General features: G+C 39.2%; 12 protein-coding genes and 2 long non-coding RNA genes across 26 annotated transcripts in view; 8 read left to right on the top strand and 6 right to left on the bottom strand.

Moving 5' to 3' along the window:
* The window catches only part of jus (EB domain-containing julius seizure protein), a 283708-nt gene extending 268388 nt beyond the window's left edge, over positions 1–15320 (bottom strand). Inside the window, exon 1 of one of the 2 annotated variants that reach the window (XR_002009308.2) lies at positions 15109–15320. The gene's annotated coding sequence lies outside the window, so the exon portion shown is untranslated. The remainder of the gene's footprint in view (positions 1–15108) is intronic. The other variant, XM_019050027.2, reaches the window with a different exon arrangement.
* An 8199-nt stretch (positions 15321–23519) lies between these two features.
* Positions 23520–25951, top strand: LOC109036090 (60S ribosome subunit biogenesis protein NIP7 homolog). Its single transcript, XM_019050034.2, has 2 exons — positions 23520–23784; positions 25338–25951. Exon 2 carries the CDS (start codon positions 25357–25359, stop codon positions 25897–25899), a length of 543 nt encoding a protein of 180 aa, XP_018905579.1. The 5' UTR covers positions 23520–23784; positions 25338–25356; the 3' UTR covers positions 25900–25951.
* Positions 25952–26831: 880 nt separating this feature from the next.
* On the bottom strand, positions 26832–49056 carry trbd (ubiquitin thioesterase trabid). 2 transcript variants are annotated; one of them, XM_019050028.2, is made up of 10 exons: positions 48912–49056; positions 45652–46426; positions 44178–44568; positions 42973–43257; positions 39493–39695; positions 36327–36597; positions 34484–34728; positions 33583–33812; positions 32621–32769; positions 26832–31241 (listed from the first exon to the last, which is right to left on the bottom strand). In XM_019050028.2, exons 2-10 carry the CDS (start codon positions 45818–45820, stop codon positions 31163–31165), a joined length of 2022 nt encoding a protein of 673 aa, XP_018905573.1. In that variant the 5' UTR covers positions 45821–46426; positions 48912–49056; the 3' UTR covers positions 26832–31162. The 2 variants fall into 2 exon arrangements, with proteins under 2 accessions (XP_018905573.1, XP_018905575.1); XM_019050030.2 differs by lacking the exon at positions 48912–49056 and adding an exon at positions 48607–48630.
* A 121-nt stretch (positions 49057–49177) lies between these two features.
* Positions 49178–69749, top strand: Nmnat (nicotinamide mononucleotide adenylyltransferase). 4 transcript variants are annotated; one of them, XR_002009309.2, is made up of 8 exons: positions 49178–49414; positions 50286–50509; positions 51306–51506; positions 52668–52769; positions 53702–53853; positions 56477–56636; positions 64810–64945; positions 69334–69749. XR_002009309.2 is itself a non-coding variant. In XM_019050031.2 (8 exons), exons 1-7 carry the CDS (start codon positions 49339–49341, stop codon positions 64840–64842), a joined length of 948 nt encoding a protein of 315 aa, XP_018905576.2. In that variant the 5' UTR covers positions 49178–49338; the 3' UTR covers positions 64843–64889; positions 69334–69749. The 4 variants fall into 4 exon arrangements, 3 of the variants coding, with proteins under 3 accessions (XP_018905576.2, XP_018905578.2, XP_018905577.2); XM_019050031.2 differs by having other exon boundaries at positions 64810–64889; XM_019050033.2 differs by lacking the exon at positions 56477–56636 and having other exon boundaries at positions 64810–64889.
* Positions 69750–80735: 10986 nt separating this feature from the next.
* Positions 80736–199617, top strand: osy (ABC transporter oskyddad). Of its 3 annotated transcripts, none has more exons than XM_019050063.2 (17): positions 80736–81032; positions 141471–141515; positions 165378–165573; positions 171338–171497; positions 173402–173556; positions 175458–175565; positions 176129–176222; positions 177880–178062; positions 179131–179274; positions 181476–181618; positions 183145–183346; positions 184893–185070; positions 186922–187108; positions 190917–191005; positions 192473–192649; positions 194824–194910; positions 198703–199617. In XM_019050063.2, the coding sequence occupies exons 3-17, from the start codon at positions 165383–165385 to the stop codon at positions 198915–198917; spliced, it is 2313 nt and encodes a 770-aa protein (XP_018905608.2). In that variant the 5' UTR covers positions 80736–81032; positions 141471–141515; positions 165378–165382; the 3' UTR covers positions 198918–199617. The 3 variants fall into 3 exon arrangements, with proteins under 3 accessions (XP_018905608.2, XP_018905609.2, XP_072160877.1); XM_072304776.1 differs by lacking the exon at positions 80736–81032 and adding an exon at positions 99025–99133; XM_019050064.2 differs by lacking the exon at positions 141471–141515 and having other exon boundaries at positions 80737–81032.
* A 7756-nt stretch (positions 199618–207373) lies between these two features.
* On the bottom strand, positions 207374–215110 carry LOC109036116 (uncharacterized). The gene is made up of 2 exons (XR_011900579.1): positions 214802–215110; positions 207374–209957 (listed from the first exon to the last, which is right to left on the bottom strand). It is a non-coding gene; the product is annotated as an uncharacterized lncRNA (long non-coding RNA).
* Positions 215111–223259: 8149 nt separating this feature from the next.
* Positions 223260–246461, top strand: LOC109036110 (facilitated trehalose transporter Tret1). Its single transcript, XM_072304679.1, is given in 5 exon segments — positions 223260–223414; positions 223417–223629; positions 224988–225325; positions 237816–238172; positions 240166–246461. Coding segments are annotated over 5 exon segments (1260 nt in total). The 5' UTR covers positions 223260–223347; the 3' UTR covers positions 240451–246461.
* Positions 246462–263599: 17138 nt separating this feature from the next.
* On the top strand, positions 263600–270790 carry Rpe (ribulose-phosphate 3-epimerase). The gene is made up of 4 exons (XM_019050057.2): positions 263600–263979; positions 266433–266540; positions 267948–268169; positions 268676–270790. Exons 1-4 carry the CDS (start codon positions 263740–263742, stop codon positions 268790–268792), a joined length of 687 nt encoding a protein of 228 aa, XP_018905602.2. The 5' UTR covers positions 263600–263739; the 3' UTR covers positions 268793–270790.
* On the bottom strand, positions 269251–275717 carry Vha14-1 (V-type proton ATPase subunit Vha14-1). Its single transcript, XM_019050058.2, has 5 exons — positions 275546–275717; positions 274381–274462; positions 273051–273133; positions 271854–271976; positions 269251–271404 (listed from the first exon to the last, which is right to left on the bottom strand). The coding sequence occupies exons 1-5, from the start codon at positions 275597–275599 to the stop codon at positions 271375–271377; spliced, it is 372 nt and encodes a 123-aa protein (XP_018905603.1). The 5' UTR covers positions 275600–275717; the 3' UTR covers positions 269251–271374.
* A 5417-nt stretch (positions 275718–281134) lies between these two features.
* Positions 281135–381021, top strand: Ent2 (Equilibrative nucleoside transporter 2). 2 transcript variants are annotated; one of them, XM_019050039.2, is made up of 13 exons: positions 281135–281353; positions 282458–282595; positions 356362–356515; positions 365990–366071; positions 367888–368027; positions 368492–368637; positions 370093–370178; positions 371061–371207; positions 372045–372216; positions 373126–373241; positions 374589–374791; positions 375911–376100; positions 377251–381021. In XM_019050039.2, the coding sequence occupies exons 2-12, from the start codon at positions 282460–282462 to the stop codon at positions 376044–376046; spliced, it is 1518 nt and encodes a 505-aa protein (XP_018905584.1). In that variant the 5' UTR covers positions 281135–281353; positions 282458–282459; the 3' UTR covers positions 376047–376100; positions 377251–381021. The 2 variants fall into 2 exon arrangements, with proteins under 2 accessions (XP_018905584.1, XP_018905585.1); XM_019050040.2 differs by lacking the exons at positions 281135–281353; positions 282458–282595 and adding an exon at positions 338956–339230.
* LOC109036094 (fatty acyl-CoA reductase wat) lies at positions 377768–459385 on the bottom strand. Its single transcript, XM_019050038.2, has 11 exons — positions 459140–459385; positions 432689–432835; positions 425256–425349; positions 402583–402831; positions 394979–395124; positions 393165–393274; positions 389486–389678; positions 384539–384803; positions 383659–383783; positions 382700–382957; positions 377768–381624 (listed from the first exon to the last, which is right to left on the bottom strand). Exons 1-11 carry the CDS (start codon positions 459142–459144, stop codon positions 381504–381506), a joined length of 1713 nt encoding a protein of 570 aa, XP_018905583.2. The 5' UTR covers positions 459145–459385; the 3' UTR covers positions 377768–381503.
* Positions 459386–479872: 20487 nt separating this feature from the next.
* Positions 479873–486969, top strand: LOC140225429 (uncharacterized). Its single transcript, XR_011900533.1, has 3 exons — positions 479873–481844; positions 482580–482692; positions 485444–486969. It is a non-coding gene; the product is annotated as an uncharacterized lncRNA (long non-coding RNA).
* Positions 486970–534639: 47670 nt separating this feature from the next.
* LOC109036066 (uncharacterized) lies at positions 534640–547163 on the top strand. Of its 5 annotated transcripts, XM_072304147.1 has the most exons (5): positions 539871–540997; positions 541289–541323; positions 541767–541919; positions 542710–542859; positions 543581–547163. In XM_072304147.1, the coding sequence occupies exons 2-5, from the start codon at positions 541292–541294 to the stop codon at positions 543615–543617; spliced, it is 372 nt and encodes a 123-aa protein (XP_072160248.1). In that variant the 5' UTR covers positions 539871–540997; positions 541289–541291; the 3' UTR covers positions 543618–547163. The 5 variants fall into 5 exon arrangements, 1 of the variants encoding a protein (XP_072160248.1); XR_011900509.1 differs by lacking the exon at positions 543581–547163 and adding an exon at positions 534640–536419 and having other exon boundaries at positions 538577–541919; positions 542710–543553; XR_011900508.1 differs by lacking the exon at positions 543581–547163 and adding an exon at positions 534640–536633 and having other exon boundaries at positions 538577–541919; positions 542710–543553.
* Positions 547164–564159: 16996 nt separating this feature from the next.
* Positions 564160–573006, bottom strand: LOC109036075 (uncharacterized). Its single transcript, XM_072304233.1, has 4 exons — positions 572864–573006; positions 571319–571502; positions 570697–570863; positions 564160–565865 (listed from the first exon to the last, which is right to left on the bottom strand). Exons 1-4 carry the CDS (start codon positions 572918–572920, stop codon positions 565668–565670), a joined length of 606 nt encoding a protein of 201 aa, XP_072160334.1. The 5' UTR covers positions 572921–573006; the 3' UTR covers positions 564160–565667.
* Positions 573007–576716: the final 3710 nt, after the last annotated feature.

The raw sequence follows: 576716 nt of genomic DNA, 5'->3' as shown, positions 1-576716 counted from the left end.
ATTAAAGGATTCTGATACATGGTTCTTAACCAGAATTTCACATAGAACACGATTCTCATAACGAGAATGACTGAAACCAATTCCTAACGGAGATATTAACATTTATATTTCACATTGGTTACGAGGAATTTGAACTGCCCGCTCACAAGAAACTCAAAGCTCTAAGTGAGTCAAATCGCGCACTACAACGGTTTCAGCAAGCTTCTCAATCGAGCAATGTTCATTTCCCACCATGTGTTTTTCAAACTATAATTAATTTTCTACAGCTGAGCAAAAGCGTCAAGATTGAGGTTGCCAGATTTTTTAATCGCAGAGGCGTTCATGATAACGTTTAGCGCGCGATGTGAATCACGTGGAGCATTGAGTTTTCATGAGCGGCTGGTTTCAATTCACGCACCAAGAATCATTAAATATCTTCGGAGGGAGTTGATTTCGGTAATTTTCGTTTAGCGCATCGTGTTTTACGTGAAATTTTGGCGAAGAAACATGAATTAGAATGCTGAAATTCGTACCTTGTCTAGTGGTCCATTACACTGAAAATATCGAAATGAGAAAATTGAGAGAGAATGAGGTATTGTTATGGTAACTCTAAATGGAATGTTACTTTCTTCTTTTGATTCACCTTTTCAAATTGTCATTGGTGAGTATTTGGTTTTATTCCTAACCTTAACATTTTCGATATAAAATGTACCACGTATTTTCATTATTTTTTAAATGAAAATATTACTTTATATTAAAAACGTTTACACTTTAAAAACGTGGCAAATATTTGTGAAACCCTTCCCAAGCGATGACATCGATATTAATCTCAATGAGCCGTAGTTGTGTTGAGAGAAACTATACAAAAATGAAAAACAGAGAGAGAACGAAACCAATAAGCATGCAATCTTCAGTTTTAACCTATTTGTAAGTCGATCTTTCAGAGTCAAATACGTCCAATGTGAGCGTTTGGTTGCGCGTACACCGCGTTGCAGCACAGTAAAAGCACATGCTTTAAAAGTCATAAAATTTGACACAGAACCACCTTAATATTTACAAAATACACATTATATTTTCCTTTAATAAATATTTTCATTACTTAAAATGAGAATAGTCCATGCAGAGTGTGTAAACATTTCAAAATCATGAGTTGAAAAACGATGATCCCATGATTTTAAATATTAGAGCCTAACACAGCGGAAAGGCCGGCGCGGCCTACTGTTATGCCAGCGCGGAGCGCGCACTGCCGCTTACAAACCTAAGGGCTACTTCCACGCATTGCGCAATGCTTGAAGTATCCACTTAGGTTTGTAGGCGCTGACTGGACGCAATACGCAATGCTTGAAGTATCCACTTAGGTTTGTAGGCGCTGACCGGCTGCCCGCCGCGCCGGCGCCCTAGCGTGCCACGGCGCGCGGCGCGGTGCCTCAAGCAACTATTTCATAACAGATGTGTTTCACAATATCATACGAAATTGAAGGCGCTCCAATTAAGAATCAAAGGCATCTTTTAAGAGTACGGAGCTTTCCTCACAAAATAAATCAAGATACCACGGCACAAGAAGAGAGCGTTAGTCCAAAAATATTGACTCGCGTCGGATTTCTGTGTATGTTGCCTAAATTCTAATGAGCAACTGTAAGAATAAAGAGGAACGCCTTCAACACACGGTGTAAATTCAAAGCGAAGTTGCAATATCACCATACGTGCGTCTTGACAGTCATTTTGCATAGTCGGCTGATTGAACCTTTGGTTTCCAATGGACCACTAGACAAGGTACGAATTTAAGCATTTTGATGCAAGTTTCTTAACCAGAATTTCATTAAGAACACAATTTTCGCATTAAAAATGACCGGAATCAACTCCTAACTAAGATATTAGCGTTTTAATTTTACGGCCGTAACCCTTTCCGGCGCGGCCTGTGCCAGAAAGTCCCGAAAAACGGGCATTTTAGGCTCGGGCGAAATTTCATGATGAAAATTATAAAGGTAAGTTTCGGCTCAGGAATGTAGGACGGTTCGGCCTGTAGCCTGAAAATACAAGCAGCTACCCAAAAGAAACTAGCGCTGAGACAAAATGAAAATGTGGAAAAAGAGGCCTACGTTTTGCAGCGGTATGAGCTAGCGGTATTCTTCTGGCACCATTTCTCAACTGCAATTCTTGCGGAGCGTGGGACATCGCTTTGTGCCACTAAAAAAAGGTATGTTCATATTTTGTTGTAGCTTTCAACTATCAAGCTCATTTGTGCGACATTGGGCGTGAGCCGAAAAGGGTTAGGAGGGTCGCTGTAGACGCAAGCCGAAAAGGGCTACTTCGGCGCGCCAAAAAGGGTAATTTGCGCCAAAAAGGGAAGCTGCCACTCTTACATTGGTCACGGGAAATTTGAATTGCCCGTTCACAAAATACACAATTCTTTACGAGAGTCAAATTGCGCACTACAACGGTTTTGGCAGCCTTCTCAATCAAACCTTGTTCATTTCCTACGCTTTATTTTTCAAAGTGTAAACAATTTACTATAGCTCAGCCGAAGCGTCAAGAGTAAGATTGCCATATTTTCATATCGTCGTTTGCAATCTGAAGCACGTGGACTATTGTGTTTTTATGAGCGGGAGGATTGAATTCAAGGGTCAAGAAACATTAAATATCTTGGTAAGGGGTTCGTTTCAGTACTTTTCGTTGAACGAATCGTATTTTCAGTTAGATTTTAGTTCAGAAACATGTATCAGGATGCTTAACTTCGTACTTTCTGTAGGAGTCCATCGTAAGGGGTCCTTTCATTGAAATATATTGCGATTTTATAATTTTTCTTAGCATTGCTAATCGTGCATCTTTTAGATAAACTAAACCTCAAATTATCTGAACTACTGTGCCGGTTGGTCGGTTCGGATAAGAGAAAGTTCGGCTAGTGCGAATGTCACTTCGACAAGCTTAATTTGACAGTTTACACTCATAAAACGTGTTGAAGTTAACACGAAGTAAAATGCTGTTTTAAACATTTGCACATACCAATAAAATACGGGGAAACAATGTATGACGGTGGTTTTTTTTGTACTTTTCAGTGGTGTACTTTGGGAGAGCAAACAAGAGGGTAATAAAAGTAACCATAGCTATATGACTTTGCTATTGATAAAAAAAGGAGGTCTCCCAAAAATTAGTTCCGGTAATTTGAGTTTGTATGATCCGACCGAGGTTTAACGCACATAGATCTCATTTTATTGAACGATTAAACTCTCGTATGAGTAATAAAGAGTGGGATTCAACCGTAGTGCAGCGTTTCAAAGTTTCACCCTACAATCTATTGTTCGGTTCCTTGACGAATGAATCCTTTACATCAGAAATATAGGGAATTTTCGTTGAATCACAGAGTGACTGCACAAAAACTTAAACAAAGAATTTTCAACTGTTCTCGAGTAAAGGAGGATAAGAGGAGATGTGGGGACATTCGAAGTAGTTAGCCTAATTCTGATAAAACCCCTCTAATCGGCCTCTTGCAAACACACGACAACTCTTGCAAACAAATAAGAATTGTCTCTTATAGAAAATGTCTCAGAAATCACAATGAGTGCATCGGCAACTGGAGATGTTGCATATGTGAGGAATTTGCGATTTGACTGTTGATTCTTATGTAAAAGTTTGCGAGAAACACGATGGTGCCACTGGTTTTCTCTGAAATCAACTCCAAAGCTCAAAAAAAGCTCTCAAGCTGAGGCCAAAATGGAGGGGATATCAATCGCAATAAATCGCGATTTTTCTGTTGAAAAATGCTACTTGGGTCGTGATTTTTGAGACATTTTCTACAAGAAACAACTCTTCTTTTTGCTCCAGCAAAAGTTTGCAACAGCCCCATTCAGCACTTTAAGGGTGCATCTCAAGTTCCATATGAGCCGTAGAAAGTATTGAGTAATATTGACAACAGGCCTCACGTGGGAACTGAGATACGCTTTTACGTTAGAGGAGAGACGAAATGTACAATGGGGAATGCGCGATTCGAATAATTCATACTAACTTCAAATGATCTATTGTGCCGAGCGCGTTGCGAGTAATAAACCGTCCCACTACTGTACATCAAAATATGGGGTAAGATATAAATTAATCCCAAAGGTTCTTTGATTTATGCCTACTTGGGCTGAAGACATATTTCAACCTCAAAAACTAAACGAGTTATTATTTACAAGGAAGTCGTGATGTACAACTGCGCCGGCTAGGGTGTCTACGGAGATCAGAGGATGGAAATATGGCAATCTTGATTGCTGTGGTATAAAAGGTATAATGACTTTATTGCCTCTTTTTCCTCCTTATTAATTATTGAAATTTCCAGGGGTGCGGGAAATGCCTGACCTCACAATTCTGGGGTCGCGGCAATCGTGAGGCAGATCTTAGGTTGTGAGACGATTTTCAACGGGATGACCTTTATTCCTTCCTGTATTTTTTGCTTAATACTTTAAAAAAACGGTGAAACCCACACGTTTTATTGGGTATTTCGGCCTTAGGATCAGCCGTGAAGCAAATCGGAAAAATTCTGTAAAGCAAAAACGCCAGATTTAACTGGGCAATTTAATTTTTTACAAGAAAACATTTGTTCGGATTCATCTGAAAATTTTAAGGCATTTGCTTCGTACTATGGAGACAATTCACTTAAAATTTCCAAGAAAATCCGCACAGCCGTTTTCATGTCAAAAATGTAATTGCCAAATTAAATTTGGCAATGGCTAATGTGGATCGGTTCCTTTCTGTTTAACGCGGTCCAATTATTAGTCTTGAAGAAAATATTTTCAGCCTTGTTCTACAAGGAAAATATTTTTTCCTCCGCTGTGATTTCTGCCAAGAGATGAGACAAAAAAAAGAAAAAACATTATACATTGCTTATCACATTAAAATATACCAAGTCCGGAGATGTATTTACTTCTAAAACCATCAATCCTCTTTTCGAAGAACTATGAAATTTCTTAAACGAACAGGCAACAATAGGTGAGTATTTTAAGGTTCTGCTTAATAATAAACGCTTTGTAACAAAGGAGCCTGCGTTTCAAAATTCGCCGGTCATTAGCAAAGCATGAATCGCGGTAATTTGCGAAAATTAATGAGTGCATTTGCGAGCGAAATACTTAATTAAAAGAGTTATCAATTATGATTGTTTCCTAAATGAAGTCTGCATGTACGAAGACTAATAATTCATCCGTGGTTATTGCTAGGATCGTGGGGGTATGTTAATCAACATTTAAGGGAGGATTCCAATATTGACCTAAAAAGAGTTCTTTAAAATGATCTCCAAATACACACCGAAAAAAAGTTGCTGTACTAACATCCGAGGTGATTTGGTGGAAGAAATTTGAATAATGGCAGGAAAAAAATAAGATCGGTTTAAAAGTTAAGAAATAACATTTAAAAGCAAATGCAAAAAAATAGTGGGTTTCTGCAGCTGGTAATTTTGGATGTAGGTTACATCATACCGAACTCCTGGCATAAATAATGGCATAATTTTTACATAGTGAGTAGATCATAGGGTGATTTATTGCGTATTTTTGGAGTCAAAAGCTTGGAAAAACCAGCTTTTAAAAAGTCCAAAGACTTGAAGGGATTTTAAAGTCGCCCGAACGGCGGGAAAATGATTACTGTGAAGTACTGCGACAGTCAAATCGCTATTTCCTCTCGTTTTTCACTGATGTTTTTTAAAATAAAACGTATTTAAAAGTGGAATTGTTGCTTATTCACCTCAGGTATACGCACGCCGCAAGGGTCGTAAGACAGTATGTTGAAATTTTTTAGTCAACGTATGATAAAAATCAGCATAAAGCTGAAAATCTCATATTACAGAAGGAAAAAGCTCACATGAGTCGAAATTTCCCTCTGTAATATGAGCTTTTCAGCTTTATGCTGATTTTTATCGAACGTTGACTAGAAAATTACTGTCTTACGACCCGTATGTCTACCTGAAGTGAATAAGCAACAATTCAACTTTTAAATACGTTTTATTTGAACAAACATCAGTGAAAAACGAGAGGAAATAGCGATTTGACTGTCGCAGTACTTCATAGTAATCATTTTCCCGCCATTCGGGCGACTTTAAAATTCCTTCAAGTCTTTGGACTTTTAAAAAGCTGGTTTTTCCAAGCTTTCGGCTCCAAAAATACGCAATAAATCACCCTATGATCTACTCACTATGTAAAAATTATGGAACATTTATGTCAGGAGTTCGGTATGATGTAACCTACATCCAAAAGCACCAGCTGCAGAAACCCATTATTTTTTGCATTTGTTTTTACATTTTTTCTTAACTTTTAAACCGATCTTACTTTTTTTCTGTCATTATTCAAATTTCTACCAAACAGCGTATCTCTCTGAGAAAAAATTGTGCTCATATTAGATTTTTCCCCCTGTATTGAGATTTTCAGCTTTATGCTGATTTTTAACGCATGTTGGCTAGAAAATTCCAACTTACTGTCAAATCTTTTGACGTTTTCCCCCGCTCCAATTCACCCTCCCCCGAGGAACCTGCACGATTCAACGGACAAAGTGACGCTAGGCATTCCTCTCTGGCCGAATAGGGGGTGACAACGCAACCTCACGGTACGATTCGTACGATTTTTCGAAATTAGGCTATCAAAATGCAAATCTACGCCCGATGATTCCACGGAGTTGACAGGCTCCCATTCCTCGCGAATTGAATTCGAACCTCCCGGCGGCTATTCCGCGGATCAGAGTTACGGACTATCGCTCCGTCACATATTTTGGGACGGATGCCAGCGTTTCAGTCGTGCCCTATTGAGCCATAAATTTGTCGCGTGGGGCCGCATGCCTCCCCCCCCCGCCCCGCCCGCCGCCGCCGCCGCCGCCCCCTCTATCTTCTAGTCTGTGCTGAAACTATTCCATAAAACTGCTCGATATTGAAGTAGGTACACTGCACCAGAGGGGACGTATTTTATACGCATGTGTGGGGTTCCCGTTTGCGACAAGATGCGGCGCGGCCGAGAAAAGCTGAACAAGCTACTTTGGAGTGAGGTGGACATAAATTATAGCGGACACTTCGAACAATTGTTTACTGGGGTGAAGAGGTCACTCGTCCTCCGGATCGACACTGGCCGTGCTAAGGAAAAACGCCGAATGAACCTTCAGGCGTTGCCAAATTTCCCTCGATGAAACACAAATTTCCTGGTGCACTTATGAATACTTTCCTTCTAATTTTACAGATAATTTTGATCTCAATCTCACCTAAAGCTCCTGAAAATTTCAAGGAAAAATATCGATGACATTCCTAAAAAATAAACATTTTATCGAAGGAAATTTGGCAACTCTCGAATGTTCATACGGCGCTCTTCCTTAGCACGGCAGTCCACAGAACTGACTCGAGAAATTCTCTTTTACCACGTACAGTGCAATGGAGCAAGGTACGAATTTCGGTATTCTGATATTTGTTTCTGCCAAGGAGAATGTAAGAGAGTATGTTAAAATTCTTTGCGTTAAAAAGCATCAAAAAGCTGAAAAGCTCAATACAGAAGGAAAAAGCTCATATGAGCAGAATTTTCCCTCAAAGAGACACTCTGTTCGGTGCAACACTAGTAACAACCATCCAGGAAGGCAACTGCAGACGCGTTTCGGCCTTAATTGTTGCTTAGTTCGGTCTGCAGATGCCATCCTGAATGGTTGTTACTAGTGTTGCACCGAACAGAGTGTCTTTTTGAGGGAAAATTCTGCTCATATGAGCTTTTTCCCTCTGTATTGAGCTTTTCAGCTTCATGCTGATTGTTAACGCACGTTGGCTAAAAAATTCCAACTTACTGTCTTACGACTCGTGCATATTCCGCAATCAGTTTGTACAAAATACTGCCGTGCTGAGGAAAAACGCGTTGCCTTCAGGCGTCGCCTAATTTTCTTTGATAAAACGCGAATTTCACGGTAAACTTATGAATATTTTCCTCCCGATTTTTCAGATAATTTTGCTCGCAAGTTTACCTAACGTTCCTGTAAATTTCAATGGAAAATATTCATAACTTTCCTCAAAAATAAACATTTTATTGAAGGAAATTTGGCAACTCTAGAATGTTCATACGGCGCTCTTCCTTAGCACGGCAGCATAGGTACCCAAGCGTTCAAAATCGCTAAAAACTTAAAATCGCAAACTTCGGTTACGCTCCCATTCTGCCGCACTAAGGAAAAACGCTATATGAACATACGAAAGTTGCCAAATTTCCCCGGATAAAACACGTCTTTTTGGCGAAATTTATGTATATTTTTCCTAAAAATTGTCAGATATTTTATATTAAATTGCGAAAAAAATAGTCTGACGAATTTTTGCCTCCATATTTACTTGTATAATCACCCAGGACCTAACTTCTTTTGGATTTCAGCCTCTAGTGATGTTATTGACTGATACATAATTGGTAATTCAGTTGGCCAAACTTTTCAGTGCACAGTTAGTATTTTTCAAATGTTTTATATCACTACTACATCCCCCAGGGTTTTGGCAGATTGAAGTAATCATAGTTTGACCGTAAAATTTTGCAAGGAAGAAAATGGTGCCTCTGGTTATCTCTGAAATTAACACTCAAGCTGTGCAAAGCTCTCTGAGTTTCATGAGCGGAATTAGGGGTGGGGGGGGGGGGCTCTTTTCCCCAGAAATTGACTCCCCGCCTCCCCCTCCCAAAGAATGTGACTTTATCAGAGGAAATTTGGCAACGTTTGAAGGCACGTACGGCGTTTTTTCTTAGCATGGCAGCATCGGTAGCCAAGCGTTCAAAATCGCTGAAAACTGAAAATCGCAAACTTTCGACTACGCTCCCTGCATAAACGCGCTCGGGTCGTCCAAAGAGGCGACCATCGACAGGAACAATGGAATCGGACAATGGAATTTGTCTTAGCGTTGTCCCTGCTGCGCCATACCGTAGGGATATCTAAACAATGCCTTCGTCCGCGCCCCGTGATCCCCGCTTGATCCTGTGCCCGATCGGTTTGTTTTGCATTCATCCCGCATCGCGAGGAAGGGACGCTTGGCGGTCCGCAGAAACTTCCCGATTTCCGGGTCGGATTGTCCGGGAATTTATGATTTGTAAAATCCACCTGGTTGCGGCTCGTGCACGCCACGATTTATCTCCGCCGCTGATATTCTAGTTTTATCACTTTCGGCATTTTACACGTTATCGGCGATAGCGTTTGAAACCTTGTGAAAACAAGAGTACCTGTATACGGGAGAGTATTGCCACACAGGAATGACAGTAATTCATACAGAGCGCGTAAAAAACTAAATGATGCTAACAAGTTGAAAAACGCTGACTCCGCGAGTTTAACTAATCGCGCCAAACACAGCACGGTCGGCGCGAGCCTCGGATGCATATTAGCGCCTACAAGACTGCAGAAATACTTCACGCATTGCGCGTTCGCTACGGTGCGCACACTGGGGAAAAAAAACACATTGGATCTAGAGTCCAGACTCTTAAAAACATCGACAAGAAAAAGTACTCTTGATTTAATCAGAATCTAGCTTAAATCAAGAACCAAGCCTCTTAATTTAAGCGGATTTCGTTTTGATTCAAGCAAAAATCCGATTGAATCAAGATTGTTTTTTCTTGGCAATGTTTTCAAGAGTCTGGACTCTAGATCCAATGTGGTTTTTTTTCCCAGTGCATCTCAATAATTTTACTACAGAAGAAGTGTGCCGCTCTCTGATTGGTCGGCTATGAAGCCCCAAAGTTGGACCAATGGAAACAAACCCCAGCCCCTCCGCTTCTATTTTGGCCCAATGTGAACAAACGAGATGGCGACAAAGTTCTAGACGTGATTTTGGATGTGATGGAATTTTTTCAACATCCAACTTCTGACTCCAACTTTGATGGGTATTTATGCCAAAAATTAACCTTTGAGTATGATTATCATTCATTTCTTAGCCGATAATACGTGTCCCTCTGGGTCGGGTTTGTTTACATTGGTCCAACTTAGGAGCTCCATGATTAGCCTGAAACTGATGAACCAATCAGAGAGCGGCGAATAAATATATGACTTTTTTCTAGTTTAGAATCTTCCTAGTGGCCGATTTTGGTCACTTTGATCGGCGACGTTCTTTTCTCCATTATTGAAAGTTGGCGACACCGCTTTTCCTCCATTTAAATCCATTGGAAATATCGATTTTAGGTGCGGCAAGCTACCTCCGTAAGAATCGATTGTTTTACATACATTTAAATGGAAGAAAAACAGTGTTGCCACATTTCAAAAATCGCCGCTGCTCCGGAGATATTCGTCCCTTCATATTCCACCCCAGGATAATCCGTGGCCGGAAACGATAGTTCCCTTACCGAAGATGCATTCTCTCCGGTGCGGTGGTAAACTTTCCGAGTGGGGGTATTAAATTACCGCTCGAAAGTTGCCTGGAAAAATTATTCATGTTCCGGAGGCTGATAGAGTTGGAAAACTTCACACGACATTTTATTGTTCTCGACGTCACAATGGATGTTCCGTCGCGAATTCCTCTGCCCCGTTCGTTTCCTGCTCGTCTCATGAACTGACAAGTTCCGCAGTTGAAGGACGTAAGATGCATTTCGATGACCGAGGTGCGAAACCACGCAAATCCATTGCGGTGTTGCAAAATGTACGCTCCTATTTCATTTTTTCGAGGAGAGACAAGTAAACTTCATAGCTTGAAATTTTTACAGAATAATCTGCTACACGGTATAAAAAAAAGTATTCAAAATCTTGAGTTAACATATAGGAAGTAAAACGCAAAGATTTTCCCTCGAGATCAGAGGAAAACTTAGTGATATTTTCAGTTCGAAATTCCCAAAATCATCCCGGAAAAAAAGTTTTTTGCTCGGGAAAATTTGGCTGCATGGAAATGCAGTTACGTTCTTTTGTGAGGAAAACGACAAAACGTTGTCCCTAAAATGAACCAGACGACACTACAGTTCCGAATTGTAAAATGTGGTCTATTTGGAGGAATAAGGGAAGGGGTATGAGAATATTGAGATAGAAAAGTCATCACTTGGAAAGAAATAAGACAGAAACAGGAATAAAACAAAACGATGCAGTAGAAGGGTGCGCGGAAATAGTCAAGAAAAATAAAAAAATACGGATGCTTCTTCTTGGCTACTCTTCTTCCACTAGCGACTAGAGCACATCCATATTTGTTGAGCCCTAAAACATCGGGCAAAACTCACCAACAAATACGAAAGACTCGTCAAGTCAATAAAAACGAGAACAGCTATAAAACATTCTATCATCTCCAGACGATTGTGCAGCTCTGTACCCATCTATTGGGCGGTCTTCCAGGTAATCTTTTCCCTGAGGGTTGTCTGCGGGTCGATTGTTGAAATTGATAGACAAAGCTATAGACAAAGACGACAAAAGGAATTTGGAGGGATCCTATTGGTGGAAGCGGGTGGTGGCAATGGACACAGGAGGTAGGTAATGGACTAACTAACGGCAACCCACGAGAAACCTGACAGTTAGTCCATCATTTTCTTTCTTATAGTCTTGAAGAACGAATCATGTCAACCAATAGGATCACTCTATACTCCCTATGTCTTATTTGTCTATCGTTTTGTCTATCAGTTTCAATAATCGGTCCGCTGGTCATACAAATTTTCGCTGGTATCTCCTCATCCACTCGGTCAACGTCATTCTTAGAGTCACTGTTTGAACGCATTTCAATCAAAAGGAACTATATCCATTGTGACTTGAGCCCTGGCATGAATATAATCTTATGGATCTTAGGGCTCATGTCAGAATAAATATAGTTCCTTCCGATTTAAATGGGTACATCCCTTAATGCGATGGGTCTCTCATTTTCAGGGCACTTAATAGCACGGGACCATTTGCGCACTAAAAATTATCTACGATGAACTTAATATACGATGAGCTACAAGATAGTAGATAGGTAAGATTCGAATTTAAGCATTCTGGTACTTAGGATTTACACATACTTGCCGCCCTTAGACGGCCTGTATTTTGCCGCCCCCTTCTCATTCATTTTGAAACATCCATAAAAACCATCAAGTGAACTTGCCGGAGGAGAAGGGTGCATAAGACGCGTTTACTCGTGTTGGACACATTTTTCGCGAAAGCCCTGTCAACGCTACAAGCAAAAGTGACCGCACTGTGTTTGACGCAATGCGTGAAGTATTCATGCAGTCTTGTAGGCGCTAATATGTGTTAGATGCCGACCGTCGCCGCGCCGAGGGCTTCTCCTTTTCATCTCAATTCCTCGTCATCATTGCTCTCTGCGCCGCACCGCTCCAGGCCAATTTACGTGTTTGGTTTCTCTCTTAACTCGACTAATTATAGGCGATGTCTCTTGTATCACCGAAAGAAGACAAAATTAGAAATTACTATACTCTCAGGAAATGAGAGATTTTATCACCTTTGCTCGTTTGTATTTTTTTTCCGAATCCAATTTTTTATATACCTACATTTGACAATTTTGCAAAATTTGCCGCCCCCTAAATTAGCCGCCATGGACTGCGGCCCATGTGGCCACCACCTAAATCCGGCCCTGGCGACGACTGAGACGTGAAATTGATACCTGCACCTTGATGCGACTGTACGTGTTCGAGGGAAGTCTAGATTGCCTATCTGATGAAATTGAAGGCGTTTTGACTCTTCCTACTTCCCAGTTCAAATCTCGACAAATCTACTCGTCTCACCTAAATTGCAGCCATCCTTTCTCCTACTTTACAGAACTCTCTGGGAAACCGAATACATATTGATAAACAATGGATGAAATAGATCATGGTGCTTTTCCGATATCGGTCGGATTTTCCCTGACGAAAGAATGTTACACTACGTTAAAAGTCTGCAAAATTGGCTTAAACAGTTCAATTTTACACTCTCACAAAACTTATCCGAGAAATCTCTGTCCAAAATTGTACTGAATTTTGCGTATTATTAGAGGGACAATCAGTGAAATTCACGGCCAAGAATCCCCTCCGGTTCCCCTGTAAAAATATAATGTGTGAGAGGGAATTATACAACAATGAAATTGACTACATTTTGCAATTTGGAACTACAATTTCGAGCACAGTTTAGACACAACGTATGAACCATAATAAGTGCTTATACCAATAAGCCAGAAAGTGGAGTTCCTAATTGCAGAAAGTCCAGATGTAGATATAATTTTTGGTTAGGAAAAGTATACGAATTGTGAGTATCGGAGAAATGGTCTTATTGGCCAGAATTTTCAAAATGCATCTCCGTATGCATTTCCTCAAGACGCGACCAACAACGCACTTGATTCCTTCACCTGGATTTCTTCGGCTATTTTTTCACTGACGTAAAGGAACCAAGTTATCAAAACTTTAAACAAAGTAATGATTTTCGCAGCGAATGAAAGTATTAGCCCGAATTTTTAAAATGCATTGCATGCTTAGATGCATCATGAAATGCATTTTCTCGAGACGCAATTTTTTTATGTGGCCCAGGAAAGCTTCTCTAGAAACCGACAAACAGACCCTCTGCTTTCCAAAACACCTGTTTTCTTTTCGTTCGATGAACTACTGTCTCCTGTTTGACGCGACACAACTAACATGAATGCAGCAAACATGAATTTATTAGTTAGAAAATTTGGATCGCATTTAGCAAAAAAGAACCAGCGCGATTGCAGTGTCTTCAACATCCTCTTTTAAAAATACTTAATGTATTTATGCACAGTATTAAAATTTACACAATTATTTTCCTTTGAAATCAACAATTTTATGTTGGGAGGCCAAAGCTATTTGCTATTCTGAACGATTTATTAGATCATTATGAAGAAGCAACATGTTTACAACAATGCAATCGCGCTTATTTCTTTTTTGCAAAATGCGATCTATTTAAAAAAGCATTGCGTGCAAATGAATCTACATGCACCGTATGCTTATATGCACCTGCGATTGCATTTCTCTCAAGACGCGATTTTCCGATATTGACCGGACAAGCTCCTCTGTAGGACAAACTTGTTCACCCCACCACTTAGACTCTTCACGTTCCAACAAACTTATAGTTCCTCCCCATTCAACGAACTTTTCCCCCATTTTCAACTCGATACAACTGATGACCCACTGAGCCCGCGTGCACATATGCACTTACAAATGCATTTTCTCAAGACGCAATTTTTTGATGTGGACCAGGAAAGCTCCTCTATAAACCGACAATTAGACCCTTTACTTTTCAAAACACCTGTTTTTTTTCGTTCAATGAACTGTTGACTCTTATTTGACTCGACACAACTAACATGAATGCACCAAATATGAATTTATTAGTTAGAATATTTCACCGCTTGCACATATGCACCTTCAAATGCATTTCTCTCAAGACGCGATTTTCTGATATTGGCCGGGCAAGCCCCTCTCAAGGACAAACCCGTTCACTCCATCACCCACTCACATGTTCTAAAGAACTTAGTTCCTCCCCGTTCAACGAACTTTCCCCCCATTAACAACCACAAAGTGTTTAATCTAAGTGTAGCTGAATTCTTTATCTTTTCATTTACTGCGGCTCTTAACTAAAGAATTTATTAATTTTTATTTTTTTAACACTATGAAAATTAGAATGGAACTGATGGACTCGATGCAACTGATAACCCATTGAGCCAATAGCCACTGAGCCACATAGCCAGAAACCAACTGAGCCACTGAGCAATTGATAAATTCTTTTTTTTACTTCTTTATTCCTTTATTTACTGCGGCTCTTAACCAAAGAATTTATCAATTTTTATTTTTACAACACTATAAAAAATAGAATGCAACTGATGCACTCGATGCAACTGATGACCCACTGAGCCAATAGCCACTGAGCCACAATAGCCAATTGCCAACTGAGCCACTGAGCAACTGATAAATTCTTTTTTTTACTTTTTTACTTTTGTATTTACTACGGCTCTAAACTAAAAAAAAATATAAATTTTTATTTTTTTTACCCTATGAAAATTAGAATGCAACTGATGCACTCGATGCAACTGATGACCCACTGAGCCAATAGCCACTGAGCAATTGATTAATTCTTTTTTTACTTATTTATTTGTTTATTTACTGCAGCTCTTAACCAAAGAATTTATCAATTTTCATTTCTACAACACTATAAAAAATAGAATGCAACTGATGCACTCGCCGCAACTGATGACCCACTGAGCCCGCGGGACATCTCTACAAGCGGAAAAAACGCATGCGTTCCTACCAGTTAGCGGAGTCCCCGACTTGGCCGAGGACGAGGGACAAGTGGTGTCGGCGATCACTAGGCGCGGAATTTTCCCCGGGTCTCTGTATAGCGATGCGGGAGAGCCGATCAAGTCGCGAGCCGTCGATCCGGATCGCGGGGCATCACTGGAGTGGAGACCGTGGACCGTGCGCTGCGCTCGGGTCCCAAGCATGCACTGCAGTCTGCCTAGCGGCCCGCGTGCAGGCGCCGCGCCGACCGCCACCCCTTGCCGCGTCGCCCCTGTATTACATCGGTGCTGGCGGCTGTGCTCGCGGCGGGCCTCGGTTTTCGGTGCGGGGCGGCAATGCTGCGCGTCCGCGCAGTGTTGTGTGCCTTGGTGCTCGTGCGGTACCAACTGTGCAAATGTCGATACCTCCGCGGTTGAGGGTTGGACGGCATTGTGCAACGTAGTTCTCGCCAAAGTGGACCGTGTTTTGCGATAAAGGGTTGGATTGCGTCAACCCTCTACGGCAGGAATTAATTTTGGATCTTAGATTCTGAGGGACACTGATCTTTTTTGTAGCTTGAATAAAAAACGTAGAGTACACTGAAAAAAAATCTCGGTGTATTTACTAAGAAAATGGTAAAATTACCGAGAATTCAGGGTTCTATTTGATCCCAGTTTTTTCTTGGTGAAATTAACATTTATGGAATTGGTAATTTTACCAAGAAATCTCGGTAAAATTATTGAACTTTCTCGGTGATTTTACTGGACCTTGGTAAAAACGCCAATATTTTTTATCGACTGTGGAAGAATTAACGAGATATAATGGCAAAGTTACCGGGAATTGATTACCAATAAAAGTGGTATTCTTACCTGAAAAAAAACAGTAAAAATACCGGTTTTTAGGTAAGCTTACCAGTCTGTTTTGGTAAAATTACCAATAATTGGTAAAAAAAGTGAGATGGTAAAGGTACCAACGGACCTTGGTAGAAACGCCGAGAATTTGTTTTCAGTGTATTGGGAAATTCCTGTTTTTTCGACAGGAACTTGGCGGCATCGGAGAGTTTTCGCGGCGCTTTCCCTCAGCACGGAAGCGCTAGCGACGGTCTTGCACACATTTCGCAGAGTTCGTACAAATTACCTTGATTGCAAGTTGGAGAAATCGGCGGAGGACAGCGGCGTGGCGTGCTTTGCGATATATCGATTGATCTGTCACTTAAACCTACGGAAAAGTATCGATAACAGGGTGTTCGCAACGAATACTTGAATAATCGATTCTTTACTATAGCTTCAAATGGGGAAACATCGATAATCGATCGTCCACGCCCATGGTGGAGGAGACGGAGGAAAAAAGATCAAAGACCAGCAATCGGGCTTAAAAGGGCTGTTTATCGGACTTTCTTTCACAAACATCAAACAAAGGCCACTCTGTCCGACCATCGACGCCCGCTACTTTGCAGTGCTGAAAAACGCCGTATGAACTTTCAGACGTTGCCAAATTTCCCCAGACAAGATAGATTTTCGGTAACATTAGGGCTTATTTTTCTCTCAATCATGAAGGGAATTTTGTTCGTGATTTGATGTGAAGTGTCTGAAAATCTTCAGGAAAAATAGTTTCGGCAGTCCTCGAAAATAAATGTTTTCTGTGAGGAAAGTTTGCAACATTCACTGGAAAAAAAGACACATTGGATCTAGAGTCCAGACTCTTAAAAACATCGACAAGAAAAAATACTCTTGATTCAATCGGATTTAAGCTTAAATCAAGATCCCAGCCTCTTAATTTGAGCGGATTTCCTTTTAATTTAAGCTTATATAAATCTGATTGAATCAAGATTATTTTTTCTTGTCAATGTTTTCAAGAGTCTGGACTCTAGATCCAATGTGTTTTTTTTCCAGTGTTCAAATCCTCATGCGGCTAACGCGACAATATAGTCCGTCGGACTTTCCTAGGTTACAATGAATCGATTGAGTGCAGCTACGTCATTCGATACTTCGTCGTTAAATTGTGCCACTCTTTAAGAGCGCAGTAAACCTATCGATATCAAAACATTTCGTTTTTCGGGGGTGGAACGATCGAATACATCGAATATCTAATGGCGTAGTCACCAGTAGTCGGCGTAAAGCCCATATACGCGCCTACAAGACTGCATGAATACTTCTCGCATTGCGCCAAATGCATCAAATGTGGAGTGATACCACTATTCGAACTCGTAGGAGCGCGTGTGGTATACCTCGTCAACTGAAGGCGAAACATTCGTGCATAAAGCCCCTAATGCTCGTTACACGTGGATTGAACTGACATGAGATAGATTAACATCTGAACTGCTTCTTTTAAGTTGGACTACGAACAGTAGCTATGCAAAATATTGATTGATCTGCCATTTAAACCAATGGAAAGGGATCGATAGACAGAGTGTTTGCGACGAACACCTTAATAATCGATGCTTTACCATAGCTTCAAATGGGGAAATATCAAAAATCGATCCTTCACGTTTCGCCTCTGGTGTTCATTTCAATTCAATTTGGTAAAATTTAACGAGAAAAACTAATCTTACAACGAAAAATTTGGAAATCAACTCCTAAACAAGATAAGAGTTTACAATTATAAACATTGGTCAAATGACAAAAATACAAATTACGTTGTAAGATTAATAAGATTGGTTTAACTTCTATTTGATCGATTTTAAAAATCAGGAGTTGAATTTTGAACTAGGTACTCGTTGCAAGAATCGTTTGCTACGTCAAAATTTGAAGATAAAACATTAGTTTTTTTTAGTTTTTTTTTTTGAACGGTGTCAGTTTTAGGAATCGGCAAGCTGAAAAAAGCTCCGAGAAAAATGTCGAGAAATTCGGATAAATAAGTCCTGTATTTTATCTACTCGTTCATTTCCTAACCGCAGCAGACGTTGCATAATGCATACCTATAATTGGACTGCATTTTGCAATTTGGAGCTATAAACTTCAACCCATCTGAAAAAACACTTATGTGCATAGGCAAACTAATGGCACATACGTTGTTTTTAAAACCGGGCCGAAATTTATAGTTCTTAATTGCAAAATGTAGTCCAATTGATCAAAATCACGAGTTCGTCACTGACAATTGAACTGCATTTTGCAATTTGGGACTATAACATTAGTTCCCTTATGTTCATAGGTATTTTTACTGATGAGAAAATAATTATAATTCCTAATTGCAAAATAAATTACAATTTGTCCCGCAGTTTCATTTCGCCTTTCTCACTTTGGCCAACGATCCTGTTGAATCGTCTCCCGCGTCTGATTGTGAAGAGAAAACATTCGAAGTTTTTCTCTGGTTCAGACCTTGTCAAATAGACCATCAGCTCCTCTCCGAGAAAATGAAAAGGCGGGGGCCGTAGGCCCCCGCTTTTCCCTACAGAAAAATGCACTCGCTACGCGGGGCATATAGGATGGGGGGCGGGGGGGGGGGGGGTGAGTGGCCGCATTTCTTCCAGATTACCCTCGCCTTGGAGCGTGCGACTGTGATTCTTGAATTCGCATCGGGACGAGGCCGTCTCAGTTACTACGACGGTATGGACTACCCCGCGCTCACCCCGTTGGCGAAGGGGGGGCGGGGGTTCGAGCCCCGTAGATGCTGGCTGAATGCCTCTAACCTATTTTCCGGCGCGACTGTCGGCGGTCTGCCCCCCGACCCGTGCCCTTTTCGCCCGGCGATACACCCCCCCCCCCCCGCTGCCAAAGCCCCCCGTGCCTATCCTCTGTCGTACGCCACCCTTAGCCCCCCCTCCCCCCCCCCCCGGGGCCCGGGTCTCTAAAATGAGTCTCCCGACTATTCGAGCGGCTCCCGGAAAAATTAATAAGCGCATCCCGTCGCGACTCGCGATGGATCGAGTCCAGTGGCGTGGCGTGTTTTGCGATGTATCGATTGTTATGCCATTTAAACGTATGGAAAAGGATCGATAATCAGGGTGTTCGCAGCGAACACTGTAATAATCGATTCTTTACCATAGGTTTTAATTGCAGAACAATCTATATATCGCAAAGCACGCCACGCCACTGATCGAGACAATCGGAGAAGTCGGACAAAATTCGGAAAGTTTAGGGTGATTCGATGGCCGCCATATTTTGTGTCGAAACGACATGCGATGTATCGCAGAGATTAGTTCCATTTTTTCAGCTACTCGTCATTTTTCTCCAATTTTGAGATCGCATGAATTCTGCTGTCAGGTGACTAAAGAAATCACTTACCAATTTTGACGAACAAATTCAAGGTATCATAGGCGTGGTTTTTTTAGAGAGAAAATCCCGAATTCTAAAGCAGTTTTGATATCAGTATCGAGTGCGATATTTTTCCTCTAAAAAAAAAACCACGCCTCTATTACGTGAATTTGTTTGTCGAAATCGGTAAAAGAATTCTTCAGTCTCCGGGCAACAGAATTGCGATCTCAAAATTCGAGAAAAATTAAAAGTTGCTGAAAAAATGGAACCAATCGATGAGATATATCGTATGTCGTTCTGACACAAAAAATGGCGTCCATCGAATCACCTCAAACGCCTATACTTAACTCCCTCTATACACAACTTGGGAGTTCTAAAAATGGTTCCATTAGTTTCCCCGTGAAATGTTCTTCAAGAAACACCCCTTGAAGTACATAATGTGACGAAATAAACATAAAAATTTGCAGTTTTGGTCCAAAATTTCGTATCCGACCTCTCTAATTGCGACTCGATCCAATGTGCGACTAGCGAAGTCGTTCGTTGGAGCACATCTCCGAACCTCCATAGGGGTCAGGGGGCGGACCCCTGGCTTATGCTCCTTAGGGGTCAGGGGGCGGACCCCCGGCTTTGGCTCCTTACTGTAATTCGTACCCCGTTGCCTGAAGTCATTGATTCGCCTTCAAATGGCCGGTTATGCAAAATGACTGCAGTGACGCACGAATCGAGGTATCAGAATTTTGCATTAAGTTTACGGGTTGATTTGAAGGCGCTCTTCTGTATCCATTGTGAATGTCCTTGTACAATGATGTTGACCAAATAGTCAAAATTTTAGGTTTTAAATTGAGCCGTTTATTCGGAAAATTCTTAGGAATATTATTTTGAAAAAATAATAAGATTGTTCTTCGTTTCTCCGACTCAAATCAAAGAAGAGAGCGGCTGGATCAGATTGTGTATTTTAAGGCCCTTGGTTCGGTCATTGTATTCTGAAGCGAAACTGAATGACTCGCCGTTTACAGACCGCAATTTACTCAAAAGCGGTTGTGAATTCAAAAAGTTTGCACGGATAAAATGAGCTTTCTTTGATTAACTGTGAATAATCAAAATTGAAGAAAAGGTACTTTGTCCACTGGTCTATTAAGAAAGCGTAAAGTATGGATGGATGGAGCATAAATGACCAACTAAATCTTTTCTGATAAGGAATTTTAAGTGTGAAACCTATTTTTTCAGTATGTAAATGATCCAAATCCACCAACAAGTTTAAATACTAATTGCAAAAATGCGTATCTCCTGATGAAGTGTCGATTCTTATTGCCAAAAACGCGAATCTCGGCATTTCTGCCGTATTTTCTAACAGTTCGAGAAATTATTGAAACTGCGGATGGAGTTTGAAAAAATATCTTATTCTTGCCATCCTCAAGAATTTTTACCCTTCTACCGACAATAAAGAGGAATGCAGACAGTTTTTTTTCCTCTCCTGGAAAATCGTGTTTTCCGAGATTCGCACTTCTTTCTCGCTCGCGAGTTCGTGAAATGTCATGAATAATCTGTGTTAGGTTCGGTTAAGCAACTAAACTAACTCCTTGGCAAAGCGGAGAGTATCGCTGGATTTGAAGGCGTAAATAAATCTTTACTATATATCGATGTTATCGTAATTACAATTTGACGAATTGACAATACCCTCCGCAGCTTGCAAATTGCCGGCGATTGCTAGAGTCCCTTTATACCCAGAGTTAAGACAACTCACTTTTGGTTGGCCTGAAAGTGGCCTAAAAAAAAATCCAATTCTGATTGGTTCTCGCTCATGGAGGCCGAAACGAGTGCACCAAGATGGCGGTACCTCGAATGTGAACAAGAATAATGAAAAAATTACCTAATTGTGGTTTATCAAGAGTAAATTGTTATTTCCATCGGTCCAAAATGAAAATAGATTAAGAAATTATTCACAAACCAATCTCATTTTCTTTTTAATTGATCAATTTGTTGATGTTGTTGTTTTTGTGTGACAGACATCGCAGGATTCCTGATCCTTATCCCTCAATATCGTTCGTTTGGGTGCACTCGTTTCGGCCTCCATGGCCAGCCAAGGCCGGCTGCGAGTCAGCTGATAATCGAGTTGTCTTAACTCTGGGTATAAAGGGACTCTAGCGATTGCTGACTCCTTGCGACTTTTACACTGATAAAGATTTCAGAGGTATTTATTTCCATCTTTAAGTTTACATGTACTTTTCTCTCTTCTAATCAGCATGTGTGTTTCTTTTTTGTTTCTGGTACATCCCTCGGAATTCTTGGATTTAAAATTTGATGATCCCTGGACAACGCAAATCGTCAATTAAAATTTTGGGATCGTTCAATTAAACGGGCACTTGATTCACTTAACTGAATCTTTAAATTAACTGGAAACTCAAATTTACCAAAAATCCTACTCAACCAAAAACCTGATCTAACCCTGCTATCCAAAACTTTACTCAACCGGTGATCTTACCCACCGGAAACTCAAATCAATCGACTAATCGTCCGGCCGAATTTTACTTGACCGGAAATCGACAACCGTAAACTCTGCTCGACCGGAAACGTGCTCCAATCGAAACATGATCGAACTGGAAATTCGATCCCCTGAAATCTGACCCATCCCAAAATTCCAATTCACTGGAACCGGAATCCATCCGTACATGACGTTACCAGAAATTAACCCAACTGGAAACTGTTTCCAACCAGTAACGTGTAATTGTCGAAAATTTGACTCGACTGAAAATTTGATTCGATCGGAAATCTGACCGACCGGAAACCACAATCAACGGGATTCGTTATACACCCGAAATTTCACTTCACCGGAAATCGGAAATCTTAATTTCTACTCGACCGGAAATCGACCCGACCGGAAATTCGTTCCAACCCAAAATTTGGTTATTTTCCGATGGAGAATAACCAATTTCAATACCAATATATCATTGATTTTCCTAAAAAATCGCAAAAATTCGATACAAGCGATTCATATATCGACTCGTTAACGTTAAAAATCGATTCTACAAGAAAAAATACGTTGGTGTCGGTGTACTACAGTCATAATAGGTGCATTTAGTCATCCATGAATCAAAAATGAACAATTTCAATCTCAAAAAAATCGTCGATTTTCCGTAAAGAATCTTAAAAAATCGATATAACCGATCGATATATCGACTCGTCAACATTAAAACTCGATTTTGCGTATAAAAATACGTAGGAACCGGTGTGTATGACATGTGTAAACAACGATAACAACCCCGTAGACACATCAATTCAAGAAGAAAATAGCGAAAAGTAAGGCCGCAGTTTGACCCCTTTGCCCCCCCGTAGCTCGAAAACGATTCCTACGCTCATCTTGAAATTTTTTCCTGAGCTTTCTGTTATTATAAGCTTCCACTTAAACCTTGGTTCGATGGTCGAATCGAATACAGAAAAAGGGGCGAAATTTTGGGAGGCTCTTTGAAAATTAAAAACATTTTGTCCTTATGATTTTTTTGATGCTGCTCATTTGAGTTAAATTCCATTCATATAAGTTGAAATTCTATTTACATGAGTTGAAATTCTATTCATATTACTTTGATTTTCTACTCATTTGTGCTCACCATTTTTAGCAGGGTAGGTAAACGGAAAATAGATTCATTTTGTAGACAGGAAATAGACCTATTTTCTTTGATAAATAGTGACACTCACTTTAAATGTTCTGTTCACTTTCCATAATGCTGGCTATTTTTTCCTTATTTTCTAAATTTTTTTCATTAATTTTTTTTTCATAAAATATTTTCATTTTGTTCCTTGGGCGCTTAAAAATACACAGCTCAACTAGAGATACTGACAACATTAGCTGTTCGACATAACAAATGCTTTTCATATTAATATATAGTGCTTCCTGAGCTATAGTAATATTTTCAAACAAAATTAACTAAGTCATGCTAGAAGTACTTACCTATACTTACGAGAAAATGTATCACACTTTCACTACGTACGTACTTAATTGTACGCTGAGTCCCACGTATATCCACATTTGCGGCATGATTATCTCTGAGCGAACGAACAAACTCGCGTAAGACACTTTTTTACACACATTTAAACATTTCATAAAACTGGAACAATAAAACACAAATATAAAAAAAAGTAAATTGTGTAAAAAAAAATAAGATAGAAAACGTCATCCGCGAAAATTTGAAACTTCGGAGCACTGCTCAGTTTTCACCACTCATCAGTAAACTGATGTTTGTTGTTCTGTTGGATCCGCGAACTGAGTTAGGTTAAGTAGTTAGTGTTTTGGTTTTCCCCACGTTGTTTTCCAATTTTCCAGCACATGTGTTTGACTTTTACAGAAGAATTTAATCAATTTTAGAAATGAGAAATCATTTAAGTCTTCTGAATACCTAATTTTTATTCAAGCGTCGGTTTCAATCCTGACCCTCAGTGCACGTGACAAGTTTTACAGGGGCGAAGACATACCTTTTGAAGGCACACACAAGTTCAACACGGGCAAACAGTTATTTTGCGTAAGTATTCACCTCTCTTCAGCCAAAATTTGGCGTTTATAGATTGACCCTCCATTTTTGTTTGAGAAGTCATCAAAATGTACGCATTCAGTCCCTTTTAATCCAACAGAGCTCCATTTCACAGAAGAGAAGATTTGAAGTTGAGGTTTAAAGCTGATGCTTTTTACGTTCATAGTAGCATCGCCATTACTGATTTATGATTATCTGTAAAAAGCTTTCGTTTCGATGGATTACCTGTCCGCATTTAGCAAAGCTCTCAAAGTGATCTCCTTCGAATTAGTTGATGGTGAGGTGGAGGTCCGTACTCTAAATCCTCTTATTTCAATAATTCTGCCCCTGCTCTGAGACCTGCAAAAGCATTAAGTCTCTCTTTGGTTCAGCTGCATAGAAGAATTTTATCAGCCGAACAGAGGGAAATCTGTTGTGCTGCGCCGGCTCACTGAGGGTGCAGAAAATTCTCCTGAGTGGAAATTAGTTTTAGGTAATCTCTGCTTCTTAATTTCTTCATTCTGCGATCTATAGCCAGACCAAGAACAGGTGTCAAGCAAAAATATTTCTATAATCAGCATGATTTTTAGGCTCATCCTATCATTTTTACAAAAGAAATAAATTGAAACGTTTATAAACAAGTAACATCAAAGAAAAGAATGAAGCTGACGCAGGAAGAAACTTTTGAAGGAACCAGCAGTTGAGTGCTCAGATTCTGCATATTCTTTTATCTCAGTGTCTCCCTCAATTTTTCTCTCTCATATACAGCCTTTTCTCAACCTTTCATCCTGAAATGATCATTGTTGATCACCACTATGTCCTATTCGCATTTATTCCTTTGTCTGAAGGGCTCTTTTTTTATCTGTGGAATGCGATGAATTGGGATCTTTGCAGTTCGGGCTGGTTCAACGGGCTTAACCGCGGCCTCAACCCACCTCAGAAGAGCGTTCCACTGGAACGCATTAATGGAACGGGATAAAAAAGTGCCGCATTCCATAGCGATCCGCTGCGGTTTGGATAAAGTAAAGCCCTTGAGAAAATAAGAGAAAAAAGAAGTTTGAGAACATACAGCACCAGGTTTTCCTGTGAATTACAAGTGGTTTGTTTTCAAGTATAGATAAATAAGAGGTCCCTCTTTCTCTCGTTTTCTTCTTGCTGGCTTCATTTTCTAAATGATCAAAGCTTAAACTGCAAATAGGGCTTATAAAATTATAAAATTCCTGTAATTGCTTGGCAGATTAGGGCTTTTTTTTTATCCGTGGAACGCGATGGTAGCGGTTCGGGCTGGTTCAACCAGCCTGAAACAACCTCAACCTACCTCAGAAGAGTGGTCCAAGTGTTCTACTGGAGCACATGGAACGCGCCAGTGGAACGGGATAAAAAAGTGATGCGGTCCACTGTGGTTCGGATAGTAAAAAGCCCTATTGAGTATTTACTTGATTCTAATCTGCTGAATCAAACTCATCACTCACAAAATTTTCTGTCTTACCCGATTATGATTTCTGCATTATCTTTCTCATTCCTTTAGTAATTTTATCTAAATTTTTACTTGTTTCTGTTTTTAGGTATCGTCAAGTTGTCACGATGAAGCGACTTTCGGAAGCACAAACAAAGACTTTGTTCACCAAGCTCGCCAACTATATCGGGGAAAATATCGAAATGCTGATAAACAGACCTGATGGCATTTATTGCTTTCGAGAGCAGAATAGCAGAATTTACTACATTGCAGAGAAAGTGCTCCAACTTGCAGGTTCTATTCCACCAGAAAACTTGATATGTTGCGGCACATGCTTCGGCAAATTCACAAAATCGGGAAAATTCCGACTCCATATCACCGCTTTAGATTACTTAGCTCCATATGCTCAGTTTAAAGTTTGGGTAAAACCAGCAGCCGAGCAGTCTTTCTTGTATGGTCGCCATGTGTTGAAATCAGGACTTGGAAGAATAACTGAAAGCACGCCTCTTCATCAAGGAGTTGTTGTTTTATCCATGAGTAATATTCCTATAGGTTTTGGTGTTACAGCTAAGAGCACTACAGAATGTAAACACGCAGATCCAGTCGCAATAGTTTGTTTTAATCAGAGTGATATTGGAGAGTATATTCGTTGCGAGGATGAACTTGTCTAAAAATTGAAACCTTTTTTGTATTATAATTGTAATATAGTTTTAATTCTTTTAACAGTTTTCTTTATTTTTTAGATTGAAAAAAATAAATACCTACATTGCGGCTTGCTTGGAATAGGGATGCAATCCTAAACTTTAATGATTTTAGTACCTCCAGGGTTTTAAGCTCCTATTTTATTTCTTTGAAGAAAGAAATCCAACATCATGGCTCAAAATTGTTTACCCAAACATAAAAGTAACGGAAGTTTTCAAGATGTGACAGTACTTAAGTACAGGAGTGCCACAGAATTAAGACAGTGAAATTCCATGACATTTAAGGTTTTAATCAGAAAAACTCCCAAACCACATATCGCATCGATGCTATTTAAAAATCTCTGCTCCTGTCTTATTTCCTTGAAGGAGAAGGAACAACATCATTCCTTGATGTTTTCTCAAAATGTCCTTCGCAGGGAGAAAAAAATCCATGGAAGTTCTAAAGGATTGACGTTGAGTAGTTCTCCATTTAAAAAGTAAAGTATGACAGGAATTTGCAATGTCGCAGACCGAGATATATAGAAATCTAGTAGTTTCACCGCTGACATGTGATGTGAAACGATTAGAAGGACATAACAATCGCCACCTCCAAACCTGACTTTGCGATATTTGTTGTTCAGAACGTTAATCACACTCTAGAAAGCATGTAAAGGTGATTTTTCCCTGCTTTTTTTGTGATTTTCTCTAAGATTTTCCAGTTTTCCCTGACTGTGGCAATTTTGTTTTCATTTTCCATATAAACAATAGAGGATGACAGGGAATGTTTCTTAGTTTGCAATGTTGCCAATGAACAAAATGATTCCTGCAGTTTCACTGTCGATAAATAGATTTTATAATGTTTGAATCTTCCAAAAGAATTTAAAGTTAAAAAGTTAGGGAGTGACAAACTAACAGAGCAGAGATAAGAAATAAAACATAGTTTTATTATAAATTATCATAATTGAAGTTTATGTACAATAAACTAATTATCAAATAACAAAATTTGCAGAATAAATTGTCTGCTGACAATTGCGTTGTATCACAAGTTGAAATTTTGTTTCCTTAATAGTTTATTTTGCTTTTGTAATTCTTATCTTTTACATAATTGAAAGCAAATCACGCACATGTCAAGCAGACAGCCTGAAAAAAGGTACAAACAATCGTGTAACCAATTAACAATGTTGAAAAGGTCGATTTAAAGAGGAGGAAATATTTTACGAACTATATACAAACAATGACTATTCTTAACATATTTTCTAGAATAGAGTTTAAAACCAAGGAAGAAAAAAGAGAAAACCAACTCAATTGAGGAAGAAAAATAAGAAAAATTCTTTCGGCAATTTTCTCAATGGAGAAAAAAAAAGCTTACTCAGGGCTAGACGCACTTTAAGTTATGACTTGGAGGATTTTGTAAATCCAGAAAATACATTTGATTCATTTTCAAGGCAAAGATACATGCTACCTTTTCCAGATTAGAAAGAGTGAACAGATGCCAGTTACCTCTGTTGTAATTCATAAGTTCAGAGAACAGGTTTAGAACGTTTTGGTTATTTTACCGAACTATGACTTGTATGAAAAGTGATAGCAGAGATGAGGTTTGAATATTTCGAATTTGAGGAGTTCTAGAAATAAAATGATTTTTTATCAAAACAATTTTACATCTTTGTTCTCAGTTCAAGGGTATTCAACAGGGTGATACATAAGTGTAAATAATCCATAAATATCTTAAAGAGCTATTAACTTCTGATTGAAAAACTATTGAAAATTTCATTACGCACCCAAAACTACCAATTAGGACTGAGACTTGTTCAATTGTCTCTGAATGAGACTTTCATGAATTTCAATGGAATTTATTAAATTTTTCTCATGAAATGCTAGGGCTGTTTTTGATAATTGGATGTGAATCATCTTTCTGAAGACCTCTTTTGCATTGATGTAACAGTTCTTTTGATATAAAATTGCTCTGGTTTCACGCTAGTAACTCGGGAAGAAAGTAGAATCATATTTAAATAAAAGATTCATTTGCCGGAAATTAAAGACTAAAGCATAAAATTCTTCTTAATAATTCTAATGAGTGAACAAGCGTTATGACAGATTAGATAAAATGTTCTGAGCAAGTTAAGAAAACGAACTCCTAACAAACGAGTACATGTTCAGAGAAGCAATTTCGAATTTTAATGTTGTGGAACACAATCTCTATGAAATTTATCAAACTCTTGAAGGGCTGGTAGATATTACGATCAAATTTGGATCTTCAATTTAAGGATGGAATATTTAAAAAGAAATTTTCGTGGCAAATATTGTTTGGGAAGATGGAACTCCAGAAAACATTAGCTGCGATGCGATAATTAAAATTACGAGAAAAAAGTCTATCCAGCAAATCAGAGGGGGAGGAGTCACAGTTGTTCGCCTCAGCCCTCTTAAATGATACCTTTGTACTGCGCTAATCGAGAGAATAATGGCCCTTCACATTTCACAGCCTCAAAATTGAATCAAACCCTACTATTTACTTGCAATTTTAGATTCATTTGAAACGGTTACTAAATTACCAAAAGTATTCGTAGAGAGCTTGCAGAGTCTAACATTAGAATTCTCGATTAGGTCTCTCGAGCAAAGCTTTGATTCATGGAAAAATTTTCCCTCAGAGAAAGATCAGCCACTTAAAGTTTTATCTAAAACAGCTTTGATCCCTGATGCAAATAATGGTGCAAACCTACACATGTGAGATTCCTTATGATAAGGAAATTTATTAGACCCTTGATTCTTTGAGACGAAGCTGCCGTCATAGCGAAGAGAGTAGTAAGTGTATGCTGGGATGAACCTCAAGATACATAAAAGCATGTGCTTACCAAGGCTCGTACAGAAATGTACTTACTGCTCTCCTCGCCATCACAACAGGATGGGTAAGTATATTCCCCTTAAAAGATTACAATACCCGGAAATTCAAAACTTCTAATGTTCCTGAAACATTATTTACAATTAACAAAACAGAATTTTACTTCATGATAAGGTAAATAATAAGATGAGGGGCGGCAAAATGGAAACAGTCTGGAACAAATGTTAACCAGAAGGATAATTTGATTGATCTGAAAGAGAGAGGAAATGGATTTCAGCTTGTCTCGATTCAGGGTTGCTGCAGAGCTTAGAAAATTAAATTCCCTGACACATTTTGGTAGAATTTTCAGACGATTGAGGATGTGCCGGATATTTAAAAGACACAATTTGAAACAGTTATCACCCAAACTTTGTTGAGCTAGAAACGTTGAACCGACTCTAGAAAGCGAATAAAGGTAATCTAAAAACTTTTCCTTGACACTTTCATCATTTTCCCTGACTTTAAAATTTCCTGACATATCCTCGTTTTCTCAGTATTTTCTAACTGTGGCAACCCTGCTTCATACATAAAATAACAAACTCACCCGCTAGGTAATTAATTTCCGTATCATTTGAAACATTTATTTCAGTATTGCTCAAACTAAATTGATTCCTTGTAATAGTTAGTCTTCAAAATGTCAACAAAAAAAAAGGAGAGAAAGAACCAAATTTTACATTCCTCACAATGGGATCATAAATATTTTGAATATATGTTAAGTTTAAACGGACAAATATTTTGAAAATTCATACCTCAATTTTGTATTTCTGAGCTACATCATAAAATTAAAAAGTCTTCAATTTGGTGAGAGCCAAAATGTACAGTGAGAAAAGAAAAATATGATGGAAGTAAGAGACTGAATTGAAAACAATCATTATGTGAAGTTCAAAAAGTTGAGAAAAAATAGAAAGAAAAAAAGACACTAAACTTTGAAACAAACTGCTTCTTACTTAACATCAAGGATTTCAAGAAAATTTTAACTGCATGCTACGAGGATTGGGGGCAAGAGCAAATACACTATTTTGCTGCAACGGAGAATTAGGTTCGGCGACTATAAATGATAATTGAACGTTACTATAAAATGTAAGGCAAGAATTTCAGCCTATGACAAGCTTAACTTACAGAATTTATTAGAGCACAGAATTTTGATTTTGCACGGCAAATCTCCCAGCATCCAAGCTAAGTCCAAGAAATTTTCCCCGAAATTGGGCAGAAATACGAAAAAAGAATGAAACCAAAAATCAGAAATACACATTAAGAATACACAAGTCGAAAACTAACTTTCTTTTAATTTGGTGGGGTAACATTTTGGAAAGAAAGAAAAAAAAATATAAACAAAAAAGACACAAAAACAACAAAAATTAGCTCGAGACAGGCAAGGAAAAGAAGTCCGGCCCGAAAAAAAGAGATTTGGAGACTGCATCAAAAATTAAAAAAATTACTGGTGATACAGCCAGTGTGGATCAATGTTCGTAAAATTCAAGGTACTTGTGACAATCTAATGACAATGAGATACTACGTAGCACTTATTCCGCAGAGGAGGGGAAGAAATATTTATTATCCAAGAATGAGTCCAAGCGCAATAAAACATTTATAAGTTCGAAGCAAAGTAAATAAAACTGGCAAAATATTTTGAACGCCATACAAAAACTCTGTAAAAACCTTGGAATTGAAATCACAATAATTACACATGAAGTGTGAGCAAACCTGCATTGTCAACGTCAATGCGCCTAAATCCTTCGTTCTTTATCTTTGGGACTAATCATGTTACGATCTTTCTGATTTTATTAATTAACATAGAGCCCTAAATTTATCATGAGCTATGTGTGACTAAACAAACTAATGGTGAGTCTTGCGGTGTTTTTTCATCCACGCTGTGGCGTTATGATGACAACTGGAGCTACGCAAAAAAAAAGGTAGTACAAAGCAGGACGGTAAATTATAGCTTGATTGCAAAAAGTCCTTAAATCTTATGTAAAAATTTGATCGGAATGAAGACTCTGTCAATATTGAATTTTTTAAACGGCTCAAGAGCTGTAAATCTCACTGGATAAATGTTTAGAATGGTTAAACAATGAAAAATCTTGGAGACCTGACTTTAATCTTTACTTCACATACATTACAATTTTGGGAATAAATACTCTGACTTCATTAAAAATGTTGCATGAAACTTGTTTCCTAATACAATGCTGTTTAGGACTGATCTACGGTACCTACTTTTTCCTCAACAAACTTGGTTCAGATTTTATTGCGCTTTGACTTGGTTCTTAGGGTGCGAGTGAGAAACAAGCGATAATAAAACAGCCAAAATTCTAATTTCGCTGCAACGAGGTGTTCCGAGAGACGAGGCTACAACTGCGAATGGGCTCAAACCCCAAGCAGTCATTCATCATCTGAGTCGCCGTCGCTAGAATAGTCTTGCACTGGAATTGGTCTCACAAATGGGGCGTTTGACATTTGCCTGGAGGAAAGCACAGAAATTACAAGTGATGATTTCAAAAAATTTAAAAAATTAATAAATACATAAAAAAAGATTTAAGTACACATATTCAGTTTGTTGGATTATCTGTGTGTTCATTGGATTATTTAATTGTAGCTGAAAGCTGATAGCTGATATACAAAGTTATTAAATGCATAAAAATTAAATATTTTCCAGTAAAGACAGGATTAAAGCACAGAAAACTTCTTACTTACTTTACTTAACTTAAAAAATGTGTGTACTTCAATAGGCATGCATCTTTTGAAACCACCTAGTGCGAGACAGACAAAAAAGAAAAAATAGCCATGCATCTTTACTGTTATCTATGATACACTGTCTCCACAATTGAATCAGTGAGAACGAAAACACACCAACCCGGTAACTCGGAGATGCACCATTTTCATTAGGCCATGTCCACACGAGCGCGGTTCACGGAACTTAGTTCGAGAAACTTGTTCCCGGAACAAATTTTAGCTGAGCTGAAAACTTATTCCCGGAACTTCCCCCGTACTCCGAGCTTCTACATATGTTTCTTTTGATGTGAATTGGTTTGTTTTTGTTTTTTACGTTTTTTACATGTCTTGACATTTATTTTTGTTACTTTGGCGGCCGTAATAATCTATTATTTTGCAATAATTGTATCGTTTTATTGAAGTTCCGGTTCCAGTTCGGGCAAACTCGTGTGGACAGCATCCCTCCTTTCAAGGAACAAGTTCCGGGAACTGAGCAGTTCGTCGAATAAATTCCTCAAACCACACTTGTGTGGACAGGGCCTTAAAGACAGTCAATTTTCATGAAGGTAATTGAAGTTAGCATATCTTTCCCGACTTGGACCTTTGAAAAGCCCTTGTGTACTTGTCTTAATTTCGGCACCAAAAATATTTTTCTCTTCACATTCTATTCTGACTTCTTCACATACTATGCAGTTTTGTATATGTCTTGGATTATTTTCATTTTTTCGAGTTGGTGCGTTTTCGTTCTCACTGATTCAATTTTTTTTTCCGGTTCTGTGACTTTTTTTTGCTTTTGCCTGACTCCAAATTTCCTGATCTTCGATACAAACCTTGACTTAGATTTTTTCTTTAAATCACAGTGGCCTGCTTAACTACGAACAAAATTTCCGGTTCTTAAAACTAAAGTTAGAGATAAAGGCACTATACAGATAGTAAGTTGTTCTCTATATCTTAAAAAGAGGCATCTTTCTCTCTCACACTACTTGTCTGACTGTTTGAGGTTGCTGTAAATCTTCGGACTTTCAAAATTTTTCTGATTGCCAGAAACGCTGCTGCTGACTTTGCTGCAGAGCTTTGAAATATGTACAGACCTCACTTCTCTGATTATTAAGTGTAAAGGGTACTTACGCTAGTCTCCTGTAATGATTTAACCATTCTTCGAGCATTTGAGCAACTAATAAAGGCCGTTTGTACAATTTTTGTTGAGCAACTAGGAGGCCACTATCCGTAACGCAAACATCTAGCCACTGGCGTAATAAGTTCTCTTCTCGGCCAGTCTGAAAAGAAACAAAAAACTGATGAAATGAACACTTCCAGAGGGCATAAATTGAATGATTAAGAGCTCATTTTTAAAGTAAATACTTCAACTGGTATTTGATACTTCATAATTGATCAAATTAAAATTTTATAGAGACTGTTAGTAGGATAAGAGACGATGGTTTCTCGACCAAAATGATTGGAAGGGTAATTATTGTCAAATTGAGTCAAAGACTTGGAGTATGAGTTTTCCATAGAAAATTCTTTCCAATTGGTTTGTAAAACGGAGTGAGCAGTTTAGTTAATTATTTTGCAATTAGAGGGCATAAATTAATGTTTAAATCTGACCATTATGAACGTTGAACCTAGTGGATAAAATTTTTAACTATTTTTTCACATGAAAAAATATAAATAAAACAAAAACATGCAATGAAATATTTGACAACGTGAATGTCACTTTTCTTGAAATACAAGCAAGTAGACCCAGGAAAAAAATAGATAAAGCACGAAAAGCACAATAATTTTCAAGGTTGTCGCAGCAAATAAAAGTTGAGATTTAAAGATGGAGGAAAGGAATTTTTCAGGAAATTACGTTGACTAGTTTCCCAAACAAAATAGAGTATGACAGGAAATCTGCAACTTTGCAAACAAAGATACGCAGATTAGCACTTTGGCCATCAATATATTGATTGAATACCAGGGAACAGGCAATCATTCACTTACATTGCAAACTTTGTTACTCTTATTCTTCAGATTTTTGTAAGCATTACTTAGTTTAGTATAGTTCCATGAATTTTCGGATTAGAGTATTAAGAAATTAAAAGAATCATTACCTCTGATGGCATGACAAAATGCACGGGTAACAGCTTGCGCTGGTGATCCATTAACGGCAGGAACGCTACTTGTAAAGAATTATCAGTACTATCAGGATTTTGATTACTAATTGAATTTGTTGAATAAGGTTCTATTGTGACTAAAGCAGAAAAGTGCCCGCGTGTGTAGCCTAGGGACAACGGTGAACGGACGCAGAAACTTGGCTCCCACAGCAGCGGCAAGTAAACACCTGAAACAGGTAAATATCAAATGTTTAAAAATAAGAGGCATTTACTTTCTACGTCATGCCTAAACTAGCCTCGAGTTTTTTACTCAGAGTTCGATGCAAAAGAGAGAGTTTAACGTGAGCTCCTTGGAAAAAAAAAACGAAATTGGTGAAATTCTTATTTATATACTTGAGTTTGAAAATAGCTCATTTTTCAAAAATTTGCGTCTTCTTTCGGAGGATACAAGCGGAATTGCTTAAGGTTCACACAAAATTTTTAAAGATGTAGTAATAAAAATGGACGGTGATCACTGTTCAGATTTTTTTTTTTGCTTAATTTGCCCTTGATGAGTTTTAGAAAAAAATGTTTATTTTAGGTACATTGAAGTATTCGATTCGGAAATTTCTTTATATAAACTGGTTCAATAAAAAAGTTTACTCAGTGATATACTGAGAAACCCTGAAAGAATAAAAGAAGAAGAGAAAAGGTAAAACATTGTGCCAAATTGTGGATTGAGGGAATACGGCAGGAAATGAGGAGATGCAATCTGCCGGAGGAGCTCTGGCAGGATCGCTATCAGTGTTGGTTGGGTGTCACAGAGCGCACAGAAGCGCCGTAAGAGTGACTTAGTAGTGGTACTGGAAAAGGTAAAACAAACAAGATGAATATACATCGATAAATTAAATTCTCTCACCTTCAAAACGAGCAAAACCGATAGGTTCTCCCCTATAACTCTTGACATATTTCACACCGTAGACTATGATTGGCCGCCTCAAGATGTGAGCCAGCGCAAAAATATGTAACTGTTCTAAACTAGCACCAGGCTGACTTGCCAACGACACGAGGCTTGCCCACTCTTCTTCCCACTGGCCTTCTTCTAACGAGAAATGAAGCAAACGAGCTTGAGATGCCTCGTACTCTTTCCAATAGGGGTAAAATCTGAAAAAAGAGCAAAGGTTTAAATTTAAGCGGAAGATTCAGACCAGACGAATTGATGAGTTCGAAAAAGTTGCAGGGAAAAACAATGCATTTGCATTTTTGACAGAAAAAATTGCATTTTTTGGCAGGGAAAATGCAAAAAAATGCTTATAGAAGATACAGTAAGACCTCGAATTATCCGCTAGCGAGTTAACAGATTCAGTGATTTATTGGAATTCCTCTGGTCATGCAGCAGGACCTACTAACGCGATTTAATGGATTCTGCTGTTTTAACGGATTCGGCCACCGGCCTTGCGAAATCCAATAAATTGAGGTCTAACAGTAGAAGGAAGGATTTTTGTTCAAGGTGATTCTTCTGCACTTTGGTGAGCAATTAGATAGTCGTTAAATTAATTAATCATTTTTAAATATTAGGAAATTTCTTTAAAATTTTGAGCATCACATCCCAGTATAGTACATCAGGTATTAGAGCACAAAATTTGACTGGGAGACACTCTGGAACAACACCTAAAGTACGGTCTGCATGAAAACTACAAATAGAAAGGCGGCACTGTTATCTCATAAAGTTTCTTGGTCAAATTTTATGTGCCAATACTTGATGCACTACAACAGATATGCTGCGAGGACATTTTTAAGAAATGTCCTTGAATCCAGAAATTATCAATTGATCGATCAACAAGACACTGCATTTTGCAACTCGGAGCTACGATTACTGGCTCAGTCAAGAAATAATGTACGTGCTTTAAATTCTCCTTGGCACAAGTGTGTTTCGGCAGATGATCCAGAAATTTTAATTCCGAATTGCATAATGTGGTCCAATTATCAAATCTTTCTTTGAAGTGTTGAGGAACTACCTTAAATCTGAGCAAGAAGTGTCAAAAAGTATTGAAAATCTTCAGAAACAAGGTGAAATCTCCAAATCTTCTTCTTCTTCCACTAACAACTAGGGCATAGCCCTATTTGGACCGCGCTAAACAGAAAGGAGCCAAGCCACATCAGCTATTGCCAAATTTTATTGGGCAATTTAATTTTTTACATGAAAACGGTTGTGCGGATTTTCGTGCAAATTTCAGTGAAAATTCTTCACGGTACGAGGCAAGTTCCTTAAAATTTTCAAAGAAATCCGAACAAATGTTCTCTCGTAATAAATTGAATAGCCCAGTTAAGCTTGGCACTAGCTGATGTGGCTTGGTTCCTTTCTGTTAAACTCGGTCCATTTGTCAGGCAATCCAGTATCAAGCACAATAAACTATATACATATTAAAAATCTCCAAATGAGGTTGAATATTTTTTTAACAAAAGAGAACAGGGGTACATAAAATGTCCAATCGTACATTCCTAGAATCGCTGCAAGCAAGAGGCAAATCTTGAATTTGGGGAAATTTTCAAAGATGATGTCTTTCTTTACTCCTTCAATAAGTACCTACTTGAAGAAATGTTGGTAAAATACATTTTACCAGAAAATCTGTCATTAGGCTGTGAGGCTAATGGAACAACGACGGATCGCAGTGAATGGTCAGTGTTTTGGAACTTTCTGCACCCTTAGATTAAACTTAGAAGCTTTTTTGCTTCAAGGATAAATGTACCACATTACTTACACATGACTGCCATTGTTTAAAAGATCTGCAAGAGCTCTGCGGAGGATATTGTCCCTATCGAACACGCCCCAAGTGGCTTGCATCAATGAGTCCAGAAGACAGTCGCCTGCTGACCGGTTCCAGAGCGCATAGAGCCGTGAGCCCAGATGTGCGGTGACCTCTAAAGACCAATTGATCACAGGCGGGTCAGCCTCCAATTGCTGCTGAGCATCTTTGTCCAGAAGTTCTTCAAAAAGTTGTTCTTGAATTATCATTGGCAGATCTTCGATTTCTAGGGGAGAAAAAATAAAGCAAATTTGAGAACTGAACAAAGTCACAGCAGTGAGTCTACTTGCTCATGATGGCCAGGGCAAAGTACAGCCGTAGTTCTTCCAGATATAAAGTTTTATTTTAATGCACATGATTGAATATTTTTTTGGAAAATTTTAATTTGGAAAATTAATGAGATGCTGATATTGGCCAGGCTGTGAAGGAATGAAATGTGTCTAAATTCAAATAATTTTTATAGAACGTTAGGAGTTAATATTTTTTTGTGGAAAAGAGGGTTATTCATATAGGCGAAAAATGTACCCAGCCCGGAATGTACGAAACTTTGTGGGCTGATAGTACTAGTTGAGAGAGGCTTATCCCTAGCTCCGTTTTTGCAGGAACCCCAGGGAAACAGCGTTGCCATTTTTTAAAGTCGTAACCTTCAAACATCCATAACTTTCGGAGAAATGCAGTTACAGAGCTCGTATTTATACCAAAAGATGCAAAAAATTACGTTCTATCGACCTATGCCAAAGAAATTTTAATTTGACTCCGTTGTTGCCACGTTTTGGCCATTTTATTAATTTTCGTAATTATTTAAAATCACGTTACCGCCTAAAAAAGTGTTTGCGGTTGGTGAGGATTGAATAAAAACATGTCAGAATTATTGTTCGTTTGATTCCGCATCCATCGATATATTATACTTTTCTGAGAGACTTAGGGAACACGAGTTATAGCGATTTGAAAATTCGGCAACACGCCCGATACCCGATATTGACGCTCGTTTAGGTACGTTTCGCAACTCCGTGTTAAAGCAAAACGCCTAGACCAAACAAAATTCGAAAAGTCAGTTCATGTTTTGCGCTTTTTTGAAACTTTCACATGATTTTTAGGAATTTAAGTAGTGGCGGTGTTGCCAGTTTTCAATGAAAACCACCGCTGCGATCACAATTTAAAGCAGTACTCATTTAATCTTATCCAGCTACATTTGTTAACCTAAACTGACCATTTGCGACATGGTGTTGACAACATTGCCTAATTTCCGTCGGAATTCGCGTAGAGGCGGGGTTGCCAGTTTTCATAGAAACCGCCACCGCAATCACAAAAAAAAAAGGTATTACTTCTTTGATCACGTTCAGCCTTATTCTGTAGTTGGAATTGTTTATTTATCGAATCGATGGTTTCCTCTATCTCTCAGCAACGGCAGTGGTGCCTGACAGTGCCGAGATATCGATATTGTATAGAGATCAAGAGCAATGGATCTAGGCCCCTCACCAAAACTACTCATCGGACCGCTTGAGTGATTCGGTAGCTTTAAATTTCGATATCTCGTTACTGTCGGCCACCACTGCCGTTGCGGAGAGATAGAGGAAACCATCGATTCGATAAATAAACAATTCCAACTACAGAATAAGGCTGAACGTGATCAAAGAAGTAATACCTTTTTTTTTTGTGATTGCGGTGGCGGTTTCTATGAAAACTGGCAACCCCGCCTCTACGCGAATTCCGACGAAATTAGGCAATGTTGTCAACACCATGTCGCAAATGGTCAGTTTAGGTTAACAAATGTAGCTGGATAAGATTAAATGAGTACTGCTTTAAATTGTGATCGCAGCGGTGGTTTTCATTGAAAACTGGCAACACCGCCACTACTTAAATTCCTAAAAATCATGTGAAAGTTTCAAAAAAGCGCAAAACATGAACTGACTTTTCGAATTTTGTTTGGTCTAGGCGTTTTGCTTTAACACGGAGTTGCGAAACGTACCTAAACGAGCGTCAATATCGGGGTATCGGGCGTGTTGCCGAATTTTCAAATCGCTATAACTCGTGTTCCCTAAGTCTCTCAGAAAAGTATAATATATCGATGGATGCGGAATCAAACGAACAATAATTCTGACATGTTTTTATTCAATCCTCACCAACCGCAAACACTTTTTTAGGCGGTAACGTGATTTTAAATAATTACGAAAATTAATAAAATGGCCAAAACGTGGCAACAACGGAGTCAAATTAAAATTTCTTTGGCATAGGTCGATAGAACGTAATTTTTTGCATCTTTTGGTATAAATACGAGCTCTGTAACTGCATTTCTCCGAAAGTTATGGATGTTTGAAGGTTACGACTTTAAAAAATGGCAACGCTGTTTCCCTGGGGTTCCTGCAAAAACGGAGCTAGGGATAAGCCTCTCTCAACTAGTACTATCAGCCCACAAAGTTTCGTACATTCCGGGCTGGGTACATTTTTCGCCTATATGAATAACCCTCTTTTAACTGCTTGAGGTCAGTTACTTAAACCATTGACAAAATTCAATGGACAGTTAATTTTTTTTGTGACAAAACGGTACATAGATTCTTTGAAAAACTTCAGGGGATTTTCTTTATAATGTGTGGCAAAATCCAAAGAGGTTTCAGAGAATCGATACAACCGTTCTCCTGTAAAATAATACATTGTTCTATGAGATTTGGCATTAGCTGATATAACTTGGTTCTTTTCAGCTCAACTTGGTCCCTATGAACTGCGTTTCGCAATAAGAAACTAAAATTTCTGGCTGAACCATAAAAAAAAAACACTTAAATGCATACAGAAACTAATAGTACGTACGTTTTTTTCTAAACTGAGTTGGATATTGTAGTTCTTAATTGCAGTGTTTAAGTGTTTATGTATGAACAAAATGCCAAAATTATGCAGACTATTAATATTTCACCACAAGGCAGGTCATGACGGTTTTCATGCACACCCCACTTTACTACTGAGAATTCAACTTTTGCTGAGGGTAGAATTTTGTGTTGATTTGAATGGAGCATAAAATAGCGTATGTCCTTCAACAAATACACTAAAAGGTAGGGGAGACATTTTTTTTTCCTGATTATGGACACATAACCTATGGATAATAATTGTTACTTGTGACGAAACTTACCGGCAGGAAGAGTAAAAGTAGTAAGCTCGGTAACGAAGGGACAAGGAAAGGAAGCTTTGCGCTGTTGTTTGATGGTGGACGCAACATGACGCCGAATATCTGATGCTAGATCTGGAGCGACATAGGAAGGAACACGTTTTACCCCTGAGCCTGAGCCCTCAATGTACGACAAGATTGTTGCCAACATATCTTCTCGGTGGAATCTGGAATCAATAAGTGGTTTTGTAAGTCAGTAAAACTGATATTTAGATAGATTAGGGACAATGATATACAGATAGACATTTTTGATGGTTTATACACACAAAATATATGAACTTTTGGTAAAGAAACAAAGCTTCAGAAAGCCACAGATAACCTACTTTGTACTTTTGGGACATGAGGAATAGATATTGTACTACGTCAGTGCCAGATGAACAGAATATGAAGATTTTCATTGAAAACCAAAAACCCTAAATGTTAAAATAATGAAATAGAAAATTTTATCAAACTAGAGTTAACAGGGATCAACTTCATAATTTACTAGGTGATCTTGCTTTTGAGGATTTTACTCTAGCAACTTCAATCAATGAAACCTTGTTTTAAAGTTTGAACAGTGAAGATGAATTTTTGGAATATTTTGGACTGTCTTCGAAGAGAAAGTTTATATAAGAATGTTAGAGAAAATTTGTGAGCAGTTCTGTGCCCATATCAAATGAATCACAGATTGTTAAAACTAATTTGAGGTCTCGTTAATGGACACAACATTTCTTCAGGCTTCCATGGTTGAACTTAATGGAATGAGATGTTTCCAAGGAAAGGGGTGAAAAGGTAGATATTTGGTCATATAATGGGAGTATGCTCTCTTTCTTTCTATTCTTGGAATTCTAGGTTTCACAACACAATTCACTGGCTTTTCCATAAAGAGGGTTATTCATATAGGCGAAAAATGTACCCAGACCGGAATGTACGAAACTTTGTGGGCTGATAGTACTAGTTGAGAAAGGCTTATCCCTAGCTCCGTTTTTGCAGGAACCCCAGGGAAACAGCGTTGCCATTTTTTAAAGTCGTAACCTTCAAACAACCATAACTTTCGCAGAAATGCAGTTACAGAGCTCGTATTTATACCAAAAGATGCAAAAAATTACGTTCTATCGACATATGCCAAAGAAATTTTAATTTGACTCCATTGTTGCCACGTTATGGCCATTTTTGTAATTTTCGTAATTATTTAAAATCACGTTACCGCCTAAAAAAGTGTTTGCGGTTGATGGGGATTGAATAAAAACCTGTCGGAATTATTGTTCGTTCGATTCCGCATCCATCGATATATTATACTTTTCTGAGAGACTTAGGGAACACGAGTTATAGCGATTTAAAAATTCGGCAACACGCCCGATACCCCGATATTGACGCTCGTTTCGGTACGTTTCGCAACTCCGTGTTAAAGCAAAACGCCTAGACCAAACAAAATTCGAAAAGTCAGTTCATGTTTTGCGCTTTTTTGAAACTTTCACGTAATTTTAGGAATTCAAGTAGCGGCGGTGTTGCCGGTTTTCAATGAAAACCACCGCTGCGATCACAATTTAAAGTAGTACTTATTTAATCTTATCCAGCTACATTTGTTAACCTAAACTGACCATTTGCGACATGGTGTTGAAAACATTGCCTAATTTCCGTCGGAATTCGCGTTGAGGCGGAGTTGCCAGTTTTCATGGAAACCGCCACCGCAATCACAAAAAAAAGTATTACTTATTTAGTCACGTTCAACCGTATTCTGTAGTTGGAATTGTTTATTTATCGAATCAATGGGTTCCTCTATCTCCCTGCAACGGCAGTGGTGACCGACAGTGACGAGATATCGATATTGTATAGAGATCAAGAGCAATGGATCTAGGCCCCTCACCAAAACTACTCATCGGACCGCTTGAGTGATTCGGTAGCTTTAAATTTCGATATCTCGTTACTGTCGGTCACCACTGCCGTTGCAGGGAGATAGAGGAAACCATCGATTCAATAAATAAACAATTCTAACTACAGAATAAGGCTGAACGTGACTAAATAAGTAATACTTTTTTTTGTGATTGCGGTGGCGGTTTCCATGAAAACTGGCAACTCCGCCTCAACGCGAATTCCGACGGAAATTAGGCAATGTTGTCAACACCATGTCGCAAATGGTCAGTTTAGGTTAACAAATGTAGCTGGATAAGATTAAATGAGTACTACTTTAAATTGTGATCGCAGCGGTGGTTTTCATTGAAAACCGGCAACACCGCCGCTACTTGAATTCCTAAAATTACGTGAAAGTTTCAAAAAGCGCAAAACATGAACTGACTTTTCGAATTTTGTTTGGTCTAGGCGTTTTGCTTTAACACGGAGTTGCGAAACGTACCGAAACGAGCGTCAATATCGGGGTATCGGGCGTGTTGCCGAATTTTTAAATCGCTATAACTCGTGTTCCCTAAGTCTCTCAGAAAAGTATAATATATCGATGGATGCGGAATCGAACGAACAATAATTCCGACAGGTTTTTATTCAATCCCCATCAACCGCAAACACTTTTTTAGGCGGTAACGTGATTTTAAATAATTACGAAAATTACAAAAATGGCCATAACGTGGCAACAATGGAGTCAAATTAAAATTTCTTTGGCATATGTCGATAGAACGTAATTTTTTGCATCTTTTGGTATAAATACGAGCTCTGTAACTGCATTTCTGCGAAAGTTATGGTTGTTTGAAGGTTACGACTTTAAAAAATGGCAACGCTGTTTCCCTGGGGTTCCTGCAAAAACGGAGCTAGGGATAAGCCTTTCTCAACTAGTACTATCAGCCCACAAAGTTTCGCACATTCCGGGCTGGGTACATTTTTCGCCTATATGAATAACCCTCTTTTCTGAGTTGGGCAAAACTCCCTGACCTTTCAAGAACTTGTCGACCTTATTAAGTTCTCTCATCCAATGAAAGGGAAAATAATCTATTAGGAGCTCTACTATCAAATTTGTCTTCAAGAGAAAATGCAACTAAAAATATATCGGCACAGAGAAAAAATCAAGGTGATTTGATGGACGCCATATTTTGTGTCAGAACAGCATGCGATATATCGCATCAATTGGTTCCATTTTTTCAGCTACTCGTCATTTGTCTCCAATTTTGAGATCGCAATTCTATTGTCAGGAGACTAAGGCACTTACTTACCAATTTTAACAGAGAAATTCAATGTAATAAAGGCGTGGTTTTTTTAGAGAGAAAATATCGCATTCGAGTGCAGTTTCGATATCAGTATCGAATGCGATGTTTTCTCTCTGAAAAAACCACGCTTTTATTAAGTTGAATTTCTTTGTTAAAATTGGTGAGTGCCTTAGTCTCCTGACAACAGAATTGCAATCTCAAAATTGGAGAAAAATGATGAGTAGCTGAAAAAATGGAACCAATTAATGCGATATATCGTATGCCGTTCTGACACAAAATATGGCGTCCATCGAATCACCTTAAAGAACCTCACCTGATGGCAAGATGCACTAATGTATACCCCACATCAAATGCGGATGGGCGATTGAGATACGCGCATTCCATCTGCGTCAGCTGACGTGTAGGATCTCCTCCAGAGGACAGATAAGTTTCAACAGCATTTGCGTCACCTTGAACAATGCCCACACACGCGTTCAGCCAGTTCCAGTCAGGATTACGCTTACGGTTGCATTGTGTTCGGCGAAGCCTGTCCAATTCTGCATTATTCGTGTTGCTAGGTGAAAGGTCACTCAAGTCATCAAGACGATGGGAACTTGGTCTGTGAATCAAACAGCAAAAATTAGGCATTTGACATAAGGCAAGCAAAATCAATGATCGAATTACTTCTGCAGATAAAACAAACAGTTTTTGGTTTTGAATCATTCTGTTACCCACCCATTCCTTTTCAAATATTTTCCACTTTAACTACTTTACATATTCTGATATTCTCTAGGTATATAAAACAAAAATATAAAATGGACATAGAACGATGTTCCAGGGTGACAGGTTTTCTTGGATCCTAAAATTTTCTTACATTTCCAGGATTTTTCGGGTTTTTGAATATCAAATTTCCTGACTTTATCCTGACTTTTCAATGTTTTCAACAGCATAGGATCTTATGGAAATGCTTTTCACATAAAATTGTAGTACACGCCTCTTGAAATTGAAAATGTATAAAATTTGAGGACTCGCAGACAGAAGCTCTAGTTTTCATTGATACAGCAAGTGAGAGCGGTAGAAAATAACGCAATTTTTCCGGGATAATGTTTCAAAGATCTGCAATAGAATTTCCCTAATTTGTAGGGTTGGGCAATTTTACAAACAAACTCTTGACAAAATATGATTAACTAATAAATGTTGAGCAAAATTTTGGTAATCAAGATGGTCACAATTCCCACTTCCTAATATTCTTGATCAAATTCACGCTGTATTTTCCTCCAAAAAACATTAAAAAAAGAGCCTGGTTCATTGGAGACCAGGCTCCAACATTTATGTGGCTGGGAGAACTTCTCTTTCAAACAGGCCTCAATTTTGGATCAACAAGTCTATGGTTAAGAACCTCAACTTTACATTTTAAAGAGCACAAAAATTCTGGAAAATTGAGTGGTATAATGCGATGTCTTGATATTTGGAGGTTGAATAATCGCAGTTAAAATGTAGCTCAAAAAAATCAAGACACCAAGAATAAAACAAATTTACTTTTTATACGGCAGAAAAGACTCCTCAATATTTGCAGCACCGTGAGCGGAGGCAAAGTCCCACTCGGGCGAGAGGATGTGAGTATCCTTGAATGATGAAGGAACAGGTGAAATTCTGGTTGCCGTATGGCCACACATAACACACTTAGTGGCTTTCGGCCAGTTCTCGTAAGTACAGGATTGACAGTTCCATTTGGATTTGGAGCCGAGCGACTTTTGATCGACAGCGGAGGCACCGGTGCTGCGTTCCAGGGATTCAATTCGCAGTGGCGAGAAGTGTTCATGGATGTTTGATGCAGTCACAGTTGGTGACCGTGTGACTTTGCAAGCGCCTATCCCACAGCTTGAATTTTTATCATTCTCCAGGCTGTCACTTTTAATTTCCGATGGCCCTGCAAGGAAAATAAGAATACAAGATTAGCTACACCAACAAAGAAAGGATCTGTGTTTAGAATATAGTAAGTTATTGGGTAGAATTTCTAACAAAAGAAATTTAAAAAATTCCTGACACAGAAGGAACATCCCTGCAATGAACATGGGCACTGCAAAGCAGGAACATTTGATTTTCTCTGCCTTTACTTTCATATTTTCATTTAATATTTTGCTTTGTTTACTTTCATTCTGTAAATTTCATTCGATGGCAGATGTTTTTTACCGTTCAAATGCGATATTTTCATGGAAAAACGAGAAGTTTGTACACACCTAGTCGTACTTTGTTTGGCGTAACAATCGTAACTGTTTCGCAACAGTGCGTGACATTCCTATTTTGTTTGTGTGTTACCGAGCATTAGTGGGCAGGGCTTGTATACCTAATTTGAACATTTTTTGCACAACATAGCAACGCTGTCTTAACCTTTGATGCCCTGCGATGCGCAACAATCGGAACATGCTCTGAGCAGGTTCCAAAAATTGTTACCAAGTATTACGGAGTCTCTAATCTCACTTTGCTCAACTATCTTCTCATTGGTTGCTCCTTGCTTGTGAAAAAGTTACACAAACAACAGTTTTTCGGAAACACATTTCAACTGTTACTTACTTCAAACAAAATACGACTCTTCACTATTTTTTGTCATGTATTCTGAGCCATTCCACCATTGAAACACAATTCTCTCACAAGCAAGATCAATTCTTTGTCCATGCATATTGCCCTGATGTCAGGGTATCAACTAAAATAGGCTAGCCAAAAATCAGAACTTTTACAGTACTTTTTCAGTGCATTCCCGAGAAATTCAGTACTTCCTCAGGGGAAAAATTAAGTACTTTTTCAGTAGCTCCAATTGACGAAATTCAGCAAATTTCAAGAGTGAGAATTTCCCGCTCAAATTGGGAGGAAAATAACAAAAAATGAAAAATTTTCCGGACCTTCTTGCAGAATTTCCCCACTTTTCCAGTACTTTCGAACCGTCCTTAAAAAATCAGTACTATTCCCGGACTTGTAGACACCCTGTTTTATAGGAGAAGATTTCGACACTAACCTGAAGCAAGGCATTGCTCAGCTGGTGATGTATCATCCTGAAGTCTAAAGATATCCTCGTTAAGAAGTGGCTTGGAGCCACGGCACATGGTACATTTTAAAGATGACGGGTAGTTTTCGTAAGTACAATATTCGCAGACCCATTTCTCCACAGAGGTATTTTCGGTCATCCCGCCACACGGTACTCGGGACAGGGAGTGGGATCAAGGCAAAAGGATCGGTTTCAGGAGGAGAAAGGAGGCTACGAGACGGCAGATCGTTAAAATTAAAAAGGACCTAAAGTAACGACTAAGTTTTGAACTTGGAGCTCAAGCCTTAAACATCTGAAAATGAAAACAGCCTAAAAACGGAAAACAAAAACTGGAATCAGGTACTTCTCTTAATTAACGAGAAAAACAGCACACTCTAAAATCTGAACTCTTCGGCAGGAGTCAAATAACAAAGCAGCTGTGATGTCAACTGAACATCAAGACTTAAGAGAGGACTTACAGTGAAAAAGAGAGCTGCGTAAATATTTGATTGTACGTCACATATATGTTACACATACATATACGGGCATATATGTACGCGTAAACATATGCTGCTTGATTGATACCTACAACATAATCTGCTCAGTTGAGTTGGAATTAGGGAAGGCAAGGCGACGGAAGGTAAAAATGGCAGGGAAGGAGAGTTGATTCATAATAGTTGACGTCGAAGACCTGCGGTTGTCAACTGATGCAATTTTACTCCGATCATGAAAAATTTAGTTTATCACAGCCACGATCACGACGAGCCTGGAATGAAAATTAAGAGGGTTAGGAGGAGTATACAGAACATCATTGACAACTTTAGAAATACAAAGAATGAGTAACTACTTCAACTGAAAAAAATCTTAGAAGTTATGAAAGCAAATTTCACTTCAGTAAGGACTGCTTTCTTCAGGTTTTTGAGCCAACTGGCCCAGTACATGTGATGCACAGACTTAAGGAAAAGAGGACTTTAAGCGAGTTGCCAGATTTTTCCTAGGAGCGACAAAAGGCTGTTTTGGGCGAAGTTATCAATTTTTAGTATCTGATGTTAATTTGTTTCTCATGGACAGGTAAGTATATCGAGACCATGTGGTTAATATTTTTCGCCATTATACCAATTTTTTGTGGCAATCTACACCTAAAAGACCAGTGCGTTGTTATGTTTACGGCCATAAAAATACTTTCTGGCGTTATTATGTACTACTATAGTTTATAGTTTATCAATGTTAAACATAATGCTCTGCTGATCGCTGAAAGCCGAAAAGCTTCAGCTTCAAAATTATAAATAGAAAGAAGTATTATTCAAAATTATCAATTAATTACTTATTTATTATTTAAAATAGAATAAAAGTGAATACCTAACACCTCGGCTATTTATTCTTTCAACTCGTCATACCTACAGCGTTCAAATTTTAGTCCATGATTTGAATTTTTAACAATGTTATGAGCATTTTTCTAGAAAAACAAATGTTCTTGTACAAGGACACTTCGACACACGAACATTCAGCCTCCATGTCTCAAAATGAATTCAATTCACCATTAGGAGCTTAAAATGAAAAGAGGAGGCACACTACTGCCAAGGTAAGGAAGAACACTGTATGAGCCATCAGGCAGTGCCAAATTTCTTTTGACAAATCACAAATTTTCAGGAAAATTTGTGAATATTTCTCTTCGATTTTCAGAGGATTTTGTTCGTACTTAATTTGATCTAGAAAGTTTGAAAATTTCAAGGCAAAGTAATCATATCTTTCTTCAAAAATACATATTTCCTAAAAGAAAATTTGGCAACATCCGAATGCTCATGCAGCATTTTTACTTGGCGCAGCAGATTGATGGTTCGATTTTTCATAAGAAAGCGTCATATGCAGGGAAAAAATTTTAAATTTGGAAAGGGCTGAAACGCTCTTGCTGTGGATGGCAAAGTGGCAGTTTGAAGAAGTTGATTCAATTAAAAACATTATGCTCTGTGGTACACAATTGCAGCAGAACCAAAATACAGGACTCCACAAGAGACTTTCAAGCTTTACCTACTGGACATTGGATTCCTTGTAAGTAGAGTGAAGTATATGGAAAAATAATAAATATATTTTTATTTGTCTGTGCTAGTGGACGGCTACCTCAAGTCTGATAGAGTTAAGTAGGATCATTAAAAATAAAAAAAATAAAAAAAGAGAAAAAAAATAACAAAGGGAGAATTCACAGATTTGACTCACTAAACTTTCTCTCTAATTAAAAATAATTGAAACTTTAAAAGTGTGAGAGATGAAAGCAGAATGGAGGAAACTTCCTTGGAGCCATGACATTTAATATAGAATGAAGTGAGTGAATACCTTAATTTGGTTTCGAAAGATTGTTGGTGAGCTTCAACTCATTAAGGGAGTGGATAATTCTGTTAGAGGTTTTACGTCCAACTGACCTACAAATTGTGAGCGTTCATGGAAGCCAACAATAACTTACAGATTTAGAAAATCTAGCGATGAATGGCTTACAAAACTTCAGGTGAATAACTTTCAAGTGAAATGGTGATAATAGCAAAGTCCAATTATCAAAAAATGCTCTCTCACACCTCAAGTGCCGCATGGCTTACTATGAATCGCAAAATGATCATAAGATGAAGGTAGGGGGTTTACAAATCTGGAGTTACTGACATTCACAGGCCAAGAATTTCAAACAGGTTGTCGTTGAAAAAAGTCAAAATCAAAGGGAACTCTAAACAATGAATGTTGATGTAAATAAAGTTGCAAAGGAGACTAACTCAAGTAGAGTACCCGCTACAGGAAGTAGAGATTATTTAGAATTGAAAAGATAGCTGGGAAAAATTTGGTTCGTGTGGATTCCAGAGCAAAGCAAAACTTCTTTCGAAAGATTAACAACATAAAGATTCGATAAAACATGGGAAATGGAAGAATTAGGACACTAATATTTAGAATGCCAAAAGACTTAACCTTGAAGCTGTCATAAACTATGGCACTTTCAATTTGACAACAGAGAGCACATACAATTCGAAATTATGAATCGTTACACGATGAAGAAAAATTTCCTTGTGGAGGCAAGGCTGGCGAGAGATAATAAGGTCTGACGAAGGCTACGAGGGTAATTTCATTGATTTCCGTGTGAGAAGCAGAAAAAATTGACTTATCAACGGTCGAAGCTCAGGGCATACTTTGACACATCAAAAATTGACGCACTTGGGACGGCAAGAGGACAAAACAGAGGCACTAACATGATAGTGAATGAATGAGGCACAAACCTGGATATCCAGTTCACAATATTACGATGTTACCATGATAAATAATACAACAATGATCACAAAATCACGGGTGAAATTCTCGCAAACAAATCCCGTATCAGCCAGATGAAAACCATCACAGACTACAAAACTGGATTGGGATTTGGAATTGGATTAGATTGGATGCACCGAAAACCGAAATGGTTCCTCTTTCGGTGATCGGTGCGGTTCGGGGGTAGGTGACCCTGTGTTTGTTTACATTTTTATCAGAACTGGCTAATCAATTTTTTGAGCAATTGCTGAAGTGTTCATCAATTTTTATGTTACGATGCTATTAATGAGTCATAATTTTATCAATTCCCCTTAAAAATTGACAATGGAACTTCCTACTTCCTGTCTAGTCTACGTTTGTGTGTTTTATAGATCCAATCGTCCAAATTAACTCAAAATGCCTCCAGCTAAAGTGGTCCTTCTAGCATGTGGCTCTTACAACCCACCCACAAATCTGCATTTTAGAATGTTTGGTTCGTTTATTTTCTCTTTTACTTCTTTAGTTGCTTATCCTTTTATCTTATGGTCACCTTTGAGAGTGCATGATACCTGCAAAGTCAAATTTCTTTGCGATCCTTCGCCCAATAGGTAGATTACAGTCTTTTCATACCTTGACGCTCATGATTCAGCATATTCTTTTCAGACTTTTTGCAAGCCAGCCTATATTCTGTGTATGTTCTCTCTATTTCTTGATCAGTTTTAAGTATCATTTGCTTTGAGCGTCCCAGAGAGGCAGTGGCTCATCGTGTGCCTTGCATGTTGCGAAAATTGCACAACTTTCTTCTTGTCGGAAAGAGTACCGAAAGTTGTTTCTGTACCTTCTCATTGATTTATAGTCATCCAGAATAAGATCCTTGGAAGCTTCTCTGTTTTAATTAGATTCTTCCTTAAAATCTTCGAATAATCTTGAATTTTTAGTATGAACTGCAGATCGACAGAATTCTGTACTTCTCACCTCATCTTGAAATTGTGAATCAATTAGTAAGTAAGTAGTTTAAGTTATCACGATGAGTAGGGATTATAATTATTTTTATCATTTTTAAAAATGGATTCAGAACAGAAATTATTACTTTACATTTTCTGTAATGCCATACATCCGAAACTGAAAAGTGATACTTAGTTTTACCTGTCACCGTTTATTCTTGTCTTCCGAAGAAATGCTATGAAAGTGCAAAGTAGTTTCTCCAGAAGTGGTTCCTTTGAATTTTTTATCTTGCTCAATGAAACGACCCTGTGTTGCAGTTTTATTGAATAACAGCAGTGTGTTGACCCATAATATCAGAGGTGAATTACATTTTCTATGTGTAATTTCAACCCCTTATACTCATAATTTCCTTTTTTCAGAGGTTGCAAGAGATCATCTACACAGACTGGGCAATCATATTGTAGTGGGAGGTGTCATATCTCCTGTTCATGACAAGTACGGAAAGAAAGAACTTGTTGCATCAACGCACAGGGTCAAAATGCTTCAGCTAGGTTTAGAAACTTCCAATTGGATACATTTATCAGATTGGGAATGCAATCAGCCAGGCTGGACTCGGACTCTTGAAGTCCTCCGATATCATCAGGTGCCCTGCAGAATTTTATATAGAGCTTGCGTATTGTATTTTGTATTGTACAAAGTATTGTTCATATCACCATGCATCAGTGGTGCTATCTGACTGCATGTAGGTATGATCCTGTTGAGTGGTGCTAATTCATTGCTAAACATAGATTCACGTTTGTTTCAACAACAATGCGCTGATCCACTTTAATTTCTAGTTTCTTCTTTACTTACTATGAAAATGCCTCATTATCATTGGTATTGTGGTTAAGGCAGTTTGCTGCCAGCTTTGAGGTCCCAAGATCAATCCATGATAGTAATGGGCTATTCAGGACACTTGCTACAGTTCTTAATAAGACCTACAGTTGTCTCATCAGACAGCTTGCTCGATTCTGCAGAGACAAATTGCCTGTGCCTTGGTGGCGCCTTGCTGGTAAGCCTTGCAACATTAGAGGCGGTATCAGTCAAGTTTGCACATGTTTACATTCCTCTCGCAAACGATCATGATGCATCCTCCAATAGCAATTGAGGATTGACTATGACTTGATCATGAGTGTGGTCAATCCTTGATTTCTACTGGACAACTATATTGCGTTCATTTGCAAACGGAATGTAAACAAGTGCCAACTTAGCTGATGACACCTATACTTATCATTAATTATTCTTTGGTTTTCTCAAGCTAGGACACAATATGAACATTTTTTAGGATTAGTTTTTCAATGAAAAGGGTCTTGCATCAGCTGTGTATCAGGTTGAAAAAAACAACATCATTACATTGAAGCTCTCAAACTTAAGTTAATTTACTTTTATCAATTTTTCAGAATCAAATCAATGATGCCATGCAGTCAAGTGGAGGCGAATCGAACAATAAACGAGCCAGACAGGAAAAGAACTTACCTTGGTTACCGAACCTGGGCACGGATGAAGTTGATTCTGTTAATACGCCAATTCAAGTTAAGCTTCTCTGTGGTGGTGACCTATTGGAATCCTTTGGCACACCTGGACTCTGGCGCGATGAGGATGTTAGTATATTTATTTCAGTAAATGAATTAGTAATATAAAAAACAGATAATCATCGATTCACTATACAGTGTGCCCTTGCTAATTCGAAACTAAAGGGACCTAAGATTTGTTTTTAATCAAAGGGTGTTTTTAATTAGAAAGATTTTAAAGTATAAAAAGCAGTTGAAAAATCTGAAATAAAGAGTTTTGTGAATGAGCTCTACAATTTCAAGTAGGATGGCCAGTTGCTCTCTAGTTTGAAGTCATATGCCAGCAAAGATATACGTACGTATCTATGTAATTTCCCTAATGAATAATTTTTTTATAAGTCCTATCTAAACATATCATTTTTCTTCTACGGCCAGAACTGCCCACTAATTGACTGATTCTGATGAAGCAATGTAAACCATAAATGAATCAGTGAGTTCGAAAACACACCAACTCAGAAAAAAAAATTGTTCAGGAAACACCTAAAACTGTGCAGCGGGCAAAGAAGTTAGTTTGAGAAAAACCTTTTTGGTGCCAAAGGACAAGTACTTAGAGACTTTGTAAAGCACCAATTGAAATCGATACACCATGTTTGATGACAGAGAATTAAGCGTTTAAAAATTTCCGAGTCGGTGTATTTTTGTGCTCACCGACTTTCAGATACTGATTTTTAAGAGTCTGCCTGAAAAAATGTATATTTTTTGACCTGAAAAATGCTTGAATATTTATATAACTTGTTGGTACAAGGTATACTGAACCAAAAAAAGAAAACTGCAAAACCGGATGGTCACCCGTTTCCCTTGAAATGGCCAAAAATTGGTATTTCCAATAAAATATTTCGATTTTTCCCTTTTCCCGTCACTGTTTCAAGCACTTCCGATTGCGATTTTGAAATTTCCCTTTGCGTGCAGATACTTCTATCCATAAGTGTTACTAAACCGTAAAAAAGTGAGAATCGAAAAAAACCCAAGTTGGTGTGTTTTCGAACTCACTTATTCAAATGCTATTTTCCATCGTTTTTCTCTCAAGTTCTTTTTGATTTTATTCAATCCATTTGGTGTATTTTGAGCCAAATTCCACCAAAAAACATATGTTGTCACTTTGTTTTTTTCACAATGTCTATTGGTTCATTTTACTAGATTTTTCATGCTAGACATTTATTATATCTCGCCTGACTTTTTTTATTGTTCTAGATCAAATGTGTCGTTGGTGACCACGGAATCGTTGTCATTACCAGGGCAGGTTCAGATGCCTGCAAATTCATTTATGAGTCCGATATGCTGACGAAGTACATGGTAAAACTTTTTTAAAATAGTATCTCATTTTCTGTAAGCCATCAATTTATGTAATACAGTCTTACATATTTGGGAATTAGATGCAGAATTTTATGCAGATGTTTGAATGATGTGAATAGTAAAGTATGGGAGACAGTGCCAAAGAATACAACCCAAACTTTGGAAAAATTATAACGGTCAAGAGAGAAATTTAAAAGCCAGAAACTTGAGAGAAAGCTCATCAAAATCCGACCAATCTCAAACTGACAGTCAAGTTGACATAGCAAAGCGATGCCCTAAACTGAGTTGGGCCAATCAGCAAACACTGTTCCTCCCACCAGCAGCCTGATTGTTGAAATTTTTTGTTTGTCAGGACAACATAGATGACATAGGTTAAAAGGCGGAGCGTGATTGGTCGGCTATGTCTTATCGCTGCTTTGTCGTGCCTATGTCGGGTTGAGCTCACGACAAACTATCGGCATCTTTGAAGTTTCCAACAGTATGTCGTCCATTTCATCTGACAAAGGCACGACAAAGCAGCGATAATACATTGCCGACCAATCACGCTCCGCCTTTTAACCTATGTCATCTATGTCGTCCCGACAAACAAAAAATTTCAACAATCAGGCTGCTGGCTGTCATCAGAGCCCCCCCCCCCCCCCCCCCCAAAAAAAAATATTGTTTCAAACGGTTCCAATTTTTAATTTTTTTTAAATGGAATTTCTTCGCCATTTAAGATTTAAAAAAATGGAACAAATTTCTAGAAGCTTAGTTCACACCGTACTTTCAAAAAATTAATTTTTAGTAAATGGCTGCCACTGACCCCTAATCAATTGAAGCATACTTAACCATCAGCTCTGAGACCTCAGTTTTTTTTTTTAAAAAAAATTAGCATTTTAATTTATTTTTTGTATTTCTCTTCATTAAAATATGTTACTTCCTTTTTAATTCAGAACAATATAACCATAGTCACAGAATGGATCACAAATGACATTAGCTCAACTAAAATTAGGCGTGCTTTTCGGAGAGGCGATAGTGTGAAATATCTGATCAATGAAGCTGTTGAGCAGTACATTAGAAGTCATGGTCTTTACTCTTCAACTGCGTAAGTACTTTAATTCTTATTTCATCTAATTCCTCTATTTTCCCTTTTTTTCTGCTCCATTAAATTTATTTTGAGAGTATGAATATTTTTCTCCAAATAATGTCACGCAGCCCAAATCGGGCAACAAAATTAACATTAGCTTAAATAAATTTATTTATTTTTCTTAACTTTAAAAACATGTCTCGGGATTGCAATTTTTTGACATTATTGCTTGTTAGTTTCCCCACTAAAGATCTCTCAACTTTTGTGATCGATTTTCTTTCACAAAGTGTTCCTCTTTAGACAGAGAAAAACTTAATAATTAACTATTGATAGTTTGTCTTCTTTCAGGCAAAGTATCACAAATGCGTGAGATCTACTTCGTCAAACTTTTAAATTTTTTTCCAATTTTTATGGAGAAACTAATCAACAGAATCCCTTAAAAATCTTACCTAATTATTTTTTTATCATCTAGATTACTCCCTGAAATTTTCATGAAAGTATGCGCTAAAGTTTTAGGTGAAAATCAAAATGATATTGAGTTGTTCGCTTACCTAGTGTGGAAACGTAAATGGCGCTTGTGATATTTTGGCTAAAAGCTAAGGAATTGGTCTTTCTCACTAACATTAAAATATGGTGATTAATTTTTGACTTTTCAATCTGAGAGGTGTGTTCTTCCACCTTTACCATAAAAATATGAGTAGAAAAAGAAAGAGAAAGCAAATGTCGTCGGGGAAATAATTTGTTGTATGTGAGGTGAATACTTTTTAATCACTGCTACAGATTCCTGACCTGTCTCTGAGAAAGTGTGTCCAAAGTTGTTGTGACGTCTATTTTAATTATTCTTATGATTAAGAGGATTACATCAAAGAAATAAGAATCCCTTGCGAAAATTAATTTTCTTTAATCCTTCAGTCTCAATTTTATGTGTACATAGAATCTAATGGGGTTGTAAATGTGTGACATAAGTAACTTTTATAAGTGACTTTTTTTAAAATGGTGTCAATAAGGGATGCATGTTTCTGTGATGCATGCAAGGTGAGAATACTGCTGGGCTGAAAAAGCACGCCGTATGAGCCTTCAGACGTTGCCATATTTCCCTCAATGAAACCTAATTTTTCTTGAAGAATTTTTCATTTTTTTTCAAATTTCTCGGACAATTTTGTTTGCAATTTGATCTAAAATATCTGGAAATGTCAAGCAAAAAAATGCATAACTTTCCCCAGAAAGAAACATGACTTATTGGGGGAAATTTGGCAACTTTCGAATGTTGATACTGTGTTTTTCCTTAGCACGGCAGAATAGGTTAGGTGGTATTTCCTGTTTTAATTTTGTGGGCAGCTCCTACCCTCACTTATAAATGCTTGCTCGTTAATCCTTATTCAATTTTTGCAAAGATAATATTTTTTAATAAAAGAAACTTATCAAGGTCAGTCAATTTTAGATTGATTATCTGTCATCAGATTTTAAACTACAATTTAAAATAGTTAAAGCAGAATCGGCCTATTTGCAATTGGAAGATACGAAAGGAGTTTGATATGATATTACAACAGAAAGCTACAAAAATTGCAATAACGGTGCAGTTTATGAATGAATTTTTAAGCACAAATTGTGTTCAACATCAAATTTTGATGATGGAACATATATCGTATTGCTTTAATTCACACCTTGTCTAGTGGTCCACTTCATGAATTAACAAAAAACTTGAATTTCCACTGATCCCCTAGCCTATGCAGTAGTTTAATTTAATTCCTTTCATCCCTTTATTTTAATGTCTTAATTGTCATTGCATTATAAGTGTCCTCTAGTGCGACTTGGATTCTGTATAGAATAGATTTATAAGAGCTTTGCTGTGCAATAATTTGTAGGTACGTGTTTAAATTGAAGTACAATAGGTACTTTTTGTGTGTTATTCCAAAATGATTTTCAAAATAATATCATCAGAATTCAACACACTCAACCTAAAATTCATTTTGTATTTTCAATAGATACATTTTTACCCTTTAAGAAGAGAGAGAAAAAACAGCGATTTGATCATTGGTTTAGTTCCTCAAGCTACCATAGAAAAATCTTGAAGTAATTAAATGAACCTCAAATTTTATCAGTTTCAGACGCAGTAAAGTTTTCGTTGTTGAGTTGCATAATTTAATCCTTAATTGCTGCAACTTTGCATTTAAATTCTAATTCAGTCTTCAAAAGGATGAGAGAATTCTGCATGAAGCAGGGTTTTCTTTCAATGATTGAGTCTCGTAGATCAGAAGAATTATCTCAAAGGAATTTCACTGAATTGCAATTTTATTTGTTTGGCATGAAACACAGTGAATTAAAACTCAGAATTAGGATGGATCTAATCATTTTTTCCCCATCCATAAGATTCAATTGTAAATGTACGATTTTGTGGCCTACACAACTGATCCATTAAGGACCTAAAATTTTAATGATTCAAATACCTGCCTAAAATTAGGTGTAAAAAATGTACTATGTACAATCTTTAATCAATGTACATTAATTTAGGTTATGAATCGTAGGTTCAGAAAATGAGATGTGATACACACTTGCACTGGGGCAAAAATCGTTTTGGAACTACATAGTTAGTAATTTCAATGTTTTTCTGTTTTGCTCACGCGCGCGTGGACTCATGCAGTAAGTACGAATCTGTGATTTCTAAATCGGATAGCTCTGAAATCATGCTCTCTGCCTTAAACTCAAGTGCTTCTATTCCGAAAATGATTATTACCGAGCCAGATCATGCTGAACCGGAGCAACGCACCAAAAAACCCAAAACAAACCGAAGGCCGAAAAAGGTAAGTCCCGTCTCCAACGAGATTGAGGAATCCGAACCAAAAGTCAAGATTGAGATTCGTGATAATGGCACCATCGAAGTCATCAGCGATAAAGAAACAACCGTCTAGTCCCTGTGCTTTTGATTTGAGCGTTTTCTACGGCTCGTGAAGAATAATTTAATACGAGAGCACTAGCAACAATGCTTACAGGAATTTTGGTTGTCTGGTGCCAAAAGATTTAAAATGTGAGCTGACTTTAAAATGCGGTGCGAAACTTTTGATTTCAAACATATTTTTCGGAAAGCCACGTTCATCTAGGAGCCTCTCATATCTTTGAATCTTTGATTGTTCAACCTTCAGAATGGTCTGAAGGTAGAGAATGCCTTCTTTGCCTTTCTCACTGCAGCTTGACATCTTCTGTCTCAAGTATAGTTATTGTGTATAATTCATTGTGATACTTTTCAAATCGATAGAAGATATGATAATGGGCTTTTTCTAAATACCTAATTTTGGTTTTTGTAGCTGCAAAAAATTCCAAGGGTGTAAGTAACTTTTTTATCGGTGTACCCTTAAGTTCTTCCAGTAACATTTGATTGGGGGATTTTGATAAATTCTCTGGTAATTCCTTTGTCGATTGTTTTTTGCTTCCTTACTATTTTTCGAGACTTCCAAAAAATTATTCTGAGCCTCAAGAGTGTGTCAAATGTTTTCTTGTCTCTTCCCTAATTATTAGAATCCTTAATGCCTAAGTTCGCTAGTTGAATTGTTTGAACTACTAATCGTACTTTTTTTCTTTAACTTGTTTGTAACTTAATGACCCAGTTTTCCATTCTCTTCCTCGCTCAAATACTTAAATAAATTCCAGTTACCACGAAAAAAATGAGAAAAGAGTGTATAAAATACTTTGACCTACCATAATCTAAAATTTGATTCTAAATGTGTATCCCTCTAAAAACTGAAAATGTATGTGTGTCATGTACTTTTATAATATTTCGATCGGTAGTTTGGTACATCGGGCAAGGTTTTGATTTTTGCCCTCGGGATGCATGAAGTCGTGGTATCTCTCAGGGCCTGTTCATTGAAATGCTTTTTATGAAATGTATGCATTCAACTATGCATCTTCTTTTTGAGGATGAAAATTGAAAATTTTAAGAAGTAACTTTTTCCTTAAACTATCCTGTTTATTTTAAATTTCAGTAAAATCTTACTAATCTTATCACATACCTAGGTAATTGCAATGCACTTTTTCAACAAAACCATGTTGTAACTGCTTTTGCAGCTTTTCATAATTTTTCAGCAACTCACTGTCACTTTCATTAAATCGCAAATCAGCCTCCTGCACTCATAACAGGCTTTAATATTGAATAAAAAAAACGATGTCTAAAACCGGAAAATGCGTTTCTCCATTGCAGTGTTTAAAACTCTCCCATCTAAGGTTTTTTTTTAGTGAAAGGGAACTAACCAAACCATCTTTTTGATATATTCTGTGAATATTTTTGAATGAAAGAAGAAAATTTCAAGGAAAATTGTAAGTTAACTTTTAAGAAAATAAAAACTTAGTGGAAACTCGCAGTGTGGTAATTGGAGAAACGTGTATTGCGAATTTAGCCATGAAAAAATTAGTCAATTAAGTAGTTCTGCATGGAATTAAACAGTTCCATAGGTTTTATTTCACAGTAATCGCAAAGCAATGACTAAGTGCACTTTATATTCTCTCATGATAGTGAAATTTTGTTTTTTTGCAGAACTATGTAACAGGAGGTAGTTACATTGTATGTGAACAAGTAGTCTAAAAACCATAATTTTATTCATTTATCCTCTGCAAATAAATAACTTTTGGATGCACAATTAATGATCACACATAGCTTTCTCTCCCTATAACACATTCCAATTTCTAAACCATGATTCAGCTTTCAGTAAAACAGAATACCCATTTGTATAATTGCACCTCATAAATTTCCCCTTAAGGCTTACCAACTTTAACTTATCGCCAGTGGCAGCGGCAGGCTAAAAGTTTGGCAGCCCCAGCCACTTGTAGATTGTGTGAGCATAGCTTTAGTATTAATAGGTCAGCCATTTAATAAGATATGTGAACAACTTTACAGATAGCTTAAGCTACCCACAACCAACAAAAGCAGCAACAAAATTTGACTCAATTTTTTAAAGATTTTATGCATAGCTCACATGTAGCATATCGATGGTGAAACAGCAAAAATGCATATCTGGTTTGCAATATAACCGACTTCTTTTTATACTTTATTTTCCTCATTGAAAACTATTAAACGTCATTTCTTGAAAACTTCAGTGATTTTTCTTCTCAATGTGAAAAATATTCTGTGGAAATATCAAGAATCTAAAAATCTCCCTCCAGATGTCTTAAAATCTCTTTTTTAGCTTTATCAATTGGAAAAGAAAATTGACTGTCACTTTGAAAATAGTATTTTTACCAACATTTTTGGTTGGAGGAAAAAAGAGTGTTCATTAATATGCTGTTTTGTCATTATAAATAAATTGTGATGAGGAATTTGGCATGCTTCAAATCAAAATAAGTTTGCTCCTTGTTCTAAATTATCTTCTAATCAGGGTTTTTAAAATCAGGTATTCCCTGTCTTTCTACAGATTCCAATATTCCAGTGTATTTACTTTCAAGATCGGAAGAGTAAGTCAAAAGCTCATAGGATTTTTTATTCTCTAACATGTTCCATGTATTTTTTTGGGCAACAATAATACCATCAGTGTATGATTTTATGCGTTTCACAAAATCGATACATTCAAGTGTAAAGGGAGTATTGTCTGCACAGTACCACACATTTACCATGCTTGATGTTGCTTATCCTGGGTAGGGTTTGTGCTCTGTTAGCAAAAACTAATGAAGAAATTTCATGAAATTGAACATAATTCGAAGGTGGCCCCAAATGTGAATCCTATCCAAGTTAATGACAAAAAAATTGTATTGCAATAGAATTTGAAAATAAGGGAAATATGCTTTATACAATCAGTAAATTTTTTGTACAAACGTTACTACAATGTTATATTTGTCAGTAAGGTTCTGCCTGTTTGCACAACCTTTTTCCGGGTGGGAAAGAACTCTTGTGATATTACAGTATATTAAAATTGGGAAACGAGTATAACGTTTAGAACAAAAAAGTTGTCCACCCCAAGTTAATCGTGGAAGTAGACTGTTCATCACATATTCATAAAGCTTTTGCTGATTCACGCACCACATCTCACTCATAATCATAGAAATGCCAATTGACTTGCCATTTATCATGTGTAATCCTAGTGACTGTCTATGATTTTTCCCCTTCTAATACTGCATCTTAGATGGGACAGCCGTCGCCAAGCGATTAACCAATGCCGCACTGCCGGCTGTAGGTGCTGCAATAAGTTATGACTTTTGATCTGCACCTATACAACAAATTGAATATCGTTTAGCAATAGGGAACCAAAAGACGTTTTCAAAAAATTGAGTCAAGGATAATTATGAGCTCTCTCCATGTAGGAAACTCTATCTTAGAGCCTAAGGGCCTTTTTTGCAAATGATGCTTCATTTATTAGCTAGTGTTGCGTTGGACCCTTTTAGTGTTGGTTGCATCAATCGTCCATGAAACAGATTTTTTTCTGTTCAAGTCACTTGATCCCTTGCACACTACAATTGTGACATCTAAGATGCTGTATCGTTGATAATCTCTTTTACCAGGTGTCTTAAAATCAGTCTAGAAAATATCGTTTATGTTTATTCTTCCTGATCAGTAGTTTGTAATTTTTGTATTCCTGTGATCTTACCTATTTCTTTGTTTGAGTCTTGAGTGAATCTATCTTCGATGAGAGATGCATGCTTTTGTGTTTGACTTACCTGTGAGAAACATGAGCTAGATTTCTTTTGCCTATTTTTGACACCATTCCAATGGCCATTTATCTGGGTAGGATTTTTATATGGGACTCAACGTCTAAAATGTAATCTCAGCTTTATATTGTTCCCTGTTATGTCGATAGCAGGAAGAAACTGCCATAGTTAAATCTATTTACATGGAAGGTCCTATTTATTGTTTCAATAAATAACCAGCCAGTACCTAGTGTTACTATATTTTAAATTTTTAATAAAACAGGCTCTCCTATTAATCTTTGAAAATGTTTAAGACATCAGTCAACGCTTATGCTTTCTGTCAACACAATAGCTTGTCTCTTATTGAGAATAAGATTCTAGTTGTGCCATTTAATCATTATACTAGATTGACACCGGGTCACCTAACTCTCTTTTTAAATGATGAAGTGACTCCCTTCCACAAATTGTAGCTGTGATAATTATGACTGTAGTATGTTAAAAAAAATTGTAAACTTTTTTTTTCCAATTACACCTTTAATTGAAACCACGGTTTTCTTTACTTTCTGATTTATCTTTTATAGCTGCTTTTGAACTCTCACATAGCCATGATTTTTTCAATCTTGAAAAGTAGTGCTGGAACAAATTGACAAGTTGTGTACCTATTGAATAAGTTGTCTCAAACAAGCTAATCCTTTCACCCATAGTCGAATTTGCCGCTCGAACTCCCAGTTTTCATGATCGGCAGAAATTTAACAGCATTTTACAATTTGGAACTGCAATATCTGGCTCAGTTTAGAGACAACGTATGTATCATTTGTTTCCCTATGCACATAAGTGTTTTTACGGGTGAGCTAGATATTGTAGTTCTTAATTGTAAAATGCAGTTCAATTAGTGTAATCAATGCAAGGTGGGTAGATTCTTCACTGGTTTTTCATAATGTAATTTGAGTAGTTATTTTGGACTTCAGTCTTTTTTTGAGATTTCCATCATGAGATATTTCAGAAACCCATATCAGACTTTCGTCAACCCAGTTCATCCTCAAAAATTTTGCTAATTTTGTGCTCCTCAAAAGATTATCTTAGCACGTTTGCCCAAAAAAAAAAAAATAAAAACAAAAAAAATAATAAAAAAAATAAAAAATAGATAAATAAATAGGTACATACTTGTCTTTCAAAAATTCTGAATACTGCCCATCAGCTTCCTGCAGTCTTTAGGATTGCAAATGAGGCAATTATCAATTTGTTTTACTTCATGAGGCAAATGAGGATTTTGAAGACTTTGCAAATTGTACCTAACAGTTTCAATTAGCTGAAGCGACACATGCAATACCTGCTATTTTACATCACTACTTTAGGTGATTGGTATTAATACAATTAGAAATGATGTAGGAAATAACTAACTTTCCTTGCTACAAGTTTCATCGGGACATGAACAGAATGTGCAATTATTAGACAAATGTTTGATTTCATTGATTTAATTTACGCTGCAATTAGCATTGTCGATTGACCAATACTTCAGAATTGAAATGAGGATTCAATTTGAAAGTGACAAGCCCACTGATTTAAGAACTTAACATCGTTAAATTTTTTTCTTTTTTTTTAAAAAAACTTGTAAATATTCATGCGCTTTAGAGTGTACTGACACAATTTCTGAAAATCTCAATTTGAAAAATTTCACTCGCACCAAATGTTACCATTTACGAACATATTTTACATTTTTATTTTTGTTATCGCCTTTGCCCATGGTAAGTAAATTCTAAGAATGTAAGCATCTATTAACTACTAGTCATATTCGTCAGAAGGATTCAACCAGAAGCAGCGTAACTACATTAGACATTGTCTTATTCATCCTCATGTTTCAGTTTTTACCAAAAAACCAAACAATATTCTGTTTGAGCACATTCCTCCTAATCTAGTATAAATTCAGAGAAAATTTCAAGGTATCTTGTTGTTCATAGTGTTTTAATAAAAAAAAAATGAAACATCAGAGGAAGTCAGACAACGCAACATGTAGTTAGGCTGTTTTTATTTTAATAAGTTTAGTTGATTGTCTATTGTTTGAATGATATTATTGTCGGCACTGTTACCTGTTAGATCTTGGTTGTAGGCGTTACTTTCTTTTTTTTCCCATCTGTAAGACTCTATCTTCTATTCATACGACATAAGTAGTTTTATCAAGATTGAGGATTAAATTTCATTGTTCACTATTTAACTTAATTTGTTTATCTGTCAGCTCTATCAGTCTCTTTTGATTTGAAATAATTTCAATCATGAAACTCTATTTTAATTTACAGTGAGTGACGAAGAAAATGGCATTCTCTGTTGCACGCTGCTACCGATCAATCGGAAAGAATCTATTTAAGAACTTTTTGATCAGTTCTCAAAATATGAGAAAAAGAAAATCCTCTTGATTGATTTCAATTTCAACTCTAAGTTAAATATTTGTCAGCTAAAAAGATAGTTGCATTATAATTTTGTTAAATTTAACAATGTTGCCTGAAAAAAAACTGTAATGCAACCTGCTTAAACTGATTCTTAGTAACAAACTATTAATATATTTCATTCTTACATTTGATAGTAACTTCTCAAAAGATTTTCTTTGAAAATTCAGTAAATATGAAAGAACGGAATCGGAACAAAATAATTCAAATTCTTCTAAATTTGCATCCCTACTTTATGTCATAATTAGGTATTCACAAAACAATATTGCTTTGAATTTTGCATTCATTTCTATGGGCCTGTGCTTTTAGATTTCATTTTATGTAGTGCTGCCTTGGTTACACTTCACATCTGTTATTTTGAATAAGAGAAAATTCACATCAGTTTTACTGCTTGTAGTCAGCACATAGACAATTTTACATTCCAAGCGCAGTGTTAAAACAATGACATTTTCTATTTAGCATGGTACTTCAGATCCGAAACTGCTGGGTCTTCTCCTCTTTTTTTCTTTCTTTTTTTAATTTTTATTTTATCTTAGGTCTTTCAAAAAATTTCTGGTGTCTCGTCAAATTGGAAGCATGTAAAAATTTCAACGCATGCCTCTTGAATAAGTACTGACTTCGATTAGATCATTTAAAATCTGATGCTTTTGCCCCTAAGTTTTCTTGAGGCAAACGCTTAGTTTATTCTCTCAAGTTCCAAAAAATGAAAAAATTTCCTTGAGTAAGGAAACAATAAAGAATTGGTTTGAAATGGCACTAACGTGCAAGACATTTCACATTATTTGTTCAGAATTTCATTGATTAAATGAGGGGCTTAAAGTACAAGGTGCATAAGTTAAATTTTTGCTATTTCGAGAAATGTGTGTTTGAAGTCTCGAAATGAAATGAAAGCTTATGGCAGAAAGAAAGTTCAAACTGATTTTTTGATGGTTCGGTACATATTAAAATTTGGGAGCGATTTTTTCACAGGATTTGCATTAAGACTAGTTTTACATGGCATTATGAACATCTCAATTTTTTCAAAAACTGCTCTTATGCGCCTTATCGTCCAAGGCCCTCAAATATGCTTGCATGTTTTTGCATGTGAATTAAAGTTTTGCTTGAACATTATGTTTTTTTCTTAGAAAAATAACCAAATACGCTGAGTTTACCACTAATTGCTCTCTGTCAGGTAGATGTAAAAAATTTTTGGGTATAAAAATTAGATCAAATGAATTTGCTGCTATTTAAAGGAATATTCATTACATTAAATATTTTTTAAAAACTGGTCATTTCAAAAACGTTTCGATCATTTGAGTATTTTTAATAATTTTTCACCAGCTAACAAAATGTCATAAAAACGCGTCTAGGCTCCTGCGGTTTTAATTCTCATGTAAAAAGATTCCTGTTTCATATTCCATCAAAATAAATCATACATCTAACTATTTATTAAAGCTCTCTTTATTCTGTGTAGCAGTTAATGTAGCTTCTAAAATGCTTTTGCAAAGAGTTCTAGTTTTTTTTCCTAAAAATTAAAATATAAAAAAACCATCAAAATATAGCCGTCGATTTAAAAGTAGATGTTTCTTTTGATTCCATTTCAGTAAATACTCAGTATTGCAGTTTCATTTTTCTCTAGTGTTAGATTATTAAATTTTCGCATCGCTTAATAAAAAATCTGACATGGAGGAGAGAGTCTAAACGCTTAAACGACCCTACAGTTCCTTAAATTGATGAAAATCACCTTCCTTTGTGGAGAATTCTAATCAACGATAAAATAGAGGATCCTTTCGCGTCGGGCCATTTTGACCCTTCCCATTGTAAACTGGCTCTTGTGAAGAGTGTGTATGTTTCCTCTTCCTATCATCAGACTTTCAATGTCTTTTTTATATCAAAATTTGTTAGTATGTATTTTTTAATCACAAGTATTCTTTCTTCTTTTAAACAGACAAAACGCCCAAGAAAAGCAGCAGCTCAGTAAAATCTCTACATTGAAGACTTCAGACAGGTCAAAGGAGCCTCAAGTTGGTATGAAATCTTTCATTCTAAAAAAATGCAAACATTTTCTGGACTCGATCAGAAAAGTACGTTTTTGTTTATAGATCCTCTAAATAACAGTAGGTTAAGTTAAATTGCAATCAATAGGTCTGTAACATTTGATACTGAATTATTTTTTGTCGGTTGAATGCTGTAAATCAGCAAAAATGTGATCTAAGAACGTGCTAAGTCTCTATGCTCTATAGTGGTATTGATATGGACTTATGACAATGGGAAATAGTGGCATTCACGGTGTTAATACAGTGATATCTCTACTTTTGAGTTTGAACAAAGGAATTTGACATTTGGACTGATCTCATTATTTTCTGCTGACCTGAATCGACTATCAAACTAGAATTCTGTACACTTTTAATTGATTTTGCAAAGATGTTTTATGAAAGAGAGTGTATATCTATAGCAAAAAAAAAAAAAAATGTGTCCCATCTCAATCGCAATGCCCTCTGATCTCTGATTATGTTTTATTCTCTTGGTAGAAAGCTTATTAAAAATGTTTTTTTTTTGCAATTTTGTGTGATTATTTTGGGAATGAGTGAGGAAAATGCATAGAAAACTCATCAGAAACTGCTGGTTAATTTTCCTCCAAAAAGTAAAACATGCGCCGAGATTTACACTATTGCAATCTGAGAAAAGCATTTTTCGACTTTAACCATCGATTTTCATTTTATTTTATTTTCTTTCAAATTTCAACAGGACAAGTCCCAATCACACAGCAAATAATAACAAAGGCAACAATACATGCAACAAAATGGCCTAAAAAGAATATGTTTAAAAACTAACATGAACCTGTGTTCTTTCACTAATGACTTAAAATTAGAAATACTTAGGCCAAAAATTGAGTCCACTCAGTACAATTATTTGCAAAATCTGAAATCCTAGGAATTACAGACCTATGCTTACAGGTAACAAGAGATGAAGGGATAACAAATAAAATTGCGTAGAGATCTAGGAGGATTTATATGTATGGAACTAAGAAGAATAGAGAATCAATAAAATTATTAAGAAGTTTAAATAAAAACATTGGATCATAATAATGCCACTTAGAAACCAGGGAACATAAGTTAAGTTGCTTCGCAATATCCTCTTAAAAATGGAATTGACGTCCTAAAGGGCTGTTAGTACGATAGTATGTTAGTGCAATTTAATCATTTTTTCTGGGGCTTTAGTAGCTCCTGTTGGGTTGAATCAGTTTTATCCAGAAATAATGTTTGCTGGCACTACTTGTTGCGCAGTATTTTAATTCATACCTTGTCTAGAGGCCCATTACGATCATTTTGGTCAGGGAAAATCAAGAAAAGTCAGGGAATTTTTTCCCGTTCAGTCTGTGGACACTCTGTTGTCCGTAGCAAAAAATCAAAGGATCATAACTTTAATTTCATCAACACGACAACATAAGAAAATAATTCTATAACTTAAATGTTTGAAGAATATTTGGTGCAATTTACCATCCACTAGCTACAAGTGTCAGCGCATACCCCATTTGAAGTAAATCATAGAACGCCCTGTCCCTTCCCGGACCACCGCGGACCAAATTACGAGGCCCAGCCTGTATTTTTGCGAGTGTGTGTGTGTCCCTTTGACGAGGCGCGGGTTGCCGCATCTGATCAATGAGTGGGAGAGAGATAGACGACAATTGGGGCGGCGTTTCAAAGCCGAGTGTGCTCCTTGACGTGCCGCATCTGAGCAATGAGTGCGAGAGAGAGAACGGACAAAACAGCGTATGGACCGATCCAAGTTGAGCCTTAGTCCCCGTTTACGGCCGTTCTTTCCAGGGCTCATGGTCGGAAAGCACTCCGGTGTTTTTTCGGGGCAACCGCAGTGGCGTGCGGTGGGTTTAGTGACAGGGCAAGCTCTAGCGTTCGCCATCCCGGGGGGGGGGGGGGGGGGGGGGGGTTAACGTAGCCTCCCTAGAAAATTCTTAAAATTTTACTCTATTTGCTCTCTTTTGCGGATGAAATCTGATGGAACGTCTTGAAAAACTCAAATTTCCTTCTCTCTTATTTATGATTTCGTTTACTCAACTTGTTTCGAATTTTATTGAGCATTGGAGGACGGCTCCATGCTCTTAACTCCTAATTTTGCCACTTATTTGAGGTATCATAGTCTTTATTCTACGGCATTTAGAATTTTTTGAGTTACTTAAATTCCCCCCCCCCCCAAAAAAAAAAAACAGCTTTCTGCGTTTAAAACATGATTGAGAATTGTCAAATTCATCACCAATATATCCGAGTGAGCGACAAATTATAGAATTTAAGGGCATTTGCTCCGGAGGAGCAATTACAACCGCGACGGAAAGAGGGAACAAGATAGCGCATCGGAGGCAGAGGCAGCGCACAGATTAGTCCAGATCGCTAACATCCAATCTAGCCAATGCTTCAGAAGCGTGAGTAATTTTGCTACAGGTTAGGCAACTTTAGAAAATTGATGGCACTACCAGTAGTGAAAGAACTTGACCGGATCGAGAGAAATTTCCTATTGAATCTGATTATAAAGCTTGAAAAAAGTATAAATAGTAATGTGTAATAATGGTTTTTGATCAAATAAGATTTTATCAAGTACTGTTATGCTAAGTATTCTGTTTCAATATTCTTACAACAGTTGGTAGCAATTAACTGCTCTCATGGGGGCCTGGCGGGAATTCAAAACTAGGAACCATAAGTCTCATTTTGGCAGGATTTTGCTTTAATTTTCGGTTTCTAAGGCTTTAAACTTCAAAAATATGATATATTATAATCTGCAAATTTTTTCAATAATGTTATCTACTCAGTATACTGATGAACTCTGATTTGTTTATTTCCACCGATAAAGCACAAAAACATAGCCCGATTATACGAATAAAGAAGGAGCATTAATTAAAATACGGGTAAACAAGGCTAAAAATTATTGAAACACTTAAAGGCAGGACGTTTCGAGCTGCTACCAGCTCATTTTCAGCTGCAAAAACACATAAAAACAAGTAAAAAATTGAGTGGCGACCTGACCCCAGCCGTTATTATGAGTGGTTACGTGATAACGGCTGAGGTCAGGTCGCCACTCAATTTTTACTTGTTTTTATGTGTTTTTGCAGCTGAAAATGAGCTGGAAGTAGCTCGAAACGTCTTACCTTTTAGTGTTTCAATAATTTTTAGCCTTGTTTACTCGTATTTTAATTAATTCTCCTTCTTTATTTATTTCCACCTTAATTATTTAATCTGGAAATATTGAACCACATAAATTCTACTGAGAAACTAAGTAATTCTTGAATTCTTCGGAACGTTTCATCCCACAAAAATCCGAAAAAGAAGTATTCTCCCGCCGAAAATCTGCTGAAAATAGCCAAAATTTCAGTTTTGGTTCCTAGTTTTAAATGCCCATGGATTTTCCCGCCAATGGCGCTCACAAAGCTACTCACGCTCTTCCGCCGATGTTAGCGATCTGGACTAATCTGTGAGGCAGCGCGCTGCGATGACGGGCCAAGAGAAGCGAGCTGCGATCGCGCAGCGAAGAGCTGGGCCTCGGAACGTACCGCACTCCCCGCCTGCCTTGATTTCGCCGCCGAGCAGTGGCGCTCCGCTCAGCTGATCGCAAGCGATTCTCCAGCGCATGATGAGTTGGCCCGCGTTCGGGCCGCGCAGCGCGCTGCGCCACCTCCATCCTCTCTGCCGCTTTCCTACTTTAATTGACTTTAGTGGCTCTATACGTATTTCTGTCTCTTTCTCTTTCTATTTTTAATGCAATTTTCTTACTGAACACCTTTCATAAATTATATTTGCTAAAATGTAAAACATGTTAAAGGTGTAATTTTCTTCTTTCTCTTGAAATCTTTGGGCAAGCAGTGCTTGCCTTGCTTATCCGGACCGCACGCCACTGGGCAACCGGATTCGGGATCGGCACTACCACCGCGGACCAAATTACGAGGCCCAGCCTGTATTTTTGCGAGTGTGTGTGTGTCCCTTTGACGAGGCGCGGGTTGCCGCATCTGATCAATGAGTGGGAGAGAGATAGACGACAATTGGGGCGGCGTTTCAAAGCCGAGTGTGCTCCTTTGACGTGCCGCATCTGAGCAATGAGTGCGAGAGAGAGAACGGACAAAACAGCGTATGGACCGATCCAAGTTGAGCCTTAGTCCCCGTTTACGACCGTTCTTTCCAGGGCTCATGGTCGGAAAGCACTCCGGTGTTTTTTCGGGGCAACCGGATTCGGGATCGGCACTATAATTGCATCTCAACTTGTAAAGGTAATATTTGTACTGTCGCTCATCGAGTAGATAATTCATTAATATCTATGTTTTCAAACATGTGAGATGAATTACATAGTTATGACTGCATTTTTCAATATGAGTGAATCCTCTTAAATGATATTTGTTTGTTCTCTTCTTTTACTTTCACTTTATCCTTTTCTTTAAACTAAAAATTGATTTTCATTTTATTTTTCACAGGTTGATTTCTTGTTTAGCAAGTAGTTCGTTGATGCTGTAAATCAAGTCAATACCCCCGCTTTATACTTCGTATTCAATCGTGGTTTCAGATACCTCATTTTACATTTGTTGTTCTGTGTCATCAAGGTTTATATTGTCTTAGTTGTATCGAGAGAAAATTTATATATTGACATATTTATCATTCGAAGCTAATCTCATAAGAAAATTCGTTGCTCCAATAGGTACTCATGGTGTTTATCATTCTCTCAGTGTCTTATTATTGCTCATCATTCATTGTTAGTTGTTATGTTGTAATTTTTATTAAATTTTAATTCTATGGTGATTTAAGCCAGTATTTTTCTCTTTATTAAGTTTTCTAGCACTGTGTTTGTTTTTCATAGAAAAGATACAAGGTATAAAATTCAATGTTTCCTGTAGTCTGTGTTCATTTTTTGACGTTCAGCAGAGGACCCCCTGCTGAGGAGATTTTATTAAAATTATTATCGGACCATAGATAGGAGATAATGGACCATTAGCCTAGAATATAATTCATGCATCAATTGAATGTTGCAATTTTGTCTTGATTGGCTTTGATTATCCATGAATCAGGTACATACAATCGCTCCCCTCGTCTTTTAAAATATCGTACACATCTACCTACACTGGAAAAAGAAACACATTGGATCTAGAGTCCAAACTCTTAAAAACATCGACAAGAAAAAATACTCTTGGTTCAATCAGATTCTAGCTTAAATCAAGAACCAAGCCTCTTAATTTGAGCGGATTTCCTCTTGATTTAAGCTTAAGGTGATTCGATAAACGCCATATTTTATGTCAGAACGGCATGCGATATATCGTATCAATTGGTTCCATTTTTTCAGCTACTCGTCATTTTTCTCCAATTTTGAGATCGCAATTCTGTTGTCAGGAGATTAAAGCACTCACTTACCAATTTTAACAAAGAAATTCAACGTAATAAAGGCGTGGTTTTTTAGAGAGAAAATATCGCATTCGAGTGCAGTTTCGATATCAGTATCGGATGCGATGTTTTCTCTCTAAAAAAACCACGCCTTTATTACGTTGAATTTCTTTGTTAAAATTGGTAAGTGAGTGCTTTAATCTCCTGACAACAGAATTGCGATACACAAATCTAAATGAATCTGACACAAAATATGGCGTCCATCGAATCACCTTAAATCTGATTGAATCAAGGGTCCTTTTTCTTGTCAATGTTTTCAAGAGTCTGGACCCTAGATCCAATGTGTTTTTTTTTTCCAGTATACCTTTTGAAAAAGTATCGAAACCCTAACAGCAGCTTTATAAAGAACTACTCAATTCAATTTTTTTTAGTCCTAAAAAGTCGGTTAAAGTGCTTGTTTCAGGAAATCGACTTTGAGTATGTTTTAAGTAAAATTTAGGAGAAGTAAAATTTAAGTGGAAAAGTGTTGAGAAACTCTTCAAATATCAGAAAGAATGTTAAAGAAACCCTTAAAGTAGTTGCATTTTGCTTAGACTTTTTCACGAAAATCTCACGAAGAGGTAAACTTCACTTATAAAAATATGAACGAAAAGAGTTTCTAAAAATGAATATTTCGACAGTTTTTTCTGAGAGAGGAGGGTGTGGATTCGATGGACATGAATCATTGAATCGATCGAAAAATGAAAACGTGAATCGATCGCCACCGATTCGATCGACAATCGTGAATCGATCAACAAACCCGTGAAGCGATCGATAAACCCGTTAATCGATCGTCAAACCCGTGAATCGCTCTCATTTTGTCGATCGGATCGGTGTCGATTGATTCACGTTTTCATTTTTCAATTTAATCCATACCTTACCTTTTATTCAGTAGGTACCTCCTACATTAACCGACGCTTGCAGTATGTTTTCGATGCCGACGCCTTGATGCAACTATTCGTGTTCCAGAGATGTACGGATTGCATATTTCGAAATTGAAGGCGTTTTGAAATTCTTTGCCCTAGCTCTGCGCGAAGCGCGGCATGAACGCAGGTTACAAGAACGTCGTCCTTAAGGACCGCGGTGATTCGACGTCGTTCTTCGTCTTTTAGACGTCCGTGTACCGGTGACCGAACCCTACGAACAATTTTTTTTTTAAATGCGACGTTGCAAATTCTCCGGTCATGTTCAATTTTTAAGAAGTAAAACAATTCGTTATTATCTATCGGAATTTTCTTTAACTTTTCCTCGCCACGTCCAAATATTCCACCAAAAATTTTAAGCCATATTTCAATAGATTTTATTTTTTCTTAAAAATTGATAATTTTAAAGCGGCCCAAAACAAAAAAAATACCACGTCTCTTCAATTTATTGGAATAGCAAGAATGAAACATCTCCAAATTACGTCACCATCGTCGATGCTTTTAAAATCTGGACTAAAATTCAACCAAGAAAAATGCTCTTCTATTTTTCGCCGGTGAAAAAAAATCGTTTCCAGTGAAATGCAGCCTCATAAAATCTTAGCAATTTTTCTCATTATTTCCGCCAAAACCACTATACCTTGAAATAGTCACTGAAAAAAATGAAGTAAATGCTGAAATTTGCACATTTTTTGACATACTAGATGCTAAGGCAACCTATTTGTTCTTAGGTGATCGATTTGAAACCGGCAGTAGGTACCAGTCCCCGCTGAAAATAGTCTATATTAGACCAGGGCCGGATTAAGGGGGTGGCCACATGGGCCGCGGCCCATGGCGGCAAATTTAGGGGGCGGCAAATTTTGCAATTTTTTTAAATGTAGATATAAAAAAATCGGATTCAGAAAAAACAATTATCAACGAGAAAAGGGGACAAAATTTCTCTTTCCTTAGCGTATAGTGATTTCTAGTTTTGTCGTTTTTCGGCGAATCAAGAGACAGCATGTTTAATTAGTCGAGTTAAGAGAGGAACTTAATACGCTATTTGGCCCGGAGCTCAGCGTATAGCGGAATGATGACGAGGACTTGAGATGAAAAGGACAAGCCCTCGGCACGGCTGTCGTCATGCAACACATATTAGCGCCTACAAGACCGCGCGAATACTTCACCCATTGCGTCAAACACAGCGCGGTCAGGAGCGGTTGGCGTGAAACGCATAGCGCTTACAAGACTGCAGGAATACTTCACGCATTGCACGATCAGCCCGGCGCGGCGGAAGTTAAAATTATTAAACCACATTTATGTTTGTTCCTTCCTAATTTTTCGGTTCATTTCATTATAAATGGAGGACCTCGTCCACACAGAGATAGGTTTACAGAACTTAACTTTCACGCAAAGTTCCGTGCAATTTTGCCAGTAGTGTTGACAGGACTTTCGCGAAAAATGTGTCCAACACGAGTAGATAAACGCGTCTTATGTACCCCTCCCCCTCCGACACGTTCACTTGATGGTTTTTATTGATGTTTCAAAACGAATGAGAAGGAGGCGGCAAAATACAGGCGGCCCATGGGCGGCTAGTAGGTAAATCCGGCCCTGTATTAGACAAGATCTTATTTGAACTAAGTACATTTTGGAATTAGGAACTACTATGCGCCAGAAATGTCTGGCTCTTTGTTAGTTAAGGAATAACGTATGCACCACTAGTTTTCCTTTGCACATAAGTGCTTTTACAGATAGGTCAGGAATTGTAGTTCAAAGTTGCAAAATATAGTCATTTTGAAGCACTTCAAAACGTTTTTTTTTTTTTCTACGACATTTGACGAAGAGAAAGAATATATGACACGACGTGACGTCTGAACATCTACTCCTAAACAGAATCAAGTGTTTAAAATTAACATAGGTTAAACGGAAAATACGCACATGGTGTCATTTGTATGATGCATTTTCCATCAGGGGCGGAAAACCATCAAATGAACGTGCCAGCGGGGAGGGGGGTGCATAAGACGCGTTTACTGGTGTTGAACACATTTTTTGGGAAAGCCCTATCAACACTACTAGCAACAGTTCACGGAACTTTGCGCGAAAGTTAAGTTTCGTAAACCTATCTCTGTGTAGACAAGGCCTTCCATTCATTAGAAATGAACGAAAAAATCATGAAAGGACAAACATAAATGTGGATTAATGATTTTAACCTCCGCCACCGCGCCTCGCAGACCGCACTATGTTTGACACGTCGTGAAGTGACGCAGTCCTTCAAGCAGTCTTGTAGGCGCTATCCGTTTCACGCTGTCCTCAATGACCGCACTGTGTTTGATGCAATGCGTGAAGTATTCGTGTAGTCTTGTAGGCGCTAATATGTGTTACATGCCGATCGCCGCGCCGAGGGCTTATCCTTTTCATCTCAAGTCCTCGTCATCTTTCTCTCTAGGTAAGTCGCGCCGTTCCAGGCCAAATTGCGTGTTTGGTTTCTCTCTTAACTCGACTAATTAAAGGTGCTGCCTCTTGTATCACTGAAAGACGACAAAAGTAGAAATTACTATACTCTCAGAAAATTAGAGCTTTTGTCGCCTTTTCTCGTTTGTAATTTTTTTTTCTAAATCCGAATTTTTTTTATATCTACATTTAAAAAATTGCAAAATTTGCCGTCCCCTATAGATTTGCTGTAATGGGCCCATGTGGCCATCCCCCGAATCCAGCCCTGTTTTCCATTTGAGGGGCTTGGAGGATAAGACGCACAAAAGCAGTTTTTGTAAGAATTGAGATATGAATGATTACAAGTAAAACTAGTCTTAGTGTATATTATTCTGTGAAAAATTCGCTCCCAAATTCCTATTTTTAAGCATCAAATGTTAGTTTGAACTTTTTTTCCACCATAGGGATCCATTTAATTTCGAACACGTGTATTTCTCGAAATAGCGAAAACTGCACTTATGTGCCTTGTCCTCCAAGCCCTTCCTTTGATCTGCCTTCATAATTATCGTTAAAATCTCGTTTGGGAATTGATTTTCGAACTCCTCCACTGAAAAAGAAAAAACTGCGGATGTGGAAGCCGTAGTTACGGGCTATATAGCACCACCGTCCGTTGCAGGCTCAGAGGCCGAAAGTTACAGGTGGAGTAGACATTGCTCCCTCCGGCCTCTGCACCCGGAGCAGTCAGCTTAGTACCCAGAACTCCTAGCCTCTGAGCTCGCAACGGACAGTAGTGCTATATAGCCCGTAACTACACGGAGAAAAAAACCTCGTGCGTGGGACCCGAAGTTTAGGTCATATGGATCTCTGACGTTTTCAGATTGAGCATCTGAATACTTTAGGTCTAGCTGTCGAGGTTCGGATCACACATCTGAAACTTCAGTTCTTACATCTGAAGTACTTCAGATGTGAGAACCGAAGTTTTTCGGATGTGGAACCGAAGTTTTTCGGATGTGAAAACCGAAGTACTTCAGATGTAAGAACTGAAGTTTGAGATGTGTGATCCAAACCTCAGCAGCTGGACCTTAAGTGTTCGAATGCTCAATCCGAAAACTTCAGAGATCCATATGACTTAAACTTTGGGTCCCACGCACGAAGTTTTTTTCTCCGTGTACGGGTTTCACGCCGGAGTTTTTTTTTCCAGTGTCGTTGTGTGAATCATGGTTAAATTCATACATTTACTTATGGTTTAGACCTTGTCAAGGTCGTGAGTAGTGACCCATCAATGCCTGTGACCGAATGACGTCATCTTATAACATTTTGGGTTGCCGTGGCAACCTTGATGGAAGTATGACGCGAGATGACCTGCGTCGGAGGAAGAGAGATTTGGGGGGTCGGGCTGCGTTCTGACCCTGAGGATACTGGATTGCGACGACATGATACCATCATGACACACCACACACAATCCACAAAACAAAATCCCTGAATGAAATCGATTAAGACGTAGGTACGCTCGTACGTGGCAGTCTCGATCGGATCGACGACCATCTCCAAAGCTGGGATCCACACCAACCGCCTTGCTTGTGTTTCATTGGACACTCGAAAAAAAACTACATTGGATCTAGAGTCCAAACTCTTAAAAACATCGACAAGGAAAAATACTCGTGATTCAATCAGATTTACACTTAAATCAAGAACCAAGCCTCTTAATATGAGCGGATTTCCTTTTGATTTAACCTTAAATCTGATTGAATCAAGCAGGGTCCTTTTTCTTGTCAATGTTTTCAAGCGTCTGGACTCTGCATCCAATGTGTTTTTTTTTTCCAGTGGAGAGTGGAAGTTCAAAACGACCCAAGTGCTATCACACTCAGCAATTTTCACTAGCATTGATCAAAAGTCAGATGGAGAGAAAATGGAGTGATCCTATTTGTTGAGACGGGAGGTTGTCATAGACTAGGGGGAAAGTGATGACTATTGAATCTCTCCTGGATTGCCGATAGTTAGTCTATTACTTACCTCCTTTGTCCATTGCAACCAGGCCCGCCACATCCCACCTCGGGCCCTGCTACCAGTTTTAAGGTCCGGGCCTCAAGCACGGAGGGGGGAAGGGGTCTAAGGGGCATCCCCCGAGAAATTTTAGAATTTATACGACTAATCGGACGCATTTTGAAGTTTCCATAAAGAATTTTTCCATCAATTTCTACGCAATAATTATGATTTTTTTTCTACTTTCAGCACGAAATACTTGCGAATTGTTGCATTCGAAACATCTGGAAAATTTTTATTTATTTATTTTTTTTTTTGGGGGGGGGGCATATGATACTATTTTCAGTTCTAAGAGGGCCATAGGCCCCCCTGGACTCCCCCTTAGTTTGTCTATGGCAAAGGAGTTGAGCCATGAGCCATTGAAGTCGAGGATGCCCAGACTGGAGACTCTTAGCATCTGACGACGGAAGAAAATGAAACGCAGTTACTAAAAATATCCCTCTGTACTGAAAATCTTGAAAATAGATAGAAATTTTCCAAGAAGTATACTTCTTTGAAAATTTAAGAAGAATTCTACAGTGCCCCAGCGTGTTTCTGAAAATCTATTCACCTTTTGCGAAATTTGTAGGGTAAATTTTTCACTTTTTCTTACGAAACAAGGGTTGCATGTGAATCCGTAGTGGTTTTTCACGGGTAACACGGGTCCCGGTACCGGCAGGGACCCGGTATCCCCGCCTTGTGGCGGGCCTGCCTTCATGCACGCTGGGCTTGTCGATTTCCTTTGACATTTTTGCAGTGGTGAATGCATAGCTGAAGTGCGCTCCAGCTAGAATTGTATTTAGCAAATGGGTGGTTTTTCTACGAGGATTAAAAATAAACGAGTGGTACGGAATAAAACAAAAGAATATGAAGTATGCAAAACGATCATCCGGGTTTCGGAACTTGGCTGTTTTGAAAACGCCTTCAAATGCGGCGTGATACCTCACGCATTCCGGAGAGTTCAAATAGTTGTATCATTGCGCCGTATGAATGTGACGGAAGATTTAAATGGAGATAGCCTCCATGCACGCTGGGCTTGTCGATTTCCTTTGATATTTTTGCAGTGGTGAATGCATAGCTGAAGTGCGCTCCAGTTAGAATTGTATTTAGCAAATGGGTGGTTTTTCTACGAGGATTAAAAATAAACGAGTGGTACGGAATATAACAAAAGAATATGAACTATGCAAAACGATCATCCGGGTATCGGAACTTGGCAGTTTTGAAAACGCCTTCAAATACGGCGTGATACCTCACGCATTCCGGAGAGTTCAAATAGTTGTATCATTGCGCCGTATGAATGTGACGGAAGATTTAAATGGAAATAGCTTTCATGCAGGCTCGCCACATCCCATCTCGAGTCCTGGTACCAGTTTTAAGTTCCGGGCCCCAAGCACGGAGGGGGGGGGGGGTCCGAGGGGCATCCCCCGAGAAATTTTAGAATTTATGCGACTAATCGGACGCATTTTGAAGCTTCCATAAAGATTTTTTCCATCAATTTCTGCGCAATTATTATGTTTTTTTTTCTACTTTCAGCACAAAATACTTGCGAATTGTTGCATTTAAAACTTCTGGAAATTTTTATTTTTTTTTGGGGGGGGAGGGGGCAGAGACCCAGTATCCCCCCCCCCCCCTTGTGGCGGGCCTGATTGCAACCACCAGATCGCTCCATTTTCTATTGGTCTTCTTTCTCTACAGTTTTGTTTGTCAACTTCAAAAATCAGCCTGATTATTGAAATTGACAAACAAAGCTATAAGCAATGAAGACATAGGGAGTACCAAGCGATCCTCTTAGTTGCAATGGGTGATTCCTGTAGACGAAGGGAGAAAATGATGGACTAACTAAGTGATCACTCGAGGGCTGCCTATTACCAGCCTAGTCAGTCTATTACCTGCCTCCTTTGTCCATTGCAACCATTCGCTGCACCAATAGGATCCTTTCATATCCCTTGTGTCTTCTTTGTCTATAGTTTTGTTTATCGATGTCAATAATCAGCCCGCTGATCTAGATAGTCACGTAAGTATGGCATATGGCTAAAAATGTTTATGAAATTGTTGAATATGACAAAGAAAAACCAGAGAACATTAAAAAAATAAAAACAGGCTGTTCTTTCTCTTGAACATTAAATATGACAAAAAATTTGCAACGTCGCTCTTTGAATTGTGTTCTCAGTATTTAGACCATCGTCATCTAGAGGACGAAAAATAACGTCAAATAATTTATGTCCCTTGCCGATGTTCTTGTAATCTACTACCATGCGATGCGACGCGCCTCACACAAAGCTCGGGCAAGAAAAATAAAAACGCCTTCAATTTTGTGAATATGCAACTCGGACATCTCTGGAACACGAATAGTTGCGTCAGGTCGCTGGCATCGATGTAATACATAATGTGCGTCGGTTGCCTTACTGAATAAAGGTACCTCGTTTTGTTCTTGCGCGTCCCATGATTTTCGTTTTGATCCTTCTCCAGTTTTCCCTTTAATTTTTTCCTGTTGTAGAAAACAGTTTAAAATTTTCTTTAATACAGAAAATTAAAGATCCTGGTTGGCTATACTCCTATCTGCTACTATTCTCCATCCAAGAAAAAATTTGGATCAGGTACATTTTGCAAATAGGAACTGATATTTCCGTTTCTATTAGCTACTCGACGTTTGTCAAATAATATCATCGATTTACTCCTCGATTTCTGGGCCTTGGACGACGATGACATATTTTTGGAGATCGTTCATTTTTTATATCCCTAGAATTCGAAGAGGTCTTTTTTTGTCACCAATTATTGAATTGCATTAATTCTTGGGGGAAAATAAAATCCATTTATGTACGGCTTGAAATTGTTACGAAACAGTCGGACAACCCAAAAGAAAATTGTAAAAAATTTCAAAAAGAAAGAAAAAAAAAAGATTACTTTCTCAAATCACACCTTGCGCATAGCCAGGGCAAGGAATCCGAAAACGCCTTCAATTTCGGAATATGCAACCCTGACATCTTTGGAACACGAATAGTTACATCAAGGCGTTAGCATCGATGATACATGGAGTACGTCGGTTGATGTACTGGATGAAGAAACTACGTTTTCTTACCGTTCTATCCATGATCGTATTGATCCTCCTTCTATCTTCATTTTTTTTTTACTTATTAGTTTCCCTATAGACATACGAGGGGCGCGGAAGACAAAGGGCATGAGTGCAGCTTTTGAAAAAAATTGAAACATTAATGATTTTAAGTAAAACAGGTAAGTCTTTGCATATTCTGCGAAAAATTCGCTCCCAAATTCCAAAATTTAAGCATCAAAAGATCAATTTGAGCTTTCCCTTCGCCTAAAGGATCCAGTTAATTTCGAAACTTCTAAAAGTTATATCTCAAAATAGCAAAAATTCCATTTATGCGCCTTGTCCACTAAGCCCCTCATTTTATCAATGAAATTCTAAACAAATATTGCGGAATATCTTGCATGTTATGCCATTTCAAACCAATTCTTTACTGTTTCCTAACTCAAGGGTTAAACTCACTGAAAAAATGGAATTTTAAAGCATCAAAATGAGAGTTCAAACTCTCTCTCCACCATGAGGATCCATGTAATTGAAGCACTGGGTGCAGGAAGGGCATTTCTTGGTTGCAGTGTCCCAGGATTTCCGTTAAGGTTTCATCCACTATAATTAAAGCAAATGCACGGAATTCGTTAAAATTTTCCTGGATTTTCTATATTATTCACTGGAAAAAACACATTGGATCTAGAGTCCAGACTCTTGAAAACATCGACAAGAAAAAATACTCTTGATTGTGACGTTGATGTGACGTTTCAAATTTTGAAACGTCACATGACGCTTGTGATACTTTGACCGGAGGTTGACTGTACACCTTTGCTCTCCACCTCCTCCAACCCCCCGGAAAAATCTTCCCCCCTTTTTTGAAGGAATTTTATTTAAATCTAACGTAACTTCTACAAGTATTTCCTTGTATCCATCTACATGGTTTAAAACTAAAACCAAACGATTTGCATTAAATTTACAGGGTAACGTTAGATAATACGATGATTATCTAAAAAAAAACAGGAATTGTAAAAATCTTTGCCTTCTCTTTTAGAGATATTAAAAAAGAAGGCAGAAAATTTTGCAATTCCTCACTGGAAGAAAAAACACATTGGATCTAGAGTCCAGACTCTTAAAAACATCGACAAGAAAAAATACTCTTGATTCAATCGGATTTTTGCTTAAATCAAGAGCCAAGCTTGTTAATTGGAGCGGATTCCCTTTTGATTTAAGCAAAAATCTGATTGACCCAAGAGTATTTTTTCTTGTCAATGTTTTCAAGAGTCTGGACTCTAGATCCAATGTGTTTTTTTCCCAGTGTTTTACAATTCTGAAGTACGCATTTCTGCATTTAAGCCCGAGAAACGTGAAAAAAGTTCTACAATTTTAGGTGACTTCCCGATTTTTTCCAAGCATAGTCTCTTGCTGGCAGATAGACGACATCTTCACACGTTTATGCAGCTAACTCAAAACTGTCAAAAATCAAGGTACGCATTTCTGCACACTGGAAAAAAATACATTTGATCTAGAGTCCAGACTCCTAAAAACATCGACAAGAAAATATATACTCTTGATTCAATCAGAGTTAAGCTTAAATCAAGAACCAAGCCTCTCAATTTGAGCGGATCTCCTTTTGATTTAAGCTTAAATCTGATTGAATCAAGAGTCTTTTTTCTTGTCAATGTTTTTAAGAGTCTGGACTCTAGATCCAATGTGGTTTTTAGTGTACACTATTGCATTCTCCCATGATGTCGGACCCTGACCCGAGACCTTGTGGAAAGCACCGATCACGGGTCGTAGATCACGAAAATATATGCCATTCAAATTCTTTTTCCAGTGCACTCTCACCACCGAAATGTATCTTTACAAATAGGTACGCCGGAAATGGTACCCCCTAATTGCAAAACCTATCGTTCTGTTGGTCCAGTCCACCCCCAGATCATCCAGGCACCTCGAATGCACTTGCATCCTGCATCCGACTACTCCACACATCAGACGAAGCGACGCTAGCCCCCCTCCCTCTCCTATGATCGCGGTCAGCACCGCGCGCGGCGCTTTGAGACGCCCAACCTTGGCGTCCGGCGGCTTCGTCAGCACACATGAACACAGTCTTCCTCGCGCTTTCCAAGCATCAGCATCAGCATCCCGTTGCCATAGTAACCGCGTCGCGCACTATCACTCGCGAACCACCCGCACGATTCACCCTATCATGAGTTTCCCGCCCCCGCTACATCGAGTCTGATTAGCCACCCCCGCGTAGTTGATTGGTGTAGGAATTTCCGGTACCGCGATCCTCATCGGATTTCAGTGTTTTTAAGTGTGGATCTCATGTGTTAGTGCTAGTTGTGTGGATTTTCAGCGCCCAAGGAATTCCTTTTTTCAGGTTTGTCACGAATAATATATCTTGAGATTTTGAGAGCACTGGAAAAAAAAAACACATTGGATCTAGAGTCCAGACTCTTGAAAACATTGACAAGAAAAATACTCTTGATTCAATCGGATTTTTGCTTGAATCAAAACAAAATCCGCTTAAATGAAGAGGCTTGGTTCTTGATTTAAGCTAGATTCTGATTGAATCAAGAGTACTTTTTCTTGTCGATGTTTTTAAGAGTCTGGACTCTAGATCCAATGTGTTTTTTCTTCCAGTGAGGAATTGCAAAATTTTCTGCCTTCTTTATTAATATCTCTAAAAAAGAAGGCAAAGATTTTTACAATTCCTGTTTTTTTTTTAGATAATCATCGTATTATCTAACGTTACCCTGTAAATTTAATGCAAATCGTTTGGTTTTAGTTTTAAACCATGCAGATGGATACAAGGAAATACTTGTAGAAGTTACGTTAGATTTAAATAAAATTCCTTCAAAAAAAGGGGGTTGGGAAGATTTTTCCGGGGGGTTGGAGGAGGTGGAGAGCAAAGGTGTACAGTCCGTCAACCTCCGGTCAAAGTATCACAAGCGTCATGTGACGTTTCAAAATTTCCACCTCTATTTTATTTTTTCACAGAGAAATTTTTCAACGAAGCTGTTCTATAATTTCACTGAATTTTCTTTCTGCTAACAATAAACTTCGGTGAAATCTTCAAGCAGATTCAACCGATAATTTCTCTGTAAAAAATGAAATGGCGGCGGAAATTTTGAAACGTCGCATGGCGTTTGTGATACTTTGGCCGGAAGGTGACGAGCCGAAGAATGGAACTTAAATCAAGGTATCCACATTCTGGGAAAACCGTGATGTGCATGGTTGGCCATGCTGCTCTTTGTCAAATTTGAATTAAGGGTTCCTTTTCTGAAAGGCGGGGCGGGGGGGGAGGAGATCTTTTTCGAACTCTACGACTTTCACAGATCACGAGGATATCAGCGATTCTTAAATTGAAAAAATTAAATGGAAAGATCCGAATTTTAAATTGAAATGAAGGATTCAAGTTCAGAATGATCAATTTTGCCAAAATACACCTGATGAAATGAAGAATGACCGTTTTTGACGTCTTAAAGCAGTAAAATGCTCATTTTAAAACCCTTTTGTTACTTATTCCTAATATCAGGAAAATTGTAAGAAAAAATACTAAGAGCTCCAAAGTAGCATGCTTGGGTTATAATGGACATGCGTGTGATTCCAAAAACCCATCAGGATTCATGTCTCTGCGAATAATTCAGAGCCCAAAAGGGCAGCCGCAACCTTTGATTTCGAATGAATAACTTTTCTCGTCCCCAGTTAGGGATTTTATTTTCCTCTTAAAATCAACATTCGTTCACGAGGGCTTAGAAAAAGCATCTGAAACATGGGTTTAACTGGACTGAGTTAAGCAGAAAGGAACCAACCCACATTTTGGAAAAAATTGAGTTATGAGTGGTTTTGAACTCAACCACTGCCCTACTATCTATCGCCAAAAATTCAAAGTTTTTGTTGGAGCAAATTTTGCAGAAATTGAACTTGGAAGTTAATTTTTTACATTGAGTCTTATGCAGGAGCCAAAGTGTAAACCTCTTTTTCTCGGTTCGATCCCGATGTGGCTTGGTTCCTTTCTGTTTAACTCCGTCCAATTCATCATTCACACGTTACTTTGGGAAGGTTGGCTGCCCTTTCGGCCCATTCAATCTCCACCAAGTGACGTCGTCCATCCTTTCTCCATGAGAGTACTCTCCTGACTTTAGCTCGTTGGGCACTTTCATAACAAGGGCTAAACTTTTCTCGGGACAATTTATTATTTTAGAGTTTAATTGACAACAGTGTCCTCATAGCTGGTCCCGTGATCAAGAAAACTGCTCTGTCCTGGTAAAAAGAAAAAAAACGCCGCACAAATACTCGAACGTTGCCAAACTTCCTTCAATAAAATGTTTATTTTTAAGGAGAGCTACGAATATTTTCTCTTGATATTTCAAGATGATTTAGATCTGATGGCGAATAAAATTCTCTGAAAAATTGAAGGGAAAATATTTACAAATTACCGTGGAAATTCTTATCTTATCAAAGGAAACTTAGCGACGCCTGAAGGCTCATATGGCGTTCTTCTTCAGCACGGCAGTGTTGTTCTTGCACGGCGCGGTGTTTCAATAACAGATGAACTTTCTGCTGCGACCTTACGCGGAGTGCCAAAAAACTGGCCCCGCGTTAACCAATAACCTTGCCTCCGGTCTGCGTCGGATCGGACCACATCAAGCGCGCGTCTCCGTTTCTGTAACATCAGATTCGCAAAATCTTTGCTACTAAATCAGTAATCCACCAACTGATTTCAATCACAAAGTCAATGGACCACTAGACACTGTTCACACGGTACGAATTTAAGCATTTCTCTTCCGATTGGAAAAAAAGTAAAGAAAAAAGAGAGAAGAGGGATGGATAAAATCACCATTGGTCACACGAGAACACATCGAAGTGCCTTTATTCGGTACATCAACCGATGCTCGTGATGTATCGTCGATTCCAACGCATTGATGCAACTATTCGTGTTCCAGAGATGTCCGAGTTGCATATTCACAAAATTGAAGGCGTTTTGCATTTTCCTGCCCGAGCTATGCGCAAAGCGCTGCGTAACGTCGATTACAAGAAAGTTGTTAGGGATCGCGAATTATTCGACGTTATTCTTCGTCCTCCAGGCGTCGACCTATCGATGACTAAACTCCGAGAACACATACTTCAACTTGCGACCTTCGAAATTTCAAGTCGTATTCAATTTTTAAGAGAAAAAACAACTCGTTTTTATGTATTGGATTTTTATCTTATTTTTCTATGCTAAGTTCAACTACTTCATCAAAATTTCAAGCCATATATAATAAATTTTATTTTCTAGCAAAAAATCTGTAGGTTTTAATACTCGGCGGCTAAAAATAGATCGCCTGGACTTCGTGAGATGGGAAAAACGAATAATCTACAAAATTTTGTCATCTCCGTCGATGGGAAGGAAAACAATCTTGAGTTACATCGAAAGGATTTTGGCATCGCCTGCAGCTTGATTGTTGAAATTTATGTCGGCACGACAAGAATCAAAAATTTATATATTACATAGCGCAGATAGGGCTATGTCTTGTCTTATCGTGCCGACATAGCCAGTTAAAGTTTCAACAATCCGGCTGCTGAAGGTTCATCATACGGCGCTCTTCCTTAGCATGGTAGTTTGGTACACACGTGTATACTTGGGACCCATTTGGCTATCGAGGCGGGTCCCTAATACATGAATGAAAAGACCGACAGAAACCCATGGGGTAGTCGAAGTGACTTAAGGAAACCCTCAGAGCTCCCATGTAGGTGGCTCCCTTAGGGTTTTCACAGGAAAGTGGGTCAATGCCCAATGGTTTCTCATGGGGACCCGTGCAATATTCCCATGGGAACTTTCTGACAGTGTTGGCTGCCTAAATCTCGATCAGTTGCTGAAAAAAACACCTGCAATTTGCTTACCTTGGATCTCCCTATCTAGTGGTCCATTGTGTGGCATTATCCAACGCCTTGCCTATTAATATCCTCTTACCGCATACAGGTATTGAATAATAAGCGTGACCAGACCGTTTAGCTGTTGTTTTTGCCTTAAGGTTTAAGGCGTGGAAAGAGGAGTGACCGGCTAGTGTAAACAGAACTTTACCGGCACAGCAGCGAGAACAGAGAGAGATTTGCAGGCGATAGCCTAATTAACAGCGTATTTCGTTGTAATGATATGCCGATAGTACCTAAACGACGTCAGTTAAGTGATGAATGGCTGGTGCAACGGCTTATACAATGCGCCGCGGTGCCGAACTTGCGCCACTAACTACTTGTTTACTTTGAAAAAATAGTATATTTTACCAGAAAATTGTCATCGTCGTAAACAATGTGGTTATGTTGTGCACAGTCAGTGCTGTCCTCACTTTAACTATCGTAGAAATATTTTTAATATTTTTGACCATTTTTTTTAAAAATTCTCTGCCTGGTTGCAGAGTTGCCTTCAAATCTTTATAGATTTGCCACCACGAACTTCAAATTGGTTTCCAATACGAATTCCAGACAAGCATTCATCAAAATAAACTTTTTGTGCTGCTGTCGATGTGACAACACTGTTGAAGGGATACTTAATCATCGCCGTAACTTAATATTCCAGTCGTGACTATCAGTGTACAGTATCGCTCCAGTGAGCGGATACAATAGTCGTGCAATATCTTGCACATCGGGATTCTCTCGAATTCAATTTTTATAACGTTTCGATTATAAACTAGTTTCACTTATTCTAACGATGAACCACTATTTCAAACTAATTGTAGAAACAAAATACGTGTCATTAGCTTCCCTATGTAGATAGGTACTTCTAGAGACAAGCTAGAAATAGGAGCTCATTATTCCAAAATGCAGTCCAGACAAAGGCGCATGCTGATATTTTTTGATAAATCCATACTTCATTCATACAGGGTGATCCAAAAGTTTCTCACCACCAATACCCCCGTAAAGACAATTTTGAAAGTCAGCAAAACTGTTTTTCCTCAATTTTCATCCATTTAAAATATCTGTTCTGGTGAGGCAAGCTAGCCGCTGCCTCACTAATAATCGATTGTTTTAACTACTTTTAAATAGAGAAAAAACAGTGTTGCCAATTTTTAAGAATCGTCACTGTCCCTTTTACTTTTGAACAAATTTATACAGAGACTTGAAATTTTGTGAGGCCTCTAGCAGTAGCGGGGTGTACTTTGCGATATATCGATTAATCTTCCATTTAAACCTAATGGAAAAGTATCGATAAACAGGGTGTTTGCAGTGGGTGGGGGGGGGGGGGGCTTTGAGCCCTCGGATAGTGAGTAGGGACAAAATCTGACACTGACTGATGTCACGCTTGATGGGAGTTTTCCCAAATTATTTTGAATGTGAAACTGAATCTAAACTCAACCTTGCCGTGCCAATACTGGAAGATGGAACAGGTTTAAAAACTATTGCAGTGTTAATCAGAACTGATGAGTTAAACCGAAACGGAACTGCGGAGTTAAACAGAATTAAAAATTGAAGGGCAATTCATCATGTCCGATGCACCTAATTTGGGCAATGTCTCATATGGGAACCAAGTGACATCAGTTGTTGCCAATTTTAACCGTGGGATTCATCTGCTTACAAGTCCCTGTGAAATCCCCATGTGGGGGCTGATTGGAGTCTCGTGGGACCGTTTTGACAGGGCGGCTGATATGGAATAATACCGTTCTTACACTCGATGGCCAAAGTGGTAAAAAAAAATTACGTTGACTAATTGTCAAGAGAGAAAATAAAGTAAGACCGGAAGTCTGCAACGTCGAAAACGGAGGTACGCGGTTCCGCACTTTCATATTCGATATATCGACGGTGTAAGTCGGCAATCACATAGCTCGTTTGCGATGTCTGAAAATCTCCGCCTCTATGTTATTTTTTTAAAGGAAAACAAATTGACATCATTTCTTGAAGTTTTTGCAAAATTTTCTTCGCATAGAGAAGAAAAATCACTGCAGTTTTAAAGAATTGCCGATGAGTAGTTTTCCGTTTAAAGAATAAAGTACTATAGGAAGTCTGCGACGTCGCAAATCGAGTTATGTGATTGCCGACTTACACCGTCGATATATAATTGAGGAGCTTTCCGGAAAAAGGGCACATAGCAAAAAATTGCGTGTGAGAGAAATGCATGTTAAGTTTCCATCATTACTTTTTGGCCACCGGTTGTAACTTTCATCGCAGCTTGGACTGCCGATCCAGAACGTAGGCCACAGTCAGTGGCCATAGAGTGTTGATGGAAACTTCAAATTCCTTTTTATTCAAACGCGATTTTTTGCTATGTGCCCTTTTTCTGGAAAGCTCCTCAATTATGTTCTTGAAAAAATTGAATTATTTCAGTAAACTTTGCAATCATTGAATGGGACACGTTCCTCTGTCTAGGAAAGAACGGCATAACCGAGATTTTTTTCCCCCTGAGAGCGTGATTTGTCAGTCCGTCGAGGCGCATGCCGCAAAGGAACAGTGACCCAGTTTGGCGGCGTCTGATCGTAAAAGTCGCTAGCGGCTGACTAGGAAAAAGCGGAGCTATTTTTGCAACGAGGCAAAAATACGGCGGTATGTGCATACATTTTCCCTATTCGAGCTCTGTACTCCGCGGCGACCTTGACGCCTGCGCACAAATTAGGCGTTTTATCGAGAGGTATGCGCATTGCAGAAGCGGCGATTTATTGGAAAAAAAGAGGAAATTGCTTCTTCCCAATTACGGACACACTCTGTAATGCTCAGGAAAAGCGCCGTAAGAGCATTAGAATGTTGCCGAATTTCCCTTGGTTGAACATTTATATCGACGGTGTAAGTCGGCAATCACATAACTCGGTTTGCGACGTCGCAGACTTCCTGTCATACTAAATTTTTTGAACGGAAAACTACTCAAAGGCAATTCTTTAAAACTGCCGTGATTATTCTTCTCTGTGCGAAGAAAATTCTGCAAAAACACCAAGGAATTATGTCAATTTGTTCTCCTTTAAAAAAATAACGTAGAGGCAGAGATTTTCAGACACCGCAAACGAGTAATGTGTTTGCCGACTTACACCGTCGATATGTGAGAAAAGCGTTGACGGATCCAGCAAAGTGGCAACGTTGTCTTTTCTCCATTTAAATCTATGTAAATGTATCGATCTTTGGAGAGGCAAGATGCTCCGACAAGAATCGATTATTTAGCATAGGTTTAAATTGAGGAAATCCGGTGTTGCCAAATTTCTGGATCCACCTTTGAAGAAAAGTCTTTGATAAGCTTCCTCAAAAATTTTAAACACTATTCTGCCGTGCTAAGGGAAAACACCGTATTGAACATTTTGCCGTGCAAGGTAAGAATGCCGTATGAGCCATCAGACGTTGTCAAATTTGATACACTTGCTTCACGTGCACATGTTCTTCGACAAAGCACGCATTTTCAGGAAAATTTGTGAATATTTCTCATCCACTTTCCCGCAAATTTTTGTTCGTAATTTGATTTAAAAATTCTGAAAATTTCAAAGGAAAATATTCATAACTTTCTTCAAAAACATTTACTTTTAAAGAAGAAATTTTGCAACATTTGAATGCCAACATGGCGATTTTTCTTAGCACGGCAGCATTCGAATGTTGCAAATTTACCCTCAGAAAATACGTCGTTTTGTGGAAAATTATGAATTTGCTTCATTGAAATTTTCAGAAACTTCAGATCAAATTACGAACAAAATTTTTTAAATATTTAGAGGAAATATACTTACTAACAAATTTCCCAGAAAATTTGTGATTTTTAGAAGAAAATTGGCAACGTCCGAAAGTTAATACGGCGTTCATCCTTAGCACGGTGGTATTCCCTCGAAAAAACGACCGTATTGGCGAGGAGCTGAAAATGAAACGTTATCAAAGATGAAAATTCAAATGGTTTTGGGTGAGATCAAATGATTTTTACGTTTAAGTCCCGAAACTTCAATTCGTCTTCAACGCAGACTCCGCAAAAAAGCTGATATCTTTAATACATCTAGGCTTGAACAATTTTACCTCATCAAATCGAAACTCATTCAGTTCCAACCAACAAAAAAACGATAATTCTCTGTCCACTATGTAGTACTTTAATTCACATTTTCGACTTGTTAAAGTTTGAGTTGTTCGGTCCTTAATGCCTTTTCTCTCGGACGGGCACAAGTATTTCGTGACAAAAAGGGATTGAATATTTATTTCAACAAGAAACCCAAACAATCTACAGAAAATTTGTAAAGCTAATAGAAATTCAACATTGACAAAAATGATGTTTAATACAGCTAATATAATATCATGCAGAATGCCGTGTTCATCAAGATTTTACCCAAAGTGAATTAACCTGGAAAGCATAATAATTAATGCAATTAACAGTGTTTGACTTTGATTTGTCTTTACGTAAAAAAGTGGATCAACCAGTAATCTGGGTAATAACCCATGCGGTAGAAGGCTAGACAAATTCCGGTAGTAAAAAAAACCTAATCGAAAGAAAAGCCTCCTTTCCCCTCGGGTGATCAATGCCAGGTGCTAATTAAGCGTTGATCAATAAAATTAACATAACAACCAGCAACTAATGGTCGTTAAAGGGATCAAGGCGCTCGACAAATCGCTGACAAAACGACGAAATCATCAAATACTCCATTCTCGCAGAATCATGTTTCCACTGGGTGCCTACGAAACACAGGCACAACCAATCAAATATAGAAATATTACTAATCCTGCCGCTGTGAGTCTGTTGCACACAAGAGATACAGCCAAATAAATATTCTCTTCACACGTCAAACTGCACGAAAATCACTTGGGCACGGTCAAAAAAGTCTGAAATCTATTCCTTATCGTGCAATATGCGTAGTTTGTAACAACGCTAATTGGGGGAAAAAAACATTGGATCTAGAGTCCTAACTCTTGAAAACATTGACAAGAATGAATACTTTTGATTCAATTAGATGTTTGCTAAAATCAAAAGGAATTCCGCTCAAATTAAGAGGCTTGGTTCTTGATTTAAGCAAAAATCCGATTGAATCAAGAGTATTTTTACTTGTCGATGTGTTTAATAGTCTGGACTCTAAATCCAATGTGTTTTTTTTTTCCAGTGTGGAATTTTGTCGCAATTTCAACAACTTTTTCGAATGAAAGTGCATTGGCCGATTTTATGTACCGAATCTCTTCACGCAGTCGGGTCCCGTTTGATTTCTTGAACTTTTTCAAAAGCCCATGCTAAAGAGCCATCATCATAATTACACTGGAAAAAAAAACACACATTGGATCTAGAGTCCAGACTCTTGAAAACATTGACAAGAAAAAATACTCTTGATTCAATCAGATTTTTTCTAAAATCAAAAGGAATTCCGCTTATATTAAGGGGCTTGGTTCTTGATTTAAGCAAAAATCTGATTGAATCAAGAGTACTTTTTCTTGTCGATGTTTTTAAGAGTCTGGACTCTAGATCCAATGTGTTTTTTTTTTCCAGTGCTCTTTTAAGTTCTCCACGTCTGCGGGCAATTCATAACAGTCAACGTTGTCCAGGTTTGCCCAGTCAGAAGAGTAAAAAACCAACCAGTGCACAATCGAATTCGAACAAACGAAGAAAAAAGAGAATGTGCGAAGTCACAGATTCTGTGCACGATGGTGATTTTGCCCCATCATTTTAGTCTGTTCCTCGGCATAGCCGATGACTAACATCAGCGTATTCTTACCAAACTGGCCTTAATCACCAGTATGTGGCACGTGGTAGAGCAAATCTAATTTTACTACCCTCCTTGCATGTATCGTATCGTATAACAGTTGCCTACTTGTTGGAAAATTCAATCTCAACATCGACGATATTATCTAGTTAAAATTGGGATGTGACTTTCAGGATTCACTGAAAAAAAATACATTGGATCTAGAGTCCAGACTCTTAAAAACATCGACAAGAAAAAAAAATCTTGATTCAATCGGATTTTTGGTTAAATCAAGACAAGAACCAAGCTTCTTAATTTGAGCGGATTTCCTTTTGATTTAAGCAAAAATCTGATTGAATCAAGAGTATTTTTTCTTGTCAATGTTTTCAAGAGTCTGGACTCTAGATCCAATGTGTTTTCTTTTCCAGTGTTCCAGTTTCTTGTTCCAGTATGAAGGTCTTGAAACTTGCAATTCCCGTACGACGGCAGTGTAAAATTTTGTCGAGACCCTGATGTTGCTTCCGGTTTTTCCTTCTCGTGAGCTCTTTGAAAGGTCTCGTGATACGTGATTTCGCACTTTGGCCATCGATAATCCCCCTGAGACGTTACATGACACTGACTTATTGGCAGAGGAACATAAAATCAGCATTCAGGGAATCTCCAGTGGATCGCCTTCAATTGCGGACGATACCACACCACAACGCACAGAAGCGCGAATAGTTGCCTGCTGTTGTTATCAATTTTGTATCGTATTACTAGTATATAAACTGAAGCACTGGTAAGATAGGGATTTAAAACCTTCTTAATAGAGATACGTAGTTTCTAAATTCGACTATCGATACTCTTATCAGACAGAGACTAAATAGACCGCGTGCACATACAAAAGCTTCATATTCTAAAGTTTCAGACGGTAAATGAAACCAGGCACCCGAGCGCGCGAGGTCAGGATCTCGGTTGCTATGCGATGGTCGTAAGGCGCTTGGATACAACTATACGTACTCAAGGGACGTCCATGCTGCATACACAATATATTGAAGGCGCTTTGGTTTTCTCTGCCCGGAAAGCACTATCGCTGGGTACGGAAGCTCACCGTGGCGTATTATGGTCATATGTAGTCTTGCCTTTAATCCTTTATGAACATCCCTTATCACTTTCATTTTCCTTCCAATGGAGAATTCGCAGGTGTCTGATTTTCGGTGAATTCATGTTTAAGATGAAACTACTAAGGGAAATGAACACGAGAATATCCTTCGTTTCTCAAATGAGCAATGGACCACTACGCAAGGTACGAATTTCAGCATTCTGATACATGTTTCTTGACCAAAATTTCACGTAGAACACGATACGCAGCTAGAGCGTTGCTCCCCTCAAAAGTATTAAAAATCGAAACTTCAGCTTTCACTCGGAGAAAAAAACTTCGTGCGTGGGACCCGAAAATGAGGTCATATGGATCTCTGAAGTCTTCGGGTCAAGTATCTAAAAACTTGAGGTCTAGCTGCCGAAGTTCGGGTCAGACATCGAGGCACCTCGGTAGTACCAAAGTACTTCAGATGTGTGACCGGAACCTTTCGGTATGTATCGAAGTACTACAGATGTCTAACCCGAACTCCGGCAGCCGGACCTCAAGTTTTTAGATACGTGCTCCGAAAACTTCAGAGATCCATATGACCTCAACTTCGGGTCCCACGCACGAAGTTTTTCTCCGTGCACGTACAAAAGCTTCATATTCTAAAGTTTCAGACGGTAAATAAAACCAGACACCCGTGCGTGCACGGTCAGGATATCGGCTGATATGCGACAGTCGTAAGGCGCCTGGATACAATTATACGTACTCAAGGGACGTCCATGCTGCATACACAATTTATCGAAGGCGCTTTGATTTTCCCTGCCTGGAAAGCACTACGCTTGGTATGGAAGCTCACCGTGGCGCATTATGGCCATATGTGGTCTCGCACTTGATCCTGTATGAACATTCCTTATCACTTTCATTTTCCTTCCGATGGAGAATTCGCAGGTGTCTAATTTTTGGTGAACTCATGTTCAAGATGAAACTACCAAGGGAAATGAACACGAGAATATCCTTCGTTTCTCAAATGAGCAATGGACCACTAGACAAGGTACGAATTTCAGCATTCTGATACATGTTTCTTGACCAAAATTTCACGTAGAACACGATACGCACAACAAAAATTACCGAAATCAACTCCTAACCAAGATATTCAATGATTCCTGATGTGTCAATTCAAACCACCCGCTCATAAAAACTCAATGTTCTGCGTGATTCACATCGCGAGCTAAAAGTTATCATGACAGTCTCTTGCGATATAAAAATCTGGCGACCTCAATCTTGACGCTTTGGCTCAGTTATAGCAAATTGCTTATAGTTTGAACAACACATGGAGGGAGAATGAACATTGCTCGATTGAGAGGCTTGCTGAAACCGTTGTAGTGCCTGATTTGACTCACGTAGTGCTTTGAGTTTCTTGTGAGCGGGCAGTTCAAAATCCGCGTAACCAATATGAAATAAAAAGGTTAATATCTTCGTAAGGAGTTGGTTTCAGTAATTTTCGTTGCGCGAATCGTGCTCTACGTGAAATTCTGGTTAAGAAACATGTATTAGAATGTTTGAATTCATGCCTTGTCTAGTGGTCCATTTGACTGCGTTAAACAGAAAGGAACCAAGCCACATCAGCTATTACCAAATTTAACCGGGAGATTTCATTTTTTGCGAGAGAACGTCTACGCAGATTCCTTTGAAAATTTTAGGGAATTTGCTTTGTATTATGGAGAAAATTCACTGAAATTTGCACAAAAATTCGCACAACCGTTCTCATGTAAAAAATTAAATTGCCCGCTTTAATTTGGCAACAGCTGATGTGTTCCGTTTTGCTTAACGCGGTCCAAACGCTTTCCCATATCGATGGCTTAATCGCGAAACCACGCATCTTCATTTGCAACGTTGTAGACTTCCAGTCACACTTTATTTTTTTCTTCGAAAACTAGTCAACGTGATTTCTTGAAAGCTTGCTTGATTTTTCCTCTCTGTTAGCTGAGTATTCTTTAAAAATTTCAAGTTGTAAAGTTGACTTGTTCCCTTTCGAAAATATAAACCGTAGAAGCGGAGATTTTGAAACACCGCGATGGAGATACGTGATTCCGCACTTTAGCTATCGATATTTTTTCTTCAGATCGCCTTTCCCAGCAGGACATCCGCAATCGCAATTTCTGAGTAAGTTGCAGCGGGCTGATTGCTGAGATCGATAGACAAAGCTATAGACTATGAAAACATAGAAAGTGTGGAGCAATCCTATTGGTCGAAATAGTTGGTCCCTAAAGACTGAGGGAGAAAACAATGTCCTTACTGTAGGATCTGTCGTGGGTTGCCGTTAGTTAGTCTATTACCTACCTTCTTTGTCAATTGCAATCATCCGCTTCCACCAATAGGATCCCTCCATATCCCTTTTGTCTTCCTTGTATATAACTGTGTCATTCAATTTCAATTAAGATGTTGCAAGTATGAGGAATTTGCAATTTGACTGTTGATTCTTTTGTAAAAGTTTGCAAGAAACACGATGGGGCCACTGGTTTTCTCTGAAATCATCTCCCAAGCTCGAAAAAAGCTCTCAAGTTGAGGCCAAATTGGAGGCGATATCCCACGCTATCCTGAGAGTCCACCTCTACATCGAGACAAACTCTTCATGCAAAGATGGGGAGCAAATACATTAGCAGTGATGCCGTGTTTTCAGTTTTAGAGTCCCCAAATAAAGTGGCAGCCTTGTCAATGTATTTGCTCCCTATATTTGCATGGAGAGTTTGTCTTGGTGTAGAGGTGGACTCTCAGAATAACGTGGGATATCCCCTCCATTTTGACCTCGACTTGAGAGCTTTTTTTGAGCTTTGGAGTTGATTTCAGGGAAAACCAGTGGCACCATCGTGTTTCTCGCGAACTTTTACGTAAGAATCAACAGTCAAATCGCAAATTCCTCACACATGCAACATCTCCATTATCAGTTCGCCGAGTGTCGCAGGAACTGAGAGTGCGCGTGAACACCCTGTAGCGGATGGTAGAGTGGGATTACGGGACGTTTGTCTCTGTTTATGCGAATGCGAGGAGTGTTGAAGGATAGGCTCCCTCGTAAGTCGTATCGGCTGGAGATTAATCAAGTAATGAGTTCGCGGATTCCCAAGTTGGCACTGAGACGCGAGCCGCAATCGACAGTAAGGTGATTACCGTATAAAAACCGTAATTACACCGCCGCCGCCGCGCTGCGCTTTCCTCCAAGTCCCGACGCGATCGGACGCGCGTCCCGATCGTCAAACAGCGCCAGAATATTCTGACGGACGGAGTGTCGGAAAATCTGTCATGTTGCCGAAGAAAGCCCTAACGCACAATGCGTGGAAAAAAATGGATCACTGGAAAAAAAAACACATTGGATCTAGAGTCCAGACTCTTAAAAACATCGACAAGAAAAAATACTCTTGATTCAATCAGAATCTAGCTTAAATCAAGAACCAAGCATCTTAATTTGAGCGGATTTCCTTTTGATTTAAGTTTAAATCTTATTGAATCAAGAGTATTTTTTCTTGTCAATGTTTTCAAGAGTCTGGACTCTAGATCCCATGTGTTTTTTTTTCCAGTGAACTCACAAATTCATGGGAAAAAATGGATTGCTGAATTAACATTTAAATTGGACCGCGCTAAGCAGAAAGGAATAACCAAGCCACATCAGCTATATTGCCGAATTTAATTGGGCAATAACTGATTTTTTGCATGAAAACAGTTGTGCGAGTTTGTGTTCAAATTTCGGCGAATTTTCTACGTAGTACGAAGCAAGTTTCTTAAAATTTTCAAAGAAAACCGCACAAACGGCAAACGCTCCCTTGTATAAAATAAAATTATCAAGTTAAATTTGGCAACAACTGATGTGGCTTGGTTCCTTTCTGCTAAACGCGGTCCAATTGTTAAAAAATATTTGGACACGTCTCAAATGTACAATAGTGAAAAGCTGACCTAACCTCGGAGGTGGTCAAACTAGCATTTTTTTATGCTAAAATCAATACTGAAACAAGTCGGACACTTTTTTTTACTGCAAAATTGTTAAGTCAGCAATTTCATTTTTCCGTGTTTTCGAAATCCCGCTGTTTACTTAAAAAATTTTCTAACCTAATTTAGATGAACCACGAAAAAAAACGAGGATAGACTTGGGATAAGTTAAGAAGGCGACACTTAATCAGACTGCATTCAGCAGAAAGAAACCAAGCCACATCAGCTATTGCCAAAGAGCTTGATGCAAAAACGGCTTTTTTCGCCCCCCCTCTGGAAGTTCTTCAGACTTTGTCTATTGCTTACTCATACTTGAGCGCTTCTATTCCCAAATTTTCAGACCCCCAAAAAATTTTGGGGGGGAGCTAGGGAGGGTGGAAGTTAAAACCTGTGAACCTCGATATCTCTCGAACGAAGAAAAATATCGAGGTCCGGTTTGGACGAAAATTCGTCTAAAATTGCATACTTTAAGATTCTAAAGGTCGAAATCCCGATATCACATTTTTAAGTCAACATATGTGCTTTTTTCCAGTTTTTAGGTCTAGAAAATTTCTTTAAAACGAAAAATTTACAAAGATCTCAATTTTTTATTTGAACCAAAACCGGTTTTTTAAATTGTTCGTCTTTTTCCGCATCCAACGAGTGGTCCATTAAGCTGGGGAACCAAACGGTTCCGGAGTTATGATCGATTGAAGTTTCCGCTCAACGCGCGCCGACCGATTTTCGCGCGCAAAAAAGTCGGATTTGACTGTTATTAGATCAGATTGAATGTTCAAACTGCACAAAATGCATTATTAGGGACTCTTGAGGGTCGCTGAGTTCAGAAATTACAGATACTCCCAAAAAATTCACGTTTTTAAAATTACAGCTCCGTAGCGCTATTTTAGAGGCCCACTGAGCGCCGACCGACCGCTCAGTGGTCCTGTACGGAGCTGTAATTTTAAAAACGTGAATTTTTTGGGAGTATCTGTAATTTCTGAACTCAGCGACCCTCAAGAGTCCCTAATAATGCATTTTGTGCAGTTTGAACATTCAATCTGATCTAATAACAGTCAAATCCGACTTTTTTGCGCGCGAAAATCGGTCGGCGCGCGTTGAGCGGAAACTTCAATCGATCATAACTCCGGAACCGTTTGGTTCCCCAGCTTAATAAACCACTCGTTGGATGCGGAAAAAGACGAACAATTTAAAAAATCGGTTTTGGTTCAAATAAAAAATTGAGATCTTTGTAAATTTTTCGTTTTAAAGAAATTTTCTAGACCTAAAAACTGGAAAAAAGCACATATGTTGACTTAAAAATGTGATATCGGGATTTCGACCTCTAGAATCTTAAAGTATGCAATTTTAGACGAATTTTCGTCCAAACTGGACCTCAATATCTTTCTTCGTTCGAGAGATATCGAGGTTCACAGGTTTTGACTTCCACCCTCCCTAGCTCCCCCCCAAAATTTTTTGGGGGTCTGAAAATTTGGGAAAAGAAGCGCTCAAGTATGAGTAATCAATAGACAAAGTCTGAGGAACTTCCAGAGGGGGGGCGAAAAAAGCCGTTTTTGCATCAAGCTCTTTAATTGACCAATTTACATTTTTACATGAAAAGGTTGTGCGAATTTGTATGCGAATTTCAGTGAATTTTTTGCATGGTGCGAAGCAAATTTCTAAAAATATTCAAAGGATCCGCTCAAACGTTCTCTTGTAAAAACTTTAACATATCAAGCCGCTACCTCAGCGCACTGGAGCGCTCTGCGACTCCAAATCGCCATCGGAATCAGTCCTCCCACAAATCAGTGTCCCCAATTGTCAAGTTAATTTTGGCAATGGCTTATGTGGTTTAGTTCCTTTCTGCTGAACGCGGTCCAATCAAGCTAACGTTAAAGTCAATTATTTACTCTAAAACATATTTTTTATGGCACACTGTGCTTTTTCCAAAGACAAGAGACAGACCCTCCACTGACTTTTTGGCGACAGGTGGAAACGTTTACTTTCGGGGGTTCAACACTTCCTTATACGGACGATTGCGTAGGAGCAACGGTCATATTTTTAGAAACTAAATCGAGAATCTATCTCTGACTGCGAGTTTTTTTGGAGGCGATCACCCCACCTCCCCCCCCCCTAAACTTAAGTCAAAATATTAAAGGTTTAAAAGGACAAAATTTTGAGGATGGGAGGTCTCCACTCCGCACTTTTGCAGCCAATGTTGCAGCGCTATTCAGGGCCTTTTTTTTAAAAACATGTTCCTTTTCATGAGTAGAAGTCCTCAATCCCCTTTTGGTAGCCCCTCTTTCGGAACTCTGCTTGATATTCCTCCATTTAAGACCCCTTTGAGATGATTAACCTCTCTACGGAGTGAGATATGAGGGACGGTTTATTTCAGGTTCAACCGATGAAATATAGATATTGAAAGATTGCGTCACACTCAATATTGTCGTGATCGATGGGTTGAACTTCAACTTCAGCACGCGACCGCTTCATAATATTTATTGCCCTTCTCTCATCGCTTATTCCATTTCAGTGAGCTGTGTAATTGCCGCGACGCGTCCGTCTTTCTTCCAATAGGAGTTTGTTCAGCGGAAATACTTACAAAAAAGAGGTATGAAAATTTCAAGGTGAATATTTCCATAGTATATGAAAAATTTTATACATATAATTATTCATAATATAAACAACATTTTATACATATAATTATTCATATTATATAAAACTTTTTCAAAATTTTAATATTGTCATTTTTCGGCCAAAAGATCAGGAGCGCCATGCGACGTTCAAAACTTTATTTACACCATTTTATTTTTTAACAGAGAGATTTTGTTCAATGAAGCTGTCCGAAAATTTCACTGATTTCCTTTATGCTGCCGATAAAATTCAGTTAAATTTCCAAACAGATTCAACTAAAAATTTCTCTGTAAGAAAATAAAATGGCAGCGAAAATTTTTAAACGTCGCATGGCGCTTGTGATACTTTGGCCGGAAGGTGACGATATGGAATTTTTGAGGTGAAAATTCAGATAGGATATGGTTCTCCAGTGCAATATGTCTATAGCAGTGTTAACCATACGTCTAATTTATAAACTCGTCGGCACGCAAAAGCATACCCCTAGGAAGCAATACCACCCAGTAACCATGCCACGCAAGTGACATCAGTCACTTAATTTGAGGGATGTATTGAAATAAATTCGGTCATAGGAAGGCAGTATTATATTTGATATCGGCCATATTCGGTTCTGGGAACCCTAAGGTTTTGTTCCCTCAACCGAATTCTTCCTACAGTTAGGTTCATGTAAACGAACTCCTTCTGCAGTTAGATTTAGTGCATGCCATCGATTAGAGAACCAAAATTACGATCATATACACCGAATAGTGAGGTCGATATGCAACACCATTCTCTAGTGTTTTCGACCAAACGTCTTTTTAAATAGTGGTTTTAAAACATAACGCTTACCCCCGAAAAACTGGCAACGCCGCGATATTGCGAACAATTACCAATCGAAATTCCTGAGGCGCCCTCAGCAGAAACGGAATGAGCACGGGTTAATGAGAGCGCCACCGACCTATCGACAATCGATCCATCGGAATGCAGCATCTCCAGTGCAAATATCTATCGAAAATCGATCGATACATCGACACGATTGAAAGACGGCGGGTTAATGAGAGCAACCACTCAACCGGAGCAGTTTTCCGCCGGGTTGGGAACTGTCTCTTCTATTATCAGTCTGTGTCGGCGGTTTACCGGTGGAAAGTACTTTTCGTTCGAGATCGGATTTCGAGTGTTGGTCCCCCGACGATTTGATGAAACTTAGACTGGGAACCCCTAAGGACTACCATGAGCTTCCGATCGATTATTGCGAAGGTAAAACTGATTTTTTCCTTAAGATATAGGATTTCTAAAAATGTATGAGATGAATGGAGAATTTGCAAGAACAAATTCTATTACTTCATGTGAGAGTGCCTACTGAGCTAAGTATTCAGTATTTCTTATAATTTCCTTCAGATATAGGAAATGGTGGAAAAATACATTTAAAAGTGACAAAATATATCGACGGTGAAACTACCAAACCACGTATCTCGTTAGCGGTGTTTAAAAATCTACGCTCGCATTTTATTTTTTTGAAGTGGACCAAATCAATATCATTCCTTGAAATTTTCACAGAATTTTCTCCGCACGAAGAGGAAAAATCACAGAAATTTTCAAGCCTGGACGTTAAGTAGTTTTTCATTTAAAAAATAAAGAATGACAGGAAGTCTGCGACGTCGCAAACCGAGATACGTGGTTTGGTAGTTTCACCGTCGATATAGTTTTGTGACGTTATGACGGCATTTTCCATTTAAACACAAGTATTTCAGAATATTTAGTTATTTCGTCATATTTCCTCCAATAATTGCTCATTTTAGAAACGAAGGCTATTCTCGTGTTCATTTCCCTTAGTAGTTTCATCTTGAACATGAGTTCACCGAAAATCAGACACTCGCGAATTCTCCATCGGAAGGAAAATGAAAGTGATAAGGAATGTTCATACAGGATTAAGTGCGAGACCACATATGTGGCCATAATACGCAGCGGTGAGCTTCCATACCCAACGTAGTGCTTTACGGGCAGGGAAAATCAAAGCGCCTTCAATATATTGTGTATGCAGCATGGACGTCCCTCGAGTAGGTATAATTGTATGCAGGCGCCTTACGACCGTCGCATAGCAGCCGATATCCTGACCGTGCTCGCTCGGGTGCCTAGTTTGATTTACCGTCTGAAACTTTAGAATATGAGGCTTTTGTACGTGAAAGCTGAAGTTTTGATATTTAATACTTTTAAAGGAAGCAACGCTCTAGGAAAGTTGAATTTCAAAGGAAGAATCCTAAATCTGTTCGTCTCTAACTCCATTTATTGAGAAGATAAGTCGTCCCACTGTGTGAATAACTGTTACGGTTTTTACGAAGTGAACTATCCACATTACTTACAGCAATATCGAATGATGTTTTTGCATACGAATTAGTAAATGTTTTAACTAGGGATGAGAAAATTAAATAAAAAAATTAGTGTGAAAGAAGACTTTTACGACCAAAACTCTCTTAAAATCCCTCAATCATCATGAAATCGGATGAACTTTGAAATTAAAAACTGTAATTTCTGGATAATCCGCAAAGTTACGTGTTTGTTTTAGACGACGAATGACGAACATGCTATTTTTTATGAAATGAGTAAAAAACAGTGGTCTCGTATTTCAAAATGTAGGCACAACAGTTACTGCCGTGCCGAGTAAAAACGCCCGTATGAACATTCGAGAGTGACAAAATTTCATCCGATAAAATGTTTAATCTTGAGGAGAGATATGAGTATTTCCTCGTGAAATTCTAATTTTGTTTTGATCACGGTTAAAATTATTTGAACAATTGGAAGAAAAATATTCGCAGATTTCGCTGAACAGTGAACATTCATATTATATTAAATGAAATTCGGCAATGGCTGAAGGCTCATACGGTGTTGTTTCTTAGGACGGCAGAACAGTATAGTAATAATGACGATTTATCAACTTTTTCGTTTGTTTCTCGTGCCTTTCTCTCAGGAGAGGCTATACCAAGCTCGGGCAAACGTGTGATTCCGTTGTGAAGGAGGATTTCCACGCGAGATGAATCACCGTTTCAAATATTTTATTCCCATAAAATTCAGATCGCCGTCACTCCAGGCCAACTCACCTCGCGGCAGATCCTGCTGACGCTCGCGCTGTGCGCGTCCCATCGGCTCGCGTAAAAACTCGTTTTTCATGAACTTGACTCATACCGTTCCCCGTCGATGATGATGAAATGATATTCTATAAATAAAGTCGGTCGGCCCGCGCATGGAGTCGGCATAATTGATGAGCAGAAAAAAGGGAAGCGGGAAAAATAAGCAGAACCTGTTCTGAAAGAGCGGAAGACTTCGTTCTCCGTCCGTGGTTTCAATGCGTGCAACGAGCTGGGTGAAAAACTGGATCAGTTCAATGGGATGTCTACGTGACGTCAGTTTCGATCAGCCTGGAGGTGCACTGCCATGCTAAGAAAGAACGCCTTATGAGCTTTAAGACGATGCCAGATTTCCTCCGATAAAAACCGAGTTTACAGGGAAATGTGAATATTTTTTCCAAAATTTTCAGACAATAGAGAATTTGCTGGTGTCCGAAATTTGATGAATTTCGTGTTTAAGTGGAAACTACCGAGTGATCTAAATACGATGATACCCTTGGTTCATGAATTGAACAATTATTGGAGAAGCAAAAATGATCAAATCTGCTAAAATACATGTGTTTAAATGGAAATGCCGCCAGATGACGTCACTAGGCGGTGCATTTTCTCACTTTCAAATATATTTTTAAACTATTTCCCATATCAGAAAAAAATTATGAAAAATACTGTGAAATCAGCTCTTTACGCACTTTAAGATGAAGGAATAAAAAATTTGCTTGCAAAGTCTCAATTTTGTACGCAATTTCATCTAATATATCTGAAAGTTTGAAAGAAAAATTTTCATGATTGTCGTTAAAAAATACATGTTTTATCAAGGGAAATTTGGCAACTCTCGAATACGGCGTTCTTCTTTAGCATGGCAGTATACACATCGAGCTCTGACGTGGAAAATGGATCTGTTGGGGTTTTCTGGTTGAACGAAAAGAATAATATTTTTGCCGAAAATGACTCAAAACTGGACCGCGTTTAACAGAAAGGAACCAGGCCACATCTAGCTAAATTGTCAAATTTAACTGGGCAATTCAGTTTTTTATAAGAAAACGTCTGTGCAGATTCCTTTGAAAAGTTTGAGGGATTTGCTGCGAATTATGCGGAAAATTTATTATTTGCACAAAAATTTGCTTAATCGTTTTCTTGTAAAAAATTAAATTTCCCTATTAAATTTTGCGCATTTGGCGCATGGCGGGAAGGCAGAACACTGGACTCACGTTCTTTCGTCCGGGAAAGGCCAAGATCAACCAGAAATTGTAATTCCTAATTGCAAAATGTAGTCCTATTGATGTTTGATGGGCTCCGATAAAAAAATTGCCATTTGAGGTAGCACATCACTTGGAGCCGCTGGTGCGACCTTGGTTTCAGATTTCAAGGTTTGCGCTCGTTCAAATTTGAAAATTCATGGGAGAGGGGGAAAGAAAATCCGGCGATTACGACGCCTGGTCGAGGGGCATCGACACCGAACCAAAACAGAGCTCGTTACTTTCTCATCGGAGGTAACTTGAGCGCCGCCACCGCGACTGCTCCGAGCTGCGCATCGGAAAAACAAATTGACGCGATCGCGAGAAAGGGAAAACAAATTGTCCTCGAAATAGCGACGTTGTCACATAATTTGACTAACATGATTCCACGTATTTAGGCTAAAAAAAACTCTGTGCGAGTGAAGTAAATCAAAATTCAATCAAAAGTAACTATGAGGCCCGAAAATCCGATGACCATACCGATCCTTTAACCAGTGGAAGTAGTGGTAGTAGTAGTAGTAGTAGTAGTAGTAGTAGTAGTAGTAGTAGTAGTAGTAGTAGTAGTAGTAGTAGAAGTAGTAGTAGTAGTAGTAGTAGTAGTAGTAGTAGTAGGAGAAGTAGTAGGAGTAGTAGTAGTAGTAGTAGTAGTAGTAGTAGTAGTAGTAGTAGTAGGAGAAGTAGTAGGAGAAGTAGTAGGAGTAGTAGTAGTAGTAGTAGTAGTAGTAGAAGTAGTAGTAGTAGAAGTAGTAGTAGTAGTAGTAGTAGTAGAAGTAGTAGTAGTAGTAGTAGTAATAGTAGGAGAAGTAGTAGGAGTAGTAGTAGGAGTAGTAGTAGTAGTAGTAGTAGTAGTAGTAGTAGGAGAAGTAGTAGTAGTAGTAGTAGTAGTAGTAGTAGTATATGAACCGCATTAAGCAGAAAGAAACCAACCCACACCAGCTATCACCAAATGTAATCGGGCAATTTAATTTTTGCATGATAACGGTTATGCGGATTTTTATGCTTTCAGTGAATTTTTTGTATTGTAAGAAGCAAATTTCTGGAAAGTTTTTAAGGAACTTTACACGAACGTTCTCTCGTAAAATATTAAATTGCCCAGTTAAATTTGGCAATAGCTGATGTGGGTTGGATCCTTTTTGCTAAACGCGGAATGCGCATAATATTTAAGTGCACTCAATACACTCTAAGTCCAGTTCTTCATCGTTGATTGAGAACGTGCGTGATTAACTCGCTAAAATGTAGGACTTCAATCCCCGCTATTTAATAACATTAAAATTTTGAAACGGAAACTCCTATTGTAGTCATGAAAAAAATTAGGAAAAACACTTTATAAAAACCGGTCCCTCTAATAACTTTTCCTGCTAAACTCGGTCAAAATCTCCGAATAATATGACTATTATGGTTAAGGTCATTAAATTTCCCAGCAATCCGGGAAGACCCGAACACGCAAGTTATTCCGCCGGAGTGCAGATAAAGTTTGCGGATCCAGTGCCGGACACCCGGGATGCTGGAAAAACGGAAAGTGGAATCACGGCAAGCCTCCTCCTGAATGTTGACATACTGAGGAAAAACGTCTAATGAACATCCGGACGCTGCCAAGCCTCCATCGATAAAACATTTTAAAGAAAAAATTGTGAATACTTCGCCTTTATATTTTCACATACTTTGGATGAAATTGCGAAGAAAATCATATTGAAAATTGAAGGGAAAATGTTCATAAGTTTTCCTGAAAATTTGTATTTTATCGAAAGGAACGTAGCTACATCCGAAGGTTCATACGGCGTTCTTCCTTAGCGCGACAGAGTAGTGGTCGACCTTGATCGGGACACCCAGCCTGTAATAACACCTGGAATCGCCGCGATTTCTCGGGGCTGGATTCCACCTCTCGAGATGGGATCCGTTTTTTGTGAAAAGTGACGCAGTTTGTTGATGCCACAGGAAAAAAAACTATAATTCGCAGTAAAATTGGACTAAATTTTGCAATAAGGAACTTCTATTTTTGGCCCATTCATGAGAATACCTCTTAGCATGAAGGAGAGTACAAAAAGCATTTACGTTATTTTGAGAATGAGCTCGAAATATCAATTCCTTACTGCGAAATGCAGTTCCTTGGAACACTAGACCTCATAATTTCTCACATTCTTTTCAATAATAATAACACCATTTTTAACACCTAGCGACATTTAAAAAAAAGGTAATAATATCACAATCCCTCTCATAAAGAATATGAACGATAAATATCTGTAAAAATAAGATTTAATACAACTAACAGTAACGAACACAAGAGACATTTTTGAAAAGACGAGAAATATAAATCTGAAGGCCGGAGCCTTTTCCGATTTTTTTAAAGAAAAGCATGGGAAGTCTCTTTTAGAAAACTGAGCTGCTCTTTCAAAAACACTCGATATAAATAGACATTGTGCAAAATTACAATGTTCGCTAAACTTGAAAAACACTCGTATCAAATTTTTAGAGAATGTTCCGTTCAGTGTTTCTTTGCCAAGAACAAGACACAATCGGTGATTTTGAAACGTTGTAGTTAGGAGGTTACACATTTTTTAGTTTTAGTCTTCGACAGTTGGATTACATTTTGCAATAGGGAGCTACAGTATCTTGCTCATCCGCACAAACACCTGTGTTCAATTGTGCATAGGGACATTAATAGCACACACGTTGTTCCAAAACTGAGCCAGTAATCGTGGTTCATAATTGCAAAACACAGTCCATTTACTCTCGATTGTCGATAAATGAAGTTCAAAATCCTCCAGGCGACTATATTTTTTGAGTGACCGCAGACAACAATCTCAAAGAGATTTCATCTTCCGGCGGTTTACGCTCAAGCTGTAATGAATGGTACGTTTGTTGGCAGACGCTCCAATTCGAGCCCTTCATTTTGGTCTCTGCGCTATTTTGAGCCAGGATTTGTACCTATACGGAAACGATTATTTTGAATTTTGCACTGCCACAAAAAATAAATCCATTTTTGTACAAACGTTGAGGACGATTTTACTTAAAATGCACCGCACGCTTCAACTGTGCCACCATCTCTCACCTAAAACTCCCCACCGACCTTGCTCTGTAATCCTAACCGGGCAAGTTAGAACCGCTGACCGCATCGCTCCAATTACGCCATTTCGTCGCTACTCTGATGTAAGGCCGTAACTGCATTTTGAAATGAGCCATATTGCACGTATGACTCCTTGCTTTGCAGAGCTCAAGCGGAGATTTCAGATACGCTCTTGATACAGAGTGGTCACTACTGGATTGGACTCCCACCGGAACAAAATGATCGTTATCAGACTGTTTTGGCCCCATTCGTAGAATCACGCGGGCATTTTTGGATGTAATTTACAGCATTGATATGAAGCATATTCGTATGCCGTTCCCACGCATGGTAATAAAATTATTAAAAATTATGTATGTAAAGTAGATCTATCTACATTCTACAGTCTACTCGGGGTCATTTTTTAAAAACGAGTGTCTGTTAAAGTCCTACGAAGTGTAGATGCAAGGCTTTTTGAAATTTTTATGGTAAATAGTGCAGCATGGAGAAAAAAAAAGGTGTTTCCATCTTGAGGATTGTTAACCCCGTATGACGTAGGTCGGCACAATAAGGCGTCAATATTCCAGCAATATCCGGATTTTGAAGTATGAAACACGCACCGAAAAAAAAGTGAAGTTGATTTAACATTCTGGATGTAGAAAAACTGTGCGAGAACTTATGAAATGCTGAATTACCCACCACAGCAGTTACTATAGCAATGCCAAGATGTAAAACTAACTGCTGTGGCCGGTAATTCAGCATTTTATAAGTTCTCGCACACTTTTTTTACATCCGGAATGTTAAATCAACTTCACTTTTTTGACGGTGTGGGCCATAACGTCCTTTTTTTGCTCAGATCAACTCAAAATACAATTTCAAACACTTTATACGGAATGAATATTTTCTGTAAACGACGCCATTTCCAAGAAAATCGATTATAAAAACCGTCCGTGCCTACCTAAGTTATCGATTAAATCCAAGATTTCCAAAAAGCGATCACTGAGCCAGGTGTTTTTTTTCGGCAGGTACGTCTTACGTCACACCGTACGAATGACGTCATTCGCATCTTCACCACCTCACTCTTCATTGGAGAAGTTTTCCCGACCTCCAACGCTAGATGTCTCCGGAAAACAAATTACGGATTAATGCCGCGTCGAAAGTAAACAATTTTCCCGACTCCTCTGTTGCCAAGTGAGATCTTTAAGAGCTTTTTCCATAAATTTCATCTCGAGCCATTTATTCATGGTCCGATCGTGAAAGATGAAAGATCAAAGGAAGTACACTGATAGCTGTATGACTTACAACTGGACTAAATTTTGCAATTCGGAATTATAATTTCTGGCTCATCTGTAAAAATACTTATGAGCATAGGGAAACTGATGGTACATACGTTGTTTCTGAACTGAGCCAGAAATTTTTCTGGCTCAGTTCAGAAGTTTGAGTATAGTTCCTAACTGCAAGATGTAATCGCAATTCGGAACGATAATTTCTAGCTCATCTGTAAAAACACTTATGTGCAAAGGGGAACGAATGGTACATACGTTGTTCCTGAACTGAGCCAGAAATTATAGTTCTGATTGCAAAATGTAGTCCAATTTGAGTTATTCCGCATGACCAAGTAACACTTATGGATAGAAGCATCTGCACGCAAAAGGAAATTTCGAAATTGCAATCGGAAGTGCTCGAAACAGCGACGGGAAAAGGGAAAAATCAAAGTATTTCATCGGAAATACCAATTTTTGGCCATTTCAAGGGAAACGGGTGGCCATCCGATTATGCGGTTTTCTTTTTTCGATTCAGTATACCTCGTACCAACAAGTTATATAAATATTCAAGCCTTATTCAGGTCGAAAACTATAAATTTTTCAGGGCAGACTATGAAAAATCAGTATCTGAAAGACGGTGAGAACGAAAACACACCAACTCGGACATTTTTAAACGTTTAATTTTCTGTCATCAAACATGGGGTATCGATTTCAACTTGGTGCTTTACAAAGTCTCTAAGTACTTGTCCTTTGTCACCAAAAAGGTTTTTCTCAAACTAACTTCTTCGCCTGCTGCACAGTTTTAGGTGTTTCCTGAACAATATTTTTTTTTCCGAGTTGGTGTGTTTCCGAACTCACTGATTCAATTAGTGTGGCAGCTGTAGTTCATACATCCCAGATAAGACATAATATTTTTACAATATTGGGCAAATATTGTCAGTACTGTCGCAATATTTACACAATACTGACAATATTTTGATAATATTATAATCAAAATTATTTTTTTAGAAAATATTTAAAGAATCATCATTTAGTATTTTTAAAAATAATATGTTTACCCAAAACATCATAAAAATATTTTCAAAATATTTGTATTTCAATACTGTAAAAATTTATATCGTGAGAGTATTTTTAAAATATCAGTACATATAATATTTATATTCAAAATATTTATTATATATTTTAAAACATTTTAAAAGACAGTATTGCATTGGTAAGTATTTTCAAAATATTTTGAAAATATTTTAAACAATAATACTGCTATTCAAAATATTTTTAAAATATTTTCAATATCCTAATCGGTATAAGTCATCATACTAAATGCCTGCCCATAACGAAAAGTATTAAACATAATAAGGCTTAGATTTAAGACGTAGCTCAAATGTGTTCTTTCTGAACAATTATCCATTGTTTTCAACCTTATTATTCATAAAGGTTATTGCAGTTGTTGTCAAATTTAATATAATATAATATAATATAATATATATTTTTTGCCTCCCAAGAAATTGTTGAATTTCCACCTCCTTGAGGTCATTTTCGATGTATTTGCGCGTGATCTCAGTTTATTTCTTTTTTTGTTTCGTTTGTAGTTCATGTACTGTTGTGAATATTATCATTGAATGAGAATGTTATCATTCATTCACATCTGGTTGTTTATTTTTTATTTTTCAAATTTCAAATGAAACATTTAAATTCAACTGAAGAAGAAATTCTTGATCTCGTGTGCTTATTGGTCTCCTGTAGAACTTGCACTTAGTAGCTGTGCAGCTGTGAGATTATGGCAATCGCACCTGCATAGTCTTTATGAGGAAGACATCAAACTGCAATAAAATGCAAAATGCATCTCAGAATGTCGATGAAAAATTTAAAGAGAAAAAAATAAATAAAATAATAGAATGGTGGAAATAATAGAATAACAGAGACAAAAGAAGAGAAATAAAATGAAGTAAATCAAATTAATGATAAAATGAAGTCAAAGACTAAACTGAAGTAAAACATTAGAGGGAGCAAGGAGATGAAGTAAAAAAACTGAGATGAAGAAAAAAATAAAGTATAAGGGAAAAAACTAAATGAGGTTAAAGAATAGAATGAATTTAAAGAATTAACTGAAGTCAAAAAAATTATGATGAAGTATTAAAATAAATTACAGTAAAACAAAACAAAGTAAAGGAATAAGAAGTAAATAATTAAAGGAAAAAAATGAAGTGCTTGAAAAAATAAAAATAGAGTGAAGAAAAAAATAGAGTCAGCAAGGAAATAAAACAAAGTAAAACGATAAAATAAATTTAAAAAATATAGTAAAGTAAAAAGTAAAATAAATACACGGACAAATCCAGGCAGATGGAAAATATCCTAGTTGCCCGTCCAACTCGACGTGTAATACCGGTTTTAAGTCACTGATATACATCGTCTAGTGAAGCTCAATCGGTAGGGTCGTCGGTTAGTGTTAGGTAGGTCCCGGGTTCAATCCCCAAGGTGGATGAAACATTTCTAATCTGCAAAATCGATTCAATAACATCCCAGTGGTTTCATTATTTTTATTTTTCATGGTTTCTAAAATTATTTCCACAATTAACCCTTTTCCACCATCCCCTAGCTGTGAACCCCTAAATTGATTCAATATTGGTGTAGTATTGTCTCAATATTGATATCCAAATACTTTCCCTTTGAAGTACTGGCACAGTATTCTCAGCCAAAGTATTGGCACAGTATTTATGCCAAAAGGAAAGATGGTGTACGATTTTAACATTGGCTCAATATTTAACCAATATTGGCCCAATGTTTGCATAAATACCAAAACAATATTGTTTAAATATTGGCTAAATATTCCTGTCTTATCTGGGATTTTTCATAAAATTCAAAGCAATCCCAGAGATTTCAGATAAAAGGATGCACTTTCAATCCACTGACGCCGCGAATCGGATTACCACGCGCAATCCATAGAGCGCACCCGACATAGCGCCTTCAACATCGTGTAGATACTTCAAACGCTACACCATTTCATCTACGATCCGATGTGCAAATTGCCTACACTGCGCTTGCTGAATTGAATCAGAAGAATTGTGAAGAATTGAATTGTGAGTTTGAAAACACACCAACTCGGGTTTTTTTCGATTTTCACTTTTTTACGGTTTAGTAACACTTATGGATCGAAACATCTGCACGCAAAAGGAAATTTCGAAATTGCAATGCAGTGTAATTTGAGACCAGAATATTGTTTTCATTATATTGAAATCCACACAAGTAATAATGAGTATGTCTAACATAGTATGTCTAATTAATACGTATGTCTGTTTGGTTTGTTACAGGTAAATTCATTGTTCGTATAGCCTCTGCGTTCTGAAGAGAAGTCGTTTTGAATGGTGAGATGTCCTGCACCGATTTTAGCAATATGTTGCACCTAATTTATGCAGATGATTTAAATTTGAATTTTACACATGCTTAATTGAAAGTTTTACTTTCCAGGGTGGAAAAGAGAGAGGAAAAAGGAAACCTCAATACATTCTAAATTTTTTGATGCAAGTCAACGTTAAGATTGAAAATACGATCGTATTACGATACAAAATTGATAAAACGGCAGCATGCAACTATTCGCGCTTATGTGTGTTGTGGTGTGGTATCGTCCAAAATTGAAGGCGATCCGCCGGTAATTCCCTGAATACTGCTTTTACGTTTCTCTGACAATGAGTCAGTGCCGTTTCAGAGGAAATATTGATGGCCAAAAGTATGAAAGCACATATCTCTGTTTGCAACGCACTGGGGAAAAAAACACATAGGATCTAGAGTCCAGACTCTTGAAAACATTGACAAGAAAACGGACTCTTGATTCAATCAGATTTAAGCTTGAATTAAAAGGAAATCCGCTCAAATTAAGAGGCTTGGCTCTTGATTTAAGCTTGAATCTGATTGAATCAAGAGTATTTTTTCTTGTCGATGTTTTTAAGAGTCTGGACTCTAGATCCAATGTGGTTTTTTTTTCCAGTGCGTTCCAGACTTAATGTCATACTTCATTATTTCTTTAAGAAACGAGGCGACGCAGTTTTTCTTAAAACTTATTGCTGGATTTTTCTTCTCTGTTATCAGAATAATATGCATACATTTCCAGCCATTAAGTTGACTTGTTTTTTCTCGAAAAAATAATATAGGGGCGGAAATTTTGAAACGCCGCAATGGAGATACGTGGTATAGAACCTCATCCATCGATATGTAACTAGCTGCCGAAAGACTCGAAAGATATGAATGTGGAACGGAATCCGCTGCGTTTTTGGATTGAACTTCACTTTTACCGGTGGCACTTTTGCAACTTAGCAACATTGTTTTTCCTCTATTTAAATCCATTAAAAATATCGACTCTCGGTGAAGAATCGATTGTTTCACATAATTTTAAATGAAGGGAAAACAGTGTTGCCGCAACTGTCAAGAATCATCACTGACTCTTATAGAGATGATCTCACTCTACATTCAGGGCCGAATTTACCTACTTGCCGCCCATGGGCCGCCTGTGTTTTGCCGCCCCCTTCTCATTCGTTTAGAAACATCAGTAAAAACGATCGAGTGAACGTGCAGCGGGGAGGGGTGCATGAGACACGTTTTCTCGTGTTGGACACATTTTTTGCGAAGCCCTGTAAACATTACCAGCAAAAGTTCACGGAACTTTGCGCGAAAGTTAAGTTCCGTGCATCTATCTCTGTGTGAGCAACGCCTTCCATTTATAAGAAATGAAAGAAAAAATTATGAAAGAACAAACTGACCGCACTGTGTTTGACGCGATGCGTGAAGCATTCCTACAGTCAAATAGACGCTGTGCGTTTCACACCAACCGCTTCTGAACGCACTGTGTTTGACGCAATGCGTGAAGTATTTCTGCAGTCTTGTAGGCGCTATGCGTTTCACGGCAACCGCTGCTGATCGCACTGTATTTGACGCAATGCGTGAAGTATTCATGGAGTCTTGTAGGCGCTATGTGTTTCATACCAACCACCGCGCCGCTCCGTTCCAGGTCACATTGCGAGTTGGGTTTCTCTCTTAACTCGACTAATTAAAGGTGTTACCTCTTGTATCACCGAAAGACGACAAAATTAGAAATTACTATACTTTTACTCTCAGGAAATGAGAGATTTTGTCGCCTTTTCTCGTTTGTAATTTATTTTCTGAATCCGGGTTTTTCCTCTCTTTTTTTAAAACCTACATTTAAAAAATTGCAAAATTTGCCGCTCCCCCCTGCAAATTTGCCGCCATGGGCCACGGCCCATGTGGCCATCCCCTAAATCCGGCCCTGTCTACATTCATATCTTGTGAATTGTTCTTTCAGCAATAAACGCTTTGAAGTAGATTACTTTTCAAATTTCACTCTGATATTTCAACGGTGAATAATGCTCAATGGCATGCACTAATTAAGAATCTCAGAGACCAGGGAACACTCGCCTATTTTGTAGCTTGCATAAAAAACACGGAGTACCAACTTATTTTTCAAAATTTTAAAGTTGAGGGAATCAATTTTTCAAAAAACGAAAAAACTAATGAAATTTTGCAAAATCCTGTCACGGCGGAAAGATTGATTCTTAAATCCCCGAAAATATGATGTTACGAATTTGTAACGCTATGCCATAGAGGGTTAAAACATCTGGATTTCTATCGAATTCTATCCTATTCAATGTACCGCTTCGCGGCAAGCCTCAATCTCACCACTGACCTTTCTGTAAAAACACCTGATCGATAATTTCTAATTTGAATCTGCTATAACCGCGCATCGAGCACTTGAAATCGCAACACGGACGGAACCATTGTTTACAATCCAGTCGGGCGCTGCAAGGTTAGTTCCTCCGCGATGTAAGCGCAAACACAAACAATAACATAAACTCGTGGCGCTCAAAGAAAAACACACTGCAGATCAAACGCCGATAATCGAGAGTGCGTCTGCAAAGTCTTGCATAATTTTTAATCGTGAAATCATAACTCCGTCCAAGACAGCGGCGTGTGTCTATCATAATGTCTATTATAGAGTTCAGTCGACTGATATTAGATCATATTAATTTTCCGCGAGTTCATTCATCAACATAGTCATTTCTTTGGACGATGTCCAACAGTTGCACACGTTCGAGACGGATTTAATCAGAGGGTATTTTGCCGCTCCTCTGTCTTCAAGACGTATCTCTATATCCACTTGAGGCCTGTGGTCCGTTTAATTTCATGCTTTTCAAGGCTCACTTGTAATGCAGATACGCTTTTACGTCGGAGGAACGACGATTTGTCTGGTATGAAGTTCCTGCGATCATCGATTTTCCACTCATTTTACATTCAAAGGAGCCTGGAATTTTCCGTCGTCCGGTTGGGGAGATAAATCGATGTCTACGTTTAGTTGCAAAACGACGCATCTGTAGTGCATAGGAGGATCCAAGTGGGGAGGGTGTGAGATTCCCACGCCTCCCCTCCTTTCGCCCGAAAAAGAGGAGAAAGAAAAAGGATAGAAAGGAAGAAGGAAGGGATGGAGGAAAGGAGGAGAAGGCACACTCAGATTTGGATTATTTATGACATGACAAAAGTAACTCAAACTGCATATTCGATCCTTTAAATTTTCGAAAATTTTCTGCGGGGGAAGCCTTCGGACCCCCTCCGCCACTCCCATTCGAAGTGTTTAGATACTCAAAAATAAAACGAAAAATCGAAAAACTTTTTCGCCTTAGAGACCGCACAAGAAAATGATCAACATTTTTTGTAAAAATGACTCACTTGCATGTCAAATTAAAATTTTAATTTGACGTGCAAGTGAGTCTTTTATAAAAAAAAGTTTGATGTTTAGATCCGTCTATGCTGCAGTGCGATGTTTGAGGTCTTCATTTGAAAAGATTTCAAATCTATGGCTAAAGTCGAAAAAAGCACACCTTTGTTCGTGACAGTCTTCGTCAGTTTGTGACTCTCCACAAAAGGTTTATTTTTTTTTAAAGAAAGCAAACCAACGGTTTTCCTCGTAAAAATCTGGAGAAACCACTTACAACATTTAAAAAAAAAATTTCGAGGGATATTTTTATCCCCTGAAAAAATTATAATAAGTACAAACTACCGGAGATTTTTAACAGCTATTCTGCCGTACTATGAAAAAACGCCATATGAGCATTCGAGAGTTGCCAGATTTCCTTCAGTTTAATGTTTGTTTTTGAAGAAAGTTATGAATAATTTTCCTTCATTTTTTCAGGAACTTTAGGAGAAATTGTGAACACAATTTTCCGAAAAATTGGAAGGAAAATATTCATAAGCTTACCAGGAAATTCGTGTTTTATCAAAACAAATTTGGCAACGCCAGAAGGTTCAAACGACGTTTTTGCTTAGCACGGCAGTGTTGTGCGATGAAACAGACCGTGTTTAAAAACTTCGCATATCAATTACCAATGCGAAAAACCACGTAAGTCCATTTGCGACGTTATTTACCTCCAGTCATACTTTATCTTTTCCTTAGAAACTTAGTAAACGTAATTTCTTGAAAATTTTCAATTTTTTATTTCTCTGTTGGTAGAATTCCGTATTAATTTCACGTTATAAAGCTAACTTGTTTCTTTCTGAAATAATAAACTAGCAGCGAGGATTTTGAACCAACACCGCAACGGAGATACGTGTCGCACTTTTGCAATCGATGTCAGCTTGACTGTCTCATTGGGTTTTTTCTCCTTATTACTAGGCCTTCCTTCCAAGAGAGAGACCATAACCAAAACAAGAAGAATATGACGTCATTGGCTGACAAGAGGTCGTAACTATACGTGTACAGATGAGCCCAGGGTAGCAGTGAATTAAGTAGACTACAGGATTCACCGCGAAGTGTAGTTAGGTGCGCTTTCATGCCAAAAGGGCGACGATAAGTACTATGTTCTCCGCCCACCGTTCGATATTATGCCCTGTCTGGAATGTTTTCCGGCTTAAAATAGAGGTTGTCGTCGTCCGGGAAAATAAGATTAGGCGAAAATAATTTTTCATGTACGTAGTTTGAGTTCGAAGACATGGTATGTTGTTAATAAAGAAACAACATGACTTATTTACGCACATTTTATTGAGTGAAATGAAAAAGGTCGCATCAAATGCGTAATTTCATCACAGTGCCCATGCCTCCAACTACGTCACAAATATTGGATTCTTGCTCGAGAATCACTGCCATTCTAAGGAAAAACGCCGTATGAGCCTTTAGACGTTGCCAGATTTACTTCAATAAAACCGGAATTTTCTAGAAAAATTAGGAATGTTTTTCGTCAAATTTTTCGGACGATTTTGTTCGCATTTTCATCTAAAATATCTGAAAATTTCAAGTAGAAATATCTATAACTTTCCTCAAAAATACCTGTTTTATCCGGAGAAATTTGGCAACTCTCGAATGTTGACACGGCGTTCTCCCTTAGCACGGCAGATCACACCACCACGCCACCACTCCTGAAAATTTTTAGTATGAAGTGATTCGATTGACTTATGGAAAAAAATCAACGTAATGAACGTATCTAACGTCCGTGGGATGAGGAACTTTAGTTAACGGTGGCAAAATTGTTAGCATGATATTGTGGTTCTTGTCCAGTTTGGTAAAAAAAAAAAAAAGAAAAACCGATTTTGAGTATCCTGAAATTCCGTGCCCTCGACATGGTAGATTGGCCATCGAGATAAATTTTTTTTGACACTAAGTTTTATGTTCTACAAACTTCAAACCATACCATAACACCAGTTCGGTTTGAGATTTTTTGGCGTTTTTCGGGGGAAAATGTACGAAATGATACAATAATGTTTTAGAAGAAGCCGCCCTTCTCTGAACTTTCGTTTTAAAAGTGGTCAATTTTGAATCTTGTGATTTGAGGCTCTTTTCTTTCTAGTGCGGTCCTTCATATCTGGAAAGACTCCATGAAATGTCATGCGTTGATAATTTTTCCCCTCATTTTTTTGCTCACCTGGTTGGAAAATCCGGTTTCGGATTTTTAGATTTAGATCTTCTAAGTAATAATTAAAAGTAGTTGTGAATACAAATCCCCATGACAAGCCGTGTCATGACATCAATAATTCGTCATGGATTTGCCAAGATAAGTTTAACTCAAACTCATAGTCAGAGTGGGAAATTCCGGCAGACCTGATCGTGTAGGTTTGAGTCACCTCGCCCTATATTCCTCAATCAATTTTCGTCGCTCTCTTAACCGCTATATATCATAGTCACCTTCTGAACGTCTTGAGATTTTTTATTACGTCTGAGGTATATCTCAATTTTCTTGAATGTTTTTGAGGTAGACTGCAAAAAGGAAGACAGCATATCCTTGCTACTTCGATTTTCCCTTTCTGCTTAACTCGACCCATTTGAAAATCAAAGGAGCCGTAATTTATCAATTTTTTTAAATGAAATAGACGTATTTACGCTAAAGGAAACTGTGTAGCAATAGATAGTTCCTTTTGATTCTGTTTATTTACACGTAATTCTGTTTAAGCTTAATTACCTCAAAATGTAATTGAGCTACGGTTCCTAGGCCAAAACTTACAGCCTATGGATCCATGTTTTCTGCCTCTGAACCTAAGGTGCAGCAAGTATAAAAAAAAATAAAATTAAGATATTTAATTAATAAAAACGGAAAGCGTTCTTCTGCATAATTTCCTTCAATTTTTTTCTCCGTGTCTTTTGTTTTCGTTTTTGTACCTCTTTCCCACCCACTGTTTCGGGTAAAAATAAATTGGGGCCCAAATTTGTTAGGGATTTTTTCCCTATTTGTTTCTTTTTTGCTCTGTTTTCCCGTACGTCTCGAGGATTTGATAAAAAGAATAGATAAATTATTCTTGCTATATGGATGGTAAAAATGAATGAATAAATACATTTTAAAAAAATCCGAATTTAACTATAGAGCGGCAACGCAGCAGTGCCGATATGTAGTCTCGCCGATCCTTATCAGCAGCGGGAGGAAATCTCTGTCGGAATGCGTGAACGCGGGCGCCATCCAAATTCAATCCCACGGTTGTCAAATCTACGCCGACAATCAAAATAATAATAGCAAAAAGTCGTGAGAATTCGACGAATTTTCGGGATTCGGCAACGTGGCCGGAGTCTGAGAGCGGGCGCAAGGTAAACGTCTCACCCGTCGCTCAGCTTCCACGCGCATGTTCACCCGAAAATGTATCATTTTTGTGTTTTTTTGTGATCGGTGGCAATCGCCGCCGGCTTCACGGTCTGCGATCGCGGTTAGCCCAGGGTTGTCGGACTTATCAGTGACGAAATCATGACGTCACGAATAGTAGATCAGGGAGGAGAAAACTAATCACGATGCATTGATAATGCGATCAGGCACTGAAAAAAAATATCGGTGTACTTACTAAGAAAAGGGTAGAATTACCAAGAATTCAGGGTTCTATTTGATCCCAGTTTTTTCTCGGTAAAATTAACATTTATGGAATTGGTAATTTTACCGAGAAATCTCGGTAAAATTATTGAACTTTCCGAGTAATTTTACTGGACCTTGGTAAAAACGCCAATATTTTTTATCGACTGTGGTAGAATTACCGAGATAAAATGGCAAAGTTACCGGGAATTGATTACCAATAAAGACGGTATTCTTACCTAAAAATAACAGTAAAAATACCGGTTTTTAGGTAAGCTTACCAGTCTGTCTTGGTAAAATTACCAATAATTGGTAAAAAAAAGTGAGATGGTAAAGGTACCAACGGACCTTGGTAAAAACGCCGAGAATTTTTTTTCAGTGTAGCGAAGAGAACAGTGTAGGTGTCAAATTTTCGAAATCGAGTTTCCTTCAAAATTCGTCTAATATCTCTCAAACGAAATAGTTGAAGTAGCTAAAAAAGCAAAATTCATCTTAATTGTATCTCTTGGTACAACTTTCAGGGTTTCAAGTGATTAGCACAGTTTTCCCCAAAATTATTCACGAACTTTCATCCCTTCGCAACATTGCAAAATTCTTACCCTGAAAAAAAAGTCACGGGCTTTGTAGACATACCGGCCGTTTCGGGCTCAGAGGCCGAAAGTCCGGTAGCTGGAGCCGTAGCTTCGACTGTTCCGGGTGCTACGCCTGGAGCTTTTGGCCTCTGAACCCTAAATGAGGCCGGTATGTCCATATAGCCCGTTAGTACGGCTTTCACGGAGTTTGTTTTTCAGTGTATATAGCCGTAACGAGTAGCACTCATTGCAAATCGTGTTTTTCGCCGATCGAAGTTTCTGGCAATAAACAAAATTGTGCCACCAATAATCTAAAAATCCCCAGCGTTGTTCAGCATGAGCAAATTTTCAAATAGAAAGGTCTCCATACGTCAAGCAACTCGCATTTGTCGGTACGCCTACTTTTCTGGCCTCGCGTTAAAGTCTCTGAAGTGGGCCTTTGTATTCCGCCGTCTTGGCGATTTCTCGTCGCTGGTTCAGCCTAATCAAATTTTCAAGTATTGATGTCTCCATGCTTAAAAAATTCCCGTAAGTCGGTCGGTCAATATTCTGCCCCATGATAAAATCTTTGGCGATTCCTGCATTTTGATCCAATTTAAAGTAAAAAAAAAAAAAAAAAAAAAAAAAAAAAAAAAAAACTTGGGTTTGAATTAATGCTGTGAGTATTCTAAATTTAGCAGTTTCAACTGATTACAATTTTTTTTTATCATTTATGATTCGGGAGAAAATTAACAGAACACCATACTAAGTGTCGTTCGTATATTTTCAAGAAATGACGTTTGTTTTAAATATTTGAATCGATAATTTACGTTGCTTGACAAACAGCTTACCATGTAATCATCCATTTATTAAGCTGGAACAACTTTGTATGCGGCAAAGTTGCTCGAAAAAAGGGTTGTAAACACGTTTTGAAGGAAAACTGCGCAAATCACGTAAAATAACGCAAAAAGTTGTGCTTTAGGCAAATTTTCAAATTTTAAACGGCACACGATTGAATTGTATTTAGCAAAAAGGAACCAGCGCGATTACGGTGCTGTAAAATGTTGCTTCTTCATAATTAGCTAAAAAATATCCCAGAGTAGCAAATAGTTTTGGCTTCCAACCAAAAAATGATTAATTTTAAAGGGAATTAATTGTGTAAATTCTGATACTGTGCATGTATTAAGGAATTTTAAGGAATGAGGAGAAGTTGCTCGATTTTGAAAACTGTGTAATTGCAATCGCGTTGGTTCTATTTCACTAAATGTGATCCAATTGTGCTTTAAGAGCTAACTACGTTGTTGTAGGATTGAAAAAGAGCAGGTTGGATTCCAGGTGGAATCTGCGCCTATAAACATTTCGGCTCGTCATTAAGACCTAAGTGTTAGTATAGTGTCGGCTTAGCTGAGTAATAAAATAAAAACCAGATTATCCTCTCGAATTGCGCCATTAAAGTCTCACGAAGTGTCGGATCTTCAACTCCAAAAGTCAGTGGAAACTTTCTGCTTCACAAGTTCATCAGAACTGCTAAAGTCATTGACATGAACCCCATGACGCACGCGCAGTTTTACCCAAAGAACCCTCCTTTATTATTATTTTATCAGTTGTTTTGCTTTTGGAAAGGAAAGCAAATGTAGGAAAAATTGTGAGAGTATTCCCTTTCGAGTTTTTGTAACCACAATTTGGAGGTAAATTTTTTCATCCAATATTTGCCTCTTTTTTCGTTTTAAATAACATCAGGTTTTTAAAGCTTCTCTCTAAAAGGCGCTTTAAACCACAAACGTCGAAAAACATCGAAATTCTTTTTCTTAATAAAAAAACGTCCTTACAAAACTCTGTTAATGCTTATATAAATAAATGAATTTTAAGTTTTAATAGGTTAAGTTTGGATTTTCTCTGACTCTTTTATAGGCGCCCACAAATATGGAAAGGGAGTATCATGATTTCCACAATTGCAACCAGACTGTTCCACAAACCGATATACGTGGTATAAGAGCGTTTCATCATCAATATAAGACTTATTACACAGAAAAAATTAAATTGCCGATTTTACAATTCAATCGCTAAAACAAGTGACTGCAACGTTTCAACGTAGATTTTACAACAGAAAATGCTACTTTAACCACTATTGTAAGCTAATTTAACCACTTAAAGTAGCATTTTGTGTTGTAAAATCTACATTGAAACATTGAAGTCGCTATTTTTTAGCAATTGAATTGTTAAATCAGCAATTTAATTTTTTCCGTGTAGGCTCCTAAGCATCTAATGAATATAAGGCACCTGAGTGAATCTGAACCTATACAATTTTTTTAAGTTTTTATTTTTTAAATTTTAAGGTGTCAATCGTTCTATGAAAAAAAACCAAAGAATCAAGTTGGATTGTAATGATCATCCAATGTATTTATCCCTATTTTTATTTTTATATACCACTTGACGCGAATGGAGTAATGAGCACTAATTCTTGGTCAGCTGTCCAACTACCGCCTGTGCTGATGAAAATTAAGAGTGGATTTTCGTTTGTTTTGATTTATTAACTGGACTTTTTTACCTTAAATTTCCTCCATTCCGTTTCATCTCATCTGCGTTCGACCTTGCCAGGAATGTGTTTGCTCTTGCGCGGTGATGCCGCATCTATCCGCTTACACCCCTTTCCCCATAGACAGTCACAAATTTGTCACTGGAAAAAAACACATTGGATCTAGAGTCCAGACTCATAAAAACATCGACAAGAAAAACATATTTCAAAATAGATTCAATCAGATTTAAGCTTAAATCAAGAACCAAGCCTCTTAATTTGAGCGGATTTCCTCTTGATTTATAAGCTTAAATCTGATTGAATCAAGAGTCCTTTTTCTTGTAAATGTTTTCATGAGTCTGGAATCTAGATCCAATGTGTTTTTTTCCCAGTGGTTGTTACATATTTTAACAACAAATTTGTCAGTTTCTGGAAAGGTCTCTAATATATCAGTGTGTGAATGTTAACGCATATAAGTTTTCACGGAAGGTATGCTTTTAGCAGTGGACACATGATAACGTGATCATGATCGCAATCTTTCATTCGGGGTTTTACGTAAAACTCCCCTTAAATCGGTAAGAAAATGCTCAGATATTTTTGCAAATCTGTAGGTAAAAATTAGCTAGTTGAGGGGTTTGTGACATGCAGAAGTGCAGTGTCTAAAAAAAAAGGCATATTAGCGATTTCACCTGAAACTAATCTTGAGATTTATATTCTGTGAATAATTCACTAGTAAAATATAATTTTTACACATCGAAATGAGAGTTGGGACTTTCTTTCCACTTCAAGGCTCCATGTAATTTTGAAACTTTAAACATGTATTTCTCAAAGTAGCAAAAATTGTACCTTTGCGCCTTGTCCTCTAAGCCTTTCAATACAAATAGACTAGCTGCATTTTGCAATTTGGAACTATAAAATGTGGCGCAGTAGAGAAACAACGCATGTACCATGAGTTTTCCTACGCTTAGAAGTGTTTTTGTATGCGCTAGAAATTGAAGTTCCTATAATTAGACAACATTTTGCAATTTGGACCTATAAATTCTGGCTCATCTGAAAAAACACCTAGGTGCATAGGGAAACTAATGGCACATGCGTTGTTTTTAAACCGGGCCGGAATTTATAGGTCCAAATTGCATAATGCAGTCCAATTGCAAAATGTAGTCCAATGGTCCTTGCGTCGGAATTTTCTGTGAATCCTCTGCAAATTGGCAACGGTGGGTCTTGGAGGAAAAGGCTGCTTTTGAGGAAGAAAGGACGGCTTTTGTGCATTGAGTTGTTGAGTAAAAGCTGTCGCGTAGACGACATATTCGGTTACTTCCCCGGAAACAGGTTTCCGACCTATCATCACAACGTAAATGTCTCGTGATCTTCTTTTGGGTTACATCAGGTGGATATTCAACGAAAACGAAACTATGACACGGCGTGAATAGTCAGGAATTTGAACTAGATGTAAAACACTTTTGATAAAACAGGAATTTCCTGGTAAATTTATGAAGACTTTTCTTCCAATTTGTTAGATAATTTTGCTCGCAATTCCACCGAAAAGTCCTAGAAATTTCAAGGAAAAATATTCGTAACTTATTTTAAAAATCAGTATTCTCTGAGTGGAAACTTGGCAACATTCGAATGTTTATATACGGCACTTTTTTATGCACAGCAGAATTGAAATACATTTGTCAGTAAGGAACTACAATTTATTCTGGCTCTGTTTAAAAAAAAATGTACTAAAAGTTTCCCTGAAGTCACACGGGTTTATAAGGATGAGCTAAAAATTGTAAGCCGTAATTGCAAAATGTAGCCTACAGAAATTCACAGAAATGTAGAAATTCACGGAAATTCTTGCTTAAACCAATCAAGTCACCATTTTTCGATGCTACACGAGAACTAAAATGCCGTCAATTCTTCGTCTGGCAACATTACTCCTTCAAAAATTAGTCCCATTCGAGGCACTTCACATTGATTTGAGTATCGGAAAAGACATTACTGGTTAGACGCGGTAATTCTACAATAATTACACCTGTCTCGTAAATTCCTCGCGAATAATTGCGAATGGCAATCGATTGTCTTGAAATCCTGATGATGCGCGAACTTTTCGAAGGCATCGGATAAGAATTCGCGAAGGCCGTAGATTCGAGATCGCGATGCTCGTAATGAAATTTTTGACCTACCTGCAAACTTCGACGTACCGTAGATATCTAATACTGCCTTGCGAAGGAAAATGCCACATAAGCGACTGAGTTTTGCCAAATTTCCCTCGATTAAATTCTCATTTTTGAGGAAAAATATGTATATTATATCATGAAATTCTTATACATCAAAGATCAAATACAATGCATTTTGCAATTTGGAACTACGATTCACGGAAAAAATGGATCGCTGTTTTAACAATTAAATTGTTAAAAAATATGTCCAACGTGTTTCAAATGTGCATTTTACAGTAGTGGTAAGCTAATTTAAACAAGGGGGTGGTTAAATTAGAATTTTTTCATTATACAATCCACACTGAAACATTTCGGACAATTTTTTTAACTACAAAATTGTTGAATCGGCAATTTCATGATTTTCCAAGTTTCTGGTTCATTCATAAAAAACACATGTCCGTAGGGAAAGTAATGATACAAACGTTGTTTTTATACTAAGCCATAAATTTTCGTTCCCAATTGAAAAATAAAGTTCATTTCATCTTAAAATTTTCAGGCACAGGTATGTGCCAAATCGTGAGCAAAATTCTACGGAAAATTGGAGGGTATTCATAAGTCTCCAAGGAAATTCGTGTTTTATCGGACAAAATTTGCCAACTCTTCAAAGATCGACGGAATTCTTCCTAAGCACAGAGGAGTGCTAATCCATCAGCGCGTAATCCATCTTTGAGGTTGCTGTGTTGGTAGTGTTTCCGAGATTTGGATTTTTAGTGAAAAATTCGATTGCATAAGTAGCACTAGTTTATGTCATCGAGCGAAAAACCTTTGAATCATTGCCTACAAGTTGGCTGTACCGCAATCAAAGGCCGGTATATTAATCCTTTGGCAATGAGCATGTTTTAAGCGTTATTGATAGGACATAGAAGCAAAATTACATGGTTGTAACGAATGGGCTTTTCGTCCTTTTAATCGCTACAAAATGTCAGCCTAACTAGATCAGATGATGCCTAATTTTCTCAGATTTTATATTTCATGAATACAACAAACTAAGCAATACTAAAACTTGTCATTTTATACCAATATTTTTGTACTTCTGGGGAAATTCACAGAAAGTTTAAGTGCGGTGCGAAGCTAAGTTCTCTGTTAAAAGAAGAAACACGAGAGGAAATCGGGCAACTTGAAACGCTGTTGGGCTGATTCTGTTTTAAAGTTGTTCATATACCTGTAGTTAGGAGCCAAAGAAACGTAGCTAACAACCCTGGAAAAATCTGGTTACTTATATTCTCAAACTCAACATACTTAGTAACAGATCAAAACGTGAAAAAAAAAAATTAAATAAATAAATAAAAAAAATAGTTAAGACATTGAACACTATTTTTTGCAAAATACGTTACAGGCAATGGAGCTTTCGCATGGTTTGCCCATGATTTCCCAATCGGTGAAAATGTAGTTATAGTTCTTTGGCCCTCACAACCACAGAATTCCTGTCATTATTATTTTTTTAAATACAGAAGTTTTCAACGGCAACTCTTAAAAACTTCCATGATTTTCCTTTCCCGTGCCAAGGAAATTCCGTGGAAACTTAAAGAAATGATGCCGATTCATTCTCCTTCAAAAAAAATAAAGTGATAGAAATTTTAAAACACCGCAGACGAGATAGATGGTATTGGTGTTCAACCGTCGAGACGTTTCTTCAAAACTGCCCGCGTAATCGAAAGGCCCAAAGGCCATCAGACCGGGCTTTAAAAATTGACCGAAGCACGATCGCAAAAATTCGCGAATCGCGGCGTCGCGATTATCTGAAACGCCAAGAAAACCCGCGAGAGGTGGCTCTAGGGGGTGGAGAGGGGAGAGAAGAGAGGGGAGAGGGGAGAAGAAGAAGAATAGTGGTACACCTTTGGGATTAACTCAGTGTCATAATGTTATGTGCAACTTGACCTACATTATTTAGCGACCTTAACCGAGATCCACTCCGCGCGACCGCCCGGCGGTTTCCTTCCAGTAGCGCGGCATGCTTTTGCGATATATCGATTGATCTGCCATTCGAACATACGGGCAAGGATCGATTAACAGGGTGTTCGCGAAGAACACCGTAATAATCGATTCTTACCACAGCTTCAAATGGGCATCGATCGAGAATCGATCATTCACGACTCGCCACTACTTCCTTCCGCGCAACAGTGGTGGCGCGGCGCACAGTGGATTGAGCCAATAGGAGAAGTCGGATAAAATTTGGGGACTTCAACCGCTCATAACTCCGTTTATATAAAACTTATAGGTTCTAAAACTGGCTTCATTGGTTTCCTAGTGAAATTATCCTCTAGAGGCACCCCTTAAGATTGAAAATATGACGAAGTAAACATCAAAATTCGCAGTTTCAGTATAACTCATGTCCGACCTTTCTGATTGACTCGATCCACTGTGCGGCGGTGGTGGCTCAGACGCGGGCTTCCCGGCATTTTTTTGCAGCTCCCGCCCCTGCGCGCCGCCGCGATACCACCCGCGTGCCGCCCGCCTTCCGGGTACCCTTTTCCTCCTACCCGCGCATTATTGCCAAGTAATCGAGTTTAATTGACCGCTCAAATAAAAATGTCCGTGTCAACGGTTACTTTGTATCCTTTTTTTCGATCAGATCAACATGATTGAATTGGTTGATGAACCGATTTTTTGGTTAAATCGACCAGTGGCGTGGCGTGCTTTGCAATCTATCGATATTTCCCCATTTGAGGCTGTGGTAAATAATCGATTATTAAGGTGTTCGCAGCTAACACCCTGTTTATCGATACTTTTCCATATGTTTAAATGGCTAATGAATCGATATATCGCAAAGCACGCCACGCCACTGAAATCGACCGAAACCGTAGATTACTCTGAGACATCTGGAAACTAAGAAAAATCTAAAATTAGTATGATCAATCTATCCACGTTCGTGGGCACCACGAACATCTATTTTATCTAGAATATCTCACGAAGTTTGGCACTGCGCATAAGTTTCTACGAGTTTTAAGTTTTTAAAAGTTCAAGTTTGAAAGTTAAAGGTCTTTCTCGAAAGTTGAAAGTCCTTACCAAAAGTCATGCGTTAGCACAGCTTTGAATAATTTGTGAAAATTCGGTTCGTGGAGTCCACGAACACCTGTTATTGATTTACGATGTTTTTGGACTCCGCGAACTATGTCTCCACAAATGTTTCAAAGCTGTGCTCTGCCATGCTAAGTTAGAACGCAGTATCTGCATTCGAACGGTGCCAAATTTACTTTCGGAAAATATTCATTTTTAAAAGAAAGCTTTGAGTATTTTTCATCGAAATTTTCAGATTTTTCAGATCAAATGACACTGGAAAAAAAAAACACATTGGATCTAGAGTCCAGACTCTTGAAGACATTGATAAGAAAAAGGACTCTTGGTTCAATCAGATTTAAGCTTAAATCAAAAGGAAATCCGCTTAAATTAAGAGGCTTGGTTCTTGATTTAAGCTTAAATCTGATTGAATCAAGAGTATTTTTCTTGTCGATGTTTTTAAGAGTCTGGACTCTGGATCCAATGTGTTTTTTTCCAGTGTATGTGCGAAATCCTGTGATAAATCGGAGGAGAAATATTCCAAAATTTTCCTGAGAATTCGTGATTTTTTAAGGAAATTTGGTATTGCCTGATGGGATCCGAAGGAGTTCCTACGGAAGTTTTGCCTAGACATTGGAGAAATTGCCTGATTTGATTATTTGTCTACATGTCAATCAGGGGCGAGGCGCGAATCATCGATTATCGACGTTTCCCCGTTTGAAGCTGTGGAAAAAAAATTATTATCAAGGTGTTTGTTGCAAACACCCTGATCTTCGATCCCTTTCCATAGGTTTAAATGACAGATCAATATATATATCGCAAAGCATACTACGCCACTGATGTGCATGTCAACATTTAAATCCTTTACATTTGTTCACATTCCGATACGATTTGAAGCCGATTATCCGCAATGTCACTATCCCGATCTCATCGACGGAACCACGTGAGTCAAATCAGCAGGTGACCACATCCGCAGCGTGACCTTCGACCGGGCGGAATCGAAGCTTAAAATTGCGTCGGAGCTTTTAAACTCCGCGGGGAGGGCGTCGCGCCGCCGAAAGGTCAAGTTTAGGTATAATTAGTGCTTAATTTTAGTCCCCAGTGAGCTCTGCCGCGTCGGGTACCCGGCACTGGGCGGATGAAATCGACGCTCCTCTCACCTGAGGATGCATCTGTAGCTCCAGCTGAGCCCTGGTCTCCGTATAACTTCATGCTTTCCAGGGCTCACGTCGGAGTAGAGATACGCCCTTGCGTCAGAGGAGCAATGAAATATGTAATCAACCGCTAATATCTGGTTAATTGATGAATAAACGAGCACACGCCGTGATGCATGTAGAGTCTCCGACGCTGCCAATTCGTCGGAATTTTACTTTTTTTAACGATCGACAAGGAAAAACCGTCGATGCGGACACTCTTAAGTGTGTTCGCGCTCTTGTAGGCCCGCTACGACATCAGAACGACCTACAAAAGTGAAATGATTTTCATACTCGAATCTCATTTGTCCAATCTCCCTCTGGGCCGGGAGCGATTGGACCAATAAGGATCGATTAAGAAAATCGGCATTTATTTCAAACGTCACTCCAAGACTGAAACGAAACACTGGAAAAAAAAACACATTGGATCTAGAGTCGAGACTCTTGAAAACATTGACAAGAAAAAATACTCTTGATTCAATCGGATTTTTGCTTGAATCAAAACGAAATCCGCTTAAATTAAGAGGCTTGGTTCTTGATTTAAGCTAGATTCTGATTGAATCAAGAGTACTTTTTCTTATCGATGTTTTTGAGAGTCTGGACTCTAGATCCAATGTGTTTTTTTTCTAGTGAACGGAACGACGGAATGGGGCGTTTCGTCGCTTTTCGATAGTCTATAACAAAGAAGCATACCTTCGATTCGGTTACTTTACCCCACTCAACAACATTTCCCGCTTTGTTCAATTTTCCGCTAAATTTGAAATTCCCGCCCTTTTTCAGTGGCGGGAATTTTCAATTTTGCCCCCTCTCTAAGCTCCCCTGATCTACTCTTATTTAAGAAAACCTTGGTACTATTTCCAAAATCTGATTACAGCGGACAATACCTTTTCGATGAACGCAAATATTATGGCATTAGGCCCAGTAGAACGCTCAAAGGAACTGTGCCAAAAAATAAAAATGTACACTGTTTAAATGGGATAATTCGCAATTTTACCACGTAACATAAGAAAACCTGGGTCATATTTTCAAAATCGGAATTAAGCGGACTCATATCTAGAGACAATTGCCTGTCAATAGCCGCAAAAATAATGAAAATCGGCTCGGTAGGACGCTGGAACTAAGCGTTGCAATGTATGCAAATTTACAAGGTCTCAGATCTTAGTATAGAGTAGAATAATATACTATTGTCACAAATCTATGGCCAAAGTGGAAAACCACGTATCTTCATTGTGCTGTGTCAACATTTCCACTCCTTTTTTAAGTTTTAGGAGAAAAATAAGCCAACTTTAAAACTTTTTTGTATCGAATATTCTACGAACAGAGAGGAAAAATCCAGGAAGTCCTCAAGAAATTATATTGACTAGATTTCGAAAGAAAAATAAAGTATGACAGGAAGACTGCAACGTCGCAAATGGAGATACGTGGTTTTGCACTTTGGCCATCGAGATATTATTGACTTTAGCACAAAGCAACCTCGCAATATTTTTTAATTATGTTCATGATTTGTTCTTGCAAAACTGCCTAAAATATTTTCGAATTGGTTTGGTAGTATTTTCCGTTCTACTGGGCGGTTCTCGTTTCCGGTCTGGAGGTCGTAATCTTAGCTCTGTTAATCGTAATTTTGGTATTTGAACTCGGTTCACGGACGGCATGTCTATCTGAAATTACAGCCCCTAGGCCAGTGAATTGTTTTTTCTGGATGGTATTGCCAAAATTGAGGAATCGTTGAAATTTTCTCCTGCTTTTACTTCCATACATTATACGATTATTTGTTTTTGTGCTTTTTTGGTCGTGCAGAAAAATAGCGATGCTTAATTTGACTGCATTTTGCAATAGGGAACTACAATTTCAGGCGTAGTTTAGATAAAACGTATTTACCATTAGTTTCCCCATGCACATAAGTGTTTTTACGGATGAGCCAGAAAGTTTGGTTCCCAATTGAAAAATATACCTAGTACAATTTAGGCGCATGCAACGCTTTTACGTTCCCCTTTCTTATAATCTGCTTATACGTTTAGAGGAGTCTATGAGAGCATACCAGTATACACATAGTATTATTAAACATATCCAAAGGAGGAAAATTTATAATTTATGAGACACTTTTATGACAATTTCTCATTGGCCATACCGCATGATTAATTCTATATGTTTTGATGAAATGAAAATAAAACCACAATTTAATAACTTCAAGTGAAATTTAATGATGTACCATAAAATCTATTTATTGCTATTTTAGCTTTTACACTCCCATGAGGTAAGCGGACGAGAAAAAATGCACACTGCAAAAACTGCACACGGAGGAAAAACTTTGTGCGCGAAACTCAAAGTTCAGGTAAAATGGATCTCTGAAGTTTTTGGACCGTGCATCCGAAACTTGAGGTCCAGCTGCCGAAGTTCGAGCTGCACACATCTAAAATACCTCGGTCAAAACGTCTGCGGAGTTAACGAAAGTATCGAAGTCTTTTAAATTTGTGACCCAAACTTCGGCAGCTGGACTTCAAATTTTCGGATGCAAGCTCCGGAAACTTCAGAAATCCATATGATCTGAAAATCAAGTCCTGTTGGAGAAGCCATTTCTCTGTGTGGCACAGACAGAGTAATCCGTGGTTTGCCTTCTTAAAGATCCATTTTCGAGGTTACATAGTTAAATTTTCAACTACCGACGGTGGAACTGCCTTTTTTCCGGTATTTATTTAAAGCTTCAAGTTAAAACTTTTCACGAGGCTTACGCCTAACAAAATAAGAAATTAGTAACGAAAATATTATAAAATGTCTCAAATCGTCGTTTCCCGCACGAAGGAACGTAACTCCATTGCAAGGTTGCCAAATTGACTCAAAAAATTGATTTATTTTACAAAAATGTACGTGAGCAATTTGTATCCGAAATATTGCTATTTTTTGCTTGGAATCTAGAGAAAAATCAGGGAAATTTTCAGTTAGAAATGCCCAAGATTCTCATGAATAATAGGCGATTTGCGAGGGGAAATTTGGCAACATTGAAATGGAGTTACGTTCTTTCGCCCAGGAGACGACGAAATGTGTCTATGAACATTCATTTACACGCGCACATGTTTCTGAAAAATTTTGTTATTTTCAGAGGTATTTAAAAAAACTTTGAGCGTTATTGTGCCATTTGGGATAGCGAGTTCTAAGGGGTATTTTAGACGCATTTCACATACTCAGCGTGATTTCCGTGCTATGTAGGTGAAGTCCAATCACTCGAATTTACCTCTCGCGTACTGCTGTGCTGAGGAAGAACGCCGTATGAATACTCGAGAGTTGCCACATTTCCTTGAATATAATGTTTATTTTTGAGAAAAATTATAAATATTATTTCTTGAAATTTTCAGGAACTTTACTTGAGATTCCGAGCAAAATTATCTGAAAAATTAGAAGAAAAATATTCATAAGTTTAGCAGGAAATTCGTGTTTTATCCAAGGAAATTTAGCATGGCATGAAGGTTCTTACGGCGTTTTTCCTTAGTACGGCAGCGTACGCAATAGACCCATTACGGAGCAGTTATCATAACCATACGGGGATACCCAGACCCAAGCGTGAATCACCCATTAAGCTCTCGCTACCTAATATTACCCGACGAAGATACCCTCACATGGCGCGTTCTCACGATAAATGATTGTATCCCATAAATAAGTTTATAGCGGGCTTATAGTAATCATTTCCTAATTTCAGCTGCATCATCTTCCCTTGCGTTGCACTCGACCGGAGGAAATAAAAGATGCAACCGAAGATTCATTTCTCCAAGAAGTATGACCGTGCAAGGTTTCTTGAGGCTTAACAAGTAGTGGGAAAAGGGAAGCTCTCTGAGTTGTATTGCATCGTAAAGACTCTCAGCTGCAGTTAAAAATGTTCGTTTTAAGTGTTACTCTCTGTTATTTTTTGTGTTGGATCAACCCAAAGGACAAGGTTGCTCCACACGGTTCTGTGTTAAAACGACCCAAACCGTAAGTTACTCTGAGACATCGGGGCATGAAGTCATTTTTCAAAAATTTTCGGCGCAGCACCGCCTCTAAAAATCTTTTAGTTATCTGATGATATCTGATGAATAATGGAAGGTCCATTTCGTCTAAGAAATTTGTAAAACTGAGTTGTGTTCGTTAAAAATCGCTCATCATGTCGGTCAACATTCCTCATTCGGCGGGAAGGACGGTGTTAAAGCTTATTGAGCTTCAACCTTAAGTCTCCGTGGTAACGGAGCTTATATAGAAAATTTTTTATTGCTTCATCTGAAAGTCTGAAGAGCTGATTTCACAATATTTTTTAGAATTTTTTTCTGATATGGAAAATAGTATAAAAATAGATTTAAAAGTGAGAGAATAGACCGCCTAATGACGTCATCTGGCGGCATTTCCTATTTAAACACACGTATTTTAGCAGATTAGATCATTTTGTTATATCTCCTCCAATAATTGTTCAATACATGAACCAAGGGCATTCTCGTGTTCAGTACACTCAGCAGTTTCCACTTCAACATGAAATTCATCAAATTTCAGACACCTGCAAATTCTCCATTGTTCTTATGAAAGTTTTATTCAATAATTCTAATTGTTGTTAAATACAAGCAACAGGCGGTATGCGCCAAGGACAACTCTGCCGTTTTGAGAAGAAAGCCGTATGAGCCCTCAGACGTTGCAGTATCTCCTCGGAAAACCCCGAATTTTCAGAGAAACCTGCAAAAAATTTTATCCCAACTTCTCAGAACAATTTAGTTGAAACTAAATTGTTAAAACTCTCAAATATCTGAAAATCTAAATAAGAAATATTGACAACTTTCTTCAAAAATGAGTATTTTTCAGCAAAAAATTTGGCATCCTTCGAATGTATATACAACGTTTTTCCCTCGGCATGACAGAGCCACTTGGACTTCATTCTGCAATCAGGACCTGCAATTTCTGCCTCACCAGTAAAAACACTTATGTGCATAAGGAAAGTAATGTCACATTCGTCGTTTTCGAACTGAGCCGGAAATGGTAGTTCCGAATTTAATCGGTTTCTTAGACGGCGTAAGTCCAAGAGCGTGTGAGCCCTAGTGTCCTGCTCGATCAACGAAAGCCAGGGCTCATGAGTTTTTAACCGTATTCTGCCGTGCTAAGGAAGAGCGCCGTATGAACATTCGAGAGTTGCCAAATTTCCTTCGATTAAATGTTTATTTTTTAGGAAAGTCATGAATATTTTTCCTTTATATTTTCAGAATCTTTAGGTAAAATTGCGAACTACATCATCTTAAAAATTGAAAGAAAAATATTCATAACTCTAGCAGGAAATTCGCGTTTTGTCAAAGGAAATTTGGCAACGCCTAAAGGTTCATACGGCGTTTTCCTTGGTATGGTAAGTATGGGCGAATCCAGGTAATTGGCAACATTGTCTTTTCTCCATTTAAACGTACGGCAATGTATCGATCCTTCGAGGAGGCAGGTGCTACGACAAGAATCGATCATTTAGCATAGATTTAAATGGAGGGAATCCAGCGTTGCCAAATTGCTGGATCCGCTTTTGTAAAACCAGAAACCGATTCATATGCAAACTATGGTCAATTTCAGATTAGAGAGCAGTCGTTTGGCGTATCCGAGACATTTTTTCCCCGGAAGAAACGGCACACTTTCGAATGCGAACCTAATCGTGAAACAATCTTCGCGACTCTGAAAAAAATTACAGTTTCTTCCCATCACGGTGTCTCTTTTCCTTCTCACCTTTTCATCCTGTTTCAGCGGCTGAGAGCGGTTTCCCACCCACGCAATCGCATGTCCAGTTGCATCCATTGTGCATTGTGACACCTGATTCGTCGCGTGTCCGGGAACCACTGCGCGTCGATGCCAAATTGCCGGAAAAATTGGGACGGTAAAACTGAAATTCGCGACGAATCCGAATAAATATGTCCAATTTGGCAACACCGCGGAGGCAAAAGAAATTGATTAGTGCACCCATCCACGCCCACGCAATGTAGTGCCGTCGTGTGAATGAGCATGCAGATATGCGTTGTCGAACTGAACGATTAAATTCAGATTATTTTCAGCTTTCCTCAACGCAACGGTCATTGATTGTGTTATTTTCAATCGAGGAATACTTTTTAGCGTCACGATCAAGTTTTGAATTCCTCTGTGGCGTGTCGTGAAACTATTTAAATTTGAACATTCTTTGAAATAGGCCTCAGATATAACAATTATTGATTTATAAAGGATAAATGCAGAATCAGAGTCTTTGAAACCGTAAGCTAAAACCGCTGAAAACTCCGAAAAAATCCACTGTTCCATCCAATGATGATTATGGGTCTTAGCATGTCTGTGGTGCTAAAGAGAAACGCCGTAAGAACATTCCAGAGTGGCCAGATTTCCCCGGATTAAACATGCGTTTTTGAGGAAAGGTATGCATATTTCGCTTGGAATTAACAGATATTTCATATGAAATTGTGAGCAAACTTTTCTAAAAAATTTGAAGAAGAATATTCACAATTTCCCCAGAAACTCCGATTTTTACTGCAGGAAATTTGGCAGCGTCTAGAGGATCATTCGGCGTTCTCCTTTAGCACGGCAGGTATAAATATCCTCTATAAACACTAAACAGGTCATTAAATCTTCATGTGTAAATTTAACTTATTTCTCCAGATTATCAAAATGTGAGATGTGGTGTATTTAAGATATTTATTTTCGAGGGATAATCTCTATTTCCTTTATTAATTTTTGTCTCCCGGTGCAGTGACGTCCGGAGCGCGCAATCTTGCATCACTTAAATACGCATAACTCATGTTTTGACGTTAATGAACACGCACTGTGCATGGTTTGAGAGGTCAGGCGCACGCGTTGCGTTTTCTGCCGTTATTAATCTTGCTATGTTGTGTCCGGTGTGCAACCACTGCAACCCGTCTTGCTAAGTAAAAACAACGTTGAAGCATTCGAATGTTACTAGATTACTTCTTTGAAAATATTTATTTTTTGCAGAAATTTAAGGATATTATCCCTTGAAATTTTCGGTTTTTTAGATCAAACTACGAGGAAAATCCTTTGAAAAATCGGAGAGGAAATACTGGCAAATTTTCCTGAAAATTCATGATTTTTTGGAGGAAATTTGGCAACGCCCGATTGCTCATACGGCGTTTTTGCTTAACACGACCGTAATGTACTTCCGATCTCTCGAATGATGCATGCTTCTTATTTCCTAATACATACTTACATGAAATGGATCAAGTTTTACAGAGAAAAAACAAGTTTTTGAAAAATAAGGAGTCTGTTTATTCTAGAGTTTATTTTTTACTTCTCACTAGCATAAGTTTTCGCTCGTTGATTTTTTTTTTTTCGTCTGGTCCGCTTTCTTGTCAAAAACGTCGAGGAAAATAATTGACATTCGAACGAATTAAAAATGAAATATGAAAAGCCAAACCCTCGAGAAGCAAGCCATTTTTGCCGACAAATCGTCTGAACTCGAGAAAAATACATGGTTCCGATTTCTCATGTTTGATGGCTAATTATTGAAGCCGATTGACAAAACTATAGACGAAGGAGAAAAACTGAAAATAAAGCGATCCTAAACAGGTTGTTTTTAAAGATCAACAGAGAAAATGCTGGACAAACTACAGGGTCTCTCGTGAGTTGCCAAAAATTTGGTCTATTTATGTATTGATGTTGTTTTTTGTACTCCTGCGTTTAAGTCTCCGGTACATTTATTTCTTGTATGAATAAGCTCATTGACTTTGCTCATATTAATTTTCTACCACTGTCATATATGATAAGATCTATAAGGAGCTACTCACTTTGAAATTTTGAATATAGATTCGTAATGATTGCTAGATGAGACCGATGTCTTCAAACTTTTGAGTTATGGCTTTTTTCAAGCTTTTTCCGGCCGCGAGAAGAATGGCGCAAAGTGCCGGTTGCAGATTGTCTCGTGTGGCGTGGCAGCTGGTGGGCTGATTATTGGGATTGATAGACAAGAGAGACAAAGGGAATACTGAGTGGCCATATATCAGTTGAAATAGATGCTGTTATTATAGAGTAAGGGGATATGATGGACTAGCTATATGGTCTTTCGTGGGTTGCCGTCACTTATTCCTTCACTTGCGTCATTTGTCCATTCCGACCACCTGATTCCACCAATAAGATCCTGAGGGACCAAGGGAAATTGAGATTTTCCCTTGATCTTCTTTGTCTATCGCTTTGTCTGTCAATGTCTTGTCCTAAACGGAAAAACTAAAGTATACATTGAAGCATGAAAAAATTTCAGCGCGCAATTTGTATAGTTACCAAGAAGCAGTTAAGAATTTCTATTGTGAAAGTTACGAATAAGGATTTCCCTCCTGACCACAGACAAAAATCAGCAAAATTTTAGGCACATTGGACAGTCATGATCTTTTGAGAGAACGGAAAATGTCGCAATTTCTGTGAACGTAATCCTCCCTTAATATTGGGTTGTTTTGATCGCTCCCTCCAAGTTTTGCTGATTTCTCGTGGTCCAATTCCGTTTCTGTGATTGTTCATTCAATTTGTCGCTCCTCTGTCGTAAGGGCGTATCCCCATTTCCACATGAGTCCTGGAAAGCTCAGATTTACATGGAAAACAGGGCTCACAACGGAAATTGAGTTTCGTCCTTGCGTTGAAGGAGCGACGATTGTGGCCATCCTATATACAGGGTGATCCAGGAGAAGAAATATTGGCAAATTTTGAGAATTCGTGATTTTTTGGAGGAAATTTGGCAACGCGTGATTGCTCATACGGCGTTTTTACTTAACGCGACAGTAATGTACTTCCGATCTCTCAAATGATGCATGCTTATTATTTCCTATACATGCTTACATGAAATGGATCAAGTTTTACAAAGAAAAAACAAGTTTTTGAAAAATAAGGAGTCTGTTTATTCTAGAGTTTTTATTTTTTACTTCTCACTAGCGTGAGTTTTCGCTCGTTGATTTTTTTTTTTTTCGTCCGGTCCGCTTTCTTGTCAAAAACGTCCAGGCTGCAGGAGCCGAGACACCCCCAAACTCTCTCTTTAAATTGAGGTTTCAATTTTTTTATAGATCATTCATAAATTCAGGGCATAAAAGCACAGAGGAATACAAATTTTTATGAGATTTGGCTCACAACCGTTGCCCAAACTCATAAAACACTATTTACTTTCCGAAATATTGGGATGGGGGAGGAACGTAGCTCCGATTGGTGGTACATGTATTGGAAAAAATCCTTTTATAACAAAAAAGTCTTATTTTGACCCATAGATCACGCCCATGCACGGCTCATGGCCGTTTAACACTGGATCACCCTGTATACGTATAATAGAATCACTCCCTTCTATCCTTGTCCTTTTTGTCTATGCAGGGCCGGATTTACCAATAGGCTACATAGGCTATAGCCTAGGGCGCAACATTTTGAGGGGCGCAAAATTTTTGAGAATTTATTCAAAACCCTGGTAAAAATTGGAGATAAGCGCTGCGTTCCAAAATACCTTAGGAATTCTTACAGCCGGCTAAAGAAGGCAACAGAAAATCATATATCTGGCTGTAGAATGCGGAGAAAATCATACGGCCGGGCTATACGAAGCGATAAAAAATTATACAGGCGGGCTGTAGTTCCTATAGTCGGGCTTTACACTTTATCGCCTGGCTGTTGCTTTTTCGCCATCGATTATAAAAGGCTACAAGAAATTGTGTAGAAATTCGTGTGCTTTGTAAATCCTTAAGTTTGTACGGAATCACCTTAATATTCACAAAACACACATTATATTTTCCTTTACTACATATTTTTTTTCATCAATTAAAATGAGAATAATCCATACAGAGTGTGCAAACATTTCAAAGTTATGAGTTGAAAAACGCTGACTCCACGAGCTTAAATATTAGAGCCTAACACAAAGCGGAGTGGCGGTGCACTGGCGCCTTCAAACCTAACATGGATTTTTCACGCATTGCACAATGCGTGAAGTTTCCCTGTTAGGTTTGAAGGCGCCAATGCGCGTTTCGCGCTGGCTGCCCGCTCGCCGCGCCGCGCCGCAGCGTACCACGGCGCTTGAAGCAACTATTTCACACCAGAGGTATTGAACAGTATCATACAAAATTGCAGGCGCTCCAACATGTTAGGAATGGCAGGCATCCATCAAAAGTACGTAGCTTTCCTCGCAAAATAAATCAAGATACTACGGCTCAAAAAGAGAGCGGTAGTCCAAAAATTCACTAAGTCCTAGCATCCGTAATTAGTAACGTTTAGCATACACTTTATCGCCAGGCTGTCGCTTAGTCGCCATCGGCTATAAAAGGCTATAAGAAATTGTGTTGCCGGATATAGAAGCAATTGGAAATCTTACAGCCGGCCGTAAGTCTATGGTATTTTGGGACACAGATTCTACAAATTGTGGTTGACAAAGGTGTTTTTTTAAAGGTGAATTTGAACATTTTCCGGACTCCTAACATCCTTCTTCTGATCTGGAGGGGAGGGGCGTCTAGGGGACCACCCCCCCTGCCCCCCACGAGAGCGCCTACTTTTAGGGGCGCCACCTTAAGTTTAGCCTAGGGCGCTAAAAATGTAAATCCGGCCCTGTGTCTATGGCTTTGTCTATCAATTTCGATCATCCGGCCCCAGAGGAGCAAACGACAGCTCATGGCCGTTTAACACTGGATCACCCTGTATACGTATAATAGAATCACTCCCTTCTATCCCTTTTTGTCTATGGCTTTGTCTATAAATTTCGATCAACCGGCCCCAGAGGAGCAAACGAGAGGTTTCTGAATCCGGTGACATTCTCGAGGAGGGTGAAGGGGGAGGGGGCGACATGCAGATTTCAACTGTTACAGTAATAAAGGTAGAACGAAAGGTAATGAACGGTAGGAGGTTATTATGTAAGTTGACCGCTGGCGCGGGCACCGCGACCGGATTACCCGATCACGGCCCGCGCATGCGCGCCACCAGCACCCAACTTGGTCCGCGCCGAGTCCGCAAAGCGTCGCGACGCTACACTCTTGCCAAGTTTCGCAGGGAAATTCAATTTAACGCAACCTATATTTGAAGTATTGCACGGGAAAAAAATTGCTGATTCAACAATTCAATTGCTAAAAACAGTGAGTGCAATGTTTCAACGCAGATTTTACAACAAAAAAATGCTACTTTAACCACCCCCGTGGTTAAATTAGTTTACAATGTGGTTAAAGTAGCATTTTTTTTGTTGTAAGATCTGCATTGAAACATTGCACTCACTGTTTTTAGCAATTGAATTGTTGAATCAGCAATTTTTTTCCCGTGTGTGCACGAGAATCATTTAAATCAAAAGCAACTGTGTCCATTTTGACATGAGCCAGGTCATGCATGTATTCTTTTTGATCTCAGGGCTAATGCCAGGATAGATAAAGTTCCTTTTGATTTAAATACGTTCATCGGGCTGATTTTTTAAATTGATAGACAAAGCTATAGACAAAGACGACAAAAGGAGCGTGGAGCGGTCCTATTGGTTGAAATTAGTAGTTCTTCTGGACCAAGGGAGAAAATCATGTACCAACTATAGAAACTCTATTAATGAAAAACAACTGTATCCATTTTTGAGCCCTGCCATGCATGTACTCTATTGGATCTCAGGGCTCATGTCAGTATGGTACAGTTCATTTTTATTTAAATGTGTCCAGCGGGCTGATTATTCAAATTGATAGACAAAGCGCTAGGCAAAGGGGACAATAGGAGTATGGAGCGATCCTATTGGTTGAAATGGATGGTTCTTGTAGACAAAAGGAGAAAGCGATGGACTAACTATAGGATCTCCCGTGAGTTGTCATAGTCAATCTATTACCTACCTCCTTCGTCAATTTTAACCACTCGCTTACACCAATAGGATCCCTCCATATCTTTTTTGTCTGTCTATCACTTTGTCTACCAGTTTCAACAATCACCTTCTGTGAGAATACTGCTGTGTCTGTGTTGCTCTCTGATCGGGTAAGGCGTGAAACAAGTGCAATATGAGTTACTCAATAAAAATTGAAAATGTTTAAAAACTTTTTTTTCAAACAATGTTTTGTAATGTTGTCTTGATATTGTCTTAATATTGGTGTAGAAAGATGCTGCCAGCAATTTCATAGAATCCACCAATAAATTACAAAATATCTTACGCTTTTTCAAAATATTTTAAGCCTTTTTAAAATATGCATTCATTATTTTTAAAATATGTTAAGGGTGTAAGTATCAACAGGAATATCCTCATGAAAGTATCGCAAAAAATTCTCAAAAATACTTCTTCCTTCAACTTTAAGAATTTTGCTTAAAGAGCCTGAAAAACCTGAAAAAATTTTAAATGTTTCCTCAACGATATTTTGAACGAAGCTTTGAACTTTTCAGCACTGGAAAAAAAAACACATTGGATCTAGAGTCCAGACTCTTGAAAACATTGACAAGAAAAAGGACTCTCGATTCAATCAAAGTTAAGCTTAAATCAAAAGGAAATCCGCTCAAATTAAGAGGCTTGGTTCTTGATTTACGCTTAAATCTGATTGAATCAAGAGTATTTTTTCTTGTCGATGTTTTTAAGAGTCTGGACTCTAGATCCAATGTGTTTTTTCTTCCAGTGAGCCTTGCGTTCCCCGCAAAATAGTGTTAACTCAATACTTGCGATATACGATTCGGGTCATATTTTTTAATGTTTTTTTTTTTTTTTGTGTGTGTTTTGTATGGGTTACTGCGTGTATGTTCCAAAATATTTTTCGACTATTGTGGCATCTACATTTTGATCCGATGGGTCTATTGTCGATCCACTGGCAACATCATCCAGCGTGGACAAAGACCACAGCAGCCACGGTTCTATTCGTGAATCTGCAGATTCGTGCAAGCTGAACTCCTAGAATCGGGCAGGAGGGGGGGGGGGGGGGGGGGCTGCACAAGAGTGTGGAAACATTCTCGGAAATTGACAAAGTGCCACCGGCGCGGCGTGGCTCCCGCTCTCCGTTTTGCCGCTGACCGCTCTTGCTCATTGCTTACTCCACTGCTTACTCATTCGTTTGATCCATTTCTTTATCTCGCCCATCGGTGCATCCCAAGTTGCCAAGCTTTCGGATGTAGCGTGACGTCAGTCTGATGCAGAGTGGCGTCATTCTGATGCAGCGTGACGTCTTTTTGATGCTGTTGTGTGAACGGCGTTTTCTTGGTTTGGTTTTGATTGTCATCAGTCTTCGGTGGTTTTGACCGTTTTGACTGTGTACACTGTACAGCCCTGGATAGACGATCAAATTCCGAACAAATTGCGATCAAAATAGACATGCTGATGACTGATGGTCACCATCTACCATCAAATTTTGACGGGCCGCACTATTTTGTTCAAAATAAGATCAGAATGGAGTGCCACAATTCATCATTTCCTGCCACACGAAACATTTCTGCCAAGTTTTCACTTTAAAACTAAGCAAATTAATGAGTTTAAGACTGACGACTCCCGTCACTTTGATGGTAATTGGTTCGGAAATTTGATCGTCTATCGAGACCTATTGGCGTTTTCTTGGTTTGATTTTGGTTGTCATCAGTCTTCGGTGGTATTAACCGTTTTGACTGTGTACGCTGTTCTGAGAGTTTCGACTGTTTTGACTGTTTTGACTGTTTTGACTGTTTTGACTGTTTTGACTGTTTTGACTGTTTTGACTGTTTTGACTGTTTTGACTGTTTTGACTGTTTTGACTGTTTTGACTGTTTTGACTGTTTTGACTGTTTTGACTGTTTTGACTGTTTTGACTGTTTTGATTGTTTTGACTGTTTTGACTGTTTTGACTGTTTTGACTGTTTTGAGTGTTTTGACTGTTTTGAGTGTTTTGACTGTTATGACTGTTTTGACTGTTATAACTGTTTTGACTGTTTTGACTGTTTTGACTGTTTTGACTGTTTTGACTGTTTTGACTGTTTTGACTGTTTTGACTGTTTTGACCGTTTTGACCGTTTTGACCGTTTTGACTGTTTTGACTGTTTTGACTGTTTTGACTGTTTTGACTGTTTTGACTGTTTTGACTGTTTTGACTGTTTTGACCGTTTTGACCGTTTTGACTGTTTTGACTGTTTTGACTGTTTTGACTGTTTTGACTGTTTTGACTGTTTTGACTGTTTTGACTGTTTTGACTGTTTTGACTGTTTTGACTGTTTTGACTGTTTTGACTGTTTTGACTGTTTTGACTGTTTTGACTGTTTTGACTGTTTTGACTGTTTTGACTGTTTTGATTGTTTTGACTGTTTTGACTGTTTTGACTGTTTTGACTGTTTTGAGTGTTTTGACTGTTTTGAGTGTTTTGACTGTTATGACTGTTTTGACTGTTTAACTGTTTTGACTGTTTTGACTGTTTTGACTGTTTTGACTGTTTTGACTGTTTTGACTGTTTTGACTGTTTTGACTGTTTTGACCGTTTTGACCGTTTTGACCGTTTTGACTGTTTTGACTGTTTTGACTGTTTTGACTGTTTTGACTGTTTTGACTGTTTTGACTGTTTTGACTGTTTTGACCGTTTTGACCGTTTTGACTGTTTTGACTGTTTTGACTGTTTTGACTGTTTTGACTGTTTTGACTGTTTTGACTGTTTTGACTGTTTTGACTGTTTTGACTGTTTTGACTGTTTTGACTGTTTTGACTGTTTTGACTGTTTTGACTGTTTTGACTGCTTTGACTGCTTTGACTGTTAAGACGTTATGACTGTTTTGTCTGCCCTGGCTGATTTTAGTCTTTTTGTAGTTACTATGTTCACTATTCTGACACTTGTCAGTTTTGAGTGTTTTATTGCCTTACTCTACTATTTTGCCTTCCTAGACTGATTTTAGTTTTATTTAATTGGATCGTTTTGACCCTGCTCGCTGTTTTGAAAGTTTGAGAACTTTAACTATTTGGCTTCAACGAAAAGAGCACTATCCAAGATGCATGAAATATCTGCATGTGTGTTAAATCACATACCTATGCATTTAATGAATCTGTAAATATTTCATGCATCTTGGCTAGTTTTCTTTTTGTTCAAGTCAATTAAAAGGTGTAATAATGCAAAATTACAGAAAATTACCACCTATTTAACCTATTTTGACTGGTTTGACTGCGTTATCTGATTTTGGTACTATCTGTTTGACCTTTTCGACTGTTTTGATTTTAACTTGGACTTGCTCCTGTATTTAATTTGTAGGTGAATAATTTTAATAATTCTTTTAAAATGTATCATGTTTCAGGTGAGATCGCCTTTTGCAATTCGAGCCTCTTCCTACCCACCCACAGTAAGTGTGTTTGAATTTCTACTCTACGATTTTTTTTCAGTTGCAGTAGTTTCATAAAACGAAAAGAACTGCGGCCTACTTGTGTAAAAAGAAAAAGGAGAAGAAAAAAACTGATTAGTTTGCCAGAGTGGGAGCTCTAACTCTGTTTTGGAGCAAGATTTTCCGTCGAATCATTTGCGGTACGTTTGACTTTTTTAATCAACATGGAGCCACAAATTCTGGCTTTTTCATGCAAGCATCTGTCTGGATAGTAAAGCTAATGGCAGAAATATAGCGATTCCTAATTGCAAAATGTGGTCCAGTCACAATGCCTCTTTGAAGAGGATGGCTTTATTACAATGGCGTAGAGTGATTTGCGATTTATCAATTGATCTACCATTTAAACCCATAGAAAGGGATATATTGACAGGGTGTTTGCAACGAACACCTTGATAATCGATTCTTAACCACAGCCCCAAATGGGGAAATATCGATAATCGAACTCTAGATCAATGAAAAAACGTCGGAGACTTTAACGCGTGGTGTGATGGTAGAGAGGAAATCCACGAGCTGCCTACTCTCTGCGAACATAATAACCAGCAGTGGCGTAGCGTGCTTTGCGATATATCGATTTGTCTGCCATTTAAACCTATAGAAAGGGATCAGTTGGCAGGGTGTTTGCAACGAACACCTTGATAATCGATTCTTTACCACAGCTCCAAATAGGAATATATCGATATTCGAACTCTAGATCAATGAAAAAAACGTCGGAGACTTTAACGCGTGGTGTGATGGTAGAGGGGAAATCCACGCGCCTCTGCGAACATAGTAACCAGCATTGGCGTAGCGTGCTTGGCGATGTATCGATTTGTCAGCCATTTAAACATATGGGAAAGGATCGATAAGCAGGGTGTTCGCAACGAGCACCTCGATAATCGATTTTTCCCACAGCTTCAAATGGAGAAATATCGATTGTCGATCATCCGCGCCTCGCCCATTATAACCGGTGAGGAAAAAAATAAAATGCGAGGAACGCGTGTAATCACTAGATATAATAACACAGCGAGTACAAAGTATTCTTTTAATAATCAAAAGTTGTTGTGAACACGCTTCAACAATTACCGCTTTCAGTCGATGAGGATGAGAACCTACTTTTTAGCATATCGACGGCGTAAGTCGGCAATCACGTATCTCCTTTGCGGTGTTTGAAAGTCTCTTCTCCTATTTTATTTTTTTAAAGAAGAACAAACCGGCACTTTTTACTTGAAGTTTTCACAGAATTTTCTTGGCAACGAGAAGAAAAATCACGGTAGTTTTTAAGAATTGCCGTTGAGTAGTTTTTCATTTAAAAAATAAAGTATGATAGGAAGTCTGCAACGTCGCAAACCGAGATACGTGGTTTCGGACTTACACCGTCGATGTATTCCTTCGGGAAATGTAGGAAAACCTGCTCAGAATATCAAGTATGATCAGATCATGAAGTATTATCACATACTTTGCACGCTTTGCAACATTGATTGCTGCATGATCAAGCCTTCACTGGAAAAAAAAAACACATTGGATCTAGAGTCCAGACTCTTGAAAACATTGACAAGAAAAAGGACTCTTTATTCAATCAGATTTAAGCTTAAATCAAAAAGAAATCCGCTCAAATCAAGAGGCTTAAATTGGTTCATGATTTAAGTTTAATCTGATTGAATCTAGAGTATTTTTTCTTGTCGATGTAGAGTCTGGACTCTAGATCCAATGCGTTTTTTTTCCAGTGTTTTCCTAGCTCCTCTGGTCTCTCTCGGATAAAATGTCCTGTATTTGGCTATTTGAAGACAGTTTAAAGTTTTATAAATTTATGGACATCAATGATAAGGTAATTGGATCATTGTTGATAGTAATAAAACTCGTATTTTTGTGGTCTTTTATTGCCTAATTATTATGCTATCTTTAGTGCTATCTCCAGTACACTAAGGGACAGAATGTGACACTATGCCAATAAAGAAATAATATAAAGAAATAACAACAATAAAAAATTGAAAATGTATTGGTATTAGGAGTGCAGCCGAGTTCTAGATATAATGTAAAATTTTCTTTAAAAAAACTTACATTTTATTAACAAACTTTGACCGATGCTTTTTGAAGCAACCGCTTCATCGTCAGGGTCACAACATAGATATCACAAAGGCCATAATTTAATTTCAAACAAGGTAACAGATTTCAGTGATAACAATTGATAACAAACTACCTACTACTACAAACCACTACCATTTTGTTATCAATCGTTACCATTGAAATCTGTTACCTTGTTTGAAATTAAGTTATGGCCTTTGTGATATCTATTTTGTGACCCTGACGATGAAGCGGTTGCTTCGAAAAGCTTCGGTTAAAGTTTGTAAATAAAATATAAGTTTTTTTAAAAGAAAATTTTACATTATTTCTAGCACTCGGCGTCACTCCAAATACTGATACATTCAGTGCTATTACCTTTTAGACATTGTTTTACAATGTTCGCTGAACTTAAAAATGTATATCGACGGTGAGACTAAAAGACCACGCCTCTCGGTTTGCGACGTCGCAAACTTCCTGTAATACTATATTTTTCAGATGGAAAATTACTGAACGTTAATCCTCGAAAATTTCCGCGATTTTTCTTTCGCTGTGTGAAGAAAAATCCGTGAAAACTTCAAGGAACAATATCGGTTTGTTCTTCCTCACAAACGTAAAATGACAGCTGAGATTTTTAAACACCACAAATAAGATACGTGGTCTGGTAGTTACACCGTCGTTATAAGTGAAAATATAAACAATGAAAAGCAAAACATAATCACTAAACAGAAATTACTTCTGTAACACTTTCTTCGGTTTAGTCTGAAATTCTGAATCAATGTTCTTCAAATTTTTAGATTTATACTGTTTGTTTTAAAAACAAATATTTGTTTAAACAAAAAAGTTTCTAACTTTAACTTGCGATTGAGTCGTAGTCATTTTTAAATAAATGTACGAATTTGGCTTGACCCCCAAAAAATTCAAGTGAAACATCATTAAATCGCCTTACTTCGTTGAGATCATCGAATGTCAATTAAGCTTGAGTCTCGCTCAATGTCTGCACTAGATGATGCTATTATAACGTTATGTGTCTTAATTACTGACCTTCAGCAGCATTACTGCCATGCGTATTTTAGCTTATGAAATTGCGAGTTTGTGGTTTTTTTTCGCGAATTATTCGTGTCTCGAATTGATGAGTAGGTAAATTGAATGACGGAATAGCTAGACAACTATTTTTTCGTAGAGGTTGGAATATATTCGTGATACTTTTGACCTCACTGCCTATGGCCAGCACTCGATGTATGAGCAGGGCTCTTTGGTCTATCTATTCTAGCTTTCCATTCAGTCTTGGCGTGCACGATTTTTTTTCGGTGGTTTTGTTTTTTGCTCCTGACCAGAAACTGAGGAAAACCTTGCGAGGAGGCGCACAGTGGATCGAATCAGAATCAGAGAGGTCGGACATGAAATTTTTTACCAAAACAGCAAATTTTGATGTTAATTTCGCTGCAGATTCAATCCCAAGGGGTGTTTCCGAAGAATAATTTCACGAGGAAACCAATGGCACCATTTTTAAACTCTCAAAGTTTTAATTTAACCGAGTAATAAGCTTTAAATTTTCCAAATTTTGTCCGACCTTCCCCATCCACTTGATCCACTGTGAGGCGCCCAATGGTTCTTGTTTTACACACTATGAATGGATTTTCCTTACAAATAGGTTCAAACCTTGCATTTGTGCCACCCAACATTGACAGATCTCGAGGAAATACTTGTAAATTTCTGCAGATGGAGAGGAGTTAGTGCTTAAAATTTCGCGAGTGAATCGATGAAGTCAAATGTTGTGTTTTCCCAACTGCGAGGTAGGAAGTCTCCCTTCAAGGGAAGAAATTGAAAATATATCTGAATATAAAAAAAAATCGAAATAATATTTATAAAATTAATCCGCATGTGTCATAAAAAATGTGCGTTATCGAAAATGTTTATTGAACCAATCAAGATTCGCAACAAGTGCGAAGAAATTATTAAATGTTTAATTATTTGGTCAATTAATTGGCCAATTCTTTTGTCCATATTTGGCAAAATTCACGCGCACGCCATCAGACTAAAAATACGGTAAAAATAATGTATCATCTTTTCTTCAGTGCGTCAACTTCCGGGCAAAGTATAACAAGCGCAATGCGACGTTGAAAAATTTCCGCCTACATTTTATTTTTTTACAGAGAAATTGTTGGTTGAATCTATTTGAAAATTTCACCGAATTTTATCGGCAGCACGAAGAAAATCCAGACCTTTTCAGACAGCTTTGTTGAACAATTTCTCTGTAAAATAATGAAAGGCGGCTGAAATTGTTTAACGTCAAACGGCGCTTGTGATACTTTGGCCGGAAAGCGTCAAGGTGTCAACTTGATCATGTCGTTGTATGCAGGATATTTATGAAGGCTTGGTTTGATTTTAAGACTTATTGAAATCGATGGCTTTATCTTTTATCCCCTTTGCAGTGTTTCAAAATCTTTGCCACTAGTTGATTTTTTCGAAAATTACTTACGTTGACTACTTCTCCAAGGAAAAAATAAAGTATGACTGGAAGTCTTTACGTCGCAAATTGGCGTACGTGGACTTATGCTTTAGCAATCGATATGACTATTGATGATAAGATGGACAGGATCTCCAAATTTGACTCAAATAATAGGAAATGTTTCGCGCATTTATTTGTATGTGCAATGCTGCCCTTTCCAAAACAACCCAGCCGGTTTTTAATCAGTAGTTATGAGACGAACATCAATGGGAAGGAAAAATATCCGAATTGGAATTACTTTTTTAGATTATTCACTACTTATCATCATACTGAATGTATCCATATGTAGCCATTTTCTCTATAGATGCAAAACATATCAATATTTAAACAAAGGAATATATTTGTACGCGGACTTCAAACTGCTACGTTTTCGTCAGCCAACCATACATTATGCATACAAACCCATCGTCTCACGGCCGAGTTAATCATTAACATCAGTCTGTCATGCTGCCAGTTTTTTTGGAATTGCCGAAATCCCAAAGAAATGCAGAATCGACGGAAGATTGTGATAAGTTTTATCATTTTGTGGCCTTAAAAGTCAGCTATATTACACTAAAATTGTGTGATAGCATGTTACACATTTTCATTCATGATGGGAATGTTTGTTGCGCGGTAATCGGATGAACTTCACTCGTGAAACGCGAAAAATTCAGAGTTTCATAACTGGCATACCGGATGCTATTGCAATATTATCGTCGTTTCTCTCACGAAGGGACGTAACTCCATTTCAATGTTGCCAAATCTTCCCTCGTAAATTGCATATTGAACAGGAACATTTTTGGGCAATTCGAACTGGAAATTTCACTGATTTTTCCATAGATTTCATGCAAAAATCATGACAAATTTTGATGAAAACTGCATGGATGCAACTTTCTAAAATAAATTAATTGTTGAATCAATTTGGCAACCTTGAGATGAAGTTACGTTGCTTCGTGCGGGTTACGGCGCACATTGGTTCCAGAGCCCGATCTAGGCGGCATTAATTAGAATATCACCCTTACCAGCGTGCAACATATGCTTATATGTGTTTTTTGGGTCGCTGATCACGAATTTGAAGTCGATTTGACCCTATCGTTAACCATAATATGGTAAATATGCGTAAAATAGCAAATTCGCAATCAACACGGGATTAATAATTTGACAACGTGGCTCTGTGCTTGAACTATGATAATCTTGACAAATTTAATGATTAATCATCAAGAGCGATCTACTATTTTACTAATATTTTGACCCTAGTAGTTATTATTGTTGAAGGGGGGGGGGGGGTGTGTTGTTACATTGAATAACTTCACGAAGCATCCAGTCAGCACGATCTGTTTTTGGAATCTACTTCTGGTTGCAGTTTCAGAAATGGCAGTATAAAAATTCAATAAAAGGGTGTCGCCCCTATCAAACCATTTCGACCAGTGAGCAGGAAAAAAATCACGAAACTGCAATGCCTGTTGATTTTTTAATTCCAGAGCAACCTTAAATTTAAAATGTTGTAATATATTTTTTTCGCTTCAAAGGGCAAAAGATATTTGTCTCTTTACCATGCCTAGGATTACTTAGTACTAACTAGAAATGGCCACTTGAGACAAGGTAAAGTACCTAGTTGTTTTGGGCCGTTTTGGTAGTAGTAGATCATTTTTAACACGAAAAATTTTGATCTCCTCAGAGTTTTGCACGCCCATGGAAATAATATCTTTGGGTAATTCTTTGGAAAACCGATTAAATAAACTTCCCTTTGGATGAATATCATGGAAGGAAGTAGTTTTTTGACATTGCCTGAGAGGTCGAACGATATCATCCACCCGTCACGCGAGCCCCATCCAATACTCATGAGGGCTGAGCAGGCGACTTTAAAAGGCTGTATTTCACAAATAGGCAAAAACTGGCAAAAGATATTTATATCTACATCATGCCTAGAATTAGTACTAACTAGAAATGGCCGCTGGAGACCCGGCAAAGGCCGGCAAAGTAGTTGTTTTTTGCCGTTTTAGTAGTATTAGATCATTTTTAACACGAAAAATTTTGATCTCCTCAGAGTGTTGCACGCCCGTGGAAGTGATATTTTTGTGTAATTCTTTGGAAAACCGATTGAATAAACTTCCTTCTGAATGAATATCATGGAAAGAAGTAGTTATTTGACATTGCCTGAGTGGTCGAACGATATCGCCCTCCCGTAACGTCCCACATACGGTACTCATGAGGGCTGAGCGGGCGACCTTTAAAAGGCTGTATTTCACAAATAGGCAAAAACTGGCAAAAGATATTTATATCTACATCATGCCTAGAATTAGTACTAACTAGAAATGGCCGCTGGAGACCCGGCAAAGGCCGGCAAAGTAGTTGTTTTTTGCCGTTTTAGTAGTATTAGATCATTTTTAACACGAAAAATTTTGATCTCCTCAGAGTGTTGCACGCCCGTGGAAGTGATATTTTTGTGTAATTCTTTGGAAAACCGATTGAATAAACTTCCTTCTGAATGAATATCATGGAAAGAAGTAGTTATTTGACATTGCCTGAGTGGTCGAACGATATCGCCCTCCCGTAACGTCCCACATACGGTACTCATGAGTGGGGGGGTGTGTTGTTACATTGAATAACTTCACGAAGCATCCAGTCAGCACGATCTGTTTTTGGAATCTACTTCTGGTTGCAGTTTCAGAAATGGCAGTATAAAAATTCAATAAAAGGGTGTCGCCCCTATCAAACCATTTCGACCAGTGAGCAGGAAAAAAATCACGAAACTGCAATGCCTGTTGATTTTTTAATTCCAGAGCAACCTTAAATTTAAAATGTTGTAATATATTTTTTTCGCTTCAAAGGGCAAAAGATATTTGTCTCTTTACCATGCCTAGGATTACTTAGTACTAACTAGAAATGGCCACTTGAGACAAGGTAAAGTACCTAGTTGTTTTGGGCCGTTTTGGTAGTAGTAGATCATTTTTAACACGAAAAATTTTGATCTCCTCAGAGTTTTGCACGCCCATGGAAATAATATCTTTGGGTAATTCTTTGGAAAACCGATTAAATAAACTTCCCTTTGGATGAATATCATGGAAGGAAGTAGTTTTTTGACATTGCCTGAGAGGTCGAACGATATCATCCACCCGTCACGCGAGCCCCATCCAATACTCATGAGGGCTGAGCAGGCGACTTTAAAAGGCTGTATTTCACAAATAGGCAAAAACTGGCAAAAGATATTTATATCTACATCATGCCTAGAATTAGTACTAACTAGAAATGGCCGCTGGAGACCCGGCAAAGGCCGGCAAAGTAGTTGTTTTTTGCCGTTTTAGTAGTATTAGATCATTTTTAACACGAAAAATTTTGATCTCCTCAGAGTGTTGCACGCCCGTGGAAGTGATATTTTTGTGTAATTCTTTGGAAAACCGATTGAATAAACTTCCTTCTGAATGAATATCATGGAAAGAAGTAGTTATTTGACATTGCCTGAGTGGTCGAACGATATCGCCCTCCCGTAACGTCCCACATACGGTACTCATGAGGGCTGAGCGGGCGACCTTTAAAAGGCTGTATTTCACAAATAGGCAAAAACTGGCAAAAGATATTTATATCTACATCATGCCTAGAATTAGTACTAACTAGAAATGGCCGCTGGAGACCCGGCAAAGGCCGGCAAAGTAGTTGTTTTTTGCCGTTTTAGTAGTATTAGATCATTTTTAACACGAAAAATTTTGATCTCCTCAGAGTGTTGCACGCCCGTGGAAGTGATATTTTTGTGTAATTCTTTGGAAAACCGATTGAATAAACTTCCTTCTGAATGAATATCATGGAAAGAAGTAGTTATTTGACATTGCCTGAGTGGTCGAACGATATCGCCCTCCCGTAACGTCCCACATACGGTACTCATGAGGGCTGAGCGGGCGACCTTTAAAAGGCTGTATTTCACAAATAGGCAAAAACTGGCAAAAGATATTTATATCTACATCATGCCTAGAATTAGTACTAACTAGAAATGGCCGCTGGAGACCCGGCAAAGGCCGGCAAAGTAGTTGTTTTTTGCCGTTTTAGTAGTATTAGATCATTTTTAACACGAAAAATTTTGATCTCCTCAGAGTGTTGCACGCCCGTGGAAGTGATATTTTTGTGTAATTCTTTGGAAACCCGATTGAATAAACTTCCTTCTGAATGAATATCATGGAAAGAAGTAGTTATTTGACATTGCCTGAGTGGTCGAACGATATCGCCCACCCGTAACGTCCCACATACGGTACTCATGAGGGCTGAGCGGGCGACCTTTAAAAGGCTGTATTTCACAAATAGGCAAAAACTGGCAAAAGATATTTATATCTACATCATGCCTAGGATTAGTACTAACTAGAAATGGCCGTTTGAGACCCGGCAAAGGCCGGCAAAGTAGTTGTTTTCAGCCATTTATATGGAAAATTACGCGAAATTAACGTAAAATAGCGCTATGTCTATTGGTTTATCTAGAGCCATAGACTTAATCTAAAGTTATGATTTAAACATCGTAAACCTTCAAATTCACTTGAATATTAGGATTCTACCTTCAAAACCTTGTTTCTTTGCCCAAAATGGCGACAAACCTCTATTAGGAACATCATTCGAATGAGATAGATGAGGAAATGGATACAGCCGCAGAGAGAACGGCCTGCGCGCTCACCTTTAGGAGCTTATCATTTCCTTATCACTCATCCAATCATCATGATATTTGGCCGAAATACCCTCCAGAGTATGTAGTGTCGACCAGTTGTACTATTTTTCAATTTTTCCAAAAGTCATTTTTTCGAATTAATGCCGCCTAGATCGGGCTCTGGAACCAATGTGCGGCGTTATACGAGGTTGAGGAGTAGCAATGTTGGCGCACAGTGGTAGGCAGTAATTTTTCGGACGAATTAACCATCTAAAATTTCAAATCGGTACCCGATTTTGCCGTCAAAACGCTCGCTTTTAGTCAAATTAGAATGAAAATAAATCTATGAATTTAAAATGAAATATTTAAAATGAGGAAGATATCAAGTTACAGCAAGAGCATACGAGGATTGTAATTCGACCTATGATTTCATTTAAAGTTATACAAGTAACACAATCATAGTTGCATCATCAAAAATTTCTCGCGGAGATGTCTCGCGGGTAAAATTGTTTTTCAAAATTGCAGATTATGATTGAATATTCGCTTATGTAAAAAAAAAAATCACTAAATTGAGCAGGTATGGGCGTAATTTAACACTTTGGAAAGGGGAAGGCAGAGAGTTATTTTATCAAACTAAGTAAGCCCATTACGGGAACCGAACTTTCGGTCACACGGACCGAAACATAGGTTTATGACCGGAATAGTTCCGTTGATACCACGAACATGAAATGTTCGATTCGTATTGTTATTGAACTTCTTTCTCGCACTATAAGAGTTGCATCCTTATAACATTCAAACTACATTTGTATCAAGGAACCAATGTTTCTGTGTTCAATGTTCATCAATAAAATTACCCATCTACGTCAAGAAACTACTGACATACACCGATGTGTAAAGTGCGGAACCACGCGTTTTCATCTGAATGTTTTAAAACCTCTACTCCCATTTTATTTTTTAGTAGAGGGAAAAGTCAAACTATATATCTTGAAACTACAGAATAAACTCTTAATAAAGAAGAAAAATCAAGGAGATTTTCAGTAAAATAAGTTGACCACTTGTTCATTGAATTAATGAAGTATGACAGGAGGTTTGCGACAGAGACAAGAGACCCTCCACTTTTATCTTGGCAATGGTGGAAGCTTTCACTTTCGGGACTTCACCATTAAACCGTTGACTTACCTAGTTACCTATACATGGTTGATGTTTAACAACGTGTTGGCAGTTCCGTTTTGCAAGCAAGCCGAAGTTTGGGAAACTTGTTTGCCTCATAACGTCGCCCGAAGCTCATCATCCACCATGTGTGTATAGGTTGACAGCTGAAAAAAGAGTCATGACTGTCGCTCCATTATAATGGAGATGTTGCATGTGTGAGGGATTTGCGATTTGAACATTGATTCTTATGTAAAAGTTCGCGAAAAACACGATAGTGCCACTGGTTTTCTCCGAAATCATCTCCCAAGCTCAAAAAAAGCTCTCAAAGTGAGGCGAAAATGGAGGGATATCTCACCCTACCTTGAGAGTCCACCTCTACATCAAGACAAACTCTTAATGCAAAGGTAGGGAGCAAATACATTGACAGGGCTGCCGTGTTTTCAGCTTTGGAGTCAAAAAGCCACTTTATTTGGGGACTCTAAAACTGAAAACACGGCATCACTGCTAATGTATTTGCTCCCTATCTTTGCATGGAAAGTTAGTCTTGGTGTAGGTGTTGGTCTGGTCACCTTTGATCTGCTGCCCATCCTCCAACTCAATGCTTTGCTGATCACCAATAGTTTTATTGCAAATTTGAGAGCAAACCTATATAACGAGGCTCTGAATCCGGAAACCTCCGTTCTTTTCCATCAGACTACAGTTCTCTGGAAAAGCCGATTTCGCCCGAAAAAATGGTCATTATCCTGGTTAGTTTCCCGGAAAATGGAGATGTTGCGTGTGTGAGGGATTTGCGATTTGACCATTGATTCTTATGTAAAAGTTCGCGAGAAACACGACAGTGCCACTGGTTTTCTCCGAAATCATCTCCCAAGCTCAAAAAAAGCTCTCAAAGTGAGGCGAAAATGGAGGGATATCTCACCCTACCTTGAGAGTCCACCTCTACATCAAGACAAACTCTTCATGCATAGATAGGGAGCAAATACAGTAGCAGGGTTGCCACTTTATTTGGGGACTCCAAAACTGAAAACACGGCAACCCTGCTAATGTATTTGCTCCTTATCTAATGCATGGAGAGTTCGTTTTGATGTAGAGGTTGACTCTCAGGGTAGGGTGGGATATCCCCGCCATTTTGGCTTCACTTTGAGAGCTTTTTTTGAGCTTGGGAGATGATTTCAGAGAAAACCAGTGGCGCCATCGTGTTTCTCGCGAACTTTTACATAAGAATCAATGGTCAAGTTGCAAATCCCTCACACATGCGACATCTCCATTGTCCATAAGGAAGTGTTGAATCCCCAAAAATAAAAGCTTCCACCTATCGTCAAAAGACCAAAGGAGGGTGTCTTGTCTCTGGTTTGCGACGTCGCAAACGGAGCTATACGTGGCTTTGCACCTTGGCCAGCGATATGTTGTTTCTGATTTGAGTCAGAAGCGGTGGCGTACCTTTTTATCGTAAAATGTTCATTTTTCATGCAATTGTATACACTGCGCGACGAAGATGTATCTCTTATGCATACACAGCCTCCGGTCCGGTCCTGTCGATCAATATTTTGATAATCCGAAATAATTAACGAATATTCGGCAATCCATTAGTGATTTGACGGGTAGTTGACATTACCTACGTACTCGCGTGAAGGTGATCCGGCATGCTAATAAAATTCCTCTCCGGTCCATGAAAGCGATGTTGCCATTCAGGCTAAACGCACCATTAACCACGTTGATCTCTCACGTAAAAGCGTATATTTTCTTCGGAAATTTGACTATTTCTCTCATTCATAAATTGAATCAGTTGTTTTCAAAAGGACTCAGGTCCATTCCTCGATGAGTCTTAGTTAGTATGTCCTTTTATGCGAGCCAAGGCTCATGCGAAAATGGACTTACTCCCTTTTGAAAACAACTAATTCAGGTTTGCTCGTATACTTCGGTTGGAGGGTGGGCTCATCACCCTTGGCCAGTCGCATCCGGATTTTGGATCCAGCTTTTGCGTTTCCACGTTCTTGACACGTTCAGTCGAATTTCGCGTGTCGGGCCGGGGTCTTCTGCTCTTCATTCGTTAGATAAAAGTTTAAAAAAGTTGACTAATTTGTTAAAAAAAGTTCATAATCAACCGAAAATTCATAAACACTCGGCCTTAAGCTCATAATCGCTCAACTTTGATTTCAAGAATAGAGTAAAAGCTTCGTGGCAGTTTCTCCCGTGGAAATCTGAATGGAAATAGTGTATACCGATCTCAAAAACCTCAAGAAATAATCGACCTCTCTACCAGTTTTCAGGCGTTTTTTCTTTTAAATTTTCCTAAAACTCCTTTAGAAGTACGCTTGAACGTAAAAACGTCTGAGTTTATTCTAGTCTTTTGGTGCGTCGTTTACCCCTTTATTTTTACCGAAATGAGTTCGTAATTACGTGTTTTTACCTTTGAAGTTATATTTCCAAAGGTCTGAAGTTTAGATTGGTGTGTTCTTGTGTCGTTAGATGGAAATAGTTGAGTGTAACACAGCACCCAGAATTGGATCGCTGTTCGAGTACATTTTGGAGTTCGTCGAAGTCGATTTGTGTTGGATTACGTTTTGGATTGGATTTTGATTCGCCATGGTCGAAGTTGGGGTCAGCAGCGATGAAAAACCGAAAGAAGGTAATTTTTTGCGTTCAATCAAACTTTGGAATGGGTCTGATGCAAACTTCTACAATAGCGAAAAATTAGTTTTTTTAAGGATGACTCAAAATTGTGATGAGTTCATTGATGTAAGGGATCGCATTTAGCAAAAAGGAACCAGCACGATTACAGTGTTTTCAAAATTGTGCAACTTCATATTTTTTTTAAACACACTTAATATATGTACAGTATTGGAATTTGCACAATTACCTTCATTTAAAATTAATAAATACATGGTGTGAAGCGGTATGTATTGGCTGTTCTTGGACGTTTTTTAGAAAAACCTGAAGAGGCAAAATTATAACAACACTGTAATCGCGTTGTTTCTTTTTTGCATATTGCGATCCATATATAGTCTAGCAGTAAAAAATGTCTGTGCAGATTCTCCATTTCTCCGAAAATTCGTGACTTTACAAGTAAAATTTGGCAACATCTGAGGGCTCATACGGCGTTCTTCCTTAGCACGAAAGTGCAGCAGCTAGGCATTTTCTTTCATTACACGATTAGAACGGCTTTCCCGTCATGTTTGTGCCTTTCCACTCATTCAAATCGGGAGTTGAACCGTCGCAAAAGCGACGGTTTATACCCCGTGATTGGTGAAAAGGACGCGGCTCGAAATTAGACTCATAATTTGCAGGTACGGATAATTTGACGGACAAAAGCGCAGAGAACGAGGTCTTTAGGCATCTTATTTATCATTAGTGAGGCCTTCGCGTCACGGCGACAGCTATGGCAGTGGCGGCGCATAATTTTTCATCAATTGGACGTATTTATGCTAAAAGGAACTATGAGCATACGGTTTACGTGAGACATAGTTCCTTTCGGCATAAATATGTTCAATTGAAAAAGATGCGTCAGGGAGTTTAAATGTCTCTCTAAATCGTCGCAAAGTGTCCGCACCGAGAGGGAACCTTGGCGAACGAGTGGCATCCTATTCCTCTTTCATTTACAACAGTGGCGTGGCGTGCTATGTGATATATCGATTGTTATGCCATTTAAACCTATGGAAAAGGATCGATAAACAGGGTGTTCGCAGCGAACACCTTATTAATCGATTCTTTACCATATGTTCAAATGGCATAACAATCGATACATCGCAATTCACGCCACGCCACTGATTTACAAGAACAGAGTCACAGCTCAGGGCCTGCACGAGAAGCATGTAAAAATATACCTCCCTTCACGACTCTGAGATTTTAGTTTTTTTTTACCCTTGGGGTCACTTGAGGTCAAGAGACTTTGCATGGAGTCAATTGGCCGCTAGACAAGGTCCCTATAGTAGCATTTTTCGATGGAAAAATCGCGGTATTTTGAAATAAATTCAACGCAAAAAAATGTACATTGTAGAAACCCGAGTTGGGTCGTTTACGAACTAAAAAATTCAATTATTTTGTGACTAAATGAAGTTTAAAAGAATCATTAGATTTAACACAGCATCATAAGAGAGACAATTCTAACGAATATTTAGTGAAATTTAACAGAGCAACTTAATTTGTAGATCATTACAAGGGATAACAGTGAGTTGCAATGCAAAAATAAAAAATGCAGAAGAAAGTGTTTTATAATTTTTTAAACTTTGTGCAGGGTACGAACATACATTAAACTTTTCAATACATTTTAGTGCCAAAGTTAACCAATAATTTTGGCAGTATTTTCTTTTGTGTTTCGTATTTTTTGTTGTGATAAATTATTGTAATCCCATTCAAAGACCTATTTTCAAATTCATGCTGAATTTACCTCAAGGTTTGCAAAACTTGCCTTTTTTATGATGCTATGTCAAGGATCCTCTTAAACCTTTAATATTCACAATGTAAAGCAAGATCTCCTAAAATCGGAGCTGTTTAAGAAATGACTATGAATACTGTTTTAAGTGACTAAGAAGTAAGATGGTCTCAGAACTCACATGCAACTATTTAAACTCCCAGGTCGCCATGGAAGTATCAAATATGATTGAAGGCGATTTTTTCGGGTCGTGGTTAAATGCCTTTCTAAGGTGACTTCTATAGCTACTCCCGTTCATTGATATGTGCATTTGATTCACGGGAAAAAAAACACATTGGGTCTAGAGTCCAGACTCTTAAAAACATAGACAAGAAAAAATGCTCTTGATTCAATCAGATTTAAGCTCAAATCAAGAACCAAGCCTCTTAATTTGAGCGTATTCCCTTTTGATTTAAGCGAAAATCTGCTTGAATCAAGAGTCCTTTTCTTGTCAATGTTTTCAAGAGTCTCGACTCTAGATCCAATGTGTATTTTTTTTCCAGTGCTCGCAGAGATGTGAACCGCATTAAGCGGAAAGGAACCGAGCCGAATCAGCAATTGCCATTTAATTGGGCAATTTATAATTTTTACATGAAAATGTTTGTGCGGATTTTTTGCGCAAATTTCAGTTAATTTTCTGCATTGTGCGAAGCAAGTTCCTTAACATTTCCAACGGAATCCGCACAAATGTTCTCTTGTAACAAATGAAATTGCCCTGTTAAATTTGGCACTGAGGCGGCTTGGTTCCTCTCTGTTTAACGCGTTCCATATACTACTTGCCCGTCTCCGCGTTGAAATAATATAGCCATTGGCGGATCCAGCAAATTGGCAACATTGTTTCTCTCCATTTAAACCTTTGGAAATGTATCGATTCTTTGAGGAGCAAGGTGGTCCGACAAGAATCGATTATTTAACATAGGTTTAAATAGAGAGAATCCGATGTTGCCAAACTGCTGGATCCGCCTCTGTTTACAGCACCATCGGAGTACTTCTAATGCATCCTTCGATCGATATTTCTACGGAGTACAGCTTGATTATTTTTGTCACGTTGCCAAAAAACGCATTTCTTTGATGAACATTGATTTAATAGACTCGTTTGGTCCATAATGGAGTGTTTTGCGTCAAGTCAGACAGTTCCAAGGCAGCTAAATCGGTCATAAAACGGATAAACCGACATTAAAAGACGCTCTTTGCTAGCGGTGGCTTCAGGCACTTTCGTAAATCAGGTCCCCCTTCAGTTCTCTAACCACTACAGACTCGCACAAAATTGGCACCTCATTTAATTGCTAAGATCATAATCTATATCATAAGGAGTACTATATATGTCACTTAGACCATGAGCCGAATGGACTTGTGACTGGGTCATGAAACCATCGTTCATTGAGCCTCTTGACCCATCGCTGTAGCTCCCATCCCCTAACTTTTAGGTATTTGGTCGCCCTCTGCAAAAAATCAGCACAAAACTGTGTTATTCTGCCGTGCTAAGGAAGAACGCCGTATGAACCTTTAGGCGCCAAATTTCCTTTGATGAATAACGAATTTTCGGGAAAATTTGTAAATATTTTTCGTCCAATTTTAACTTCAGTTCTTGAAAATTTCTCGGAAAAATATTCATAACTTTCCTTAAAACTAAATATTTAATATAAAACGCGAGGTGGTTTTAAAAAAGGTTCGACCTATCGAAAACTAACGGATCTGATTGGCGGAATCTGGTAAGGACGGTGTCCACTGGTGTTGATGATTGATGAGACAAACCGGGACAGAACTCTCCAAAGAGATGCGGAACATTAAATAAAATTCGCTTCTGGCCATTTTATCGCCAAAAATTGTAAAAAAAAAATCACGACTTAATTTCAAAATATCGTGATCTCTTCGATGAAAAATGCTACTTGAATCGCTTTTTTGTTGAATTTCGAACAAAATTAGTTTACTTTGATTACGAACACACAATAGCAGGATCGGTAACAAATATGAGAGTGCTCGGGTACCTCTATTCCATTTGGACGTATTTCTGCCAAACGGAACTAACATTCAGACATGAGCCCTGAGACCCATAAGAATATATGCATAACAGAGCTCACGTCATAATGTACATAGTTCCGTTTGACAAAAATAAGTTGAGTCGGTCCTCCTTAGTCCTCTCAGAAGTTCTATTAAAAACACTGGTGAGGCCGCACAGAATAAACATTCGTTTTACGAATACACTGCTCCTGCAGGCCTACTCATCACCAAGTTCATCTAAAACGATTTATTCACATAAATGGAAGTTTATATACTCTTAAAACATGCGCATAGATTGCTCAAGCAGAGTCATAATTTTACGACCCAATCAATCAACAACACCGAAATCCTGATAGCATGTAAAATATGATTGATCTGTATGCGTCCAGCTTAATCCTGGAGATTATTCTGATGGTTAAGATTTTTTGGCCGCTGAACATTCTGGCGTATCCTTCTCCTCTTTGAGCCGCGTACATGATTGCCAAATCGTCGAAAAGGACTGATATTATCTTCATTCAATGATTCATGGATTCTTTGACTGACTTGACAATGCTTTTTAAGATGCGCAGCCTAATTGATGCAAATCTGACAATTGAAGCTTTTGAATCTGTTATCTCCTCGGAATCACAACTAAAGTTGCCTTTTTCACTGTAAAAACATCTATATTACATCAAATAATATAGAATTAATAACTGCTGCGTGATACGCGTTTTCAAGTTCTTACTTATTACTCGATTATATAGATTAATAAAATCGTTAATGTCGACGCCGAATACGCACTTACGAATGATTACATTTTCCTGAACATTCTAGAGAAAATTTGAAAAAGTACGGTCAGGGCGGGTATTTTTCATGAAAAATAAAATCTTGAAATTTCACATGAAAAATATCATGAAAGCTCTGAAATTTACGGAAGACATTGAAATATACCTGTTCCTATTCATGTTTCGCAAAATGTAAAAAATGTGACTTTCCTCTGGTTTTTTGCGTTTGAGTGCGGGTTACATACTCTAGCCCCTGAAAAATATAAAATAATTCACAGCCTCGTGAAATTTCAAATCTTCCTAATCTTTCTTTTCCCTCAAGCCACTCTGGTACAATAGAATATAACAATAGTTATAACATAACAATAACGTTACAACATTTTGAGTATATGTATAGGAACTCCAGTGGCTTGGCGTGAAGGATCGATTATCGATATCTCGCCATTTGAAGCTATGGTAAAGAATCGATTACTAAGGTGTTCGCTGCGAACACCCTGATAATCGACTTTTTTTCATAGGTTTGAGTGGCGTATCGATCGATATATCGCAAAGCACGCCACGCCACTGAGGAACTTCTCAAAAATATTTTTGAAAAATCAATTTCGGGTTAACCGACGCATAAAATACGCTTCTCTGACTAACCACCGAACGATTTGACATCACTGATGATAATTACTTCAGCCTTCGACTTCATCTCTCTTCCGATTTATCGAAGGCGACCGAACTCGGCAACATTTGAATACGCTGGTTGATGAGGATACCGAGTGCTTGAATTAAAACTCGCGTATACCAATCATCGAGTATTTATTATGACAACTCAATGAATTGGACATCTATGGAATTTTTACATACAAATGCACATCTATGCGCACAAATCATAAGCGCAGCATACATCAAGAGATCAGCACTCAACAGCAGGACCTTGTTATTCGATCAAAATACGAGAGAAATCCCACATCGAAATGAGTTGCTTTAAGATGCGGTCGACTTGGTATCGGCAAACATTCAGGAATTACATTTTGATGGGATATTGATCCCGCACCAAGGGCTATGAATCGCGCGGTTTGATATGGTTTTGACTCATCGCGACATGTTCCGATATCAACTGCATGTGGCTGTGTATTGCACCAGGGTGAATTCACACAATCAGTTACATCGTCAATTAACTATCAATCATAAAATTTTTGTGACGGGGTTGGGAAAAATGTGCTTTAAAGTGATTGGACAGGCGCCATTTTTTGTGCCAGAGTGAAGTGCGATATATCGCATCGATTTGTTCCATAATTTCAGCTACTTGTCATTTTTCTCGAATTTTGAGATCGCAATTCTGTTGTCATGATACTGGAGAATTTATGTACTAAATTTGTCAAAGAAATTCAAACAAGAAACAATTCCAATGAAAATACGTTTTATTCTAACAAACATGAGCAAAACATGAGAGGAGATAACAATTTGACTGCATCAGCACTTCACTGCCATCATTTTTCAGCCATTCGGACGCGTTTGAAATTCCTTCGAATCTTCGGACTTTTCAAAAACGGGCGCCTTCGGGATTTTGGATCGACGAAAATGCAATTAATCACCACGTAGTCTACTCATCTGGTACCTACCGAAAATTAAATGAAAAATTCGAGGTTTAGCAACCTATTTTTCTTCGTGCACGTACTTAATTGAATCAGTGAGTTTGAAAACACACCAACTCGGAAAAAAAAAATTGTTCAGGAAACACCTAAAACCGCGCGTCTTAAAGTCTTAAAGGAGAAATTTGGCAACATTCGAATGCTTATACGGCGTTTTCACTTGGCACGGCGCGGCAGTAGTTTACACCTGGAAACACGGTGGTGTGCAATTCAGCAGGCGCAGTGTAGGCAATTTGCACATCGGATCATAGGTGAAACTGTGTAGCGTTTGAAGTATCTACACGATGTTGAAGGCGCTATGTCGGGTGCGCGCTATGGATTGCCCGTGGTAATCCGATTCGCGGCGTCGTCAGTGGATTGAAAGTGCATCACTTTAGCTGAAATCTCCGAAAGTGCTTTGAATTTTATGAAAAATGTATGAACTACAGCTGCCACACTAATTGAATCAGTGAGTTCAAAAACACGGGAAACTGGGCAAAAAAAGTTGTTCAGGAAACACCTAAAACTGCGCAGCGGGCGAAGAAGTTAGTTTAAGAGAAACCCTCTCGGTGCCAAAGGACAAGTACTTAGAGACTTTGTAAAGCACAAAGTTGAAATCGATACACCATGTTTGATGACAGAGAATTAAGCGTTTAAAAATTTCCGAGTTGGAGTGTTTTCGTTCTCACCGACTTTCAAATACTGATTTTTCATAGTCTGCCCTGAAAAAATTATATTTTTCGACCTGAATAACGCTTGAATATTTATATAACTTATTGGTACAAGGTATACTGAACTGAAAAAAGAAAACCGCAAAATTGAATGGTCACCCGTTTCCCTTAAAATGGCCAAAAATTGGTGTATTTCCAATAAAATACTTCGATTCTTTCCTTCTCCCGTCGCTGTTTCGAGCACTTCCGATTGCAATTTAGAAATTTCCTTTTGCGTGCAGATGCTTCTATCCATAGGTGTTACTAAACCGTAAAAATGTGAAGATCGAAAAAAACCCGAGTTGGTGTGTTTTCGAACTCACTGATTCAATTGATACTTAATGCTCCAACTGAGGGCGATTTTGCAGAGAATCTTATAGAAGAAAAATACTTGTATAGACACAAAAAACTCATGCAGTCTGGCGATTTAATCCTATGTCGAAACATGATTTTGTGACAATTACTGCAAATGACTCATTCGCAGTTACGAAATCCGTAACTTTTAGCGAGTACGTAACTTATAACCCCGATTCACCTATCTACATCTATTACAGCGCATCCCACACTGAGCTCCAAACAAACAAGGAACTCATTATGTGGGTCAATGAAAGGATTAATGAGTTGAATACGCATAATACAACTGCCACCCGAGGTACTCACTATACTCTAGAGAAAAACGCCAATGAACATTCAAACGTTGCCAAATTGATCCAAATAAAATATTTATTTTCAGCGATATATTTGAAGATCTTTCCTTGAAATTTTCAGATACTCTAGATTAATTTGCGATTAGATTTTTTTGGAAAATTGACAGGATAAAAAGTCGTGAATTTTTTAATTAATTCCAGTTTTATCGAAGAGAATTTGGCAACGTCTGGCGGGTTTTACGGCGTTCCTCCCTAGCACAGAAATACGGACGAGCGGTAATAAATACGTACGCACTACGCTAAAAGCTTCTCAAGTTTGTCTTCTTCCAACACGTATCCGCAATTCGCGGGTATCGCCCGGGGCTATCATAGTTCTTGATACAGCTACTTTCATAGCTAAGAATCGAGTAAGTCTCAAGGGAGGTCCGCGCACATGCGTCGTTTTGGCAGGACGGTGGAGTTGCCTTCATGACCGAGGATTTTATGAGGTTTTAAAAATGAAGGGTTAGACGCCCGTTGTTTCCACTGATTATCTCACTTACGCACTTGTAACAGATGTCACACGTGATGAGAATAATTAACGCGTTTGATGTTGACGGCCAGGAGTCAGAGAGCTGCGTCCGTGATCTAGTTCAGTTTTATTGCCAATGAACTGAAGTACGACAAGATAAATTTTCATTTTTCCGGCGCTCTTGTAGGTAAGAGTCGTGTATCACCATCCATCAACTTGATTTCATTTTGCATAACGCACTGAAAAAAAATTCTCGGCGTTTTTATCAAGGTCCATTGGTACCTTTACCATCTCACTTTTTTTTACCAATTATTGGTAATTTTACCAAGATAGACTGGTAAGCGTACCTAAAAACCGGTATTTTTTCTGTTTTTTCAGGTAAGAATACCACTGTTATTGGTGCTCAATTCCCGGTAACTTTGCCATTTTATCTCGGTGATTCTACCACAGTCGATACAAATTATTGGCATTTTTACTAAGGTCCAATAAAATTACCGAGACAGTTCAATAATTTTACCGAGATTTCTTGGTAAAAATACCATTTATGGAATTGGTAATTTTACCAAGAAAAAACTGGGATCAAATAGAACCCTGAATTCTTGGTAATTTTACCCTTTTCTTAGTAAATACATCAATTTTTTTTTTCAGTGCGGAACCAAGAGCATTCCAATGTTTGCTAAGATTGTGCAACTTACCTTATTCGCAATAAAATTACTGAAATCATGCGATAAAAAAAATTTACTAAGATAATTTGCGTCTTGAATTATAGTTTATTGGGAGTAAAGATAGAACTTGTTGGAATGATAAATTTATAATTGCAAGGTAAAAAAAAGTTGCCCAATCTTAGTGACACTGGAATGCTTTTGGTTCCTTTTGGCAAAATGCAATCCTAATGGACGGCATTTAGCAGAAAGGAACTAAGCCACATCAGCTATCGCCATTTACCTGGTCAATTTAATTTTTTAAAAGAGAAAGTTCGTGCGGGTTTCTTTAAGAATTTGAAAGAATTGCCTTCGTGATATGGAAAAAATTCACTAAAATTTGCCCAAAAATCCGCACGACCGTTTTCATGTAACAAATTAAATGCCCAATTAAATTTGTTATTGGCTGATGTGACTTGGTTCCTTTCGGCTTAAACCAAAAACCAAAACCAAAATTGTATAAAAAAAAACCGAATGAACTATTGAACCATTGAAATTAAAAGCAATGAATCTGAAATTCTCAAGGAAAAATAGTCACAAGTTTTTTCGGAAACAAATAGCAACGGTGAAACTGCGAATAAAAAACACTACACAAGGTTTTCTCTGAGCACTGTAGAACAGTGCTCGAACCAGAGGCAATTTTGCAAGTTGGCAGCGCTGTATTTCCTCCCTTCAAATCAATCAAAAATATCGATTTAAGGGGAGGCAACCTACCTCGGCAAGAATCGATTGTTTTACATACATTCAAATGGAGAGAAAACAGCTTTGCCAACTTTCAAGAATCGCCGCTAGCTTGAGCGAATCTTGAGCAATCGTTCTTTTTACGCCAACTTATACTTGAGTGAGGATGACCGGTGAGAAAATGACGTGCAAAACGCCAACGCCTTGTCACTCATCGATTATCTGACGCGTCATCGTCGCCGCGCATCAATCACCCACCGTTTGGCAACGACATTGAACGGGAACCACTCGCCGTCGGACGGCAATCGTATCGCGATATACCGATTGAGCTGTCATTTAAAGCTATGGAAAAGGATCGATAAACAGGGCATTCGCAACGAACACCTTAATAATCGATTCTTTACCGTAGCTTGAAATGGGGAAATATCGATAATCGATTATTCGAGCCTCGCCTCTTATGGCAATCCACCTCATCGGTGACCTGAAGAAAAGTTCAGCCAGCGGGCACGGGATCAGGGTGAATGATTTTAAAAGCTCAAAATATGAAAAATGATCACACTATTGTGCTCATTGAAGGATGTCTTGATTGTCTTGAGTGCTGAGCTAACGGGGTTTGCTTTTGATTTAAGGTGGCTCTTGAAGGCTTTTACTGTTAAGCAGAAATTGTACTGCTGAAATTTCCTTCAAGTTGGCAAAAACGGGTTAAACAGGCAACGCGATTTTATAGAAATAAAATTGCGACAAGATCGAGGATAATCGCTCGGACGTTGATGATCCTAGCGATTTCATCGCCGAAAAATCGTAACTTGCCCTCAAAATATCGCAATCTTCCGTTGAAAAATGCTACTTGGGTACCAAAAGTACTAGAGAATTCACTAGAAAAAAAAACACATTGGATCTAGAGTCCAGACTCTTGAAAATATTGACAAGAGAAAGGACTCTTGATTCAATCAGATTTAAGCTTAAATCAAAAGAAAATCTGCTCAAATTAAGAGGCTTGGTTCTTGATTTAAGCTTAAATCTGATTGAATCAAGAGTATTTTTTCTTGTCAATGTTTTTAAGAGTCTGGACTCTAGACTGGATCTAATGTGTTTTTTTCAGTGCAGCTTCCGCAGTCGGAGATTTTTCAGTTTAGATTAGGTAGTGTATTGTGCGTTTTTGAAGCCAAAATCCCGAACAAGCCCGCTTTTGAAAAGTTCAAAGACTCGAAGGAATTTCAAACGCGCCAGAATGGCGGTAAAATGATGGCAGTATAAAGTACTGCGGTATAGTCAAATCGCTATTTCCTCCCATTTTCCGCCGATTTTTGTCAAAATCTCTATGGTTCATAGCAACCGCACCCGCTTCCACCAGTAAGATCCCTCCGTATCCCTTTTGTCTTTTCTGTCTATCACTTTGTCTATCAATTACAACAATTAGTACTTCTTGCCGTTTAAATCGTTGACTAATTGATTTTTGTATTGATTGTTGCAGCCGGGATGGGGACAGGCGGTGCGCAGGTGATAGACCTGGCGGAGCGGCGGTCTCATTTCGTGTCGCAACAGAGCACCGTTTGGTCCCGACGACAGCAGGCAGTATGCGTGAGACGGGCCTACAAACGCTACGGAACCACCAAGAATCCAAACGTCATCCTCGACGGCCTCAACATGACCGTCCCCAAAGGCTGCATGTAAGTTACCCAATACCTATCCTCGGAGACTTAAACGCAAGGTCACAAAAAACAAAGATCCAAGTTCACGTCCAGCTCTGCCGCACTGCAGTGGATCGAGTCGATCAGAGGGGTCGAACATGAAATTTTTTACTCAAACTACACATTTTAATCACTTTTTTCCTATACGAATTACAAAAATTTCAAAAACCGATTATACTTAGATGGCTTACTTTTAATTATTCCTTACGCACAATGGCCATTTCGGGCAGGCCGCCCGTCTTCAGGTGACCCGGCCATGGCGCGTAAAGAATACTAAAAAAGTGAGTCATCTAAGTATAATCGGTTTTTGAAATGTTTTTAATTCGTATAGGAAAAAAGTGATCATAGTGCCGATAAAGTGTTAGAAAAATTATGCAGTATGCTACAACCTGAATGTACGCACTACGTCTTACAACTACGACATTTTTGGAACTCTTTGGCTTTGTTTTCCCTGCGAAATGGTTTGGACTCAGCACCATTTCTCCACCTTGTTACATACAATTCGGGTCATTTCTTAGTGTTTTTTCTCGCTTGTAATTATGTTTGTGTAGTTTACTCATCAATAGAAAGGACATGTCTTGACACAAAATTAGAAAATGTAAAAATGGAAATTCAAGATTTCCGACTCAAAGTTGGTTTTCTCGCAGTAGCAAAAACTTCGAGTTTACGCACTTGTAAAGCTCTTTTCCATAGCTCCATCACACATAATTAGATGAAGAGAAGGAGAGCCGATTGAAGTGCAAGCCTCTTCAGTAGGTATTGATTGTTTACTCACGTTGAGAGAGAGACAAAGCAACACAATTAGCAAATAAAGCGCGCGATCAATGAGCGGTATCCTCAATTATCGTCTCCATTCTGACGTATGGGCGTACCTCGATTTCAAAATGAGCCCCAAAAACCATAGGCTCATATGTAAAACAGGGCTCAAGTGAAAATTGAGATACGCGCTTATGTCAGAGGAGCAACGTTATAAGCGATCAATGGTAAGCGCAGAGGAGTCATAATGGCTGATATTTCTAGTGTTTTTTTCTCCGCTATTAAGACAATAATACATTTTTGCCTCTGGCCACTTCTCGGCCCAACCTGCTATGGGGTGCAAACGGAATGCCTAAACAGGAGGATGCGTCACGAAATACGTAAAATTGGAATCATATACCCTGCACTTAGAAGCACTATCCCGATGTTTATTCTCTTGGCGCTAAAAAGTAGATAAAAACTTGCGTTCCCACCTAAAGATTGTAAAAAAGTTTTTAATCTGAATCTTGAGTATGATGTCGGAAGTAAATTTTTGACTCGGTTTTTCCATATTTTCGGTCTATTTTTGTCAAATTAAAGCAGTTGCTTTTCTATTTGCTTCCGAATTTCGTTGATCCACTCATTTTCGACAATGATTGTTTGAAACATTTACCGAACGCAGCATCAATTAAAATGCCTAAATTCCAAAAAATAAATTAAAATGTAAGATACTTCACGAAGTTTGTGACCTCGGAATCATAAACCCTGAAAGTACATGTAGAATCACTATATTCCGATTTTGGTGATTTTCCGAGTTGTATCCTCTTGGCGCTAAAAAGTAGATAAAAACTTAGGTTCTCTCTTAATATAAAAAAATTCTTTAATCTGGATCTTTTTTGGAATGTCAGGCATAACTTCTTGGCTCCTTTTTTTCCATAATTTTGGTCTCATCAAAACGCCGTCACTTTTCTATATACCTCCGAATTTTGTTGATCCATTCATTCTCGACTATGATTGTTTCAAAAATGCCGGACCCATATCTATTTATTCAAAGAATTCCCATTCATTCTTACGGCCCTCAACTGACAAGCAAACCCCTTCTTTTCCACCTGCCATCTGCTCTCTAGTGCCGTTAGGAAGAAATACGTCCGATTTCGTATGGACTGCATTTTGCAATTAGGAACTATAAATTCCAGCCCGGTTTAAAAACAACGTATGTTTCATTACTTTCCCTATGCTCATAAGTGTTTTTTTCAGATGAGCCAGAATTTATAGATCCAAATTGCAAAATGCAGTCCATATATCACTCGGGGTTTCAGAGCAGCATCACTTAAAATGGCTACCCCCCCTCCCAAAACAAACAAAAATTATCTCGATTTCTTTTGTACAACTAGCCATCGGTGACTTATGCCGAGGAGAGAGAATTCAAGAGTGGACAAACAACGGTGATTGCTGATTAAAAGCTGGAGCATTGATTACTTAATGCGCCTCACCGTTGTTGCGTCGCGTTTTGCCATGCCGAGTGGATGGATCATAATTACCGTCCCCACCAAGGTTTCCTGCGTCCGCAACGGCGGCTTCAGTTATTTGTCAACCTTATTTACACGCAGTCACAGTCCCAACTATTATTTCTATTTCACCGGTGTCGTCACTTATATACTCAACTTCCATATTTGCTGCAAAATCGAATTCTTTTCGCGACTCGAAGTGTGGGTTTGAAAATCGGAAGGTATGGAATTGATCGACATGAATTGATCAAATTCTAAAAAAGTGAGTCGATCGGCGTGCTTCTTCGATCAACACCGATGCGATTGACAACCGTGAATCGATCGCAAAACCCGTGAATCTACCAATTTCTTATCAGAGACAATTTTCGATTTTGCTTTCGATGGAAAGATCAGTAGGAAATTCTTGCAGCATCACCCTCAAACCTGTTTTTCTCGGTTTGATTTTGATTTGACTCGGTTTGATTTTGATTTGACTCGGTTCCCTCCTATCAAACTCAGTTCTTACTTTACATGGTTGTGACGAGTTAGTTAAACGGCGAATTTTTGCAACAGAATGATTTATGAAGACGAAGAACGCAGGAAAATGGGGCCCGAACTGTATGTAACAAGGTAGTAAAATACGTTAGTAAGTTGCTATTTTTTAGCAAACGTGAGTTAAAAAATCAGCATAAAGCTGAAAATCTCAATACAGAGGGAAAAAGCTCATATGAGCACAATTTTCCCCCACAGAGGTACGCTGTTTGGTGCAGCACAAGTTACGACCATTCAGGAAGGCAACTGCAGACGCGTTTCGGCCTTGTTGGGCCGATACTCAGTGCAGCGCAGCCTCCTGAATTTTCTACTATCAAGCTCGGAGAAGTCGTAAAAACGCGTATGCGTTGCCATCCTGAATGATCGTTACTAGTGATGCACCGAACAGCGTATCTCTGTGAAGGAAAATTGTGCTCACAGGAGCTTTATCCCTCTGTATTGAGATTTTCAGCTTCATGTTGATTTTTTTAACGCACGTTTGCTAAAAAATTCCAACTCACTGACGTATTTTACTACCTTGCTACACACAGTTCGGACCAGCTTTTCCAGCGTTTTTCTTCTTCTCATTTCATTCGATTGCAAAAATTCGCCGTTAAACCGCACTTCATCACAACCATCGACGACAATATCCCAAATCGGAGACGCGCGAATCATCGATGATCGTTCGACGGGAGGCTGATTAATGGTGAGTTAATGGGAAGCCCGCTGCGCCGCGCCGCGACGCACCGCGGGAGGAGGGGGGGGGTCGGAGGGAGTGATGCAACGCGCGTCTGAGTGACCTTGACCACCGGCTGGAGGATGCTGAGGCCGGATCAGCCGCGAGGTCAGCCGCCGACCCGATCGCCGAAATGATCCGATATTTCGGCGCTCGTCGATCAGCACTCGAGCTGCTTTCACTTTCGGACCCGCCACTCCGCGAGGAGCATCAACGCCCGAATTTTGACCGATGACCCCGGTTGGAGAGGCTATTGGCCCCGGTGCAGCCGGGTGACCAAACAGAAAGGAAAATCCGGAAATCGTCGGTCCGCTCCAAGAGACAAGAGACCCTCCACTGGCCTCTTGGCGACGGGTGGAACACGGAAAAAAAGGAACTTGCTGAGTGCTGATAAACAATTTTGTTGCTAAAAAAGGGGCCGGCATGTTTCAATGTAGATTTTACGATAAAAAAAATGCTAATTTAACCCCCTTACGCGGTTCAAGTGGCTTTCCACTATTGTAAAATGTACGTTTGAAACATGTCAGACATATTTTTTAACAACTTAATTGTTAAACCAACACTATAATTTTTTCCGTGAAGCTTTTACTTAGCTTAGCGTGAAGCTTACTTACCTATGTACTTCAAATTTTCAGGTTAAGTTCTTGATAGTATTTACGAAAGGATTCTACAAAAACATTGTCCCAAGGTAGAAAAGTTTTTATGCTATGATACATTGTTTCCAAAAAATACTTTTTACAGAGTTTTTGCGTTGCATGGCAGCATACTACCCAGACTCCCCGGTGGTAGGATACGCGGGGCAGGCCCTCGTAACAAAATTACCGAAATACGCCTATACCCACAGAACAACACCGAAAAAAAAGTGATGTTGATTTAACATCCTGGATGTAAAAAAAGTGTGCAAGAACTTTCAAAATGCTGAATCAACCACTATAGCAGTTACTTCAACAATGTCGAGATGTAAAACTAACTGCTGTAGCGCGTAATTCAGCATTTTGTAAGTTCTCGCACACATTTTTTACATCCAGAATGTTAAATCAACATCACATTTTTTCCCTAACTGCTGTAGCGCGTGATTCAGCATTTTGTAAGTTCTCGCACACATTTTTTACATCCAGAATGTTAAATCAACATCACATTTTTTCCCTAACTGCTGTAGCGCGTGATTCAGCATTTTGTAAGTTCTCGCACACATTTTTTACATCCAGAATGTTAAATCAACATCACATTTTTTCCCTAACTGCTGTAGCGCGTGATTCAGCATTTTGTAAGTTCTCGCACACATTTTTTACATCCAGAATGTTAAATCAACATCACATTTTTTCCCTAACTGCTGTAGCGCGTGATTCAGCATTTTGTAAGTTCTCGCACACATTTTTTACATCCAGAATGTTAAATCAACATCACATTTTTTCCCTAACTGCTGTAGCGCGTGATTCAGCATTTTGTAAGTTCTCGCACACATTTTTTACATCCAGAATGTTAAGTCAACATCACATTTTTTCCCTAACTGCTGTAGCGCGTATTCAGCATTTTGTAAGTTCTCGCACACATTTTTTACATCCAGAATGTTAAGTCAACATCACATTTTTTCCGGTGAAGTCCCCCCTCCCCCTCATGACGAGCCTCCTCCTCCCTTTTTCTTCAGCAGAAACTCTTTAAAAAAATCTTAATTCCGTAATTTCCCTTGTCTCTCGTAAGCTTACTTTTAAGTCCATAGAACGTCCACTTTCCTTCTTTTTCCTTACGATGTGTACCATAAAACGGCTCAGATTAGCATTTTCACGTTAGCCTTGTTGCCCATATGACTGCATGCTTTCTAGGGCTCACATGGATGTAGAAATACGTCCTTACGTCAAGGGAGCAACGATATTGCGCCTATGGGCCCAACAAATTGTGGATACTTGCACTCTACGGAAATGCAACATCCGTTGATGAAGTTGAACTGCAAACCGCCAGTCGGATCAAGGTCGATCAAAATCACCAAAATCAAAGAATGGAGGACGATAATCGTTTTTCTATAATTTAAATGTTTAACAGTAGTGTACTTTTCTCAAAATTGATAGTTGAAATCTTGATGAGGCGAGTTGTTTGACTCGACGTTGCGCATCCTCTTCGGGAAACTTAAAAAGGCGCCCACATAGAGAACAGCTGAGCGCTTCTCTAATACAAACTTATCAGAGCTTTTCCGCTTGTTTTACTTATGATTTTGTTTTAATTACCTTGACTTTGTGTGTGTGTGTGTGTGTTGCAGATACGGATTGTTGGGAGCTAGTGGTTGTGGCAAAACGACTCTTTTAAGTTGTATAGTCGGCCGTCGGCGCCTAAACTCGGGTGAAATATGGGTTCTTGGTGGAAAACCGGGTTCCCGAGGGAGTGGTGTCCCTGGACCTCGAATTGGATATATGCCTCAGGTGAGTGCCTCCAGATTACGGTTTTGAAAATATTTATATAAGATATTATTTTATCGATAGTTAAGAGATTATATATTTTTATAAGAAAAACTTCGGTAACTAAGCGCACCACACGTTATTTCATTGTGGACGATGCACGGTGAATCGAGTCAATATGAGTTGTAAGTATATTTACAGTTTATTATCACCACATTGCTGTCATGCTGAGGAAAAACGCCGCACAGTGAAGAACTCTGGGGCGTACTGTCATGCAAGCGCGAAACGCGCATTAGCACCTACAACCCTACGGGGATACTTCACGCATTGCGTAATGCTTGAAGTATCCACTTAGGTTTGTAGGCGCTGGCCGGCTGCCCGCCGCACCACACAGTGGATCGAGTCAAAAAGAGAGGTCGAACAAAATTTGGAAACTTTAAACGCCTGTAACTCCGTTTATACAAAACTTTGAGGTTCTGAAAGTGGTTTCATTGGTCTCCTCGTGACATTTTTTCCGGAAGCACCCCTTGCAGTTTAAAATGTGACGAAATTAACATCATAATTTGCAATTTTAGTCAAAAATTTCATGTCCGACCTCTCTAATTGGAAGTATTTCTACCAAACAGAACTATGTGTATTAAGACATGAGCCCTGAGATTCATAAGAATATACGCATAACAGGGCTCAAGTCATAATGCACATAGTTCCGTTTGACAGAAATGCGTCCAATTGACTCGATGCACTGTGCGGCGAACTGAAGCCAAGATCTTCTAGGTACTCGTGGAAATTTGGTGTAAACTTCAATGAGTTTCGTAACAGAAAACGCTGATGGGAAATTCTAGAAAAAATTCTTTCCATTTAGAAAAAAACTAAAACATTTCGTTGAAAAGATTCAACCAAGCCCAGCCAACCCGCACTGGAGAATTTGCAGCGGTCTGAAATTTTTTAAATTTTATGTTTAAAATGAAACCACTGAGAGGACTGAATTCCTTGCATTTTAAATTTAGCAATTATCGGACTATGACAAAGCAACTTACCCAATCTGCTAAAATGTATGTGTTCAAATTGGAAATGAAACCAGATGACGTCACAAGGCGGTAAATTATTTCACTTTTAAATATATGCTTCTGCAATTCCACATTTCAGAAAAAAATATAGAATACTGCCGACTTCGAACTCAGCTCATTAAGCACACTTAGATGAAGCAATAACATTTTTTTTGTGAAAATTCTCTATTGCCCTCCATGCTTCATACTTCACAAGAAAACTGAGTTACTCCAGCAACAGCCATTCCGTGAATTTTTCTTAGAATGTAAAGAGTTAACCCACAAAAGTTCAAGTAAGAGTGTGTCGCTCTATTTAAGTTAGCAAATTATATGAGAGGAAATTCGACAACGAGTGATGTAGTTATAAGGATTAAAGTTAAGGATTTAAATTAGTGATGTAATTAGTTAGATTGATTTTGGATAATGCTGTCCCTCTAATGAGCATTCGTAATAATGAAATTCCGGTGATGAAGATTCTCTGTATTCGCCGACTTTTTAGTATTCCATAGCAGTCGTTTCCACTTGCGAAATTAACTTCGAAAATGTCAAGAGTGTCATTTTTTGTATAGTTTTCAGTGTGCGACTAATAGAATGTATGTACCTACAGCACCCCGTTGTAAATATCCCTCTCCTTCGCCTCCTGTCCTGAGGCACAACTTACATTGATAACTTTAGTTTAAAGTCTGTGTCTTAAGTCTAAAATTGTGCTATAACCGTAAATACTTTAAATTCTAAACAAGGATTTTGATTTTTTTTAAAAAAAAAAAAAAAAAAAAAAAAAAAAAAAAAAAAAAAAAAAAAAAAAAAAAAAAAAAGGTGTGCGACGATGGAGGAAAACTTGATTTGAAAATGCCCATTTTATAGAATGTTTCTTTTCTACAGGAAATTGCACTATACGGCGAATTCACAATACGGGAAACGATGCAATATTTCGGATGGGTAGCCGGCATGGAAACAAAAGCCATCAACGAAAGGGTAGAGTTCCTCGTTAAATTCCTCCAACTGCCCCCAGCTAGTCGACCAGTCAAAAACCTCAGGTGGGTCCTAATAATTGCAACGGTTTGTCGGTAGAGGGATTCACAGAGGCGGATCTATCACTTTGGCAACACCGGATTTCCTCCATTTAAACCTATGTTAAATAATCGAATTTTGTAAAAATCGATACGAGCACCTGGCTTCTCTGAGAATCGATGCATTTCCATGGGCTTAAATGGAGAAAACAATGTTGCCAAATTGCTGGATCCGCCAATGGGCATCCAAGGAGAGAATTTCACTTAACGCAAGAGAGTCATTTAAATTCGTATATTCGTCATAAAAATGTCCAAAAATCTTTAAACTATTTGAACGAATTGAATAAATGAATTGAATATCGGTGGTCAAACATGGCACTAGATCCACTTGTAAAATACGTTTTGGCAACACTAAGGGTTATCGCTGTTTTGCAAGCAATTTATTACTTGTTTATTAGTTGCAACATTTTACAGAGTATAGAAAGTTAAATTGAAAGTTATAGACTCTTGCAGGAGCTTCATTTCACGACTCACAACAGAGCCGCATCAGTAGCTAATTTCTGAAAGCACGTATCTCAAAATGTGACCTCGCAGACCTCTCGTTTCCTATGTTTTAAAGGAAAATAGCTCGTAATTATTTTTTTTTTTACTTTTAATTCTTATTTTCACTATCCTATCATGATTATTCCGCAAGTTCCGTGAGTTTTTTTTAGGTCTGTATTAAAATAGGATACGAACGGAGACTTTAAAACGCCATGATTGAAGTATGCGTTTTCAGGATTAGCCATTCTACCGTGCTAAGAAAGAACGCCGTGTTAGCCTTCGGGCGTTGCCAAGTTTCCTTCCATAAAAACCGAATTTACTGACAAAATGGACCACTAGACAAGGTACGAATTTAAGCATTCTGATACATGTTTCTTAACCAAAATTTCACGTATAACACGATTCGAGCAACGAAAATTACTGAAACCAACTCCTAACGAAGATATTAACGTTTTTATTTCACATTGGTTACGAGGAATTTGAACTACCCGCTAACAAGAAACTTAAGGCTCTACGTGAGTCAAATCGCCCACTACAACGGTTTCAGCAAGCTTCTCAATCGAGCAATGTTCATTTCCCATCATGTGTTGTTCAAACTATAAAGAATTTGCTATAGCTGAGCCAAAGCGTCAAGATTGAGGTTGCCAGATTTTTATATCGCAGAGACTGTCATGATAACGTTTAGCGTGCGATGTGAATCACGTAGAGCATTGAGTTTTCATGAGCGGGTGGTTTGAATTCACGCATTAAGAATCATTAAATATCTTCGTAAGGAGTTAATTTCGGTAATTTTCGTTATGTGCATCGTGTTTTACGTAAAATTTTGTTAAGGAACATCTATCAGAATGCTGAAATTCGTACCTTATCTAGTGGTCCATTGTGAATAATTTCCCCCAAAGTTTTAGACAATTTTCTACGCAATTTAATGGGAAATATCTAAAGATTTCAAATAAAAATGTGCGTGATTTTCGTCAAAAATACATGTTTTATCGGGGGAAATTTGGCAACTCTCGGATGTTCATACGGCGTTCTTCCTTAGCACGGCAGCATTGGCAAGCTGCAAAATTGCAATCAGGCGCTTCAAAAGTGAACATGAAACTGGTAAATCACTCATTACCGCCGCACGCAATAAGGCGTCAATCGTCTTGTTAATGAACACGTAAGTAAGTACCTGAGGTCAGTGTGAAACGCCTGTGGTTTTGTGAGAACCGAGGAAACACTGACAATAGATACGAGAGAAATGAGGAGGAACTCTATTATTCCACTCGTTCAATTGAAAGAGGGAAATGATATTCATATTTTTTTCTTAATTTTTTTCAGTGGAGGTTTTTTTTTCAAATTTTTTTCAAATGATATTCATATTTTTTTTTCTTAATTTTTTTCAGTGGAGGTCAGCAACGGAGGGTGTCGTTTGCCGCAGCACTTCTCCACGAGCCAGAATTGCTGATTCTGGACGAGCCAACTGTTGGAGTAGATCCTCTTCTTAGACAAAAGTAGGTTTTCTTCGATTCAGTCCGAACATATTTCGTTGTTTTCTTCCATGGATTGATATATCTTGGAAAATGGGGTCCGATTAGGTTCAATACCAGTGGCGTGGCGCGAACAATCGATTATTGATATTTCCCTTTATGAAGCTATAGTAATGAATCGATTATTAAGATGTTCGTTGACACCCTGTCTATCGATTCTTTTCCATAGGTTTAAATGGCAGATCGATCGATATATTGCAAAGCACGCCACGCCACTGGAATCGGATATCGGAAAATCGCTGGAAACAGTGAATTTTTGGAAGAAAATTTTATCTGAAGATTTCATACGTTTTGCCAAAAAATGGCATGCATTTCACTTAAAAAAATGAACAGCAAAAATATGACGTTCATGCAAAATACTTGATTTATATAGTGGTCAAAATGGTTGCACATTAACGGTTCTTTTTTTTTTCAAAGCCGAGAAAAATTCAAAATCTCTCGGCGCGTTCATTATTTGAGTCGTTAGATAATCCACCCTTTTTCATCTCCACCCATCATTAAAAATATTTTTCTTTTGTTTTTTTCAGCATTTGGGACCATCTAGTCCAAATCACAAAAGACAGCGGAACGACTGTGATAATTACTACACATTATATCGATGAAACAAGGCAAGCGCATACGGTGAGTTGTAGATATATTTACAGTTTATTATCACCACATTGCTGTCATGCTGAGGAAAAACGCCGCACAGTGAAGAACGCTGGGCGTACTGTCATGCAACCGCGGAACGCGCATTGGCACCTACAATCCTACAGGGATACTTCACGCATTGCGCAATGCTTGAAGTATTCACTTAGGTTTGTAGGCGCTGGCCGGCTGCCCGCCGCGCTACACAGTGGATCGAGTCAAAAAGAGAGGTCGGACAAAATTTGGACACTTTAAATGCTTATAATTCCGTTTACACAAAGCTTTGAGGTTCTAAAAGTGGTTTCATCGGTTTCTTCGTAAAATTTTCTTCGATAAAAAACCCTTGAAATTTAAAATGTGACGAAACATCAAAATTTGCAGTTTTAGTCAAGAAATTCATGTCTAACCTCTCTAGTTGACTCGATCCACTGTGTGCCGTATGAGCACTCGAATGTTGCCAAATTTCCTCTTAGAAAATATGTATTTCTGAAGAACGTTATGCATGATTTTTCTTGCATAACTGTAAACTGAATTATCTTAAAAATTGACGCAAAGGCGCGGAGCCGTTATGAAAAATATAGCCCTCTAGTTTTGTCAATGCTGACGGAACCATGGACCGCGCTAAGCAGAAAGGAACCAAGCCGCATCCGCTACTTTCAACATTTTTTTAGACGGTTCAATTTTTTACATGAAAACGGTCACGCGGATTTTGGTGCGAATTTCAGTGAATTACCTGCAAAATACGAAGCAAATTTCTCAAAATTTTCAAAGGAATCCGCACGAACGTTCTCTTGTAAAAAATTAAATTAATTACTTTAATTTGACAATAACTGATGTGGCTTGGTTCCTTTCTACTGAGCGCGATCCATTCGGCCATTGTGTAGAGTATTAACTAGCCATTGCATAGTACCAGATCAAGCGAGACTAAGAGAAATACAAGGGGGCTATGCCCCCTGGCCACCACGCGGCCCAACCCCCAGAGGGCGCTTCTGATGTGGCTTGGTTTCTCTCTGCTAAACGCGGCCTACATAGTCAATAATTCTATACTTTAAATTGAAATTTTCGAAATTTTACCTGACAAACCCTCCAAATATGTGGATAAAAGCTCATGAACTTACATACTTATTTGACCGACTCATGATAAGTACCATCATAGGTACCTTGACTAATGACTATGATACACTGAAAAAAACTTCTCGACGTTTTTACCAAGGTCCGTTGGTACCTTTACCATCTCACTTTTTTTACCAATTATTGGTAATTTTACTAAGACAGACTGGTAAGCTTACCTACAAACCGGTATTTTTACTGTTTTTTTCAAGTAAGAATACCACTTTTATAGGTAATCGATTCCTGGCAGCTTTGCCATTTTGTCTCGGTAATTCTACCAGAGTCGATAAAAAGTATTGGCGTTTTTACCAAGGTCCAGTAAAATTACCGAGAAAGTTGAATAATTTTACCCAGATTTCTCGGTAAAATTACCAATTCCATAAATGGTAATTTTACCAAGAAAAAACTGGGATCAAATAGAACCCTGAATTCTTGGTAATTTTACCCTTTTCTTAGTAAATACACCGAGATTTTTTTTCAGTGTATTAAGTTCTACACACTAATAAGTTTTATTAATAGAATTTTTGTTCATTTCATTTAGATTGGACTCCTCCGAGGAGGAAGGATGTTAGCCGAAGAATCGCCGTCCGCTTTGTTAGAGAAATATCAAGCAGAATCCTTAGAAGAAGTCTTCCTAAAACTGAGTATTTTACAAAATAAGGGAAAGAGGAGAAGAAGCAGTATTTTACATGACGTCACGCAAGCCATTGTCCTACCACCCAGCGTAAGTAAAATAGTTCACAATGGAAATCGGATATTACGGCATCGCGTATAACGACCTAAGATCTGATCAGTCCCGCGGCTAAAATCCCATTTATTCAATGTACTTGAGCATCCGCGGTTATAGCGACAATCGGATAAAACGACCAAATTTAGCCGGTCCCTAGAAGGTCGTTGTATCCGATTTCCACAATTTTTGTATTTTATGTATTAAATTGCTCATTATATTTCAGAAATCAATACAATGACACATTCCTTGCCGAGGCTCGATTGAAAACGGACTGCCTGCCGAAATTTTTGGCCATCCTTTTTAGAATAATATTATGTCACTTAAAAAGCAATGCGCTTTGTTCAATCAAGCGTATCTACAGGACTGGAGCTGAGCGGAAACCGGGGATGACAGACGTGAAAATTACTCACTGAGGTCAGAAAAAAACTGAAAAATGTTCCGAGTTTCAGTAGAAAACAAATTGAATTTTTTCCTCTTCCAGGATTTTTCCCTGTTTCGTGAGTTTCCAGCACCCTCAGAACAAGGATCTTGTAAATTAACATGGTGCAAGCTTGTAAGTTTATTTGGAAAGTAACGGGAACAGTTGGTTCCGTATTGCGTATGGGCATGTTTGTATTGTTAGTGGATCATTCACCCAAAAATTCGAAAAAATGTTCCATATCCGGAAGTGGAAAACCTGGAGTAAAAACAGACATTTTGATCGTATACAGTCTGTTAACACCAGCTTTAAATTTATTGCGTCAATTTCTCTCAGGATGATCAAGTTCAGACCGTCTGCTTGGAAGGAAGGCTTCCATTTCCGCAGGGAAATCGTCTGGATTTTAATCCTCCTTTAAATTGGGTTGAAGGTGGTTAGTTAAGTAAGTTTTGGACGGAGAGTGTTGTTCAAAACCCAGAAGATGTGAGGGGTTAAGTTATTTTTTTGAACCTCTTCTTTGCTTTAAAAGTTGTAGCCCAAAACACTTCCCTGGGTATGTATAGTTTAGTTTAGTTGTGCGTAGTCTTTGAATAATCTAGTTTAATAGCGATTGATCACTGGGACTTTTGTTTTGTTTTTACTAGATTGCCGCACAGGCAGATCCAGTCGGAGAGACGAATTTAGCGTTCGATAACTCGAATGAAATGAGCGGTGAATTTGGAGACAACGTCAACCCAACTTTACCACCCCCTAAACTTGGTCGCCGAGTCTCAATAGCCCCTAATCCGGTAAGTTTGTTCGCCCGGATTGGTCCAATTTAGTATCTCTAAGGCAATCTACATCCGTAATTAGATAAAGAAAAATCAGTAAAAATTTCAAGAAATGACACTGGTTATCCTTTTAAATAATAAAATGTGACGAAAAATCTGCGTAATTCGCAAATAAAGTTGCGTGTTTTGCAGTGGCGTGGCGTGAATGATCGATCATCGATATTTCTCCATTTGAAACTATAGTTTAGACTCGATTATTAAGGTGTTCATTGCAAACACCTTGATAATCGATCCTTTTCCATAAATTTAAATAGCAGATCAATCGATATATCGCAAAGCACGCCACGCCACTGGTGTTTTGTGAATTTTATTATCAGGACATATTCGCTCTCTTCGTGCGTGGGTGGTTCTACTCTGCCGTGCTAAAAATAAAAAAAAACAAGCTGCTGGTTCCAACACTACTGTGTTGGAGAGCTCGCCTTCGTGAAACTATTAACATGACAAATTTTTCACACCGCAATAAATAAACTGAATCATTAATAAAACAGAAGATAAGAGTGAGATAAGACAAAATACAATAGAAAAATGGTACAACGAAATTTATTGTAAAGTTGAATGAGTTCAAAAAGCAGTACCTGGTTTGTAGAGCGTCTCTTCATTTTATCGGAAATAGAAAAATTCAGGATGTCACTGTCTCATCGGAAAAGAAGGATTTTCCATTACACTCTGTAATCGAGGAAACTGGAAGATTCTCTAATAAGATAGCATAGAGATAGCAGTCAGCTGATAATTTTATCGCAACGGAACAGCAAAAAAATAGGACTTCAGTTTTTGAAAATGTGAACGGAAAATAATACATATAAATAATTTAGCATAAAGGTGAACACATACACAAACAAATTCGTGTTGGTGTGAGTCAAGTCTGCTCGGCCACCGGAAAGTGCTGCTCTCTAGTGTAGCAAACGAGGAACAATTAATCCTCAGTTGAATGAGGGAACGGAAATGTTCGACGGAGGAAAACTGTAACCCGCGAAAATTCAACTTTTAGACCTTGAAATCAATGGGATTTTGGCCGTTCCTCCGACGGCAACGAGAACCATCCATTTGTCGCCACGGACACTACCAATGCTAAAAGAAATCGATCGCAAAGAGCTCTCCCGAGTGGGCGAGCTCAAAACGTTGTATAAACATCTGGTTGTTGCCAAATTTCCCCCCGAGAAACACTCATTATTGAAGTAATTTACGAATATTTTTCCTTGAAATTTTCTGGCACTATAGTTTAAATTTCGAGTGAAATTCTCTGAAAAATTAGAAGAAAATTACTCACAAGTCACAAGTTTCTCTGTAAATTCGTATTTTACTAAAGGAGATTTGGCAACGTGTAAAGGCTCCTATGGCGTTTTCCCTTATGATTGCAGTATTATATTTCAAGGTTGCCTCCCTTCAAAAACAGAAGTTCTATACCACACATTTGAGAGCTGTTTTTAAACTTGAACGTGAAAATTAGGGAAAATCAGTGTCTTTAACGTGTTCTTGGAGAAAATTCCTGTATTCATGGGTAACTACATTCAAATCGACTATTGCCTGAGAAAATTACAATATCTCTCGGTGTGCGAGAATTTGTATTTCACCTTAGTAAATCAGAGCTCTTTCCAAATAACGTGGATTGCAAATGCAATGAATCCCGATCATAGTCATATTAGCATTGGCGTTGTGTAAGTTGCCAATCCACGAATTGAAGGAGCTCCTCTTATTGCACTTAATCGAAATACAATAATTGAAAAAATTGACATTTTTCTTTCCACTCGCCGAAAAAAAAGTGATACTGATTTAATATTCTGGATGTAAAAAAAAGTGTGCGAGAACTTAAAGATGCCGACTTACCTGCCACAGCAGTTAGTTTTACATCTTGGCATTGCTAAGAAACGACTGTGGCGGGTAATCAGCATCAGCATTTTTTAAGTTCTCGCACACTTTCTTTGCATCCAGAACGTTAAATCAACTTCACTTTTTTCTTGGTGTTTGCGATTTGCGTATTTTTCGTCTGATCGTTCAAACGCGGCTTTAATCAAACAAATTATGTAAAAACATCTCACTGTCACGGTGGCAAAAATGACAGTTTTATCGCAAAAATTTGCATGTTATACTTCCAAATTTCCGTTTAAATATGCTATTACAGCTTTTAATATTTTTTCTCTTTGCTTGTACTTCGCTCTCAGGCAGAGCAATCACCAGCGCCCGACGACCTACCCCCGGATGAGGAGCCAGAAATAACGCTTTGCGAAAGGCTCAAGTTGTGTAAAAGCAATCACATGAAAGCTCTAGTATGGAAGAATTTCCTCTGGATGTGGCGTAACGTTAGGTAAGCAAACGCCTTTTCTTTACTCCTTTCTTTGGATGAAATTTGGATTCAATAGGATTCCTCTGTTTGATTAATTTGGACACAATTTAAAAATCCCATCAGCAGGCCGCTTATTGAAATTGATAGACAAAACCATAGACAAAGAAGGCAAGAGGGACATGGAGAGATCCTTAACGGTGGCAGCGGGTAGTTGCAATGAACAAAGGAGATAGACGATAGACTGACTAACGGCAACCCACAGGAGACCCCAAAGTTAGTCCACAATTTTCGCCCTCAGTCTACAGGAACCACAAATTTTATCCGCAATAGGATCGCTCCATATGTCCTCTTTGTATATCGCTTCTCCCATCAATTTCAATAATCAGTCCGCAGATGTACCTAAATGGGCCTGTTGCAAACTTTTGCTAGAGCAAAACTAAGAGTTGTTTCTTATAGATAATGCCTCAAAAATCACGATGAGCGCATCGGCAAACTCTGAAATGCACTCATAACTTCACAAACTGCGTAAGAAATTTGCGGTTTTTTGAGCTTCCCGCTTCAAAAACGATACTACGGCACAGGTGAACATTTTGTAAGAGGAGTCGTTCCATTGTCGGCAATAATCATCATAGCCGACGCCAATCCGCCAAAACACGTTTGATGGGACGAGATAACACCTGAACTGGATTAGACCAGATAACAATCGGTGTGTTAACGTTCATATTTTCCACGCCCGAATTGATTGACCTTGAACTCTCCTTGAATTACGCGCGGAACTGCGTGCAAGCGTCGGCCATGATGAATATCGCCGACGATGGAGCGACTCCTCTTAACAAAATGTTCACCTATGCCGTAGTATCGTTTTTGAAGCGGGAAGCTTAAAAAAACGCAAATTTCTTACGCAGATTGTGAAGTTATGAGTGCATTTCAGACTTTGCCGATGCGCTCATCGTGATTTTTGAGGCATTATCTATAAGAAACAACTCTTATTTTTGCTCTAGCAAAAGTTTGTAACAGGCCCATTGTGAAAATTCAAAACCTGGTAAGCGACATCCATCAAGTGCTGCTAAGTAAGATTCGTAACTTTTCCTCTCATTTAATATGCTCGATGACCCAAGATAATCGATTCTTGTCATGAAAATTCGACTAGAATTGTTTGTAACTTTCGTCGGAAAAAGTCCATCAAGGGAAGTCGACATTTTAGTTCTTTCACAGAGAGAAACATCGTGCATACTTTTAACAACATCTTACGGGATTTACCTTCAATATGATTTCGACGACCGCAGAAAATCGATTCCTGTCATGAAAATATGACTAGAATTGTATTATTTGTAAATTTCGTCGTAAAAAGTCTGTCAAGGAAAGTCGACAATTTAGTTTTTTTACAGAGAAAAACATCGTGGACACTTTTGACAACATCTTACAGGGTTTACCAGTTGTAGGTTCTACTTTTCATACTGTATTTCCTCGTCAGAAAGCCACCGTTAAGTATTTGAAAATATCGCGAAGAAAATCTTTATCGAGAGGTATTTTTTTACGTTTTTCAGTGTAATGTTGTTCATCATCGGATTGCCCGTGGGTCAGATCATTTTGTTCTGCCTGGCGATTGGAAAGGACCCGACCGGACTCCATCTTGCCGTCTTCAATCAGGAGAAAATGGACTCGTGTGGACCTATCGCCACCGGCTGTAACTTTGAACTTCTTAGTTGTCGCTTCTTAAATCATCTACTATCCAAGCAGCAAGTTCTGGTGAGCAATTCCTCTAAGTGAAAGGAAATACAACTTTACAATTTGTATAAACGGTCTTTGTGGCTAAACGCTTTAGACTTTGCGGACCGTAAAAGAGCCCAAATGATGGCACATAAATTGGCACGCATCAATGAAATAAGCACGAAATATTGGTTGGTTCTCATCAAAAAATGATGCTAAAACTGAATTTTTACGCCAGTTTTCCGTTCGTTTTTTATCATAATCAACAATCGATTCTACGAATCCATAAATATACAGTGGGCCGCGTTCAGCAGAAAGAAACCAAGCTACTTTAGCTTTTGCCAACTTTAATCGGGCATGAAATTTTTTACATGAAAAAGAATAGTGCAGATATTGGTGCAAATTTCAGAAAATTTTTTGTGTAGTACGAAGCAAATTCCTGAACATTTTCAAAGAAATCCGCACGAACTTTTTTTGTAAAAAATTTAATTGCCCAGTTAAATTTGGCAATAGCTGATGTGGCAAGGTTCCTCTCTGCTAAACCCGGTCGAATTGGTCTTCATTTTGCAATTAGGAAGTGCAATTTCTGACTCACCCGTAAAAGCACTTATCTGCATGGGGAAACTAATTGCACATTTCTGCCGAATTGAGGAAGAACGAGAACGCCGTATGTACATTCGACAGTTGCCAAATTTTTTTCAATAAAATGTTTATTTTAGAGGAGATTTCCGATATTTTCTCTTGAAATTTCCAGATAATTCAAATCTCATTGCGAATGAAATTCTCAGGAAAGTTGGAGGAAAAATGTTAACGGAATTCCTTGAAAATTCGAATTTTACCGAAGGCAATTGGTCAAGTCTGATGGCTCACACGGCGTTCTTCCTTGGCACGACAGATTTACGTTGTTTCTAAAATGAGGTAGAAACAGTGGTTCCTCATTGCAATAATGAACCACTAGACAAGGTAGGAATTTCAGGATTCTGATACATGGCTCTTGACCAAAATTTTACGCAAAACACGATTCGCGTAACGGAAATGTCCGAAACCAACTCCTAGAGAAGATATTAACGTTTTTATTTCACATTCGTTACGAAGAATTTGGACTGCCCTCTCACAAGAAACTCAAAGCTCTGCGTGAGTCAAATCGTGCACTTCAACGGTTTCAGCAAGCTTCTCAATCGAGCAATGTTCATTTCCCACCATGTGTTGTTCCAACTATAAGCAGTTTGCTTCAGCTGAGAGAAAGCGTCAAGATTGAGGTTGCCAGATTTTCATATCGCAGAGACTGTCATGATAACGTTCAGCTAGCGATGTAAGTCACGTAGAGCATTGAGTTTTCATGAGCGGGTGGTCTGAATTCACGCATCAAGAATCATTAAATATTTACGTAAGGAGTTAATTTCGGTAATTTTCGTTGTGTGCATCAAGTTCAATGTGAAATTTTGGTTAGGAAACGTGTATCAGAATGCTGAAATTCGTGCTTTGTCTACTGGTCAATTGTTCTACGTACATTAAGATGAGCGAGACCCAGCATTTTTATTTATCAAGAATCGCAGTTGATAAGTATGATTACTTATCTTTCTAGGATTACTTCCCTTCAGAGGCGGAAGCCATAGGGGCGGTCCAAAAGGGTCATGCTTGGGCCGCCCTGGAGTTCGCGCACAACTACACGGACGTCCTCAAGGAGCGAATGGACGCTGGTCGCTACGCGGACGAGTGGACAGTCGAAGAAAGTAACATTAACATCTGGATGGATCAGTCTAGTAAGTATTACCGATTTACAACTTTGAAGTTGCAGTTAGATACATTTTTCGGCCGGAACAGCTCAAAATTGCTCTCAACCCTAGCAGCAGAACCATAGAAGGCAAAGATAAAGATTATGTACGAAAAATGATTTTTTTTATATAATGCATGCATACGAAAGTGTTAAAAGTGAACATTTTTATGTAACCATAAAATAAAAAAGTCATAATTTTCGTGAGCTTTTCGCAAACATATTAAAAAATCGTCTAATTCGCGAAAAGCTCGCGAAAATGATGACCTTTTTTCTTGTATAATGGTTACATAAAAATGTTCACTTTTAGCACTTTCGTATGCATGCGTCATATAAAAAAATAAAAAAATTGTCTATGAAAAAAATTACCTTATCTAGCTTTTATCATCTTTCATATATTATGGTCAGGCCTGAACTTTGGTTTTTTTTATATAAGCGTTACACGTTTCTTATATAAAACTACCATTCAGATAACACATATGTTTTTTTTTATACTTTTTTTAGAAAAACAAAAATTTGTTCTGCTACTAGGGAAGGAGACCCATTTTTTAAAAATTTCCTCAGGAATCACCACGGACCTCCGTTTGAAGCTAGGGTCATCTAAAGTACCTAATAGACATAGTATATGACCATTTGTGTGCCGGTCTTTCATCGGTCACAAAAAATAGACTAATACGGTGCGCTTACGGTCGTGAGTAAACAACTCGGTGACTCTCCCCAACAGAAAAATTTCCTCTAGAGAAAATTAATGAAATATCTGATAAAAAATTTAATTTTCTAATGAAAAAAACTTTCGAGCTAATTTCGTCACCTTTGTGCATATGTTTATACATATTTCGTCACCTTCCTACCAGAGTGTCACAAGCGCTATGCGACGTTTCAAATTTTCCGCTGCTGTTTCATTTTTTTGAAGAGAAATTGTGCAATGAAGCTTTCAAAAATGTCACTGAAATTTCTTTGTGCTGCCTATAAAATTCAGTGAAATTTTCGGACGAATTCAATTAACAATTTCTCTATCAAAGAATGAAAGAGCGGCGAAAATTTTGAAACGTCGCATGGCACTTGCGTGATACTTTGGCCGAGAGGTGACAATATCAGTGGCGTGGCGTGCTTTGCGATAAATCGATTGTTATGCCATTTAAACCTATGAAAAAGGATCGATAAACAGGGTGTTCGCAGCGAACACCTTAATAATCGATTCTTTTTTCAAAACAATCGATACATCGCAATTCACGCCACGCCACTGGACAATATCAAGGTACTCAAGTCTGCCGTGCTGAGGAAGAACGACGAATGAACTTTCGAGAGTTATCAAATTTTCCCGGACAAAATATGTGTAAATGAGGAAAATTATACACACTTTTCCTTGATATTTTCAGATATTTGAAATTAAATTTCGAACAAAACTGCCGGGAAAAAGTGAAGATAAATATTCACAATTTTCTCATTAATGCGGTTTTTATCGAAGGACATTTGGCGACATCTAGAAGGCTCATGTTTTCTTTCTCAGCACGGTAAAACTGTGGTGGAACACGTGAATCATCGTGTCAGCAGCGTTTCCTAACTGGACGTGTTTTTGCTGCAAAGTGAATCCCACTCTAAGACTTGTGCAGCTACGACTCACTGATCTGTTCTCATTCTCGTGCGTTTCTTCGAGAGGCTGATCCAGCAATTTGGCAACACCGGATTTCCTCCATTCAAAGCTATGCTAAAAAATCGATTCTTTTTGGAGCACCTGGTCCCTTCAAGAATCGATACATTTCCATATGTCTAAATGGAGAAAAGGCAATGTTGCAAATTCGCTGGATCCGCCAATGGTTTTTTCTCGTTTACGTTTCAGATCAACAAATCTCGTTACTGCTCAAGCGAGACCTAGTCAACGCCTTCCAAGAGTTCGCCACGGAGTTGGCCGTCTCGTGCAATATCACCACGCAAGTCGTCTCCACGCCGATCCGATTCCTGAACCCAATTTATGGCCCCGTCATCCCTAACTTCACCGACTTCGCTGCGCCGGGAGTCATTTTAACGTAAGCTATATCCACTTAACCCCATGCGGGCTGATTATTGAGATTGATAGACAAAGAAGACATAGGGAGTTTGGAGCTATCCTATTGGTTAAAATGGGTAAGTCCTAGTGACTAAGGGAGAAAATGATGGACTGACTGGACGGCATTTTGCAATTTGGAACTATAAATTCTGGCCCTGTTTAAAAACAACGTATGTGCCATTAGTTTCCCTGTGCACATAAGTGTATTTTCAGATGAGCCAGAATTTATAGTTCCAAATTGCAAAATGCAGTCCAACTATCGGGTCCCTCGTGGGTTGCCGTTACTTAGTCTATTACGTACCTCCTTTGTCCATTGCCATGACCCACTTCCACCAATAGGATCCCCCATGTCCCTTTTGTCTTCTTTGTCTATAGCTTTGTCTACCAACTTCAATAATCGGCCCGCTGTTTTGTGCATTAGCCCTCCACAATTAGATGTATTTTTGTTAAACGGAGCTAAGAGCTAAATTGAGTTCCCTTCGAGGATTTTAGAATCCCGGATAGCACGTTCCGTCAAACAGAACTAAGCGCCATGGGGAAGCATTGCGAGTATAGGACGGAACGAGCATCGCGTTCCGCAACACCCACCAATCCAAGCCCCCCTCTCCCTTCCTCCCCCGATGGCGCTTAGTTCCGTTTGATAGAAATACGTCCAATTTGTCTTCGACTGACTGAGGCATTGCAATGGATGAGAGCGTCAGCGGGCTGATTATGGAAATTCATAGACAAAGTGAAATACAAAGTGATGGACGAAGCTGTAGACAGAGTGATGGACAAAATGATATGAAAAGCAGACATAGGGAGAATGGAGTGATACTATGGCCCATCGGCTATGGGTTGAAATGGGTGGTTCACACAAACTAAGGAAAAAAATGATGGACTAACCGTAGAGTCTCTCGTGGGTTGCCGTTAGTTAGTCTCTTATCTACCTTCTTTGTCCATTGCAACCACCCACTTTCACAAATAGGATCCCTCCCTATCCTTTTTGTCTATAGCTTTGTCTATCAATTTCAACAATCAACCCGCAGGTCGAGTGCACTTTCAACATTTTCGTCAAAATGTTAAGGTTATACAGTCAGTAAACTCCGGAAATGATGTGATGACCTGAAGTGGTGGGCTGATCACTGAAATTGTTAGACAAAGAGGACAGAGAGAAAATGGAGCAATCCCATTGGTCCGCACGGTCGGTTGTTGTAGAGTAAGCGGGAAAATGATGGACTGACTACATGAAATTGATAGACAAAGCTATGAACAAAGGGTACATAGGGAGTATAAAGCTATCCTATAGGTTGAATCGGGTGGTTCCTAGAGACTAAATGAGAAAATGATGGGCTAACTATAGAGCCTCTGGAAGGTTGCCGTTAGGTAACCTATTACTCACCTTCTGTATTCATTGCGGTTATAGGACATTTTGTCAAGGTTTTTTGTCCGCGCACCTGTTTTTTCCAGTAATTTACGTCCACGCGTTTTTTCGGCACGGGAGTTTTGGTCCACGTGCCAGTTGAAACCGAAAGTTAATTGGCCCACATGTAAATACAAACGACAATTGCTCACGGCGTCTTTGGATGAAAATATATAATGTCTTGAAAGAATGAGGATTTGCTTGTTTTTTGTTTTGTCTGTTTGGTCCAATGGAGAATAATATACATATAGTTGAGAGGTTTGGTAAAAATGGGGGAGCTTCAATTCCATGAGACAAAATTCACTAAAACTCTCTACACCTCTCTGGTGTAACAGGACTTAATTATCTTTCAAGAAATTTCCATCTTGTTATACCTGAACCGGATGAACCTCTTGATTTGCCTCAGCTGAAGGCTCATAGATTTTTCCTGTGTACGATAAGTATCTTGATTTATTTTGCGAGGAAAGATCTGTACTTTTAAAGGATGCCTGTCATTCTTAATACGTTCAATTTTGTATAATACTGTGCAGTGTGCAACACCTCTGTTGTGAAATAGTTGCTTCAGGCACCGCCACACGGCGGGCGGGCGGCCAACGCGAAACGCGCATTGGCGCCTACACACCTAAGTGGATACTTCAAGCATTGTGCAATGCGTGAAGTATCCACTTAGGTTTGTAGGCGCCAGTGAGCCTCTCGCGCTGGCAGAACGCCGCCGCTCCGCTCTGTTCGGTTTTAATATTTATACTCGCATAGTCAGCGTTTTTTAACTCGTGATTTTGAAATGTTCGCACACTCTGCATTGATTATTCTCATTTAAATTGATGGGGAAAAAATATGTTTCAATTTATCAAAGGAGAATAATAATATAATGTGTGTTTTTTAAATATTGGTGGTTCCGTGTCAAATTTAATGATTTCCAAAGCACTTTAATTTTTTCTTTTACATTTTGTGCTTTTATTGTGCTGCAGCGAGGTGTACGCGCAACGAAACGCTCAAAATCTGACGTATTTGACTCTAAAAGATCGATGTACAAATGGGATAAATCTAAAGATTGCGTGCTTCTTGGTTTTTTTCCTCTTTTATTCATTTTTGCAGTTTCTGTCGGCACAACTGCGGCTCATTGAGATTAATGCCGCTTGGAAAAGGTTTTACAAATATTTGTCTCGTTTTAAAAATATAAATGTTTTCAAAATGAAGTAACGATTTCGTAAAGAAAAAATAAAAAAAGTACTTATACATATATAAGGTATGTTGTACATTCAATATTTTTAGGATAGAAATAAAACCAAATATTCACCAATGACAATTAAAAAGATGATTCAAAAGGAGAAAGTAATAACATTTCATTTAGAAAATGAGCAACCATAACAACACCTCCTTCTCTCTCAATTTCTAATATCCATATTGTCAATATAATTTTACATACCGACTAAAATATAACGCTCGGACCAAGTCACTGTTGCTTATTTTACGTGTGGGCGTAAACTACTGGACCAAAAGGGTGCGCGGACAAAAAATCGTTGACAAAATGTCCTGAAACCTTCATTGCAACCACCCGCTTCCACCAGCCTCTATTTTCTCCTTGTCTCCTTTGTCTATAATTTTGTCTATCAATTTTAATAATCAACCCACTAGCGGACCGCTAGCACGGGAGTAAACTGGCTCTGACGTCATTTTGGTTCATATTGACCTGATGACCTCGAGATATTGACTTAAATACTGATAAAGTGTTTCTTAGGCTGTTTATGTGTGCAAGAATGCGCCGGTCGTCTCAACATTTCTGAAAATAACATCTACTTTTTACCTTGAGAAATTTAGGGGAACATATATGTCGAATGAGTCAAGATTGATGTTATCATATGGCGTTTTCAAAGGTGGTTTTTCAAAAATGTTGAAACGTCTTAAAATAGTTTAAATTATTCAGACTTCAAAGTATCACATCTACGTTAATTTTCAATAATTTTTGGTTAGTCTATGCGTGCAAGAATGTGTCGATCGTTCACAAAATCTCTTAAAAAACGTATAGTTTTTTCCATGAGAGATACAGGGGAACATTTCTGTCGAATGAGTAAAAATTGATATTATGATATGGCTCTTTCAAAAATTTCAAAACATTTTAAAATAGTTTAAATAATTCCGACTTCAAAGTACCACATTTCTGTTACTTTAAAATATTTCCTGCTCAACTCACTAAGTTTGTATGGAACTATTATAGTGATACCGTATATTGGATTGACCAATGAATATTTTCCTACTTTACTCATCAGCACAAACATTTTCACAAGTCATTCTTTTACTTCATTATATTTTTGTGTTATCCCTTAAAATAGTTTATATTTCCCTATTTATTCGACCAAGTTAATTTTTTGTGCATTTTTCTTTCCAGAATCATATTCTTTTTGGCAGTGGCTTTGACCTCCGGTGCTATGTTAATCGAAAGAAACGAGGGGATTATGGAAAGAGGTCTCGTTTCTGGTACGTAAAATTTATTCAATGCATATCAATTTTAAAACACTTCAAGCGAGGTTTTTTTGAAGCGCAACAAACGTAAATCTGTTTTTGAGGATATGGAAATATATTAATATGACCAATAAATTTCAAAAAGAGTCTAACTAACAGAAATGTCAACTCATTACGATTTCGAATAAAAAAATTATATGTCAAGGCCCAAAAAACTTTAAGCCTTATCTGTGAAGTCAGACATTTTTTCAAACTTGATATTATACACTGCATGAATATAGCGTTATTTCTACTAATTAAGAGAGGTAGTATTGATTATTGAAAATAATTATTTCTATTCGGGAGAATAATCAGTGCTTAGTATCACAAAATATGTATTTTCTTCTAAACCACCATTTGAAGACTTGTCAAAAAGACTGAGGTACGCAGAAAATAATTTTCCATCGTAAAACACTAAAATTAGGCTACTGCCTGATATTGCTCACGCATAGAATTAGTTTTTTTTTTTTTTTTTTTTTTTTTTTTTTTTTTTTTTAAAGCTTGAGGATTAAATTGCGGTATACAAAAAATGCTATTTTCCTAGTTATGAATTGAGGTTGGTATTTTCCAACAGTTCGCCATATTTTATTTGAAACTTTGATGATTCAAAAAACGGCGTTACGTGTCGAAATCAGCATTTCTGGAGTTCTGGACTCTATCTTGTAACACGTCTGTAATGCGGGCTTACTCTATCCTCCATACTGAAGCGTACCCTACGTATTTTGTGATCCAATCGAACCAAGGGAAATAAGGTTTTAAAGTTTTAATCCTCTAAAAGACTCAGTGTTGGATTTAAAGTTTAACATCTATTTATGTACGAAAAAAATGTTTTCATGTTTGAATTTTCGATCGGAGAAAATGTGCGGCTATTTAAGCTCATATTGCCGTGCTAAGGAAGGTCGCCGTGTGAACATTCGGAAGTTGCTAAGTTTCCTTCGATGAAACGTTTATTTTTATGGAAAGTCATGAGTATTTTTCCTCAAAATTTTCAGGAACTTTAGGTGAAATTGCAGACAAAATTATTTGACAAATTGGAGGAAAAATATTCATATGTTTACCAAGAAATTCTTGTTTTACTAAAATAAAAACGACGTCTGAAAGTTCATACGACATTTCTTCCCAGCCCGGTTTCATACTCCTAGTTCATTTTCTTCTCCAAAAATAGGACTCGTTTCTTTCTACTCAATTCAGTCTTACGTACGTATAGTCCTTGATCTCATGTCCTGTCTTGCTGTATCTCCTTTATCCTGCAGTCCTGTTCCTGCATATCCTGAATCTATATCAATATCTCCTGTATCTATAGCAGTATCTCCTGTACCTGTGGCAGTATCTCCTGTACCTGTAGCAGTATCTCCTGTATCTATATCAGTTTCTCCTGTATCTCTGTATCTGTGTCTATCGCAAATTTCATCCCTGAAAGACTTCCGCTTTGATTTTTTGCAGGTATCACAGGAATCGAGATTTTGATGGGTCATGTGATCTGTCAGTTCGCGATCATGTTGTTCCAATCGATCATGGTCATAGTGTTCGCTCTCATCGTTTTCGAGGTGACCAACCACGGCTCCGTCGCATGGGTCGCCCTCCTCACCATCTTGACCGGCCTTTGCGGAATGTGTTTCGGTATGTTGCACTATTTTATTTGGGGGGAGGGGGGAACGAACACCCTTAGACAAACACCGAAAAAAAAATCTCGGTGTATTTACAAAGAGAAGGGTAAAATTACCAAGATTTCAGGGTTCTATTTGATCCCAGTTTTTTCTTGGTAAAATTACCATTTATGGAATTGATAATTTTACCGAGAAATCTCGATAAAATTATTGAACTTTCTCGGTAACTTTACTGGACCTTGGTAAAAACGCCAATATGTTTTATCGACTGTGGTAGAATTACCGAGATAAAATGGCAAAGTTACCGGGAATTGATTACAAATAAAAGTGATCTTCTTACCTGAAAAAACAGTAAAAATACCGGTTTTTAGGTAAGCTTACCAGTTTGTCTTGGTAAAATTACCAATAATTAGTAAAAAAAAGTGAGATGGTAAAAATACCAATGGACCTTGGTAAAGACGCCGTGAATTTTTTTTCAGTGAAGCGCGGACCTCTAAAGCGCATACAATACGGAAGTATATAGCAGTGAGCAAAATATTAAAAATTCGAAATTATTGGGAATCAATCGTCTCTCAAGGTGATTCGTAAAGCTCAATAAGTGACGCGGTCGAATTGGCATGCGACATATCGCATCAATTAGGTGAAAAATCTCGGTATATTTTGAATTCTTAGCCAAGAGAAGGACGATAGCCCCTGCTCATAAGTCTAAGGATCCATTCTAAATCCCAAAATCGGCAAAGTTCAGAGAAATGAAAGCAGAATAGTGTTAGGAAAAAAACTTCGCATTCGATACAAAAATCGATAGTTGTATGGAATGCGAAGTTTTTTTCCTAACACTATTCTGCTTTAATTACTTTTAATTTTGTCGATTTTTGGGTTTAGAATGATTCTTCAGGCTTATGCGCAGGGGCTATCATCCTTGTTTTTTTTTTTTTTTGCTGAAAATTCAAAATCTGCCAAGATTTTTCACCTAATTGATGCGATATATATCTTGCCAGTTCGACCGGATACAGCTTGACGAGTCCCCTTAAGGGGAAAAGATTTAGATTATCGACTGATGACAAATCTCGAGCGTGATCGAATACTCTTGTCTTCCCTGGACTAATTCTAGGGCCTATTTCCTAGGGTTTATCACATTAGGCACAAGTTTGGTTCACATACACCGATTTGTTCACAGTACCTAAGGCGTGGATGCAACTATTGGCACTCGATCGATGTGCGTATTGCGTGAGAGTATAATTGAAGGCGCTTTGCTTTTTGTGTGCATCAGGCACGCAATCAAAGGCCCGATACCCGCTCATGTCCTAAAAAATGTTGGAAACACAAATGAACGCCATTAAGCAGAGGAGGTGCATCTTTATTGGTCTAATGAAAAATAAAAAAAAGTATTAAAAAGGAGATAATAAAAATGGAAACCTACAGTTTGTCGAGACCGGTAGAATCGTCAGTAATAGAAATATGTCCGCTATTCAGAGAAATTGTCCAAGCAAAGACATTTGGAATTCCTTCGGACCCAAAAAAGTGTCCGTTGAAAGTGAGTGTTGACTATTTCAGAGAGTCTGCTACACAGCCGTGCTAAGGAAGAAGACCGTATGAACCTTCGTCCGTTGCCAAATTTCTTGTGGTAAAATACGAATTTTCAGGAAAACTTGTGACAATTTTTCAGAGAATTTTCTTCGCAATGTGATCTAAAATATCAAAGCATTTCACGTGGAAATATTCATTATTTGCCTCAAAAATTAATATTTTAAAAGGGTGGTTTGGTAACCCTCGAATGTTCATGCGGCGTTTGCAGTTCAAGACTGGTAACATGTTCTATTACGGGTATCTTATCATTAACGTCTTGAATTTCGGATGCATAAGATCTACATTACACTGGAAAAAAAACACATTGGATCTAGAGTCCAGACTCTTAAAAACATCGGCAAAAAAATACTCTTGATTCAATCGGATTTTTGCTTAAATCAAGAACCAAGCCTCTTAATTTGAGCGGATTTCCTTTTGATTTAAGCAAAAGTCTGATTGAATCAAGAGTATTTTTTCTTGTCAATGTTTTCAAGAGTCTGCACTCTAGATCCAATGTGTTTTTTTTTTCCAGTGTATAAACTTTTCCTCTTAAAATCCATACTCTTCGTCACAAAGCTTGTCTAACTGATCTTTTAAACAATAACACTTTTTCGTTTTCAGGATTTTTCGTTTCTTGCATAACGGACAGTGAGCGAAACGCAACGTATCTAGCCATGGGCAGTTTCCTTCCGATCGTCATGCTGTGTGGTAATTATCAATCTATTACATCAAAATTAGTATGACACAGGGTGCTCCAGATCCAGACGATCCGCACTAGGCTTTTTCCTCTGTTATTAGAAATTAGGCGAGGTCGGGAACCGCAAAGGCGGATCCAGCAATTTGGCAGCACTGAATTCCCTCCATTTAAACCTACGCCAAATAATCGATTCTTGTCGGGCACCTGGCCCCTCCAAGAATCGATACATTTCCATTGGTTTAAATGGAGAAAAACAATGTTGCCAATTCGCTGGATCTGCCAATGGGGGACCGTAAGAACGAATAGGGAATCGACCCCAAGGCATCCGAATTTTATCGTGTCAAGGGCTCCTCGGTCCTGACTGAGGGGGTTCCCGGCATAATAATGAAATTATTTGATCAAAATTGGGAAGTATGGAAAATTTTAACCTAAATCATTAATATCACAAAATTTATCTGCTTCAAATATTGCGGCTAGGTTTTTTTTTTTTTTTTTTTTTTTTTTTTTTTTAAATCAACGGCAGACGGTCCTTATTTGTTTTCGGCCAAGACTGCAAAGTTGTTGAAATTCAAATGTCGCGCCACTGTTCTACCGGTGGGAGCCGACGGCCAAATGGGTCGGGAAGAGGATACCTAGGTTTCATTTACCTTTCCTTCAGATTACTCAATTGACTTTTGAGGGTACGTTTACATGTTGAACCAATCGATATCGATACAATCTCACCTGCGAGTTGATTATTGAAATTGATAGACAAAGCTATAGACAAAGAAGACATAGGGACTATGAAGCTATCCTATTGGTTGAAAAGGACGGCTCCTATAGACTAAGGGTGAAAATGATGGACTTAACTATCGGTTCTCGCGTCGGTTGCCGTTAGTTAGTCTATTACCTACCTCCGTTGTCCACTGGTAAAAAAGTAGCTTGGATTTAGAGTCCAGACTCTTGCACACAATAACAAGAAAAAATATTCTTGATTCAATTGGATTTTTGCTTGAATCAAAAGGAAATCCGCTTAAATTAAGAGGCTTGGTTCTTGATTGAAGCAAAAATCCGATTGAATCAAGAGTATTTTTCATTGTCAATGTTATTAAGAGTCTGGACTCTAGATCCAAGCGACTTTTTTTTCCAGTGTCTATTGCGACCACCCGCTTCCACCAACAGGATCCCTCCATATCCCTTCTGTCTTCTTTGTGTATAGCTTTGTCTATCAATTTCAATAATCGGCCCGCTGTTTGATCGAACGAATACGATATCTCCATTTTCTCCTCGTCGTTTTTTCAACGTTTTGTCATGGGAACGGAGTTCCCCATGATATTAGAATCGTTCCGTTGCTTTCACTATGGGATTCCCTATACCTCTGCGACCTTGAGCGTTTCGCCCAGTCTCCGATTTTTGGTTGATTTTCCGATGTATCAAAAACCGTTGTATTTTTTAGCAAATCATGTCTCTACGTCAAGTTGTGTTGATTGCTAAAATTCGCTTTCAGCGAGTTTTTTTCCACCTTGAGATGTCGTGTCTGACTGGTAAATCTGCGCAGAACCACGAAGTTCCGTTTTTAGGCAAATTCTTTTTTTTGGGAGGTTCTGATTGGTTATTTTTCGCCATCACTTTTCTGTTCGTTGGTGCAAAAGATCGCCTACCTCGGTGTTCTTGAGAAGCCGCCATTATCCCACCTCAAATTTGAAAAATAGAAGTAAAGAAATAATAACCATCGTACAAGGTGGAAAATTGTTCTGGAGGACTCGTTACGGATAAAGAAGTCAAAATCAGAGCTCGATTGATTGATTTAATTCATGGATACGCAAATATTGCCTTAGCTCAACTGCCACGATCGGAATGCATTCTGGGATGAACCTCGAGACGCATTAAAACAGTGCGAACCATGGCTCCTACAGCAATGCGCTTCAAAAGCAGTCAAGGTCTCTTGTGATAAGTCCCGCCCATTGCCCGAGTCTTTTAAATGCTATTTTTTCTCTTACCCACATTGATCCGTTATAGCCTAGTTGACTAAACCGCCTCGTATTTTTGATTAGGTGCGGGCACCCGGCGATCGGGAGTTCGATACCCGACGATTGGAACTACTTTTTAATGGTTGTATTGAATGTTTTAGACTAATCATCAAAAAATAATTAATAGTAGATGATAAATGTGCGAACATTTTCTCGTGAGTTAATATGTTAAACAAAAATACTGGAATATTGCTCCTTCATATAATCAGCCACGTGTTCCCCCAAATTAATGACGTTATTTTCTTTTTTCAATAAAGTTAATTTGCATTCAACGTTCGTAAGTTAAGCAAAAAGTACCTATTGATACAAATAGAAAGACATGAAAATAGTATGTCTAACATTTCAGTTGTTTTTTTTTTTTATTTATTTTTTGTTTTTTTGTTTTTTCAATAAAACAAATTGACTGGGACTAGAATTATCGTATCTCTGAAAACAAAAGCTAAGTTTTTTGATACAGAAATACTAATATATTCATCCTTTATATAATCAGGGAGATGTTGACCCAAATATTGATGTATATTTTCTCTGTTCGCCCAAATTAATGATGGTATTTTCTTTTTTCAATAAAATTAATTTACATTCCACGTTCTTAAAGCAATATTTTCTCCAAAATTCAGCAAAAAATAACAATTTATACCTACGCAAAAAGTAAATAAATAAATAAAGCAATGACATGAAAGTAGTATAGGTAGTACACATCTAACATTTCGGTTACATCTATTTGAATGAAAAAAATGGCAACTTAGGAAGCACATAGGTCACTTATCGACGGTGAAACTACCAAACCACGTATCTCGGTTTGCGACGTCGCAGACTTCCTGTCATACTTTATGTTTTAAATGAAAAGCTACTTAACGTCCAGTCTTGAAAATTTCCGTGATTTTTCCTCTTCGTGCGGAGAAAATTCTGTGAAAATTTCAAGGAATGATATTGATTTGGTCTACTTCAAAAAAATAAAATGTGAGCGGAGATTTTTAAACACCGCAAACGAGATACGTGGTTTGGTAGTTTCACCGTCGTTATGATGCGTATTCGGGCATATGAGTAGAGTAAAAATATCATACTTTACGCCGAAAAAACGAAACTGAAAGTTAAATGCGTTAACTTCCAAAAACCATACATAATCCAACGAAAATAAATAATTGGTAAATAACAGCTTTCTTGTATGCAAAGAAAAAAAATTAAAAATGTTAAAAAAGAGATGTCGACACAAAATTACATAGCCCCTTCAATTCTGAAGATACTACAAACGAACTGTACCTTAAAATTTTCATATCCCAGAAGCAAAAGTTCCCATGACGAATATTGCTATCGCTAGCGATTGCAAAAAACCAACTTGTTGTCTATTCATTTCGATCACTGGAAAAAAAACACATTGGATCTAGAGTCCAGACTCTTAAAAAAATCGACAAGAAAAAATACTCTTGATTCAATCAGATTTAAGCTCAAATCAAGAACCAAGCCTCTTAATTGGACGTATTTATATCAAACGGAACTATGTGCATTATGACGTGAGCCCTGAGACCCATAGGAGTATGTGCATAGCAGGGCTCACGTCATAATGCACATAATTCCGTTTGATAGAAATACGTCAAATTTGAGCGGATTTCCTTTTGATTTAAGCTTAAATCTGATTGAATCAAGAGTCATTTTTCTTGTCAATGTTTTCAAGAGTTTGGACTCTAGATTCATTGTGTTTTTTTTTTTTCCAGTGATGATCAGCCCGCAGATCTTTTATTTTGGAAGTGTGGATCCTAACGATTCGATTAAACTATTCTCATCTTCTCTGTTCAGGTATCATCTGGCCGGTGGAGGGAATGCACACGATCGTAAAAGCGATCAGTTTCGTACTACCCCTCACTCTCTCGACGGAGTCGTTGCGGTGCATCCTCGCTCGAGGCTGGGAAATCACGAAACCGACCGTTTACTTCGGCTTCTTCTCTACGCTTGTGTGGATAGTCATCTTCCTAACCTCCAGTATCCTTCTAATCAAGTTTAAGAAGGGTTAAATCACCTTCGACCGGAGTCGCAATCAAGACGAAAAGTACCTACTCTTAAGTGAATAGTCATCTTCCCAACTTCAGTGGCCTTCTAATCAAGTTTAAGAAGGGTTAAGTCACCTTCGACCGGAGTCGCAATCAAGACAAAAAGTACCTACTCTTAAGTGAATAGTCATCTTCCCAACTTCCAGTGGCGTAACGGGTGCCCCCGCAGACCCTGCTATGCAGGGGGGCCCAGGCGCCTAGGGGGCCCTCGGCCGCCGGAATTTTTTTTTCTCTCTCTCTCCTTTTGATGCTTAGCTTTGGTTTCAAACTTTGGGCCTTTACTTACCGAGATGGGGCTTCTTCCTCTGATTTTTATTGTTAGCACGGGGTATTTTATACTTCTTTCGGACTGTTCCTAACTTTTTGTTTGCTGGAGGGCCCCTGCCTTCCAATGTCCACTCAGTGATTACTAAACATTTTTTCTTTTTTTGTCACTTTTCGTAATTCGGGCTTTGGGAGATCCAAGAACCTAAAGGGCCCCAAGGCTCTTGGGGGCCCTTTGATTCTTGGGCCTACGCCCCTCTGTAGATCCTTGGGCTTGGGCTGGGCCCCTGCCACTCTTTAGATCCTTGATCCTTTAAGGGCCCCATTTAATCGGGTAAGGGATCCGGGACGGTGAGGGGTGAGGCATTCCAAGTCCGTGATTTGAGATGTCTCGGGCAAAAAAATGGGAAGGGGCGGGAGGGGGGGAATAATTTTGGAATTTTATCGACATGGGGGGGGGGGCTAGAAAAAATTTTGCGGGGGGGCCCAGCGGAAGTCCGTTACGCCACTGCCAACTTCAGTGGCCTTCTAATCAAGTTTAAGAAGGGTTAAGTCACCTTCGACCGGAGTCGCAATCAAGACAAAAAGTACCTACTCTTAAGTGAATAGTCATCTTCCCAACTTCAGTGGCCTTCTAATCAAGTTTAAGAAGGGTTAAATCACCTTCGACCGGAGTCGCAATCAAGACGAAAAGTACCTAGTCTTAAGTGGGTGGTCATCTTCCCAACTTCAGTAGCCTTCTAATCAAGTTTAAGAAGGGTTAAGTCACCTTCGACCGGAGTCGCAATCAAGACAAAAAGTACCTACTCTTAAGTGAATAGTCATCTTCCCAACTTCAGTGGCCTTCTAATCAAGTTTAAGAAGGGTTAAATCACCTTCGACCGGAGCCGCAATCAAGACAAAAAGTACCTACTCTTAAGTGGACAGTCATCTTCCCAAATTCAGTGGCCTTTTAATCAAGTTTAAGAAGGGTTAAGTCACGTTCATCAGTCGCCATCAAGATGAAAAGTACCTTTAAGCCTGTCTACTACTGGCTTTCCAGAGTATACGGCCGTGCTACGGAAAAACGCCGTATGAGCATTCAGGCGTTGCCATATTTCCTTCAATAAAAAACGAATTTCCCAGGAAATTTTGAATAGTTTTCCTCCAATTTTTCAGACCATTTTGTTCGCTTTTCAATCTGAAATATCTGAAAATTTCTCGGAAAAGTATGCACAACTTTCTTCAAAAATACATGTTTTATTCGGGGAGATTTGGCAACTCTCGAATGTTCATACGGCGTTCTTCCTTAGCGCGGCAGTATGAAGCAGTGGCGATTTTGCAAGCTGACAACACTGTTTTCCTTCCATTTAAATCCATAAAATATCGATCCACTGTCTCACCAAGAATGGATTGTTATACATACCCTGAAAAAAACTCCGGCCACGGAAGCCGTACTTACGGTCTATACAGACGTGCCGTCCGCGTTCCGGGCTCAGAGGCGGAAAGTTCCGGGCACAGCACCCGGAGCGATCGAAGTTACGACTCCAGCACCCGGAACTTTCGGCCTTTGAGCCCAAAGCTGACAGTATTTCTGTATAGCTCGAGAAATTTTTTTTCAGTGTACTTTTAAATGAAAGAAAATTAGTGTTGCCGATTTTCACAAATCGCCACTGGTGTAAAGCAATGGCTGAAGTCGAAAAATGTGTGTCTCCAATGAGCTACCAGACGAAGTCTGAATCGGGTGAAAATTCTTACGTTTTCTTTTCAAAATCATATATAGAAAGCGATTAACAACACGTGAAATTCAGAGATCAACCTCTGAACGAGGTATTAGCAAGCAACTCCATCACAGATTTAATGGATGTTAGATCATACACATGACGTTATTTTTGACGTGTTTGAGAATAATCTTGTGAAAATAGCCGTTGATCAGTAGTACCTTTCTCTTCATACCGTAAGTTAAAATCTATTTATGTGCATTAAATTTGAACGAATTCACTCTGATTCGAATTGAATGATCTGACCAAGTAACTAATTATGATCCAAGTTTTGGATTAAATATTTTGTATTTAGGGTACGTCTGCCCTCACTTTTTCAAATTAAAATTAAGGGTTCATCCTGCTAAGTTTTGATAAAATATCTAGTTCATGTTATGATTTGTAATTTAAAGTAATCATCGGTTTGGCTGTAAAGGTAGGTTAGGTCATAAACAAAATAGCGAGATTATTTAGCAAATCTGGGAGGTTTCTACGATTACTTACTAACCGAACCTCTTGTAAGTAAACAAAAATACTACCTCCGCTTAAGCTACTTCCTTTAAAAAAGAAAGAAAAAACTCGACGAAAGTATTTGGGCAGCTTCACCAGTGGCGTGGCGTGAATTGCGATTTATCGATTGCTATGCCATTTAAACCCTTGGAAAAGGATCGATAAACAGGGTGTTCGCAGCGAACACCTTAATAATCGATTCTTTACCATAGGTTCAAATGGCATAACAATCGATACATCGCAGTTCACGCCACGCCACTGACTTCACATCACTTATCTCTGTTCCATATTTCGGCCTGTCTTCTTCTTCTGGTCTCATAAAATTCCTTCAATGAACGGAATATGCAATAAACCTCGCAGTGACTGCACTATTTCACAGATGCGCTCATGCATTTTTCATGTTATGTTCTTCTACGAACGTCCTCTTTGCAAATCACAAGGGTGAAAAAAGGGGGGTATGTTTTTTACTGAAAGGCTCTAACTTATTTCCTCACCTTGTCAAAATTGAATTAGAGATTAACCAAATCATTTGGATATAATCTAACAAGTCGAACTTCATGGAATGAGAGGATCATTCCCATCCTCATTTAATTAAGTGGCATTCAGTGCAATTTGTATTTCTCAATTTCAAGATTATTTCTAATAGTTTAAAAATAAAACAAAAACCGCAACCAACTACCATTAGATTTGTAATAATTTATATATTTTAGGTTTGTAAGTATAGGTAAATTTATTTTTATAAATCTTTCACGTCTCGGAAAGTCCGAACTATAACAGTTTGGCAGGAACTTAGGCACTTGATACAGGGCCTTCCAAGAAGTTGGCTAAAATTATTTGAATTTTCATTGTCCCTCTTGAAGTAAGAGGTTTATTAACTGACCTGCTCAATCATGATAGCTTGACATCACTTTACGTCGAAGTTCCCTCTATTTATTAAGGCAATGCAATGTTTTTTCTCTCTCTCTGTTTAGAAAGAGAAAAAATTACCCTTAAAAAAGCCACAGTATAAAGTGTAATTTTCTGAACTAAACACTTCCTCCGTACTGAATTTACACGAAGTAACTGGCTGACTTACTTTCTTCCTTCTTTAGGAAGAAAAAAAAATACATGTATAACTCGGTGTAACTTAATCTTAAAACTGTTATTTTTATGTGATTTTAAGCTCTCTTGTCACAAAACCTGGAAGAGCTTTTGCCCCGTTCACAATGTACATAATTGGCATTACTTAATATGCTATATAATTATTATGTTGATTTAAAATTTTTGTAAGTATTAATGATTGATTCTCAGTGTTTTGAATTGGGAACTTTTTGATTTTAATAAAAAAAAAACCTTACGGTTACCGACTTTTAATTTATTTGAATAGATAATTAAATTAATTCGGCAAGTATACTTCAAAACATCTGCGTATTTTTATGAGTGGAAGGACAATGCGTTTTCCTCTGGGTGTGATTTTGTTAGCATATCATTAACTTTTTTAAGAAGCCAATGTCCAAATTCTGGATCCAGCAAGCATTTAACACGAGGGATGTTTTTTAAAAATATTTATTTTCATGAAAAATGTTTTTTATATCGTACTGACATTTTATTTTTCTTGAAAGAGATAGAAAGATCCAGTCAAAAGTCAAAATTCTATACCCACAATATCAATGGAGATAGTTTCCTTTAAACAACTTGACCCTGCGTCGAATTGTATTAACTTATACCAAGATTTCTTCCTCTTTGAGTATACTACTAATGCAGATGAACCAATTAATACACATTTGGTTCATGAGTGGAAGCAGCCATTTTCGGCACCAACCCGATTTATAGTGTCATCAACTGTCTTTTTTACAAAAGATAGTACCTCCGCTCATATTGTTTGACGCAGAGACTTTTTGCCCGGAAAAATTTATGATGTCTTGCTAATCTGCCAGATTTAGTCACCAGAACACGATTTTGTCAGATGCTTGACTGGTATCCAAAACTGTTTCTCCAGAAATTTACATATTCGAGCTTAATGGTTTGCGAACATTTTGTACGATCAAAATGCAATTATTTCAATTTCGATTTACTCTCGTATTCAATTTGATGCTTTGGTATTAAATAATTTATTTTTTTCTTAACTCAGATATTTATTATTGTGGTTTAATCTCCTGTATATTTTGTGTCATTTTAAGCATTACCTCTGTTAAGGAACAAGTGTAGAGAACTTCATTTACCAATACATTGTTGATGCATTTGTTTCACTTTTCATAAAATACAACTTATGTTACATAAAGTCTCGCCTTGTTTTAGGTTTACTTTATTGTGTGTGAGTGCCTCCAGTAGTTGGCGACAGGGAGTGAAAGAGGAGATTAGCAGGTATCAACTGCCTGACAGACGGCGATGACAATTATTCGCTCTCTTCTTCTGGCGATAATTGAATATTTTATAGCTGTTCTTTATCGATTTGACGAGTCGATTATTTTTAACAATTTTTAGATTTTACAATACTCATGTAAGTTAATGAGCTGAATACTATATTGCTTGACGACAGGGGTATGCCCTAATCATTCGCAGAAGAAGAAGAAGAAGAAGAAGAAGACGAAGACGACAATTGGGAGAATTATGTCCTAGAGCTCGAAGCCATATCACGCAGTAAAAGTAATATATATAGTACTGTAATATATACACTATCTCAAAACTTGAGTCATATAAAATATTATAACCCTAAGCCTCTTTTTATTGGCTAAAAGTTTATTACATTATGTGCCCCTCTGGCGAACTTGCAATAATTAACTCATTCTTGATGCAAAAATGAGTAGATTGCCTCAACTAAAAATTGAAGGCGTTTTAAGGAGCGATGATACAGTTGTCACCGTTAAACTTTCCCTACGTTTGTGAGGTTTTGAAAATTGGAAGGAAGCAACGAATCTAAGCATCACACTCCGAGAAGGCAATATGAGGAAATTACAAATTTAATCTTATCAATTTTTTTTTTTTTTTTTTTTTTTTTCAAAAAAATTTTGAACATGAAAGTCAACTTCCTCTCAAAGATCAAAGTTTTCATGCAGGCAAAACGCCGGTGGAAAAAAAGAAGAATGCAGCATCATCGATATTTCACAACTTCCGATTTCAGGATGACGACACCGCCTTATGAGAAAAGTACGCTCCGCTGATTTTGCTGAATTTTTTATGTTTTTTTTCCTTCTTTTTATGATGCTGTTTTTTTTTGTTGCGTCACTCGTCTGGCCTCCTTGATGAAAAATCTATAAGATTCTCAAAATCAGTGGTGATTCTTGAAAAGCAACGCCGTTTTTTCTCCATTTAAAATGTAAAACTATCGATTCTTGGTGAGGCAGCTTGCCTCGCCCGAAATCGATATATTTAATGGATTTAAATTGAGGAAAAAAGCGTTGCCAACTCGCAAAATTACCACTGCACAAAACCCTGGGTCCTGAAACCACGATTAAATGAGATTATTATCCATTTCCCTCTTACACCACTGTTGATTGTCTTCATTATATGAATCAGTGAGTTTTCTTCGATTTTTGAAGCGGGAAGCATAAACAAAAACGCAAATTTCTTACGCAGATTCAGGGTCGGACTGACGCACCTCTGAGGGCGCACACCCTTAGCCGGCGAAGTGGGCGCAATGTGATATTTTGCTCAGGAGTATGCGGGAACACCCCCCCCCCCTCCCTCTCTCTCTCTCTCTCTCTCTCTCGGAAAGGCCGAAATTTCTTAAAAATCAAACTCTTCTAAGTAGAATTTTGACGATATTTTCAGGTTCAAAATCGATTAATCGTACAAAGGATATTTCTGAAAAGGAATTTCTGAAGGAATTTCTGACCTCTTTTAATCGCCTTAAACTTGATTAATTCTGTCACAAGAATTACTAATTGAACATAATAATAATAGTATCGGAAGAATTGTGAGATGAAAAATGTAAAATCGATCAATCAAAGAAAAGCTATTCGAGGCATCCATGCACCATTATCTCTAGAAGAAACAAGCCAGAGCTCAAGAGATCCAAAATCATGCTTTTGAAAACTGAAAGTTGGAAAATGAGGGTCACAAGAAAACAAGAAATACTTCAGACCCTATATATTGTATAAATATCTAATACAATACATTTTAAATTTAAATTTTTGAATGTTTAAACAAAGTGGGAACAATGAATATCAGGGCAAGATTAAGGGGGCGGCCACATGGGCCGCGACCCATGGCGGCAAATTTAGGGGGCGGCACATTTTGCAATTTTTTTAAATGTAGGTATAAAAATAGTGTATTTACTTCGAGAAAATACACTAAAAATGGGATTCAGAAAAAACATTATCAATGAGAAGAGGGGACAAAATCTCCCTTTCCTGAGAGTATAGTAATTTCTAATTTTGTTGTTTTTCGGTGATACAAGAGACAGCATCTTTAATTAGTCGAATTAAGAGAGGGACTAAACACGCAATTTGGCCTGGTGCTCAGCGCAGAGAGGAATGATGACGAGGATTTGAGATGAAAAGGAGAAGCCCTCGGCGCGGCGGTCGGCATGTAACACATATTAGCGCCTACAAGAATGGATGAATACTTCACGCATTGCGTCAGACACAGTGCGGTCAGCAGCGGTCGGCGTGAAACGCATAGCGCCTACAAGACTGTAGAAATACTTCCCGCATTGCGCCAAATACAGTTCGGTCAGCGCGGAGCGGCGGCGGAAGTTAAAATTATTAAACCACATATATGTTTGTTCTTTCATAATTTTTTCGTTCATTTCTTATGAATGGAAGACCTTGTCCACACAGAGATAGTTTTACGAAACTTAACTTTCGCGCAAAGTTCCGTGAACTTTCGCTAGTATCGTTGACAGGACTTTCGCAAAAAATGTGTCTAACACGAGTGAACGCGTTTTATGCACCCCGCTACCTCCGGCACGTTCACTTGACGGTTTTATTGATGTTTAAAAAGGAATGAGAAGGGGCGGCAAAATACAGGCGGCCCATGGGCGGCAAGTAGGTAAATCCGGCCCTGATGAATATACATACTACATAGCTAAAGAAAAGAAAATGAGACATGGGGACAGAATACAGATTACACTTTCCTCTATAACTCCTATTAAATCTTCTCCCGTTTGTATGTATGTATAAAGTCGCTTTTATAGCGCTCTTTGGCGCTCTGCGACCCTTAGCCGCCAAAGTCCCCTATCCTCCCAAAGCCCTTTAGAGAGTTGACAAACCCGTTACTTATAATATAGTTGACAACCCGTTTACTTATAATTTTTAGGCATTTTTTTCTTTACTTATTTTCTTTTCTCCTTGCTTCTTATTTATTATTCTTTTCTTTCTTCTCCTCTTCTTTTTTCATTTTTTTTCTGTTCTTTCTTTTCTTTCTTTTCTTCTTTTTTTCATTTTCTTCATTACCATTCTAGCAGCCGGAAGAGGGGCGCATCTGCCAGTGGCAGATTGGCCTTATGGTCAGTCCGACCCTGCGCAGATTGTGAACTTAGGAGTCCATTTCAAACTTTGCCGATGCGCCTATGGTGATTTTTGAGGCATTTTCTATAGGAAACAACTCTTATTTTTGCTCTAGCTAAAGTTTGCAACAGGCCCATTTTTAGCTACTTACGACAAAATAACGAATAGTTACATCAGTTTGAAAGAAACGAAATGGCAACTTTGAAAGCGCATAGCTCACCCATGAGGCGTTCTTGGGCATAGCGCATGGGAAAGAAGTCAGTTTTTGAGCTGAAAAATCGAACCTGAAAGTTACGTACGTTAACTTCCGGACAGCCTGTATACTAAATAAAAACCATAAAGGTAAATTAATGCCTTTTCAAGACTTAGGTTAGTATTTGTGCGCGCATGGCATTATCGTATGATTGTTATGATCTGAGAATTAATTCTACTCGCGTCGTCTTAACGAGACATCAAACATTACATGTGAACTAAAGAATTTTCTGCATGAACCTTTTTGTATTTTTTCAAAAAATGATAAAAAAAAGATACCAACATTAATGCTAAGTTCCAAAAAATTGCAACATTTATTTACAAACATATTTTCGACATTTATTCACAATTAAAGAAGAGCATCCATCACATGAGACGCTCACTGATCAGGCTGATCAGCTCAGGACTAGTTTCCCGTAATTTATCGTATTCTTTCTTAAATGCAAAAGATAAATGTAGATCAGGTGTAATGAATTGCTTCGTGATCAAGAATCGCACTCGTCTCTCATCCGACAGTACACTGTTAAAAAAAATTAGCTCAGAGCACGACCTATATAAGGAAGTCGCTCGGAAGTCACTCATCGCTCAGGGCCAATTTCCACGGAGTTGAAAATCTCCGACGTAAGTACGGAAATGCTGAGCTAAAGTAACTCAGGCATAAGGACGGGCTGCGTCGCTGGCGACTGCCCTCCCCTTACCCCTGGCATCCGTCTCATACCCCGATCCGTTCCCCCCTCTCCTCCCCTCCCTCTCCTCCCCTCCCTCTCCTCCCCTCCCTCTCCTCCCCTCCCTCTCCTCCCCTCCCTCTCCTCCCCTCCCTCTCCTCCCCTCCTTCTCCTCCCTCCCTCTCCTCCCTCCCTCTTCTGCCTTTCCCTTCCACCTGTAACTGCAATGTATGTTCTTTTTTTTTTTTGAAAAGATGTGAAGTTGTACTGCAAATCAAATCATGTTTGAGGAACTTTCGGGCCAATATCCCACAAATTCGGAGCCAAAGTGTTTTTTGAGTTGCAAACACGCTACGGAAAATCAATATTTGTCATAGCTGAACAGCTGTCTCCAGTAATTTCGAAAACGCTTTTAGACAAAGAAAAGTTTTGTAGATATTTAGTATTTTGTGAACATAAATTCAGTGTAAGCTTAAAAAACAAATATACACGATAACAGAATTCTAACTTTACTGGACGCCACGCCATACCCGTATAATCAGGCTTTGATGCCCAAAAGTATCATACGAGCTAAAAAGAATAAATGACAATTTCGTAGAATTATACTGCAAAATTTTATTCAATACACCTGAGGTTTTTCGGCATACAGTGCCATCTCCAGACGCATAACGAACCTTCACCAAGGAAACTACAGATACTTGACAAGGAAGTACAACTAAAAGCAAATAATACATTAATGGGAGCAACATGATGGTTTTAAATAGGGAATAATCTAAATAAACTACCATGCACATGCAAATCAACAAGCGATAAGGAATGAAGCGATAAAAGAGAAAGAGATACAATTTTGCAGTATAATGGTACGAAATATGTATTTTTCCTCTTAAACCTAGTTTCATAAAACTGCTGCCCTTACCGGCGTTTTCAAAATTCCTGGAGGTAGGCTATTCTACTAGGACGAATTTTTATTTTCCGTCGTGTTAGGAACTCAGCGAACACTTTGGTATGGGATCCATGGGGTATTATCCTGGAAAGCCTTCAAACAATATTTAATTTGCTGTACACCTTCACGAGTCGCAACTAATCACTGTTCACGCAAAAGCCACTGGCTGGAGACTGACGCCGTCGCAGTCGTGAATTCCAGAATGAGATTGTAACGGCCAATGCGCGTTGATGATGCCAGAAAATTATAGCTCTGTTTCTTCTTAAGTATCAAAAATCTGAGTGGAAAGTATCTGTCCCGAGCATATAGCTGTCTTTCCTGGAGCTATCCTGCCTGGAGCATCGAGTGACAAAATTTTGCGGTGAGTTAGATAGCTCGCTCTGGCATGGGAAGCTCCTTGTAGCATGCTACAAGGAGCTTCCCATGCCAGAGCGAGCTATCTAACTCACCGCAAAATTTTGTCACTCGATGCTCCAGGCAGGATAGCTCCACAATATTTCACTCAGGCCACTCAGGCCAGAATAATTTTTAACAGTGTAAACCGATATTAATTCGGTGTCTCACTATTTTTTGGAGGACTGGCATAGGAATAATGTCTTTTTTTATAACGGGCTCTTCCGTTTGATATTCGTACAAAACGCAAATGTGCATAGTTACTATAGCAGTCCTGACCGCCTCCATAAGAATCCGCCCTCTAGGAATGATAGCCGCGAATTCAAGACATGTCATGATTTCGTGAAACTTATTAGACTCGGCGTTGCTGTAGTCTTCCTTCCTATCTATAGCCTCCAGGTAATAATGCGGAAACAAAAAATCGATGATGTCATTCGTGATCAATGCACCAGGTTCATCTATGTCTATTTTGACACCATATTTGTCCGCCAGTTGCCGGAATCTTGAAAAATCTGGATAAGAGCGATCAAATGGATTAAATGGTCTAGCCTCTTCGCGCAGATCAATTATTTCTTTCATTTCTTTGTGGAACTGAACAGGTGTGGTGCTGTCAATCATAGCACGGCTAATCAGTAGCTTCAAGTAGTCTTCCGGTTTGAAAGAGTGGTTGAGGTAACCATACGCGCTGTCGTCATAGTCCAACAGATCAACGAATTCAAATTGTGGATCGTCCAGAGCCCGTTTGTAAGATAAATACGTCTCTTGATCAAAGGATTTTCCCTCCATCTTTAAGTTAGTTTGTGGCACCTCTGCAACACAAAAATGTTTAGAAAAATGTTTAGAGCAGTGAATAGTGAGGAATGGACCACCAGACAAGGTACGAATTTAAGCAATCTGATACATGTTTCTTAACCAGAACTTCACGTATAACACGATTCACACAACGAAAATTACTAAAGCCAACTCCTAACGAAGATATTAACGTTTTTATTTCACATTGGTTACGAGGAATTTGAACTACCCGCTAACAAGAAACTTAAAGCTCTACGTGAGTCAAATCGCGCACTACAACGGTTTCAGCAAGCTCCTCAATCGAGCAATGTTCATTTTCCACCATGTGTTGTTCAAACTATGAGCAATTTGCTATAGCTAAGCCAAAGCGTCAAGATTGAGGTTGCCAGATTTTTATATCGCAGAGACTGTCATGATAACGTTTAGCGCACGATGTGAATCACGTAGAGCATCAAGTTTTCATGAGCGGGTGGTTTGAATTCACGCATCAAGAACCATTAAATATCTTCGTAAGGAGTTAATATCGGTAATTTTCGTTGTGCGCATCGTGTTTTACATGAAATTTTAGTTACGGAACACGTATCAGAATGCTGAAATTCGTACCCTGTCTAGTGGTCCATTAAGAGACTTAAACAGTTACAGTATACTCATCTCGATGGAGTATTCTCTGAAGGGCATGCTCCATTCCACGTTGAAACTGCAAAAGCGCGTATCTCGATTTGCGACGCTGCAGAGTTCCCGTCATCATACGAGGGTTGTACAGAATTTAAGTTTACCTATTCAGTGTATCCTAGACTAAGATATATACAGAAAATTCGTAAACAGCCACTACTCTTAGTAGCTTTCTAAACGCGCTATAGATTTTTTAATTTGATTCATTATAATTCAATAAAAGTGGGTTTTTCTGAACCCACCTACTCTCCACCACACGGGTCTAAAATTTCATGGAGCGCCATGAGCAGGTGGGCTACTGTGTCTATCCCTAACTGCAAAAAAGTGGTTTATAGATGGTTGAAAATCATGTAAAACGTTAATAATGACATTTTTCACCTAGGAAATAGTCTCTCCCCTTTTCTCTATTCTCTCTTTACAGCGGACATCCCATAGCCCAGAGAGGAGGGGAAGATGGGAATCTATGCCGACGATACGCTCGTGATGGACTCGTGCAAGAGCTAGAGAGGCGCGTCAAAATGTACAAATTAATTTAAACAAAATTAATAACTGGACAGCTGAAGAAAAAATTAAATATGCAACAACATCTGTAGAAATTGTCTTTACAAATAGAAAATTTCATCACCTACCCATTTAAATACTCGTGTTAATAAAATAATCGATACCTCCCTAAAATCGATATTTACAATTAATCATCGATTATCAATTATTCATTTATCGATTTAAGTGGAAGGTCAACAGTATTGTCGACTTTCAAAATCGCCTCTGCCCACAGCAAAATCCTCTTGAAATACTTGTTGAATATCAGTTTTGAATGTCAAACGATGCACTATGGTCCCATAGCCCGATTTAAGCGGCATTAAATCAGATATGTATGTTTATACCTTGCAACATGAGTTTTCAGGGGTTTTTTGGGTCGCTGAGTGCAAATATGCTAACATTTTTCAGAAAAAATCCATTTTTAACATTTTTATACTTTTTTATAACTGCGGTATAATTTGTGCAAAAAGCTTAAATTGAGGCGGCAATCTGAATGGTTCCGCGGTGGTGTAGTGGACTCCGTGGTTGTCGCGTAGATTATTGGTCCCGGGTTCGATCCTCGGAGGAAATTTTTTTTTTTTTTTTTTTTTTTTTAAAGCTTCACAATTTAATTTTACATTAGATGGACTATAAGAAGCTAAAAGTAGAACTTCGTCGAACACTACTGTCAAGGGAACTTGAAAAAGACAGCTCAGGATAATACTTCAAAGTTTCATGGCTGCGGAGGCCTACTTTCAAGTTCCACCGATCAGCCGTTTGAACTTGTTTTCGTCTGCCAGGCTGAACTTAAGCTTAAATATATCCATTTTGATAGACTATGTGTTTGATACATGGGTAAACGTCAAAAAAAAAAAAAATTTTGCGGGACCTCAAAGTAGCTTCCTAAGACAATTTCATCGCTTGGGAGCCTTACTTTCAAGTCCCACCGATCAACCGTTTGAACGCGTTTTCACCTGCCAAGCTAAACTTGAGCCTACATGTATCCATTCTGATAGATTATATGTTTGAAACATGGTAAAACTCCAAAAAAAAACTTTTACGGGACCTTTAAAGTGGCCTCCCGAGGCGATTCTTCGCTGTTCTTGAGCATAAGTTTCAATTCCTTCCCGATCAGCCCCATCAACTCGTATTATTCTGCCTGCGTAAATTTAGGCTCTAAGGCATCTGTTTTGATAGAATATGAGAGTGGAACATGATAAAATGCATGGTCAATGGCATATGATAGCTAATAGTAGTGACTGCTAAGAAACGCGAAAACGTCATTTTTCATGAGAAATAACTTGAGGCTATGGTGGACTGTGGTTCTGCCACTCAGACTAAAAGGTAGTCTAGAGTCATGACAATAACTTCCGAGTAAAATTACGAGGTGCTCAGAGGTGCCAAGTATATTTTTTGGGTCATACTTCTGCGATTTTATTGAAAAAACTGACTTTGTCTGAGGGTTAATCTAGAGCATTAGACATGATAAAAAAGAATTGTTTCAGCATGGAACATCTAGAAATTACCTTATATTTTGTAAATCAAGTACCCAAACACTTTCAGTTACGGTGAAACAACGAAAACAAGCCCTTAAACACAGCACTGCCGCTCGGTAACTGGAAGCGTACTCAAATGTGCTCCGCGCGCCGCACTTCCCAGGCTTATCACATCTTTATTAGTGTTTCAATCTAGATGATATTTTACAGGAGTCTTCTTTACAGTATGTACTATCGATCTACGTAATGAAATCGAACTTTTTCCAAACTTCATTTTTCCGATTTATTGCCGCTTAAATCGGGCTATTGGACCATAGTGTGATGTTTCGAAGAAAATTATTACTTTGTTTCTAAAAATATGACAATGGCAAAATGAGATGCAAAAGATAGGTCGCAAATTACCCAGGATTCGACCGGGGCGCATTCCGTTATGAATGTTTCCGGCAGTGACGTCACAGGTAGCAAAGTTTTCAGGACTCATGGGGATTTCATGAGTTCCCAACAGGACTTCCGTAGAAAATGCCAATTTGTTTCTGAAAATATGGGGGGAAAGTTGCAAATTCCCAGGGATCAACTGGAGTGTTGAACCGGCTCGGAAGCCGTTACCAACGTACTGCATTTTGCAACTAGGAACTTTAGTTTCTGGCTCTGTTTAGAAACAACGTATGTGCCATTAGTTTCCCTTTGCACATAAGCGTTTCTACAGATGAACTAGAAATTGGACTACATTTTGCAATTAGGAACTACAAATTCCGGTCCGGCTCAAAGACAACGTATGTGCCATTAGTTTCTCTATGCACATAAGCGTTTTTTCATATGAGTCAGAATGTACAGGTCCAAATTGCGAAATGCTGTCCAACTGTAGTTCCGAATTGCAAATACAGTTCAGATAGTCCCGGGCAGTGACGTCATGGTTCGCAAGGTTGTTGGCTGCAGGTCACAAAGTTGGCAGCGTTCCCTTTTTTTTACTACTTGTTCTCCAGTGCCCGAGTAGCATTTTTCAATGTAAAAGTTGCAACAAGTTGAAACAATGATGGTATTAGTTGCAACAAAGTTTCAACTTTCGGTCAACTTTTGGTCGATAGGTGCCGATTTTCGGCGATCTGATCGGGAGACAAAGTTGCAACCTGCTGAGATTGCAAAATTGCTGAACCGAAGTTGTTTAAAATCTAAAGATAGGCAACCAGCAATACTTTGAAGCTGAAACATGTTTCAACTTAATTGCAACTAGTTCCAACAATGATAGCTTCTTCCGGGGGGGGGGGGGGGGGTAGGCAATGTGCACATTAATCCATTTGTTGCAAGAATCAAACGATTTTGTTGCAAGTTGATGCAATAATCGAGTGATCGACTATCGATATTTCCTCATTTGAATCTGTGGAAATCGAGTATCAAAATGTTCGTTGCGAACACCCTGTATATCGATCCTTTTCCATAGATTTAAATGATGGATCAATAGATATATCGCAAAGCACATACCATGCCACTGCTGTTCTCCCTCAACACGGTAGAATGGAAAATTGGACGTTTCTGTCAAATGGAACTATTTGCATTATGACGTGAGCCCTGTTATGTATGTATTCTTATGGGTCTCAGGGCTCATGTCTTAATGCACGTAGTTCCGTTTGGCAGAAATTCGTCCAATTTATTATTCAGTGCAATTTTTGAATATGATGGACCCATTTAAAGAGAGGTAAATTGATTTGAAAACGTTTGGGAAAGTTAATAGGAATAGACTTGTGGATCAGAAATCTAAATCCTACAACCCCTATAAAAATTAAAATAAAAATCGATCACAAAATATACACAAAACCGTCACAAAATGTCAAAAAAACCGTTAGTATTCTGAAATACTGTACAAATATTCAGTTCTTCCTTACACTCATGGTCGTTATCAATGATTGACCTGACTGGATAGAATTAGGTCCCATGGATTGCAAAATTCAACTCAAAATTTTAGGCACAAAGAACAGCAACGTTCATGATAATTTTCAAAAAATAGGAATCTCGGAAAATACTGTAACTAAAAATCAAAGCATGACTTTGGAAACTTTACATGCTTTTGGAATGACTGCAATGGGAGACTTTCTCATCTCATTCAAGTATCTGAACGTTACAGTTAAAGTCATGCACTCATACAAAAATTAATAAATGCCTCAATTTAAATCCCTTACCTTGAAAATTTTCTTACAGAAATAAACACAAGCTAAAAAGACTAATTTCGAAAATAAATTTAAGCAAACTAACAGGACGTTAAACTTAATAGTGCAAAGGAGTAACGGAAAATGACCACCAGATGATAACACTACAATCAACTACACAAGGGAGGTAGTATGTGCGGAAGAAGTTTCGGCGTTTGAGTAGCCATATTCGTGACGTTTGTATGGTACAAAAACCATACGCAACGTTACAAGTCTATGACCGAGAGTTGTATTTTATCATACCCATGACGTGCGTCTTACCAATTGTTTTACATAGCATGTACATACCTGATCATTGCATCCTTCCTACACATGAAAAGATACCTCACACCCATTGGGATCCTCATTATCTGGCATATTGTTTGCACTTGGGACGACAAACCTATCAATGCCTATTTCCGTTTTCTCCTATCTTATCTCAGCGATGCGACGCGACGCGACGCGACGCACAGTGACTCCACACTCTAATGAAGAAGGCAATGATTAAAAGCATCAAATGTGGGAAAAACGTAACTGTATTTGGCAATTGGAAACCACAACCTCTGGCTCATTTTAGAAACAGCACATCGATGGTGAAACTGTAGAAATGCCTATCTCGGTTTTCGGCGTTGCAGACTTCTTGTCATACCTACTTCATTTTCTACATGGAAAACTACTCGACGTAATTTTTTTAAAATTGCAGTGATTTTTTTTTTCTCTTCAGAAAGAATATTCTGGGGAAACTTCAAGCATGACGTTGGTTTGGTCTCTTTATAAAAGATAAAATAGGCGCGGAGGTTTTGAAACACCGCAACCGAAAATACTTATTTTTGCAGTTTCACCGTCGATATGTACTAAGTTTACTTACCTATGCAGGTCAGTGCTTGTATGCATCAGCCTGAATTGTAGTTCCTAATTGCTGAATGTGGTCCAACTTGAAAACGGTCCCACTGTAGTGCAAACTCTAAAGGTTGTCCTGTAGTTACTTGTTTCTCATTGTAAGCTTCTAAAGTTAAGCACGCGAACCATTCTCTACTGTAAGTTTATAGGATTTTTCAGAAATTTTAGACTCGCTGGCGTGATTTGAAAACGATCACTAACTTCTGTGGTAACATGTTATCTAAATCACACACGGTGTGTAAAGAGGAAGTTATATATATGCCCAAGGATTTAGACACCGAGATCATTTTTCTTTCCGTATCTACGGCCGTGATCAAGATCAAGGCCCTCTCTCCTGTTCACATGTGAATGATGTGATGTGTGTTCAGATATGAATTGCATTGAATTTTGGAATACATTTTTGTGAATAAATGGCTCGAAGTAGATTTTTTCCACGTTTCAAACTGCTTTTTATAGTCAGTGATAATTATGAGCATGACCTATGAACAAAACAATCGTATCAAACTGTCCAGTTTTCTGATATATTCCCCATTAGAGATGGCCCATTCGTTTTTCATACGAACTACACTCACAATTTCTAGCAATTCTAGCAATACATGCCGTGCTGAAGAAGAACGCCGTATGAGCCTCCAAGCGTTGCCAAGTTTCTTTTGATGAAGTACGAATTTATCGAGAAAGTTATGAATATTGTTCTTCCAACATTTCAGACAATATTGTTTGCAGTTTAATCTAAAATATCTGAAAATGTCAAGGACAAATGGATTGTATTTTGCAAAAAGGAACCACTAGCATTGCAATGTTGCTAAGATTGTGCAACTTCTTTTGTCTTGGAGGAAAAACCCGATTATCCATTAATAGTTTCTATTTTACTCGCTAAGAACTGTAAATTTAAGACAAAAATTACCACCTAAATTTCATAGTTTTTCACGATTTCCGCAATTTTATTGCAAAAGATGAAGTGGCACAATCTTAGCATCATTGCAATGCTAGTGGTTCCTTTTTGCAAAATGCAATCCAAATATCAAATTAAACATTTTATCGGTGGCAATTTGGCAACTCTTGAATGTTCATGCGGCGTTTTTCCTTAGCACGGCAGAAAATAGGATCGCTCCATTTTTGCTCGGTCTTCTTTGTCTATGGCTTTGTCTATCGCTTTGTCTATGTGTCTATTAAATTCAATAATCAGCCCCTGGATGAGCGGGAGCTTTTGACTTTGCTGATTGCTGATTTTACTGGGTGCTGATACTCAGAAGGGACGCTCATATGAAATTTCATACCTCCAATGCGTACTTTTCATCTCGATAGACGAACTCTAAAATTATGCACAAATAAAACCACACTAAAAAAAAAAATCTCGGTGTATTTACTAAGAAAAGGGTAAAATTACCAAGAATTCAGGGTTCTATTTGATCCCAGTTTTTTCTTGGTAAAATTACCATTTATGGAATTGGTAATTTAACCGAGAAATCTCGGTAAAATTATTAAACTTTCTCGGTAATTTTACTGGACCTTGGTAAAAACGCCAATATTTTTTATCGACTGTCGTAGAATTACCGAGATAAAATGGCAAAGTTACCGGGAATTGATTACCAATAAAAGTGGTATTCTTACCTGGTAAAAGCAGTAAAAATACCGGTTTTTAGGTAAGCTTACCAGTCTGTCTTGGTAAAATTACCAATAATTGGTAAAAAAAAGTGAGATGGTAAAGGTACCAACGGACCTTGGTAAAAACGCCGAGAATTTTTTTTCAGTGCAACCTCAAAGTTTGCTTTACTTTATACCAAATAATTTGCAAGTGCCCAAGTTGAGAAAAAAACAGTGAATGTCCCCTCGGCTAGGTCTAATAACAGTTAGCAAAAAGTATGCCAATTATATAACCTAACTCGTGAGTGACATCTAATCTGATAAAGCACGAAAATTTCTGTGGGCGTAATGTCATTGCCAGGTTAAGTAAGTAGTAACTCAATGTTACTACTTACTACTCTGTTGTCATATTATTTTTTCATCTTAATCGAAGGCAGACGGCGATTTTTTTCTCGCAACTTGGCAACACCGGATTGGCAATTATGACCATCTCAAATAGATTGCGATCATCGATTTTGTACAGAAATTCATTTAGAATTGGTGCATTGAAAATTCAGGGGCATAACTCTTTTGTCGTGGTTTTCGTCGACTACTTTATCAGACCTATTCTTTTAAAGTTTGACTTTCTGTAGCTTTGTAGAAGTGCTGAAGTTTCAGCTACTGCTTGAAATGCAATAGCTAGTGTATTCCGGTCATTTTTTTCTTCCGCTGTAATGTCCATAATATGTGTATTGTGCCCTTCGATGGTAGTTTTTTGGCGCGAAAATATGTTGCCATCTACGAGTGATAAGATGGATTTTTATCCTCGTAAAGAATTTCATCCGCGTTCTCGGACAAGTAAAATAAAAAGACACAGCTTTGAATCCTAAAATTGTTTATCAAATTATTTTTTGTACATTATTTTGTGCTTGATGATGTTTGTTTGTTAATTTATTCAATCCGAAAATGGCCATAGACAAAGGAAAATTAAGACAATATTTAGCCGGCTTTATCGGTAAGATCAATCTTCATACTTATTTATTGTTAACAATAGGTAAACCAGTGTAAAATCACGCACACACATTTTAACCTGGGAAGGAGAAGAATAGCATCAATGTTTTACGAATTAAGAAAACTTCAACTGTAATTGAACAGTTAAATTTTGCATGAATCCCTCTCAAGAACTCGTTTCCGAAGTTCTGCTGCTGAACTTAACTCAAAGTTTGCAAAAACCGTATTTTTTCTGGTGCTTTTTTAAAGGGCATCCTTAAATCTTTCTCAATCACAATTTTAATCAAATCAGGTTCTTAGTTTCAATCAGATTAGTTTACAGAAGAAACAAATTAACGCAAGATGCGATTAAACGGCGTGGCGCCAACAACGTGGATCGGTATTGTTCCTATAATGCCTGGATGCAACTATTACTGCTCTTAGGATATCCGCATTGCATATATGAGGAATTGAAGGCGTGTTATTTTTTGCGCCCCGCTTCGTGCCACCATAATACAGGTGACTCAGGGACGTTTCTTTGAAAGTGATTCCGTTAGTTAATTTTCCAATGAAAAAAGCCCAGCGGCCCGATTATTGAAATTGATAGACAAAGCTATAGACAAAGAAGACAAGAGGGATACGGAGGATTATCTACAAGAATCAAGCATCGAAACACGACTCTGTGACCAGCACAACTGACCCATTAATCGAAGTCGATAAAATCGCGATACATTTTCCGATCAAATCGCAACTTATCTCGATCACTGCTACTTAGCCTCTAACCCTTATACTGGAATCACGCGCTGAATTTGGCAACTGAATGTGGAAGTCAACAGTCATCGCTCAAGGGCTGAAATTTCACAAAATCGAGTCATTCTCATCCAGATGTGTATCAAATCTATTCGAATAGTTCAGACAAATCCGACATTATCCGATGGTCGCTGAGAATCGTTGCTGAATTCAGGCATCGTGCCGGTGACTTCCACATGCAAGCCACATTCAGCTCCTATAAATTTAGCGTGTGATTGCGGCATTCGGTTAGAAATTGGCAGAGGAGAGCGGCACTCTACATGAAAACACTGTTTTCATTGGCTCTCCGGAGGAATATTGTCACTTACTGCTGTCTTGCCTGAAACTACGTCAATTTTCGCGCACTTACGGCTTCCTCACATGTCTCGTTTTGATACAATTAAGATAAATGCTGTTTTAGCTATTTCAGCAATTTTATCTAAAAGAGATTAGACGAATTTTGAAGGAAACTCGATTTCGTAATTTTAACACTTACTGCTCTCTTTGCTATTGCGGCAGAGTTGATGTTGAGTAGCTCTGTGTCCACTTGTCAAAATAGCGTCAAAATGGAAGCTCAAAGTGAATCGATAATTACGATCTGTTCGCGATTGTTGGTCAAAAAAGAGTCGCGCCGCTCTATTTTGAGTTGCAACACTCATCAATCGCATCAAATCCCGACTCTGAGCCACTTATCGTTGAAATCGATTGATTCACTTTGAGCTTCCATTTTGACGCCTTTTTTACGAGTGGAGAGAGCGCTCAAGGTCGGGATACATGATCAAATTCCGAACCAATTCTGATCAAAGTAGATCAGGTGATGACTGATGGTCACCATGCAACAGTCCTCTTTGATCAAAATTGGACGGGCCGTCAAATTTTGATCAGAATACAGTGCCACCATTCATTTTTTCCTGCCGCACGAAACATTTCTGCCAAGTTTTCATTTTAAAATTAAGCAAAGTAATGATTTTAAGACTGATGACTCCCGACACTTCGATGGTAATTGGTTCGTGAATGGACCACTAGACAAGGTACGAATTTAAGCATTCTGACACATGTCTCTTAACCAAAAAGTCACGTAGAGCACGATTCGCGGAACGAAAAGTAATGAAACAAATTCCAAACGAAGATATTAACGTTTTTATTTCACATCGGTTACGAGGAAGTTGAATTGCCCGCTGACAAGAAACTCAAAGCTCTACGTGAGTCAAATCGCGCACTGCAACGGTTTCAACAAGCTTCTCAATCGAGTAATATTCATTTCCCACCATGTGTTGTTCAAACAATAAGCAGTTTGCTAGAGGTGAGCCAAAGCGTCAAGATTGAGGTTGCCAGATTTTCATATCGCAGAGACTGTCATGATAACGTTTAACGCTCGATGTGAATCACGCAGAGCATTAGATTTTCATGAGCGGGTGGTTTGAATTCAAGCATCAAGAATCATTAAATACCTTTAGAAGGATTAAAACAATGAACGAAACTAAAAAAAAAAAAATAAATAAAAAAAATAAATAAACTGAAAATATGCTCAATGATGAAGCATTCAAATTACTAAAGAAAGACCCCTTGAACAAGTACAAAAAACAAGTAAATGATTGTCTTAAAGCCTGTAATAACATAATAGCAGATAGTGAAAAGAAGCATCTAAAAATTAACAACCCAAAGATTCCAAAATTATATACTTTGCCCAAGATCCACAAACCCGGAGATAAAATGAGACCAATTGTGAGCAGCGTGAACTCACCCGCATATAAATTAGCTAAATGGATGAATAAAAGATTAAATTTGTTTGAAAGTTTCGATTCCCTAAGTATAAAAAAACTCCTTCGATTTTGTGGAAAAAGTAAAGGATATCAGATTAGACAAAAATGACATCCTTGTGTCATTCGATGTGGAGTCGCTTTACCCTAGTATACCCCTCGAAAAAACAAAAACTTTGTGCAGGAAATGGTTTGAAAAGAATAACATTAGTGAGAAAAATATTGAGGAATACATGCAAATAATAACAGTATGCACAGAACAACGCTTTTTCCAATTTAACAACAAGTTTTACATTCAAAAAGACGGCCTTACAATGGGTAACCCTTTATCTTCAATTTTATCCGAATTATTTATGAGTGACCTAGAGATGAACGTAAAGGAAAGTAGCTCGTTATTCAAACATTGGTCTCGAAAAGTTGACGACATATTCGCCGTTATAGACAGAGATAAAGTAGACGAGTGCTTACAATTACTGAATTCAATAGAAGATACCGTCAATTTCACAGTGGAAATAGAAAAAGAGGGGACTCTCCCATTTTTAGATTTGAAAGTAATCAGGGTAAATAATAGGCTTGAATTCGATATATATCGAAAACCCACACATGTTGACGTATACATCAATGAAAAAGCGTATAACCCACGTGAGCACAAATTAGCCGCATTTAGAAGTTTAATACAAAGAATGATCAAAGTCCCCTTGACACCAGAAAGACTGAATAGGGAAAGGACAAGAATTATTGAAATAGGGCAAAAAAATGGGTTTGAGGCATCAGAAATCAATAGGATAATTAACACAGCAAAATACAAACAACGAATCAGGAATATTACCACCCTTCAAAAGGATTGTGAAGAAAGAAAATGGGTTTCAGTAAACTATCATCCTGCAATCTATTCAGACCTGAAAAAAGTTTTTAAAAATTATGGTCTATGCGTAGCTCCCAAAAATAAATACAACCTTAGAAATATTGGAATGAGGAATTTAAAAGATGAGACACCCGTTTTAAAAAAATCGGGAATTTATAAAATAAATTGTTCTGGATGCGAGAAAGTGTACATCGGACAAACGAAAAGAGATATCGAAACAAGAGCTAAAGAGCACGCTAGGAACATAAAAAACGAAGAAACAACAAAATCAGCAGTGGCAAAGCATTTTTGGGAGGCAAAACACAGCATAGAATTAAAACCTGAATTACTCAAATCAGTCACCAAAGTCAGTCAACTAAACACAGCAGAGAAGTTATATATTTTTAAACACCGCGCGAACGTTTTAAATGAGGATTTGGACGGACTAGACAACATCCTGTTCCGAGCATTGGAGTCCAAAGTTCAGCCACATGCGTGCAATGCGACCACGAATTCCGAATCAGTCAACAACCACTGAAGATGGGAGATGGATGAAAGCTCCCGAAACTAGTCTGGTGGCAATTAGATACGTAAGCGAATTGAGTTTTTAAGTTGATTTTAGCCTTAGTTGACCTTTAGAAGGAGTTGATTTCGGTAATTTTCGTTGTGCGCGTCGTATTCTACGTGAAATTTTAGTCAAGAAACATGTATCAGAATGCTGAAAATCGTACCTTGTCCAGGGCCGGATTTACCTACTTGCCGCCCATGGGCCGCCTGTATTCTGCCGCCCCCTTCTCATTCGTATTGAAACAACAATAAAAACCATCAAGTGAACGTGCCAGCGGGGGAGGGGTGCATAAGACGCGTTTACTCATGTTGAACACATTTTTGGGGATGCCCTGTCATCACTACTAGCAACAGTTAAGTTTTGTAAACCTATCTCTGTGCGGACAAGGCCCTCCATTCATAAGAAATGAACGAAAAAATGGAAAAAATTATGAAAGAACAAACATGAATGTGGTTAAATGATTTCAACTTCTGCCGCCGCGCCGCGCAGACCGCACTGTGTTTGGCGCAATGCGTGAAGTATTCAAGCATTCTTGTAGGTGCTATCTGTTTCACGCTGACCACAATGACCGCACTGGGTTTGGTGCAATGCGTGAAGTATTCTCGCAGTCTTGTAGGCGCTAACATGTGTTACATGCCGATTGCCGCGCCGAGGGCTTCTCCTTTTCATCTTAAGTCCTCGTCATCATTTCTCCTTAAGTCGCGCCGTTCCGGGCCAAATCGTGCGTTTGGTTACTCTCTTAACTCGACTAATTAAAGGTGCTGTCTCTTGTATCACTGAGAGACGACAAAATTAGAAATTACTATACTCTCAGGAAATGAGAGATTTTGTAGCCTCTTCTCGTTTGTAATTTTTTTTTCCTAAATCCGATTTTTTTTTATACCTACATTTAGAAAAATTGCAAAATTTGCAGCCCCCTAGATTTTCCGCCATGGGCCGTGGCCCATGTGGCCACCCCTTAATCTGGCTCTGACCTTGTCTAGTGGTCCATTTGATCGTGTATCGAGACCTTAACGACCCTCTTCTTGTTCGTTGCAGCGTCCATCGGCTCGGCGTGCTTCGGGGTTGCGATGGGCTGGCCGGCGCCGGTGATGTGGGCGCTGCGGGACCCCCGCGGCGAGTCCGGATGACGGCGGAGGAGAGTTCCTGGATGGTCTCGATCATGGAGCTGGGCAACCTCCTCTCGCCGATCCCGGCGGGGTCCTCGCCGACCGCTACGGCCGCAAGTTCGTCCTCCACCTCGCCGCCCCGCTCTTCGCCGCCTCCTGGATCATCGTCCTCCTTTCCAAGGCCAAGCTCATGCTCTACGCCATGCGGGTGCTCCAGGGGCTCGCCACCGGACTCGTCTTCACGCTCACGCCCATGTATCTCGGCGAGATCGCCAAGACGGAGCATCGTGGAACCATAGGTAGGTGCATCTCGGAGACAAGAGACCTCCACTGGCCTCTCGGCGAAAGGCCTTGGTTTGTCGGCCTCCTGTGGTGTAGTGGTTGTAGCGCTGGCCCTATGACCAAAAGGTCCCGGGTTCGATTCCCGGCCAGGTGATCTGAGTTTGACGGTCTCAGGCAGTGGTCACCTGGGGCTGGGGTAATAAGCGTGGGATTAGCCAAAGGCTATTTGAAATTGGTAAAAAAAAGAAAGAAGAAAAAAAAAAAAAAAGGTGAAAGCTTCGGCTTTACTTTTGGGTATTCAACAGTTCCTTGCGGACAATTATCAGGGAGCAGCAGTCATCACCCTAATTTCGGCTGTTGACCAACCTACGTGGTGGATGATGAGCTTCGCGTGACGTCATGGGCCAAACAAGTTTCCCAAATTGGCCATTTTTGGCTTATTTGCAAAATGAAACTGCCAACGCGTTGTTGAACATCAAACATGTGGGTAAGGAAACAGTAGAATGCTGAAGTCCCGAAAGTAAAAGCTTCCACCATGGCCAAGATACTAGTGGAGGGTCTCCTGTCTCTGGAGCATCTCAAGGTTGTTTTTTTTGCTTATTTGTCAAACATTAGGAGTATGCTGCCATGCTAAGGAAGAGCGCCGTATTAACATTAAAGAGTTTCCAAATTTCCTTCGATATAACGTTCATTTTTGAGGAAAGTTATCAATATTTTCCTTTGAAATTTTCAGGAACTCTAAGTGAAATTGCGAGCAAAATAATCTAAAAAATTTGAAAGAAAATATTCATAAGTTTACCAGGAAATTCGTGTTTTATCAAAGGAAATTTGGCAATGCCTGGAGGTTCATACGACGGTTTTCCTTAGCACGGCAGTATATTTTTCGAATTGTTTTCTTACAATAGAAGATAAGGTGAAAATATACGGCCAAAAGAAAGTTAAAAGAGTAGAATATAGCTTGTGCCGAAAATACCTCTTTCAACTCTCCGATTTTTACGTCGCGTGCCGAAAAGGGTTGCGTCTTTCATACATACATATGAAGCCGCTACCTCAGCGCACTAGAGCGCTCTGCGACTCCAAATCGCCATCGGAATCGATCCTCCCACAAATCATCGGGCAGATTACACCGTCTGATCTCCCCCTCCACTCCCTCTCGCCAACCTTTTACTGGACGTCCACGCCGCCTTCTTCCGGGAGGAACCCAATCAAATACCTTTCTGGGCAACCTACTATCTGCCATTCTCCGCACATGTCCATACCAAACCAGCTGCCTGTCTTTCATACTCTCCCTAAATAGGTACTCTAGATTTAAATGGAGGAAATATAATGTTGCCAACTTGCTGGAATCGCCAATGTCTTTGTTTATGCTTCCTAGGGAGCATGTTCTCGGTGATGATGTACGTGGGCTCGCTGTACGCCTACGTGTTCGGACCGCCGTTCTCCTACGACGTCTTCGCCATGATCTGCCTGGCCATGCCGACCGTCATGTTCATCGGGTTCATGTTCATCCCCGAGACGCCCTACTTCTACCTCATGGTCGGCGACGTCAAGTCCGCGCGCAAGTCCCTCTCCTTCTTCCGAAGCAAGGAGGACCCGATCGAAGAGGAGCTCCTCCTAATGCAGGAGTCCGTCGAGACCGACATGGCCAACAAGTCCACGTTCATGGACCTCATGACCGAGGTCGGGAACCGCAAGGCGCTCATCATTCTCCAGGTCAGTCGTAGAGTCCCTTGTCAAGACAATTCGGCTCATGGATGTCACAAACGGGAATAAAGATTACGGAAATTGAACGTTTTTCGTAATCTTTGATCGGCCCATTCTCAAATGCCTTTCTCCGTTCCTCCTCTCATTCCGTTTGTTCCTTGCCGAACCCGTGATTCCCTGGTCCATTCCAGATTATAATCTTTGCAATTGGTGAAAATGTAATCTTTATTCCCGTTTGTGACACTGTGGAGGCCTAAAATACGGGAACCAATCAGAAATGGATTCAAATTGTCTTGACTCTCAGTATAAAGGGACTCTAGTCAGTCGGAGCGCCCTCGTTTTTTTGCACGAAGAAAAAACTTCGTTCATGGGACCCGAAGTTGAGGTCGTATGGATCTCTGAAGTTTTCTGATCACGCATACGAAAGCTTAGGGTCGAGCTACCGAAGTTGGGGTCAGACATCGAGGCACTTCGGTATGTACCGGAGTACTTCAGATGTGTGACCCGAACCCTTCGGTGTAAATCGAGGTACTTCAGATGTCTGACCCGAACTTCGGAAACTGGACCTCAAGTTTTTAGATGTGTATGTATGAGCCGCTTTTACGGCGCACTAGGGCGCTCTGCGACGCCTATTCTCCACAGGAATCTGTCATGGTAGAGATCCTCCGGAAGGTGGCATCTCTCCATCTCTTCATGGATGCCCTCTACCCACCGTTTGGCTGGACGCCCTCTCCGTCGCCTACCTGGGGGGACCCACTCCAACACCTTCTTCGGCAACCTGGTATCAGCCATTCTCTGCACATGCCCATACCATACCAATTGCTTGGTCATGATATCGTGCACAATCGTCCCCTCAACGCCCATTATCTCTCGGACACGTTCATTCCTGACACGTTCTCTCCTCGAGATTCCAGCCGATCTTCGCCAGAAATCCATCTCGGTCGCCTTGAGCATTTCTTGGGTCCGCTTCTTCAACTGCCACACTTCACTGCCATAGGTGATAATAGGCTTGACAACCGAGTTATAAATCCTCTTCTTGTTGTCTTTGGAAATCCTTTGGTCCCAAAGGATCCCATTAAGCATGGCGATGGCTTTCCTTCCTAGAAGATTACGGTCCCGAATGGCCTGATCCAGCTTCCCATCCGAAGTCAGGTTCACCCCCAGGTACTTGTATTGTTCGCAACTTTCTATATGTTGACCATCCTCCAGGACTATGCTTTGCTGAGCACCTCCGACTGACATCTTTTTTGTCTTACGGACACTAACCTCGAGGCCCCATTTGCGGTACTCCTCCACCAACTTCCGGGTCATATACTCCGCGTCATCGTGATCTTGACTTATGACTACCTGGTCGTCAGCAAAGCATAGCGTGAACAGTGTTTCTTGGTCATTTAGAGGGACGCCCATGCCGGCACACTTTCTTTTCCATTCCTTCAGAACGTGCTCTAGATATATCTTAAACAGCGTCGGTGACAGACAACATCCCTGCTTAAGCCCCTTGGTGACAAAAAAACCGTCTGAAAGCCTTCCTTGGCACTTAATTCTAGCAAAAGCCCCCCGATAAAACTGCTTGACTGCCCCAATAAGTCCTTTACTAAAACCAGTTTCTTCTAGGACTTCCCAGAGTTTCACAAGAGGAATACTATCATAAGCCTTTTCAATATCCAAAAACACTAAATGAAGCTCCTGGCCAACAATTCTCTTCTTTTCGGTTAACTGGGTAACACAGAACAGATGATCAGCGGTAGACCGACCAGCCCTAAAACCTGCTTGCTCCTCCGCCTCGAACGGGGTCCACTCCTCTTCGATCTTCGCTTTCAACACTTTTCCATAAATTTTACTTATCGTTCCTGTCACCGCTAACCCTCTGTAGTTCCCACAGTCATCCTTCCTTCCTTTTTTATGCGACGCTGTTATCCAGGCCTCTTTCCATTCTTTCGGGATGTCATCACCGTCAATGCACTTCTGCAGCAAATCCCTGAGATGGTTAACCAACTTGCCAGTCCCACATTTAATTAACTCGGCTGGAATGTTTCCTGGCCCAGGAGCTCTTCCATTCATCAATTCCCTGATTGCTTTGACCACCTCCTCAACTCGAATTTCCATTGAGTGATCCTCGACTATATTTTCAGCATTCCCCGTTTGAAACTCTGGTCGTCCTTCCGTCAATAATTTATTAAAATGTTCGTCAAGCTGTGAGATTGTTATCGGAGATATAATGTCCCGTTTCATGTCCCTTCTTAGGCCTTTGATCAGCTTCCAGCTCTCAGCACTCTTCCTTCCCCCCAGGTATGTGTCAATCCTTGAGCAGTTGGTCTCCCAAGACTCGTTTTTCTTCCTGGTGATTAAAAGACGAACCCTCGCCTGGGCTTTCCTATACGCGCCGCGGGTGTCTGCAGTCCTAGAAGCCAGATAGTCATGGTACTTCCTACGCTTTTCTTCAATTACCTCCTCTACCTCTTTGTCCCACCAGTAGGGTTTCTGTACATCCTTGCTCTCATTACACATACCCAGGGCTTCCTTCGCAGCTGAATGTATGCAACTTTTGATGAACTGGTACAACTCTTCTGCAGTATCGAAAGTTTCTACTCCCAGTTTCTCATCCAGCCGCTTCCTGTAGAGCGCTTTCACGCTTTCATGCTGTAAGCTATCGATGTTGTAGTGCACTTGTTCGATCTTCGTTCCTTGTGGCTGGCACTTCTGATGTTGCAAGGTATTCCTCTGCAGCCCATACTTAACCGGAAATGCAATCTCCGCCTTGAGAAAATGGTGATCACTACCACAGGAGAACCCCCGGCAAACTCTTACTTGTTGAACCTTCATGGTACTCGTTTGCCTGGTGACCGCGTAGTCGATGATTGACTTCAGCCCCCGAGTTTGCTGAACCCACGTGTACTTATGGATATCTCGATGTTGGTAGAATCCGTTCAGTATTTTCAACTCGTTTTGTTCACACATATCAATGATGCGTGCACCGTTGTCATTCATCGCCTCTTCACCGAAAGGTCCAACAACTTTAGAACCATTCCTTCGTCCGGTTCTACCATTCAAATCTCCCATGATAATGACCTCCCTTGTCCTTCCAACCCTCAGAACCTCGTCGTTGAGTTGCTCAAAGAACTGATCCTTTAGATTGACGGGAGCATCATCATTCACACCATATACTCCTAACAGGGCCACCTTGTGACCATGCAGTGTAAGATGCATTCTGATGATCCGCTGGTCTACTGCTTCCCAAGTAGTTATAGACGGACGCAAACTTTTCCGGATAAGTATGGCGACTCCTTGCTGTGCGCGTTGATCTTTACTGACACCACTATAGAACAGATCATAACATCCTAAGTTTTCTGATCCTGTGCCTTTCTTTTTCGTTTCTGTTAACACGGCGACATCTACATTATACTTTTTTACCTCCGATACAACCTCTGTCAATTTATTAGAAATGCCCTGTACATTCCATGTCCCAAAAACCATTGTCCTTTTCCGTAGTTTGTGTCGCAAAATCCGTTTTTTTCCATTATCACCGAGGCTATCTTTATTAGGCTTTTTAACATTAAGTTTTTTTCCGGGTATCGGGGAGTTAGCCCGATGCCCCAACCCCCAACCTCCCAAGTAGCCACGGTTGCAACTTGTTGCAACAACATCATAGAAAAGTTGCAACTTTCTGACGTAACTTTTGTTGCAACTTTGTTGGAAGAAGATGGCAGGAAAGTTGAAACAAAGTCTCAATATTTTTGCAACTTTTTCCTCGAACTTTTTGGGAGGAATTTTAAACAAGTAAAGTGAACAACAAACAATGAGTAACAAGAAAAATGTTAATAGTAATTGTACCCAATATGCCATTTGATTTATTTAAGTAAGACAAACTCCTGGAGGTACTTGTTTTTTCTGCATTCATGAAGCAATTTGTGATTTCTCTGGTTAAAGAGCGATGAGGTTGACAATGCTGCGGAAATTGTGCATCTTGGCTTTTTATATTCAGTTAATCCACTAAAAAGTTCTGCTACACAGTTTTCTGAAAAGAAATCCTACATTTTTTCTATGAACAGATTTGGCAGTAAATCAATATATATATAATAATCTCAGATTGTATGCCAAATCGCACAATTTAGCTGCCCTGCCTAGCTTCATACACTCAGACCCAGATGTGGAAAGAGCATCCCTGGTAAAAAAGACGACTATGCTGCGAATATATAGCATAGTCGTGTGCATATGTGAGAAGTCGCAGTGTAGTCACATGGTTGTCAAGGGTAGTCATCAGTATGCGCAGTGTATTCGCAAGGTAGTTGCAAGGTGGTCACCGGCTAGTGGTCGCTATGAATGTGTAGTTGCAGATCAATGGTGGGTATCCGCAAGCATAGGTGCATATGTTTATGTACCTACCTTTACCCGCTACACATGTGACTACACAACTCTGGGACACTTAGTTGTGCAACTACATATTAACATCACCTTTACATTATGCCTCAGACTATGATTTAATTATAGCATACCGACGGTGAAACTGCCACACCAGCCAGATAGCACCCAATGTTCTGAGAATATTCCGACAATGTTCCTACATTTTGAGCAGCTTTTAATAATCAGAGAATATTCTGAGAATATTCTGTATCAGCAGCTAAACTCAGAATATTCTCAGAATGTTCATCATCTTCCACTACGCATGTGTAGGAGAATCTTCCAGCTACATTTGCATCATGCAAGGTAACAACGGATGACATATGCTCAACGCACGACATGCGAACATGCTCAATAAAATAGAAAATGAACAAAAACCACTCACCAACTTGCTCGAATCAGTAATCCACTGGGTCAGGAAAATCCAATTGACAACAATTAATCCAAATTTCCAATTAGAACTGGTATAAGTACAGAGAAACACTTGAAAACACTATGGGTGCATTGTAAAAAAATCTTGAGCACTCTTTAGCGTAAGTGAAAAATTAGCACCATGATTTAATAGCTGATCAATACAGAACAGCACTCTCAGAAAAGCACTGACACAACACCATTTTTCAGTTTATTTTTACTTCTAGGAGAAAAATGCATTTTTCAAAAGATCCGACATCATCGGCCATCGCTCGACAGCAATGAATGAGATAAAAATAAAGCTTAAATAATTTCACAATTTACTCCGATCATTGATGATATTAAGGTAGCCATTGATTCTCTACCCGACGTCCTTATCACACATAACAAGGAAGGTCAAGAGCACAGAGCAAATGGCACTAAGCAGCGCAATGTACATGTGATATCGCAAGTTCCGGAAGTGTCGATCTGCAAAAATACAAAGCGAGAAACAGATCATCATATTGATCCACCTACAATTAATGACCGTCAATAGAGACAGACATTCAAATACGTTATAATAAATAAGCCACCATTTGTTAACAGAACAGAGTTTTCGTGAGAGTAAGACCCTTCTGTCTGGAGGGACGAGGAACTTCCTTGGACCTTTCCTTCCGAGAAACACTTAAAAATGGACCACTTTACTACTTACAGGTCTGAGCTGCTGAATGAATTACATTACACCAGTCAATAAAATTTTAAACTCACGCCCTCACCGTCGAATGTTGACGGATGACCTGATCTATCGCTGAATATACATAGGATGAGAAGTTGGCACATCTGAAAAGCAGAGCGGTTTATTCTTGTTTCAGCTTTGGTAGTATTTTAAAATTTAACAACTATCTGTTGCCTTAAAAGGGATGAAATAAGTGCAACACCAGCGCACCACTGCAAATGTGCGATTTGTCAAATTTCTAGGGATGAGGTGTTTCAAGTTTTTGCTAATAAATTAGCCAGCCAATTCAAGAGAATGACAGAGGATACGCAGTGAGGATGCCTTTCTATATGTCAGTATATTGAACGGACGGGTGAAAGAGCTGTTGTCTCTCAGTAGGTAACAGTCGGCAAACTATTTGGGCAAGAAGAGAGTTCTCAATTTTTAATTTGAATACATGGAATCGATAGATGCCATTAGACCGAATTAAAGTACACAAGGGTGTGATGATGAAAAATTACTTACTGATTGTGCCAATTTTTGAGTAAAATGACTTAAAGGAAAAAGGTAGAACCAGTAGAACTCTTTTGAACAGAAACAGATGTGGGAGATAAACATTAATATAAACATGACATAACCTAACACTTGTCAAGGTGTTCCTGGAATAGGAATAATCGTTCCTTGCCGATACTTCAAGGGACGTATATATTTATCAAAAGAATTATCAAAGAGAATTATCAGCAGAATAATTCCAAGCAGGGATTAAAGTACAAAAACTGGCGTTCTTAAATGCTTTTAGAGGCTGATTTTCATTTTCATACGAAACCCAGATGAAAAGTCAACAGGTGGAACGGTCCACCGCCCAACTATCCGGTATCCAACTTGGACTTGGAACACCAACACAGTGCTGCCGTTTCCCGGAATTAATTCCGAATTTCGGAACTTTTGAAGTTTCTCGGAATTTTTCTCGGAATCTTTGTAATTCTCGGAATATCCCGGAATTTTTGCGTTTTTTCGGATTTTACCCGGAATTTTTGCCTTTTTTCGGATTTTTCCCGAAATTTTTGCCTTTTTTCGGATTTTTCCCGGAATTTAGGCCATTTTTGTAGGAATTTTTAATATTTTCATCGGAGGTATTGAGATTAATCTGGACATTTTCTCGCAATGATCATTCTGGAAATGGGGATTCTGTTTTCTAGAATTTTCTCGAGTGTCGTATCCATCTTCCCGCGGTTTTCTACCAAACCTATAACCTCAAGAAAGAAAATCAAAATATGAAAATAATGAAATGAACTGAACAACTGTTCACATCATGTTTTGGTGCTTGTTACTAAGTAGTTTTTTTAAGTAAATAGTTAACTATCAGTGATTTCTTGTCTATTTTTGTCCAAGCCGTACTTATTTTTCTCCTTGTCCTTTTTCTATATTTGTTTGTTATTTTCAAGTAAGAAAATAAATTATTAGAAAATTAAAGCCAATTTATGCATTAAAACCAAAAAATTCCTTTCCTAAACGGAAGTGTCAGTCGAGCTTCTATACAACACACTACACATGCATTGCAATGACTCTGAAGAAAACAAGTTCAAAGCTAAAAATTTCAAAAGTTGATGTAGCATAAATGAAAAAAAAAAAGTGCTCTGAAAATTTATTAAGCAGCAAATATTTTTCTGCTGGGAAAACCTATATGTTCCTAAAAAAGAAAAGCTTCAAGTAAATGGGCTGATCCATTTAAATGTGTTATTTTTACATCTCTAATGTTTAGGTAATCTTCAATTTATATAAAAATAAAATAATTTGCAGAGTTTTCATTCCGGGGAGATGGTCAATTATATGTCAATTAATTAATTATTAATTACAATTAATTCCCATTCCTTAATGCGGGCTTTTCAAACGATTTAACTGTTTTATAGGACAGCCGCCCCTTAAAATCACTGTCAGGGCGTCATAATTACGTCCAAACCAGTTGAGAACTGTTCATTTAATATTCATGACGCCCTGACAGTGATTTTAAGGGGTGGCCGTCTTATAAAACGGGTAAACCATTTGAAAATCCCGCGTCAGGAATCGGAATTAATTCCTGGCCGATCTCGGAACTTTTTCCCGGAATATTTGAAAATAATCGGAATAAAATAGTTCCGAATCACGGAATCTTGGGCTGAGCGAGAACGGCAGCACTGCCAATTCATTTCAAATCACCAAGCCGTAAGCAACGGCCACGGCCGACCATGCCGTTACTTTGAAAATGAAATAATTAATCCAATATGTGATCTTCTTAGTTCTTTTCGTGATTCGTATCATCGGCATCCACCTCACTGTACCTAACTTCATCAAACACAGGTAAATACTCTCCCTTCTCCTTCCACCTTTAAACTCGGGACGACGGACACACAAATGAGCCTGTCACCGATTGTCAAGCAACTGATAACGTAAGTAACTTGAGTTTAATTGGCTTTGCCGATTTACGATTCAGTTGATTTAGGTATTCTAACTAGCAAAGTAATTGTGATTTCTATTTTCTTTGTTTGTGTATGCATTTACTACCATGTGCTATTCCTAACAGCAGTTGCGGGCTCTATCTCAAGTCGAAAAGTTTTGTTGCACCCACTTCATCTCCTGTAGGACATCTGGCAGTTATCTAATTTTAATAATATCTAGTACCACTAGAGTTGAAACAAGTATGAACCCCTCAACATTTCAGATGTGTCAACTTCTCATCCTATGTATATTCAGCGATAGATCAGGTCATCCGTCAACATTCGACGGTGAGGGCGTGAGTTTAAAATTTTATTGACTGGTGTAATGTAATTCATTCAGCAGCTCAGACCTGTAAGTAGTAAAGTGGTCCATTTTTAAGTGTTTCTCGGAAGGAAAGGTCCAAGGAAGTTCCTCGTCCCTCCAGACAGAAGGGTCTTACTCTCACGAAAACTCTGTTCTGTTAACAAATGGTGGCTTATTTATTATAACGTATTTGAATGTCTGTCTCTATTGACGGTCATTAATTGTAGGTGGATCAATATGATGATCTGTTTCTCGCTTTGTATTTTTGCAGATCGACACTTCCGGAACTTGCGATATCACATGTACATTGCGCTGCTTAGTGCCATTTGCTCTGTGCTCTTGACCTTCCTTGTTATGTGTGATAAGGACGTCGGGTAGAGAATCAATGGCTACCTTAATATCATCAATGATCGGAGTAAATTGTGAAATTATTTAAGCTTTATTTTTATCTCATTCATTGCTGTCGAGCGATGGCCGATGATGTCGGATCTTTTGAAAAATGCATTTTTCTCCTAGAAGTAAAAATAAACTGAAAAATGGTGTTGTGTCAGTGCTTTTCTGAGAGTGCTGTTCTGTATTGATCAGCTATTAAATCATGGTGCTAATTTTTCACTTACGCTAAAGAGTGCTCAAGATTTTTTTACAATGCACCCATAGTGTTTTCAAGTGTTTCTCTGTACTTATACCAGTTCTAATTGGAAATTTGGATTAATTGTTGTCAATTGGATTTTCCTGACCCAGTGGATTACTGATTCGAGCAAGTTGGTGAGTGGTTTTTGTTCATTTTCTATTTTATTGAGCATGTTTCCATGACATATGCACTCCACAAGTTGGGTAGTCGCCAAGACGACCCCTGTGATTAGGAGGGTACGTAGTTGGAACACCCACAGGTAGTTGCACGACTACATCTAGGTAGTCAAGCGACTACCCGAGATGTATTCATGCGACTACCCTAGTCGTAGTCGTGCGACTACATAGGTGTAGTCGTGCAACTACCTGAGGGCGTTCCATTTATGTACCCTCCTAGTCACAGGGGTAGTTGTCTTTTTTACCAGGACAAATATTCTCAATTCAAAATGTTCATCTTTGCCCGTAAAGTTTTGTCTTCTGTGAGTTTTTCTCTTACGTAAAAATACACAATGTTAAATAGTGATTGGAAAAAATTAAATTTTCAAAGTAGCTTTAAAGTTATCACATTGTGCAAGGATGAGTGTAAACTGCCATATATTTCCATTTCTGCGCCTCCCCCTGCTCCTCCCCCCGCTCCTCCCCCACCCCCGCTCCTCCCCCACCCCCCGCTCCCCCCCCCCCCCCCACCCCCCCCCCCGCGCCTCCCCCACCCCCTCCCCCCGCGCCTCCCCCACCCCCTCCCCCCGCCACCCCCTCCCCCCGCCCCCCGTGGGTCACCTGGGGGATGCATCGGAAGTTGCAACTTTGTTACAACTTATCTGAAGAAGTATTCACTTTGTTGTTTGAAAGTTGGAACCTCTTGCAACTTAATGATAAGAAAGTTACAACTTAGTTGCAACTAAGTTGAAACAAAGTTGAAACTTAGTTGCAACTTTTTGGTTGGATTTGGCTACTTGGGCTGGAGGACCAGGGTTTGATTTTGGAGTACCGTCTCCTAGACAGGCTGCTTTCACCACAGCTATGAGCCCTGTCTGCCCCTCTGATGAGTGGTTCATACGCCATGAAGCCGGTGACCATCTCCACCCCCCTTTAAGGCAGGGGCTACCAGCTGGGGTCCGCAGGCTTGCTAAACCTGTGACAGTACTGAGTACAGTCCCCCATACGGCCAGTTTTTACGGCCAGTTTGTTACGGCCAGTTTTTAGATACCTGATCCGAAAACATCAGAGATCCATACGACCTCAACTTCGGGTCCCACGCATGAAGTTTTTTTCTCCGTGTGTTTATGCAACACAATCAGCCTTTGAGGAGTAATGGAGCTCTTGCATGCCACGGAGATTTTCGATTTAGAGACATAGTCCGCATGTAGAATTCCGCGAAAAACACGCACGAGGTCGATGGTGCCACTGATTTCCTCAGAAAGTGAGTCCCTCTAGTGCCGTGCTAAGGAAAAACGCCGTATGAGCCCTCAGACGTTGCCATATTTCCTTCGATAGAAGCTTAATTTACTGGAAAAATTGTGGATATTTTTCTTCAATTTTATCAGACAATCTTGTCCGCAATTTTATCCAAAACGCCTGAAAGTTTCAGGGAAAAATACGCATGATTTTTCTCCATAATACATGTTTTATTCGGGGCAATTTGGCAACTCTCGAATGTTCATACGGCGTTTTTCCTTAGCAAGGCAGTGCTGCCGTGATAGCGAAGAGAGCAGTTAGTGCAAAAATGAAGTTTTGAGAGATCGAGCTCAGAAGCTTCTGACAAACCTGTGAATCGATCAACAAACACGTGAATCAATCGAATTTTGTCGATCGGTTCATGTTTTGACTTTTCGATCGATTTACGTCGATCCAATCAACACTGGTTTTGTAATAATTTATCGATCGAATTGGTGTCGATCGATTCGCGTCGATCGATTCATGTCGATCCAATCCGCAATGAGGTCAGAAAAGAGGAAATGAGGTCAGCTAGAAGCATATCAGATTTGTCCACATCAGTGGTGTCAAAAAATGACGTAGGGCTGTCTTTATACGGTCACAAGATTCTACCGCACCTGTTAAAAAGGCACCGCCTGTTAAAAACTCCTGGATGCAACTATTACTGCTCTGGGGATGTCAGTGTTGCATATCTGAAAAACTGTAGGCGTTTCATTTTTTCTTACGCTTGCCGCGCCCCTTCTGTGTGCCACTTCAATGCATGCTACTCGGAAGTTCGCGTTTTTATTTTTTGGGTTTCAAGACATTTTTTCAACGCTTTTTTGTCCGCGCACCTTTTTTGTCCAGTAGTTTACGCCCACACGTAAAATAAGCAACGGTGACTTGGTTCAAGCGTTATATTTAAGTCGGTATGTAAAATTATATTGACAATATGGAAATTTAGAGAGAAGGAGGTATTGTTATGGTTGCTCATTTTCTAAACGAAATGTTATTACTTTCTCCTTTGGAATCATCTTTTTAAATTGTCATTGGTGAATTTTATTTCTATCCTTTAAATATTCGATGTACAAAATACCTTATATGTGTATAGGTACTTTTTTTATATTTTTTATTTTTTCTTTACGAAATTATTACTTCATTTTGAAAACATTTATATTTTCAAGACGTGACAAATATTTGTAAAACCTCTTCCGAGCGACATTAATCTCAATTAGCCGCAGTTGTGCGACAGAAACTTCAAAAATGAATAAAAGAGGGGAAAAATCCAAGAAGCACGCAATCTTTAGTTTTAACCCATTTGTACATCGATCTTTTAGAGTTAAATACGTCAAATTTTGAGCGTTTGGTTGCGCGTACACCTCGCTGCAGCACAATAAAAGCACAAAATGTAAAAGAAAAAATTAAAGTGCTCCGAGGATGTAGAGGTTTATCCGGTTTACGTATTAGAGGGTGGGAAAATCTTGAAAGGTAATGAAGTCCTGTTACACCAAAGAGGTGTAGAGAGTTTGAGTGAATTTTGTCTCGTGGAATTGACGCTCCCCCATTTTTACAAAAACTCTCAACTATATATTATTCTCCGTTGGACCAAACAGACAAAACAAAAAAACAAGCAAACCCTCATTCTTCTAAGACATTTTACATTTTCATCCAAAAACGTCGTGAGCAATTGTCGTTTGTATTTACATGTGCGGGCCAATTGGATTACATTTCGCAAAAAGGAGCCAGGAGCATTGCAATGTTGCTAAGATTGTGCAACTTATTTTGTCTTGGAAGAAAAACCTGATTATCCATTAACAGACTCTAATTTACTCGCTAAAAAATGTGAATTTGAGACAAAACTTACCATGTAAACTTCATATTTCCTCGTGATATCAGTAATTTTATTGCAAAGTATGAAGTTGTACAATCTCAGCATGAGTGCAATGCTTCCGGTTCCTTTTTGCAAAATGCAATCCAATTAACTTTGGGTCTCAACTGGCACGTGGACCAAAACTCCCGTGCCGAAAAAACGCGTGGACGTAAATTACTGGAAAAAACAGGTGCGCGGACAAAAAATCGTTGACGAAATGTCCTATAACCTATATGTCCTATATTTTTTGATGGATTCACGTCGATCGACATCGAACCCTTACCCTCCGCTTTCTGTGGCTCCAGGTTCTCTCCATGTTCAAGATAATGACCGGGATCTGCGCGCTGCTGACCTACGCGACGATGACGTTCGAGGAGACGGGGACCCGGTGCGACGCCAACCTCGTCTCCATCTCCTTCGCGGTCGTCATCGTCGTCTCGACGATCGCCTCCGCGGGCTTCGTCGACCGCTGCGGCCGCCGCCCGATGCTCCTCGTCTCCTCCGCCGGCCTCACCCTCACCAACGTCCTCATCGCCCTCTACTTCTACGAGCTCCGCCTCCTCCCGCCCCTCAGCGACTACGCCTTCATCGTCTTCGCCGCCGTCGGGGCGCTTGCTTGCTTCCACACCATCGGATACGGCGCCGTTCATTCTACTATCCAGGTATCCCATTAGAGTGGCACTTTTTTTAGTGATTAGGGATTTGCATGCAGGTGTCTGAAATGGATATGTTGCATGTGTGAGGAATTTGCGATTTGACTGTTGATTTCTTACGTAAAAGTTCGCGAGAAACGCGATGGTGCCTCTGGTTTCCTCTGAAATCATCTCCCAAGCTCAAAAACAGCTCTCAAGTTGAGGCCAAAATGGAGGGGATATCCCACCCTACCCTGAGAGTCCACCTTCACATCAAGACAAAATCTCCATGCAAAGATAGGGAGCAAATACATTGACGGGGCTGCCACTTTATTTCGGGACTCTAACACTGAAAACACGGCATCACTGCTAATGTATTTGCTCCCTATCTTTGCATGGAGAGTTTGTCTTGATGTAGAGGTGGACTCTCAGGATAGCGTGGGATATCCCCTCCATTTTGGCCTCAACTTGAGAGCTTTTTATAAGCTTGGGAGTTAATTTCAGAGAAAACCTGTGGCCACATCGTGTTTCTCGTGAGCTTTTACATGAGAATCAACGGTCAAATCGCAAATACCTAACACATGCAACATCTCCATTAGATGAATTTCGTGTTTGAGTGGAAACTACTGACTGAATTGAATACGAAGATACCCTTGGTTCATGAATTGAACAATTGGACTGCATTTTGCAAAGAGGGACCAAGAGCATTGCAATGTTGCTAAGATTGTGCAACTTCTTGGACGGATCTTATTATATTTAGATAATCTAAAAGAATCAAACATCAAAGCACGATTCTAAGACTTGAACGGCTTAAAGCGAGTTCACGCGGCCCATTAAGCTGCTCGCCAGCGGGCTGATTATTGAAATTAACAGACAAAGCTATAGACAAAGAAGACAAAAAGGATATGGAGGGACTCTATTGGTAGAAGCTGGTGGTTGCAGAGGACAAAGCTGATGGGTAATGGACTATCTAACTGCAACCCACGAGAAATCCGACAGTTAGTCCATCATAATCTTCCTTAGCCTAGGAACCACACATTTCAACCAATAGGATCGGCCCATACTTTTTATGTCCTTTTTGTCTATAGCTATGTCCATCAATTTCAGTAATCAGTTCGCAGGCCGCCCGATGTGCAGCCTGACTTGCAGCTTAATGGGTCGCTGCAAACCGTTCGACGACGAGCCCTCTTGCGGACTGATTGTTGAAATTTGCAGACGAAGCGATGTACATAGAAGACAAGAAAGATATGGAGGGATCCTATTGGTAGAGGCAGGTGGTGGCAATAGACTTACCAACAGCAACCCACGAGAGACCCTATAGTTAGTCCATCAGTTTCTCCCTTTGTCTATAAGAACCACCCGTTCCAACCGATAGAATCGCTCCATACGCCTTACTCTTTATGTCTTCTTTATCTATCGCATTGTCTATCGATTTCAACAATGGCCCGCTAAGATCCATAAAGGTACATGAATGGCAGGTCCCATGTCACAGTGGATACAGTTCCTTTTGATTGATTTGCGCGCCCAATGGACCACTAGACAAGGTAGGAATGTAAGCAATCTGATATTCATGTTCCTTAACCAGAATTTCACGGAAAACACGATTCGTGCAACGAAAATTACTGAAACCAACTCCTAACGAAGATATTAACGTTTTTATTTCACGTTGGCTACGGGGAATTTGAACTGCCCGCTCACAAGAAACTCAAAGCTCTACGTGAGTCAAATCGCGCACTACAACGGTTTCAGCAAGCTTCTCAATCGAGCAATGTTCATTTCCCACCCTGTGTTGTTTAAACATTAGCAATTTGCTACAGCTGAGCCAAAGCGTCAAGATCGACGTAGCCAGATTTTTATATCGCAAAGACTGTCATGATAACGTTTAGCGCGCGATGTGAATTACGTAGAGCATTGAGTTTTCATGAGCGGATGGTTTGAATTCACGCGTCAAGAATTATTAAATATCTTTGTATAGTATATTATATAAGATTCTAGGTAGTCCCCGATTTTGTGTTTGTTGTAGTGTGAGTACTTCCCGTCCAACACGCGCGGCCTGGCCAACGGGATCACGGCCGTCACGCTGACCGTGTTCTCTTTCTTCACGCTGAAGATCTTCCAGTCAATCGACACGTATTTCGGGATGTACGTGAATTTCATCGTCTTCGCCGCGTTTTGCTTCAGCGCCAGCGTCTTCGTCAACGAGGTCGTCTTCGAGACGAAGGGGAAGTCCTTCTCGGAGATCCACGCCGAGTTCAGGAACCGAGTCTCAGAGGCCTATGTCGACGAGCACCACGTCGTCACCGTCTGAATCGGTGACCAATCTCAAATGTTAGGGACTCTGAGTTCCGTCTGTTTTATAATCCTGCTGTGCTAAGGAAGAATGCCGTATGAGCCTCTAGATGTTGCCATATTTCCTTCAATGAAAGTCAAATTTACCGAGAAAATAGTGAATGGAGATGTTGCATGTGTGAGGTATTTGCGATTTGACTGTTGTTTCTTATGTAAAACTTCGCGGTAAACACGATGGTGCCACTGGTTTTCTCTGAAATCATCTCCCAAGCTCAAAAAGAGCTGTCAAAGAGAGGCCAAAATGGAGGGGATATCCTACCCTACCCTGAGAGTCCACCTCTACATCAAAACAAACTCTCCATGCAAAGATAGGGAGCAAATACATTGGCAGCGATGCCGTGTTTTCAGTTTTAGAGTCCCCCAATAAAGTGGCAACCCTGCTGATGTATTTGCTTCCCATCTTTGCATGGAGAGTTTGTTTTGATGTAGAGGTGGACTCTCAGGGTAGGGCGGGATATCTCCTCCATTTTGGCTTCAACTTCAAAGCTTTTTTTGAGCTTGGGAGTTGATTTCAGAGAAAACCAGTGGCACCATCGTGTCTCTCGCGAACTTTTACACAAGAATCAACAGTCAAATCGCAAATCCCTCACACATGCAACATCTCCATTACCCCCCCCCCCCCCAAATTTCGCAGTCAATTATTTTCGCGATTTAATATAAAATACACTGTTAAAAATCCATGATTTTCTCTGAGTTAATGACCAGCGCGAAAAATAAGTTCAGCGCGAATATCACTCCCGCTCCGGATCTGAGTACAGCCTGGCCAGTATCACTGAGAAAAAAAGTACGGTCAGGAGAACCGCAGTGCGTTAGCACGTACCGCACAGTACGGCCGATATTGAACACCGAATGTTTCGGTTTACACTACAGTATATCCTCGGTAGCTACTACCAGACTTCTCGGTTCGGGGTACCGAGATTCCCGATTCAGGGTACCGAACTCTCGGTTCCTGCTACCGAACTGCGATTTGCACAACCGGGGTGGTGCGGTTTGCGTTACCGACGTTTTTAGGGGTGCGCCGGTAAGGGTAGGGCGATGTGACGTAGCTGCTGGGGCAGGGGGGGGGGGGGGCTCCGGATGGCCCCCCCTCCAATGACTGAATTTTTCAGTATGTACTAGTCAGGGGCTAGGGTGCCCATTAATACATAATGTCGAGATATTTAATGAAAGGGGAGAGGGAGAGATGATTCCAAATTTCCCTCAATAGAGGAAAAGATCCTATGTACCCTCTGGAAGAGATGCAAAAATCCCCGTTGGTCCTGCTAAGACCAACAGGATTTTTGCATCCCTCCCAGAGGATACATGGGATATTGTCTTCTATTGAGGGGAATTTGGAATCATCTCTCCCCCCCCCCCCTTTCATTAAATCTCTCGACTTCATGTATTAATTTGCAATAATAAAGTCACATTGTTTATTTTAATACCTGAGAGAAATTTAAATGAAAAATGAAGAGACCTCCCTCGGTCACTATTTGAGGCTAAAAAAGACATTCGGACCTTCAAAAGCGGGGCTCTTGTGTCATAATTTTGAAAATATTTAGTCAGACAGCACAGCAAATTTTAATCAAAATCGATGCCATGAAGCCTAAAATTTAATTTGGAAAATGATCTGGTGTTCGGCATGAAAAACAGTGCAGGGAGAGAAAAAGCTGGTTATTAATTTTTCCTAATTTTCCTTAAATTCATTTTTTTTTTAAATTCCCAAGTAACTTCGAACAGTTCCTCCCAATTTTGAATCGCTGATCGGTCGTTGTAGGTGCATATGTTGAAGGCAAATAGTCAAATCAGGCATTTGGTTGAATGCCTAGGCAAATGGTCAAATATTTTCACTTAGACTGAAATTCTGATTATTTTACTAACTGTAGACAAAATAATGCTCTGATCATGTGGGAAGGAATTCTCTGTAGAAATTTGCTTCATACAATGATAAATACCTGAGTTATTTCTAGTCCTAGATTGCACATTTATCTCAAAATACACAGCATTTAATAAAATAAACTTATTTCACAATTTGGACAACTGAAGAAATGTGAGGAGCATTTTTGAATAGGAAAGGCAATAACAGTCTGTACTTTAATGGACTTTCACACTTTAAATATTGGAAATTCGAGAGGTCTCTGTGAAAACATAAGAAACCTCGCAACATCTGAAAATTTGACAATCCGCCTAGGTATTTGATAAAATGCCTAATTTGACTATTTGCCTTTGACACATACACATCTCTCTAAACAAGAATTAAGCACGATTGAAAAATAAAAAAAAATACCTCATTAGGTCTAGGAGCAATGATTGGTTCATGCAAGGAACAGTATCTCTATTCAAGTCAGTGAGAAAACTTGCTTGAAGAGAACTGATTAAAGATCACTCTCATGAAATACAAATACAAATTCTGCATACACCATTTTAAAACTTAAGTATCAAGAAAGGTTTACAGAACTGCACAACTTATTATAATATCTAGTTCTTGTTAGAATATGAAGTTGGATGGGCATAAGACATTCAATGTAGGTATGCTAAAACTAATTCTCCCTGCGAAGAGCACTAGAGTCGTTAATAAAATAAAATGTGAGAATATCCTGATCGGTCACAATTGCAGAGAACATGGATGGTGTTGAAACGGAGAATAAAATAAAACACTGACTCACCAGACAATTTTTGCGATTGAATCAGAAGGTATGAATTTTCTGCAGAGTTGGATGTGAATCTCTTGAGTACACTACACTTTCTGGTTTGTTTTTTTTTCATTCGCCTTTCATTAAATAATAGATGCACCACTGATTTTCATTTCAAAAATTATAAGATGAAAGTCCATATGTAGAGGTAACATGCATTTAAGCAACAACTCACTGTGCGCGCACCTGACAATAATTGCACAATCTTTAAGGTAAGAGCGTAAGCTTAAGTAGTGAGGCTGCAACTATTGGGTGAAATAGATGAATCAACACTGCTAAATTTTCAAACAAATACTGAGACTGCAAGATGCAATCAGCTGAGTAATTTGTTTAAAAAGTCATACAGCTATCAATTACTCTTTAAGGAGGAAGATGTTTTGAGGTTATACCGATGGGCTCATGTATCTCTCTGAATCAGACTCCTATTAAATTCAGGAGAGCAGGTTCATCAAACAAGAAAACTAACTAAAAAGAACAAAGGGGATTACTGAAAACTGTAGGTGGGTACCTGAGAAACATATGTACTTCAATTGTTAGACAAAATCATTGGAACGAGACAAGCTGGATCTGTGACGTTCGGTTACGTGAGAAAAGCACACTCTGTAGAACTGATTCGGAAGAAGATAGTCTCCTTTTTGTATAGATACGTTAACATTCTCACTTCGTTACCATGGCTTTGGAAGAAATAGAAATCACAAATTACAACGAGTGCCGAACTTGATCCTGGAGGCACAAGGTTGATGAAACAAAGAGGTGCCTAAATGGACGTTCCTGAGTACTTTAAGTAACTGATAAGCCATGAGACACACAATTCAGAGTTTCAAATACAAAAACTCAGCACTGTTTTTTAATTATTCAGGGATATGAGAGTTGATTTGAGATAAAATGAAGCATTCGACACTGCACAAGCGTGGCTGATAACAAAGGAGGATGATCACAGAGAACAGAATTGATAGACGGTGCACATTTCTCACTCACCCAGCTCCAGCTGTCCAAATGTTGCCGGCTCGGACCACACGCGGCAAATTCAAATATCATTATACTTATATGCACTTGTGATTGAAATTATTCACTCCATTTCCACGATCGGATTCAAAGCACCAGCCCGTGGAAAACACTCACTTGCTCAAAGACGGTTAGAAACCGAACTTTAAATTTGTTCACCCGAACGTTTCCGATTTCACCCGAGTGAAAAGCCGAGATGTGCAGTAATGTGAACCGTACCACCGTGGAATTTTTTCCACGGAAGAACCTCGGTCAAGTAAGCCGCGGCCTCTCACGGCTCGGTTCGCACTCCCGCACCCTGCGGTTCACATGACCGAGAGTACGGTGCAGGTAACCGTATTACTGCGCACCGTACTCCTCGGTATAAATTATTGTACTTTTTTTCTCAGTGTATACCAACAAAATGAGCGCCATATGCGCGCCGGAATTTTTAACAGTGTATCTGAAGAGTCCGAGGAAAACTGTGCAAAACTTTCCTCACAAATACATGTTTTATCCGAGGAAATTTGACAACGCTCGAATTTTCATACGACGTTCTTCCTTACTGCGGCAGAATACTTCTAATATACATTTCCGGTTCGTTTCACAAATAGCGCACGCGCAGTGGGAAAAAAAAAACACATTGGATCTAGAGTCCAGACTCTTGAAAACATTGACAAGAAAAAATACTCTTAATTCAATCGATTTTTGCTTGAATCGAAACGAAATCCGTTTAAATTAAGAGGCTTGGTTCTGATTGAATCAAGAGTACTTTTTCTTGTCGATGTTTTTTAAGAGTCTGGACTCTACATCCAATGTGTTTTTTGTTTTCCAGTATACTACATAGGCTGTCCCAAAACAACTGAGAGTAAGTCTGTATTTCAGAAACAATAATAGATATTGAAACGCGGTTTGTGGGAGATTGTAGCTCATATCCTTAGCTATTCAACAAGCCCAAGATTTGCTATTTTGGTCAAAATTTCGCTGAGTTACAGCAATTTTTTGGAGCCGTGTAAAATATAACCCTACAGGATTTTTGAGTATTTTTTTCCTTGTCTGAACTGTTGTTCCGAGATCGCAACTTTGCGGATCACGTTGGCACTGGTCTAGATGCAAGTTCTAACATGTTTGCATGTGCTTTCATTGCATACCAGAGTTTTCTTCAACTTCCCAGCTCAGTGAAGCCAACATTGTCTAGCGTTAATGACACGTGTTCTCGTTTGGTGCAATGAGTTCGCCCGCGGAGCTGAAACAAGAGCAACGCTATGCCATCCGTTACTGTGTTTACCAAGGTTTAACTGTCTCTGATACCGTGAAAGAGATGTTAGTTGCTTATGGAGAAAATCGACTTGGGGAGAGCACCATTTATCGGTGGCATGCAGCTTTTTCCGAGGGTCGCGAGTCGGCGGCTTTGATTCCGCATGGCGGCCGGCCGTCAACTTCTGCGGCGGAGGAAGAAAGTGTCATTAACGCTGGACAATGTTGGCTTCCCTGAGCTGGGAAGTTGAAGAAAACTCTGGTATGCAATGAAAGCACATGCAAACATGTTAGAACTTGCATCTAGACCAGTGCCAACGTGATCCGCAAAGTTGCGATCTCGGAACAACAGTTCAGACAAGGAAAAAAATACTCAAAAATCCTGTAGGGTTATATTTTACACGGCTCCAAAAAATTGCTGTAACTCAGCGAAATTTTGACCAAAATAGCAAATCTTGGGCTCGTTGAATAGCTAAGGATATGAGCTACAACCTCCCACAAACCGCGTTTCAATATCTATTATTGTTTCTGAAATACAGACTTACTCTCAGTTGTTTTGGGACAGCCTATGTATTTGTTACCAAATGTAGATAGGTGGTTGTATGGATGAGCTGCGGCGAAAAATTTTTTTTTTTTTATTATTTTTTATTTATGAACAAAACTACAGAGTATTAATTGTTTTTACATTAACGGCGAAAATAGTAAGTAGTTCCCCATTTCAAAGTAGCACCGGTTGCAATGAATTGCAAAATTAAAATAAATTTACACGGTAAAATTATTGCTGCTGCATTTGAGTGTTAAGCATGTTGCCTATCTAATGATTGAAGGAAGAAATCTCATTGAAATGGTTACTTTTATAGTTTAAGTGTTATAGTTAGTTATTTATTCATAGTCACATTTTTAAATTTTGCACGCCCTATCGAGTGCAAATATTTTACACTTCTACAGTCTTTCAGGCAAATGGAAGAAAAAGGCTCTGAGAAATGTAACGTTTATAATACTAGAATATTCTGAATATTGGACATTCTTTTTGGAAATACAACGAATGCACTCGTAATTTCAAACTAGTTTTCTTTTAACCTCCGGAACAGCTATAATGCACTGTGTAAAAAATTTGGAGTAAAATCTGGCTCCGGAGTTTACGTAACGTTCAAAAACCCTGAGTAGTATGAATTCAGAGCGCATCTGTTTTCCTTTCGGGATGGCTTACACTAATCCGAGGCGGAGTCTACTCTTTTTGCGGAGTGTCATACGCTTTTCTGGTGTAATATCAATTCGCCTTCATATCTTTCGGGGTTATCAGGCGCTACGTAGACTCCAGTACCGAATTTCAGTCTTCGATTTTTTAAAAGTGCAGATCCTAAATGGACGGGGTGAGACCGCAAAGGAGCCAGAGGGCTGATTCACTTGTCGTTTAAAAAAATAAAACTCGAGTAATATTTTGCAAAGTATTGATTCGGAGCAAATGTCCCCTCGTAGACCGAGAGCTTGCCCGAAGAATTTCAACCGGAAAGATCTAAAAAAGCCACCATTTTTTTTTCAATATCTTTTTTACTGATGATTGAGGATCGGTCGGTCTGGCAGGTCATATCGGTGACGTTCAGTGGCAAAATGACTTCAAATTTCAAAAAAATTTACCCTTTAACTGGAGAGATGTAAGCATGAAAGGAGGGGTATCGTTAAGGGCCTTTTTTGGGCCCACCCTGAAATTCCTCAACTCCGCGATTTTTTGGTCATCGAAGGTCTATATTTTACGGAATTCATAATGGTTTGGTCATTTCCGATCTATTTCAGGGTCTACCACTGGCCTAAACATGGGTCTGAAGGCCGATTTTGGCGAAAAATGCGGATTTTTCGGCATTCAACGCGCTGTTTCATACCGATCCCTTCGGAGGACAAAAAAGTCCTTCAAGTATGTTCATTAGGGATATCTGAAAAACTAGGGAATTCTGAAATACTAGGTTTTCCGTGAATTCAAACAATAAAATATGGCAACACCGGCTTTTTGGGGGGGCTTTGAATAGAAAAAAGTTTTTTGAGGAAGGTTTTGACCACCCACGTCCATTTATTGCCAAAAAAGTTAAACTCTGGCGTAAGATGAGTCGCTTTTTTAAGCCATTTTAAATAACGATGAAAAACAGGAAAATTCTAAAAAGTTTTTTTTAAACTATGAGCGCAAAGTTTGACATCAACGAAAATTGGCGAAAGTGACTCTCTTACATCCCTAATGAACATACTTGAAGGACTTTTTTGTCCTCCGAAGGGATCGGTATGAAACAGCGCGTTGAATGCCGAAAAATCCGCATTTTTCGCCAAAATCGGCCTTCAGACCCATGTTTAGGCCAGTGGTAGACCCTGAAATAGATCGGAAATGACCAAACCATTATGAATTCCGTAAAATATAGACCTTCAATGACCAAAAAATCGCGGAGTTGAGGAATTTCAGGGTGGGCCCAAAAAAGGCCCTTAACGATACCCCTCCTTTGATAAATGTTATTGGAAATTTGTTGGGTCGACCATTTTTCAAAGGCAACGAGAGAAGTAGGACAAATCAACCTATTCTCAAAGCTTCAATACTTGTACAAAATACGTCGTTTCACGATTGAAAAATGTAACTACAATTTTTGCCGATGTATGTAGGAATATAACTGTGCAATACTACCACACCTAGAGGAAGAACACCGCACGAGTCTTCAGACGTTGCTAAATTTCCTCTGACAAATTATGAAAAGAAATCTGTGATTATCTTCAACCAATCTTTCAGAGAAGTATATTCGCAATCAGATCTAAATTATCCGAAAATTTAAAAGAAAAATATTCATAATTCTCCTTTAAAATAGACATTGAAACTTCGGCGAGAAGCTCGAATGTTTATACGGCGTTTTTCCATAGCACGGCAGAATACTGCCGTACTAAGGAAGAACGCCGTGTGAACATTCGAGAGTTGCCAAATTTCCTTCGATAAAATGTTCATTTTTGAGGTGAGTTATGGATATTTTTTCTACAAATTTTCAGAAGTTTTAGATCAAACTGCAAACAAAATTATCTGAGAAATTGGAAGAAAAATATTAACAACTAGTGTTTTTTTCAAATGAAATTTGGCAACGCCTGAAGGTTCATACGGCGTTTTTCCTAAGCACGGCAGAAGAGCTGCCCGAATCATGCTGATTTCACATGTAATCAGATGAAAACTCTGCCACATTTTCAGTTAAAAACTTGATAAATACAATCTGGGAGCAGGCGTTTCGCTATGTTGAAATGTAGTTCCGTACTTTTGTCCAGGCGACATTGGCGGATCCAGCAAATTGGCAACATCGTCTTTCCTCCATTTAAACCTGTGGAAATGTATCGATTCTTGGGGGGGGGGGGGGTATGTGCTCCGACAAGAATCGATTTTTTAGCATAGGTTTAAATGGAGGGAATCCGGGGTTGCCAAATTGCTGCTCCTGGCGACCAAGAATCCAGTTGTCTGTAGTTCCGTGCACGGGCTCAGTGCTACGTAATCTCGAGGTATTTTTCTCATGCTTACACATTTTTGATGCGCAACCAAATCCTCAACGAATATTACGAAACATTCGTGGATACGAACATTAAGTCACAATATTCGTGTGCGTTTATGCGTCTCCCGCTATCATCCCAATAAGTTTATAAAAGTCAGCAACTGCTTACTTCTTCTTCATCATATTTCGGACGATGGAACGTAACCCAATTCCAACGTTGCAAAATTATTCAAACCATTCAATTTCTCACAAGAATTTTCCAAAAATGTAGCCCGCATGCATGAAATTACATAATTTGTATATTATATTAATCTGACATACAATACATTTTGGCAAACGCCATCATCAAACGCACATACTACAATTAACAAAACACAGTAATAAAAAACCAAAATTATGTATAAAGGTTGAGAAAGAGACGAGATGTGAGAAGGAAACGACAATTAAAAAGGGTAAAAATTTAAAGCAATTAAAAGTTTGTGATTTCACGCATCTAGACTAATTTAATTTTGTCAAGTCATAATTAATAGATGAAATAATGTAGAAATTCAAGAAAAATAACTTTCCCTCCACTGTGAAAGTAAACTTCGTGCTGCAGCATTTAAACGTCACCTTGGCTTACCGTCAATGGGCATCGTACTTTTCTACTTTTCTACTCCTGCGTTAAAGTCCCCTTGTGATACACTCGGAGCGGTGCGGTGCTGTGTAACACCCTACACTGCCGTGCTATAGAGAAACGCCGTATAAACCTTCAAGCGTTGCCACATTTCCTTTGATAAAACACGAAGTTCCTAGTAGAAGTATGAATATTTTTCTTCCAATTTTTCAAATGATTTTGTTCCCAATTTAACCTAAAGCTCCAGAAAATCTCAAAGAAAAATGTTCATAACTTTCCTCAAAAATAAACCTTATATCGAAGGAAATTTGGCAACTCTCGGATGTTCATACGGCGTTCTTCTTTTGCACGGCAGTATACCACACAGACTTATGACATCACCTTGGCCTATCATACATGACGAGTAGAAATTCAAAACCTGGCGAGCGTCATCAGGTTATTGCTAAAATATGCATGTTGCTCCTCAGCGTAAAGTGTCCCGTTTTCATTGGATTTCCATCAGGAAATTTTCTCTAAATTTGGTCTATTAGAAACTGATAAAAAGATTCTCAGGTTTTGACGTCAGCCAGAAACTATACTGCCGTGCTAAGGAAGAACGCCGTATAAACCCTCAGGCGTTGCCAAATTTCCTCCGCGATATCACGAATTTTCGGGAAAATGTTTAAATATTTTTCTCCCAAATTTTCAGATAATTTTGTTCGCAATTTCACCTAAAGTTCCTGAAAATGTCAAGGAAAAAAACTTTCTTCTTTACTAAACGTTTTATCGGAGGACATTTGGCACCTCTCGAATATTCATACGGCGTTTTTCCTCAGCACGGCAGTATAAAGCACAAATCGTAAAAGGAACGGGGAAACAATTTTTGAAAAGCTCGTTTCCACACCACCTTAGGATAGTCCGATCAGGTAAATGATACGGTACTGCTCCTGGAGGTAGAGCTTTAGGCGCGCTTTTTTTAACGTGGTATCGCCATGAGCCCTAATCCACGGGGGGGGGGGGGGGGGAGGAAAAAAATAAAGTACTTACCAATGCTGACGCAGCTCCATGCTTCCTCTGCTCCATGCCATTTTTGATTCTGCTAAAAAGCAGCTCTGCTCGGAAGACGGAAGTAGTGCCCGCTAAAACTGCTTAACGATTATAACCCTTATTTACAAATGAGGAGAAATTAAACGGTATCTTACCTTCGGTTGCGGGAACGGCAGCTGCACCTGAAACAGAAAAAAAAAAAAAAAAAAAAAAAAAAAAAAAAAAAAATTCGACGATCCCGGTACGATGATCCGGTACGATGATCCTGGTACGATGATCCTGGTACGATGATCCCGGTACGACGATCCCGTTACGATGACGGCCTCCCCCAACCCCGGCTTCAGGCCCCTCCGGCCCCCAGGTTCCTTTCCCACCTCCTCCCTTTTTTTTTTTTTTTTTTTTTTTTTCCACTCGTGGCTTGCTGAGATCCTCCGGGGCGTAACGCCCCGGAGCCGCCGTCGCCGGCAGGGGCGCCCGCCGGGACCCCATAAGGGTCCGCTGGGCGCCCCCACCCCCGACCCCCCGCGAGGGGGGAAAAAGCCCCCCCTTGCGGGGGGGCAAAGACCCCCCTCGCGGGGGGTCGGGGGCAGGGACGCCCAACGGACCCACGGGGTCCCGGCGGGCGCCCCTGCCGGCGACGGCGGACCCCGGGACGTAACGCCCCGGAGGATCTCAGCAAGCCAGTCGCGGAAAAAAAAAAAAAAAAAAAAAAAATCCTACTCCTCCCCCCGTGATTCTACTCCGCGGCCCCTCCCCCCTTGGAAACCCTACTCCGCGATCCTACTTAAACCCCACGGACATCCCCCCTCTCCCCGGGAACCCCCCTTAGGAAACCCTACCCCGCGATGCCGCACCCAACCCCGCGGACCCCCCTCTCCCCGGGACTCTCCCCCCTGGGAATCCTAGTTCCGCGATACTTCCCAACCCTACGAACCCCCCTTCCCTGGGAACCTCCCCCCTCAGCGATCCCTCCCCCCAAGCCCGAATCTTCAGCCGCATCTGAAACAAACAAGGCAAATCATGAATTATTAGTATGATTAGCAACAGGTGACAAAACTGGCTTCTACATTTCTATCTAATCCCTCATCCACGTAGTTAAAAGTTCTGTTCTATGATCATTAGTGGCATGGCGTGAATTGCGATATATCGATTTTTATGCCATTTAAACCTATGGAAAATGATCGATAAACAGGGTGTTCCCAGCGGACACCTTAATAATAGATTCTTTACCATAGGTTTAAATGGCATAACAATCGATATATCGCAATTCACGCCACGCCACTGATTATTACGCTGGACTTATAAATGCTAAAGGGAACTATTTGCATGCAACATACTTCCTTTTAGCGTGCATAGGTCCATGATCCATTTGTCCATTTATCTCTTGTCAAAATTTTAGTCAAGGCACCATGCCAAAATTCAGATATCAAAGTTTAGGTATTACTTTTTCAAATTTAAAATGCAGTTCCGTGATGCTTTTGGACTATATCATGCAGCGTTAATTGCAGAAAGGTGGGAAAATAGTGCTGGGTCCACACTATTTTGTGAGGGAAACGAGGCCAAATAGAACTTTTGATTTCTATTTTTTCGAACTTTTTGGCCTTGTTTTCCCAGCAAAATTGTGTGGACGCAGCACTATTGTACCATTTGGCTTATCTACTACCTATTTTATTATTAATCACTATTGTACCACCTTGTTACATACCGTCCCCTTCTGATGTAAGGGCACATCTCAATTTCCATGTGAGCTCTATTTCGCATATAAAACCATGCTTTCTGAGGCTCATACGGAAATTGCGGTACTCCCTTACGTCAGATAAGCGACAATGCGTCCGGGCTACGTGGGTTTATGGTTTTGTTTCTCTCGTTAATTTCAAGTTTGCATTCAGCTGTAGAGTAACTGAACTGTATAACGCAAAAAGAAACTAATATTTCTGGCTCATTTAGAAAAATTCATGGCATTTATGTCTATGCTACAATAAACCGAAAATGATAATTCCTTTCTACATGATTCAGTCCAATTACTTTCAGTTGAATGCGGTATTGTTCGATAGTAGGTATCACACGAGAACTATGCATAACTTATAGGAATTGCAAATACTTTTTATCTCTTTCAGCAACTGAGGGCATTTAAGTTATGGATACGATAGAACAAATAGGTACACATTTTGGAGGGCACTACTTCCGTCTTCAATGGCTCATCATGCGGAGCATTTTCTTCGTTTTTTGCAGACCTGAAACAAACTAAGAATAAAAAAAAGAAAGATTAGTTGGAGCTTAACCTAACTTGAAAATAAAAAGTTTAGTGGAAGATTTATTTTAAATAGAAGTTGTGTTTTTATATAAAGAAATTTGATAAATATTTTTGTTTGTTTGAATACTATCCCCTTTTCTGTTGTTTTTAATATGATGATCCTTCGGGCTTTTTGTTCATGTAAAATCAATTTGATGAAGCTGATACCCATCTCTTATTCTAATACAAAATTAATTATTTATTTGGAATGTAATGTAGCTAATTTCTACTTTTGTCTTTTCTTTCGCTATTTGTTATGTCGTCGCTTGGCTGCGGGCCGATTGTTGAAATTGAAAGATAAGGCGATAGACAAAGAAGACATAGGGAGTATGGAGCTATCCTATTGGTTGAAACGGGTGGTTCCTTTAGACGAAGGGAGAAAATAATGGACTAATTATCGGGTCCCTCGTAGGTTGCTGTTACTTAGTCTATTACCTACCTCTTTTGTCCAATGCAACCGCCCGCTATCACCAATAGGATCCCTCTATATTTCTTTTGTCTTCTTTGGCTATAGCTTTGTCTATCAATTTCAATAATCGGCCCGCTGACAGAAGGGCGTAACTACAGATTGAGATGAGCCCGGAAAAGCATTGAATTGTGTGGAAGACAGGGTTCATTGCAAAGTGTAGCTACGCCCTTATGTCAGGTAGGCGACGATGTGAGCTACTAATAAAAGTCATTTTAAAGTGATTATAAATGATAAAAAAGTGATAAGTAATTAGAAACGACTCAGTGTTTCCTGCTTAATCATGCGAAAATCTATGTTAATATTTGCAACACTAAATATTATTAATGTGAAATTCAATGATCAAATGCGAGTAAAACAGCTTCCGCTGTGAGCGCTTCGTTTCTTGCCGATCTGAAAAAAAAGATAAACAAAAGAAAATTAGGTAGTTTGAGGTTTACGGAATATAAAACGGAAACTAAGCTGAACAGTTTGAAAAACTGTTTTTCCTACTGGTCTGAAACTATGCAAATAGAGGAAAAGTAGTTTAAAGTATACAAGAAAAAACACTAAATAAAACAAGGTGAAACAATTTTGGAGGGTATGGATTCGATCGACATGAATCGATCGAAAAATGAAAACGTGAATCGATCGACGTGAATCGATCGACATGAATCGATCGACACCGATTCGATCGACAAATTATTAAAAAACCGGTGTCGACTCGATCGACATGAATCGATCGAAAAATGAAAACGTGAATCGATCGACCTGAATCAATCGACACCGATTCGATCGACAGTTAATTTAAAAACACCCGTGTCGATTCGATCGACATGAATGGATCGAAAAATAAAAACGTGAATCGATCGACATTGATTCGATCGACAAAATTCGATCGACTCACGGGTTTGTCGATCGACTCACGGCTTTGTCGATCGATTCACGGGTTTGTCGATCGATTCAAGGGTTTGTCGATCGATTCACGGTTGTCGATTGAATCGGTGTCGATCGATTCACGTTTTTATTTTTCGATCCATTCATGTCGATCGAATCGATACGGGTGTTTTTAAATTAACTGTCGATCGAATCGGTGTCGATTGATTCATGTCGATCGATTCACGTTTTCATTTTTCGATTGATTCATGTCGATCGAGTCGACACTGGTTTTTTAATAATTTGTCGATCGATTCACGTTTTCATTTTTCGATCATACCCTCCAACAATTTTTACTGTGTTCGTTTCATATTCATCTGATAAAAAAATAAATGAAAGTAAAACACAGAGAGCAAAACTAGTGTCTTATTCGAGAGAGTAATAAAAACGCAGTCAATCAATTTTCCTTGTGATTAAAATGCTGAAAATTATCTAACCGCATCTCTCGTCAATTCAGAAAAGATACATACAAATGAGAAAGAAAAGCTGACGTGAAGCTTTTGAGGAGGGGAAAAAATCTGGCTTAAGAAAAAAGTTTAACAGTTAACAGTCTTTACAGTTTAGGAACTTTATTTTAGATTTTTAAAATTAAAAGTTTTTGATTTCAAAAATTTTAACTTTTACATTTTAGAATTAAAATTTTTACTTTTTAAATTTTATAATTTTTATTTTTCAATTTGATTTTTATGTTAATGTTTTACATCATTTCTTCCATTTTTTCAGACTCAATAGATCAATAGTGTATATATACTATAAATATTGTAGTAGTAGGCATATAGTGAGTAGTATGGTAGGTAAATAAGTATAGTAAGTACAGTAAGTAAGTAAGTAAGTAAGTAAGTATAGTATAAGTAGTAGTAAGTATATAGTTGCGGTAGTAATAATATATATGTATTATTGACCTATTGAGTATGAATAAATTGGAAAAATGATATGTAGCATTAAGATAAAAATAAAATTGAAAACCAAAAATTTTAAAATTTATAAAGTAAAAATTGAAATCTAAAATTTACAATATAAAAAATTTGAAATTAAAAAATTAAAAAATAAATTTTTGAATTGTAGAGCATATAAATTTTAAACTATAAATTTTCTTGCAGTAGAAGTTAAGAATAAGCTATTATACACAGTGTACTCACGGATTAGAACCTGTAGTGTAAGCGACCACTACAACACAACACAACACCACACAACACACCACTACCGACTGACCGACTGACTGACCCACTGACCTGCTCACCCATGAAATTACTTCGCTTGCTGAAACCAAACTGACTGAAATTTAGGGTTGGGTTTGCCCTTTTATAATCTCGTAAACTGCTGGCCTGAAGCCACCACAAACAATCCCCCCCCCCCCCCCTGGCTGACCCCTCTCGCAATTAGGATGTATTCCAGAAACTTCTTCCTTGTTTTCCAATGGCGGAAAATCCGAGCTTTGCGGGATTTCAGGAAGGGGTGCATTCCATCACTTTCGGATGCGGCCAGGCGGGGTCCTTTGTTTCACTGAGATGGATGATGGACCTTACGCGTCACTGTAATCAGGACATGGAAATCCCCTGTTTTGTTTCTTTGGCGGTCCGGTCAAGAAACCTCCGGGCTGCAAAACAATGGGAGAGGGGGGGGGATCGTAAACAGGAAAAAGAACACGGAAATAAATTATTTCGGAAACACATCCGTTACAGTGAAAAAGCAAAAAAATACTGAACTACAAAGAGAGAGAGAGGGGGCGGGTGGCAAAGTCCAGAGAAAGTCTCCAAGTGGGTCGAATTTTGGAAAAAGGAACCATCGCAATTACAGTGTTGTAAAAAGATTGCTTCTTCATAATTATCAAAGAAATCTCCCAGAATAACAAATGGACTACATTTTGCAATTTGGAACTATAAATTCTAGCTCAGTTTAAAAACAATGTATGTGCCATTAGTTTCCCAATGCATATGAGTGTTTTTTCATATGAGCCAAAATTTATAGTTCCAAATTGCAAAATGCAGTCCAAATAGTTCTGGCTTCTCACGAAACAATTGTTAGTTTTGAAGGAAAATACTGAAGGTAAGTTCTAACACTGTACATAGATTATAAGTAATTTTAAACGCACCGAAGAAGGTGCACGATCTTGAAAACACTGTAATCGCGCTGGTTCCTTTTTGCTAAATGCCATCCAAGTGAATTGCGTAGTTCCACAAACAAAAGCGGTGCGTATCACGATAATATTAATATTATGTCTTGGTGAGGTATGGTATGAATATTTTTCCTTGAAATATTTAGATAGTTTTGATGAAATCGCGATTAAAATTCATAAACAAATTTTTTTTGGGGGGGGGGGCACAAATTCCCCACGAAATTCCCGTTTTATCTCACAAATTTTGGCAACGTCCGAGGGCTCATAGGACGTTCTTTCGCAATACAGAGTTCGGACTGACGGGATTTGAGTGTTGACTTCAAACATTTTTTCTGCCGATTGATTTTTCTGGCTATCGATGAGAGGTATTCTACAGCTGGGCCTGCTCTCCCTAGATCAGGGTGTCTACAGGTCCGGAAAACCCGGAGATTACTCTTTTTTTAGGGTGGCTCCAGTGGCGTGGCGTGCTTTGCGATATATCGATTGTTATGCCATTTAAACCTATGGAAAATGATCGATGAACAGGGTGTTCGCTACGAACACCTTAATAATCGATTCTTTACCATACGTTTAAATTGCAAAACAATCGATACATCGCAATTCACGCCACGCCACTGCGTGGCTCGGAAGCAATCGTAATGCGTGTTTTTTAAAGACAGCCTGGAAAGTATGCAATCTCTTGCGCACTAATTCTTTGTCTTGCATCAACGCACGTTTTGCTTTCCTTCTCAATCGTTAAAGTCTCCTAGTAATTCTGTCGCGCTAAGGAAGAACGCCGTATGAGCATTCGAAACTTGCCAAATTTCCTTCAGTAAAATGTTCATTTTTGAGAAAAGTTATGAACATTTTTTCTTGAAATTTTCAGGAGCTTTAGGTGAAATTGCTAACAACATAATCTGAAAAATTGGGAGAAAAATATTCATACATTTACTAGGAAATTCGTGTTTTATCAAAGGAAATATGGGATCGCCTGAAGGTTCATACGGCGTTTTTCCATAGCACGCATCGCATCGCTAGCAGTATAGGATCTATGTTTGTAACCATTGTGTTACACTGCACCGTTCCGAGTCTATCACAAGGGGACTTTAACGCAGGAGTAGAAAAGCAGAAAAGCAGGAAACTTTAGGTGAAATTGCAAACAACATAATCTGAAAAATTGGGAGAAAAATATATAAGTTTACCAGGAAATTCGTGTTTTATAAATGAAAATTTGGCAACGCCTGAAGGTTCATACGGTGTTTCTCCTTTGCACGGCAGAATTTGCCATGGAAGATTCGGATGAACACGCGGCTAAAAATAGGCGGATTTTCATCAAGTTCGACACAATTTCATTTCTGTCGATCGTATTAAAAAATTTCCATCGGAAGTTCCAATCTTATTATACTTTTAATTTTAAATCATCATAATTTGTTCAGCTTGAACTAAAACTCAACTTAAAACAGTGCCCAAAAATAGGGCAAAAATACCAAATCTGTGGTGAGCGCCATAAGGCATTCCTAGGATCGGGCAACCGATCTTCTCGTTTATCAGGAATCTAGTGGTTGAATTGAAATTAATTTTTTTTAGCGGCTCTGGTGCTTGCACTAGAGCTGCTATTCCGGACGGTCCCAGCTGGGGAGTATCAACGGACCATGTTACATTGGAGAGACCGCGTGTTGGTTGATGGGAATCGGCGCCATTTTCTGCTGTTTAGGGGGGACTGATTTTATTTTAATTGATATCTTTTTCCTGTGAGCGAATGCTATGTTGTGTAGTGTATTTTTGGAATCATGGTGATACTGTCAATAATTCAAAACGGGTCTGTGCTTTAATCTCGCACTGGTATTAACTCTATTTGCCATAACTAAAAATTAAAATAAGACCAAAATTTAGTTCGGATCTTTCGATAAGAATTCCTTGCAGGAGTCTGAACTTTGATAAATATTTTGTATTTAAGTAGAAACTACCGAGAGAACTGAGCACGAGGATACTTTTGGTTCATAGATTGATTACCTAATTACTGAGATACGAAAAAATGATTTAATCCGCTGAATTACATGTGTTGAAATAGAAAATAAAGTTCAGCGAATATTGTATAACACAATGTCTAAAAGGTAGTAGCACTGAATATATTGGAATGTAGGGTGTAGCCAAGTGCTAGAGATAATATTACAATTTTATAAAAAAAACACTTACATAAACTTTGACCGAGGTTTTTCGAAGAGCGAGCGCTTCATCGTCAGGGTCACAAAGTATATGTCTCAGGCAAATAGTAAAATCAGGCATTTTGTCAAATGCCTAGGCAAATAATCAAATAAATTAACTTAGATTGAAAGGAGGGGTATAGTTAAGGGCCTTTTTTGGGCCCACCCTGAAATTCCTCAACTCCGCGATTTTTTGGTCATTGAAGGTCTATATTTTACGGAATGCATAATGGTTTGGTCATTTTCGATCTATCTCGGGGTCTACCACTGGCATGATCCGAAAAAAATGGCGCAAAACCACCTAAACGCGAATTTTTCTCGATTTTCACGAATAACATGTGGCAACGCTGCGCCACAGCGGGAGATAAATACATAAATAGATAAAACATGCATAAAATCCCTACTAATGTGGCCACTGCGTGTGAAAAATAAAGGTTTCTGAACTTGCGGAATGTTCTTGACGAGGAACAGCATCCGAATTCTGAAATACTAGGTTTTCCGTGAATTCAGGCAATAAAATATGGCAACACCGGCTTTTTTGGGGGGCTTTGAATCGAAAAAAGTTTTTTGAGGAAGGTTTTGACCACCCACGTCCATTCATTGCCAAAAAAGTTAAACTCTGGCGTAAGATGAGTCGCTTTTTTAAGCCATTTTAAATAACGATGAAAAACAGGAAAATTCTAAAAAGCTTTTTTTAACAATGAGCGCAAAGTTTGACATCAACGAAAATTGGCGAAAGTGACTCTCTTACATCCCTAATGAACATACTAGAAGGAATTTTTTGTCCTCCGAAGGGATCGGTATGAAACAGCGCGTTGAATGCCGAAAAATCCGCATTTTTCGCCAAAATCGGCCTTCAGACCCATGTTTAGGCCAGTGGTAGACCCTGAAATAGATCGGAAATGACCAAACCATTATGAATTCCGTAAAATATAGACCTTCAATGACCAAAAAATCGCGGAGTTGAGGAATTTCAGGGTGGGCCCAAAATAGGCCCTTAACGATACCCCTCCTTTTCCCATCATGTAGAATTTTATGCCCATAACGCAAATGAATCGGTCTGGCAGTCGAAATCAATGACAAAATGGCCGCCAGACCAATTTAAAATTTGAAAGACTTGGTCTGACTGCCAGACCAAGCAATATCGATTCGTGACAGTTTTCCCGATAAAATGAGACTAGTTTCATCTATAGATCTTTCCGGTTAAATTTCGAAAAAAATTTCAAATTTTAAATTGGTCTGGCGGCCATTTTGTCACCGATTTCGACTGCCAGACCGATTCATTTGCGTTATGGACATAAAATTCTACACGATAGGAAAATTTCATGCTTTTATCTCTCCAGTTAAATTTAGGTCAATTTTTTTGAAATTCGAAGTCATATGGCCATTGAACGTCACCGATATGACCTGCCAGAGCGACCTACCTTCAATCAACAGTAAAAATACATCGAAAAAAAATTGTGGCATTTTTAGATCTTTCCGGTTGAAATTCTTCGGGCGAGCTCTTGGTCAATCGCCCTCGACTCGGTTGCAGCGTTTCCCGCACCAGCGCACAGTGGGATCGAGTCAGTTGTAGAGGTCGGACAAACTTTGAAAACTTTAAAAGCTATAACTATATGCCAAGAAAACTTTGAAGTTTTAAAATTTGTTCCAATGGTTTGCTCGCGAAATTTCCTTCTAGTGCTACCCCTTACAATTCAAAATGTGCCGAATTGAACATCAAAATTTACAGAATTTGTTAAAAGTTTCATGTCCGACCTCTCTGATTGACTCCAGTGGCGTGGCGTAAATTGCGATGTATCGATTGTTCTGCCATTTAAACATATGGTAAAGAATCGATTATTAAGGTGTTCGCTGCGAACATCCTATTTATCGATCATTTTCCATAGGTTTAAATGACATAACAATCGATTTATCGCAAAGCACGCCACGCCACTGATTGACTCGATCAAACGTGCGGCGCGGTGTCAGACGCCGCAAATAAAATACGCCCCTAAGGTTCCATAACCTAAAAATTTGATCATGCTGAACCACACGACATTTCACCCAGACGGCAACATGCAGGAATCACTTCAGAGACTTTAACGCAAAGCCAGAAAAGTAGGCCTACCGACAACTGTGAATCGCTTAACGCGTGGAGACGTTTTTATGTAAAAATTCGCTTATGCTGAATCACTCTAGACATTATTAGACCTTTTGTTGCACGTATTCAGTCTTTGCCTGTAACTTAGATCGGCAAAAAAACGCGATTCAATGTGTGCGACACGTCACAACTATGCGAATGTACCGATGTTCCGGAGAGAAAAGAGTTTGTAAATAATTTTGGGGAAAACTGTGCTAGTCACGTGAAAACACGCAAAAAGATATCTGTGAACAAATGTCCAGATCTTTATCGGCAAGCCTTTGTGCCTCTCATGCAGTGGCGTGGCGTGATTTGCGATACATCGATTGTTATGTCATTTAAACTTATGGAAAAGGATCGATAATCAGGGTGTTCCCAGCGAACACCTTGGTAATCGATTCTTTACCCTAGGTTTAAATGGCAGAACAGCGATATATCGCAAAGCACGCCACGCCACTGGAGAATAATCACGGCAGTTTTTAAGAACTCCCGTCAAGTAGTTTTCCGTTTAAAAAATAAAGTATGACAGGATGTCTGCGACGTCGCAAACCGAGAAACGTGGCTGCGGACGTACACTGAAAAAAAAAATCTCATCAGTGTATTTACTAAGAAACTGTTAATATTACCAAGAATTCAGGGTTCTATTTGATCCCAGTTTTTTCTTGGTAAAATTACCATTTATGGAATTTATCGACTGTGGTAGAATTACCGAGATAAAATGGCAAAGTTACCGGGAATTGATTACCAATAAAAGTGGTATTCTTACCTGGGAAAAGCAGTAAAAATGCCGGTTTTTAGGTAAGCTTACCAGTCTGTCTTGGTAAAATTACCAATAATTGGTAAAAAAAGTGAGATGGTAAAGGTACCAACGGACCTTGGTAAAAACGCCGAGAATTTTTTCTCAGTGTACCCCGTCGAATTATTACTGTTGCGGATGGGGCTGTACTGCCGTGCTAAGTAAAAACGCCCTATGAACCTACAGGCATTGCCAAAATTCCATTGATATAACACGAATTTCCCAGTAAACTCATATATACCTTCCTCCCAATATTTCAGATAATTTCGTTCGCAATTTCACCTAAAGTTCCTGAAATTTCAAGGAAAAATGGACGGAGTTAAACAGAAAGGAACCAAGCCACATCGGGATCGAACCGAGGAAAAGAGGTTTAAAGTTTAGCTCCTGCATAAGACTCAATGTAAAAGATAAACTTCAAGTTCAATTTCTGCAAAATTTGCTCCAACAAAAACTTTGATTTTTTGGCGATAGATAGTAGAGCAGTGGTTGAGTTCAAAACCACTCATAACTCAATTTTTTTCCAAAATGTGGGTTGGTTCCTTTCTGCTTAACTCAGTCCAAATATTTATAGCTTGCCGCAAAAATAAGCATTCATTCAAAGGAAATCTGGCAACTCTCGGATGTTCATACGGCGTTCTTTTTTAGCACGATAGTATATACATTAGCTACATTGAAGTATAAAAAAGAGTGTTTGGGAATATTTTTGAGGAAAACTGCGTTAACCGCGTGAAATTGTACTAAAAGTTATTTATGCATTTCGGAAAATTTTCAGACTTTTAGCTGCACTCGTACATGCCTTACGGAACTTCCTTTAATTATGACCGCCCGAAACGCGATTTAGGCTCAAATCTATAATTAAAATTATTGGTCGAGCTTTTTTATGAGATCGCAACGTTGCCTCAAGAATGTGTTGGACAACCACCGTTGTTTTAGTAGCAGTTGAGAAAATCAACATTTTTCGAGAGCTCGCAAAATTCAGCAAATTGAATTCTAGAATAAGCTTATCATTTCGGAACCTCGATGAAGGATGCACTTCGATGACGGCGCAGAGATACAATTATTCGTACTCGATGGATGTCCTCGTTGCGTCTGCAAAATTGAAGGCGCGATGGCGCGAGGGAGGGAACTCGTAATGCTCCACTCTACGCTGCCGATGAGGTCAGTGGCGTGGCGTGCTTTGCGATGTATCGAATGTTATACCATTTAAACCTATGGGAAAGGATCGATAAACAGTGTGTTCGCAGCGAACACCTTAATAATCGATTCTTTACCATAGGTTTAAATGGCGTGACAATCGATGCATCGCAATTCACGCCACGCCACTGGATGAGATATCACTCAGATTCGGTAGAAAATTTGGAAAGAGTGACTAGATCACGTCTCTCCGAGCTTTGCCTGAGATGCTCATACGTATGTCGTATAGCCCTTACAGCGCCACTACAATTATGACAAACTCGTAATGCTCCGCTCTACGCTGCGAATGAGGTTTCACTCAGATTCGGAAGAAAATTTTGAAAGAGAGACTAGATTACGTCTCTCCGATCTTTGCCAGAGATGCTCACGTGTAGCCCTTAAAGCGCCACTGCCAATATGACAAACGGAAACTAACACACGCAGAAGTGGACCCTTATTCGATAAAAGATTCGCGTTGATGACGGCGCAGAGATACAACTATTCGTACTTGATGGATGTCCATGTTGCGTCCGCAAAATTGAAGGCGCGATGGCGCGAGGCATGAACTCGCAATGCTTCGCTTCATGCCACCAATGAGGTGTCGCTCAGATTCGGGGGAAAGTTAAAAAACGAGGCCCGAATACGTCTCTCGTGACTTTGACTGTGTGGACACTCGATTTTTTCTTATTTTTTTTTAATTCGTCGTTTACTTAATTCGCTTTTAAGGACAAATCAGCAGATCTACATCTACAGGTCGCCGATACCGGCCCCATACAACCCGCGAGGAATATGCTTTTAGCACACCTCGGGTCAGTTTGACCTACCCGGCCTGGGCATCTAAGGGTCAATAAGTAAAAAAGTTTTCACTCGGAAAGTTTACAACGTTAAGTGCAGGAACAGTAAAAGGGTAGGAAATGTGGCAACGCTCTTCGATCGAGCCAGCGGTGACTGATGCGTGTTCGTTGATGCACCTGACTCAACACCCTGTTATCTCACATGTTGTTGACAGATATTGATAAGAGCATGTTTTTATCATCAACCTCGTGAGTGCTTATTTTATTAAAGTGAGCGCGGTTTCTTTATTCATCTTTTGTATTTAAAGTATTCTACACCATCCTCATCCTCCGAAATGTCTCCCAAGTCGGTGAAAGCTAAAATTGGGCCGTCGGTTTTGAATGCAGACCTATCCCAGCTGTACACGGAATCCCAAAGACTCATGGACTGCGGGGCTGATTACTTACATTTGGATGTCATGGATGGCAATTTTGTGCCCAATCTTACTTTTGGACATCCTGTGGTCAAGTGTCTCCGAAATAAAATCACTGATGCCTTCTTTGAAACTCATATGATGGTTGACAAACCAGAAATGGTAACGTGGTTATGCCCTTTATTTAACCTTCGCAGTTAATATCTTCCCTCTTCCTCGCTCACTTGAACTATGCACAGTCTGTACGATCGTGCTTACTTTAGCTCACATGCGCTTGTATTTGTTAGAACATGACATTTTTCCCGAGGCTTCTGTACCCCTAACCATGGTAAATAACAGAGTTTGTTAAGATGATTCGTCAAACTCAAACGACGTGGTCAAACTGGCATGCGATATATCACATCAATTAGGTCAAAAATCGTGGCAGATTTTGAATTTGTAGCAAAGAAGAGGATGAAAGCCCTTGTGCATGAGCCAGGTGATTCGTCAAGCTCAAGTGACGTGGTTGAACTGGCATGCGATATATCAAATCTTTTAGGTAAAAAATCTCGGCAGATTTTGAATTTTCAGCAAAAAAAAGGACAATAGCCCCTGTGCATGAGTCTAAAGAATCATTCTAAACCCAAAAATCGGCAAAATTCAGAGAAATGAAAGCAGAGTAGTGTTTGGAAAAAAACCTTGCATTCGATACAGAAATCGATAGCTGAATCGAATGCGAGGTTTTTTTCCAAACACTATCCTGCTTTCATTTCTCTGAGTTTTACCGATTTTTGGGTTTAGGATGATTCTTTAGGCTCATGCCCAGGGGCTATCGTCTTTTATTTGCTAAAAACTCAAAATCTGCCGAGATTTTGGACCTAATCGATGCGATATACCGCATGCCAGTCTGATCACGTCACTTGAGCTCGATGAATCACCTTAATTTTAGCACAGCGTCAGCCCTGTAACGAGGCAAATCCCGTTTCTTCAGAGGCACATACGTCCTTCTGGTATAAGATAAGCCAACGTTACTGTAGTTGCCGGAATGAGCTCGCCGGGATCCTGGATTCGGGCGCCAATTTTAAAAATGATGAGTTTGAAAAGGGGAAGAATGATCAAACTCTTGTGTCTCAAATTTACAGAAAGAATGTCCGTTTATTAGCTAAATTTGTGAGGATCCTACTCAACCTACACTCAAATAATAATACTTAATAATAATTTAGCCGAAATGCCACTCACTAACGTGCACCTCAAGGCTTATACGTTAGGAAATATTTTACAATCGACGATAAAATCCTAAAAATGAAATCAAAATAAAACGGAAGCCGAAATGCTACTCACTAACGTGCACCTCTAGGCTTATGCGTTAGGAAATATTTTACAAATGACGATAAAATCCTGGAAATGAAATCAAAATAAAAGGAAAGCCGAAATGCTACTCACTAACGTGCACCTCTAGGCTTATACGTTAGGAAATATTTTACAAATTAAAATAAAAGGGAAGCCGAAATACTACTCACTAACGTGCACCTCTAGGCTTTAGATTCCAGGAGTACAGGATACAGGACACAGGATCGAAGTGAGAGGGGAGGAAGAGTGAAACTGGGCGAGATGCGACTCACTAACGTGCACCTCAGCTCAGGAGAAGAAAAAAGAGGAAATTGAAATGGACAGTTCGCTCGGCGAGATGCGACTCACTAACGTGCACCTCAGCCGAAAAGATGTAGAATAGAAGAGAGAGGAGAGAGGAGGATCGAGGATGTAGGATCACATTTTGACTCATAAGCCCACCAAATCGCTTCCAAGTTCTTGGAACGCGATCTTCACATTTGTACTGAAAATTTTGATACATGAAATTTAAAGTTTGACCTGATATTTACATAGTTCAGCTTGGGAAAATTTTGCCCAGGCGTTCAAATATTTAAAATTTGGAAAAATACCCTTTTTCATAGTAAAACGTACAATTTTGGAAAGTTCAAAAACAGGGAATTTGTGTATGTGTGTGTGAGCTATGACAAGAGAGGAGAGGCAATTTGTTTTTTGAATTTTATTTACCGCCATCAGCTGATCGCGCCGGGCGCCGCTCGGTCTCGGCCCGACTCCGCCGCCGCGCTCTGCATGACTCACTCCTTCCTTCGCGTGAAACAAACAGCTGTTCATTTTTTAAAAACTTAAAACGGAGAATTTGATTCTTCGTTACAAGCCCTACACTCGTGCAATGTGGAGTCCTCACCAAATAAATTTTTGCATTTCTAACTCAAGAAAGGAGAGCAATTGACATCACTTTTACACGTAAGGAAAATCTAAGAATCAGTAGGCGAACCTTCTTTTGTACTCAGTCTAAAAGTGCGTAGACTTATTTGGCTCTTATTTGATTCTTACCTTAATGCTACTTCATCAGATTGATATCCTTAGTGTAAATATGAGAAATCTTTGAAATAATGCAGAAAACTCCCAAAGATCACAAGATATTGGTAAAATTATTTTTTATTTTTTTTTTTTTTTAAAGAACATTACTTGCTTTTGGTAAATTTAAAACAGATCCTCCATGAAAGATATTTGAATTTAGTTGAAATATCAACATACCTGTCGATTGTTTTTTTTTTATTCATATGAAACTTTTCTGTTGTTTCCAGTGGATAGAAGGTATGGCAGACGCACGAGTTGATCAATATACGTTTCACACAGAACCGGTCAGTGATGTCCTGGGAGTTTGTAGGAAAGTTAAAGAAGCAGGAATGAAGGTGAATATATCCCTTTGGGTGCCTTTTTTTTTGCTACAAAACATCTCATTTCTCCTATTAAACAAACGCTTTTCCAACTTTGACGGAATTGTGATTCCATGTAAGGAAACAATTTAGTATAACATCAGAATCAGTATTTTGCATTCATAAAAATCGATTTTTTTTTCGATACCTGAGATTTTTCAGCAAATAGGTTTTTTTTCTTTTTTTAAAATGAGAGCTGAAAACTTTATTCCTGACAATGTAAACTTTGCAAGTCAACAGCATTTCACTTTTTGCTGCACGCAGTTACCTTACCTAGGGGTGCTTGATTCTTTCAAAGTATACTTAACTAATGCTTAAGTACTTACTTAAGCTGTTTCATTTATAGAGGGTTGAAAGCAAATGGGTGCTGAAGTTCCCTCCTCCTATTTTGGATGGATGGATGGATGGATGGATATCATTGATTCCTTTCAGTGTAAAAATAAACCTAGGTCATCGGCTTTCCACACCCCCAATATTCAACCTTGAAATACATTACCTAAGCCCCCGGCCTATTCACCCATTACCCAGCTATAATCCCAGTGATAACAAGCCATGTGTTCAAGTCTAGCTGGATGATTGCCACAGACATTCTCATCAAAATTTCTAGAGCTGCCGAGCCCTCCCTTAGAATTAGAGTTCCTAGTAATGAATGGTTTGATAAGATTAAACTCCCCGATTATTTTTAATTGTGCCATGAAATAAAAAAAATCTATTTGAGTTTGATTTAACCTTGTGATTAAGTAGAATATCGATTCTCTCCAAAATTATGTAAAACATCTCTATTAGATAGGTAATAGATTTGAATGTCCAGGACAACAGCTAAGAAATTTTAAACACTTGTCCCAAATTGTAAGGAGTAAATACAAAATCTTAAGTTTACCATCTGTGCATTGTTTTTCAATACGTCAAGTATTTAAAAAGAAAAAAAAAAAACTTATGCAACCGTCTAGCGAAAAAAGGGATTATAGTTTCTAATGGCAAAATTTTCAGAAATGTGGTTTTTATTGAACTAGATCAATAATACAGCGCTTAAGTTATTGACTGAAAAATGCCCAGGTATTCCAAAGAATATATCACAACTGGTGTTAAGTTCATTTCTTCGCCAATACAAGACATTGATTTACTTTGCAATTCGTCAATTTTGAATTGCAAATGTAATAATAGATGTAAAATTTATGTAGCTCTTTCTCACAACTAGATTTTTCAAACTCTGAACTTAGAACTGTCAAAGTTAAACGTGGTTTAATACAACAATTTGGGTATTATTTTACCCCATGAAAAAAATAATAAACTGAGGTTACACAATATCTGCAAAGTGTAAATCCAAGCTCAGCATTCTTTTGTCAAGTTAGTTAACTTCATAAAATCTGTAATTGTTTGCAGGTTGGTCTAGCGATCAAACCAAAAACTCCAGTGGAAACATTAGTGAAGTACATGGATCAAGCTGACCTGATCCTCATAATGACAGTGGAGCCAGGCTTTGGAGGTCAAAAATTCATGGCAGACATGATGCCCAAAGTCAAGTGGCTACGAGAGAACTATCCAGGAATGGACATCGAAGTTGATGGTGGTGTTGGACCATCAACGATTCAGGCGTGTGCAGAGGTAATTATCCCAAGATGGATACACAAAAATAGCCTGAATAGTTTAACGTATTAAAACACATGAAAATGGGAAACCAAGGCTATAAACAAAACCTTTTACCTTGTTTTTAGCCCTGGTTTTCCATTTTCTTGTGCTTTGTTTCTGTAAATATCACATTTTATCATGCATTTTTTTATGCGGCTGCTAACCAGCAATCTAAAAGTTTTTCTTTTAGTTCTTAAGTTTCTCAAATTGTTTTCTCATCGACAGCCTAGAGGTTTGTAGTTATTTCTTCTGTGCAATTCACTAATGAGATGGTCTCAAAACTAGGGAATGCTACATTAAAATTAGCCTGAGGAATTTTCAGTCGCATGTTTCAACCATGGAAAGCAAGTTGTAAATCATGTTTATTTGATCAGCTGTGGTTCCGATTAGATGTGAAGAAAATGCAATTATACACAAATAACTATGAGCGGTTAATATGTATTTTTTGTCAATATCCTTGATTTTCTTTTTTCTCCCTTCAGGCCGGAGCAAACATGATCGTCGCTGGAACAGCAGTAGTGCAAAGTGATAACCCACAAAATGTTATTGAGACCCTGAGAAGTACAGTCGCCGGTGCCATTGTAAAGTGTGCCAGTTAACATTCTATCCTATGATTAATGCAATTTTTACTTTTCCATTCCTCCGTCAGCACCCTGACAGTTTTAGCCTTTAAATTTAAGTAAGATATTCTGTGATGTAATTTTAAAGTATAAAAATCAAGTACCTTAATGGACTACTTAATTAGTGCCCAATTGTTTTTTTTTTTTTAAAAAAATGTAAGTAAGCTATCAAAAATTGATTTTAAAATGTTCCATGAATTTATCATTGTTGTTTAGCTTCTTCAAATCATCGATAAATACATTCTTATTTTTTATTTTTAAACATGGAATATTTTCATCTTCTGATCCTATTCTTTACACCAATGAGCAAGTGCATTTATTTAAAGTACGCTTCTCATTTGATTTTTTAATGTAAATTAAGTCAAATCAAATTAAAGTTGTTTTTTAAAAAAAAGTTTACCTTGTGTTCATATGAAGAGAATAAGAAAAACATGATCTTGATTTTCAATAAAATCTTTTATATTCACTGATTTTTTATAATTTTTCAAACGAAAGGTTATATTACATTGTAACAATTAAAAATTCTTAATAACGGAAAATACTCAACAAGATTAAAAAATACTAGAATCTAAACTTATGAGGGGAAAGAAAACATACATATGACGGACGACATTGTCATCAGTGTTACCTGAAGAGCAAGATCTTAGTTTTGATAGTTACCTACTAAAAAAACTATCGCCGGACACCCTTCTTCTTCTTAGGGAAAGGCAGATTAAAATTAGATTTTTAAAAAGATACTTCTAAATCCATGCAAACAGGCCGAATTGAATTTAAAATAACATGAGAATGATTTGAAAGAGAGTGTGCAATAATTACCTACTAATCCAATGCTCAAATAGTACGTTTTGACTTTAAAATTTACACAAAATTTCACCCATGTATTTAGTTATTAGATCAACTTCATGTAAGGAGGCAAGTTGAAAAATCTTTAAAGAGAGGGTGGCATAATTAGTCTTCTCAAGCCAAAGTATCACAAGTGCTTTTCATGCTTAGACACTGTGTTACTGATTTTGTTTTAATTTTTTCTTTAAAACTTTAGCACATACTTATATGAAAATTTGGGGAATTAATCTTGATGACAGAAAAAATATTCTATACAATTGTCAAGAGGTTCTGTTCATTAGTTTTTCCGTAAAAAAACTGGACAAGTTTAAGAAGGCAACATAGAGCCTACGCACAAATGGCACTTGTGATACTTTGGCCAGAGGGTGATGATTTTCTGGCTGCAACGATTTTTTTTCTCCTTGGCAGAAGGAAATCAATGTACTTGAAAGTAATAGTTCATTTCCTCTGATCTTCTTTTTCATTTACAAGTTTTCAGTTTCTTGTTTGAATTAAATATTACGGTGAAAAGCTACAGATAATATTGCCTATGACAAAAGAAAAGATTAGCAATACATTGGAACGATAACCTGAAAGAACGTAAATGCATTTTTTTTCTTTAGTTTTGCAACTTTTAGCTTAGTTTAATGTTGCTGAATCACGGACGCGCACATGTACATAGATACAATAATGTTCTTCATGTTCTTATTAGCAGTAACAATGCTAGACTTACAATCAGGAATTTTTGAAGCGCTTAGAATGAAAACATATACAGAAAGACATCCCAGTTATCTAATTTGAATTTTGCCCTGGCTTTAGGTAAAACGCAACCGAGATAAATCTCAATCAATAGCATTTTGTTGAGAAACTCACACCTGACTTTGACAACTTAAGTACTAACTTATTTCATGGAATGAATACAGTAACTTTCTTACAAATATTGATTATAACAGAAGGCAATACTTTTTTCCAACTTCAAACAAAAGAAAAAAAATTCCATATTTTTTTTGCTTCAATTCATGCAACAAACAGGTATACAAGCTTGTTCTCGTATTTACACAAGTTTATGTTTTTCCGCTGAGAGACATAACTAAAAAGAGCTGCTTCATACTTTCAAACTTTGATTCAATTGAAAATTGAAAACCGGCAGCTAACTTAACACCCAAAACAATAAAAAGATAAAAATGATCAGCTGCAGTTGTTGCAACTTAGAGGACATCAGATGTAATAAGAAAATTAGAGACAAATCGATTCTTTTGTGACATTCCAATGCATGAGGGATAATAATTTTCGTTTGATGAGAAGATGTCAGGCCAAAATACAAAAAATGGATCAAATCCTCACGCTAAAATGTGTAATATTCAACTTTGTCACTGTATTTAACCTTAATAATGATTAATGGAAAAGAACCCAAGTCTCCGCAAAAAGTTACAGGAGTTGTGATAATTCCTAAGAGGATGGAAACTTATCTGGGTAATGCCAGAGGAAAACTTCTGTTGCTCGTTGGCATTGTCTCAAGTACGTCTGATTTATCTTTTAAGACTTAAACTGCAGTATTGTTTTATTCGATGAAACTTCTTTCTCCTTTTCAAAAAAAATGAAAGATATGGATCGAGGTTAGTCCTCAGCGGAAAGATGAAAAATACTCCATTAAAAAAAAATAATATACAACGATCTAGGATCCTTAGATTGCCTAGAAAACGAGAATGAAGTTCAAACAGCATGCTGGCTTCGCTACACTAGTGAATATCTTCTGGATTGAACATTCCCTGAAAAAATAATACCAGATTGAATTACTAAGCTAGTATATGTGATCTCAGATGTGATTCAACAAGATTGATAAGAGGCTTCTGAAATGAAAATATCGTCCAAAACTTGATGAAAAGGAGCTTTAGAAAATTTGTGGTATTGATCATTGTTCCATTATTTCTTTGAGAATTAAACTTGCTTGCTAGTGAGCAATCCGTGTGATGAAATTGTTGAATGTAATGAAATTCCATTTTTATCAACCTAATTTTCTAAAAATTTCACAAAATAAACAGTGGTACCACTGGTTTTCTCTCAAATTAACTCTGAAGCTCGAAAAAAGATCTTAGAATTCAGATCTTCATGAGCGCAATAGCTTGTACAATATGCTGGAGTCTACATACTTCTACACTCACTCTAACCCTAACAATTAACTGAAAATTATACTGATGAAACTTGTAACTATACTTACTTTGGCTCTTCTGAGAATTGAATCTTTACTAGCATCATAGGGATGATCTTTTGATGGAATTTCCAGGACAGCAGGGATTGGTTGCGTGTGTGAGTCGATAACATGTCGGATCAGTTCTGCCACCTTCGGATAAAATTTCAAAATTGATTAGCTATGATATATAGGCCCAATGAACAAGTGGACCGAGTTTAACAAAAACTCATGAGATCGCATTCTCGAAAAAATGAGAGGGAAAAAATTTTCAACTCAACTCGTTGTAAATTTTCCCCTGCCAGAAATTCAAAGTTGAAAAAATGTAATTCGAATGTGAAAACAGTCCTTAAACTTTGTTCTAACATTAACCTTTTGAGAGAATATTTTTTGCTCTTCCAGAATATTGATACCTAGAGTGTATAGGCCCGCACTTCCCTAAAATGTGCAATGCTTTGTCAAACAACACTCGATTGAAAATTTCACTCATTTCAGAATGTTTTGATGAAAATTAAAAGAGCGTTTATAAGAGCTAAAATTTTGAGACTGAATCCTCGATATTTCTAATTTTTTTTGTCAGCTTTTCCTATATGTTTCAGATACATTGGCAGAGATACAGCAATAGGTCTTTTACCTGCTCCAATTACTCATCAATTTCTGCTAAAGCGGAAAAATTTTACAATCTATACGTCTGAGTAAGATACCTAACATTTTTCCAGGTATAATTTGTAAAAGAACATCCAGCAGAATTCAATTACAGGAACAGGTACTTAGATTTTACTGATCCCAACTATCAGCGCTCAAAGTTTGAAACTGAAATCTCTTTCTTAGATGGATAAATTGTATAATGTTGTGTTTCCTTTACTACACAAACTCTGATTATGTGGACTCTAATATCCAAACCAATTCCCCTCTCTGTTGAAATCCGAAATAGGCAAGCACATTGCATTCTAATCCTGCTGCAACTTCCAAATAGTCTTTTTGTCATACACTTCTGTTGGCTAGGCCCTCTTACCTTGTGACCAGAATTGACTGAAAACTGGCACAACCTGCCACATAATCTTTGCACAATCTTGGAAATCTCAGGATTACATTGGACTCTCTAGTATCCGAATTCCCATTCTTCAAATATCCCAGTTTTGCCACCAAATACCAAAGCTTAAATCGTCAGAGAAAAGTCATGAGTCAGTAGTACTTTATATAAGATTAAATACCGATTGAACTTACATTCTGATTAATCAGGATGATATCAATGTCATCACGTTTCACAAAGTTTTTGAAAGTTTCTTCGATTTCGCTGACACTCGTATCTGGAAAAATGAAACAAAGTAAAATAAAATAAAAATAAGAGAACAAGGGATTACTAACTAAAGCCTATGTCAGCATTTTGCAATTGCGTCTATTTAATGCTTTACAGTATACCTACTCATTGGCCTCTGAGAATTTTGAAGCGTTTAGTAAGGATGATAAGCTTCCTTGCAAAAGAAAGCAAGTCGAGGAAATTCAAAAATGGATGGCATCAACACAACACTTCCACTTTCCACTTCCTAACAGTCTCAAAAAATTTGGTTTGATGACACATACTGTGTAAAACTTAATGAAAAAAAAGAAAGAAAAAAAAATGCGGTGTCTAAGAAGTATTGTCAAGAGTGGTTTTGATTATGTTCCAATTGACAAATCGACGGTGTAAGTTGGCAATCACATAACTCGGTTTGCGACGTCGCAGACTTCCTGTCATACTTTATTTTTTAAACGTAAAACTACTCAACGGCAATTCTTTGAAACTGCCATGATTTTTCTCCTCTGTGCAAAGAAAATGTTGCATTAACTTCAAGGAATGATGTCAATTTGTTCTCTTTTAAAAAAATAGCACAGAGGCAGAGATTTTCAGACACCGCAAACGAGTTATGTGATTGCCGACTTACACCATCAAAATGCTGCTGAGATTTTGTTCAAACTATTTGCATATTGACGATGAAGCTGAAAAATGCAGATCTTCGTTACATTGTTTCAAAATATCTGCTCATGCTTTATTTTTTCAAAAGAGACCCAACCAACATTACAGCTTGAAATTTCCACAAAATATTCATACACAGAAAACACAAATAACCGAAATTTTAAAAAAAATGACAGTTGGAAGTTTTCCATGTAGAAAATAAAATATGACAGAAAGTCTACGGTGCCACAAACTGAAATATGCATTTCTGCAGTTTCACCATCAATATACATAAGTAAATCATGTTTGTTTACTTGCTAGGGAAAGTCCATGTCCCAGAATTTTAGGAGATTTTGATCAAAATTGAGGGTTGATTGCTTGTTGACACTCACACTTGTGAGGGTAAGTCTTCTGTCAAAATCTCAATTTCGAAAAAAATTTCAATCCAAATATCCAAGTTTATCTACGTATTCTTAGAAATAATGACATTTTTTTAATGAATTTTTAGAGCTTCCTCCTAATCCCATCCTGCTCTCTCCTATTCTGCTATCTGGCAGAATTCTATTCGAGGCAGGAGAAAAGTAGTAATACTGACTACAAAACTACTGAAAAAATACTTACTCTTGTCAACGACCATGAAATTGGAATTGCGATTCTTGTTTATTTCACCAACACCTCCGAGCAGAAATCCAACACAGGTGTCCTGTTGAAAGTAAACCAAAGGAGTTAGGAGCTACTTATCAAAGGGGATAATAAACAAAAATCTTACTGCTAAGTGCAATAAAATACAAAACTTCCTTGGATAACAGCTTCTCATACGTGTCATTTGAGTTGTTAGAATTTTATTGTTCCATCAAAGTCCAACAGCCATAAGTTTATGGTTTCTTTCTAGGACATTTACCTGACCTGACCATTATTCTGGTCCAAGATAACGCATGAACTGAGCCCCCATTTTATTGAATATAATATGAACGATCATTACGTCCTGCAAAAATCTCCTGTCTACAAGCGATGAAAAAATCTATAGTTTTCTCATTCAGCTAGATGCGATGAGGTCTATTTGAAATTACTTTAGTATTATAATCTGATTTTAGATGACTCAGATCTTACAACCATGGTTAAAATGTAACCTCCATAATTCTAATTTGCAGATATTTCCAGGACATTATGGGTTGCCTCTGAAGAAAGGTTGAGAAGTGTTTACACAGGCTAGCCATTGTTACATCTTGCAAAAGCAAAGACAATTGTTTGAGTTATTATCTGCTTGCATACTTAAAATCTATGGACCACACTTAATAATCAGTATAAGTATGAGCGTTTTCCTTCTAACAGAGTGAGGATCCATACAGAACTGTTGGCGGAAGCAGGTCATATTTCAGACTATATACAATTGTGGCACATCAATAAAGAACGGCAAGAAAACATGTCATGCCAGTCATAGAAGAATAGAAAAACCGTTTTAGCACTCTGTAGAACAAGCTGCTGACCAGGGTGCGAGGGAGAGATTCAATTTATGGAATAAACGGAAGATGTCAAGCTCCACCTAACCTAAAAACATTGCAACTCAGAAGATCCTAAAGTTTCCTCACAAGCCATGTATTGGTTAAGGAAGAATGTGTATTTAAAATTAGTCTTTTGAGACATAATTCAAGGATACCACATTGCAAAAGCAAAGAATAGAAGATATGAGGAGAGTTATCAAACCACGCTGAATAGGGTAAACAGGGTGGGGACCTCCTACAAGGTGGAAACCAGCTGAAATGAAACAGTTATTGCTCTTTCTTACCTCGTCACCGATCACAGCCAACAGTTTCCCTTTAGCAGCAGAGTGTAAGGCCATTTTTGAAACGCTGAAATTTGTTAAAATCCAGAAATTAAAAAGAAAATAATGATTATTTCCAAGTTGTATTATCTATGTGTTCACTGGTCAGCTGATAAACGATAACAAGCCATCAGGTAAGTTTGACTGGCAACACAAGAATTTTCAAACATTAATATTTTGAAACTTATGAATTATAACCGATAAAATGAATTTTGTCGCGTAAAATAATTACTCAATATTCATTCTACATAATTTTCTTCAATTGGAAAAATTTATATCAAATGGAAGGATTTTTATGCATCTAATTTTATTACTCACAATTCTGGTTGACTTGTGCTTGTGTTGGCAGTGCTGCATCGACGACATGAGGTCAGCAAGCGCGGGATTTACGAAATAGCGAAAAAAGTTCACTCGGAAGGGAAGGGAAGGAGAGGGACTCAGGGACTCAATTATTCTCGTATTTGCGTGTTTGTGATGGTTTATCCTCCAGCAATGAAGGCGCTGGGTGCAGAAAGGGACTTTCTTGGTTACGATGTCTCAAAATCTTCACTGCGAAGTGAATTGCATTTATCAAAAAGGAACCAGCACGATTACAGTGTTTTCAAAATCGTGCAACTTCTCCTTTTCTTTTAAAAATACTTAATATATGTACAGTGTTAAAACTTACTCAATTATTTTCATTTAAAAATAAGTATTTTTTGGTGCGGGAAACCAAAACTATTCGTTATTCTGGGAGATTTTTTAAATAATTATGAAGAAGCAACATCCTTACAACACTGTAGTCGCGCTGGTTCCTTTTGTTAAATGCGAGCCAATTTATAATTCAGAGAGAAAACTATCGCGAGAATTTTCTGGAATTTTTCGTTTTCAGCATTGTAAAATCATGACAAAAATTCAGTAGAAGTTTCAACGAATTCCAGTCACTTGCTTTAATCATAATGGATGAAACGTTAGCCTAGATTCTGAGTCACCGCAACCAAGAAATGTCCTTTCTGTACCTATTACTTCAATTTTTGAGTTACCTACTTTCAGTGAAGAGAGCGTTCAATAATTGATGTCTGTTACCTGCCAGGACAGAGCGAAAGTGTACAAGTGAGCAACCACTCGCATTCCCAAGCCGCTCATATTGCCATCGCGGTTTTTGAAGGCGAACTCCACGGGATGAGAGCCGGGAACAGGAATGGGTCAATTTTGGACTTTTTTTTATCTCAATCTAGAATACAATTTTCCGTACTTCCCGATTTCAATCGAATTATTTCAAATTTTTTAAGGACCCCGACTTTTAAATTCAAAGCCTCTCCTTCATCAGGCAGCTGATCAGCCGGGGGGGGGGGGGGGGCTTCGGGACGATAGAATTTGGATTCTTTAGGATCAATTTCTCAAACAATCTTGCGGTCCTACACTTCGTTGGGTCTAAATAAGACCGAAAAAAGTCTGGTGCGGGTGACCAGGAGGATTACCCTGTCCATCGATGGCGGAAGTGCGAAACCACGTAACTTCTTATTTTTTAATTTTTATTTTTCTTTAAATCTAGTGAACTAAATTTCTTGAAAACTTCCTTGCTTTTTCCTCTCTATTAGCAGAATATTCTGTCTAAATTTCAAATTATATAGTTTTGGCCTGTTTCTCCTCAAAAAATAAAGTAGGAGCAAAGATTTAGAAACACTGCAATGGCGATAAGTGGTTTCGCACTTTGGCTATCAATAGCTTCTTTATCGCTCGATATCATTACCCTCTTCCGTCTCAAGACGTGCGATTAAGAATAAGAATCCAGCCGGGCAATACTGCACTATGCGCAACACCATAGAGAAAAAAAAGGAGGTGTTTGCATTTCGGGCATCTTGGAATTTTTTGATGACTTGATGACGTAGGTGGGTACAACGTGAATGGGACGTCGCTGTACCCAGCTGTACCCACCTACGTCATCAAGTCATCAAAATATTCTAAGATGCCGGAAATGCAAACACCTCCTTTTTTTTCTCTATGGCGCAACACTGTCACACTGACACTATCGCTGTCAGTTGCACCGCCTTCTCTCTTCTTAATATAAGGAGGTAATTAACGTACAGCCACAGAATGATGCAACGTTGTCACGCTTCAACAAAAATATCATATTTCTGTATGCGGAGCTTGCCATCAGGATGGAGATATAAAGGATTACTTGGAAATTTCGCAACGCAGACGTAGCCCACAGGTCTCTTTGGACGCAGAAATTGACTCCTTCAATTTGCGAGCGAAGTCATTGGTCTTCTACTTAATTCGCGGCACGAACTGTGGCAAATAGGTACGCGCTAAAGCTAGGGAGTAAGGACCTTTGATGGGAAAGGATCCCTATCTCGATGTCTCAAGTTGAATTCTTCTGATACGCAGGTAAAATTTTGCAACAAAAGGATGGATCTAAATTCGCAGTTAAATGCGATTTTTTTAAGCGTAGGCATACTTAAAACTGGAATATTTTAAAATTCATGAAATTAATCCCATGTGTCAGAGAGAATAGCGTTCTGCGATGCAAAGAAAAAATCATAGCTTATTCCAATCTCATTGTAATAAGTTTTACAATTAGTTGGAGGTGCCCCTTCAATCAAAAGATAGGCAATATACACAACACACCGATGCAGGAGCACTAATTTTACAATGTAATCACAATTTAGTGCACTCTTCGATTGTTTGTCCCGCTCAGTAGCTATGGTGGATTTCATGGAAATACGAAAGAGGGAGAGAAAAAAAGAAAAACCTGTCAAGTATAGACAAGAGAGATAAAAGTTTGTTGGATCAAGGATATGAAAAAATATTTATTAAGAAAAAAAATCTAATGCCACCAAGGTGTTCCGAAAATTCTCTTACATTCTTAAAGGAGGCGCGGTAGCTTTCCAAGGCAACCAGTACCCCTCCCCTCCACTCTTTCAGTTCTTTCCGTGAGAAAAGATGCCCCTTTAACCGTGAGGGAAACTGCACTTTCAAGGTGCAGAGTAGAGTCTCGATTATCCGCGGTGATCGCGGATATTTCGAGATTGAGCTATTAGGGAAACTGCACTTTCAAGGTGCAGAGTAGAGTCTCGATTATCCGCGGTGATCGCGGATATTTCGAGATTGAGCTATTTGACCAACGCAAAGGATTGTTATTCTATCTATTCGACAATCAATCGAATAGTTGACAGAAATGTAATCATTGGTCAAAAATAAATGGATTCGATTTTAAGAAAGTTATTATGGCAAACTTTTTTTTGGTGGAAAATGTTTACCGAAAGTTTGCGCAGCGTGGATAGGTCTAAGTCATTGAAAAAAACCGCGGATATTCCGAATCGCGAATAATCGAAGCGGGAATACACGAGACTCCACTGTATATACACTGAAAAAAAAATCTCGGTGTATTTACTAAGAACCAAGAATTCCGGGTTCTATTTGATCCCAGTTTTTTCTTGGTAAAATTGCCATTTATGGAATTGGTAATTTTACCGAGAATTCTCGGTAAAATTATTGAACTTTCTCGGTAATTTTACTGGACCTTGGTAAAAACGCCAATATTTTTTATCAACTGTGGTAGAATTACCGAGATCAAATGGCAAAGTTACCGGGAATTGAATACCACTAAAAGTGGTATTCTTACCTGAAAAAAACAGTAAAAATACTAGTTTCTAGGTAAGCTTACCAGTCTGTCTCGGTAAAATTACCAATAATTGGTAAAAAAGGTGAGATGGTGAAGGTACCATCGGACATTGGTAAAAACGCAGAGAATTTTTTCTCAGTGTAGTAACTTTCAAGATACTTTTCTGGAAAATGCACACAAGTGGGCAATGATGACGGGAAAGACATTTATTTTTAGGCCATGAAGACGACACGGAGACCGCACGTGAAAATAGTTGCATCACGAGGTAACCTACGTTTCCCTGCAAGTCGCGAGTGCATTGTACTCAGTGCGCTTTTGGATCCGAGCCATTGGCTACCTCCATTTTCGGGAGACTCCAAAATCATGCCCACAAGCGCAGTTACTGCACTGGAGCTTAACTAGTACTCATAGCAATGTAATGGTGCTTTATGAACAGGACAGTCCGTCTGCAAATTTATTTTATTGTGTAGTGTTTCCCATATTAAATTTTTTTTTAAAAAGTCCCTCATTTTCAGGAGACTCCAAAATTATGCCCACAAGCGCAGTTAAAGTAGCTGGAGCCGTTTCTTGCACTAGAGCTTAATTGGACTACATTTTGCAATTTGGAACTATAAATTCTGACCCGGTTTAAAAATAACGTATGTGCCATTAGTTTCTCTACGCACATAAGTGTTTTTCCAGAAGAGCCAGAATTTATAGTTCGAAATTGCAAAATGCAGTCCAATTAGTACTCAGAGCAATGTAATGGTGCTTTATGAACAGGACAGCCCGTCTGCAAATTTATTTTACTAGGTAGTATTTCCCATATTAAAAAAATAATTTAAAAAAAAGTTTAAAAAAAAATGTGTCCCTATATTTTAAATTTGAAGGGTTTACAATCAGCAATGCAACGTTGCGTGGGTTCATCCGAAAAATGATCTCTTTATTCGTAAGGGCTCGTGCTGCATGCAAATCGAGAATTTCGGGGAGGAATCAAAGTTTCTCAAAGTTATTTCAAAATACATATGGGGGATTTGAAAATTGGGGAAGGCGGAAGGGAGTTTTTGGATCTTAGGGTGGCAGAGAGGGAAGGGGCTGGGTCGGTGGGAACTCTTGCGGCTTTTGTGGGGGGGAGGGGGGGTTCACCAAAACGAGGCGGAAAAATGCTAAAGCGATGTAACATTTTTTTTTTTCTCATTGATTACCCTTGCTGTTCTTTTCATTGCAGCACGCACGATTGAATTTGAAACGCAAAGACATCTGAAACAGCAAAGTGCGGCATACCTACAGCTCGCGGCGAAAAAATCGTGAACTCTGCTATGGGAGCAACCTATAGTACCTAAGTAGCAACATAGTGAAAGAACTTAAATTTTTTTAAAAAAAAATAAAAAAAAAAAAATGTTTAAAAGCATTTAAATTCTAAAAAACATTAAAGAAAACTTTTAAATTTTAAAAATCTTTTTAAAAAAAAACTTCACGGAAAACTTTAAAATTTTTAACAGAAAATTCTCAAAAAATAAAAAAAAAAACTCTAAATTAGGAAACCCTTCCCGAGTATTAAAGTGGAAAGGTCACAAATAGACCTGAGTAAAAAAAGAGGTGTTAAAAAAAACTCTTAAAAAAGTAATCGTTTTTTCAAGGGAGATTTTCACATTTTCATTTCAAAATATCTGATGGAGTTTCTTAAAAACATGAATTTTAAAAGTTTTTGTAAAGCGCTTTTTAAGTTCGTATGGGGGGGGGGAGGGGGGATTTTCAGTCAATCTTCAAGAAGCACGCGTCACACGCATACCGGAGGCTACTGAAGATGAGCTTTGACATTACGTCACGTCAACGTCACACGTGACAACGATGTAAAAGTCGAACAGAAAGTAGTACTTACTCGTCCGGCGTCGCGGCGCGCGGTGAGGGGGAACCGGGTGCGGGGGAGGGCGTCCTTGCGCGTCGCGATGCCCGTGCTTCGGCGCCCAGTGAGTCTCGCTGCCGCATCGGCTTCAGGTGGCTGTCCTTTCTCGGCAGAGCGTAAATACGATTACCGACTTGGCATGTTTATAAATAACTCGCCGCGTGTTTGATTCGAAACCATGTGCTCGCGGTAGTTCGTTAATTAAAACCCGCCCGATCCTTTCTCGCAAAAGTTCGACAGTTTCTCGTTTTAAATCACAGCGTTTTTCATCAATCGTCAGGTAAAATGCCTTTATTATTACACGGTTTGGGAGTTTGAGGTTAGGATTGGAATGAGTGTGGGTGTCATGCATACTTTAGAAAGTTTTCCTGGTCAATGACACGCTTCTAGAAATAGTTGTTAATACTAATGGACCCCTAATTTGAGGACTTACCTACCTACCCTTATCAAAAATTTTGTCTCTTGGGAGGTTTGTACTTCTTGATAACTCTAACTTGCCAACAGAGCTGTTATCAGTTCTACCTGTTGTTCATATCCTTCGACTGATAAAGGTACAAGGCGAAAGTATTAAACCAAATTAAGCTTTGGTGTTTGAGGTGTCTGTCTTCAGAAATATTGTTTAGGTATCTGTATCCTCCCTGTCGACGTTCAAATACTGGTTTGATGCTGTGCGCGAGATTTGAGCGTACTTTTTGATAAAGGAGCTACGCACTTTCTGTAAAGTCGAGGCATTATTGTGTTCCTTGTCACCCTAAGCCATTCTCAGATTTAGTTTCGACTACGTCCCTTGTATCTCATAGGTACTTTATAGCTCATTAACTGTCATCATTGTCTTACTTATAGTTTCAGCTGTATTCAGTTATCAAACTATATTCCTCTTATCAGTCAGTTTCCTGCTTTCCGATGCCGTTATGTGATTCATACCATCAATGCTGCCAAATGATTGCATACTTTACAACCACAGTTGATCATTGAAGGATTGCAGTGTACTGTCAAATCCGAACAAATTCAAATTATACTTTCTGTGCTCTGAAACATTTCTAGCTGAAACCACACAAATTACACAATTGTAACTAATGTTTTTCACACCCCAGATATTTTATTTTCTATCACCCAGCTCATTTTCAAAACCTAAACCAGGATTAGATCCACCCAAGTCCTCAAGAACTGCCTCAATTCCCATAGCTACCATTATTGATGATATTCATTTACAAGTGGTATTGAAGGATGTCATTTGCATATTACGTTGTTCAAATTTTTTTTAGTATGCATTAAAATAGCGACTAGTTTCATCTAAGCTAATTTTATGTGCAAAGAGCGTTGACATTTCAGTAGATACTAACTCTCCATTATCTCTTTTAAGTGTCAATTTTTTTTTTTACAGAAATGAGTACTTTCGGGACAAATAGCTCAGGGCGCAACCGCAACAGCGCAGGTCCCGAAGAACAGTTCCTGTTGACCGAGCGACATCGCAATGGCATTATTGCCCCTCATTCTAGAGGCAGCACTCTTGGCAGACGTGGTGAGTGCATTTTATTCAATTAATCCTTTCTCACATTCATTATTCATTTCATGGGTGTTGAACGAACGTTCCTTGCAGTTTAAATCTGTGGCAATTTCGGCCCCAAATTTTTTTATTTCAGGAAATTTCCTCATTACAGGAAGTGTTTGTAGTATGTCATGAGAAAAAATTGAAAAAAGCAGTGTGTTATTCTTAATTTCCAGAAAAAAGAAATTTCATGGATACATTACTTCACTGGTTCATGGATTTCCTTTTGCTGCGGGTGAGCAGGAGCTTGCCTGCACTCTTACCTTTTTTATCATCGTTTGGTTCAAGTAGATTATAAGTCTTTAATTATCAGTGTTTACGTTTTGAGTCGGCTGCCTTTTGATTGCTTATCAGATTTTTTTTATGCTGTATTGAAGAAAGTCCATGTTAAATTTTTGGAAGCTGTTTTGAGTTTTCAAGAATTTAGGGATTTTCCATCAGTATTACTTACCAACCTGTCTCTAAAACCGACAATATAAGGGCAATAGAAAGCCACAGAATGTATCTCAAAATAGCTGAAAAGTTTTTGAAATGTACAGCTGACATCACCAGTTAGCTGTCAGATAAATCCTTCCCTTCCTACTGAGCTTTAAATTAAGTGTTAAACATTGATGAGTTCAGATTGATTTTTCTTCTGGCATACAGAGTGACTCAAAAGTTCTGCCCCAATCCTACAACCCCTGGGGCTCTTACCCCTTTTCAGGTCGATTCCCTCAATTTTTTAAGGGGTCCCAAAAGTCATTTTCATTAACCCAGGAGCACTCACAAAATTTCAAGTCTCTGTCTCGCTTTGTTCAAAAGTTACAAGCTGCAAAACTTGTGAATCACCCTGTATATACCTTTCTAAAAAATTTCAAGACCCACTAAGACAAGTAAGACAGCATGAGAGCTTGAAGTTTCAATCAAATCTACTCATTCATTGGTTCCTCTGTGATCTTGTCATCATCTCTTATCTCTTTCATGCCACAAAAAAGTGTCAAACTTCATATCAATTTGCATACGCAAATTTAAACTTATCAACCACTTAGTTTGATGAGCAATTTCAATGGGCCACTAAACCATGAACGAATTTTGACTTGCGAATATAGTTCCATGAAGGAAAATGACGCATAGAAGACGATGCGCACATTAAAAACGCGAACAAGTAACTCAATAACCAAGAAATGCGCAGTTCAAATCGCTCAACTTATACGCAAATTTAAAACGCCCCGGTTTCGCGCCGCACCGAATGATGTCATCCGGCACCAATCAGAAGCGGGCACGGGTTTCCACGACGTCAGTCAAATGTCTATCTACTCTTCGTATATGAGAACAATACTTAAGTCGATATTATATATTTTGAATTCAAAACTCGAATCTCATTCATATGTTAGCTGTAATAAACAAGCAACAATTCCACATTGAATTACGTTTTATTTTAACAAACAGCAGAGGGAAATGAGAGGAGACTGCGATATGACTACCGCAGTACATCAACATCGTCAGTTTCCCGCCATTCGGGTGCGTTTGAAATGTCTTGCAGTTTTTAGATTTTTCAAAAGCGGTTTTCTCCGCGATTTCGGCTCCGTAAAAATGCGGAAAAATCACCACGTTATCTACTCACATAGAACTTTCAGAATATTCAATAAAATAAACAAGGTTTAGTGACCCATTGAGTGTCGGTAGACTTGTTGCAAGCACATACTTATTGAGTGTCACCTGCTCTTGAGGTGAATTCTCCTAGCCTCCCACTCAGTTGCAGTTACATAAGCCCAGACAAAAGTTCCACAACAGTTCTTTCTTGCGTAGTTTTTTCTTTAATTTCAGTCGAAAATCGGAGTTTTCTACTCATTGTCAGTTATACCTTGTCAATAGTTTGCTCTCATTTTTGAATATTTCTATAAATGTTAGAGTCTCTTTCTCTATTAGCCTTAAAGGGAAGATGCTTTAGTCGCAACGACTATTAGAAAAACTTAAAAGGACTTGTAAATTCCACAAAGGAAACGCTTAAAAAACTGTAAAAATTTATATTTTAGGTAGAAAACAGTTTGGGTGTTCTTTAAAGTAAAATTTATCAAAGTAAAAACTTAAGTAAAAAAAAGTGGACCGAAGATCTAATGCAGGTTTCAAAACTTTAAATGTTGAGTAAAATGTTAAAAAAGTCTGAAAATACAGTAGTTTAAAATGAACACTTTTTTTCACATAAACCCTACCAAACACATTACTTATTATAAGAATATTCAAAACGGATTTCTTAACACTTAGCTTAGAGCAGGTTTTCTATAAAATATTTTAAAAATCATGGGTAAATAATTTGTGATTGAATTCAGGAGCCTTGACTCTTCTTTTTTAAGAGGGCAGGAACTCGAAGCTAGGCCATATAGACAGGACCGTATTTAATGTGTCGTACTTAAGGGCCGCCTTCAATTTCTCCCTCTAGGCAACAAACATACCGGGCAGCGCGAATAGTTATCTATTCGAAAAATTGCAGGCGTGCAAATTTATTGTGCTCGGCCCTACGACCACGCGGTAGAACTGTAGAGCAGGGGTGCGGAATCTTCCAAGGTTCCTCACTTTCACGCGCCCGCCCGCGGCGAGCTTTTCACAATTTTTTCATCGGTTTTCCACAAAATTTCCCACAAATTTTATAAACGATGACTTTTTATCCTGTTTTTCGTTGACTTTTGACTGATGATCCTTCAAAATTTTCCATCCTTCCACATTTTGGGGGCTTTTACAAATTTTCACGCGCCGGGCGCGAGATCGAGCATTTTCTGCACCCCTGCTGTAGAAGTGCCCTAAAAATTGTTGAGGCTATTTTTTTCCTGTCCGAGGATTTTCAGATTTTCTTGTGTGGAACAACGCGACGTTGGCACACGTTCATAAATTTGACAATATTTTGATCAGTGCGCTTTCTTGACCTTTTTGCTTAGACCCAGGGCGTTGCAGAAAATTGCGGAGGCCTAGAACGAAAGGCCATTTACACCCCTGCCTCGCGAAAAATGTACAATAAATAACGGCCAAAATGTTAAACCACGTATCTTCGCCTTAATTTTGCCGCATAGGCAACAATCATGGCGATGCGATTAACCTTCGATGTGAAGCCAGTCTCGCCGCGCCAGAGGGACCCATTAGGAGCTCTGTCGTGCAACGCAAAAACGCCGTAAACGCCAATTAAAAGTTTTCGGAAACAATGTATCATAGCAGAAAACCTCGTGTACCTTGAGACAATGTTTTTACAGAACTCCTTTGCAAATACTATCAAGAACATAACCTGAAAATTTGAGGTGCATTGGTGAAACAGTTTTTATTTTATTAAGTGTTAAGTTTCGAAAATCGAGGGAAAATCCTGATTGATTTACGGCTTTTCTGCTGTGCGACGCAAAAACGCCGTAAACGCCATTATATGAGTTTTTTTTTGGAAACAATGTATCACAGCAGAAAGACTTGTGTATCTTGGGACAATGTTTTTACAGAATTCTTTCGCAAATACTATCAAGAACTTAACCAGAAAATTTGAGGTGCATGGGTAAAACAGTTTTTATTTTAAAAAAGTCTTAAGTTCCAAAAAACGCGGGAAAATCTTGATGGATTTACGGCGTTCTTGCTCAGCACAGCAGTTTTCTGCTTAGCACCCTTGTGGTACTTTAAATTGCTAACCAACTGACAACCTAGCCAAGTGACAGTCCCTCCGCATAGAAATGACAAATAACAAATTAAAGGGCTGCACTTCGCCTTAGTCCGCCGGTCATAAGCCGCAATTAGGGCTCAACCCCGAACGCCTTTAGTGAGCTCCTAAGTGGATTTTTGACTTAGCCAGTGGTTCGGCGCTCTCGCAAGAAACACTCCGGATAAGCTGATTAATTCGCAGATCTCCAGTGTTGCCACTCGATGCTCGAAAACGCACTTTCACCGCTGAAAAAACTTGAGAATCCGAGACGTGCGGCAACCCGGATTTCAGGGACCCGCGCTTAAACGCTCCGCGGAAAATCGTGAAACGTCATTTGACCGTAAACTTCGCGCAACGTGACGTATCTTTCCGTCTCGACGGTCTGTCGCAAATCCGACCGTTGGGAGGGGGAGGGGTTTCTGCGAAGGGATGAAGGGCGCGAAACAAAGCCGACAGACATTTGCATAAGATTCGCACTGTTCTGTTGCCAGCTGGGTCGGCAGAGATGGACTGACTGCATCAAGCTGTAAGGAACTGATTTTTTTTGTTCATTCCTGAAAGTGTTTGTCTATGTACAACCATACGTAGGAAAAGAGGCCCTAGTACACGATAACTTAAAAATTTGTTTCCGAATGTCGAGGAGTGTTCTCTAAACATTTTTGCACCCAACATCACCTTCCGCACTGAAAAAAAAGCTCGGTGTATTTACTAAGAAAAGAGTAAAATTACCAAGAATTCAGGGTTCTATTTGATCCCAGATTTTTCTTGGTAAAATTACCATTTATGGAATTGGTAATTTTACCGGAATTCTCGGTAAAATTATTGAACTTTCTCCGTAATTTTACTGGACCTTGGTAAAATCGCCAATATCTTTTATTGACTGTGGTAGAATTATCGAGATAAAATTGCGAAGCTACCGGGAATTGATTACCAATAAAAGTGGTATTCTTACCTGAAAAAAAAAACAGTAAAAGTACCGGTTTTTAGGAAAACTTACCAGCCTGTCTTGGTAAAATTACCAAAAATTGGTAAGAAAAAGTGAGATGGTGAAGGTACCAACGGACCTTGGTAAAAACGCCGAGAATTTTTTTTCAGTGTGACGCATCAAGCTGTAAGAAACTGATTTTTTTTTAATGTAGATTCTTTTTTGCTCATTCCTGAAAGTGTTTGTCTATGTACAACCCATACGTAGGAAAAGAGGCCCCAGTACACGAAAACTTAAAAATACGTTTCCGAATGTCGAGGAGTGTTCTCTAAACATTTTTGCACCCGACGTCACCTTCCGGTCAAAAAGTCACAAGCGCCATTTGACGTTTAAAAATTTCCGCTGCCATTTGATTTTTTCACCGAGAAATTGCTCAACGAAGCTGTTTGAAAATTTCGCTGAATTTTCGCTGTGCTACCCATAAAATTCAGTGAAACTTTCAAACAGATTCAACCAACAATTTCTCTGTAAAAAAATAAAATGGCGGCGGAAATTTTGGAATGTCGCATGACGATCGTGATACTTTGGCTGGAAGGTGAGGATAAAACGCGCGATAACATTAAACCGAACTGCAGCCATGATATTTTAAAGTTACATTACACACATTGTGACGAAGAAGCAATGCCGGGTCTCTAAAATATGTTGTCGCCGACAACATATTTGAAATCGATGGTAATGATGTTGAATCTTCTTGGCCCTCTGACTTTTAAAACGCTTTATACCTCAGAAATTTCAAAGTGATGACCTTATTTCTATGGCTGACTGGAAGAACACCTCTTGGATCCGAAGTTGAGACTCTTAGAAAATTTGACAAGAAAAACATACTCTTGATTCACGTGGATTTTCGCTTAAATCGTGAGGCGACAAGTCTACTTTCCCTTGGTTTGTATAAAAGGTATCCTTTTTGCTCTTAATGTAAGCGGATTTCCTTTTGATTCTAGCAGAAATCCTATCAAATCAAGAGTTTTTTTTTTTTTTTTTTCTTCTTGTCTAATTGTTTAAGAGTCTGGATTTTGGAGCCAAGGGCCTTTTTCTCCCAGTGCTCTTTTTTTAAAAATTGCCGCAATTTTGAAAAAAACATGTGATTTTACTAAAAGAAAACCACCGATTCTCACCGCGTTGTCGCTAAACAACTCGTGATTTTGTCGGGCACGGGCAGCCCATTTGAATCATTTGTTTTCAAAAGGAAACAGGCCCATTCCTCGATGAGTCTTAGTTAGCATGTCCTTTTATGCAAGCCAAGGAAAAATAGACTTGTTGATGTTCCCTTTCGAAAACAACTAATTCATTTTTAAAATCCGTTTTCGGGACCATTCCTATTTTGGCACGCGACCGATTGCGCTCCGACTAGTCGCGTGGTCAAGAAGTTTTTGCACCCCTGTCTCCGACTGGATCTTCAGAGTTTGTCTCCCTAAGCCCGAGAGAGAATTTTCGAATTAACCGTTGTGATTATAATGGGGCTCCCAAAGCTATCCAGCTCAAATCTCAGATCCCAGCAGCGCGTTTCATTTTTCTCTCGGGAGCTGCGAAGAAATCCGGCCTTCCCGTCTTGAGGCTCGCAATCCGTGCCAGCGCCCGCCTGAGGGCTCACAAAGGCGTCGTCCTTTCAAGCCGAGATGTCTGTCTCGGATCTTTTATCAGCTTCGGCGTTATCACCAGCGAAGGAGCCTGCGGCAGTCGGAGGAGCTTCGAGACCGAGCGAGCCGGCTTTGCATAGAATTAGACTTGGGCGAGCTTTCAAACGTCTGGATAAAAGGGACGAAGATGAGGAAGGGGTGCGGGAAATAAAGAAAGAACTAATTTCACGGCGGGCGGGTCGCCCAATCGCTCTGCTGACTGACCTGGGTTTTTTTTGCGAGCGGATGACTTGCCGGTTGCGGTCTCGAGATTTTGAAGGGGCGATTTCCTGTGCTGCTGGTTGCTAGAGTCCCTTTATACTAAGAGTAAAGAAAATGTGAATCCATTTCTGATTGATTCCCGTATTTTAGGCCTTCACAGTGTCACAAACGGGAATAAAGATTACATTTTCACCGATCGCAAAGTTTATAATCTGGAATGGACCAGGGAATTACGGGTTCGGCAAGAAACAAACGGAATGAGAGAAGGAACGGAGAAAGGAATTTGAGAATGGGCTGATGAAAGATTACAAAAAACTTTCAATTTCTGTAATCTTTATTCCCGTTTGTGACTCCATGAGGGGGTGTTGTCTCGACTCTCAGTATAAAGGGACTCTACTGGTTGCTGTTTCGAGATTTTGAAGGGGCGATGTGCCTGTGATGTCTGTTGCGTTTTCGAAAATTTGAAGGGGCGATTTGCAAGCATGCTCTAGAATATGAAGGAATGGTTTTCGGACTTCGAAGCTAATCGTCACCCGCCGGCCAAAGTATCACAAGCGCTACGTGACTTTTCCAAATATCCGCCCGCCATTTTATTTTTTTATAGAGAAATCGTTGGTCAAATCTGTTTGAAAATTTCACTGAATTGTATCGGCAGCTAAAAGAAAAGTTAGTGAAATTTTCGGACAGCTTCGTTGAACAATTTCTGTGTAAAAAAATAAAATGGCGGCGGAAATTTTGCGACGTCACATAGCGCTTGTAATTCGTCAGCCGGAAGGTGACGATATCAAGGCGGATTGGTTGCCTAGCGGTTTGCATTTTCGAGATCTTGAAGGGGCGATTTACGCGTGATGCGGTTTGAATTTTCGGTGATTTGAAGGGTCAATTTGCGTGTTTCATCATTCATGTTCCATATTGCTCACCGATGTGGGGTTTTCTTCGAACGGAATGATGGTTGCGTTTTCGAGATTTTGAAGGGGCGATTTGCGTGTGATACAAATTGAGTCATCGAACGTTTGGAGAGACGATTTGCTCCTGTTGCGTGCTTCAGGAACATGCCATAGAATACACACATATGACCTTTAAACAAATTTCACGGCACATCGGTCACCCAACGTCACATTTTGAGTTGTCTGGCGCATTGCGCAGTCCTTACAATTCAAATTCAATGATTTTAAGCCCCATCCAAATATCTAATGAACGTCACGAAACTATCTTCCTAAGAGGGAAATTATAATATTCCTCACCATCAAAATTATACCCATCTTCAACCACCAAATGCAAGGGATCGTGTTGGTGGAATATCAGTTTAGTCGCACGTGTTACCAAAAAACCGCATGAAACGGCCACGATCCTGTTGATTAATTCACGAATAGCCGTTAAAATTACGTAAATTTGGAGGACAAACGCCTGACACAATGGTAATCCAACAATAAGATGTTCAGTGTGAAACCTCGAAGAGAAAATCGGCTGTATACAATGGGTCGACCTTAAGTTTCGATTCAATCTAAGAGTCCATTAAAAACCCATCTAAAATTCATCTTGTGAAATGCTTGTATGCTTCCTATACATGCACAGAACCCCACAAGTTCGTTTTGTGATGAGCCGCGGCAGGTTACATCACTAATAGAATCAAAGCTCACCAGATTACGTCTGTATTCGTTTTCTAAATCGACCCATTCAAACTTTAATTGCGCTTTCATTAATTCCCAGAAACTTAATGAGTGTATCTGGCCAGTTTATGATCTGTCCACGCGAGAATTGGAACTTATTCAAAGAAAAAACTAATAGGAAAGTCGCATTTCATGGAGCTAAGCATGATGTCTTCTGCGTGTTGTACCATGGGGATTGGGGATGGATGAAAAACTGCCTCTCTATTAAGAATAGAAAGACCAAACATTTTGGTCGTATACCTTTTCGCGGACCCATTAAGAGGTGTGTATGATTGCAGTGTTCCTTTCTTTACACCGAAAAAAAAGTGAAATTGATTTATCATTCTGGATGTAAAAGCAGTATGCGAGAACTTACAAAATGCTGAATTGCCGGCTACAGCAGTTACTTTAGCAATGCCAAGATGTAAAGCTAACTGCTGTGGTGGGTGGTTCAGCATTTTGTAAGTTCTCGTACACTTTTTTTACATTCAGAATGTTAAATCAACTTCACTCTTTTTTTTTTGGGGTGTTTTATGTGTCGATAAAGTGCCAGAATCCACCTCTACATCAAAACAAACTCTCCATGCAAAGATAGGGAGCAAATCGACGGTGAAACTACCAAACCACGTATCTCAGTTTGCGACGTCGCAGACTTCCTGTCATACTTTATTTTTTAAATGAAAAACTACCTAACATCCAGTCTTGAAAATTTCTGTGATTTTTCCTCTTTGTGCGGAGAAAATTCCCTGAAAATTTCAAGGAATGATATTGATTAGGTCTACTTCAAAAAAATAAAATGTGAGCGTAGATTTTTAAACACCGCAAACGAGATACGTGGTTTGGTAGTTTCACCGTCGAAATACATTAGCTGGGTTGCCACTTTATTTGGGGACTGCAAAACTGAAAACACGGCAACCCTGCTAATGTATTTGCTCCCTAACTTTGCATGGAGAGTTTGTTTTGATGTAGAGGTGGACTCTCAGTGTAGGGTGGAATATCCCCTCCATATTGGCCTCACTTTGAGAGCTTTTTTTGAGCTTGGGAGTTAATTTCAGGGAAAACCAGTGGCACCATCGTGTTTCTCGCGAACTTTTTCATAAGTATTAATGGTAAAATCGCAAATTCCTCATACACACAACATCTCTATTCGTCGTTCCTCCGACGGAAAGACGTATCTTGATTCCTACGTCAGCCGTGTTTCTCATTTAAATCCATGCTTGATCGTCACCTTCCAGGCAAAGTATCACAAGCGCCATGCGACGTTTAAAAATTTCCGCCGCCATTTTATTTCTTTACTGAGAAATTGTTGGTTGAATCTGTTTGGAAATTTCACTAAATTTTATCGGCAGCACAAAGAAAATTCAGTGAAATTTTCGGACAGCTTCGTTGAACAATTTCTCTGTAAAAAAATAAAATGGCGGCGGAAATTTTTAAACGTCGCATGGCGCTTGTGATACTTTGCCTGGAAGGTGACGAAATATGCCCTTACATCAGAGGAACGACGAATCATGCAAATAACATGCTCTTCACTGATTCTTCTCAGAAACACCAAGAAAGTTCGACCATCCCTGTCGCGAGATCAACAAAAACTCCTGAGGCATTTCTCTCCCTCCGAAATCGCCCAATTTACATGCTAATCTAGCAACGTCGCCGATGATGCGCGAGGAGAAAAGAGGCTCGTTTGGTCCGTGCCGTCTTAATTTCATACGTGCGCCTGGGGGTTATGCCCTCGTCGTCCGCTCATTTAAGGATCCGGATCCGCGGTTGCCAATTTTCTCCATTTTTTCACTTATTAAAATTGCTAATCGTGGCTTGTTTGCCCCACCTGGCAACGGTGCTCTCTGTAAGCTCCTCGACCCGCGTGTGTAATTGTTCGCAATTAGTTTTCATCTTGCAAGGCTTTCTTTGAGCTACGGAGGGGGAGCCCTCCCGCGGTGCCTGGGGGGGGGGGGGATTCAAAGAGGGTCCTCAGTGCGAAATTATGCTCCTTGTTCGGGGACCTATACCAACCCTTCGGGTGGCGGGGGCTTGACTTCCCAAGAAGTGCGGAAAAATGGAGATGAGTGGCTCTGAGTCGTGTGGAGTGCAATGAAATCTGGTGTTGAAGGAAAGGTTTAGGAAACGGTTTTATCGCAACTTATTTATGAAAAATATAATTGCAGTTGATGTGTTTTTTTGAGTGGAATTAAGCCATTGGCGAATCCAGCAAATTGGCAACATTGTTTTTCCCCCATTTAAAGCCATGGAAATATATCGATTCCTGGACAGGCCAGGTGCCCCGACAAGAATCGATATTGAACAGGTTTAAATGGAGGAAATCCAGCGTTGTTAAATTGCTAGATTTGCCTCTGAATCGAGCGAGCGTAGGCAAAATACCAAAATGCGGCTTGGTACTTTCTTAAAAAATTTGGTCCAATCTTGTGTGCGAAAACTTGAAGTAGTACGGCATGGTTCTGCACTTTAATTGCACTTCCTTTGTAAGCTCGAGTTTCCACGACACAGAACGGACAATCAAAGAGTCACATTTCTGAGGAGAGCATTGAGAAAAAAATGTGGGAGCGTTGGATTACATCGAGAATCGTTGCTGGTGCGATAAGGTCAAATATTTACATGAATCATTTGCCTGATAATTTAACTCCTAAGAATGTTTGTTAAATGCTAAACGATGAGAATATGGCAAACTTCCCAACCACACACTCGACGGGAACCACGGCTGGACGCTAGAACTACATTTAAAAGCATTACAACGTAATTCTGAAGACAGTGGAAGCTCCAACATTTTCCACCCTGTTAAAAGCCGAACACAGAGGTGCGTTCATCAATGGATTTTGTCAGAACAAAATCCTTTGCTTTTTGATGGGTCCACTGTGCGGCGGCCGATTTTTGTTCTCGGAGAAAGATTTTGTCATCGGAGGACGATATATAGGAAAACCAAACGGTGCGTCGATTAATTATTTTTGTATGATTTAAAGTAGAATTACAGACTACAGATCGTATGTATACAGTATGGAGGGAGGAAAAACTTCCTTTAAGAAATTCGTCTTTTTGAACTGAATCTCTGTTGAGTAAGAGCTTCCTTGCACACCACTTTAAGCTGCTGCGTTTCTGTATCGGTATCAAGGAAAATCGTATCTAAAAAAAAATTAATAGGACCTAGTTGAGTCATAATTTGTGTTTAATGACTGCGTTGAGTGATATCACTGCTCCGGCGGCATGACTGCGTTAAGTGATATCACTGCTTCCGCGCGCGGCGGCGCGGCGGCCGGCGTGTGCGGGAAGGCAGGCGTGTAGGTTAATATGATACGTTATCAATTCGAGATTTCATGCCACCAGTCCGACGACGGCTGCATACGACAAACTCAGATATCGCGGACTGACTGCATATTGCTTTTAAGACAGACTTCAATACTTATTTACTCACTACTTTACATTTTGGGAAATCCTGATTTTTCCTGATTTTTGACTGCTGAATCCTGATTTCATAATATTTCCAAATCCTGAGCAAATTCCGATTTTTTGCGGAGAAAAATGTAACTCTGCAAAAATAGCTCAATTAATAAAAAATCCGATCGGACGGCCGACTTTTCTCAAATCCTGCTTCAACGACCGATTTTTTGTCAAATCACGATTAAATCGGGATTTAATCCAGATTGACCTTAAATCCTGATAGAATCGGGAAGATCCTGAAGCTGGACACCCTGTGATATCTCAATTTGTGTTATTTTTGTTGGCAGACTGCACTGCGGTAAAAAAAAAAACCCTCTTGGACCAATGCCGCGGTGCATTGACTTAAGAGTGCAGTTTCTTGTCGCCGGATTTAAGAGTCTTGAACTCTTGTTTCAAGCGGATTTTGCATTGATTCAATTCAAAATCCGCTTGAAACAAGAGTCCAGACTCTTAAATCCGGCGACAAGAAACTGCACTCTTGAACCAAGAGGTTTTTTTTACCAGTGATTCTCGAGTTGAGAATTCCCGAACGATAAGAATTTTCGTTAAGGCGAACGACGTCTCGACATTTTGGTCAGAGAGAAGTGGACGCGTTTCGTCCGGTCTCAAGGGTTTTCCCATTTTTTCAAACTCTTCAGAAAATTATTTAAATACATGCAGAATGCAGAGTTTCCCCGATTTAAAAAGTTTATCCTGCCGCGGAAACCGAGTTTAACCTGTGATCCTGTGTAAACTGCGAACTTGAGCCGAGAGGAGTGAGATGCAGTGGCGTGGCGTGAATTGCGATACATCGATTGTTATGCCATTTAAACCTATGGTAAATAATCGATTATTAAGGTGTTCGCTGCGAACACCCTATCTGTCGATCCTTTTCCATAGGTTTAAATGGCTTAACAATCGATATCTCGCAAAGCACGCCGCGCCACTGGTGAGATGAGGCTCCCGCGATACGTAATGTTCTTTGCGTAAACCCACCTCGAGTGCCCTCCCCGTCGAGTGTTCCTCGCGACCCTCTCAATTTTCAAAAGGGGGCGTCGAACACGCTTCGTTGCCTTCCTTCCCTCGCAAATTTCAAACCCTCGGTCGACACCTTAAAAAAAAGAGAAAGGAAACAACTGTGATGAAATTCGTCCAGCAATTGTCGATTAATCTGGTGATTTGCATTGAAGTAGGCTTCACTGAAAAAACGCCTGTGGTAGAATTACCGAGATAAAATGGCAAAGTTACCGGGAATTGATTACCAATAAAAGTGGTATTCTTACCTGAAAAAAAACAGTAAAAATACCGGTTTTTAGGTAAGCTTACCAGTCTGTTTTGGTAAAATTACCAATATTTGGTAAAAAAAGTGAGGTGGTAAAGGTACCAACGGACCTTGGTACAAACGCCGTGAATTGTTTTTCAGTGCGTAACATGCGACAAACGCAAATACATGCATGACTTGGAAATCGATTTTAAAAAAAAAGTTGAAAAAATCCCACGTGCTAATCGTTTTTCATGCAAATTCGCTGTACAGGAACGTTCAAGATTACGCGTATGTTCTCGTCTGAGAGAACATCGGGCAACATCGTGCGAATCCTATGCGGCCCGCCCTTTTCTTTTGACTCACCCCTTCGGCCCTTTGCCCTTCAAAGTCTCGTGGCCTTGCCGTGAATCGCAGCGCGCCCCGCGCCTGTCCCAGAGAATTACCACCCCTCAGTTCGCAGTTCGTACACCTTTTACACACAATTCGCCCCCTCAGCACACACTGATGTCGACCATTTTATATTTCTGCACTGGTAAAGAAATCGCATTGTATCTAGAGTCCAGACTCCTAAAAACATCGACAAGAAAAAATACTCTTGATTCAATAAGATTTAAGCTTAAATCAAGAACCAAGCCTCTTAATTTAAGCGGATTTCCTTTTGATTTAAGCTTCAATCTGATTGAATCAAGAGTCCTTTTTCTTGTCAATGTTTTCAAGAGTCTGGACATTTAGATCCAATGTGTGTGAGTGTGTGTTTTTTTTTTTTTTTCCAGTGCAGACTTGACTATCCGGGGTGTCTAGCGATCGGAAGGGCCGGGAAATGTCAGCAAATTTTTTTTTGGTGTCAGGAAAATCCGGGAAAACGTCAGGAAATCCGCAAAAATTCGGCAATCAGGGAATTTATTTTGCAAGCAATTTTCGTGTTAGGGCAACGTCAGGGAAATGGAAATATACGGGTTTTTCGGAAAGTTTTTCGCGACTTTTACTCTCGCAGAGATTTTTACCAAGATTTCTGCTAATGTATTTTTTTTTCTAAAAATGAGACAAAAATATCTCGCAAAAGGTTAGGCGTCATATGTATATTTCTCTCTATTTATTATATTATATTCCTAAAACACGAAAGAAAATCTTATTTACATCCAATCAGTTCAAACGCGTCGAAAAATTGGGAATTTTTTCTTTTTCGTCAGGGAATTATTTTTCCGTCTGTCAGGGAATTTTGAATTTTTCCTCGGATTTTGGCCGTGTTCGTCAGGGAAATCAGAATCTCGGAATGAATTGCACCAACTATATTCAAACAAAAGACTCCGACGCTGAAAATTCAAGCTCACTGCCCAAGGATCGAAATCATTCTAATATCTCGCAATCTCGCGACGACCGAAGTTTTTGCATCCACACTTCCTTGAAGTGTCCTTGAAATTTGTGGATACTTTAGATTAACCTGCTGATAAAATCCTTTGAAAAAATGGAAGAAAAATATCCTCAAATTTTTCTGAAATTTCGCATTTTATCGAGGAAAATTTGACAACGCCGGAAGGCTCTTACAGGGTTCTTCTTCGCGCAGAACGGCACACAGTGAATCGAGTCAGTTGGAAAGGTCGGACATAAATTTTTGGACTAAAACTGTAATTATTTAGGTGTATTCCAACAAATTTTGAATTTTACGGGGTCCTTCTCGAAGAAAATTTCACAAAAAAGCCAATGTAACCAATTTTTAAACCTTAAAGTTTTGCATAAACGGCATTGTAAGCTTTGAAAGTTTCCAAATTTTGTCCGACCTTTTCCATTGTCTTGTTCTATTCTGTCGTGCCGTATGAACCTCCAGACGTTGCCAAGTTTCTTCCCATAAAGACCGAATGTACAGAGCAAATTGTGAATGTTATTTTCCAAAATTTTCACGCAATTTTTTACGCATTATAATCTAAAATATCTTAAAATTCCCAAAATAATATACATGAATGTTGTCAAAAATATACGTTTTATATATGCATGAATGTTGTCAAAAATACACGTTTTATATATGCATGAATGTTGTCAAAAATACACGTTTTATTAAGGAAAATTTGGCAACTCTTGAATTTTCATCCGGCGTTCTTCCTTAGCACGGCAGTATTGTCAGCAGCATAAACCGCGAGAGCTCTGTGCGTGCCTACGGGTGCTCACGGCTCATCCACTACTAAGTAAGTCGAAACTAAAACTCAAGTGATAAACATTGTAGACGTTCAAGTCTGGCGTTACGGCCGCCGACGACTTTCGCGGAAAACGAAGTAAACTCACGGCACGTGATCGCCGAGTTTAAGTACGAATGAGCGGCTGCCAACTTCGCGATTTGCAGTTAAATTGCCCGCGGCAAGGAATACTACAAAGGCTAATTGGTAGCGCCGCGCCGAGTGTTGCGCGATTGCAATCGATCGGTCTCGCGAAAAAAAGCAGCACCAGTCCTGCCGTGATAGCGGAGAGAGCAGTAAGGGTCAGATTTTCAGAATCGAGTATCCTTCAAAATTTGTCAAATCTCTTCGGGATGAAATCACTGAAATAGCTAAAACAGCAAAATTCATCTTCTTTTCACGAAAACGAGACATATGAGAAAGCCTCAAGTGCTCGTGGGTTGCCGGTAGTCAGTCTTAACTACCTCCTTTGTCCACTACAGCCACCCGCTTTCACCCAATAGGATCCTTTCATCTGCCTTTTCTCTTCTTTGTCTACCGCTTTGTCTACCAATTTCAACAATCCGACTGCCGTTCGATCTATCAAATACTATCCGTTGAAATCAAAACTACGCCCCACTCATTTTTCCCCCAAATGCGACTTGTTACGTTTCTGTTAAACTCGGCCCCAGTGCTCCCATTTCCCGGAACTAGTTCCAAAATCCGGAACTTTTGAGATTTTCCGGAATTTTCTCCGAAACTTTTGAAATTCCCGGAACGTCTCTGATCTTCGAATTTTCCGGAACTCAAAATAAATCGGAACAAAAAAGTTCCGAATCCCGAAACTTTTGAGATTTTGCGGGATTTTCCGCAAAACTTTTAAAATGAATGTCTTTGATCCTTGAATTTTCCGGAACTCAAGAGAAATCGGAACAAAAAAGTTCTGAAATCCGGACTTTTTGAGCTTTTCCGGAATTTCTCCCGAAGCTTTTGAAATTCCCAGAATGTCTCTGATCGTTGAATTTTCCGGAACAGTGTTGAAATCGGAACAAAAAAGTTCCGAATCCCGGAACTTTTGAGATTTTTCGGAATTTCTCGCGAAACTTTTGAAATTCCCGGAACTTCTCTGATCTTTGAATTTTCCGGAACTCAAAAGAAATCGGAACACAAAAGTTCCGATGAGGATCACGGACTGGGAGCGCTGCTCGGTCCAATTTTGGGCTTCGCATCCTGCACTTGCGAAGCAAAGGCCCTGTTATCGCTCAAAAGCCGGCGAGCCCCGTCGCGTGCGGTGAGGGTTTCATCGGCGCATGTTGGAGATTCCTCCGCGACAAGGCGCCTTTGTCGCGGGATGGGCCTTTCCCGTTTGATGTCGCTCCCCTGGAAGCGATACTCTTCCGTGTCACAGCTCGCCTTTGAATGTCGCCCCGCGGGAAATTGCCGGGCATCAGTGGCGTGGCGTGAATTGCGATATATCGATTGTTATGCCATTTAAACCTATGGTGAAGAATCGATTATTAAGGTGTTCGCTGCGAACACCCTGTTTATCGATCCTTTTCCATAGGTTTAAATGGCATAACAATCGATATATCGCAGTTCACGCCACGCCACTGCTGGGCATCCCGTCCCCGCGTTGAGTGCTTTTTGAATGTCGAGCCATTGTTTCTGCGCACTCTCGCGTACAACGCATGAAGAAAACGGACGTATCTCTGCCAAACGGAGCTATGTACATCATCACGTGAGCCCTGTTATGCATATATCCTCATGGGTCTCAGGACTCGTGTCTTAATGCACATAGTTCCGTTTGGCAGAGATACGTCCGAATTTGCCTTTCATCGCGTGCACTCAACGAGCGAGAGATAAACTGCTCCGCTCTGAGTTAGGAAAAACACCGTATGAACTTTGAGGCGTTGCCTGTTTCCTTCGATTTAAGACAAAATTACCGGGAAAATTGTTAACGTTTTTCTTCAAAATTTTTAGACAGTTTGCGCTCGCAATTTAGTTCAAAATATTTGAAAATTGCAACGAAAAATGTGCATTTATTGCAATTTGTTGTCATATTTCCTCATAGAAAATATTTTTTTTGGAAGGAAATTATGAATAATTTTGCTTGAAATTTTCAAATTTCCTAGATAAAATCTCTTTCAATCTGCAGTTCGATCATTGACATCGATAGACAAAGCGATAGACGAAGAAGACAAGGGAAAAATGGAGCGATCCCATCGGTTAAAACGGGAGGCTCTTATAGACAGGAGGAGAGAATGATCTACTCGCCATAAAGTCTTTCGTCGGAAGCCATTAGTCAGTAATCAGTCCATTACCTACCTCCTTTGTCCATTGCAACCAATAGCTCTATCGTCAATAGGATTGCTCCATTTTCATTTTTCTACTTTTTCTATCGCTTAGTCTATCAATTTCAATAATCAGCCCCATGTTCTTATCGTTATTTTTCGATCGAATTCATACCCTCCAGCAGCGTAGCGCGCTTTGCGATATATCAATTGATCTGCAATTTAAACCCATGGAAAAGGATCGATCAACAGGGTGTTCGCAACCTACACCTCAATAATCGATTCTTATAGCTTCAAATGGGGGGGGGGGGGAAATATCGACAATCGATCATTCACGCTTCGCCACTGATACCCTCCCGTGAGAATCTCACGCAGAGGCGGATCCAGCAATTTGGCAACACCGGATTTTCTCCATTTAAACCTATGCTAAGTAATCGATTCTTTCCGGAGCACCTGGTCCCTCCGAGAATCGATACATTTCCATAGGTTTAAATGGAGAAAAGGCACTTTTGCTAATTCGTTGAGTCCGCCAATGATCTCACGCTCCCTGGAGCTTGCCCTTGATCGGCCACGTGTCGTGACCCAGTCGGTGGTCACCCAACAATTGACATCATAAAGTAAAACCGCGTATCTGTAATGGAAATCCCTTACATATCCGCGGTTTTTGCCACCGAGAGAGACAGGCACTTGACAATCCGAATTAATTTAAGCTCCATCGCAAACGACATCGGCCGGCCGATTCGCGCGGAGTCAAGGAGTCAGGGACCCGGCCAAAATTATCCCTGATTAGGCGCCCGGCGAGTCCTTTGATGTGCTGTGATCCCCAGGGCTTCGGGAGCCAAGCCCCAGCCGGTGTCCTAAGGCTCACGTGTACTCGGCTCTTACGCGAGGGCTCAGAAATAAATCGGTCCGGTTGACCTTTCGCCGATCCGCGTTTGCGAATTCTATACTCCTGAGCCTGCGTCTTTGGCAATTGAATTGACCGACTCACAGTGGATAGAATCAATTAGAGAGGTTGGACATGACATTTTTTACCAAAATTGCAAATTTCGATGTTTATTTCGTCACATGTTAAACATTATGAGAAAGAAAATTTCACGAGAAAGCCAATGAAACCGCTTTTAGAACCTCAAAATTTTGTATAGACGGTGTTATAAGCGTTTAAAGTTTTCAGATTTTGTCCAACCTCTCCTATTTACCCGATCCACTGTGTGACTATGAGCAGAAGCAGCATAACTGCGTTTCACGTTGCCGGGTCGGATCAATATATTGCTTAAAGAATAGTGTGAAAATGAGTTAAGTCAACACGGGAAAAACAAGTTTTCGTCGGAGGCACGTTGCGCTTCTTTAAAGTAAGGGTGCCAAACGATGTGAGGGTTTTTTCAAATTTTTCTTTTAATATTTTGTCCATTCAAGCGCAATCATCTCTGAAACGTTGTTGAACTCTGTAAAATTTTGAGAGAATCATGATGTGACGTCTCTGTGTGGTTCTGTTCGGAAAACACCGCTCATCTGAAGCTTTAAGTTAAATCGTTGCATGCTTAATTAACATCGGAGAGTAATATACAAGTAAGTGACCTATCTCTCTTTCTCGGAATGGAATCACATTTACAATATCAGTTCGGGAATATCTTTGGAATGACGTTGGATAGTGCGTTTCCGGGAAGTCTTTTGCAACTTTGCCAAATGTTCTCCAGAATTTTATTTTCTCACAGAAAATCCGTCAGAATAAATCGTATGAGAATACCACCGAATTTCAGGATGGCCACAGTCAGGGAGAACCTAAGAAATCGGGTGAATTTGGGATAAAAGAACTATGTTTGCCAATGATCCTTCAAATGTGTTGTATCTTTCTGGATCTTGACTCGCGTCCTCAAAGAAATAACGGGGGATTCGGGTTTATTTCATCCCTTTACTTAGCATGTGCTGTTGTGAGCTGCGTCAAACTGTTGTCACCAGTCGAAAATGCCTTCGATTCCGCGCGATACTTCACTGCTAACACCAGAGTTAAAATATTTGTATCAGAAATTTCTGTGCAAAATCCTCCATTTTTCAAGCATCCATGATGTGAAAAACCCTCGTGGAAACTGTCAGCATTATCTAGCTTTAAAGTATAAAAATTATAAAATATTATCAATTGGACTACGTTTTGCAATAAGGAACCACTATTTCTCGCTCATTTTAGTAACAACATGTACGCCATTGGTTTCCCTATGCAGAAAGATGTTTTTATAGAAGAGCCAGAGACAGTGGTTCCTCGTTGCATAATGTAATCCAATTAGACTACATTTTGCAATTTGAAACTACAATTTCTGGCTCATCCGTAAAAACATGTATAGGCAAAGGAAAATTATTGGAACATACGTCGTTTCTTAATTAAGTCAGAAATTGTAGTTTCTAATCGCAAAATGTGGTCCGATTCGTCGTCCTTCTGGCGTAAAGGTGTATCTCGATTTTCATGTGAACCCTATTTTCCGTATAAATTCATGCTGTTCAGGGCTCTGAGATACGCCCTTACGGCAGAGGGGCGACGAATCGATCAATCGATTATCGCATTGTTCTCCCAAGTGCTGAAGATCATTTTTAAAAAAAAATCCCTCCATCGGTTTTCCTTTGAATATCAAAGGTTTCCCTTGAGGCGTGTATGATCGATTATCGATGTTCCTCCATTTGAAAATATGGTGAAGAATCGATTATTAAGGTGTTCCTTGCGAACACCCTGTTTATCGATCCTTTTCCATAGGTTTATATAGCAGATCGACGGATATATCGCAAAGCACGCCACACCACTGATGTCGCTCGTTGGATGTTTTTCTCCGAAGAGGCTGATATCAGTGGCGTGGAGTGAATTGCGATATATCGATTGCCATGCCATTTAAACCTATGGTAAAGAATCGATTATTAAGGTGTTCGCTGGGAACACCCTATTTATCGATCCTTTTCCATAGGTTGAAATGGCATAACAATCGATATATCGTATATCACGCCACGCCACTGGCTGATATGGTGTCACTGGGTCTGTTCGACGGGCACTCCCCACAGGAAGCTTCGTAAAACGCTCTCCAAGTTGAGTCCCCGCATTATTTCTGAGGAGAGCATGATGAAAAATGAGTAATGGACCTATCTTATTTCCCCTGAATGTAATTACATTCGAAGTTTGATCTTCGTTATATAACGACGTCAGACGCTTTTCTCCCGCGGTGTTCCCATCCCGTCCCGTCGAGTCGCGTCGCGTTGCGTCGTCGGTGGGAACACTCCGGTGCTAGCGCCCCACGAATATCCAGACGATGCCAAAGTTCTTCCGATAAGACGCAACATTTGTGGAAAACTCGTGGATTGTCCGTTTTAAAAAATTCAAGCAATGGACCACCAGAGAGAGAGAGAGAGAGAAAGAAAATCAGAGCACTAGTCAACATAATGTTTCCTCTTAACAATAATTTTCCCTGACTTTTTCAAATTCCCTGACATTTCTCTGATTTTCCTGACACATTATGGTAAAATTCTCCAGGGTGTCTAGCATCAGGATTTTCCCGGTTCTATCAGGATCTGAGGTCAATCAGGATTTAATCCCGATTTCATCAGGATTTGAGGAAAAATCGGTCGTAAAATCAGGATTTTAGGAAAAATTGGTCGTAAAATCAGGATTTGAGAAAAGTCGGTCGTCCACTTATTTTCCGTTAATTATGCGTTATCCGTCCCGTTAATTTTTCTCCGCGAAAAATCGAGATTTGATCAGGATTCGGAAAAATTATGAAATCAGGATTTAGCAGTCAAAAGTCAGGAAAATCAGGATTTCAGGATTTCCCAAAATGAAAAAAAGTAGACACCTGTTCTCTAACAATTGAAGATATGCCAGATGGTTAAAAAGACATAATAGAAATAGTTTTCAGCCAAAATGTGTCGTTCAAAACGCCAAACCCATTCTAAACAGTAAAAAAAGGTGACTTGGCAATTTTTACCTGACATTTTCGTCATTTTCCCTGACATTCCCCAGTTTACCCTGATTTTTTAAGATTCCTTGACTGTAACAACCCTGTTTCCCGTCGACTTGAGTCCCTTTATACTGAGAGTCAAGACAACACCCCCTCATGGAGTCACAAACGGAATAAAGATTACACAAATTGAACGCTTTTTGTAATCTTTGATCGGCCCATTCTCAAATTCCTTTCTCTGTTCCCTCTCTCATTCCATTTTTTCCTTGTCGAACCCGTAATTCCTCGGCCATTCCAGATTATAATCTTTGCAATTGGTGAAAATGTAATCTTCATTCCCGTTTGTGACATTGTGGAGGCCTAAAATACGGTAACCAATCAGAAATGGATTCACATTGTCGTGACTCTCAGTATAAAGGGACTCTACCGTCGACTAGAGTCCCTTTAAAGTCAAGACAATGTGAATCCATTTCTGATTGGTTCCCGTATTTTAGGCCTTCACAATGTCGCAAACGGGAATAAAGATTACATTTTCATCGATTGCAAAGATTATCATCTGGAATGGGCCAGGGAATTACGGGTTGGGCAAGGAACAAACGGAATAAGAGAAGGAACGGAGAGAGGAATTTGAGAATGGGCCGATCAAAGATTACAAAAAACGTTCAATTTCTGTAATCTTTTTCCCGTTTGTGACTCCATGAGGGGGTGTCGTCTCGACTCTCAGTGTAAAGGGACTCTACCGTCGACGAGCAAGCTTTAACATTTTTGCGATGTAACTTTGGCAACATCGCAATGCTCTTAGGATGTTTCTCCTCAGCGCGGCAGACGGGCTCCCGCCGACAGGTTCAAAGACGTCTGACATTCAACTAATTGACGAACATCTCCCCCCCCCCCCCCCTCCCGGCGGCGTCCCTTCTTCGGCGATCCCGGGGGATTTTTCTGGCAGTCCGCGTCTACGTCGGTCCGCGCCCGGCGATTTTTTTTTCAACGCCCGTCCCTGCCCTGTCCCTGCGTGCGCCCTGCTTCCGTGCCGGTGTCCCGTACCTGCGGGAAATCGATTTCCGCCTCCGTCGCCGCCGTCCCTTCACAATCAATCAGCCTTCTTCTTTTTATCTTCATTTCGCAGGGACCCAATGTCCCGGCCGAACGGTAGGTAATCTTTTTTTTTTTTTTTTTAACTGCCGCCCCCGACGCCTAGCGCCGGACGGCGCACAATGGAACGAGCTGATAGAAGAGGTCGGACAAAAAATTCTAGCCCATTCCTGCAAATTTTGATGAGTTTTTCGTCACATTTTAAATTTCAAGGGTGTTTCTTGAAGAAAATTTTACGAGAAAACCAATGAAACCATTTTTAGAACCTCAACGTGTTGTATAAACGGAGTTATGAGCGTTTAAAGTTTCAAAATGTTTTCCGACCTCTCCTATTGACTCGATCCACTGTGCGATGCCAGCGCCGGCGGGCGGGAACGCGGCGCGGAGTCCTCGTAATGAGGTTTCCGGAAGTAGGGAGCGTTTTGCTGCGCTGAGGAAAAACGCCGTATGTGCCCCCGGATGTTGCCAAACATAATATTATTTTTCATTATATCTCGGGAAAATCACGGCCGATCTAGAAGTGTTCCGGGGTGTCTACAAGTCCGGAAAGTCCAAAAATAGTATTGATTTTGTAAGGGCGGTCCGGAAGTACTGAAAAAGTGCGGGAATTCCGCTAAAAGGTCCGGAATTTTTCGAATTTTTTTGTCATTTTTGTCTCAATTTGAGCGAAATTCACATTTTTGAAAACTGTACTAAGGAAAAACGCCGGATGTTGCCGAATATTATAATAATATTTTTCATCATACCTCGGGAAAATCACGGCCGATCTTGAAGTGTTCCCGGGTGTCTACAAGTCCGGAAAGTCCAGAAATAGTACTGATTTTTTAAGGGCGGTCCGGAAGTACTGGAAAAGTGCGGGAATTCCGCTAAAAGGTCCGAAATTTTTCGAATTTTTTTGTCATTTTTGTTTCAATTTGAGCGAAATTCAAATTTTTGAAAACTGTGCTAAGGAAAAACGTCGTATGAGCCCCCGGATGTTGCCGAATATTACAATAATATTTTTTATCATATCTCGGGAAAATCACGGCCGACTTAGGAGTGTTTCAGGGTGTCTACAAGTCCGGAAAGTCCAGAAATAGTACTGATTTTTTAAGGGCGGTCCGGAAGTACTGAAAAAGTGCGGAGATTCCCCTAAAAGGTCCGGAATTTTTCAAAATTTTGTGTCATTTTTGTCTCAATTTGCAAAATTCAAATATCTGAATTTTTTTGAATTTCGTCAATAATTGGAGGTACTGAAAAAGTACTGAATTTTTCCGTTGAAGATTTACTGAATTTCTTGGGAACGTACTGAAAAAGTACTGTAAAAGTACTGATTTTTGGTCAGCCCGTTTTAGTAGACACCCTGTAGTTCGAATTGGTTCACCCGCACAAAATATGCACTGAGAAACTTACAACGTCGCCAATCGAGTTACGAATGTTTTTATCTCACCGTCGGCGATGAGAAAATGTGTATCTGCGCACGCGTTGGTGGGATTTCAGTGGTATTCGCGATTTTCCGCTATCAAGGCGCTCTGAACAACTATTCCACCACCGAAGTATTGCACAGTATCAAGCGCAATTGAAGGCGCACTAACGTACGTAAATTCACTGGTATCGTTTCCCACTGTTTTGAGTCCCACTGATCCTTGGATATGCGGTTCGTAATCGATCGAGTTTTGTGAAACCTGGAACCAGTTTGTATTTTTTAACGGGCAACTTTAATTTATATTAAAATTTTCAAAATCCGAAAATCCAATACGGTGAATGTGGCAAAAAATGGTATCTTGACGCCGTCGGAATTAGGGGCCATTCCTAAATCACGTAATTTTCCAGGGGAAGGGGCCCCTAATTCCGACGGCGTCAAGATACCATTTTTTGCCACATTCACCGTATTGGATTTTCGGATTTTGAAAATTTTAAGATAAATTAAAGTTGCCCGTTAAAAAATACAAACTGGTTCCAGGTTTCACAGAACTCGATCGATTACGAACCGCATGTCCAAGGATCAGTGGGACTCAAAACAGTGGGAAACGATACCAGTGAATTTACGTACGTTAGTGCGCCTTCAATTGCGCTTGATACTGTGCAATACTTCGGTGGTGGAATAGTTGCTCAGAGCGCCTTGATGGCGGGAGATCGCAAATACCGCTGGAATCCCACCAACGCGTGCGCAGATACACATTTTCTCATCGCCGACGGTGAGATAAAAACATTCGTAACTCGATTGGCGACGTTGCAAGTTTCTCAGTGCATATTTTGTGCGGATGACAGGGTGAACACAACAGGGTGAATCTTGAGGAGAGCGTTACACTATTTGTTTTTACGAGTTAAAGGATTGGGACCTTCGTCGGAAAAGCGTTACAAGAAGTGGAGAGAAGGGGGTCAAAAATGCCGAAAAAGCGCGTCACGTATAATATAGGGACGGCCCCTTATACAACTTTAAAATCGAGATATCTATTCTTTCTCTTGTCAGTTTCCAAATCGATAAAATACACTAAAACTCTCAGCTAGTTTTTGCAACGTTGAAACGTTGTTACTTTTTTTCGTCTCAGAAACGCCGGTTTGATAAAATCCGCTTTTATCAAACGGATCGGATTTATCAAAAGTTTGACGAAACCATGAAATTTGCAAGTGAATTGGAGACTAATATTTCTTACTGAAAATTACTCGCATGTAAAAGTATTTTTCTGCGCACTATCTTCCTTAGCACACTAAGAAGCGCTTTAGAAAGAAATCTATGTGGAATTATAACTGCTCCGGTGAAATTTTGATGATTCGACTCCGCTGTTAAATTTTTTGAGAGTCGCAGCTCCTGAGGAAATGACTTTTAGAATTATGACTTCACGGTGTCCGTAGCACCGGTGACTTTGTGCAAGCGAGTCGTTTTAATTCCACAAAATTGCCGACCAAGAAAACGGGGCTCGTGTGGCAAGTCTTTCGAGATGTTGCCAAGTAGGAATATTTTTGTAAGAGTGCTATAAACGGCGTTCATAACAGTTTTGCCTTATCTTCTATTCTGCTCTTTAAAAAGTCTGAAAGACGGACCCTGAGGACGGACAAATCTTACTACCGATTCTAGCAAAATTTTCCTTGAAGGGGGTAGGGAGGAGGAAAAAAAATCGAAATTTTTTTACTGAAAGATTATGGCAATAATTCTTGTTTTGCATACTCTCACCAGTAAAATAAGACCAAGTTTTTGAAATTCTGACGAGTAAGTCAGGTACAAGGGGCTTTCAAAGTGGGGGAAGTCAGATACTGTACCACTTTGTTTTTAAGTTTTTTTTTTTACTTATTTTATAAAGCTCTTTTTTCATAAACCACATTTTTGAAATAAAGTTTTCCTTTCCTCGTGATCTATTTTTGTTGATACCAGGTAGATTTTTCCACACTTTATCACGGGTTTTTTTGAAATTTCGATATCCAAAATTTGTTTGGGGTTGCAAATTCAAATTCAAATCAGTCCAAGTCAAATTTGAACCGAAATTTCAGGAAGGCTGTTGGAGCGAAATGTTCACCTGTGCCGTAGGGTCTTTCTGAAGTTTTTTTTTTGAAACAAAAAAAACAACACTTATATCTTACCCAAAGTGGGAAGTTAGGAGTGTATATCAGACTTTCTCGACGCGTTCATTGTGATTCTTGAGCCATTTCATACAAAATACAACTCTTCTTCTTGCTCTAGCTGCAGTTTGCAACAGGCCCAATGTCGGAGAAATCAAGTTTTTTTTTTTTTTTTTTTTTTTTTTTTTTTTTTTTTTTTTTTTTTTTTTTTTTGATCTTTTCGAAACTCGATCATTAGCTGTTACGCCTTTCATCAAATAACCCGTTCAGTGATATCAATTTCTCTCAAGTTGATTCCTTCAATTTCTCCCGTTTTTCTCGCTTGCACGCGTGAAGTTCGGCAACATTGCCCTGACTCACGGCGACCGGTGGCAAATAAACGCATCAGCAGAAGCGAGGTATGGGTGAATGAGCAAATATGACGCCGGGATGGGTATGCCACCCGGTGCGGCCTGTTGACGCTTATTGCCTAGTCGAATCGTTTAAGGCGAAATTAATTCTCTCATCGATCGAGCGCCAATGCGAAGTCTAGTTGCCGCCTCTTCTATTTGTCCCGTTATCTCGAGCCGGATCCATTTCTATGACAGTGTCTACAAGCCGTATTTCAGAAGTGTCGCACAGTTTTGCCGTAAATTTTGAGCCTTACAACTGTAGCGGAGAAAAGGCGTACAAAAGTGTCATGTAGTTTCATAACGGCACAGTTTTGCGCGCTACGAGGCGATGAGATATGACAATGTGTCTTTACCAAATGTTACCGTTTCAATTTAAATTTCCTAGATTCTTTTCTTTCACTTGAACTCAGTATTTATGCCCGGAAACAGGAGAGAGCATAAACAGTGAGCTTGATTATCTTTCGAGCACAGTTTTAAGAAGAAAAGAGAGGAAAATGTTCTGGTTTTTTGTCGTTTTCCTTTTTTTTATATAAAAGTGGCCGGAGAAAAGGACAGTGTCCAGCACTGGAAAAAAAAAACACATTGAATCTGGAGTCCAGACTCTTAAAAACATCGACAAGAAAAAGTACTCTTGATTCAATCAGAATCTAGCTTAAATCAAGAACCAAGCCTCTTAATTTAAGCGGATTTCGTTTTGATTCAAGCATAAATCCTGATTGAATCAAGAGTATTTTTTCTTGTCAATGTTTTCAAGAGTCTCGACTCTAGATCCAATGTGTTTTTTTTTTCCAGTGAGGACTTGTAAAAACTGGGAACTGCGACTCATCAAGGAATAATAAATATCCTGTTAAATCAGGTTAGGTTAGGTTAGGTTAGGTTCTATCTCTGCTCCGAAATTATGTAATTTTTGGCTGTTAGCTTCGCTTCAAACAATTAAACCGTAATAGCCAAAAAAAATTCCCGAGCTATGGGAAAAATTATCATCCTTTTCAAGACAATCTCTAAAAAATGAGAGAAAATCCTGCGGGATTCTCGCGTGCAATGTTTGCTCTGCACAATTCGGGTGTACAATTTGGCTTCGTTGCCATTGCGTTGGAAGGGGATGGGTACCTAGGGTTGGATCCGAAGGTATATACTTGATTTATTTCATATTTATTGGTTACAAGCGTGCGGAGTGCATCCAATTTGGTGCAACCCTCCCCGGCTACAAATTCATTTTAGCGGGCTCGGATGGGGCGCACGACAAACGACAATTCCGCAGTATACACCATCATACCTATGCTGCCTCACTAAGGAAGAACGCCGTAAGAGCCTTCAGACGTTGCCATATTTCCTTCAATAAAAACTGAATTTACTGGGGAAAATTTTCATAATTTGTATACGCTGGAAAAAAAGCACATTGGATCTAGAGTCCAGACTCTGGAAAACATTGACAAGAAAAAGGACTCTTGATTCAATCAGATTTAAGCTTAAATCAAAAGGAAATCCGCTCAAATTAAGAGGCTGCGGGTTCTTGATTTAAGCTTAAATCTGATTGAATCAAGAGTTTTTTTTCTTGTCGATGTTTTTAAAAGTCTAGACTCTAGATCCAATGTGTTTTTTTTCCAGTGTACCATTTTCAGACAATTTCTTTTTCAATTTCATCTAAAATATCTGACAATTTCAAGGAAAAATAAGCATAACTTCCCTCAAAAATTCATTTATTATCCGGAGACATTTGGCAACTCTCGAAGGTTCATACAGCGTTTTTCCGTGGCAGTATGCGACGGTATCTTGTATGCCTGTCGCTGGAATGCGCGGTGTCGGGATTTGAATGTCTGTACAAGGTGGCACAGGGTTAAAGTGTGGTGCTTAGGCTATGAAATAATTATTGAGGCATTTGGACTGCATTTTGCAATTTGGAACTATAAATTCTGGCTCATCTGAAAAAACACTGATGTGCATCGGGAAACTAATGGCACTTACGTTGTTTTTAAACCAGGCCAGAACTTTTAGTTTCAAATAGCAAAATGCAGTTCATTTGTCAGTTGCGGTGTTTCAGAATCTCCAGCGCTACTTTTTATTTTAGAGAGGAAACTATTCGGTGAATTTACTGAAATTTTATGTTCTCGACACCGTAAAATCATGAAGAATATTCAGTGAAGGTCACAACAAATTACATACATTTGCTTTGTTGTAATGGACGATTCGTTAGCGGAGATTTTGAAACACTTCAAATAAGAAATGCGTTAATGCACCCAACGCCTCAATGGGTGTGGACAATACTCTGAAGCATGAAGACATAATTACCATAAACCGGAAATTTCTTCTCTTCCCAGAAACATTCAGAATACAGTCAATTTTTGGATGCATCTTAATTAACTTCGGTGCGTGGTTGGGTTGCATCGCCAAATTTGAAGGCGAACTAGCGGCGATTTTGTTTCCGAACAACAGATTCAGCTCCAGCTGTTGCGTCATGTGTATCACCGTTAATGAAGTGGCGTGACGTGCTTTGCGATACATCGATTGATCTGTCATTTAAACCTATGGAAAAGGATCGATAGATGGGGTGTTCGCAACAAACATCTTAACAATCGATGCTTTACTTTAATTCCAAATGAGGAAATGTCGATAATCGATTATCCATGCTTCGCCACTGCGCAAATTGTCATCCTTGTTTCGCGATGAAGAAGGATTTATAGGGATGAACACTATACATTCGTGCCAAGGATAATCGACGGATGAACTTTCAGCTGTCGACAAATTTGCTTTGATAAAACACAGATTTTCTGGGGAAATTTCGGATTTTTGTCTTTCAATATTTCGCAGAAGTTCCTTTGACATTTTATCTAAATCATCTGAATCTGTCGATAAAACATATTGATAACTTCCCTTTAAAGAAGTGGTTTTTTGAGAGTTTTGGCAACCTTCGCATACACATACTGTGTTTTCCTTTAGCATGACTGTGCGTTTCCGTCAATGAATTGATAATTCCGCGCAAGTAAAAGGTCCTCAGAAACATTCAGAATACAGCCAATCGGTGGATGCAACTTAATTAACTCCGGTGTTGGGTTGCGTCGGCAAATTTGAAGGCGAACCAGCAGCGATTTCGTTTTGTCGCGGCGCGATGTTCCAACCGTTATGCTGTACATATCATTGTCACCCATATTCCGCGATAAGGAGAGTTTGTAGTTCAGGGATGAAAACCATGCCGCCTTGCAAAAGAAAAACACTGTAGGAACCCTCGTCTGTTTCCAAAATTTATTCCTTAAAACACAGATCTCCTGAAAAAAGATTTATATCTCGTCGCGTCATTTCCCGGCCGAAATCCGTAATCCATTCCATGTATTTTAGCAGAATCGGTTATTTTGTCATATCTCCTCGAATAATTGCTCAATTTATGAATCAAAGGTATAAGGTGTTCAGTTCACTCAGTAGAATCCACTTAAACTTGAAAGTCATCAAATTTAAGACACCTGCAAATTCTCCATTGAACCGATTATTTTCCAAATCACGTAAACGACAAAATTGCGAATGCGAGAAAAACAAGAAAACCCGTTTTATTCGCTTTGTTGACAATCTTCGAATTCCTAAATATGTATGTTCTATTAGAAGGCTATTTTGAAATCAGACATGATTGATTATACCAAAGAAAATAAGGAGAAAAATACCCTCCTACCACCAAAATAGAGATTAGCGCTTACGAGATTTGGAAAATAATCGGCTCAAATTACATATGACTCAATGTGAAAATGCTGTATTTCTGGCGCTATCTGACACTCTCGCTTTATTCTTGTAAAGTCGGTTTCACGCCTCCATCTAAGCACCATTATTCATGAAGTCAATTTGGCGAAGGGTTTCTGTTTATCTCGGGCCAGGGTTCACGGCAACTTTCCAAAACCAAATCCAAGTACTTTCGGGGACTCCTCAAGGATAGTTTTGATGGGTAAAACAGGGACTTTTAAGGTTTCCGAAAAGAAATTTTAATACTTCCCTATTGTCAAGTTTTTTTAATTTAATTTTTTACATGAAAACAGTTGAGCGGATTTTTGTGCCGATTTTAGTGAATTTTCTGCATGGTGCGAAGCAAATTCCTTGAAATTTTCAAAGGAATCCGCTTTACCGTTCTCTTGTAAAAAACTAGACTGCCCAATCAAATTTGGCAATAGCGGATAAGGCTCGGATCATTTCTCCTAAACGCGGTCCAAATAATAACCCCTAAATTGATAGCCCCCAGTCCCTTAAAAGCGGCACCACGGTATAAAAAAATCCAAGAGGGAAGGTTTTTTCTTCAACGCCAAAAAAGTCTCAAGAACATGAACGTCTAGTGTATTCCGGTCTGAGCGTTTAAGAGCCAAGTAATAATCCTACAGGAATTGGACAAGGAAATTAAGTAAAACGAGCTCCACCATCTCCCCTTCCAACAGAATTACATAATGATCTTCAAACTTCTCCCTTTTTTATTTAGAATGGCGAGGGCTATTACGAGTTCTTTCGGGGAAAAGGCTGAAATTTCTGAAAGAGCTTTGTGTAACAGTAGGCGCGGCGCTGCTTTCAGAGCCAACGATTGCGCCCTCTTTTTTGAAACGAGACTTACATGCACTGAAAATAAATTCTCGGCGTTTTTACCAAAGTCCGTTGGTACCTTTACCATCTCAATTTTTTCACCAATTATTGGTAATTTAATCAAGACAGACTGGTAAGCTTACCTAAAAACCGGTATTTTTACTGTTTTTTTTTCAGGTAAGAATACCATTTTTATTGGTAATCGATTCCCGGTAACTTTGCCAATATATCTCGGTAATTCTACCTAAGTCGATAAAAAATATTGGCGTTTTTACCAAGGTCCAGTAAAATTACCGAGAAAGTTCGATAATTTTACCGGGATGCCTCGGAAAATTACCAATTCCATATATGGTAATTTTTCCAAGAAAAAACTGGGATCAAATAGAACCCTGAATTCTTGGTAATTATACCCTTTTCTTAGTAAATACACCGAGATTTTTTTTTCAGTGAGACAAAGTAATATCCTGAAATGTAAAATAATGTTCCTCGTACGTTTTTCAAAATTAAAGCTCAACTTAAAACTCCGAAATTGTGAAAGTTTTCGGTTAACATCACACGGAAAAAAATGAAATTGCTGATATAACAATTGAATCGTTAAATCAGCAATCTATTTTTTTTTTCGGGCACTATACTGGGCCACTAAGATCATATCAAGAGGAGCGCCTTCAACACACTGTGTAATCTCAATGCGAAATTGTGATACCACTATTCGTGCGTCACGACAGTCATTTTGCCTAGCCGGCCAATTGAAGGCGAATCTTTGGTTTCCATCAAACCAGTAGACAAAGTACGAATCCAAGTAATAAGATACATGCTTTTTAACTAAAATTTCACTCAAAACACGATTCACGCAACAAATAGTTTACTTAAGTAACGCCTCTTTATGATATTGTAGGTTTCAGTTTACATTCGCCACAGGAATTTGGAATTACCTGCAAGACTTTTGTCGACTTGAATGTTATCGCGATTAGTGCGCGATTAAACTCGCAAAGACTTCGGTTTTTCCTTGAGCGGAAGGTTTAAATTGACGCATCAAAAAACGTTAAATATCTTCAGGAAATTAATTTTTGTCGCGCGAATCGTCCTCTAATTGAAATTTTGATCAAGTAGCACGTATTAGATTGCTTAGATTTGTGCAAGGTCCACTTGTTTATTGGAAACCAAAAATTATCCTTCAATTGGCCGGCTATGCAAAATGACTGTCATGACGCACGAATAGTGGTATCACAATTTCGCATTGAGATTACACAGTGTGTTGAAGGCGCTTCCCTTGATCTTATCCTAGTTGCCCTGTATAGTGATGTTAACCGAAAAAATATAAGCTTTTTTAGCTTTACATCGGACCATAATTTTGAAAAAAATTACGAAGAGCATTATTTTGCATTCTGGGTAAATATTTTATTTCGTTTGTAAGCCTCGTTTCAAAAGAGAGAGCGAAACACTTCACAAGCCCGCAACTCACTAAAAAGCAGTCGCAAATTCAATAAGTTTCTTACGATGAAAATTTAACTCTGATTAGGATTTCAACATAGCATACATCAATTTATCTGAGCGAGAGCAACAAAGGCCGGACGGGTGTCGAAATTAATCTCAGAAATTTTTGTCGTGCTGTTCTTTGTGACGAATGTAAACTGTAACCTACAATATCATAATGAGGCGTTACTTAAGTAAACTATTTGTTGCGTGAATCGTGTTTTGCGTGAAATTTTGGTAAAAAAATATGTATCATATTACTTAGATTCGTACTTTGTCTACTGGTTTGATGGAAACCAAAGATTCGCCTTTAATTGGCCGGCTAGGCAAAATGACTGTCGTGACGCACGAATAGTGGTATCACAATTTCGCATTGAGATTACACAGTGTGTTGAAGGCGCTCCTCTTGATCTTATCTTAGTGGCCCTGTATAGTGCCCGAAAAAAAATGGATTGCTGATTTAACGATTCAATTTTTATATCAGCAATTTCATTTTTTCCGTGTGATGTTAACCGAAAACTTTCACAATTTTGGAGTTTTAAGTTGAGCTTTAATTTTTGAAAACGCACAAGGAACATTATTTTACATTTGAGGAAAATCGTTTATTTCGTCTGTAAGTCTCATTCCAAACACGAGGGCGTGAACGATCGGTTCAGATCGATTATCGATGTTTCCCCATTTGAAGCTATCGTAAAGAATCTATTATTAAGGTGTTCGTTTGGAACCCCCGGTTTATCGATCATTTACCATATGTTTAAATAGCAGATTAATCGATTTATCGCAAAGTACGCCACGCCACCATTTTCTTGGTTAGATCAACACATTCTCCCACAAACCTCAGTCGCCATTTACAAGACCGCAACTCTCTCTTTCTCATAATAGGAGACTGACAGACGTAATGAATCGTCACAGAATATGCAAAATTTTGTTCTTCACACAATTTTTAAAATTACGGCCTATTTTATAACTTAAAAATTGTACAAGTTTTCGGTTAACATTACCACACAGGGTCACCAAGATAGGATTAAGAGTAGCGCCTTCAAAACACTGTGTAATCTCATTGCGAAATTGTGATACCACTATTCGTGCGTCATGACGGTTATTTTGCCCAGCCGGTCAATTGAAGGCGAATCTTTGTTTCCGATTAACCAGTAGACAATACACGAAGCCGAGCAATCTGATACATGCTGCTTCAAAATGCGACAAGAAAAAATACTCTCGACTCAATAGGATATTTACTTCAATCAAAAGGAAATCCGCTTAAATGAAGAGGCCCGACTCTCGATTCAAACAATAATCCGATTGAATTTAAGAGTCATTTTTGTCACATTTTTTAAAAGTCTGGACTCTGGATCTAAGAGACTTATTTCTGGTTTTCGTATATTGAAATTTGGCAATATTCTAATGGTCTTACCGTGTTTCTTCTTGGATAGTACGATAGGGAAGAAGCAAGCAAGAGGGTCATCAGACTAAAATTTACGAAACGGAACGAACCTCTGAAAAACAGTTGCCAACTTCCCGAAGGCCGGGCAACCGCCGGGTTTGTGTACTTAGAAATTCCAATCAAACTTTTTACCCTAAGCTCGAGGAAGCAAAACAAAACAACGTCGAGAAACTTCGAGGAACTTTCCGAGCCCATAAACCGTCGTCTCTCGGACGAAAGCACGTGGTTAGGTATCAAAATAGCAAAATTTCGACCCGCAAATTTTATTTTTACTCGCAAACCGTTCGGCGTTTATATTTGAAAATTTCACTGATTCTACTTCTAATCACGGGCAAACGTTAGCGAAATTTTGGACCGAAATTTCTTAGTCGTGTCCTAATGAAAAAATAAGTTGATCGAGTGAACTTTGCAACCTGGGAATGGAGTTATGTTCTTTTGTCTGCGAAACGACAGAGGGTTGGTTCTTTTCGAAAGGGTCCGTATTTCGCTACCATGAATTCCAGTGGCGTGGCGTGAATTGCGATATATCGATTGTTATGCCATTTAAACCTATGGAAAAGGATCGATAAACAGGGTGTTCGCAGCGAACACCTCAATAATCGATTCTTTACCATAGCTTCAAATGGCGAGGTTATCGATAATCGATTATTCACACCACGCCACTGATGAATTCGCGGGGTAAAAACGAAGGAAGGAAGGATGCGAGACGACGAGAAAATATGTTTATACGCTTCTTAAAGTACTCTGAAGAAATATAGACCGAAGTCTCTGAAGTCCCCTCGTTCCATAAAATAGTAGGATATCTTCTTAGCAACAGTTGGACTACACTTTGCAAGTGGAAACTGAAATTTCCGGCTTACCGTAAAAACACTTTAGAAGACTATTGTCGACTTGAATGTTATCGCGATTACTGTGGGATTAGACTCGCAAAGACTTTGGTTTTTGCTTGAGCGGAAGGTTCAAATTGACGCATCAAAAAACGTTAAATATCTTTAGGAAATTCATTTCAGAAATTTTTGTCGCGCGAATCGTCCTCTACTTGAAATTTTGATCAAGAAGCGGTAATAGGTCAAAATGTCCAAACAAAAAAGTCCAAAAGTTCATAATGTCCAAACCCTCCTGAATGCCCAAAAATCTAGAAAGGCCAAATATCAGCAATGTCCAGCAGACCAATAAGTCCAAAAGTAAGTGAATGTCCAAATTAAGTTGTTATGGACAAGAATACATTTTTTTTTTGGCTTTTTATGACAAACGGGGTAATATTAGTCATGTTTGTTATGTTTTTAATATCACTTAAAATTTGGAAAATAAATCACAATGCATTTTTAAAAGTAAGAATTTGCCTGCTCTCATGAAAAATTTCATCACCATATTTTCCGAACCTGCATCTCTCCATTATCCGACGCATCTGTTTCTATGGCTGCACTCACAAACAGCTTGCCAACCTGCACCCAAAAATCCAATGACAACTCAACCAATGCCTAATCTCACATTTGGACGTTTGCCTATTTTGGGACTTATTTGTCTACTGGACATTGCTGATATTTGGCCTTTTGAGATTTTTGGGCATTCAGGGTTTGGACTTATTGACTTTTGGATATTTTGTTTTGGACATTATGACCTATCACCCAAGAAGCACGTATTAGATTGCTTAGATTTGTGCATGATCCACTTGTATCTTGGAAACCAAAAATTCGCCTTCAATTGGCCGGCTAGGCAAAATGACTGTCGCGGCGCACGAATAGTGGTATCACAATTTCGCATTCAGATTACACAGTGTGTTGAAGGCGCTTCTCTTGATCCTGTCCTAGTGGCCCTGTATAGTGATGTTAACCGAAAACTTACACACTTTTTTAGCTTTACATTGGGCCTTAGTTTTGAAAAATTTACGAAGAGTTTTAGTTTGCATTCTGGGTAAATATTTTGAATGAAGTTATGTTCTTTTGTCTGCGAAACGACGGAGGGTTGGTTCTTCTCTAAAGGGTCTGTATTTCGCTACCATGAATTCGCGGGGTGAAAACGAAGGAAGGGGGGATGCGAGACGACAACATGTGTTTATACGCTTCTTAAAGCACTCTGAAGAAATATAGACCGAAAGTCTCTGAAGTCTTCTCGTTCCATAAAATAGTAGGATGTCTTCGTAGCAACAGTTGGACTACACTTTGCAAGTGGAAACTAAAATTTCTGGCTTACCGTAAAAACACTTTATGTGCATAGGGAAACCAATGCACTTACGATTTTACTAAATCGAGCTCGAAATTGTAGTACCTATTTGGATAATGCAGTACTGCCGTATTTAGCAAAAGCGCCGTATGACCCCTCAGGCGTTGCCAAATTTCCTCTGATGAGATACGAATTTATTGGGGAAATTATATATGTTTTTCTTGCAATTTTGGAGACTATTTCGTTCGCAATTTAATCTAAAACATCTGAAAATTTTGAGGAAAAATATACATAGACTTCGCCAAAAATACATGTTTTATCCGGGGAAATTTGGCAATTCTCAAATGCTCATACAGCCTTCTTCCTCAGCACAGCAGAATGGAGAATCCTTTCTGAATCACTGTACAATCACTCTATGTTTATAGGGAACCCAATGTACATACGATGTTCCTAAATTGAGCTGGATATTATAGTTCCTAATTGGAAAATGCAGTAAGCCTTGTCCACATGAGGCGGTTCGAGGAACTTCGGGCGAACTTGTTCTAGGAACTTGTTATAACTCAGCTACAACTTGTTCCTAGAACCCCCAGGTTGATGAAGTAATTCCACCAAACTGCGCTCATTTGGACAAGGCCTCTGGTAAATTTTCTCAATGGACCACTAGACAAGGTACGAATTTCAGCATTCTGATACATGTTCCTCAAGTAAAATTTCACGTAAAATACGACGCGCACAACGAAAATTACCGAAATCAACTCCATCCAAAGATATTTAATGATTCTTGATACGTGAATTCAAACAACCCGCTCATGAAAACTTAATGCTCTGCGTGATTCACATCGTGCGCTAAACGTTATCATGACAGTCTCTGCGATATAAAAATCTGGCAACCTCAATCTTGACGCTTTGGTTCAGCTATAGCAAATTGCTTATAGTTTGAACAACACATGGTGGGAAATGAACATTGCTCGATTGAGAAGCTCGCTGAAACCGTTGTAGTGCGCGATTTGACTCGCGTAGAGCTTTGAGTTTCTCGTCAGCGGACAGTTCAAATTCCTCGTAACCAATGTGAAATAAAAACGTTAATATCTTCGTTAGGAGATGGTTTCAGTAATTTTCGTTGTATGAATCGTGTTCTATGTGAAATTCTGGTGAAGAAACATGTATCAGAATGCTTGAATACGTACCTTGTCTAGTGGTCCATTTCGCAAAATTCGAGGACCCTCGAGAACTTGAAAATTCAGGACTAGTCTCAAGGATTTTTCCTGATTTTTCCAGAGCTTGTCACCCTGTTATCGTCTGCTACTTCACGAAGAGGTTCAACCGCTGACACTCGACAGCCGAAACACAATATGTGATGTGCCGTAAAAAACCCATTGTGAACATCCTCCTTGATCCGGAGACACTCGCGGAGCGTCTGGAGTTTCCGAGAGAGAACATTGACGTTCCCCATTTTCCAGCTCCTTCCGGGATTTTCCGGGAATTTAATTTCGTCGGAAAAATTCAAACTCGGGAGTGGTGAATGTCACTGTCTCCGCTTTCCGAAGGAATACGCTTTGTGTAGGAGTCCGCCGTACAGTTTACCGAGTCGACGAGAAAATTCGGACAAAATTTGGAATGTTTATAAGCTTGAAACTCCATTTATACACGAATTTGAGATTTTGAAAGTGGTTCCACTGGTTTCCTCGTAAAATTTTCTTCTGAAATCATCCCTTACAATTAAAATTGTGACGAATTGAACATCAAAATTGACGGTTTTATTCGAAAATTGCGTTTCCGACCTCTCTAATTGACTCGAGCCATTGTGCGCCGGGCAGAAGCGAGGAGGCTGAGGCGAAAAAGCTACTGAGAAGACGCTAAGGGATTTTCTTTCCGAATCTACGGCAAGAAAACTCACCGAGGTGTGATGAGAGGGATCCGGCGGGATTAAAATGGCGTTCTCAAACGTCGTTGCCAGCAGTGGCGTTTGCGATTTATCGATTGTTATGCCATTTAAATCTATGGAAAAGGATCGATGAACCGGGTGTTCGCAGCGAACACCTCAATAGTCGATTCTTTACCATAGGTTTAAATGGCATAACAATCGATATATCGCGATTCACGACACGCCGCTGGTTGCCAGCTGAAGATTCCGATGGTTATGCAATGAGGTGGAGCAGTGGCGCGGCGTGCTTTACGATAAGTCGATTGTTCTGCCATTCAAACCTATGAAAAAGGATCGATAGACAGGGCACGCTTAAAAATTCGATTCTTTACCATAGCTTCAAATGGGGAAATATCGATAATCGATCATTCTCGCCTTGATGCAGAGATGACGCGGGTTCTTGGCAAGGATGCTTACATAAAATAAGGAATAAGGGAGATAGGAATGAGAAGATTTAAAGGAAGACATTTTGACCGAGTTCAGAGCGTGGGAGGGAAGCCGCATCGAGTTGGAATTGAAATAAAATGGTTTTAAATTTATGACTCGGGGTGACCACAAGGATTCACGACATAGGATCAGTTGTTGTAGTCGCAGGATAGTAGGAATTTAGAGAATGGAGATGTTGCATGTGTGAGGAATTTGCGATTTGACTATTGATTTTAAAGTAAAAGATTGCGAGAAACACGATGGTGCCACTGGTTTTCTCTGAAATCAACTCCCAAGCTCAAAAAAAGCTCTCAAGTTGAGGCCAAAATGGAGAGGATATCACACGCTATCCTGAGAGTCTCTCTTTACATCAAAACAAACTCTCTATGCAAAGATAGGGAGCAAATACATTGACAGGGCTGCTACTTTATTTGGGGACTCCAAAACTGAAAACACGACAACTCTGCTAATGTATTTGCTCCCTATCTTTGCATGGAGAGTTTGTTTTGATGTAGAGGTGGACTCTCTGGATATCGTGGGATATCCCCTCCATTTTGGCCTCAACTTGAGAGCTTTTTTTGAGCTTGGGAGTTGATTTCAGAGAAAGATTAGGTTTTAACCGGTTGTTACCGGAGGGGGGGGGGGGGGGCGTGTTCTATTTGAAATTTTGGTAATGGATTGCTTAAATGCTCAGAATGCTTAACTTCGTGTATTGTCTTCTTGCCTATTCCATTGTCTGCTAGGAAACTTGTATTTAGTTGGGAGAGGTTTGACAGCGTCCGGATGTCCATACGGCGTTCTTTCTCATACCACAGCAGTGGTTTTTCCTCTGAAAGGGTTAACCCTGCGGTTTTGCGAGCCGGGATTTTCTCGGGAACTAAAAGCGTTATCTTTTAACTCGTGGACGTCGGAATGCTCCGGCGAGATGAATCATCCTTGCATTGTGAAGTTCAGGAGACGGATTGAAGTATCCCTTGAGCGGTGGCGCACTGTTGGTCTTTGGTGAAGTTTCTGAAGTACTTTGCCGTGGCAAGCAAAAACGCCCTGTGAGCTCCTAGATCTTGCCAAATTTCCTCTAATAAAAATCATTGAGGTAATTCATGAGGATTTTTCCTTGAAATTTCAACATACTTGGATCAAATTTCCAACGATGTTTCTGCATGGATAAGTGGAAGAAAAGTATCCAAAAGTTTCCTTGAAAATTTATATTTTATCGGAAGAAATCTGGCAACGCCTGAAAGCTCGCACGGTTTTCTTCCCTAGCGCAGCAGCGCTGACGCGGAGTTTACATTAAACGATGCAGTATACACTGGATAAAAAACACATTGGATCTAGAGTCCAGACTCTTAAAAACATCGACAAGTAAAAATACTCTTGATTCAGTCGGATTTTTGCTTCAATCAAGAACCAAGCCTCTTAATTTGAGCGAATTTCCTTTTGATTTAAGCTTAAATCTGATTGAATCAAGAGTCCATTTTCTTGTCAATGTTTTCAAGAGTCTGGACTCTAGATCCAATGTTTTTTTCCAGTGTGCTCTTGTTCCTGTTGTAGGTGGAAAGATCAGTTTCACTGTGCGGCAGCCGATTTTTGTCCCCGGAGAAAGATTTTGTCATCGGAGGACGATTTATTTTTAATAGGAAAACGAAACGGTGCGCCGATTAATTATACACTGGAAAAAAAGCGCAGTAGATCTAGAGTCCAGACTCTTAAAAACATTGACAAGAATAAGTACTCTTGATTCAATCAGAATCTAGCTTAAATCAAGAACCAAGCCTCTTAATTTAAGCGGATTTCGTTTCGATTCAAGCAAAAATCCGATTGAATCAAGAGTATTTTTTCTTAATTGTTAATGTTTTCAAGAGTCTGGACTCTAGATCCAATGTGGTTTTTTTCCAGTGCACCTTACAAACAAAAATAAAGCCGAAACAGGGAATTGCACCAACTTTCTATTTTTATCTTCTTTTTTTTTTGGTTTTTATTTGTGACCCTATACATACAAGAAAAAGTAACTCATTTGACTTTTTGCCGGCGACACGTTATATTCTCGAGTCAAAATGTACAACCCATCGGGGGGAAAGTCATGAAGAAAATCAACGCTAGTTCCCGACGAAGTCGGTGAGTTTTCGCTCGCTGAAAATCCTCATTAAAACCGCCTCGACTCACCTAAACACAGAGCGGAAACTGTTTCAAGTGTGCGGTTGGGTTTTTAAACGAATTTTAATAAACCGCTCGGAACGAGATTCTGTTTCCTGCGCAACGCTTGATAATAATGTGGAGGAAGGAAGGGCGGCGAGGGGGGGGGAGGGAGGAGGGTCAATCATGTCGCGATGGAAAGCGGGGCCGGAGAAAATCAAGGCGGTTGAAAAATACCCTTCACGAATCCTGCAACGGAAATGAGGCCATGAAAAATCAGCCCGCGGCAACGGGCGGCCTACACCCTTGCATTTTTTACACGTTGCCGCGTCGGGTTCTTTTTTAGCCTGTTTTTCCACCGCGTTAGATTTTTTTCCGATTTAAAAACAAGTCACCCCGCACAGCGGATCGAGTCAATAATGGAACACTGGGGAAAAACGCATTAGATCTAGAGTGCAGACTCTTAAAACATCGACAAGAAAAAGTACTCTTGATTCAATCGGATTTTTGCTTGAATCAAAACGAAATCAGCTTACATTAAGAGGCTCGGTTCTTGATTTAAGCAAAAATCTGATTGAATCAAGAGTATTTTTTCTTGTCAATGTTTTCTAGATTCTGGACTCTAGATCCAATGTCTTTTTTTTTCCAGTGAAGTCGGACATAATCTGGAAACTTTGAAAGCTTATATTTTTGAAAATGTGAGACAAAAAAGCTTAAAAGGGGCTCCATTGGTTTTTCCAAGAAATTTCTGTCCAGAAACACCCCTTGAAATTGAGTTAGTGACGAAATAAACATGAAAATTTCAAATTTCAGCCATAAATTCCACGTCCGACCTCTTCTATTAGCTCGTTCCAATGTGAGCCGAAACTAATGGACCACCAGACAAGGTGCAAATTGAAGCATGCCAAGTCCTGTAATAGATATTTTCCCTCGCAATTATCTTACACTTCAGATTAAATTGTGTTTACATTTTTTCGAAGCATTCAAAGAAATGCACGCATGAATTTTCAAGAAAAATCCGATTTCATTAGCAGAAATTTGGCAACGTCTGAATATTCCTACGTTGTTTTTCCTTAGCGCTACTGAGTACTAATTGTAGGTCAAGGAAACACCCTTATGTTGCGATCTCCGAGTACTCATTGGATATTGAGCAGCAACTATTCGAACACAACTGTCGTGCACGGCTGCATAAGCAAAATCTTGAAGGGGTTTTTTGCGCCGTAAGTAACGACAAAGCGTTCATTCATGCTATGGCGTAGCGCGGCACTCAATATTTTACCAGTGAGGCCGAAGTAACCAGGTTCCTAATCTCAACTGTCCTTTTGTTCAATTTTCCTTAAACTTTGCATCAACTAATTCTTGTTTTTATTTTTCATTACCTTTGTTGCAGGTAAGTGTTGTACTTCCTCTATCACTCGACAATATGCTGCTTCGAGATGAATACCCCGCTCCATTACGTTTCCCTAGATGTAAGTCAATTCTTTCATACAAGTGCATGCCTGCGAATACTATGATTCAAATCGTCGATTCAACCTATCCATTTGTTAGATGTTGATCTCAATTGGATGAAAGGGATCCCATTTTCTGCTGAAAGAAACACGCCGTCTGTGAGGTTCTGTATAGCTTAGGAAACGTAATAATATCGATTTGTCTTCTTTTTTTTTTCTTTTTTAAAATTTTTCTTTGGTTTTTTCAATGTCAAAACCAGGAAATGGTGTTTTGAAAATGTTTTTTCATATATGCTTATTAAAAGTTGTTGTCAGGAAAAAGAGAGAAACCAGCTCAACAACGCGATGCACCACCGCATGTTATTTACGTGGCTCAAGTGTAGATGATACTACAGATTTTTACCTCCTATATCTATAGAAAATCTTAAGGCTACATTGTCGGAAACTAGTCAATAATACAAAGCGTCCTAATTTATGTATTTGAGTTTAAGTCTACGGAACTAAGGGACCTGGGCGATATTTGAAAATTTAGGAGCTAGGAAAAATTTAATTTTTAGATGAATGCGATTGAAACGAACAATAAATACCGGACCTTCAGATCTTTTAAAGCTAAGAAAAAGTCAGGAAATACGGTTATAAACTCTGACATTTCTTTTCTCTTTTCAGTATCGTCGGTCATACTTTTGTGCCACACCTGCAGAATTTTAAGGCACCAGACAAGTTTGGTGAGAAAAACTTTCCCAGCATAAGTCACCGGAAAGTCAGAAAACAGTATTGAAATTTTTGATCACACTGGAAAAAAAATACATTGGATCAAGAGTCCAGACTCTTGAAAACATTGACAAGAAAAATACTCTCGATTCAATCAGATTTAAGCTTAAATCAAAAGGAAATCCGCTCAAATTAAGAGGCTGGGTTCTTGATTTAAGCAAAAATCCGATTGAATCAAGAGTCTTGTCGATGTTTTAAGAGTCTGGACTCTAGATCCAATGTGTTTTTTTTCCAGTGCATGAAATTTCGAAAGTTCAAAAAATGTAGCCTAGAAATATTGTAACTTTGAATTACGTCGTTTTTCTTTCAATGGTTGTTAAGGGGCGGAAACGAACTTAAACAGCTTTTAAATATTCTCAAGAGTACATTTTTCGTGAGGAACTTGATCTCGCCTTTTCCGACCCTTCTCCCCTCTCTCGCTAAGTATCCTCTGAGCTGGAAACTTGGCGCTCAGAAGTAAAGTTTTGTTTTCATGGATTCGGTTATACTCTCAAGCGCTAAACTCACAGCGTGCGCTTGTTGTTTCAAATCTCTCCACGGTACATCAGAAAACAAAACCTTCAGCGATTCAGCACCACACTAGCTCATCAAAAAGATGGCGGGAAGCTGCCCTCTATTTTCAGAGAAAAACATTCAATTGGACTACATTTTGCAATTCGGAACTATAATTCCTGGCTCAATTGTTGAAACACTTATTTGCATAGGAAAACTAATGGTGCATACGTTTTTTCTAAACTAAGCCAGAACTTGTAAATATTTTTCTTTCAATTTTTCAGATAATTTTTCTCGCAATTTCATCAAAAAGTTCTGGAATTTCAAGGGAAAATATTCATAACTTTACTCTAAAATGAACATTTTATCGAAGGAATTGTAGCAACTCTCGAATGTTCATACGGCGATCTTTCTTAGCACGGCAGAATGGAGATACGTGGTTTGCCCCGTGGCCATGGAAATCGGAGCTCCTCGCTTGTTTTAAATCGATTTACCCTCACTGAAAAAAAATTCTCGGCGTTTTTACCAAGGTCCGTTGGTACCTTTACCATCTCACTTTTTTACCAATTATTGGTAATTTTACCAAGACAGACTGATAAGCTTACCTAAAAACCTGTATTTTACTGTTTTTTCAGGTAAGAATACCACTTTTATTGGTAATCAATTCCCGGTAACTTTGCCATTTTGTCTCGGTAAATCTACCACAGTCGATAAAAAATGTTGGCGTTTTTACCAAGATCCAGTAAAATTACCGAGAAAGCTCAATAATTTTACCGAGATTTCTGTGTAAAATTACCAAATCCATAAACGGTAATTTTACCAAGAAAAAACTGGGATCAAATAGAACCCTGAATTCTTAGTAATTTTACCCTTTTCTTAGTAAATACAAAGAGATTTTTTTTTTCGGAAATCGGAGCTTCTCGCTTGTTTTAAATCGATTTACCCCGGATCGGCAACACAGCGGTTTCGCGTCCGGCCTGTTTCGCCCAAGATTTGCATCGTTTCCTCCTAAAAACGGACAGGAATTCCACGCACGCACCCTTTCGTGGTGTTCTTCATCCCTATCACTAGGGGTCGTGATACCCTTAACCTGTTCCCTCCACCCAATTTTTTTTTTGCAGCTGTCTCATCTTTCTCTCTCGGCGTTTCTCGTTTGTTTTAAGCATCTGTTGTCCAGTGATGCCGCCTCGGTAAAAGCGTGGAAAATCTGAAAAGCTCCAGAAATGGAAGTGGTTTACCGCTGTGCTGAAGAAGAATCCCGTGTGCGCCCTCAGACGTTGCCATAATTCCCACAAAAGCGACTTTACTGAATTAATTATGAGTATGTTTCTTCAAATTTTTCCGACAATTTTTTTTGCAATTTAACGTCAAATAGCTAAGAATGTCAAAGAGAAATATTCATAACCTTCCTCAAAAATGTATTTTTTATTCGGGCAAATCTGGCAATTCTTGAATGTTCATACGGCGTTCGTCCTTAGCACGGTAGTTTAGAGAAACCTGGAAACAGGAAAACTCAGGGAATTCGCGCGATGACTCTGGAGTTTTTTCGGTTTATTCATTACCTACTATTTTCCACTTTAGAAGCCAGTCCGTTTCTTGTTACTTGGCTGTATTACAATGCGTAATAATTTACGATACTCTTGTGATGCCATTAGTAAAAATCGGGCTGTGAAATTTGGTGACTGATTCTGTATAAGCGCCCAAAACTCCGATTTATAATAATGCGATGTGAAATTAGCACCTAAAAACCGTATGGCACCCCGCAAAAAGAGTAGATTCCGCACCATTACACTGGAAAAAAAACACATTGGATCTAGAGTCCAGATTCTTGAAAACATTGACAAGAAAAAATACTCTTGATTCAATCGGATTTTTGTTTGAATCAAAACGAAATCCGCTTAAATTGAGAGGCTTCGTTCTTGATTGAAGCTAGATTCTGATTGAATCAAGAGTAGTTTTTCTTGTCGATGTTTTTAAGAGTCTGGACTCTAGATCCAATGTGTTTTTTTTTCCCCAGTGTAAAGTGTAAGTCACTCCGTAAAACTCAATGAAACCGTTGTATTATTTGCACGGCGCAAGTTTGGCATCAGCCCTGACCATTCAGAGGCAAAGGATTTTCCCTTTGATCTCTGGCATTAATCTCCGTGTTTACGACGCCTAAAATCATCCGGGGTAGTCTCGCTCGGCCGAGAACTTGTTTTATCTATCCTCCTGAAAGTCACCAAATCAATTTTTACCTTGAGAGAGGAAAGCCTTAACCCAAGGAGTTGCAGCCGTTACTCAGCGAAGATCAGTAAAGACCGAAAAGGAGAGAGTGAATTATTGCTTTGCGATGTATCGATCGATCTGCCATTTAAACCTATGGGAAAGGATCGATAAATAGGATGTTCGTAACGAACACCTTAATGATCGATTCTTTATCACAGCTCCAAATGGGAAAGTATCGAAAATCGATCGTTCGAGCTTCGCAACTGATATCTTTCTAAGGTTGATCGTATCTAAAGGGTCTTTTTTTCGCTGACTCCTAACAACTAACTTTGTTCCCTTAAAAGGGCAATAAATTACGCATAGACTTTTTATGGTGGGCTCTGTAAGTTTTTCCCTCTTACTAGGCTTAGTCTAGTTTTTCTTTATTTCTTCTTTTTCTTTTACCTCTTTTTTGTTAGTTCAATCCTTCCGATCTCCTGGAAAAAACATTGAATATTTCAGACTGGAAAAATATGGAATTTTTCCGGGAAAAGTGCACAGGCATCATACCACTTTTCCAGGCCTATAAGCCTCTGCAATTCCGCGATTGGGGAATATCCTATGAGGAACGTGGAAAAAACTGCGTAGAAATACAGTTCTTTGTTGTGTTGCAAGGTCGAAGCCCTAATGGTTTCGTAAGTTCAAAAATCGCCTTAAACTTTCTCCATACCACCCCCATGACAGTCACGTTAGAATAGTTGCATTAAGGGGCATAAATGATGCTCGTGAAAAGTGAGGAAGTGTAGAAGTGAGAAGTGAGTTCGAATGCGTTATTTTCGAGTGAAATAATCGCAGCAAATGGTAATCTCAACTAGAAATTCTGAACTACTCGCGGGGATTCTAAAGAATGTTTGTCTTGTTTAGTATGTATCGATTAGAGTTCCTGATGGCTGAAATCTGCTTTTTAGGGAAATTTTGTCAGAGAGGCACACACTATCGCACATTTGCTCGCCAAGTATTGCTGATAAAAGATTCAAAAAGCTCTCTGCATTTCAAATTTCCGAAAAACTCTTATTTTTTCACTGCATTTACATGCATTTTACGCGAAAGAAGAAAACATTGACACAGAAAGATAGGTTAAGGAATTGATGAAGGTAAATAGGAAAAAAATCTTGCCAGGAATCACCAGCGGAAATCTATTTTCCCCGGGATACTCTGATAGAGAAAAACATGCAAGCGCATTACTATTATGGCGTATTCCTAACATCATTAAGAAACAGTGGAACTTTCCTCCTGGCTTTTTACTTCCCGAAAACTTAGATTTCTTCTTTTACTGCAATTACATACATTTCACTCGAAAAAAATCCCTGCATTAAATCATACACGCGTTCTTGTACGCAGCTTCACGAAAAAACAGACATTTTTCTTCAGATACTACAATTTTACGGAGATTTTTCAAGCACTCTTTCTCTCCAGTTCCCTCTTGCAAGCAGTATTCTCGAAAAAACACAGACATTATCCGATACTATTATCTTTCGGAAAACTTTGAACCTTTCATTTACTGCAGTTAAATGCAGTTCTTTCAAGCGAGGAAACCTAGACATGGAAAAGATAGATGAAGAAATCAATAAATGGAAGGAGGGAATGAAGTATTTTTTAGCAATGGCGCGTCCTTTAGACAGCCTTCGGAAAGGCATGGGCCAGCCCGGCGTTATCATTTCCGGCGTGCAGTGCAGTTTCTTCATTTTGACGGGAATCGCGGAGTGAGTCAACGCGGACAAAAGCAACAGGTCGCTTGAATGCATCCCTTAATCAATGACGCGTCGGAAGGAGTCTTAGTTGCCAAATCTCCCGAAAAATTCCTCCGATTTCCGTGATTTTTATCAGGAAAGGTTGAAGTTTTTTTTTCAGACGTGGGTGAGGTATACTTCGGCGTGTGCAGAGCGTTTTTTGTGCACGGAGAAAAATGTATGGCTTTATAAACCAAGTAGTCGTTCATGTGGAACACCACTATTAGTCGTAAATGAACTAATGATTCTTGGTCTGTGAACTATTCTAAAGTATCTCGTACCATCACTAAGATCAGGGTGTCTAGGTCCCGAAAGTTCCGAAAGTCCTGAAAAAGTCCGGAATTTGCATGACCGGTCCCGAAGTCACGAATAAGTCCGGAAATTTAACTCGAGGTCCCGAAAAATTCAAAAAGTCACGGTTTTCGCGAGAGTACAAGTGCAGTCAGTTATCACGTAGAAAAGTGTCCCCGATTATACATACATATCATGGATTCCTTTAGCCATCAGCAACTTTCATGAGGATGGACTCGATTTTTATTAAAATTAGCAGTAAGAGTAGACCCTGACTTGGCAAAAATACTCCGAGGGTCCATAAAAAGTTCTGAAACCTGAAAAAGTCCTGAAATTGGTTTTTAAAAACCTGTAGACACCCTGCTAAGATATGCGTGGTAGTATTGTATGTTGCCTTCACAACTATTCTGCCGCGCTAAGCAAGAACGCCGTAAATCCATCAAGATTTTCCCTTGTTTTTTGAAACTTACCACTTTACAAAATAAAAACTGTTTTGCCCATGCACCTCAAATATTCAGGTTAAGTCTTGATATTATTTGCGAAAGAATTCTGTAATAACATTGTCCCAAGTTATACAAGTTTTTCTGATATGATACATTGTTTTCAAAAAACTTTAAAATGGCGTTTCCGGCGATTTTGCGTTGCACGGCAGTATTACTGGTGTTTTATAAGGGCCACTTATTGGTTTATAAGCCGTAGCTTTTTCTCAGTATGGCTGTGCCAGATCTCTAATAGCCAAGAATTTTTTCCATTTCTTTCGAGAGCCCCAGAGACTCTCTTCTTTTACTTCCTAGCGAAAGTATGCATGAAATCTGGGCGGTCTTCCGCGCAAATTTTCGACTAGCTCGGCCATGTGTCTTTAAACACAAATTTAGGACACTTCTTAGGAAGAATTGACTTCGCATTTTGCAATAAGGAACCACTATTTCTTGCTCATTTCAGAAACAGCATATTTGTTGTAAGTTACAATGGAAAAAAAACACATTGGATCTAGAGTCCAGACTCCTAAAAACATCGACAAGAAAAAGTACTCTTGATTCAATCAGAATCTAGCTTAAATCAAGAACCAAGCCTCTTAAAAGCGGATTTCGTTTTGATTCAAGCAAAAATCCGATTGAATCAAGAGTTTTTTTTCTTGTCAATTTTTTCAAGAGTCTGGGCTCTAGATCCACTGTGTTTTTTTTCCCAGATATGTTCTGTCATAGGTGATTCAAAAGTAGTGGTTCCTAATTGCACAATGTAGTCCAATTTTGTTCCCGGTGGAATTGCTGAGTCCTTTCAGCAACCTTTTTTTTTCATTTTTTAGGACTAAAACTTTCAAACCCCGATTGAAATCAATAGGAGTTTAAACTGAAGTTCGGGCCTAAAAAATTTTGACATTTCACTCAGAGAACATGTTACTTTTTCTGTATGGTCATATTATGACAGAGCTATAAGCTCAAAGTTAACTACGCTCACCATTGCCACATGTATTCAGATACTCAGACCAAAAACAACCCTTAGTGGGTCATTTTCAATCATTAGGAAAGTCAGTGGTTTTTCACCTCAAATGCCAAAGATCTGCAGAATTTTTATATGTAGGCGAGGGAAACCAAAGTAAAATTAATAATTTTTTACCGAACATGTCACTAATACTGCCCTCGAAGCTACCACATTGCACTCAAAATCCGCCCTAATATCGGCGAAAATCCGCGATTTCCACCCTATTTGACAGCCACCGCGATGGCTCGACCATGGTGAAGTGCTAACCCTTGTTCTGGCCGCTCCCTACTTCGGCTTCGGCCCCGGTTTTTACTTTTTGCTTTGTAACCCCCCCCCCCCTCCACCCCTTGTTTGGCTTCATTGATCCCCACAGTCGCCCCCCCCTCCCCCCCGCCACACGAGGGTGCAGCTAACGCAGACTGACCGATTCTTTTATTTGCCGCATTGTCTATTCGGAGAGATGGGGGGTATATTGACCCATTAGGAGGAAGAACAATGGGGTGCTGCGTTGCGGTTCGCTCTGTTTTGTTGCGTTTTTTTAAGGGTGGATCCGAGAAATCTCGTCTGTCGCTCTAAGGTAGAACGCCGTATGAGCCTTCGAATGTTGTCAAATTTCTTCCCATTAATTAAGAATTTTCTGGGAAACTCGTGAAAACTTTCTACCGCTTAGTTTTTAACAGGGTTGCCACATTCAGGGAAAACCGGGAAATATCAGGGAATTTGAAAAAGTCAGGGAAAGTTTGTTAAATCACCTTCATTTGGTTTCTACACTGGGAAAAAAAACACATTGGATCTAGAGTCCAGACTCTTAAAAACATCGACAAGAAAAAATACTCTTTGACTCAATCAGATTTTCTTAATTTGAGCGGATTTACTTTTGATTTAAGCTTAAATCTGATTGAATCAAGAGTCCGTTTTCTTGTCGATGTTTTCAAGAGTCTGGATTCTAGATCCAATGTGTTCCCCCCCCCCCCTCCCAGTGAGTGCGTTTGTTCGTTGCTACAAATGAACAAGGCTACCCAATCTGAGCAGCACTGCAACGCTTAATAGTCATTTCTGCAACGAATGTTCAAATTGCGGGCGATGTAAAATGCGGACCCTCAGGCGAAAATGATATACTGGCCGGTGTCATAGTTTTCGTTCCGTGCACCTCTGATCCAACGATGCAGTTTTCGGGCCGCGTTGCAACTGTCACGCGCCGTGGCGGGTGTGACAGGCGATGCGTAATTGGGGACAATTATCTGGTTAATTGGATGATGGGATGGGCTCGAGTGGAGGGCAGGAGCGCCCCAAATCAAATTCGAATCGAATAAATCACGGCTAAGCGCCAAATGAAAAGGGACTCCTTCTCGGCCTGTGATGTCGCGGTCGGAGCGTTTGGGATGCGTTCCTTAAACTCAGGTTTTTATTCTGATTCGCCAGGGTGTCTACAAGGCCGAAAATAGTACTGATTGTTTAAGGGCGGTCCGGAAGTTCTGAAAAAGTGCGGAAATTCCGCAAGAGGGTCCGGGATTTTTTTCATTTTTGTCGAAATTGGAGCGAGGAATTCAAATTTTTGAAATTCCTGAAAATTCAAAATTGAAATTTGAAATGCGTTCCTTAAACTCAGGTTTTTATTCTGATTCGCCATCGTGTCTACAAGTCCGAAAATGAGACTGATTTTTTAAGGGTGGTCCGGAAGTTCTGAAAAAGTGCGGAAATTCCGCAAGAGGGTCCGGGATTTTTTTCATTTTTGTCGAAATTGGAGCGAGGAATTCAAATTTTTGAAATTCCTGAAAATTCAAAATTGAAATTTGAAATGCGTTCCTTAAACTCAGGTTTTTATTCTGATTCGCCATCGTGTCTACAAGTCCGAAAATGAGACTGATTTTTTAAGGGTGTTCCGGAAGTTCTGAAAAAGTGCGGAAATTCCGCAAGAGGGTCCGGAATTTTTTTTCATTTTTAGGTATCGCAATTGGAGCGAGGAATTCAAATTTTCGAAATTTTTTGAATTTCGTCAATTGGAGGCACTGAAAAGGTAGTGACATTTTCCGCTGAGGAGGTACGGAATTTCTTGGGAATGTACTGAAAAAGCACTGTAAAAGTACTGATTTTTGGTCAGTCCGTTTTAGTAGACACCCTGTAGTTCGAATTGGTTCACCCGCACAAAATATGCACTGAGAAACTTGCAACGTCGCCAATTGAGTTACGAATGTTTTTATCTTACCGTCGGCGATGAGAAAATGTGTATCTGCGCACGCGTTGGTGGGATTCCAGCGGTATTTGCGATCTTCCGCCATCAAGGCGCTCTGAGCAACTATTCCACCACCGAAGTATTGCACAGTATCAAGCGCAATTGAAGGCGCACTAACGTACGTAATTTAATTCACTGGTATCGTTTACCACTGTTTTGAGTCCCACCGATCCTTTAATATGTACTGATTTTTGGGCAGCCTGTTTTAGTAGACACCCTGTTCGCGAAAAATGTGTTGCTCTTGGACTTTTTTAGAAAAACCATGAAGAACTTACTTTTGCCTTCTTGACAAGAAGGTTCACAATCATAGAATGACCTTTTCTTCTCATCTGTCCTTGTCCTAAGCAAGCATACGCGGAAAAAAATGGATTGCTGATCATCAATCATATCAATGATATTGTTGAAAAAAAAATAACAGGCATGTTTCACATGTACATTTTACAATAGTGGAAACCTAATTCAACCACGGGCGGGGTTAAATTAGCACTTATCCTATTGTTAAACCTACATTGAAACATGTCTTGTCACTTTTTTTAACAACTAAATTGTTAAATCAGCAATTTCTTTTTTCCTGTGTAACACTTCCCGATGATACCACTATTCGACCACGAGGGAGCCCGTGTTGCCTACCCCGAAAATTGTAGGCGAACTGCTAATGAGTTAGCATCACCTCTCCACGTTCGATAAAATAATATTCTTTGTGTGTTAGTCCTGAATAAGCTTGGCATTTACGGTGATACCATTATTCGGCCACGTGAGAGCCCGTGTTGCCTACTTTAAAAGTTGTAGGCGAACTGCTAATGCATTAGTAGCATACCTCTTCACGTACGATAAGAGGATGTTCTAGGTGTGTAATTCTGAATAAGCTTGACTTTTACGGTGATACCTCTATTCGACCACGTGGGTGCCCGTGTTGCCTACCCCGAAAATTTTAGGCGAACTGCTAATGAGTTAGCATCACCTCTCCACGTTCGATAAAATAATATTCTTCGTGTGTTAGTCCTGAATAAGCTTGGCATTTACGGTGATACCACTATTCGACCACGTGGGAGCCCGGGTTGCCTACACTGAAAGTTGAAGGCGAACTGACTTGGCGTTAAAGTCGCCGCCTTCAGCCCGGTTAAAAACCAAGTTTTGTGTTTGCTTTTGGCAGTTTTTCCAGGTGATCGCCGTGAATAAGAAAGGCCGATTGCATGGACTAAACGTTCGGTGTTCACCCAGTAAGAAAAAGTAACCAAAATTTTATGTTCATATGGGATGTAGAACATGTAGTAGCCCGAACTTTTTTTCCCAGTGTAATTAAGGCGTCGGATGCGGAAAGGGCATTTCTAGGTTGCGGTGTTTTAAAATATCCACTGCTAATTTTTATTTTAGAGAGTTAACTATTGGATGAATTTTCTGAAATTTTTAGTTTCCAGCATCGTAAAATCCTAAAGAAAATTCAGCAAAAGCAGGGTGTGTACAAAGTCCGGAAATAGCACTGATTTTTTAAGAACGGTCCAGAAGTACTGAAAAAGTGCAGAAAAACCGCAAGAAGGTCCGAGATTTTTCCCCTTTTTTTCGCCATATTTGTCGCAACTTGAGCGAGAAATTCAAATTCTTGAAATTTTTCAAATTTCGTCCATCGGAGGTACTGAATAAGTACTGAATTTTTCTGTCCAAGAGGTCCTGAATTTCTTCGGAATGCACTGAAAAAGCACTGTAAAAGTACTGATTTTTGGCTAGCCTGTTTTAGTAGACACCTTGAAAAGATTTACCGGATTCCATACATTTGCTTCAATTATAGCGGATGGAACGTTGACAGAGACCCTGAAACACTGCAACCAAGAAATCTTTCTACACCCAGCGGTTCAATTCCTTTGGATGTAATAGCTCTGACGAAGTCGAGTTGACAACCGCGTTTGATTAGCGTCTCAAGCAACGAGATCCATTCACCCATTAATCGCGTTCATTGTTAGTCCGGAAGCGCACGCTGCCCAAAAGTGTCGGGCGCCTCTGCTCGACCGCTTAACCGAGTTGACCACTCGAAGCACCGTATATCCTCTATTGTCCGTCCGTGACCTTGCACTAGAGCTCGTTCCAAAAACTGGATTCTGCAGCCGAAAAAATGTGCAGAATCTTTTGCCAAATGGTGCTGAATCTCGCGCTTGAATCAGCGGATCGAAAAATCGCGTGGCGCTGCCCGGCATCCGCGATTGAGTGCGTTTGTTTGGATTTTATCCGCCGTGTTGGCGCCGCACAGTGGATCGAGCCAATCAGAGACGTCGGACATAAAAGTTTTGACTGAAGCTGCAAATTTTGATGCTTATTTCGTCACGTTTTATACTTCAAGGGGTGGTTCTGGAAGAAAATTTCACGAGGAAACTAATGGAATCACTTTCAGAATCTCAAAGTTTTGTATAAGCGGAGCTGTGTTCGAAACTCAATTTTGAGTTTTTGGAGCCATGTGGCGCATCAAGCCCAATTTTTAGGCGCCATTGAAGACTTTTTAGGGGCCAAATTGACTTTTTGCCTATACATTACGGCGCATTTAGTGGAAAGGTAGACGAAAGATGTTTCCCTAACAGAACTTGTAAGTAGCTGTAACCTGGGGAAGACAACAGCTCAAATGATGAAATCGTGAAGAAAAGAAAAAGCTTTCACTGAAAACTTCGAATAATCACCTATTATGAAAATTCAGATTTTCAGGGGGTAATTTTTAGGGGCTACGTTGGCGCAGAGCCTTCATTTTTTAGGGGCTACGTTGACGCAGAGCCTTCATTTTTTAGGCGTCATGCCCGATTTTTTAGGCGCATTTGGCGCGTTGGCGCCTGTGAGTTTCGAACACTGAAGCGGAGAAAAAAAATTCGTGCGTGGGACCCGAAGTTGAGGTCATATGGATCTCTGAAGTTTTCGGATCACATATCTAAAAACTTGACGTCCAGCTGCCGAAGTTTGGGTCAGACATCAAGGCACTTCGGTATGTACCGGAGTACTTCAAATGTGTGATCCGAACCCTTCGGTATGTATCGAAGTACTTCAGATGTCATGACCCGAACTTCGGTAGCTGGACCTCAAGTTTTTAGATACGTGATCCGAAAACTTCTGAGATCCATATGACCTCAACTTCGGGTCCCACGCACGAAGTTTTTGTCTCCGAGTTTAAAGTTTCCAAATTTTGTCCGACCTTTCCTAATGACTCAACCCACTGTGCGCCAGTGACCGCGGCATCGCGCGCGAAGCTCAGCTACGATGCCGCGCTAAGGAAGAACGCCGTATGAACATTCGAGAGTTGCCAAATTTCCTCCGATAAAATTTTTATCTCGCAGGTAAGTTATGAATATTTTTCCTTGGAATTTTCATGAATTTTTCAGGTGAAATTGCGAACAAAATTATCCGAAAAAAAGGAAGGAAAATATTCATAACTTTACCAGGAAATTCGTGTTTTATTGAAGGAAATTTGGCAACTTCTGAAGGCTCATAGGACGTTTTTCCTTAGCACGGCAGTACGATGCCGAGGTCAAAGGTTATCGTGAGTTGCGGTGTAAGCGTGGATTACTGTACGCTGGGATCCCTCCATGTCCGTTATCATGCCGCACATATCATGCGTTGCTTGGAAAAGTTAATACCGGGTTTATATTAGGACGACATGCGCTCAGCTGCAAAAATGAATGGGGAGCTTAACGCATGCAGAGTTGAAATTCATCATTTATTTAATGAACGTTTTTGTGTCGGAAAATTTTTTAAGTTTTGTTTGGTGAGGTTTCCCGCCTGCACTTGCCTTTCAATAGCGAAAGTTTTCTTTCTTTCTTTTAAAAATGAAGAACAATTTATATAAAACCAAAGAAAAAAAACTAAGTACTGATTTTTTGAGCAAGCATCTTTTAAAATAGGCGGAAAAATAAGGAAAATCTCTGGAAAATGTTTCATGACTAAAGGCCGGAATCTTCATTATGCAGGTGTTTGGGACGTATAGTATCAATATAATTTTAGTCCTTTGGGTGAAAAAGTGTGGTTAGAAAATGAAAATTCATATTTGAGGGGCTTAGAGGACAAGCGATAGGTGCAGTTTTGGCTATCTCAAGAAATGCGTGTTTAAAGTTTCAAAATTACATGGAGCCCTATGGCGGAAAAAAGCTCAAACACACCTTTTCACGCTTAAAAAGAGGATCTCAGTAGTCAATTTTTCACAGAATATATTTTAGGACTAGTTTTAGTCGAAACAGGCAATATCTCAATTTTTTAAAAAATTGCACTTATCCCAGTTATCAGTAAGTCCACCCCACATAATCCCGTGTATTCTCCGCAGCATTGACAAGGTAACCTCAAATAGTGGCCCGGAATAGGAGTTCTTTGGAACAAGAGCGTATAAGACTTGCAATGCTGCTAAGTTTGTGCAACTTAGTGCATCGTTTCCACTTGAACAGTTTAACAGCTCTGCTAGGATTATTTTTTGAAAAAAATCTTATAATTTTGATTCATTCCTTTGTGAAAATAATCACATGTATGTGTAACTCGGTTCGCTGCAAATGGTATTCAAAGTCGCACAATCTTAGCAGCATTGAAAGCACCCCCCCCCCCCCCCCCAAGATCTCCTCAATGGAGATGTTGCATGTGTGAGGAATTTGCGATTCGACTGTTGATTCTTGTGTAAAAGTTCGCGAGGAACACGATGGTGCCACTGGTTTTCTCTATAGTCAGCTCCCAAGCTCAAAAAAAGCTCTCAGGTTGAGGCCAAAACGGAGGGGATATCCCACGCTACCCTGAGAGTCCACCTCCACATCAAAACAAACTCTCCATGCAAAGATAGGGAGCAAATACATTGACAGGGTTGCCACTTTATTTGGGGACTCCAAAACTGAAAACACGGCAACCCTGCTAATGTACCTGCTCTCTATCTTTGCATGGAGAGTTTGTCTTGATGTAGAGGTGGACTCTCAGGATAGCCTGGGATATCCCCTCAATTTTGGCCTCACTTTGAGAGCCTTTTTTGAGCTTGGGAGTTAATTTCAGAGAAAACCAGTGGCACCATCGTGTTTCTCGCGAACTTTTACACAAGAATCAACAGTCAAATCACAAATTCCTCACACATGCAACATCTCCATTCCTATAACTCGATTTCGTATTATTTGAATCCAAGGTGTAGCATTCAAGTATCAACCCCACGTGGCAACACCGGCCGGGGTGTACCTCCGTCCTCCCCTCCTGCGTCTTGAGGAGTGGATCCCTCGCGGGGACTCCCGCGAACCGGTTCACCCCTTCCCGCGGAAACGCCCTCCAGGGACAGGAATGCAGGACTCCCGCATGGCCCTGGCTCGGCGTCCCTTCTTGGCGCTCCGATAGCCCGATCGGATTCAGTTCCAGTCCTCGTCTAGCCAGCGTCCGACCGTTACGCATTACGCGCCTTTGCGGCCCAGCTTTGGTGTCGCGTGCCGAACCGGTTGCAGCTTCAGTTCAGTTTCAGTCCTCGACGCGCCGCGGTTTCGCTCGCTCCGGTTTCTGTGTTTTGGTTTCGGTTTTGACGTGTTCTAAACGCGCTGTGCGGAAGTTGTGGATTTGATTTGTGAGCAGCCATGATCACCTGGGCCTTGAGGTACCTAGAGCGCAGGAGGCAGGAGGGCCAAGGCAGGTTTTTCACATGGATTTTATTTTTGCACGGAGGGAATTTCGTTTGTTTCAATTTGACTCATTTTACAATTAGGAACTGCAATTTCCAGCTCAGTTTAGAAACAGCGTATAGGCCATTAGTTTCCCTACGCACATCCGGTGTTCCGGATAATTTGTACACTGAAAAAAAAAAAAAAAAAAAAAAAAAAAAAAAAACACATTGGATCTAGAGTCCAGACTCTTAAAAACATCGACATGAAAAAGTACTCTTGATTCAATCCAATTTAAGCTTAGATCAAGAACCAAGCATCTTAATTTAAGCGGGTTTCCTTTTGATTTAAGCTTAAATCTGATTGAATCTGATTGAAGAGCCCTTTTTCTTGTGTTTAATGTTTAATGTTTTCAAGAGTCTGGACTTTAGATCCAATGTGTTTTTTTCCAGTGTAGGAGCGCAGGAGGTAGAATGGCGAAGGCAGGTTTTTCAGATGGATTTTATTTTTGCCCGGCGGGAATTTCATTTGCTTCAATTTGACTCATTTTACAATTAGGAACTGCAATTTCCAGCTCAGTTTAAAAACAACGTATGGGCCATTGGTTTCCCTACGTACAAACGTGTTTTCACGAATAAGCTATAAATTGTAGTTTTAAATTGCAAAGTGCAGTCCAATCGGTGGCAGGAGGCAGAATTGCGAAGGCAGGTTTTTTCCGATGGATTTTTTTTTTTTTATTTCACGCAGGAAATTTCATCTGTGACAACCGAAATTTTTGTTGTTATTGGACTCATTTTGCAATTAAGAACCACAATCTCTGTCTCAGTTCAAAAACAGTATATGCACCATTAGTTTCCCTACGTACAAATGTGTTTTTAAGGATGAGCTATAAAGTTTAGTTTTTAATTTCAAAGTGCAGTACAATTGCCGGCAGGAGGTAGAATGGCGAAGGCAGGTTTTTTTTTATAGAAATTCTATTTATTTACGGTGGAAATCTAATTTTTGCACGGAGGAAATTTCATTCTTGACAACCGGAATTGAATCCCGCAGTTCGGAAACGACTCATTTAGTAAACATGAATCTTTAAGGAGACGATAAAAATAAAAACTGCGACACATCCAGAAAAGGAGCTTTTCGACGCAAAAAAATTAACATCTTGAGAACCCTCAGTTGGGTTGTTTTCGAACTGAGGGATTCAATTTTCGTTGTTTCAATTGGATTCTTGTTATGACATTCAGAAAAACAACATACTATCGATGGCCAAAGAGTGGAATCCCGTATATCCATTGCGGTGTTTCAAAATCTCCGCCTAAATTTTACGCTTTCGAAGAAAAACAATCGGGTTTCATTTTGCGATTAAGAACTACAATTCCCAGCTCAGTTTTGGAACAACGTATGGGCCATTAGTTTCCCTGTGCACATACGTTTTTTTACGGATGAGTCAGAAATTGCAGTTCCCAATTGCTGAATGTAGTCCAATTCAACTTTGTAGCTTAAAATTTTGCAGAATGTAGATGGCCAAAACGTGAAACCACGTACCTCCATCGCAGTGTCCCAAAAATTTCGCTCCTATTTCACTTTTTCGAAGAGAAACTGTGTAACTTTAAATTTGTAGCTAATGTTTTTTTTAAGGAATCTACGTTGAGTACCTTTCTGAAGAAATAATGATGCATGACAAGAAGTTTGCAACGTCGCAAATGAAGATACGCGAGTTCACACGTTGGTCATCGCTATTTTGCTACCTAAGAAAAAAATTCAAGGAAGTTTTAAAAAAAGACGTTGACTTCATTTAAAGACTGTCTTAAAAGTTCAGAAATATTCTCAAAATTTATCGGGGAAAAATACCAACACGCTAGGAAATCAAATTCCAAATTTTTTTGCCACTTTGTGTGAAGCGAAATGATGAAGAACTTTTTTCCCCCAATCCCGTCTGAAACGACCTCTTGCCGTTTCCACGTGGAGAGGTTTATTCTTACCTTAAAGTTTGTATCTCGCACCATGTTGATCAGTCAAGCGGTCAGCGAACTTGTGAATGCGCGAGTTCGCCAAGCGCCAAGTCTTCAAAAGTTTGAACTTTGCCAACTTAGAAAGCTCGAGGCATTTTCAGGTACCGGATAGCGGTGTTCTGCCATGACTCGAAGATCCGAATGCTTTGTTTTTACCGCTCAGATCAACGCAGGATAAATACAATGGCGGGGGAATTGTAATTCTTGCTTCCTTGCCCTATCTCACATCGCGAAGTCCAAGTTCACCAATGCTGCCGTGCTAAGGAAAAACGCCGCATGAGCTTTCAGGCGTTGCCAAATTTCCCTCGGTAAATCGCTAATTTTCAGGAATGTTTGTGAATGTTTTTCTTCCAATTTCTCAGATAACTTTGTTAGTAATTTGATGTAAAGTGTCTGAAAATTTCAAGGAAAAATATTCATAACTTTCCTCAAAAATAAACGTTGCGTCGGAGGAAAATTGGCAACCCTTGAATGTTCGTATGGCGTTTTTCCTTAGCACACATTGGAAAAAAACACATTGGATCTAGAGTCCAGACTCTCAAAAACATCGACAAGAATAAGTACTCTTGATTCAATCAGAATCCAGCTTCAAAAAAATCAAGAACCAAGCTTCTTTTTTTAAGCGGATTTCGTTTTGATTCAAGCAAAAATCCGATTGAATCAGGAGTGTTTTTTCTTGTCGATGTTTTCAAGAGTCTGGACTCTAGATCCAATGTGTTTTTTTCCAGTGCGGCAGTACAGCTTGCTGGTTTTTTGTTAATCTTCGTGAAATTCACCCTTCAAAAAATCTTCTTTAATAATAACCATTTGAGTGTCAATACGGGCTACAACATTTCCTCGTGAAGAATAGTAACTTTTACAAATTTTTTTCAAGATTTTTGCAAGTTCAATGTACACCCAAGAATAGCCTCGAGCGTGAGAACGCGTCCGGTTAATTAATTTTGATGAACTGAACTTGTCGGCTCTAGCCGTCATTTCCGTTAAAACAAGCATCGCGGTTAATCACTCGATCATTCGGTCTCCCTGTAAAACGGAATATTTTTTCCAGCCCGAAGCTCGAATGAAAGCAGGAAATTGTGCCCGCAGCGGTCGTCAGTATCAACCTCCTCCTCTTATACCGCTTTCACAATAATTCGAACGTCGTCTCTCCCTCACGAAACAACGTAACTCTATTTCATTGTTGCCAGATTTTTCCGAGTAATCTGCAATTTTAATTAACATGAAAATCTTAGGCATTCTGAACCGAAAGTTTCACTGATTTTTCTTCGGATCTCATGCCAAAGCGAGTAAAATTTTGGATAAAAATTGCGCAGGTACATTCTTGTAAAAAATTGAATTGTAAGAGTAAATTTGGCAACTTTGGAATGGAGTTACGTTCCTTTGTCCGAGAGACAACGTAGTCAGCCTGTATCTGTGAGCGTAATATCGTATCGGGTATCATGCATCTTTTTTTTTTTTAAATAAACACATAAAAAACGATGCGTTTTAATAGTGATGCTAGTATTCAGCGTTGAACAAAGAACAAGGCCTTTCAGAAAAAAATTGAATCACGGGAGGGGTTCGACGTAAGTGACATACGAAGATGTTCTCGCTAGAGCAACTGTACACACAACTGAGGCTATTGGAAGTTTCCGAAAACCGGGTTTTTGTCGCGAAGAAGGGGTTAACAGCCCATTGCTAGAGTCCATGATTTTGCTCGATGTTTTGCATTTGACGATGTATATTTTTCAGAAATATTTAATGTTTGGCGCAAAATACGCGCATGTTAGGATCCAAGTCCTTTTCCATTTAAATCGTGGTGTCTAGGACCGGGAAGGACCGGAATTCAACAGGGAATTAAAACTTTCAGGGAAAATTAGGGAATTTATCAAAGAAACTAGGAATCTTTTCTTCAATCGCTTAGAGATCATTTCGTCCTCGAATTTTGCGGATATTTTAAGCAATCGTTATTATGGTGTATGTTATTGCACGTAAGTCGCTTTTTTTGAGTCGCTTGTATCTGAAGTACTTCAGATGTAAGAACTGAAGTTTCAGATGTGTGATCCGAACCTCAGCAGCTGGACCTAAAGTGTTCCGATGATCAATCCGAAAACTTCAGAGATCCATGTGACCTAAACTTCGGGTCCCACGCACGAAGTTTTTTTCTCCGTGTAGGAGAAAACTTCGGTTTCTCATCAGAGAATAAACTTCTGAAAATCAAGGGTTGAGCTTAGTAAAGAATCCTAGAGACCATGATTTAAATGCGCACAATTTGAGAGTACCACCTCCGCTCTTCAGAAGATTCGTCATTATGGTCTGTTATTTAATCATGTCAGATTCCCCGAGTCAAAGAAGAGTCAAACATGCGCATGGCGCCAAAAAAAATTGTGTGCACTCATCAATTTTCAAAGTCATGAACTCATACTCGGAGATACAAATTTTTAAGCGAACTTCAGCGCGTGTCTCGTTTCTGAGGAAAAAATTGTCAATTCTTCCCACTGGAATTGCTGAGCTTTCCTTTTTTCTTTTTCGGATCTCATGCAGGCGCAGTGGCGCATGCTGTTATTTTTAGAATCTTCGCAGTTATGAATTATTTTATTTGAAATGGTAGATTCGAACCTCGCAGATTCGAATGAAGTTTTTATTTGTCGTAACTAAACCCTCGACAGCCACGAACCACGATTGAACTACATTTTGCAATTAGGAACTATAATTTCTGGCTCAGTTTAGAAACAACGTATGTACCATCAGTTTCCTTATGCACATACGTGTTTTTACAGATAAGCCAGTAATTATAGTTCCGAATTGCAAAATGTAGTCCAATTCAGTTCTCTCAAGACTGATACTCTGCCGTGCTAAGGAAAAACGCCGTATGAACATTCGAGATTTGCCGAATTTCCTTCGATAAAATGTTTATTGATGAGAGAAATTATGAATATTTTTCCTTAAAATTTGCTGACGTTTTAGAACAAATTACAAACAAAATTATCTTAGAAATTGGTAGACAAATATTCAAAAATTTTCTTGAAAATTAGTGATTTGCCAGGGGAAATTTGACAACGCCTTAAGGCTCATACGGCGTTTTTCCTTACCACGGCAGTAACTGTCTCGTCTCCCAAGGATGACAGTCCAATTTGGTCTTTTTGAAAAGAATAAGAAATTTAAAAAAATACAAAAATAACAATATTAATACATAGTATGTTTCATAGTCCTCTGACGTGAAAACAAAACATAGAAGGAAATTTTGACACGTAAAGTGTAGTTAATAAAACAGGAGCACAATTTATCAAAGGAACAAGTCAATTTCCAAAACCCCCAATTACCGAAGGTATTGTTATGAGAAATACCAAATTAAATACATGAGAAATTACTACAACATTGTGTATAACAAATGATCATTTAATACAAGGCAGATGCGATCTGCCAGAGTAGCTCTGGCAGGATCGCTATCAGTGGCGGTTGGGTGTCACAGAGCGCACAGAAGCGCTGTAAGAGTGACTTGTCAGTAGTAGTAGTAGTAGTAGTAGTTTATTACAAGAGATCCAACATTTTTAAGTTCAGACCTTTCGGAAGTTTCTAGTTGATGCCGTCCAATTGTTTCTCGTTTCTTTTTCCTTTTTCATTTTTCTTCTTTTTTTCGGGATTTACGGACAACTCAGCTCAGGCTGGCAACAGCCTATTCTAAAAAGTTTACCGTGAGCTGAAAGATTGAATGAAACGCGACCAATTACGCCTTTGAAGAGACAATGTTACTCGTGAAGTTCAAAGGTTCGTTTTTATCCTTTCTGATTAAAACTTATCGGCTCACTACGTAATGCACTTTGATTACTGAATAATTCCAGTCAGTGAAAGCTCAACTCTAATCAGATTATTTTTCTATAATTACACTGACAACGCATGATGGTCCGTTTGTTTTCCATGCAAACTGATTCATACTTACTCAGCTGAGATATCTAATAAATAATTAACACAACAGACATATTCCATATCTTCTGCTGAATCGAATTGTTACGTTTAATCCTCTGCAGCTAGTGAACCACACGACTGTCCAAGAATCACAACGATATGTTTCCTTGTCGCAACTTTATGCGACACATATCGAACGTTTTGAAAATGTCCAAAGCCAACTTGTAAATTAGATAATAGCATTTTTTTACTTGTGCATTAAAATTAAATATAGTAAAACCGAAATCCCTGATTTTTGTAAAACCTAAATCAACGTAGACAAAGTGTCCATAACTTAGTAACGTAAAAACTTCGAGTTGGGTTCAGTTATCTTAACGATAACTAATTCGTTCAATGATCAGCGCTTACTTCTTTAGTGAATAAAAAAAAGGAACACACTGAATTTTCCCCCTTCAGTTTGACGGTGTAGGCAACCCAAGCTCCCTCAAGCAGGAGGTCGGTTGCTACAGACTGTTTCTGGATTAAAATTTCCCCCTCTTTTCGATTTTTCATCTTTGATATTCGAGAAATGCGCCTATTCTAGCGTTACGCACCATTGTTCCAGTCCTGAATATCCCTACCTCCCTGTGACATACTTTTAACACAGATCCAGGCCCCCCTAGAACGTTACGTATTATATGAAAGGCCCTTTCTTACCGCCAGTTGACTTGCAACTTCATAGGAGAGATGACACGCGTAGAATGCACCAGGACGTTGCTTGATTGGAAATATTTCTGCCAAACGGAACTATGTGCATTAAGACATGAGCCTTGAGACCCATATGAATGTATGCATAACAGGGCTCACGTCATAATGCACTTCGTTCCGTTTGGCAGAAATACGTCCGATTAATCCGCGTGGACGCAACAAGTGCGAACCATGAGAGGCCCCTTGAGAGCCGCCTTTGATAGCTCAACGCTCGACTACACGACAGCTATTCTGCCGTGCGTAGGAAAAAGCCGTATCAGCATTCAAATGCTGCCAAATTTTCTCTCCGAAAATATTTAATTTCGAAGAAAATTAAGAATATTTCTCGATGAATATTTCAGCCACCTCGGATCAAATTACGGAAAATTCTCTGAAAAATCACAGGAAAAATATCCACAAATCTCCCCGGAAATTCAAGATTTGTCGAGGGAAATTTGGCAACGTCTGAAGGCTCATACGGCGTTCTTACTTACGACGACAGGTAATACGCGGCTGCCTATTCTGCCGTGCTAAGCAAAAACACCGTATTGGCATTCAAATGTTGCAAAGTTTCCTCTCCGAAAACATTTATTTTCCAAGAAAGTTAAGAATGCTTCTGGATGAATATTTCAGGCACTTTTGATCAAACTATGAACAAAATGGAGATGTTGCATGTGTGAGGGATTTGCGATTCGACTGTTGATTCTTATGTAAAAAGTTCGCGAGAAACACGATGGTGCCACTGGTTTTCTCTGAAATTATCTCCCAAGCTCAAAAAAAAGCTCTCAAAGTTTCTCGCGAACTTTTACTTAAGAATCAATGGTCAAATCGCAAATCCCTCACACATGCAACATCTCCATTCTCCGATAAATCGGAGGAAAATTTTCACAAATGTCCCCGGAAATTCGAGTTTCGTAGAGGGAAATGGCAACGTCTGGAGGCTCATACGGCGTTCTTACTTACAATGACAGCTATTACGCGGCTCAGGGCTCGCTGATTCACTCCGAAAGGTGCTCGCGAGACTTGCAATTAGATTGATTGGAGTGTCTTCCAGCTTCGACGGATTGCATGCCACCCGTTCGACGTAAGGGCGTATCTCAATTTCTAGGTGACCCCCACTTTACATATGGATTCATGCTTTCTGGGGCTCATCCGGAATTGGATGTACACCCGTACGTCAAAAGAACGACAGTATGTCGTACTGCCTTGCCGTTGACAAGACATTCATCGAGATTTCTTCGCTATCCTGACGTAATAACGTATCTCCATTTTGTCTTAGCCCTAAGAGGTATGAAGTCACAAAGACGAAAGGGATCATTTCAAAATGCAATTACGTCTTTATGCCAGAGTAGCGAGGATTCAACGCGCGTGTGTCCGTATCCTCTTCCCTTGTTTGTCTTCTTTCAATCCATTACCGAGGGTTCGGAAAGATAAGGATGGAAGATGCTTACAGGATGCTTAGAGCGAGAGAAGGAGTGCTACTGTATATGTGTTAACGCGAGATTATTGACAATATAAGTGTGGGAATTAATCAAATCACAAGCACGCAAAGTTGAAGCTTGCTCATTGCACGAAATGTTTTGTAATCGCTTCCTTTGTTTTCAAGATTTTCTTGGTCTTAAGCAACGAATTTTTTCAGGATCGATCATATGTAGGGTCAAAAGGGCACAAGGACGTATCTTTTACCAGTGGCGGATCCAGAATGAGTTGGAGGGGGGCATTTGCTGACGCCGAGTTGGGGGTCTGGGGGGATGCCCCTCAGAGCAAGGGGGTTGGGGGGTCTGGGGTCTTCCCCGGAAAATTTTTAAAACAAATAGGCTCTCCCAGATTGAATTATAAACAGTTTTTTTTTTTTTTTTAAATAAGATTTTCTCTCCGCCTAGTCGAACATTCCGACCGACTTTGGCGAAAATTCCAGAGGTGGTCTGCCGTTGAGGGTGAAAAACCCTATGAAAATTTTGAAGGTGTCCATTTTCCAGCTGCTTCCGATAAAATAAAAATTCTCTGGGAATTCGCGAGAAAGTATTCTCCGTCTCATTTTTCAGAGAATTTCAATCGGGATCAAATCGCAAGTGACTGAACATTTGTGGGAAATTTATTCATGATACATTTTCAAAATCAATGTAGATTGACAAGAGAGATTTGACAACCTTCGAATGTTCATACAGCGTTTTTTCTTAGCACGACATTACTACCCGCATGAATCGTTCATTGAACTTGTTACAGGGTGTTCTCAGATCTTTAGGAATGCACAAGGTCATAACCTCCCTTCACGACGACATACCGTGTCGGTATTGTCCTATGGCTCATACTCATTGAAAAAAGGATGGCTATACTGAGAAAAATCGGATTCATGGCAACATTCTACCTATTAAAGACCTGCCGAAAGCTGTAAAAATTATGAAAATCGATCCGGCATAGATCACTAGAACGAACGATCAGAAATAGATGAAAATTTTAGAGCTTGCAGAAACCACCTCTGGAATTTTCTGTGAGGTCGGTCGGAATATTCGATTGTCCGAAGGGAAGAATCGGACGTGAATGGACTGTCAAGATTACAATGCTTGTGAAGACGGAATATCCCTCAAAGTGATTTTAGTTGAAATGAACCAAGTCGTAAATATTATCAAAATAATGGAGCTTTGAGTGATTTTAGGTTTGACCAACACCTAATTTCAAGTATAGACCTAACATTTATTTTTCATACTCAAATTCTAATACTTTTTTTTTACAAAAATTATTGTTTAAAGTTAAAATTTAAAAATTTTCACACTTACACATTTTCATTACTCAAGGAAGAAACTTTAAAAACCTCGTTTTCTCTGCTCTAACTGAAATCCTCTCGACCATTCTTTCCTGCCGGAATCAGTTACGTCTTTCTCAAATTTACGTCACACATTTAGCTGATTTCTCGTTTCCTAACGGAATGAACGCTATTTTCGAGTAACCAGCCTAAAATAACCAGCTTCATCATAGATTCGCCTCCAAAAATCAGTGAAAATTAGAAAAATATGAGGGGTATATAAATGGACTGCATTTTGCAATTTGGAACTATAAATTCTGGCTCTTCTGGAAAAACACTTATGCATGTGCATAGGGAAACCAATGGCATATACGTTGTTTTTAAACCGCGCTAGAATTTATAGTTCCGAATTGCAAAATGTAGTCCAAATGTGAAAAATTTAAGGGATTAAGACACTGCAAAAATTCTACCATGGTTTCAGCCCAGTTTAGATTCACATCACCTTAATTATTCCCGTGTCTGAACGGTCCATTTTTCATCCGCGGATCAGAGAAGCGAACCCTCCCCCCCCCCCCCCCCCCCCGGGCTTCGAAACCCCCTCCGTTCCGAAAGCGCAACCTGAGGCTCGGTTTCGCTAAAATGAATTTCAGACGTCAGTCGCGCTGACGCGAAGGCGGAAACCGCGGGAAAACCGCCGTCGCCGTCGCACAGTGGATCGAGTCAATAATGGGAGAGGTCGGATCAAATTCGGAAACTTCGATCGCTTATTACTCCGTTTCTACTCAATTTTGAGGTTCTCAAAGTGGTTTCATCGGTTTCCTCGTGAAATTTTCTTCCAGAGGCACCCCTTAAAATCTAAAACTTGACGAAATAATCATCAAAACTTTTAATTTCAGTCAAAAACGTCATGTTCGACCTCCCCAATGGAGATGTTGCATGTGTGAGGAATTAGCGATTTGACTGTTGTTTCTTTTGTAAAAGTTCGCGATAAACACGATGGTGCCACTGGTTTTCTCTGAAATCAACTCCCAAGCTCAAAAAAAAGCTCTTAAATTGAGGCCAAAATGGAGGGGATATCCCACGCTATCTTGAGAGTCCACCTCTACATCAAGACAAACTCTCCATGCAAAGATAGGGAGCACATACATTAGCAGGGTTGCCGTGTTTTCAGTTTTGGAGTCCCCAAATAAAGTGGCAGCCCTGTCAATGTATTTGCTCCCTATCTTTGCATGGAGAGTTTGTCTGATGTAGAGGTGGACTCTCAGGATAGCGCGGGATATCCTCTCCATTTTGGCCTCAACTTGAGAGCTTTTCTGAGCTCGAGAGTTAATTTCAGAGAAAACCAGTGGCACCATCGTGTTTCTCGCGAACTTTTACACAAGAATCAACAGTCAAATCGAAAATTCCTCACACATGCAACATCTCCATTTTCGGATAATTTAGATCCAATAGAGAATTTGCAGGTGTCTGAAATTTGATGAGTTTCGTGTTTAAGTGGAAACTACTGAGTGAACTGAACACGAGGATACCTTTGGTTCATGAATTGAACAATTATTGGAGAAGATATGATAAAATGATCTAATCTGCTGAAATACGTGTGTTTTAATGGAAAATGCCTCGACTTCAGAGCTTTTCTTGAGCCTGAGAGTTAATTTAAGAGAAAACCAGTGGGACCATCGTGTTTCTCGCGAACTTTTACACAAGAATTAACAGTCAAATCGCAAATTCCTCACACATGCAGCATCTCCATTGACTCGATCCACTGTGCGCCGTTGCCGTCGGCGCGACTGTCGCGTCTTCGTCGCGGTGAAGCTCGCAACTTTGACAGCCCTAAAGTTCCACATCGATCCGGCCCCGAAAGTCAGAACAAACAGATAAGGGCCGACGCAAAGTTCTCGCGAGTACATATTGTGACGGTGGGATTGTTGACTGCTGATCGGCCGCCCGTGTTGTTTTGTTCAACGGCGCATGACGTCATTGGACGTCGAGGGGAGGAAGATAAGCAGGACATGAGAACTTTGAAGGGTTGCTTAAAATGCAACCCTCCGTAATCCCAAGGCAAGTCTCGGTTCGTTAGGCTGCCTTCAAAAATGATTATTTTTTCTTTGCTTAAGACTTTAAGTCAGGGTTGCAACAGTCAGGGAATATCGGGAAAACCGGAAAATGTCAGGAAATTCTTAAAAGTCACACTGGAAAAAAAACACATTGGATCTAGACTCTAGATTCTAGATTCCAGACTCTTAAAAACATCGACAAGAAAAAATACTCTTGATTCAAACAGATTTAAGCTTAAATCAAAAGGAAATCCGCTCAAATTGAGAGGCTTGGTTCTTGATTTCAGCTAGATTCTGATTGAATCAAGAGTACTTTTTCTTGTCGATGTTTTTAGAAGTCTGGACTGTAGATCCAATGTGTTTTTTTTTTTTCTAGTACAGGGAAAACCTGGAGATGTCAGGGAAAATGACACTATCGTCATGGAAAAATTGTTAAGTCACCCATATTTGCCACCTAGATTGAGTTTGGGGTTTCAAACAACAGATTTTGCGTGAAAATGTTTACAAATTATTTCTTGTCAGGAAATTTTACTGAATGTGACCGGGGAATCAGGGAAACGTCAGGAAATTTCATTTTCTAAATTTTTTGGCAACCCTGTTAAGAAAATATAGCACGTCGCACATGTTACCGTTAAATCAGAATTTTTGCCGTGAAGTCAAAGATTTCGTCGTTTTTCAAGCGGAGGGACTATACTTCATTCCAAGATCGTTAAAGTGACTCAAACAATCCAATTTTTGTCAAAAACGTACCTGTACAATATTTTTCCAAAATTTGTCTGATTTTTGCGTGAAACCTGAAGAAAAAACAATGAAAGTTTCAGTTAGAAGTGCCTAGGATTCTCTTGGTGAAGATGAAAGTTGCGAGGAAGGATTGTCAACATTAAAATGCAGTTGAGTTCTTTCATGAGGGTAACAACGCTTTGGTCAAATCAGTTTGAAGCTAATAAGAAAAATGTGGCTGTGAGGCAAAAACATTCGATGTTTCTGAAACTCTCTGCACCCATCATCAAATTTGAATGAATTTTGACGTGAGCCCTAAGGGTGCAGCAATTGCAGAGTTTTGGAATTCGAACACCCAATACCTATCGACCTACCGCGTGATCGTGAAGTTAGAACACCCCTCAAAAAAGAAGGAAAGCAACGCTTGTTTCCTTTTTTTTTCAACGGCAGTATTGAAATTTTCTAATCTTGATGCGTATGTTTCGATAATAAGTATACAAGTTTCGAAATTTCATTGAACATTCGGAAAAATGTGTACTTTTTCTAGTCAATTCTGTTAATTTTTGATGCTCTGAGCACATTTCCCAAAATAATATGATATTTGTAGCTTTTTGAAAAAATTGAACTACAGTACTTTTCATATAGTTAGGGGTGTAGAAAGTTCTCAATCTTCCCATTTTCAAATTTTCCCTCCATGTTTAAAAACCCCTCTTGCTCAGTATTTTCAAAGCTTTGACTGTTTGTATGTCCTTTATTCACATAGTGCCGCGATTTTCAATACACATGCAAATTTTACCGCGACTCAACATCAAACAGGCGAATTTCAGGGGAAACATCCATAAAAATCAGGAAATTATTTCGCTCGAACCCATCGCAGAAGTTCCCAGACGACTTGCTCGGATCTCCAACTCTGCCGTGGTGAGGAAGAACGCTGTATGAGCCTTCAGGCGTTGCCAAATTCCCTTCGATAAAACAAAAATTTCCTGGCAAACTTTTGAATATTTTTCTTCCAATTTTTCAGATTATTTTGTTAGCGGTTTCACCTAAAGTTCCTGAAAATTTCACGGAAAAATTTCATAACTTTCCTTCAAAAATAAACATTTTATCGAAGGAAATTTGGCAACTCTCGAATGTTGATACAGCGTTCTTCCTTAGCACGGCAGAACTGAACCCTCACGCAAAAATCACATTACGAGCGTCTCGCGGTAATCTCCCTTTTGAGTGGACAAGGGTTCAAGGCCTCGAATCGCGCCCGGATGGCACCCCACCCGCCTTACACTCGCCATCGCCCGTCCGCAACAGGAATACCAACCACGTTTCCTGGACTTCAACATGTCCTCTCGACTTCCCTTCCCCTCTTGTCCCTTTTGCTATCGCGGTCTTCCAGCCCCCCCCCCCCCCCCGCCCCTTTTGAGAAGGAAGATCGTTGTCGTCGAATTCCTATGCTGGTGCGAGCGTGGGCGGGCGTGCCGCCAAGAATCGCGCGCTTTCGCGAATGCGTTGCCAAGTTTGGCCCGAAATTTGGATTGATTATCTTGGTGGATGGATTAGTGCTTATCATTCTTGCAGAGTTTCAAAATCTGTGATATTTTCATTGTGTTTTTCAAATGAAGAACTGACCGAGATAGCATCTAGAAATGTTGCATACGTATTGTTGAATGGGTGAAGAAAATTCACGGTTATTTTCAACTTTTTGAAAAAAAACCATTTTTGAAAATGTTTAAGTTGAGGTTTGCAACGTCGCAATCTATGGTCACAAGTAACTCCCCGAGGAGAGATGGCCGGGTCTATTTGCCGGATTTCTAGAGGTGGTCGTCAAAAAAGTAAATTTACTGTTACAACACAACTCTCGCCAAAGTACCAAGATGTGCGCTCTATAGGGCGCTTGAAAGACCTTCAATTTTTTTTTTTGTCAAAAATTATTTTGATTTGGACACATCATGGCATATCACGAGCAAATTTCACCTTAAATTTTGTCTTTCAAAATACTTAAGTGACAGTTCAATGCGCATTGATGACGGCGCAGGGATACAACTATTCGTGCTTGATAGATGTCTATGTTGCATCCTTAAAATTGAAGGCGCGATGATGCGAGGCGTGGACTCTCGATAAAACGAGGCTCGATTATGTCTCTCTTATCTTTGGGTGTGTTGCTCATGTATCTCTTGAAGCACAACTTCAAAGGAGACAAACGGGAAAAAATACTTGGAAATAGAACAAGGGAACGGCGAAAAGGTGTGCGCTGATAACGGCGCAGAGATACAACTATTCGTGCTTGATGGATGTCCGTGTTGCGTCTCCAAACTTGAAGGCGTGATGGCGCTAGGCGTGAACTCTCAACGCTCCGCTCTACGCTGTCAATGGTGTCACTCAGATTCGGAAGAAAATTTGGAAAGAGAGACCCGATTACGTCTCTCCGATCTTTGCCTGAGATGCTCACGTACAGCCCTTAAAGCGCCACTACAAATATGACAAACGGAAACTAACACACGCAGAAGTAGACCCTTCGATAAAAGATGCGCGTTGATGACGGCGCAGAGATACAACTATTCGTACTTGATGGATGTCCATGTTGCGTCTGCAAAATTGAAGGTGCGATGGCGCGAGGCGTGAACTAGTAATGCTCCGCTCTACGCTGCCAATGAGGTGTCACTCAGATTCAGGAGAAAATTGGAGAGAGAGACTCGATTACGTCTCTCCGATCCTTGCCTGAGATGCTCACGTATAGCCCTTAAAGCGCCACTACAAATATGACAAACTGAAACGAACAAACGCAGATGTAGACCCTTCGATAAAAGATGCGCGTTGATGACGGCGCAGAGATACAACTATTCGTACTTGATGGATGTCCATGTTGCGTCTGCAAAATTGAAGGCGCGATGGCGCTAGGCGTGAACTTGCAATGCTTCGCTTTATACTGCCAATGAGGTCTCGCTCAGATTCGGGAGAAAAGTTAAAAAACGAGACGCGGATTTGTCTCTCCTATTTTCGACTGCGTGAACACTCGATTTTTTTTCTCTTTTTTTTCAATTTGATGTCTGATTCTTTTTACGATATATTTTTAGAGGTATATCTAAAGCACCTACCTCCTACCGGCCATATACAACTTGCGGGCCGAGTCTTTTTAGCAAGCCTCGGGTCAATTTGAATTTCGCATCGGTCCCTGAAGAAATGATTCCCAATCCCTGTACTGCGCGATTGACACATTTCAAGTTTAAGCAGTGTCGCCTGTTACAGAAATATGTTTTTAAATTATTTCTCACCTGAGAAATGCTACTGAATCAGGATTCTGAAAGGAAATTTGGCACACGTGTTTGGTGTGTGCTGGACCCTCCGCAACATAGCACGGATTGCGCACTGCGTCGGTCATGGCAGGACACGGTTGAGATCGCGCTTAGGTGCCAGATTGCGAAAATAAACGGGTATTACGAGCGCCTCCGAGTGCCCATATCAAGCATCCGATTGTTTGAAACGACTTATTTTTGATCCGGTTTAATCAGTAAGCATCAAATTTGAATTGAGAAAAAAAGGTTGTTCAAAGTGTATTCCGGCGTCCATAAAGTTCAGTGTAAACGACGAAGTCGACCAACTATTTCCAGCTCACAATATTTTTTTCCGTCTTAGAATTTTTGGCAGGAGAAAATTCACTGGAAAAAAAACACACATTGGATCTAGAGTCCAGACTCTTGAAAACATTAACAAGAAAAAATACTCTTGATTCAATCGGATTTTTGCTCGAATCAAAACTAAATCCGCTTAAATTAAGAGGCTTGGTTCTTGATTTAAGCTAGATTCTGATTGAATCAAGAGTACTTTTTCTTGTCGATGTTTTTGAGTGTGGACTCTAGATCCAATGTGTTTTTTTCCCAGTAACTTTCCGAATTCAAATTAGTCTGTGATAATTTTTTTCGGAAATTCGACTCTGTGCATTTCGATTGAACTCGGTGCATTTGGACTGCGTCAAGCAGAAAGGAACCAAGCCTCATCAGCTATTGCCAAAGTAAATTTTTTACACTAAACCGGCTTGCGAATTTTTGTGTACATATCAGTGAATTTTCTGCATAGTACGAAGTAAAATCCCGAAAATTGTCAAAAGAATCTGCACAAACGTTCTCTTGTAAAAATACTGCCCAGTTAAATTTGGTGATAGGTGATGTGTCTTGGTTCCTTTCTGCTAACGCGGACCAATTGTTTCGCTGTTTCCGGTTGAAAATGTGCGCAGAACCAAAAATCACCAGTCGCCCAAAAATGCACCTCGCACGTTTTCTTTTCGATGTTGATTTTCGCCGTGAAGGAAATAGAGTGAGAGGGAAAGTAACATAAAATACGCTTTGTTGAATGATCATCGCACCTTTCCGCGCTAAAGTATGGAAGAAAAGGGCCACGAAAATTTAGTGCGAAGGATTTTCTCCGCGATTTTTCCCACCGGGCGGTCTCAATAAAGTAAACACCAAGTATTTTGTTTAGTCTGTACTCTACTGTAGGCGCCAGTATTTGTTTTGGAGCCCAACGGATATTGAAGAATTTTAACGACTTCGCAAAAATTTTGCTCAGCCGCGGCGAATCGCTTGCTTTCGGAAAGTGCCCAACTGCAGGAAAAAAATCTTGAAAGTGAAAAAATATGAATTCAGCCGACATTTTTCAGTGGGATAGTGTTTCTCTATTCAGTTCCCCAAAAAAGCTTCGTAGTACGATTCCTATACACTGCAAAAAAACCCCGGCCGTGGTAGCCGTACTTAGACTACATAGACATACCGTCCGCGTTCAGGGCTCAGAGGCCGAAAGTTCCGGACGCAGCGCCCGGAGGAATCGAAGCTTCGGCTACAGCGCCCGGAACTCTCGGCCTCCGAGCCCGAAACGGACGGTATGTAATGTCTATACAGCCCGTAACTTTTTTTTTTCAGTGCACCCCACTGACAACTTACATTATGTTGTCACGATTCATATAATGTGTAATGTTATTTTGATTGATGTAGTTACTATTGTGACGCTGTCTATAAATCCGGAATTTTATTTTGATTTCAGGAGCGGGCCCCGAGACGGGGAAGCCGACGCTGGTGGCCGAGCCGGTGAAGCTGACCCCGGCCTGGGAAGAAAAGAACCTGCCCAACGATGAGCTCAACTTCAAAAGCGTCACCATGGATCAGGCCGATTTAGAAATTAATCCTCCCAATGATAGGTGAGTTCTCCCTCTTTATCCCCTCCTCTTTTCGATCTCTGTCATGCGACTGCGTTTTTTTCTTTTCTTTTTTTTTCTTCTTTTTTTTTACTTTTTTAAAGGCTTTCTGATCTGAGAGGGAAGAGGGTCCAGGAACCGTTGATATCGTAGGAAGAGAAGAGGATCGCTTAGGGCACAGCACCCTCAGATGGGAACAGTAACCAATTTTTTTATGAGCATCTTTATGTTCCCTTCGTAATAAGACTGCCCTGAGGGTTGGATTGCTTTCCTGGAGGATAAAAACTCGCAGTGAACTGACGCACAGTCAGCATGTCTACAAGTCTGAAAAGTCCGAAAATAGTACTGATTTTTTAAGAGCGGTCCGAAAGTACTGAAAAAGTGCGGAAATTGTGCAAGAAAGTCCGGAATTTTTTCATTTTGTCGTAATTTGAGCGGGAAATTCAAATTTTTGACATTTATCGAATTTCGTCAGTTGAAGGCATTGAAAAAGTACTGAATTTTTCTGTTGAGGAGGTACTGAATTGCTCGGGAATGTACTAAAAAAGTACTGGAAAAGTACTGATTTTTGGCCAGCCTGTTTTAATAGACACCTGGACAGTGGAACGAACTAAAAGGAGAGGTCGGACATGAAATTTTTGACTAAAATTTCAAATGTTCATGTTTATTTCGTCACAAAAATTTCTAAGGGTGTCTCTGTTGAAAAATCGTCCGAAAAAAATCATTTGGAACCACTCTTAAACTTGTTTGTTTCAAATTTTTGAAAATATAAACTTTCTAAGTCTCCAGATATTGTCAGACTTCTCCTATTGACTCGGTCCACTGTGCGACGATAAAAATATTTTGGCTCTGACCGTCAATCGTTAAGTATCAGGGATGTGAAGTGGTCGTAAAAACGCACCTTTCCATCGCAGGTTTTCCGGCGATCTGGAGAGCCGGGAAAGTCACGGAGAGTCAGGAAAAATTGGAAAGTTTGTGGGAAAAGTTGGAGCATTTCGCGAATAGCGTTGGTTCCTGCTTACCGTCGGCGCACTTAGTCGAATCAGGCATTTTATCAAGTGCCTTGCGGTGCCATATTTTTTAAGAGGTTTCGTAAATTAATGCCGGAAAGCTCTCGAGTTTTCAATATTTTAGAAAAAATAACTCATCAAATCTACGAACTCTCCTTATTCTTTCCTTTTTAAATGCTTCTCATGAATTGAAATGCTAAAGTTCTTAAAAATTTGTGTTTTATGACATGCTGAAAATTTCAAAATTAATGTTTCAAGAGCTAAATACCCTTTTAAATACTATATTATATGCCGTAAATTTTTATGGATATCTCTTTCTTACATGAGCAATGAACTATTTTGTACAAAGTTAGGAAAATAATCAGAACTGTAATCCAAGTAATAATATTTGACTATTTGCCTAGGCATGCGATAAAATTCCTGATTTGACTCTTTGCCTGCGACAGATATTTCCTGCGGAGTCGAGTCACTGTCGGCATATCTAAAGAACACCTATAAAAGTAACGTCGAAGTTTGGTTCAAATGTCAGGAAAAGTCAGGGCATTTGAAAATGAAAAATTTAAACAAACCATGTTCGGTAATGTTCCGTCATAGTACTGCTCCGCCGATTGAGAACATAGCGCCATTTGCTCGGCATATTTCATATCATAGAATTATACTGCCGTCCTAAGGAAGAACGCCGTATGAGCCTTCAGACGTTGCCAAGTTCCCCCGATAAATATCGAATTTACTGGGAAAATTGCGAATATTATTTTCCAAAATTTTCAGACAATTTTGTACGCAATTTCATCTAAAATATCCAAAAATTTCAAGGAAAAATATGTATAAATGTCGTCGATAATACATGTTTTATCGAGGGAAATTTGGCAACTCTCGAATGTTCTTACGGCGTTCTTCCTCAGCACGGCAGTATAGGGATCATAGAACTTACCTCAAAGTGTTCAGGATCAGTGGTGATGCGTGAATGATCGATCGTTGATATTTCCTCATTTTCTGCTATGATAAAGAATCGGTTGTTAAGGTGTTCGTTGCAAACACGCTGTTTATCGGTCTTTTTCCATGGGTTTTAATAGCAGATCAATCGATATATCGCAACGCCACTGTTCAGGATTACAAGGGTCAAGGGAGAACGGAAAAACTATGGGAAAAGTTCCTGAGGAAAATGACTCTGAAGAAGTAAGACTGTTCTCAATAAGCTACGGCAACATTTACGATACCGAGAGTAATACAGCGCACAAAAATAAATAGTCTTACAAGACGCTCAAGTGAAAAATGCTGTTTTTTAACTCGAGTTCAGGACCTTTAACATAAAATGATCCTCCATTCCTCCATCTCACTTTTTCCATACCACGGATACTTCTATTTATCAAGTAGTGAAAAATATTAAAACGTTATTTTAAGATTAAATTCCGCAAATTCCAAATCCACACAAAGCTGAGATATAAACGCCCCCCTCCCTCGCCGTCTTTACATTTTTAAGCGTCGCCTGTTGTCGCAAATCAGTTCGTTTTAAGTCTTTGTACTCACACTTTTGCCGCCAACATAATGCCATTCTCAGCTTCTCTCTTTGTTGTCGAATAAATAATTAAAGTGCAATACCGCCGTGCTAAGGAAAAACGCCATATTAACATTCGAGATATGTCAAATCTCCCCTACTTATATATTCATGTGCTATGAAATTCATTCATATTTTACCTCGAAATTTTCAGACGCTTTAGGTGCAATTGCGAACAAAATTCTCTGAAAAATCAGAAGAAAATTATTGACACATTTTACCGAAAATGCATGATATTTCGAAGAAAGTTTGGCAACGTCTGAAGGCTCATACGGCGCTTTTCCTCAGCACGACAGAATACCAATATTACTATACCCTTTTCCTCACGTACCTACATTTGAGTATCTGACTGTAAATGATTAATTCATGTCGGCACCGGGGAAACGAAATGTCACTTGAGTTATTCAGGAGGATGAGGTGTTGTGATCACTAAGGCCTTGTCTCCACGGGCCTTTTCACGAGATTTGTCCCAGGGAAAAATCCCTTTTACGAAGTTGGGAAAAATATTGAGTTAATCAATATTTTTCGCAGCACCAAGTATGGTCCTTTTACTCCGAGGACCCACTGAGAGAGGAAGACGAAGTGTGAACGAATTGTGCGATATTTTGTTGAATACTCCATTGTTCAGGTTTGTTTAGTTAAAATAGTGTGTCTAATTATCAATTTAGTGCAATTATTATTTTAATCCCGGTTAAATGCTCGACTTTATCTAATTTATCTTCCCTCGCAAACTAGTCGCAGGACCGTATGAGCCTCGTCCCTTGGAGACGGTAACTTGGAAAAATCCCAAAAGTTTCATTCCTGCGATTCGAACTTGGGACAAATCCCATGAAAACGTCCCGTGGGGACAAGGCCTAAGGGAAATATACTCCTCAAAATTGTACTTATTTTCAAATACCCGGCTAAAACTGGAAAGAAAAATGAATTTGCTCGAAGATCATCATTGAGAAGTCTAAAATGTTCCTCCTTCCGTATTAATGGGACCGTGTCGAGCAGATAGGAACCAAGCTACATCACATCAGCTATTGCTAAACTTAACAGTTTAATTTAATTCTTTAAGAGAATGTCTGTACGGATTCCTTTGAAAACTCAAGGAACTTGCTTTGACGCATGCTGAAAATTCACTGTAATTTGCACAAGATTCCGCACAACCCTTTTTCATGTGAAGAATTAAATTGGCCGATTAAATTTGGCTAAAGCTAATGTATAACTTGGTTCCTTTCTGCTTAACGCGGTCTGACTGTGCGAAAAACTGACTGACTCAAAAACCACAAGCCTCCAATCCTTTCTTTGATTAAAGTTGAAAGCTCGTTTGAACTGTTCTTCGAATGTCGTCCGTCTACCATATCGCTCTTCCGCCGAACAAATTAATAGACTTGTCCGAACGATTGACAAGTAAGAAGCAGTACAACAAATCAGTTTGATGGTTTTGTTATTTTATTAGTGCAAGGTCGACCCCACTTTTTTATAATAGATCTAATTTATTCGTCTTCCTGCGGTACTCATGATGTCGAATTGTACACATTTGTTTAGATTGATCCTTTTATATATGAGGACTTATATGTAACAATGGCGGATGTGAAATATTACCTTTTCGAAACACATTCAAAAAACTATTTTGGCATCGAGAAAATTTTGTGAAAATACTTGAGATGTGATCTTCGAGATCTGTACATTATGCCAGAGCCAAACATATTAAATTTTTGTGTGAACAAAACAGTTTTTTAAGCGTGCTTCGAAAAGGTAATTTTTCACATCCACCATTGTTACTTATAAGGCCTTATATGCGACCGTCCACGAGACGCGGTACCGTATAGCGCACGGAAGTAAAATGTCTATACTTGGAGCGATTTTTGATGAGTTCTATTGCTGGTCGAAAATCCGAATTGGAGATTTGGCGGGAATACAGTCCTTGGCGGTATAAAAGCAGGAGATGTGTAGATCAAACTACGAAAAAAATTCTCCGAACAATTTTGAGAAAAATGTCTACCAATTTTCCCGAAAATTCATGATTTTTCTGAGAAAAATTGGTAACACCTAAAGGATCATAAGGCGTCTTCCCTTAGCACGCGGTCGTATTTTTGCTCGTATAAAACAAAGGTTCCGCGTATGAGCTAGCCTAGATGCTGATCGTCGTTAACTAAAACTAACTAACTAACTTTTTGAGTCACAATTGCAAGAAGAGTTTAATGGAAAACAATTAGCTTAAACTTATTGCTATGGCGACGCAACATTGTCATGGGTCTAATGCTGTTCGGTTGGAAAGCTTCACAAATATATTTTCGTTTTTTATACGAAGCCGTGTCGGATGCTCTGAATTCCGGTCTGTCTGCAATGAAATCTCTCGGCTTGCTTATTTGTCAGAAAACCCTCTCACCGCGATGTGAGTCGGAAGGATCAGATTTCGAGCAAAATCGCTTAAAAGCGTAGGCAGCTTTTTGTGCACCTGATCCGCGTTTGTTTCCGCCGTCCAAATGATTTCAGCCCTATCAGATTTCGAATGAAACCATTGCAAGATTTAATGAGTTTGACGGAAACTTTTGCTGGAGAAAAATCGGGGTTTTGCTGTGGAAAAAAGACTCAAAAATCGTAGTAGGTAAGCATATCAGACATGGACTGCGTTTAGCAGAAAAGAACCAAGCCACATCTACTATTGCCATTTTTAATTGGGCGATTTAATTTTTCACACTTTGAGAACTTTTGTGCGATTTCCAATAAAATTTTAAGGAATTTGCCTTGTATGTACTATGAAGAAAAATCACCGAAATTTGCGCAAAAATCCACACAACCGTTTTCATGTAAAAAATTAAGTGCCAATTAAATTTTGCATTATCTGATGTGGCTTGGTTTCTTTCTGCTTGATGCGGTCCACATATAGAATAGCCTGTTCCTTCCTAACTTCACAATCTGCTTAAGAAACGTCCGCAGTTTTAGGCTTATCGACTTATCAATTATATCATGGCGAAGGTATGATTTATTACGTTCAGACTAATTACCCAAGTTTTGCAACTCAAAAAGGATACGGTCTTTGCTATGGCCTAGTTTTTGAAAGGTGAAAATCAAAAATGCTGCGATTTCTTACGCACATTGTAATTTTGAAAGTGATCAGCAGACCTTCCTGATGCACTGAGCGTAATTTCGAAGCAAATTTGTATAATAAACAGCACTACTGTTCGCTTCAGTGAAAAATGTTAACAGACTTATTGCACGTGGTTCTCGCTACCATCAGGACCATTCAGCCAGAGGCGGATCCAGCAATTTGGCAACACTGGATTTTCTCCATTTAAACCTATGCTAAATAATCGATTCTTGTCGGAGCACCTGGCCCCTCCAAGAATCGATACATTCCCGTAGGTTTAAATGGAGGAAAGACAATGTTGCCAAATTGATAGATCCGCCAAAGCCATTCACTATCATCCATGCCAAGAACGCAATGTATACTGCCGAGCTGAGGAAGTACGTCGTATGAACATTCGAGAGTTGCCGAATCTCCCCTAAATATGTATTCATTTTGAATGAAATTGATGCATAATTTACCTTGAAATTTTCAGACTTTTTAGATAAAATTACAAACGAAATTCTCTGAAAAACCAGAAGAAAATTAGTCACATATTTTGCCGAAAATTCATGATATGTCGACGACAATTTCTCAACGTCTGAAGGCTCATACGGCGTTTTTCCTTAGCACGGTGTATAATGGTTTGCGTGTGGCTGAGAACTTACACTGACCGCTCACCAGAGTCGACTTAAACATTGCATCTCACGTGACTGACGATGACATCATACCGTCGGACCCCATCCTGATACTGCCGCGCCGTGTTAAGGAAAAACGTCATATGTTCGCTCGTACGTTGCCAAGTTCCCTCCAATTTTGCACAACTTTTCTGGAATACTTCTACTTTTTTCTAAAGTTTTCAGGGTATTTTATTATTGATATTGTAATTAAAACTGTCTCACAATTGCAGGGTAAAATACTTGTGACACAGGGTAACATGTTTCTAATAGGTAAAGAGAAACCTGGAAAAGTCAGGGAACTCTGCTTAACGCTGAAAAGTAAGGACATTTCGCTGCGGAACCTGAAATTTTTTCCTCCAGCCGAAAGCATTCATTTTTTTAAATTTTAACACAGCTCGCGACTTAAAATTCTCGCGAAGAGAATTTTGACGAAAAATTATGCCGGGAGAGAGTCGGGCAATTTCATGTTCACAATGTCCGTCAAGGTGTCTGTCCGGTCTACAAGTCCGGAAAGTTCGGGAATAGTACGAATTTTCTAAGGGCGGTCCGGAAGTCCTGAAAAAGTGCGGAAATTCCGCAAGAGGGTCCGGAATTTTGTTAATTTTTTGTCATTTTTGTCGCATTTTAAGCGAGGAGTCCAAATTTTTTAAATTTTTGAAATTTGTCAAATGGAGTTACTGTAAAAGTACTGATTTTCGACCGACCTGTTGTAGTAGACACCCTGCCCTGACCTGTGAAGATAGGATATTTGAAATCCGAGAGAACTTGTCACCGTCACATCTCTCAAAAATGATTCTTTTCATCCAATCAAACTTGACAACATCCATGTGTTCATACGACGTTAACCGTCAACGCGGCAGGGTAGCCTCCCAGCTCTCGATAAACTTGATGCAACGCGTGTGAAACGCAGTCCATCGCTGAGATACGATAATTAGCTTTTCATACCATTTTATTTTCAACAGCCCGAGGGATGGCGTTGAATGCAACGAAGTGAGCCCCAAGTTGGCAATGCATGAAAGGCATTACTGCCGTGCTGAGGAAGAACGCCGTATGAACATTCTAACGTTGCCAAATTTCCTCTCAGAAAATATTTATTTCTGAGGAAAGTCATGAATATTTGGATTGAATTTTGCAAAAAGGAACCAAGAGCATTCCAATGTTGCTCAGATTGGGCAACTTAAATTCTTTGCAAAAAAAATTACAGAAATCATGAAGGGAATTTTTACGAAGGTAATTTTCGTCTTAAATTCATAGTTTAATGAGAGTATAGATAAAACTTGTTTAGATGATCATTTTCTATTCGCAAGGTAAAAAAGTTGCACAATCTTAGCAACATTGGAATCCTCTTGGTTCCTTTATGCAAAATGCTTGCAATCCATTTGTCCTTCAAGTTTGCATACAATTTAGATAAAATCACGAGCATAATATCCGGAAAAATTTGAAGGAAACTTTTTAAAAAAATGTTCCAAAAATTCGTGATGTGTCGAAGGAAATTCGGCAACCTCTGGAGGCTCATACGGCGTTCTTCCTTAGCACGGCAGTACGACGCTGTGGGTCCCCATAACGCCCGTCCGGTGAGACGTAAATGGTAATCAGATAGGCTTGCATTGGCCGGTCTCCACCGTCCGATCCTCAGGTGAGCCAGACGAGATGGCCAGCCTGACCATTGGTCGGATTCCAACGAAGGTTGCGAACTTGCTGAACGGGGTTGTTGAAGCTACCACGTAAAAGCCAGGCGTCAGGAAATGCATTTCAGTGGCGCGTGTCGACTAATCGCTTTTTCACGATCGAATCTTGTAGATTTCCATGATACAGATTGCGTCAGAACGTCGCCTTTCCAGGGACAAGAGACCCTCCACTGGCCTCTTGGCGACGGGTGGAAGCTTTACGATTCAACACTTCTTCATGGACTCAGAATTTAAACTGAACTCAGATTTTACCTATAACAACCTTATTCTTATTCACCTCCTTCCCCATAAAAATTGTATATATGCTGGTTACACGCTCAAATTCCCATCAATTTCCGATCAAATGGTGACTGGTGCGCACCATCTACCATCAAATTTCCGCGGCCTGCAAAAATTTGATGGTAAATGATGGAACTGTGGGGCTCATCCTTCATCTGATTTCCACACAACCGTGCTTATTTCATGCTTATTTCAATCAACACGCTGTTTTAATTAATTTTACTCATCAATCTAGATAACTCTCGACCGCCATCTTGGTCATCATTTTGATCGGAATTTGACGGAAATTTGAGCGTGCAACCAGGCCAATAGACTGAAAAATTTAAAACAAAATCAAAGGTCATATAACCTAGATAATATTTTGAAAACATTAATTATTGATTTTAACCAAGCAAAGTGGATTTGTCCACTTGCAGCGGCACAAACGTGTTTTAGCCACTGTTTGATTCGCAAAACAGCAAGGCGAAATGGATACGAATCAACGTGCTCCTAAGTCGAGAAGTTGCCTATCCGTTGAAATTGAAGGCGAGTGCGGAGGCTTAGACGTATCAAATAACTTAACGCTGCCATAACGCTTCGCAACGCATCTAAATTTCTAGATCTCGTCTTTAATTGCGAGACTTTAGAATTTTAGAAGTAATTAGATTTCACTCTCGCGAACGTATTTTTCTGGGCTTTAAATAAATTGCGTCGCAAAAAGCTCCTTCGTTTCTGTTCAATTCGTACAACAGCACGGCGAAATGGATACGAATCAACGTGCTCCTAAGTCGAGAAATTGCCTATCCGTTGAAATTGAAGGCGCGTGCGGAGGCCTAGACGTATCAAATAACTTAACGCTGCCATAACGCATCGCAACGCATCTGAATTTCTAGAGCCCGTCAAAATTTAATTGCGAGACTTTAGAATTTAAGAAGTAGTCAGATTTTACTCTCGCGCACGTATTTTTCTGGGCTTTAAATGAATTGCCTCGTTTCTGTTCAATTCGTACAACAGTACGGCGAAATGGATACAAATCAACGTGCTCCTAACCCGAGAAATTGCCTATCCGTCGAAATTGAAGGCGCGCGTGGAGACTTAGACGTACCAAATGACATAGCGGTTAGTGCTGCCGTGTCAAAACACCAATTTCTTGATGATGGTTCTTACGATTAAATTTAAATTGTAGTTGTTAAGTCCTTTTCTCATGCCAATCGTTTGATTTTTGTTTCAGGTGTAAATTAGTATATTTAGTCTTAGTACTTCATGGTATTGGAACATTGATGCCGTGGAACATGTTTATTACTGCCAAAAATGTAAGTTTAATTATTTGTTTTTTTAATGTCTAATTTTTCTCTCTCCATTTTTCAATTATTATTTTCTTGTACTTGAAAAGATAACATTGATGCGGAAACCATATTGACTTAAAATATGAACACGTCGAAATATGAACTGAAACGATGGGTAAAACAAGAGTAAATTATTAGAAATACTTAAAGGAAAGGGCGTCTTCCCCGTCGGACAATTTTTATTATTTATTGGAGTGAAAATAAGCTTGTAACGCCTCGAACTGTCTTGCCTTTTTAGTTTTTTTAAAATATTTTAGCCTTATTTTACTCATGTTTTTAGTTCTTATTCTGTTGTTTCCTTCTAAAGATGACAATATCAAAAGTTGGATGAGAAAAGGGTTCTTGTCAGTGACTGAGTCTTGAAATATTCATTCCTCAGAATGAATCGGTTAAGAAAAATGTAAAAGTAAACTCTGATAAACATCAAAACCGAAAAGTGCATTCTTTCCACCTTACATCTCAAATCTAAGGAATATAATTTTTTTGAAAAAAAAAAAGGATTGTCTTGCAAAAGAAGTTTCAGAGATCAAGATATATTAGCTTTCAGAAGCTGTAATTTCTCAAATTTTCTTCTGCAGATAGATCTCCTCTTCTCAATGATGACCAAACAACTGAAGGAATTCTACAAATTGATAGCTACAAACATCAATGTTACGACTATATTTTGCTTCACACTGCGGTGCAAAGAGGAAACCATTTTTTAAATTAAGAATTTCCTTAAATTCTCAAAATTATTACTCTTTTCCGTCTATCAGATGGTTCGGCAATGTAGAATTGAGGACACCGCACCAAGAACAGCCTATAGGCGTATAGGTCGTTATTACGCCCATCTGCTTTTCGGATTCTACGTACCCTGGACTTTGCCGTGGTAGCGATAGAATATAGATAGTTAACGGCTCGAGGTCGAAAAACCTTTTTTTTCCGAGTTAAGTCAGGCCACTGGATCGATGGGTGCAAGAACGACCTTTAAGCGGGCCTATCAACTTAAGGGCCTATAAGGTGCTAGTTACCCCTTTCTTTACTCACTATCGATATTCTTTCATTTTGCGTTAATCATGCGTTATTAAAATGATTTATACTTCATATTGCCATCAAAATGGCTGTTGGGTGTAATAATGGCCTATAAACCGCTTTTTTAAATTAAATATATTAGAGTGTAAACCCGAAATGTATTGCAAAATCTACCCGGCATCCTTCAATAGAAGGGTTAGGTCACCCAAAAACACCAAAACCGGGTACGTGCATAGAAAAGTCTGCGCAGTGCATCAAAAACAAAACTTTAAATGCGTTTTTCTCAAAACGCGGTTCCAAGTTATAGGCTGTTATTGGTGCGGTGTCCTCAATTGTAGGTCTCAGGATTGGAAATCCTGTTTGTCTCTCAGTTTTAATGAAGCAATATCCAGAAGAAAAACCAACTGCTCGAGGGAAGAAGATACCTAAAGCTATATAGCTGAGGAAGGAATCACGACAAAATAACACAAAAAAGTCTATCTCAAGAATTTCTGTGTAATTTTCTACTTTTGAAGAACATTTGACCTTAGATTCACCCCCTTCCCCCCTCCTACTCTTTCCCAGAAGATGGCCTTCTCTTTCAGATGGCCAGAAGATAGATCTGGTCTGTTTTCTAGTTGGCGATTGAAAGATTTCACCTTTCGTACTTAATTTTACTGTTTTTAAATTCCTTGAGAAGAGCATAGTGCCCTCCAAATTCGAATTTTTTGTCTATTTTCAGTCTGTTCACCTTCACCCACAATACTAATAATTTTTTATTTTTCTGTTTCAGTATTTTATAGAGTATAAATTAAGTGCAAACAACACAGATGTTAAGTCTGATTATGCTGATAATTTCATGCCTTACATAGGCATTGCATCTCAAGTACCTAATTTTTTCTTCAACTGGTTGAACATATTTGTTGTTATCGGGTGAGCACAAATTCCTTCAAATACTTCCTTTAATTTCTTTATGCTTTGAGTTCTCTACCATTTCTGATCATGAGGTTTGCATATGTTTGATGAATTATTCTACTCCAAGCCCCACTGAAAAGTTTAAAATCCTTTTTGTGTCCATGAACTATTTCAAATAAACATCTGCAGAAGAAGGAGTCAGTACTAACTGTGGAAAAATTTGCTAAAAGTTGAAAAAGTTTGAAAAATTAAATTGAATGAATTAAATGAAATGCGTACTACTGGTTCTTCCTTCAACAGTTTCTTGTTCTACCTCAAGAAAGCCTCTCTCGCTCATGAATCAACAAACAGAAGCTGAACTTTCATAAATACATTCTTAACAGTGGTAAAAGGTGAATGATCGATTATCGATTTCCCCCATTTGAAGCTATGTTAAAGAATTTTACATTATTTCATCTAAAATCTTCAAATTATTTTTCCAGGGGTAATCTCACAACTCGTATTGTATGGAGTATACTCACGGAAGTTTTAGCATTCTTCTTAACTGTTGTCCTCGCAATGCTCGACTCAAGTACCTGGCCTGGGTTCTTCTTTTGGATCACAATCGGCTCTGTAGTTGTTCTAAATAGTAAGTGGATCAATTGTTTCTCGAAATCCTTTGTCTAATTTAATATTTACCTCCTCTGAATTCTTGAATAGGGTTTAGCTTGATCAGGGGTCATCTTTAGAATTTCTTAATTTTCACTTATTCTTCCTATTGTTTTCTTTTGTAATTTTCTTTATGCATTGGCCATTGCGGTTGATCTATAGTCATTACTAGGCAACTATAAAATACACACTCGCAAGGTACATAAACGTGGTCACTTTTATTGAAAAAACACAGACACTAGTCAGTAAGTTGCATGACCTGGTTGAATCGTATAGAGTAGTAATTTTTTGCAGATTTCTTTTGAGGTTTGTTTCAAGTGTTTCTAACGAGGTTTTCAGCTTTCCTGTGGATTTTTCGAAGGAGCAAATGCATTTTTGTACTATGAGAGTGCGTATTTTAGTTGCCTAACAATGGCCATGGTTTGGTTGATATGATCAGTGCATTAAGAAAATCACAAAAGAAAATCCGGAAGAACAAGTATAAATTGCAAGATTCTTCTTTAATTTGTAACTTTAGTTTATTTAGTTTTCATGTCACAGTTTCAGTAGATACATTTAAAAAATGTCCAGAAAAATGTAAGAAATGATCAGTAAAATGAGAGATTATAGCGCCTGAAAATTTTCAATTTCAGGGATAGTTGTTCTAAAACAGGCTCTAAAACAAGATCTTATATTATAAAAAATATGATGGAACATGTACGCTGTGCCTCTCTGTGGAAAGAACGTGGATTTATGGCCTCACGTTATATATTTTTTTCAGTCACTCAGTTTTACAGAACAGCCTCACATCTTTAAAGATCAAAGGTTAATGTAAGAGAGTAAAATAATCCAAGAGCCATCAAAAAGAGTTTTTTCAAGTTCCGTTCTCTTGGATGGTAGTTTATACCCTAATGATAAAATCACATTTGAATTATGAAATTTTCTATGCATTTTCAGATGCTTCTTACATTCTGATGAGTAAAAGATCCGCTCAAAGTTTTGGCTAATTTGGTAAAAGATGAAGAATACAAGATGTGTCAAACATAGATTTATTTTTAAAATTCTTTTCTCGCCAGGATTTATGGAATTCATATTTTATTCTTAGAATTTTAAAAATTAATTGGTCCTTTTATCTAAAGGCAGATGAAGGATCTGACTAAAGCCTTGCCTGATGTAAATAAATTAATCTAAGATCTATTGAAGAGAACTTTTAGATTCCTTTCTTCTCAGAGTTTAAATACTAGGATCATTGTGGTTGTGTCATCGTGTTTTCCACCTGACAGTCTAGTCCCGCAAGTGACAGGTTTCATAAGGTCTCTCATCTTAACTTTTATCTCTCAGTTCCCTGAATTACATTCCGAGCTTGAGTTTCCTTTTCATGTTGATTAATTTGTAGATTTTGCTTTGTTCTAATTTTTCAGTGTGTCTAACATACATCACTCTTGTTTTGTTTCAGTGGCAAATGGTATCTATCAGAACACTGTTTATGGAATGGCTGCAAAACTACCTCTTAAATATACTTCCGCAGTTATTCTTGGCTCAGTAAGTGAACAAATTTATCTCATCATAACATTTTTTGTTTTGGGAGGTGATGAGATTTTTTTAAAGGAGGTTGCTACTATTATTCTAAGCAGTCTGAAGTTATTTTTTTCTCATAAATTTTGACTCCCATTAAAAGTTTCAGGTATTCAAGATAACTGGAAATTTGGAAAGAGTCCTAATCTTGTAAGTTCTATGGGGGAAAATTCTGTATAGGAATTTTTCCTTAAAAAAGTGAAAATCTTCAGGATTTATATTTGACTTAGGAAGGATTGAAGTGAACTAATCAATGAGAAAAAATGAAAAATCTTGATATAAAGTTGCAGGCCAACGGTTGAATTATTGACTTGATAAGACAAAACTAAGGTGAACTGGAGTCAGGCGATTGGTCAGTTTCATCTCCTATTAGTCACTTGTGCTTCCTGTAGCGCCCTTTTTAGGCCAGGTACTTGACAAGCCCACAGTAACTCCTCAATGATGGAGAACCAGTCAATTATCAAACCTGATGACAAACCCCTGCATGACAATTCAGCCAATCTTTTTACCCAGTTCTACCTTAGTTTTATTTTGTCCAATCGACAAGCAAACAATTCTGATAGTCGTGTGTACAAATACAATAGAACAATCGAAAATCCTCTCATTTTTTTCGGCTGTCACTGGTTGTTAAAGCAGCCAAATTCTCTCATTGATTTATCTAGATGGTCTATGAGTACATTTGATTTCAGCCTGTAAATTTTAGTTCATCTCACGGAATGAATTGTTTTTCATCTATGAATGCGCATTACGGTTTTTGTAAGGTGCATCAAATGTCAATTGCTTACAGACTCACATTTATCAAAAACTCGACTGAATTTTTCACTAATTTTAATGATTCCTTTTTTCCAGAACATCAGTGGAACTTTCACCTCCATTATTTCAATTGTTTCGACAGCCATGGCCCCAAATGACAGGACAGCTGCAATTTACTACTTCATCACTGCACTCTTCGTTCTTTTGATGTGCTTTGACACTTATTTTGCTCTTCCATTAAATGTAAGTGCATCATACTTTTATTAGTTAGTAGATTTCTACAAACATTTACAAACTAAAAATGGCAAAATAATCTGAAACTATGGTGGTTTGATATTCATATATGAGGACTTATCTGTAACAATAGCGGATGTGAAAAATTACCTTTTCGAAACACATTAAAATAACTGTTTTGGCATCGAGAAAATTTTGAGAAAATACTTGAGATGTGATCTTCGAGATCTGTACATTATGCCAGAGCCAAACATTTTAAATTTTTGTGTGAACGAAAAAGTTTTTTAAGCGTGTTTCTAAAAGGTAATTTTTCACATCCGCCATTGTTAGATATAAGGCCTCATATATGTATGCTGCTCCCACAGTGCATTCTGGCATTTTGCAACACCCAAATGCCGCATGTTCCTGTCGTATCAGAGCTCATAGGGCAACTGACGCCTAAGAATCTCTTCATCAACCATCTACCACCTGCTAGGTTGAATGTTTCCAGTTCAAAATATATAATTAAAGAACGGGCTATTTAAAATTTTAACAAGGTGGAGAAATGGTGCTGGGTCCACACCATTTTAATCTGTCGTGTTTGTAGCACGGAATGTCGGATTATGAAGCAATTTTACACCCTCCAATGAAACAAAAATGAGCTAAATTATTCGCAACCTATATTTTACGATACAGGAGAGAGTTTTTAGTGGAAATATTGAAATATGATGCTTTGATTCAACTCAGCAAAACTTTCTTCACTGATAATTTTTCCCTTTTCCTTTCGCTATTCCTTTCGTTTCATTCAGGTTTCTTTTCTTGTGGACATTATTTAATTGTTCTCTCTGTCTTTTTTCTGTTGAACAGAGGTTTTATAGGTATCACGAGCTATTGAATCAGAAAGCTATTCAAGCCAAAGCTGCAGAAGGCAACTCCAGGCCACCGTATTGGAAAATTTTCAAACAGTGCTCTCCTCAACTTTTCAATGTGTTTTTCATTTTCTTCATCACCTTAGCTATTTTCCCTGCTGTGCATTCAGGTATGTTTCAGTCAATCTCAAGTTGGATACTTTAATCTTTGAAAGCATCTCTATCATTAAATGGCTTAAAAAAAAAAAAATGTTATTCATGGGAGATCATTCATTAAAGTTCCACAGGGGTGTAGAAACTTCTCAACCATGCGACCAGCCCGTTCTGTGCCGGTTCTGGGAAATGAGCAAATGCCTGTAAGAATAGAAAACACAGGAAAACACTGTCAAATTTTTTAAATATTTTTACTGCAGTATTTCGATGATAAAAAAGTTCAATTTTTTGAAGAGAAAAAGTTTTCTCTTTTTACCCTTTTTTTGAGTCTTAAAGATGAAGTAAGAATTTTGGTTTAAAATGAGAAAAGGCCAAGTGAACTTAAACCCCCCCTTGGACCTTGGAACTTTCCGTACCCTTGCAGCTCAAGTAAAGAGATCTTTCAATTTTAATGATCATCATAAATAAATAATGTTCTTTGTGAGGCTCTCAAACCTTTTGCTCGAATAATGTTAGTAAAGTTATTCTGTTACGGTTTCAATCAAAATATTTGATCTAACGCCAAGTAAGATTTGAAGTTCGATAAGAATGTAAGAATGTGTCTGTTACAGTACTCATCTTAGAAATATTTATTGCTAAAGATGGAATATTAAAGATAGGAGATATTGTACCCTATCCATATTTATTCTTGTTAATTTATTTGATGACGGGGATTAAAAATGAAAGAATATCTTTTACGAAGATAAAATTCAGCTTCTGTCAAATGTTGGCTTCTCAAAGTGACATTTTCATTTAAAATGAAAATCACAGTCTGTTTTCAATTGGAGCCCTCAGACTTGCTCATCACACTCATGCTCTCTTTGCTTGTCACACTCATTTTTAACTCATCAGTTTACTTAATTAATTTTGAGCGTCTATTCTTTCAGATATCAAAGAGTCTACCTTCAATATTGGACCCACCTACTACGTTAGTGTTATGTGCTTCCTCACTTTCAACGCCACAGCTATGTTGGGTTCTCTGTTCTCATCTTGGTTTGTTTGGGTAAGTGTTATCATTTTCTATAATAATTCTGGATTCTATATTTTCAAAAGTATTTTTCACGGACTATCCTTTACCTTGAACACATCATACTTTGGAGGTGGAAAAATGGAAAGAGTGGCAAAATGGCCTCTACTATGTTCCAAGTTCTTAATTCCTGTTACGGTAAGGATACCTTTTCTCAGGAAAAATCATTTATTTCACTCAATTTTTGAGGTACCTATGGTTGTAACATTTAGTGGGAAAATAGTTGAGCATATTCCTAATGCGGAAATGAGTTCTCCAAGGAAACCATACAGCCTTGCTCTTCTACCTGACTCCTCATATCAGAGGCAATCAATACAACTTCTCAATATAATTATTCTGCTTACCAAAATCAGCTCGTTTACACAAGCTTTAGATACTAAAATGTTGTGATGATATTACCAGTATACAGAATATGGGTATGAAAAAATATTATGTGATTTCAAATAGTGAAGTCACCGTACTCTTCCCCTTCTAATATGTGATTGATCACACAACTAGTGTTTCTAGGTAATTAAGTGAGAGTTAAAATTAAACCTAATCTGATCTTAAACTCCAATTGAGTATGAATTATAGTAGTACCCTCATAAATTTTAATGTGAGAAGTTGGTAGCAGAGAGGAAAGTAGGGACAATTAATAATAGGAAGTACAGCAGAATCAATTATGATGTTTTGGTTGCGATGTATTGTGTTGTAATATTTTTTATGATACCTTTCAACCCAGATTGGGCCCAGATCAGAGAATTGTAAATTCAAAACGAGCCAAAAGACATGAAGTACGGGATGGAGATCATTATATTTGAAATTTATTTTTTGCTGCAAGGCGTAATTAGAATAACTGAAATTGTTCTGCACCAAATATTCTTTCTAGACTTTTAAATAGACCGCATTTAGCAGAAAAGAACCAAGCTACATCAGTTAATGCCAAATTTAAATGGGCAGTCTAATTTTTTACAAGAGCACTTTCTTGCGGATCTTTGAAAATTTCAGGGAATTTGCTTTGTACTACGCAAAAATCCACTTGAGTTTACACAAAAATCCGCACAACCGTTTTCATGTAAAAAATTGAATTGCCCGATTAAACGTGACAATATCCGATGAGGCGTGGTTCTTTTCTGCTCAACGCCGTCCAAACATAAGGTAAGAGAAATTAAGCTCCCGGACAAACTCTAAACTATCCCTAACTAATTTTTTTTCAAAATGTCATGTGGCGCCTTCTTCCTCAACACTACCCAAATTTAATTCTAAGACCAGGCTTTCCCATTTCAAAGAACTGAAGTCATTCGATCATTCTAATTTAATCAATATTTGATCTTGAATTTTCAGCCAGGCCCAAAAGGACTGATAATCCCGGTTCTGTTGCGAGGACTGCTTCTTCCAGCATTTCTTCTGTGCAACTACCAGCCAAGGGGAGTCCACAGGACCCTTGGAGTTTTGTTCATGAACGATTGGATTGTTTTAGCCCTAGGTGTCATCTTAGGTCTTTCAGGAGGATACTATAGTTCTTTAGCAATGATGTACTGTCCCAGGTGAGTTTTATCTTACTTTATCTTACTATACAATAAACTATTTAAAAATAAACTTTCACAGTTAAGTTTGTTGTAATTGTGATTCACACCAACCTAACGCAAAAATTCCTCTCCTTCTTTTAGTAGTCGATTTGCTTTTGCTCCAGTTGAGGAGCCTACGGCCATCTAAAAATATATGAATGAAGTTTATGGTATGATTCGGATTGAGCACGTATTAGGTGTGCCTGGGTATCAGAGTGACCTAAAAATAAAGTCTTAAATTTGTACCAAACAGAAGCTGATAAAACCAAAAACATTAAGGTATCAAACTCTCTGAAACAGAGACAAAAAGTCAATGTCAAACATTAAGAAGCGAAATTATCAAACTCAACTTGCAAAACAAACGAAACAAAATCCGACGCGTTTTAGGGCCCCTGTTCCTTTCTTCAATGGAAACTGCTCAGAGGAAAGAGAACAGATGTCCCAAGACAAGTCAGCTTAAACTTTTATTTATTTATTTATTTATTCATTCGTTTTGTTTTTTTTTTTGGCGAGTTGACTTTATTCTCTCAAATTTTACACATTTATACATTGCGTTTTTACCTGTCTTAAAAGTTTGAGTGCTTCTTGCTTCAGAATGTTCATACATATACTATGAAGCAACAAGAGAAGGTATGGACCAATCATGGTCTACGATTATTGAATTTTTATATGAAGCTCCGCAGATTTAATTTCCAGTTTCTCCGAAGGTTCGTAAGAGGAAGAGGAGGGGAGCATAAAATATTAGCCGACCCGGTTGTCAATAAGAATAATTTCAAAGATTATTTCAGACAAGGAGTCTATTTAGTGTACAAACAATGTGAAGATGAAAAAATGTATCGAAATATTCTCAGAATTACTTATTTCGGCAAATCATCTAACTTCACTGGCTAAATCTATCTCACACAATCTCAACTAAATCTGTTTCTACAAAAAATTGAACTCCAGAATACAACCTTCAGTGATCATTAAATCAACCAATGCTCTCCTCTTGTAAAATATTTACTAATCTATGCATTGAATGCCTTAATCAAAACATGTGAAAGTCCAGAGTTCCTTGAATGAATTTTCAATCTCTGATATCTTGTTTCTTTTCATCAGGATGGTGGAACCACGCTACAGCTCAACAGCTGGCATGTTCGGTGCAGCGTGTCTAGTCTCAGGAATCTGCGCTGGAATAGTATTTGCTTTGGTCTGCCCATGGCTTGTCTCAAACCTAACTCTACCGATTGTTTGATGTTCCCTCATACAATCCCAGAATTTTTCATCTCCACTTGAAATCAATACAGAGGTACGTAACATGCACTTTCGTTGGTTTACTCTATTTGAAACTTGGAACTCTATTTGAACTCTATTTGTGACAAGTGTCACTTTCAAGTGTAGCCAAGTGTCGCTTTTACCTGGCTAGGCTGATCAGCTAATAGACTGGACTGTAGATTTACTGAAGGAAAAAATGAAAAACTCTCAGAAAAAGCTGAAGCTAAAATGGACCACAAAATGGACACCTAGATAAACTGCAAATAGAACTTTAGAAAGAAAACAATTTTGAGTCTAGTGCATAGGTTTGTCAGTTTGTCTGGTGGACAAGACTAGACTAAGATGGGATGGAGCTTTGTGATTTGACAGTTACGTTAATCAGATGACTTACAATGGAATCATGAGCCCTTTTTCAGTGGAATAATTGACTAGATGAAGGCACCTCCTTGCTGCTGATCAACGAGTCGATAATTCGGTTCGAGAAAAGGCTTTCGAACCTGTTGAGGGTAGTCTGATCAGCGGAGCTGTACAATCACGTTTCTCTTATTCATCTAGGTCTAGTTAAACTCTGAGGCTTGATGACTTGCGACCATGGCTTCCCTTGAAAGTTGGGTCGAGAACTTTGGATGTGGTCTTAATTGCTGTACCGAAACCGTGGTGAAGTTATTCGAGTTCATATGAATACAAAAAAAAATATTCGGGCCACTTCTTAGTGGTTTTTTATTTCCCCCTCACAAAACAAATAAATATATATTATTTGTAAAATCTTGTTCTAATTACTATCATTCTTGCACTGTGCGTGGAGACCAAATGTTTTAGGCATACTGTCACCCAGAGGGAATTTCGTTTTATTTTAACGAAATTTGGCAGTAAATCAAAACCTGAATCAAGTCCAGCTGTGGAAATTTGTGTTTCATTCCAGTAATTGGCCTTTTGATAGTGTCATTTTTTGTGAGAAGAAGCTTGTCTGAATTATTGCTCAAAACCTTGTCATTTGTCAGTCACAAAGTTAAGCCGTGTCGAGAGAATCATGTCCTCTGTCTACTATTCAAAAGTTTGAGTGGAAATGCTATTTTTCTGTTGCGCTGAGATTATTTCAGTACCAACAATTCCCTGCAGCTAAGTGTGATTCCATGAACCTAATCCTAAAATGCTAATTCTATAACATTTCTATGTTTTTACAGATGTAGAGCTTTGTTTGAGCTACTCCTTTGTACTTCTATGCGGATGTGAGTTCCAGGGATGTGCGTAAAGTCTCCGCTCAGTCGATGAGTGCTGATACGAACTCTGCTCCTCAATGTTATTTCTATACGTACCTTTGTTTTTGATACTTTGTAATTTTAGACTTTTTATTATATTTTAAGGTAGTGCATATCATCAGATTTGATGCTTGAAGAGATCTTACATTTTAAAAACCTCACTCTTTTTCCATCTCTAATTACTCCTCTTTCTGATATTCTTCTTGTTGAGGGCAGATGCAAAGGAAGACCACTCAGAGCAATGAATTTGCGATTTTTTAATAACAGCTCATGTAAGAAACAATCTGTCAAATTGTTTCTTTAATGGATTTTTTCTTTCATAAGCTGATTTTCATAATCTAATTTCCTGATTATCGTCAGGAAATCAGGCAACCTTAATTTTGCGATTCTGCAGCAACTCATGGACAGTAGAGTTTCTCAAGTCTACCAATGTCTTCTGGAATTTTTATTTTTATGAATTTACTATTTTAGTCACTTTCTCCTGTCTCAAATTTTGGAAACTTAATCTAGACTCAAAAACCAGTGCTTATCGTCGCGGTCAAATTTTCGGAAACTCTGAAAACTAATTATAAATTATCTGCTTGCTATTTTATTACACTATATTTTTCAAGCGCCCAATCTTATCTTCAGTCAAGTTGCTGTATGGGATGCTTTTCCATATTTAAATTATTGTAAAAACTATCTGAACTCACCTTTTTATCATCCTTTTTTTTAAAAAAAAACTTACTTAAAGTGTAAATTTTACCCACAAATTTTCAGCTTTCTCTTCTTCGATTCTTTACGTCTGTCCTCAATTGCCATCATTTTCACTTTCTCGGTTACTGAATTATTGTAAGCATCCCCTCATTTTTTTAAGCAGCATTTTTTAAAATAAACCACTGAAGTGTACTTACCATTTGTTGTATAGTTAAAATGAGCTGAACAATATTACATATTTTTTGTCTTAAAAACTACTGGATGAATACAAACAAACCATTTTTCCATGGTTTTTTCTCTTTTTTTTTCATGGTAAACGCAACAAAGTAATTGTACATGAAGTGATAACTGTATGATAATTTTTAGTGTTATTTCTAACCATACTCATATATTTGTGTAAATATTTTATCACCTACCTCGATCCAGATGTAGGGCAATTGAAGACGTACTAAGCGTCAATTTGTAAACTTTAGCTGGAGTGGAAAAAGGAGTTATCATTTACAAACAATGACTCATAAAGAGTATTGGGCGATGAGCAAAATTTGAAAATCGCTTCTCATTACAATCTTTGTAAAATATTAACGCATTCAGCTGAAGTTCACAAAAGACGCATTATTGAGAGCATGTATTCAATTTTATGCATTAAACTGCTTTTTAAAATTTTCGCTCTACCCTTTTTGTATTTTAAAAATTTTAAGCCAAAAAGAGGTATAAATAAAAATACTTTGTTTTCTTTTTATCTGCTCAAAAATTTCGATGTTCAAGTATAGAAAATACTTTCAATGCATGAGTTCTCACATTTTTAATCAATCTTTTGTAAAATCAGTTTTTAAATTCAATTTTAATCAATTTTTTGTACGAAGCTTCCGTCTGTTATAATTTATTGGTTACTTTTTGGTCAAATAATTATCTAATTGAGGCATTCTTCTAGAAGAAGTGATATGGGCTTAATTTCTTGTGTGTACCTTACTTGCGGGTACTGAAATGAATAAAAAATTATTTTTGCAGATGGCGTAGTGTTCTACCAAAGGCGACAATATGTATTTAGTTTTTCTCATTTTCTCAAATTCAGTGCGCTGAGACAATTTGGAACCTTAAGTTGGTCCGTAGCGTCTTTGATATTTTCTCTGTACTTTGGGGTAATTTTTTAGGGGAAAAATGTTTAACTTTTAAGTACGTTTCTCTTTGAAAGTTAAATTAGTGGCATCTCACATTCCTCCGAGGAATGCCTCATTTATTATTTGCATCAAGCTTTGATCTAATAATTTTATTCTGTTTGTAAAACTTTTAATACCATTCTGTACGCAGCATTTTAAGCATAATATCTTTTCCTCCCTGTATAAGCTAATTACGCATTGGTTAGGTTTATGAACCCACAAGCCTCTTTTCGTTTTGAAATTTAACTCTGTTAATTTTATTTTATTTTATATTTTAAAGACTGAGATACCATTAATTTTATCAATGTTCTCTTCTCTTCAAGTTCTTTCTGACTGTGTAAATTTTCTGAAAGAAACATTCGCAGAGGAGCAGATGAAGGATTGTTTGTAAAAACACAGTATTTTCCATAGAACTTCTGTTGTTTTTACTTACAACACTATCAACTTGCCTGCTATCATCAAATGATCACCAAATTGATGGTCAAACTGTAAAAACATGTATTTCGTTTGCAATGTTTCTTAATTCTTGCTCGTATTTATTTTCCAAAAGAGAACAAAACCAATACAATGGCTTGAAATTTGTACAGAATTTTCCTCTGATAGAGAATATAAACCAAGGAAGTTTACAATTTTAAAAATAAATTATCACAGGCAATCTGCAGTGTCGCAAACTGAGATGCACGTTTATGCTGTTTCACTGTTGAAATGCAAGATGAAGCCAGTATGTGATGAATTACAGTCTTTATTTTTAAATTCAATTTGGTGTTTTAGTTTTTGTTTTCTAACGCTAACTCAGCTGCGATAATTCCATCACTCAACTACACCAAAGTCTCGTTTGGCCCTCAACATTTCATTTATATCCCTAAAAATATGCTCTGTAAATGATTTTTTGAAGTGTATACATCTTTTGCATTACTGTCATGTTCGTACTTAAAACTTTGCCCCCTTTGAGTACATCCTGTCGAAACCTTTTTCCATTTTAGTTTAGCTATTAATTATCAAGTAAGATATAAAGAGACAAATAATGCTGCTCTTTGTTTTTAATTAATCAAGTTATTGCGTAATCATTTCCCCCTTGTTCGAGCATCCAGGCATCGATGAAGATTTTTATACATATTATCTTTTTATACTGAGTTAGCCAAATACTTTGTTTATGGTATTTTTAATCGGCCGGTTTTAATTTTATGTTGCGGTAGACATGCTCTGTTCGAACTGTGTTGTTAGACCTCCAAGTCTTATGAATTTTGATGACTTACCAGTCTTTAAAAATTTACCTGGATGATACAAAATGTTGGGTCATCCTGTACATGTTTTACCAATAAATGATCTCTGATCGATATTACAAAAATAAATCGGTAATTAGAAGAAAAGAAGTGCTTACTTAGAGAATTTTTGCTAGATAGGAAAATCGATGAAACCCAAATTTCCTAAAAAGGAGTAAGGACAATAATGAATTAAGTAAGTTAGACGAAAGATTTATGCTTTTCATTAAAAATTTCCCAATGTTTAGAGCTAGATTTTTGAAAAGACAATAAATCTATATGATAAATAGGTATTTAGAAGGACTTCAGTACCTGTCGTGAAGAATTTATTTTGGATTTCATAAAGTGTAGGACCAAATATTTTTAGCGTAAAAAAGGATGTAATTTATGTCACGCGTACATTCTTGAAAGATTCCATTAACGACTACCTTGCTCTCTGATAACTGCACGTTTTTCTTACATACCATCCAGAACACAATATTTGATGATGTACAATGTAACTGTAGAGAAATGTTCACATGTGAACTGTTGACCAACAGGTCCATTTTATTTTCTCATTAAATACGTACATACTCATTGAATTTCTGAAGACTTTTTATTAACAAATCAATGGTGAAACTCCCAAACCTTGTATCACGTTTGTATTGTTTAAAAGTCTCTGCTCCTATTTTATTTGTTTGAAGAGAATCAAGCCATTTTTTATAGCTTAAAATTTAGATATCATTAGCCATGGTTTAATAAGTTGAAAACGTAGCTTAATCATCAATAACTTTTATTGTATTACACAGTGTTTTAATCTCATCGACATGACATTATCATAACTAAGCTTATAACAAAATTCATTATAAAATAAATAAATTAACTTATCGACTAGGTAAATTCCGGAAAATTAAATGAAAATAAATACAACAGACATAATCAATCATTCTCATCCACTAAAAGGCTGAACTGGGTTTCCAGATCTCATATTTGGACGTCAAGCAGACAATCGGACATTCGAACTTGAAATATTGTGATCACATTTGCACATTATCGTCTAAATAAAGATATTAATGCCAGGTCATCAGGAACTTTGAACTAGGTGCCTCATCATGGAGGACTGGGCACTCTGAAGAGCTATGTACAAGACGTAAGAGCAGAGTAGATAGAAGAGCGACACCAGCGCATAATGAGCTATCATGAACCTGCAGAAAAATGAAGAATAAAAATTAGGAATTATTACTTGCGGTCAGTAGAAAATGAGTGTGATATTGCTCTTGTAATGCAAGAGGAACTTGTAAGCTCATAGAGGTTTTCACTGTAATTTTGTTGCTTAACTTTGCAAAGCATGTAAAAGTAAACCTCTCAGAAAAAAATATTTGACATTGAAATCCGTTATTTAACGCCATCATATTCAGAAAGGTAACTTTAATTATCTTGAATATTCTAAAACATGCATTTTTGTTACTTAATTTGACAGAATCGAATGAAAATTTGCAAAAATCTTGATTTAATATCCTAGATTTACGGAGTTGGAAATCAGACCTCACGAGATAATCAATACATGCAATGAAAAAAAAATTTATAATTGCTGGCTGAAGTCGGAAAATGTAAATAATGTAAAGTGTCTGCTTGTGACTACAACATAATCTTAAAAATTTCTGCAGATTTTTTTAATTTGTGAAGAAAATTAAAAGAAAAATTGTTGGTAGGGAAGTTTTCTTTTGTAAAAATAAAACAAGAGGGGATATTAACAATGCTAAAATCAAAGACACATATCTTTCAAGTTTAGGTGTCGAAACTTTGTTGCAGAATTTACTTAAAAAGAAGATCCCTGTATTATTGGCTGTTAAAAAAGGCACAAAATCCGATTTAGAGAACCTTTTTTTATCTTTTATGCGTAAAATGCCACCTTGAGCTTTTACAATCAATTTACACTAAATTTTAACCAAAATTAAATGAATTAAGTATACATTTTTGATTTTTTAATTAGTACATTTTCCGGTTAATTCTGTTTTTGGTATCAATATGAAATATTTATAGAATTTAAAACAATGCCAAGTATTCTCCCAATTATTTTTATGTGAATTTTACCCAAATTTCACCAAAAAAAAAAAAAGAGAGCAAAGAGGTTTCATAACTCATACATCTCAAACAATTTTTTGACATATTTTTAGAGTCCTAATTCAACAGTTTTCTATGCTCGTAGAAAAAGGAAATAAAAACCTGAGGAAAGAATTTGTCGGCAATTAAATCAAATCTGATATCAAGGAAACTTACTTGAGTCTCTTCTTCTGCCCTTCAGGAATAGATTCTAGTGGGTCACGAATCAGGTAGACTCGTATCCCTCGGATGTAATGATAGAAGTATTCCTTCCAGTCTAAATTTTTCAAGCTGAAGAAGAAGACGTCTTTGTCTTTATCATTCAACTTGTTCCATAACTGCGCCACATTATCATCCTCGAATTTCCATTCTTTCGTGCTAAAATACGAAATAACTGAGGAGAAGTTGTGGATTTTCTTGTAAGCCTGTAGTAACCTGTGTATGATAAGCAAACAATTTTCAAATTACTTAGATAATGAGATAAAATATTCACACAAAGTGTTGAGAATTAGCGAGTTAAAATCTTGGGCTCCCTAAGCTACTCAGAACCCTCTCTTCCCTCCCTCAAAAACTGTGGGCATGCAAACTTCATTAAAATTTGGGATTTGATGCAAACTGAAATTCTAATTTGATGAGTGCATCATACACTTGTAAATTTTGCAATTTCTGTAATTCTCCAACAGGGTACGCTTGGCGCTGCGCACATAACACGCCTTCAGAGAGTCAAGTAGGTAATGAGCTGAAATCAGCACGCATGACATACCCGAAACAATAATTGCCTCAAACGCAGTTGAAGACGAATTGAAAACAACCGTTAATAATTCACATTGAAAGTAATTTTAGCTTTTGAATTAATAATGTTAGAGAATTGTCTTTTACTGCCTTTTGATTAGAGATTCTAGAAAAGATTTTCAAAATACACTTAGTTTCAATGCATAGTGAAATATACTGCGCCACAAATTCTCAGAAGTTTAGCAACACAACTGCTTTTTTTGCCAAATAGATGTAGCAAGCCTTATTTTAAAAAAATGATCACATCAATGAAATGCTCCGATTTTAGACGATACAACAGACACAGGAAAATAAGAAGATTTGGTCTGAAATCAAAGGTTGAGAGTAAACAATGTTCAGCTCACCTAGGTTTTTTGCCAATTAACATTGAGCAGCCATCCACAATAAGCGCCGGGATCATATGTAGGAAAAATGCGTAGAGTAGGTCAATGTATTTATATTTATTGAGAGTCAAGGAGTAAGTCCAAACCTGGAAGGAGAAATAATTTCAAATTGGAAACTGAATAAAGCGGTTCAGCTGAAAATGTCGATTTTGTCAAAGAAAAAAATGTGTGTATCAATGAGAAAAGGACAGTAACATTTTTTGCAAACAAAAACTACATCAGATCTGTTAGGAGTTTTCTCGGAGCTTTTTTACTTGAATTTTAGCTTTTAAAAATTTTGGATGTTTGCAAAAATTCCTCCCAAAATATTTTTCTTTCACCTAAATTTAGACACTTTTACGAGCCTCCTACCCCCCCCCCCCTCCACAAGGAATTTTTTAGTTTGGCTATAAAAAAAAGTTTTATCAGTTGTTGCTCCTAGGGAAGCACCTGCCTCAGCAAAGCAAAAAAAGGAGAATGGAAACTTTTAGAAAGGCAAAATAATAAGAGTTTCAAATATGATGGAACATTTTCTATAACTGGAGTGCGTCTAGCAGAAAGGAACCAAGCTACATCGGCTTCAGCTTTTGACTGAGCAATTTAATTCTTACAAAAGAACGTTTCTGCGGATTTTTTTAAAAATTTTAAGGTATTTACTTCCTACTATACAGAAAATTTACTGAAATTTGCACAAAACTCTGCGCATCGTTTTCATGTGAGAAATTAAATTGCCCAAGTAAAAGGCGATAGCTGATGTTGCTTGCTTCCTTTCTGTTTAGCGTGGTCCAGTTCAAAGCGAGATCCTAAGCTTTTGTTTCTTTTTTTAAAAAAAAAAACCCTTTAACCACGGCAATATACTAACCGCCATTTTCGAAGGAACCTCAGGGGCTGCAACTGCACTCAAGTCCATGTATTTCCTCCATGTGAGTTTGTTCTGATTGGAGGAGACAAAGTTGTAGACTGGGATTGACGAATCTTGTTTCTTTCCGGGGGTGAGGTCTTCCAATAAGGTTTGCTCCGTCACTTCCAGTTCCGAGGTTTCGTCGGCCGTTTTCGCGATGTCCGGTATTTGCAACAGTTTTTCCAGGTCTGAGGATTTCCTCGTTAAGGGGTCCTCCCGCGGTTTGCTGGAACAAATCAGAACGACACGAGTTTTAAGGAGAGCCTTCAATTCTGAGCAATGCAAATTTTCACACAGCACCTTTTCATCTGCATCAATCAATTGCAGAAATGTTGCGACTGTAGATCTACCCAAACATGTATCTTGGGCAGGGACGGATTTCCCATTTTTTCATCGGCTTACAGTAATTGGACGACTTTAAGCAGAAGCGACCTAACTGCATTTCACGTTGCTAATAATCTGCCATTCTTTTTTTTTCGTGATAGAGATCTGATGCGACACCTTGAATCCCATAAACGCCTGGTCGTGCTGAACAAAGCGCCTTCTATTGTAAGAAACGCAAATTTGTATACAGCACCGCCTTTTTATCTGCATCAATCGAAAGCAGAAATAATGCGATTGTGGAACTACTCTAGCACGTATCTCAGTCAGGGACGGATTTCCCATTTTTCCGGTTTCAGGACGTTTTGTCGACGATTTTTTGTCCGCGCACCTTTTTTGTCCAGTAGTACACGCCCACACGTAAAATAAGCAACAGTGACTTGGTCCAAGCGTTACATTTTAGTCGGTATGTAAAATTATACTAACAATATGGAAATGAGAAATTGAGAGAGAAGGTGTTGTTATGGTTGCTCATTTTCTAAATGAAATTTTATTACTTACTCCTTTTGAATCATCTTTTAAAATTGTCATTGGTGAATATTTGGTTTTATTTCTATCCTTAAAATATTGAATGTACAATATACCTTATATATGTATAGGTACTTTTTTTTTATTTTTTCTTTACGAAATTGTTACTTCATTTTGAAAACATTTATATTTTTAAAACGTGACAAATATTTGTAAAACCTTTTCCAAGCGACATTAATCTCAATGAGCCGCAGTTGTACCGACAGAAACTGCAAAAATGAATAAAAGATGAGAAAAAAAAACCAAGAAGCACGCAATCTTTAGTTTTATCCCATTTGTACATCGATCTTTTAGAGTCAAATACGTCAAATTTTGAGCGTTTCGTTGCGCGTACACCTCGCTGCAGCACAATAAAAGCACAAAATGTAAAAGAAAAATTAAAGTGCTTTGAAATCATAAAATTTGACACGGAACCACCAATATTTAAAAAAAACACACGTTATATTATTATTCTCCTTTGATAAATTGATAAATATTTTTTCCCCATCGATTTAAATGAGAATAATCAATGCAGAGTGTGCAAACATTTCAAAATCATGAGTTAAGAAACGCTGACTATGCGAGTATAAATATTAAAGCCGAACAGAGCGGAGCGGCGTGCTACCAGCGCGAGAAGCTCACTGGCGCCTACAAACCTATAGTCTGTCCCAGATACGAAGAGCCCTGGAAAATCGGAATAATTTGCACGATGTAGACGCAAGGTATCGTTCGTTCTATTGATACCCGTCTAATCACCGAGCCAACCCCGCACCGCACAGAGGGCTGGTTACGAGCTCCGCAGCGCGGCGGCGCCTTGCGTCGGGAATCCGCTCCTGGGTCCCGGGGAAAACCGGCCTCGTGCATCGCCTATCCCGGTCTGGAGATGCGAAGGGAGTATGCGTTGCCTCAAGGTGGCTTGCGACCCTCTGTGCGACGCATGTGAGAGGCGACGAGATGACAGGTGACGAGGGTCGAGGCACCCCAACCCGCCAAATAGAACTAATTACTCTGATTTTCCAGGGCTCTTCGTATCTGGGACAGACTATAAGTGGATACTTCACGCATTGCACAATGCTTGAAGTATCCACTTAGGTTTGTAGGCGCCAATGCGCGTTTACCGCTGGCTGCCCGCCCGCCGTGCGGCGGCGCCTGAAGCAACTATTGCACAACAGAGGTGTTGCACAGTATTACACGAAATTGAACGTATCAAGAACAGTGGCGTGCGGTCCGGATAAGCAAGGCAAGCACTGCTTGCCCAAAGATTTCAAGAGAAAGAAGAAAATTACACCTATTACATGTTATACCTTTTAGCAAATATAATTTATGATAATTTAAGGTGTTCAGTAAGTAAATTGCATTAAAAACATAAAGAGAAAGAGACAGAAATACGTATAGAGCCACTAAAGTCTGAAAGCGGCAGAGAGGATGAAGGTGGCGCCTGGCGCAGCGCGCTGCGCGGCCTGAACACGGGCCAACTCATGCGCTGGTGAATCGCTTGCGATCAGGGAGCGCCACTGCTCAGCGGCGGAATCAAGGCAGGCGGGGAGTGCGGTACGTTCCGAGTCCGAGCCCTTCGCTGCGCGATCGCAGCTCGCTTCTCTTGGCCGGTCTCGCAGCGCGCTGCCTCTGCCTCCGATGCGCTATCTTGTTCCCTCTTTCCGTCGCGGTTGTAATTGCTCCTCCGGAGCAAGTGCATAAAATTTCGCTCACTTGAATCTAATTGGTGATAAATTAGACAATTCTCAATCATGTTTTAAACGCAGAAAGCGGTTTTTTTTTTTTGGGGGGGGGGGGGGGGAGTAACTCAAAAAATTCTAAATGTCGTAGAATAAAGACTATGATACCTCAAATAAGTGGCAAAATTAGGAGTTAAGAGCATGGAGCCGTCCTCCAATGCTCAATAACATTCGAAACAAGTTGAGTAAACGAAATCATAAGTAGGAGAGAAAGAAATGAAACCAAAGTTTTTCAAGACGTTCCATCAGATTTCATCCGCAAAAGAGAGCAAATACAGTAAAATTTTAAGAATTTTCTAGGGAGTCTCCCTGAGGAGGGGGAAGAGGCTACCCCCCCCCCCTCCGCCCCCCGGATGGCGAACGCTAGAGCTTGCCCTGTCACTAAACCCACCGCACGCCATTGATCAAGAATGACAGGCATCCTTTAAAAGTACAGATCTTTCCTCGCAAAATAAATCAAGATACTTATCGTACACTGGAAAAAACTAAGAGCCTTTAGCTGAGGCAAATATAGAGGTTTATCCGGTTCAGGTATAACAAGGTGGGAATTTCTTGAAAGATAATTAAGTCTTGTTAGGTACACCAAAGAGGTGTAGAGAGTTTTAGTGAATTTTGTCTCATGGAATTGACGCTCCCCCATTTTTACCAAAACTCTCAACTATATATTATTCTCCGTTGGACCAAACAGACAAAACAAAAAAACGAGCAAACTCTCATTCTTCCAAGACATTATACATTTTCATCCAAAAACGTCGTGAGCAATTGTCGTTTGTATTTACATGTGGGCCAAGCCAATTAACTTTGGGTCTCAACTGGCACGAGGACCAAAACTCCCGTGCCGAAAAAACGCGTGGGCGTAAATTACTGGAAAAAACAGGTGCGCGGACAAAAAATCGTTGACGAAATGTCCTATAACCATTTTTCCCTCAGCTTTCAGTAATTAGACGAATTTAATCCGAATCAACCTAAATGCATTTAGCGTTGCCTAATATTCTGTCATACTTTATTTTTTTGACAGAAACCTAAACAATACAAAATCTTGAAATTTTTGGTCACGTTTAACGACGCGCCTTCTATTCTGAGAAATGCAAATTTTCATACAGCACCCTCTCGTCTGCGTCAACCGACGCGCGGCAACACGAATATTGCGATTGTGGATCTACTCGAACATGTATCTCTGTCAGGAACGGATTACCTATTTTCCCCACGGCTAAGCAAGTGGACTAATTTAATCAGGATCAACTTAACAACATTTTGTGAGATTCTCTTTTACCCTTCTAGGAATACTTTCTGGAAATTCCGTGCAAAAATATCCATGTGTCCCGAAATTTTTTCCAAGTAGCTTTTTTACAGCTCTCCCGCGAAAGAAAGTGGACTTACTGCTAATTTGTCTGGAACGACGTCAATATTCACGCACTTACTGCATCCTCACGTCTCTCGTTTTTTTTACACGATTATTAAAAATTTTGCTGTTTCTGCTGAATTCGTCATGTCATTTAATTCAGAGTTGCCACAAAATTTAGAAACTGACATTCCCTGACATTTCTCTGATCTTCCTGACATTTTTGAGCAATTGAAGCACAATATTATACGGCCAAAAAAACGTTATTTGAAATCGTTTCCAGGCAAAATTCACTGTTCTAAACGTCAAATCCTCTCTAGAAAGCTAATAAAGATAAATTTAAAAAAAAAATCCTGACACTTTCGTCATCCTCCCTGACATTTTCAGGTTTTCCCGGACTTTTTAAAATTCTCTGACATTTCCCGGGTTTCCCCTCATCAAATTTTGAAAGATTATCGATCTCGGCGTTACAGCTCTCTTCGATTAGACGGTGCACTGAAAAAAAAATCTCGGTGTATTTACTACGAAAAAGGTAAAATTACCAAGAATTCAGGGTTCTATTTGATCCCAGTTTTTCTTGGTAAAATTACCATTTATAGAATTGGTAATTTTACCAAGAAATCTCGGTAAAATTATTTAACTTTCTCGGAAATTTTACCGGACCTTGGTAAAAACGCCGATATTCTTTATCGACTGTGATAGAATTACCGAGATAAAATGGCAAAGTTACGGGGAATTGATTACCAATAAAAGTGGTATTCTTACCAGAAAAAAACAGTAAAAATACCGGTTTTTAGGTGAGCTTACCAGTCTGTCTTGGTAAAATTACCAATAACTGGTAAAGAAAGTGAGATGGTAAAGGTACCAACGGACCTTGGTAAAAACGCCGAGAATTTTTTTTCAGTGTGGAGAGAGTAAACTCGATGAGCTGTGCGGACTTACAAAGAAAGGCCGATATCCCAACCGGCAGCGATGATGGCGTTGATGACGTAGTCAACGGGGACGATGTCAGCAACACAGTCTCCGTCAGCGTGGAGTGTCCGCAGGAGCCCAACTCCGGCACCAGCCACAACACCTGTTGGTCCGTAGTAATTGTTGATCCATCCGGGCAATGGATCCTTCGCTGTTGCGATAACTGAAACAGATCAAAGCTCAGTATAAGCCATCGATCGCGAACAACTTTATTGAAAAACATGAACGTGGCCTGACTCTCAGTCAATAGGTCCCGCGTTCGAAATCCGGTAGTGGCGTCGAATTTCACGGAGCTGACGAGTGGATCGGTAGAAACAGATTCTACTCGGCCTCAATGCTTGCGAAAATTTGAAAAGCCCCCTAGTAAAAATTGGCGATAAGAGCTGCGTTTCAAAATACCATAGGAATATTCTTATACGAAGCGATAAAAAATTATGCAGCCGGGTTATAGTTCCTATCGCCGGGCTTTACAATTTATCGCCTGGCTATTGCTTTTTCGCCATCGATTATAAAAGGCTATAAGAAATTGTGTAGAAATTCGTGTGCTTTGGAAATCATTAGGTTTGATACGGAACCACCTTATATTTACAAAACACACATTATATTTACCTTTAATACATATTTTTTTTCATCAATTAAAATGAAAATAATCCATACAGGATGTGCAAACATTTCTCTCCGCCAGATTAAATATTAGAGCCTAACACAAAGCGGAGCGGCGCGGCGCGGCGGCGCACTGGCGCCTACAAACCTGACAGGGATACTTCACGCATTGCGCAACGCGTGAAGTATCCCTGTTAGGTTTGTTGGCGCCAATGCGTGTTCGCGGCTGCCCGCCTGCCACAGCGCTTGAAGCAACTATTTCACACCAAAGGTATTGCACAGTATCATACGAAAATGAAGGCGCTCTAATATATTAGAAATGGCGGGCATCCATCAAAAGTACGGAGCTTTCCTCGCAAAATAAATCAAGATACTACGGCCCAAAAAAAGAGCAGTATTCCAAAAACTCACTAAGTCCTAGCATCCGTAATTAGTAACGTTTAGCATACACTTTATCGCCTGGCTGTTGCTTCTGCTAACACGAGAGTATTCTCCTGACATCATTGAAAAATATCTGCTCGTATCAGTACAATTATCGTTACAATTTTCCAAAAAGGCTGTTTCTGATCAGGAGGCAACTTATAGTACATATGTAAGGTCTTGGCAGTTTTTGGGTGCAAATTTAAAAAGAATCACTCTTCGAGTCTAAAACATTTTTGATGCGAATATTAGTTCGCTCCGATTGACTGATGCCGAGATCCGGTAAGGGTCAAGCGCTCAAGCAAAGACGTTCCATTCAATTTTGGAATAAATCAAGATTTGCATAATGAAACAAATTTATCAGAAACTGTGAAACACATGTGGCCGATTATGCAAACGGAGAGGCTACGGCCATCATGCACAACAAAGGCCGGATATGACTCGTGCCTGGGTCAAAATCTAAGGAAAATTCCACAGATTGATGACAAAAAAACGTGTAAAAATCAGATTAGTGGCTCATCTGATCACTTGTTGCATGCGTGGTCAGAGAACACTCTACTGCGAAGATGGTGAGAACCGTTTTGGCCACATAAATTTATCAAAAACTACAAATGTAAACCGATCGAAAACAACTCAACTGACAATTTTAATTAAGAATGCGTGTAGACAGTACATTGATCGAATTTTAGCTTGTCGATCGATTCAAATTTTCATTTTTCCAGCGGTCTGGCCAGGGATGATAGGGTGCTGTAGCATCTCAGGAATTCTAACGGGTGACCCAGGGGGCCCCGCGAGACCTTTTTAAGGGCCCCCAAAACTTGGAAAACCCATAAAGATGAGGATATTAGGTTAGATAGAGGGGGCCCCACCCACAGAGGGCACAGAATAAGGGCCCCCGAAAACGTACTAGCACCCCCAAGAATTTTACAGCCAGACCTACATGATATCCACCAAGAACAGTTCTCTCGAATTTTTAATTTGTTAAATTTCTTGAAATTTTCAGAATAATTCCTGATATTTTTTTAAAGAAAATTGGCACTAAAAATCCGTGGTTTCCACGCAATTTTTCACAGATTCTCCGAGAAAAAACTACGTTATGCTCCGTAGTTTCAATCAAATTTATGGGTCCCCCCTCTTCTAAATAATTCAGTAGTGCCGAACGACCTCTGAGCAGATTGGGGTATAATTCCCGGTTTTTAATAGCGAATGCCCGATTTTCTCGAAAATCGTTCATACCCTAATGATTCCTGGTATTTTTCGGATTTCCTAGGTTTTTAACACCATGAACTACACTGAAAAAAAAAATTCGGCCTAGGAAATCGTAATCACGGGCTAAATAGACATACCGTCTGCGTTCCAAGATCAGCGGCCGAAAGTGCCGGGCGTAGCACCCAGAGCAATCGGAGCTACGGCTCCAGCACCCGGGGCTTTTGGCCTCTTAACCCGGAACGGACGGTATGTCTATATATAGACCGTAACTCCTTTTTTTTTCAGCGTCAAGAGATTCACGAAGGACAAAAATAATTTTCGACGGTATGAATATTTATAAAAGATGTTGATAGGAACAGAGGTAGAGCTCAATGGAAAATGGAGTGAGCATCGAAACCGCGCGGAACGGAATTTGCTGCCTTGACCAGGCTCAATGGAAAGTGCAGTAGAGCAGGCTATTGAGAAAGGGCGATCGATTGAAGTCTATGTAAATTGACGTAATTACTATGCAGACGTGATTCGGAATCCGAACTCCTCTCCCAGAGGTAGAAGAAATGAGTCAACTTAATTGAGACTATGCCACTACAGAGCCTTATTAATATTAAACACTGGTTAATTTTTCGTTCTCACGAATTCTATTCTCTCAGCTAGAGATGATGTTCTATCAATATCGCCGGGTGTAGTTCGTAAATTGTGACCGCCCACGCGAACAAAAACCTTAGCTCGCCATAGAAGAAAAATGTCCACACGGAGTTTTTCTTTGAGGCTAAGTCAAACTCAAAGAGCGCAAGGATACTTTTTGACGAAACAAAGGACCGTATTTATTGTGGTTTCTCAAAAAACCTCCTTTTCTTGCGCGGTTTCATGTGGTTTACCAGGGTTGCCACCAAACCTAGAAAATGAAATTCCCTGACGATTGAAGATATTCCAGATGGTTTTCATTGGTGGGCTGAAAAGTGGATGAATGCAAACGTTGGCCAAATTTCATCAATCAGCTGAGTTTTGTTCTTGTCTGCATGAGAGCGTTTTTCTCTTTGGTTTGCAACCTTGCCGAAATGGTTGAAAAAGTTGACCGAATCCACTCGCGAAAATTCGCCTAGAATCACGAACCCACTTTTCCATCGTTAATTGGTCCGAGTTCATCAGAAAGGAAATAACACACATTAAGTTGAAACTGAGAAAGAGAGGTTTGAAGTTTTATTCCTGCAAGTTCAATGTAGACAATGAACTTTTGGTAACCCTTCTGCTCACAAACTAAATTCTATTTTTTGACTTTCAGTTTTTGGCAGGGGAAAATGTACGGCTAAAGGAACTAGCAAACATTCTTAATTCAATTTTCTCAAAAATGTGGGTTGGTTCCTTTCTGATGAACTCGGTCCAATTGACTTAGAGAAACGAAATGATGTGAACTGTATACCTATGGATGGACGGACGACGGCAACTGGTAGACCCTTGCCCATTTCTCGGACGACTTCTTCGGCTATGCACTTGGTCAGAGCGTATGAGTTCGGCCACGATCCCAGCAATCTGAAAAATGAAGGAAAATTGGCAACTCTTTCTAAAATACTCTTGAGTGACTTCTTCCGGAACTGAACTGCATTTTCTAATTAGAGGCTACAATTTCTGGCCCAGTTTAGGAACAACGTTTGCGCCATTAGTTTCCGTATACACATGCGTTTTTTTACGGACATGCCAGGAATCGTAGTTCTCAATTGCAAAATGGACTACATTTGGACGTATTTATGATAAAAGGAACTATTCTGCACGCAAATCCTATGAACATAGTTCCTTTTAGCATAAATACGTTCATTTTGCAATCAAGAGCTGTAAGTTCCGGCTCATCCGTAAAAACACATACGTGCATGCGGAAACTAGTGCTACACACGTGTTTCTAAACTGAGCCAAGAATGCAGTTCTTAATAACTGCACAAAGCAGTTCAAATGTTGTCCAATTGGCAGGAAGCAGCATTGGATGGCATTATCGGGATCAGTGTGACTACATCATATGATGTCCCATTTCTTCTTGTTTGACATCCTTGACATTTACTGTAGATACCACTATTCGACCACGTGAGAGCCTGTGTTGCCTACACTAAAAATTGAAGGCGAACTGACACAGCGCTGAAGTAACCTCTTCCCGTCCGGTGAAATTGTCAACCGAGGACTTGGTTTATTTCGTGTTTTACTTCCCGTACTAACCAAAATTTTGGGTTGTAATTTCTCTCCGTGTAGTCTAAGTATTTTACAATTTTTTTTGGTTTGGCTCTAAACTATCTCCTTGAACCCTAGTCACCAGTTCTGTCCCATCAACATAATACTTTCTGCTGAAAGTTTCTAATTTTCACAAGACTGTTTTTCTGCTTTCTTTTGCTCCGGCAAAATTGAAGAGAATCGAAACGTATTATATAACTATGAACGTATTATGTCGTCCGGAATCTGGATAATGAAAACGACGCAATAGCTAGAAATGTGACTAAGAGCAAAAAAACACAAAAAATTGGCGACCGAATCTCACAAAAAGCAGATGGGAGGGTCGCTTCGGGGTCTATGAAAATTTCAAGGAATGCCAATTATTTGTTCACCCTTAAAAAAATAAAATGGGAGCGGAGATTTTTAATCACCGCAAACGAGATCTGGAAATTTTTCCGTCGATATGCGCTGTCCGCGGAAACTTCGCAGAGCACCATACTGCAATGCTAAGGAAGAACGTCGTATGATCCTTCGGGCGTTGCCAAGTTGCCTTTGATAAAATATGAATTTACCAGGAAAGTTATGAATATTTTTCTTCCAATTTTTAAGGCAACATTATTCCCAGTTTAATCTAATATACACTGGAAAAAATCACATTGGATCTAGAGTCCAGACTCCTAAAAACATCGACAAGAAAAAGTACTCTTGATTCAATCAGAATCTAATTTAAATCAAGAACCAGACCTCTTAATTTAAGCGAATTTCGTTTTGATTCAAGCAACAATCCGATTGAATCAAGAGTATTTTTTCTTGTCAATGTTTTCAAGAGTCTGGACTCTAGATCCAATGTGTTTTTTGTCCAGTGTATCTGAACATTTCTAGGAAAATATGCATAACTTGCTTCCAAAAACAACATTTTATCGGCGGAAATTCGGCAAGTTTCAAATGTTCATACGGCGTTTCTCCTTAGCACAGCACCATACGGACTCCCTGTAAATAACTCCTCAGTTACAGCACTGACTAAAGATTGAAGGTACTTACGCTGGGGTCATTTTCTCCAACATGTCGTCGTCGAATTTTTCAGCAAGGCTGATCGCGGCTGACCCTGAGAAAGGCGGATCGTAGAAGCACTCTTGGATGACTCTGTTCAAACAGTTGGAGTAAGCTGTTGAGATGTGCACGAACGCCTGCAATCACAGCAAGAATAAAGTACATAATTACGGGCAACCTTATACCAACAAATCATTACTATATGTACAAGTAAGAGAGAAATCATTTGTACTAATTTGTCGAGCGTCCTATACTAATATCAATCGGAGACGGTGTTTACTTGGCCCGTATCAATTTTTTTCACTTGTAGCTTTGCTACGCTTTTTGTCGTAATTTTTACCAGGAATTTATGGCTGCTCTTGTTCCTGTTGTAGGCGGAAAGATCAGTTTTAGTCTAGCAACCGTAGTGAGGAGAGCATACCGAAGGGGAAGTAGCAACAATGGATATCTCCCATTTATATCTTTTGTAAGAAATCGAATCGAACGAAAATCGATTATTTTACATGGGTTTGAATTGAAATGCAACATGAGGGTATTCTTGCCGAATAGAACCCCAGATAAACCTGTAAAAATGAAGTAAAGAAGAAAGACTTAAGCGCATAAGCCTCGCGGACCTCAGTTCCTTTATATTGATCTAAGTCTTTTCCGTAATCTGCAGGCTGATTTTTGAAATTAATATAGGCAAAGCTATAGACAGAGAGGACATAATGAGTATAGAGCGACCCTTTTGGTTAATTTGGGTGGTTCTCATAGACTAAGGGAGAAAGTGATGGACTAACTAAAGGGTCTCTTGTGGGTTGCCGTTAGTTAGTCTATTATTACCTCTACCTCCTTTTTCTACTGCAACGACTCACTGCCACCAATAGGATCCCTCCATATCCTTTTTGTTTTCTTTGCCTATAACTTTATCTATCAATTTCAACAATCAGCCCGCAGGGGCTTCAGAATTTGGCTGTAGTAATATTTCTAGACAAAAGATTCGATTTGGAGGAAACTTGCTCAACTCGTAGATGCCAGCGGAGGAAATGTGTTTACTTTTCTCTCGTCTTAATTTCGTTGTTTGATCTCGGTGGGAAAGGAGGAGCTCTTAAAGTACAGGAAAGAAACCCTGAGAGAGTAATCAAACTTGCGGAACTGCCCCATCTTTCGCCTTGTCAAAACCATATGGGCTAATCACTGGCAATTTGCGCGTCGCTTTGCGGTGAGGACACACGACACCATGTTGCCGGCTAGAAACTCTATTCTCTTGATCCTTTACTCAATTTTGAGAAAACATGGGCTAATTGGATTGCATTTTGCAAAAAGGAACCAGAAGCATTGGAATGATGCAAAGATTGTGCAACTCCTTTTGCCTTGGAAGAAAACCCCGATTATCCATTAACAGTTTCTGTTTTGCTCGCTAAAAACTGTAAATTTAAGACAAAAATTCCCATGTAAATTTCATATTTTTACATGATTTCAGTATTTTTGTTGCGAAGTGTGAAGTTGCACAATCTTAGCATCATTGCAATGCTTCTGGTTCCTTTTTACAAAATGCAATCCGATTAGAGGTTCTCTCATAAAAAAATCTATTTTTCTTACTACTTGTTTTTGTAAACTTAAGTAGTAACATTGTATGGGATGGTTAAAAATGGATTTTTTTTGGTATTTTTAATATGATTATAATCATAAAAATAGTTAAAAACTTTATAACTTTAATAGGTATTATTGATGATTTTACGAAATCATTTCCATGTGTTCGAATTATATTGATTAATTTAGATAATCCAACAATTCTTTCTGTAATTGATAAAATTTTAAAATACAAAATAGTATGATTTTCTAAATTAGTTTTAGTTACTCTATTATTTACTTCCTTTGTCCATTGCAACCTCCACCTCCACCAATACGATCGATCCATTTTCTCTTTATCTTCTTCATCTTCCGCATTGTCTATCGATGCCTAACGAACAATACCGTTTAATACCTGCAAACTGACGATTTTCCAGAACGAAGAGGAAACTTCGCCATTTTTGTAATTTTAAGGATGGATTTGCGATTTTTTCATATATTACAGAGTCATTGAAGCTTTCTCCTACAGAATTGGAAAAAAACTGCAATCGTCAGCTTGCGTATTCTATACTGTAGAATGCGGCAAAGTCACTAAAACTCATTTTCGCCAAAATTGTCAGTTAAGCCGGTATTTCTCGTTGCTCGTCTATAGCCCTGCATAGACGATCAAATTCCGAACCAATTCCGATCAAAGTAGACATGCTGATGACTGGTGGTCACCATCTACCATCAAATTTTGACGGGCCGCACTTTTTTGTTCAAAGTAAGATCAGAACGGAGTGCCACCATTCATCATTTCCTGCCACAGGAAACATTTCTGCCAAGTTTTCATTTTAAAATGAAGCAAATTAATGAGTTTAAGACCGATGACTCCCGACACTTTGATGCTACTTTGATCGGAATTGGTTCGGGAATTTGATCGTCTATCGAGGCCTTACGCATTTCAATAGTTAGCGTGGAGATGACTTCCACATCACACGAATAAGAACCTAAAATGGACGAATTTCTGCCAAACGGAACCAGAGACAGGCGGGAAAGAAGGGGTGTGCTCGTTAGTCGAGGGCCGTAAGAATGAATGGGAATTATAAAGCGCCAGTGACGTCAGCGGTGACGACCGAGACGCGGGACGACGCTCGGGAGTCATAAACTCGTGAGCCCTGTCCATAAGGCTCTTGTCAAAAGCTCATAAGTGTCGCATGCAGTTGTCACATAGTTCCGTTTGACAGAATGTAAAATTCCGCTTTTCCATTTTTCCGAAGGGAATCATGCCCATTTTTACATTTAGGGGCTTGGAGGCCAAGGTGCATACGTGCAGTTGTTGCTATTTCGAGAAATACGTGTTTGAAGTTTCGCAATTACATGGATCCTTATGGCGGAAATAAGGTTTAAAGTGACTTCCTGATTCTTAAAAATTGAAATCCGGAGCGAATTTTTCACAGAGTATGCATTAAGACTAGTTTTACGTGAAATCATGAACAACTCAATTTTTTGAAAAGCTGCATCACTTGTGCGCCTTGTCCTCCAAGCCCCTCAATTGGATTGCATTTTGCAAGAAGGAACCAGAAGCATTGCAATGGTGCTAAGATTGTGCAACTTCATCCTTGGCGATAAAATTACTGAAACCACGAAGAAATATGAAATTTACATGATCATTTTTGTCTTAAATTTACAGTTTTTAGCGAAAAAAATAGAAACTGTTCATGGATAATCAGGTTTTCCTTCCATGACAAAAGAAGATGCACAATTTTAGCAACATTGCAATTCTCCTGGTTCCTTTTTGCAAAATGCAAGCCAATTGTTTCTTATCCACCTCTCTAGAGCACACCCCATCTTTCCCAACTCGCCTCGGGCCCGCCACATCCCATCTCGGGCCCTGGTACCAATTTTCTGGCCCGGGCCCCTAGCACAGGGGGGGGGGGGGGGGTCCGGGGGGCCTCCCCCGGGAAATTTTTGAAATTTTAAATCTATTTGGACACATTATGAAGCTCTTATGATGGAGATTTTCCATCAATTTCTGCAGAATAATTACGCCTTTTTGTTTACTTTCAGCACCAAAAACTTTCGAATTGTTGCATTCAAAACATCTATAAATTTTTTTTTGAGGGGGCAGATGATAATTTTCAATTCTATGGGGAGCCGGGCCCCCCTGGACTCCCCTTTCGTACGTCTATGGCAAGGGAGTTAAGCCATTGAAGTCGAGGATGCCCAGAAAGGAGCCTGTTAGCATCCGACAACGGAAGAAAATGAAACACAGTTACTAAAAATATCATTCTACATATACTCAAAATCTTGAAAATCTCTAAGAAAGTAAGAAAAATTTTATAGTGCCCTAGCGTGTTTTTGAAACTTTATTCACCTTTTGCGGAATTTTTAGGGTAATTTTTTCACTTTTCCCTACGAGACAAGGGTTACACATGAATTCGTAGTGGTTTGTCACCTGCGTCACGGGCCCCTCCAGGGCCCGGGCCCCGGTACCAAGGACCCAGTATCCCCCCCCCCCCCCCTTGTGGCGGGCCTGACTCGCCTACAGTTCCATTTGGCCGAAATACGTCCAAATGTGAGACTATGAATGCGGGATTTTCAGAATTGTTCAAAGTGTAATTTTGAGCTTGGCGGCCTGGGAGGCCTTCCGGAGGCAGCGACAAGGTCTTGAACTTGATCCTGTCTTGTCTTGAGCGAGCGGCGACTCGGCCGAGTGGCAGTGACTCCTCCTGCCGCTGGCCGTTGTGCCTTGTCCCTTGTGGTCGGCGGTTTTTGGAGTCGTTTATTCGGCTCTCTCCTCACGTCTCACTCTCACGTCGCGGATAAATCACCCGCAAGTGTCGCGACCCTCTCAATGTCACCCGCATCCGCCCAGCGCCGCTGCCAAATTCCCCAAAAATAACACTACGTGCTTCGCTTAGGGTCTTTTGAGGGAGAGAGTTGTGGTGGATCTTCAGTTATTGCGCGATATGTTCTCGGTTTGATCGATATATTTTATTTTTAGACCTTTCAGTAGCCGGTCACACTGAAAAAAAACTCCGGCCGTGGAAGCCGTACTTACGGGCTGTATAGTTATAACGTCCGCGTTAATTCCGGGCTCAGAGGCCGAAAGTTTTGGGCATAGCACCCGGATCAATCGAAGCTACGGCTCCCGGAACTTTCGGCCTCTGAGCCCGGAACGGACGGTAAGTCTATACAGCCCGTGACTTCTTTTTCCAATGCAGGTTGGCCTTGTGGTCAGCGTCAACTTTTTTCCGGAAACACCGTTATTTTTTTAAAATCCCCTTACACAAAAGTTATAACGAGATGTGACTTGGCGAAATCCCATGGCTTCATAGTAGAGTCTACTCCAAATGAAATTACGCACTTTTATACTGCGACAGAAGAATAGCCAGCCATCTTGATCCTTGCATTTACCTTCCATACTAAACTAACGTCAGAAGATTGGTAACTTGTAGTTACTACAGTACTTGAGTGCGTAAACTTACTTGGCGTGGGCTCCGATCAGTAATGGATTCCACAAGTCTTAACTCTCACTAAAAAATGAACCCTAGGCTAACCCACACGGAGAAAAAAACCTCGTGCGCGGGACCCGAAGTTTAGGTCATGTGGATCTCTGAAGTTTTCAGATTGAGCATCTGAACACTTTAGGTCTAGCTGTCGCGGTTCGGATCACACACCTGAAACTTCAGTTCTTACACCTGAAGTACTTCAGATGTTAGAACCGAAGTTTTTCGGATCAAACATATGAAACTTCAGTTCTTACACCTGAAACTTCAGTTCTTACATCTGAAGTTTTCCAGATGTGAGTACCGAAGTTTTTCGGATGTGAAAACCGAAGTATTTCGGATGTGAAGACCGAAGTACTTCAGATGTAAGAACTGAAGTTTCAGATGCGTGATCCAAACCTCAGCAGCTGGACCTAAAGAGTTCAGATGCTCAATCCGAAAACTTCAGAGATCCACATGACCTAAACTTCGGGTCCCACGCATGAATTCTTTTCTCCGTGTAGACTGTGATGAAGAACAGCCATCATGATACTTGCATTTACCTTCCATACTAAACTAACGTTAGAAGATCTGTAACTTGTAGTTACTACAGTACTTGAGTGCGTAAACTTACTTGGCGTGGACTCCAGCAACCGATCAGAAATAGATTCCACAAGTCTTAACTCTCACTAAAAAATGAACCCTAAGCTAACCCAGGAGTAAAATCCCACGATGAAAACCTGGCAACGTGAGTTATGCGGGGCACGATTGAATGCGGTTTTTTGTCGTCTCGACAATTGAATATGACTCGCGCGGGCCTTTCCGCGCTGGTGCCCACTCGGGGCTCGGGTCGGAAATCAGGAAGCAGGATTCTTGGTCTACTTTGACCGTTTCGAGGCAACCAGTTTTCTCCGGCGTCGGAAATCAGGCATTTTGGCGGTGAACCCGCGCTGTTTCAAAAATGTTAAGTCGATTCAATGACTCGCAGGTGCGTAATTCCAGTATGAATTGGACATATTCAAATCGAAAGGAACTATGTCCAATCTGACATGAGCTCTGAGATCCGTGAGAGCACATGAATGACAAGGCTCATGTCCCGATGGATATTCCGTCCAATGGACCACTAGACAAGGTACGAATTTAAGTAATCTGGTACATGTTTCTTAACTAGAATTTCACGTAAAACACGATGCACACAACGAAAATTACCGAAATCAATTCTAACGAAGATATTAACGTTTTTATTTCACATTGGTTACGAGGAATTTGAACTGCCCGCTCACAAGAAACTCAAAGCTCTACGTGAGTCAAATCGCGTGCTACAACGGTTTCAGCAAGCTTCTCAATCGAGCGATGTTCATTTTCCACCATGTGTTGTTCAAACTATTGGTAATTTGCTATAGCTGAGCCAAAGTGTCAAGATTGAAGTTGAAGATTTTTACATCGCAGAGACTGTCATGATAAACATTTAGAGCGCGATGTGAATCACGTAGAGCATTGAGTTTTCATGAGCGGGTGGTTTGAATTCACGCATCAAGAATCATTAAATATCTTCGTCAGGAGTTGATTTTGGTAATTTTCGTTGTGCGTATCGTGTTCTACGTGAAATTTCGGTTGAGAAACATGTATCAGAATGCTGAAATTCGTACCTTGTCTAGTGGTCCATTTGGGGTAAAAGCCTTCTATACTGAGAAAATTTTTTGAGTGTAACACTAAAAATCCCTACGGCACCTTAAAAATGTCGAAAAGCACCTAAAAATGAGGGCTTTTTGGTTTCAAGCCTTCGCAGTTTAACCTTGCTTCCCACGTTTCTAACTGTATTTGTTGTATTACTATTGTAAATGCTAAGAGATGCCCGACGGAGGGATAATAATGTTGGTTTTATGTACGGAGAAACAGCCTTTGGTTTCATGTACGGGGAAACAGCCTAAGTTCAAAGCACCATGAAGGCCCTATTATTGAAACTATATTGGTCTGATCGGACGAGACATAACCCTGCCTCAACTGTGAATTATATCGCATTTCGATGTCTTCCGTCATTCCTTAAGGAGACCAAAGGATCCGTAAGGATTCCACTCCGCATTTATATCACTCGGGGTTTTCGGGCGCTATTCGTCACCTTTCAGCCAAAATATCTTAAGCGCCACGCGAAGTTTAAAAATTTCCGCCTTCATTTTATTTCTTAAAAATAAATTGTTAGTTGAATCTGTTTGAAAATTTCGCTGCATTTTATCGGCAGCACGAGAAAACTCAGAAAAATTTTCAGACAGATTCGTTGAACAATTTCTCTTTTAAAAAATAAAATGGCAGCATGGCGCTTGTAATACTTTGGCCGGAAGGTGACGATATATACTCCATGCATAGAGTGTCACTTAAAAATTGTCATAGGCCTTGTCCACTCATAGGAGCACAGTTTGGACGAATTAGTTCCGCGAACTGTGGGTTCCAAGAAGTGTTTATAGGTGAGTTAAAACTAGTTCCTCGAACAATTACCCGACATTCCGCAAACCGTGCTTGTGTGAAAAAAGCCTTAAGTGTGTATTATAGCTAATGAAGTTTAGGGTTTGGACGAACCTTGAGATTATCGAACTGTCTGGAGAGGGTGAGGAGGTCCCTGGTGGCTCGGATGTTGATGTTGACGGCGAAGCGCATCTTGGCGTCGAAGCGGACGGTGGCGGCCACGTGGAAGACGACGTTGATCTCCCGCTTCATGAGCTCCTGGTCCTTGCTCGAGACCCCGCACATCGGCAGCATGCAGTCCCCGGAGATGGCCGCCACCCGCTCCAGGTACGCCGGCACCTCTTTCTTCATTCGCTCGAATATCTGAAACACGAATCAATGCAGCCTCCGTCAAATTCCATTCGGGGGTGAAAAAAGTCGGACGTATTTCTGCCGAACGGAACCTGAAAACACGCAGTAACTCCAACGCACTGCCGCTAGAGAGCGGCTCTGGGCCGCTCATATCCAAGACATATATAAACTACTAGCCGTGTTCAGCTCGCTGTGCGAGCTGTTCCCTGGACCCCCAGTTCCTCGCTTCGCGATGAACTTGCAACTCGCTCTGCGAGCCGCCCCTCATAGCTATTAACTTTTAAAAGAACGAATTTATTTTTTTAACGAAGTATGGTGAATAGTGGCGAATATGTTATCTTTGTCCTCATCCACATTCAGCAGGCTTAGCATTTTAAGCCACGGCCGCCATCTTGGATTTTGAAATTTTGAAAATCTGACCGAAAATTCGAGTTTCCCGTTGAAAAATACCTCCGGATACCGCATCTCACGAAAATCGAGTGAATAGGAGCTACCATAGCTACAAATGGAGAAATGTCGCTGATCGATCATTCATGCCACACCACTGAGTGATTGCAACCAAGAGTGAATTTTCCTCATTCGTCGGTACTTTTACGCGAGGTTACGAGGTCGGACTGGGCATCGGGTGACAGAAAATAATTTTTCGATGGATTTCCTCAATATTTTTTCCCCGCTTTGCACGAGCATCTTCACCCGGAGCGATCACAACTCCGGAAATGTAGCTTGCGTCCTGCGCGAGTTCCGATCAGGTACACGTAAGCCGCTTTTGCACACAATTAGTCTCGCGAGCATGCAAATTTAAAGGAAAACATACGGCAGAAATGGTCATTGACTCAAATACTTTTTTTTCGCTGTGACTCGGGCACAAGGAAAAAGAAGCCTGCTTTTTGACGTTGACAGTAGCGGCTGTCGCACGAGTCGCGGAAATTACTACCGGTGCTCGAGTGGCGAGGCAAACAAATTATCGGATTTAAAAATGTGATTTATTTTAAGTTAGTGGGGCGTCATTGAGGAATTTGCTGCCGTCCTCAAGGAAAAAAGACGTATGAGCCTTAGATTAAAAAAAAAATCCTTAATCCTTAGAAAATTTCTCAGGATAAACCATTGATTTTTGAGAAAATCATGAATATTTCGCCTTAAAAATTTCAGAAACGTTAGATTGCATTGCGAATGACATTTCCTGATGAAAAATCTCAAGAAAAAAATACATCGGTTTGGTATGAAATTCCTACTTTTATCGGGAAAAAGTTGGAAACGTTCGAGTGTTTATACGGTTTTTTTCCTCGACACAGTATTACCGTGCCGAGTAAAAACGCCGCAAAAACATTCGAATGTTGCCGAATTTTCTCGCCAAAAATATTAAATTTTAAAAAAGTTATGAGTAATTTTCCTTGAAATTTACAGAGTTTTCAGCTCGAATTACGAAAATATCTTCCGAAAAATCGAAGAAGAAATATTCACAAATTTTCCTGAGAATTCATGATTTATTGAAGGAAATTTAGCAACGCTTGATGGTCTATACGGCGTTCTTGCATAGCAAAGCAGAGTAGTGAGCATGCATTTCGGTTAGAAGTAGTGACGTGCATTCGCACATTAGCTACTAGAATTTTTAAAGACTTTGCGGAAAGTATTTATTTTTTATTTCCTTTCAACTGACGCAATGAAGCTTTGGAATCTTGACTTAAGCGTGCCAGATCCAGGAATTTCATAAAATTTGGACGACATTAACATGACTACATCGAGAGTTGCCTGTTTTCTTCTTATGTTTTAATTATTTGCAAGATAATTCGACGAAACTCAGTCCTGATAATTTGTAAGTATATTATAATACTCGGATAGGAGGAGCTCGTAGAACGTTTCAAGGCATTTGGTTGCCTAGCTTTCACTAGAAAAAAAAACACATTGGATCTAGAGTCCAGACTCTTAAAAACATCAACAAGAAAAAGTACTCTTGATTCAATCAGAATCTAGCTTAAATCAAGAACCGAGCCTCTTAATTTAAGCGGATTTCGTTTTGATTTAAGCAAAAATCCGATTGAATCAAGAGTATTTTTTCTTGTCAATGTTTTCAAGAGTCTGGACTCTAGATCCAATGTTTTTTTTTTCCCGGTGTTCCTGTGACGAAATGGAAAATAAGCAGGAATTAGTCAACGGGAACTGATTGAGTCCAGTTTTGCTTAAATTCGTTCCTTTGTCGACGTGTTCTCTTGACTTTTGGCGACAGTTTTGTGACAATGAAAAATTAAATTAAAAACGATAGTTCCTGACCGGAAAATTTAGGAAGATTGATTAATTTGGACGGATATGTTGCATGCAGCAAGAATTTGCAACTTAACCACCTTCCTCTTTAGATATTTTGTGAGCGACATTATTGTGCAACTGATATATCTAAAATTAAAGTCAATAATAATCTCAAAAAAGCTCTCGAAGTTGAGGCCGTAACAGCGAGAAATTCTGAAATTCTGTCAAACTCTCATTCTCTTCTGTTCAGTACATTAGCAGAGTTGCCGTAGTTGCAGACTAAAAAATCAGAATTTCGACATTAAAAATCCTTAAGTAAAATGGCAATTCCAAAATTAATTCGCTCCTTATCTCTACTTGACGAGCTCCATTACGGTCTGGATTTTGAGAGGGCTTTTAGAGGTAGGGAGTTAATTTTAGAGAAAACCAGTGACATCATCATGTTTCTCGCGAAATGTTGCAAATGGCAAGGTAATTAAATTCCCAATAGCAGCGTTATGCAAGAATTCCATTCAAAAAAAGACGCCATGGACTTGAATTTTTCTCGAGTAGGTTAATTAATTGATTATTACTGCTTTATACTCAAGAAGCTGTTTCTTAGGATGATTCATCTGGGAAGAAAAACGTCTACATTCTTTAATTAAAATATTTACATGGGATTAGAAAATTTGAAAGGAACAAGTAGGAACTGACCAAACTTGAACAACTTTTAACTCGATTTTATTTTTTAAAATGTGGATAAGTCGTTTCCTACAGTGGTCCATTCGGATTGTCTCGTATTTATTATCCTCAGGCCACTTTTACTCGTTCGCGAATTCAAACTTCAAATTCAAACGCCTTAATTAAACCGCAAATATGTATGAAAATTCAACTCTTGAAATTCCGGATCTTCAAGGCTCGAGGTCTGTACGTACAAATGCGTCATGGTTTATTTTAAAAAATTATTTCAATTTAATGTCAATAATGAGCCTGGAGTAATGTCCTACGATAATATCTTTTTCGCATGATTCAAAAGTCGCTTATGATATTATTATTTTTCACTTAGTGCAAGAAATCTAGAACCAGCACATAATGGGACCGTACTTATGAAAAATTGGGCATTTTTTAGGAGCGTCTCGCAAATAATGGAAACGCTGTGTAATCTATATGTACATTTAAAACGTTACAGAGACTAAATGCATTATTTTTTCATTATTTCAAATGGGCTTTAGGAGGGGGGACTTAAAATGCGTGTAATTTAGCGCTACTCTACTAATTTAAAGTTCACAGAAACACGCTTCCATTGCTTATTTTCACCGACAATGATTCGGCCATGCCAAGAAAGAATGTCACATGAGCAAAATTAGACACTTTTCAAGTTTCTCGGCTAATGTATTCAATTTTGAGAATAATTGGAATAATTTTTCCTTGAAATTTTCAGTGAAACCATATTCAATTGCGTACACTAAAAAAACGAAATTAGGGCTGGGCCCTAGAATTGCTTCACCTCCACCGCCACAGGGGCAGGCCCTGCAGGGGTAAGGCCCAGTCCTACCTGGACAGAGTCTAGCTCTTACCAGGTAGGGCTGAATCCTGAAGCAGGTAGATTTGGGCTCTACGCGCGCCGGGCCTGCCCCTATGACGGTGGAGGTGAAGCAATTTTACCTACCCGGTTAGGGCTGGGACCTTCGGTGCAGGTACCAGCCCTAAACTCGTTTTTTCCGTGTAAGAAATCCTTCCAGTAAGTCAACGAAAAAAGTCCTCCAAGAAATTTGTGTTCTGGCGAGGGAAATTGAGTAATGTCAAAATGCTCAAACGGTTTTTTTCCATAGCACGGCAGAATAAAAGAATCACTTACAAGACCGATTACTGAAATTGATAGACGAAGCTACAGACAAAGAAAACGAGAGGGAAATAGGGGGATCCTATTGGTGGAAGCGAGTGGTTGCAATAAATAAAGGAGGTGCGGCGATAGACTAACTAACGGCAACCCGCGGGAGACGGGGAAACCCTTCAGGTAGTTCATCAATTTCTCCCTTAGTCTATAGGAACCATCCATTTCAACCAACAGGATCGCTCCATACTCCGGCTGCCTTTTTTGTCTATAAATTTTAACTATCAGCCCGTTCTTTCCCTCTTCCTGCTCAGACAGGGTATAAAAGATAATACGGAGAAATTTAGGGAATAATACTTTGAGTCCAAATGGAGTGGGAAACCTGCAATCAAAATAACCAACACTAACTTTCACGGTTTCCCAGAGGTATGGATTACATTTTGCAATAAGGAACCACAATTTCTGGCTCTCCCATAAAGGCACCTATCTGCATTATGCATATCTGCATAAATCCATGGCATGTATGTTGTTTCTAAAATGGGCCGGAAATTAAGGTTCCTCGATGCAAAATGTAATCCATATGATCTAGTCCAAGAGCCAAGATGAATACTCTTTCTGATGATAACGATATGAGGTAAATGTTGACGAGAAACAGGCGAATTGATGTTAACTACCGTCATAAAAATTTGAGGAGTCATTCATGAATCATTCACTTAATGCTAAATCTCGTTGGTAAATTCGCACTCCGAGCAAAATGGCATTTTTACAACCGATAATCAGGACTAAGAGCGGTAGTATTTCACGGTCTCGTCTTGATTTTTTTGTATCCTTGAGGATTCACCTCTCGGAGGCAGCTTCCGAAATAAACCGATGTCGAATGATCGGCCGCGCGCTTATGTAAGATTCATGAAGACTCGTTTTTTCCGCAGCAGAACAAGAACAGAATCAATTATGAAGAGAACTTCGGTTGCTATTAGAAATTTTGCGCAAAACAAGGAAAATAAGTAAAATATTTTAAAATCCCAAAACAGGTGACGGTTCAGAGGATGTTTGGAGTCTATCAATATTCCACACAGCCACTCTAGAAGAAAAGTTGAAGATAATCTAGTTGGTGCAGTTTACGACGGAAATTGATGTTTTGTTGTTTCATAATAACAAGTTGATTCTGTGCACCGTACACTGGGAAAAAAAAACAAGCAGTGAACTCCAACACAATGTGTTGATAAGGCGCGTCATTAACTCGCACATATCAACCCCTTTAGTTTTCATTTACAGAGATTTCAAAAAAGGCAAGCAGCACAACAAGAGAATTCACGATCCAACACTGCAAGGTCAACGACGCACCTTGACGAGACCGTGTATTGTGAATCTAGAAAGCTATTCGAACAAATTCAAGTTTTTTGATCTGCCTCAAGCAAAATCTTAGCAGATTCTTGAAGAAAAGTGCTACGGAAAAATTTAAGCGAAGAAAGGAAAAATTCTGTCTAACTCCTAGAAGATAAAGTCGATTTAAAGGTATTTTGGGGCTAAAATACCCAAATCACCGGTATTATAAATCCCGTTATATTATTGAAAAGAAATTGACTCGATATAAATGCAATTGCATTAAATATGTCTTGATTTTGTTATTTTAAACGTCTTTTCATGCAAAGAAGCTCAACCATGTCCATGCTTTATTCATTCATGAATTGAAAGTAAGCAATCTACATCCAGAAAATCTACCGATTTGACGTAAAAAATCGCAGAAACTTGATATACCAGGTCGATGCACCCACTCTTTGAATTTACCAATCAATTTAGTGAGTGCACGTATGTGAAAGTCAAAATGCTATAGTCATTTTGGGTGCATTCATTTTTCATGAAACAATTGTAAGTAATTTCAATCCCGAAAAACCATAAATTTTCCGTATAAAATCGAAAAAATCAAAATATGTCGACTCCCTGACGTGGAAATTAAATTCTACGTGTGAAAATACTTATGTATCGATATGCTGAACAGAATGCCCGCCTCTCCACGTAATTTACATACCGTTCCTATCTCATCCCAAAATTTTTCTCAGAGCTTTGTGTTACTATCAGCTTCCATTTAAACCCCGGTTTGATGGCCGAATCGGCTGCCCAAAAAGCAAGCCATTTTTGAAGGGCTCTATGAGAAATTCGTGATATTATCAGCTCTCAGAAAATGACCCCATGGGTAAAATTGCTGGTATAAATTTTCGAGTGCTTAAAATAATCGTATTCAAGAAACTAAGGCATTAAACTATGGAGTCAATTTCGTTTTATAATATAACGGGATTTACTTGTCTTCAGGTCAAAACTCATACAAGGAAGCCCCTTGCAAGAGGCTAATTTTTTGTAATTTCACTCAATTTTTTCTCCTTTTTATAATTGAATTGCTTGTCACATTCTGAGGTCAATCATATTAAATTGTAATTTATACATTTCTTTTTTCCCCCTTCATTTTATTTTTTGTTTGGAGAAGTTTTGTTGATTTCTTCGGATTTCGAATACTGTAACTTCTCTTCTATTTGACCGATTTTTATGAATGAGACCTCTTTTAATTTGTGTTTTAACGGAGAGTAAGGAAAAAATTGCTAAAAACTCGCGAAACAATTTTTTTGGAAAATTGGACGAATCCTAGCGTGACGGTGAAATGGTTAATGAAGCGTAAGTAATTGGGCGAGGGCGGCTGAGGATCCCGGCCTCGCTTGGCGACCGTCATTAGCTATTGTTCGTCGAGACGCCGACGCAGTGATCAGGAGCGTGGGGAAGAGAGGGCTAAGTGGATTCCTGTATGAGCCACGTTTAGCTAATGGTCTAATGAGTCTCGAAGCTCATCACAGATTGCACTTACACAGATTGCACTATCAGAGCACGGGTACCAACTTTTGAAAAGTATAACAGAGGTGTGGAGATCTGTCAAAGCAACGTTTTGAACAAAACGGAGGAGTTAAATTCTCATTCCGAGAGTGCCGACCTGCTCAGCCATCCTCGAATCAGTTCGCTTGATTCTGCTTATATATGCATATTTTAAATCAGCGCGTCGTACTCTTAGGCTTTTTTTAAGAAAACCAAGTAACGTAGACTCTTGGTATTCACTGCAAATAAACTAGCGAGCCCCAGAATGAGAAACAACTTTAAATCATAATTATTGACGGGTAAATAAACTTTTTACACGCTTTGGAAAATCTCAGAAGTTCGCGGTAGTCACTTTCCGGTAAGGAACTAAGGGACTCGATTATTGTATCGAGCAGGGTTCGAAACGATCGCTAAGGCGGTATACTACGTATACGCGCCAAAACGTTGGATCTAGAGTCCAGAATCTTAAAAACATCGACAAGAAAAAGTACTCTAAAGTACGCATGAGTCTGGACTATAGATCCAATGTGTTCTTTTTTTCCAGTGTTCCGCCTTTACTATTTATCTATTTTTTCGATTTCCACTAAAATTGGTGTTATCACGGAGGTGTGCAGAACGTGCCCGATTTGTAGGACGCGAGTGGATAGTCTGACGTGCTAAGTAAGAACGCATTATGAGCCATCAGGCGTTGCCGTATTCTATAATTCACGAAATTTTAAGAAAATTTGTGAATTTTTATCCTCCAATTGTAAAAAGGATTCCGTTTGTAGTTTGATCTAGAAAGTCTGAAAATATCAAGGAGAAATATTTACAACTATCTTCAAAAATAAATATTTTCGAAGGTGAAATTTGGCAACATTCGAATGCTTATACGGCGTTTTCACTTGGCACGGCAGTAGTGTACACCTAGAAACACGGTGATGTGCAATTCAGCAGGCGCCGTGTAGGCAATTTGCACATCGGATCGTAGGTGAAACGGTGTAGCGTTTGAAGTATCTACACGATGTTGAAGGCGCTATGTCGGGTACGCGCTTTGGATTGCCCGTGGTAATCCGATTCGCGGCGTCGTCAGTGGATTGAAAGTGCATCCTTTTATCTGAAATCTCTGGAAGTGCTTTGAATTTTATGAAAAATCATTTTCCATAAATGTATGAACTACAGCTGCCACACTAATTCTTGTGCATATAACTGCAGCTGCGCTTATTTGATTTGAATCAATGAGTTCGAAAACACACCAACTTGGGAAAAAAAAATGTTAAGGAAACACCTAAAACTGCTGCGCAGCGGGCGAAGAAGTTAGTTTAAGAACAACCTCTTTGGTGCCAAAGGACAAGTACTTAGAGACTTTATAAAGCACCAAGTTGAAATCGATACACCATATTTGATGACAGAGAATTAAGCGTTTACAAATTTCCGAGTTGGTGTGTTTTCGTTCCCACCGACTTTCAGATACTGATTTTTCATATAGTCTGCCCAGAATCTATATAATTTATATTTTTCGACCTGAATAACGCTTGAATATTTCTATAACTTGTCGGTACAAGGTATACTGAACCGAAAAAAGAAAACCGCAAAATTGGATGGCCACCCGTTTCCCTTGGAATGGCCAAAAATTGGTATTTTTAATGAAATACTTCGATTTTTCCCTTTTCCCGTCGCTGTTTCGAGTACTTCCGATTGCAATTTCGAAATTTCCTTTTGCGTGCATCTTTGCTTCTATCCATAAATGTTACTAAACCGTAAAATAGTGAAAAAAACCCGAGTTGGTGTGTTTTCGAACTCACAATTCAATTCTTCACAATTCTTCTGATTCAATTCAGCAGGCGCAGTGTAGGCAATTTGCACATCGGATCGTAGGTGAAACGGTGTAGCGTTTCAAGTATCTACACGATGTTGAAGGCGCTATGTCGGGTGCGCGCTATGGATTGCCTGTGGTAATCCGATTCGCGGCGTCAGTGGATTGAAAGTGCATCAATTTAGCTGAAATCTCCGAAAGTGCTTTGAATTTTATGAAAAATTTATGAACTACAGCTGCCACACTAATTTTTGAGCATATAACGGCAGCTGCGCTTAATTTATTTGTCAAAAGTAACTCGTGGAAATTTTGCTGCTGAAATCACTTTAACCGCAGTGTGATAGGGCAATTTGCAGTGTACTGCAGAAAACGGACACACTGAGGAACTTTCTGCACCTATAGTGAAAGGCACCAAGAATATCGTTTCTCAGCACCAACCGGGTTAGATGGTCCGAAATTAGTATGTGTTGTTACAGCAGATGCAGGACAATACCCATTCTCTATTTGTCTGAAGCGCAGAGCGTTGTGAGGAGGTAAGGAAGAGCCTTGCTCAAAGAATTACGCGCTGATAATGAGTTTCATTCCTTTGGTTTTCAAAGTTTTTCGGGGTTTAGTCTGAAGTCAACGGTTTTGATAAATCTGTGCTGACAAGAAAAAAATTACAACTGGAATATGCCACTATGCTGTTACTTATTAACTGTGCGTACTACACGGAATCACAACCGTAGGACAGAATCCCAGAATGACACTGTCTAGATTTTGGGCAAGTACAAACCCTGCACGAGTAATTAAACATTTAACTGGATAGGGCTGATAAACGGTTGAAATCAAGGAGTGATATTCAGTGCCGGAGCGTATTTGACGTTAAAAAACCGTGATTCAACAGCGATAAGAATGTGAAGTGAAATTAGCACCATAAAAGCATGTGACACTCCGTAAAAAGAGTAGATTCAGTTCCATAATACGTTGTTTCTCTCAAGAAAGAATGTAACTACATTTCAATGTTGCCAGAGTTTTCAGCAAAAAATGTCATTTTAACCGGGAGAATTTGGAGGATTTAGTTTTTTGAATCTCACTCTAAAATTTTCAACAGTGTACCCGCATTCAAAATTAAGTTCTTGCTATTTTTGACCTAGCAGCTCACTAAGTTATGGTCCAAAAACCGGATTTTCCCGTGTAACCAAACCCTTGCACGCACAGTAAAACCCCGAATATTCTGTGCTCTTCCTTGACTTGGCAATTCGCCGTTTCCCTCGCGAAAGAACGTAAATTCATTTCAATGTTGCCAAATTTCCCGTCGTTTATTGCATATGAACATGGGGAATCTTAGGCATTTTCAACTGCTAATTTTACCGATTTTTCTCCACATTTCATGCAAAAATCAGACATCTTTTTGATGCAAATTGGACAGGTACATTTTCATTCGCAGAGGGCGCCCAATGAAAGGATGGAGGGAAAGGATTGAAGTGGAAATGTTAAGGTGCTCAATCCCCCAAGATTTGTGGTTTGAAAGAGAGCAGTGGAGGTTAGGGGTCGTAGAGCGCGAGGGAGTGGTGTAAAGCGACTTATATGTATGTATGTATGTACATGTTCATAAAATAAAGTAAATGTTTGAGTCAATCTGGCAACCTTGGAATGGAGTTACGTTCCTTCGTCCGGAAGACGACGAATTGACATCTCCAGAGGTGTTTATATTCCATTGCAAGCATCGGTATTTGAGCCTGAACATGATGAGTTAAGACGTCGAGACCGGTCTCCGAGAGAGATGAACGTGTCCGAGGGTCACGATGACGTGGCAAGTTCATCTCGAGGGCTTCTCCTCCAGCCTAATGTAAATATGAACTCAGAATCGTGCAGTGGCGTGGCGTGAATTGCGATACATCGATTGTTATGCCATTTAAACCTATGGTAAAGAATCTATCATTAAGGTGTTCGCTGTGGACACCCTGTTTATCGATCCCTTTCCATAGGTTTAAATGGCATAACAATCGATACATCGCATTTCACGCCACGCCACTGGAATCGTGAGTGCCCGCTTAGCTTAACCATCAATTAGATGTATTAATACTTAAAGGACACCTTATGTGCTATTCGTTTCCCTATGCAGATAGGCGCTTTTATAACTGACCCTCAAATGGACGTAGTTCTACCAAACAGACCTATGTGGAAGTGAGAAATATGGGGTGTGCTCGTTAGTCTCTGGCCGTAAGAGTGAATGAGAATAATAAAGCGCCAGTGACGTCAGCGGCAATGAAAAAGCGGGGTGAGACGTCGACGTCGTCGTCGGGGCTCTTTAACTCATGAGCCCTGTCCACAAGGCTCTCTTGCCATGCCCGCGGCTCATGAGTTCCGCACTCAGCTGCACATAGGTCTCTTTGATAGAATGCAATATCCCGCTTTGCCAATTCTTCAAAAGGAACCACGCCCACTTTTACATTGCTTCTTATCCAGATTCCTAGAGCACACCCCACATTTCTCATCGCCACATAGGTCTGTTTGGTAGAAATACGTCCAAATAGTGGTTATTTAGTGCAGAAAATAGTCCAAATGGGACGAATGAACAAGAAAGAAGTTAGGTCACATTTTGGGGTGAAACGAGTTGGGGGGGGGGGGGGCAGGGGGTTGCGCAACAGCAGTTGCATATCTTCTTTTCTCTGTTTTATCTTGAAATAACTTATTTAGAACTTGGCCCGGAGAAATTTCAAAAAAAATGTCAAGCATATTTTATCGGTTCCTCAAGACATCGTTACCTCCCGACCAAAGCATCACGAGCGTCATGCCACGTTTCAAAATTTCCGCCACCACTTTTTTTTTACAGAGAAATTATTCTACAAAGCTGTCCGAAAACACTGAATTTCCTTTGTGCTGCCGATAAAATTCAGTGAAATTTTCAAACAGATTCAACCGACAATTTCTCTGTAAAAAAAAAAAATAAATAAGAAGGCGGCGGAAATTTTGAAACGTTGCATGGCGTTTGTAATAATTTGGCCGGAAGATGACGAAATTAAGACCTCAAAGAGGCCTTAAACGTGTTTTCTTTTACTTGTTGTAGGTATTCGTTCAGCTGAAGGCTGTGCAGGCAGAAATAGCATTTAGGAGAACGAAATTAGTGACAATAGGATTGGAAACACCCATCTAGTTCTTATCTACGAGAAGACCTAAGTTATTTTTTTGGGGGTTTCCCCCTTGAAAATCCTGACATTGATAGTTTCTAAGGCCTCACTGTTGTTTACGTCGGCTACAGTGAAAGAAGGAGAATTTATGGAAAATGGCAACTCTGGTTGCGAGTGTCATAAAATAGCGCATTCTCTGATGAAAGACTCATACTCATAATCGGCCTTAACGGAATCTTCCATTTGGTTCTGAAACATGTCCAAGTGCGATCAAAAGAGAAGAGAAGAGGAAAATCACCATACTTGATACCGCGTCGATATGAAATAAAAATCCGATCGTCATGGATTCTAATGCTGATTACTTCTAATTCCACGTGGATAAGAAGATGAACCCAGCGGACTGGTTTTAAATTTGCAACACGCTTTATTAACTTTTTTCGCAGAGGATGTAATGATTCATGTAATGGCGATTTCTCGAGGTCGCATGAGGTTCAATTGGACTGCATTTTGCAATTTGGACCTATAAATTCCGGCCCGGTTTAAAAACAACGTATGTGCCATTAGTTTCCCTTTGCACATAAGTGTTTTTTCAGATGAGCCAGAATTTATAGGTCCAAATTGCAAAATGCAGTCCAATTGGTCTCTCAAGGTGGATAAGATGTAGGTATACAATCAAAATTTGCAGAAAAAAACCACACAATTTTCAGCCGGGCGAATTAAATGATCTAAGCGTCATTAAGGATCATACGGATGTATTTCTGTTAAACGGAACTAAGCGCCAATTTCAGTTCCTTTTGAGGATTTTAGAATTCTGGATAATTCTGTCAAACGGAACTGAGCGCCATGAGAAGCATTGCGAGCATTTAGGACGGAATGAGCTCAGCGATCCGTATAGCACCCGCCGATCCAACCCGCTTTCCCCTTCTTCCTCCATGTCGCTTAGTTCCGTTCGGCAGAAATACGTCCTACGACTATCTGCATCAGTACTTTCGTGGAAATACATACGTATAAAAGTAAAGGGCTAGTGCACCGAAAAAAGTGATGCTGATTTAACATTCTGGATGAAAAAAGTTCACAAAACGCTGAATTAACTGCTACAGCAGTTACTTTAGCAATGTCAAGATGTAAAAATAACTGCAGTGGCGGTTGATTCAGCGTTTTGTGAGTTCTCGCACACTTTTACACATCCAGAATGTTAAATCAGCATCACTTTTTTCTTTGGTGTACATGCTAAAATAGGGTCCCGTGGCCGCAACGTAAGGAACTTCAAACATTAAAACAGAGCGAGTTCGTACGGGTAACACTTCACGGACTTCACCGTTGACTGCGCTTGCTCTGACATCACTCTTATCGCACTAAACTGACAATGATCATGACTGACGCCGTCGTTATCAAAATGAGTCTTGGTCTTATTTTACACTGACTTCAGTGTTTTTTTGCGTTGACCTCAGTGTAAGATCTGGGCCCTAGCTACCTGCAAACGTATTGTAGGGAAAAAGGCCCTATCTGCCCTGAATCACCATTTCGGTTGATGATGTCTCGTGTAATTTGCATCAGGACTTAATTGTGGGATTATCCAAAATGAACATTTAATATGACTAATAATCTATATCTAGCCTTGAAATAGACATGTGCTTCTTTCAAAGGCTAAGTACATAGATAGCTCCACAGTATTATAACGTCCTAATTATCTTTCATCTAATGGTCGTTCTTCAAATTTGCAGTAAATTTGGTTGTTTTCTCAAGGTGGATTAAGATAGATTCTCAAAGCGCAAAAAACTACGCGATATTAGGCCGGAGGAATGACTCGTAAAATTAGCCACACTCATCGTTAGGTCAGGTCAACTTATTTTGGGCCACGTTCATATTCATTTGATCCGATGCGATTTAATGAAGACTAGGGTACTTCTCGTTACAGGGACTGTGTTGACACTCCGGAATATATTTCTGATTGACTGAGTCAACTTAGGATATAAAACGGACAGCGATAAGCAAAAAAAAAACCAAGCCTCATTCACTATAGTCAAATTTAATCGGGCACCTTAATTTTTTACAAGAGAACGACTATTCGGAATTTTTTGAAAATTTCAAGAAATTTGCTTTGCAATATGCGGAAAATACACTGAAATTTGCACAGAAATCCGCACAACCGTATCAGTGTATAACATTAAAGTGCCCAATTAAATTTGGCAATAGCTGATGTGGCTTCGTACCTTTCTGCTTAACGCAGTCCAAAAGTTAGACCCTGTAAATAGGTGTAAGTAAAAGAGACTAACTTTTCTTTATTATTGTTCACCTACAGTACAGTGAATTTTCTTGACGTAATTGATTAATTGAGAAACTAAAACTTTTTTCTGATGCGTCCTCGTGTGAAATAATCTTAGGAGTATTGCGACCTGAGCTTGTACGACGAGGGTTAACAGATTCCGAAAGGACTGATCATCAAAAATAAACGGCCCTTTATTAAGTGAAAAATTTCCATTCACTCGCTAGTAACTAGACCACAAACCGTAGTGTGGGTCAGTTTTCAAGCTTCGACCTCGACTAGTGGGGTCAAGTTCACGGGCGCATTGAATAAAATTTATTGATGCACGCGTAGACGAGACGACATCGAAAAAAAACTGTAAAAAACAACTCTGACGCAGGAAAAAACGGGTTTTAAAACTCCGTTTGACTCACAGAAAAACTTCATGCCTGCACTTTTTGCTAGATCGGTTTGGATCACCTATCTAGCGCAGTCACGTGAGGCTAAGGAAACCGTTGCGCTGACCTACTCAGACTATTTCCGATGCATTCAAGACCGATGTGTTCTACATTTTTGAATACGGCGACAAGAGGCGAATTTTCGCGAGTGGATTTCGTTGACTTTTTCGACCAAATCATAATGGAGAAGGTTTTTATTTTTTTTTAAAACTTAATCCGCTAGTTTGTTGAGTTCAGGAGCAACCGGTGTTTGAACCAAATCAAAAATTTCTCGACCCACCGCCGGAAGTAGGTCGAAAACTGAATGGGAGTAAACGGTTTCACCGGCAACCTAAAAGGGCAACTAATTTTTCCGAAATGGCGATGTTCCTCGCAAGAAAAAAAAAACAACCGCGGTGAGGTGATGATGATGAAGTAAAGTGTAAAAAGTGCACATTCTTCTTTCATCTTCTTTTCAACCCAATCCACTAGTTTGTTGAGCTCAGCAGCACAGCAAACAGTGAATGAACCAAATCAAAAATTTCTCGACCTACTTCCGAAGGTAGGCCGAAAAATGAATGGGAGTAAAAGGTTTCTAGTTGGTGCAGTACACGAAGGAAATTGGTGTTTTGTTGTTTCATAATAACAAGATTATTCTGTGCACCGTACCGCCTTTAATATTTATCTATTTTTTCGATTTCCAATAAAATTGGTGTTATCACGGAGGCGTGCAGAACGTGCCCGATTTGTAGGACGCGGGTGGATAGTCTGACGTGCTAAGTGAGAACGTAGTATGAGCCGGGCGTTTCCGTATTCTATATTTCACTAAATTTTAAGAAAATGTGTGAATTTTTATCCTCCAATTGTAAAAAAGATTACGTTCGTAATTTGATCTAGAAAGTCTGAAAATATCAAGGGAAAATGTTCACAACTATCTTCAAAAATAAATATTTTCAAAGGAGAAATTCGGCAACATTGGAATGCTTATACGGCGTTTTCACTTAGCACGGCAGAAGTGTACACCTGGAAATACGGTGGTGCACAATTCAGCAGGCGCAGTGTAGGCAATTTGCACATCGGATCGTAGGTGAAACGGCGTAGCGTTTGAAGTATCTACACGATGTTGAAGGCGCTATGTCGGGTGCGCGCTTTGGATTGCCCGTGGTAATCCGTTTCGCGGCGTCATGTCAGTGGATTGAAAGTGCATCACTTTAGCTGAAATCTCCGATAGTGCTTTGAATTTTATGAAAAATGTATGAACTACAGCTGCCACACTAATTCTTGTGCATATAACTGCAGCTGCGCTTATTTTATTTGTCAAAGGTACCTCGATCGATTCAGCAGGTGCAGTGTAGGCAATTTGCACACCGGATCGTATGTGTAAAGGTGTAGCGTTTGAAGTATCTACACGATGTTGAAGGCGCTATGTCGGGTGCGCGCTTTGGATTTCCCGTGGTTGGTTCCAACCCTGATTGGTCCGAATTTCAACGGTGATGCAACAGTCATCTATCCAAAAATTAACCGAATCCAGTCTGCCTACGAACGTCTACGTTCTTATTTGCTATCAAGAATTCTTTTACCGTGATTCAGCCTGAATTCCTCTCGGAAGATAAAGGGGAAAGGCATGAGTTAAAGCAAAAAAGTGGCTTAAATTAAGCATAATCATCAATGACATTTTACTCAATGAAAACTATTTCTCATCGACTTTCAATTCATTTTTATTCTTCTTTTCTTTCCAGTGTCCGGTTATGTGCACAAGAAGAGTATAATTTTCCCGTATACGGACGCTAACCAGTGGCGTGGCGTGAATGATCGATTATCGATATTTTCCCCATTTAAAGCTATGGTAAAGAATCGATTATTAAGGTGTTCGTTGCAAACACCCTGTTTATCGATCTATTTACATAGGTTTAAAGTGCAGATCAATCGATATATCGCAAAGTACGCCACGCTACTGATGCTAACTTTTGTGCTCCTTGCCTTTAGACCGTTTAATCTAAAGGCGGGAAGAATCGGGTGATCGGAATACATCAATACATCGTAAGTAGCGCGATTCGAATCTACATTTTAAATGTTCGAAAATATGCGCATTGATGAGCGCCAGACGGGCATCCGGCACGGGAAGTCGGAGCGACGAAATAAAAATTCAAATTAGACTTTATCAATTACCCGTTTTCCAGGGTCAGATCAACTCGCTACTCCTCCGCAATCACGTACACACTTTCCATCCGAGCTCGTGTTTTGATTGTGGTATCAGTAATTAAGGCTCCAGCGGGCCGATAATTGAAATTGTTAGACAAAGAAGACGAAAGAGATATGGAGGGATCCCATTGGTGGAAGCCGGTAGTAGCAATGGACAAGGGAGGTAGGTAAGAGACTAAGTAACGACAACCCGCTAGGGACCCGCTAGTTATTCCATCATTTTCTCCTTTCGTCTACAGGAACCACCTATTTCAACCAATAGGGTAGCTCCATACTCCTGTGTCTCCTTTGTCTATCGCTTTGTCTATAAATGTCAATAATCGGCCCGCTAGTGGAATAAAAGAATGGGCCTGTTGCATGCAAGAGATACAGCCGCGCGAATAGACTTTTTAGGGGTTAAATGACACGGAAATTACGATTGTCTCATTAAAAAAGTCTGAAATACACTCCTTACTGCGCAATTTGCGTTGTTAGGAACGCGCTTTTTCAAATTTCCCGCGTCTGGGGGCAGTTTTCTAATCACCGGAAACGAGCAAACGGCGGGCTCGGTGATTTCCGGAAGATGCCGAGTCGTTGTTGTTGTTGTTATTTTTTCCTTCAGTTTGTTTACAAACCCAACGTGATCTCTTATAGTGGTCCATGTGCGCTTTATGCGGTAACCAAATCGATCAACTTTTAAACATCCAACGCAATCCTTCTACATTTCATTTCACGATATCACGAGCTCCGATTTTTAGGTTATGTTGTCAGTTTTAGTTGACCGGAAATAGCCGCGAGTTGCCGTTAGAAAACTGCCCCCAGACGAGGGAAATTTGAAAAAGCGCGTTCCTAACAACGCAAATTGCGCAGTAAGGAGTGTATTTCAGACTTTTTTAATGTGACCATCGTAATTTTCGTGTCATTTAACCTCTAAAAAGTCTATTCGCACGGCTGTATCTCTTGCATGCAACAGGCCCATTCGGGCTGCATTTCGCAATAAGAAACTCCAATCTCTGGCTCGGGGTGGAAAAACTTCCAGTCACGATTGGTCGATTGTGAAAATGGGAAGGCCCTAACTACTGTCATGCTAAGGAGAGACGCCGTATGAACTTTCAGGCGTTGCCAAATTCCCTTCAATAAAATATTAATTTATTTGAAAAGTTGTGAATATTGTTCTTCCAATCTTGCAAACGATTTTGTTCACAATTTAATCGAAAATATTCGAACATTTCGAAGACAAATATCCATGACTTCACTAAAAAATACATGTTTAATCCGGAGGAATTCTCTCGAGTGTTTATTCGGGGGTCTTTCGTAGCACGGCAGAATACGGGGTTTTCAAACAGAAGAGCGGGGAAACTCGTTTTTTTCTTTTGTGTGTGTGTGCAAAATTGCGGTAAAAATCACAGGTTTCTGGCAAAATCGCGGCCTTTCATACCTACAGAGCCATACAAAATTCATCAGTCAAAAATCTCTGATTTTGTCTTCTTTGTGCACTTCAAACCGCAAATATTTCTCATGCGGAACTCTTCATGGTGTGGATGGTATTAACCCCTTCTAAATGAAGCTTATATCGACATCCGACGGTTCTGTAAAATAACTGGCATACCTCCGTGCGTGAATATTTTAATACTCGAGGGTGGAAATGTGACTCAGCGGCTTCACACGGCATACAGTTCCTGAAACGTTGCCAGAGTTCACAGATTATATTTCACATTTACCTCAAATAAGGTCGATATTCCTTTAAAAAAACGGGGTGCGAGTTTGCATCCATGAGATGCTAGGGGATGAAATTCCATCATTCGTGCTTATAACTGAGAGGCTAAAAAAACCGATGTGTTTGAAAATCGGTAAATACTGTCGGTATTATTTAAAATGATATCGATCGGGAGGTGGAATTTGGGAAAGAAGCTTGATTTGAAACTGTACTGTGATAATAATGATCCCTCCATTAAATTCGTGAGTGAAACAAAAACGTTAAACTTCAAAAGTCTGGATGGTTTAACCTAGTTCACTGGAAAAAAGAACACATTGGATCTAGAGTCCAGACTCTTAAAAATATCGACAAAAAAAATACTCTTGATTCAATCAGATTTAAGCTTAAATCACGAACCAAGCCTCTTAATTTGAGCGGATTTCCTTTTGATTTAAGCTTAAATCTGATTGAATCAAAAGTCCTTTTTCTTGTCAATGTTTTCAAGAATCTGGACTCTAGATCCAATCTGTTTTTTTTCCAGTGTTGGGTAGGTCAAATGATATTACTTACGTTTTGGAGAGTGTTAAAAGGTTCAATAAGGTCTTATTCTAGCTGATATATCGACACTTATCCGAGGCTGGTAATCACCCAAAATCTACCTGTTCACTCAACCTAAAAATAGCCTTTATTGACGCCCCGTTTTCAGGATGAACTTTATCCCAGACTGAATAATATTGAAGTTTAAGGCGAGGGAATCACTCATTGCGGTGGAGGAAGGTTGGTCAACCGGCGCCTGGCGCCGCCGCACAGTGTAGCATCCTTATGGACGATGCTGACAAAAATCGGTAAAGCACTCAACTTTAAATAATGAAGATAGTAGCACCGACATAAGAAAACCCTTTGGAACTATCAAAGTAAAACACTCGAGAAATAAGGAAATGCTATATTTCGGGATTTTTTTTTGGCGTATTTTTCGAGAAAAGTTCATTTGAAGTTGGCAACCTCGAATTAGCCCTAAGTTAGCAATGTAAAAGCAACGTGAAACACCCCAACTTTAACTTCAAATATCTTTGGTAGTCACAATTAGTCACAAGATCTTTTTGGCAGAATTGAAGTTGGATATCTGAGGATTAAGAAAATGTCAACCACCCGGAGCATTTTGCGTTTCGAGCGAGAAATCTGCATTTGAAGTTGACGTCTTTTTCCCGTGTATTTCGTATGAACAGTGATTCTCGGCCCTTTTCCCGCCCACTTTCTACCCAAAGAAGTAGTTTTGAGCGAAAAATTTGAAAATCACCTTCATTGCGAATCAGAAATATCTTCAAGATGACAAACCCCAAAAAATATTCAGGTGTCGAGTTGTGAATTTTCGATTTTTGTCCATTCACAGAGGGCCGCTCAGTGGATCGAGTCAATTAGAAAGGTCGGTCATGAAATTTTTGACAAAAACTACGAATTTTGATGCACTGGAAAAAGCCACATTGGATCTAGAGTCCACACTCTCAAAAATACAAGAAAAAATACTCTTGATTCAATCAGATTTAAGCTTAAATCAAGAACCAAGCCTCTTAATTTAAGCGGATTTCGTTTTGATTCAAGCAAAAATCCGATTGAATCAAGAGTATTTTTTCTTGTCAATGTTTTCAAGAGTCTGGACTCTAGATCCAATGTGTTTTTTTCCCAGTGTGTTTATATCGTCATATTTGCAAGTTCAAGGAGTGCTTCTCGACGGAAATTTCAAGAGGGAACCAGTGAAACCGCTGTTAGAACCATAACGTTTGGAATAAACGGACACTGGTAAAAAAACCTCTTGGACCAATGCCGCGGTGCATTGACTTAAGAGTGCAGTTTCTTGTCGCCCGGATTTAAGAGTCTTGAACTCTTGTTTCAAGCGGATTTTGCATTGATTCAATTCAAAATCCGCTTGAAACAAGAGTCCAGACTCTTAAATCCGGCGACAAGAAACTGCACTCTTGAACGAAGAGGTTTTTTTACCATTGGAGTTATAAGGGTTTAAAGTTTCCAAATTTTGTCCGACCTCTCCCATTGACTCGATCCACTGTGGGCCGCACTGTGCGCCACAGAATCTGCGTGGTGCGTGAAGCTCTTCCGATGCTCTCGGCGCGGCAGACATTAAAATGTCGTTTGCGTTTTTTGTGGTTTGGATGTGCCGGGCGTCCGGCCTTGCCACGCGCGGCGAAACGGCCGCGGCGGCCGTGTTCCCTGTTCCGTTCGCGTGCCCATCCGACTGCGCATGCGCCGTCCGCCCCGAAAATTAATCGCCTTACGTCGCCCTCGACCTCACCGGATTCTTCCACCCGCCTCGTGCTGTTACGCGAATTTTGGCGATCGAATACGGTGCGCTTCTTGAATTAGACTGATTTAGTGACTACGGCCTTCGATGTGATATTGAACCCTTGGTTCAAACCACAACAAACTAACATAACATCACAGGAACGTATTTTTATGAAACAGAACTACACTGGGAAAAAAAAAACACATTGGATCTGGAGTCCAGACTTTTGAAAACATCGACAAGAAAAAATACTCTTGGTTCAATCAGATTTAAGCTTAAAGCAAAAGGAAATCCGCTCAAATTAAGAGGCTGGGTTGTTAATTTAAGCTTAAATCCGATTGAATCAAGAGTATTTTTCTTGTCGATGTTTTTAAGAGTCTGGACTCTAGATCCAAAGTGTTTTTTTTTTTCCTGTGTATGTGCAGGTGAGAAAAATGGGGTTTGCTCTAGGAAGCTGCATAAGAAACAATGTAAAAGTGGGCAAGATTCTTTTTGAAGAATTGAAAAAGCGGGATTTTAAATTGAGCAAAGAGAACAATTTGCCAACTGAATGCGGGATATATGAGCCGCGGGCATGGGACGAGAGCGTTGTGGACAGGGCTCATGAGTTGCAGACCACTACGAGGAGCCGGCCGCAACGACGGCATCCATCTCCGTTGACGTCACTGGCGCTTTATTATTCTCATTCACTCTTATGGCCAGAAAACTGATGAGCACACCCCATATTTCTCACCTGCACATAATACTGTTTGATAGAAATACGTCCATGTACGAATCCTTCATGAGTTAATTGTGTTAATTATTAAAATTTAGACATTGACCGGTCATAAATTAATCAAAGACTCATTGAACGCGAGAATCTTCGATTATAAGAACCACTTGGACGCATTTTACCACCATACTGCAAAGGGCGCGAATCGGAAACAAGGTTCTGCTTTTGTTCACATTTGAACCAAGGGCTCGATTTTATATCGAATGACGTGGCCTCGTGGCCACTAAATCAGTCTATGGAGCAATGGCGAGACATTTTAGCAGGGCTGTAGTAAAGTTTAATATACGCAAAATTTCGTAAAAAAAAAAAACAAAAAAAGTTCATTAAAAAACGCGAAAGTTCGTTTTTAAGGTTAGAAAAGGCTATTCAAAACCCGACCAATCAATAGCTAACAGTCGAGTTGATGCAGCAAGGTGAAGCTAGCGGAGCCGTGTTCAAAGTCATTCTATATACGGGTCCTTTCCATGACTGGGAAAATGTTTACATTCTCATCCAATATTGGTAGATATCGTTCACTGAAAGTTCGCCTTCATTAATACTGCATAGGCAAGAAACATACCAAGGTGCACGAATAGTCATCTATTTGAGTCACATTCGTAAAGCGCTATGAGCTCACAGCTAGCGCTAAGAGGGTGCAGCTTACAAGCTTGTTAGTGTGCTGTTGGGAAAATATTCAATAACTATCTCGCTGCCGGATTTGACTGAACTATACTGTATGATGTGCTGATCTATAAGAAAGTAACGTAAGTTTTTTGTTAAAATAACACGTTCGAGCCAGAGCGGTTGACTTACACTCAAGATCAAATATAAGGAGAGAGAAGTATTATTAATTTTAATTGAACGTATCTATGCTGAAAGGCACTATGTTGCACCAAACCCTATTTTTAATGTCAAAAAAATATCGAAAATGTTGAAAATGTCCGATTTCACCTTTAGATTTGGTAAGTTAAATTCAAGTTAGCAGTTAGTTAATTGGCGAAGGACTTACCGGTGAATCGAAGATTTCATTAAAACGCTCTGTTATTTCTTTTCCTTTCTTTGGTCGAACGAGAAGGTACACCTTTTTTATTCCGGGGCAACATCTGCAAAAAAGAATGGTAGAGAATCGAGATCATACGAGGAAATAAATAAATAAATAAATATAAAAATGATTGTCCATGTATGTGAAGAGCTGATCTGCGGATTTTAAGGTGTAAAATTCTAAAGTAGAAAAATGTTTTAATTTCAAAAGTGATAGGCGCGTGAGGTTCGTGGTTACTGAACGAGCCAGCGAGGTTGACAGACTCTTCACCTTGTAACTTTACGTCTACAGCTACCGTAGTAAGTAAGGACGCCGTATGAGCCGTCAGAAGTAGCCAATTTTCCAAAACATGAATTTTCAGGGACATGAATATTTCACTTTCAATTTCTGGTAGACTTTCATTCGCACTTTCATCGACAGTGACTGAAAATTTGAAGCGGAAATGTTCCTAACTTTCCTATAAAATAATTAATATACAGGGTGTTCGTAAAGTCCCCTCCCCCCCCCCTCTAACTTTTGACCTAATTGAGGTAGAGATTTGAAACTTGGAGGGTGTTCCTAGATCAAAGGGAGCTACTTTTTGACCCCCCCCAAAAATTTTGGGGGGGCCCCATTTTGGGGGGGTTACGGACCCTAACTTTTAATTTTCAAATGAGAAGACCCCCTTTGTGATACCTCGTTCGAAAGAGCATAAAAAAAGAAAATTTTTCGCGCAAACCGGAAGTCATTATCTCAAACCGTTTCAAAATGGCGGCCGGTCAAAGTTCCAAATGGCCGAAAATTGGCACCTCTGCTATTTGCACATGGATTTGCTTGAAACTCGGTATCTGGGGGTATTTTGGCACGAGAAAAACGAATTTAACGTTAGATTTTCAAAAAAACCCTAATTTTTCAAAATGGCGACCCGTTTAGGCTCAAAAAGGCCGAAAATTTGACAAACTCGATTTTTTTGCCAATGGATTCACCTGAAATTCGGTTATCTGGGGGTATTTTGACCCGAGAATAACGAATTCAACGTTAGATTTTTAAACAAACCCTAATTTTTCAAAATGGCCGCCGATTAAAGTTCAAAATGGTCAACAATTGGCAACCTAGACTTTTTGCCGATAGATTCGCCTTAAACTCGGTGTTTGAGGGTATCTGGGTGGGAAACAAACGAATTCGACGTTATTTCACCGAGTTTCAGGCGAATATATCGGCAAAAAGTCGAGGTTGCCAATTGTTGACCATTTTGAACTTTAATCGGCGGCCATTTTGAAAAATTAGGGTTTTTTTAAAAATCTAACGTTGAATTCGTTATTCTCGGGTCAAAATACCCCTAGATACCGAATTTCAGGTGAATCCATTGGCAAAAAAATCGAGTTTGTCAAATTTTCGGCCTTTTTGAGCCTAAACGGGTCGCCATTTTGAAAAATTAGGGTTTTTTTGAAAATCTAACGTTAAATTCGTTTTTCTCGTGCCAAAATACCCCCAGATACCGAGTTTCAAGCAAATCCATGTGCAAATAGCAGAGGTGCCAATTTTCGGCCATTTGGAACTTTGACCGGCCGCCATTTTGAAACGGTTTGAGATAATGACTTCCGGTTTGCGCGAAAAATTTTCTTTTTTTATGCTCTTTCGAACGAGGTATCACAAAGGGGGTCTTCTCATTTGAAAATTAAAAGTTAGGGTCCGTAACCCCCCCAAAATGGGGCCCCCCCAAAATTTTGGGGGGGGGGTCAAAAAGTAGCTCCCTTTGATCTAGGAACACCCTCCAAGTTTCAAATCTCTACCTCAATTAAGTCAAAAGTTAGAGGGGGGGGAGGGGACTTTACGAACACCCTGTATTATCGATGGAAATTTTGTAACGTCCAAGTGCACATACAAATGAGTTTTTTCTTAGCAGAGTGACTAATCCCTACAAGTATAATACATTTTATGAAGTTACTACTCACTGAAAAAAAAAGTAGCTTGGATCAAGCATGATAATTCTTGAATTTGCCGCCAAGAATTTTCTTTATCTTGCTTTAAGCTCACTTTTTCTTGATTCAAGGAAAATAATACTTGGGTTAAGCAAAAAAGTAGCTTATATTCTTCTTCTTCTTCTTCTGCCTTCTGACTAGGGCCGTGACCCTGTTTGTCTAGCCTCTAAAACAGTAATATGATGCCGATGAGAGAGATCACTTAATTCTCCGGGGATGAAAGGCAGCTCTGTGCCCATCTCTTGGGCGGTCGTCCGGGTTGCCTTTGGCTATGAGGTCGTCCTACCATATAGCTTATATTAACCACATAGCTTATATTAACCACCAAAATTCTTGATTTAAGGAGAAATACTTCTTGGCGGTAAATTTAAGATTCTTTTTTTTCCAGTGCTTGGTTTTCTCGGCAATGCAATTTAGAAAACTGGAAATCTTCAGGCTTATGAAACGCATGAAATTTTAAAAAAATTGTCTTGAAAGATCTCCTGTACGATGTTTCATAGAAAAGTAAGGTACCTATTTTTTTAATAAAACTAGCCTGTTCATTGATTATTCTTACATCAAAACGGCAACATCGCATCGCGCCTAGATTCTGCGAAGCTTGATGGATGGATAAGGCAGAAAATGATGATAGAGAGTTGCGGGCAAAAAATAATTTGCGCCGACTTCCTGCATGAATGCTTCGTTCGGAAGGAGACATATCATTCTTTTTTTTCGATGTATCATTCCTTCTTTCCTTTCTTTTCTCATAATGTGGCAGTTTAGAATCGATTAGCTGCATCACAGTGCACAACTGTGGGAAACTGGGACAACTCGGACTATCGGATGCCACGGGATGAATGTGCAATACTGGAAATAGGCCGTACCATTTTGTCACGATGCTATGCGATGGTGCGATGACACTCCCGATATATTTAGAAGCTAAAAAATAACGTATTATGTGAACGCCTAAGGAAATAAACTCTCGGGCTTTGTAATTCGAAAATTAATTTATTACTATCCTTTCAAATTAACGTAAAAGCTCATGTTTGGCAATCCGTGAATGATCGTTGATCGATATTTCCCCATTGGAAGTTATGGTAAAAGTTCGAGTATTAAGGTGTTTGTTTCAAAACCCTGTTTATCGATCCTTTTTCATGAGTTCAAATGGGAGATCCATCGATACATCGCAATTTAAGGCACGCCACGCCACTAAATTGAGCAAATAGATCGTACTCGATACATCAAACGGGTGGGATTGTATCGATAACGATTGGTTCAAAACATAAACGTAGCCTAAAAAGTCAATTGAGTAATCTGACGGAACGGGTTTTTTGTGATAGATTTATGATTCGTATCACTAATTGGACTGCATTTTCTAATTTGGAACTACAAATTCTAGCTCTTCCGGAAAAACACTTATGTGCATATGGAAACTAATGGCACATACGTTTTTTTTTTAAATTGGGCTAGAATTTATAGTTCCAAATTGCAATATGTAGTCCAATTGGCCAAAAGTAGTGAAATTGCCACGAAATTTCTCATTTTTAGCTTTTCTGACGAATATCTTAAAATTTCGGTTTGAGGTTATGTTCTATTGTTTTGAACCAAACGATACATCAAATCATTATCGAATTCGATCCAAAGGTATGTAAGGCCTCAATATGTCGAATCAAATTTATGTTCTGATAGCTTGTGATAGTTTGTAGCCCGTAACGTATTTTGAGAATTTTTTTTTTTTTTTTTTTTTTTTTTTTTTACCATGCTCTAAGTTTACAAGAGGATAGAATGTGCTTAGCAACTCTGTGTCGGATGAGAAGATATAAATAGTTCGCAATTTATATCCTTCATGTGGCTTGAGAATCAATTTTTCAAGCTTGAAATCCCTCCCTCCCTCCCCCCCCCCTCTTCTGCTGCACGGTTTGTGCTTTAAGTGCTGAATGTTATGAATTATTAATAAAAAGATACACCGATGCTGATGAAAATCCTCTCAACAGATAGATGCTACTAAATAAGATGCTATGAAAACCAGTTGACATTCCTACCCGTTCGTTTAAGTCTCCGAGGTTAAAGGCAGGGATGTTGCGGATTCTTGACGTGTTCACAGGAATGGAAAACTACAAATTGTAATGATAGAGAGGAATTGAAGCATAGAGCACAGTCATAATATTATCAACTGACTGCATTAAGATAATTGGCTGTTTTTAGAATGATGTGCCTATTTCAGGTGCGCCGCAATCGGGCAGAGTTGATGCTTTCTGCTCAGAGTGGTATGAGAGGAAAAGGACGTATGAAGACTGGAGGAATCCGTGAAACATTTCTTGAGATTACACAAGGCTACGAAATGTTTGTAAAAAAATAACAACAACAATAAAATCAGGGGCAGGATATGCAACCCGCACTCAAAAATCACAGCGCAAAAAACGGCATATTTTATTTTTACAATGTTCGCGACGTACGACTAATGAAAGTCGCAATGTGAGTGAAACATAGAAATGGAGCCCTGGGGACCGAAATGACCCTTGTGTAATTAAATCTAACTACCAAAAGTAAAATAAGGAGAAGACAGGTAATCAACTACTCATCACATCATAACGCCGAGAGACACTTTCAGACTTAGGAATGCAAACAACCCTGGTTTGCTCATCATTCGGTTTTAAATTTTACGTTTTCTTCTCCTTTTAAGTAAAATGATTTAAAAAAAAAACCGTAACTAAAAAAAATTGTAGAACAAAGATAATAACAAAATAATAATAATGTCAAAATAAATCTTCAATGGTAATATCTTCAAACGATAACGGAATAATTTAACACTTATTCAGCGCACATCATCAATAGATAATGTGGGCTTTAAAACCTAAATTCACGATAAATTATAAATTTCGGAGATATTCCACATGAAATTTCACGGCTTCAAAATTAATGATATATCGCCACCTAAAATCTTCTTAAAAGGAGTTTACACGCGGAAAATCAAAACTAAACCTTTCCTTGTATTTTTAGCATTTGAGACTAAAAAAGACTGACAACAACATAAGATTTTCAGATAAATGTTCACAGTAAACGTGACAATCCATTCTTACTTCAATTTAAATTATGGTGTATTTTTACAGCCTGTCTGTGATATAAGCTTACTGCTCGTCATCGTCTAACGGAGTGGTATTCAACAGCACTGAAATTAGGGCCGCCTCCGTTCTACGGCTGATTCAGCTGATTGTAACGACCTCACGAACCGATCAGACGTCATGCTGAGCAAAAACGACGAACAGCAATAGGGGTTCGTGTTGAAGTTACGCGATTTTGCTGAACAGGGGAGAGCCCTTGATCGGGATTGAATAGAAGATGACGAGTCTGACATTGGAGCACGAAAATGAGGCAGAGAGAGCTACCGTTCGTTCGCGGATTCGCTCTATCCCTCCGCAATGGCTCATCAACGCTAACGCGCTGAGTCAAAAAAACTTATGATAACATTATAAGATTCGTCGTTTCACTCACGAAAGAACGTAACTACATTTCAATGCTGCCAGATTGTTCGGCGAAAATTGCATTATTACAAGAAGAATTTTTGAGGATTTCTGACTGAAAATTCCGCAAATTTTTCCTCTGATCCCATGCAAAAATCAGACAAATTTTCGACGAAAATTATGCATGTTTAATCCTGTTCAAGGATTGAATTGTTTGAGTCAATTTTGCAACCCTGGAATGGAGTTACGTTCCTTTGTGCGGAAAACGACGGATTGTCAAACTCTTTATGATAGAATACGAATTTACTAGAGAATTTACAAATTGGGTCATTTAAATTTTTTTGAGGATTCAATTTCCAACATAAAATTAGTCAAGAGGGTTCTAAAAATTTCAAAGTAAAATATTCATAATTGAGGCGTTGGGTGCAGAAAGGGCATATCTTAGTTGGAATAGTCTCAGGATCTCTGTCAACGTTTCATTCACTATAATAAAAGCACATACACGGAATGCGTTAAAACTTTTACTGAATTTTCTGTATGATTTTACAATGCTAAAACCCAAGAATTTCAGAAAATTCACCCAATAGTTTTCTCTCTAAAATATTAATGAGCGGTGGAAATTCTAAAACATCGCAACCAAGAAATGTCCTTTCTACACTCAACGCCTCAATTTTAAAGAGAGACTAGAGTTCGTTTAGTAGAAATTTGGCAGTATTTGAATATTCATACGATGTTTTTTTTTTCTATCATGGTGAAGCGGTACTCACAACAAGTAACGACCTGCAAATAAGTAGGATGTACTCCTTGTCCGTGCCACTGGCATGGATAGAATTATTCTCGGGCAATTTCTTAGGTTGAGGGTGTGTCATCTGCGTGAGGAATTTGGAAAGATTTTTTAAATAAAAATTGTATTCAATGTTTTGGATGGGCTGCTACGTCAGAGTTTAAATGCATTCTGAGTGAGAGTAAGATTTTGCTTTTCAGAGAAAAAATGCTGCACTGAAAAAACCCCGTTTCTTTGAAAAAATTCAAACAAAGTTTTTTTATGTTTAATAGCATTGTTGAGAAGTTTTTCAGACGGAAAATAACCGAGTGCATTGTTTAAAATGCATGCAAACTTATCGCGAGGACGTTTTTCTCTCTTTTGATATTAAAAAAAGTAGTCCGTTCATATTTACTTAATTATAATTAGTATTATTTTTTTTTAATTACATTGCCAAAAAATGTATTTTTTAAAAATTCAAACGAAGTTTATTTTTAATAACATTGACGAGACATGTACTTATGTTGATCAGATGGACAATAACGTGATGCGTTATTTTAAAATTCATGCGAACTTAACGCGAGGACTTTTTTTCTCTGGGCGTATTCAAGAAAACTGGTGTGTCCGTTTTTACTCAATAATTATTATTATTTTATTACTATTATTATTTTAATTACATTGCCAAAAAATATCTACATTTAATAACAAACAACCTGCTGCATGGTTTTGCAATTGTGCAAACTTATCGAGAGGACCTTATTCCGTCTATTTTATTCTTCACCTGATGCAGTTTTCTCTAAGCTTTAACGCATGATCTGGTGGTTTGTTGTTACCTTTTTTGGGGTTTTCTATTGAATTAAATAATAATGTGAATTCTCTTGGGGAAAAAAAACATTTTTTTCAACTTTTTATTCACTATTGAAGGTTTTAGAAAGAAGTTTTCGATGTCTGTTTGATCAAACGTGGAAAACTAAGATCAAAACAAATTGAAACTAGTGCTAACATGCGTCCAAATAACCTAATACCACAATAGCACTACCTTCTTGATTAGACGTAATTATAATTCCACCAAACAGCGTCTCTCTATGAGGAAAAACTGTACTTGGATGAGCTTTTTCCCACAATAAAGAGCATCTCGGTTATGAACTGAATTTCAGCCCACGTTGGCAAAATCATCAACACTTTAAATTCAAATGTATTTAAACATATACTCAGCGGTAAAACAAAGGGACGAACCTGATTAGTTTTTCGAGGAGAACACTTCCCAGGAACCCTGTTCCACCGGTGATAAAAACACTTGTCCCGTTAAAAAACTCTTGTATGCCAGGCCTGTCTCGTACAGACGTCTCGTTTGGGGACGAGACCTGTGTTGTGGCTGACATTCTGTAACAGACAAAAAGTAAAATGACAGTTAAAATTTAGTCGACCAACCCAACCCAAGGGGCGCATCGCAGGGAAAATGATAGTGATCAAGAATAATTTAGGATTAAGAGACGCGTTTAGTAGCCATCGCTGCAAGACAGAGTATATGAGGATGCTTGATTGAGCGTTTTTGCAGGCAAAGACCCCCTACGAATGAGCAGGCGATCACAGAGCGGGAGTAGCTGGTGGAGCGTGCATGAAGCCCGCTCGGACTCCATGATTATACTCTGTTGCTCTCTCCTCTCCTCTACTCTTTGCACATCACATAATGGCGCCAAGCACAAATTTCACTCTCGGAGAAAAATTAAACTGCTCAGCTCAGGGAATTGACCTTTTTGATCGGGATTAAATTTCTAAAAGAGTTCAAACCAAGTACTAACCAGGGCAATTCTCAAAATTCTTTGGCAAGACATTTTTCTGATATAATTTAAGGATTACCTAAGGAGGGAAAATCTTTAGCATATCTGGAGAAATCACAAGCTTGTGTGGGGGCCCCGCAGCGTTCTGAGGCATTGAAATCAAATTCTAAACGTACCTACTTACATTTTGAATTTTGATGGAAAATAAGGGGGGGGGAGGGGCTTCATTTATATCTGAGCCATGGGGATGCCAGATGATGAGGGATGAGTTTGAGGATTTTTGCGCTCAGCAGAGATGTTTTCAGGAGCATTGGGGGAACTAGTTAGGAGGAGGGGGGGAGAAATATTACCCTCTCCTGACTTCAAGAAATATGAGGGCTTTTGCTAAGTTAGCTGTGTTGCTAGACTTTCATTGTGGAATTTGTAATTCTACCAAAAATATTTCCATGTGAAGATGAACCATCAAGCTAAAAATTTAACTCAGCATTCGCACAAATTTATAAATTTTTTTTGTGGCACAATGGTACAACTTCTGGGAAACATCCTGTTAAAGGTAACGAAGGCACTTAGGGCCGTTCCTGTCAAATCGGGTCTCAACTGCTAGTTGACGAACTACCAGTTAAAGGTAACTTCCAGTTCGACCTGAAGGAGAGTCTTGTCACTGATTTTCAACCTCTAGTTACTGAACAAAGACTACTTGCCAAATAGTGCATTAACATGATTTGTTCCCTCATATCCTTCATCAGGTTGTTTCTAATGTCTGGGAACCCTTGCCGAAAATTCAATTAGCAGTTGAACGAGAGGACAGAACAACCCCTGCAAAGAGGAGGGTGCGGGTGGCGGGGTCCGCAAACCGAGCCCAGGTAGTTAAATCAGGCTCTTTGTGAACCAGTGAAACGCGAAGAACCGGAACGAATGTTTTGTCTGAAGTCCTAGTTGAATCCTAACAGGCAGAAAAAGCACCAGTTGAAAATCAGCCCGTTAACAGCCTCTCAACCAGTAGTTGTAAATTGACAAGACACACCAACCTCTAGTTGAACCTTAACAGACAGTCAACTACTAGTTGAATGATTTGACAGGAACGGCCCTTAGCATATTTCTTGAAAAATTTGCTAAAAAAATATCTTTGCACATTTCTGCTTTTGATAACTTATACCTACAAAAGTACATAACGATCCAAAAAGTGGTGAATTTTACCAGTCAGGCATCAAGGGGTGAAATATGGGAGCATAAATATAGCATTAGGTACCTAAGATGACATTTGAATCAGTGAGTTCGAAAATACACCAACTCGGAAAAAAAAATTTTCAGGAAACACCTAAAACTTCGCAGCGGGCGAAGAAGTTAGTTTAAGAAAAACTTTTTTGGTGCCAAAGGACGCAAGACGTACTCTAGAGACTTTAACGCAAGTTTCAGATACTGATTTTTCATAGTCTGCCCTGAAAAATTTATATTTTTTGACCTGAAAAACGCTTGAATATTTATATAACTTGTTGGCACAAGGTATACTGAACCGAAAAAATAAAACCGCATCGGATAGTCGCCCGTTTCCCTTGATCGGCCAAAAATTGGTATTTCCAATGAAATTCTTCGATTCTTCCCTTTTCCCGTCGCCGTTTCGAGCACTTCCGATTGCAATTTCGAAATATCCTTTTGCGTGCAGATGCTTCTACTTATCCATAAGTGTTACTAAACCGTAAAAAAGTGATAATCGAAAAAAACCCGTGTTGGAGTGTTTCCGAACTCATTTTACATTATTGGAAACATGATTATGTGGATGGATAAGGTGGGGAGACGGCAGACGATAGGATGGGTTAGAGTAGGTATTGGTTAGAGAGTGCTCGAACTGCTCTGAGTTCCCGTCGCGCCACGCAGCCATCTTGCCTGCTCATTCCGAGGGGGTCTTTGCCTGCAAAAAGTAAACATCGAGGATGCTTTCGCTGTTGTTACGCAATTAAAACAACCCGTGTTTTTAATTTAATAAAAATAGTTCTACGCAATCTATGTAAATTAAAACGAACGACAGATAGTTATTCTGTGCTTTGTTTTTTCCTGAGGGGCCACAGGAATTTAGTGTTGGACTTTCCTTACTTCCAGATTTTCCTTGAGCAATTTAGAAAAATTTCCTCGACATCGGGGGAAATACTAGGTAATGATGATAATTTTAAGAATTTTAGATTCATCTCAAAGACAAAGTGAAAATAAAAAAAAAATATTATGTAATAGTATTATTAATTAGATAATAACGTCTTGTTAAAATAAATACGAGGTGAAAAATGGAAATTCGTCAATTCCGCAAACGAAATTTTTCCATGACTTTTAGGTATTTTTATCTTTTTCCCACTTCAATTATGTTTTCCTGACTTTCATCGGTTTCCCTATGACTGCAACCACTTTGTCTCTTCTTCACTAAAATATGTGACAGGCCACAGGAACAGGGACGCTGGACTATGGATGCAAATTCTACAGCGATGCGAGTTTTTTCAGGTAGATAAATACCTCGCTTTTTGAATTTTCAATGGAAGACTATTATGCATGACTATATTGCACCAAAGAATAAGTATCAAAAAGTTTATTCCATTTTCGTACAATTATTTTTTTTCGAAAACTCAAAAGTCGCAAAGTGGCAAACAATGCAACTGTTTACGTATTCCAAAAATGCCTACTTCAAAACACGCATTTATACTTCCACCTCACCTTTCATCTTCGACCGAAAGCAGATGAAGCCTCTAAAAAGGGTTGTATTAAAAAATAACCGTATGTCGCTGTCATTCAAAGCGGTTGACTAGATGCTAGATAAAAGTCGTGCGTTGACCTGCTGACCATCGCACGCAATGATGCAACTCCAATTACTAGACCTGGAGACGGGCTATGGCTGTGGCCACGCGCGTTTATTCCATAGTTGTCACATGAATTTAAAAATAAATCTAATTTTTGGTCGGTATTCACTTGCAATGAGTAGTAATCTTCGAAACAAGTATCATTATAATCCAATGGAGATAACTTTACTAACAAGTGCGTATCATGTAAAAAGATGAAAAAAGATTGCAGCGCCCATCTGTAATGTGCGATAGGAATGGGTCATATATAATAGTGTTGTTTGTAGGCGATGTGGGCAAAATTGTCAGGTAGGTTTGGACCAGGTTAAGCAGAAAGGAATCAAGCCACATCGGCGGCTTTTGACAAAAAATTGAGCAGTATACTTTTTAACATGAAAACGATTGTAGCGGATCTTGGTGCAAATCTCGGTGAATTTTCTGCATAGTACGAAGCAAATTCCTTAAAATTGTCGAAGGAATCCGCTGAAACGGTCTCTTGAAAGAATCTGAAGTGGCGAGTTCCAGTCGGCAATAGCTGATGTGGCTTGGTTCCTTTCTGCTAAACGCGATCCATTTGTTTTTCTCCATTTACAGGACTAAATCATTGAGCTGACGGAGGAAACATTTTCAGATGAGCTATCTTTGTCAAGTTCGGTTGAAAGATCTGATTTTGAATTTCGACGGTGAAACTTCTTGAAGAATAAGTTATGCAAACGTCACTTCACTTTGGTGCAGAGTAAAGTTTTGTTCAATCCGTTTAAAAAACGGATGGTGCCTGCAGTGAACCAAATATGTATTAGAAATGTCAAGGGGAATTTCACGGCTTCGAGGACTGATTTTATTTACTATTATTCCTGTCATAGTGACTGAAATATCTCTATATAAGTTACCAGAATTTTAGACAGGGAGTCTTTTATGAAGTCACAACTTCGGTTTATTTCGCTGAAAACTTTAGTGGGTCAGGAGTAAAAATCAATTCATTGACCTGCAGATTTATATCTGCATGGGAGGTGGAATGCTACGACAGCGCAATAACAAAGCCGTTAAATCACCAAGGTTCCCTCTTTTTTCAAACAATAAGTTGCATAAACTGGGATAAAAAAGCTGTCACATTGGAAGGACTAATATTATTCAAAATTTATCACTAAGAATTTTACATTTCTAAGTATAGCATCGACTTGATTATTTTAATTTTTCAAGGTAAAGTCCATCATTTTCATGTACGAAGCGCAAGCTCCTTACAGTTATTCTTCAAAATATTATTGTGTAAACTTTTTCAATTTAACATAATGGCCTCATTATGAATGCTGAAATGCCTAAAAAAATATGCTTACTTAGAATATTTTCAAGGATTTTTCTCGTGAGGAAAAGTTGTTAGTTGGCGTTATTTTTGAAGCGTAAGTAGTATTTAATAAAATTTAAATAAATTGAAACAGTTCAAAATCATACTTTATTTTTTTCGTTTCTACTAAAAAAGAGCATACGAAAAAATTTAGCTAAATCATCTGCATTCAACGCAGTTGTATGCTGATTGGGTTTAAGTTAATTCTCCCTTTCACAAATTGCAAATTGCGCGTTCAATACCGAAACGGTGGCCTTGATTTAAAATAACTTTTTCCTTTCAAATTTCTGCACATCAGGTCGGTCCTGCTAAAATTGAAAGGGATACATCATAAAGAATCAAAAATTGCCAAAACATCTGAATGCTTTTGGAGTTTAAGGGTCTTATGAGAGGTATTTACAACTACTAGCCATCCCTCTTTTTCCGTCCCTCCCCTTTTGTTGTAACTATTGCGCCCTTCGCTCCGAAATTAAAGCTGAAAGCATGCAGAGATAAACAGTTCAGTTTGACTAATTGAATAAACTGCGGTCGGATCCTTAAAATGGTCCTTTTCTTTCGGGAGAAAATGTTCGGTAAATTTTTGCAAATGATTAAGCAACCACGTTTACCGACACCCTTAAATTTGTTGCCTAAAATTTCAGGACTGTAATTTCCATAATATTTTGCAAATACTTAAGCCACCACGTTCTCCCACAACCTAAAATTTTGTGCTTCAATCTTCAGGACTGATAGATCCTTCAGTTAAGGCGATTTTAGGATCAAATTTGTGTCACAATTTCCAAATTTTTTCTTCCTCAAAACGTTTCGCGAAAAGTTAAGGAAATTTTTCTCCTTGCAGATAAGTCCCTGTTCACAAAGCCGGTGACAAATCGTTGTCTCTTAGATGAAAAAACGTAACTCCTTTTAAGGTTGCCGCGTTGACTCAAAAAATTATTTATTACAAAAAAATGTGAAATCTGAGGACAAATCAGTGTAACTTTTCAGTTACAAATGCCTATAGGATTCTTCTGGTTAATCTAAGAGGGGAACGATGGTAACATTCAAATAAACCGCATTTAGCAGAGATGAATCAAACCACATAGGCTATCGCCAAATTTGACTGGGCAATTTAATTTTTTTCATGGAAACGGTTGTGTGGTTTTTTTTCAAATTTCAGTGAATTTTCTGCATAGTGCGAAGCGAATTCCCTAAAATTTTCAAAGGAATCCGCAGGAATCCAGTCCCTTGTAAAAATTATACTGCTCAGTTTTTAACATCAGCTGATGAGACTTGGTTCATTTCTGCTGATAAACGCGGTCAATTTACACCGTGCTATTAACGCAGTGCAAATGGACGTATTTTTATCAAACGGAACTAAGTGCATTATGACGTGAGCCCTGCTATGCGTATATTATTTTGAGACTCAGGGCTCATGTCTTAATACACATAGTTCTATTTGGTAAAAATACGTCCAAATGTAGTTACGTTCCTTCGTGAGGAAAAGGACGAAATGTATTCTTTGATACGCACAATGATCCAATTGGTATTTGGACGACATTTTGTAATTAGGAACTATAAATTCTAGCCCGGTTTAAAAACAATGTATGTGCCATTAGTTTCCCTATGCACACAAGTGTTTTTTCAGATAAGCCAAAATTTATAGTTCCAAATTGCAAAATGCAGTCCATTTGCAGCTGGACTTGAGGCATCACTTTCGATCAGCTTTTTTTTTGCTCGCGGGGTCTTCAAAGAAAACTCCTCGCGAATGCAATCCCTGACATTGAGCATGCGTATAGTTGGAACTGCGCGCGACGAGCAAACGGAAACAACGAAGAGGAAAAAGAACGGCCGAACCACGAACGCTTGACCAAAAAAAAACCAGTTCTCAGTAGCGATAATCGTGACACCCGCTGTAAGGTTCAAGTTCAAAAAGCTCATTGCAAAATCGCGCCCGGAGAACTTTGAACCGAGGTTCCGCGTTTTCGACTGCGGGGCGATCGTAACTGTCGACCGTAACGGACGACCGGTTGTTTTTTCGAAAAACAAAAAACCCAACCCACGAACCCAGCAGAAACGCGGCCGGTTCCCTAGACGCTTCTGCTGTTCGGATTATCGATTACGTGATAGTCTCATGAATAGGATTATCAACTCGCGATCGGACGAGACGTGAATTTTTGATGCGAGTTATTAATAATTTTGGACCGACCGATTCCGGGCATTTCGTTCTCTGGACGTCGAAAACAGTTCGAGTTTTGCTTTTGCGTGCGTCATGCTTGAGTTGTGCGTCACATTCCGGTTGTCTTTTTCTCCGAATTTTTGAAGTCGATATATTAAATTGTGAATGATTTGCAGAGGGGAAGACCCCGGCTATAAGAAACTGATCAGCGGGCTGATTATTGGAATTGATAGACAAAGTGATAGACGAAAAAATTCGGATCGACGCTAGAGTCGTTCAGGAAAGGGATTTCGTGATTTTACCAACGAACGCTCAAAATTTAGTGTAAAACTGAAGTCTCACTATTGACAGAAACAGCCTACCCGAGCAATAAATCTCCCAAGATAATTATGCTGTTTGGTTCAACACTATATGGATTGCATTTTGCAAAAAGGAACCACTAGCATTGCAATGATGCCAAGATTTTGCAACTTCATCCTTTGCAATAAAATTTAGGAAATTGTGAAAAACTATGAAATTTAGATGGTCATTTTGGTCTTAAATTTACAGTTTAGAGCGAGTAAAATAGAAACTGTTAAGGGATAATCGGGTTTTTCCTCCATGACAAAAGAAGTTGGGCAATCTTAGCAACATTGCAATGCTATAGTGGTTCCTTTTTGCAAAATAAAATCCATATAATTACAACCGAAACGCGTCTGCAATTTCCTTCCCGGTTGGTCGTAACTATTGTTGCCCCAAACAATATAACTCTTTCGAGGGAAAACTTGTGCTCAAATGGGATGTTTCTCCATTATGAGACTTCCGTTTTGGACTAAATTTTGAGCGCACGTTGGCAAAATCACCAACATTCCTGCTTAGCTGTGAAGATACAAACACTCCAAAAATGTTACGTCTGACGATTAGCGTTTCCTGCGTGTGCGCCAAAGAAGTGTTGCTATTTCGAAGAAAAGGGTTGGATCATCTAGCACATAGTCTTGAATAACCGATATCATACTCATCAGGCTGGAGTTTGACTTAATGCACTGTAAAACAAGATGCTTAGATATACTATGGGATATAAATTCTCGGATAGCTAACTATTACTACACCAAGGATGTTTTGTGGCCTACCTCCAAAATTGAAGGCAAACCAGCAGTTTGTATTAATGCTTAGATATACTCTGGGGTATACATTCTCGGATAGCTAACTATTGCTACACCAAGGATGTTTTGTGGCCTACCTCCAAAATTGAAGGCAAACCAGCATTTTGTATTATCAATTTACATCTTACGTGTCAATACTGCCCCCTCTAATTTTACCCTTAGTCAAAAAACGCTGTACAGCGTCTGACGCATGAGTCTAAAAGTTCGCAATGAATACCTACATATATCTGTTCTTTCAACTTACTTTCTCCTAGTTGTATTTACAAGTAGGGAGAGCCTCAATACAACTTTGAAAAAATAGCCGAAAAACGACGGGTATAACATACTTCAATCAAGACGGTCGGTTAACAATCACTCGGCGCTGACGATTATGTTACAGCCGACAGCTTCCAGGAATATTGTTCGAGTCAAGTCGATGAGAGGTTTGAAATATTCAACCCACGCGAGATCTCCAAACTTATTCTCAATCCGCCACGGTTATTTATGACGGCTTCCCGGATAACCGCCGCTCCATTTGAATTTGTAATTGGATTTTGCAACTTTACCGGGATACGAAAGTTTTATGTTTCAGCTAAGCCTGTCTTAGCCACTTAAATATCTGAGAAATATGACAGGTGTGATTCAAAAAGGACACTGCATATAATTTGGACCAAGTTCAGCAGAAAGGAACATCACTGCCGTGCTAAGGAGAAACGCCGCATGATAGTCTCCCGTCGCCTTTTTACGTTTATACGAAAGTCACAGCGTTGTTTTTGCACAAATTTTTTGATTCTGTCTCTATGTTCTTTCAAGATTATACCCTAAATTGCCTCTAATTAATATTGAGCAACATTCTATTGGGTAAATAATATATTGGCAAACCTTATCAAATTACACAATCGAGAACTATGGTCTGGTGGTTTTACCATCAAGAACATAGAACGCCACTGCACCAAAGCAGCGTTTGTCACATGGTGAGGACTGAGAGTATGACGGACAGATATACGTCAGCAGACATCCAAGTGACCATACCTTGAAATAAACATTACCGGAAAATTTATGTTAGAGGAAAATTCCAAAATAAATTCGATGATAACATCATCAAAGCGAGAAAATGCGGGGAAAACCAGACAAACATATGTCAGCGAATCTGCATTTTAGACGAGAAAAATGATATACGGGTTTGCTGCCCTTTAGAGGAGGATGAATGTACGGATGGTAAAGGAAAGTATACGTCATTAATTTAAAACATTTTGCAGGTTCGGGCACCGGACAAGGATCAAGCTGAAGTCACTGAGTCTGTTATTTTCATCCATTTCGGCTTCTTGCCGAGTTTAAATAAATAATGAGATTCAAACTTTAAAGCAAGTAACCCACCGAGGAAAAAGAGACCGAATTTTTCACGGAATGTAACACGACTGTATATTTACAGATGTAAATTATGAAGTCTGCTTACGGATGCATATACATTTATTGAGATCAGCCCACCTAATATCAAGAATTCGTCAAAATGAGTTTTGCAAAATGAGGTTTTGAGAAAACGGGCTCAGAAGTGTCTGACCGGAAAATTTTATTGAGAGAAGCCTCCGTTCTTTGTCATATTGCCAATGATCGTCCGAAGAAATCGTTCAGATGATTGAAAATCGACTGATTTTATTTCAGTTACATAAAAATGGTATTTTTCATTTTCATGCTAGGCTATTGTCAGGCAAGACAGCCGTGAGTGTTATCTTCTGCATGCTTTCGTGATTGCGTTCTGGACATACAGCAATCACATTCCAGGTTAGAAATTGGCAGAAGAGGGCGGCACATTACTTGAAAGCACGGATTACATTGGCTCTCTGGAGGAATATTGTCACTTACTGCTGTCTTGCCTGAAACTGCACAATTTTTGCGCACTTACGGCTTCCTCATATGTCTCGTTTTCGTACGATCAATATGAATTTAGGATTGATCATCAAGGATGATTTCAATTATGCAGGGGTTTAAAGCATAAAGTGTAACGATTGTGATGCACAATATGTTAGAAAAACAGAACGTAAAATTAAGATTCGGTTTAAAAAACATTGAGAGCGGAATAATTCTAATGTTTTCAAGCATTTAACAGAAATGGGTCATTCGATACGTGATTTAGGAAACAATCTGTCAGTGTGTCACATATATAAACACATAATTCAGCAGGCGCAGTGTAGGCAATTTGCACATCGGATCGTAGGTGAAACGGTGTAGCGTTTGAAGTATCTATACGAAGTTGAAGGCGCTGTGTCGGGTGCACGCTATGGATTGCCCGTGGTAATCCGATTCACGGCGTCAGTGGATTGAAAGTGCATCACTTTAGCTGAAATGTCTGGAAATGCTTTGAATTTTATGAAAAATGTATGAACTACAGCTGCCACACTAATTCTTGTGCATATAACTGCAGCTGCGTTTATTTTATTTGTCAAAAGTACCTCGATCGCGGAAATTTTGCTGCTGAAATCACTTCAATCGCAGTGTGTAATGGAGATGTTGCATGTGTGAGGAATTTGCGATTTGACCGTTGATTCTTACGTAAAAGTTCGCGAGAAACACGATGGTGCCACTGGTTTTCCCTGAAATCAACTCCCAAGCTCAAAAAAGCTCTCAAGTTGAGGCCAAAATGGAGGGGATATCCCACCCTACCCTGAGAGTCCACATCTACATCAAGACGAACTCTCCATGCAAAGAAAGGGATCAAATACATGGACAGGGCTGCCACTTTATTTGGGGACTCTAAAACTGAAAACACGGCATCACTGCGAATGTATTTGCTCCCTATCTTTGCATGGAGAGTTTGTTTTGATGTAGAGGGGGACTCTCAGGATAGCGTGGGATATCCCCTCCATTTTGGCCTCAACTTGAGAGCTTTTTTTGAGCTTGGGAGTTTATTTCAGAAAAAACCAGTGGCACCATCGTGTTTCTCGCTAACTTTGGCATAAGAATCAACAGTCAAATCGCAAATTCCTCACACATGCAACATCTCCATTATTGCTTAAAACCAAAGCAAAGAACGAGTACGGCGTCAAAAAACGTCAAGTTGAAGACAAAATTCATGAAAACGGATTGAAGTGGACAGCCGAACTGGCTAGAATTAATCCACCTCTTAATTTGAATTACGATGCGACACGCCGGAACTGCTCGGTAGCGCTGTTTCGGCAGGCTGTCTGGAATTTAGATTGTTTTTCGTCAAGTCTTGTATATCTGTGTATACGATCTAGTTTTTCCTTCTCCTCGAGCATTTTGTTCTAGTGCATTGTCAGAGCTTAAGAGCGTCATTTCATATTCGTTGAGTTCTTAATAAAGAACGCGGGGAGGAATTGATCTAATTCTTATCTTGTTTATTGAAGTTTGAAATAATAAAAGACTGTAAAAAGTATGAAAAATGAAGTTTTAACGTAATGGTTGTGCATAATTAGAATGACGTTGAACAAGGAAATTCAGAAGATAAATGAAAGTTCGGGAAAGTACGAGCAGGAAAATTGCGAATGTAAAATTTAGATAAAAAAATATTTTCTTCGCGAGGATAATTCGGTATAAAATTCTATCAAAATGCGTATTTTAAGATTTCCCTTTAGTGAACATAGAAGTTCCGATCGGTATCTCTGTAAGGGCTATGAGATTCAAATCACTTAATTTTCCCTCGAATGCAGTTTAACGAAATTGAGTTTTTTTAAGACAAGGATTAAAACTTTATTTTAAGATTTCCCCTTGGTGAACATAGAAGTTCCGATCGGTATCTCTGTAAAGGTTATGAGATTCAAATCGCTTAATTTTCCCCCGAATGCAGTTTAACGAAATTCAGTTTTTTAAGACACGGATTAAAACTTTAATACCGCGAGTTTTGCTTTTCTTGTTTACGTCCTATTTGTGGAAAAATGCTTAGTGCAAACCTTCCCCCCCCCCCTACCATTTAAATTAATGTGACTTTCCTTAAAAAAAGACGGTGCCGGCGTAACGTCGATGCAATCTGCATGAGTAGCACACAGCAAACGTAATGTTCCGGGGTTACCGACGCATTTCTTATAATATAATGTGGATAAAATAGCTTACTAGAAGTACTTACAGAAATTTCTGTCAAAGATAAAAGATTTGGTAACCTTTAAATGAGCCTTTAAAACGATAGGGCATCATCGGCTACCAGTATCACCTGGCGCGGAGCTTATCAAACCACCTCCCCTCACAACCAATTCCTTGTAAATCAGTGAACTAACATTGAAATGATACCACCAATAGAGCGGTTCCTACCGCGTTCCTAGAGCGGATAAGGTACGAATTTCAGCATTGTGATACATGTTTCTAAACCAAAATTTCACGTAAAACACTATGCACATAACGAAAATTACCGAAATTAACTCCTTGCGAAGATATTTCATGATTCTTAATGCGTGAATTCAAACCACCCGCTCATGAAAACTCAATGCTCTACGTAATGCACATCGCGCGCTAAACGTTATCATGACAGTCTCTGCGATATAAAAATCTGGCAACCTCAATCTTGACGCTTTGGCTCAGCTATAGCAAATTGCTTATAGCTTGAAAAACACATGGTAGGAAATGAACACTGCTCGACTGAGGAACTTGCTGAAACCGTTGTAGTGCGCGATTTGACTCACGTATAGCTTTGTGATTCTTGTGAGAGTGCAGTTCAAAATCCACGTAACCAATGTGAAATAAAAAGGTTAATATCTTCGTTAGGAGTTGGTTTCAGTAATTTTCGTTGCGCGAATCGTGTTCTACGTGAAATTCTGGCTAAAAAACATGTATCAGATTGCTTAAATTCGTACCTTGTCTAGTGTTCCATTGTGCACACCGCGGACCGTAAGTCTGACAACAAGGAATTAACTCGAGAAAATATTCAACAACTAAAACGCGCACCGTGCTGTAGGCGCATTGCGTGAAGTATTCCAATAGTCTTGTAGGCGCCAATAAGTTTCCTGCCGGCCGCACTGTGTTTGGCGTAATGCATGCAGTATTCCTACAGTCTTGTAGGCGCTAACATGTCATCACCTGTACAGTGTTTACGAGAAACATGTATCAGAATGCTTGAATTCGTGCCTTGTCTAGTGGTCCATTCTTTGTAAATCAGTGAACTAACATTGAAATGATACCACAAGTTGTCCATTTTTCGATACATTGCATTAGGTACTTTTTCTATCTTATATAGGAGAAAATTTCAATTATTTCCACTAGCCCAAAACCCCACGGATGTGCGTAATTTTTTTACTCCTCGCGGCGGATCTGTCCAACGCTGACAAATATTGACCTCGCGGGGTCCAAGAATCAACAACTGCCGGCAAGAGCGATGTGTGCCGTAGAGCGGCTTTTGAATTTCTTCGCGGTTCGCAGCTGTGTTTGAGAAAAAAAAGCGCGAATCAAGGTGGAGGTTATCATAAAAACCACGCGGAATCCGGCAGGTCCTCCGAACGCCGCGGCGGCGACACGCGAAAAAGGCCAAGGAAACGAGACTTTGTCTTTCGATGTGCCCGAGAAATGCCTCGGGCTGATATCTCTGGACTTCATGAAGCGAATGAGAGTCACACACTGCTCTTCAATCGATTAAAATTTCACCATTATTGGCCTGTTCAGCCATCTATTGAAGAACCGGAAAGGGTATGAATTTGAACGGGATGTAATGCGGGGTGTCTTGAAGTAAACTACAAAACTTTAAAAAGTCACTGAAAAATATTTTTTTGAGATACTACTTTCACATAATATCATTTCTGGTAAACAAAATTTGGCTTTTTATAATTAAATCCGTGCGGATTTAACTTAAGGTCAGTTTTTCGTAAATAAATGCTGTTTTGTTAAAGTTGTTTTTTTTTTTTAACTTGAACTTAACTATAAAAAAAACAACGCTTTTGAAACTCTTTAAAAACTGATGTTGAATTGAACCCGCACCATTTAACTAGAAAAGAAAATTGTCGACAAGAAACGACACTTTGAGTCAAAATAGTATCGCAAGAAATTTTTTTATCGGTGTGGTTGGATGTATGCTGACTTCAGTTTCTTAGTGAAACATACAATTCACTGATTCTGACGTAAACTACAAACGCAAATTCCCCGATTATACGATTATTTTTGAAATTTTCAATACATTCGATATATTCAACGTACCCACAAGAGACCCTATACTTGGTCCATCATTTACCCCTTTAGTCTAAAATAATCACCCATTTCAACCGAAAGGATCGCTCACAATCAGCCCGTTGGTCCCCTCGAATGACTTAGAGAAACGATTAGATCGGAGATAGAATAACTGCCGATCAACACGAATGGCTGCCCATTAAAATGACATACACCAGCATTCGTCAAGGCATTGATGTTATAATTATACGTTCCCATCATATTCCGAGTGGCGATCGTATCAATAAATTATTACGCCTCACCTGCGATGCTATGGTGTAATTTGTCCCGACTCCATTTTTCTCACGTAAACAAAGTCTCAGAAAACTTGCCGCAAAGTTTCCGAGCAAGTTTGCAAGAGCGTCCATAAAATGTACACACTGGAAGTTTTGTAGGATATGCTTCCTCGAAGAAGTATAGCTGACAACTTGCGAAAGGAAACAGACATTTTCAAGTTGAACTTTTACCTAGTAACTAGCCACTAGGTAAAGAAAAGGATTACAGTTCATTATTTGAGAGAATATTTACGAATTTTTGCCTGTATCTCGGGTTAGATACACACTAGTAAGAATTCGTAATTTTTGTCCATTTTTAGTCAGGTATCGCATAGGAAGATATGGTGTTAATAATTTCTTCTTCGGTTTCCTTCACGGGGGAAAAAAACACAAATATTCGACAGTTACCACGGGAATAATGTCAAACGAGACTCCAAGGTAGTGGAACCGTGAATTTTGGTAATATTATTGATGAGCATAGTAGCAAAACCACGCTTATAATAGTATGTCTATGCCCACAGAAATATTACGGTGAACACGGTCATATCACCGTGCTCATCGTTACAAGAATCAAAATCCACGGTTCTACTACCATGGAATCCCATGTGACATTACTGCCGTTGTAACGGTAGAATAACTGTGTTTTTTTTCTCGATGATAGAATACAGTTCATTATTTGAGAGAATATTTACGAATTTTTGCCTGTATCTCGGGTTAGATACACAATAGTCAGAATTCGCGATTTGTTTCCATTTTTAGTCAAGTATCACAGAGGAAAATAGTGTTAATAATTTCATCTTCGGTTTTCTTCATAAGCCAATTGAAATTTTTATTGCCCCAAAGGTATTCCTGTTATGACAACTAGGATCGTAATATGCAACGGGAATCTCGGGCGTCAAACAGAAAACCTACAAGGAAAGGACCAACAGAACGTTACTGTCGCTACGTTGGGAAATTATTCCTGTAAAGGGTTGCACTTCTAAAATTTAGCCTGAATCCATCTATACTTAAAACCATGCACTTACTTCCCAAACAGCACAGCGCAACTAAAATATTGAAATAATTCTGAGACATAATGTACAAAACTGTAAGTTTGGAACCGTCATTTTTACATCATTTGGTTAATGAATGCCGATTTAAAAAGATTAACAAGATAAGTTCTATGTGTCAAAAAGATAGGTCGTTTGCAGTGCGATTAAAATTGCACTTTATTTCAAATTAATTGCAATAAATTTAATTAAAAGTGTAACCCCGATAACGAGACAGGCAACTAACCGATGCATTTGCTATTTGGGCGAGGGAGACTTTAAGGGAAGAAAATTTCGAGGATAGATCCCTCTTCTCACCGGTAAAAACACCGACAGTTATGAATCCGTCACAAATTCTACACGCAATTTGACTAAAATTGGAAACTGCTAATAGCGCTTCTCTTTGAAACTCGCAAGGGGCCTATCATAGGGCCCGTCGCCGTAAATGTTGCCAAAATTTTGTAATATCTCTGAATTAATGCATCAAAATTGGAAGACCTTCACGTAAAACAGCAAGACTTGACCGTCGCGTGGGTCAGATGATGAAACAATTGTCTCAGCGCCAATCCGTCTGTCTGCCTGACAAAAAAGGAGGTGAAAGGATTAGTTACAAATGGACGTATTAAAATAAAAAAATCCCTGTCATCATTGTGACACGAACCCTGTTATGCATACAGTCTTGCGGATCTTAGAGCCCGCGTAACAATGAAGATAGTTCTTTGGGTCAAATATGTCCAAATGTCTGCCGACGCATCGTTTTCTCAGAATTACCGTGAAGTATGGAGAACGATAAACATCTCTAGGTGGATGGCCCACTCCTCGCTACCTTATGAATGATCACCGCCTCGTATGACCTGGCTCTCGTAGAAGCAATTAACCGTTTTGCAACGATTGCGTCTTTCTGATGGTCGGTGTACCCTTGCGTTCACTGATTGATTGGATACATTCGCCTCGTAAAATCGGGATGCTGAGCTCATAGTGTGTAAGCGAAGTTCAAGTAGAGTATTTTTAAGGTGATATGGCCAACCATTGAGGGGCTTGGAGGACAAGGCGCATAAGTGCAGGTTTAGAAAAAATTTAGATATTCATAATTTCAAGTAAAAATAATCTTAATGCATACTCTGGGAAAAATTCGCTCCCAAATTCCAATTTTTAAGCATCGAAAAGTCAGTTTGAACTTTCTCTCCGCCATAAGGATCCATATAATTTTGAAACTTCAAACACGTATTTCTCGAAATAGACAAAACTGCACTTATGCGCCTTATCCTCCGAAATCTGAACGTATAAAAGCATGCCAACGATGAAACTCTCAAACAACGCATCTCGGTTTACAATGTTGCAGACTTCCTGTCATACTTCATTTTTTGAATGGAGAGTCAGATGACATCAATTTTATAAAACTTACGTGATTTTTCTTCTCTGGGCGAAAAAAAATCCACGAAAACTCCAAAAAACGATTCTATGTTCTCCTTAAAAAAAGAAACATAACATCGGAGAATTTAAAACACCGCGAACGAGATGAGTGGTTTCGGCACTTCCGCCGTCGATGTGAATTTATGTTTTTAGATGCTTTTCTCCTAAACCTGAAGATCCCGGACAGTTTTTCATGAAATTTCCAAAGAATTTTACGGCAAAGGGAGAAAACCCACACGAATTTTATTCAGCCACCGATGAACATGTTATATTCTTCAAAAGAGCCTATTGAGAGAAAAAAATTGCAACTTCACAAGCCGAGTTTGGCAGTGTGGTTTCACCATCGATTTCAGTGTAGACTAACTGATTAGAGTGATTTTGGGCTTTCCTGGCATTCGAAAAAAAAGAAGAAAAAAAAACCATTTTGGTGTAGGAAGCTTGATTATTATTGCTAAATTAGTATTTTTCCTCCAAAAATTAGAAAAAAAAATTTACAGTCCTTCAAAATGAGCTTTCCGTGTGATTTTGCTAAAAATGGACCTTGGCCCCTAGCCCCCCAAATTTTAGCGTAATCCAACCCAAAATCGTTTGACGTGCATAAGGAGACCGTAGATATGTTCTCCTATGCAAATTTTGAATGAAATCGAACAGATAGATTCTGAGATATCGCTGTAGACAGATTTGAGGGACGCCTGACGGACGGACACACATTTTTTCAAGAATGGTTATTTTGACTCCTGGGACCTTAAAACGTTTAGAACTGATGAAATTTCAATATTTTTTCCCCCCTGGCAGGATGTCAATACTTCTTCTACCCTAGAAGAGCGAGGCATTACAAATCTTCACTCTTATCTTGTACCTACAAAACCATAGCAGCTGGATCGTCAGAGCGAAATTGAGGTCGACCTGGCGGCAGCGCGCGAGACAGGAGATAGGTCACTCAATTATAAATGAGTTCAAAAATGAAAGTGCAGCGTCAGACGTCATATTTATTTGATCAATACGTCGCTCCTCTGACGTAAGGACGTATCTCGAGTTCTACGTGAACCCTGTTCTCCATACAACTCTATACCTACCAGGGCTCACGAGAAAATAGAGGTACGTCCTTACGTTAGAGGAATGACGAATATTGTAGCCTTATAGGGCGACGCGACGAACCAAATTGATCGCGGACACTGCCGCACTGGTCCATAGTGTTACTTTTGACGGGAGAACTGTGTTGCAATTACAAACGCACTGAGAATTAAAGCTGTCCCATACAGCTCTAGAGTCATCCAGCAAAATGGCACCCGGACTGAATTTGTTTTGAGTAGAGTTTCTGTATAGCGAGAGTATAGCCAGATGTGAAACTCCGAAAATCCATCAGGCCTTCACCGATGCCTCCGCGAATAAAGTTAGGGCCAAGAAATGCAGCCAACCTATGAATTTCAAGTATCCAGATCGATTTACTACTACAACGGAGATGTTGCATGTGTCAGGAATATGCGATTTGACTATGAACTCTTATGTAAAAGTTCGCGAGAAACACGATGGTGCCACTGATTTTTCCTGAAATCAACTCCCAAGCTCAAAAAAAGCTAAATTTCCAATAAAATTGGTGTTATCACGGAGGCGTGCAGAACGTGCCGGATTTGTAGAACGCGGGTCGATAGTCTGACGTGCTAAGTTAGAACGCACTATGAGCCATCAGGCGTTGCCGTATTCTATAATTCACGAAATTTTAAGAATGTTTGTGAATTTTTATCCTCCAATTGTAAAAAAGATTACGTTTGTAGTTTGATCTAGAAAGTCTGAAAATATCAAGGGAAAATATTCACAACGATCTTCAAAAATAAATATTTTCAAAGGAGAAATTTGGCTACATTCGAATGCTCATACGGCGTTTTCACTTGGCACGGCAGGAGTGTTCACCTGGAAACACGGTGATGTACAATTCGACAGGCGCAGTGTAGGCAATTTGCACATCGGATCGTACGTGAAACGGTGTAGCGTTTGAAGGATCTACACGATGTTGAAGGCGCTATGTCGGGTGCGCGCTATGGATTGCCCGTGGTAATACGCGTACGTCAGTGGATTGAAAGTGCATCACTTTAGCTGAAATCTCCGAAAGTGCTTTGAATTTAATGAAAAATATATGAGCTACAGCTGCCACACTATAATTCTTATGCATATAACGGCAGCTGCGCTTATTTCATTCGTCAAAAGTACCTCGACCGCGGAAATTTTGCTGCTGAAATCAATTTAACCGCAGTGTAATAGGGCAATGGAGATGTTGCATGTGTGGAGATTTGCGATTTGATTATGGATTCTTATATAAAAGTTCGCGAGAAACACGATGGCGCCACTGGTTTTCTCTGAAATCATCTATCAAGCTCAAAAAAAGCTCTCAAAGTGAGGCGTAAATAGAGGGGATATCCCACCCTACCCTGAGAGTCCACCTCTACATCAAAACAAACTCTCCATTCAAAGATAGGGAGCAAATATATTAGCAGGGTTGCCACTTTATTTGGGGACTCCAGACTGAAAACACGGCAACCTTGCTAATGTATTTGTTCCCTATCTTTGCATGGAGAGTTTGTTTCGATGTAGAGGTGGACTCTCAGGGTAGGGTGGGATATCCCCTCCATTTTGGCCTCACTTTGAAAGCTCTTTTTGAGCTTGGGAGATGATTTCAGAGAAAACCAGTGGCACCATCCTGTTTCTCGCGAACTTTTACATAAGAATCAATGGCCAAATCGCAAATCCCTCACACATGCCACGTATCCATTACTAATCTTTCAAAATTCAAGCGCAGCTCTAATGGATTCAAATATGAGGATGCCGTGGCGCGTATCGGAAGATTTAAGACGTTTCCGCGGCATTCCGTCACGTCAATCGTAACGCGGAGCGGCGCCTGTCATGAAAGAAATTCCTGATTGAGCGATCTAGCGGTTAAAATACGAGAGGCACGCTCGCTACTATTGCGTAACCTGATCGTGAACTAGACACTGGAAACCGGTTTCGTTCATCTCGACCAAAAAACAAACGGTCTCACACCTCATCAATTGATCGGCTGGAAGAGGAGTTTATGACCTGTTAATGAGTCGATGCAGAGGTCCTTACGCCAATTGATGTAGTGAAGAGTCACGTCTTATTACGCCTACAATAGGCGGAAACTATCTTTCGGTGATTGAATTGGAAACTTGAGGATTGAGGATTCTTTGCGTCGATGTTTTTTTCTAGGTTCTAGACAGACGTTCATTGAGAATTTTACCACAATAATTATGGTATGTATTCGAGTGATAATTGGACCACATTTTGCAACTTGCGACTACAACTCCTGGCTCAGTTTAGAGGCAGCGTATGTGCCGTTAGTTTCCCTGTGCAGATAAATGTTTTCACGGATGAGCCAGAGATTTTAGTTCCTATTTTCAAAATGTAATCCAATATCAGTACCTCCTTTTAGAAGCCTCCCACGGTTTAAAACAAAGGAATCCAAAATTAAAAAATCTAAAAATTGGATCAAATATTTGTTCAAAGCCTGAGTATTGTTTGAATCAGTCTATGAAAAAATCACACCGAAATTGAGAAATTGTATTTGAAAGTTAGCCTTGTACCCGTATTAACTCCGAAATTTAGACACTTAAAACGATATGTCTCATTAACTTGAGGGGAGAGTGTTTATCTTGCTGATCCAACAAATGCATAATTGCAAAATGAAAGAGGGAAACATTTAAGAGAGAAAAAGACTTTTGAAAATAATTTTGATTCCGAAGTTTAAGAAGAAATAGCGAGAACGATTCGATGTGAACATTGAGTGATAAAGTTACGAGTAACTAACATGTACCTACATAAAATGAGCGCTTCGTGTAGTTTATGTTAGTTCACACGGCAACAGGTGACCACACTGGAAAAAAAACACATTGGATTGGATCTAGAGTCCAGACTCTTGAAAACATTGACAAGAAAACGGTCTCTTGATTCAAACAGGTTTAAGCGTAAATCAAAAGGAAATCCGCTCAAATTAAGAGGCTTGGTTCTTGATTTAAGCTTATATCTGATTGAATCAAGAGTACTTTTTCTTGTCGATGTTTTTGAGAGTCTGGACTCTACATCCAATGTGTTTTTTTTCCAGTGCACGCAAAAATTGTAAATAAACAATCGTTTAGGTTAAAGATAAGCGGTCTTCATTTTTTTTAAACTTCCGTTTCGATGTGGTTTGTTTCGATGTTTCATCTCAAAAATAATAGCGTATGGATGAGTGAGCACGAATGGATTTCCTCAGAGAGAAATTGTAACAGCTGTAAAAATTTTGAACGAATTTTCCGCCTAATTGAATGCTACCTAAAGGCGGGAGAACTCATTAAATTCAACTTTGTATAACAGTGCCTGCGAATTAAAAGTTTGCATGCATTCTCTGTAAAATGTTAATTTTTGACTGTCTGCGATTCGATTGACCTGCGTTCCGATGGGAAAAAGAAGGGGTCATTACCAATTCAACGCATGAATTTGCATGACAGTGATTTTTTCTTTTAGTGTATTACCGTAACTGAAACCATCTTTCTGTATGCAAGTAAATCGATTAGTACTGGTTATAAGTATGTTTAAAATCATTAATTTCACAAAAAGTGTATAGTTATAATTTGATGACTAAACTGGGGGAGCACGTATCAACTTCGCACATTGTATATCATGCCTCGTTTTTAAATTTTTTAAAAAAAAACCAAACAATGATGAGAGATTATTTTAATCCTTGTTTTAAAATTGTGAGAATATCAACGCAAATTTTCGATGATCTCGAGCCGTCAGATAGATTGCTGATTTAACGATTGAATTGATAAAAAAAACATGTGCGAAATGTTTCAAATATAAACGGAACTCCTCGGTCCACGGAGGTCGTTGAAGTATCATTTTTGTACCGTAAAATCTACATTGAAACATGTCAAACACTTTTTCGAATTAAAAAAATTGTTAAATTAGCAATTTGATTTTTTCCCGAGCATTTTTTCGATGCTAGTCAACATTGAACTCTGAAGCCCTGTCTTCCTGAGAGGGGTTAATTAATGGACGAACTCATCACGACAGTCGCAGATTTTAAACTCGAAGAGACACCTCGCCATTCTGAATAATTTAAATAAAAACTTGCACATATTTCAGGAATTCTCTCTCTATACGTATAAAAAAAAAAATTAACAGCGGCTTTCTAGACTTTTGCGGAAAGAGCCGGAAAATTCCGACCGGTAGTCTGAAATAGTCCCTGGGAGGAGTGTGACCAGGTTCGAGAACACCCATTTAAAATTTGATAACTTTCCGTGTTTTTTCTTCTTTAAATGAGAATATTTCAAATTCTTTGCATTCACATGAATTCGGAAGAGTGTTATCGTGGACCGGACGGTTTGGGTTGAAAAAAGACCGATTTCCTCAAGGGGCCCAGGGGCGGGCCCACAACCTCGGACGTCGAGCTGAAAATTTTAAAATATTTCAGCTCGTCACCAGAGCGGCTCCCATAAATTTTTAATTAGTGAGAATTTCAGCTCAGGTCGCAAAAAGCCTCTTCGCTCGTACAAATATTTCGGTTTCCTGGGGCACTCACAAAAAGGGAAAAAACCCAGAGAGCTCTAGCTGTGGGTGTACATATAACACACATAACACACAGTCAACAGTCAGTAGTCACAGTCTCTTCAGTATCGACAATTGGACCACATTTAGCTGAGAGGAACCAAGCCACATCAGCTATTGCAAAATTTTACTAGACAATTTAATTCTTTACGAGGGAGCGTTTGTGCAAAGTCCTTTCACAATTTTAAGGAATTTGCTTCATATTATGCAGAAATTTCACTGAAAATTGCACACAAACTTGCACAACCGTATCCATGTAAAAAATTAAATTTCCCTATAAAATTTGGCAACGGCTGTTGAGGCTTGGTTCCTTTCTGATTAACGCAGTCCAATTAGTAATTCCTTGAAAAATGATGTAGTGTGCTGGGAATTTAATGTACCAATGAACGCTAGTAAAATTCGCAATTTTTGACGTTCTCTTCGGGTTTTAAGGTATCTGAGTACATTTCATTATACGAAATAGATATACTCACAAGTTTTTACTACATCGGGTAACCGCTGAGACCTACTATTACACGTAAATTTTTTGAGAGTTCACTGGAAAAAAAAAAAAAACACATTGGATCTAGAGTCCAGACTCTTGAAAACATTGACAAGAAAAAATACTCTTGATTCAATCGTACTTTTGCTTGAATCAAAACGAAATTCGCTTAAATTAAGAGGCTTGGTTCTTGATTTAAGCTAGATTCTGATTGAATCAAGAGTATTTTTTCTTGTCGATGTTTTTAAGAGTCTGGACTCTAGATCCAATGTGGTTTTTCCCAGTGTAGTTTTGACAGTCACTTTTCTCACCAGCGCCACAGAAATCCAAATAATTTTAATCCAAGACTCGCAGGAGAATGCGTTTCACTTGGGAAGAGAAATGCGCTCGAGTGTGACTATACACGTTACACGCTTCATCTTGAACTCAAAACTAAGTGTATTATCAGAGCGTGTGTGCATGCTGCCCTTCAAGAATTTTTTTATGGTCCGATACGCTTATTGTTGATATGACTGAAAGCGGTGACCCGCGAAAAACTACCACCGTGCACAACTACGATGCATGTAACGCTGGCGCACGGGGACTTAAAGGTTATTGATTTCTCTGGGAAAAATCGATGTGTGTGCTGGTGCGACGGTGCATAATGCAATCAAAAACACTACGAAAGGCGATACGCAATTTCTTATTTCTTACCAATTATTACCAACGAACATTACCAATTATAATTGAAGAAGGTTTCTCTGGATTTACAAAAAACTTTGGGGGAAAACAAAAACATGTAGGGCAATTTTTGCTCGTCTATCTATGAATCTGATTCTATTTTCAATAAGTGTGTTGAATTTAAATTATGCAGGGCTCACTGAATATACAGGGTTATTCAAAAAGTCACGCACCACTGGCCATTACTTCAGTTCTAATTACGATATCGACTTATATCGAGGGGGAAATGTTTATACGTACATTCCAGTTTTTGATTCCCTCTGGGAGAGGGGGGCAGGGGCAACTCAAAAATTTCGAATGGCCACCCCCCTCATGGCTAGTGGTGCGTGACTTTTGAATAACCCTGTATAAGATAAGCTTATATAGTATAGATTACTCCTATGTAGCCAACACCGAGCTATAGCATTAGTTATTTGTGAGTGCTAATGCAATATCTTAAATTGACTAAGTTAACAATGATATCACAAAAATTGTATGGCAGGTGAAAACTTTCATGTTTTTTTTTTTGGTGGGGGGGGGGGAGACTCATCTCACTCCCTCCAGAGGAATCTTATTGCGTATACTGAAAAAAAATGTTATGGAGAAGAAATTAGGATTCGTCTAAATTGTGAAAGGTAATTTTTTCGTTAGGGCTGACGAGAAATCGCAACTTACGCCTATCAATTGGGCGTGCTTCTATCAAACGAAACTATGTGCATTAAGACCTGAGCCCTGAGACCCATAAGAATACACGCATAACAGGGCTCACGTCATAATGCACATAGTTCCCTTTGATAGAAATACGTCCAATTCTCCGCCAGAATTAGTGAAGTTAGTTAGCAATGACAACCGAGTAACAGATGGAAGTGAGACACCCAGATAGGACAGTGGGAAGGATCTCAATGAAATTGGAGGTATTCGTACGGAAAAATATCAAACTATGCCCGTCAATTCCCTGCCGTAGCTAACGACTTTTTGAGGATAAAACTTTCATTGTGAACTCAGAGCTTGCATTAGATGTATTCTGTAAATTTACCATAAAAAGATCGGAGGCTCTGTAAAAGCGAAGTGTGATATGTTAATAAACCGACCACTGTTTCCTGTGGGCCTTTTGGATGGATGAATCTTCTTGCGCAGTGAAACAAAATTCCATGAATATTCAAGTGAAAATCTCATGATATCTCTTCGCAAGGAAATATACCTGGTTGGAAAGTCAACGACTTGAGATTTTATCCTCTAATTTTGGTTATTAGCAACACCATGCCCCAAAAATTGCGCGAGAAGACGGGTTTTGATTAGTATCTAACGACGAAAATAAACGTAAGAAAGAGCATAATGAGGAAGATTTGGACAACGAAAATTAAGCTCGCTCCTCACTTCAAAGTTGATGGGAGTTGTTACATGAATGTATCGTCACTCATTTGACGTAAAGGAGTATCTCGATTTCCGTGAAAGCCGCGATGACCATATCATTCAATGCTTTCTGGAGCTCACGAGGGAACAGCGATACCTTTACCCCTGTGTTGGAGGAGAGACGGTACCTATGAGTAATTTGGAGGCGTGCATTAAAATATAATCATGGAATATGCCTATCTCTTAAAAACCGGTTGCCGACGAATAAAGGAGTCGGTTTCATGAGTTTTAATGTGTAACACACGGAAAACAAATATATAGATCAACTAAAGTGAATTGCGGCCGATCAATCCTCAATATAATCCCTCTATGATTAAGGTGAAAGAAACCTCATTGAAAAAAGAAATTACGGGCTATATAGACAATAGACATACCGTCCGTTCCGAGCTCAGAGGCCGAAAGTTCCGGGTGCTGCGCCCGGATTTTTCGGCCTCGGAGACGCGCATGGTATGTCTATATAGCCCATGAGTACGACTTCCACGGCCGGAGTTTTATATTCAGTGCTACATTAAACGGACAGCTGTTGCTAGTCCGAGAAGAAGTTCTTTTTTTTATCGTTAGCGCGCATATAGTTAAATCTGTGCGGATTTAACTCATAAACACCAAATTTTGTCGACAGAAACGAAGCCTCAAGTCAAAAAAGTATCCCAATAAAATTCTTTTTCAGTGAACTACTTGTGCAACACGAGAAAAGACCTGTTGGAAAAAAATTTTAAGTGTCAGCCATGTGTCTTAGTGTATTTTCCGAAGAAAATACACTCAGTAATTTTTGTCACACGTATTTTTCTGAATAATAAGTATAAATAAAAAAAAAAACAAGAAGAAAAATCCTCGGGTTCAGCAAAAAAGGAGCTGAAATTAATCCACACCCTTCTTGATTGGAGACAAATTATTTTTGGCGGCAAATTTAAGAAATCTTTTTGTTTTCAGTGACGAATTTCTTTTGAAGCAAAAGGCATCTTTTCATACTCGGTCCAAGGTGGCAAAAATTGGAAATTTCAGTGAAATATTCCACAAGATTTTAGAAGGCTGTGGAACATTTCATGTTTTTTCAGGGGCTAGTATGCAACCTGCACTCAATCACACAAAAATAGGAGAAATTCGCAATTTTTAAATTTTGCAAAACATGAAAAGGAATAACCGGTATAATTCAATATCTTTCATAAGTTTCTGAAATTTCATGAGATATTTCACAAAGTTTCATAAATTTCCGAAATTTCATGAAATATTTCACATTTCTGAATTTTTATGAAATATTTCATAACATTTCTGAAATTTTATGAAATATTTCACAACATCTCTGAACTTTTATGATATATTTCTCGTGAAATTTCAAGATTTTATTTTTCATGAAATTTCGTCACCCTGACCCGGTCACCTTTAAGAATTGAACAGTAAAACCATGATTCAATAACACTCACATCATGGGCACGTGCTGTCAGTAACTCCTCAGATAAAGATCCTGCAATCCGACAAAAATCAAACCAACGGTACGTAAAGGCGTTCCGACTTGTCACCGAGCACAACACTGACACAACAATCACTGCGAGAGTCCCATAGCACACGGAATCACGACGAGAAAAGGCGCGGAGCGAGCTTTTGACGAAAGCTTCAACGGAAACCAGTTGCGGGCGCGAGTGGTGAGCCGGGAGGATCGCGAGCAGACTGATCAGGCGGATCGAAAAACCGTGGTGCCCCCGACCAGGCGCGAGGTCACTGCCTGGAGGATCCTTGCCCCCCCCCCCCCGCACGAAAACCAGGGGGCGGGGGACCCGGGATTCCCGGGTGCTGGACCCCCGGCCTCAAACGGGAACGAATCCTATGACGTCCAGGTTTTTTCCCGAAGGCGCGATGATGATGATAAATATGATGATGAAGTGGTCCTGTGTCCTGGGGTTTCGCTCGGGATTCGTCTGGAAGCGAACCGGTTTGCTGTATTTTCCCCTGTGAGTGCGTCCGGGGCTCACGACCGGAGATGCGAAATCATTTCATTTTGCCCTCAAATCAAATTTCAATGTATGTCCCTGAGTTGCGGCGCATAGGAGCAGAAAGAGCATTTCTCGGTTGCAATGTCTTAGGATTTTTGTCAACGTTTCATCCAATATGATTAAAGCAAATATGCATGGAATTCGTTCAAACTTTTATTGAAATCTTAAATGATTTTACCATGCTGAAGACGAACAATTTTAGGAAGTTCATTCAATCGTTTCCTCGCTATGATATGTATTATCAGTGGAGATTCTGAAACACCGCAACCAAGAAATATCTTTTCTGGACCCAACGCCTCAATAACGTAACGTAATTTTTCGGAATTTTTACCGCCCTCCCTCCTTACATCACTTTTCCGACGCAGGTCTCTATCCTTTGACACGTAAAAAAAAAAAAAAAAAAAAAAAAAAAAAAAAAAACAGCGTAACGCTCTCCTCGACCCCCCCCCCCCTTAAGCGTCCCGAGAAAAAATGGATCGTTCAAGCTCATTCAGGATCGTTCGATTTTCAATGATCCTGAATGAGTTTGAATGATTCTTCAATGAGCATCAATGATCCCGAATGAGCTTGAATGCGCTGACTCGTTGGATCATTCAACTTGAATGATCCGGATCGTTCAAGTCGAACGATCCGGATCTTTGACCCAATGCGCTTGAATACGCTGGCCCATTGGATCATTCAACTTGAATGTGCCAACTTGTTGGATCGTTCAATTTGAATGTGCCGACTTGTTGGATCGTTCAACTTGTATGATCAGGATCATTCAATTTGAATGATTCAATTAATCGGCTTATTCAAACTCATTGGGCCAATGATCAGGCTTATCGTAGCTGAATCATTAAGAGCATTAAAATTGAACGGCCCAACATGCTAGCTCATTCAAGCTTATTAGGTCAACGATCCAGATTATTAAAGTTGAATAAGCCACTACTATGCCAGCGTCTGATTGGGTCACTTGGATAATTTTTACCTCCCACTATTCTACATTAATATAATTTTGCTATGTAACTTTAATAAATACTCAATCGGGTCAAACTCTGGGACCTACCACAATGATATGATCACTTCAGCAGATTCGGATATTCAAGTATCGGTCTGATGAGAATCTATTATAAAGAAATTGTAAGAAGTATAGACGCAAATGCACATGGGTAGCCATTTTCACTTCGCAGTTTTTCTTCGACAGAAAAATGAAGGAATAAGGGAAAAGTTCAAAAACACTGACTCGCCAGAAATTTCATCCAATTCCTTTTGAAGTAAGCTCATCATCCGCTCTATTAGAGTAACAGTGTGAATGTACCTTCAATAAAAGTAGATATTTTTGCTACAAACTATCTCCCACATGCTGTCAAGAATTCAAACCACAAAACAGTCATGATGGGAGAGGCTCGTAGCTTTGCCACCAAGTTGCAAAGCTGCTCTGCCGTGCTAAGAAAGAACGCCATATTAGCCTTCAGACGTTGCTAAGTTTCCTCCGATAAAAACCAAATTTACTGGGAAAATTGCGAATATTACTTTCCAAAATTTTTAGACAATTTTGTACGCAATTTAATCTAAAATATCTGAACTTTTCTAGAAAAAAAAATACATGAATATTTTCAAAAATACATGCTTTATCAAGGGAAATTTGGCAACTCTCGGATGTTCATCCGGCGTTCTTCCTTAGCACGGCAATGCTGCAGGGATACTTTCCATCGACAACTGAAGAATTTAACTAGAAAGAAACATATAAAAATAACAGCATAACCAAAAAAATGTTGAATTGAAGAATAAACCGCGCGTTTAGAATTGCATGAGCGATGTCACTGTTACTCTGATTTAAAAGAAAGATACCAGCAAAAATTATATTGGGATACAGGGGTATAAAATTGGCTTTGTCTCTGAAATAATTAATTTACCTTAGATTGTGCTTTGAAGTGATACAAGGCAGTAGGTAATTACAAATTTGTGCTTGAGTGTTTGTTCAAATGAAGTGTCATCGATGGAGAGAATTTTATTGAAGTAAAATTGTGTCCTCGGACCATAAAGTAGTGCATTTGATGACTGGAGCACAACTCACAGGTATAAGGTAACATCATACTGATAACTTGTTAAACGGTCAAGGGAAAAAACAATAAATAGAATTTAAAGCGACATAGAAGAGAAATTACAGAACAGAGGATTTCAATTTTCGAGGAAAGTAGGGCCTCTCTCACTAGCTTTTCTGAAAATTCTTAAGATTAGCCTTATGACAGTAAAAAAAATGAGCCTTACATGATAATATAAAAAAAAGAGACGAGAAATTGACATAATCATAGCAATCCTTAAGACAGGAGGATGGGAAAATATTTCAGCAATGTGGCAACGCCGTTACTTCCCCGCCTCCCACAACTCGTTTGCTGCGTGAAGAAAACAAAAGAAGATGACCGTTGAGCCAAGGAAGATGGAAATTCCACCCCCGAACCTGTAAAGGCCGAGGGGTCGCGGTATTCGCCACTTGGTCTGATCAGTCTTGCTGCCTGCGTATCATTAGCGTGTCGCCGCTCAGGTTTTTCGTCTGTGTTGCTTTAAATTCTATGTATTTATTGTTTTTTCGCTGGACTGTTTAACAAGTTATCAGTATAAACTTACCTTGTACCTGTGAGTTGTGCTCCAGCCATCGAATGCACTGCTTTGTGTTCCGAGGACACAATTTTACTTCAATATTTTCTCCATCGATAACGCTTCATTTGAACAAACACGCAAGCACAAAATTGTAAGTACTATTGCCTTATTTCACTTCAAAGCACAATCTAAGGTAAATTAATTATTTCAGAGACAAAGCCAATTTTATACCCCTGTATCCCAATGTAATTTTTGCTTGTTTCTTTCTTTTAAATCAGAGTAAAACAGCGACATCGCTTATGCAATTCTAAACGCGCGGTTAATTCTTCAATTCAACATTTTTCTGGTTATGCTGTTAATTTAATATGTTCCATTTTAGTTAAATTTTTCAGTTGTCGATGGAAAGAATCCCCGCAGCAGCTCTGCAACTCGGCGGCAAAGCTACGAGCCTCTCCCACAATGACTGTTGTGTGGTTTGAATTCTTGACAGCGTGTGGGAGATGGTTTGTAGCAAAAATTTTCACCTTCAAACTACTTTTATTATAGTACCTACATTCACACTGTTGCTGTAATAGGGCGGAGGATGAGCTTACTTCTGGAGGAATTGGATAAACTTCTGGTGAGTCTGTGTTTTCTTAACTTTTCCTATCATCATATGTTTTTTTGGTTTTTTCCCCTTCATTTTTCTGTTGAAAAAAAACTGCAAAGTGAGAATGGATACCCATGTACTTTTGCTTCTATACTATTTACAATCTTTTTAAAATAGATTCTCATCAGACCGAGACCTTGACTCACTGGAAATCAACGATCAGGAGAATTCAAGCTGGCTGGGATTCAACGATCAGGATCATTCAAGCTAGTTGGGATTCAACGATCAGGATCATTCAAGCTCGTTGAAATTCAACGATCAGGATCATTCAAGCTCGTTGAAATTCAACGATCAGGATCATTCAAACTCGTTGGAATTCAATGATCACGATCATTCAAGCTCATTGGAATCCAATGATCCGGATCATTCAAGCTCGTTGAAATCCAATGATCCGGATCATTCAAGCTCGTTGAAATCCAATGATCCGGATCATTCAAGCTCGTTGAAATCCAATGATCCGGATCATTCAAGCTCGTTCAAATCCAATGATCCGGATCATTCAAGCTCGTTCAAATCCAATGATCCGGATCATTCAAGCTCATTGAAATTCAATGATCAGGATCATTCAAGCTCATTCGGGCGCATTAAAATTCAATGATCAAGTGAACGATCTGGATCATTCAAATTTGAATGAGCTGACGAAAAACTCATTCAAATTGAATGATCCGGATCGTTCATTTTTCAATGAGCTTGAATGATCCATTTTTTCTCGGGGTTACGTAATGTAGGGATGGCCCTGAATTAAAATATGATCATCCATATAATGTCTAAGATTTCTCAGGGGCTGAGTACGCAACCCGCAGCGATTTCAAGACCATTCCATAAAAACTTCGAAATGGGGTTGCTGCATGGGTGGGGGATTTCATAATATAAAATAAATTGCCACATATCTTTTCGGGAGAAAAATGATGGTGACGTCTTAAAAGACCAAAATCGAGATCTGATTTTTTAAAAAAAAAAACACACACACACAATAGCACGTACCTTGTTTCCTTGTAAATTTAATACTTAAGACCTTCAAAGTAAAAATGTTGTTTGAAGAAGGTGTCACGGGATACTGAATTGAATTGCTCTTGTCCGAAAGAACCCGACACAAGCAGAGAAATGATGCGACACTGAGGAGGGAAGGTGTGAGAGAAACTGATCAGACACTAAATACCGAATAACTTAAATATCGTACTTTTATAATGACTTTTTAGCTCATACGTTTCTCCGCAATCCAAAATGGTAATGAACGGTGATTGATTTTAATTTAATTACAGAAAACCGCTCGTGATCAAACCTAGAGACAAAGGAAATTAAAATTAATGAGTTGGAGTGAAAAGAGTTGAATTGTTTTATAACGCGGACTGGAGAAAAGAACCCTAGTCCAGGCAAGCCTGGTCGTGAATTTTTTGCTTGGTTTAAAATGTAAGATCAGAGGGGAAAATTTTCACAAATTTAAATTAGAGTCCAAATAGAATAACCTATTTATGATGCAAAATTCATGCAAAAAGGCCTAATTCATTTCGGGTGATTAGAGGGCGTTTAACACTACAAGGCTTTTTTTAAGTAATTCCTGTGATGACCCTCACTCTCTCGTTTAGTACGCGATTATCAAGAATCACGCGGAACATTCAATTTTTATTTGTTTAAAGCTGTCAAAGTAATGAGCAAAACCGGAATAAAGAGCAAAAAATCAGTCACTCGTTGATCCGTAGAAAAACTGGCACCCTTAAACATAAGCATCCTATCATAACTACTACATGATCCCCGAATCGCATAGAAATACACCACTACAGACTATCAAAATAGAATTTAGACGACGTTATTCAAGACTCAACGTGTCTCGTTGTGAGTCACGGGTCAAAAAAAGAGGATAAAGTAGTTCAATAAAATTGCAATTTAAATTTAATTTAAAACGCTCTCTCCGGCTGCTTGCTGACTACTTTTTGGGCGTTATAAATGGATGGACCGCAATGATTGGGTTTTTTTCTCGGAGATTCTTTGAAGGCTTGAAAAAACACCGAGATATTTTAGACTAACGGAATGTCGACATTTCAGGTGGAAGGGGGATGAACGCTAGATCGGCTTTGATCCGACATGTCTGGGGCGTTTCCGACTATATGGAAGTCTGCTGTGTGTAAGAATGTGTTCATGATGTGTCTAAAAGTTCCTCCATCAAGAAATGTTTTCGAGTTCACTACTCATTTTCACTGGAGATCTTTTGTAATACTAGCCGTTCTGGACGCGCTTTGCGCGTCCGTCACGGGCAGCCAAGAGGCTGCGCCCCCTGGACCCCCGATCAGTATAGCCTAAATGTTATCGCAATGCTGCGTAATTTTAACCTCCTTACTATCATCAGGCTACTAATGTTAAATGGAGAGTATGCATTTTCAAAATTGTATTCACTTTAAATTTGACTCTAAAAGTTTCGAAAACCTCTGATTGGTATTTGACAAGCCTCTCTTCCCAATAAAGAGTAGCTAAGTAGGGGTTGTTATCATGTCATCCAGAAATTTAGTATAGGCCTGTTGCAAACTTCTGCTAGGGTAAAACGAAGAGTTGTTTCTTTAAAAAATGACTCAATAATCACGATGAGCATATTGAGAAGGTCTGACTGGACAAAGATTGGATGTGCGAAATGTTCACGTGTGCCGTGGCGTGCTTTGCGATATATCGATTGTTATTTCATTTAAACCCATGGAAAAGAATCGATTAACAGGGTGTTCGCGCGAACGCATTAATAATCGATTCTTTACAATATGTTTAAAAGACATTACAATCGATACATCGCAATTCAAGCCACGCCACTGATGTTCACCTGTGTCGCAGTATCGTTCCTGAAGCAGGAAGCTTAAAAAGCGCACATTTGTTGCGCAGATTGTTTTAGGAGAATTTTAGACTTTCTCGGTGCTCTCGCATCCTAATTTTAGAGCCATTTTCTCTAAAAACTCTTCTTTTAGCTCTAGCTAAAGTTTGCAACGACAGGCCGATTAGAGGTTCAATGAAGAAGCTGATAAACTAACGTTTTTACAGGGTGCGTTTCTACTAAAACAAGCTGTCCAAAAATCAGTACTTTTTCAGTACATTTCCAAAAGATTCAGTACTTTCCTCAACAGAAAAATTCAGTATTTTTTCAGTGCCTCCATTGGACAAAGATCGAAAAATTTAAAAAAATTGAATTTCTCGCTTAAATTACGACAAAAATGACAAGAAATAGAAAAAATTCCGGACCTTCTTGCGAAATATCCGCACTATTTCAGTACTTCCGGACTGTCCTTTGAAAATCAGTGCTATTTCCGGACTTTCCGGAAATCCCGAACTTGTAGACACCCTGATTTACCCTTTAATCCGATTTATTAATCAATCACTGAGACATTCCTGCGGACCGTTTATTGAAACTGATAGATAAAGCGATGGACAAAGACGACAAAAGGGATTTGGAGGGATCCTATTGGTGAAAACGGGTTGTTGCAATGGACAAAGGAGGTAGGTAATCGACTAAGTAACGGCAACCCACGAGAAACCCGACAGTTAGTCTATCATTTTCCCCCTTAGTCGATGAGAACCACCCATTTCAACCAATAGAATTGCTTTATACCCCCTATGTCATCTTTGTCTATCGCTTTGTCTATCAGTTTCAATAATCGCCCCGCTGGTTCATAAGGCTTTTCTCCATAGGGCGGCATATTAGCGCTTGTATTTTATCCGGGTCCCTGCAGGACGTCCGAGACGGTGGTTGCGCTTCGCGAGGGCTGCCAACTGGCAGGGCGCCGGCCGCTCGGATGGGGCACTACCCGATTACTTTTTCATGAACCCGAACGAACGATAAAGATATGCAATGAGAGGCGATTAGTTCGCTTTGTTAAGCTCCGATTTCAGTCCTGATTTATTCCGCCTCGAATTCGCGCTCGCCACGGATTTACAAAACGGGTCGAATGCAACGGGAACGGCACAGCGACACTGCCTCGAGCACTGACCTAAGCGAAATTTCATGGGGAAGTAATGAAGTATAGATTGGACAAGGCAATAGAATACTGACGAGGTGTCTAGCACTTTAAAAAACATCCTTGAAGATCCTTGAAAATGATTTTCAAGGCCGAAACAGACAATATTTCGTCACCTTTTGGCCAAAATACCACTGGCACCATGCGACGTTTAAAGACGACCGCCGCCGTTTTATTTTCCTACAGAACAATTGGACTACATTTTGCAATTAGGAACTATAAATTCCGGCCCGGTTTAAAAACAGCGTATGTGCCATTAATTTCCTTATGCACATAAGTGTTTTTTCAGATGAGCCAAAATTTATAGGTCCAAATTGCAAAATGCAGTCCAATTCTTAGTTGTATATATTTGAAAATTTCACTGGATTTTATCAATACCACAAAGAAAATTCAGTGAAATATTCGGACGGATGCAACCAACAATTTCTCTGTAAAAAAAATAAAATAAAATGGCGGCGAAATTTTTCAAACATCGCATGGCGCTTGCTTGTGACACTTTGGCTAAAAGACGATGATTTCCTATGATTATAAGCAATTTTTGGGAACAAATTCAAAGCACGTTTGTTTCGATATTCCTCAAAATCACGAGGTGTCTGGCACTCACAGAAAAATTTTCGAAGAGCATGCGATTTTCAAGGCCGAAATAGACCATATTTTCTGACCATAAGCACTTGTTGGACAAACATTCCTCGCATATTTGTTTTGCTTTTTCTCTAAATCAAGAAATGTCTAGCACTTAAAAAACCCTTAAAGATCCTAGGATTTTCGAGGCGAAAATACACGATATTTCCAGATTATAAGTAATTTTCGGACATAAATTCCACGCACATTGATTTCGATTTTCATCAAAATCCCCAGTTTTTCCAAACGCACTATTGAGAACTTGATAGTTTTCCCCCTATTAAGTCCACGCTCAACACATTTCAAACAGATTTACTGGTGGGCGCGAGCGTTTGCAGTGGACACAGGAAATGAGGAATCGACTAACTAGCGGCAATTAACCGACAAGAGATCTCATTGATGGCCTACTATTTTCCCTTCTCGTCTAAAAGAAGCACCCGTTTCAAATATTAGAACCGTTTTCCCTTTGTCTATAAATGTCAATGATCAGCCGGCAGGACCCGAGATACACCGTGACTCTCCACTCTCCACAAATAGGAACTCAAGAAAAAGAGAGGGGCTTCTCTTTTTGGATCACTAATTGCGAATGTCTTACAGGACGGAGTCAGTGACGAATTTTTAAAGTTCACTGGAAAAAAGAAAAAACACATTGGACCTACAGTCCAGACTTTTAAAAACATCGACAAGAAAAAATACTCTTGATTCAATCAGATTTAAGCTTCAATCAAGAACCAAGCCTCTTAATTTGAGCGGATTTCCTTTTGATTTAATTAAAGCTTGAATCTAATTAAATGAAGCGTATTTTTTCTTGTCAATGTTTTTAAGAGTCTGGACTCTAGATCCAATGTGTTTTTTTCCAGTGTTGGCAACACTGTTATTCCTCCATTAAAATGTATGTAAAACAATCGATTCTTAGTATGGCAGCTTGCCTCACTTAAAATCGATATTCTTAATAGATTTAAATGAAGAAAAAACAGTGTTGCCAACTTTCAAAATCGACACTGGACGTAGTGTTGGTGCATTATTGATGCGCAAGACGGCACCTTGCATTGACCGATTGCTCTCGCGTTCATTTTGTGTTTCTATTAGTCAAAGTGAAATTTAGGTCTTGTGCATTTTTAAAACATTCAGTTATTCCATTGCCGCTTGCAATCCTTCTTCTTCTTCCTCTTTTCTGATCGTGCCGCACGATTGTTTTTTATTTAAATTTTTCGGGAGGACATCAGGTCATCTAGCTCTTGACCGAACTCCTCGGCACGTCGAAATTTCGCGCGGCTTCCGTTCGACCCACTGAGCATCACGGCCAAGGTCGGCATCGCGGCGCCTGGGTCCTGGAGCTCACTCCGCATACCGTTTTGTGTCGAATTTGCGCAACGCCGCCCACATCGCCGCCTAAAAAATAAAGCTTATTATATACACAAAGATTTTTTTTAGGAACCTGTATAATTTCATTTTGCTTAAATTGTTGTAATGGACCACTAGACAAGGTACGCATTTAAGCAATCTGATACATGCTTCTTAACCAAAATTTTACATAAAACACGATTCTCACAACGAAAATTACTGAAACCAACTTTTAACGAAGATATGAACATTTTTATTACACATTGGTTACGAGGAATTTGAACTGCCCGCTCACAAGAAACCCAATGCTCTACGGGAGTCAAATCGCGCACTACAACGGTTTCGGCAAGATTCTCAATCGAGCGATGTTCATTTTCCACCATGCCTTATGTTCTAACTATAAGCAATTTGCTATAGCTGAGCCAAAGCGTCAAGATCGAGGTTGCCAGATTTTTATATCGCGGAGACTGTCATGATAACGTTTAGCGCTCGATGTGAATCACGTAGAGCATTGAGTTTTCATGAGCGGATGGTTTGAATTCACGCATTAAGAATCATTAAATATCTTCGTAAGGCATTGATTTCGGTAATTTTCGTTAAGTGCATTGTTTTTTACGTAACATTTTGGTTAAGGAACATGGATCAGAATGCTGAAATTCGTACCTTGTCTAGTGGTCCATTGTTGTATAAATTGTAAAGACTTGTGCCAGAGCTGTTCACTATAGGCTGTATGCATCAATAAAATCTATCTATCTATCTGTCTATTTGCGCGACGCCGCCCACATCGCCGCCCCCGCTGCCGAACAGTGTGCAATGGTGCATCATAAGAACTGGACCACTAGACAAGGTACGAATTTAAGCACTCTGTTACATGTTTTTTAACTAGAATTTCATGTAGAACACGATTCTCGCATCAAAAATTACTGAAATGTACTCCTAATACTAAGATATTAACGATTTAATTTTACATTGGTTACCGGAACTTTGAATGGACCACTAGACAAGGTACGAATTTCAGCATTCTGATACATGTCTCTTAACCATTTCACGTAAAACACGATACGCACAACGAAAATTACCGAAATTTACTCCTTACGAAGATATTTAATGATTCTTGATGCGTGAATTCAAACCAACCGCTCATGAAAACTCAATGCTCCACGTGATACACATCGCACGCTAAACGTTATCATGACAGTCTCTGCGATATAAAAATCTGGCAACCTCAATCTTGACGCTTTGGCTCAGCTATAGCAATTTGTTTATAGTTTGAACAACACATGGTGGGAAATGAACATTGCTCGATTATGAAGCTTGCTGAAACCATTGTAGTGCGCGGTTTGACTCACGTAGAGCTTTGAGTTTCTTGTGAGCGGGCAGTTAAAATTCCTCGTAACCAATGTGAAATAAAAAGGTGAATATCTCCGTTAAGAGTTGGTTTCAGTAACTTTTGTTGCGCGAATCGTGTTCTACGTGAAATTTTGGTTAAGAAACATGTATTAGCATGCCTAAATTCGTACCCTGTCTAGTGGTCCATTGCCCGGTCACGAGAAACTCAATACTCTACGTGAGTCAAATCGCGCCTTACAACGGTTTCGGCAGGCTTCTCAATCGAGCACTGTTCCTTTCCCAACCTTTACCGTTCAAAGTGTAAACAATTTGCTATAGCTGCGGCAAAGCGTAATGATTGAGGCTACTATATTTTCGTATTGCAGAGACTGCCACTGTAACGTTTAGTGTGCGATTTGACTCACGCATACCATTGAGTTTTCATGAGCGGGAGGTTTGAGTTCACGCGTCAAGAAACATTAAATATCTTGGTAAGGAGTTTATTCCAGCACTTTTCGTTGCGCGCATTGTTTTTCACGAGAAATTTTAGTTGAGAAACATGTATCAGCATGCTTAATTTTGTACCTTGTCTAGTTGTTCATTCAGTTTTTCGAGAAAAGAGCTCAGCGCTTGTCTGTGTCAGGGATTTGGGATGCAAGTGCATTTGCTTGCGTGAAATTTTGTGGGAAACACGACGGTGCCACCGATATTCTTTGAAATCAATCCCAAACTAAGAAAGCTCTCAAATTTGAGGGGCACGGGAACGACTATGCCACCGATTTTCTCTGAAATAGATCCGTAACTAAAAACAAGCAGGAAGCTCCAACGCATTGGCGTCGGAGAGCGGCTCTGGGGGCAGTAGTTGTAGTCAAGAATGAGGGCCTAGACACATTTTGTCATTGATGTACAATCCGACAACTGTCGATTCAATCAACGAAAACGATTCAAACTGTCGAATCGCCCCAATGGCCACGATAGTTGTTAGACGTTTACGGTTTCCCTGGTAACCTTTGTTTGCTATCAGCTGATATCGAGTAAATGACTAGGAAGCTCCAACCCAGTGGTTAAAGCTTCCTTAACCGCGAAAACTTTCAAATTCAAATTTTCAAATTTTGAACGTAAAGTACATTTTTTCCATCACGAGATAAAAGCACAAACAAGTTTTGAATTGTTGACTGTATCACCATGATTCCAAAAATACAATACACAACATAGCATTGACTAACAATAAAACAGTATGCAATAAAATAAAGTCATGACAAGGAACATAGCCGAAAATGGCGCCGATTCCCATCAACCAACGCGCGGTCTCTACAATGTAACATGCTGCATTGATACTCCCCAGCTGGGACCGTCCGGAATAGCAGCTCTCGTGCAAGCACCAGAGCCGCTAAAAGCTCTACAAGGTTGAGGGGGTAATGGAGGGGATATTTTATTTATAACTCGAGGGAAAATTTAGTAACTAATTGCAAAATGCGGTTCAATTAATCCACCTGGGACGCCAAAAAGTAATTATAATTAGACTGCGTTAAGCAGAAAGGAACCAAGCCACATCAGCCATTGCCAAATTTATTTAGGCAACTTATTTACGATATTACACGGAAAAAACGAGTTTAGGGTTGGGACCTACATGTTAGTGCTGGGCACTAACGAGGGTTAGATCAAATGGAGCCAGCAAGTCAGAGGAGTGCTGGGCACTAAACAGCTCGAGGCTGGGTCACTGAGGAAGAAGTAGTGTCAAGCCCTAAAGTGACTTTGGAGCGAGCGTAAAATATGAAACGTCTCCGCCTGGGATCGAACTCGGGTTGCGCCGGTGGAAGTCCAGCGCGTTACCACCAGGCTATCGTGACTCCGACGTCTCGTGGGTGAATTAACACCTGTTAAGTGCAACTACGTCTCGCGGCATCTGATTAGCACTACTCATGTTCAGTGCCCACCTGTACTGCCTTCCGGTGTTGAGCTGTACAGCGCTTAGACGCCAGCCCTCAACTACTCCCCACTAAACGGCCAGTAGTGCTCAACACTAGTCTTGTTTTTTCCGTGTAACAGGAAGACGGTTGCGCAGATTCCAGTGCAAGACTCAGTGAATTTTCTGCATGGTAAGAGGCCCATTTCATCACTGAAAAAAAACTCTCGGCGTTTTTACCAAGGTCCGTTGGTACCTTTACCATCTCACTTTTTTACCAATTCTTGGTAGTTTTACCAAGACAGACTGGTAAGCTTACCTAAAAACCGGTATTTTTACTGTTTTTTCAGGTAAGAATACCACTTTTAATGGTAATCAATTCCCGGTAACTTTGCCATTTCATCTCGGTAATTCTACCACAGTCGATAAAAAATATTGGCGTTTTTACCGGGGTCCAGTAAAATTACCAAGAAAGTCAATAATTTTACCGAGATTTCTCGGTAAAATTACCAATTCCATAAAGGGCAATTTCACCACGAAAAAACTGGGATCAAATAGAACCCTGAATTCTTGGTAATTTTACCCTTTTCTTAGTAAACACACCGAGATTTTTTTTTCAGTGCGTAAAATTTTATAGGAATCCGCAAAAACGTTCTCTTGTAAATAATTAAATTGCCCGATTAAATTTGGTTACGGCTGATGCTAATGTGGCTTGATTCCTTTCTGCTAAACGCGGTCCAATTTTCCAACAGGCTTGTGATTATTTATAAGTATCCTCATTTGCCGAGGGGAAGTGCCGTTCGAGGAACCACTGCTGCCGTGATAAGGAAGAACGCCGTAGGAGCCATCAGGTGTTGCCGAATTTCCTTCAAAACACAACAAATTTTCGGGAAAATTTGTGAATATTTCTCCTTCGGGATTTCTGAGTGCTTTGTTCGAATTTGGGACGTATTGGACGAAATTTAGTCATGCATGTGTTACCTTGGAATTTTCACATTTTTTACATCAAATGGACGTATTTCTGGCAAACGGAACTACAGTAGACTCTGGATTATCCGGATTAATTGGTGCCGGGCCCGATCCGGATAAAAAAAAAATCCGGATAATAATAGTAAACACAAACACCACCAACCAAAACCACAGTATTCTTATTATGTATACATCATGTACATACCAACACGAATTTAAAAGGTTAACGCCAAAGTAAACGACTCAATGGTGATTGTGAATGGTAGCCGACAACGATAAATTACAATACAACGATTGGAGCGCGCAATGCGTGAAGTATTCATACAGTCTTGTAGCCGCTAATGTGCGTTTTAGGCTAACTAACCGACTGCACTGCGTTTGGTGTAATGCGAGAAGTATTTATGCAATCTAGTAGGGGCTAATGCGTTCCACGCCGACCTCACTGTTTGGCGCAATGCGTGAAGTATTCCTTCAGCCTTGCAGGCGCCAATATGCCTCGCGACCACTTCTCCGCGGATCCGCTCACTTATCGGAATGCGTACGTAGTTACATGGTTGCAAAATCGATCCGGATAATCCAGAGTCCGGATAACACGAAGCCGGATAATCCAGAGTCTACTGTATGTGCATTATGATGTGAGCCCTGTATTGCATATATTCTTATGGGTATCAGGTCTCATGTCTTAATGCACATAGTTCCGTTTGCCAGAAATACGTCCATTCGATGTAAAAAATGTGAAAATTTCAAGGTAACTTATGCATGACTTTCCGCAAAAATAAACATTTTATCAGGGGAAATTTGGCAATTCTCGGATGTTCATACGGCGTTTTCCCTTAGCACGGCAGCCTGGAACCCGGCTCTTAAATCGGAACGGGGAAAATCCTTCGAAACCCAATTTCGCGTCCCCCGAAATCCGGGAACGTCAAGGATTAATTCATACTTTGAACCGGCGCCGTTCCCGAGAATCGAGTAACGAGTAAAACTGCACGGAAACTGACGAGCGAAAACTTAGCGAACGGAGAAAAGGCGTTCGCCATTCGAGCGCACGATTTTTTTCTTTCTTTCTTTTTTGCGCCCGGGGCTGCGAAATGCAAAACGCAATGCACCGCTGCTCTGCATTTCACGCTCGGCGTGTAATTCGCTCGCTCACGGCGGCCGTCGAGCGCGGAAAATTCGATTCAGCGCCGCGCCGCACAGGGAAATGAGTCACTGAGACGGGTCGGACATAATATTTTTTACTAGAACTTCGAAGAAGAGCCTGTCGAAAGTGGTCATTTTGGGGGAGTTTGAGAATTTCTTTAATTTTAGCGATAAAGCACAAAAACATAGCCCGAATATACGAACGAATAAAGAAGAAGAGAATTAAAACATGGGTAAACAAGGAAAAACATGTTTTAGCCAGACTATTATTTACCTTTTGTCTAGTCATTGTTTACCCAGTTATAGCCTTGTTTACCCATGTTTTAATTCTCTCCTTCTTTTATTTTAGCCTAAACTGGAAAAAAAAATGGTCATTTGCTTTTCCAGTGTAGACTATACCTCATGAGGTGATGAGCTACCGGTGAAAGTTTTAGCCTGAGCTTATCAAAGCCAGTTTTGGCAATACAGCGTAGCAAAATATACGTTATTTGCCATTGAAAAATGCAATTATTTTTAAATTAAACACAATTTTTTCTAGAAGCACAATTACAGGAACTAGACGTATTTATGTTAAAGGGAAATAAGTGCCATGAAGGGAAGAAGGGGAATGCTGGTTGCATACGCGGGTACTGCGGAGCTCCTTCTGTCCTATTTTTACAATGCTTTTCCATGGCCCATAGTTCCGTCGAATTATAATTTTCCAACACTGCAAGCCTCTTGGATCCTGAGTCTAGACTCAAAAGACATTTTGAAAGAAGAAATACTCTTGATTCGATTAGATTTTTGATTGAATCGAAAGACAAGCTTCATAATCTAAGTGGATTTCCTATAGATTCAAGCAAACATCCGATTGAATCAACATTCCGAACAATCTGAATGAGGCAACATTCGAGTGCTTATACGGCGTTTTCACTCAGCACGGTAGTAGTGTACACCTGGAAACACGGCGATGTACAATTCAGCAGGCGCAGTGTAGGTAATTTGCACATCGGATCGTAGGTGAAACGGTGTAGCGTTTGAAGTATCTACACGATGTTGAAGGCGCTATGTCGGGTGCGCGCTATGGATTGCCCGTGGTAGTCCGATTCGCGGCGTCAGTGGATTAAAAGTGCATCCTTTTAGCTGAAATCTTTGGAAGTGCTTTGAATTTTGTTAAAAATGTATGAACTACACAGCCGTAATAGCGAAGAGAGCCGTGAGTGCAAAATTTTCGAAATCGAGTTTTCTTCAAAATTCGTCTAAACTCTTTTAGATAAAATTACTGAGACAGCTAGAACAGCAAAATTCTTCCTAATTTAATGAAAACGAGACGTATGAAAAAGCCGTAAGTGCACAAAAAATGACATAGTTTTTTTCAAGACAGCTGTAGGTGCATGAAAGCCAATAAAAACAGTGCTTTCAAGAGGAAAGCCGCCCTCATCTGCCGATTTCTAACCTGAAAATGTGTTTGTTGTGTGTCCAACACGCTACCACAAAAGCACGCAGAAGATAGCACGCACTGCTGTCTTGCCAAATACTACCCTCACATGAAACTGAATTTTACCTTTTTCATGTACTTCAAGATAAAATCGGTCGAGTTATGATCCCCCAGATGATTTCTAAGAGTCTATCGAATGATTGGTTGCGATCGGACAAAGAACGGAGGCTTCTTTCAATAAAATGTTCCACTCAGAAGACTCTAGGCCCTCTTTCTCAAAACTTCATTTTTGCACGTACTGCTCTCTCCGCTATCACGGCAGATATATAGGCTTTTAAAATTTTCATATTGAGCCCGATTTTGGTTCCTTGTGCGCCGCTGCCGTTGCTTTTACCCGGCGTTCTATTCATCGCTCTCCGATCCGCCAAGAGCGCGAGCAGCAACACAAAACGCGCCCGATCCTCTAATTAAATTCGCGCCATCTCCACGAACCAACACCGTTGAGTGTTGACCCCCGGATTAACAACCGATTTTCGAGTATTAGGTAATGACGGCAGGCGGTAAAAGAGCCATGGTAAGGGTTGCATTCATGCTCAAGCTTCTTTCCTCAAGAAGCCCTGTATGCACTCGGGCTTGTATTCATAGTCGTTTCTTGAGCAGTTCCTTTCGTTGGGGAGGCCCCGTTTAGTTTACAGTGTCATTTAGGAAGCCCTTTTAATAAAGTATACAGAAATGGTTAGCTGAAGATGCATATGTATGCTATTTTTATGTATAGTAGCTAATTCATAAATAAAAATAAAATATGCATCTTTGACTAACCATTTTTGTATACTTAATCACACTGTTAAAAATCGATGATTTACTCTGAGTGAATAGCCGGCGTAAAAAAAAATCTTCTACGATTTTGACACACTTCAAGGAAGGTGCGAGCCTACCTTAAAATTTACAGAACCCAAAAATTATTTTCTTTCGTATTTTGAATTTTTGTAAGATGAACCATTGTAGTATCCTTCAAAGATCCATTTCCAAAGTTATACTGTGTAGTTACCAAATAGTTAATCAGGATTAAAAAGATAAATTTAGCAACAAGGTACTCCGCCTAAGGCCTCGGCCGCCGCGCCGCGCTGACCGCACTGTGTTTGATGCAATGCGAGAAGTATTCATGCAGTCTTGTAGGCGCTGTGCGTTTCACGTCGACCGCTGCTGACGTACTAAGTTTGACGCAATGCGTGAAGTATTTACGGAGTCTTGTAGGCGCTAACATGTTTTACATGCCGACCACTACGCCGAGGGCTTCTCCTTTTCATCTCAAGTCCCCGTCATCATTGCCCTCTGCGCCGCGCCGTTCCTGGCCGAATTGCGTGTTTGGTTACTCTCTTAACTCGACTAATTAAAGGTGCTGTCTCTTGCATCACCGAAAGACGACAAAATTAGGACTTACTATACTCTCTGAAAATGAGAAATTTTGTCGCCTTTCCTTGTTTGTAATTTTGTTCATACCTACATTTAAAAAATTGCAAAATTTGCCGCCATGGGCCGCGGCCCATGTGGCTACCCCCTAGATACGGCCCTGGATGGGAACGGGCTGATTAAGGGACGAGTATGCAAGCGGTTTGAACAAATTGTCGAACCAATTTTAGCCTAGCGAAAAATTTCAGCTTTTGCGTCCGAAACATCCGGCAAAACCCCTAGATTCTGCTATTGAAATTTTTCGGAAGACGAACCGCATCTCAAAGAAAATTCGAATATGTTTGAAATAAGAAAAGACACACAAAATGCGATCAAACTTTTTAGTAAAGACACAAGAAACAAATCAAGCATCTCATGAGATACCCGAATAAACATTGACTTTACTAGTTCTTTCAATTACAAATTGGCAACACTTAAAAAAAAAAAAATCCGCTTCGTGCTGCGAAACCGGAGTAGCGAGAGCAGAACCTTTAAATCGGTGGAGCCTTTCAATCTTTTAGCGAACGATCACTCAAACCCATCAAAAATATTAAACTTCCTTTCGGAGAACATTCATAACAGGTAAACGTAGCCACTTCGCTGAATTGAAAAAGTTACCTGGTCCCGAAAATGCACAGCAGTTTTCAATATTCTGATCCTGTTTTGTGAATCGTATCTACATAAATTCGAGTATCATGCGCTCGAAGCCTGTATGAGCCGAACGGGTGAATAGACTAAATGGTCGTAAAACATCAAAAATAATCTAGGTCGATATTTCAATATTGATAAGATCTACATACGTGGAGTGACGTCAGCGCGGCGAACGAAGATGGCAGCCTTTTCAGAGGCTCCCGTATTTTATCCCTTTTTAGGGAATTAAGGAAGTTAAAAGTGTGCAGGAAGTGAATAATTTGACAGTGATATGCAAGATCTTGGGCACGGAAGATCGGATCTGGGATCAGGTTGTACCTTTTCAGATTTTTCTTAGTGGAAATTTTAGGACGGGTACTCTCCCGCCCTATACGTGTCATGTAACCTAAAAGTATTATTTTACAAGTTGATTTTTACGTTTTAATATTGAAATTTCTGGAAATTATGACATTTTGAAAAGATCCATGACTGTTATGAGTTGGAAATAAGTTTTTTAGAGTTCTTACTCTTTCTAGTAGAATTTTCGGACTGTGACCTTGGTCTCAGTCACTTGAGGAATAAAATTATGAGGAAGTTTGTCGGTCTGTTCTGGGGTTTCCCCTGGTGTCGTCTTGGGTTGTGTATACAATCGCTCCATATTTTCGTACTTAGAGAAGGTTTGTTTTTCATTTTCATTTCATTTCACTTTCTGCTATTGTATGCATTGCCGCGATGGCCTGGGGGCCCCCTAGACAGGTAATCCGCCATTTTATTATACGTTGCAGCTTTGCACCGTTTTTTGACACCTCCTCTCACACGTCATTTTTGATGAGTAAATCTTATCTCTCCATCTTGATCCGATCACTAGGCCAATGTTAACATTAAGCGACTATAACTTTCAAGGAAAATTAATTAATTCAGAATACGTATACCTATGCTTGCTTGAATATCCCACTGTCATTAACCTACAGAGAATTTTACATCTTCGTTCGCCGCTGCCCGCGCTGCGTTGCCTCCGTCCAGAGGACTTAGGTCTCCTGGACGTTAAACCTAAGGAATAAACTAAGAGAAGGAATAACTAAGGAAAAACTCGAGGAATCAATAAGAGATAGGAATTCGGGGTCCACTCTTTATTTTAGAATCTTGATTTGAATTTTAAGGATTTATGTTTCGGTGATTTAACTAAAGGAAATTAATATTAAATAATTGTATGCTTGTATTAGAAGTGTTTATCTGAGAGATTTTATTATAATTTTAAATTATGGAAAATATTTTTAATGAGATGTGTCTGGGTGTTCGTGGGTTCGCCCCGGTCATTCTTCGGGTTTGTATGCATTGGCCTCATTTTTTCAGCTCTAAGGAAGGAAGTTCTTCATTTCGCCTCATTTTCACCCTGCTTTTGCATGCATTCCCGGGGTGGCCGGGGTGCCCCGCGGGCATTCCTTCCCGTCTCTTTGTTATTACTACAGCGACTAAATTGAGCATACACTTGCGATTTGAGTGGGCCCTTTTTGACGCAGGGGTCCGTTCGCGGATTCGGGCTTGGCGCACCCGCGTACCCGAGCTCCGTTTTCGATCCGGGGGAAGGGAGCGACTAGCAGCGGGTTGTTCTGCTCTGGATCTGACGGTTTTTTTAGGAGGGGGGGCGGGGGGGCTCCGGTCCGCAACTCTTTTTTCTTCATCCATCTTTTTAATTGGGATGATTGGGACTGTTTGGAGGTGCAATCAGGTAACTTCGGGGGACCGGTCTCCCCAATGACCACCTAATATACTGCCCTCCGGGGACTCAGCGGATGGATGGTTATGGATGACTCGTTTCTCTTTGCACGCCGCCGTTCCCCGCAACGGTCACTCACTCCTGATTCGTACCCTAAGGTGAGAGTGGGGGCGGATTTGGAGTCATACCGGAGCGGATAAATGGAAGGATAAGGCCTGGCATTTCCCGAGAGCGAGTCTGCCGGGCGCCTGGATCTGCTGGTCAAGTCACCCACAAGGGAGGGGGGTGGGGGGAGCTTTCTCGGGTTTCGGCCGCCGCTCTGCCGGCGCTTTCTGGCGAATCGGGGCGTCGCGCGTCGGGGGGGTTTCGGTTGTTTCGCGCCCCGGGGGGGCAAAGATTGGAATCTTAGGGGTTTCTACCTTTCCTTAAGTAGGGGGGAGTTGCGGATCGGGGCTCTGCTGCTTTCTTTCCAGTCTTCCCTTTCCTTCTCTTTGGAGAGGGTGAGGGGGGGCGGCTATCGTGGGCCTCTCTCCCACTCCGGTTCGCCGGGGGGGGAGGGGTATGGTGGTTGGTCCTGCGATAGTTTATGGTCCGGCCGCCCCACTCCTTTCCTCGGAAAGAGAGTGGGGTCGCTTTTTACCGCCAGGCCCGCCGACGATAATGGCACTACGTGCTGATGTCAGCCCTGGGACCATCCCGGTATGGGAGGGGGGTTTTAGTGAGGTCGGAGTCCTTCCGACCCTAGTCCCACATACCCGGCCCCCGTGTGGGCCGGGAGGTGAGGATCCCCTAGGGATATGGTTTGCACCTTTCCCCCCTTCCAGTAAACAAAAAAAAAAAAAAAAAAAAAAAAAAAACATACGTAAAGAGTCGAATGATTTTGAATCAACGATGGAAAAATAATAAAAGAGACGCTACTATGTGTCCATTGTTGCGCCAACCAGAAAAACGGCCGATTTATTTGGGTATTGGTTATAGCACACTCTGATATTGTAATGAATTACCCGAATCGCTGATAGCTCAGGCTCCCAGATTTTTTGATATCGTTAAATTTTTCATTAGGTACTGCATGTTAAATAGAAACATTTATCACGCATGAATAGAGGACAAAATCTCCATTTTACTCCCTCTGTCTCTCATTTTACGAATATCGACGGTGCTGACCACGTATCTAGGTCTGCAACGTTTTAGACCTCCTGTCGATTTTTAAATGGGAAACTACTCAACGTCAATTTTTTATATTTTCGGTGATTTTTCTTCTCCGCGTGAAGAAAACTCTGTGAACACTTCAAGGAATAATATTGATTTGCTATTCTTCAAGAAAATAAAATGAAAGTGAAGATTTTTGAACATCGCAAACTAGATACGTGGTCTGGTAGTTTTACCGTCGACATAAGCGGTTAACTCTTTCATTGGTAATTTGCTTCAATTTTTCAAGAGGCTTATTTAGTTTATGTATACTTCATATACGCTGCTGCAACTTTTGAGTACCAGCATTGATAATATCAGTCATATTATTAATATAATCGCTCATTTCATAGTCAGATTTTAGCATTTCCTCTTCTTCATTCTTGACCTTGCTCCATCTCGCTTGAAAAAAATAACTCTAAACGCTTGCAATTCTGCTATCCCCTGCTTGCACTGTAATGTAATCCTCCCTTTCGATTCGTCATAAGTTAAGTTAGCTACATTCCCTTAGTCTACTGTGCCAAGGAAAAACGCCGTATGAACATTCGAGAGTTGCTAAATTCCCTCCGATAAAATGTCTATTTTTGAGAAAAGTTAAGAATATATTCTCTTCAAAATTCTCGGAAAATTTATAGATCGGACCGCAAAAGAAAGTCTCGGGCAAATTCAAAAGAAAAGTATCCACTGATTTTCCCGAAAACGCATATTTTAACAAAGGAAATTTGACAACGTCTGAAGGCTCATTCGGTGTCCTTCCTTAGCACGACAGTATTCCTCTTGATCGCTTATCTGAAATGTTTATATGACATTCCGACATTTTTAATCCGATATTTGCGCTGTATTAAACCGTTCGTTGACGTCAATCCAGCGCATCATTCGCGCAAACAGGGGCGAGTTGCGGATATTGCCAATGGCGAGGCGCAAGAAATCGATTTTCGATATTTCCTCATTCGAGGCTATGACATAGAATCGATTATTAAGCTGTCCGTTGCGAACACCCTATTTATCATTCCTTTTCCATAGGTTTGAATGGCAGATCGATCGATACATCGCAAAGCACGCCACGCCACTAGGTTATTGCAGACTCTCGGAAAATTCCGGTCATTACCATTGGCTGGATCTGGTATTGCACAGACTTCGAGGAGGTTAGCGAATTCTGAACACACTTTAATGCATTCGCAGCAAACACGCCTTGAGTGCTAAGCGGGTGAATATTGATTTTATAATTTCCATTTTGTGATACACTTCACGGTATTGTCGAAAATAAACTTAAAAACTAGTAAACAACTCCTAAAAGACGAGTGGTCTTGGGTTCGAGATAAATTTGCGGTAGAATCGATTATACGTTAGAGATATTTGGCTAATTTTGACCTTTTGAGCAATGAAAAATGACCGCAGTTCCTGCGCAGGTCTTATTTGGACAATGTTTAGCAGAAAAGAACCAAGCCACATCACCTGTTGCGAATTTTAACTGGGCAATTTAATTTTTTAAAAGAGAACGTTTGTGCGGATTCATTTGCAAATTTCATTATTTGCTTCGCACTACGCAGAAAATTTACTGACATTTGCGCAAAAATCCGCACTACCGTTTTCATGTAAAAAAGTAAAAGCCCGATGAAATTTGGCAACGGTTGATGTGGCTTGGTTCTTTTCTGCTCGACGCGGTCCATTTGGGCTACATTTTGCGATTTGGAACTATACATTCTAGCCCGGTTTAAAAACAACGTGTGTGTCATTAGTTTCCCTATGCACATAAGTGTTTTCCCAAAAGAGCCAGAATTTATAATTCCAAATTGCAAATTGCAGTCCATTTGTGAACACATGAAAATCGACGTCGAGACCTCCACTCCACGTATCTCGTTTGCTGTGTTTAAAAATATCCGCTTTCATTATTTTTTTTGGAAGAATAACTGATAAACTTCATTCCTTGAAATGTTCACAGAGTTTTCTTTGCAGAGAGAAGAAAAATCGCGACAGTTTATGGGAATAGCCGTTGAGTAGTATTTTCTTTCAACAATAAAGTATGACAAGAAGTCTGCGACATCGCGAACCGAGGTGCGTGGTGTTATAGATATTACAGATTTTCTGTCGCAATTCATTTTTTCGGAAGACGTCATCGTTCCATCCATGCTTAAAATACCACTACTGGCTGTTTCCTCTCAGACGAGGTCACTTGGGTCGCAAATTTCGGGAGAAAAAAATATTCGATCAACTCCTCTCCATATTTCTAATCCATGGATACCCTTCAATTCCAGTGAAAATGAAATTAATTAAGCACAACGCGAAAATATTTTTTACACTCGATTTTCGTCGAAAACTCAGCCCTCAGATTTGTACCCAACTTGATGAAAATGTATCTCTAAATAAATTGCCCTTTAGGACTGAAGTGCCTTTGAACGTAAATAATCATCTATTTCACTGGAAAATATGATCGGCATTCAATTTCAGTTCAAAACTCTCTTTAGCCACTATAAATGTGGAAAGTTCGGTCCAATTAAATTTTAAAGGTTTTATTATATCCATCAACAGACCTTGGTCTGAAGCGGAGAAAACTAAACGGTTTTAAGTCAGAAACAAGACCAAAGTTGCTCTCCGTTACTCCGCTCCCCCCCCCTCCCAAAAGGAGACGAAAAGTAATTAAAATCGATTTTCATGCGCAAAACTAGATTCGGTAAAAAATCGAGTCAATGATTCATGGAACTGAGACAGCGAGCCTTCCCACTTCAAGACACTGCAAATATACGAGTATACGACGGAATTCGGGTTCAATTTTAAAATAATTAAATGTGTCCTTTAACTTCAATGATTCTATCACGAAAATAATCAGATTAAACTTTCAGTTTGCTGTAACCCAAGGGAAGGGATATCAATAACGGTCATTTTAACGTCCACCATGAAATTCCTTAACTCAGCGCAGCGGTTTTTTCTCATTGAAGGTACACACTAACCGAAGTGCATATCATGATTTGGTCGTTTTCGGTCTAATTTCGGGCGTAAATATGTGTCTGCAGGCCATTTTGGCAAAAAATGCGGGTTCCATGGGTTTGCGGTCGAATGCCGAAAAATCCACATTTTGCGCCAAAATCGGCACTCACCGATTGTACTACCATGTATGCCAAAAAGGCGGATTCCGGTGTCGCGCACCATCACCCGAGTTGATTTAAGTAATTCTTATACTCGTAAATTTCATCACATCATAACTAATCTCTGTTACTTATAGTCCTAATAATTCTTGTTCCTTAAATTCAATTTATCACTTTCATTGTAAGTGAAAACGTATCTGTTCTATATCAAGCGATAATAAACACACAAAAAAACGAAAAAAACTCACCGATTAGAGGCGAAAAAGACCAAATTATGATGCCCTTTCTGATAAATAGACCCTTAAAGAGCAGAAGCGTGGAGAGTTGAGGAGATTTATCTAGGGTGAGGGTGGGCCCCTTCGAAATTTCCCATCTATTTTTCCCAGCTTCGTGTGAGGGTAGAAAAGTAGTTTCGGTGATTTCATCTGGAGGAGACTTGACAAATTTTGAGGGAAACCCGATTTCGAAAATTTAGAGTTACGGCTCTCCTCCGTGGCGAGGCGTGAATGATCGATGTTCGATATTTCCCCAATTGATGCTATGGTAAAGAATCGATGCTAAGGTAAAGAATCGATTGTCAAGGTGTTCGCTGCGAACATCCTGTTTATCGATACTTTTCCATAAGTTTAAATGGCAGACCATTCGATACATCGCAAATCACTTCTCGCTATCACGGCAGAGCTGACATCGAATTTTGATCAGAAAACCATGGTCAAAATGGACAGAGTCTAGCGAGGGTTAATATTTGTGAATCTTTTGATATTGAAATCAATTAAATAATTCCAAAAAAACCCCAGCGCATTTGCCGGGAGACGGTCAAACGCGCCACGTGTTCACATTAACTCTCGAGTGATGCCGAGCTTACGTCGAATTTCCTGCTTCCTTTCTCAACACTGAAGATCCAGTTCCGACAGGCGTCAAGGCTTTGGCATCTAAAAAGAGAAAAGAGGCTATAAAGATTATTTCACTCAGTATTGAACACGGAATCCGACCAAAAAAGTCATCCACGAGCTCAGAATACCGGTTATCTGCGTGTGTTCATCGACGTGAATGCACTTGAGTTTTTTGTCCGCCGATGAGAAATTATCTCTCTCCTTTAGGACTGTACTTTACCTTTAAAGTAGCACATGGGGAAAATTTCTTAATCATTACAAATTTGGAAAAACGGGTAGTTTTCTCTCGATTCAAGTTAAAATTCAGGTTTTAAATTTTAAAATAAACGGAGAGAAAGGACAGATACCAAAAATACCATTTCCAGTATTCACGTAACAGCCACTAGTTAAAGGTCGTGTGAGTAGGTTTGCACTTGAAATTTTCCGGAAACTTCTCGTGTTGCTTTCATAATATTATGTTCAGTTCGGATGGCGTTGAGAGAGAATGGGGCACTGCAGAAAGGGTTTGAATGGAATTACTCCATCAAATGTTATTACAGCGGAATTTAACGTAGAAATTATTAGAACGCGAGATCTATTTGGAAATAGATTCCCCCAGAAACTATTAATGTTCAGAATGGACATTACTTCGAAGGCAAAAACGTGCATTATCTATTGTTGAGAAGTAAGTTCCACTTGATGAACTGTTAAATAGTGTTTAATTCGACTTATTCATAATTGTCATCAGTCCCATGATGTCTGATTCTAGATTTTATGGCGATTTTAATATTTAAAATTTCTTCTCCGGTTGCAAAACAATCCAAAATTTTCCCGTTCTGTTCTTTTCTTAGTGGATTTTATCAAAGGAAGTGACTGCTCCTCAACAATAAACACACACACAGAGCGAAAGTGATCATTCACATCGGAAGATTTTGACGACGCCGTGTTTCTGAGTGTGATGTAGTTTTTAGGTAAAAAAATTCATACTATTTTAAATCTTTAATTAAAACAAATCATTTTGTTTTTTAAAGACTTCCATTCGTATAAATAATTGAGGGAGAAATCTATTAAAAGTCACTCGTGAATCAGATTTAAAATTAAAATTGTATATTACCATTTTTATTTAATTCCCATTTTAATTTTTAAGTCACCTCTCTTCTCAGCGGTCTGCTGAAACTTTACCACGCCCATTTAATCGTCAGTGGCGATTCTTAAAAGTTGATGACACTGTTTTTCATCCATTCCAATCAGTGGCGTGGCGTGAATGGCGTGAATTTAAACCTATGGTAAAGAACCGATTATTAAGGTGTTCGCTGCGAACACCCTGTTTGTCGATCCTTTGCCATAAGTTTAAAAGGCATAACAATCGATAAATCGCTATTCACGCCACGCCAATGATTCAAATCCTTTATAAATATCGATTCTAGGTGAGGTAAGCTGCTTCACCGAACAAAAGTAAAAAAAGGGCCCAAGAGAAATAACAAACATAGAAGTCAATAATAACATAATAAGTTCTCCCGAACAAATTGTTGATTCGATTGCAGAGATAAAATAATTCCAATATGCCTATTTCACCATCTTCCGTTCAAAAATACTCTCTGCTTACACGATTTTGGGTGATGTTTCCTATTTTGGGTTAGTTGCGTTCTGGTGTACATTATCATATTTTCAAGGTTACTTGCGCGCCAGCTAATGACGCCAAAATAGTTGGTCGCCACAGGGATTGAAAACGTGTTGATTGCTTTGAAGAGATTTTTTGGGTTCAACCTAGAGTTTTCAAGCGTTTCTCAACAATTTTCCGTAGGGTATTATTATTATCTACATCGTTTAAATGTCTCTGTATTGTTATTATGACGAATTGCTGCTGTCCGGGCGACAAGACGCACCCATTGGAATAAATAAAACACTATTTACGTACTCCCTGCGTAAGTGAATCGGGGAATACTCTTCAGCAAAAACAACACTGACTCTATGAAAAAAATAAAAAATAATTAATTTTAAAAAAAAAGAAAAAAAAAACTCGAAAAACCGGTTACCAAATTTCAGCGAGCGTGCGGGCAATGGCACACACGGCGTCTAGACGACTAGCTGGATGCTGAGAGAAAATTTTCGGACCAAAATAATCGTACCGTAGGAAAAAAATGAATCTTAATGAGTTCAATCTGATTTAAAATTCAGACAGTCACAATGTTATAAATACTTGCTATACCTCAAACCACCGAGAGCCACTAGACAGGCTCCTAATTATTTAATTCGACGCGTCCAATCTTCGGCTGAGATCGAGGTAGCGCACGATATATCGCATCGATTAGGTTACCTTCTTAAATTTAAAGTTTTTTTGCAAAAAATATATAGACAAGATAAACGACGAATTTCTATGCGTAGGAACCGTCTCGTGTGAGTCTAAAGAATTATTTGCGATGGGAAAAATTCAAAATGTCTTTAAATTCAAACACTTTCAGGCCATGATAAAAGCACTTTATAAAAAGCGCTTTATATAAGCACATATTAAGCGAGAATCGAATTCGATTGCTGTACAGCGTGATGGGATTTGATGTCGAAACCCTGTTTTTATTTGAATTCTGAAATTTTCCGATACAAAATCATTCTGCAGACTCATGCGCAGGGGTTTTCGTAGTTTTTTTGGCTTGAAAGTAAAAAAAAATCGAAAATGTTCACCAAATAGATGCAACATTTTACATGCCGAAGTTGGGAACGAAGCATCATCCTTAAAATTACTTTTGTCCATAAAAAGGCAAAAGTGCGAAGATGTTCACTAAATGAATGCAATATTTTAAATGCCAAAGTTGGGAAGGAGGCATCATCCGTTAAATTACTTATGTGCGTAAAGAGTCAAAAAGTGCGAAAATGTTCACCAACCGGATAAAATATTTTTCATGCCGAAGTTGGGAACGAAGCATCATCCTTAAAATTACTTGTGTCCATAAAAAGGCAAAAGTGCGAAGATGTTCACTAAATGAATGCAATATTTTAAATGCCAAAGTTGGGAAGGAGGCATCATCCGTTAAATTACTTATGTGCGTAAAGAGTCAAAAAGTGCGAAAATGTTCACCAACCGGATAAAATATTTTTCATGCCGAAGTTGGGAACGAAGCATCATTCGTAATATAACTTGTGCGCATGAGAAAAGTAATGATACGTGCGGTGTTTCTAAACGGAACCAGAAATTGTATAGTTCCCGATTGCAAAATGTAGTCCACGGCGGTGATTTTTGAAATGTATGGACAAAGTGATAGGTAAAGGAGACATAGGGAACATGGAGCAATCTTAATGGTTACAACGGGTGGTTGTTATAGAACAATGGAGAAAATATGATGGAGTAACTACAGGATCTCTCGTTGGTTATTGCCGTCAGTTAGTCTATTACTTACCTCCTTTGTCCGTTGCAACCACCCGTCTCCACCAATAGGATAGCTATGTTTCCAGTTCGTCTTCCTTGTGTATCGCTTTGTCTATTAATTCCAATAATCAGCCTACGGCTGATTTTCCCTCTATAGGGGGGGGGGGGATTGAATTTGTTCAAAATCTTAAATTTGAACACTTATCAACAAACCTTAAAATTGTGGCCACTTAAAAAGGTTGCGAGTATTCCCTATACCACTCCCATGCATTCGTGAGCGAATAGGCTTCGAAATTCAAAGAAAATTTAGAATTTGAAAGACAACTCTTAGGAGCATGGATCTGCATCCTGTTCATTTGATTTTTCGAAAAGGACCCGAATAAAACCGATTGCTATCATTACATCAAAATTAGGCCGATTCATGACACTGAGTCTAGGAAAGTCCATCGCCACCGATTCTCCGCCGGACGATTCCTCGCGTGGAAAACGGGTCACTAAACCTTGTTTATTTTATTGAATATTCTGAAAGTACAATGTGAGTAGATAACGTGGTGATTTTTCCGCATTTTTATGGAGCCGAAATCGCGGAGAAACCCGCTTTTGAAAAATCTAAAAACTGCAAGACATTTCAAACGCACCCGAATGGCGGGAAACTGACGGTGTTGACGCACTGCGGTAGTGCGGTAGTCATATCGCAATCTTCTCTCATTTTCCTCTAATGTTTGTTGAAATAAAACGTGTTTCAATATGGAATTGTTGCTCGTTTATTACAGCTAACATATGAATGAGATTCAAGTCTTGAATTCAAAAGATATAATTTCGACTTTAGTATTGTTTTCATATACGAAGAGTAGATAGACATTTGACGGAAGTCGTGGAAACCCGTGCCCGCTTCTGATTGGTGCCGGATGACATCATTCGGCGCGGCGCGAAACCGGGGCGTTTTAAATTTGCGTATAAGTTGAGCGATTTGAACTGCGCATTTCTCGGTTATTGAGTTACTTGTTCGCGTTTTTAATGTGCGCATCGTGTTCTACGCGTCATTTTCCTTCAGAAAACTATATTCGCAAGTCAAAATTCGTTCATGGTTTAGTGACCCATTAGGCCGATTCATGACACTGAGTCTCGGACAGTTCATCGCCACCGATTCCCCGCCGGACAATTCCCCGCTGACGATTCCTCGCGGGGCTATTCATCGCTGCCCTGTTCCCCGCCCGTCAATTCCTCGCCGGACGAAACCTCGCCACTGACTGTCATAGTCTACATAGACTACAATCTCTCCTTCATGCCACTGCCACCAGCATAATGAAATCAATTTCTCTACCCGCAAATTCTTCTAGCGACCAACTGCAACTGATTTGTGTACGCGCCTCTGCAGCGTATCTCTGGGCAAGTTTCTGCTGCCGCGCCGCGCCGTCTAATACACGGCTAATCGCGCCGTGACGTCGACCGCGGCCAGCCTCGGCGACGCTCCACCAGAGAGCGCTCGCGTCACAAAGATAGTTTATGTTTGTTAAGGTCTTTTTAGTTCTATTTATGTAAAAAAAGTTATGATTTTGTCTGGTTCCCAGAGATGTATATAAGTGTAAATATAGCAAGGAAGGTCTCAAGGTTCAATGTTTTTTAGTTATTTTGTCAGCATTACTTTCTGTTCTTTAAACTCCTATGCCGGGCGCGGGATATCAATTCACCTAGGTCCTAAAGTACGCATCAATACAACCGCTATTCATCGCCGCTCACAGAGCAATCTATGAATCAAGTACTTCTCCCCGGTCTGCCCGGCGTTGCGCATCAACTAAGGTTAGGTGTTCCCCGGCACGTCCGGTGTTGATCAGGTAATCCCCGGATCGCCCGGTGTTTAGTTATAAGCCCCGGTTAGCCCGGAGAATTAGTTAGGGATCCCGGTTCGCCCGGAGAGTAGATTAGAGACCCCGGCTAGCCCGGTGAACTTCAGCATAGGGACCCCGGCTCGAGGCTCGAGCCCGGTGTAGTTAGGAATCCCAGATCAAGAAAGTTGAAGCCAGGCCCGCGCGCTCTCGGTAGTTTTCCAACTATTTAAAGTCGAGTAGGAATTAAGGCCCGAACAATCTGTAAATGGGGCTTCGACGGGTCATCCGGGCATAGCCAGTACAAGCAGCCATTCCAGAAGACGCTAGCCAGCGACGATAGCTGTTTTTTGCCAGCTTTAGTCCCGCTAAGGCTGGTGTCTCTCGTTGATGGAATGGCTCTGTGGAAAAACCCCCGCCCGAATTCAACTTTTTACACAAGGCCCATTCGTATGGTTTTGGCAAAAGGAACCCCTGAACTGGCCGAGACAAATGAGAAAAAAATGAACGAAGAAATAGAAGCGCCTGACCCATTCAATTTTGAAGGGAAGCAGGTGCTTTTCAAGCTGTTTAATACAATGTTGGATGGATAAGTCGTCAATAACCTCAGCGACACTAGTAGCAACGCTATCTGCAACATATGTGGAGCTACCTCGAACCAGATGAACAAAGCGGATGTAGCAGACAGGCCAGTCGACGAAGCCAAGTTCAAGTACGGTTTGTCACCCCCGCACTCCTACACTCGCTTTATGGAATGCTGCTGTTATATATATGTATCTTACCGCCGTGGTTTTGAGAAGTGGACGATCGAGGAAGAAGATGACAAGATCACAGCTCTTGCTTGGAAAAGCGTCATTCAATCGGAGATCAAGAAGCGTCTGGGGTTAGATCTAGATAAACCTAAACAAGGATCTTGGTAACAGCAACGATGGAAACTGCGCCCGGACTTTTTTCGCAAAATCGGACGTCACCTTAGAGATACTAGACTTTGACAAGGAGCTCCTTGACAATTCCCATGATATCTTGAGAATCCTAAACAACATCAATGAGGGAATCGATACTTCCACTTTCAAGGAGCTGCTTCAAACAACGTTGGATCGGTACTTAGAGCTGTATGGCTGGTATAAAATGCCAGTCACAGTGCATACAGTCCTTATTCACGGATGTGACATTATAGATTATTTTGCTACTTATTTATAACTACTTAAAAAAATATTGCTGATGATAATCAAACGCGGGGAATTGTCCTGGCGATGAAGTTGCCACGCGGGGAACTGGGCAGCGATGAATAGTCCCACGACGAATTGTCCACGCGAGGAATTGTCCGCGGGGAATTGTCCGGCGGGGAATCGGAGGCGACGAACTGACCGGACACCCATGACACTATATACCATGTATTAACCTTTATGGGTGTGGAAATGTAATAGGATGAATGCTTCTTTAGGATTATTAAGCTTCCGACAAATTCAACCGAAAATAGCATAAGAGAGACAGGTTTGAAAATTACGTGCGTTTAAAAATAATGACGAGGAAACATTTTATGGTAAACCGCGTTCTGAGATAAGTATCTTACTTATTTACACATTTTTAAAGTTAACGTTTCATTTTTAAAAACTTTTTACGTGAAAAATTGACGTATTTTTTCACCTAATCTTTCCTTATTTCAGAAAAGACACACTTGCCCATCACAACGTTATCCTTGAGTAATTTTACCTGCAAGTCTTTTCAGATGGTGGTGTCCCTTATTTTGTCACCCGTCTGGCGCGGCGTGAGGGCGTATCTCGATTCCCGCATGGTCCGTAGCGGGCCGATTATTGAAATTGATAGAGAAAGCTACAGACAAAGAAGACAAAAGAAATATGGGGGGATCCTACTGGTGGAAGCGGGTGGTTGCAATGGACAAAGGAGGTAGGTAATAGACTAAGTAACGGCAACCCACGAGGGACCCATTAGTTAGTCCATCTCCCTTAGTCTAAAAGATTCAACCATTTTTCCATCAAGGTTTAGAGAATCTAAAGTCATACCACTGTTTAAAAAAGGAGACAGTAAAGTTGTCTCAAACTATCGCCCTGTCTCTCTTACATCAAACTTAGCCAAGCTATTAGAAAAAAGTAGTGAAGAAAAGATTGTCAAGTTCCCTCGATAAATGTAAAATTTTATCAAACAATCAGTATGGCTTCCGTGTGTGTATTCCGTCAAAATGTATGTCTCTTTTGTTGAATGCACAGCATTTTGCTCTCCTTCATTTACATTCAAATAACGAAACAGACTTTTCAGAAGTTGAAAAATCGCACTTTATTAGGTATTGATGGAAACTTGTGCCTCCCCGATTTATTTTTTTACCATTTTTTTTCCCTCCCTTTTCTTTTCCTGATATAGATTGTGTATTTTTTTACCCCTCTCTTGTTTCTGATACTGCATTGTAGAATTTTAACCGTTTTAATCGTGACAGAAAGCAAATTGTTATGTTGGGTGATATCCTCAGTGAAGTGATGTCCTATGAAGTAGGTCTTCCCCAGGGAACTGCCCTCTCTCCCTTACTCTTCATTATATACGTAAATGAGATGTGTAACTTAAGTGTTCAAGGCAGAGTATTTTCGTTTGCTCATGACACGGCTCTATTAGTATCAGAAGGAAATTGGGAAGAGGCTCATAAAAAGGCATCAATGGAACTTTCAAAAATCTACCACTGGCTAGAAGATAATCTCCTGGAAATGGACGTTACCAAAACTAAATACATCACTTTACAGCAAACAGCCTGGGCCAGCCTAATGAACCATTAAGAATCATCATTCATGACAATATTAAGGAAGTAGACCAATGTTTAGCTAATATTTGTTCCGAATGTGAAAATCTCGAAAAATTTTCTGAGGCGAAATACCTTGGGAGTTCACCTAGACCAGCATCTAAAGTGGGATGTACACATCAGATGTAATCAGATGTGATCAGGATGTCTTCAACTGTTTTTAACTTTTCTTTTATTTGTGTACCTAGGTGAGCTATGAAAACTTCAATCCTGTAGTGGATTGCGAAACGTCACCATTCTCTTGTCAAAAAGAGAGACCCTCCTATGACTTCACAGCTAGTGTTTGGAGTAATAAGATGTGTAACGTGTCTCTTGACACCAAGGATGTACAGTGCAATGTTTCTCCTGAGACTGGAGTTGCGCAGTGCAACATGGCGTGCAATAAGATGTGTAACGTGTCTGTTGTCACCAATGTACAGTGCAATGTTTCTCCTGAGACTGGAGTTGCGCAGTGCAACATGGCTCTTGAGACTGAAGATGTGGAATGCAATGTACTCCTTGAGACTGAAGGTGCGCAGTGCACCATGATCCTTGAGACTGAGGATATGCAAACAGGTACAAAAGTAGAAATTCTCTGAACTAATAATTTCCTTCAAACCAACCAAGTTCAAATTGGGGTGTGAAGTATAGTGCAAAAAATCTGTGGATCCTTGTGTAAGAATGTCAGGGTCAGGGATGAGAATATTTCTCGACTGTAGAGTTGTGCAGAAATCTGTAAAGGCCCCTAAAAAAATTATGGATATCGTAATTTTTTTCTTCTTTCGAGCCGTTATCTGACGAGAGTGGTGTAATATGGTGGAAATCTGTACTATTCCTGTCTGTGTTATTTTCATTAGAGCTTTGATCGCGGGTTCGTGGATTTGTGAACTTTCGGTTTGTCGCGATGACGGACGGAAAACCGAAAAGACAGGTTCTGCATAGTCAGACTCGTGAGTTTGTTTCTCGTTGTGTTGAATATTTTACTTTGAGCGAGAAAAAGAAAATGGAGGGCCCCTCATTCACGTAAGTAAAGTCATCGAAAGGGCGGCAGCCGCTCGTCAAATGAATCAAATCGGAAGTTCAGAAGGTGAAAAGCGGCGCGATGAAGAAGTTATCAACACCTGGAAAGAAGCACCAGAGTGAGGGTCTGTCGTGTCACAGATTTGGAATCCTTTGACGCGGATGCAGTCAGGAGGCACATACCTATATCAGTACTATAGTAGGAAAGAAGTTCCAACTTTAGATGACCTCTCAATATGTGACCTCTTTAGATGGTGCCGAATTATTTGAAGGAAGCAGAGCGTCTCTCCACAGGACCTTGAAGAAAATTGGATTTGAATTCAACAAACTCAATAATCGCATTGTTCTAATGGAAAAGCCCGAGATTGCCTTGAAAAGGTGTTTTTATCTCCGAGCAATCAAAAAAGTTGACTGGAACAAATTAATTTTCCAGGACAAGACTTGACTTAATAAAAATATGTGCCCCGAATCCGGATTTACTGATGAAACCGTGAAAGGAAATACATAGTACTTGCGAGGGGAGAGGTGGAGTGCGGAACATGAAAGCCAGCCAGAACTGCCAGATACGAAAAGATTTTCTTTACAATATATTCCAAAGTTTTAGATTATGGAATCAGGATTAAGTTATATACCTGGAAATATGCCCCTCAAGATATCTTATTAAACTCTTCCCTGGTTAGATATAAAGGACAGTAATATAATTTGTTTTTCAGACACCTGGGAAGAGTATGCGAAAAAGACTGCGTGCTCAATTATTTGACTACATTGCAAAATGGAAGTATTTCTGCCGAACGGAACTATAAGCATCAAAGAATGAGCCCTGAAGCTCATAAGAATAAATGCATAACAGGGCTCACGTCATAAAGCACACAGTTACGTTTGGCAGAAGTACGTCGAAAAGTAGTCCAATTCGACTAAGATCACTTCCCACGGTGCATTTGTAACTCAGTCTGCCAATCCCACGGGATAGCGGTGCCTCGGCCGAGTGTCCCTTTTGCAGCTGCATTTGATAAGGGGGGGGGGGGGAGAGGTGGCTGGAGAAATTAATTAATCCCCGCAAGATGAGGCTAATTACCGGACAAAGAAACTTGTTTCCACGTGGAAGCTTCACCCCGGCGAGAAGCGGAAAAATAATTAGGTCTGAATGCATTTCCATGCGATTTTCAGGACGTGAAAGGGCTCAGATGATGCGCTTCTGGTCCGATCTTGACTTCGGGGGGAAAAAGTCGTATGGGCGTCCGAATGTTGCCAAATTTCTCCATATATTTTGAAAATTTATGATTTGAATTTATTTTATTTTTAATGTCGCAGCTGTTCAGACGAAAGGACGTGTCTATGATTCCACTTGAGCCCTGAAGTGCCTACAGTTATACGGGGAACACGGCTCGAGTGAAAATTGAGATACGCTCTTCCTTAGAGGATCGATGATAAGTCGTGCATTCGCTGAAAAATTCATAACCACTCTTCGCATTTTTATTTAATTTTTTGGTCGTAACGAACTTTTAAATTAAGAACTCTTGTTTCCACTTAAATATATAAGTCTTACTGATTGAAACCTTGTAGTAGTTAACTTCTTAAAATTTAAATGGTCTGAACAGTTCAGGAATGCTGAGGAGTTTTTTCTAGCTTTTCAGAAATTCTGAAATTTGAAACTGAACATTTTCAGGCATTCATCATTGCCACCAAAATAGTAAAAATCAGTTCACTCTAATTTGCTAGTATGCGAGTAAAAGAGGCCAACCAACAGTTAGAATTAGTGTTCCAAACAACGATACGATTACATAGGCTGCGGAGCGATAATCACTTTTTTCACTAAATTCAGGCATTTTAAGCGATTCAATGGGTAAACATGATCGCTTCTTCCGATCAATTCACAACTCTAAAGATCTATGGATTACCCGTTTGCTCGAAGCAAAAATATCGCGATGTATCGTATACTTCGAATGGTTCGTTTTGAAATACTTCTGAACGAAGAACAGTTCAAATGAGCAATTTTTCAAAATCCGCGCTCATTTCAAGCGCATCTCATTTAACCGAAAACATTTTCCGAAAAATTCGTGTTTTTCAATTTTCCTGACATGAAAATCGCTTGCAAAATGAATACCCTGACACAACGAATTCATGCGGACTCCCTGGCACAAAGGAAAGCTCCCTGACATTTTTCATGTTTTCCTGGTCGCTAGGGCCCCTAAATCCAATTATTCTTACATATGCGCATATTGAAGTCCTTAAAATTCATTTGTAGTCAGGATCTGAATGGTGTTCTATGCCAGTGCATTTGACAACGCCCGAGTATTCAAACGGTGTTTCTTCTTACCGCAGCAGAAACGCATTCTTTTTCCCGCGGCTTGGATCTTTGGTTTTCCGCAGCGGATTCGCAGAAGAAGACGGGGAGAGGCGCCTCCCAAAGAAAGGGATATCCCTTTCGAGTGGTTCTTCCTTGAATCCTCACGGAACCCCGCCAATTAATTCCGTACCTTTGACCTGTTTCATGCTGTTAGTCACGTCAAAATGTATGTTCTCTTTACGCTGGAAAATAATTGAAAGAAGATTCTCTCACCCGTGTGTTCTTGTCGCCTCGACTGTCACTTTTCCGAGAAAGTTTCCGCGCAATTTTTTCATCGGTAAAGGCTCCGCACAAGAGAAGGGAAGGAGGGGTTTTAAATGGTATATTTCTTGTTTAAGAGCTTAGCTGATAAGCTGGTAATTTTTGCTGTAACTCCCCCCCCCCCTTCTCTCTTTACCCCATCGCCGATCTTGTGTACCAATAGAGTGAAAGGTGGTGTAGGGACTTGGAAGCGAAGCAAGGTAGATCGACACACGTTCGGCTTGTAAACCAATTAGTGGTTCATATGGAACACCACTGAGAGTCGTAAATGAACTAATGGTTCTCAGTCTAAGAACCATACTAAGGTACATTTACGATCACTAAGGAATATGTGTTATTATTATATGTTCCCTTTACTACTTTTAGTGGTGTTCCATATGAACCACTTATTGGTTTATAAGCCATAGCTTTTTCTCAGTGCATTCCTACAGTCCTACAGGCGCGAGTATGCATCTCACGATAACTGACAGACTGCACTGCGTTTGGTGCAATTCGAGAAGTATTCACGCAGTCTCGTAGGCGCTAATATGAGCCTCGCGCCGCGCCGGTCGCACTGTTTGACGCAATGCCTGAAGTATTCCGAAAGTCTTGCAGGCGCTAATATAGGTTTTGCGCCACTGTACTTGGCGCTATTATTCGAACTCGTGTTAGAACAATGGCGGCATCGAATAATAGAGCATGCAAAGCGTAGGTTGTGTTTCGAACGAGCATTCCAACGTTGTCTCGTTTCTCCAGATTAAATATTTCTTTGCGCAATCCTTGTGTCTTATTTGCACAATCCTTTTACATTTTCTTAGACCTTTCACGCAATCCTAGATTCCCATCGACAACGATACGGCAGCTATTGGGTCGCGACTCAACGTGAACGGTGACTTTCAAACAACCTGCTGGTCTAGCAAAACGACCTAAACAACACCGTGTAAGCCACCTGTTCCGTTTGTACTTCACCGTTTTCAAAACCCAACTTGGAGTCCTAGGAGCGCCTGGAATGGACCACTAGACAAGGTACGAATTTCAGCATTCTGATACATGTTTCTTAACTAAAATTTCACGTAGAACCCGATGCGCACATAGAAAATTACCGAAATTAACTCCATACTAAGATATCTAATGATTCTACATGTGTGAATTCAAACCACCCGCTCATTAAAACTCAATGCTCTACGTGATTCACATCGTGCGCTAAACGTTATCATGACAGTCTCTGCGATATAAAAATCTGACAACCTCAATCTTGACGCTTTGGCTCAGCTGTAGCAAATAGCTTACAGTTTGAACAACACATGTTGGAAAATGAACATTGCTCGATTGAGAGGCTTGCTGAAACCGTTGTAGTGCGCGATTTGACTCGCGTAGAGCTCTGAGTTTCTTGTGAGCGGGCAGTTCAAATTCCTTGTAGCCAATGTGAAATAAAAACGTTACTATCTTTGTTAGGAGTTGGTTTCAGTCATTTTCGTTGTAAGAATCGTGTTTAACGTGAAATTCTGACTAGGAAACATGTATCAGATTGCTTAAATTCGTACCTTGTCTAGTGGTCCATTGGGAAAATTCTTTAGCTTGATATTATGATGAGTTCTATGGTGGCACATTCTCCTCGTCCGCAGAAGAACATTCAGGTGCCAATCTAGGAGCGTTAAACCCCGTGCCCAGCGGCTCCCTAATGACGCAACCCTACAAGATTTATAAAAATATCCTTTAAAAAAAGGAATCTTCCCTTAGCAACTGAAATACAGCAACTAAGGAAGCTAAAAGAAGTAATTATAGTAGCATTTACAATTTCAGCTACGGGGATCTCTCTTCATTCCTTACAAAGAAATCTGAAGCAGCTCCATCTCTGCGAAAACGTTCACACCTTAAGTCAGAAAGCTGTGATCTTCTACACCTGAACGTATTTCTATAACTATAACTATAAACGGAACTAAGCGCCATAGGGGAAGGAAGGAAGAGGGGGGCTTGGACTGGGGGGTGTTGCGGAACGCGATGCTCGATCCAGCCTATACTCGCAATGCTTCCCCATGGCGCTTAGTTCTGTTTGAAAGAACGCGCTCTCCGGGATTCTAGAATCCTCAAAAGGAACTCCAATAGGCGCTCAGTTCCGTCTAACAGAAATACGTCCACCTGTATATCACTAAATTCCTAAGCTCAGGGCAGTGGCTGCGTAATGCGCTTCTGCAATATTTTACGTTTCCCTATTATGACTCTTATTTATGTAACCAACTGCTAATTTATTAGCATAAGTATTTTAAAATCTCGACAACTCTTATTATATGATGTTAACAACTGTCAAATTTTAACAGGCCCTAGGTTTGAACGACTTAGCCATGGCCCTACTTTCAATTAGCTGGAATCCAAAAACGATACTTAAAGTACTCACCATATATTGTATTTATTTAAAAAGTCAATAAAATTATTCTCATCGGTATTGATGCCCTGAAAAAAAGTGGGACATTTTCATTGACCCTACGTACCTAAATTGTCTTTAATATTAAAGGACGAAACCCTCAGGACAGTTCTAAACGTAATAATGGCAACCAAAGCAAACTTCTGGCTTACAAACCACCACACTGGCCAAGGATCCGTGACCGACTGTGTATCTACGGTATTGCCAGTGAATGTGAATGTGTTTGCACCACCGGTTGATTCCGACGACGCATAGCTGCCCGCGCCAGCCCACATGTATACGACCGAGACCCTCAGGGCAGCTCTAACAGTAGAAATAGCCATCAAAGCGAACTGCTGGCTTACAAACCACCACACGGGACAAGGAACCATGACCGGCTGCGTATCTACGGTATTGCCAGTGAATGTGAATGTGTTTGCACCACCGGATGATTCCGACGACGCATAGCTGCCCGCGCCAGCCCACATGTATACGACCGAGACCCTCAGGGCAGCTCTAACAGTAGAAATAGCCATCAAAGCGAACTGCTTGCTTACAAACCACCACACGGGCCAAGGAACCATGACCGACTACGTATCTCAGGTATTGTCAGTGATGTTCCCTACGGTCGATGTAGGATATCTAGTTAGTGCAGCTCATGCATTGGGCTAGTACTCTGAGATTGCTATCCATTGCACTCATCCTTGGAGTTTGCCCAGTGGATGTGTTAATCCTCCAAGGAGCAAGAAATATTACCAAATGCACTGATGCCCTCCTTACATTCACGGGCCTTCCTGCCGGCACGCACAGAATCGGGGTTACATTCGGAGACGCAACACGACTCATGAAGTCCCCATTAATTTCATTATGCCTTGCACCGAGAGACTTCGTTACCATTTCTCCCATTGTTTGGACAATCAAGTAGAATAGGGTAGCTTCACATTGGGGCAGCTTAACTCGCTGGTATGAAAAGGGCATTATATAATGATAACCCATGCCAAACAGTTTTTGGGCCGGCTCGGTACCTTTATCATGACTTTGTTCCCTAAATCGAAGTTACCAAAACGTCCTCACTTTACCCTCGAAAAAGTTTAAAGTTACGCAGGCTATTCAGTAGAGTTCGAGAACGATTTAAAATCTTTAAAAATGCAGGCGGCAATGGCCTGCGCCAGGCATTGCCAGCAGGACTTGGGCGGCAACTCCTGGCATGACCAACAAGGAGATTGATGCCCTTCGTCCAGATTAAATATGAATACTAATTCGATCATTTAATGAACGCTAATGAAATATCTGAGTAATATATCAGTACAATCAATGCATCAGTTTTTTTTCTCCTTTTTTTAATGTGTTCTTTTTATTATTTGCGGCCTTAATCCCGATTTTAGTTGTTTCTTTTCAGCATTCCCGGCCGATTAAATTGTTTCTCCTGTATCAGTATACAGATCAATAGATCGGTACGTTCGGGGCCCGGCTTCGTAGCAGCTCTCCTTGCTGCGCCGCAATAAATCAAGTTAGACTTGATCTTCTCAACATTAGAGTAACTCCAATACCTACGAATCAACTCGATCGTGTTTACTGGAATCCTAGATCAGCCGCTGGGTTTGGATACATCGGATCAATGCGAGACGATTACTTTCTCGCGCGAAAGAACGCTTCACGCGCACTTTTCGGCTACGATAAATATCGACACAGATATGTTCCAGTACCTGACAAAGCGTACTTCAGATCTCAACTAGCACTTCGTGCTAACCCGAAGATCAGACATGTGTGGGGGAGGGCCTTTCTCTTACCCATCATCGACGCCTTGTTCAAAGAGGAAACTCCTAAAGATGAAGAGGATGAAAAAGTATACCGAAACACGCGTATTGTTAATAAGTTTATTAACTTTAATATGTTTGAATAAGTTTTTTCGGTATACTTTTTCATCTTTTGGGCGCTTCTGGGTACCAGATGCGCCCTTTCCAACCGTTCGACTCCCCCGATGTAACATGTACTATACTACATGCCCTTTTGCCTTATGGGTAATGACGCCATTCTGGTACACCCGGGAAAAATTGGATTTTTTTCTGCATCTGGTATTCGTAAAAGTTTTCGTGAAATGTTTTGCTTTTAAGCATAACAATCTCGCACGGACGTTTTACCTGGTTAAAGTATTTTAGGGCCTCCTTATGCTTTAAATACTTATATCCGAGGCAGTACTTTCAGATCGATTTGAAAATATTACGAACAGTCACGTGATCTCTTCATTTTAGTGACGTATTACTGTGCTACTTTGTGATTGGTTCATTTTCTTGGCGCAGCATCGACACGTCAGCTGTTTGCGGCATTGAGCGGAAGGTTTAAGGTTATGTCATGGACCAAGAGAATGAATAAGGACCCCCAACTCCAGTTAGCGGAGACATTAGCGCTGCCTGCGTTCACGCCGTGAATATGGGTCCAGCCAGCGCCGATGTCACCGCCGGCCGGCCGGTCCCTCTCTTCCCCGCGACCCGCGCTTCCCCTCCCCATTGCTGAACTCCTCTTCACGCGGCCCCGCTCCCCCGCGACCTGCGCGCCCTACCTCGCGGCGTCGCGACGCCGCTGTCCGCTAGATCGCGTTGACGCACCAGCTTTAGAGGTTCCGCCGCTCTTTCCCGTCGTCTGATTTACACTGAATCCTTTATGTTTCCATTCACCACCGACTTAAATTCATCACAAAATGCTTGTAGAAAGTTTCAGGTCTTCGCGGTCGATCTGAAGTTTTGAAGGGTTAGGGTTTTGCGGTAAAAGAATCCCACTTTAAATTCCAGCTTCGTCAGTCTTCGGGTACATAAGTTGGTAGTAATATGCTTTGACAAAGAAGCGCCCTTCAACGCTTGGGCGTTGGAACTGCTTGTTTCATCTTTATCATAACAGCACGCGAGATGCGTTTTTCCAGTTAAGAAACTCCTATGTATATAGGCTGTCCCAAAACAACTGAGAGTAAGTCTGTATTTCAGAAACAATAATACAGGGTGTTCGAAAAGTCCCCTCCCCCCCCCTCTAACTTTTGACCTAATTTAGGTAGAGATTTGAAACTTGGAGGGTGTTCCTAAATCAAAGGGAGCTACTTTTTGACCCCCCCAAAATTTTGAAGGGCCCCATTTTGGGGGGGTTACGGACCCTAACTTTTAATTTTCAAATGGGAAGACCCCCTTTGTGATACCTCGTTCGAAAGAGCATAAAAAAAGAAACTTTTTCGCGCAAACCGGAAGTCATTATCTCAAACCGTTTCAAAATGGCGGCCGGTCAAAGTTCCAAATGGCCGAAAATTGGCACCTGTGCTATTTGTAAATGGATTTGCTTGAAACTCGGTATCTGGGGGTGTTTTGGCACGAGAAAAACGAATTTGACGTTAGATTTTCAAAGAAAACCCTAATTTTTCAAAATGGCGACCGGTTTAGGCTCAAAGTGGCCGAAAATTTGACAAACTCGATTTTTTTGCTAATGGATTCACCTGAAATTCGGTATCTGGGGGTATTTTGACCCGAAAATAACGAATTCAACGTTAGATTTTTAAACAAACCCTGATTTTTCAAAATGGCCGCCGATTAAAGTTCAAAATGGTCAACAATTGGCAACCTCGACTTTTTGCCGATAGATTCGCTTCAAACTCGGTGTTTGAGGGCATCTGGGTGGGAGACAAACGAATTCGACGTTATTTCACCGAGTTTCAGGCGAATCTATCGGCAAAAAGTCGAGGTTGCCAATTGTTGACCATTTTGAACTTTAATCGGCGGCCATTTTGAAAAATCAGGGTTTGTTTAAAAATCTAACGTTGAATTCGTTATTTTCGGGTCAAAATACCCCCAGATACCGAATTTCAGGTGAATCCATTAGCAAAAAAATCGAGTTTGTCAAATTTTCGGCCACTTTGAGCCTAAACCGGTCGCCATTTTGAAAAATTAGGGTTTCTTTGAAAATCTAACGTCAAATTCGTTTTTCTCGTGCCAAAACACCCCCAGATACCGAGTTTCAAGCAAATCCATTTACAAATAGCACAGGTGCCAATTTTCGGCCATTTGGAACTTTGACCGGCCGCCATTTTGAAACGGTTTGAGATAATGACTTCCGGTTTGCGCGAAAAAGTTTCTTTTTTTATGCTCTTTCGAACGAGGTATCACAAAGGGGGTCTTCCCATTTGAAAATTAAAAGTTAGGGTCCGTAACCCCCCCCCCCAAAATGGGGCCCCCCAAAATTTTGGGGGGGTCAAAAAGTAGCTCCCTTTGATTTAGGAACACCCTCCAAGTTTAAAATCTCTACCTCAATTAGGTCAAAAGTTAGAGGGGGGGAGGGGACTTTTCGAACACCCTGTAGATATTGTAACGCGGTTTGTGGGAGGTTGTAGCTCATATCCTTAGCTATCCAACGAGCCCGAGATTAGCTCATTTGGTCAAAATTTCGCTGAGTTACAGCAATTTTCCGGAGCCGTGTAAAATATAACCCTACAGGATTTTTGAGTATTTTTTTCCTTGTCTGAACTGTTGTCCCGAGAGTCGCGCAGTTGATCGCAACTAAGCGGATCCCGTTGGCACTGGTCTAGATGTAAGTTCTAACATGTTTGCATGTGCTTTCATTGCATATCAGAGTTTTCTTCAACTTCCCAGCTCAGTGAAGCCAACATTGTCTAGCGTTAATGACACTTTCCTCCGCCGCAGAAGTTGACGGCCGGCCGCCATGCGGAATCAAAGCCGCCGACTCGCGACCCTCGGAAAAAGCTGCATGCCACCGATAAATGGTGCTCTCCCCAAGTCGATTTTCTCCATAAGCAACGAACATCTCTTTCACGGTATCAGAGGCAGTTAAACCTCGGCGAACACAGTAACGGATGGCATAGAGTTGCTCTTGTTTCAGCTCCGCGGGCGAACTCATTGCACCAAACGAGAACACGTGTCATTAACGCTAGACAATGTTGGCTTCACTGAGCTGGGAAGTTGAAGAAAACTCTGATATGCAATGAAAGCACATGCAAACATGTTAGAACTTACATCTAGACCAGTGCCAACGTGATCCGCAAAGTTGCGATCAACTGCGCGACTCTCGGAACAACAGTTCAGACAAGGAAAAAAATACTCAAAAATCCTGTAGGGTTATTTTTTACACGGCTCCGGAAAATTGCTGTAACTCAGCGAAATTTTGACCAAATGAGCTAATCTTGGGCTCGTTGGATAGCTAAGGATATGAGCTACAACCTCCCACAAACCGCGTTTCAATATCTATTATTGTTACTGAAATACAGACTTACTCTCAGTTGTTTTGGGACAGCCTATGTATATTGGTAGGGACCTGCACAAGGATTTACCAAATATGGTATTGCGCATGATGAACGACGGAGGTACAGCCTACTGTTTCGATTTTTCTAGCTTTGATGCAAGTGTATGTCGCGAAATGATTGAAACCGCTTGGGCTATCATTCGTGAATTGATAATATTTACAAACCTATCCGAACGATTGGCGTTTGACTTCTGTAAATTCCTATTTCAAAATACATACGTTGTACTACCAGACGGCAAAAGATTTCTTGTTACATCTGGAGTTCGGTCAGGAACATATTTTACACAACTGATAGATAGCATTATAAATCTTATCCTGATTTATACTTTGATATTCAGATTTGGATTAACCCCTGAGCTTGTAAAAGTACTTGGAGATGACTCCGTATTCGTAGAACTTGCAAAGCAACTACCCATAGATACCATCATAGGATTCTATTTACACTATGGAATGAAAGTGAGTGATAAATCTCTTATCACACCATTGTACTCTGAGATTCACTTCCTAGGTCACAACTATTAAGGTTCTCGGGTCACAAGGGACGACCTTATAGTCCTAAGCCTTGCACTTTATCGAGAACACCTGATAACATCTGTTGGACACACTCTAACACCCATTGCGAGCCTGATCTATAATTCTGGTTACAATCCCTTCACATTAATTAATTTGTATAAGCTTATGCATTATGTTTATGACGTTGATTGGGAGTATGATGATACCCGCCCTATCCCTATCCATTACCCATACACTAAGTTGTTCATCTCAGGTTAAGTTTGTATTGCGAATCTTATGGAAAAGTACTGACAGCTGGAAGTTGCTGAAATGACTGCGAAGGGACATGAAGCGGGACTTAACATCTCCGATATTCATTGATAATCTGGAGGGCTATTGACTGCTATCCCTTAAGTTTAATATCCCTAGTGTTTTCATTGGTCCGTTACTTTCACTCTAATTCATGTTTCCATTCCTTCTTTTTTTGTGAGAGGAGCGGCTTACAGAACCAAAAACGCCAGAGGATATGATTGACCGGATCTTTACGGCTTATGAAGTGATAAGTGCCGAGGAGTAAGAAAACGTTGAAGTGTCTATCCCAAAAAGATTTGACTTGTGTATTGAAAAAGACGGCAGACTATTCGAGCATTTACGTTAATTTCTCTTGGAAACAACGTACACATCTCTGAAGATGCACAAAGCCCAGACGAGAGCTGTGCTCCATCGCCCTCTAATAATAATCATATTAACATAGTTAGTTAGTTAATTTTATTTAACGACGATCAGCATCTAGGGCTATTTACGTCGTGAAGAACCTACCATAGTAGCATATATATATATATAGCATAATTTGGACGAAACGTCTCGGTTTTAATTTTGAATGTGTAAGCCTTTCTTTCCCCAGATGTGTTTTCAGTGTATAGCATACAATATATAGCACACTAATATAGCATAAATACGTCCAATTATCATGCAGCCATGGATAAAATATGAATTAATTATGCCTTGTCCGAATATTTACCGGAAAGTTCTTCATTTTGGTATTGAACAAGGAGCACAAAACATGCTATATGTATGCAAGTTTGAGCTTTTTCGACTTATCATAAAGATATCGGTATTTTATATTTTATTTTTGGTGTCTGGAGAGGATTAATTGGAACTTCTTTTGGTATAATTATCTGTTCTGAACTTATAAGTGTTCAGGCCCGCCACATCCCACCTCGGGCCCTGGTACCAGTTTTAAGGTCCGGGCCCCAAGCACGGAGGGGGGGGGGGGGGGTCCGAGGAGCATCCCCCGAGAAATTTTAGAATTTATACGACTAATCGGACGCATTTTGAAGCTTCCTTAAAGAATTTCTCCATCAATTTCTGCGGAATAATTATGGTTTTTTTTTCTAATTTCAGCACAAAATACTTGCAAATTGTTGCATTCAAAACACCTGGAAAATTCTTATTTTTGGGGGGAGGGGGGCATATGATACTATTTTCAGTTCTAAGAGGGCCAGGCCCCCCTGGACTCCCCCTTCGTTTGTCTATGGCAAGGGAGTTGAGCCATGAGCCATTGAAGTCGAGGATGCCCAGACTGGAGACTCTTAGCATCTGACGACGGAAGAAAATGAAACGCAGTTACTAAAAATATCCCTCTGTACTGAAAATCTTGAAAATAGATAGAAATTTTCCAAGAAGTATACTTCTTTGAAAATTTAAGAAGAATTCTACAGTGCCCCATCGTGTTTCTGAAAATCTATTCACCTTTTGCGAAATTTTTAGGGTAAATTTTTCACTTTTTCTTACGAAACAAGGGTTGCATGTGAATTCGTAGTGGTTTTTCACGGGTAACAAGGGCCCCCTCCGGGGCCCGGGCCCCGGTACCAGGGACCCAGTATCCCCCCCTTGTGGCGGGCCTGCCTTCATGCACGCTGGGCTTGTCGATTTCCTTTGACATTTTTGCAGTGGTGAATGCATAGCTGAAATGCGTTACAGCTAGAATTGTATATAGCAAATGGGTAATTTTTATAGGAGGATTATAAATAAACTAGTGGTTAGAAATGAAAACAAAATACTATGAACTATGCAAAACGATAATCCGGGTATCGGAACTTGGCTGATTTGAAAACGCCTTCAAATGCGGCGTGATACCTCACGCATTCCGGAGAGTTCAAATAGTTGTATCATTGCGCCGTAAGAATGTGACGGAAGATTTAAATGGAAATAGCCTCCATGCACGCTGGGCGTGTCGATTTCCTTTGACATTTTTGCAGTGGTGAATGCATTGCTGAAGTGCGCTTCAGCTAGAATTGTATTTAGCAAATGGGTGGTTTTTTTACAAGGATTAAAAATAAACAAGTGGTACGGAATATCATAAAATAATGTAAACTATGCAAAACGATTATTTCGATAACGGAACTTGGCTGTTTTGAAAACGCCTTCAAATGCGGCGTGATACCTCACGCATTCCGGAGAGTTCAAATAGTTGTATCATTGCGCCGTATGAATGTGACGGAAGATTTAAATGGAAATAGCCTTCATGCAGGCTCGCCACATTCCGTCTCGAGCCCTGGTACCAGTTTTAAGGTCCGGGCCCCAAGCACGGAGGGGGGGGGGGGTCCGAGGGGCATCCCCCGAGAAATTTTAGAATTTATACGACTAATCGGACGCATTGTGAAGCTTCCATAAAGAATTTCTCCATCAATTTCTGCGGAATAATTATGGTTTTTTTTCTAATTTCAGCACAAAATACTTGCAAATTGTTGCATTCAAAACATCTGGAAAATTCTTATTTTTTGGGGGAGGGGGGCATATGATACTATTTTCAGTTCTAAGAGGGCCAGGCCCCCCTGGACTCCCCCTTCGTTTGTCTATGGCAAGGGAGTTGAGCCATGAGCCATTGAAGTCGAGGATGCCCAGACTGGAGACTCTTAGCATCTGACGACGGAAGAAAATGAAACGCAGTTACTAAAAATATCCCTCTGTACTGAAAATCTTGAAAAGAGATAGAAATTTTCGACCAAGGGGTATACTTCTTTGAAAATTTAAGAAGAATTCTACAGTGCCCCATCGTGTTTCTGAAAATCTAGTCACCTTTAGCGAAATTTTTAGGGTAAATTTTTCATTTTTCTTACGAAACAAGGGTTGCATGTGAATTCGTAATGGTTTTTCACGGGTAACAAGGGCCCCCTCCGGGGCCCGGGCCCCGGTACCAGGGACCCAGTATCCCCCCCCCTTGTGGCGGGCCTGTAAGTGTTGGATCTTTTTTATCGAATGAACATTTTTAATGTTGTTGTAACTTCTCATGATTTTATTATGATTATCTTTATAACTATACCTTTAGTTATTGGTGGTTTTGGTAATTGACTTCCATCTCTGGTCCAACGTCGATCTATTTTCCTATATTGTTGTTTTCCATTGCGCAATATGTCTCTCAAAGTTTTTCTTTGACCGTCGCGATTATTCCTCATTGAAGTTACCGTTTTCCTTTATTGGTGCTTTCCTTTTCCGTCCCTTAAATGTCGTTTCTTTAGTGAAGTTGTGATTTTTTCGGGGCAGAAGCCCTTACATACGTGTTCATCATAATTGAACGAATTTATGCCAAAAGGAACTGTGTCTCACGCAAGCCCTATGCACATAGTTCCTTTTAGCATAAATACGTCCAATTATCATGCAGCCATGGGTAAAATATGAATAAATTATGCCTTGTCCGAAAATTTACCGAAAGATTCCTCATTTTGGTATTGAACAAGGAGCACAAGTGGCAAAATGAAAGCCTGGAGTACGAGTATACAGACAAGAAAAAAAACAGGGACGGAAACATCTCTTATCCATTGAAGTATATAAAGGTTATATTAATTTACCTGATTAGGTGGTTTAGGATTATGAGTTGGACGATAAATAATTTATTAATAATTTGATATCTAATAGAGGTAGGTCTTGTTTTGTTTGTGGGCTTGTGTACATCAGGAAAAGGATATAGAGCTAGGGAAATGATGATAGGATATTAGCTGGTCCAAGTAATTTTTTCCTCAGTTATACTTACATTTATTCAATTTTATATGTTCAACTTAGGCTATTTATGTAGGTTTAATCTAATCTTAGGATTACTTGTTAAAATGGGGATATTTCCCTTCCATTTTTGGTTTATTTTAATTTGTGTAGAGTATTTGTATATTTGCGCATTATTTGGGTATTCGTGTATTTTTGTTATTTCAGGAGTACGAGTATACAGACAAGAACAAAGAACAATAAGACAAGAGAGTTGAGCATGAATGAGAGTCATGCAGAAAAAGAAGAATTATTCATACAACGCGTTATTTCGCCTGCATTTTCGAGGTAGACAAACAGTCTTGCTCACAAGTGATGACACCAAACTGTATGAAGGCGTGTAAAAACTCGAAGTGATCGACGATATAATGGCGAACGTTCAGCGCTTCCAAAGCCAAAAGGCAGAATATTTCTTTCAGGTTGTGACTTTAGAGATGATTTGCAGACAAGGACGGGCTGCTGAATTTTGATTAAGAAATGCAAAGTTTGTGGAATAATCTTACATTTATATGAAACAGCTTTAAATAATGCTGAGTTTAAAGACTGCGATTTAAATTCAGGAAAGTTTTTCCATGAACTTTGAATTCCTTTACGTAGCGCTTGGCCAGCAAAACATTATTCCTCATCAACTAAGAACCACTGCCTAAAACATCCTCAACATGTGGTTACTAATTTCAAAATAAACGGCCAATGAGCGAGGTATTGATTCAAAATCACACTATTACTCTGCGCGGTTGTTGACGGGTCTCATATTTGTTGATAGAACAATGCCACAACGATCAAGACATCTTTTCCGTTATTTTTTTTTCTTTTTTAGTTTTTCATGTATTATAGGATCCTTGGATGAGATATAAATTATCCGTCACATTCCTTCCTAGAAATGTGCCTGTTCAAGCTGAATTTAGTTTTCTTATTTCTGAATGATGAACGAATCTCAAAGGATCGAAATATGACTAATTCTTACCTATAGCTTGCAAGATAACAACCTTATGAATTTTTCCAGTATCGTTGCAATATCAGTAGAGTACCAAATAGCGGCACCCAGTGTCACAGTATGTCATAAATGATGTATTTAATTCTCATCCAAATAAGAGAAGAATAAATATTTACCTTCATTACCACCGAGTAGACGAAAGTTCCACTGTGAACTTAGTTGGCCAGTTAAAATGCAAACAATGAAGCAATTATTTTTTTTCCTGACTCCAAATGGTAAAAATTCTAAGGCATAGTAAAAACTGTATTTATCATTCCTCAATTAATACAAGGTTGACTGTTCGCATGGAAATGATAGTACATTAGTTGGCTTATCTATTTTTCTAAACTTTAGATTAAGTTGATGAAGGTAATACAAGGTTGACTGTTCGCATGGAAATGATAGTACATTAGTTGGCTTATCTATTTTTCTAAACTTTAGATTAAGTTGATGAAGGTAGCAGGTTATCGTCAGCAAGAGCTGTTGATGTATGTAGTTTAGAATGGTCTATTAAGCGCTCAGCCGATAGGCAGCGCTTCTTGATTTCGACTTGCCTCTGAGTACTAGTATACTAGTGCTAATGCGTTTAAATGGTGCACCAGCTCATCGATGTGTAGGCTTTTTTTTTTGGGGGGGGGGGGGTCCATTTTTAAAATAAATAAAGCTGTGGAAACTGTATTTTGTGCTTTTAACGTAATGCGCAGGTAGTTTCGATCGTTTGTCTATAAGAAAATTTCTTAGCGGTAGAGTAATTCTTATCGAAATTGATCGTTGAACTCAAATGAAGCCTAAAAAAAACGCGCCTGATGAGCTCAACGGTGAGCTCATTTTCGGGAAACAAAAATAAGCGTTTATGGTTTCCTTGGTAACCTTTGTTTGCTATTAGCTGATGTTTTATTTCCATTTCCCAGCCAAGTCGACGGAGTTTATACGTCCTTTCTTCATTAAATACATTTACTAACACCTGAGCGCTTTTCTAATACGACAGTATTAGAACGTTTCCGCTTGTTGGGCGCTTCTGGGTACCAGATGCGCCCTTTCCAGCCGTTCGACCTCCCCGATGTAAAATGTACTATGCTACATTACCTTTTGCCTTACGGGTATAATGACGCCATTTTGGTACACCCGGTAAAATTTTGATTTTGTTCTGCATCTGGTATTCGTAAAAGTTTTCGTGAAATGTTTTGCTTTTGACATAACATTTGCGCACGGATGTATTATCTGTTAAATTATTTTAGGGCCTCCTTATAATTTAAAATGCTTATATCCGAGGCAGTACTTTCAGATCGATTTGAAATTATTACGAACAGTCACGTGATCTCTTCATTTTAGTGACGTATTACTGTGCTACTTTGTGATTGGTTCATTTTCTTGGCGCAGCATCGACACGTCAGCTGTTTGCGGCATTGAGCTGAAGGTTTAAGGTTATGTCATGGACCAAGAGAATGAAACCGGACCCCGGTGCCCCCAACTCCAGTTAGCGGAGACATTAGCGCTGCCTGGCAGAGTGTTCACGCCGTGAATATGGGTCCAGCCAGCGCCGATGTCACTTCCGAAGAGCATCATTAGTATTTAATACAAAACTCTCAGGGTTCTCTGTGATACTATGCCACCTCTTATCAAGAATGTTTATGCTAATGTTGTTGCTATTATGGTGACGGAGGAGATAATTTTGGTAAAAGTCGGACAAATATGTGGATGCCAAATTTTCTAAGTAAAAAGTCACAAACCAAAGAGAAAATTGTTTTATGCCTCTGCAATTTTCAGATTCGCGCTAGGTTCTCGCAAGAAGGTCAGCACAACGCGCTGATCAAACTTTTGTGGAATTTCTTGTTAATTTTAGAATGAGTGCCAAAGTCACATTAAACTGGTACTGGGTACAAGTTGTGCAGGTGATCGATTGATTATGAGCAGCGAGGGATAAGACGAGAGTGACAACCGTCAGAAAACTGATAACAGGGGCATCACGTAGCGTTTGCGCGGATGGATGTGCAAAGTGGGCGAGAGGTTAGTGAATGTTCTCAGTCCAGCTCAAAGGCATAAAGACGGAGGGCTAAAAGCAAAACAAGCAGTTCCAACGCCCAAGCGTTGGAGGGCGCTTCTTTGACAAAGCATATTACAACCAACTAATGTACCCGAAGACTGACGAAGATGGAATTTAAAGTGGGATTCTTTAACCGCAAAATCCATCAAAACTTCAGATTGACCGCGACGATCTGAAACTTCCCGTAAGAACTTTGTGATGAATGTCAGTCGGTGGTAATTGGAAACATAGAGGATGCACTGTAAATCAGACGACGGGAAAGAGCGGCGGAACCTCTAAAGCTGGTGCGTCAACGCGATCTAGCGGACAGCGGCGTCGCGACGCCGCGAGGTAGGGCGCGCAGGTCGCGGGGGAGCGGGGCCGCGTGAAGAGGAGTTCAGCAGTGGGTAGGGGAAGCGCGGGTCGCGGGGAAGAGAGGGACCGGCCGGCCGGCGGTGACATCGGCGCTGGCTGGACCCATATTCACGGCGTGAACCGCTAACTGGAGTTGGGGGTCCTTATTCATTCTCTTGGTCCATGACATAACCTTAAACCTTCCGCTCAATGCCCAGAGACAAGAGACCCTCCACTGGCCTCCTAACGACAGGTGGAAGATTTTACTTTCGGGGATTCAACAGTTCCTTATGGACAATTATTAGGGAGCAACAGTCATCACCTCAATTTCGGCTGTTGACCTACCTACATGGTCGATGATGAGCTTCGGGTGACGTCATGAGCCAAACAAGTCTCGCAAACTTCGGCCATTTTCGACTTGTTTGCAAAACGAAACTGCCAACACGTTCTTAAACATCAACCATGTAGGTAAGTCAACAGTAGAATGCTGAAGTCCCGAAAGTAAAAGCTTCCACGATGGCCAAGATACTAGTGGAGGGTCTCTTGTCTCTGTCAATGCCGCAAACAGCTGACGTGTCGATGCTGCGCCAAGAAAATGAACCAATCACAAAGTAGCACAGTAATACGTCACTAAAATGAAGAGATCACGTGACTGTTCGTAATATTTTCAAATCAATCTGAAAGTACTGCCTCGGATATAAGTATTTAAAGCATAAGGAGGCCCTAAAATACTTTAACCAGGTAATACGTCCGTGCGAGATTGTTATGCTTAAAAGCAAAACATTTCACGAAAACTTTTACGAATACCAGATGCAGAAAAAAAATCAAATTTTCCCGGGTGTACCAGAATGGCGTCATTACCCATAAGGCAAAAGGGCATGTAGTATAGTACATGTTACATCGGGGGAGTCGAACGGTTGGAAAGGGCGCATCTGGTACCCAGAAGCGCCCAAAATGAAGCTTCTTTTCAACCACCTCTACTATTGGCTAGAGGATTAGCGGCGAAATCGGGACAAGTTTGAAATTCAAATGTAGTGTGGGAACTAAATAAAATTGCAGAAACAAGGGATTCTAGGTTGATTTTTGCCCAAATTCACTTACCCACTCATATTTTTTTAACTTTAGGTTAGCTTTGGTCCGTCGTCAACCGATTAATTTCATTTGGGAGTAACTGTCATCTAGAACTGTAACGGCCTGTTTGAACCTGCAGAACCACCATGAGCAGAAGAAAAACTAACTTTATCTGAGATTACTGCCTGTTACCGAGCAAAAGTAGGTGTATTGTAATAGGGCGCAGTCCCAACTTTCTTAATTTATTCGTTTTAGGCATTTAAAATACGTTTCGAAGAAGAAATGTGGAAAAATCAAGAGGACAAGTTCAAATCAAATTTCCGTTTGCCGCCATGGATTCCCGCGCTCATTTACACACTCACACAAGCACCCAGCGCCAGACCAGGCTTCACTTTTTCTCCGTGCTTTTAGATACGAGCACTCCGTCTTTATGTCTTTGGTCCAGCTATCAAGACATAGCATCGGATTATTATCATCTATGTTGGTGCCGCGAGGTGCGGGTGAGGGGGCTTGAAGTCACAGTGCGCTTGCGCAAAGAGAATCAAATTGACGTGGGGCAGTGGAGAGTTGGCAACAAGATTACACAACCACCACACTGCACTGCACTAAAAGAGTTCAGAGTTTTAGGCCACCATCACAAAAAAAACGAAAAAAGAGAACAAAGGGCTGAGGATAGGGCAGCAAACCAACCGGACTTGACTAAGTAGGATGAAACAACAAGATGATAAAAAGCACAAGTCAAAATTAGTCATTTGGACCGTCAAAGTAAACAAAAATAATTGTGCGGAGCTGGTCAGAATGCGTCCTTTCAGCTGAAGCTGCGTTGCCAGCCTCGCCAAATTACCAGTTCAAGGAGCAATTCTTTCGCGTTGAGACGCACACTCACATGTTAAGAAGACCTCGATTTTGGGCGCAGCGCGCGCTAATATAGACTTGCTGACGTCACGGCTTTTGTTCTCGAAAATCAAGTTGAATTCGGCCTCCCGAATTTGTAGGCCTCGTTCGAAGCTCCAAATTTTCCGGGATTTGTCAATTAGAGTAAAAAGATTAATAATTAATATATGATGGAAAGGAGAAAAAATATAAATAAAAAAAGAGTGTGTGATGCGTTTAAAAGTGTAATTATGTACAAAATGTGAGTTCAGCTTATTATGTGTCACTTTGAGGAGAAGGATTTTGAGAGAAGAATTTTTTCCGCTGCGTGGGTATTTCCAACCTTGGTTTTTTGAAAGTTGTGTCACTATCACAAACATACGTGTTATCAAGGTTGACATTATTTTCAGCACCACTTGAATTGTGATCGTCTGAAGTCTCTAACTCGCTCGAAAGGTTCCGGCTGGCAGAGGGTAGCGCCATAGTTCCGTTTTCAGAAGACCCACTCCACTGCATTTACAGGCATTCGAGCAGCTGTTGCTGTTCCTAACGCAACTACAACGCTTCTTGCAGGAACTTTTGCAGGTGCAGAGAGTGTCATCAGACTTACGTTTCAGGTTTCTATTTTCTCGCCCTTGGTATTTTACCTTCAGCTGCTGCAGTCTTTCATACAGGGGTGTTTTCCTCCAATCAGGATCATTCTTAGCATCGTCCATGTCTTCGTCTTCTGATGAGGACAATTCCACAAATCGGGTTGGCTGAATCTCCGTTGATTCATTCAGGGCTGATGTTGACCAGGATCTTCTTTTATTCAAACTTTTATCCTTGGATGTCTGGGCTTGATCTAGCTCGGTGAGTCTCAAGCGCAACTTGGAATTTTTGTCTATTTGCTTCTCTAAATCTTGGCGTAGTGTCTTCAATTTCCTTAGCTGTTCAATTTGAATCTGCAAACGATGTGTTAATTGCACATCCAGTCCAGTGTTTTCGGCCGCGGTGTTGATACTGATGTCCTTATCACTCAGTTGGTACAGCAGCAATAAAATCTTTTCTGCGTATTCTTTTTCTAAGGCAGTTTTCTGAGCCTCCGTATTGGTGTCCGCTTCTGCTAGTTCCTTTTCCAAAGTCTCGATTTTATTCTGGTATTCCACTATTGGGTCTCGCAAGTTCTTGCAATTAGAAATTCTTGCTTATTATGTCCTTCTTATGTTCTACACAAATAGGTATCAGTCGAATGCTTCAAAGGCGCTTTAGCATCAAACAAGGATGATACAGAGTTGAACTTGGCTTTGATCTTGATATCCTGATTAGATTCAGCAACTCTTTGTTTCAGATCCGTTATCTGAGCAGTACGGAGCTCATGTTCCTCTTCATTGCGTTGGATTTCGACCAAAATGTTATGACAATCTTCTTTCGACATGTTGGAGTCATTCAGCGCAACTTTAAGCATATCTGAGTGTTTCTCGATAGGCACCTTATCCTCTACTAATTGCTCCAGGGGTTTTTCAGTCTGCAAAGTGCCAGTGATGATATCTAGCTCATTTGTAATAAATTCAAGCTTGTAATTTTTCGAATTTATTAGAGGCGGAGGTTTGTTTCCTCCTTTCTTGCGCTGATTTTTGCAGAGCTGATGTTTCCTTGAGCCTCGCGTTCATTGAGGTGGCTTGTTCGCACTTCCGTTTAAGAACGATCTGCTGTTTGTTGTGCTTGCTCTCCAGCCGGATTAGTTCATTCTGGCGGCGGCGGGCTTGCGTGCGCAATCGACACATCTCTCGCTCACGTTCGATTTTCCACTGCCGGAAACGCTCGCTTTCAAACTTCATCCACTGGATTAACTGCACCTTGGTTGGATTAACTGCACCTTTGTTTGCTTCACAACAACTGACTGATACCACTGATATCACTGTTTAAGTTCACAATCCTCTTGTTTGAGTTGCCTTTAATTCATCTTGATTATTTGCGCTTGCTCAATCATCTTTCGCCGTAAGGATATGATGAGATGCTCCAGCTCTTCAAGTCTTTTGCGTCTCTGCTCGGCAAGTTTACTCGGAACATTGGCCTGTGTAGATTTCAGGAGATTTGCTAGCTCGTCTTTTTCTCGCTGCAGCTTTGCGATCTGTACTTCAAGCTCCTTGACATTATTTTCCTCTTCTATGTGGTTGATCTACTTGGATGACGCTGTTAAGGTGGATGCCAACTCCATCTTCTTGGCAAGCTGATTGTTGAGCTCCTTGAGCTCTTTATTTAGTTGGGATTGGTTCATTATGAGCTATTCATGAACCCGTTCTTCAACATCATCTACATTTTGCCCACATAGGCTGTCATTTTGGTCAAAAGTTGACTGGTACTTGGAGCTATATCCTGAGATCTCGTGTTTCACGATCTCTTCTTCCGACCTCTGTTGTTCGGCCTCAAGTTCCCCGAGGGTTTGCTTAAAGTTGAGGAAAGCTATCTTCTGCTCCTCGCCCAATGAACCAACAATGTCTTCCACCTGTTGCCAAGTATCATGTACACTGCTGATTTTGTCCCTGATTAGGTCACGAGCTGCCTCAGCCATTTAAGCTCTTTCGAATAGATCAGTGCTCTGTAGAATAGCGTCATTTAAAGCCTCTGCCAGGATTTTATTTTTTTCAATGAGAATTTCCATGTCTGACTTCAAATTGGAATGCTCAGGCGGACAGGAAGAGCCGTTCAAAGCCTCTGCTTGAATGAGCTCATGACGCAATTGTTGTATATCTTTCTTCAAACTACCGATTTCAGCAACTGTAGGATCGGTATTAATGATCGTCTTATTTTTGATACGTCTGGCACGATCAGCATAGCGTAGAGTGCTTATAGTCTCATCTTTGTTGAAGGCGGCTGGGCTCACTCACGCAATCATCATCGTTACTGAATTTCCACCCAGAGAATCTTGCAGAATTCGAGTAAGTTTTGAGTCCCTGTAGTTGATGTAGGAGCTTATTCCTTCAACTAAGGCCGAAATTACATTACCGAGTGCCAAAAGACCTTTGTTGATGTTGGTCCCTTCAAAGAAGCGATCCCCAATCGCTTCTGTTTTCTTCACCCTGCCTGAGCCAGCAAGGTCGACAAGGTGAAACTTTGCAGTCATCCTCTCTTTTTTTCACTTTTGCTTTCTTGCCTGATTATAATACTAAATATTGCGTGTGAGCAAGAACTAGTGGCAATCATAGCTGTAGCTCCGGTAGCTCTGTTAGTTGATCCACTCTCTAGGCACATATTTGTCACATTTTAAATTTCACGGGGGGCTTTTAGAAGAAATTTCAAGACATTACCGGTCAATGGAGCCACTTTGAGAACCTCACAGTTTTTTTGTTAGGTAACGGAGTTAGAAGCGTATGAAATTTCCCGATGTGTTTCCGGTGTGTTGTCCGCGGATGTAAGAAGACCTCGATCTAGGCGCAGTGTGCGCGTATGTAAGCTTGCTGACGTCACGGGTGGTGAGACAACATGTCTACGCGTAATTGGCTGACTGTAATCTAAGTAGTTCTCAGATGGAGTCTAGTAATAAAGATAAATGTAGATGGACTGACAATTGGAAGTGAAGAAGATTTGATATCGAAAAATGGGAGATTTATGATATGAAAAATTAATATTGGAAAAAAATTGAAAAGTGTTGACTTTCAGGTATTGTCAGGCGTGGTCTCCTTAAAAAAATTTTAAATTTTCAAAATTCGATAAATGTACCCCTTTTTGCGCGCATATATATATATATATATATATATATTTATTTATTTATTTATTTTATTTAACGACTATCAGCATCTAGGCTATTTACTCGGGAACTAGGCAAATTTAAATTTTTTTAAAATTTAGTTTCTTGAAGATTTTAAAATTTCTGTTACTACCATAGGACTATCCTGAACACAAAGGGTCAATATTATGAGGGAGGGAACTTCGAATATTGATACGTGTGGCATAAGTTTTTATAGGCAAAGAAAGTAAAATCTGGTCGATTGTAAGGGGGGAGTGTTGACAAAGAGAGCATAAAGAACTGGAGATTTGAAATTAAATGAGAATGCGAGAAAGTATGGCCCGATTCGCAGTCTCGCAATTTGACTTCGCAGTGCGTGTTTGGTTGAAGGAGGTGTTATCATATGGCTTAGGTCTCTTTGAAGTAAAGTTTTTGTCGATGTTCATCAGTATCTTCCCAGGAATCATTGAGTGAGACTGGAGCGCTTTTTTTCAACATCTTGTTGAGTACGAAATTGTGTTAGAGGTGACTATTTGGATTACAAACAAGATTTCGCATAATAACCGCTGTTTTCAATTACCGATGATTCCCGAATGACCCGAACCCCAAGCCATAATTGGATATTATGTGGTGAATTTTGAAGTTAGCAGAAATGTCAAATAGAAAGGGTTATCTCCTTGATTATCTATGGCTGTAAGACCAGAGAGGGATCGGACATTAACAAAAATTTTTGAGTTGCGAGAAAGGTTAATCGTTTTCTAGTTACTTGAGCTTGACGGCTTTCCCAGAATTGACATAGAGTTCTGCTGTAAGAACACAGACAAAGAGAGAGAATTTGTAAAAAGGACATATTTTTTCTTCAAGTTTATATATATATATATATAAATATATATATAATATATCTAAATATATTATATATATATATAATATATATATACTATATATTATATCATGGTTTATTATATGTATAATAAAGCGAACATCCTGAGTTGTTTAACCGTAACTTTTATTTAATTTAAACAAAAAATTTTTTACAATGCAACGTTTCGGTGCTAATTATTCCCACCATCCATCAGCAAGAATGAGGCGACAAAACAAGGAAAAACAAGAAATAAACACCTAGTCCCCGATCTCAACACGGTTCAGAAAGAGTAGAAAAGATAGTTACACATCTAACGAACATTACAAACATTGATTGCCTGAAAGTGTACAGCAATTTATAAACTTTGATGGTCAACATTTAGAAAGTATCATACCTGCCAAATAATCCTCAAAATGGAAAATTCTGTCCTTGAATTCAGCGTTCTAATTTTTAAGAATCTTCACACTTCCTAAATTTAAACGGACCTGCTCGTTTTTCTCTTGTTTTAGCACTCTGGTGTTATCATCTAATCAAATTGATGGTTCTGTTCTTTTACGTGCTGCTTAAGTCCGTTTTTTCATGCTTATTAAACTTGTCCGTCAAGGCGCTTATGTACATACTGTGAAGTCTGGCCCAATGTAGACCCCTGGGCACCCTTTCATGGGACTTCATAAACTCACGTCGGCACGTTTTCTCGTTTGGGACATTTGTTTTTAGAGCTGATTAAACCCTTTCAAATTACACTTATTTGTTGTTACTAAGCGAAATCCAAATGGTTTTATTGCGGCACTTAATTTTTCAAACATGAGGACAAAATATGGTCCAACCACCGTCACTTCTTTTTTTCCCTATTTTTGCGAGGGGGGAAACCGTTGTAGCAGAATTTAATTACCTCGCAAAATTGACTCGATAATGACCACGGGTAAACAACACTTAAACCACCTTTAACACATTTAGCACTTTAAATTCAGTTACGGTTTTTATGTCACAACTCATGAATTTTTATTATATATATAAATAATTATAAATATATATATATATATATAAACAATATATATAGTAAATATTATATATATAAATAATATAGACGACCTAATCGCCACAAAGCTTGATCTTCCCACAGGTCATCAGGGAGTTGACAATCTCTTAAATCTCTCTTTTTTGCAATTAATTATTAATAATAATGCATATAGTATGAGTACGCGATCTGCATTCCTGGATGTGACTCTTACCAAATATAGCACAACAATTGCTTTGGAATAGGTACGCGCCTGGGAGTTATGCAAAACTTATTCCGGCCGGACGCTCGGCCGTCTGCTCATTTTAAACCAACCATACGCAACCGTCTTCTGACATTATGTAAACGGTTGACTTAGGTCAGGATCACAGATACTCATTTCAAACCGCAGGTGATTACTGGATTTCAGGAAATATTTTCGCGTCTCGGAATGTTTCTACTTTTAAGGCCTTGTCTCCACGGGCCGTTTCACGAGATTTGTCCCAGGGAAAAATCCCACTTACGAAGTTGGGGAAAATATTGAGTTAATCAATATTTTTCCCAGTACCAAGTATGGTACTTGTATCCCTAGGACCCACTGAGAGAAGAAGAAGAAGTGAAAACGAATTATGCGATATTTTATTCATTACTACATTGTTCATGTTTGTTTAGTTAAAATAATGTGTCTAATTGTCAATTGAGTGCAATTATTATTTTAATCCCGGTTAAATACTCGACTTTAACTAATTTATCTTCCCGCGCAAACCAGTCGCAGGACTGTATGAGTCCCGTCCCGTGGAGACGGTAACTGGGAAAAATCCCAGAAGTTTCATTCCTGCGGTTCGAACTTGGGAAAAATCCCATGAAAACGTCCCGTGGAGACAAGACCTAGGTAAACATTTTCTCACTCTTAATACACACTGGAAAAAAAGTAGCTTGGATCAAGCATGATGATTCTTGAATTTGCCGCCAAGAATTTTTTTCATCTTGCTTTAAGCTGACTTTTTCTTGATACAAGACAAATAAGGCTTGGGTTAAGCAAAAAAGTAGCTTATATTAACCAGAAAAATTCTTGATTTAAGAAAAAATACTTCTTGGCGGCAAATTTAAGATTCTTTTTTTTCCAGTGCACGTGGAGTGCTAGTTCGAGGTGAGGCGTTTACTTGATCCAATCGAACTCAGTTGTTTGGAACAAACTTCCGCTTCTTGTCGATATTTTTAAAGTAAACGGGTTACTTGGTCCAACGCGGCTCCGTTTGATATGTGGGAAATTTTTTTTTTTCCCCCAGTGTAGTAACAGGTATTATAACAATTACTGAAAAAAAGGGTGAGCATCAGGGAACGAAGAGACAAACACAGATATTATCTCACTTATCTTGGTCGCCTCTTTAGAGCTCTTGACGAGGGCCAGGTAATCGATATACGGAATGAAAAGCTTGATTTCACTGAGTTGCATCCATTCTTCTTTCCTATTTCGACAGATTTTGGATAACATGTTTTGAGCACATTTCAAGTAATTCATGCTGTAGTTCCGAAACTCAGGTTTTAAGCTGGTGAAGGCAGCTTGCAGACGTATAGTTTCTAAGATGACACGCTGACACAGTGACGAGGCACACACAAAGCACTGGAAATTTTCATGTTTCAGAAAATCAGGCTGCTCTACTTTGATCAACTTGGTGTGCCGAGATCCTGTCTTTACAGGACCTAAGTTGGAAACACGCATAGGCAGCAGCAGGATTTCTTCCAAAGTTTGAATCTTCAATCTTGCATCGTTTTTGCTGCAGCACATTATGTCCACGATTTTTGCCCTGTGCAGGAAAGCCGGACAACATCAAATCCCTCCCGGCTGTTGTCTCTTCAAACCCGTTTGCCCATTCGATTTGATACACTACTACTCATTTTACAAAACCGCTACACCCCGGGACTCCGTGCTCCGAGCCATGCGTATCCGCTCGTTGTGTTCTGTGTTATTGTGTTCTTTTTATGATTTATTTATGTTCTCGTTCTCGCTCCTCCTGCTCCTCAACCAATTCCTACTACTTAGCTAGATGGTAGATGGTATTGCCTCAACGCTCCTTTAGGGTAAGTTCCTGCAACTCACTCGCTAATTCCTCATCAGAGAAATTCTCACCTGTGAAACAGTTAGCACCTACAAAAAAAGCTCCAAATGCATCATTCAATTCATTCATACATTCCTCCAAGCACCACAGCTTAGAAGGTCACTACAACTTTGTCCGGTGGACTGGTTTGCACTTAGTTTTAATACAAGAGTCCATTGCAAATATGTTTACCCAAGTTAAGAGCGCCCATTATATCATAAGCATATCAAACCATAATCATATTGTTCAACAGCAACAGGTCCGTTGTGTTTGTCATAGAATCATGTTTTAATGCCTTCAGCTTATAGATGAGCCAAAAGTATAAAGATCTGTTCAAATCCCACGCTCCTTTGCCCAATATCCACTATTGCCTTGTATCACCTTGATAGTAAATTCCATGGTTTCTTCCACCTACGATTCATCCATTAGTGATGCGCTCCTTTTGCACTGGTTCCCCAACATAATCAACAGATGAAACGAATGTGGAGATGCCACCGAATACACCACCGTGGTGGACAATCTCTTCCGCTGTGTTTTTTGACGGGCAATATCTCTTTTAATATTGGACGTAGGAATCTGTCATTTGGACTGATCTTATTTACCTTTGGCTAATTAAGTATGTGCTCGAACCAGCAAAACATAATTCTGAACTAGCGCAACTGACCCATTGGTGTCCATTGCAGTGCAGTGTATGTACTTGTTGGATTTTCAGGGCAAACCCTAGCTGAATGGCCATAAGAACTATGTGGTCTCCTGATCTGGTTTGACAAGCTGAATCAAACTGTTAAGTAATACAAATATTCATTGTCGCAAGTTGTGTGCTCCTATCGCAGGGTGGAATCATCATTTAGACTGAAGGAAAATATATTTAAGTCCAAGTACCTAAGTGCCGTACTTGATAAAATTAGGCATTTTTACCACCATGCAACCTCTACTTAACCAACTTGTGGGGTAGTGGGGACGGATCGAGGAAGTAAGGCTTCAAATTCAATGTTAATGCTGGACATATTAGTTTTAATTAAGAATTAAAATTTGCCAAGTAAACAATGTTTCAGTATATGAAAAAATTACACATTGCAGTGTAATTTCTGGAAAGACATGAAAAACTGACTTTCAATGGAAGTATTATTTAGTGCAATAGAGCTTTATATTGAAGATTTCAGAACGACATTCTGAGAATTAAGGAAATCGCTTCACTGCAATTATTGTCAGAAAAAATGTACGCTTATTACAGTATATTAGTGCTACTTTTTGAAAAGTGCTTAGGAAACAAGGTATCAGGAATTGGTCCATTTTGCTTTGTCAAAACCCTGATCGTGCTCTATCCCAATTACACTGAAACCCATCTAGACAATTACCTAATGATTGTGAAAGTAGCCTTTTTGCTGACACTGAAACTGCCTGAGTTATTTGCTCAGTCATGAAGTAGCAAATAATATTAATTTTTTCCCGAAAATAGTAAGGTGATAATAAGTGTGAGAATCTATATTACTTCTTAATTTTACAGAATCACCAATGGACTAAATTATGGAACATTCAAGTGAAGACAGCTCAGAGGAAAATGTTTTCCAAAGAAAACCCAACCACACGTATTCCAAGAAAGGATATGAAGGTATTATTCCAAAATCAGTTTCCAAAAGCTTGAATTGCAGGTTTTGTAAAGCTGCTTTCTCACATCGAAGTAATCGCCGAAGACATGAACGCTCCTGCACTTCCTCCCCTTCCTCCTCAAATCAAGCCGTTGTCAAAGTGTGCAATATTTGCAATGTAGGTTTTAGTACGCAACGGAATTATACAGACCACAAAAAAACATGCAATTTGAACCCATCCTCGTACTCCGAATGTGTTGAGCCTGGTTGTACTATAAAATTCCATACTCGCTCCCAAATGGTAAATCACTTAGAAAAAGATCATCTTCATGAAGTAAAATGCAAGGAGTTAACTTTTGAAGATGAGGCTAGTTTCCAAAAATGGAAGGGGAATGAGGACATGAACCAGTTCATGTCAACTGTTAAGCATACTGGTGATTTAAAAACCAATGAAGTCTCCTATGTATATTATGTATGTAATTTTGATGTTCAAAATCGAAAAGCACGAGTAAGGCACAAAATTCCTGGTTGTAAATGCCCTGCCAGACTCTTGATAAAAATTGTGGGTAAGAAACATTTTGTCAAGTATATAAAGAGCCACACCCACTCCCTTGAACCGTACAATTTTCAATTTCATCAGCTCAATGACCAAACTTTTTTTTTTTTTTTATTTATATATATGATAATTATAGTCTCTAAGAATAAGGAGTACATGAGAAATAATATCTTAAGTCTATATTATAAGGGACCAGGGGAAGATGCCCCGGGACCATCTGTAGTTATTACATCGGGGGAATGTGGATTATTTACATGTAAGTTATTTTCTATTTCCTTAAAGTATTTAATTTTAAGTTCTAAGATTGTTTTAATATATATATATAGCCTTTGTGCCAGTTGTCCTTATTACTAATCATAGTTTCTAATAAATTATTTTTATTTACTATAATTCTTAGTTCTTTACTTAAATTAGTTAATTTATCCTTAATCAAAGTACAGCTAAAAAAAGTGTGTTCTGGCGTGTCTAATTCTCCGCAGGAACATAGTGGAGTCCACATAGTGGTATCCATTTGTTTCCTGTCTCAAGATCCCATTTTCTCTTCCATTTTTCTCTGATGTTAAGCTCTACTTCCTCTCTATTTTCTTTTCTTGCAATCCTTAATTTTAATTCGGTGAGAAGTTCGATGGGAGGGACACCAGATATAACGTCTTGTGCGAAATTAGATACAGATTTGTATCCGCAAATGAGAGTTCTCTTGAGAGGACGGATTGATGTTTCTAACCTATTTAGTGTCTTTTTCCTCTGAAGAGCTGTAATCCATATAGTAATACCGTAGAAAATAATTGATAATAAAGAATAGAATATAATTTTACGTTTATAAAAAGATGGGCCGAAAGTGTTGGGTAGAATCTGTCTGTAGTGATTGGCAATATTATTCAGTTTCTTACATGTTAGTTCAAGGTGCTTATTAAAATTGAGGTTTTTAGTTATGAAAAATCCTAATCTGGTGTGAGGAATGGAGGATCCCGTTTTTCTGGGGGGGCAGGACCCCCCTAGCTACGCCCATGGACACATCTATCCTTAAGGCAGAGTAAAATGCCCTTTAGGGGGAGAGAGAGGTATGATACTACATAATTTACGCGTTTATTTTGGAATTTAAAACCACCGCCAACCCCGCCCCCCCTCCCTTTGCCCTGGCGACAGGGTGTTTGCTAGAAATTAGGGAGTGCTAACTCCCCAAAAGTCCTTGGGAGGATAAGGGATTTACGCGGCTAGCTGTCGCGGAGCGCTGTGAAAGCCGGCTCTTATGTATGTAAACAAAACCATTTTGATTGAGATGGGATTTTATTCTGTATGTTCCATCAGGTTAAATTTTAGATCTGTACCTCATGCAGTTATAAATAATATAGACATCCATCAACTGTGGAGTGTGAATAAAATTTCCAGAGGCTCTAAAATCAGTTTCTTCCCAAGACATTTTAAAATTACTCATTTTACCTCTAAGCCTCACTGAATGTACTATTCGTTCTGAAGCTATTGTCTTTATTCGAATTTCCCGCTAGGTTTTTGGTGGACGTCAAACCGTCACCGCATTCATCATCGACAAGGGCGGGTTTTTGTTGACATTCGTGTTGTCCGGTTTTCCTGCACATGGTCATGCTCTATGTCCACCCATGTTAGCTGGACTAGAACCTGGGCTAACCTCAGCGGTAAAGCGAGTTTTTGAGCAAGTCTCAGTTGTGCTTTCAAACAAGAGCGCATCGCTCGTGGGAGCATACTTAAGCCCTGCGTCCACTGGTCAAAATGGACGATCAAATTGAATGCGATGTAAACGATGCTCCCGCTCCGAAACTGGTCCGTCAAATTTGAGCTGCCCCATCCACTACGCTACTGAAAAATCGCCAGAGCTGGCTCCTGATTGGTCCAGTAGCATTGCTGTGCTTTTTGGAGTGCACATAACCTCAAACCAATATGAATATTTATTATTTAAAATATTGGGTGAGGTAACTGGTCTTGGTGCAGCTACAATGAATGATTTCGATTTTGGGTCAAAAATCATCCGACAGGTCGCCATGGTACTCAAGTGAAATTAATAATTATGTACACTGTACAATATATTTACATTAATCTAACAATACACTTAAGTTAAAGTCACATTTCTTTGGCACGCACGAGTCGAAAAGAAGTAAAGGAGAACGACACCCCGTTAACGAAGGTTATGTTATGCTTTCCATGTCATCGTTATCTGATTGCGATGGCTGTTGAACAAAATAGAGTCGCGCCGCTCTATTTTGAGAAGCAACACTCAACATCGCATCAAGTCCCAACGTTGAGCCATTTTGATTGTCCATTTTGACGAGTGGAGACAGCGCCATACATACAAGACTTTTATTCAACGAAGCATAATGTTGGGCTACAAAATACAAACAGTTGACAAATGAATAAAGTTAAATTGATTCTCCTGCAGTCAGGGTCAACAATCAACATTATTGTCTTCCAAGACAAGCAATAAAAATACCTTGGGCGTTATATAAAGAAATTGAAATGAGAGCAAAATGACAAAATGTAAAAGCGGCTGTAAATCTTATCAGGAAAAAGACACAAGTGTAAAAAAAAAACCGAATACGTAAATAAAGATTAGAGAGAAAGATGGAGTTCTGATAGTCTTAATGACTTCAGATGAGATTAGACCAGTGGGTCAAGTTTAAATTAACATTGCCAGTTCAAGACTGAAAAATGAAGTTCGAAACAATCGGAGCAACATATTAACAGAACGAACGCTCGGTATGCCAAAAACCGCGTATCGGAATTTAGCATTCAGCCGAACATAACTCAGTTCGCTCGTCAATGCGGAGATCTGCTCCCACTGTTTCGAGACAACTTCGTGCAATTTAAGAACTGTAGCTTGAAGAGACTTATATTAATAAGATTATGTAGCATCGCGTCCAAGATATTGGACTCCATGCTCATCCTTGATATACTTACCTGCTCATCTCGTCCAAGATCTTGGACTCCATGCTCATCGCTAAACGTCTCACTTCTTTGCTTGAGCATGGAGTCCAAAAGCAAGTAGACCTCCCTTAGTTTTAAAGTTCATCATGATAGAAAATCGTATACTTCGCTTATCCAATCCAACCTGAACTAAACTAACCTAACCTAACCTAACCTAACCTAACCTAACCTTACCTAACCCAACCTAAGCAATGCACAGTTTTTTTCGAGAACACATGTTTTTGTCTTTATTTCACCAAAATTGTCTTAATACATTTTTGGACCCCATGCTCCTATATTGTCAGAGAATACCTGCGTCCCACAATTTTGGACGCTATGCTCACTTCGATTTTTCGAAAAAATTATCCCTAATTAAAGTGAGCATGGAGTCCAAGATCTTGGACATGATGAGCAACCGAATATCATATAGCTGAGCATGGAGTCCAATATCATGGACGCGATGCTACATTACCATTAATAATTTCTTCATACTTCGTCTCTAGGGACGAAGTGTCGAAAGTGATCATACTCGGCACCAAGGGGACCGCGGGTGGTGATGGGTGATAAGATCTGCTCTCTAGATTTCTGCCTCTAAGCGTTGCCGCATAACATTGCCCGGGGACAACCTTATTTGGACAGCTTTATGCAATAAGGAACTACACTGGAAAAAAAAGTAGCTTGAAACAAATCAAAATCAGCTTGAAGCAAGCTGGAAAAAATCCTAAATTTGCCGCCGAGAAACGTATAGCTTGAAATAAGCATGGCCGTGCTGCTTGAAATTAGCTACCCGGCGGAATCTTAATTATTTTTCGTTTAATGCTCGGATCCAATCCTAAATGCTAAAAGTTTTATTCATTTTTCATAAAATTCCGTAACGAAGGGATAAAACGTTACTGATTCTTCGACATGGATCATGTTCAAGTCGTCGTGCGTTGCCGCGGGTTTTGTTCTCAGTTTGCAGCACTGTTAAAATGCGCGGCTTTTGGAGATCTCCTAAAATGACTTGAGAATGTAGGAATGTATAACTTAATGCCCGTGTCGAAAATAAAGGCGGAGTGGTTACAATCCAATGGAAACTTAATTCAAGAAGTTAGCTGCAAACTTAATTTAAGTCTAATTTTTTCAGCTATTTCCAAGATTCGTGTCATGCTTGAAACCAGGAATCTTGAATCGAGTATACATTATCTTGAATCAAGAAACAACTTCTTAGAATTAGCAGCCATGGTGGCTTGATGTAAGACTCAGCAGGTTTGACTCAAGATTTTTGTGCTGCTTAAATCAAGCTAGCAGGTGATCCAAGCTATAAGGTAGCTGCAATTAAGAATCTCGAATCTTGAATTTAGCAATAAATTGCTTGTTTTAAGATAAAAATTCTTGAATCAAGCTGATTTTTTCTTAAGATTCCGAGAAGGCTTGACCGTAGCAGACTTTTTTTTTCCAGTGTAGGGTCAAATTTTCGATTTTTTTTTTTTTTATGATGAATTCCGTATCAGGAGGGTATTTACTTACTATTGAGAAAAAGAAAATCCTCTAAGACGATTTTTATTCCGCTTCAGCAACTCCGCAAAAATTTGCCGTCGCAGGATCACGCGAGGTTCATTTTGCAATTGGGACCCATAGTATCTATACTATACATATGGTTACTGTTACTTTCCTTTTCACATAACATTTTTACGCGTGACACGATAAAGTGATGTCAAACGGTAAAAAAATTTAAACGTTGTCGAACGGTCAGAGACTATAGGAATTATCTTCCTGATGGGGTAAAAAAAACATGCAAAACCAAAGTTATCCCAAAGCGTATGTTGAAAAAGCACATTTCAGGCGCATTCTTGAATTAATGTGGAAAATATTACACGGAACGCTTGTAACCTAATAAAATACGTCCGAACGGGATAAAAACAAAGTGCAAGTGAGTTTCGTAATAAAAATAACTGAAGGTATTAAGTTCTTGTGCGAACCCGCGACCCTAACATTTACTATAATGTACATTTTTACTTGACTCAATGCTCACTGTTAATGGACTCTGTACCCCGTGTAAGGATTTCTCATTGTCAGTTTAATTTTTTTTTTTTTTTTTTTTTTTCTTTTTATTGAGAGTTTAGTGGCTTCTATTCCTTTAGGAATCTACAGCCATCTATAGGCACTATTTATTGTCCGAAGACATCAGGGAGTTTGGTAGACATCCATGCTCGGGCTTACAAATTTTCACGGATTAAGGCCGAGCGAATTCAGCTTACAGATCCACTCGTCAGTTCCATGAAAATTTGTCGCCACCACCGGGATTCGAACCCGGGACCTATTGACCTAGAGTCAGACGCGCTAACCACTAGGCCAACCTGGCCGGCTGTCAGTTTAAATTGATGAAAGCTGAACGATAAATATTTTGTCATCATCTCTCTATCTTTCCGTTTTGATACAGATTTAAGTCATATCATCTGAAAAATCGTCTTCTGTTAATTTGTAAGGATTCCATTGCAAAACAAATTACTCACAGTAAAACACGATGCAACGCACGAAAAAGAGAATCAGAATGACGTTAAAACAAGGAAAAGGTCTAGAGAGAGACAACGTTATGCATCTAAGAAAGATGCTTTCTTCTTCTATACAAATAAAAATTAAAAAACAATTATACTTAGAGGACTTACTTTTTTATTATATATATTTTTATTTTATAATAATAAAAAAAGAAGTTATCTAAGTATAATCGGTTTTTGAGGAAAAAAAAATGTATTTGTATAGAAAAAAGTGTTCATAGTGCCGAAAAAGTGTCAGGAAAATTGTGCAGTAGGCTACAACATAGTAAGAAAGATGCGTTGAGGAGACTCAATGAACTTTCAGCTGTTCGAATGAATGTTTGATTCTTCACAGATTCAAAATGTCTAAACAACCAGGAACAGGAACATATTACACTCTTGGAATTTTGTTTAATCAGAAATGAGTCTTTATTTAACATGCCTGAATTACTTCAGATTAGATTTAATAGTGATTATAAAAGTGATTTTCCTTAAAAATACTCATTCAGTTATGGAAAGCTGAGAGGTTTCTTGATTTTTATAATTTTATGTACAAAAAAAAATCCTGGTTGAGATGAGGGTCGAAACCACCTTAAATTGTTTTTCTCCTTAGCCTTGGTTGCCCATCGTTGTTTCTGTTATGTAAATGCATTAGTCGGGCTATTGCTGTGCATTATTCCCTCATTAGCAATGAAACAGGGTTCACGAGTTTGATTTGAAAGAAGGAGAATTCCTGTTGAAATGAGACTAGAAGAGCGACGAAGGCAACGAAGCGCAGCGCAAAAGAGAAAATAAAATAAATAAAAATAATTGTGTGGATATTTTAAGCATCATTAACACGGAGAGCACTGAAAAGTGCACAGACGAATTCATAATCCCTCTCGATCTTCCAGCCGGGCATGGAGATTTCCATTGATGCCGGAACGCATTTCAGTAATTCAGTCTGTAAGCACAACTTAAACCAGAGTCCGTTCTACATAGGAGGTACAGCGAACTTAGTACATTTTCTCGTTTCCTGCGGGCCGATTATTGAAATTCATAGAAAAGCTACAGACAAAGAAGACAAAAGAAATATGGAGGGATCCTATTGATGGAGGCGCGTGGTTGCAATGGACAAAGAAGGTAGGTAATAGACTACGTAACGGCAACCCAAGAGGGACCTGATAGTCCATCATCTTCTCCCTTAGTCTTGAGGAACCACTCATTTCAACCAATAGGAAAGCTCCAAACTCCCTACCTTTTCTTTGTCTATCGCTTTGTCTATCAATTTAAATAATTCGCCCGCTGGTCAAAGGAACGTAACTCCATTCGAAGATAACAAAATTGACTCACATAGTTCAATTTTTCACAAGATATACCGATACAATTTTAGTTCAAACTTATCCTTATTTGGCATGAGATCAGAAGGGAAACTAAGGTGCCCAGCTGCCCACCTCGGAAGATTCGTAAGAAACTACGAAACCACACTGATTAAACTCGGTGAGGTAAACACAGATATTCAATTTAATACGTTTTTTAATATTAGTGTTTTACCATGTAATGTTCGTTTTACGGATGTCGCACATCCAAATTTTTAGTGTAGTGACGTGATGATGATCTTGAACAGATCGAAAAAGCTATCGTCGAAGCCTAAAATCGACGTGATCGGGGGAAACCAGTAGGTGAAATTATCACAGGGAAAACCGAGTATACAATAAGCAAAAAAAAACAGAAAAATAACCAAGATATCAGGGAGAAAAGGTAAAAACAAAATTTGCCCTGAGAGTGCCTTGGATTACCCATCAATCTCTTTAGAGAAATTTGAAGAATTGCTTTCCAATCTCCGACGCAAAATTTGTTCCTTCTTTTCGAATCAGTTTGAATAAAAAATGAACCTCGTGTTATTTTTCACACGGGCCTCGAGAAATGGGTATATCAGGCGGCTTGGAAACTTGGCGGGAAAAATCAGCTAATCAGAGACGACTCGTAAAAGTACGGGTGCTACTCGGCCCACTATCCGAATTACGTCTCTTGTTTTCTCTTCGGAGTTTATGCCAGGAGATATTTCGTCACCTTCCGGTCAACGTATCACAAGCGCAATGCGACGTTGAAAAATTACCGCCGCCATTTTATTTTTTTACAGAGAAATAATTCAACGAAGCTGTCTGATATCACTGAATTTCCTTCGTGCTGCCAATAAAATTCAGTGAAATTTCCAAACAGATTCAACCAACAATATTTCTCTGTAAATAATAAAATGATGGCGGACATTTTGAAGCGTCGCATGGCGCTTGTGACACTTCGACTGGATGGGGACGAATTAACGACGGGGAAAATTCAAAACTCCTTCGAACTAATTTTTTCCCAAAATGCGACTACACTGGAAAAAAAACACATTGGATCTAGAGTCCAGACTCTTGAAAACATTGACAAGAAAAAATACTCTTGATTCAATTGGATTTTTGCTTGAATCCAAACGAAATCCGCTTAAATTAAGAGGCTTGGTTCTTGATTTAAGCTAGATTTTGATTGAATCAAGAGTACTTTTTCTTGTCGATGTTTTCAAGAGTCTGGACTTTAAATCCAATGTTTTTTTTTTTTCTTTTTTTTTTCCGTGATAGTTTATCCTGAGAAATTTAGTAACAATCTAAGGCTCATACGTTTTTTATCCTTCAGGACGGCAGCAAATACCTCAATGACGCCCCACTAACTTAATATAAATCAGTTTTTAAGAGGCTGGACTTTAGATCCAATCTGTTTTTTTCCAGTGTAGGTGCATTTCTGTTACCTAAACTCGGCCAACATTATAAAGGGTTCGAGGGCAATCTAGAAACGAGGCCCCTTTGGCGGAGACCGGCGAAGACATAGCCCACTCCTTGTCACCTCGTTAGAAATTGTAATTAATTTGAAATTTATTGCCGCCACCGGGCTCACTTGGCTGCCGCGGACTCCGGGGTCGTTTAAAATGCACCCGACTCTCTCTTTCTTCGTGCGCAATCCGCCTTGCATCGGAAAGAGACAGGACGAAAATTTACTCCTCCATCTCTGTCCGATCCGCGAACTCAAATTTAAAAGAGAGGGGTAGAATAAATTTAAATGATGCTCGCGTCCCCGGAAAAAGGGGTGACGGGTCGGACCCGCGATCGAGGGATCGAACTTCGAGATAACGCCCGCCGAATACAGGGGCCGAATTTTGTCGGCTTCACTGGGAAAAAAAAACACATTGGATCTAGAGTCCAGACTCTTAAAAACATCGACAAGAAAAATTACTCTTGATTAAATCAGATTTAAGCTTAAATCAAGAACCAAGCCTCTTAATTTGAGCGGATTTCCTTTTGATTTAAGCTTAAATCTGATTGAATCAAGAGGCCTTTTCCTTGTCAATGTTTTCAATAGTCTGGACTCTAGATCCAATGTGGTTTTTTTTCCAGTGTTTCACGTGGGAGTGCAACATCCATCAATGAGTCTACACTGCATAACACCGGTCAACCGGAAGAGCTAAGACGGACTCAATGGAACTGATTACACTGAAAAAAAAGAAGAAGAAAAAAAAAGTTGATTTAACATTCTGGGTGTAAAAAAGTGTGTGAGAACTTACAAAATGCTGAATGAACTACGACATCAATAACTTTAGCGATTTCAAGATGTAAAACTGACTACCGTAGCGGGTAATTTAGCATTAGTTCTTGCACACTTTTTTTTACTCCAGAATGTTAAATCAGCTTCATTTTTTTTTCGTATTTACGCATTTCTCACCGAGTTTGTGGGGTAAGGAGTAAATTACAGAATTCGCAAAGGCGGCGCTAAACTTTCTTCGGAGTCATTCTCAAATAAATAAATAAATAAATAAATACATAAGTAAATAGATAAATGAAGAAAAAAAATACTAAGAAGTGGCCCGAACTGTATGTAACAAGGTGGAGAAATGGCGCTGGGTCCACGCCATTTCGTGGGGATAACAAAGCCAACAAGTTCCAAAAATTATAATTAGAATCAAAACTAAAATGTTGAACTCTAATGCGTACTAGTACGCGAAACTTTTGTTGTACACGAAAAGTTTGTTTTCCCCACGAAATGGTGTGGACCCGGCACCATTCCTCCACCTTGTTAAATAAATAAACAAATAAAAAATTGTAAATCTATCGGCTGAAACTTTGGGCGCTGTGTGGTTTCACCGATGTCCGTTTTCGATGTTTTTCTTGACTATGTTAGCAAAATTTCTGTCATAATAACAACATTCCCAATTGAAAGGTACTTATCAGGTACTATTTTAGATTTTTAACCATTTTTATTTTGATTTATCCAACTGAGGATGGCTGAATTTTCAGCCGAAACGTTTAGGTTTTGTGTATGTGAAATTTTAGCCTTGTTACCCGCTTTTTAAATTGTTTTTTTATTGTATATCTTGCCACGGGCTGCAGAACATCTATCATACTTCATGTCTTGCGTAAAGTTTGCAAGCGACAGATCCACTCACACCTCGATTCAGGGCACCCTGTATAATGGGCAAATCGGTACCTCGACCCGAACAGGGGCGCGATACATCGATGTTCGAGATTGTATCGGACGAGGATTAAAATCGATAGCTCGAAGCGTTCACCCTTGAAAGGGGGACACCGGGTCGAGCGGGTTAAACGGAGTATAAATAATAATTCTGGCTTTTTCGAGCGATTGATTAATCTTTTTCCGCAGCTACCTCGAGCCTTTTAAGTACTATTGCTCCGGTCTTTTTTTAACCCCCCCCCCCCCCCCCCGGCAACCGGTGAGATTCGTTATTTCACCGCGTTCAATTCTTTCATCCGAATCGTCTCTTTTTTTTCCTGGCTCGTAGTTTGGATTTCGCCGACCCCTCAATTGCTCCGCTTCTAACCTCCTTTTCTTCCCGTTTAATTCCTCAAACATGAAAAAAATAAATAAAAAAAGGCGTGGGTTTATCGGTGGATCGTGGGATCCATGGAGTGATTGGTCGCTCTTCTCAGAAACGGAGCCGGAGATTTTCCGAGATGCGGTGCTGAGGTTTGTTCGAGGCTCTCGGGGAGCGTGGACGAAAGGGGGTATTAACTACGGAGAAACTCAGGGAGACTTCGTAGAATGGAAAATAAAAATGGGCGGAATAATAGTTCGGAAAAGAGGTGCAAAACACAACGCGGGTGAAAAGCTCAATATTTTCGTTAAGGTGGATCATCAGCTTGTGCGCAATGCGTTATGGGTACGATCGACAGATCTCGAATTTTCAGCTTCGGGTGAATTATTTTGGGAAAACTAAGTTTCAGTCTGTACACGGAGGGAAAAACTTCGTGCGTGGGACCCGAAGTTTAGGTCATATGGATCTCTGAAGATTTCGGATTGAGCATCTGAACACTTTAGGTCCAGCTGCTGAAGTTTGGATCACACATCTGAAACTCCAGTTCTTACATCTGAAGTACTTCGGTTTTCACATCCGAACAACTTCGGTTCTCACATCCGAAAACTTCGGTTCTTACATCTGAAGTACTTCAGATGTAAGAACTTCAGATGTAAGAACTGGAATTTCAGATGTGTGATCCGAGCCTCGACAGCTAGACCTGAAACGTTCAGATGCTCAATCCGAAAACTTCAGAGATCCATATGACCTAAACTTCGGGTCCCACGCACGAGGTTTTTTTTTTCTCCGTGTAATCATAGAGGAATGTTCGTGCCAAAAATCATCCTACAAAATCTTAAAACGAAGTCAAAAGTACTGCCTCCAATTAACTATCGATGCCGATCCATTGAAATCGGTTGCAAAAAGGAATCTGACTTAATATTATAAGATTTTGGAGGATGCTTTTCAGCAAGAATATTCTTCAATCATTTGTCTACAGACTGAAACTTAGATTTTCCCAAATTACTTCACCTAAAGGTTAGATTTGAAATATATCGATCGTGCCCAAAATGAATTGCGCAAAAGCTGAAGATCCACCTTAAAATCTCACAATCTGAGCATGACATACACCACACTACCGACAAAATGAAAAACACTCTACTCCAACCTAGATTTTTTCAATTTTTCCTGATAAAATTTACTTTATTTTAGAAAAGACATCAATCATACACTCTCCGCATTATCTGATAACTTTAGCAACCTAATGGGAACTCAAACTAGCGTTATGAAGCATAATGGAGATCAGAATTCTTTTGATGAGAGGAAATTGCTCAGTTTTTCGCTGGACTTTTGTTTTGGGGGTTTTCTGGAAAAGGGACTACTATGTTTGAAACAACAAAAAATTATAGTGCGAGGATAATTTGTGTGGGAGGATCATGATTGAGAAATCCAAATTTCTACCTACGCGGTGAGTGGGATTTTTTGAACTACAGAGAAAAATATTCCATTCGATATTTCTCTGGAAAAACATGCCTATTTTAAATCAATAGAACTTTTTAAAGGTTGACTAGAAAAGTTTCGGAAAAAAAAACATGTTTTTTGCAAAATATATTTGATAAAGTTCGTTTCTATTCAAATAGATAGACTTCTCGTATAAGACAAAAAAAGAAAAAAGATAGAGAAAAAAAAGAAAGAAAAAAAATTGGTCCTAAAACCTAAATTTGCACTCCCGAAATGGAATAAAAGGGTCGCATCAAAATGGCATTTAACCGTCGAATATTATTTACGAGTGTGATACTTGTGTGACAGAAGAGAGACATAATTGCCAACTTGGCACCGACGACTGCGGTTCGGGACTAACGTGTATGCTTGGAGGTATCAGGTTGATTTGAAGGAACTCTTCGTCAGTCAACTAATTCTAAAATCCTTCACGTGCCTGCTTCTGGTGTTACTAAGAAACAGCAAGCGAAGCCGAGAACCCGCATTCTTCTGAAGTGTAACAGAATGATGATCAGTATACTGCCTACATATTCCGTTCCACAATTTTTACGATATATTTTGTAAGGTACCTCCTACTTAGATATTAGAATTAGAATTGATTTATTGCTTCCATTATACTCGTTTAGCTATTGTTTACGCTGTTCTTGGTCAAGTAAACAAGCTAATGGTAGAAAATGCCTATATATGATGTTAATAAAGTTTCTTTGTACTTAAAGTTCTTTGCACCCGTTTGTTTCTAAACATGTTCTCGCTATTCCTTGTTATCAAGCCTGTTAAAGCCCTAGGTATTGTGCATACGATATGTGTATGTATAAATGTATCCACTGTTTAAGCCTGACTTGTACTTACATTAGCTCTACCCTAAAGAGCTTACTCATCTGTAGCGAAAGAAAAAAAATAAATAAATAAACAAAACATTCTCCGATTTTGATCGGAGTCTATGAAGTAACATTGTTCTCCTGAAGTTAATTAATTGAGAGCTTAGGGACGGTCGTTCTCTAAAATTGTTTCTTTTCTTTTGTTTTGCAGTGTTGTATTTCACCATTACAATGAAACCCATTGAAGAAATTTCGGCAGAAATTACCAAAGAAGAACTAGGAAAGGTTCCTGAGGAGCATAAAACCCGATTACGTGCCATGTGTAAATGGTATACATTCGCAGCATCTCCTGAACTTAATTTATTGCTAGCTTTGAGACGGTCCTTCTCTAAAATTGTTTCTTTCCTTTTGTTTTACAGTGTTGGATTTAATCATTAAAATGGACCCCATCGAGGAAATGATTGCTGAAATTGAAAACGAAGGACTTGGAATGGACCCGGAGGAGCGTAAAGCCTGGTTACGTGCCATGCAGATGGTAGACTGGTGTGGATTTACATTCACAGCACTGTCCGATCTCAATCAACGTTTACTTTTTGCCGCGCGGCGCAGCGTCCCACGAAGTTGTCTCAAATACCCGCGAAACTTCACGGCGGAACTCTTTCAGGGTTTATTTTTCCATTAACATGCCACGCTCAGACGCGAGTTTAAATTTTTGCCCTCGCAGTTAGATTACTTGCGCGGGGTGGCCCCTCCCGCTCGAGACATAAATATACGTATTCAGATTCAAAGGCACCATCTCGATTGTGATCCTGACCCCCGGGGCGCATAAAGACACATACAAGAAAGGGTCCATATTACGATGTAGATAGCTGCTTTTGATTTAAATACTACCTAAATATACGATTTCTGCGTCGAGCACTCAAAACTGCGATTGCATTACAACGGGAAAGATCCGGTGGGAGAGAACTTTTTCCGCGACGCGCGTTGTTCGTCGGCGAGGAAATTTGCCTTTGCGAGGGCTCGCGACGGTGGAATTGGATTATTCTCCACTCCGGGCAGGTATTTTCACGTCAAAGTATCATTGATGGAGTGGAAATTTTGTATCTTCCATGTCGATGGTCTGAATTTGGGCATTGTGATGATGCGCGTTTCATCGGGTGCACTTTGCGTGGAATCTATTTCATGCGAGGTAAAAGATGTTGACCGTCAAAAAATGCGCAACTTCATTTCATGATTTAAAACCTCCGCTTGCAGAGGTAAAAATTTTGGTGTTTAGTGTTAAGGTTTTCATGTTATATTTTCTCTCAAAAATCAGGCGAAATTTTCGAGCAGTAGAATTTTTGTTGCAGATTGCCAGTGCACTAATTTCTAGAGACCAGTGCTTAGAAACCTGAAAAATAAGTCACAAACGCTCAAAGTGATCATACGAGGTCTTTCAGATAAGAAACCGGATTTTGGTTATAACTAGTGCAATGTGCATTCGAAGTAGGTTTCCTTGGATTTTCCTGATAGCTGATAACATACTAAAGAACGCAAGATTCACAGATTTAGTTTATTTTCATCCGTGTTCATTATGTGTCACTTTAAATACGAGTAAGTCAGGTGCATTCTGCGATTCTCATCACGCAGTCATTGATAGACTAAAGATTTATCATTAAATTTTGTTTTGAACTCGGTATACCTTGTAACAAAACTTTTGGTATGCTAAGTAAAGTTTACCTAGATCATTGTATGAGTTGTTCTCCGGTTCAAAATTGGTAGGAGTCCGTCGAGGATGAGGAGCGCAGGAATCGACCATCAACGGCACCTGACATTTGCCACATGGCGCTCGAAAATGGTCTTTTTGAGCTTGCTGAGCAGTGTGATATTTCTGAAGGCTCTGTACATACAGTTTTGTTAGTATGCTTACACATGCATCGAGTTTCAGCTAAACTTGTCCGGAGACTGTTGTCCGTTGAACAAAAATCCAACCGATTGTAAATTTTCGTTGAGCTTCTTGAACGTTCCAACAATGATCCTACATTTTCGGATACGGTAATTTCCGGTGTCAAAACTTGGGTATACGGCTACATTATGGAGACAAAACTTCAACCATCCGTGTGGGTTGAAAAAGGTAGTGCAAGACCGAAAAAAGCGAAAAGTTTGGTCAAAATTGTAGAGCACCCAGGGGGTTGCCTTACTTCAAATCACGCACCAAGAAAGCTAATTCAGATTTTTTTGAATTGTGAATGTAGCGTTCTTAAGTATATTTTCAGCTATCAAGAAAGTCCAAGGAAACTTAATTTGGACGCATGGTGGGCTAGTTATCACCAAAATCCGGTTTCTTTTCTAATAGACCTCGTACTTACAATTTAAAATAAAAACAAATTAAAACAAATTGAGTCCTAGATATTTTTGGTTTTTCTCATGAGGGCGATAAATTTCTGACATTTTGTTGCATTATTTGGAAAGGACCCCATTGCATTTAATTTATGTTTTACTTTCAGATGCTAATCTTGCAAAGCCTCAATCGCATGAACAAGCGAAACTAACAGCTAATCATGCTAAGCCTCAATCTCGTCAACAAGCAGAACTGACAGCGAATTTTGCAAAGCCTCAATCACGTCAACAAGTAGAACAGACAACAACAGAAGGAGGAGATGTTGAATATAACCTCTTCATGTCAGGTACAAGTCCTTATCCTTACATCAACATTTTTTTTATAGCTTTTCTTCATCCAATCCATAGCTTATAAATTCAATGTCAATAAAGAAAGCAGAATAATGGATATAAACAAGACATTTTTTAGATCATCGATGGAGATGTTGCATGTGTGAAGAACTTGCGATTTGACCATTGATTTTTATGTAAAAGTTTGTGAGAAACATGATGGTGCCACTGGTTTTCTCTGAAATCAACTCTCAAGCTCAAAAAAGCTCTCAAATTGAGGCCCGAATGGAGGCAGCCAAAATAGCGTGAGATATCCATCCCACGCTATCCTGAGAGTCCCAAGACAAACTCTCCATGCAAAGATAGAGAGCAAATACATTGACAAGACTGCCACTATATTTGGGGACACTAAAACTAAAAACACGGCAACTCTGCTAATGTATTTGCTCCCTATCTTCGATGTAGGCACGGGCATCTGAACATCTGAAAAGGGTCCACGGGCAAGACGTTCTGCAGGCCTCTGACGACGACGTCAAAATGTGGAAACTCGCGGAACCAAGAGCCAAGAAGCCGGGCGAGAAAAGCAGAAAGAAGCCGTAGGATGAATTCAACTTGCGACTAGTAAGATATAAGAAACCAAAATTTTTACTCAAAATTGTTCCCGAAAACTTTCAATTTTCTGTGACTTTTATAACATTTTCAAATACCAATGAGATTCACAACGCACAAAATGACAAAAAGTTTTCGAGCATTACTTGTTCATTTTTACCCCGATAATGTTCTAATGGATGATGACAAATTTGAAGCCATTCGAGAATTGATTGACACTTACAGAGACGATCTGGATTTCTAGAGGGTAGTTATGTTGAAATTAAAACTGAAATGAAGAACTGGTCTCAACTTTAGGCTGCCCCCGCCAAAGCTTCCCAAAGACAATTGGGCGATTTGACTTCTTGAAAAACTGCAACAAAAATTTGTACCCAAATCAGTGGCGTGGCGTGAATTGCGATATATCGATTGTTATGCCATTTAAACCTATGAAAAAAGATCGATTATCAGGGCGTTCGCAGCGAACACCTTAGTAATCGATTCTTTACTAAAGCTTCAAATGGCGATATATCGATAATCGATCCTTCACGCCACGCCACTGACCCAAATGTGTACGTATAAGAATATTTTTTGTTATATCCCTGTATCTGGAGCTACTTGTGAACGATGTTTCAGCAATTTAAAAATCTTGAAAACTTATTAGCGAAACAATGGGGTAACTGCGACTCAACGGGTTAGCCCACTTATACATTTCCAAACATATCCATTTGACTGCTGATTAAATCTTGGTGAAATTCACGAGGGAAAGGCAAAGAAGACTTGATTTTGGTGTTGAGGGATGATTAACAACACGGTTTTCTTCTCTAATCTCCTGGCTTAATTTTTATTTTTGATAATGGAAATAAATTTAATTTACATTTTAAACTTCATTTTGACTCTCTCATTTTTAGCGGCTCTGGTGCTTGCACTAGAGCTGCTATTCCGGACGGTCCCAGCTGGGGAGTATCAATGCAGCATGTTACATTGTAGAGACCGCGCGTTGGTTGATGGGAATCGGCGCCATTTTCGGCTATGTTCCTTGTCATGACTTTATTTTATTGCATACTGTTTTATTGTTAGTCAATGCTATGTTGTGTATTGTATTTTTGGAATCATGGTGATACAGTCAACAATTCAAAACTTGTTTGTGCTTTTATCTCGTGATGGAAAAAATGTACTTTACGTTCAAAATTTGAAAATTTGAATTTTAAAGTTTTCGCGGTTAAGGAAGCTTTAACCACTGGGTTGGAGCTTCCTAGTCATATTACTTGATATCAGCTGATAGCAAACAAAGGTTACCAGGGAAACCGTAAACGTCTAACAACTATCGTGGCCATTGGGGCGATTATTGAAATGATATCGACTGTATGTCGCCGCTTACGACAGGACATAGCCCTATCTTAACTGTGTAATATATCGCAATTCGATATTGTTTTGATTTTTAAAAGGAGCAATTCATTCATACAGTTCCGATTAGTTTTGGCGAACGGGCCCTTAACCTACGGCACTCGGCTCATGGGAATTTTTTAACTTGTCCTGGACGGACTCGTCTGTAGCGCCTCGTTCTTCGTTGTGTGTGTGATTTCGTGAAGAAGTTTCTATGGCAATTTGCTTTTATTTGTGAGCTGTTTTTTCACGGGATTTTTGAATGTTCTGTACGAATAAATTCGGTGAGTACCTCATTTATCCCTCCTTCCAGTAAAATTATTTCAACTTTTCCTTCTCCCTCATTCTGGACCCACTCATGGGCTGATTATTTTCTCATTCTTGAAACTTTAGACTGGCAATTTCTATGCACAATCTATAGCTCATTAACCTATAGTTCAAGAGTTCCTCACTAGTGTCTTGCTCTTCTTTTTTATTTTTAAAGCCTCAATGTATTTATAGAATTTCAAAAATTTAGTTTTTGAGTTGACTTAAAAAATGTAGAAAATATAATGCTGTTTTAATTTTCATTTCAGGTAATGAGTCGACGCAGTCAAAGAATAATTCAGAGGTAAGAAATCTGCTTTTACTCAATATGTAAGTGTTAGTTGATATGCAAAATTGAGGAATGTTTTGGACATCTATACGTTTGATAAGACCATTTTAGGAGTTAATACTTTGAATACCTAATATTTAGTGGTGGCTTAATTTGTTAGTAACCAGAAGTTGTGTGGTCTTCTTGAACTGTAATTTGTTTTTCAATGTCCTGGGAAGTAACTGGATGATAATGTATCATTTTACTATCAGAAAATTTGTTTGCCAACTCTTAATGCGATGATAATAAGTAACAAGTTTGCAATGCTTTGCATTTATTATTTCAGTTCATGGCTATTGTTGTTTCACCTTATAACCAATTGTTTAATTTTCTTGTCATAATATGGCAACCAATAAAAAAATTTTAGCAGAAGCTTTATTAATCTACCTAAGAAACTCTCCATTTTTTGCTTGTTTCAGAGATACAGCTATAACCAAATGCAGAAACATTCCTGGTTTTGATGAATCCACCCCGATCCAAAACAATACTATATGCATTGAAACATCTGCACAATCGTATGACGCCGAGCCAAAGAAGGAAAAGAAAATAGAATCGAGTGAAACCTATGCACTGTAAGTAAAAATTTCAGTTAATTCTATTCTAGTTGCAACCTTGCGTTGTTATCAAGTTTATTGTGTGACTTTAGATGTTCCTCAGAAGGTGGTTTGATCATCTTAATTGCCCATTGGCGGCTTTCCAACTGGCAATACTGCAAATTAACAAAATTTCACCACTTAAAATGTTGTAGTTTGAGCATTAGTCTTGTGAAACAAAATTACACTTTCCAAAATCTCATTATGCATATTTGTTTTTTTACAGACGTGAGTATTATTAAGTTTACTATTATGTTTACTATGCGGCTGTAGGTGCCCCTTAAATTGTGGTTTAAGCATCTTAATTATCTATTGGCTGCTTTCCAACTGTTAATACTGCAAATTGACAAAGGAGGGGTATCGTTAAGGGCCTTTTTTGGGCCTACCCTGAAATTCCTCAACTCTGCGTTTTTTTGGTCATTGAAGGTCTATATTTTACGGAATGCATAATGGTTTGGTCATTTCCGATCTATTTTGGGGTCTACCACTGGCCTAAACATGGGTCTGAAGGCCAATTTTGGCGAAAAATGCGGGTTTTTCAGCATTCAACGCGCTATTGTAACCGATCCTTTCGGAGGACAAAAAATTCCTTCAAGTATGTTCATTAGGGATGTAAGAGTGTCACTTTGGCCAATTTTCGTCGATGTCAAACTTTGCGCTCATAGTTAAAAAAAAACTTTTTAGAATTTTGTTCAACCCAAGTGGCATACATGTAGTAGAATTCCAATTTATTTTTAAAACAACCGATCTTATATTTTCCTCTACACAGGGTGAACGTTGCAAATGATATATCGAACAATGATTCTGATATTACGCATCCAGTAAATGAAGCAGAAAATTCATTCATCGAAAATCTTGAAACACATCAGTCGAACTCAAAGCCTAAAAAGAAGATAAAATCAAAGTCACGTGACTTATCGTAAGTACAAACCTGCAACTTTGTTTTTTATAAAAATAGGAATAATTTTAAATTAACTGTAAAGCTTGGAATAAGTATGCAATTTTTCCCTGCCAGGAAATGTGATAGTTTCAAGAATATACAATTTTTTTTCTCTTTTTTTTTATTTCAACAATGGGCAACCTTGACTTTTTGCCGATGGATTCGTTGGAACTCGGTTTCGGGTGTATCTGAATAGGAGGAAAACGATAAGCTGATAAAAAATACATAAAAGAACAGAAAATACATTCGGAATGCTGTAACCTTTGAGACAGGTACACACCTACATTAAATTGTGCCATGTCGAGGAATTATTTCTACCGGTTTTTGAAAAGAGTTGATCCGTTTTCAGCATTTGCGAACTGAATTAGTTAGTGCTACGGAGAAAACTATTTTCTCTTCGCTGCTACGACTCATTGCTCCGGAGAGAAATTTTTTCTTTTCGGAGCAATGTAAGAGGTAAATAAGAAATCAACTAATATTCTTTCATTTTATTGGTCTGGATTAGCACTGCTTTCAGAGAGCGCCAAAATTCAAACGAGCCAATCAGATTTAAATATTGCAAATCGCTACATCGAATGACATCATGATTCTTCGTTAAAAATGGCGCTTTTTGCAAAATCTAGGGATTTTTTAAGTATATTTGAGCAAATCTGGGGATTTAGGGTAGCGAAATCTAGGCATTTTTTTTCTTCCCCGCTAGGGATTTAATATCGGAAGACTGGCTTCCAGTATCGTAGCGTTGATCGTCGCTGATGTCGAAATGGAACCTAATGCCGGACTTACTGTAACACCTCCATTCCTCAATTCCGGTGAGGAATACGTCTCTACCCTTAACTCAATATAAATATACAAATTGATAAGTGAGTGCTTTAGTCTCCTGAAAACAGAATTGCGAAACTTAAAATTGGAGAAAAATGATGAGTAAATGAAAAAATGGAACCAATTGATGGGATATGTCGCATGCCATTCTGACACAAAATATGGCGTCTATCGAATCACCTTAACTAAATAAAATAACCAAATTTTCAACTCTCAAACTATCAACTATCAAATTTCAAACTATCAAAATTTCCAACAATGACAAAAATGATTGTAATATACCTATAATGTAATGAAATATACACGCTCTAATCATTTAATTTGTATTACCTTTATGCGTTGCCTACGAGAATGGAGAGGCCGTAACTACGATTCTGTGACGTCACACTAGTAGATGAAACTCGGCCGCGGTTTAACACGCGTTCTTATGGGAGAACGCTTGCCGCGCGATGATTTCTCGCCGATATCTCTTTCAGGGTTGATCTGACGCAAAATTTTATAAGAACCGTTTAGAAAGAAGATGAAATTTCACTTTAGAAAACTAACTAGTTAATTTATGACATTGTCTAAATATCGAGGAAATGAATGCGTAATACCGAAAATCGTTACTCCACTCAGATTCAAACGGCCCGCTCGCGCAACTTCGGCCGATCGAGAGCCACTCTGATTGGTCCACGCAGCGACTGCCTCACTCATCGATGCACTGATGACCCGGAGACGCCCGGAGATGCTTGTTGTTTTCGGTAAATATCTACTAGCTTGACGTCACAGAACTGACTAGTTACGGCCTCTCCATTCTCGTAGGCAACGCTTTATGTTATGTACCTACATGTTATACTATTTTTATAATAAATTTTGCCAACATGCTTTTCAATTCAGTCTACAACATTTCATTCCGACGTGGCAATAATGATTTATAATGCCCCTAATCCATTAAAATGAATTACAATAGTAATGCCGCATTATAATGTCGTATTATACATCGCAACGATTCATGTCCTACTGATTATTGATTATTGTAAGATGAATTCTGTTTTCTCTGATTGTATGTTTCATACGTGCGAAGCAAGTACGGGTCACTAGAAACGTGGTTCGTACGGGTGGCTGATGAAATTGATCTTCGAATACCTTTTGATGAGCTAGGGAAATGGAACCATCTGCATCTCATGGACAATAAATAGTTGCCGTAATTAAGGTCATCCCGTGATTAAGGTGCCGTGATTTAAGTCATAAATTCTTCATCTAATTCTTGATTCATCTCCAAAATGTCTGCTAAAGCTTTCATGCGCTTCTCCTTGTATGCATGAATGAGCAAATTGGGTATCGAACAAGCGGACACTTTTTGAAAATTTAGATGATTCTGGACAATATCGTACAGAAGTCCACGAGCTGCAGATAGAACCATTACCTCTAGCTCATCAAAAGTTATTCGAAGATCATTCAACAACCTCTTTGACAAGTTGCAAAAACTTTTCGTTAACAATAGTGTCACACGGTACTAGGAATATTTACTATTTAACGAACCTTATATTTCCCTGACTCAGTCCTAAATTATAGAAGTATGCGTTACTTTTCCAGCAATCCAAAAAAACAATTATACAAAAAACCAATACCTACACTTTCAGATATAAAAATGCAAATTTTTTGCAGCCTCGCTAAACGACTTATCAACCAGAGATTTTTTAGGAAGCGGACCTCCAAAGAGCTTTCAAAATTAAAAGTATACAACAAGTGATAATGCCATGTATTCGCCATATCAAAGCCCAATACACATTTATACACCGGCTACGTAAATCTGCTAAGTTACAAAACATGAATCGACAGTTGTCGGATTGTACATCAATGACAAAATGTGTCTAGGCCCTCATTCTTGACTACAACTACTGCCCCCAGAGCCGCTCTCCGACGCCAATGCGTTGGAGCTTCCTGCTTGTTTAATTTCTCACTGCAACCCATTTTAACTGCCTAGATTTGACTCCGCATTCTGAATTGTATTCTCTTTTTACTCTGTCTTTTTTCAGAAATTTATTTATTTAATATAATTTGTTTGATCTATTGAAATTTATTTTGTTCTCGTGGCTATATCTTGTATACTAATTACTCAAACTGTACAAATGTTCTTTGTCGTGTATTTTCCTTATCCACCCAAAATTAACTGAACGTCGTCCAAATTTTTGGTTTTTTTAGGGGGAGGGGGATAGGGAATGTTTAGATTTAGTTGGAGAAGCTAACTTAGGGATTGCATGTGACCATTGTGACGGATGGTACCATGTAGGATGCATAAAATTGAGACAGAGAAGTACCAGGTTTTAACAAGAGTGATTGGATCACTGCTCGATTCTTCAATGTCTGAAAAGGGCGTGAGAATTTCCAGCACATTTTCTTCAAAAATAACAGTTTTGTCGTGCGTGATCCGTCTCTCGCGGTACTCGTTGAGAGAAATTCTGCGTTTCGGTTGAGGCGTTTCACTGAATGAGTCCCAGTCTATAGCAAAATCACCACGCATGTTGCGCAATGTATAATTTGGATACCAGTCTGAATCTTCCATTTCATTCCAGAGATGTCACATGGATTTGCGACTGGTGCTTAGGTGAAGGAGTTTGTATAAAGAAGAAGGTAGAAGACTTAGAAAAAGTAGTACACGGACTGATGATTGAAAAGACTAAGAACACGGAGGGACTGATAAAGAGAGTAGGAGAACTGGAAGGTCTACGGAGTGAAAGTTCTTACTTCGACTTAGTTCCCATCGGATAAGTGGATGAAGCATTATAATTTCAGAATCGCAAAAAAATGTCTTAGTTGTATATATACAGCATGGAAAAATAAATCCACAAAATCAGTCATTTTTCGAAAACGGCGGGGAGGGGCTTTGAATCTACGTAGAAATGTGCGAGACAAAAATTTGACCCATATCCATGTTGCTGAGGTCCAGTAGCACCAGGAATTTTAAGTGGAGCAAAGGTTATCAAAATACAGTTCTTCTAAACATGCTATCGCGCAACTACATCAACGGTTGCAGTGCTAAAACGTGATAATTAGCAGAGGCAGAGGCTATCGGAATGGTCATATTCTGTACGATCAGGGACGAACCGACAACATGTGCATCAACTTGCACTTCCGGTTGCACGGAAAACTTTCGTTGCGTGCGGCTATTATAATAAGAATTATGACAGGCGCTCCGTTTTCAATGCACCAATTTCGCGACTTTTAAGTCAACTCAAGAAGAGATAATCAGAAATATCCGAAGAACCAACTTCACGGACGTGGGAAAACGTCTCGTAAAATGGAAAAAAAAAATCATCGCATCTTCGAGGAGAAACGACACGACGTGAGAGAGCGTGCAGGGTTTTTAAAAGTTCCAGTTACACAGCTTTGCCAGATTATAAACTAAAGTGACCAAATATGCGTACAGTTGTTGCTTTGATCCATCATAACTAAGAGTCGGCAACCCTAGATCGAAGAGAGAAAGCGACAGCAGGAAAATTTTTGACTGAAAACGTGGAGAAGGTGAAATTGACGCGAAGGATGGGGGAGGGTATGGATTCGATCGAAATGAATCGATCGACAAATGAAAACGTGAATCGATCGACAAATTATTAAAAAACCGGTGTCGATTCGATCGACATGAATCGATCGAAAAATGAAAACGTAAATCCATCGACAATTAATTTAAAAACACCCCTGTCGATTCGATCGACATGAATGGATCGAAAACTGAAAACGTGAATCCATCGACGTGAATCGATAGACAACGATTCGATCGACAAAATTCGATTGACTTACGGGTTTGTCGATCGATTCACGGGTTTCTTAATCTACTCACGGCTTTTGTCGATCCATTCACGGGTTTGTCGATGGACTCACGGGTTTGTCGATCGATTCAAGGGTTTGTCAATCGATTCAGGTTTGTCAATCGATTCAAGGTTGTCGATCGATTCACGTTTTCATTTTTCAATCGATTCATGTCGATCAAATCGACACCGGTTTTTTAATAATTTGTCGATCGAGTCGGTGTCGATCGATTCAAGTTTTCATTTGTCGATCGAATCGACACCGGTTTTTTCATAATTTTTCGATCGATTCATGTCGATCGAATCAATAACCTCCGGTATGGGAGTTATACACCCTGCAATTTAGTCCCCATTTTTCACTTTGAAACGACGATTCCTCGCTCAATTCAGAAACAACGTAAGTGACATTAGCTTCACTAAACCCATAAGTGTTTTTACCGATGCGCTAGAAATTGTACTTTGACCCTAATTGCAAAGTGTAGTTCATTTCACCTTCTGGCTGACGTCCACGCAGCCTGAGCGTCAAAACTGCCCGATGTTCGAGTGTTCAAATAGACAAACAGAACTTCAGTATGGTGACAGAAGGTATAAAATTTTAAAAAGTAAGTTAAGTTTAAGGTATAGAAGGTAAGAAGTAAACAAAAGTTTCAGTTTACCAAGTCGAAAAACTTTGAGCAATGTGGAAAGGGTTTGACATAAAGAGGATGTTTCCTGTTCTTAAAGTCGAACCTCTGGTTCAAACCGTTCAACAAATGGAGATTTAGGTTTCTCGGATTAGAATGCAGTCCTCAGAACCGTAAAGTTTCTGCAGAACTATTTGGTTCGTATGACCGAGGTCTTATCCCTCAAGTAATATACTGGTCTACAGTTTTTTCCCCCTTTTAAATTTGCCTAACAGATACCCATTCTGGATAGATTTTCAAAGGTAATTGACCCTATTTGATTTATTTTCCCCGAAAAAATCCGAACTTTCTCTATACATCGAGCTTTCCTTAAAGCACAATTTCCCGGAAAATCTATGGACGATGGAAAAAAACGGGGGTGATTTTCGGACTCAGCAGTCAGAAGTCCGTAGGTAACTATGCATTACATGCCCGTAAAATTTCCTTTCTGCTCCTAATATCGAGAATTATCCGGTGAAGTCTCTCTTCCGCCCATATACCACCGACCGATTGTTTTGCGTCGCGAAGGAGGGAAAATATTTTTTCAGGTATTAAATGAGGCTATCCCTAAAAATTTTTTTTCGCCCTATTCGAAAATGATCTGCGTTTTCTTCCAAAATTAAACTAACTTTGTGCAAATTGATCCGTGTTGACCAGCCAAAAAACTTGGCCTTTAGAGTATACCACCCGTGGCCTGAGATCTTTGACGGAAAAAACGTATCTCTCATTCGGTGATTTAAGATGGCCCTGGCTCGCAAACCTTTCGGTTCTAGGGTTCGGCGATAATAGAGCCCGATTTGGCAACATCGGACGAGAACTACCCGGGCGCGAAAACTTCGTCCAACTATTTCAATTGCTGCAGTCCAATAAAACTTGTATCAATCCAGCGCCCAGGCGAAAGTTGGGTTTTTACGGTCGGAATAGTTAAGTACCTAATTTTCTAAGTGTAATAGTTCCGATTATGGCTCGCCGATAGCTTCACCGCTTCGATAGTGCCCAACTACGAATAAAATTCCAGAACCCCGGTTCTTGACAAAGTTTTTACGATGTGCATCTCACTTTAAATCCGTTGCAGTTACGAGGAATCCCGATTGTCGGGGTATCGATTCATAAAAGCCCAAAACTCGTAAGTTTTGGCAGACTTCCCTGATTTGGTTCCAGCACTTCGGATGAATGATGTGTCTGTCTCTTGTTACAGCTGGAAGTTTGCATGGTGACTGGAAGGGGTTTTGACACCCTAGAGAAAATTTTGCCTCGCAGCGAGCTCGCAGACACCTCGCAACGTATTTTTGACCTCACGGTTAGGAAAATCCTTGCGGCGAGGGAGTTGGCTAGTTCCAGGGACCTCGCGACTAGGTGAGGGGTCCTTGCGGGTAGGGTGGGCCCTGACTGCGAGATGTCATGACTAGAGCTCGCGGTGAGAATATTGGCTGGCAGCAACCTGACTTAGGAGGAAAACCCATGTTCAGAATCTCGTTAAAAATTAAGTTTCAATCACAGTATGTAATCCACACTGAGAAAGATGTTCAAAAGTTTTTGAATTTAAAAGAAAGGTTGTCCTTGTCATGGATATCAAATGGCATACATTAACAGTTATCCTTAAAAGTACAACGAAGAGGAAAACAAAACAAGGAAGAGGGAGAGGAAAGAAATTGAAGAATTTGCTAAAAATTGAACGAAATTAAAAAATGACTGACACTACATTTTAAGTGGCAGTGCACATCTACTGAGAAGAGACGAAGAGAATGGCTATACAAGGGGTAAGAAAGGAGGGAAAAGTAAAATACAGCAATAAAATAAATACACCTATTATGAAAATGAATGGGGGAAAAAATGAACGAGAAACTACCAAAGGCATTTAGATTAATTCAGGCTATCAGCACACCACACTATATCCACGCTATACATCTACACTAATATCTACACCAAGTATACACACTATTATAACTACACTACATATATCTACACAATCTGTGAGTACTTCTGAGACATCATCTCTATTAACAGTCTCAATATTATCGACATTTTTGACTTTTCGAGCGATTGAGCCTCGGTTCTGCCAAATGTATATTGGAATGGACAAACATCGCGATTGTACGTAATTACTGCATGCTAACCTGTGGATTGTTTTCTTCGTTTCGCCAATCTAAAACTTCCTTGATATGCATATTCTTTCCCACCTTCACATTCCATTTCATCCTATCTGCTCGCCTTGAAATTAAACCACGTAGTTAATTTCCTAACATTTTTATTGTTTCAATTCATTCTTTCTAATTTTCCCACGATTTACCTAACAGCAAGGTCAAAGTTTCTCTAAGGTAGTAGTTTTTAGGCCCGAAACTTGCATTTGAACGCTTTAAAAGATTCGTCTTGAAAAATACCTTGAACGGTCGGTTCCAGTTCATATTCAACCAGGATTTTACTATTTGCTTTCATATGCAATATTATGTTCAATTCCTAACGAGTGGGACAGAGATATTGCTTCATTCTGTTCGTTGTCTAGCGAAAACGGTGACACAAAACAGCGGCTGTTTTGCGTTTCGCGTGGAGTTATGGAACGAGAGTGACTCGTTTGAATCACGTTATCGACAGTGAAACTTCCAAACCATGTATCTCGATTTGCGGCGTTGCAGACTTCCTGCCATACATTATTCTGATGACGGAGAACTACTTAACGTCAATTCTTAAACATTTCCGTGGTTTTTCTTCCCCGTGAGACGCAAATTCTGAACAAAATGTTAAAGGATGATATTGATTTTTTCTTCTTTAAAAATATGAAATAGGAGTGGAGATCCTTAAACACCGTAAACGAGATACGTCACGATTACGAAACTGACCGAAACCATCGCAGTGCATGATTTGATTCAAGTAGATTCTGATTTTTTTTTAAACGAGAAATGGGGCAATATCAGTAATTTTCATCGCAAGGATCGTGGTCTTGGTAAAATTTTGAAGAGGCAGCATACACGTACCAGAATCATTAAATTTATAACTTATCTAAAGGTCCATTCTGAAATGAGAGGTAAATTTTAGACTTTCGTTCGTCATGATCTCGCAGACATTATCCTTAGTTTAAATTCAATTTTTGCTTCACCAAAAATGTATGAATAAGCCATTTAGTTCTTCGCCATTCCAGGTCTTGATAGGGGCTATAAACTTGGCATCTTGCTTCTCAGTAGTTTCGAAACGGTGCTCCCGCAAAATTATAGGACTTAAATGGGCGTATTTAAGTCAAAATGAACTATATCAATTCTGACATTAGCCGTAAGATCCATAATAATACATGCACGACAGGGCCCATGTTACAATTGATGTAGTTCTTTTTGTCTTAAATGTGTCCAATTGCGAGTTCTTCGAATTCGTCGTATTAGCTCCAACATCAATTCCTCATATAAATTTACCGTTCCTCCGCGTTCGGAAAATGCCAGAGACATTTATGAGGATCGTAATGAGCCGCGGAAAGGCTTAAAGGCTTCCGCGATGGAAGTGGAAAATAATAGGATAGCATAAGTAGGACGCATTTCAATAATGATTCCAAGAATCGTATTACGACTATTTCAACGCAGATATTGCGAGGAAGACGCGAGCCAAAAAAGACGAATTTCCTTCAATTTAAGGGATATGCAACACTGCCAACTACAAAACACGAATAGTTGCTTCCTCTCAGGCGTTGCGTTAAACCATTCAGAGGTAATTGGACAAATTGACTAATTGTTAAGGTTTAAGGTATAACATGCACTAGCTCTGATAATGGCTATGGAGCCGAAAAGCTTTAGTAAATGAGTCAATGATTTTACAACGTCTTGGTTTAATTTTTACTCGAAATTTTAAAGCTAATACTTCATTTGGAATTAGAATCACTGGAAAAAAACCACATTGGATCATGAGTCCAGACTCTTAAAAACATCGACAAGAAAAAATACTCTTGATTCAATGAGAATCTAGCTTTAATCAAGAACTACACTGAAAAAAAAGTAGTTAGCGTTGAGAACTAATTTGGTAAGTTCTCGCCAAGTAGAATCAAAATTAGGCTTCAGAACTAATTTATTGTACTGAAGCACCAATCAATTCGCTTCATACGCTGACTTGACTTTACTAGAGCGCGAACCAGAATTGGAAAACAGCACTAGCTGTAAAATTAGCGCTGTGGTAAGACAAATTCACCTTCGGGTCAAACTAATTCGCCCTCAACACTAACTGTCACATTGTCCGTTACATTTATTTAGTTTCGAAAAAGTGGCGTCGGTACAACAGCCTCAATCGCGTCAGCTCGTGAAAATCAATTAAAATGTGAAATTTCGGGCTCGTTTGACAATGTAAATACTCCAGTGGCGTGCGGTCCGGATAAGCAAGGCAAGCACTGCTTGCCCAAAGATTTCAAGAGAAAGAAGAAAATTACACCTATTACATGTTATACATTTTAGCAAATATAATTTATAACGTGTTCAGTAAGTAAATTGCATTGAAAACAGAAAGAGAAAGAGACAGAAATACGTATAGAGCCACGAAAGTAGGAAAGCGGCAGAGAGGATGGAGGTGGCGCAGCGCGCTGCGCGGCCTGAACACGGGCAACTCATGCGCTGGAGAGTCGCTTGCGATCAGCTGAGCGGAGCGCCACTGCTCAGCGGCGGAATCAAGGCAGGCGGGGAGTGCGGTACGTTCCGAGTCCGAGCCGGGCGGAGTTCAATCGTCGACATCGGCAGAAGTCGAATTCGAAAAAAGGGCAGACGTCGACTCGAAGCGAACGGGTCGAATGGTTCCGCGAACTGCCGCGAATGTCATGAACATTCGCCGGGGCGAGTTCGGACGAGTTTGTTATTGTTTCTCATTAAACTAACCCCTTTTGAGGACATAAGTAATAGTAATAGTACATCTACCTATTTAATAGTCAAGAACGTCTAATATTTTTCACTGAATAAATTTTCGCATGTCGTCGGATAAATTATTTTTTTGGCAGTGTGTCTGTTTAGTAGTAATTTCTTGCCTAGCCACTGCTGTTCATTGTCGGAACGGTGGGAAGTTAATCGAAGCTGTTCAATCCGGAAGTGTTTTTGAGTCAGTTTAAATTAGGTAATTAATTAATTTCTTTTTCAGTCTGAGCCCTAATTGAGTGGACACTCTACGACTTTCGCGTAGGTAGGTGGAAAAATCCACTTTTTGAGGAAAAAGTAGTCTTTCAGCAGTTCATAGATTATCTCCACTCGCTACCACGCCAAAGGAGCATATCATTGCGTCTGATCATTGAAGGTTTCTTGAGAACCAAGTTGATGAAAAATGCAGATGAAACTGTAGCTTTTCTTGTTCTTGAAAAACTTTAATGGCAGATTTTCTTATACAGCGAGGGAAACGTCTCTGCTCCATGGTCATAGTCGCCATGACTGAAGATTTCTTCGATGGTAAAGTTCCTTATCACCTTTAATACGCTTTAATATCACAGGTCTTTACATCTACCTCATTGTAAGTTGCTTTCAAGCCTCTACTTTGACAACTTTATTCTTGATGTGGAAGCCAACGTTTTGTTACCCACAGGAGTTACTTGGAAATAAATACATTCATGTAGGATACCTAGAATTTACTACCGACACAGTTTCCTTTGCTTCAATCTGCTTTTGCGCAGTTCCTCATACTGTAACGTGACAAGACTGAGTCATAGAAGGGTGCCTCGGCTCCCTACTAAAGAGAGACAGGGTGCTGAAAACACGAACACAAAAAGATAAGAGGATGAAACACTAAGTATACTTGACTGCAAAAGTGAAAGAGCCGGCTGAGGCCCAGCCTCAAAGAAGTACAACTGGAACTTCTCACACTAGTCCTAATCGGAACATTTTAATTCAAACATGGAAAAAGTTATGACATAGGTACCTATCGAGCATTCTTTTTGCACATCGCGGTAAGACATGATACTTTCAAAGACGAGAAAAATCAAGTTTATTTTCCATGAAATTAAAAAAAAAATTAGGCATTTTCACCGCGACTTGTTTCTGAAAACACAGAAATGAGACATTGATTTTTACACGCAACTTCATAAGAGTTTTTCACTTTCATTGAAGAAATTTGAAGTTCATTTTATAAATCCTTCCATTTTAAGGGGATGCATAATGAAGGTGACATCACTTAACCACAATCCTATCTGCAGTTGCATCATTTCAGATGTTCTTAAATTTTTTACTATTTTGAAGCATAACAGATCAGTACATGAAGAAAAATTGCATGTAATGCACCGATTCTGAGATGCTATCAATCCATATTCCTTGCACAATGGAAATTTTTCTAGGTTCACCATTGATGTGTATGTCTTATCACATTAAAAGATAAAAATAAATAAAAAAAGCCACTTAGCGCCCCAGCTGGGTCTTATTAGAAAAGATATTAAAAAAACTTAAATTCCCTCCAAGTATCAGAATGGAAAAATCCTGAAGACCTTTCTCTTCAAATCATGGTGCAAAATTAAAAGGAGAACGTTTCTCCAAAGTTCATTTTCAATTAAGTCTATTATTGGACATAGCCTTTCTCTGATGAAGAAAAGGAAGACATTAATGGTGACGCTAGGCTTTTATTGCTCATCAGTCGAGGTCAAATTAAAAATCGAGACCTGTTTACTTAGGTATCTACTTTAAGGGTCAGAAACAAAGCATAAATTTAGTTTAATTTACAACCATTGATGGAATTTCCTGATCCATTATGGCTCTCGTTCTGCTAAGAGAGCTACTTAAACTTAGAGGTCTTTAGTGTCGTCCACGGCAAAGACAAGCAGCCTATACATAATGCTCCATTTGCAACAAACGATTTGACAAACGATAAAATGAAAAGTAAAATAAAATGCACAATGGTGAACTAGGTTCGATTGGTTCTGTGCGTTCGGGCATCGACGTATGACCGTTCGCGAATCGACCTCTGACCGTTCGCCACGAACCGACCATTGCCGATGTCGACCTTTGCTACTCGTTCTCCGAGCCCTTCGCTGCGCGATCGCAGCTCGCTTCTCTTGGCCATCTCCTGACCCGTCACCGCAGCGCGCTGCTTCTGCCTCCGATGCGCTATGTTGTTCCCTCTTTCCGTCGCGGTCGTAATTGCTCCTCCGGAGCAAATGCCCTTAAATTCTATAAAATGTCGCTCACTTGGATCTATTGGTGATGAATTAGAAAAATTTCACAATCATGTTTAAACGCAGAAAGCTGTTTTTTGGGGGAATTTTAAGTAACTCAAAAAATTCTAAATGCCATAGAATAAAGACTATGATACCTCAAATAAGTGGCATGGCAAAATTAGGATTTAAGAGCATGGAGCCGTCCTCCACTGCTCAATAACATTCGAAACAAGTTGAGTAAACGAAATCATAAGTAAGAGAGAAAGAAATGAAACCACAGTTTTTCAAGACGTTCCATCAGATTTCATCCGCAAAACAGAGCAAATAGAGTAAAATTTTAAGAATTTTCTAGGGAGGCTCCCTGAGGAGGGGACAGAGGCTACGTTAAACCCCCCCCCTGGATGGCGAACGCTAGAGTCTGTCACCAAACCCACCGCACGCCACTGAAATACTCCCGGTATGATTTATAGTGTCCTCTCTTTCTTGAAAACGTTCGAAAGCAACATAAATAAACCTGTTAAGGTTAGAAATCGTCTGTTCGATTCAAAACGTAAACAGGCATGATATTCGTTGGAGTCGTCAATCTTCTGTATTAAATTGCGATTAAAGCGTTCCGCGTTCAGTTTATATTTTACGAAAATCTGTGAACTTACTGCTTACTTCAATAGTTCGTGTTCTCCCGTAATTTCAAAAGAATATCTCAAGTGTTCGGACGAGATATGTTTATTCAGTGTGAACATTCGCTACCGTTTCATGTGTGAGTGTGTGTCTCTCTAAAGGATAATTCTGTCTACTTGCACATACCTACGGGATATTCCTTTCCTCTGTCGTTCATTTGGAACCGGTCAGTTGATTTTTACCTCTCATCTTTTAAGAAATCTTCTTTTCCTGAAAGTATTGTCCAGTTATCATTCGCTAAGCCGTTTTCTCCTCTCTCAGTTTTGAGGTTAGGTTGACCCAACCCTACGAGTGAACAGATTGGCCCAGATATTCCGGACCAAATTTCACCAAAAACTGCTGTTTGTCAAACCGCCGTCAACACCTACCAAGCGGCGAGTAGGCCTTCGGCCATGCTCGGCAATCTTCGTAGCCAATCAGGTTGCCGCTCGCCGCCCGTAATCTCAAAGAAGGTTCGGCCCCTACACTTTTCGAATTTTGGATTTTGGCATTCGGCCTGATTCTCTTTTCCTCTTTTCCGTAATTAATAACAATAAAAAATTCATTTAATCATTACTTAGCGGCACCTTGTCCAATTTGTGCCTAGCGCCTCTACAACTTTGCAAATTTGGACGTTACCTTTTGAACATTTCATCCCTTCCCTTTGAAATTACTTTGAATAAGTACACTTCACATATCACACGGGACTTTTATCTGCATATTTACTTGGCTTTATTCGCAAAGGATCTTTTAAGAAGTAAATTCTTTCGATAACTTATTGGGGATGGTCAAGTCACCAATTAGAGCCCGTCATTCCATGCCATTATTATTACAGGACTAGGTTTCTTACCTATAATTTGATGGGCACCGTGAGAATAATAGATAACCGTATTTGATCCGTGCCTTAAAAAATGAACTGCTGGTGGCAGAACCATCTTGGTGATGTTCATTAGGAATTTTAGACTTTATTCTATTTTTTCAGCAGATGAACCTTACATGGTAACTTGTAAAGTTTTGCCTCATTTTCCTGGAGTTCTACTTAGTTTGATGCCAAAAAACAAGAAAATTCATGGAGAAACGTGCCTTAAAGGTGATAGTTCCCCCTCATACTTACTATCAGAGTTCCAACGGAAAAAATCTTGTTTTCATAGGTAAATACGGTTTCCATTGCTTCTTCAGCTGTTAATAGACAACTATGCGGGTTTGCTGGAGAATTTGGTGACTGCTAGGATTGTTAATTAGTATCTCCGAAGCCTGGTTGTTATAGCTAAACTTAAAGCATTGGCTTCAACGCATCGCAAAACCAGAACCTTGGAGAGACCAGTGAACATCCATGAGAAAGTGAGTGAGGAGCAAGGTACCTAGCATTGTACATCCGTCTGGTTTTCACAACTACCGTTCCTAGGGATTTAGGATTCAGATTCGCACATCAACCAGTAAGCTTTTCTCCCAATCATCTTGATATAGAGGCAGCTATGCAAGGCGCAGCCCAGGTAGTCCAATGCTCAAGCCACTTAATCAACACAAATATTATCCTAACTTACAACAAAATGACTTGTTTCTTCTCTAACAATGGAACCGGAAAATGTTACTTTGAATGCGCGAGAAACTTCTTTGGTCGAGATGAAGAAACGTAAATGAAGAAATGAGTCCGGAACATCTCGACCAGGTACAGGCCGCTTTGTTTACATTAGGAGTCTGGAGTATCTCGCCGCAATTTCACTTGAAATCACCATGAACAGATCAACGGGGTAACTGATATTTGATTTTACGAAAGGGATAAATGTTAGACGCGGACGAAAGTTCTTTTGTCGAGGTGAAGAAACGCTAACGCTGAGAAATTGAGTCTGGAACATCTCATCTCGAGGAAGTCCGCTCTGGGTACGCTTTGTTTATGTCCGGACTATGTCGTCGTTCGTTTGTTTACATTATGAGCGAGTTTGACACCGATGACAGACTTTGGTTTTTGATGAAAATTTGGTCTGGAATATCTGGGCCAAACGCAAAAACCCAACCCTACCGAATGCGAATTAGAGTAGCGATTAAATTAAATTGCGATTAAAGCGTTCCGCGTTCAGTTTATATTTTACGAAAATCTGTGAACTTAGACTGCTTACTTCTATAGTTAGTGTTCTCCCGTAATTTCAAAAGAATATCTCAAGTGTTCGGACGAGATATGTTTATTCGGTTTGAACATTCGCTACCATTTCATGTGTGAGAGTGTGTCTTTCTAAAGGATAATTCTGTCTACTTGCACATACCTATGGGATATTCCTTTCTTCTGTCGTTCTTTGGAACCGGTCAGTTTATTTTTACCTCTCATTTTTTAAGAAATCTTCTTTTCCTGAAAGCATTGTCCAGTTATCATTCGCTATGCCGTTTTCTCCTCTCTCAGTTTTGAGGTTAGGTTGACCCAACCCTACCGAATTCGAATTAGAGTAGCGGAATTAGTTTCCAGCACTAATAGTGGTTAGTGTACAGAAACCAAAAATCGTGTGTCCAAATCACACAATTTGAGTTAGTGTATAGAAACCATTTTTAGTCATCTGACGCTAACTCATTTTTTTCAGTGTAAGCCTCTTAATTAAAGCGGATTCCGCTTTGATTGAAGCAAAAATCCGATTGAATCAAGATAATTTTTTCTTATCAATGTTTTCAAGAGTCTGGACTCTGGATCCAATGTACTTTTTTTCCAGTGATGAGAACAGAATTGAACAGATGTAACCAAAGGTAGCCTGATAATATCAGACTTTAGATAATTTTTCTAGTGTTTTAGATTTCGAACAGAAAACTAAGCAACAATAAAACGTCGAATTTTACGAATTAATTCATCATAATCAAGGATCATAACGTCAAGTCTTGAACGATCTTAGGACGTTATCTGCTCAATGGTACATCCGAAGTTTGGAGTTGGAATGCATAAAATCTTAACCGGTAATTAACGGTCAAAAATAACTGCGAATCCGATATCTTTCGAACTACCCGGCAAATTTTGCCGCGGGGTCATGGAACAGAACAAACTTAGAAATGATGAAACACTGGGGAAGTATGTTTTGGGCGAGAGGCAATAAAACTCATCCAAAATTTGGGTCTCTTTTAGGCGAGGAAAGGGGCTGGAAAAAACGGCGGTATTTTGGACATACTGGGCGAAGTCAGAAAATGTGGCAACGCTGTCATTCTCGGGCAGTGTTGTTTTCAACTATCTTGTCAACTGTGCAATCGCAAGCTGGAACATTTACAACACAAGCCAAAAAGAATCCAAGGACCGTTTGAAATACCTAAAAGAAATGGGGTATCTTTATCAAGGGAAGAAAGAGAAAAAAGGTGGGAAAAAGTTAAATTAACTTAACTGACAATTTCAATTGTTTTGAATGTTTTTATTATGTGTTGTTTACGGGAGGGAGTTGTTTAGATAGTTCCATGGCCCTCTATCCTGCGTAAGTCCTATCAATTGGCCGTGATAGGTGAAGCTCCCTATCCTGTGTTTTTCCTTTCCTATCTCAGGGGTCAGATAGGAGTTTTTCCAATATTTATTGATACAGTACTTAGATTTGAAATGAATGACAAATTCCTCGGCTACATTTTGGAAGCAATTCATGTTATTAATCAGGGTTTGGGGGGAGGGAAGCTCCCAAATTCGGTTTCTTGAATCAGAAGCCGTGTTTGAGAACTTCCTGTCAACCAAACCTAAAAATTCATCGTACTCGCCAAAATGTCTTCAAAATCTCCGTTTCAACCGGCGACTGGTGAGTTCACATTACAGTGTTGCTTTTTGTTTTACATTAATTAATTAATCGCCCAAAACATCCGTTTTCATCCCCGCCCAAAAGACACCCATTTCCCCGCCCTAAACGCCCTCTTTTCAGTAGCACTCGCCCAAAACGTCGCCCCCCGAAACACTTCGGGGAAAACAAAAGATCATTCTATAATGAATTTTCAACGGTTCAGTCCGCAGATAATGAAGTAAACAAACTAATAAACGCTGGTATTAAAAATCAACCGCTTATTAAAACAATATTGGCATTACGGAAAATTAGTCTGCTTCTTGAAAATGAGAGATTCTAACAGCGACAAAAATAGCCGGAGCTCAAGACAGTAACCTTGAAATGTCTCTGCTCCTCTGCTTACCAGCTTCAACCCCTCCCCCTCACAATTACTGACGCCTTTGTCTAGAATTCATGAAAAAGCATCGTTGCCAAACTTAAATTTTGTAATCAACGTAACCAAACTTATTTTCTCGAACACTGATATATCTTTAATTCGAGACAAGCAGATAAAAATCCAATAGATGTTTCTGCTTGTGTTATTCTACCAATATTCTCAATCAGAGGAACAATGTACTTACGTAGTCTACACTGAAAAAAAAAACACATTGGATCTTGAGTCCAGACTCTTGAAAACGTCGACAAGAAAACATACTCTTGATTCAATCAGATTTAAGCTTAAATCAAAGGGAAATCCGCTCAAATTAAGAAGCTTGGTTCTTGATTTAAGCTAAAATCTGATTGAATCAAGAGCATTTTTTCTTGTCGATGTTTTTAATAGTCTGGACTCTAGATCCGATGTGTTTTTTTTCCAGTGTGTCTAAAGACAATGATGCAGGAAGTTCCTTCGATTCCAACTTACTTACAATCTCAACCCCAAAATTTCTCCTTTGTTGGAAACATTTTTACATTCCGGAAAGACGTCAAGCGTTCAGGATAAAAAATTAATGCAATATGGAAAAAATCGGTACGTTTTACTCGTTTTTTTGTTCTTATCATTTCCCGCGTGAGGAAAAAACCCTTAATTTTCCATATATTTTGCCAATATTTCCAGGAATATTTCCAGGCAAGCTCAAAGATTTCCTCATGTTGCCTACGAACAGGGGCTGCTCGCTCGGTTTTTTGAACAACCGTCCACCCCAGGCATTTTAACGTCGCCTACTTCAAAAGCGAAAAATTTGATAAATTGTTCATCATCGTTCATCGAAATGAGGGCTGAACTCCCAACACGCCAAAATATAACGTTTCAAGAGAGCAACTTATCGCTATAACTTATGATTCGGCAGCAAAAATTGAAACACTGACAGATTCGCTGAAGGCGAAAAAAATCGTGTCACGTTGTTCGCACGTTGTACTGGTAGTTGAGCCTGGAGAATTTAATTTAGGAACAGGCTGTGCGATATTTACGCGACTCGAGTCACCCTCGTCTCCCGAGATCCGATTTGCAATAAACGAGCTCCACGAGAGGTCATTTGTTTAACAACGAAAATACTGGTGGGGGCATGTCATGAAGGAGTTTAATAAACCGAAAACTTTACACAAAAGACGCAGTGTCGCAACACACGTTGACAGATTCATCCCCTCTATCTTTCCTTTCGATCGTCACTGTGAAACGCAGAGACAAGAGACCCTCCACTAGTATCTTGGCCATGGTGGAAGCTTTTACTTTCGGGACTTCAGCATTCTACTGTTGACTTACCTACATGGTTGATGTTTAACAACGTGTTGGCAGTTTCGTTTCGCAAACAAGCCGAAAATGGCCGAAGTTTAGGAAACTTATTTGGCTCATGACGTCACCCGAAGCTCATCATCGACCATGTGGGTAGGTCAACAGCCGAAATTAGGGTGATGACTGTTGCTTTCTTATAATTGTCCATAAGGAAGTGTTGAATCCCCGAAAGTAAAAGCTTCCACCTGTCGCCAAGAGGCCAGTGGAGGGTCTCTTGTCTCTGGTGAAACGCGACACAGTTTGGTGACATTACGTCTTTTCCCATGAGCCTGTGTCACACTATCAAAATACTCCATCAAAATTTCAAGGTCGGGTGCTGTGATTGATCCAAGTTATCGAATACGCCAATCGCAACACCTGACCTTGATATTTTGATGACTAGTTTTGATAGTGTGACACAGGCTTTACGAGGGAACGTAACTCCATTTCAGTGTTGCCACACTTCTCCTCGTAAAGTGCTCGTAAGTATTAACTATTTGAATCTTGGGAAATTTTCGACGGAAAATTACATTTTTTCCCCTCAGATTTGAAGCAAAAATCAGAAAATTTTTGTCTTAGTATTTGAATAAATTCACTAACTTTTGCGGAAGGACGCTCATTTGTGTCCATTTGTGTGTCATTTTTTACCATCTTGGTTTGATATTGGAATCTGAATAATGACAGGGGAATTTCTCCGGTGTTTTTCGCGTTTAAGGATATGTCGCCCTTTTGAACCCTAAGAGAATCATATTTCGACAAGTCCGCACTCTCCCCATATGGGCACTACAAGTGATATTTTCGTGATTTGGACAAATGCAGCTTTAAAGTTCAAGCATTAGGTGGAGGAAGGAATCTATCCTAGTAGCACAGTCACGTAAAAAGATGTTCTTAAAAAGTCTCGAAAGTCAATGTAATATGCACTGATTTGGCCAGCAGTATCTACTCATACTTCTACGAAGTTCAAGAATCTACAGTCTACACCCATACCTAATCCTAACGAACCGCTTCTGGCAATTAGGAACTACCATTTCTGACACATCCACAAAAGCACCTATCTGCACAGTAAAACTAATAGCACAAACGTCATATCTGAAATCATCAGGAAGCCACATGAGCTTTGCACACCTGACTTCCGCAAAATTTAAGTAGCACCATCAACTTCAGGGCTCTGTTCCCCTCTACCTATGTCGGCAAGGGAATATCCCAATGACAAAGACAAAAATTTTCTAGTAAAGTAGTTTATTTATGTACAAGTTCTTATAGTTAGGTTTTTGAGCACTTTTTTACCAATTTCTCAATTCTGTTTCTTTTTTAAATTTTTTTTTTAATTTTTTTTTTTTTACTAATTTTGTCTTTGTACAGTAACATTCTCATTCTATTTAGCTCTTCTTTTCCACGACTCATATCTTAACAATTTTAACCACCATATTCTCAGTCTTCTAAAATTGTCTTTTCTTTTTATTAGTGTCAATAGACCACCAAAAAGTGCCTTTCTTATTCTAGTATACTTACAGTGTTAAATTTAAGTGTAAAAAGACTCGATGAGTCTGATCACATTGTTGTATTGTATTTTAATTGTATATAATACTGAATAAATAAAAAAAAAAAAAAAAAAAAAAAAAAAAAAAAAAAAAAAAAAATCTGAAATGACCCCGAAAAAGTAGTTCCTCATTGCAAAATTTAGTCCACAGCCATTCGTCCTACATACACATCTTTTGAAGGCTCAGTGTGGATGGTGCCTTAGATGCAATTTTTAATAACTGCCAACTACGACTGACAAGGTTCCTGGCCTGAATATCGAAAGGTTGGAATAATTAGCGTGCGGCTTGGGGCCCTCTCTGCGTGTATTTCACTCCTAATGACGTATGACCGTTCACATTACTTTTTACCAAAACCACGACGCCAAGTTACAATCAAAAATTCAGTTTTCGAGGTTTCGGTTTGAAAACTTGTACTAAACTCGCGTTACGATGATGTCGCTTCAAAGTGGAGGTATCATCGGCTCACAAGAATGAATCAAATTGTTTAGAAACAGGTTACGTGTAAAAATGGAAATTTTTGGGGGGACATTGAAATACCGAACTGAATATTGCAGTGCCGTAAGGAAAAGGACGCGCACCAGCGGCGTGGCGTGAATTGCGATATATCGATTGTTCAGCCATTTAAACCTATGGTAAAGAATCGATTGTCAAGGTGTTCGCTGCGAACACCCTGTTTATCGATCCTTTTCCATGGATTTAAATGGCATATCAATCGATATATCGCAAAGCACGCCACGCCACTGACGCGCACCCGTGTGGTGTTGCTCAGATACTCCACTTTTGCAGTTCTACTTCGAGAAATATTCTCTGAACTTCGCAAAACATAAGTGGGAAAATTGACTCATAAAATTAGAATATTTTGGAGGGCTACCAAATCAAGATACAAGTCTCTAATTGACGAATGAATGCATCGAAAACTGCACAATTACAATAGTGTCCGATGCATGTTTGCACTTTTTCTGAATGATTCTTCATTATGATGGATTATGTTACATTAGGGATGCTGGGAGGAAATTTTGTGTCAAAAAAATTACCTTGCGTAGTCATCACATTCCCTGTCTATGATTCCTGGAATGTTACCGAATTCTAAGCAAGAAATGTTAAGGTTATACAATTTAAAACAATGTATATGACTTTTTTCTGCCAAGTTCCGGATTTTCACAAAAGTTTGGATCGGAAAGATATCGGTTATTAGAGAAGTACTTTTACGGAATTTTAGGTTGTTTGTCTCAAAGGGAAGAAAATAATGACTCACATTACCTTTTTCCCCTTTCACTTCACTCTTGGCCCTGATATTTTCTCGCGTTCGTCATCGTTCGATAGGTTGGTTTTCGACATACAGCGTGTTGTTTCTGTTATTTCTGCGCAAAAATTAATTTCCTATAGCATTTCATTTAACCGCTTCAAGGGAGTCACTATTATCATTGCGATGTGGCCTAATTCTATTTATTGTCCGTCCCATGAATTCAGGAATTTAGGACACCAGGCTAGGATTATGGGCAAAGTTCAAGAACATATAAGCAATGAGAATGCATGAATGAAAAAGTGTAATCTAGAAATTTCAAATCAGGATTCCACGGAAAACTTAAATTCTTAAAACTAATAATAGCTCCTTATTGCAAATGCAGTCCACGTGTAATTGATTCCGCGAAGGACCAGATCAGTCTTCGAAACATTCGAAGTTATTCCAGAGATCTTGGGCTGCGCGAACGATCTGCTGGGCCTCGCGTTCGGTTTTGGGGCGGTGCTGACCTCCTCTTAATTCCACGTTTACATTTTTCAAAATCGCGAGCCCGTTGTACATAGGCTGTCCCAAAACAACTGAGAGTAAGTCTGTATTTCAGAAACAATAATAGATATTGAAACGCGGTTTGTGGGAGGTTGTAGCTCATATCCTTAGCTATCCAACGAGCCCAAGATTAGCTCATTTGGTCAAAATTTCGCTGAGTTACAGCAATTTTTCGGAGGCGTGTAAAGAATAACCCTACAGGATTTTTGAGTATTTTTTTCCTTGTCTGAACTGTTGTTCCGAGAGTCGCGCAGTTGATCGCAACTTTGCGGATCACGTTGGCACTGGTCTAGATGCAAGTTCTAACATGTTTGCATGTGCTTTCATTGCATATCAGAGTTTTCTTCAACTTCCCAACTCAGTGAAGCCAACATTGTCTAGCGTTAATGACACTTTCCTCCGCCGCAGAAGTTGACGGCCGGCCGCCATGCGGAATCAAAGCCGCCGACTCGCGACCCTCGGAAAAAGTTGCATGCCACCTATAAATGGTGCTCTCCCCAAGTCGATTTTCTCCATAAGCAACGAACATCTCTTTCACGGTATCAGAGGCAGTTAAACCTCGGCGAACACAGTAACGGATGGCATAGCGTTGCTCTTGTTTCAGCTCCGCGGGCGAACTCATTGCACCAAACGAGAACAGGTGTCATTAACGCTAGACAATGTTGGCTTCACTGAGTTGGGAAGTTGAAGAAAACTCTGATATGCAATGAAAGCACATGCAAACATGTTAGAACTTGCATCTAGACCAGTGCCAACGTGATCCGCAAAGTTGCGATCAACTGCGCGACTCTCGGAACAACAGTTCAGACAAGGAAAAAAATACTCAAAAATCCTGTAGGGTTATTCTTTACACGCCTCCGAAAAATTGCTGTAACTCAGCGAAATTTTGACCAAATGAGCTAATCTTGGGCTCGTTGGATAGCTAAGGATATGAGCTACAACCTCCCACAAACCGCGTTTCAATATCTATTATTGTTTCTGAAATACAGACTTACTCTCAGTTGTTTTGGGACAGCCTATGTAGATGGTGTCAAACGCCTTTATGGATACCCATCGACTCCGCTTTATGTCACCCTCGTAATTACCTCTGGCCTTGGTTAGCTTCTTCAAAGCTCGGTCTTTCTCCTTGCTCAGATTGCACTCCGAATCGCTTTCTTCCAACGGAACCTAGAATGGAAAAGGAGGATTCTGAGTGAATGCCGTCACCTTCCCGTACTGGGCGTTGGATAAAACTGAATCGGTCATTCTCAAAACAACATGGGCGCCAAATATAAAATACAAGAAAAACAGTAGAAACTGCATTAAACGCCCCATTTTAAATCACGGATTAATTAAAAATTTCATCAATTGCTTTCATATTGTAGAGTTCTAAGATTTAAAACGGGTCAATTAAGATGATATGATTACCGTTTTTCTCATAGATCCATTTTTGGTGATTAAGTCTTTTGGGGAATGGCCGATTAAATTACGCATTACTGTGCTTTTATGTGTTGGAAAAAACTAACGTAAGTGAAACGTAGGTATGCTTTTCACAAAACTTTCCGACAGACCTTTGCTTTTGGCTCCCGTCGCTAGATTTGTGGCGCGCAATTTGAATTTTGACAAATTTCCAATCTTGGCAAAAAACAAATAAGACGCGAAGGTCTGCTGTTGATAAAAACGAAAAAATCAATGCAAGCAAATTCTTTATTAACGAACATCTATTAGCTTTTAGTGCAGTGACTGAATGTTCATTATATCAAAAGCAGACTGTCAAATTTGTGTGTGACAAAGACGCGACAGAGCACAGGGGAGAATTTCATGAGCCGCCCTGCGCCGTCTGCAGCGCACATGGCGCACGACCCGCCTTTCATTATTACATTACATCTACCGTTGATAGTTCACTGATTACTTCACACGACCAAAGTGTACTTTTTAAAATCGAAAATTAAAGAAAATAAAATAAGCAATTTTGTTTACAAGTATACTAGTTTCACCGCCAGGGAGCTCTCCCCGAAATTAATCGTTCACCACCCGCCCGCCGCCGCCGGGAGAGCCGCGTCGCGGCGTGCTGCCAGCGATCAACGCGCACTGATACCTACAAACCTAAAGGGCTACTTCACGCATTGCACAATGCTTGAAGTATCCCTTTAGGTTTGTAGGCGTCAGTTCGCGTTTCGAGCTGGCAGCACTCCGCGCCGCGCCGCAGCGTGTCATAAACTTGCACACAATTAATAGGTGTTCGAATCTTGGCAAATTGACATCAATTTCGAAATTAGCGACTTAAAGAACATTAGCAACGAAGCGCTTGTGATCTTCCAGTCATTATCCGCTTTATTTCTTCCTATTCTTGAGTTTTGGACCATAGTGCACCGCGTGCGGCTGCACATGTAATTCCCCCCCGTGCTCAATCAGCAAAGACAGCAAAGTTGTTGAAATTCGAATTTCGCGCCACAGCTCTAGCAGCGAAGGCCGTGTATTTTAAAGACTACACATTGCGATCTTCCCTGCGGTCTAAAAGCTACTTTCAGAAGTCAACGCTGAGACTTAAATAATGATGACTTGAGAGCTGAGCAAGTTTTTCGCGATCCTTACCTATTTTGCAAAAACTTGCGCGGCAAAATGCTCAATCCGACATTCGTCAAGCGAATTCTACTTGGTTTTTCGCTCATCAAGTTACTCATCAATCACCCGCATGCGAAAAGTAGCGTTGATCAATTTCTATCTCTCTTTATCTGTCACGGACGGTAAGATATACCGACGACTTAATTTGCGAGAAGGAGGACTTCAAAAATCGAGAAAATTGCGATTTTAAAAATTTTGAAGGTTACTTCGGGTTTTTTTTCGGTGCTTGGGCCACGCCAAGTTTCATCGCATTTAATTGGTAAGGGTCCGTTCAATATTAAAGTAATTCTAAATTTCGAATTTATTAACGCTCTCTTCCCTTTGTGACGTAGATCCCTGTCTTTCACGAAAAAAGGAAAAAGCGCAACGCTGTCCTCGACTTTTCTTTCAACCATATAACGTCACGTATCTCTAGACACGTGACGTTATATGATACTAAGAAAAAAAGTTCGGTCATATGAACCGAAAGTACAGTGTTCAATATCGGCCGTGTTGTTCGGTTCATTCGATCGCTCTCTTAGTTCTGGGAACCGTAACCTCAGTTCCTGCAACCGAGCTTTTGCGTTAGTTTGATTCGGTTTAAATGCTCGGTTGCAAGAACCGAGGATATAGTTCCCAGAACCGAGGATGCGGTCGTGTGAACCGAACAATACGGCCGATATTGAACACCGTACATTCGCTTCTAATAACCGAAGTTTATTTCTCAGGAACGGTCCTTAAGATGGGTTAAAAATACGATTTCGTAATACTTAATTGATTTATATCAAATTTTAAAATAATCTTATTGAGTAAGGTTGCTGACCTATCTCTCCTTTTTGCGGGAATCGATAACACGAAAAAACAAGCAGTGAACTCCAACACAATGTGTTGATAAGGCGCGTCATTAACTCGCACATATCAACCCCTTTAGTTTTCATTTACAGAGATTTCAAAATAGGCAAACAGCATAAAAAGAGAATTCACGATCCAACACTGCGAGGTCAAAGACGCACCTTGACGAGACCGTGTATTGTGAAAGTAGAAAGCTATTCGATCGAATTTAAGTTTTTTGATCTGCCTCAAGCAAAATCTTATCAGATTCTTGAAGAAAAGTGCTACGGAATAATTTAAGCGAAGAAAGGAAAAATTCTGTCGAACTCCTAGAAGATAAAGTCGATTTAAAGGTATTTTGGGGCTAAAATACCCAAATCACCGGTAGTAAAAATCCCGTTATATTATTGAAAAGAAATTGACTCGATATAAATGCAATTGCATTAAATACGTCTTGATTTTGTTATTTTAAACGTCTTTCCATGCAAAGAAGTTCAACCATGTCGTTGCTTTATTCATTCATGAATTGAAAGTAAGCAATCTACATCCCGAAAATCTACTGATTTGCCGTAAAAAATTGCAGAAACTTGATATACCAGGTCGATGCACCCACTCGTTGAATTTACCAACCAATTTTGTGAGTGCAAATGTGTAAGAATCAATATGCTATAGTCATTTTGGGTGCATTTATTTTTCATGAAACAATAATAATTTCAATCCCGAAAAACCATCAATTTTCCGTATAAAATCGAAAAAATCAAAATATGTCAACTCCCCGACGTGAAAATTAGATTCTACGTATGTAAAATGTAAATACTTATGTATCGATATGCTGAACAGAACTATGTGTGGACAGTCAGAAGCCCGCGGCAACATTAATTCAACAGAAAAACTGTAAAAATTAGATAGGATTTTAGCCGCTTTGCCCGCCTCTCCTCGCTACTTACAACAAACCGTTCTTATACTCATCTCAAAATTTTTCTCAGAGCTTTGGGTTATTATCAGCTTCCATTTAAACTCCGGTTCGATGGCCGAATCGGCTGCCAAAAAAGCAAGCCACTGTTGAGGGGTTCTATGAGAAATTCGTGATATTATCGGCTCTCAGGAAATCACCCCATGGCTAAAATTGGTGGTATAAATGTTTAAGTGCTTAAAATAATCGTATTCAAGAAACTAAGGAATTAAACTATGGAGTCAATTTCTTTTTAATAATATAACGAATTTACTACCGGTGATTTAGCTATTATAGCCCCAGAATACTTTTAAAGCGCCTTTGCGTTCCAGAATCTCGACGGAATTTTTTTTTTTTTTTTTTTTTTTTGCTTAAACGATTCAAGAAACATTGTAGTTAAAAATATAAAGATTTTTCGATTTGGACGTATGAAAAATGTTTAACTCGTTCAGGCACACCGTGTATTGTATGGAGTACTGCTGTTATTCGACCGTTGTCTTCAGGTCAAAATTCTTACAAAGAAGCCCCTTGCAAGAGGCAAATTTTTTGTAATTTCTCCCAGTTTTTTCAGCGTTAGGTATATAAATGAATTGTTTGTCAAATTTTGAGGTCAATTATATTTAATTGTAATTTATACTTTCTTTTTTTCCCCTTCATTTTATTTTTCGTATCGAGGAGTCGAGGTTTTGTTGATTTCTTCGGATTTCGATTACTGTAACTTCTCTTCTATTCGGCCGATTTTTATGAATGAGGTCTCTTTTTATTTGTGTTTTAACGGAGAGTAAGGAAAAAATTGCTAAATACATGCGAAACAATTTTTTTTGAAAATTGGATGAATCCTAGCGTGACGGTGAAATGGTTAATGAAGCGTGAGTAATTGGGGTACGGGTATCGGCCGCGTTGGGACCCAAGGCCCATTGTTCTTCGTGACGCCGACGCAGTGATCAGGAGCGTGGGGACGAGAGGGCTTAGTGGACTCCTGTATGAGCCACGTTTAGCAAATGGTCTAATGAGTCTCGAGGCTCATCACAGATTGCACTTACCACTATCCTGGTGGCCCCGGCTATCAGAGCAAGGAGTACCAACTTTTGAAAAGGATAACAGTGTTGTGGAGATATGTCAAAGCAACGTTGTGAACAAAACGGAGTGAGTGAAATTCTCATTCAAGGAGTGCCGAACTGGTCAGCCATCCTCGAATCAGTTCGCTTGCTTCCGCTTATATATGCATATTTTAAATCAGCGCGCCCCATTCTAAGGTTTTTTTAAAAAAAACCAAGAAACGTAGACTCTTGGTATTCATTACACATAAACTAGCGAGCCCCAGAATGAGAAACAAATTTTAATCATTATTATTGACGGATTAGTAAACTTTTTACACGCTTTGGAAAATCTCAGAAGTTCGCGGTAGTCACTTTTCGGTAAGGAACTAGGGGACTCGGTTATTGTATCGAGGGGGGGGGTCGAAACGATCGCAAAGGCGGTATACTACGTATACGCGCCAAAAAAAGCGTAACGCTATCCTCGACCCTCCTCCCAACCTTGGATCGTCACGTATTTTACGAACGGTCTCGTAATACCCTAAGCTGATTTTTATCGAGTACTACATAGATCTTATTGAGAGACGTTACTGACCTGTCTCTTCTTTTCGTGGGAATCGCTGACTTGGCATTCGTTTTTCTGTTTCTCGTCGTATTTCGATAGCAAACACAAGTTCCCGCAGATTGCCGCGATGGTTTCCTTTGAGCATTCGTCCTCATCCTTACGCAGGAAATTCATTACCTCATCCAACGCTTCACGCACTGGAAACGACACGAGCAAGAGAGGAAAACGCTAAATATCCATAAGCACAAAATCATCGTTGTGTTTGAGAGGGATTTCGCACTAAAGCAAAACAGCACTTGGTCATTTTATATTAGGTATGATGACAATCATACTTCTGTTCCGAGTTAAATGTTAAAATCGCAAAACGCATGCATCGAGGTTTGATAGATTTCTGCAGTCACCGTATGCTCAACTGTTGTATGTTGTTTACTAATGAAATTCAATGAATTCACTAATGAAAATTCATTACTAGATAGTAAAAATTGATTGATAGAATTACTTTCACAGTTGTATGATTAATCACTACTCTGTTGAGAATGTCCGCCTATCAAGACGTTTACTCCTGTAGTAAAGTACTTAGTTGATTTTAAATATGTTTCTCTCCTTCATTCTTAACATAGAATTTTTTGAATGGAATCATGCTATTTTATACCTTCATCACAGCTGTTGGCGGACTTGATGTCTTTCCTTGCTGATTCGATGAAGTCAAAACTGTCTTTCAAATGCAAATCGATGCTCTCCAAAGTTTCTTCTTGATGCGTCAATAAGGTGTCGAGATCTTTACGGACCTGTTCATCTTCGTCGGAATTTCGAGGGAGTACGGAGCAACTAGCTGCCTATGGAGACACACATTTCAGTAAGAAAATTTCGGACTATCTTCCGATAAAATAGAAAACACAGTTTTGAAAGCAAGTGCTCGTCAAATTCACCTTCTTTGATAAAAAGGAGATCTCTTGCAGAACGATAAAAAAACATTGACGCACTTTCCAAAGAAACATCAGTAAGCCGTCATAATTCTGGAGGAACGGTAGTATTTTAAATCACTGGGGACTCCAATTGACAAAATGAAGCATCGTGGTGACCAGAATTTCCCGCAATAGAACAGTCTATATGGAGATAATGCTAATCTTTGATGGAGTTTCGACACATTTTCTGTGGATGGCAGAATGACCAACAAGTAGGTTATAATTCCTGCTAAATTACAGCCTCATTACTTGAAACTTTTGCACGGGGATGCTTACTGAAGAATAAATAAAACTGTAGAGAAAGTTAAATCAATTACATTTTGGCCAACTTATGTCAAAGATATTGAAAAGCTCGTGACATTCTACTGGGTTGGTAACAACAAATGCATGCCGAATAATGTTAAGGAACTCCTAATTCCGCATGTAATCCCAACCTTGCCATTCCATACGGTAGGGACCGACATTGCAGAATAAGCAGGCAACCCCTTATCAATTCCAACAGTGTATTACTCAAAAGGCCTAGAAGTTAAGCGTATGAGAGATGAGAAGTCATCTTAGGTAATGAGACTTTTCGAAGAAATTTTTAAAATTCGTGGAATTCCGCTTTGGAAATAGCCGGCAACCGACCGTTTCGATCTTGAGAATCACGAGAATCTGCCACAAAATTCGATTTTGCTGTTAAGACATACAGTGATATGACCGAAACTGCTGTGAAGAGCTAGGATACAGTGCAAGTGAAGAGGGTAAGACACAAAAAACATTCGCATGTTGCTCTCCCTGCGAATAATGAGAAAAAAGAGCACAGAGAATTTGAAATCGTTTTGATTGGGAGTTTGCAAATCTGTGGGACAAATCGTCGCTCCTCAGAGGTAAGAGTTTACCTCAATGTCAACTAGAGCCCTATTTTTTGTACAGCTACATGCTTAAAGGGGATCAAGAGGTGATAGAGATACGCCTTTACGTCAGAGGTACGACGAAATAAGAGAAGGAGATCAGTGGCAGCAGGGCGTGAATCATCGATTATCGAAATTTTCCCCATTTGAAGCTGTAGTAAGATTTGTAGTAATGATTATGGTGTTCGCTGCGGACACCCTGTCTATCGATCCTTTCCCACAGGTTTAAATGGAAGATCAATCGATATATCGCAAAGCACGTTACGGCACTGAAGGAGATAGAAGATACGCTTTCCACAAAGAAAACCGTATCCAGAAACTTAAAAAAATTGGAACTACCTGGAACAAAAGAACGGCTAGCGTTGCGAAGAACACTACTTTGATCTTGGCACCCATGATCAAATTCGACTTGGAAAGCTCCAATCTTGAGGCTCACTTTTATACCCTCCTCTGGAAGTCAAAACCCTATTTTTTGACGTATTTTCAATCCTTGACAAGTGACGCTAATGGTTTTGCCCTTTTGCTCTTACATACTGCAATTTTTTCAAGCGTGGGCGTGATGGAGTAACGCAGGAAATTAGATCCCGATTCCCCCCCCCCCCCCCCCGAAAAAAGTGTGATTGACAGTTTTGATGGGGAAACTGCGTCAGATTTTTCTGCGAAGTGTTTTCCGCGGTGCTGAGATTAGCTCAGACGGGTCAGAAAAACTTTATACGACTCCCTTTACCGCTTGGATTTCCGAGAAATCTTACGAGGGTTTTTAGGTTTTCATAGGAATGCATGGTCGAAATTTAGTTTTTGGCTTTAAATTAGCTGTCACTTAGCAAAGTAGCCTGCTAGTCACTTTAGCTAGTGACGTTGATTTCTGAATTGCGTAGCAAATCATTAGTACTTAGTAAGCGAAGAGTGGTGAGATAAATTCGGCAATAGAAACCACACACCATGGCTCTTTAACTTTAGGACGCAGATCTACTTCTTTAATGAGACGTATCGTTCATAAGACTATATGCTTCCCAGGGATTCCAGGGAAATTGATTTACACCGGAAATTGATTTACACGTCAGCGGTGTGATGACCCGAGCACGCTATTAACTGATGTTATACTGTTACATAGTTAGAGCTGCTGAAACTATAGAGACAAGATCTTTGAATAACCGTGTATATCCTCACAGTAAGTATACAAATTACCTCTCACTTCAATGGGTTGCACTGGCCACAGAAGTGTGTTTTGATGCTTGATTCTTGTAGATTAGCTAAAAATAATGAGATCCGTCGGTTATAGGACATTTCGTCAACGATTTAAGACGAAATAGAGTGCACTTCGGAATCACACTCAAATATCGATTTATATATGTAGATTTTGTTCTATGGACAGTAAATAATGTTTATTGCTGCATTGTGATTGGTGATAAACATGAATGCCACTCAAAATATACTCGACCCATGTGTTTACTACAAAAGTACTTTGCTTTGACTTATGAGCTGAATAGGAAAATGATAAAGCTGTAATCATTCACTAATAATTGCTCAGCACGATGTGGAAAGAAGTGCTGTGTCGCCGATTTCTTCCATCCTCCAAATATGATCTACATATAGAGATCATCCATGACACATTTTCTCCGGGACACGGAAAGAACTATTGATGGAATTGGTGGTTAAGACAGAAGAACCGTCTAGCAGATGATGGCAAAAACTTTGATCACCCTTAAAGCGAGAATGTTCACTCCCTCGCTTACCATATGGGTAAAGGAAGTATTGTCATCGCATTTTTTTAACATTCAACTGCCATTAAATCTTTCATGCCGTTACTCGATGATTGATGGTGTAATACCTTGCGTAGGTAAGGAACTGAATCATACCGAGGGAATCGACCACACGTGAGTTACACGAAGAATGCCTGCTAATATCAGCACCGATAATTGGACGTATTTCTATCAAACGGAACTATGTGCAATATGACGTGAGCCCTGTTATGCGTGTATTCTTATGGGTCTCAGGGCTCATGCCTTAATGCACATAGTTCCGTTTGATAGAAATACGTCCAATTTACGGAACGATTCCGGTGCAAAGACGCGGTTCCATTCATAGTGACTGCTACACAGATTTGAAGTATAGGGAAAAGTTTGTGTGGGCGTAATCACCCTGATTTGAAACAATGAAAGTATGCATTACTATACTGCCGTGCTAAGGAAGAACGCCTTATGAACCCTCAGACGTTGCTAAATTTCCTCCAGTAAAAAGCGAATTCACTGAGAAAATTGTGATTATATGTTTACATAATTATAATCATCAATTACAGTTTACATCAATTACAAAATATAATCTAGAATATCTGAAAGTGTAAAGGAAAAATATGCATAACTTTCCTGAAAAATAAAGGTTTTACTCGGGGAAATTCGTTAACTCTCGAATGTTCATACGTTCTTCCTTAGCATGACAGTTAGTATTTATTTTATTACGATACAAAGGCTGTGGTATTGTAAAACTTGTGCCTACAGCACATTGGCACCTTACTTCAATTCTGTAACAATTTTCATTATGTTTATGCACATCTTACACACTCGAAGGTAACAGTTCCAGAGCTTTTATTGGCGACGCCTTGTCGTAAAGTACACATAAGTAAAGCTGACGTGCTAAAGTGGCGAAAGGTCATATGAAAAAAAATGCTCCCTAGGAAACTGTAACAATAAAATCTGCGTAACCAACCTACAGGATGTCCAAGGATTTAACCACTTAACTGCAGAAATGTGATCTACGAGTCAAAATAATATTCTTTTCCTCTACTTTTCAGAGGGGCCTCTATCGGAGCTATTTCCAATATAATATGGTAAATTATACGCATTTAGGCTAAAAGGAACTATGTAACACGTGAATCCAATGCACACAGTTCCTTTTGATTTCATACATGGAGGTGCATAGGACGCGTTTACTTGTGTTGAACACATTTTTTGGGAAAGCCCTGTCAACACTACTAGCAAAAGTTCTTGGAACTTTGCGCGAAAGTTAAGTCTCGTAAACCTATCTGTGTGTGAAGAAGGCCCTCCATTTATAAGAAATGAACGAAAAAATTATGAAAGAACAAGCATGAATGCGGTTTAATGATTTTAACTTCCGCCGCCGCGCCGCGCAGACCGCACCGTGTTTGGCGCAATGCGTGAAGTACACCGACAGTCTTGTAGGCGCTATGAGTTTCACGCCGCACAGTGGTTTTTTAGCGGCAAAAACCCCATTTTCCGAAGAATATTTATTTTCAAAAAAATGCTACTTTCCAACACTTAAGGGTTTACACTAACATAAGTCAATAGTATTTTTTACTGTCATTCATTTATAAGATTGCTACAGCACGCTAAAAACAGAATTTTTATCTTGTAGAAAATATTCCTTAAAATAAGCATTTTTTACGCAAAATTCAGCTATGATCCTATTTAATTCTAAATCAATTTTTTAGAGTAAATGCTTTAAAACCTGTCATCTCTAGTTCATATAAAAGTGATTTCTTGGGGTGGTTTAAAAAAAAAGCAAAAATCTTGAATGATGGGGATAAAACCAGATATTCTTCAAATTTAAAAATCCCTTCAGAATGATCGGCTTAAGAAGACTTTTCTCTTCATTTTGCGCAACCTCTCTCAACACCCTGGGCGCAACTCAAGTCCCGTTCAGATACTTTCTCAACTCCCGCTTTTCTTTCTTGTCTATTCTTAATCCTTCTTCTTGGTGAGATCTTTCATTTTCTATCTGTCGGTTCCTTCTTTTTAGGGGAAGCAGATTGTTTAATTTCAAGGTTGTTATTAACAGCTATCCTGTTTAAATGAATGTGCTCTCACTTAATATTTTAGAAACAAGAGCTTGAAAGATTTGTCGTTTTTTGAACAGGTATTGCAACGGAAAATGTCCGATTTGGTGATTCCGTATAGCGTCCTATGCGACATAGCATTCAATAAAGGATTCTCCATCCAAGACTCTAACAAATATTCGAACCTCTCGGATGAGAAGATTGACTTCGTAGCGGCTAAAATACGACATGCTTGGTTGTCGAATTTTAAAAAGAAGTTTGAATCAGTTAATTACTGTAAAAACGGTTTTTTCGCGAAATATAGCGATTGGTGCAAAAAAGATTTTCTTGTCGATTTCTCGCCTATGTTGGTCCCTTCAGAGCCTACTTCTTCGAATGCAGGAGGGAGGCCGACGAATC

Source organism: Bemisia tabaci, chromosome 9 (assembly GCF_918797505.1).
Source record: "Bemisia tabaci chromosome 9, PGI_BMITA_v3".
Taxonomy (NCBI): Eukaryota; Metazoa; Arthropoda; class Insecta; order Hemiptera; family Aleyrodidae; genus Bemisia; species Bemisia tabaci.
Note: the sequence above shows the minus strand (reverse complement) of the source record. Positions and strands in the feature narration are given on the sequence as shown.

What these genes read in the sequence shown, in the direction of transcription:
- LOC109036090 (XM_019050034.2), top strand. Translation starts at nt 25,357, where the DNA reads ATGAAGCGACTTTCGGAAGCACAAACAAAGACTTTGTTCACCAAGCTC.
- trbd (XM_019050028.2), bottom strand. Translation starts at nt 45,820, where the DNA reads ATGACCGAAAATACCTCTGTGGAGAAATGGGTCTGCGAATATTGTACT. An exon ending in CGGTTTTGCTCGTTTTGAAG is followed by an intron (nt 33,813 to 34,483) that starts GTGAGAGAATTT and finishes TACCTGTTTCAG; the next exon opens with GTGTTTACTTGCCGCTGCTG. An exon ending in ATTTTGTCATGCCATCAGAG is followed by an intron (nt 32,770 to 33,582) that starts GTAATGATTCTT and finishes GTTTCTTTTCAG; the next exon opens with ACTGGCCGAGAAGAGAACTT.
- Nmnat (XM_019050031.2), top strand. Translation starts at nt 49,339, where the DNA reads ATGCCTCCAGCTAAAGTGGTCCTTCTAGCATGTGGCTCTTACAACCCA. An exon ending in GACTCTGGCGCGATGAGGAT is followed by an intron (nt 51,507 to 52,667) that starts GTTAGTATATTT and finishes TTATTGTTCTAG; the next exon opens with ATCAAATGTGTCGTTGGTGA. An exon ending in CAAACCGAAGGCCGAAAAAG is followed by an intron (nt 56,637 to 64,809) that starts GTAAGTCCCGTC and finishes TCTTTTAAACAG; the next exon opens with ACAAAACGCCCAAGAAAAGC.
- osy (XM_072304776.1), top strand. Translation starts at nt 99,073, where the DNA reads ATGAAACTTAGACTGGGAACCCCTAAGGACTACCATGAGCTTCCGATC. An exon ending in TCCGATCGATTATTGCGAAG is followed by an intron (nt 99,134 to 141,470) that starts GTAAAACTGATT and finishes ATCATGTTTCAG; the next exon opens with GTGAGATCGCCTTTTGCAAT. An exon ending in TCTCAATAGCCCCTAATCCG is followed by an intron (nt 179,275 to 181,475) that starts GTAAGTTTGTTC and finishes CTTCGCTCTCAG; the next exon opens with GCAGAGCAATCACCAGCGCC.
- Rpe (XM_019050057.2), top strand. Translation starts at nt 263,740, where the DNA reads ATGTCTCCCAAGTCGGTGAAAGCTAAAATTGGGCCGTCGGTTTTGAAT. An exon ending in TGGTTGACAAACCAGAAATG is followed by an intron (nt 263,980 to 266,432) that starts GTAACGTGGTTA and finishes TGTTGTTTCCAG; the next exon opens with TGGATAGAAGGTATGGCAGA. An exon ending in TTAAAGAAGCAGGAATGAAG is followed by an intron (nt 266,541 to 267,947) that starts GTGAATATATCC and finishes AATTGTTTGCAG; the next exon opens with GTTGGTCTAGCGATCAAACC.
- Vha14-1 (XM_019050058.2), bottom strand. Translation starts at nt 275,599, where the DNA reads ATGGCCTTACACTCTGCTGCTAAAGGGAAACTGTTGGCTGTGATCGGT. An exon ending in TCATCCTGATTAATCAGAAT is followed by an intron (nt 271,977 to 273,050) that starts GTAAGTTCAATC and finishes TTTTATCCGAAG; the next exon opens with GTGGCAGAACTGATCCGACA. An exon ending in CAATTCTCAGAAGAGCCAAA is followed by an intron (nt 271,405 to 271,853) that starts GTAAGTATAGTT and finishes TTATTTTTTCAG; the next exon opens with GGAATGTTCAATCCAGAAGA.
- Ent2 (XM_019050039.2), top strand. Translation starts at nt 282,460, where the DNA reads ATGAGTACTTTCGGGACAAATAGCTCAGGGCGCAACCGCAACAGCGCA. An exon ending in TTTCCCTGCTGTGCATTCAG is followed by an intron (nt 372,217 to 373,125) that starts GTATGTTTCAGT and finishes CTATTCTTTCAG; the next exon opens with ATATCAAAGAGTCTACCTTC. An exon ending in GCAATGATGTACTGTCCCAG is followed by an intron (nt 374,792 to 375,910) that starts GTGAGTTTTATC and finishes TCTTTTCATCAG; the next exon opens with GATGGTGGAACCACGCTACA.
- LOC109036094 (XM_019050038.2), bottom strand. An exon ending in TTGGAGAAAATGACCCCAGC is followed by an intron (nt 393,275 to 394,978) that starts GTAAGTACCTTC and finishes TTCATTTTTCAG; the next exon opens with ATTGCTGGGATCGTGGCCGA. An exon ending in AGGTTCCTTCGAAAATGGCG is followed by an intron (nt 383,784 to 384,538) that starts GTTAGTATATTG and finishes TTCTCCTTCCAG; the next exon opens with GTTTGGACTTACTCCTTGAC.
- LOC109036066 (XM_072304147.1), top strand. Translation starts at nt 541,292, where the DNA reads ATGAGTCGACGCAGTCAAAGAATAATTCAGAG. An exon ending in AGTCAAAGAATAATTCAGAG is followed by an intron (nt 541,324 to 541,766) that starts GTAAGAAATCTG and finishes TGCTTGTTTCAG; the next exon opens with AGATACAGCTATAACCAAAT. An exon ending in TCGAGTGAAACCTATGCACT is followed by an intron (nt 541,920 to 542,709) that starts GTAAGTAAAAAT and finishes TCCTCTACACAG; the next exon opens with GGTGAACGTTGCAAATGATA.
- LOC109036075 (XM_072304233.1), bottom strand. Translation starts at nt 572,920, where the DNA reads ATGGGTGCCAAGATCAAAGTAGTGTTCTTCGCAACGCTAGCCGTTCTT. An exon ending in CGCCAACAGCTGTGATGAAG is followed by an intron (nt 570,864 to 571,318) that starts GTATAAAATAGC and finishes TGTCGTTTCCAG; the next exon opens with TGCGTGAAGCGTTGGATGAG. An exon ending in CCCACGAAAAGAAGAGACAG is followed by an intron (nt 565,866 to 570,696) that starts GTCAGTAACGTC and finishes TTTCCATTCTAG; the next exon opens with GTTCCGTTGGAAGAAAGCGA.